At 41.6% G+C, this 530226-nt stretch overlaps 6 protein-coding genes, 4 long non-coding RNA genes, 1 other non-coding gene and 2 pseudogenes across 26 annotated transcripts; 7 read left to right on the top strand and 6 right to left on the bottom strand.

Annotated features, from left to right (window-relative positions):
* Positions 1-6370: 6370 nt before the first annotated feature.
* Positions 6371-9415, bottom strand: LOC108394247 (uncharacterized). Its single transcript, XR_001852398.3, has 3 exons — positions 9127-9415; positions 6950-7213; positions 6371-6825 (listed from the first exon to the last, which is right to left on the bottom strand). It is a non-coding gene; the product is annotated as an uncharacterized lncRNA (long non-coding RNA).
* A 37546-nt stretch (positions 9416-46961) lies between these two features.
* LOC140844813 (uncharacterized) lies at positions 46962-58018 on the bottom strand. Its single transcript, XR_012123309.1, has 3 exons — positions 57672-58018; positions 56747-56825; positions 46962-47176 (listed from the first exon to the last, which is right to left on the bottom strand). It is a non-coding gene; the product is annotated as an uncharacterized lncRNA (long non-coding RNA).
* Positions 58019-98377: 40359 nt separating this feature from the next.
* On the top strand, positions 98378-265788 carry RBPMS (RNA binding protein, mRNA processing factor). 12 transcript variants are annotated; one of them, XM_073219061.1, is made up of 12 exons: positions 98378-98511; positions 176333-176410; positions 179118-179156; positions 180418-180480; positions 208649-208799; positions 238386-238460; positions 239131-239238; positions 242402-242535; positions 252894-252967; positions 254707-254776; positions 259003-259104; positions 264405-265788. In XM_073219061.1, exons 5-11 carry the CDS (start codon positions 208715-208717, stop codon positions 259015-259017), a joined length of 561 nt encoding a protein of 186 aa, XP_073075162.1. In that variant the 5' UTR covers positions 98378-98511; positions 176333-176410; positions 179118-179156; positions 180418-180480; positions 208649-208714; the 3' UTR covers positions 259018-259104; positions 264405-265788. The 12 variants fall into 12 exon arrangements, with proteins under 12 accessions (XP_073075162.1, XP_073075156.1, XP_073075152.1 ...); XM_073219051.1 differs by lacking the exon at positions 98378-98511 and adding an exon at positions 104359-104809; XM_073219052.1 differs by lacking the exon at positions 98378-98511 and adding an exon at positions 110024-110101.
* On the top strand, positions 153818-161494 carry LOC118968184 (uncharacterized). The gene is made up of 3 exons (XR_005055713.2): positions 153818-154247; positions 154564-154731; positions 159358-161494. It is a non-coding gene; the product is annotated as an uncharacterized lncRNA (long non-coding RNA).
* Positions 262054-355696, bottom strand: GTF2E2 (general transcription factor IIE subunit 2). 3 transcript variants are annotated; one of them, XM_073219063.1, is made up of 12 exons: positions 355493-355696; positions 351684-351853; positions 334147-334238; positions 311207-311314; positions 309496-309678; positions 298397-298490; positions 278987-279102; positions 269784-277685; positions 269259-269340; positions 265165-265329; positions 264306-264466; positions 262054-263529 (listed from the first exon to the last, which is right to left on the bottom strand). In XM_073219063.1, the coding sequence occupies exons 2-8, from the start codon at positions 351847-351849 to the stop codon at positions 277569-277571; spliced, it is 876 nt and encodes a 291-aa protein (XP_073075164.1). In that variant the 5' UTR covers positions 351850-351853; positions 355493-355696; the 3' UTR covers positions 262054-263529; positions 264306-264466; positions 265165-265329; positions 269259-269340; positions 269784-277568. The 3 variants fall into 3 exon arrangements, with proteins under 3 accessions (XP_073075164.1, XP_073075165.1, XP_073075166.1); XM_073219064.1 differs by having other exon boundaries at positions 262054-263526; XM_073219065.1 differs by having other exon boundaries at positions 355572-355692.
* Positions 334631-334995, top strand: LOC140845213 (large ribosomal subunit protein eL30 pseudogene; annotated as a pseudogene).
* On the top strand, positions 337881-351633 carry SMIM18 (small integral membrane protein 18). Of its 2 annotated transcripts, XM_073219067.1 has the most exons (3): positions 337964-338017; positions 344083-344165; positions 344599-345090. In XM_073219067.1, exon 3 carries the CDS (start codon positions 344636-344638, stop codon positions 344930-344932), a length of 297 nt encoding a protein of 98 aa, XP_073075168.1. In that variant the 5' UTR covers positions 337964-338017; positions 344083-344165; positions 344599-344635; the 3' UTR covers positions 344933-345090. The 2 variants fall into 2 exon arrangements, with proteins under 2 accessions (XP_073075167.1, XP_073075168.1); XM_073219066.1 differs by lacking the exon at positions 344083-344165 and having other exon boundaries at positions 337881-338017; positions 344599-351633.
* A 12213-nt stretch (positions 355697-367909) lies between the features above and the next one.
* On the top strand, positions 367910-369041 carry LOC108407049 (small ribosomal subunit protein eS1-like; annotated as a pseudogene).
* A 10676-nt stretch (positions 369042-379717) lies between these two features.
* Positions 379718-420536, bottom strand: GSR (glutathione-disulfide reductase). Its single transcript, XM_073219050.1, has 13 exons — positions 420117-420536; positions 405896-405922; positions 401745-401833; positions 400245-400314; positions 396484-396631; positions 393746-393800; positions 390947-391046; positions 388759-388845; positions 387537-387695; positions 385278-385389; positions 383866-383997; positions 382771-382904; positions 379718-380701 (listed from the first exon to the last, which is right to left on the bottom strand). Exons 1-13 carry the CDS (start codon positions 420519-420521, stop codon positions 380552-380554), a joined length of 1668 nt encoding a protein of 555 aa, XP_073075151.1. The 5' UTR covers positions 420522-420536; the 3' UTR covers positions 379718-380551.
* Positions 420537-431755: 11219 nt separating this feature from the next.
* On the top strand, positions 431756-431859 carry LOC118968248 (small nucleolar RNA U13). Its single transcript, XR_005055807.1, has one exon. It is a non-coding gene; the product is annotated as a small nucleolar RNA U13 (small nucleolar RNA).
* Positions 431860-432370: 511 nt separating this feature from the next.
* On the bottom strand, positions 432371-434871 carry LOC140845210 (uncharacterized). Its single transcript, XR_012123984.1, has 2 exons — positions 434363-434871; positions 432371-433834 (listed from the first exon to the last, which is right to left on the bottom strand). It is a non-coding gene; the product is annotated as an uncharacterized lncRNA (long non-coding RNA).
* Positions 434872-435163: 292 nt separating this feature from the next.
* UBXN8 (UBX domain protein 8) lies at positions 435164-455761 on the top strand. Of its 2 annotated transcripts, none has more exons than XM_017674435.3 (8): positions 435164-435294; positions 438336-438458; positions 440870-440943; positions 445431-445553; positions 447331-447468; positions 448634-448675; positions 453010-453084; positions 455003-455761. In XM_017674435.3, the coding sequence occupies exons 1-8, from the start codon at positions 435207-435209 to the stop codon at positions 455168-455170; spliced, it is 831 nt and encodes a 276-aa protein (XP_017529924.3). In that variant the 5' UTR covers positions 435164-435206; the 3' UTR covers positions 455171-455761. The 2 variants fall into 2 exon arrangements, with proteins under 2 accessions (XP_017529924.3, XP_036853609.2); XM_036997714.2 differs by lacking the exon at positions 435164-435294 and adding an exon at positions 435358-435860.
* Positions 455762-465344: 9583 nt separating this feature from the next.
* On the bottom strand, positions 465345-498490 carry PPP2CB (protein phosphatase 2 catalytic subunit beta). The gene is made up of 7 exons (XM_036997726.2): positions 498069-498490; positions 479697-479906; positions 477946-478119; positions 470037-470126; positions 469778-469939; positions 467849-467967; positions 465345-466052 (listed from the first exon to the last, which is right to left on the bottom strand). The coding sequence occupies exons 1-7, from the start codon at positions 498168-498170 to the stop codon at positions 465980-465982; spliced, it is 930 nt and encodes a 309-aa protein (XP_036853621.1). The 5' UTR covers positions 498171-498490; the 3' UTR covers positions 465345-465979.
* Positions 498491-530226: the final 31736 nt, after the last annotated feature.

The raw sequence follows: 530226 nt of genomic DNA, 5'->3' as shown, positions 1-530226 counted from the left end.
TGATAGGAGGGACACTTGATTTCTCTGTGTCTTTTTCCCAAAAACTCATAACCCCAGTCTAATCAGGAAAACATCAGACAAACCAAACAGAGGGACATTTTACAAAATATCTGACCAGAACTCCCCCACACTGTCAAAGCCATCAAAAACCAGGGAAGTCTGAGAAAATGTCAAGGCCTAGAGTAGCCCAAGGAGGCATGATCACTAAATGTGATGCGGTACATGGATGGGATCCTGGGGCAGGAAAGGGACGTTAGGCGAAGACTTTCAAAATCCCATGAAAGAATAGACATTAGTTACTGATAATGTATCAGTATCAGTCCATTATTTGAACCATTTAAGATGTTAACAATAAGGGAAATTGAATAATGGGTATATGGGAACTCCATATTATCTTTGCAATTTTTCCATACATGTAAACCTATTTTCAAATTTAAAGTTTATTTAAAAAAAAATACTACATGATCATGGGGATGGGGGACTGAGATAGAGAAGCGTATAAAATAAAAGGCAAGAGCCCTTTGCTTCCCTCTCCCCACCTCGCAGTCGGCACCCACCTTATTGTCTGGAAATGTTTCCTCTTTACTCATGCTGCAAATGCAATTTTGAATCCTGGCTTTTTTGTCTAGCGTTACGGTACAAGCATTTTCCCATGTCCTTAAGAACTCCTCTTAAAGACAACTTCGGAGGGCTGCGATCCAGCCTTTTTGTTTCCGGAAGACTTGCTTTCATTACCCATGCCTTAGACTGTTTCCTCCTGCAAAGAACTGCTCTTCTGCTTTGTCTGAGCCACAAGGAAGACAGCAGAATCTCCATCCATGCTCTCCCAGGACCTCCAGAAAGCTTTAGTCAAATGTGATTCAGCAGAGGTTAAGTTTAAAGTCTTTCTTTTCTTGATCTCTTCCCTTGCCATTATTCTCATGATGTAGGGATTTATAATCCACTGGGGATAACCCAGGCTATCACTGCTGATGGCTAACGTGTGGACTGTTTGAACCTTGATGTGTTAGATTAAATAGTGTCTCCCCAAGATTCTTATCCACCCAGAATCTCAAAAAGAGACCTTATCTCAAAATAGGGTCTTTTCAGATATAATTCCATAAGGTGAGGTCATTCTGGATTAGCATGGGCCCTAAATTCAATGACTGCTGTCCTGAAAAGAAGGTCATGTGAAGACACAGACACAGAGAGGAGAGGGCCAGGGGAAGATGGAGCCAGAAATTGGAGGGCTGGGTCTACAAGCCAAAGACCACCAAGGATTGCTGGCAACCGCCAGAAGCTGGAAACGGGCAAGGAAGGATTCTCCCTCAGCCTCTAAAAAGGAAACAGTCCTGCTGACACCCTGATTTGGACCTCAGGTCTCCAGCATTGTGTGAGAATAAATCCCTGTTGTTTTAAATACCCAGTTTGTGGTCATCTGTCATGGAAGCCCTTGCTAACTATATATGGTGGGCTGTAGCCAGAGCAGAACTGTGGCACTTGCTGGGGGACAGGGCAGTGGTTCTCACTGTGGGGGCAGTGAGGCATCGGGGGGTGTCCACAGAGGTCACGTGTGAAGTAGTGAGCGAAGGTCCAACCTGAGTAGGGTTTTGTGTCATTCCCATCTCTTCATCCTCCCTACTTGGTGGCCGTTTCTTTCTGGTCAGACAGAAAGACCACAGAGTTCATGGTCCCCCTTTTATCTGTGTCCATATTATTTCTATCAGATTTAATTGCTCATTTGCCAGAATATGCCTTTAATAGGTAAAGCCTCCAGGTTGAAAATATGCAAATGTCAAAGCTTTGACTATGACAAAATTAATTACTTCAGCACTTTTATCGTGAATCTGCTTTTTCAACATACACACGCACACAAATCCTTAAAAGTGGTTGCTTTATTTTCCAATTTTTCTAAGATGAGTTTATATTATTTTATTAAGAAAATATTTTTGTAAAATTACCTTAAAAAAGGGTTTTTGTATCTGCCACAAAAGCTGGCCATGGGTGGAGAGATTCTCAGATGAGTGGCTCGAAGTTGGTGAGGAAAATGTAAGTGGGGTGCGGGCAGTAACTTTTTGACGTGTGAGATCTGGGGAGTTCTTTGTCTTTATGGTGCCATGAGGTCCGCCGAGGTCCCCAGGTGAGTGTGCAGTGAGGGATCGATTGCTCTTGTGGGGTGGGGTTGGGGCCGGATGGGGACGGGCCGGAGAGCAGAGTCTTGAAAGAGGTTAATGAGTTTCAGTACAACTGTGGTATGTCAGAGCATCAGGAGAAAATGCGTGTGTCAGGATGTCGAGAGGAAATGCTTCTCGGTCTCTCCCCAGGCCACTGTGAATGAAACCAGGGAGGGCGGGTGAGGTCTGTGGGCAGAAGGGAAAGCTGCCGTGGCTCACCACAGGAAGGCGGGCATCCCCTCTGCGAGGCGTCTCGGAAGGTCTCAGCGTCGCTTTCTGCATTAGTTGTCTATTGCTGTGGAACCTCAAAAGTCAGTGGCTTAACGCAGTGACCATCACTTATTACCTCAGAGATTCTGTGGGTGTGGAATTCAGGAGTGAGCGAGCAGGAGAGCTCTGGCTTGGGGCCCCTCAGGAGGGTGCAGTCAAGACGTCAGCCGAAGCTGCAGTCACGGGAAGGACTGACTGGCCTGCAGGATCCGCTCCCAGGAGGTTCACACACACACCTGGTGAGCTGAGGCTGGCTGTTGGCAGAAGGCCTTGGTTTGCTGCCAGGTGTCCTCCTCCGCAGGCTTGGCTTCTTCCCCAGAGCAAGGGACCCCAGAGACAGCACGGCAGCTGGAGTGTCTCAGAGGTCTCACCCTGTGTCATTTCCATCAGAGCCTACGGGTTACATCAGTTGGCCCTAGTCAGTGTGACAGGGAGGTGAGCATCTCTGGGCTAAGCCATGAGTGTCACTGCACCCTGAGATCGTGGCTGACAGTGCTGGCAGCCAGCTCTGGGGCTTGGAACCGCCAAACCTGAGCAATGGTATATTCTTTCTGAGCCCTCCAAGCAAAGCATTCAGAGTATGCCCAGCCATACTGGGAACCTGGGAAGGATCCCAAGGACGATCCCAAAAAGGTCAGAAATCCAAGACAAACCTCACTCTACCCTTACTCAACATTTTCCCCCAACTCTTTTTTAGCCATTTTTTTCTTTTGATATAAATTTTACAAATCATCAAATGCACAAATCTTATGTGTATATTTACCCAGTTTTAAATAATACCTCATGCCTGCATAACCCAAAGCCCTATAGAGATATAGAACATTCCTTCATGATCCTTCCCAGTCAGCCCACCCACCACATACACACACACGCATGTGTGCATGCGGCTCAGGCAGCCGCTATCTGACATCTCTCCACTGTAGGGTTGTATGTGTTCTAGAATTCCACATAAATGGAATTGTACAGTGTGTACTCTTTTGTGTCTGGTTCCTTTTTTAGTCAACATGTTGATTCATTCACATTGTCAGGCACCAGTAATTCATTTCTCTGAACATTGTTTTTTAAAATTTTGAGACTACGGAAGAATTGAAAGCTGGTACAATGAACCACCATATTACCACTGTCTCAGATCTACCAACTGTTACCATTTTGCCACATCTGCTTTAATTCTTTCAGTTTCTTTCTTTTTACTGAAACCCTTGGAAGTTTCAGATATCAGGACATGTCATCCCTAAATACTTCAGCCTGTGCTCCTAAGAACAAAGACATTCTGCCAAACCACTATACCATTATCATGCCCAAGGCACTTGACACTGATGCAATAATATTATCCAATGTATAGTCCATATTTAATTTCTCTCATGACCTTCTTTAGAAAAGGACAGGCACACATCTTAGGAAGTGTGGTGGGGACTGGAAATACAGGATCAGCTGTTCTGGCCTAGGCCCCTTCGTCTTCCACCGCTTCTCCACGGCCATCTGGTGCATACTGTGCCCTCCAGTGAGTAGTCACCCAGCTTTACTGAACCTGCTCAGCCCTCCTGGGCAGTTTATTTCCACTCCCCTTACAGGTACATCCCTCCCTTTCTCTGGTGGCCAGCCCCTCCGCCATGCACCCTTCCAGGGATCGTTTGGATGAACCTCTGGGATGGACAGGAGAGAGTTCTTTTGCATTTCTGGAAGTACTGTAGATACTAGGAAGTCATCTCTGTTTGTGTTCAGGTCTAACAGCATAAGTAAATCTCCCTCCTCTGAGTCCTTTCTCCCAACTACAAGGCACAAGAAAGTTTTCCCGGGCTAAGAGTAAACACATCTTTCCAGTGTGCATGTGCATGTGTACAAACACACACACACACCACACTAGCAGCCTCACACTCAGGTCTGATTCTCCCCCTGCCAGCCCAACCTGTGGAGGACCCCCAGGTAAATGCCATATTTAAATGCAGACCCACAGCCCTCTCTACTGTGCAGCCTTATTGCTCTCAGCCCTTGGGAAGCTAAAGGAACCTCCTCCTCAGTCCCAAACCCTCAGCTGTCCCTACCAACTGCACTGTTCCCTTGGCCGCAGAGCAGGAATATCTATTTTGCTTCAGACAGTAATTGGCCATTCTCCTGATTAGTCATTCTAATTAGCTGTGCCTGGTTCTGCCCCAGCCCCCCTGCATCAGGGCATTGCCAACAGGCAAACGTGAGCCTCTCCCTGCAGCTAGGAGGGAGGTGAGGGGTGGCTCAGCATGGAGTTCCCAGAGCCAGTGATGGGCTGAAGGCCTGGCCCATCTGGTGAAACAACATTGGTCCCCAGTGAGCCCTGCCCCCCTGCCTGCCAGGGAAGAGTCGGGACTCCGCAAAAGGAGCTGGACATTTATGACGAAGACTTCATTCTAGCCTTAGTTACTGCCCATGTCTGACAGCCCGGCCTCACGGGCCAGTGGCAGCAGCTTCTGCTTCCCTGTCCAGGGGCTGGAAGGCAGGAATCCTAAAGCACATCTCGTGGCTACCAAAGCAGATCTCAATGCTGCCGCAGAAACTCCAGCCCCTTCCACCTGCACCTGCCAGCTATTTGTAACTTAATTCACTGCCGGAGCCCCCCTTAAAAAGCCGTGTCCTGGCCATGCAGTGGAAGCCACCCTCTTGCTTCCAGCAGTGCTCAGTGCCTTTATTTTAGAGCTTTGCACAATGGGGCTTCCTGATGGCATGACATATGGTGGAGGAAGGCTGGTGCCTGTTAGGCCATCTCAGGGAGAGCGGGTGGCTAGTTACCTGGAGAATTCACCAGGTATTCTGAAAGCCGATTCAAAAACAATCTTTTGTTATTTCCAGAGGCCAGGAGGCGAGTTATAAGGAAAGGCTGACAGAATTGATAGGAAGCCCACCTTGCATGGTTTACCCATCAAGGCCTAACCAAGCCCCCACCTCCCTTTTCCAAGAACAGACCCTATCTTCCCTTGCTCATTAATAACTCCCCTTTCTCTGACCCCTGAGGCACTGTTTAAATCTGGGTCATTCATTCTAATATTTAGTCAAATGTTGGATTTTAGAGATTTGAGGTGGCTTACAAAAACAAAGATTAAGGGGAGGTATATACAGTGGCAGGTGTATGTTGCACAGAGCTTACATTTATATATAACAGGTATATATTGGCACAGAGAAAAACACAATCTTATGCAGTTGAGAAAAGTGGTCAGAAATTTTCTCTGAGACTGCTGGAGGCCAAAGCTAAAGGGCAAGTGATCATGGCAGGGGCCACACAGGGTCCTTAAGTGTGATCAGACTGGTTTTTAGGAATAGAACATCTTCTCTCAAAACTGAGAACTGGGAGAAGTCTCCCCAGTGGGCTCAGCCGCAGAGCTCTGCCGCATCGTCACCTCTGAGAAGACTGAATTTTCCGTGATAGCATGGGGGTTTGGTCCTTTGGTTGTGGTTCTCTCTCTCTCTCTCTTTCTATTTTTTTTAAATTAAATCAAAGTCACAAGTTAGCTCAAACATTGCCATGGTAACTAACTCCTCTGGTAGAAAAGAGAAAACCAAAAGTCTATGCAAATGGACAGAAAGAATCAGGAAGAGGGAAGGTTTGGGAGAGACATTTTATAGTTCATCAAGATCAAAGGACAGAACCGTATCTGTAAACCTGAAGCTCCCACAGCAGGAGCCACTGCTGCTACAGCACCTGTCACAGCGACTGGCCCCGAGTGGTTCCGAGTTGTTCTTTAGCCTGTCATCGTTAGCACCTCCTATGTATAATTTGTAATAGTTAACAACTCCTTCCTCTGTCTTCACTTACCTGAGGAGTTACAGCCTGAGTCAGGCTGCAGTACCGCCATTTGCCAGCAGGTGCTGCCAGCAAACACAGTTCAGAGAAGCCTGAAAAGGCAAAGTCCTTCCCTAACTTGAAAACTTTCCGCAGAACCTAACTGTGGACAGTGCAAAGTCCAGACTCCTAACTACATCCCAGCCCCTTAAGATTTGAAGCAGTTTATTTTTTATTGTCTTAGTTCTTACCAGTTCAGGCATCCATTTATTGAATATTCAGTCTTTATAAGGTGCTCTGCCGGGTGCTGGAGATAAGATGACAGATTTCACCTCTGCTCTGGAGAAGTTATTACTGCCCACTCTGCCTTGGGAAGGGCTAAGCTGCTATGTTAAAGCACTGGCTTAAGCTTCTATGACAAGGAGACATCTATACACACACACACACACACACACACAGAGCAGCTAAAGGAAGATACAGTTTATTTATTTCTCAGCAGAGACCAGAGATGAGTGGTCCTGACTGGTGTGGCTGCTCAGTACCATCAGGTCAGTTAGGGGTCTTGCTTCTTTCATCTTGTTGCACCATCATCTGTAGGATATTGTCTTTGGTGGTGTGGTCACAGCTGGGTCATGACCACATACATGCATCAGCCTAGGAAAGGGGAAGAGAAAAAGAAGAGGGCAAGCGATTCCCTTTTAAGTGAGAAACACAGAAGGTGCACCTACCCTTTTATTTGCATTCTAGGGCATGGACCTTGTCATGTGGCTGCATTTACCTGTGAAGAAGGCTGGGAAATAGCTGGGCAGTGCTGTGCAGCCTACCTCAGTGTTGCACCCTACTCCTCCTATTCAATTTAATTCTGAGATCTCCAGGTTTTGCACAGAACCAGATGTCAGGTGGAGCCTTCTTCAGTTGTGAAATATGCACCCAAGTTTTGACATCTTGTAAACTGGTGGCAGTATCAGTCGTCAAGAGTACGTAGTAGGGTCCTTGCCATGAATTTCACTTTTGCAAAAGCATCAGAGCAAAACAATACTGTCTGTAAATGACAAATGATTTTAAAGCTCCATGATTAAAGATCTGATGAGAGTTTATTGTAAGAAAATATAGTTATTCCTGTGGCATACAACAATTTAAAGCAATGACTGGATAATGAGAGTACTGATAAATTTCTACGAACTTCAAACAATTTCTGGAATATTCATGTTAGTAACATATATCTGCACATATAAACTAAAGTTTATCATCACGTACTTGGCAATGTTTCCTATGTAATTTAACGTACCAAATAAATGGAATTAATTTAACATCTCTCTTTTATAAGGTGAGAGACAAAACCTCTAAGATTTTGCAGAGACCCTTTGGGAAATCTAAGTTTGTTTGACATCAAAGACTCCATTTAGAATTTGATTTGGGGAACATGTTAGAAGGTTTGATTAAATTGGATCATAGATCATTATGAGATAATACTTAATTATCTGTTCAACCACAATGACAACAGAAGATGGTAAAGGCAAATATATAAGGTTACACAAGCATGAACAAAACTTAGCTCTCTTAACATGGAAAAGACTGGGTTTTCTTAGGTAATCCAAGACCTGATGGAGACAGCCTGACCAACAATAAGTTATTTGTTAAGACCCAAAATTTTTGCTCTCCAGGTAAATTACTTAAAAGGTAGAGAAAAACCTGTGGTTATAATTTCTTATTAAGAGCAGACCAATAATCTAAGAAAATTTTGGCCATTTAACAGAGAAAACCAAGTTCTGATTTTGCACTAGAGTGATTTTGATATTAAAATTTGTTTTTAAAAACTTAAATGAACCCATTCTAATCTTAGCTTGACCACACATAAAATTCCTTTCCCAAGATCCCTTTTCCACAAAAGTTCTACAGCTTTTTATATCCATCCAGATTAAGTTCCACCAAGAAGGACTTTTGTTCCCTAAGTCCAGATCTTTTAATATCTGCAGACCTTTCAAGATTAATGGGGGATGTTTGGGGCTTGGTAAAAAGGTAAGGTGAGTTTTGAATTGTTTATAGAGCCACATTTCTATTCTTGTAAAGACTAAATTTGTAAGACAAGAGCAGCTGGTTTTAATTCCTCAAAAAGTTGAGTTGCAACCTCAGTGATCATCAAGGGGCTGACCCAGACATCCCACTACGCTATCCTCAGTTTGCGTCTTTGTATCAGGGAGAAGATCGTCGACCAAGGCGGAAATCCAGATTCCTGGATGCTGGATTTAGAGCTGTGTGTCTTTGGAATGCTATAGTAAACCCTTCTACAAAAGGCTTCACAATGTTTTTCTTTCTCTCTGGGTACTTAGTTTCATTTTAGCTTAGGGGAGAAGGCTAAAAAAAAAAAAAGTTCCTATCAGGCTGTCTGTATCAGCTTCCAATTTTGACTACTTCTGAGCACAGAGCTACTTCAACAATCAAATGCCCTTTCAAATATCTTGATAGCTTTCAGCCAGGACAAGCAGTATCACTGTCAGTACTGAGCAACCACCTGGGTGTAAAAGGCGTCCTGAAAGAGGGTGCAAAAGATTCTACTCTCCCAAGATCCAGAGCCACTCTCAATGATAACCAGAAGAAAGACAGACTTAGTTCCCCTGAGAGCTAGCCACAGTCGGCAGGACCCCAGCCACACGTAGAGTGCAACACACATTTCTGTCTGGCCATATCTAGCCATAAATAGGGTGAACCTACATTTCTGTCTGCCATATTGTGGGGGCCCCCAACCTGGTGGTTGCCAAGTCAAGTTCTCAGGACACAGAGCAAGACAAACAAGAAAGCAGTCACTGTCCCTGGGAGAAAAAGGATCGACAACCAGCGGGTACCCAGAAACAAACCCACAAGTTTCCGTCAAAGATCTGATTTTTACAAGTGTTTTTTGCCTGCCTATCTGAATTTGGAAAGGAAGGGACAGCATGAAATTTTACCTTCTCTCACCCAGGCACCGCAGGTAGGGATCGGGACAGCAGCCCGTGGTAGGTATTCTCACCCTTTGCCAGTGTCTACAGGCTCTGAAGCGAGTGGGGTGTCCTAGCAGGCCTTACCCTGGTCACCAGAAACTGAGAGAAGGAAAAATGATTTTCCCTCAACTCGTTATGGTGGGTCCTTGCCTGAGACCGCTTTATCTCTGGATAAACTTAACTGGGATTAAAGTTCTCCTCTGTGGCCACTATAATTCAAAATTAACTTTGGTAAACATTGCCTGCTTGTTCAGCCTTAAAACAAAATTTTATTCACCCAAGGGTTCACACTGGATGGGGTCCAGCTTAAATTAGACCCAGTCTGACCCCAAACCCAGTCCAGTTTCTAAGTTGGATCTAGTCTGGTTTCCAAATTTGATTCAGTTTCGCTTTGACTCGTTTCCAGACCCATCTGGGAAAAAGAAAACCTCCAAGTCTGAAAACTGGTGCATTGGGATCCCAGAGAGACTTACCACCACCTCCTGAGGCAGCGAGCAAGCAACGAGCTCAGGGCTCAGCAGGTACCTGCACCTCATTGCTCGTTGCTCCTGGGGGCCACTGGGGGCCTCCTTCAGTTCCCACTTAGGACCCCAGAATGGTTAAAAGATAAACTGAGGTATATTAAAAATGTTAAAAGTGTATTTGAGCAAATATTAATTCAAATTGGGCAGTAATGCAATCAAGCAGATGGCAAGGGACAGGGAGGAGCTGTACAACATGAGAATCTTTTACAGAAAAGCGACAACAAGGAAGTTATTCCAGGCAAAAAGAAGGCTTGTTATTCCAAATTTTCTTTAGGGGATGGCAGGGGCCTATCAGGCAGATGGCCTCACTTGTGCTGATCAGGTGATTCCTGATTGACTGGTTTAGATTCCATTTCTGGGAGAGCTGAAACTGTAATTAACTTAAGTCTCCATTTGATGACATGAGGCTTAGCATAAGGGACTTCTTGTGTTGTTTTTAATGCTACGCAGCAGTAAAAGTGAGTTTCAAAATCCAAGTCGGAGCATAGCTTCTTCCTTCTAGAGCTTCCATTGCCCTTAGGGCTGAGAAAAGCCAGCTCCTCGGATGGCCTCCAGGGACCCTCATGGTCTGTTGTTCCTTGTGGGCCACACGTACTCCTCCCCTGCACTCGGGCCCTTCTCATTACTTCACACTTGACAGGATCCCTTCCAGGACAGGACACTGACAGGATTCGCACCCTGTACTCTGTTGCAGAAGAGGCCCTGAGGCCACCAGGGAGCACACAGGGAGAGTGGGTAGAGAGGAGGAGGGGGTCATTAAGAGTGAGACGGGGCCTGCAGCGCATTTCCCATTCCGCTCTGATTTGGCTCTAAACATAGTTACACTGCACACAAGCTCTCTCCCCACCAGGGACGCCTGACCAAGGGCGGGGAGAGTGAACCTGCACCTGCCAGGAGGGAGCACCCACGTCCCCAAGCATAGTGGTGATACGCCAAAGTAAGACAGGAATGTTAATAGCTAATAACAGCAGGCCCCTTCCAGCCCTTCCCACCACCCAGTTGCCGTGGGCCACCAGGGTCGGGCTGCTGGGTGAGGCGGTTCTGTGTAGCTGTGTTAATTGCTTATCTTCATGGTTTAGGTTGTGTTGGTGAAAGGGAGGCTGAGGAAAGGCCCAGGGCTGAGCTTCGTCTGGCGGTGCTTCAGTCTGTGGAGGCCTCTAGCAAGATGTGTTTTAGATATTTAACAATGACTGACAATATTACATGTATTCATTTCATTGAGTAAAAACCTCTCACATATGTTACCCAATTTGAGATAAGAAACAAATCAGTGAGATGTGAAAGGGTCTCTTGGAGCAGGTGGAAGTTTGACTAAGGTCACAGAGTTCGTTAACTGACAGGGGAGCTTGGATGCAAATCTCTGACTTCGGCTGCTCTACTTTTTTCCCCAGAGAAAGGACACTGCGATACCTGCCTTATGGGGTGGTTGGGAGGATTAGATGAGAAAACCTGCACAAGGTGCCCAGTAGGGCTGCCTGTGCGTAATACTATGTCTTACATGTGCAGAAACTCTTAGTTCCCTTCCTCTCCCTGCAGCCAGGAGACCCCAACTCCTTATGAGCCCCAATACAGAGAACATGGCCTGGTCCTGGGCCACAGTTAGCCTGTGCGTCTCTGTGATCTCGTGGTGTCCAACTGCTGCCGTGCTCAAAGATAGGGTCCTCTAGCCAGCCACCCACACTCCTTCACTTGCTCTTTTCCCAGTAAAAACTCCAAAGCCTGCATGAAATAAGAAACAGCAGGTGGTAGGGAGTGGGGGTGTTCTAAAAAAAATACTCCAGCATTCCATTTTAATGTGGTGCCTATCTAGGCACAGTGCCAGAGATTACAGTCTGGGACACAGTGGGAATCCGCAAAGGGTGGAAAAGCACTCCTGATAACCCACCAGCCACAGGAAGTCTTACCAGACACCTTGGCTCTCGGCTTCACTGGTTCCAGCTCCGCCTTTGGGAATAAATATGCTCTATTTATTACTATCATGAAATCTGAAACATTCACAAACACATAGAAATTAAACAACACACTCCTAAATAACCAACGGATCAAATAAGGAATCAAAAGAAAAGTGTTGAGAAGAATGAAAAAATACAACATACCAAAATTTATGGGATGAAGCTGAAACACTGCTAAGAGAGAACTTTAGAGCTTTAATTGCCTGTGTTAAAAAAGAGAAAGATCTCAAATCAATGGCCTAATCAGCCACCTGAAAAAAATAAAATGAAAAAAAAAAAAGCCAGCTACACCCGATGAAAGAAAGAAACAGTGAAGATCAGAGCAGAAATAAATGAAATAAAGAATAGAAAAACAATAAAGTCAACTAAACCAACCCAAATACTTTTGAGAGTGTAAAAGAGCAGGAAAAACACCTTAATACCATGTTTTTTAAGATGTCTGACAGATGAATTTTAGCACATCAGTACATCTAAAACAAAGTTCCATTCAGAAATATTTTCAAATCAGTCTTTCTTTCTTTCTTCCCCTATCTTTTCTTCCTTCCTTTCCTTTTTTTCTTTCCTTTCCCCCTTCCCTCCCTTCCTGCCTCCCTACTCCCTCCCTCTCTCTCTCTCTCTCTCTCTCTCTCTTCCTTTCTTTCTATTCCCCTCTGTCCCAAGTAATTATTTTACTCTGAAGTCTTCTTTATCTGATATTAAGATAGCCACTCCTGCCTTTTTTGAAAAGCAGCTTTATGGAGATGTGATTCAGATACCATAAAATTCACCCTTGTGAAGCAAACAGTTCAGTGACTTTTAGTAAATCTGCAGATTTGAGTAACCATCACCACTGTCAAATTTCAGGTCATTTTCATCACCCTGAAAAGGAGCCTCATACTTATTAGCAGTCATTTCCCATTCTGCCCTTTTCCTCAGTCTTGGAGAATGTTCTTTTTCTTTCAGTAGATTTTCCTTTCCTGGACATTTCATAGCAATGGTGTCATATTACATATAGCATTTTGTGACTGGCTTCTTTATTTAGCATAATGTTTTCAAGGTTTATCCATGTTGTAGCATTTATTAATACATCATTCCTTTTTAAGACTGAATAGCATTCCACTGAATGGATATGCCACTTTTTATGTTGTTATTTATTTATCTATTTATTTTTATTGAAGTAGAGTTGATGTACCATGTTATATTGGTTTCAAGTATGCAATATAGTGATTCAGCAGTTATGTAATTATTAAATCCTCACCCCTAGATAGTAACTAACGTAGTCATAGAAGTCGGCATAGAAGGATGTTACAGAACTATTGGCTATATTCTCTATGCTGTATTTTCATCCCCTTGACTAATTTATATGGCACATTTTATTTATCCATTCATTTGATGGTCATTTAGGTTGTTTCTGCTTTTTAGCTATTATGAATAATGTTGGTTTGAACATCTGTATACAGATATTTGTGGGGACATATGTTTCAATTCCCATACATACATAACTACAAGTGGAAGTGCTGGACGTATGGCAACTTTATGTTTATCTTTTTGAGGAATTGCCAAACTGTTTTTACAATGAGGATATGCCATTTTATAATCCCACCAACAATCTATGAGGGTTCCATTTCTTAATATTCTCACCAATGCTTGTTATTAACTATCTTTTTTTATTTTCCTGCTTTCTTTTGGTTAATGTTTGTGTGATATATTATGTCCATCTTTTTACTTTCAGCCTACCTATAGCATTATATTTGAAGTTTGTTTCTTGTAGACATTATAGAGTTCAACAATTTTTGTCCTCTCTGCCAATTTGTCTTTTAATGGATGAATTAGACCATTTATATTTAATGTAATTATTGATATGTTAGGGCTTTTATGTCTGCTTTTCTATTTTTTTGTTTTCCTGTTTGTTCTGCTTTAGATCTCTCTTTGATTAGCTGTTTTAGTGGTTGCTCTAGGTATTACATTAGGTATATCTATCTGGCTACAGTTTTATTATATTGTTATACATATAAAACAGTTATTATAATTAGAAACTATTTTCAAAAATAAAAATTCTTTCTTAAAAAGTAAAACTAGAATTTCAAGACAAGTGCTATACTGGGTCACATGCTGGAGCAAAGCACAGACTTGGACAGTCTTGGTCTTTGCCTATGGTTTCTCAGCTCCACATCCACCCCTCAGCCCTCTTCTCTCTCGTGCTGGGTCTCGGACTCTGTGGGGTACCTCTCACTGTCTTCTTTGCGCCTTGGCTTCCACTGGGCTATGCCAGGAGTGGACACCAGAGGGAGGCGGGAAGGTAGGAAGACAGTGAGAAGGGACTTTCTTCTTTCCGAGTGACCACTTGCTATTCCAGTCAGTGTGGCCCAACAGCACCTCCTTGCTTTAGGGACAGCAGTTGGTTCCAACATCTATCTGCTTTTGGCTCCTTGAGAAGCAACCTTGTCAAACCCTCTCAGAAACACCAGCAGTGGTGGGTGAGTGATGCTTTCTCCCCATGAGCTGCCCTCCACATTTGCAGGCTCTGGTGACCCCCAGCCTTTCCCCTTAGTTATCTATCACTGGGAGTTAGTTGCTCTCCGCAGCCTTCCAGGCTACCTGCAGTATTGCCTTTTGCTCTTTTAGCCTCCTGACGCCTATGACAAATTTTCTATATTAAATCCCCACTGTTGAAATACCTCACATAATATCTGTTTTCCTCACTGGACCCTGACTGATAATAATGGTGACACAGGGGAAAGGTGGATAGAGAACTAACATATATCGAGCTCCTGCTACATATCAAGTACATAAATATCAGTAAATTTCAATCAATAGTGTTATGTCCCTATTAATAATAACTATCCCTTCTGGAGGACCTATTATATGTCTTTGCACGGCTACTTCTACCTCATTTAAGTTTCTGCTTGAATTTCATCTCAGGGAGTTTTTCACGGATCCCTTTATCAAAAGGAGATACCATTCCCTGCTATGCTCTGCTTCACCTCCTAAATTTTGTCCTCCATAGTACACAAAACATGTGCAATCATTTTATTTATTGCTTTTGATCTGCCTTTCCCATTTGAATGTGAGCGCCATGAGAGGAAGCCCATTTGGTCTTGTTCACTACTGCACCCCAAAGCCTGGCATTGTGCTTGGCTCATAGGTCCACATAAGTGTCTTTAAGATATGAGTTTGATATTGCGCTATAGTAAGAAATGTGTTGAAGCAGGGGAAAAATGACTTCTACCAGAATTTTCCTACACTCTTACTTGGCCCACACAGACTCTAGGGATATAGCTGTCTTCTCAGTTCTTGGCCACATGGGTGGGATACTGAGGACATCTGGGAGGCAGCGACGTAGCGTATTGGCGCTGTAGAGAACTGGCACCCCCTCGCACCCTAAACTTGAGTTCTGGGACTGACAGGCTTGTCTGCAGAGTCCCTCTCCCTCTCAGGCACGCCTGTCTGGGGCACGCAGGGCTTCATAGATCTCCATTTCCCAAAGGCGAGTGATCTTACTCTGGCGGGGCCAGGCGGGGTCTACACTCTGTCCCCGAAGGTCCCATCAGTGTCTCTGTGTGCACCCTCTCGGGCCCTCATGTAAGGAGATCTTGGGTGGTCTCACATCCTGGCAGACATGCGTGAACACGTCTGAATTCCCATGGGTTTCCAGTTAGGTTCTCACTCCTGGGCCCTCATTAGCCACATAAATACGTGTATGCCATATACAGGGTGTTACCTACATTCCCAGAAGTGTTTGTGTGTATAGATGACATGCCACATCTCACTGAGCTGGAACTATAGGAACGTGTTTTTGAGTCTGTCTGCTTGAGTTTCTGCTCATGCCCGTGTTCACATGACTGGATTGTGGGAAAGTACATTACTTCTCTACCCTAGCATAGACATGAAGGCGGAGCTCATTTCTGTTAATACAGTCACTCTGACGTTAGATAACTGGGGGAAAAAAGAACTTTCTACTGAGGTTTGGCTCTCCACTTGGAAGCGCCTTGTCTGACAGTATTTCCTTTGTCTTCCTTCTTTTGCTTGTGTTTTCTAGTATATTTCAACACAACCAAACACTCAGTATTCACATTGCATGTATGGTTTATAAAGTGCTCTAGCACATCACAGCTCACGTAAACATCACAACAACTTTGTGTGCAAGGAATTGTTTCTGTTTAGTAGATGGAGTCTTTGAGGGTCAGAGCCTCTTCACACGTTTCCCAGGGCACACAGATAGTAAATGGCAGTCCTGGACCTTGACCCCTCCCGCCAGGCACCTTGTTCAGTCTCCACCATGGGATCACTGGTGACCCATTCTGTTTTTGTATGAGAATGCTCTGTTGGAAGCTTAATGCTTTGCCATAGAGAGACTGATGCTAAGAAAGTGGGTTGCACTATTGCTATCAGACAAATATAATGTTACTAGCAGTTTGAAAATGTCCATTTTCTAACAGGGCTAGGCAATTTTTCAAAACCAAAATTATTGTTCTGGATGAAGAGGCATAATAATAATCAATAAGTAACCCACTTTAAATTCATTTTTATCAAGAAAAATAGATCCTCCTACTGGAAGACCATCAGTTAACGTCCTTTGGGGACAGGTAGTAAAGATGAACCTGGGTTAAGCATCAACAGGAAAGAGGAATAAATTAAATCTGAGATTGTCTCAAGGAACCCAGGGCAGGGACACAGCCAGGCTAAGGCCCAGGAACCAGCAGGACTTGTTCCCTCTCACCCCCATTTTTCTTTCTCTGGGGCCATTATTCTTCCCTCTCTTTCTTAATTCAGATGTTTTTCCTCCCTCTCTGGCGCTAGTGGAGAATTATGGAAACACGGCCACCTCAGTTTTTCCAGAAGTTGAGGCACTGGCAGAAGCTGACAAGCAGCTTCCTGTCCCAGTTCTCAGTTCCCAGGAGAGAGAACCTGGGGCCCAGCAAGGGCAGGGGGTGCTCCTATAATATTACTGTGGCTGCCAGGGGCCTGGCCTAGTGCACCAGGGGCAGTTCCCAAAGAATGAGGCATTCTGAGCTTTATATGTGCCCCAAAAGGGTTTGCCATGACTGAGTAGCAGGAGAATTGTTAGAAAGTTTGGAATTAGCCAGTGAGTAATAGTTCTGTAATAATTGAAATTTCACAATTGCTTTTAAAGAGCTCAGAAAGTCTTAAAAATTAACTTTAGTATCACGTATTTGCTTATATGTTTAAGCTTGGAAACATCTTGCGAGACCACCTAGTCCCAGCGTCAGTGATGAAACCGAGGTTTGGAGGGCTAAGCGCCAAAGCCAAAGCCACAGCCAGTTGGTTGAAAAGCTGGCGTTGGAACACTTGCCTGACTCCCTTACTACACCGAGTTGCTCCATGTAATTTAGAGGTATCGTGACTGGTTTGGGGGAAAGCACAGGTATCAGGCGGCGCTCACTGGAGAAGCAGAACCTCAGGAGTGCTGTAAAATAAGGGCTTTACTGTAGGTATTTAACTCCACTGATGGAGCTGGTAGAACAGTGTCAGTCCTGGGTTCCTCCTGGATCTGCTGCCAGGATGTGTGATGGGGAAGGAAAGATGCATGCAGAGTGGAGGGCAGGTGCAGTGGACCTCCGCCTGCCTCTCACCAGCGTGCACGTCAGCCCCTTCCCATCACCACAGATGTGGCCACAGAGGACTGATGGGAGACACTGCTGCTCTGGCTGCAGAGTCACATTTGTACCTGGCCTAGGATCTGGAAGAGCTGAAGGAAGAGATCCCGTGGAAGCTGGGGCTTTAGCCAGTTTGCTTGCCCACCAACAATGGAGCCATTCCATCTGCAAAAACCAGCATCCTGACCTACCTGGACCTTCCAGAGTAGCCGTGGCTACCGCTCCACTCCCATCTTCCAGATCGTGTGCAGAAAGGGAGTTGTGGGAGACCTGGTTCAGCTCAGCAAGTTGGCATTGCAAAGCCACCACACCACAGAGCCAGCAGCTCTGGGACCCTCCAGCATGGGACTGCAGCTGCTACCCCTCCCCTGGGTCCAGCCATCTCTTTCCAACTCACTTGCCCCTGCGTACGTGAGCACAGGGTGGCCAGCAAGTCTGCCACCATCTAAGCTGACATCCCGGGACCACTGGGAAATGAGATGCTCAAAGCAGGGCCTCTCTCGGGCATCCTCATTGCCTGTGAGTGATGCGTGAGGGGCGTCCTCTCTTCCCTTGATCCACAGGGAGGCAGCATCCCCTTTCCTTGGTGGGTGGGGAGAGACTCCCTACTCAGTATGTGCTCTGAACCACTCTGCAGTCTTTGCTGACAGAATCCACGGCGGGATGGTGATGGGAGCAGAGCTCAGCCACTGTTGGCAAGCTCTGGGGTGGTGCGTCTGGTCCCCATTACTGGCACATTCTCTCAATATTAGCTCCTCTTGTCCTCAGCTACAGCTGTAGCCCCAATTTCAGTCTGTCAGGAAAAGTCCTACCTAATGATCTGTTTCACAATTTTTCCTTGGAGCTTCCCAGACCCCAAAACTCCTACTGTTAGGAACCCCAACTAAAGGTCTTTTGGAGATACATGCTTTTTAGCTGGGAAGGAAATATACAGGAAAATAGATGAGTTTACTGTACCACCCAGCTGTGCCCCCCCCCCTCCAGTCATCTCAAAGGCGATGGGCAAACCCTGAGGTACACCTACAGGGAGGCAGAGGAGGCACCGAAGCGGCCTGAGGCTTTCACGGAAACGATTAGAGTTCATTTGGGTCTCCTGTTTACTAGAAGGCAGAAGCAACCTTGGAGCCTCTACTGTGGACCATCACCGTCTGCCTTGTTCCTCACAGCTGTCCCGAGATGGAGGAGGTCTTACTTCCAGTTCAAGGTGAAGAAACTGAAACTCACAGGGGTTAAGTATTGAGATGGTTCATTTTACATGTCAGCCTGACTGGGCTAAGTATGCACAGATAGCTGGTAGCACATTATCTCTGGGTATGTCCGTGAGGATGTTTTTCCATTAGCCTATGGGGATGAAGGGAATCAGGCTGAGGAACATCTCAGAAGGGAAATGTACTGCATACAGAGAAATGAGTCCAGTAAGAGGCCAATGAGTCCTCTGTATGTGCTGGACGTGGGCGGGGGGAAATGAACTGAATTAAAAACGTCTTCTCCTCTCTTCTGAAAAGAAATGGAGGAAGAAAAGCAAGACAATTTCTAATTAGGTATTTATAGGAACAGCTCATGATCTCTTATTGCTGGGAAATCTTTAGCCAAGTACTATGGAGATATCAGGCCTATGATAAAGGGTTGTCTGCACTATTAGGCTAGAATCCAAGTAGGACAGCAAGTTAGTGTGATACCTCAACTTATTGCAAATCAAAACCAAATGCCCTAAAATGAAGAAAGTTCTGGAAAAGAAAACATAACATAGAGAGACCATGAAGAAAATTACTTATACATTTTAGCAAGAAAAGACCTGACTATAAACCATTGTAGAATGTTTGTAAAGTAGAGAAGAAAAAAAATACCCACAACCCAATACTCCCATATCATTGTTTTTGAGCATTATTTCCCAAATATGTAGTTTTAACTTCTCTTTGATGTTGTCATCACTAAGCTTAGAAGCCTTAAGTGGCTCCCCATTGACAATAAGTAAAATTCAGATTCCTTAGCTTGGCACTTGAACTCCTTAAAAATCTGCTGCCGCCAACATAACCCATCAATCTAACCTTCCTAAATACTCCTAATGAACTAATTCTGTGCTCTGGTCAAACAGTTGTATTCACTGTCTCTGAAATCTACCTTGGTCTCTCCTATATGTGCCTACACCTTCTTGGAACATCCTGCCCGTCTTCTCTTCTCCTCTGTAACATAAAACTGTCTTACAAGGTGCAGTGGAAGTCCTGTTTCCTCGGGTCTCCCCCTGGACAGCCTCGCTCACAGTGCTTCTCCTTCCTGGGAAAGGCTTTAGTGAATATTGCCCTTATAACCCACCAGATAATTACCCGTGGGCTGCTTTGAATGTTGTGTTATTCAACATTTATGTAAATCTTTGCAGATACAGTTTCATGTTTCTGAATTGTCTCAATTAGATTACAAGCTCCTTGAAGGGAGGGATAGATATTACAGCTTAACATTTGCAAACACTCCATAACACATTAGTACATTGTGGTGACTCCCTGATAGTAAGAATGAAGATGCTCCTTCCATCACAATGGTCAAGCAATAGCAAATGCCTGCTAGTTGACTACTAGGCATGAGGTTCTAGACTAGGTGTCCCCACATTTCTGCCCCTCCTGTGCCCCTCTGTACCTCTCCTTTACACAGAGGGAGAAGAAATTGCTGATTCATTAAGAACAACTTTTGAAGTTGTTGTTTCCACCATAAAGGTCAACAGAATCCTTTCCACTCACCCCTGACACTTTCCACTCCCCTGCAGTGTCCACAACCTGCAGGGGCTTCATCCTAGGCAGCCTCAGGCCTGTTCAGCCTGCATCCTGAGCCAGTAAGCAGAAGAAAGGGTCAAGGCCAATTTCCCTGGGTAGCCAGGTCTGGCCAAGTCCCTCTTCTCGCACCTCTCTGCCTGCATGGGGCATGTCAGTTAGCTTGAGGCTGCTCTGCAGAAGGCCCTCTGGGATTCAGGAGGGCAGAGAGCATAGCACAGTCCCACAGTGTCATCCTGGCCTAAGCCACATTCTCCAATTCATTCCCACCAAGGCGACCCACATTTGGGAGTATGTAACCAAGTCATGCTTTGCTTCCCATTTGACTGCTCTTCATGGCACAGAAACCCCTTGGAGGTACGGGCCAAGGATTGAGGAAGTCCTTGCCCCCGGCCATAATACAATCAAACACCGGCAAAATCCCACATCTGATACTGCCTTTGCTTAAGTTTAGAGAGTCTTTATTAAGGCTTTGGATAATTTTCATCTTAAATTTATTTGTGAATGAAATAACCTCTGAATTGTTAAAAAGAAATTTACCATTTTTAGTAAAAAATAACATGCAATTGAATAGAAAATGTCCTAAAATACTCTTATTTCAGATCTGTGATTCACTCTGCTTCCACCCCTATAAAAAAGCTGCTCTAGAAAAAAAAGGTAAACTGGGCCAGTGTTCATTTGGTGCACAATACAACTTCTGAGATACAGAAAACGTTGCATTATGTTGGAGGACATGAAGCTTTCCGGGCTTGAACAACTTTTTATAAGCAAGAGCGCATGGCAGGAGGCAGCTCAAGAGGGCCTTTCTCTTTCAGCCTCATGCTGCTTCTGTTATTGTGAGATTCTCACCCATGCCTGTGGGATTTCTCTATTATTATTGGCACAGCTTTATTCCAATTTTGAAAAATCATCTATAGTTTTCTAAGGCACCCTAAACTTTGCTTAGGTTCAGGCAGACACAGATTTAAGACCATTGGAAGCCAAGGAGGCCTCAGTAACAGGAGGCTTACAGAGCAGCTTCACGGCTGATGCTGACACTGAACTTGCTGAGTTCCATGGTGCTGAGAAGGGTCTACAAGGGGGGAGGTCGTAGAGCAGAGCGGAGCTGAAGGGTTGAAAGCGCCAGAGTTTCACCTTCAGGGGCCTGGCAGCTGTACTGTATGCTGTGAGAGTGAGCTCGCCCTGGCAGTTTGAGGAGGGAAACCCCAAATCCTCAGAAGTCTCAGAGATGAGCAGAGGGACTGTGAAATGAAGAAGGTACCAGAAGAAGGAAGCGGGAAACTATCCCTCTCCCTGCTCTGTCTTGTAAGCAAACACATTCTGGAGGCTGCTCCCTGGATGATGTCATGAATGTTGTACTCTTTGACTTAAATGCAATTTGAGTTACATGTTCCAGATGGAATGTTGGCTTTAGTTAGGAAATGAACGTCAGCAGAGGCAGTCTCTGAGTGGTGGGGTTATAGATGTTGTCCTCTTACTTTACTGTATTGACCAAACTTCCTACAATGATCATGGGCTACTTACTAAAATGCATCAGTTTAAAAAAATTTGTAATTGCTCAAAGATTTATTTTGACATATTTGAGACTACGGGAAGCGAGGCACAGCCTGGGGCAGTGTTAACCTGTAGGGCTGAAGAAGAGGGGATATGAAGTCTATGAAGACATTAGGATGGAAAGGTGATGCTTGGAAGGTTCGAGGTTGGTTGCACCAGTGGCCCAATGATGTCATCAAGGAGCCGGTTTCTCTCTGCTCGGCCTCCTTCAGCTGCAGCTTCATCCTGAGCTGACGTCCCACACCAGGAAAAAAATTACTGCAGTGAGTCCAGGCTTCCCATCTATTCCCTACACCATCTGGAGCAGCACTGCCCAGTGGAAATATAATGCAAGACTTATTTGTGATTCAAATTTTTCTAGTAGTCACATCCTAAAAAAGCAAAAAGAAAAGGGTATAAATAATTCTAATATTATATTCCATTTAACCCAATATATGCAAAATACAGTCTCAATGTGCAATCATTCAAAAAATTTTAAGGACATAGTTTACATTCATTTTATTTTGTACTATGTCTTCAAGATTCAGTGTGTATTTTCCATTTACCGAACATCTCAGTCACACTACCCACCTTTCAAATGCAAATGCTCCATAGCCTCATGTGGCTAGTGGCTGCTGCACTGGACAGGACACGTCTGGAGGAAGGGGGCGAGTCCTTCCACCCCAGCATTCCTAGTAGAGTTGACATTCACTCGGTCTGGACTGGGTTAGGCTATATGCCTGTAACTGTATACCTATGGCTGCAGCCAAGGGAATGGATTGTGCTAAATGGTTGAAACTAGGTATGACTGTGGGAAGTAGAATAATACCCTCTGAACATGTCCAAGTCCTAATCCCTGGAACCTGTAAACATGTTAGTTTATGTGGCAAATGGAAACTAAAGTTGGAGATGAAATTGTTTGCTAACGGGTTAACACTGAGATGAGATTATCCTGATGAGCCTGATGCCATCACAAGGATCCTTAGAAGCAGAAGAGGAGGCAGAAGAGAACCAGAGAGATGGTAGCAAAAGCAGCACTGAGCGCTAGGCTGCTGGCCCTGGAGACCGGGAAAGAAAGTCAGTGCCCACAAAAGGGGGTTGCTTCTAGAAGCCACCAATGGCAAGCAACAGAGGAAACACACCCCTGCCAACACACTGATGTTGGCCAGTGAGACCCGTGTTGGACTTCTGAACTCCAGAACTGTAAGAGAATAAAGGTGTGTTGTTTTAAGCTGTGGAGTTTGTGGTCACTTGTTACAACAGCTCAGGAAACTAAATGAATGACCTACCCCTGAAGTGCATGAACTGAATGGATAAAGAATGGAAACCCAAAGTTTAGACTGACAGATATTTTGAGAGAGAAAGGAGCTTGTTTTTTAAGTATCAAAGTAAAACCATGAAGGAATCATAAAATTTGTGTCATAAACAATAGACTGAAAAGAGAAGAACTACAGAACTAGCACCCTGGCCCCTGGGAAGCCAGTTGAGGATTTCCTGGGCTGGGGCAGAGAGTCAGAGAAGCAACAAGGGAAAAGGTGCTGCTTATCTCTTAATGGGGACCTTGCACACTGTTGCCTATTTCACACTCACACAACCGAATTCTTGGTGTATTTAAGGGAATCTAAGATTAGATTAGTCTTTTGCCTCACTTTCTACTGGCATCCTGGGAACCAACAGGGTAGGCTTAGGCGGAGACAGCCTGAATTTGTTTATTAGCTCTAATAGGTTTTTTTTTTTTGGTGGAATATTTAGGGTTTTCCATATGTAAAATCATATCATCTGCATTCACAGATCATTTTACTTCTACCTTTCTGATTTGAATACTTTTTTTTTGCCTAATTCCTCTGGCTAGAACTTCCAATATATGTTAAGTAGAAGTGGTGAAAGCAAGCACTCTTGTCCAGCTCCTGATGTTAAGAGAGTTGCTTTCTGTCTTTCACCATTAAGCATGATGTTATCTGTAGGTTTTTCTTTTTCTTTTTTTTTCATTAAAGTATTATTGATATACACTGTCATGAAGCTTTCACATGAAAAACCAATGTGGTTACTACCTTCACCCATACTATCATGTCCCCCCCATACCCCATTGCAGTCACTGCCCATCAGTATAGTAAGATGCCACAGAGTCACTATTTGCCTTCTCTGTGCTACACTGTCTTCCCCATGATCCCCCCTACACACCATGTGTGCCAATCATAATACCCCTCAATCCCCTTTTCCGTCCCTCTCCACCCCGCCCCTTTGGTAACCACTAGTCCCTTCTTGGAGTCTGTGAGTCTGCTGCTGTTTTGTTCTTTCAGTTTTGCTTTGCTGTACTCCACAAATGAGGTAAATCATTTGGTACTTGTCTTTCTCCTCCTGGCTTATTTCACTAAGCAATATCCTCCAGCTCCATCCATGTTGTTGCAAATCTTTGTTTTTTTCTTATGGCTGAATTGTATTTCATTGTGTATATGTATCACATCTTCTTTATCCATTCATCTACTGATGGACACTTAGGTTGCTTCCATATCTTGGCTATTGCAAATAGTGCTGCAGTAAACATAGAGGTCCATATGTCTTTTTGAATGTGAGAATTTGTATTTGAGCAAATTTTTAGGAGTGGAATTCCTGGGTCAAATGGTATTTCTAGTTTTACTTTTTGGAGGAACCTCCATACTGTTTTCCACATACTGGTTGAACCAGCTTACATTCCCACCAGCAGTGTAGGAAGGTTCCCCATTCTCCACATCCTCGCTAGCATTTGTTGTTCTTAGTCTTTTCGATACTGGCCATCCTAACTGGGGAGAGGTGATATCTCATTGTGGTTTTTATTTGCATTTCCCTGATAATTAGTGATGGGGAGCTTCTCTTCATGTGCCTGTTGGCCATCTGAATCTCTTCTTTGGAGAATTGTCTGTTCATATCCTCCACCCATTTTTTAATTGGTTTATTTGCTTTTTGGTTGTTGAGGCATGTGAGTCCTTTATATATTTTGGATGTTAATCCCTTGTCAGATATGTCACTTACAAATATATTCTCCCATACTGTTGGATGCCTTTTTGTTCTGTTGATGGTGTCCTTTGCTGTACAGAAGCTTTTTAGTTTGATGTAGTCCCATGTGTTCATTTTTGCTTTGGTTTCCCTTGCTCGAGGAGATGCATTCAGGAAAAAGTTGTTCATGTTTATATTCAGGAGATGGTTGCCTGTGTTGTCTTCTAAGAGTTTTATGGTTTTATGACTTACATTCAGATCTTTGATCCATTTCGAGTTTACTTTTGTGTATGGGGTTGGTTAGACAATAATTCAGTTTCATTCTCTTGCATGTAGCTGTCCAGTTATGGCAACACCAGTTGTTGAAGAGGCTGTCATTTCCCTGTTGTATGTCCATGGCTCCTTTATCATATATTTATTGATGATATATGCTTGGGTTTATATCTGGGCTCTCTAGTCTGTTCCATTGGTCTATGGATCTGTTCTTGTGCCAGTACCAAATTGTCTTGATTACTTTGGCTTGTAGTAGAGCTTGAAGTTGGGGAGCAAAATCCCCCCAAGCTTTATTTTTCCTTCTCAGGATTGCTAGCTGTAGGTTTTTCAACATAGCCTTTATTTTGTTGAAGAAGTTCCTTTTTATTTTCAGTTGATTGTTTTTTTTCATGAAAGTGTTGAATTTTGTCAATGCTTTTTCTCCATCAATTGAGGTGATCATGTGGGTTTTTTCCCTTCATTATATTAATGTGTTGTGTAACATTGGCTGATTGTCATATGTTGAACCATCCTTGAATTCCAGGGATTAATTGCAGTTGGTCATGATAATATTGTTCCTTAAGTATGCTGCTAAGTTCAATTTGCTAGAATTTCATAATGCTGGTTTAATACCTGCCTTTTCATCTGTCAGTATATAATTTTCCCACATCATGAAATATTTTATTACTTTGTATTTTAAAAATATTTCTTAGCTACAAAAGCTTTACTTTTTTCCTAATGAAATCATATGCAAACTTACAATATTTAAAGCACAGAACAGTAGTTATTCTTAGAGTAAAGCAGGCTTATGTGGTCCAGAGCACTGTCCACATGTTCTCTACTTCCTTCACCTCTGCATACACACATTAACATAATAGGAATACAGCTATATAACCAAAGCAGACCTACAATTACCAGCCATGTCCAGCGAAACCAAGAAAACCAGTTAGGCACCCTAGGCATTTGTGAAAACTTATCAATGATATGATGGATATTGTCTAACTGAATTTGAATAGTTTGAGAAAATTCAGACAAATTAAAACAACACATTCCTGGGAACTGTTCACATCCCATATGTTCTTTTAACAGAAGATAGTCTATAGTTGCAAGATTTTGGAGCGCTGCAACTTGCACTTCTCCAAATTCTTGGTTGAGTTCCAACAGTATAGATCCAGTCAAATTTGTTGTTTTATGGTTTCATGACTTACACTCAGGTCTTTGATCCATTTTGAATTTACTTTTGTGTATGGGGTTAGACAATGGTCCAATTTCATTCTCCTACATGTAGTTGTCCAGTTTTGCCGGCACCGTCTGTTGAAGAGACTTGTCATTTTGCCATTGTATGTCGATGGCTCCTTTATCAAATATTGATTGACCATATGTGTTTGGGTTAATGTCTGGAGTCTCTAATCTGTTCCACTGGTCTGTGGCTCTGTTCTTGTGCCAGTACCAAATTGTCTTGATTACTATGGCTTTGTAGTAGAGCTTGAAGTTAGGGAGTGAGATCCCCCCACTTTATTCTTCTTTCTCAGGATTGCTTTGGCTATTCATGGTCTTTGGTGTTTCCATATGAATTTTTGAACTATTTGTTCCAGTTCGTTGAAGAATGTTGCTGGTAATTTGATAGGGATTGCATCAAATCTGTATATTGCTTTGGGCAGGATGGCCATTTTGATGATATTAATTCTTCCTAGCCACAAGCATGGGATGAGTTTCCATTTGTTAGTGTCCCCTTTAATTTCTCTTAAGAGTGACTTGTAGTTTTCAGGGTATAGATCTTTCACTTCTTTGGTTAGGTTTATTCCTAGGTATTTTATTCTTTTTGATGCAATTGTGAATGGAGTTGTTTTCTTGATTTCTCTTTCTATTGGTTCATTGTTAGTATATAGGAAAGCCACAGATTTCTGTGTGTTGATTTTGTATCCTGCAACTTTGCTGTATTCCGATATCAGTTCTAGTAGTTTTGGAGTGGAGTCTTTAGGGTTTTTTATGTACAATATCATATCATCTGCAAATAGTGACAGTTTAACTTCTTCTTTACCAATCTGGATTCCTTGTATTTCTTTGTTTTGTTTGATTGTCATGGCTGGACCTCCAGTACTATGTTAAATAACAGTGGGGAGAGTGGGCATCCCTGTCTTGTTCCCGATCTCAGAGGAAATGCTTTCAGCTTCTCGCTGTTCAGTATAATGTTGGCTGTGGGTTTATCATATATGGCCTTTATTATGTTGAGGTACTTGCCCTCTATACCCATTTTACTGAGAGCCTTTATCATTAATGAATGTTGAATTTTCTCAAATGCTTTTTCAGCATCTATGGAGATGATCATGTGGTTTTTGTCCTTCTTTTTGTTGATGTGGTGGATGATGTTGATGGATTTTCGAATGTTGTACCATCCTTGCATCCCTGGGATGAATCCCACTTGGTCATGGTGTATGATCCTTTTGATATATTTTTGAATTCTGTTTGCTAATATTTTATTGAGTATTTTTGCATCTACATTCATCAGGGATATTGGTCTGTAATTTTCTTTTTTGGTGGGGTCTTTGCCTGGTTTTGGTATTAAGGTGATGTTGGCTTCCTAGAATGAGTTTGGGAGTATTCCCTCCTCTTCTATTTTTTGGAAAACTTTAAGGAGAATGGGTATTATGTCTTCTCTGTGTGTCTGAGAAAATTCCGAGGTAAATCCGTCTGGCCCAGGGGTTTTGTTCTTGGGTAGTTTTTAATTACCGTTTCAATTTCTTTGCTCGTAATTGGCTTAACTTTTGTGTTTCTTCCTTGGTCAGTCTTGGAAGGTTGTATTTTTCTAGGAAGTTGTCCATTTCTTCTAGGTTTTCCAGTTTGTTGGCATATAGGTTTTCATAGTAGTCTTTAATAATTCTTTGTATTTCTGTGGAGTCTGTCATGATTTTTCTATTCTCATTTCTGATTCTGTTGATTTGTGTTAATTCTCCTTTTCTCTTAATACGTTTGGCTAGAGGCTTATCTATTTTGTTTATTTTCTCAAAGAACCAGCTCTTGGTTTCATTGATTTTTGCTATTGTTTTATTCTTCTCAATTTTGTTTATTTCTTCTCTGATCTTTATTATGTCTCTCCTTCTGCTGACTTTAGGCCTCATTCTTCTTTTTCCTGTTTTGATAATTGTGATGTTAGACTATTCATTTGGGGTTGTTCTTCCTTCTTCAAGTGTGCCTGGATTGCTATATACTCTCCTCTTAAGACTGCTTTTGCTGTGTCCCACAGAGGTTGGGGCTTTGTGTTTTTGTTGTCATTTGTTTCCATATATTCCTTGATCTCTATTTTAATTTGTTCATTGATCCATTGATTATTTAGGAGCATGTTGTTAAGCCTCCATGTGTTTGTGAGCCTTTTTGTTTTCTTTGTAGAATTTATTTTGAGTTTTATACCTTTGTGGTCTGAAAAGTTGGTTGGTAGAATTTCAGTATTTTGAAATTTACTGAGGCTCTTTTTGTGGGCTAGTATGTGGTATATTCTGGAGGCTGTTCCATGTGCACTTGAGAAGAATGTATATACTGTTGCTTTTGGATGTAGAATTCTATAGATGTCTATTAGGTCCATCTGTCCTATTGTGTTGTTCAGTGCCTCTGAGTCCTTACTTATTTTCTGCCCAGTGGATCTATCCTTTGGGGTGAGTGGTGTGTTGAAGTCTCCTAAAATGGATGCATTGCAGTCTATTTCCCCCTTTAGTTCTGTTAGTATTTGTTTCACATATGCTGGTGCTCCTGTGTTGGGTGCATATATATTTATAATGGTTATATCCTCTTGTTGGACTGAGCCCTTTATCATTAATGTAGTGTCCTTCTTTATCTCTTGTTACTTTCTTTGTTTTGAAGTCTATTTTGTCTGATATTAGTACTACAACCCCTGCTTTCTTCTCTCTGTTGTTTGCCTGAAATATGTTTTTCCATCCCTTGATTTTTAGTCTGTGCATGTCTTTGGGTTTGAGGTGAGTTTCCTGTAAGCAGCATATTGATGGGTCTTGCTTTTTTATCCATTCTATTACTCTGTGTCTTTTGATTGGTGCATTAAGTCCATTTACATTTAGGGTAACTATTGAAAGGTATGTACTTATTGCCATTGCAGGCTTTAGATTCATGGTTACCAAAGGTTCAACGTTAGCCTCTTTAGTATCTTACTGCCTAACTTAGCTCGCTTATTGAGCTGTTATATACACTGTCTGGAGATTCTTTTCTTCTCTCCCTTCTTATTCCTCCTCCTCCATTCTTCATATGTTGGGTGTTTTGTTCTGTGCTCTTTTTAGGAGTGCTCCCATCTAGAGCAGTCCCTGTAAGATGCCCTGTAGAGGTGGTTTGTGGGAGGCAAATTCCCTCAGCTTTTGCTTGTCTGGGAGTTGTTTAATCCCTCCATCATATTTAAATGATAATCGTGGTGGATGCAGTATCCTTGGTTCAAGGCCCTTCTGTTTCATTGCATTAAATATATCATGCCATTCTCTTCTGGCCTGTAAGGTTTCTGTCGAGAAGTCTGATGATAGCCTGATGGGTTTTCCTTTATAGGTGACCTTTTTCTCTCTAGCTGCCTTTAAAACTCTTTCCTTGTCCTTGATCTTTGCCATTTTAATTATTATGTGTCTTGGTGTTGTCCTCCTTGGGTCCTTTCTGTTGGGAGTTCTGTGTATTTCTGTGGTCTGTTCGATTATTTCCTCCCCCAGTTTGGGAATGTTTTCAGCAATTATTTCTTCAAAGACACTTTCTATCCCTTTTTCTCCCTCTTCTTCTTCTGGTACCCCTATAATACGGATATTGTTCCTTTTGGATTGGTCATACAATTCTCTTAATATTGTTTCATTCCTGGAGATCCTTTTATCTCTCTCTATATCAGCTTCTATGTGTTCCTGTTCTCTGGTTTCTATTCCATTAGTGGCCTCTTGCATCTTATCCATTCTGCTTATAAATCCTTCCAGAGTTTGTTTCACTTCTGTAATCTCCTTCCTGGCATCTGTGATCTCCCTCCAGACTTCATCCCTTAGCTCTTGCATATTTCTCTGCATCTCCATCAGCATGTCTATGATTTTTATTTTGAATTCTTTTTCAGGAAGATTGGTTAGGTCTGTCTCCTTCTCTCGTGTTGTCTCTGTGATCTTGGTTTGCCTGTAATTTTGCCTTTTCATGGTGATAGAAATAGTTTGCAGAGCTGTGACGAGTGACGGCTGGAAGAACTTCCCTTCTTGTTGATTTGTGGCCTTCCTCTCCTGGGAGAACAGCGACCTCTAGTTGCTTGTGCTGGGCAGCTGCATGCAGATAGGGCTTCTGCTTCCTGCCTGGCTGCTATGGAATTTATCTCCGCTGTTGCTGTGGGCCTGACCTGCCTTGGGCTGCTGCTCCAAAATGGTGGAGCCGCGTTGGAAGCGGGGCGGCCAGGAGGCTATTTATCTCCATGAGGGGCCTCCATGCTCCCTGCTGCCCAGGGGGTTAGAGTGCCCAGAGATCCCCAGATTCCCTGCTTCTGGACTAAGTGTCCTCACCTGTCCCTTTAAGACTTCCAAAAAGCACCCACCAAAAAAAAAAAAAAAGCCACTTGCTTTTCTTTGTCCTAAGGCACTGGCCTCAGGCACCCACTCACTGGTCTTGCTGCCCTGTTTCCCTAGTATCCAGGACCCCACGCACGCACTGTGTCTGCGCTCTGGTCTGGATGGCTGGGGCTGGGTGTTCAGCAGTCCTGGGCTCCCTCTCCCTCCTCTCTCCGACTCCTCTCCTCCCGCCGGGAGTTGGGGGGAGGGGCGCTTGGGTCCCGCCGGGCTGGTGCTTGTATCTTACCCCCTTCGCAAGGCACTGGGTTCTCGTAGGTGTGGATGTGGTCTGGATGTTGTCCTGTGTCCTCTGGTCTCTATTCTATGAAGAGTTGTCTTTGTTATATTTTCATAAATATATGTTGTTTTGGAAGGAGATTTCTGCTGCTCTACTCACGCCGCCATCTGGGCTCCACCCCCTTCTTTTTTTGTTTTTTAAGAGCGAGGGCAGAGGCTTTTATTGAGAGACACAGTGAGAGGACAGACAGAGCTCCTGGCTCATGCCAGGAGGGGACAAGAGAGCCCGGGGTGGTGCTTTGTCTAAGGGATTTATAGGCAGTTGAGGATTTTTGGGAATTGAGGACTTAGGGTGTGGACTTGTACCACCTGCTGCCCTCAAGGTGGGCTGGGTTGTTGTGTGTTTGGTAGGGCTGTTTTCAGTGAAGTCATGGGTTATGCTGAGATACCCTTGCGGAACACTCAAACATTGCAGGCCAAGTTGCTCCTGGCCTTCTGACCTTTAACTGATCTCACTGAAGATGTCTGTATCCCTAGTCTGATATCTTTACCCTAGAGAATTAGTGTGACCTTGACTTTGCATAATGCTGAACACAGAGTTTCAATAGGGACTTTACATTGTTACATTGTTTTGACTGTAAATATGTTGCCTTGCTTTTTCTGGAGGCCGTCACCCTACTCTGTCTAAGCCCATTGTCCCTGTCTCATTTCCCCTTCTACAGATAGAGACCCTAGCTGCTGCTAGGGAAAGGGGGCCATGACTGCTCTGGCTGCTTCATGCTCAGAAGGGGCGCAGTAAAGGGTGCAGTTAGGTTTCCATCAGTGGTCAGTTGAGAGGGCCTTGGAAGATGGGCACTTCTGTTCCAGGTTCGATTTCTATTACTATTTGCAGTTTTGTGGCTTCTAGGCAAGATAAAATAAATTGTGTTATTAGGTTAAGTACCAACATCTGGAGTTGGATTTTCCATTCTGGAAGGACAAACTTGATAAGATTAAGAATGCATGGTTGAATATGAGAACTAGAAATAGTAAAACTTTAATTGAAATGATAGGAGAAAACTAAAACATCTGGAAAATCAGCCAAATATTTTGGAGAAACTAGAATTCTGGATCTAGTTTATGTCCCAATGACTAGTATTAGGATTTAGTATGGATAAGGCTGCATTATTGAAACAATACTTTTCTCTGAAATCACCTTCATTTTTATTAGAAGTAACCAGATTAAGAAAATAATTAACACTTGGCTTGATTATTTGCATAAGTGCAGCAAGAAGAGCCATTGATTACATAGGCTCTTTTAAATGTGCTTTGTTGAAACTTTTTATAAGGAATTTCAGATTGGACTTTTAAAGGCCTCTCGAGGTCAGAAAGCCAAGCCAGACTTGCCATCCGGTTTTGCCTGCAGTACCTGTAGATTTGGGTGAATTCCTCTCTTCTCGAGGTCCCCAACACATTCTGAGGTTCCTGCACCTGCCAGGAAGTGACCTTCCTTACTCACTTGGTAAGGCTGCTGGGAACTCTGTAAGCAAGGTACCAGGCCAGTTCTTCCACGGGGCTTTGTTGGCTTTATAAAGTCAACCTTAGTTCCTTAAAGCTGTCTTGTTCATATCTGAATATATGCACATGTCTCTCAGGTATGACATTCTAGTCAAAGCCTTGGTAATACAACCTGTGTTTTCAATTGGTTCTCTTACAAGGAAAACAGATTCTTATTGAACTTATGCATATAAACATAGTGCCATGAAATATAAAAATAGTCACTGAGAGTTTTTAAATTCTGGAGGGATCAGGTAGAGAGAAAGGTAAATGTTTCAATTCTGCTTATAAAGATACTGGCATTTACTAAACTGTTGTCAGCTTAAAAGAAAAAACTTGTAACACTTTATCAACAACATTTGAAACAAAAAGCCACAAAAATCATCTTCCTTAGTTTACTTAATCCTACGTAACCAATACCTGTTCTGCTGAATCTAGTTCTTTACTAGTTTAGGAGTAATAAAACAGTGACTATAAATGGCAAAAGACTTACAAATGACAATGGTTAAAGATCTAATGAGAGCTTACCATAAGACAGTTGATATAAGGAAATTTGGATATTTCTGTAACACAAAACATTCAGTAACAAAGTTTAGCATTATTCCCTTTGACAGTTCTTTCCAGGTAATTAAGCAAGTAATTATATATCAGATTAATAAGCCAAATTAGCCAAATAACTTTCCCCAATGAGAACAAATTCCTCTGACATATTCCAGGGGTCCTTTGGAAAATATTAGAGTTAACTAGAGGTAAAAGCACCTTTTTGAATTTGATTTTGGGAAGTTGTCAGAAGAAAGTTTCTTTGGCACTCACTTAAATAAGATTATAGGTTGCCATGAAGCAATACTTATCCATTTAACCAGAATGACAACAAAATACCTCAAAGGCAAATACAGAAGGTTACATAGTTGTTAGCAAAGTTTAGCGTTTAGTTCTTTTAATATTAAGATCTCATTTTCTTAAATACTCAGACAATTCATTGAGACTTTAAGCATGAGAAACTGCTTTGATAAAACGATTAGAAAACCTTTTGCAATCTTTCAACATTAAAAGCAGACTAATAGTTTAAGAAAACTGTCCTTTTAACCGAAAACAAAATTCTGATTTGCTGTGTACTTGATATCGAGACTCATTTGCTTTAATTTTACATAGCACGACCATATCACTTTTTCCACAAACTTTCTACAACTTCTTTTACATTCAGAATTCTCCCTCTTTAAATAAACAGCTGTTCTTTATAACAAAGTTACTTTTATCAAAACACACATTCTTTAGCATGAAGAAATGTTTTCTTTATTATTTCAAGTAGTTTTAATTAAAACTTAAAACTATTAGGAACTTGAATTTTCAGTGAACACTGAGAAGTAGGCAATTATACACTGTTACACTAGCATTCGTTAGATTGATAAATTTATGAACACATTTTATAATTTCTGGAACCGTGTGCTTTATAGCACAATCTCACTAAGCACAAAATATGTCTACTTAGCAAGACTTTAAGGTTTTAAGTTACTGCAAAAATTCTCAGGCTGTTTGTAGGTATAAACACTGTAACACACTGTAACTCAGAATTATTATTAGTATGTTCACTTGCTACACTTAGTTGACTCATTCCTAACTATGCTAGATTACTTGCAAAACCTTTACTGAACATTAGACGAAATCAAGCCTCTAAGCATTATATTCTTGAAAGATTTAAGAGATAACATAAATTTAAATGACTTTAGGTAAACTTAGGCAGCTGATAGCCATAAGGACATGTCCGTTTCAGTTAAACTTTAATTAGCATTAATGCTTAATATTTTCTATTAGAATTTTCTGGAAGTTTTAGAATGCCCAATTTTCACAAGCGCTTGTCTTTAAGTCAATTTTATTAATACCATCCGGAGGCAGAAAAATATTTTTCATTTACACGCTTAGACACACAAACATACAGATTGAGACATAATGACTACAGTTAGCAACACTTTTCATAAAAGAACATATACACAGACAGATAAACTGATACAAAGATTTGAGCTACTGATATCCAATTGCCTTCTTTCCTTTTAGCTTATTTGACTTAAGTATCTCAGTTCTCAAGAATATACTGTAAGGGCAAGCAGTTTACATAACTGCCCCCACTCAGGTGACTTTCCCGGCTCCCAAGGGACACGGGGGATCCACTGAGGGAGACAAAGGGGAGCCTGTCGCTTGAGACTTTGACATCAGCAGCCGGGCTAGTCCCATTTAAGTGGCTAACGAGCGCCCGATGTTGTGTGGCACAGACGGCTTCCTTCTATAAGGACAGTGAAAGAAAAGTCAGGCTTGGGTGCCAATACTCGCCTCCAAAGTTATCCTAGACGAGCCCCCAAAGATGATGCCAGGGTTCTTGTTTGCAGAGTAGAAGAATGAACTTAGCAACACCCAAGGTAGGAGAGCAAGGGCAGAGGCTTTTATTGAGAGATACAGTGAGAGGACAGACAGCGCTTCTGGACTGGAGGCCACCAGGAAAATGTCTCATTAGAGGCCAGTACTATTTTGTCCCAACTTTCACCACTTAGGATGGATTACAGCCATAAGACACACTGCAGTTCCTGGGCCAAAAGGCAGTACCCATCACATTCTAGTATTGATATACAATCCAGAAAAGTCATAGAAGGGCAAGGGCTGGAGAAAATTTGAGAAATCCTTTGGCCTAGACCCCCTATTTTATATCTGAGGGTAAGAAGGCCCAAGGGAGACAGCTGCTCAAAGTAACACTATTAGCAGTTGAGGAAACACAGACCCAGGTCTTGGTAATCCAAATGTTTACAGAAGGAAGCCTTCTGGATGCCTAGCTAACTGAACTCTAAGGCTGATCTTGATTTCAAGATTTATCAATGAAAACCCCTAAAGTATTTAAATTACTTTCCTGCCTAAATCCAGCAAAACGGATCTCTTCTTCTAACGGAGGACCTTGTGGGGCTGAGGGGTTCATAATTCTAAACATGCACTCTCACATCCTTGAGGAATGTCTGCATCTAGCCTGCTTCCTTCAGGAGGGGTGCTTGATGACCAGCCTGAGATCTCCCACAGGCACCCTGGTTTCTGACAAAATGTCAGCCCAGCTGGATGCCCAGCCCTCTTCCTAGCTGTTTTCTAGTCTCTTCTAACTGAACATTCTTTCAAGATCTTGCTCCACATTGTCTGTGGTCTGTGAGCACCAGAATCTTGTAGACCTCATAATATTTCTTGGTTCACAGCCCCTTAAACATCTAGCTTTTTTCCCTTTTGTGTTTACAATAGACTTTTGTTGCTCTTGGTTTCCCACACACTGCGGAAAACCCAAGAGGCTGTCTGCTGCCTCTTCCCCAGCCTCTGCAGTGTACCTGCCAACCCCCTCAGCTCCTGTAGGATCCTTAATGTGCTGCCCCTAGGATGCTTCATGGAAACTGTAAAAGAAAGTTTATGGGGGAGAAAAAGTGTTACACATATGTAAATGTAGATACAGACATGTATCTCTCAACACAGATATAGAGGGAGAGAAAGAGTACAGACACAGTAAAATGTATGAACCTTAAGGATCTGTATATACATATATGTCCATTACACAGATCAAGGCAGAATATTTTCAGCCTCCCCAGAGTGCCTCTTCTTATCCCCTCCCAACCAATACCTCTGTCAGGGAGTTAGTACGTGGAGCTCTGTCACCATAGATCTGAATGTTCTTGAAAGTTGTTTGAATGGAACCATACAATGTGTGCTGTTCTGTGTCTGGCTTCTGAATCGACTCAACATTATGCCTATGACTTCACCGTGTTAGATTTTAGTCTACAACCTACCACCCTCTGAGGAGTCAGAAAATTGCAAAAACTTCAAGTAATTAGGAGTATGATGTTTTAGGATCTGGATAATGAACTTTATATTTATCATATTTGGTCATAAATAGGCTCAATGGCCTTAAAGATATGAACAGAAAATTAACAAACAGAAATACAACTACTTAGCAAGCAGAAAAGCAGATGTGCAATCTCACTAGTCATCTAAGAAATACAAGTTAAAAGAAAATCCTTATTCTTTCAAGTAATTAAAATTATTTTTTAAATGGTAATATTTGATGCTAGCGAGAGTTCAATAAGATGGGAATATTCTCAGTGAGACTATAAATTAGCACAACTCTTTGGGAATAAAATTCCAGAGCCTTTTAAAATATTCATTCTCCCCAAGTTTTTCCCTGTGATGACTCTAACATAAGGAAATAATCTTACATATGGAAAAAGGCTTTTGAATGAAAATGCTCATCCAGCATCATAAATAACTTGAAAAGTAAGAATCTAACTATCCAGCACATGGGGAATGATTATAAAATCTGTGACAGGCTCACTCAGGAGAGGGTTCTGTTGTCTTCCAGGCCCAGCCCCCTGCATGCCTCGTTAGCTGTAGGACAAAGAAAGAAGGCTGGAGAAGGTCAGCATCTTTCCCTTCACAGCTTCTTTGGCCAGCATTGGTCATCTGGCTTTTCATACAGCATTACAAAGCAGAAAGCTCGGGAATCCAGCATTTGTGTGTAACCAAACAATGGATTTGGGAGGCTATTTTAAATTAATTAAAAGATGAGAGTGCATATTGTGGTGAGTGCGATGCAAGCATCAGTGTCTCGCACATTTTCTGGCCAAAATGGGTGGTGATGATATGGTTTTCATGGTGATAACTAATATGGTATTGAGTGCTGACTAGAGGGCAGGGGCTGCACTAAGTGCTTTATACTATCTAGCTTTCTTCCTGTTTTATACAGTCTGCACGGCCTGCCCATACACAGGGTCCTGATTTGGTTTTCTCCTAGGCACTGTGGCTGCCAGGAGTAGGATGTCCCTGAGGGATGATGGCTTCTGAGTTACAGTCTGGAGATGCTAGCAGCAGGTCCTGGGCACCAGTGTGCTTTGGAGTTGACAGGACTGCGTGGGTGACAGGCAGGGTTTGGGTGTGCAGAGTCAACACCCAGCTCACCCACTGGGCCGGGATCTGCAGACACCCGGGGGCTGTCAGGTACTCGCTGATGCTCAGAGCCTGTGGCAGGTGCAGGCTGCACCCCTGAGGGTGTCACTGGAGCAGGAACCCCTGGCAGGCCAGGTCCACTAGGAGTGTGGAGTCGGCAAACTCAGAAAATAGAGCTCCCTGGGAAGTAAAGGAGATGCAGTGCCTTCCTTGGGAATTAGCCTCTTTCCCCTCCAGACCGGCAGCTTAGAGTCCTAGATATTCCCCCCAGGTTTGCCCCCTTTCAAGCCAAACAGCGACAAAGGAGAATTTTGTCCTCTCACTCATACTTCTCGGGAAAACCACTGGCAGGGCTCTGCCCTCTTCTTGAGGGTGTGGTGGCAGTAAGTCAACCAACCGAGTCAGCTCCTGAATGGCTCAGGCTTCAGGACAACCCAACCAAGCCAGCCCTGGGTGGAAACCTGAATTCCCAGGCATTTTGCTTTTATTCCTTCTAATTTCTTTCACATTTTTACATTTTAATTTTTTTTCATGAGAAAGCACATTACATAGTTTCAAAGCTAAGTACTACTAGAATCTGAAAGGAAAATCAGAGTCCTTGCTGCAGTCCTCTTCCAGTTCCTCCCCTTTTAAATTGTTTTTTTCTGGTATTTACTCTGTATTTCTAAAACACAAGCCTGCTCAGCTGTTTGTTGATGTTTCCCTTGGGGGTATGGAAGATAAAGACCTGGGACTCTTCATGGTACTGCCTCCCCCCACCACTTCCCCTCCTCCCTGATTTGATTAAATCAGTCTCTAAGTTTCCATTATTATGACCTTTCATTTTATTCACAGCCAAGGCCAAGTCCTGCACTAGCTGTGTGCTCTTCTATTCTCTTTGTTCTAGTGGGTGGATGCCCTCTAGTCCACATGCCTTTGCTCCATTTCAGTGGACTGGGGAGTAGTCAGTCTTCCTGTTTTCACCAGAAGTTAGCCTCCTCAGTCTCCATCAGCCCTCTTTCCTCCAAACCCAAACAGGCTTGTGCCCATTCTTCAGAGGCTGTGAGCTGATCACAGAAAAGCTTAAGTCATGTCCCCACAGGTACTTGCAAAATTTTATTAGGAAATGCTGAAAGATAAAAACAAAAACAAAAAATACCCAGGCCTAGAAGAGAAGTCTGCCGGAGGGGAGTCCTGGGACCCGGGCTCATGGGCGGCCTCTGTCATATTCTATCTGTTGTGCCAGTGCTTGGGGCCAGTAGGGGAAATCTACAGGCCAAGAAGGGGTTAAGAGTCAGCCTGCAGGAAGGAATAGGAGGGGAGGCGTAGGGGGAGATAAGGGGTCCAGGCCAGGGAAGAAGGCTGTTGACCTGAACTGGCAAGTCCCTTCCATGACTTGCTAAATGTAACTGTTAAGTAATTTGTGGTCCCCTGGGGGTCGTCCTGACAGGGGGAGCTAGGCGGGGAAATAAGTGGTTGTTTGCAGTTGCAGGTCAAAGGTACCCTGGAGAAGGCTCCCTGGGCACATTCCTGCCCTGTGATTCAGCCCCAGGGGCTCAGCGTCATCTCCCGTTCTTCAGCTCCACACTGAGCGCTGAGCAGCACGCCCGCCTGTCTCTGCTCACCCCAGGATAAAGATCGGGCTGCCCGTGGATAACTGAGTGAGGGCCTGCATTCTGCCCAGTCCTTTATCTGAGGACATGCCTGTCTAAAACGGGACAGATCCCAGAGGAGGGCTGGAGGACAAGGGTCTGCTGACAGTTCAGAGAGCAGCGCAGGCTCGGCGAGAGCCGCTTCCTGGGCCTGACGCCGAGGCGAGCCGCCCACCTGAAGGGGTCCCAGGGGATGAGCTGAACGTGGGTGTCCCTGCGCTGTTTGTTTACAGGGACAGCCAGGGCCTGTGTCACGTGCGCAGTGTTCAGCGGAGGAGTTGAGCATGGACTCTGTCAACCGGGAACTTATGTTCTCTGTTAAAAAATAACGACAGAGAGAAAAGGTACTGGGGACCAGGCAGAGAGAAAGGGAGAGCTGGATCCAGAGAGAGACCAGCCATAACACAGGGAAAAGCGTCCCTTACCTTTCTTAGGGAAGAGCTCTTTGTGCCCTCCGAGGAGGTCTTCATGAAACAGTGCTGCTGCCTTCTGTGCGGGGTTTTGGATCCGTTTATAAAAGAAGGCAGACACTTCTCCTGATCATGTGTGTTACGGGAGAGGATGGTTCTCCACACACACACACGCACACACACGCACGCCTGCGAGTACAGCACTAGGCACTTGGCAAACACAGCCTGCATGGGGCCGACCTATGAGGCCTTTGTTCTTGGCATCACATTAATTTGCTTCCCGAAAGTGTTTGAGCCGTTTTTCTGAGGCCTCAAATCATCAAGTACTGCTAAGTGTTGGGAAAGGTCTGCCCCACTCTTACTCCATAATAAAGAGCTTCCCGGAGCCGCGAGATGTATTTGAGGAGGGGGCAGCCAGCCTAGAGTTCTCCCCTTGGCCCGTCACCTACTCTCCCGTCACTCCCTGGCAGCAAGGTGAGGGGTGCGTGCTCTCCCCGCCTGCGTGGGAAGGAGGTGCTGGCCGGGAAGTCAGCGCTGCTCCCGGGCTCCCAACAGCAGGGCTTCTCCAAAGGCCTGTGCCCACGATGCCCCGACTATCTTTTCAAAGGCACGTTCCGATTCTGGTGGCTCAGGTAGGGTTTGAGAGTCAGCATTTCTAACTGGCTTCTGGGGATGCCAGCACTCAGGTCCAGAAAACACGGAGCAACGAGGCCCCCAGGGGACCTTGTCATAGAAACAGAGCGGCCCAGGGCACGCTGAAGCCACCATCCCCGTGCCCTGGCTTGTCAGGCTTCTCTCCCTCCCCGGACGTGGCTCCCACGACTGCCCCGGCGCCCTCCTACCACTCAAGGACCGGGCGACTCCACACGCTGCCTGCTTCCTTCTTCCCACTGAGAGCTCATTGAATCTGTAATAACACCAGCAACTCCCTCCACTCTGTGGTACGTCCTATGCTAATTAGGTCCTCCATGTCCGCTAGCTGTCACAAACAAGGTATATGACCATGATACTGGGGATCCAGCTGGGGCCCCAAGGCTCCAAGAAATCACATAACTTGCCAAAGGTCACACACCTTTGGCCGTGGACCTGGAGGTCCTAATCATTGCTGCCCCATAAGTGACGCAGTGGCCAATGCCAGGAGGGATCTGAAGAATGGGGGACCTTTGGGCGCAGCTCTGGGGCCTGGGCCTGATCCCTCCACATGTAGGACTCTGCCCTCACCAGACAGGGCTCCCTGCATCTGGGGCACTGGAGCGGGGCCGCCCCAAAGCACTGCCATGTGGGTTTGAAGGGTAAAGCAGTGTTATCTTACATCCATGTTGCAGGGGGAAAAGATAAAAGGGATGATGATCTTCAGATTATGAGGCTTTGGGAAAGAAGAAGCCAAAAAGGGAAAATGGGCTTATCTCATAAGGTGACCCTCAGATAACTTTTGCTTCCACTTTCAGCTCTTAGACCTGGCATTCCTTTTTTTTTGCCAGAAGACTGAATAAGGAAGTCTGGGAAGCATCTACTTGATCTGGGATCTTTTACACCACGCTGTCTACTGTAGTGATCAAAAAAAGGGGACACGCATCCCCTATCTCCAAATATACCAAAGGTCCAGTGAGCCCTTCTTACCTTGTGTGCACATGCATGCACACCCACACACACATGCATGTGTACACACACGCTTGATTTGCCAAGCAAAAAAGGGCTCAAGGATGGGATGGGGGGATGTGTACACACTTGTGAAAAAAATTTGGGGAGCATCCATCTTCCTATGTCTGCTTTCTTACCACTACTGTGAGTCTCAAGTGACCTCTTACTTCAGTAACCTTACTGTGGGCCATTCTCAACCGTGCTCATCTTTCTTCTGTGTTCTCGTTTCTCTACAATCAGTTTGAGCTCTCCTCAGGGCACCAGGGGAAACCAGGCATGTCTTGGAAATAAACCTTCTCATGTTCTTCCTCTTTACCTCAAATGCTCCTGTCATCACCTCGCTTAATGAAGATTGGATTTTATGTGCAGGATGACACTGCGCTCCTCTCCTTGCACAGCCTTCCACACACACAGCTGCTCTCCCCCACTTCCCTGTTCCAAACTGACACACCACTACGGCCTCCCCTTGCACCTCACGCCCGGTTCCTTTCCATGGCTAATGCTCAGCAGTCCCCGTGGACGTCTATGCTGTCCTGTTTACCCACCTCTCCAATTCCTGGAATATTGCTAAGATGCCCTCATCTCTTGCTCCTCCCCTTTCTAGAAACATCCACAGACATACTTATCTTACAGTTCCCGAGGCTCCTCAGGTCTAGCACCTTGATATCTGCTGATTGCAGGTCATCATAGACCATCATGCAGAAGCGCTCAGGGCCCACATCTGGAGCCCCAGGGTCCTGCTTCCAGCCTGTAAGTCCTCACCTTCCCTGCATCCTGCAGAACCGCTGATGCCATCACTCGCCTGCTCATGTTTTCTGAGTCCTCCTGGCTTTCCTTTCATCTTTCCGCAAGGTAGAGACTCGCCACCGTCTGGCCCTGCCATCCCCAGCCTCATCCATTTCTATGAGGCTCTCCTGCCAGCATCCCTGCCCCTCTTCCTTCGTCCTGTGCTTCGTTCACACACCTCCTGAGGTGCCTACTGTGGGTAACCTGCACCTTCCACTCTCTCTCCAAGGCTTTGAGGTGTGGTAGCTGATTTTCCTTCTAGCTTATTTATTTATTTAGCCATGAGGAGACGTCAGGGGCCCTCGGCAGTCCTGAACTCGCTCTGTACTCCTCACCCCCACGGAGCCTGTCACAGCCTTTACTCCATTGCTTGAGTCCCCTGTCTGTCTCCATCCCCTGCTCTTCAGATGGCCTTCTTTTCTTTTTTTTAATTTTTATTAAGGTATTATTGATATACATTCTTATGAAGGTTTCACATTAAAAAACAATGTAGTTACTACATTCACCCCTGTTATCGTGTACCCCCCATACCCCATTGCAGTCACTGTCCATCAGTGTAGTAAGATGCCACAAAGTCACTATTTGCCTTCTCTGTGCTACACTGTTCTCCCCATGATCCCCCACACCATGTGTACTAAACATAATACCCCTCAGTCCCCTTCTCCCTCCCTCCCCACCTGCCCTCGCAACCCCTCCCCTTTGGTAACCACTAGTTCCTTCTTGGAGTCTCTGAGTCTGCTGCTATTTTGTTCCTTCATTTTTGCTTTGTTCTTGTACTCCACAAATGAGGGAAATCATTTGGCACTTGTCTTTCTCAGCTTGGCTTATTTCACTGAGCATAATGTCCACCAGCTCCATCCATGTTGTTGCAAATGGTAGGATTTGTTTCTATCTTATGGCTGAATAATATTCCACTGTGTATATGTACCACATCTTCTTTATCCATTCATTTACTGATGGACGCTTAGGTTGCTTTCATTTCTTGGCTATTGTAAAAAGTGCTGTGATAAACATAGGGGTGTATATGTCTTTTTGAATCTGGGAAGTTGTATTCTTTGGGTAAATTCCAAGGAGTGGGATTCCCAGGTCAAATGGTATTTCTATTTTTAGTTTTTTGAGGAACCTCCATATTATTTTCCACAATGGTTGAACTAGCTTACATTCCCACCAGCAGTATAGGAAGGTTCCCCTTTCTCTGCATCCTCAGAGCATTTGTTGTTCTTAGTCTTTTCGATGCTGGCCATTCAGATAGCCTTCCTTACTGACCATATGTGCTTATCCGAAGTAAGGGGTTCTCTCTTTTTCTTTCTACTCTGAATCAGCCTTCTCCTAGTAAGAATATTTATTATTCTCAGCTCAGAGCACTGTCAGCTCCTAAATGCTTATTACACAACCTCACTCTCTCTTCCATCCCAATCTATGGTTGTACTTATTATTCCAAAGACCACATTCCTCTCTTGCTTAAAATTCTTCAGATCTCCCCATTGCTCCAAGTGTTTCGACCTGCCAGGCATGGCTGTTACCCACACACACACCCTGTCTTGTCTGCTGCTAAATCTTTGCTCATGTTATTTTCTCTGTCTTGAGGGCCTTCTCTCTCGCTGATCAAATCAAATCTTACCTTGGAGGCAAGCTCAAAAGCCGTCTCATGTGAGAAGTTGTCCCTAAACCCTCCTACTAGAAGTGGTTTCTCCCACCTTTGTTTTCTCACAACTCTTGAATCCTCTTGCAGCATTTATCACTGTCCACCCTGTATTCTAGTGGATACCTACACCTGTAAGCTCCTTCAGGGTAAAAGCCCTATTTTCTACATATCTGTACACTCCCTGGCTGCACAGCACGTAACACATGATGTCAGCAACTTAGGATGCTTATATTACAAATGACAGGAACATGGGCAACAGAGGCAACAAAGAGAAGTTCTCTTTGTTGTGTGAAGTACAGTGGGACAGCTGGGCCCTAGGACAACTGGATCCGGGGACTGGAATTCAACAGGACACATGCCTTGTGTCTGTGCTTCTCTCTGCAGGTTAGATAGTCTCCTGCTGAAGTCAGGATCCTTCCTTGGGCCCTGAGAACGCCCAAGACTCATGCACCAGGCCTCCACCTCCAAAACGGGTTTGGATTCAAGTTTCAGTTCGAAAAAAATCTTAGATAAGTACTCTGATTGCTTGAGTCCCCTGTCTGTCTCCATCCCCTGCTCTTCAGATGGCCTTCTTTTCTTTTTTTTAATTTTTATTAAGGTATTATTGATATACATTCTTATGAAGGTTTCACATTAAAAAACAATGTAGTTACCAACCAGTCACCAACAGCCAGGGGACTGGACAACTCTGTGTCTTAGACACTCACTTCTGAGTTCTGGAGCCATTTTTAGATAAGAGGGATCTTCATGAACCAGTCTGGCACCCCGATAATTATAGCACTTGCATTTTATTTCTTTATCCCTTATATTTATTTGTATCCAGTAAATTATCATAAATATGTGGTTAGTATTATTTATATTAATTGGTATGAATTAAGTAGTAGTCCCATAAGAAGTCAGTCCCCCTAGGGTGGCTCTTTGTCATTTTAACCACATGCCTTATTCTTACCTATTAATTAAAGTGGGACTTTTAATAATTCCATTAGGTCACTCGAATTCCAATTAGAAGATATACATGAAAGGAATAACATTGGTTCTGTCTTAAAGGACCTCTAAAATCAAATGCTCCTCTATATATAGGCTCTTACTTCCAACTAAAATGGGTCAATGAAGTTGCCATGTATATGTACCTGGTTCCCAGTGAAAAAGTGGCATCAAGCCCATCACAGGTTTTTGTTGTACAAACTCTTCTGTATTTTGACCAATTCTCTCTCCTCCACTCCCACCCACACCCTGTACCTTGAATCTCAACATCTCTGGATTTGCAATATAAAGAGTATCTTTGTTTCCTTTGCCCACATTGGCCATTATTTGTTATGAAAAACTATGAACATATTCCTTAAGATTGGTTTTGCTGGCATGGTCCCTTTTGGCCAGGGCTGTGTGACTCAGAGTGGAAAGTATGTCAAGGATGAGTTAATTGTGGCATTTTAAGCTTTTTCACACTTTCAGATTTTTAGTATCCAGAATAGTCATTTTGACCTCTTTTATCAAAGTCACTTCAACTCAAAGTCAATAATAACTGAATTGCCCAGAACCCCTGGTCCTTGAGTGCTTGACAGTTGAGGGAATGGCAAGAAAAATCTTGTTTCCTCTGAACACTTACAGTTAAGGGGGGAATGGAGCAAAGAGATGTGAGGACAGGACAAAGTGGGCTTTTAGTGCTAGCCAAACATCTGTATAAAAGGGAGATGAATTCATCCAGATGACAAAGCAGTCAAATATCTAGACAATGGACTGAATATTATTTTCCATAGATTTGGAGTTGCCGGATTTATCAAATGAAACTATAAGATGCCTGGCTCAATTTGAATTTGAGATAAGCAATGTTTTTGGGTTTTTTTTTGTATAAGTATATCCCATGCAATGCTTAGGATATACTTACACTAAAAAATTATTTGTAGTTTATGTGAAACTCAAATTAAACTAGGTGTCCCGTATTTTATCTGGTAATTCTATTTAGATTAATAATTTGGTTTTATATAGATACAGTCTGAATTTTACTTTCAAGCCAATAGTGATTTTTTTGTAGATGAATACCCATAGCAATGAAGCCCCCTCCGTGGTTTGTCAACCTTTCCACCATCTTTGAAATGGAAATTTAGAATGTTCTGGATTTCAAACTTTCATATGGCTCACACCTTTAGCAAGGAGCTCTAAAGCATCCTAGTTTAATCAGTGGACAAGTTGAATTAACGCTCTGTTCTGTTAGTATGCCCATTATCAGTTTGATCACCTCTAACTTTGAATACATTGTAGTGCTTAGTCCAGTGACAGCCTTTATTCCTCTTCCATGATCCTAAATCGTGGTGATGCAGTCATCTATTCAAAGACCACTCGTCAAGTACATATTTCATGTGATACACATTTCTAGGCTCTATGAGGTATATGAAGTCCATTCAACAACTTTGTGAAAAGCCTAGTGTGCCCGGCACTATCCAATGTGTTAGGAGTGCTCGAGAGTTCCTACCCCTAAGGGACTCGCAGTTTATTGAAGAACACATCAGATAGGCTGGTAAAAGGAACTGAGATCCCCAGCCCCAAGTGACATGCTCTCCTACTAACTACCAGGGTTTTTGTTTTGCTGAATGGAGTGTACAAGCTGAGGGCAAAGGCTGACTTTCTTAAGATAACAAAGAGATGTTTTAAAGTTGGGTGGGAGAAAAGAAAAGAGAGAAGCAGCAAGTGCAAAGGAGGGCTCTTCGGTGAGAAGAGGAAAGGTGTCTGCTGGAGTAATGGATTCCGTTTCTGCCTGGTGATGTGTATGGGACGTGACCCCTCTTTCACACACTCCAAAGAATCTTCAGTGAAACATCAATTTCCCCATTAATGTGTTATGGTACTGGATGTGTTCTGAAGGATATAACAAAGTGGTGAGCATGGTCTCAGAGTAGTTGTAAAGTCAGAGCTGAGGCCCCCATGGGAGGCCCACTCCATCTGGACTTCCTCGTGGGGATCCTCATCTTGCATATTTAATACAAGTTAGAGAATCCAGCTACATTTCAGGTTAGGCTGAACCTGCTCTTTCATCCTTGCCAAACATTTGGATTTTTGTACAAGAGAGTGAAGATGCTTCTGGCATGAGCCACAATGGTTCTTGGCATTAGTTAAGTTTCTTTTGTTTCAAGCAAATCAAGGCTGATTAAGCAAGAAAAATAGGGAAGATGTGGGGGAAGGGACCCGTAGTCAGATGTGCTGGAAGCACGTGGGAGAGCTCACCGATTCAAAGGAAGAGCTGACCAGCCAGGCCTTGGAAAGGACATGGGGACAGGAACCTAAGGAGCTAGAGTTCACGGATATTTTTTCATGCCATCACGTGTTCTGGTCTTACATACTTGTCATCTCTGTTCATGTTTTCAGATTCCTGTGAGAGAATCTGGTTAGTACAGTTGGAGTCAGGCAAGGTCTCTACCCTTTGCGGACAGCCAGGCAGTGTAGATATGGCTCATGGCAGAACCATATGCCTTGGGCAGTCTCCTCTTTTCATACCGCCAACATATCTCAAAGCTAGATGGAAATGGTGTCAATCTCGGGAACTTATACTGTTGTATCCTTCTTCAGGCTCACCTGCAGGTTTTAAACTACACCAGCCCCGCTCCCCCCCGCCCCACTAATTTGGAAGATTCTGTTCTTGTGGTGGTTACCATAGAAATTCCAACTTGCATACTTAACCTGCCAAAGTTCAAGTTAATCAGTATCTTTGCTCTCCTGCCAGGCAATACAAGACCTTATAATACTTAAATTCCATTCCCTCTTACTTAATAATTGATTGGTTTATATTTTTTAGTTCAACTTTTGAAACACAACCAAAAGCTATTAATTACAACTTTATATTATCAATGTTCACTTACATTTGCCACTTTCTTTGCTCTTCACCATTTTTGTATCTGAAACATCCCAGATTTTTTTTTTCTGCTTCAAGTATATCCTTTGACATTTCTTTTAGGAGCTTTTGTGAGCTGAGCCCTTCCCCCGTGATCTCGGCTTGCGTCATGGTAAATAAACAGTGTTCCCCGCACTCTGTTCCTCTCAGAATCCGCCTGAAGAGAGATGGGCATTTACACATCATAAAGTCAAGTTCTGTCCTTGTTTTATCTCTGAAGCTGTGTGGGAAAGAGAAAGCAGAGAGGTAAGGTAGATGGCAAGGAAGAAGAGCTTCTGGTTTTGGAACTCAAATGCTCTTTTCTGTCTCTTCATGAAATTTTTGAGAAATTAGTGATTTCTCATTATTGTGTTGAGTTGTCTCTGGAGGAATGCAAAAAAAATTAATGAGTATGATACCAAGATTGGTAGTTATGGGAACCAAAACCATAACTGCTTTATTATTTTGTTTACCTGCTTGGCCCCTGTAGCTACCTGAGCTTGCAACCCTTGATGAGGAAGATAATATTAGGTAACCAAGAGAATGAGCCCAATGAGGAGATAGTAACTTCCATTTAAGTAGCACAAGGAAACCTTTAGCCAGGGAGACTTGAAAATGAGGTATTGCTTAAGCAGAATATTTTAAAGAGAAGATAGACATGACAATCATTTATAGCTGTGGACCCAAGTTGAACTATAAAGGACCTGTGATGCCCTAGGCACCAGGCTAGGTATTTAAAAAAATATAATATATTACATTCAGAACAAAAAAATTGTGACTCTTGTTTGGTGCTGAGCAGGAAGATGTGAGAAAGAAAACTATTTTAGGACTAAGGAAGGAAGAAAGGTTCTCACTAGACATTATCCCATATAGGGAAAAATATTTCAGGAATATGTCCTAGAAGCTCAAGGGCACATTTTAAAGTTTAAGTTTGAATAATACACCACTTAGTTAAGCCTTTGGTTCCTCTAAAGAACGTGATAAGAGTCCCAGACATAAGAGATTTGCATTTTCTCCCTGTTAGTTCATTTTACACATTAACTTTAAGGAATGATAGTGTTCAATGTGCTGTCGCTGTAAAACCTACTGTTCACAGGGTAAGGATTCTCAGGCCACTTGCAGTAAGTGGTGTGCGACTCCACTGAGGAAGGGAGCCTCGTGTGGAGAGGTTTTTCTACCAAGAAAAGCACCTTCTTAGTTCTCTTTGATGGCATGTATGGTACACTACATTCCACTGTAGCTATTTGTGTATGCCTCTGTCTCACGCTAAACCTCCAGTTTCTGCCTGTCTCTGTGTCCAGATTTCCCTCTTCTACAAGAACACATGTCTTGCTGGATCAGGGGCCCCCTTAATGAGCGACTTCATCTAACCTGTATCATCTGCAAACACCTTATTTCCAAATAGGTCATATTCACAGGTACTGGGGGGGTCAGGATTTCTGCATCTTTTGTAGAGACACAATTCAGCCCCTAACAGAAGGTTTTACTGTGAAGATGACGATGGAGCAAAAGCCTGAAGGAGGGTGGGGAGCGGGTGAACCTAGCCGAGATGGGGGGAAGCGCATTACAGCAGAGGAAAGAGCAGGTCCAAAGAAAGGCCTTGCTGGCTCTCCCACAACATTTTTGTGAACTGCTGTGGAGAGCCTGGAAGGTCAAGGAGAGAGTCTGCAACAGAGTCAGGCCCAGAAATGACCCACCTGCCTCTCAGTGAGGGCCTTTACCTAACAGTCCATCCATTGACAATGGCAATGACTCTTACACCCCAAGAGCGCAGCATGAGGTCGCAGAAAGCAGGGGGTGGGTCCCCTGCCTGTTACATGCCCGCAGTGGGCAGGGAGGCTTGCCGGTGCTGCTGGGGGCGTGCTAGCCACCGTCCTCCTTCATCTGCGCTCCAAGACATGGCCTTACCCAGAAGCACAGAAAGAGCCCTTGGGATGGTAGGGAATTTGGAGGCAGGTAGGGTAACAAACACAAGGGAGCCAAGTTTATCATTATAAGGCGCCGTAGGATTTCGTTTTCATCTCTTACTACACTACAGTCGCGATCAGTCCCAGTAAAATGGCCATCATAGGTAGTTTTAATTCAAGTTTTGTTAGCTTTTAAAATCCTATCCTGCCAATGAAAATTAGAGAACTAAAAAACAGGCAAGTTTTCTGAAACTGAAATTCGGAGTGAGAGGACCTGTCTTTAATAAAAATCTGACAGCAACTGATCGATTCCAGCATTATGAAAGGACCAATGTAGCATCAAAAGTTCTCTCTGATTTATTTTATTTCAGCTCACATCAGGAGTGAACCAAGCATTTCTTTAGACTTTTATTGAATCATCCCTGACCTTCTGCCTCCACTTATCTCCCAGCTGGAATGCGCTCTGGAGCCATCAGCCATCACCCCCACCCCGAGCGCCTCCCCTTTCCTTCCATCCTGCCCTGGCCTCAGACAACCATCCTCTCCAAACAGGCTTTGTTCCCCCCATGTTTGGAATGTTTCAGAGTAACACTGAATGCGAATGAGAGCCCAAGTCCCTTCAGTACATTCCGGTTACCTTCCTTTCACATTCCACACCTTGCTTTTTGCTGGAGGGGACTGGGTACCCCCCAAGGACCCCCACTCATGAATCCCCCAACTCCGCCTCATTTGGTCCAGGCTTGTTCTGAGACTAAGTTCTTTGTTCTATTCTCCTTGTGGCTCTGGGCCCCCTTCCTTGTTGCCCCATGCCTGCAACAGTCTCCTCCTTGTCTGTCCAAAACCTTTTCCGTATCCAAGTCCTCATGTAAGACTCTGGCCCTGCAGCTATTTTCTGGTGACGTGTATCCTTGGCTTCTTCCTCTGGCTGAGACAGGACGCACAGGGACATATTTAAAGGATGGCAGATGGAGAAAAAGAACAAAAACCAGCCAATTGCAAAGCCTTGCATTTTCTGGGGTTTTCAAAGTAGAAATGTTTACTACAGCCCTTGCTGGGGCTCCCTTCCCTCCTCCAAAATGGAGGCATTCAGTGGACTTGGGGCTGGGCTGTCCTCGGCCTGGCTGTTTGTTTCAGCAGGAATGTTGGGATGGGAAAGGGAGAAAGAGGAACAAAAGGCCTTGTGTATGCCTAGCAAAACCTCCTTGGAAATCATGCATGCACAAATATCCTTAAGGGGCTCAGAAATTAATTCATATTGAACCTCCTTTGGGCACCTTGCACATTCATATTCCTTGTATCATTTTTATCTTCATACACACACACGTACACCAGTCTCATTCACGATGCAGAGACTGAGGTCTGGAATGCCAAGTGCTTTGCTGTGTCTCGTAGCTGGTAAGGGGTGGAGCCTAGACTGAAATTGGTTCTGAGTTCAAAGCCTATGCTCTTCAATTTCCTCTTATTTAAAAATCAATATTGTTTTTCTGATTGTCTGAGTCATATATATTCTTTCTAGAAAACCTGGAAAGACAAAATGAAATATAAAATAAAAACAAGCAATCATTCCACCAGCCAGATATGGTAACTATTAATTTAGTGTCCTTTCCTCCAACCTAAATTTATGTTATACTGGACTGTCCTATGTCCTGCTTTTTCTAATATTTTTTTTTCTTTTGTTTATTTTTAAATAGACTTTGTTTTTTAGAGCAGTTTTAGGTTCACAGCAAAATTGAGAGGACGGTACAGAGATTTCCCATATGCCCTCTACCGCCATATGTGCACAGCCTCTGTTGACTTCCTGCCCCACAGTGGTACATTTGATATAATTGATGACCCTTCATGACACATCAGTATCACCTCAAGTCCGCGGTTTACATTAGGGCTCACTCTTGGTGTTGGACATTCTATGGGTCTTGACAAATGTATAACAACATATATCTACTGTGATAGTGTCATACAGAATAGTTTTACCACCCTAAAAATCCTCTGTGCTCCACTTATTCATCCTTCCCTCCCCAAATCTCTGAGGTTCTTATAGTCTCCATAGTTTTGCCTTTTCTAGAATGTCGTAAAGTTGGAATCACACAGTGTATCTTTTTCAAATTGGCTTCTTTTATTGGTAATATACATTTAAGATTCCTCCATGCCCTGTTGTGGTTTGGTAACTCATTTCTTTTTAGTGCTGAATAATATTCCATTGTCTGGATGTACCACAATTTATTTATCCACTCTCCTACTAATGGGCATTTGATTGCTTCTAGTAGCATAAGTAATGCTACTATAAATATCCCTGTGCAGGTTTTTGTGTGGACATAAGTTTTCAGCTCATTTGGATAAACACCAAAGAGCACAATTTCTGGATTGCATGGTAAGAGTGTATTTAGTTTTGTAAGAAACTGCCAAACTGTCTTCCAAAGTGGCTGTACCATTTTGCATTCCCACCATCAATAAGAGTTCCTGTTGCTCCACATTCTCACCAGCAGTTGTGTTAGAGTTTTGGATTTCTGCCATTCTAGTAGGTACTGTGATATCTCGTTGTTTTAATTTGCAGTTCCCTAAAGACATACAATGTTGAGCATCTTTTCATATGTTCATTTTCCATCTGTGTATCTTCTTTGGTGAGCTGTCTTTTCAGATATTTTGCCCATTTTTAATTAGGTTGTTTTCTTATTGTTGAGATTTTAGAGTTTTTGTATATTCCTGATAATATTCTTTTCATCAGATGTCTATTGCAAATATTTTACACCATTTTGTGGCTTATCTTCTCATTCTCTTGACAGAGTCTTTTGTAAATATCAAATATTTATCAATTATTCCTTCCATAGATCATGACTTTCCTGTTATTTTTCAAAAGTCATTTTTGTAATCAGTCATCTAGATTTTCTCCTGTGTTATCTTCTAGTTTTATAACTTTGTGTTTACATTTGTGTTTATGTTCTATTTTGAGTTAATATGTATGAGGAGATAAGGTCTGTGTCTAGATTCATTTTTTTTCCATGTGGATGTCCAGTTGTTGCAGCACCATTTGTTGAAAAGATTATCTTTTCTCCATTGTGTTGCATTTGTTTCTTTGTCAAAGATCACTTGGCTATATTTACATGCCTCTGTTTCTGAGCCTGTTCTATTGATCTATTAGTCTCTCTTTTCACCAATACTGTACTGTCTTGATCACTATCTTAAAGTCAGGTAAGATCAATCCTCCAACTTTGTTCTTCTCCTTCAATATTGTATTGGATATCCTGGGTCTTTCACCTCTCGACATAAACTTTAGGATCAGTTTGTTAATATCTACAAAATAACTTGCTGGGATTTTGATTGGGATTGCATTGACTCTATAGCTCAAGTTGGGAAGAACTGACATCTTGACAAAATTGAGTCTTCCTATCCATGAACATGGAATATCTCTCCATTTGTTTTTTGATTTCTTTCACCAGAATTTTGTAGTTTTCCTCACATCTTGTTCATATTTATTAGATTTATACCTAAGTATTTCTTTATTGTGGGGTGTTGCTAATTTAAATAGTATTGTGTTTTTGATTTTAAAATCCACTTGTTTCACTGCTGTATAGGAAAGGGATTGTCTTTTGTACACAGCAGTTCCCCCTTAACCATAGGTGATATGTTCCAAGACCCCTCAGAGGATGCCTGAAACCACAGATAATACCAAACCCTATATATACTAATTTTTTCTTGTACATACCTATGATAAGGTTAAATTTATAAATTAGGCATAGTAAGAGATTAACAATAATTATAAAATAGAAAAATTACACCAATATACTGTAATAAAATTTACATGAATGTGGTCTCTCCTCTCTCTCTCTCTCTCTCTCTCTCTCTCTCTTTCTCTCTCTCTCTCTCTCAAGCTATCTTATTGTACTCCCCAGCTCCAAGTGTTTTCACCCTTCTTTTTATGACAATGATTAGAGAGGACAAAATGCCTTTGCGATGAGATTGAAGTGACGTGAATGACATAGGCATTGTGATGTAATGTTAGGCTACTATTGACCTTCATGCATTATGGCAGGAGGATCATCTGCTTCCAGACCATGGTCGATTGAATAACAAAACTAAACCAAGGATAGGGGGGGACAACTTTATTAACCTTGTATCCTGCAACTTTGGTATAATTATCTATTAGTACCAGAAGCTGTTTTGTCAATTCTTTAGGATTTCCTACATAGATAATCACGTCACAAAAAAACAAAGACAGTTTTATTTCTTTCTTTCTAATCTGTACACTTCTTAAATCCCTTTCTTATCTTACTGCATTAGCTAGGACTTGCAATACAGTGTTTAAAAGGACTCGTGAAAGCAAATATCCTTGCCTTGTTTCTGATCTTAGTGGGAAAGCATGTGGTTTCTCACCATTAATTACAATCTTAGCCATACGTTTTTTTATAGATGTTCTTTATCAAGTTTAGGAAGTTCCTCTTCTATTACTACTTTGCTAAAATTTTTTCTCATGAATGGGTATTGGATTTTGTCAAATGCTTTTTCTGCATCTATTGATATGATCATGTGATTTTTCTTCCTTACATTAATTGAATGAGCCTTACATAACTGGAATAAATCCTCCTTGGTTATGGTATATTATTCTTTTGTATGTTGTTGGATTTGATTTGCTAATATTTTGTTGAGGATTTTTGCATTTATGCTCATGAGTGATATTGGTCTTTATTTTTCTTACAATGTCTTTGTCTGGTTTTGATATTAGGGTAATGCTGGGCTCATAGAATGAGTTAGGAAGTATTCCCTCTGCTTCTGTCTTCTGGAAGAGATTGTAGAGAATTGGTATAATTTTTTTCCGAAATGTTCGGTTGAACTCCCCCGTGAATCCATATGAGTCTGGTACTTTCTGTTTTTGAAGGTTATTAATTGTTAATTCAGTTTCTTTTCTAGATATAGGCCTATTCTAATAGTCTATTTCTTCTTGTGTGAGTTTTGGCAGATTGTGTCTTTCAAGGAATTGTCCCATTTCGTCTAGGTTATCAAGTTTGTTGGCATAGAGTTGTTTATAGTATTCCTTTATTATTCTTTTTATGTCCATGATATCTATAGTGATGTCCCTTTTTTCATTTCCGATATTAGTCATTTGTGTCTTCTCTCTTTTTTTCTGAGTTAACCTGGTTAGAGTTTATCAACTTTGTTGATCTTTTCAAAGAACAAGCGTCAGTTTTGTTGATTTTTTAAATTAATTTCTTGTTTTCGGTATCATGGGTTTCTGCTCTAATTTTTTTCTTTTCTTCTGCTTACTTTGGATTAATTTGCTCTTCTTTCTCTAGTTTCCTAAGGTTAAAGCTTTGATTATTTCTTTTAGCTCTTTCTTATTTTGTAATATATGTATCCAATGCTATAAATTTCACTTGAAGCACTACTTTCACTGCATCCCACATATTTTGATAAGTTATATTTTCATTTCATTTATTTTTTAACATCTCTTGAGATTTTTTTCTTTGAACCATGTGTTATTTAGGTGTGTACTGTTTAAATGTTCAAGTATTTTTGGACTTTCCAGCTATCTTTCTGTTTTTGATTTCTAGTTTAATTCCATTGTGATCTAAGAGCATGTATTATATGATTTCTATACATTTTAAGAATAAGGCTGAGAAGGTGATCTAACTTGGTAAAGATTCCACATGAGCTTGAGAAGCATGTGTATTCTGCTGTTTTTGGATGAAGTCATTTTTAGATGTCAATTACATCCAGTTGATTGATGGTGCTATTGAGTTCAGCTATGTTCTTACTGATATTCTGCTTCCTGGATCCATCCATTTCTGATAGAGGGGTGTTGAAGTCCCCAGCTGTAACAGTGGATTCATCTCCTTGCATTTCCATCAGTTTTGCTTCACTTATTATTATTTTTTCAATCTTTTTTTTCTTCCCGAAGTTTTTTTTTGTATCATTAATCTGCAATTACATGAGGAACATTATGTTTACTAGACTCACCCCATCACCAAGCCCCCCTGTCGACAAACCTCATTAAAGTCACTGTCCATCAGCGTAGTAAGATGCTGTAGAATCACTACTTGTCTTCTCTGTGTTGCACTTGCTGCACTTATTTTGATGCTGTGTTGTTAGGCACATACACATTAAGGAATGTAATTCCTTCTAAACAATTTCTTAAGTCAAAATTTCTACTACATTGTGCAATTTTATGTCTTGCTTTTTTTGCTCCCTAAAACCACATTTTTTTCCTTAGGTACAAGTTCTATTCACTCTACAAGTTAATTTTTTTTAAATCAACTTGGTTCAGACCAATTTGTGGTGATTCACAATACTGGTGCTGTAAGCTGCCATTCCTGAGCCCTGGGGAGTGGTGGGAGGGGCACAGGACAAAGGTGGGAGCAGGCTGAGAGGAGCCCGTGGCAGCGGCAGCCATCTCCAGCAAGAGAGTCGGCAGTGGGACAAGTGGGAGTTTCAGGCACTGGGTGAGAGAGCAGGTCAGCGTCAGCACAGACTGGGCCAGCGATACACCTTCCATCCCAGCTCTCAATATGGCTATCAGTAACTCCCAGCTCTCAATACAGAGGTAGAACCAGGATCCAAGGTACAAGGAAGTTTGAGGGCTTCTTAAGGAAGGAGCCAGATACTTGCGCAAAAGACATGCCAAGAATCAGAGTCTGTTTAGACTGACAACAAGGTCAACCCCCCTCACCTGGGCTGAGTGTCCAGCTGGTCTGCCTGATGGGCCCTCCAGTCTCTCTTCTGAAGCTCATGGAACTTCCTCATCTGCCACCTTGGAGTTATGTGTAACTTCCTGCCTCCTGGCAGCTGAACCACACTTTGAAAGTGGTAGTGATACGTGTTTGACAGGTAAACTGTTTATAGTAACTGCCTCTGGGAATTGCTTCAGTCCCTGCCCCATTCTGTTTTCCTGGGTGTGGGCCAAGTGTTCCTCTGTCTTCTGGAGCCCTGGTCTTGACTGGCCACGTCCATGCTTGGAATGAAGAAAGGAAAAGCGGCTCTGAAGAGAGGAATGGACCATGTTAAAATAGGAGGTTGGGTGGGGGTGGACTTGATGGCAGTGCCCTAAGGCGACCATATCAGCTAGGGTTCACATATTCTGCAGTCCTGAAGTCTCCCAGGTCTGCTCACAGAGCAGTCACACCTGGGCTTCAGGACCTCCAGGCTCCTTACACGACAGCACCCCTGGGCGAGTTCAGTGCCAGCCACTCCCTGGCTGCAAAGATAAGGACTGGCCTTACCCTGCTGTCTGAGAGAGGCTTTGGCATCTTTTGCGGATTTCTCCTGTGCCTTCTTTTGTTTTCATTGGACTACAGTTGTTGCTATTCCGTAACAGAATAATAGAGAGTGCTCTATAATTAGCAGCAGGATCATCCAATAGGCATTGCCTTGAAGCAAGGAGACATAGTCTGGTAAAATCCAGGAGAGAAATTTTCAGTACAAACATTTGAAGCTTCAAATTTTGAATCAGTGCATGACCAGTGCAGTGGGAGGACCAGGAAGAAGAGAGCAGGGAAAAAAAACAGTATAGTGATGTGGTCATGATGCAGAATCAGACACTCCTTGGTTCCTTCTTACTTTGTTATTGTCCAGTTTTGTGCTTTTACTTACTCTGAACTAAAGTTTCCCCAACAAGAATTTCCATCATGGCCTCTTAGAAAGGCCACTTACTCCACAACTGTCGGTTGAGCACCCACTAAGTACAGTGAGCCTCTATAAAGCATAACCATGTGTTCTTCGTCTTTCATCCCAGATGGCTCACACAGTATCTGACACATTTTAAGCATTAAATCAATGCTTACTGAGTAAGTAAATAAATGCACAGGTGGAAAAAAATGAATGGAGAAGAAATGAATCAATATGGAAGTACTGACTTTTGAGAACCTGCTTGGAAGAATTGAAGGTCAAGATGAAGTGTTAGCCTTGATGTCTCTGGCAGTCACTAGAGCACATCTGTGGAAGTAAATGGAAATAAGAGTTGGCTCCCTTAAAAATACACAGCACAGGAAAACAAGCTTGCTGAGTAAGTAATGGAAAGCAGGAAGTAAACCAACTGCATTGTGTGAGGAGCAGTGTGGCCCAACAGGACCGTTGGACCGATTTCGTTAATGCCCTTAATGATTAATACTTTAGTTCATAATTGACAAGTCATGGCAGAGAAGCCTGAAAACTGAAATGTCAATTGTTTCATTATTTTGGATTCTCCTAGGAGTCTGGGCCCTACTGATAGTCACCATGTGATCCACGGAAACATCAGCAAGGGGAGGTACATTTTTAACCTTTTGAAGTATTTAAATAAATGCAAATGAAATCAATTTAAATAAATTGTCTTGCGTTACCTGAATTAGCGTGGTGAAAAGACATCCTGACTGCCCTAAATATCTGGGTGCTCTACACAGGCCCTCATTTAGGATTGAGGCTCTCAGAACAGGGCTGCTGTAGAATGGAGTCACCCCACTTGTACCTGGGGGGACTAGAGCTCTAGAGATTTTTGCCTTGTCATTTCCTCATTAAATACAACAGAAAGGTCCATTTAGATGGGATTCTGGAGCACTGCCAATTCTTCCTGCCCTATCTCACTGTAAAATTCAACAAAGGGTCATAAATAATAGACTGCAGTCCAAAAAATACATTTGGGGAATCCTGTCCAATAGAACGACTGACGTCATTGACTTCCGCACGGCCTGTGATGTTTAGTCCAAACAGCGAGAAGCAAGACCGCAACCCCCAGTCTGGTTCTACTGGTTCTGCTGAGTGGAGGGATGAAGCACAGCCCAGGTAGCCCCGCTGTTCACTCACCTATTGCTGGTAATAAGTTGTCCCAGAAACCTGCAGGTTAAAACAACATTCTGTCTCATGACTTTGTGGGTCAGGAGTTTGGGAGAGCTCAGCCGGACAATTTTTCTGTTCCACGTGGCATCAACTTAGGTCAGTCAGTGGTGGTCGGCCAGTGGAGGCTCCATCTGGAGGGTGCACATGGCTCCACTCACATGTCCAGAGCCCCGGGGGGCTTGCTCGAACTGCTGAGCAGAGCCTGTTTGGGGGCCTCTACAGCATGGCGGTCTCCGGATATTGACTTCTTACATGGTGGCTCTGGCCTCCAGAGAAAGTGTTCTAGGAGACCTTGGTGACAGTTGCAATGCGGCTCACATCCTTGCCTCGGAAGTTCCAGAATGTCGCTTTGTAGCATTCTTCTGGTCAAGCGAGTTATTAAGGCCAGCCCAACTCCAAGTCGAGGGACGTTAGACTTCACCTCTCAGTGGGAGAAGTAGCAAGAATTTATGACCATCATTAACCTAGATTTGGATAACTGGAGACATTAGAGAACTTTCTGCCCAAGGAAGTGGAACCTACATAAGCATCCTTTCACTTGCCTGGGTCCTTGTCTGTAGTGGGAAGGAGGTTGGAGAGATGCAAGGCAAATCTTGAACTCACCCTCCCAACCCCTCTGTAGGGTGCTGCAGACATCCCTGGAGACCTGGAGACCCAGGGCCTTTCTCTACTCTTTCTCCCTAAGCTTCCAGCCCACCTTGTCTACAAACTCTACACCTCTGGAGGCCTTGAGAAACTGGACATGCTCTTCCTACAACAGTGGGTTAGAGTTGGTGGACAAATCAAGCATAGACCCAAAACCTGGCACATCCTACAAACATTGTGCAAGCCTTTGTTCACATGTTAAAGACATGTCAGTTCATAAACTTTTCTATTATATTTTTACATTTCCTAAACACTGTAAAGCAAGATAATGAGCGAAAACAATCCATGCATTCCACAGTAAACATTTATGTCCTCAAACACAGGGCGAGCACAGAGCTGGAACCTAGCAGTGCAAAGGAGCGGTACAGTGGTCCCCTCACACTCAGGGGGTCATAGGTGATGACAGTAGCCCAGCACCTTACAAATGCTATCTCCAAGTCTTCTGAGTAGGGACCATCATTTAGGCTCAGAGAAGTTAGGTGACTTGTCTAAGGGCACACAGAGAAGAGGTGGCAAAACTGGGATTAGAATCCAGGTCAAGACATTCTCTCAAGATATAAAAATCCTCTCATATAAAAGAAGAAAGGGGCACTCCTGGGTGAAGGAGAGTTATTGAGTGTGCTGGTCTTCTGAACGCGCTCTCCCTCTCATTTAGGTCACTGGAGCGAAGAGTAGCAGGATGTGGAAGGGAATCTGATGGAGCATGCGGGCCCAGCTTCTCCAGTTAAGCTCCAGTTTCTCCAGGCCCCATGATCTTTGGCACTTTTGGAATCTATCCATCCCCTCTGGAGATCAGTCTGGCAATATACATAAAAAGAGCTATAAAACTGTTCATGTGCTTTGACCCAACCGGCCCACTTTTGGAATATACCCCAAGGAAATATGCAAAAGAGAAAAGAAAGCAAATAGCCCAGAGATGTTTATGGTAACACCATTCGTAACAGTGGAAAAATGGGACATGACCAAATGCCCAAAATTGGGAGAAGGTTATGCAAACTATGGTGCATTAAGACAATGGAATGTGATGTTGCTATTAAAAGGAATTACGTTTCCAGAATCTGTTGATCCATCAAAATGCACATGTGAGATAATGTTAAGAGAAAGGAGAAGAATGCAAAAGAGAATGTACGCTCTGGCTGCAAACATAAATCAGTCTGCATGCTCATTGATAAGGATCAGAAGGGAACCAAATGCTGCGAATAGCCAGGGCTCTAAATTTATAGCATTTTGCCCTCTCTAGTCCATAAAAGTTCTAAATTTTGGTTTGGGGAAAAGAGTGGAAAACAGATCCATCATTTCATTTGCTTATGGTGAGGAGAGGGGGGATTTCCTAATCTGAAGGCTCAATGCACGGCTGCAATGCAATACGTCTGAAATAAGAGCCAACTTTGTGCTCATCTTCTTAATAGAAACGCAGTGTTCGGAGCAAGTGGGGGATATGCCTGGCCTGCACTCAGTAGGCCATGTCTCCGTAAGTATGTGTGTTTTTAGGCCCTGCGTTCCAGGGGAGACTGGTGAACTGGACCTCATTTCAATCAGGATGTGTGGTGACAAAGACCATGGTGTATGGAGACAGTTTGAACAGCTGAAGGATGCCTAGCCTGCAGCAGGAAACCTGCCCAAGACATACTGAGCCTCCTGTAGCCCGTGGGAAGCATTCTTGTGGAAGAGGGTTGGGCTTGTTTGGGGTTTGGGAAGCACCAAGACCCATGACAGAAGTCACGGAAGAGCAGAGTTCAAGCCAGTGTGGGGAGTAGGGTCATTCAAAAGAGGCAGTGAGTTCCACAGTATGAGAAGTATGTAAGCACAGCACATAAGGTTCCATCACATAAATGAGTCTGTGCTTCTATGACCCTCCTATTTTAATTTTGCCAACTTCAGTGGGTTTGTGCTTCATCCAGGGGACAGACACAGTTCTCTGATTCATGAAACCCTGAAAGGAAAGCATATGATAAATATGAAACATTCTGCCCTTCACATACTAAGATAATTCTACAGACCCCCTGTCACTGGGACTTGCGTTTTAAGTTGCTTTCCTAGGACTGATCCTAAGTGTTTTACACGGTGATGTTGTGGTGAACTACGGACAAGCCAGAGCTACGGCCCACTGATTTAATTTTTTTTCCAGTGAAAAGTTAATTGTCCTGAATTGAACAGTATCTCATCTTTGACCTCATTAACCAAGCCAACAACTACCAATCACCTGTCTGTCTTCCAATCACTATTCTAGGCCCCCTAGGGATGCGCGGCTCTAGCCCTGATCCCTGCCATCAGGAAACTCACATTACTGTGATAGCTCTAGACTGGCAGCTCCTGCACCACTGAAACCGAGACCCCCTGTCGGTAAACCAATTCAAATGTGCATCCAGTGTATAGGTGCTAATGTACAAATTTATACATGACCTACTACTGTCAAATATTAAATATAATATTTGTATTAAATATGCATAAAGCTTCATTTCTTTCTTATCTGTAGGTAAAAGTATATAAACACAAGTTCTAATATGTTCTTCCCAAACCCCTTGAGTCATGTCCCCTCCCCAGCCCTCTGCTCAGTGTGGGCCCCACTCTAGAGGCCACAGCTCTTGCCACTGCTAATACTGGACAAGCTGCAGCAGGAGCAAACGCATCAGGATTTAAGAGAATGGGAATATCTAATACGTACCGCCATCTCTGAAAAAATGTCTAGCTCTATTTGTAGATTTTGGAGTTGAGATTTGAGCAGCTTTCCCCAAACCAGTTTGAAAGTACGACCATTAAAATCGCTCAATAAAATATATGCAAATTGGAATGCATTCATTGTAGGAGACTTCAACACACCACTCACCCCAAAGGATAGATCCACCGGGCAGAAAATAAGTAAAGACACACAGGCACTGAACAACACACTAGAACAGATGGACCTAATAGAACTCTACATCCAAAAGCAACAGGATATACATTCTTCTCAAGTGCACATGGAACATTCTCCAGAATAGACCACATACTAGCTCACAAAAAGAGCCTCAGTAAATTCCACAATATTGAAATTCTACCAACCAATTTTTCAGACCACAAAGGTATGAAAGTAGAAATAAATTCTACAAAGAAAACAAAAAGGCTCACAAACACATGGAGGCTTAACAACATGCTACTAAATAATCAATGGATCAATGAACAAATCAAAATAGAGATCAAGGAATATATAGAAACAAATGACAACAACAACACTAAGCCCCAACTTCTGTGGGATGCAGCGAAAGCAGTCTTAAGAGGAAAGTATATAGCAATCCAGGCACACTTGAAGAAGGAAGAACAATCCCAAATGAATAGTCTAACACCACAATTATTAAAACTGGAAAAAGAAGAACAAATGAGGCCTAAAGTCAGCAGAAGGAGGGACATAATAAAGATCAGAGAAGAAATAAACAAAATTGAGAAGAATAAAACAATAGCAAAAATCAACGAAACCAAGAGCTGGTTCTTTGAGAAAATAAACAAAATAGATAAGCCTCTAGCCCAACTTATTAAGAGAAAGAGAGAGTCAACACAAATCAACATAATCAGAAATGAGAATGGAAAAATCACGACAGACTCCACAGAAATACAAAGAACTATTAAAGACTACTATGAAAACCTATATGCCAACACGCTGGAAAACCTAGAAGAAATGGACAACTTCCTAGAAAAATACAACCTCCCAAGACTGACCAAGGAAGAAACACAAAAGTTAAACAAACCAATTACAAGCAAAGAAATTGAAACAGTAATCAAAAAACTACCCAAGAACAAAACCCCGGGGCCGGACGGATTTACCTCGGAATTTTATCAGACACACAGAGAAGACATAATACCCATTCTCCTTAAAGTGTTCCACAAAATAGAAGAAGAGGGAATACTCCCAAACTCATTCTATGAAGCCAACATCACCCTAATACCAAAACCAGGAAAAGACCCCACCAAAAAAGAAAATTACAGACCAATATCCCTGATGAATGTAGATGCAAAAATACTCAATAAAATATTAGCAAACAGAATTCAACAGTATATCAAAAGGATCATACACCATGACCAAGTGGGGTTCATCCCAGGGATGCAAGGATGGTACAACATTCGAAAATCCATCAACATCATCCACCACATCAACAAAAAGAAAGACAAAAACCACATGATCATCTCCATAGATGCTGAAAAAGCATTTGACAAATTCAACATCCATTCATGATAAAAACTCTCAGCAAAATGGGAATAGAGGGCAAGTACCTCAACATAATAAAGGCCATATATGATAAACCCACAGCCAGCATTATACTGAACAGCGAGTAGCTGAAAGCATTTCCACTGAGATCGGGAACCAGACAGGGATGCCCACTCTCCCCACTGTTATTTAACATAGTACTGGAGGTCCTAGCCACGGCAATCAGACAAAACAAAGAAATACAAGGAATCCAGATTGGTAAAGAAGAAGTTAAACTGTCACTATTTGCAGATGATATGATACTGTACATAAAAAACCCTAAAGACTCCACTCCAAAACTACTAGAACTGATATCGGAATACAGCAAAGTTGCAGGATACAAAATTAACACACAGAAATCTGTAGCTTTCCTATACACTAACAACGAATCAATAGAAAGAGAAATCAGGAAAACAATTCCATTCACCATTGCATCAAAAAGAATAAAATACCTAGGAATAAACCTAACCAAAGAAGTGAAAGACTTATACTCTGAAAACTACAAGTCACTCTTAAGAGAAATTAAAGGGGACACTAATAAATGGAAACTCATCCCATGCTCATGGCTAGGAAGAATTAATATCGTCAAAATGGCCATCCTGCCCAAAGCAATATACAAATTTGATGCAATCCCTCTCAAATTACCAGCAACATTCTTCAATGAATTGGAACAAATAATTCAAAAATTCATATGGAAACACCAAAGACCCCGAAAAGCCAAAGCAATCCTGAAAAAGAAGAATAAAGTAGGGGGGATCTCACTCCCCAACTTCAAGCTCTACTACAAAGCCATAGTAATCAAGACAATTTGGTACTGGCACAAGAACAGAGCCACAGACCAGTGGAACAGATTAGAGACCCCAGAAATTAACCCAAACATATATGGTCAATTAATATTTGATAAAGGAGCCATGGACATACAATGGCAAAATGACAGTCTCTGCAACAGATGGTGCTGGCAAAACTGGACAGCTACATGTAGGAGAATGAAACTGGACCATTGTCTAACCCCATATACAAAGGTAAACTCAAAGTGGATCAAAGACCTGAATGTAAGTCACGAAACCATTAAACTCTTGGAAAAAAACATAGGCAAAAACCTCTTAGACATAAACATGAGTGATCTCTTCTTGAACATATCTCCCCGGGCAAGGAAAACAACAGCAAAAATGAGCAAGTGGGACTACATTAAGCTGAAAAGCTTCTGTACAGAGAAAGACACCATCAATAGAACAAAAAGGAACCCTACAGTATGGAAGAATATATTTGAAAATGACAGATCCGATTAAGGCTTGACGTCCAGAATATATAAAGAGCTCACACGCCTCAACAAACAAAAAACAAATAACCCAATTAAAAAATGGGCAGAGGAACTGAGCAGACAGTTCTCCAAAAAAGAAATACAGATGGCCAAGAGACACATGAAAAGATGCTCCACATCGCTAATTATCAGAGAAATGCAAATTAAAACTACAATGAGGTATCACCTCACACCAGTAAGGATAGCTGCCATCCAAAAGACAAACAACAACAAATTTTGGCGAGGCTGTGGAAAACGGGGAACCCTCCTACACTGCTGGTGGGAATGTAAATTAGTTCAACCATTGTGGAAAGCAGTATGGAGGTTCATCAAAATGCTCAAAACAGACCTACCATTTGACCCAGGAATTCCACTCCTAGGAATTTACCCTAAGAATGCAGCAATCAAGTTTGAGAAAGACAGATGCACCCCTATGTTTATCGCAGCACTATTTACAATAGCCAAGAATTGGAAGCAACCTAAACGTCCATCGGTAGATGAATGGATAAAGAAGATGTGGTACATATACACAATGGAATACTACTCATCCATAAGAAGTGGAAAAATCCAACCATTTGCAGCAACATGGATGGAGCTGGAGAGTATTATGCTCAGTGAAATAAGCCAAGCAGAGAAAGAGAAATACCAAATGATTTCACTCATCTGAGGAGTATAAGAACAAAGGAAAAACTGAAGGAACAAAACAGCAGCGGAATTACAGAACCCAAAAATGGACTAACAGGTACCAAAGGGAAAGGAACTGGGGAGGATGGGTGGGCAGGGAGGGATAAGGGGGGGGGAGAAGAAGAGGGGTATTAAGAGTAGCATGCTTGGGGGGGAGGGAGAAAGGGGAGGGTGGGCTGTACAACACAGAGAGGACAAGTAGTGATTCTACAACATTTTGTTAAGCTGATGGACAGTAACCGTAATGTGGTTGTTAGGGGGGACCTGATATAGGGGAGAGCATATTAAACATAGTATTCTTCAGGTAAGTGTAGATTAAAAATTTAAAAAAAAAAAAAAGAAAGAAAGAAAGAAAAGGGGGATTACTCCTTAACAGGATAAAACTATTGGTAAATCAAAGATCAACGCATGCTTTAAATATCCTTAATGTTGATCACTTAAAGGGTGTCAGATGATCAGCTATGGAGGTACTCTTTTCTGATAATATTCCTTTCTCTTAATTAAAAAAAAAAAAAAAAAAAGCAGTTACTGTGTGCTGACCTCCAATGAGTTCTGCACAGTGGTATAGAGGGCATGTCAAAGTGTGGGCAAAGGGTCTGTTTGTTTCTACGCAGAAGATCAAGGCCTAGCTTGGATACCCAGAAAATGAACTAAGATACGATATGAGGAGGAGCTTCCGGCATCAGCACTCTCTGGAGGACTCGTGGCGGGGGATGATCATCAAAAAGCCTCCACAGGGATCCAGACGATGCTGCGGTTGTGGCTGCATCCAGCCCACCATCTCCTGGACTTGCCATGAGAAGGAGGAGGGAGATGTCTAGGCTGGCATGTGCATACAGTGAGACAACGAATTTGACTGGATCTGTACTGTTGGAACTCAACCAGGAGTTGGGAGGGGTGCAAGTTGTAGCACCCCAAAATCTCATGACTATAGACTATCTATGGTTAAAAGAACATATGGGATGTGAACAGATCCCAGAAATGGGCTGCTTTAATTTGTCTGATGGTTCAAGTACAGTTGGAAAATATCCATCATATCATAGATAAATTTTCACAAATGCCTAGGGTTCCTAAATGGTTTTCTTGGCTTCACTGGAGATGGCTGGTAATTATAGATTTGCTTTGTTTATGTCACCGTATTCCTATTATGTCAATATGTGTGTGCAAATTAGTTAGTAGTTTAAAACCTATACATACTTAAGGTACTATACAAGAAGATATGTCAAAGAAATAATCAATCCTCCCAAGTTTCCTTCATATGCTACATCTATAGCTTTTCTTCTTCCTTCCTAATTACAAACTTTAAATAGAATTCGTGCCTCATATCGAATTTACCGAGTATCATAATTCCTCCAGGTGGTAAAGATACCTCGAGACAAGTGCTGGGCATAGAAGCCACAGGGCATAAATCTGCAAAGAAGTAAAAAGCTAACCTTTGCAAACAATATGGCTTCTCTCTCACTTACCAACTTTACATTTCCCTGTATGGCCCCGGAAGATGACTGGTTAGCCAGAGACGGGTAAGATTCCTCAAGGGAGGAACAACCTAAGACAGGCACAGTCGCAGGGGGGCCATCAGGTGAGAATTTGGGGATCAACAGAGGTGAGGCTCAGAACCTCACCCCCCCTGCTTTGAGAGAAATCTTCTGCATCCGTGGATGTTTTGCTGCCCTTGTCTAGCCTGGATTAATACTTAGTCCATAGGCACACACCTGATCATCTGATCATCTACATTTGCCTTCTTACAGCACTAAACTATGTTTTCTACCTTTATCTTGCATCTACCTACCACTTCAGCATTTTATTAAAAATAAAAATAATAATAATAATAGGAGAAATGTGGGATCAACATATAAATCAAGTACAAAAATCAAATGAATATTCATATTTGACCTGATGGTTTATAGGTCATATTGCATGATCAAAACCGAAAGTTTCTGTGATGACTGCCCTTGTACTGTTCACCATGTAAGAATTTATTCACTCTGTAAGAATTCGTTCACCATGTAAGAACTTGTTCGTTATGCTTCAGAAGATTGGAGACTGACGAGAATTAGGCTTGAGATGGATTAATGATTGTACATTGAGCATTGACCCCCCTATACTGAATTTTATTGTTGTTAACAACCATTTGATCAATAAATATGAGAGATGCCCTCTCAAAAAAATAAAAAAAAAAAAAAATAAATAAAAAAAAATATATGCAAATTGGTAACAAATAAATAGGAAGCTTTAAAAAAAAACAGGGCTCTTTGGATTTCAGTAGTGCTAGCCCTCGATGACTGATCCATTTATTAATTCGATATTTATTAAGGATCTGCTATGTACCAATTAGGCACTGTGTGCTTGGCATTGGGAGTACAGTAGGAAGAAGAAGAGAAACAGGGTCCCTGAGCTAGTGAGATAACAAACAGGTATGTGAGACAGAAAATACACATGCAAGCAAATACCTAATCAGAGATTGTGATCCGTGCCATAAAATAAATAAGCAAGGTGCTGGGGGTGGGGGAGGAGATGACTCCCTTAGATCAGGTGCTCAAGCTGGCCTGTCAGGACAATGGCATCTTCCCCAAAAGCTGGGGGTAGGGGGAGGATAAACAGCACAGTGCCAAACAAAGCACAACGCCCCAAATCCCCTGCACAAAGGGCAAACTTCAATCCATCTTTCAGATGCCCTTGGAGCCTATCAGATACATTTAAAATGCCCTCTGCGGAACCTAGAGCAGAGCTCTGCCATTTCAGACGCTCAGTGCACCGAGTGAGTAGGCACCTGGCCTCAGGCAGAGCTTTTCTTCTGTCAGGCAGCGGATAGCCCCACTCCGTGCTGCCCACATGCTCTCCTCACCTTGGTCGAGGCTTCTTGGCAACACTGCAGGTGACGCAAAGGAAAAAGACTTTGCAGCTATAGAGAAGCCACCCACTTGCTCTCCAGTGGTGAGCCCTTTTGGCCGAGGAGGGTTACAGCAACCCATGCCTGAAGATGAGAAAGAAAACTACATTTGCTCTGAAGTTGCTCAAATTCCCAGCAGGGGCACCTGCTTTATCTCAGAATGTAAGGCTCTGGCACAAGCATGTTGTAGGTTCCATGCTGCTGACAACGTTGACGTCTGGTAGATGGGCTGGATTTATGCTGCAGGATCATCTAGGAGTCACGTTCTGCCCATTAGATCGAGCTAAATGCTGTCGGGAACGCGGGAGGAGTGGAGGTGAAGCCGGGGGCAGAGAAGTGGTTAGGGTGTCCTCAGGGAATCCAGCCGGGCAGCAGCTTTCGCTGTGGCAGGGCCCCACTGGGCGACCTGGCTGAGCACGCTGCACCCTCAGCCCTCAGGAGTTTGGAATTCAAAACACCAGCCCTCTGCTGTTCAGTTTCACGTGCTTTTTATATGCGCTTACATGACAAGATGGCTTGAAGAGAAAACACCAGTTCACCCATTAGATGGCAAATAAGAATGGTAACTCTGCCCTTGACCTCCAACATGTCTTACATTCTAGCGTCTTGGAGAAGACCAAGTACAACCACCAGAGCCCTCAGAGATGCAATCACCACTGACTCCAGTTCTGAATATCTCCAGTGAAGAAGGGAGGGTGAAAGTCCCTTGATTCTGTTTATAGGAGAGAATTCTGAAGCTGGTAAAAACTGAGCATTAAAATAGTCTTATAAGAGAAAGACATCTTTCTAGTGAATAGCAGAGGAATAGCAGAGATGCTTCTTATATGAAAATCTCGGTTTAACTTCAAAGCAACATGAAATGCATCCCATGGTACTATCAGAATGTAATTTGAGCCTTTCAGTAATCACTTACAAACTTAAAACAGGGAGCAACCAAACGTGCCCAAACTCAAGCAGGGAAGAAGAATGTTTTCCAGAAAATGTAGACTAGAATTTGTTTGCTCTTAATCCCTTGAAAAAAAAACCCAAATTGATGAATAACAGATGGTTAATACTAAGGAAAGGGACCAGTGAAAGACCACCAAACTAACTAGTATTTTAAAAGATTTTTTAAAGGTACATGTTAAAAACAATCAAATGGGAAGGCTGTGGGCAACAGGCTGTGGGCCCTGATGTGTGACAGATGTCTAACAAAACCTTGCCTGGCTCCTCCTGGTAAGGAGATACGTGGGCTCCACGGTAGTTTGAACAGCCTGAACTCAACACTGTGCTGAGTTCATGAGCGATCCCCAGGGGCCTAAAAGTGTCTGTCCTCAGTCCTGCCCATTCCAATCATTTTGTCAGCTTCCAAGTGAAAACATGGGAGACCAGTTTATTGGGTTTATAATTGATCCCGTAGCATAAGGAACTACTGACATAGTTGGAAGTGCCACACAGGCATCCACTCACCCAATCTCTAGCTCTGGGACCATTTGTGAGTTTCAGTTTCCATCTCTGCATCCCCGTAAAACAAGAATACCTCAAAGAGACTTCATGAGATTTAAACCACATGGCACAAGTAAAATTCCCAGGAGAGAGCTTCAAAAACTGTGCATTTCATTCTAGCCTTAGAAAGCACCAGGATTCAATATTATCTCAATAGCCAAGATTGATTAAAAGTACAAAACATAAAATATAATAGGACAAATATATACCTCATCTTAAAGTATACAAAGGTGGCTACAGGAGAGTTCACCTAATATCAGCTTTGATCACAAAATTTTTAAAACTCTGCAAATTTTATAATGGGTTACAAGTTCACAGTAAAGAGGTTGCTTTTAACAAGACATAGATGAGCTGCAGAGACAGTAATGTAGTGTGGTGTAGGATAGGGCCAATGGCTAGATGTTTCAACCAGGGAGAATTTTGATAAAACAATATGTTTTCTAAAAGCAAAAGCTGTTTGTGAATGAAATTAGTTTCCTGATGAAGTATTAGCACTTCCATCAGATTCTCAGGACAAGTAAGTACTCTTGTGTTCAAGGTCTCCCTGGACACCTGGGCAGCCCCACACCTGGGCTTCTCTCCTATGAACGCTGGTTCTCCAGGAGAGACGTATGCCTGAGCAGTGCCTGTGTGCAGTCTAAAAGCTGGAGCTCCTCAGAAAGAAGCTCTTCCCCTATTTGGAAATCTGATCTGGAATCATCACACCATAACTGTATGATTCTGTTTCCCACCAAGGTCAGGCAATAGTAAACAAACTCAAAGATCAAGTCCCAGTTCTGGAAAGATATGTCTGCCTCAACTTCCGCTCACCTTTAAGTCATGCTGGGATATCAAGTACTTATCAACTGGAAGTTCTCTATTTGATGACACTGATAGTCATCAGCTTGAGCTACTGTATATTTATGAAATGATAAAACTGATTATTTCTTAATAACAAAGTATACTGTAATTCAAATTTTGTAATAGGGCCTTTTCTTTACCTTCTCCATTAACCAAAAGTATTGTGAAGATTTATAACCAAGTCCCATTAATTTATATCAGGAAGAGCCATTGAGTCCTTCCTGGAATCTCATTATTTATAAAACCACATATTGATTTAAGTAACATACTTTTCAGATTTTATTGTTTATAGAATCAAGTCATCATTGAGTCATGTTTACAATGAACATAGGCAAAAGGACAGTAACATTTTTAAATACAAGTCGCAGACTGCATTGAGTCTGGGCAGAAAGAAATTTTTTAAACATTCACAAATAGAGATACTCAGAAATCTACTTTCTTTAAATAGGGTTTTATTTTTCATCTATGACCAAATTTGGTCATGTGCCAAAGTTATTAAAAACAAAGCCATTTTTTAGTTATGAGTGTAAAAGTGTATCTGCTTTTTTTCTGACAAAAAAGAGAAATATTTTCACCATTTTAAAGTGATCAAAAACAGCCAAATGGACTTCTAGGGAGTTTTCCAAAAGCATAAGAAAGGGGCAAGTGAGGTGATGATAAATACGAGAAAATCTGAGTACCTGAATGAATTTTATCCAAATATATAAAAGATCAGTTTAGCAAAAAACAAAGTACAGCCTGGCTCAAGGTCTCAGAATTGCTGAGAATATATAGATTAACATATTATTTGTTATACAATTTCTATTGTTATAATGCAGGAGTCATGTGAATTTGGTGTTGAGACATAGTAAAAGCACAAGCTTTGTAAACCAAGTATATTGCAATTTCCTATTGCTAGAAGTTATCAGTAATTTTGTGTCTCAGCCCTTCGCTTGTCATGCTGTACACTAAGCTTCCAAGTTAAGAAAATATTCAAAACCCTTCTTTAGTAGCCTTTAACATGAGACTCCTTGAATGAATGAAATGCACTTAGTGCTGCCAAAGCTCATATATCTACTGGCTGGCAAGGCTGGGGTTCAGGAAGGTAGAAAGACATGCAAATATCCTCCAAAAATAACTGACATATTTGTGGAGGCAGCCACTGTCTTCACTTCACTACACCGGCTCTTTTTCTAATCAAGTCATCTCCTTCCTTGGGAAATTATCTATGAACTAATCTGTCTCCTAGTCCACTGGGTTACCTTTATCTCAAAAGTCCATTTACCTGGGGGGTTCTTCCCTCCTCTCCCCGGAAATCTATTGCCTTTAGCCTTTCTCCTTCTTTGCTTAGCTCTCTGAGTTACAGTGTAAATATTGAATTTAACATGACCTCTTGGTGCTATTTGGCAAAATATCCCTCAACCAAAATAAGAGTGTGGGGGATGGAGTAGAGCAGGAAATTCAGCTCATGTGGCTATACTTATTGCTATGAGTGTAAATATAGAAGTATAATTTAACTTATAAAAGGTTACTAAAACACTTTTTTAAAAACAATCAAATGGTATTTTATTCTGTGGATGTTGTATATGCATCAAATCAATAAACAAGAGCAGTTTTAAACAATCCATTTATGTTGATTATAAGCCTTGGATGTCACTGGGGCCCAGTTTCAAATTGGCGAAACTGCCTGTGCTCAGTGGCAGGTATCCCAGTTAAACCCTCTGGCTCTTGCTATATAAATAAATGAGATCATTCTTTTTTTGCTCATGGGAAAACAAAGAGAAACAACAGTCACACTATTTGTAGATCAAACCAAGGATGCAGGTAGAAAATTTGATGAAAGAGATGGAAGAGACACAGGACCTAATGTTGATGCTATAGGCTCAAGCCTAGGCAACTGGGCAAATTAATGAGCTCGAGCATGAGGACAGGTTTCATAATCTGTAAAATGCTAAAATAGTGTCCATGGTCAGTGTAGATACACAGAAAAACAGAGAAGGGAAAACGGGGAAAAATGGGAGGGAGGAGGGAGGACAGAGAGCAATGAGTTCAGTTCGGGGAAACTCTCCTCGTGAAGAGTGAGATATTTAAGCAGCGATGTACCAGACACGACCTCAGATTTCCAGCTGGCAGCTGAGTGAGGCGGTAAGTCTGGAGACAGAGCTCCAGGAGTCATCCACATAGGGGTCAGGCATGAGGCTTCCAGTGGATCAGGGAGAATGTGGAGAGAGAGTGTCATCAATGCCGTCGTGGTTTTTGCAATGTGCCCCCCATTGCCTTTTCCTCCAGTACACCTTTAGTTGTTATTTCTCTTCTGTGTGTGTCTTTCTTGTTTCAGTGTGTGCACTCCCAAAGGGAGTCTATGTCTGTCCACCTCAGTTTGCAGTTTGATATCTTTGCCATGTAGGCTGTTGATGTGCCTCCTCTTTACCAGACATGAGTCAGTTCAGCCCAGGCTTGGGGAGGGGAGGGCCCAGCTCCAGGATGCACAGCATGGAGCTAAGGGTGAGTGGAGAGACAGGGCTTACAGTAAAACCCACTCAGAAGCCAGCACCCGTTGAAGATCCCTGGAGGAGGTGGAATCAAGGTAGAAGGCCACCAGAGGGCAAACAGAGCAAACTGCAAGGGAGAGAGGGAGGGCAGAGGTTCACCGAGTGAGGAGCAAATGTGTAACGTGCAATGGCTTTCCTTAACCTCTCCTTCACTTGTATATTCCTGTCCTGGCAGAAGCTCAGGCACACTCTTCATGTTTTACCCAATCTTGTAGTCTTTGGAATATGTATCCAGAGATGTACCTACCTGTTTGTAATTTTGTGCCTCAAAGTCAGTTGTCATTTTGACCATCTGCAAAGAACCAAATTGTGAGCATCTCAAAGGCAGGGCTGTGTCCCGAGCCGCCCAGCCCATTCATGGTCTGTCCTGGGAGCCTTTAGAAACAGCCCCAGCCCTCCTACAACCTGGCTCTGAATTTGTGGGGTGTCCACTGGATGCCCAGAGTTCAAGGACTTGGTTTACTGAACCAAGGGCCTCACCCTGGCTACAGCTTGTTCCTCACACCATTCCCTTCATTCTACCTGGCAACCACCTCGCACCCCATCTAGACTTACTTGCTTTCCTCACAGACTGGTATCTCCTGTCTTGGTCTTTGCAGGCCATGTTTGCATCTTTCTCTTTGACACAGCACTTTCTCAGAAATCCAAGCCTCAGGGTAAATGCTTGCCCTGGCCCGGGAATCTCTGTGCAGGCCCTGCCCGAAGTGTCCCAGAAAGAGATTTGGTGGTTCTCATGTTTGTCCACACCCTTGGGTCTGGTCTGTTGAGTCCACATTGCTGACAGTCTTGCTCCCTATCTTCCACTATGAAAATGAGTGAAAAGTTAAAGGTGGAAACAGTTATTAGCACTACATGTGATGAGAATGTATATGATCATTAGCAAACAAATACAATAAAATATCATTCAAATGAGTAAATAAAAACAGCTCACCTTTGTGTGAATACGCAGCTTTCTTGGTTTTATTTTCCTTTTTTGCATAAGATTAGAACCAGTTGCTATGATTACAAAAAAGGCTTTGCCTTTGTGAAGCAAATTGGCAACGATGTTCCCACAATAAAAGGACAACATCCTAATATCTTTTCCTATCTCTAATCTATAAAACGCAGTCTCTATTGCATTTCCAACCATCAGGGAATTATATCTTCCTCCTGTCACCACCAACATCACTAGAGACAGAAAAAGAAATGCCAACATCTTTATTAATTCTTTGCATAAACTGTTATCGTGCATGTGACAAGCACTGGAAATTCACTGGGCCCTGTGAGAGATACAGCCGCAGGGAAGCTGTAATGCCTGGCCCACAGGTACTCACAGTCCAGCTCGGGAGATAAGACATGTACAATTAGCTGGTGCTACTAGGCAGTGTGCCAACAACACATGTGAGTGAGTGGTGGTGATCTCCAGGGCCGTGGGCTTTCAGAGGCGGAAGAGAACATTTCTGGCTTCACTGAGGAAGTTCAAGATGAGCTGTGCTTCTGTTTGTTCCAATCAATGTGGGTTGGGTGTCTCTGAGGACTGGGTACTGCGCTGATTGCTGAGGAACACACGAGGGGACAAAGCAGACCTGGTCCAAGGGTCCCAGGGGAGTCTGTAAGGGAAATAGGCATTAATCAAATGACCACACAATTATGTAATAGGAACTCTTGGCAAGTTCATGATGTCAAAAGAAGTATGAAGGAAGTAGAAGAAGCTGTGAGGACATAAAGGAGGGGGTCGGGGAAGACGCCTGTGTATGGAAGCTGAGACCTAGAAATGAGTCCGGGTTAACTAGGGGGAAAGAAAAATGTCAAAAGAAAGGGAAGGGAGTAGGCATTACTGCCAGAGGGAACAGCACGTGCAAAGTCCTCGCAGTGAGAGTAAGCATGGCAGCTGAGCACGCTGGGGCTGCCCCGAGTAGTCAGGGCAAACGTGGTCGGGAAGGACGGAAGACAGGGGAGCCAGGCCACGTGGGTGAGGACTTTGGCCCTGGTCCCAAGAGCACTGAGAACCTATTGCAGGGATTCAGAAGAGGGTTGATGATTACATCCATCTATTAAAACCAGTATTGTGGCCAGTTGTGGGGAATGATTGCCTGGAGGGTTTCAGGGCACATGCAAAAGACCAGCTTTAGGCAGTTACCCCAGGCCAGGCAGGAGATGATGGGCATTGTGGGGGGTAGAAGGTGGATTTGGCTGAGACTCGAGAGGAAGACGCCGTGGTGGGTTCTTAGTGATGGATGGTGCGGTTGTCCTCAGTCCCACCGCTCCCGTCCTACGAGTGAGCGGAGGCCTCCGCAGCTCCTGCTGGCAGTGACCGGCCCTGAAGCACTGCTCAGCCCCTGGTGGGTCGGCGGGTCGGCTTTCTGCTCTGGCTCAGATGCTAGGCCCACATGGCCCTCACACTGAATTAGGTCCTCAGTGCTTGTTTATCAGTCAAGCCACTTGTAAGGTTTCAACATCTTGTCCTCCATTTTTACCATTTATTTTACTTCTCAAATTTTGATAACCTGGGCAGAGAAGAAAGATGCTATTTATTAGGGAATCCCTCAAGACTCCCAGCAGACTGGATGTGGGGACTCCTTGATGGATGAATAAGATACTGATAGACATGGAGAGAAAGGCATTACAGGTATGGGGACAGCTTATAAAAAGGAGCAAAATGGTAGGAATGCATATGAGGCACAAATGTGGAAGGCTGAATGAGCCAGTCTGACTCGAGCAGAAGATCTACGTGGGAGAGGGGTTAAAATCAGGCTCGAAAATAGGTTGGATGAAGTTTTATGGAAGGTCTGGAGGGCCGTGCCAAATAAACATTTTGGATTTTATCCTGTAAGCAAAAAAAAGTTACTGTAAGGTTTTCAAGCAGGTACCTTGAGCCAAACATCTTGTGGTATGTAGGGTAGATTGGAGGATAACAACCTGTTCGGAGATCATCACAAGGTCCTGAACTAGCATGGGAACGATAAAGAAGGAATACATATAGATGTGTAAGGGAAGAATTAACAGGTCTTTCTTAGAAGATCAGATGTGATAGGTAATGGGCAAGAAGAATTCAAGATGGCTGTAGGATTTGCAGTATACTGTCCTACAATTTTTGAATACTTATGCACATTATATATTTATTCAACAGAATATCATGTTTCTTAAAAACATTACATATGCAATATGGGAAAATACTGTTTACAATATTATGTTTAAAAAGTTAAATACAAAATTGGATGCCCACTGTGAGTATAGTTAAGTAAAAACAGTATGCAGAAGGAAAAAAACACTAAAAAATCACAAACATTTCAGATGAGATTATCTTTAGACAGTGGAATTGTTATGGTAGTTCTTTCCTCTTTTACCTGTTTCTCAAATATTTTATAATGAGCATATGTTACTTTATAATTATAAAACAAAATAAACTTTTTGAAAAGAAAAGTATAGTTTAAAAAGACCAAAATATGAATTCCTTTTTTGGATTAATGAGTAAAATAAAAGATTTCAGTTTCTTCTTTTCTTTTTCTATTTAATCACCCTTACTCTCCCACCCCACCCATCCCAACCCCTCCCCCATGGTAACACCAGTTCCTTCTCAGTGTCTGTGAGTCTGCTGCTGTTTTGTTCATTCTGTTTTGCTGTGTATTTATATTTCACAAATGAGTGAAATCATCTGGTACTTGTCTTTCTCCGCCTGGCTTATTTCACTGAGCATAATACCCTCTAGCTCCATCCATGTTGTTGCAAATGGTAGGATTTGTTTTCTTCTTATGGCTGAATAATATTCCATTGTGTATATGTACCACATCTTCTTTATCCATTCATCAACTGATGGACATTTAGGTTGCTCCCATATCTTGGCTAATGTGAATAATGCAGCAATAAACATATGTCTTTTTGGATCAGGGATTTTGTTTTCTCCTTTTCTTATTTTCAAAGATAATATGTTCTTACTATGTCTTGAGAGCACTAGTGTGATTAAAAAGACTGATAAATGACCAAGAATTTCCAAGTCATCAAATATAACTCCCTGAAGAATGAGAAAACTTTTAGCCTTGAAGTTAGTATTAAACTAATATAAAAAAAAGTAGTCATTTAAATCAACCAAAACTGAATACTCAGTACTTCATTTATTGTTTCATTATGTAAAGACACACTCAGTACGCCAATGCAGTGAAACTGAAACATGTTTAATAACTAACAGCAAGAGAGGCTTCACTAAATTAGGCGGTGACCTAACCAGAAAGATCTTGAAGCGATTAAAATATTACAAAAGGCTGAACACAGAGTCAATGCATGAAGCCCCAGGCTTGTTTAACAGCCTGGATCCCTCTCTGTGCAGATGAGGGCGTGTGCCTCGGGTGACCTTGAGAGGTGGGGAGGAGCTAATGACTCCACCAAGCTGGGACTCGGGTATAATTCGGTGAACCTTAAACTGAAAGGACGCCGCAAATCTGTGATTTGGTCTGCACAAGATTTTACTTTTACCTCAGGCTCTGTCCCGTGTCACAATTTGCCAGTTATTTTCCTGAATCCCATGATGGTCTTACATGGATCCAAATAATGCCTCTTACTTTTTAATATCCCTCCTTAGCCATTAGATTTTGATGGATTGATTTTAATTTTTAATACTGAGTGTATTTTATAGTTTAGATGAGAGAGCATGAAGCCATTACGCAGTTAATGAGTTTCATCGTTATATACAATATAATGAACAGTGTTTTATTTAAATTAGGGAAACGTTAACCATCATACCCAGGAGATTTTTTTTTTAAGAACTTCTCCACATGGCACATGGCCGTTTTATGGTGGATACAAGGAAGGAAAAAGACAGACTGTGGAGAAGCCGGAAGGATGAAGATAGGGCCTTCAGCAGGGGGCAGCTCTGTGGGGTAGGGTGGGTGGTGTCCACAGGCTGCATTTCCACAGAGGGGCTGTAGGCCGAGAAGGAGCTGAGTAGACCTCCTAGCCCCTCCAGATCTTCCCTGTAGATTTACCGCAGAGCCTGAGGTTCTGCCATTACATTTTGTCCCAGGAGTCTGGAAGGCTAATCATGTTTATGGTTCTGCTTTAAAGATTGCAGAACACCTCTGGGGAGCACTTCTTTGCTCATACCTCAGAGCAGGTGCTCTAACCAGTTGATCAAGATTGACTGGTGGACTTTTAATGGAAGAGGCAGCATCGAGTTAAGTGTTTGGGCTTCAGAGTTTAAATCCTGCGTCTGCCACTTATGAGCTAAGAGTGACCTGGGGCAGCTTGTCTTCTCCAAGCCTCAGTTTCTTTATTTAGCAAATAAGGAAAATACTATTTACCCTGAAGGTCAGTTATAAGGATAAAATATATTTAAAATACTTAACCACAATGAATGGCACCTATTTCAAGACAACTGGGTCAGTCAGCAGGAAGGCACCTCCATCAGCTTGGAAGTGTCTCCAGCAGTTTTTAACCTAGATGTCCCTAAACCTGGCACTGTGGAGAGTTGTTTGTTTTATAAACTAAGAGACAGTCAGACACCAACCCTTCAGAGGTGTCTGTGGGAGAGTCATTTATCCTTTGGGTACCTCAGTCTCTGTAGCTATAAAATTAGGATAACAGTAACCTCCCTCATGGCATTGTTAGTGGGATGAAATTAGATGGTTATTAAGCATGGGGTATGGCCTAGCATCAGATAGTTTACAAAAGCTGTAGATCATGAGATGCGACAGACTTGGTGAATCACTTTGCTACAGAGCTATTTCTAATTAGCCTGCAACCATTGGTCTTTAATATAATTTCAGAAGTAGAAACTGGAGATTCAGGGACATCAAAGAATAATTTTTGGCAAACGACTGGTCCCTGACAAGGAAGATGAAAATTAGGAGGCATTGCTTTTTAATCGTGACCTATATGGGTACATTTACGAAACACTAGACAATTTTTAAGGTAAACCGTTTTTGCCAAGAGGCACAAAGCCCAAAGATTGGGGGGAAAAAACCTATAATTACAGGATTGCATATGACGAATCAAAAGTAAATTAATCATTGCCAGAAGTGTTTAAAACTGCCTGAGTTGTACACTGAAAGTCAGGGAAATGAGATATACCCATCTTAAAATGGAGAGAATTCCATCAAATTTGATCCAGATGCATTCAGAGCTTCATATGTCTATATTACAAATAGGCCAGCTGCTTGAAGAAACAGAAATCAAATGTAGACAGTACATAAAGAGGGAATTTCAGTACCCTCAGCAACTTAGCATGTTATCCATACTTCCAGAATTCAGAGGTGCTAACAGACATTTCGTATAGCTTCTCTCTTCCTTGTTTTTCTTAATTGTTTTCTCCAAATTCCTTTCTCTTCCTTTTATATACAGTGCTGTTACTTACCCTTCTAAACAACTGCAAAACCACCCTTGTTGTTACTGATCATAGATAGCATCTAGGTATTTGCACATTTTTTAAAATTGAAATGTTCGTTGAGGTAATTGTAGATTGACATGGGGCTATAAGAAATAATGCTGAGAGACTCCTTACACTTTATCCAGTCTCCCCTAATGGTAACAGTTTGCAGAACTATGTATGGTACAGTATCATAACCAGGTTATTCACATGGCTAGAATCCACTGATTCTGTGTAGAATGATTCTTCCCATTTTGTTCTTTGTCAGGATTTAGCTTTTCTAGGACCCAGGTGTTTCTATAAAATTTTAGAATAAGCCTGTCTGTGTATACAAAAAAACCCTGCTGGAATTTTGATAGGAATTGGATTAGATCGATAGGTTAAGTTAGGGAGAATTGATGATACTTTATTATGTAGGATCTACACATTCATAACCGTGGTATGTGTCTTCACTTATTTAGGTATTCTCTGATTTCTTTCATTGAAGTTTGTAATTTTCAGCATACAAATCATGTTATACATATATCTAAATATTTTGCTTGCATGGTTGTAGGTGGCATTATGTTTTAATTTCCATTTCTGTATGTTCATAGTAGAATAGAAATGCGCTCATTTTTTGTGATTTGGTCTTCTGGCCTAAATCCTTTGTAAACTCACTTATTAGTTCTAAGAGATTTTTTCTGTAGACTTTCTGGGATTTTCTGCATAGACAATCATGTTATCGGCAATAGAAGGATAGTTTTATATCCTCCTTTCTCGTCTGTCTGCATCTTCTTTCCTTTTCGTGCCTGTTGAAGTGGCTGGAACTTACAGTATCATGTCGGGAAGAGTCAGTGAGAGCCCACTTCTTTGCCCCGTCCTGATCTCAGTGGGGAGACGTTCACTCTTTCAGCGGTAAGGATGTTACCTATAGTTTTCTAGATGCTGTTTAGCAAGTTTAGGTGTAACCCTTCTATTTCTAATTTACTGTGAGTTTTTTAATGAAACAAATGTGAGCTTTTACCAAATGTTTCAATGTCAAATTGACACGATAATATGATTTTTCTTCTTCAGCTTGTTGATATGGTGGAGTATATGGATTGATACCAGCCTGGTATACCTAGAGTAAATCTGACTTGGTCCTGGTTCGTAATTCTTGCTATGAGAGATGTTGGTCTGTTGCATTCTTTTTTTGTACACCTTTGTCTGGTTTTGTTATCAGGGTACTACTGGCTTCATAAGATTAGTTGGAAAGTGTTCTCTTCTTTTGTATTTCCTGGAAGAGATGGTGTAAAATTGGCATCAATTCTTCATGAGTGTTTGGTAGAAATCTCCAGTGAAACTCTCTGACCCTGAAGACTTTTTTGGGGGGTGGGTGGGGCAGTTTTTAAAAAATAGACTTTATTTCTTTTTAGAATACTTTATACTTATGGAAAATTTGAGATGTTACAGAATTCCCATATAGCCTGTACGCAGTTTTCTCTATCATTAACACCTTAAATTAATATGGTGCATTCTGTATAATTAACGAACAACATTGATACATTATTATCAACTAAAGTCCATGCTTTATTAAAATTTCCTTGGTTTTCACCTAATATACTCTTTCTGTTCCAGGATCCTTTACAGCAGCGCACTGCATTTAGTTGTCAAGTCTCCTTAGGCTCCTCTTGATAGGGACAGTGTCTCTAACTTTCTTTATTTTTGATGCACCTAACAGTTCTGAGGAGTACTGATCAGGTGTTTTGCAATATTTCCCTCCATTGGAATTTGTCTGATGATTTTCTCACACTTAGGTTGAGGTTATGAGTTTCGAGGAGGAAGACTACAAGGGTCAAGTGGTCTGGACCTCTCGTATATCACGTCATATCAAAGACACATACTATCAACATGACTTATCACTGTTGATGCTGACCTTGATCGGTGGTGGAGGTATTGTCAGGCTTCTCCACTGTAAAATTACTCCTTCCTTTCAATTCTGTATTATTTGGAAGGAAGTCACATATGCAGCCCACACTTAAAGAGTGGGGAGTGATGCTTCCTCTCTTTGAAGGCAGAATATCTACATAAATTATTGGGAATTATTCTACATATATTTTGCTACTGTCTTTCTGTTATTGATTTATATAGTTTGATTACATTATGGCTGGAGAATACATTGTATGATTTCAATTATTTTAAATTTGTTGAAGTTTGTTTTATGTCCAGAGGATGATCTAACATTGGTGAGTGTTCCATGGGTTTGAAGAAAAATGGCCTATTCCCTTGTTGTCATATGAAATGTTCAGTAGAAGCCAGCTAAATCCTGTTGGCTGATGGTGGTGTTCGGATCTTCTATGTTCTTGCACATTCTGTGTTTGTCTCATAGTTGTATCAGTTGCTGAGAGGGGAGTGTTGAAGTGCCTGCTGTAATTGTGGATTTGTCTTTCTCTGCTTTCAGTCCAGCTTTTACCAGTTCTTCCTTCATCTACCTTAAGACTCTGTTGTTTGGTCCATACACATTTACAAGAATATGTCTTCTCGGGAGCACTGATCCTTTTATTTATGGAAGTCCCCGTTTGTCTCTGGTCTTGTTTTGTCTGAAGTCTATGTTGTCAGATATTAGAATGATTTCTGCTTTTTTTGATTAATGTTTGTATGATTCATCTTTTCCCATCCTTTTACTTTTGACCTCCCTGCATTGCCAAATTTGGAGTGAGTTTTTTGGGTGTTTTTTTAGCAGCATATAGTTGTGTTGTGCTTTTTTTTGATCCATTCTGCCTGTCTGTCTTTTGAATGGTGTAGTTAGACCATTACATTTAAGGCCATTTTTTATGTCACTGCTAAGTTTGCTGTTTTATTGTTTGTTTTTCTATTTATTTCCTCTAGTTCTCTTCCTCAGTTTCTCTTTTCTTGTCTTCCTGCAAGTTACTTAATATTTTTTTAGGATTCCCTTTTGATTTATTTGTAGTGTTTTTGAGTATGTCTCTTTGTATAGTTTTGCGGTTCTTGCCCTGAGTTTTAGAATATATGTATATGACTGTAACAATCAACTACTACCAACACTTTATCACTTTGAGTGAAGTGTGGAAAACCTCAGTTCCATTTAGGTCCCTTTACTTTCCCCTCTTTGAAATATCATTGCCTTGCATATGGTGTTATTGTTTTTCAATCATCAAACATAATGTATAAAACTCAGGAGGAAAAGGACTGTTGCACATACCCACATGTCTGTTCTTTTCATTGTCCCTTTTTCCTTACGCCCAAGATTCCTTTTTCATACTTTCTGTTTGGAGAACTTCCTCTATCCAGCTTTTAAGGGTGGTTCTGCCAGGGACACATTATTTCTGTGTGCCCTTGTCTTAGAATGTTCTTATTTCCCGACTGTTCCTAAAGGAGAATTTCACCAGATGTACATTTCTTGGCCGACAGTTCCTGTCTTCCGGCACTTGAAAATCGCTGTGCCCCTTTCTTCTGGGCTCCATCATTGCAGATGAGAAGTTGCTGTCCGTTGAGTTGGGGTTCCCCTATAGATAATACTTTTTTTTTTTCTCTCTGGCTGCTTTCAAGATCTTTTCTTTGTTTTTAGTGTTCAAAGTCTAATTGCCATGTGTCTTGGCATGGACTTCTTTGGCTTTATCCTGTTTGAGATTTACTTAGCTTCTTAAATATGTAGGCTTGTATCTTTGTTCACATTGAAGAAGTTTCAGCCAATGTTTGTTAAAATACTCTTTTAACCTGCTCTGTTTCTCCTCTCATTCTAGAACTCAACAGTATGAATGTTGGATCTTTTGTTATTGTTCTGCAGGTCCCTGAGGCTCTATTCATTTTTTTTTCTGGATGAATTCTATTGTTTTGTTCTCATATTCACCGATTCTATCCTTGGTCGTCTCCACTCCATTACAAGCCCATCTAGCAAGGTTGGGTTTGTTTTGTTTTGTTTTTCTCCCTGTTATTGTATTTTTCAGCTCTGTAATTTACAGTTGGGTTTTAAAAAATAAGTTCTGTTTATTTGCTGAGATATTCTCTTGTTTCTATTTATTTTGAGAGAATTTGTAATTGATTGTTGAGGCAGTTTTATACGGCTGCTTTCTTTCAAATCTATGCCAGCTGTTACTAACATTTTACTAAATTTGGTGTTGGCATCAGTTGTTTATCTTGTCTCATTCAACTGGTGATTTTTGTTGTTCTTGGTATGACAAGTAATTTGCAATTATATTCTGGATATTTTGCCTGTTATGTAAGGGATTCATAATAATACTTCTATTGTGATTTAAATGATCTACTTCATTTATTTTAACAGTCACCCTGTTTTGGTTTAGCACATGGGTCTTGGCATTCATTTCTGGCCCGGGGTTCTGGTGACAGTCTAATTCCCCGCGACTTGGCGGTGGTTTTCTGGTCAGCTTGATGTGTCCATTCGGTGCCTCCTGAGAGGAGAAGGGGCGGTTGCGTGTCCCCAGGGCTGGCCGCAGGGTGCGTCTCACCGAGGGCGGGGTGTGAATGGGTGCTCCTACCAGTTTCCCCCCAGCTGCCTGGACTCTTCAGACAGAGGAAGAGTCTCAGCCTCCGGGGAAAAGGAGGCTTCCAGGAGCAGCCACGCGCGATGCTTGGACTCCTCCCACCCATGTGTACTGACCTTGTCTCTGGGTCCGCCTGGGCCGCCGTAGCAAAGTACCACCGACGGCTTGACTCAAACAACCAAAACGTATTTTCTCAGTTCTGGAAGTGCTATAGTCTGAATATTTGTGTCCTCTCCAAATTCGTATGTTGAGATCCTAACCTGCAAGGATGATGGTATTTGGAGGTGGGGTCTTTGGAAACTGCTGCAGTCATGACGGCGGAGCCCTCACACACAGGACCAGTGTTCCTATAAAAGAGACCCACAGAGACCCCCGTCCCTTCCTCCACGTGAGGGCACGGCGAGAAGGTACAAGCTATGAGCCAGGAAGAGTGTCCGCACCCAAATGCAACCATACCGGTGCCTTCATCTTGGACTTGCAGGCCCCAGAACTGTAAGGACTGAGACAGGGGCTACGAGGCCACGATCAAGATGCTGGAAAACCCGTTTCTAAGGGGGCCTCTCTTTCCGGCCTGCCGCCAAAGTCCTCTTCTCAGGTCCTCACGTGGCCTTTCCTCTGACCACACACACACACACACACACACACACACACACACACACACACGCACACAGCAGGCTCCAGGGTCTGTCCTCACAAGGACACTAATCCTGCTGGATCTGGGTCCCACCCTTATGACCTCGTTTACCCTTACTGAGTTCCTCAGAGGCCCCATCTCCAACATCTCCAAATGCGGCCATGCTGGGTGTTAGGGCTTCAGTATGTGAACCTGGGGGGACACACAAATTGAGGCCATAACACCTGGTGACTCTGGACTGGGAAGGAGGGTTCTGGGGACCACAGGGACAGGGATTCCCTGGGCCGTCTGCCTGCCTGCCTGTCTCAGCCGGATCTCTCTTGCCAGTCCTGTGGTATCTCTCGGAAGAAAGGGGATTCTCAGGCCTATCGGGGAATAAGAATGCTTGCCCTGGCCACTTATTTTTGGTGAGGCTCCAAATCAAGCCCCTTCACTGGTTGTGTCAGGATCATCTAATGTCCGGAGGATGCTAGTTCAGTCAGGAGGAGGAATGAGCCTACCTGGGCTGCCTTCCGTTACTAGCCCAGGGGTCAGAGAATCCCAGGTCGGCTTATCTTCTTCTGAGGGGGGCGGATGCATGATTCCTTGCCGCTATTCCTTCAGCTCCAGGATCGCAGACTAGCTCTCTTTCTCCTTACCACCTTTTAGATATCTCCAATGGTTATCTCTTATGCTATTTCCAGGGTTTATAACGGTGCTTAGTGGAGAGGACTGGGGAAAAATGGATATCTTCACCACCTGTTCCTGATAGAAAGTTTTATACCACATTTTGAAAATTAGTGTTACCTTGGTACCATTCCCATGTAAGGTCTGGAGTAGGAAGATTGCAACATGACATTCCGCTTGATAAAATATAGTAAACACTCCAGGAAATCTGAAATGGGAACTCAAGGATTGCCCAATGATGGGACTAAACAGTAAGTATCCTATATGGTAACTTCTTGACTGTCTGTGTATTTCCAGACTCCACAGTTTTGTCTCGCTACCATTGATGAGAATCAGGGATTCTAAAAATCTGTGCATCTCAACCAGTACCTGTTCCTATTTACAGAACATATGCCCATTTGAACTTTTTGATTAGCCATTATTTTTACTTAAGATGGTAGACTAACTAATACATTGACATCCAAGTGTGATTTAATGGAAAGAGTCTTGGAATAAAAAGAGAAACCTGGATTCAGGTTTTGTTTCTGTTACTAATTCATGATTCACCCTAGAAGAGATATATTTCTTAATTAAAATGAAAATAACAGTTTCCTCCCAGGGTTGTGAGAATCAAATGATATAAAATACATGAAAGAATTTCTGGAAAACACACAGTATTATACCCAGGCATGACACCAGTGTTTTCCCCACTAGGAGCCGTTCTGACAGATTCTCCTTGTAGGCATCCACCTTCCCAAACATTCACAGTGGCAGATAGGAGACGGCTGTCTAGGTAAAAACAGCCATCATCTTCTCTTGGTTCTGAGACACCTGCATTCATTACCCCAGCTTGCTTTACAGATGCTTATGGCACAAATCATTATTGAAATTGAAGTGAATGAAAACTAGGTTGAGTCTGTGGTGAGGCACAATATTCAGATGTCAGGGTATATGGTGCAGAGGTTGGTCTGGGCATCAGGAGGCCTGAGCTGTTTGGCTGCTGACTCAACAGAGCTGTGTGACCTTGGGGAAGTCATGTGAACTCTGGAGCACAGTAGCTCACATGCAAATGCAAGAAATGGACCTGGTGAACTCTGAGAGCCTTCTTATTCTAAAAGTATTCCATGTGCTGCAAAGCCGCAGCTGGGTTTAGGGTGGCTCACTGATCACTGCAGCAGCAGCGGCTGTGGTTCTGCTTGACTAGCATCGATGTGCAGAGTTTAACCAGGCAAGGGGTGGCCTTGGGCTCAGCCCAGCTTCCCAGTTCCTTAGCAGTATTTCCTGACTGTGCCCCTCCCTTCCCATCCGTGTTACTCCACTGTTATTAAAGTCAGCAAGCTCCCTTGCCTAGACCATTGCAACAATCTCTGCATGGGTGCCCAGCTCCCATCTCTTTCCTAAGAATTCACCATACATCCTGCAGTAAGTGTTATCTGAGAATTATTGATTTATTGATGGTTAGATTGGAGGAGACCTTAGAAAGCAGCTATTCCAGAACTTTTAACCCCAAACCTTTTAAGAGCTGCTGTACACACACACAGATACCCATGTTTCTGTGGTAAGCTACTCGAAAAAACTTTGTATTCCTCTCTTGGAGATTTGCAGCTCACACTTGTGTATTCAAGGCTCTGGTGTATAGGTCTTGCTATCAGGAACCCCTCTTACTGTTGTTGCACTGACAGTTCCCCAAATGAATCTGGCCACAGAGCTGCTTTCTTGTTGACAGAAAATATCTATTAACATGCCTTAGTACTAGCAGGACCCAGTTGGGAAATCCTGGTTCACCCATTCTCTCAGTGAGGGAGCTTGGATACCAAGAAGTGAAGTGATTTGCACAAGGTCCCAGGACGAGTGAGTCGTACAATTGGGTCTGAACACCAGGTTTCCCAAACTCCTGATGGCCCAGCAGTCTTTGCATCACACCACCACGTATGAGCCAGGTCCTAAAAACAACAGACTTGTACAAATAACTTGATTATAAAATATTTCTACACATGTCCTGATGTGGAGAAAGCCGGTCTGCAAGAAGTTTGAGTTGACAGGAGGAAGCTGGCACACTTAAGGGCCTGCTTCCAGTTGTGCCCGAGACCTTCCGGTTTCCTCGTGCTCCCTCACCTTTATCTATCAAGCCTTTTTTGGACTCCAAGAGTCAGTGAACCCCATCTTGAGTCAGGTACTTGGACTGGCTGTCCCCCAGGTTCTGTCACCTGTGACCTCATGAGTCCACCTGACATCTATCTGCGCCTTCTCTCATGGAGGCATCATCCAACCAGCACAACGGGAATTCGGGAAATGTTTGCCCCCAAGTGATGATGTTCCTAAGGTACAGGATGCCCTGATCCACACCAGGTAATAATCCTGTCAGACACCTTCTACATTTATGCCAGAAATAAATACATGGAGTCTGGCTCTACAGCACCATGGAGAATGGGCTGGAAAATGGAAGAAGGAGGGACCCCAAAGACACGAACCCGAGGGGTTCACGTGAATGGCTGTTGTGTCTCGAGGGGCCCCCAGTGGGAATGAGCAGTAGTCTGCTCTTTGGCACACTCTTGCCCTCCTCCCCACACTTCCCCATTCCTGCACTGCACTTCCTTGTTCATAAACTGCTTGTACCCAAATCCTTCTCTATCAGCAACTGTTTTGGGAAACCTGAGTGAAAACATTATAATAATAATAAGTATTGTTAATTGACATGCAAGAAAAGTCACCTTTTTAGAGTATAATTCTATGAGTTTTAAAAGGCAAAATTACCTTTAACACCTTAAGCTTACACAATAGTATGTCAATTACATTTCAATTAAAATTTTAAATTTAATCAAGTTAATTAAATTTTAATTTTAATTTTCAAAAAGTCTAAAAACAGAGGCATAATTGTGTAAGTACCATCACATTTCTATCACTCTCCTCCCTCCCCAAGGTTCCCTGGCACTCCTCCCTCCATCCACAGCCCCTGGTAACCACTGATCAGTGTTCTGTCCTTATTCCAGGATGCCTTATAAATGGAATCATACACTAGGTAGCCTTTTTGAGTATCACTCCTTTTGCTTAGCAAAATGCATTTGAGATTCATTTATGTTGTTGAGAAGATCAGTAGTTTGTTCCCTTTTTGCTGCTGACTAATGTTTAGTTATGTGAATATATCTCAGAGTGTTTATCCATCCACCAGTTGGAGAACACTGGGGTTATATCCAGTCTTTAGAAGTTATACATAAAGCCATTAGGTTTCATGGCAATGTAAGTTTTTATGTCACTTGGTTAGATACCTGAGAGTAGGATTGCTGAGTTGGGTGGTACATTTATAAGAAGCTGTGGAACTGTTTTCCAAACAGCAATGCATGAAGTTCCAGTTGCTCCACATCTTTATCAGTACTTACTAGTATCAGTTTTAAAAATTGTGGCCATTCTGATAGGTGTGTAGTGGTTTCTCATTGTGGTTTTGATTTACCTTTTCCCAGTGACTGAGGAGCATTTTTTCTTGGCTTAGTCACCATTCATGTATCTCCCTCGCTGATGTATCTGTTCAAATCCTTAGCTCATTTTAAACTGAGTTTCTCTCCTATTGAGTTTTTAGCATCCTTAAGATACTCTTTCCTTTAATTCCAAAATGAAAGCTTTTTTTTCTGATTAGAAATCTAGTACATACTCAGTTTTAAAAACCAGGCAGCACATAAAAGTTTAAAGAAAGTGAAAATGAAATTGGAGTAGTTTCCCTGATTTTTAAAATCACAGTGAGGTGAAAGTTTTAGGACTCCAAGAGACAGAGACCCATCAACGACTGGTAATGTTATTGACAATGTTAAACATTATTCTGACACTGGTAATATTATTGACAATGTTAAACATTATTCTGACGTTACCCCCACTGCTTCCATCCCTCTGCTGTAGTTGGGATTTGTTCCTACAACTGAGACCTCCAAGCTGGTGTGGATCATATATGATTAAAAGGGTGAACACACTCAAAACATCAAAAATAGAACTGCCATATGACCCAGCAATCCTACTACTGTGTATATATCCAGAGGAAATGGAAGCAGGATACTGAAGAGATACCTGCCTTCCAATGTTCATTGCAATATCATTCACAATAGCCAAGATAGGAAAACAACGTAGATGTCTGAAAACACATGAATGGGTATAGAAGATGTGCTTTATATATACAATATTAGCCACAAGAAAGAAGGAAATTCTGCCACTTGTGATGACACAGATGGACTTTGAGGACATTATGTTAAGTGAAATAAGCCAGGGAAAGAAAAATAAATACTGCATGGTATCACTATGTGAAATCTAAAGCAAAACAACAACAACAAAATGCATAGAAACAAAGAATAAAAAAGTGTTTGCCAGGGGTTGGGGGTGGGAGAAGATAGGAAGAGGTTGGTAGAAGAGTACAAACTTTCAGCTACAAGATGAACAAAGTTCTAATGTAAAACATGGTGACTATAGTTAATAACACTATCCTGTATAATTGAAATTTGGTAAGAGAATAAAACAAAGGTTCTAGCCAAAAGATAATTAAAAATAAAAATATAAATATGTGAGGTGATGAGTGTGTTAATTAACTAGGTGGGGCAATCAGGGAATCCTTTCATAATATATACATGTATCAAGTCACTGCAATGTACACTTTAAATGTCTTACAATTTTACATGTCAATTATACCTCAATAAAGCTGAAATTGGAAAAAAAAAAGTGGGGTGTGGGACACAGACCTACTTCTAAGCTCTACTGACCTGACTGTGCCCCTGCCCCAATACTGTTATGTGGTCTATGAATTTTTAATACCTTCTCTCAGGTAGAAACTACAGCTAACATGACTCTCTTATACACACATTTATATATGTACACATTTCTTTATATTATATACAAAAAAATGTGTGCACGCATTTATATATTCTCTAGCTCTGACCACTGGGTGAAACTGTAGCAATGAGCACATCTAATGCCCACATCTTGGAATCTATATCCCGTTCTCCACAAAAAGGGCTCCTGGTAGAAATGGCTGATTCCAGGTCTGGGGCATGGAAAGTTGTAGTGAAGAATCGGTAATGTCTTCTTGCAGTATAAAGTAAGGAAGTGCTTATAGACTGATGGGACATGCCAAAAGGGCACAGGACTCAGATCGAATAGAGAGCTGAATCTGGGCCCAATCTGGGACAATCTGAGCATCAAAATCAAGAATGACAGTAACCTGTTATATCCCACTGGATAGACTACGTATCCATGAATCTACATTGACAGAAATGGACATGTGAATAAATACATGGGAGAAGACAGACTCTTCCTCAAACTAGAAAGCCAATCCATAAGCTTAAAAGGAGTGATGGAGTTAGAAAATTATCACCTGTCAATCATTACATCAATACTGAATTCAGGCAGGAAACATAGACGGATGCTAAAACTGTAAAATGAAAGGTGGATGAGAGGACAGCCTCCAAGCTCCTCCCCACAAAATGGTGATAAATTCCAAGAGGGACAAGAGTAACTTTACCACTGGACACTCTTAACCTTTTGGGACGAACTGACAACACGTGCTACCCGAAGGGAACGCGGTGAGGAAAGCCCAGCGCCACTTCTAGGATCGTCCCGCCCAAGTGCGTAAGCTTCACGCATCACGCAGACGGAAACGCCAGACGTTCGGCTGAGGGATCTTCCTCCAGGTAACCCAGGAGCTGCTCCAGATGGAAGGAAACTGGCGAGACATTAACAATAGCGGTAACACTAACAACGTGTGACCCTGGACCAGTTTCTTTTCCTTTAAAGGGCATTAAGTATTGAGACAGTTAGTGAAACCTGATCTCTGGGTGAAGCATATGGGATTTCCCTGTCCTATTTTTGCAATTTTTCTGCAAGTTTGAAGTCATTGAAAAAGAAAAAAAAAATCACCAACAGAGGAAAGCCAGGAAAGTGCCAGATTTATAGATTAGGAACAGGACAGAACATTCAAATAACCCTTTCTTTGTGCTAACTGGATGAAAGAAAAGCTACTAAATGAAAGGAGAAAAAAGGCTCACGTGGCTGTAAAACATCAATATGTCTTGTACAGGCCGTTAGTGAAAATATTTCAGCAAGTTACATTTGTGTTAATAAGCAAAAATATTAACAGAGATTGATCAGAACAGGAGGCAGCACTACTAAGGTCAGTGTGATTATTGCCCCTGACACGAACAACTACATGGTGAAAAGCAAGAATGTAAAGTGAAGAAATTGCCCGCAGTTCAAAATCCAATAAAAAATATGGTACTGAAAACACACACACACACACGCACACATACACATATATCATATATATAGTACTGTGGGCCTAGAGCCCAAGGATATTGTCAGAATGGGCTTCAGACCTAAATTTTTACCGTCTGAAACATTTCTCTCTCTCTTTTTTTAAGAATCATCCTATTAAACCTTTTCAAATAAAGGATACACCTTTTAATAGCAAGTTTGTATTCATCATAAAGATGGGAGAGGCACACCATGCCCTTAGCTGAGTTAATCTGCAGGGAGGCAGGTCCTATTTTGGCATTGCATAGCAGACTGTAGGAACACTGCTCATGGCAAATTGATTTCATGTGGTCATGTGCGAGCATATCAGTCAAGATGCTTATGAACTGGCAACTTATGTCCCAACTTATGTTTGTAATTCTGTTAAAGTAAATGTATACATTCTCTCATATGGCTTTGACGGCGCTCTGAGCAGGAGGTAAGCGGTGATCGCTAGTCTGATTTTATAAATAAGGAAACCACATCTAAGCAAGATGAAGTGCCTTTCCCAAACTTGATACTTGTAAGTGGCAGAGCTTGGGTTCAACACAGATGCCCTATCTCTAAATGTGCTGCAGTTCCCATGACACCTGGCTCATTCAGAAGAACCACAAATCACCAGTAATCAATAACTCCATGATCTCAAACCATTGTTCATATTTTATCATGTACAGCTCAAAATGCTCATTCAATAATAGTATAAAGTACTCAGTTCTAAACACCAAAGTTTTATTGGGCATATCAAGTACTTAAAGCGTGTGTTAGTGATGGTGTCGCAGAAGCTGAAGTGCAGAATTTCCAACATCTCCACAAACATACTCCATCATATTTCTGACTAACAGCCATTCAGTTCAGATTGACATTGAATGGGTAGACAAAATTCATTGAATCCAACGAGGTTAGAGTTTGTAGCCTAGAATCTGTGACAGCAAGTCTGATTGTCTCTGGGCAGCCAGAAATCAAGATCAGCACTCATGAAATAAGTTCCAGACAGTTTAGGAACAAATAACGTTCTTCAAAAAAAAGCACTTTCTAGAATGCTTAACTGATGCGGCATCAAACTTGCAAGATAATTTGGTGGATTTGCATCATGGTTTAAAAAAGGAACATCTAGTCAAGTCTACCTGTAATGATTTTCACATGTTTTAAATAGGCATAAAGATATAAAGGGAGTGTCAGATGAGGTTATGTCACTAGTCTTTCAAAGTCAATAAATATTCCAGCAAAATTCATAGGCTTGCTCTCTTAAAAAAAATGGTGGTGAAGATGTGGATAAGAGACTATTATTTACTTAAAAGCTATTCATTCTAGATATTTATTGACTGTGTGCCAGGCACCGCAGTCTAAGTATGTCATTTTCTTATGTTACTAATGGAAATGAAGTTTTGGTTAACATACCAGTGGCAATACCAAGCATACCTGAGCATACTTGAAAGCGCAAATATTAGTTGGCTTAGAACATTTTTTAGATCAACTCAGGCACTTTCTGAGGTATTCATGGCAAACGTCATAGATACAATTGTCTCCGATAATTACATCATCATTTAAGTGTCATCAAAGCTTAGAGATATTATAGAAAATGAGCTTATTGTGCTTGGAAAAAAGAAAGTGGGCCCAGTAGATGGAGAAGTGGAGGCTGAAAGTGCAGGAGGGAGGTAATGCATAGCAAAGTGAAAGCAGCAAGAAGACCCAGAGAAACAGAGAGCTACATCATGTCCGCCTGATCACACCACTTGTTTGCTCAAAACCCTTCAAATGCAGAGAACACTGTTGGTTTACTCCCCGATAACCATTATTCTTCGCTTTCTTCCTGGCAGATAGAAGCCACTTCCCGTCACAAAGGATGAAAATAAGTTACTCCCTGTCCCAGCATTCAGTGCAGTGAGGGTTCCCATGTGATCTGGCTCTGGCCAATAAGAAGCGTGAGTTCTGCTAGAGGCTTCTGGGAAAGATTCTCTCCCTGATAACGCAAACTCCGCCTACCTTTCCCAGGCCATTGAACACAACTCCGCAAGGATGGGATGTTTGGTATTGTTGTAGCTGTTTGGCGACTTTAAGGGGAGATACCCGGACCACAGGAAGCATTACGCATATTGAGAATGGCAGAGTGAAAGAGGAACCGATCCAGTGGTCACTTCTCATTTTGTGAAATTTTAGTAAGTTTTCCTTGTTTACTTACTGAAGTTCAATTTCAGTTAAGTTTTTTTTATTACTACTTGTGTCTGAAAACATTCTGACTACATTTTATTACTGCCTTAGGATAAGATCAAAATACTTTCTATAATTTATAAACATCCTAAATTATTTATTACTAAAGCATCATTGATATACAATCTTTTGTTGGTTTCAAATATACAACAAAGTGGTTCATATTATTAAAACCCATATTATTAAATCCTCATTCCCTCCAGTGTGATCAATATTTGTCAGTGTAGTTAGATGTTACAGAATCATTAACTGTATTCTCCGTGTTGTACGACCATCCCATGACCAGGTTATATTGTGATTGCAAATTATTGTGTCCCTTTATCCCCTTCTCTGTCCCCCCAACCCTCCTCAACCCTTTCTCCTTGTTAACCACTAGTCTCTTCTCGGTGTCAATGAGTCTACTGCTGTTTTGTTCCTTCTGTTTTGCTTTGTTTTTATACTCCACAAATGAGTGAAGTCATTTGGTACTTGTCTTTTTTGGCCTACCTTATTTCACTGAGCATAATACCCTCTAGCTCCATCCATGTTGTTGCAAATGGAAAGATTTCTTTTTATGGCTGAATAATACTCCATTGTGTATATGTACCACATCTTTACCCATTCATTTACTGATGGACACTTAGGTTGCTTCCATCTTGGCTTTTGCAAATAGTGCAGTGATAAACATAGGAGTGAATGCCTTTTTGAATCAGGAATTTTGTTTTTTTCAGGGAAATTCCTAGGAGTGGGATTACTGGATCTAATGGTATCTTTATTTTTAGTTTTTTGAGGACCTCCATACTGCTTTCCACAATGGATGAACTAATTTACATTCCCATCAGCAGTGTAGGAGGGTTCCCCTTTCTGTGCTTCGTTGCCAGCATTTGTTATTTCTTGTCTTTTGGATGTTGGCCATCCTGACTGGTGTGAGGTGATATCTCATTGTGGTTTTAATTTTCATTTGCCTGATAATTAGCGATATGGAGCCTCTTTTCATGTGTCTATTGGCCATTTGTATTTCTTCTTTGGAGAAGTGTCTGTTCAGGTCCTCAGCCTATTTTTTAATTGGGTTATTTGTTTTTTGGGTGTTGAGGTATATGAGCTCTTTATATATTTTGGATGTTAACCCCTTATCAGATGAGACATTTATGAATATATTCTCCCATACTATAGGATGCCTTTTTGTTCTGCTGATGGTGTCCTTCACTTATAGAGAAGCTTTTTAGTTTGATGTTGTCTCACTTGTTCATTTTTTATTTTGTTTCCCTTGCCTGAGATTTGTCCAGAAAAAGATGCTCATGCTTATATTCAAGAGATTTAAGGTCCTCAATTCTTTTATTATATTTTTATTTTTTCATTAAGGTATTATTGATATACACTCTTATGAAGGTTTCACGTGAAAAAACAATGTGGTTACTACATTTACCCGTATTATCAAGTCCCCCCCATACCCCATTACAGTCACTGTCCATCAGTGTAGTAAGATGCCCCAGATCCACTGTGTGCCTTCTCTGTGCTACACTGTCTTCCCCGTGACCCCACACACCATGTGTACTAAACATAATACCCCTCAATCCCCTTCTCCCTCCCTTCCCACCCACCCTTCCTCACCCCTCCCCTTTGGAAATGGCTAGTCCCTTCTTGGAGTCTGTGAGTCTGCTGCTGTTTTGTTCTAAAGGTCCTAAATTCCTAATAGTCTGCCCCCATTCCCCCACCTTTATTTCTCTAAACTAATTTCTCACCACTTTCTGCATTATTCAGGCTTTTTTTTGTTTTTTTTTTTCAGTTTTCTAACCCAAAAGCCCTCTCTCTTCCCTTCAGGCTAGTTTCTAATGGAATGCTCTCTACTCCTACCACTCTGACTTTAACTGGCCACTACTGGTCATCCTTTAGGACTCAGTGACATGTCACATCCTCCTAGAAGCTTCTACTGACCACCCAGAGTATGTATGTGCCACAGGTGAAGTCCCTAGAAATTTGAACTTCCCCAGTTATAGCTTATATTCCACATTATTGCAGCTGCATACCAAACCGTTCAGCCCTGAAAATTGGGTTTGTGTCTCTCTTGTTCATTATTGTATCCTAAGAACCTACATGGTACCTAGCAGTCAAATCTGTGGAACACATGAATGAGTTGTAGGATATTGGAAACAAAAATTCAAAGATCAGTTGTAAAAACATCTCATTAGCAAAATGCACAAAGGCATGAGAGGCTACTTCCAAATGGTTATAAACATGAAAAAATGGTCAGGCCCTGTAATAATCAAGAAATGCAAATTAAAAGAATAGTATTTTTCACCAACAAATTGGCAGGACGAATTTCTTGACCATGTCAGTAGTGTTGTAATGAAGTGGGCACTCACATCACTGGAGTAAAAATTATATAAACTTTCTAACCATAAACATTAACACTTATGTCTGCCTACCATGTAACCTAGTGACTTCATGAGGATGCTAAGGATATAATCAAATAATGTACAAAGATGTTTGTACATGGATGTTTACCACTGCACTGTTTTATATTAAGAAACCAGAAACAGTACAAAAATCCACCCATATAGAACTTGTGCACACACAGTGGAATTCTACAAAGTGTTAAAAAAGATAAGACGGAAATCCTACATGTCTTGGTAGGCATAAATGTTCATAATACGTGTTTACTGAAAAAGCAAATATAAAGTATTAGTACATCATCATGCTATTTAAAATACATGTTAAAAATTAATTAAAAAGCAAATGTAAAACAACCCAATTAATAAGTGGTTGGTACAAACTTTTCAAAGAACATCTTGGACCTATTTGAATATATCCAGCCACTACTTTTAAACCTTTCAATCAGAGAAGTTTCCATCAAACTTTGCAAAAATTAATTATACTCAAAAAAGGCACAAATTTGAAAGTGGGTCACTTAAGGTAAACATTAATTTTTATGATTACCAGGACCCTTAAATTTTCACACACACAGAAAAGACCTAGTTGTGTGACTTCTCAGCCACTGATGCTTATCTTACCTAATTAGTAATGTCTTTTGACTCTTAAAAATTTATTTTATACCTAAGTTGATTTGAAGTCTTTTTTCACATGAAGAGAAATAAACTCTTAAGGAAAATGTTTTTCTTTTTCCTGTTGGATACTCCTAAAGTGAGGGGAGAACATTTTAAATGTTCATTTAATAATAAAATGTGGGGAGGGGGTCAGGAGAGGACTCTGGGTACCAACCACTTTCCTTTCAATCAGTCCTCTGCGTTATAGCCCTTTTCATCCTCACTTCCGAGGTGCCAGCTCCTCTAGGGGCTTGAGTCTCTTGGGGACTCTTTAGCATAAGATTGCCTATTAGCCTGCTCCATCGGGCTGAGGATTTAGTTCTCTGAGTATGTGTCTCCATGCTTTGCAGCTTCCCAAACTGTGCTGCCACTCCTTTTCTTCATTCTCTTCATCCTTGTTAGTTTATGTCTTAAAATAATGATGGTAACAACAAATCCTTTCTGTGTTTTAAGTAGAGGTTCTGGAACAGAGTGGATAGAATGGTGTATGTTTAACCTGCCATATGCAAACAATAAAATGTGACCATCTATGTGACATTTGTAGCGCAGTCCCCTCCCTGGGCTGTGCTGTCAGCTGCTTTTATTTTTATTCATGTGCTGCTCTTAGGTCTGGCTGTTTGGTCTCTCTTTTCTGGCAAGTCTTTCTCCTTGTCCTGTGTAAGCATAGATATTTCCTAGATTCTCTTCTCTGACCTGTTGTTTAAGCTCACCTGTGATTTCAGTTCAGACGGAACCCAAATATATGTATTACCTGCTATCTCTTTTGAAATACAGAGCCATTTCTCAACGATCAGTGTGATCTGACATGAGCAAACCTCATAATATGCTGATACAGAACTCCTTATCTGTCTATACAATGAGGTCTCCTCCTCTGACATCTGTTTGTTTCTTTCTTTTTGGAGTTGGCATCTCCAAATCTTTGAAAACTTGAAATCTGGCTGTTAGGTCAGATGCCTTATTTCCCCTTATCCCTACAGTCAATCATTTGTCAAACCACGTAGCTTCCCTGTGGAAAGGGCTTCCATTTCCTCCTCTTTTTACTACTTGCCTGTGGGCCTTTTGGTGTCACTGTCCCCATTGCCTTTGTCCCCTTGCTCAAATCTACTTCACTAGCCACTGAAGAATTCCATGTAAAGAGTGGTTCCTAATAAGAACTAAATATATCAGCCTTACCTCCTCTCACTCGGAGTTTCTCCACATTCTAGACAAGTTAGACAGCACAAAAAATGTAATTTAGCGTTTGACCTTTGATTGCTTATAAGTAACTCTCCAAAAGGCCAGAGACATTGCCAGTTTATTACTTTCCTGAAGCACAAATTCAAAGTAATTATGCTAAAAAGTTGGTGATGGGAAAAGTCACTTAATTTTGAGTGTGCCTCGCCGACTGCCCCACAGCCACACCTCAGCCTTTCTTTGTTGTTTTCACACTTATCATCATGTACCCAGCAATGTATTTAGTAAGGTTCTGAAGGGGCCACATATATTTTTCCACTTTATGTTCTTCTAGAAGGAAAAGTATAAGCAAGAAAGTGGCATTTGTGATTTTTGTTGTTTTATAGCTCTAATGCTTGTGTCAAGAGTTACTATAATTATGTATATCCTTGCACATGCGTTCTGGTTTCCAGAGCCTTGCTTCCACTGTTCCCTCTCTCAGGGTTTTCATTAAATATTGCTACATAAGCAACTATCCCAAAACCTAGTCACTTAAAACAATAATCATTTATTTTCTCACAGGTGTATCGGCAGTTTGGGTAGCATCCTGAGACAACAGCTTGTCTCTGCTCCATGCCGTATCAGCTGGAGAAGCTCGTTGTAGAAGATCTACTTCGGAGGCAGCTTACTCACAAGGCTGGTTGCTGGCTCTGGCTGTTGTGAGGAGCTCAGACGAAGCTGTGAGTGGTGGTGGTGTTGGGGAACGGCCAGGGCTTGAATTTCCTCCATGTGAACCACTCTAGGTGATTGCTCCGGCTTTCTCATTACATGGAAGCTGGGTTGCAAAAGGGAAGAAATAGAAGCTGCCAGAATTTTTTAGTGCCTGGACTCAGAATTCCCAGGATGTTATTTCCTCTGCACTCTATTGGTCAAAACAGAAACAGGCCCAGCTTAGAGTCAAGGGATGGCACATAAGCTCCAACTCATGATGACAGGAGCAACATGCATGTACAGCAGTGAAGTCCACTGGGGCTGTGTTTGAAGACCAGCAGTCACCATCTACCATACAGCCTTTTCTAATGAAAAATACACTTGTTTCCTCTCCTAAGGTACCAAAATATCTCATCCCATTAAATATCAATTCAGTCTAGGACAGCAGTGAGCAAACCACAGTGTAAGGGCCAAATCCAACCTGTGGTCTATTTTTGTTAAGTCCCTGAGATATGAATGGTTTTTATATTCTCACAGGTTATAAAAAACAAAGAAGAATATGTGGCAGAGATCACACATGACCTGCAAAGCCTAAAATATTTACTATCTGGCCCTGTACAGAACAAGTGCCCCAACCCCTGGCCTTGGGGTATTGACATCTAAGTCAGACTCAAGAGCAGATGTGGCTCCGGGTTCAGTGTCTTGGCTTAATGGCTCCTCGACATGGTTCCTCCTGATCCGAAGACCTGAGAACTAAAGACAAGGTATGGTCACTCATATATCCAACATCTAGTGGTAAGGTAGTGACAGGAAACCAGTACTAGACTCTCTCATTCAAAAGGGGAGAAGACAAGAGGGACATGGAAAGTGATCCATAGCAACTCTGAAATCCAACTAGTCAAATGGTATCAGTCCTTTAATTTGACCCACTCCCACTCTTTGGAAATGATTCTCAGTGGTGCTTTGTGCCATCTAGAGTCATCTTCCTGTTTGGAAAGAGTGCATAATTTTGGACAAGTAGCTTCCTCAGCTTGCTTCCTGCCTGTAAAAGTTGAAGGTTCAGAGGCCTTTTCATTATCAAGAGTGTCTATTTCAGGGTAAGCTAATGGAGAGCTTTAAAAAGCCACAGGTTTCTTACACTTCAAGTTGTAATCATCTCCCTCAGGCAAAAACCATACATCTCTCCAAGGCAGGCCCTTCTCTACCTTCAGCCAGTGTGAGATTGTTGTGGGGTAACACCAGATTCTTAGGAGCCCTTCTGTCTGGTTGGACGGATCGATGAGGTACCACCTTGGATCGTTCTGAGGTATCAACTTACCTGTTTCTGCAAACAAGATACCCCAAAACGTAATGGCTTAAAACAATCTGTCATTACCTCACAGCCTGTTGGTTAGGACTCCGCGGCTCTGCTTAGCTGGGTCCCTCTGCCTCATGGTCTCTCGAAGGCTGCAAACAAGGTGTCAGCCGGGCTGTGGTCTAGTTTCAGTCAGCTCAGGCCGCCCTAACGGAATATCCTAACTGGGTGCTGAAACAACAGACATGCACGTCTCACAGCTCTGGAGGTGGGGAAGTCCAAAGTCAAGGAGCTGGTCGGTTCGCCCTCTCCCTCTGTCCCCATGTGGCAGAGAGAAGATGCTGTTTCTTTATGTTCTTAAAGGGCACTACTCCCATCATGGATTGAGATGACCTCATCTAAACCTGTCACCTCCACAAGCCCTTATATAATCACCTTGGGGACTGGGAACTCATAATATGAATTTTGGGAGGATATAAATCTTCAGTCCATAAGAAGTCTACTGTAAGGCTGCACTTAGGGAAGGTCTGCTTCGCAGCTTACTTACACGGTTGTTGGCAGGATGGTGGTCGTATCAGTTCGCTGCGGGTTGTTGGACTGAAAGGCCCCAGGTCCTTGCTGGCTCTTGGATGGAAGCCTCCACTGTCCCTTGCCACACAGGTCTCTCTATAGGGCGGCTCACACCATAGCAGCTGGCTTCTGTCAAAGGCAGCATGTGAGAGAGCAAAGAGGGGGAGCCACAGTCCCTTTGCACTCTCATCTCGGAGGTGATACCCATCACCTTAGCCATGTGCTGTTCGTTGAGAGCAAGTTACTAGGCCCAGCTCATACTCAAGGGGACCGGACTACAAAGGACTTGAATACCAGCAGGTGGGGATCATTGGGGCCATTGTACACGCTGCCTACCACAGGGTCTTCTAGCTTCACCTTGGTCTTGAACTTCACAGAAGGTCTTGAACTTTCCTGAGAGCACTCTGAATTTGACCTTTGTCCACAAGCCATGTCTCATTTTGAGAGTTTTGTCCTCTGGAGAAGCTAGGAAAGAGAGCTAGTTTTATTTCAAATCCAGCAAGTCCTGGCTTATGTTTCCTCTAAATGCTGATCAGAAATGGAACAGTTCCTTTTTCGGCTCATCTCATTTTTCTTGTACTATATCATAAGCCTCTAAAAGTAACCATTCAACCCTTTCAACATTCTAACCAAGTATCTGCTTAGCCAGATCCACATGTTCATTGGGTATCATTTCTGTCTTTCATGTACTAGCAGGCTAGTTTAGCTAATTGCTCTTCCAGTACAGAAATGGAGTCCCCCTTCTCCAGCCCACTAACAATGCTGTCCCTGTCCTTTAATAATGCTCTTCACTAACAGACTTCTCAGATTTGCCCAGCTTCCATCCTCCACCTGATCCCAAAGCCATTGCCACATGTTTTAGGTTTCTGGGGCAGCAGGACCTCACTTCTAGGCATGCAATTATGATTCAGTTATCTATTGCTATATAACAAACCACCCTAAAACAGTGTTTAAAAATCACGGCATTCACTTTTTTGCTAACAATTTTGCAATTTGGGCAAGACTCAGGAAGACAGCTCATCTCTCTTCCCTGTGGCGTCAGCTGGGGCAGCTCAACTAGGGCTGGAGTGCCCACCTCCCAGATCACTCACTCCCAGGCTGGCAATCAGTGCCGGCTGTCTGCTGAGAGCGCAGCTGGGGCGGTAAGCTGAGGCTTTAATTCTCCTCCACGTGGGCCTCTCCACGCGGCTGCATGGGCTTCCACAGATGATGAGAGAAGAGTGATGGGCTCTCAGAACTACGCAGGAGGCAAAAATCAGGAGGTTGTTGCAGAACAACATGAATATACTTCACACTACTGACTGTACACTTAAAAGGGGTTAAGATGGTAAATACTAGGTTATGGGCTTTGTATCCACAATTAAAAACTAATAAAGTCCGCAGGAGCTGATGATGGCTTGGGGCTGGGTGGAGTTGGGGCAAGGGAGGCAGAAGTATCAAGGATGACAGAAAGCATTAAAACGTAGCTTCTGGCCTCAAGAGCTTTTTTTGGTCCAGTAGAGGGGGCAGAAGAATTAACAGACACTCACAACACATGTGGTAGATACTGTAGCTTTCTGCTGCAGTGCCAACATAAGGTACAAAGCCCATGCCTCGCAAATTGCCTCAAAATAGATTGTTAATGTCTGCAATTCCCAGAGACAAACATTTAAGACATAATTACAGGTTTGAATTTCTTAAAGCGAGCCTGAAAATGAACACTGCCAGAGAATACAGAGATGAGCAATAAAAACTACAGGTGCACACATTTCTCTTTCAATCTAGCATGTAACCTTGTGGGCCAGAAGCAATGCAGGAAAGAGGTGGGCAGGGGAGAAAGCAGATGTTTGTTGGTCATTAGCCCTATATTTCTAGGATATCAAATCCCTTTGTTGTCTTATAATTCTTAGTGTATCTGGAAACTATTGCTACTGAGATGTCACTCTTGAAACTTTTTCTTTGAAATAGTGAACAGGTCATAAAGAGCACTTATATCCTGATGACTACACATCCTCTGCTCCTCCCCACCCACCAAGATACACAGTAAAAAACTCTTTCCCCTCACTCACAGTTTTAATAATAGCCAAAGTCTATTTACAGATTTTCGTGGGGTTTTGTTGGTAATACATGGCACTCTTGTTCTTCCATTAAGTCTACACTATTTTTTGTGGAGAGGACAGAAAACAGCAGTCCCTCCATCCTCGCTACACTTTTCTGAAAACACCCTGCATTTCATGCTCACCACTGACTGTATGTTTCGCTTCCCTGTCAGCTGACTGATGTGCCCACTAACTGGCTGAGAGGTGGCCTTGTCTGAGTGGTGTGACTTTATTTTTCATTTTTTGAAATCTCATCAGTTGTCCCCTTCTGCACAGGTTCCCTATCTAGGGTCTCACCCCTGCAGACTGATGCGCGTGGAGATCATCACCACTGTGTACTTGCCCAGGGTCCTTGTGGTGCCGAGGTTCCTATAAGGATCTAATGGCATTCAAGTCCCAGAATCGGTGACTGATGAGATTTAGTGTGTTCATTCATTTAAAAATAGCATGCCTACTATGTGTTAGGCACTGCCTAGATGTTGGGAACACAGCAACAAATAAGCCAGATAAGGATCCTCTTGTGGACCTTATTGTTTTTTGATCCCAGAGGTTTTTGACTTTTAACAATGGACAAAGTGCCAGCTTGGCTGAAAGACAAAGGAATCAGGTTCTACATTTGGGATTAAGCCACATTTCCGGGGTGGGGGTAGAGGTAGGGGAGGTTGTCCCAGCATCCTGGGACCACACCATCTTCCACCTACTCCTAAGTGGACTATGGAAATGGAATCATCAGTGACTAGATCCATTGTCGTTTTTCTTGGGCCTTTGCCAGGCTCCAGCAAGACAAAGCCTTTCTGTGGAGTGTACTCAGTGATAGGAAAGGCCAGGGAGGGCAAAGTACTGGAATTACTGGTTAGAGAAGGGGCCTACGACCACCACTCAGCCATTGCTCAGGAAGACATTGCCCCCTCGTGGTTCCTCATACAACCCGGAGGGGAACGGGCTGTCCGAGTTCCCAGATTAACTCTTGTCCTTGCCTCTTCTGAACTTCAATGGCAGTTTCAACAGATTCGTGGTTTATTTTCATCCAGGACACACCTTTTTCCCTTCTAGAGAGAACTGACATCATGACCCCAAATAAATCTCTTCATCAAAATCTTTGGACTCTCCCCACCCTCCCAAGAAACCCAATTTGTAAATCCAGGTATCACTACTGTTTTTCTCTAAACAGTACTATTAAAGTCAACGCCCTCCTTGCTTTCTACAAATTTGAAAAAGGATCTGCGATAATGTTGCCCTGGAGTTGGTCTGGGTATCTAAATTCCCAAAAAGCAGGGCCTTATCTTCATTTCCCACCGCCATCCCACCCCATTCCCAGAGAATAAACCAGTAGAGGCTGAAGACTGCCTGGCGGGGAGGGGGAATGATAAACAAGAGAAACGAGCAAATAAATAATGAGGAGTTGGGAATGGAAAGGAAGCGCATGCTGGGAGAGAATTCCTGGGAGTGGGAGCGAGGGAGAACCTCCTAACCTTTGGGGTTTTAAATTTATACGTTTGTATGATGCAGTGTTGAAAAAACTACAGCCCAGGGGAAAAAATGGTCGTTTCCTTAATTATAACGCCAACTTCCACGTATTGTAAACTTAACCTGGGCAGGAGTGGGTGCCAGGTGCTATCGCGCTATCAACCTATCGTCTCCTCTAATAGTGACCCCCTGTGAGGCAACACAACTGCTTCCATCTCACAGCTGAGGAAACAAACCACTCAGCCTCTCCGAGGCTGGGGCATAAACAAGCGTGGCACGCCGACCCGCGCAATTGCCGAGTCCCAGTCTTTTGTAAGCCACCGTGGCGTCGGAAGTCACCTAGGCAACAGATATTTATTGAGTGCCTACTATATGCCAGGTAGCGTATTCAAATAGCTGTGGGATTAAAGGTAAATTGCGCACAGTTCGGTCTTCTAGAAAGATCTCCCCGAAGAGTACGGGGCACAGCTAGGTTAACAAACAGGTCCAGAACCGCCTGAGTAGGGGCCACGAGCAACCTCGTGCGCGCAGCGGCCGGGGCGGGGAGGCTGAGGGTTCGGAGAACCCGGCGCTGGAAACGCCGGCCCCGAGAGGGCTGCCCCCGTAAGTCACTCGAACTGTCGCATCCTGTCATTTCAAGCTGCCAACAAGGAAGCGAAGAAATAGGTCTAAACCGGTACTGAAAAGGCGGCGTAGGCTTAGGGAGAGGGGTGCGGATCCTTAGCGAAAGCAAGCAAACAAGAGTGGCGCATCACACTTCCCGGCGTCGTGCTGGCCGGGCCGGGGTCCCCGAAGCCCCTGTCCAGACTCGCGCGCACTGCCACGAGGGTCCGCCGGCTCGGGGCCCACCCAGGGGGAGGGCCTGCCCTTCCCCGCCTCGGCCCTCGCCCCCGACCTACCGCCGCGCCGGGGCTGGGGTCGCCGCTTCCGCCGGGGCCCGCGGCCCCTCCCCGGCGCGCCATCCGGCCGCGGGGCAGCCCCTCCTCCCGCGGGGGCGCCGCCGCCCCGGGCCGCGTCCCTCCGGGCGCCGCCGGCAGCCCACGTCCAGGGAGGGCGGAGGAGGAGGAGGAGGAGGAGGAGTAGAGGGGCGGGCGGGAGGGAGGAAGGCAGCGAGGGAGAGGGGGCCGCGGATCCCGTGCTTCCCAGAGCTGCCTGCAGCGCGCGCTCAGCGGCTCCCCGGTCCCCGCAGCGGCCCGCGCCCCGCGCCGCCCCCCGCCTCCCCCTGCTCTCGGGGCGCCTCGCCCCCTCCCCCAGTGGCCGCTTGGCTCGGGCAGCGGCCGCCCCGGCCCCAGCTGCGGGCTCACTCCCGGGACGCGCGCCCTCGCCCCGGCCTCTCTCTCCCTTCCTGCCTGCCTCCCCTCGCGCCCGCCCTCTCCAGGTCTCCCTCCCGGGCCCCGGCCGGCTGCGTCCCTGCCCGGCCTCTCTCGGACTTCCTGGGTCGCCCGCCGCCGCGGGACCCGAGCGGCCGCTGCCCCGGCTCCAGCCCCCGCAGCCTGGGGAGCCCCGGCGCCCGGGGAGGGAACAGCGGGCGAGCGCGCCCTCGCCCAGCCCCGCGCCCAGCCCTGCCGGCGAGGAAGGACCGGGAAGATGAACAACGGCGGCAAAGCCGAGAAGGAGAACAGCCCGAGCGAGGCCAACCTTCAGGAGGAAGAGGTACGGAGTGGCTGGGCGCGACCGGCGGGCGCGGGGCTGGCGGAGGGGGTGCCGCGCTCGGGGCTGGGGACTGCTCCTGTCCGGGACGCACCCGGGCCGGGGAGGGGGATCTTCCGAGAGAGCGTGTTTCTGGGGGTTCCCGCGCGTCCTGTGCCTAACATTGCGTAACTTTGAGGACTTCTCGGAGACTTTTGTAAGTATAATGCTCAGCTTTGTTTGCTTGGGATTTTAAAAGCGGAATCGAGTGCTGCCTCCTGGATGACCTCGGTTTACTGGGAACCGGAGGGTGAGGATTTAGTTCTGCGTCTGGGGCTGGAAGTTATGGGGTGTGTTGTGTTTAGTTTAAGGAAGAAACTCGGGGAAAGTTCTCGTTACAAGACACCTTCGGTTCCCTGCCCCCTCCCTAACAACGTTAAAAGTTCTTGGTGAAATATCTTCCCAGCTGGGTCATTTTGGATTAATAGATAACTCATCAGCTGCATTCTTCTCTGATGAGTCAGAGACCCCGACCCTGAATAATTAGGTTTTGTAAATTTAGGGGGCGATGCAGTCGTGGGGAGCAGAACAAAAAAGTTTAAAACTTTACAATTCCCCAAGTGATCGAGGCTGTTTTAAGAGGGCTTTGACTTCTGAGCGTGCATTTTTCGGTGGTGCGTCGGTAATGAGGATAAAAGCGTTGCGGCTGCAGAGCGTTCCTTTGGTAGAAATAAAATTAAGTAAACGTAGGAGGGGACTCCTGACCAGACGGTTCAGAATAGCGTAGTTAGGATATTTGTGGTATCCTAGTCAGTGGCTCTGTTGCTGCAGGTACACAGAGTCCAAGGAACAATACTTCCCGCTTGCTTCTTAGGCTGCCACAAAGCTGGTCCTTAAACTTTCTCAAAGGAACTTGAGTGTGTGTAGATGCAAGAAAGTGTGTGCATCGCGATGTGACTTATAAAGCACTCTTATAGGTATTGCGTCCTAATCAGTAAGGTTAACAGAGTGGTAAACTGATTCTAAAGCAGTTAGAATGTTGAGATTATTGTTGAGATACTTTTTGTGGGCACACTAAAATTCTGATAGTGAAACCAAACGTTGCGGAGAACATAATTAATACGTATAAGTTCTCAACCCATTGTCCACTCATAAAAAGGAAACTAAATGGAAACGATAGAGACCTAAGACCATGCAAAACTATGCAAAATACAAGATTTTACTCTTAAAGTTGTATGGCAATGCAACCTGGGTGAATTGCAGTGAGCCAAAAATTACCTTCTCACCTGAGAAAACTGCCTGTTTTATTAATAGTTTGAAAAGTGTTAGTTTGAAAAGTGTTTGCATGCTAGTTTTTTCCTTTTAACTACAAGTGTAGAAACAGTGGCATTCCTTTTGCAAAGAGATGGAGGCTTGAATTTCAAGTTCCACTTTTTTCTTGAAACTTGCTGCTTTGCTGTTTAATTTCCCTACCATTGAAATTAAAAATTAAAAAATGACAGCTTTACTTTTTTAAAGAAACCGTTACATTTAAATAATTGTCCTAACACACCAAGGTAATAATTGTTTTAGAAAACCTTTGTATTTCACTTAGATTGACAATATCTTTAATAAACGTAATAATAATATTGTACAAAATAATTTTTCTCCCTCTCAATTGAGAACACTTGCAAATGGAAAAAGTTAATCAGGCAAACCACTTTTTTTCTTTTTTCTTTTTCTCTTTTTGACTTTATAGGTATCAAAAGAGCTTTGAGTGTCCCTAAACCATAACCTACTTAATAAAAGCAGAGAGAGATTTTTCTGCTTGACCTATCTCAGCCTAACTGTTGTTAGGACTAAAGGTGTTGTCTGCCTGGTTCCTGGGCTCCTTGACTTAATGTGCAAGTAAAGTCACAGGCTGTCGCAGAACAGCACTGCCTCTTACCTGTCCCTTTTGCCCTGACACTATTGTTCCAGATTTTCAGCTGGGAATGGCATATGGTTCTAGGAAGTGTCAGTTGTTTTAGACACTTGGTATTTTGAAAAACAAGAGGACAGGAAGATTTTAGGACCCAGGTTGTATAACAGGTGAAATGTACAAAACAAACACACCATGAAGAGACAGGTTTTTATAATATTTAAAGTTCAGGAAAAGAAAGTAAGTTGGCCTGAATGCTCCAGGTAATTCTGCCCCAATTCCCTGTTTTGAGTTAGTTTTGTTTTTGAAAAATTCCTAACCTCTTTTTTCTAACCCCGAAAGCCACAAGTAAAATAAATGTGGTATTTGGTGAGCTCTGTTAATGTGCCCAGCGTTATACAAAACCACCTCACTGGACGCTTTCCCTGCCCACCCAGCGATCAGCAGTTTGCTCTCAAATACATTTAAAAGTTTTTCCCGAGGACTCCAATAAACTGAACAGACACATGTAAAACGCATATATATATAAAATGAGAGGAAAAAGTGTGTTTGGTTGTGTGGTGGCCATTGAGCCGATGTTGGAAAAGCAAGTCCAGTTGTCATTAAGGAAAAATCATTTCAAAGATCAGAGTAATTTATTAGGCTTTCTCTACCGCTTTATGGAAGCAAGGTGTTTTTTTTTTCTTCTGTTTTTAAAGTGAGTTCTTTTTTTTAATTCTAGTACATTTTAGTCTTGTTTGAGAGCTTATGAAGTTTACTTCTGAAGTAATTGATGCTGAAACATACTTGGTTCCAACTGTATAGAGTGAACAGTCTAGGATTTAGGAGAATTTTTGCAGCTCTTTAAGGGTCAGAAGTTTTTGAGAACTTGGGCAGGACGTAGGCTTCTGCACTGGATAGTATTTAAAACTTTCAGGAGAAAGTAATTTTAAGATGGAGCTGGCCAGCTGTAAGAGAGACTACGTGTGGCTTCCTGGCCTCTAGAATGTTTATGTGTGTATTCCTATGCAAGTTGTCCCTATAAGGAAATACTAGTTGTCAAAATCCTGCTGGGATCTGAGATTAATAAGGCTTGTTTACATCATTTTATACATCGTTTACAATGTTACAATTAATAAAATAATTCCTAGAATTGGCCTCTAATCTTGAACTGGACATATTCTTAAAACACCTTTGGCAGTTTGCACTTGACCAGATTTTATTCAAACTTAACAAGTATATAAATAATAGACTCATAATTGCCTTCTAAGTTAGGTTTTGTATATTAAGGTGTTTTCTATCGTGCGGTAGAGATTATTTCCGGTCACTGAATTTTCAAAATAGAAATTTCTTTTTTGGAAATCAGGTAATGTAATTTGGTTTTTAACTTTTGTCCATGTCATTGGGTACTTTTCACGTTGATTACAAATCCTTTCTAAAAGGCATTTTATTATGTTGAAGCATTCGTGTTAAACCATAATTTTCCCTTAAACTGTTTCGATTGAAGTTTCCCATACTTTAAACAGCAAAAAATTTGGCATTGTTAGGATATTGATAAAAAAAGATGTTTGATGTTCGGCGGAAATCACGTAAAGTCGGTTGGTTAGAAGTTAATGCAAATCTTTATTTCACATTGCTTCTTTTAAAGCGCCTAATTAATTTTGCCCACAATTGGGGCCATGAAGAAAATTGTTTTTTATAAATGGCACAGAGAAAGGGCACCCCGTCAGTTTAACATGGCAACCTCAGGTTTGCATTGAGCATAGAGATTCATCTGCATTGTAACTTGGGGAAAGTGAAGTATGGTTTTAAACAATTTAACCAAGTTTGGAGTCTTGTTTTCGAATCCAAATCTAATACACAAGATTTATTTCAGCCTCAGAGTAGGATTTGGTGACAGTGTTTGGGGTGAAAATATGGCGACTTCTAGTGAAATTACACTGGAAGAATGCTGCCAATATGGCATATGTGCTTTTGAGTTACTTTTTCCAAAAGTGGTTTTTAGATTTCCTTGATAAGCCCTCAGGTTGAGGTGCAGCCTTCTTTGTTTCCAATGGCATTTTTTTTTTAGTGGATAGTTAGGATAGGGTAGAGGTCGTTTTGAAGGATGCTTCCATAATACTTTTTGTAGGTTCCTATGAGGATAAAGGTGTTCAGTGGGGGCAATGGGCAATAAAGCAGGAACTTGTGATGGTGATACAAATTAGCTCAGCTTTCTGGACGACTTTGGCATTACTATGTATCAAAGTATGTTTAAGTCCTTTGATTCAGTGTTTTTACTTCTAGGAATTTACCCTAAGGACATAATGAGTATGTGCAAAGATTTGTTTATAGGAATGATTACAATAGTTATTTATGACCATGAAATTTCACAAAGACTCTGTATGTCTAACATGGGGAAGTTGTTAAGTGAATCATGTAATTCCTAAAAGAAAATAAAAAAGCCACTTTTTTTTTTAAAGAAAAAAAATGTATATATTTGGTGGCATGTAACAACTGAAATGTCTTCACTCCCAGCTCTCGAGGCCAGAAATCTAGAATCAAGGTGTCAGTATTGCCACGTTCCCTCTGAAGTCTGTATGGGAGAATCCAGCTTTGTCTCTTCCAACTTCTGACATTTTAATTGAAGGGGTACTTCTCAATGTCACAACATTAAATGACAAGACCAGGTTTAAAAGTTATATGCTGTGTGATGCCAATTCTTTAAAAACAAAAAATCCCCACATATATAAGCCAAGTATTAATTTAAAATGATCTGATTGCTAGATTACAGATAATTTTTGTTTATATACTGTCTGCTGCTTTTCTGTGCTTTCTAAATTTGCTAAAATGAAATGAGAAACAAAGCAACTGAATGTTTCTCTCTGAGGATTTCATTCCATCCCCTTGAGATACCTGCAGGTGTCACAGAGCCATTGGGTTGCTCCCATTTCCTTCGGCTTCGCCTTGCTGCTGGAACTGGGCCTCTTCGTTACCCATGGCCTTTCTTCATAAAGTGTGTGTCACTCATTCCTTTAGCCTGGCTGATTTCTGTCATCTTCAGCTGCTTCCTAGTCCCTTCTTATACGCACACTGCTGGTCCCTCTGATGCCCCGAATCCCTCAGCAGAACTCTGTTCTCCACACAGTAAAGTCCAAACTTGACGTTCAAGTTGCCCTAAGGTACCTCGATATGCTGCAAACCAGGCTTCAGCCACCTTTTGCCTCTTGACCTAGCCTGGAGTCCGTTTGTAGCCTGCATTTTGCGGGCTCCCACCACCTAAATGTGCCATCCCAAAGAGGATTCTCTTCTGAAGTCCAATAGAGGTTATTGTCTATTGTCTCCATTTAACTCCTGGGTCATTACCTACTTTCTTGTATCTTTTTAAAAGATTAATGCCATCTTATCACAGTATTTCAATACTGAACACCTGCCCAAAGACAGAACCCCAGCACCGGGTAAGTACCGTGCACACACACACACACACACAGATGCATATAATTCTTTATATGTCACTTATAAATGTTTCTGTATCTTTATTGGTAGGGCTGGGGATGATAACCCGGTATAGGTAAGCTATCCAAAAAATAAATAAGCTGCCAGTTGGTCCTAGGGTTGGAAGTGCAGCATGGAGAATATAGCCAATGGTTCTGTAACATCTTTCTGTGTTGACAGATAGTAACCACACTGGTGGGGGTGAGGATTTAATTATGTGGGTAACTGTTGAACCACTGTGCTGTATACTTGAAACCAGTATAATGTGTATCAGCTATACTTCAATAAAAAAAAAAAGCAGCCACTTGTTTAATATTGAGGTCCATGGCCTGCAGGAGAAGACAGGACCTCCTCTGCCTGGCCGCCCCACAGCCGCTGCTGGGGCGGGCCTGCTCATGCCCAGGTGCGGGTGGCTTTTCACCCTTAGGATGTGGTTTCTGCCGAGGAGCTCAACTTGGCCTTTTGGACCCCGGCTTCTGGAAGCCTTGGCGAGGTGGAAGAGCAGGGCTCCCCGGCTCCCAAACAAGCCTGCTCTGTGGGGCAGCCACTTGGTATGTTTGTGTTCAGGTTTCATCAGGCACTTTCGCGTCTGGCTGCCTGGGGGTAGGGGAAAGGGAATGCAAATGTCCCCCTTGAACAGTGCTTGCCTGGGTCAAAGAAAAACCTTCGGCAGGAATGAGGGGAATGAGCCATGATAACAGGTGGAGCGCGGTGGCTGCACGGCTCCGTGGGCTGGAGGCCAGTCCGGACCAGGTGTTCAGGTTGATGCCATGTTGATATGGGATGAGCTGACTGGAAGGAGGGGATGACTGGGTACACTCTCATCCCTGCCTTTAAAATGTACCAGGAGAGTATTTCCCGCAGCTTCAGTGCACTGAGTGTGTGTTGGTGCAGGGAGGCGCGGCCCTTGACAGCATGCTTGGAGGGTGAGTGGGTGTGTGAACTTATCACAGTGAAGTTCCCTGGTTTGTCATGTTGGCTGATAGCAGGAAAAAGAAAATACTGAAATATTTGAACCTATGAAGCTCTCAGAAATTTGTTGTCTGTTCATTCAAAAAATGGTAGTTGCTAACTTCTCAGTGTTACTATGTGCCAAGCACCCTGACTGGGGTACAGTGCTGATGGAGGGTTTAGGGGACGAGGATCCTCATTTTATGGGGAAGCAGTGAGGCTCTGAGGGGCCCTGGGGCCTTTGGGTGTGGCTTCCTGGGGTGCGCCAGGGCAGCAAGGTAGTTTACTGCCCTGTGTTGACGTGCACGTGGATCTGAGTTGGAAACTCAGTCAACATGCGAGCAGGACAGGGTAGTGTAGCCATGTCAGAGGAAGCGTGAAAAAGGTGACATTTGAACTAAGGCCCAACTGAGATTTTCCCAGATGAGGAAAGGGTTGAGACAGTGCAGGAGTGATCAGCCTACTTGAAGAGACAGGCCTATTAAAAGGACCCTTCTGGGCAGAGCAAGCCCTGCATGGCAGGAGAGGAAGGGGAGTGAGGAGCCCGGGAGGTCAGGCCTTCCCCGCCAGGGTGGCGAGTCAGCTGTACCCGGCTCCGGGGCTGGGCATCCTGGGCCGGGCCAGCGGGGAGGAGGGCTGCAGGGGGCTTTGGCGGAGTGGAGAGAGGCTGGTGAGGCCCGCAGGAGTCCTGGTCTCAAAATTAGGCGGGGGCAACTGCCCCAGAGGTGGGAGAGGTGTTTGGGGGCCTCAGCTGGCAGAGGCGGAGAGAAGCCCCAGCATTCCATCCCTGAAGCCTCCGGGGTCTCTCCTCTGGATGAATGTGTTTGTGTTTGTAGAAATAGAAGCTTGAGGGATTGAAAGGGAAAGGAAAGGAGGCATCTAGGAGGTGAAAACCCTTAGGTTTGAGCATCAGAGAAGAGGGCTGATGTTGAAAAGCAATTTTCAGAACAATTCAAGAATACAAGGTTGGGAGCTGTGAATGGAATGCCCAGAAAATTGGAGATTTTCGGCAGGTAACAAAAGAGAGCCATCATTTACTTAAAATCTGCAGCTATGTAATAAATAAATAAATAAATAAATAAATAAATAAATAAATAAATAAATAAATAATTAATAAGATGGGGAGGGGGAGACCGGAAATTCTCAGGAAAAACTGATGCAAAGTTTTTAAACTCTCTTTAATTTAGAAGCATAAACATGTATTACATGTAACGTGCCTCATTGATAATATGACAGTGTTCAGCGTACTTACCATTTAAAAGCCTGAGTCGGGGGAAGCCTAGACAAAAATCTGGATGTATGTGGTATTTCTGATACACTTTTTGTTTTCATCAACAGACTCTGGAAATTCTTTTCCTCTAAAATTTGTAGGTAATGCCTAGGCTTTTACTGCACCCACCTGTCTTTATCCCACTCCGGTGCCTAGAAGGGAAGGTGAAGCAGCCACAGCGTTTGTAGACAGGTTTGGAAAGTGACGGTGGAGGGCTGGCCCCGAAGCTGGAGTGCTGCTTTCTTAGAGAAGTTAAAAGTTGCTTTATTCTTTAGACTTTCCTGAAGGGAAAAAGCGTAGCATGAGCCTGGGGCCAGAGCCTGAAGTCATCTATTCTGTGGGTCATATATTCAATTTATTCATTTCCTGCTTTGCTAAAGTTTATATTCCTTTTCTGCTCACAGCTAAGCGTCAGCTCCTGAAGAAAAGAAAAGTAGTCCAGGAATTTAAGAAAACAACAACACGGCATTTGTATGACATTTGTATTTCCCGTAGGTTTTAACTCTGCTGCAACCATTGTGATGTATATTATGTAGAATCCTGGAGACAAAAAAGGAAATGGTAGCAATAAATGCCAATCACACCCGGAAGATAATCCCAAATTCCAGGCTGTTAATGCAGTATTGTTACACAAATGTAAAATGCAAAGGGAAAGCTGATTCAGCCCCCACAATTTTGCACAGGTTAGGGAAATCTGGGAGCCTTGGAATTGAGGAGCATCTCACCAACCCATGAAAATAAGAGGCCATTTTCTGCTTTCAATTTTTTTTCCTCACAAGTTGATTTTAAAATGACATTCCCCTGCTTTTCGTGAATTCTTATGTCACCAGGTAGCTATGCTGGCAGGTGCCTAACATTATCCTAAGAGAAACCCTGAAGAGTAAAAAAAAAAAAAAATTTTTTTTCCCTTGAATCCCCAGGATTCTGCTTTGTGAAAATTTCTTATGCTCACCTGTAAGATGAATGAATACTTAGGGCCACCTGAGGGGAAGTTACAGCGCAGAAAGTGCTATCTTATTACAGAAGTACCAGAATTTCCTTTGTACTGGGAGGGGAAGTGCTACAAAAGTGTAATTACTTTACCCAGCATGTGTGATTTACAGGACTTAAAATGTGTGAACTTCCAAAGAGGCATCTGTTTTTAAATACAGTAAACCTCTAAGCCAACAGGATGTGTTTGGGGACGGGGAGAAGGGGGAGCGCGTGCGCACACACTTCTCATCCTGTGCCTGCCCTGGGATGCGGGGTGACTGGGAGGAAAATGTTGGTAATTAATTGCTGAGGGGCCTTGCTTATCAGTAGAAGGAACTTGTGAAGTACTGACGTCCAGTCAGTCCCTACGAGGCCCGGTCACTGTTGTGCGATGCTCCCTTCCTTCTGCACTCTAAGCCCGGTGTCTATCTTTCCAAAATCTCCAAGCATTTTCCCAGTGATGTGCAAAGGAATTGTTAGAGCTGATGCTGAGGCCATTTTTGTCGCAAAAATTTCCTCTTCCATCCTAGTCCGTGTAAGAAAGGTGGAGGATGGATTGGAGATTGGGGGCATATCCAAATTGAATTAAATCTGTGAAAGCATGTATGGATTTTTTATCTTGCTAATTCCTTAAGCTTTTACTGAGTAGTTGTCTACTCTTGTTTTATTGTTGCACTTTTTGACAAACCAAATGAAGTGTTATCATCCCTTGATTAGGGATAAGAAAACTGAGGCTCTGAGAGATTAAAGTAATTTGTCTGCGGTACAGCTGGAGGGTTGGAACTTAAAATTTCTGCAGTGGTGCAGGAGGCTCATGTGATTGGGCCCTGCTGGTCTCTGACCTCATCTACCAGGAATCAGGGCCTCCTTCATTCTCCTTCAGCTGTTTGGGCCTTGTTTAGGGATCTCCAGCTTGCCAAACTTGTTCCTGCCTCAGGGCCTTTGTGCTTGCTCCTCTGTCTGCCTGGAAAACCCTGCACCTCCAGTTTATATGGCAGCTTCATCCTTGTCATTCATTCAGATCTCAGCTCAGATGTTAACCCAGAGCGGCCTTTGACCTCCAGGCTGAGAGTGGGCCCACATTCCCAACCACTGTTGCATCCCTCTTGTTTTCCAGATAGTATTTTTACTGGCTGATATTACCTTGGGTATTTGTCTTGCACTCCTGGAATGTGACTCCCCGGCCAGTGGCCGCAGGGACCTCTGACTTGCTGAAGGCTGTAACCCCCACTGCCTACAGCCGTGCCTGGAACTGCCCAATGTTCGCGCTTCATTACATGAGTGGAGTACAGAGCAACCTGTGCAGCTCTGAGGCCTACACAGTGTACCACAGTGTCATGAGCTTTTCCCAGCAGTTTTTAGATTACATTTTAATTACTGCTGCCTTCAGGACGATCGTTTCTGGGCTCCCTGCTCCCCTTAATCACATCAGAAAGTACAGCTATCACCCGCTTTGAAGCCAGAGATTTCAGGTGGTGAGCGATAGCCCCCTTGCTGGGGGGTGTGCAGCAGTTCTTCACACAAAAAGGACTCTCCCCTTAGTTGGACTGGAAACCTGGTACAGAATTCCACAGAACCGGCTTGGAGTGATAAGGTAAACGTCAGGGAGGGCGCGTTTGATTCCTCTCTCACAGATGGGACTGTGGGTTGCAAAGGGTTAATGTGAATGACCAGGTGGGACTGATTTAGGGTAGCCTTAGGCACTTTGGGCCCTTTGATTCATCAGTCTGACCTCAAGCTCAGTTTGCTTTTCTACCTTTGCTTACAAAGTAAAAAGGCGGTAGCTCAGGATAGTGCGGCTTTAGCTTTAGCGGCCAGGCCCCCTGGAGATCCTGAGTGGGGAGCAGGGAGGGGGCGTCTGATCCTGGCGCTGCGAACCCTGATGGAGGCACCTCCCAGTCACAGCCCTGTGCCCACTGGTCAGCCTCACAGACCCAGGAGCTGGGTGTTTTTGTTCTTGTTCTGTTTTGTTGTGTTTTTTCATTGTAAAGCCGAACAGATGACATTTCAGGCTGGACGAAATGTAAATCATTACATGGGTAGCCAGACTGCCTGTGAATGGAGCACACAGCCCACCCAGGAAAATGCAGGCGAGGGGTTATCCTCATCTACGTTACAATACTTGACCTTGAGCAAAAACAAACTTTTTAAAGTTTACCGTCATCGACTATCAGTAGTCCTAGAATCAGGCATATAAAATCCTTATATTAGTTGGTTCTTAACCAAATCATCAGTACTCTTCATTTTTTTTTCTTAGGGACCTAGGACAAGTCATCTAAGCTGCTTGTCTTTGATAAGTCATTTAAGTTTGTGGCCTTAACTAAAACGTAAGGATTGGACAGACGGCACCATTAAAAGAGCCATAACTCCACTCCTATTTTACTACTCCACCCCCCTCACCATTTCCAGATTGTGATACGGAATGCTGCGGTGGCCCGCCAGCCCAGATCCATTGGGGGTGGAGGCGAGGCTGTGGCGGGAAAGTTTTAAGCCTGAAATTCTGTCTTGTTTTGTTTTTGTTTTTTTACTAAGAAAACCAGCGCCTCTCCTGGAAAACTGGCTGGGAGCTTCTGGGTGGGAGCTCCCCACAGGAAATGGCCCTCTCTAAACAAAAGGGAGTCTTTAAGGTCCATCCCAGTCTTTGTGTTTAGAGGAGGGTTTATACGGAAAACCAGAGCTGGGAAATTAATCTCTGCTCCAGCCAGGCTCACGGGGGAGGCGAGAAAGGAGATGCGTCGCCCACTCACCCTCCCAAGTCCAAGTGCCAGGCTGACCCACTGTGAGTGCCAGAGAGGCGGAAGAGCAGGGCCGGGGCCGGGGCTGGGGGTGCCTGGGAGTGTTTCCACACCCCCAGGAGGCAAGAAGGAGCCAGACTGGGTGGAATTCTACGCAGGGTGACATTCCCCTTTGGGCTTTCAGCTTTTGTTTTAAAAACCCACTACCACCAAAATGCAGAAATACAGGAGAAAGGAGGAAAAAAGGGATTTTAATATGATCTTTTATTCCTACAAGTTAAAGTTGGGGTTTTGTGATATCCTAATACCCTGCAGTTAAGTCAGTGATTTCAATGACTCTGTGAACTACTATCTTCATTTTTCTAAATCTACACTGATGACCTGCTCATAGCTCGCGACTTAGGCCTCTTGACTAACAGAGGATTTGTAATCACGGCTGTGTTAGATAGTCGGGGCCCGAGTGAAGAAATGTCCAGCCTTTGCCCCCTGCTCTGGAATGTTCCTGCTCTTCACTTAAAGGGACCCGTCATTATATCAGTATTTGTGTAGCAGAATCCTGAGTTTATATGGCTAGGAAAGCAATTATGTCTTATCAAAAATCATTTTGCCTTTACAAATTCTTGCCAACTGGGCCCAACAAACTTCTGGTACATCAGTTTTTTTCCCCCCAGGAATATAAATCTTCCCACTAATAATTAGAAACACACATTTTGTTGAAAATGGTGTTGTGGGTTTACTTAGTTGTCAGAACACTTGAAAAGGACGAACATCTTTTCAAAGCAACAACTTTGTTACACCACTATTTTTAGGTTTTATATTGTAATTATATTTGTAGGAGGGTCGCTAATCTATTTCATGGGTACTGTGGGTTTGGGACAGAGTAGTTTTCTTCCAAGCACCAGATAATTAACAGAACTGCAGGGACAAGATTAAAGCTGATACTCAGATTGCAGGGATGGAAGGGTTTTATTTGAATATTAAGTATGTGGGAAGACTGTATCTTAAATTTATCAGTCAAGGAGTATAGTTGTTTAAAGAGCTGTGATCGTATCAATTCCAAGATTTACAGAGAAAAATTATTCTCGTTGAAAATTTCAGCATCTGATGTGTCGGTGGTATGTTTTCTCATTTTCTAAACACAAATTTTTGAGAAAGGTTACTGTTGTAGTTATTAATTTACAGAAGTGGAAGTATATACTGACTTAGATTCATTTACAGGCTTACATACAGTATGCATTTGGCATGTTTTCCCTTTTTAAAGTATCCGTTCTTTTCCATTTATTATCTATGCTTGGGTCGCTTGTATTTTTACAAGGAAAAGATAAAAATACTAATGATCATCTACCCTCTGCATTATTGCAACTCTGCAGTGTATGGCACTAGGATTCCTTGCATTGAGAACTGTTTCTGAATCAGCCCTCCAAGGATGGCACACCTAAGAGGGAACATTCTCACCTGGCAGACTGGACATAGCTTAGTTTGTGGTTAAACAGATTCTGGAATGGAGCAGGTCTGTTTGTACTGGGTGGAGGAGCAGCTCTGTCTGTAGCTCCTCACGTTGGTGCAATTACTGGCAAACCCTGAATTAGAGTGAAAATGTCCCGATCAGGAATGTTTATCCATTCCCTGGCGTTCTTAGATGATCAAAGGGAAGCGTCTCGCCCTTTGCAAGACCAGCATCTGTTGCCATTTGGTCGTAGTGCACCCAGCCTGCTGACTCTCAATCTTAAAAACAAAAACAAAAGCTGGTGGGGAGGGAGCAAAGGTTCAAAAATGCTGATGGGACTTCGGAATAGCGTGAGTTTCTGCTCCGGGCAAATACACTTTGAGAACTTCTAACCATTAATTGTTCCCTCTTCTCTCTTTAAAAAACAAAACAAAACCAAACAAACACCCCACAGGCCTTTAATCAAATTGCAGATTGCTCTTGTTTGTTGTCATAAATCATGGATCATGATGATACACAGCAATCCTATAGGTGTGAGTGTATCCTGCAGTCCATGAAAAAGAATTGGTTTTCTAGTTCACTAAGGAAGTCAGCCTGTGCGCTGCTCACTGCAGGAGACCCAGGCGTAGAAATCCAGCAGTTTGACCTGGCTCCCCGAGTTCATTCCAGTGCTCTCTCAACTAATCTCTCCCTCAAACTAATCAGCATTATAATTTCTGAATTAACACTGCTGTTGTATTCCTTGGAAAGCCTGCCATAAATTCCTCAGCTCCCTCCCCATGCCTAATGGGTTAGTCTGCAGGGGAAGTTTCTCATATAGGCCTGGGTTAAAGAGTAAGCATATAGTGCAGTAAGTTTTAGGGTATTAATGTAGGTTTTTTGTTGTTACATTGGATATTTGTAGCACCCACTGCAGCAGGGGACCACAGCAGAGGTTTCTCCCAGGACAGTTCTGCATATTTTAAATCCTGGTAGGCACTTAATTCCGATGGTTGCTTCTCAAAGGAAGGGTAGTAACAAGATCACAGAGTCAACCCTTTCCCCCATGAACTCAAGAGTGACATCTTTGGAAATGATTTGCTTCTATTTTAGAGATTAAAATAACATGATGAGAATAAATCCATTGGGTTTTTAATTCAGTTGATTTTTAGGATCCAGACTACCAAGATTGATAAGCTAGTTGAACTAATTGGATGGCATTGTGCCTAATTTCTTCTCACTATTTTTTTTTTTTTTACTGGCAAATAAATTCACCTACATTATCCACTCCTCTCCTCCCTCCCCCTAACCTTCAGAAAATACAGGTAAGCAAAAAAAAAACATTTCTACAATTCCTTTCTCCAGTGTTAAGGCTTTGGTACATATGTCTTTTATGTCCTTTTCTTTGCATACACACACACACACACACACACACACATACTGAGATCATACTATAAAAGTGTTTACATTTGATTTTTCCTCCCACTTTATTATGAACATCTTTGCATGCCAGTGGACACATTTCTGCTGCCTTGTGTTTGATGGTTCATACTATGCCATAGCAAGGATGTGCCGTAATATATTTAACCCATTGTTTATGGAGCTGGAGCTCATTTCCTGCTTTGTGACATAAACAGCCTGTGCATCCTCCTGGCTAAATCTGTGTGTACACCCTTAGTGACTTCCTTATTCAGCTCTTAGACTTGGAATTTCTGGGTCAAAGGGCATACATTCTTTTGAAGACATTTGCTGTTTATTGCTAAATCTTCTCTGGAAAAACTGTACTAACTATACTCCCACCAAGAGCATCAGCAGGCCCATTGCCCATTTTCCTAATTCCCTGCCACTGCAGATTGAAAATGTTTCAAAAGTGGAGTTCCTCGCTGTGGAGTTTCATGTTTTGTTCTATCCGTGATTTGTAACTAATACTCCAGTCTGAACGGTAAAACACTTGGATGTTACACTGACTTTTTTTTTTTTTAATCCTATTTCAAGACACCTCCCCATTGGTTCTGGTACTGCTACAGGTGTTAAAATGCTTGGCAAATCATTTCTGGAGATGTCATACTTGAGTTCGGTTGATTTGGGGGTCTTCTGTGTTAGGTCCTTGATGTATATTGCTGGCTGTACATTTAAGGGCTGGGGATGAGTCCAGTGCCTTGGGTTCGTGGGTGCATGGACAGAATTTCCTGGAGTCCAGGCCAGTATTTGCCAGGAGAGCCACCCACTGCTGATGAAGCTGTATTGCAAGGTGCATACTAATTCCAGAGATGTTACACTGTGGAGAAGTGCCTCAGAACCTGTGCCTACAGCCTATTTCTGTGTTCCTGGTCACATGGTTGGTTTGCCTTGAGGTGAGGATAGACACACTCTTAATTGGTGTGACTTAAATTTTGGGGGACAACTAGCCAGTTGCATCCCTGGAAAGAACTTTTATAGAAGCAGTTAAAACAACAATGCCTTTTATTAGGTGTGGACCATGCATCTCCCAGTGTGACTGTTCTTTTCCTCCTCTGCAAATTGAGGGGGAGGGCCTGGAGCTCCCGCAGGAATTCTCCATTCTGAACGACCCACCATCAGGGCATTCCCACTCTCCCCAGAGGGGTTGAATGCCCTGTACATGCCCACACATACCCAGGTCTCTCTGAAGAGTGAGGCTTAGGTCTCCCTATGTAGTCAGGGCAACCCCAGCCCAGAAGGCCTCCTTAATTGTTACCAGAACATTCTTGCAGAGCACAACGCCCTCCACAAAGCCTACACACATGTTCTTAGAGTGTGACTCTAAGAAATGAGCAGATGTAATGGAAACCTCAGTCTTGACTCATCCTGATTGTTACATATGAATGGAATTTGCATCTCATTTAGTGTTTAACGGTATTTCAGGGTAAATTCCCATTGAGGTCATGAAATACTGAAGTTATATGCACACAGTGCCTTTCTCAAAGGAATTGGAAACTCTTGCAAATAAAAGCCTGCCTTCTTTGCCTTGAGTCCTTGATATCAGTTGACCGGCAGTGAAGGAGTCAGTGAAGAGAATGTAGATCAGCAGTGAAGAGGTTTGACATCTGGGTGCAGGCGTCAGCCCTGGGTGGAGATAGGCCATGAGCCTGCTCTTGTCTTGCCCACTCAGTGGGGATGTAGACGTGGTTACCATGAAACAGCTTTCCCAAGTGCTCGGTAAGATCCAGTTAGTACAGAAAACAATGAGAAGTATGAGTTCCTATGCAAACTGACGGCATTGTGTAATAGAGAAGGCTTAGAAGTTCAAAGAGATCAGGGAGGATGAGAGTGAAGGGGACTTTGTGGAACAGGGACTTGCTAAGCCTTTAGCATGACTTGCTAAGATGTGAAGCGGCAGGAGAAATGGGCAGTGGGCTCGGAGAGTTTCACCATCATAAAGGTTTAGAAATAGGAATGAATGTGGGCATTTTATATGGCAGGGAAAAAGCCATAGCTGGCTGTTAGTTTTTAATGAATGCATAAATATTAAATGAGGATATTTTAAAGACTTTTTATTTGTCAGTTGCCATTGGTTCTCCAGCCAGGCCTGTTACGCAGGTGACAGACGTAGAAGCTGCAGGACCAATGCCGATAAGCTATGCCTTTTTTTTTTTTTTTTTTTAAACTAGGCTTGCAAGGCCACACAGGCTGTTCAGATTGGGCCCCTGGAAAAGAAAGTATTTTCCTCTGGCTCTTTCCCCTTTACTTCCTTGATGAAGCCATTCACTCCGTGACTTCACGTGTTCCTTTGCATCTTCATTCTGCCCATCCAAGCAGCATGGCTGCTTACTAGTCACGGTGGCTCTTAGCCTTAGAAACTAAAGATGTAATTCCCAGGTAAAGTAGTCATTGCAAAGATATTAGACTCCTCCTGTATTAAGGCCTGGTGATACAGTGGGCAGAGGTCCTGGAACTTAGGGAGGAATAGGGGGTGTATATTAAATAAAAGCAAACATAAATATGTACTTACAAACTGATAAGTGCTATAAAGCAAAAGCAGAGCTGATGTGAGAACATAATTGATCAGTAACAAGGGAACCTTGTTTCCTTTGTTTCAAATGCTGTTCACATCGCTTCTCACTGTGTTAACTCACTCAGTTCTCACTATGCTGCCAGGTAGGTTCCAACCACCATTATTCCTGATGCCCAGGTGAGGAACTGAGACTCGGTTAACTAACTTGCTCTAGGTCACAGCTAATAAATAGCAAAACCTGGATTTGAACCGGGGTAGTTAGTTCAGAATCTGCCATCTTACACCAAGCCCTCGCTGCTGGTGTAGAGGAGAACTCTTCCTTCAGCGTTTATTGCAAGGAGAACAAGAGGTCTCTTGAGCCTAATACCTCTTAGGATCCTGCCTGCATAGAGGAATTTGAGATCTGGGGACTTGACTTAGCCCCAAGTAACGTGGCAGTTACTTGGAAAGATTTCAAGGAGGTGAGTTTGCCCAGTTATGTATGGCATCTCTAGTCCGAGAAAATCTGGGTAGCCTTTCACTTCTTGCCACTGTCTAATCTTTCCCAACCCACCTGTCTGGACTCTGAGACCCTCAGCCCCAGCTGACATTTTCTCCTTAGTCCATCCAACCCTAATGGCAGATACTTCTTGCAAAGGTGTTACTTGCTGTAAATCAGCACCTGAAAACATTTGGGAGCTCTTTGGCCAAAGGATCTGATGAGATGACTGTGTCCTGAGAAGCGGAGGGCACTGCCCACCACTGCTTTTGGTTGTAGATAGTGGGCAAGGCCCAGATTTCATTAGCTGACTTTTAAAGCTCCCCGCACTCAGGTATCCCAGCTTGGGGTCTCCCCTCTGCCCGTGTGTACTGCCCTCCGAACCTCCAGCCAGCAGTCGGTCTAGGGACGAGGCCCTGTTCTGTCACTTTATTGAGGCCTAACTCCCATATCTTAAAACTCCCCTTTTAAAGCATATAATTCAGTAGTTTCAGGTAAGTCACAGAATTGTGTAACCGTCACAACTCTCTAATTTTAGGACATTTTTGTCCACCCCTTTCTCCCCTGTTTGTGCTCATTAACCTCTCTTCCCAGCCCCTGGCAGCCACTAATCCACTTCTCATCTCCATGGCTTTGCCTTTTACGGACATTTCACACAAATGGAATAATATAAAATGTGGCTTTGTGTCTGGCTTATTTCACTTAACATGTTTCCAAGGTGCGTCCATGTTGTAGCATGAATTGGCAATTTGTTTCTTTTTATGGCTCAATAAATTCCCATTGGATGTCTCTACCACCTTTTGTTTATCCATTTATCAGCTGATGAACATTTCAATGGGTGCCACTTTCTGGGTGCCCTGTTCTTGACTTTCTGGAGCCTAAGTGCTTCCTTCCAGCCCTTCCATGAATTTGCACGTTTTTCTTCCAGGCTTACCCTGTGGGTTTTCCTACTTACTAGCCTATGGGGCTTCCCCGCATAGGACTATTATGTTACCTAGTTTTTTTCTTTTTCTTTTTTTTTACTTCTGTCTTTTTGTGTATATCTGTGTGTTTGTTTATTTGGACCATTCAATGGATATATACTGAACACCTATTTGCTGAGCACGTAGTGAGCGGTTGGGGATGAATCAGTGAGCAAAACTAAGAGCCTTGCCTTTCTGGGGACTTTGATTCTAGCAGAGCTTACATTCTAGACGACTCTTAAAATATATATAATTGCTACTCATGTATATTTCCAGCATCTGGCCACAAGATGTCCTATAGTGTAGATTCTCAGTGAATGTTGCTTGACACTATTACATCGACATTTTCTTAATAATTCTAAAAAATCCTCTCCAAACCATGCAGAGTGCTTGTCTTGTGTCTTACTAGCAGTGTGGTCACAGTTGCCAGATTTTTTCCTGGAGGTGAAAGAAAGGTGCTAATAAGTGTCCCGTTGGAGACTAGAAACCAACTTGGGAGAGCGCGCCTCTTCCTAACGGCCTGTCCACTCCAGAGCCTGCCTGCGTCTTGCGCCCTTCCCAGGCTGTTCAAGTAGGAGTCTGTTATTCGAAGGATTGGAATCTTGTGGCAACCCTGTTATCTGTGTGGGAGATGGAAGATGGAGGTGGATCTGTTCCTCACTTACTGTCAGAATTGAGAAATCTTTCTCCTTCCTGTTTATTGGTAGGAAAGCATTTACTCGGTTCCTGACTGAGTGAGGCGTTTGGCCCTGAACCAAGCAGCCAAGGAGCACGGCCAGCTCCTTCCCCACCTTGTCCAGAATTAACCGTCACCGTCAGGTACCTGCCTTGCCCAGTCTCTTTTGGAAACCATAGGCAGCTTGGTGCTCCCAGAATGCCATGAGAATTAATGAGTTAACATGTGTAGAGGCTGTGGAAATGTTAAGTGCTAGTGTTCTTATCTTCTCTCTCTGAGCACACTTGCCTTATAAGGCTGTCCTCTCAGGCCCAGGGGCTTCTGCTGCCGAGCTGAGGACAGTGGCAGTCTATGACCGGGTTCCCAGGATGGGCTCAGATTTCCTATTTTAATACTGGTGATACTGCTTTTTGGCTATTTGTTAAGAGTCAGTCTCACAAGTTCTTTCCCGAAACTCCGCTTTATTGCTCCTATTTTTAGCACCCTTTCTCTGTGCTCCTTTCCCTCTGAAAACCATGTATAGTAAAATCCATTTGAACAAAATATTACAGTTCTAAAGTTAAGTTCTTAAATTCTCTCTTCCTGGAAAGGTAGGCTGCTTATCCCAAGAGCTGTTCTGAAATAAATTCGTTCCTCTAAAAATGCCGTATGGAAAGTAATGGCAGATACAGCATTCCCGCCGTACTCCATCTTTTGTGATCAATGAGAGAAAGTGCACAGCAGATCCTCAACACAGATCATCACACAAGTTTGTTCACCTTCCTTTTGTGAAACAGACATTTCTTTTCAAACAGTAGTATGCAAACTTGGAAATGTACATGTTTGAATGCCAGTTTTAAAGATTTTCCCCTTCTGTTCTCATCTGTATAACAACAGAGGTTTATGGTGTCAGGTTTGTTTGAGCTGGAAGGGACCTGTGACGTCCTTTTGTTCAAACCCTAACTTGAACAGTGAGGCAGCTGAAGCCCAGGGTTGGGTCTGGAGCCCATATTCCCTTTTTAAAGTAGGCCACAACTCTGGGAGAATAGATAAAGGCTCTATTTTTTTGGGCCAAGCAAGAAGAGTGGAAGATTAGAATATTGCTTCTTCCGTGTTTGTTGACCTTTGGAAGTATCTTGGTTGTACCACCTTTTTTAGTGTCATCAGAACCCCAGGTGTTGAGTCCCTGGGTGCTGTCCATGCAGGGTCTGTGGGCCACCATCATTTTCATTAATGATACACTTCTGCTTGTAAGCAAACATTAATCCTGTTTAGAGGCAATGAACAAACATTGTTGGTGAGCCTTGGACCTCCTGTATCTGGTGAATGTTTATAGGCAATCTCTCGTTTATAGGAAATGATGCAGAGGTGGGGAGCTGTGGTTTGGCCTTAGTGGTGGGGAGTGGGACAGGGTAGGCAGGGCCTGTTGCTGGTTAGCACATTTGATTAGAACAGTATGCGAATGAGGCTCAGGCCACTGGACCATCTGTGTGCAGGCCAGCTGTGCTCTGCGGGGACTCCAGACCTTGGCCAGGAAGCTGGGTGGTGTGTGTCACTGGTCAGGAAGCTGGAGCATATCACCAGAAAACAAACTCTAAAACACATGCCCTGTGGATGGTAGACTATTCGTGGCTTCTCAGTTTATGGGGGATATTGTAACAGTTACACATTTTTGCACGGCTTTCTTTAAAAACTTCTGATTAATAACAAATGCATGTCTATCGTGGATCCTGGGAAAATACAGAAAGATGTAAGGAGGGAGACAAAAACCACTGATAGGTGTTACATTTTGGGTTTTCCTGTTCTTGACCATCTTGTTCCTTGGCCTCCATGATACCATGGACTTCTCTCATCCTCCCTGCCCAACCCCTACATCCTCCCTTTTATCCCTTTTCCTGTTGGTTTAGTCCTCAACTGATAGTATTCCTTAGCCCTCTGTCCTGTGTCCTCATTTCTTACTTTCCCACCCTTCCATGGATGATGTCCTTTTTCCCAGACTTCTGTCCTGAGACTCAGATTCAAATATCCTCATGGCCACAGCACCTCCAGCTGGCTATGTCCCATATGCCTTAAACTGAACATATCCCTAACTGATTTTGTTACCCTCACCCCCTAGACCTGCTCCCCTATGTTCCACATGTGAGTCACCCTTAACCCAGGTGCCTGGATTAAATTAGTTCTTCCAAAAATGCTGTTTAAAGTAATGGCAGAACATTCCAGCCATATTCCATCTTTTGCAGTCAGTGAGTGAAAATGCACAGATATTCAATATAGGTCACTACAAAAGTTCTTTCACTTTCCTTTTCTGAAAACAGACATTTCTTTTCAAACAGTAGTATGTAAACATGGAAGTGTACATGGTTGAATGCCAGTTTTGAAGATTTTCCCCTCCTATTCTGATTGTGTAATGACAGAGGTTTATGGCGTCAGGTTTTTTGAGCTGGAAGGGACCTATGATGTCCTTTGTTCAAACCCTAAGTTGAACTCTTCATTCTCCCTCCCTAGCTAGTCCATCACCAAATCTAACAATTCTGCCTCCCTCAAATCTCAAACCTCTTGACATCTCTCCATTTTTCTCTCTTCACTGTCCTTGGTCAGGCTGCCAGCAAAGCTTTCTGTGCTGTTGTACCAGCTTCATAACACCTTTCTGTCTCCAACCTGCCTTCCTATAGTCCTTGCTCTTCAGGACAGCCAAGGTAACCTTTCAAAAAATGGAAATATGCTCTGTCATTTGCCTGCATAAAAACCTCTGGCTCTATCCCTTTGCCAGATACCCTCAGCTATGATAGTTTCTCCTGCAGGCTCTGCTTTTGTCATAACCGAGCTTCATTCACTTTTCTAATAAAATGCCCTCCAGTTCATTTATTCAGGACGCGTTTTCATTGATTATGCACCATGTCAGACATTAGGTCCTGGGAACATGCTTCAGGAGATTGGGAGAGGTCCAGACAGACCTGGGAGTGGGCTTGGCTGGAAGGCTGGGATGGCTTTGTCCCTGGGAAAACTTGGGCCAGGACCATGCACTGAACTGCTTGGTGTGTTAGCTGGCGGTGCATGTGCACACTGTGCCCAGCAGTGTTTTTGGCATGTGGGGAAGTCGTGTGGTTAAGTATCTCAGCTTGCTTTCCTGCTGGATTTTGAAGGATGAGGCTTTGGCAGGGCAGTTCAGAAGCGCATTATGCAGAGGGAAAGACATCTGATTTCCTCATCAAAAATAAGTGCTTCTGAGGTTTGTCAGTTCAGTTTTGTTAGCTTTTCACATCTAATTACTGTGTATAGGGCTAAACTTTAACACAGTGAACCCTTTTGTATTTTGAATTCCAAGTCATGTTACTTTGCAATGTGGGGTTTTCAGAGTTGGGAAATCCCAGTGAGCCAGGATAGAGCATTGTTTCTGGATATACTAATTCCTTGTGTCTTGGAAGACTTGTATGTGTAGTAGCCATGTCCCCTGCTTCATTTGGGTTTGTTTTGTATCATCCTGGCCAGATAAACTAAACACAATGATAGAGGGTAGAAAAGGCTCTCCATTAGTGGAGCCAGTGTTTGTGTAAAGGTTAAATCCCTAGGAAATAGAAAGTTCCTCACTCTGCGGTCTTACAGATCCACTCCTTTACCGCACTCTGCCCTCATGAATCAGTGCTTTTCTTCTTGTTGGGGAAGCTTGTTCTTCAAAGAGACAGACACCTCTTTTTTACCTAATCTAAGAGTATGAAAAATAAAATCTTTGGGTTGTGTTTGTGACCACTGGAAAGTTTGTTAAAATGTTCACTTTCAGATAGAACAAAACAAAGTAGACACACTGCCTGGGTAGTTAAGCTTTTACCAGAATGTTTGGAATTGTTAGGTAGCATCTGTTTTCTTTCTTACTGTCTGCACCTCCTAGTGAATCTTGACTACTCAGTACCAGATAACTAGTTATCAGGCTGCAGTCAACATGGAGACCTCTCGGGAAACCTGTTTCCCATAAACTTAGAAAGTTGCAAAGAACCATAAATACCATGGCCACCCATTTTTCTTTTAAAAAATTATAAACTAATAAGTAGTTGCCGCTTTTAAAAAGTAAAAAATATAGAAATACATGCAGCAAACAATGGAATTTCCCCCTCAAGCTCCTCTATTTCCATCCTGTTCCCATTTCCATCCTGTTCTAGAAGTGTAATCAGTTTATGGTTTAATATGCATCTCTCTGTACACTTAGATGCAGATAAAGATGTTTTCTTACATTCGGTACATATGATTTGTTCGCTTTTTATTTTAACTTGACAGTAAATCTTATATCTTCCCTGTCAGAATGTATAGCAGTAGCTCATTCTTTTTTAATAGCTACAAAGTATGTCATTGTGTGGATATTCCATAATACATTTTGCCATTTATTGCTGACATTTGAGTTATTTTTAGTATTTTTGCCTTTACAAATGCTATTGTAGGAAGCATCTTTTCATATACATGTATGTATATATACATACATATACACAGGGTTGCTGGCATTTCTAATAGTATAGTAGAGTTACCTTTATGCATTTAACTTACTAGAATTCAACTATATATACTCATGTAATTAAAAATGTAAAATTTTATTTTGTATAGGTACCTCAGCAAATACGTGTTTATGTGTATTATGTATATTTGAATAAATGAACTACTTTAGGCACTTTAAGTGATTTGTCAAGACATGTTTTTCCCTGTATGCCATTTTATACTTACTCTTTAACTCTAGAACTTTAGTATAAGGTAAATATTCTTAGAAATGTTATTTCTGGATGAAAGAGTTATATATGCATTCAATTTTTTGTTTGATAATGCTGAATTGCCCTCTAAAAAGACTTAACAATTTACAGTCCCATCTAGAGTGTTCATTTCTCTGTACTTTTTCTATCATTAGATATTAGTCTCTTTTACTCTGTAATCATTGACTGGAAGAAGTCACTTCATTATTGTTAATTTGTATTTTTATTATTAATGAAGTTTAATATTTCATGTGTTCACTGGCCTTAGTTTTTAAACAACTGGTTATTTTTCTGTCATGCTCTTTATCGATTTCTAGGTACTCTGTATATTGTAAAACATTGTTTATTTGATAATGTATGTACTTTCTAATATATGTATTGTGGAAATATCTCCCCTAGTCCTTTGCCTGTCTTTAAGGATGGGTCCAGATTGTCATTATTGCTGTCAGTGTGACCTTCTGCCTAGAAGATCCAAAATTATCAATTAAAAAATCAGAACTAATAACAAACTTCAGTAAAGTGGCCAGAAAAGATACATAAAAAAGTCACAGGACTTTTTTTTTTTTGGACATACCAAAATAGAAAGGCAGTACTAATCAATTAGAAAATGTAATGAGAGAGCTACCATTCTTGGCAGCAGTAAAAACAAATTTGCACAAAGTGTCTGAAGAATACTGTATTCTGAAGGATAGAAAAGGCCTGAATAAATGGCAATAAGGACTGCATTCCTGGTTGGGTCTTATAAAGTGGTCAATTTCCTCCAGATTAATTTGCAAATTAAATACAATATAAATACCAAAGTAATTTAAAAAGAAATTGATAAACTAGTTCTAAAGTTCTGGACTTACCAGTGTCTATAAAGCCAAGACAATTTTGAAAAAGAGGAACTATGAAGGGGGGCTTAACCCACCAGGTATCAAAACCTATTTCAAAATGTTAAAAAAAAAATTTTTTTTTTTAGTAGTGTCATAGTTGAAAGAGACAAATCACTCATGGAGGAGACGGAAGGCCAGAAAGGTAAAATGAGGTCATAGAGCTTGATGGGGGCATTTTTCATGAAGTATAAGAACCTCTCCGTGTCTGAACTGATTATGATTCTGACTTTCAGCAAAACTGCGTCTGGGGATTTCTCACCAAGAGATTGTGTGCTTGGGGAGAATTATGCACTCCAGGAATCAATTTACTGACGCTTACAAAGCTTGAATAGAGGTTAGCAAAGGAAAAGGCTTGTGCAAATCTGGCAAGTCGTTGTGTGCTTCACATTTCCCATTTTCCCTGTGAATATAGCCATAAAGTTCAGGGGTGAAAGGGGGTGGGGGTGAAGGTGAAGAGTCCTGGGGCATATCTAGGAGCAGGCGGTAGGAATGTTTTAGAAACTTGGACTCAATTGGCAAGCTACCCTGAGTTACACGGAGTTAAAAGTTTAAAATGGTTACCTGTTTGAAGTCATGAAAATGGCCTATTTTAATTTAATTTCCTCTGAGGCTTTCAGTTTGTGCTGTGTTGTGAAGACAAGTTTAAAAATGTGCAGAGGGGAGGGGATTTAGAATTTGTAATTGTGTGAAAATCTGGCACTGTTGTGTTGTTCTGAGGTTTTTCTGAGTGTCTTGTGAGCTGGTCAGCAGCAGAACCTTCTGTTCAGAGCACTGATAGCATCTAGGGTGGAGTCAAGGGCGGAAACATGTTTGATTGCATACTTGCCAACTTCCTGGCACTAGGAAAATTATCACCAGACAGCAACTACCAGGCTAGTTTAACTTTAGTTCTGGGCAGGTATGTCTGCAGCAATCATTTTCAAAGTAAATTTCTTAAAATGTAGGCATCGTTTGCCTTCCTCTTGCAGTGTTTTCGTGAATCCCCTACATTTCATGTGTGCATATATGTTTCCCATTAAACATTCCTCAAAGTACAAATGGCGTATCCAAACACTGTATTTAGTATTCAAGAAAGCGTAACATCATACAGAAATTTTCTAGGGACTCAGTATTTGCCAACCATTGTAATGCCCTCAAGACAGCTCATCATCGGCTAGGTGGAAAACAGTAAACAGGAGATTGCAAAAGGCTAATAGCTCTAACAGAAGTAAGCACAGGTAATCAGTCAGTGGGTAGAAAATTGAGGAAAGGTTCTTAGAAGCAGTGGCATTTGGGTTGGGATGTGTAGGATTATGTACTTTTACTTTATACACAAATCTGGGCTTTGTTTAGACGTGAATGGTCCATGGCACTTTTTTTTTTTTTTTTTTGGTAGTAACTTAATGTACCGAAGAAACATGAATGTGCACTTCAGAAGTCCTTCCACTTTGACTTAGGTCTTCGTTTTTTCTTACGTGAACTAGTACACATCTAAGAAGTCCTAGGAAACAACACAACACATGCACCTTTAAAGAAATGGGAAGATCACAATTTCTAAATAAGTGGCGATGAATGGATGTGTTTTACTGAAGCAGTTTTGTTTACAGTAAGTATTTATGTTTTTGGGAACTCAGTAAAGCTAGGAACCCTAGTTCCTGCAGGAAGTCCCTTTCTGATTCACAGCCACTTTGCAGAGGTCAGTTACCTGTTAATTTTAGCTGCTGAGAACCAGGACCTGGCTGGAGGGCTCAGAGGGTTGAAATGTGTATTACCGAGTCCATGCCCCAGACCTGTGGTGGCTGCATGGAAAGGAGAGCTGGCCAGCACTTCTGGCCTCTTTACTCTGGGTACCCACTTGCCATGGGCTTCCCAGCCCAGCCTTCCAATTCTGCCCACTGTGTCCCACCAGAGCCCTTTTTACCCTTCCTCAGACTGCAGATCCAGACTTTCAAACATCTGTAATATTTGTCCCTTATCTGTGTGTTCACGTGTTCCGTCACCTTGCGGATATTTATAAGTCGCCGGTCCTGCTTTCGTCTGAAGAAGGGCGTGGCCGGGCTTGGCACCCTCCCCCCTGTGTGTCTGTGCGCCTGGCTGCGAGCTCCGTGGGGGAGCAGGAGGACTGGTCCGGACGGAGAGCCTGGGCTCCTGGGCTCCGTCTCCAGCGGGCGGGGCTTCAAAGGGCAGAGGAAATCCATTGTTGGAGAAACGGCCACTTCCTTCCATTGCTTCTTATAGTCTCTCCCCGTTTCTTTCCGCTCCTGCGTCTCGGGCCCAGTGGGGCCCAGCAGGACCAAGGAATCTGCGGGGTAAATTGGTCGAGGGGTGACATTACCTGGAGAGATGATGTCTTAGTTGAGGCTTTGGGGGACAAGTCATATGGGTCAGTTGAGAAGAAGGGCGTGCGGTGAAGAGTTTTACACCGGCTCTGAGTTCAGAAAAGGCTCATAGCTTCTGATGTCTTCATAGTGCCTTGAGCTTTGGAGTTTGCCAGGGTAGGTTTTGAATCCTGGTTTCCTATCCTGGCTCTCTCACTTATTAGCCATGTTATCTTTTTTTTTTTTTTGGTATCATTAATATATAATTACATGAGCAAAATTATGGTTACTAGATTCCCCCCCTTTATTAAGTCCCCACCACATACGCCATTACAGTCACTGTCCATCAGTGTAGTAAGATACTGTAGAATCACTACTTGTCTTCTCTGTGTTGCACAGCCCTCCCCGTGCCCCCCCCTCTACATTATGTGTGCTAATTGTAATGCCCCTTTTTCCCCCTTATCCCTCCCTTCCCACCCATCCTCCCCATTCCCTTTTCCTTTGGTAACTGCTAGTTCATTCTTGGGTTCTGTGAGTCTTCTGGTGTTTTATTCCTTCAGTTTTTGCTTTGTTCTTATACTCCACAGATGAGTGAAATCATTTGGTACTTGTCTTTCTCCACCTGGCTTATTCACTGAGCATAATACCCTCTAGCTCCATCCATGTTATTGCAAATGGTAGGATTTGTTTTCTTCTTATGGCTGAATAATATTCCATTGTGTATATGTACCACATTTTCTTTATCCATTCATCTACTGATGGACACTTAGGTTGCTTCCAGTTCTTGGCTATTGTAAATAGTGCTGCGATAAATGTAGGGGTGCATATGTCTTTTTCAAATTGGGCTGCTGTATCCTTAGGTAAATTCCTAGGATTGGAATTCCTGGGTCAAATGGTGTTTCTATTTTGAGTTTTTTGAGGAACCTCCATACTGCTTTCCACAATGGTTGAACTAATTTACATTCCCACCAGCAGTGTAGGAGGGTTCCCCTTTCTCCACAGCCTCGCCAACATTTGTTGTTGTTTGTCTTTTGGATGGTGGCTATGCTACCTGGTGTAAGGTGATGTCTCATAGTGGTTTTAATTTGCATTTCTCTGATGATTAACAGTGTGAAGCATCTTTTCATGTGTCTGTTGGCCATCTGAATTTCTTCTTTGGAAAAGTGTCTGTTCAGATCCTCTGCCCATTTTATAATTGGCTTATTTGCTTTTTGTTTGTTGAGGTGCGTGAGCTCTTTATATATTTTGGATGTCAACCCCTTATAGGATATGGCATTTGTGAATATATTCTCCCATACTGTAGGAGGCCTTTTTGTTCTACTGATGGTGTCCTTTGCTGTACAGAAGCTTTTTAGTTTGATATAGTCCCACTTGTTCATTTTTGCTTTTGTTTCCCTTGCCCGGGGAGATACGTTCATGAAGAAGTTGATCATGTTTATGTCCAAGAGATTTTTGCTAAGAGTTTTATGGTTTCATGACTTACATTCAGGCCTTTGATCCATTTTGAGTTTATTTTTGTGTATGGAGTTAGGCAGTAATCCAGTTTCATTCTCTTGCATGTACTTGTCCAGTTTTGCCAACACCAGCTGTTGAAGAGGCTGTCATTTCCCCATTGTATATCCATGGCTCCTTTATCGTGTATTAATTGACCATATATGCTTAGATTTATATCTGGGTTGTCTATTCTCTTCCACTGGTCTATGGGTCTGTTCTTGTGCCAGTACCAAATTGTCTTGATTACTGTGGCTTTGTAGTAGAGCTTGAAGTCAGGGAGTGTAATTACCCCTGCTTTATTCTTCCTGCTCAGGATTGCTTTGGCTATTTGGGGTCTTTTGTTGGCCCATATGAATTTTAGAACTATTTGCTCTAGTTCATTGAGGAATGCTGTAGGTATTTTGATAGGGATTGGATTGAATCTGTAGATTATTTTAGGCAGGATGGCCATTTTGACAGTATTAATTCTTCCTACCCCAGAGCATGGGATGAATTTCCATTTATTAGTGTCCTCTTTAATTTCTCTTAAGAGTGTCTTGTAGTTTTCAGGGTATAGGTTTTTCACTTCCTTGGTCAGGTTTATTCCTAGGTATTTTATTCTTTTTTGATGCCATTGTGAATGGAATTGTTTTTCCGATTTCTCTTTCTGCTAGTTCATTGTTAGTATATAGGAGTGGAATAGATCTCTATGTATTAATTTTGTATCCTGCAAGTTTGCTGAATTCAGATATTAGTTGTAGTAGTTTTGGAGTAGATTCTTTAGGGTTTTTTATGTACAATATCATGTCATCTGCAACCAGGGACAGTTTGACTTCTTCCTTGCCAATTTGGATGCCTTGTATTTCTGTTGTCTGATGGCCATGGCTAGGACCTCCAATACTATGTTGAATAAAAGCAGGGAGAATGGGCATCCCTGTCTTGTTCCTGATCTTAGGGGAAAAGCTTTCAGCTTCTCACTGTTAAGTATGATGTTGGCTGTGGGTTTATCATATATGGCCTTTATTATGTTGAGTTACTTGCCCTCTATACCCATTTTGTTGAGAGTTTTTTTATCATGCATGGATGTTGAATTTCGTCGAATGCTTTTCAGCATCTCTGGAGATGATCATGTGGTTTTTGTCCTTTTTGTTGATGTGGTGGATGATGTTGATGGATTTTCAAATGTTGTACCATCCTTGCATCCCTGGGATGAATCCCACTTGGTCATGGTGTATGATCCTATGACGTATTTTTGAATTCTACTTGCTAATATTTTGTTGAGTATTTTTGTATCTATGTTCATCAGGGATATTGTTCTGTATTTCTTATGTCTTTGCCTGGTTTTGGTATTAGAGTGGTACTGGCTTCATAGAATGAGTTTGAAAGTATTCCCTTCTCTTCTACTTTTTGGAAAACTTTAAGGAGAATGGGTATTATGTCTTCTCTAATTGTCTAATAAAATTCAGCAGTGAATTCATCTGGCCTGGGGATTTTGTTCTTAGGTAGTTTTTTGATTACCAATTTAATTTTGTTGCTGGTAATTGATCTGTTCAGATTTTCTGTTTCTTCCTTGATGAGTCTTGGAAGGTTGTATTTTTTTTTAGAAAGTTGTCCATTTCTTATGAGTTTTCCAGTTTGTTAGCATATAGATTTTCATAGTATTCTCTAATAATTCTTTGTATTTTTATGGTGTCTGTCATGATTTTTCCTTTCTCATTTCTGATTGTTTGTGTGTGTGTAGATAACCATGTTATCTTGAGCCAGTTACTTCTGAGACTTGTTCTTCCTGTGTGAATGGGAATAACAGAATCTACAGCATCAGGTTGTGTATGTAATCAGGTTGTAGCAGTAATCACAGAGCATGCTGCACGAGAGTTTAAATAATGTGCTCAACCAGTGTGAAGCTGCTATTATAAGTTGGGAGGGGGTTATCACTGAAGTGGAGTGAGGACAAGTCACAGAGAAATCCGCCAATAAGCCCAGCTTTTGGGCCATTGGAGTTAATTTATAAATCAGTTACTAAGGTACATGGTTCCATTGGCTTCATAACTAGGTTCATAGCCTGCCCCACTTGCTGACTAGGTAACATTTAGAGTCTCTAAATCTTAGTTTCCTCATCTATTTCTAAGATGAGAATGATGGTGATGCCTGCTTCATGGACTCATAAGGTGTGACTGTGTGTAGAACATAGGTGCAATGTCTCGCACAGAATTTTATCTAGAAAGGAAGCTCTTTTTTTTCCTCCACAGTAAGCTTTAAGCAGAGCGAAGAGCGAAGAGCAGTTACTACTATGCAACAATCTTGTCATTGTGCTCTCTGTCCTGGGAAGCATGGCCATTCTGTCTCCAAAATTTTGACAGTCCTGCATTACTTAATTTTCCCAGAAAAAACACACACACACACACACACACACACATTAGTCTGTTATATAGTAACTCCTTATTCCATTATTACCTTTGTAGACATTTCCATCTTCCTTCAAAACTTAAAGCTAGGTTCCTCACTGTGTTTCAGTGTGTATATAAGCATGAGTCCTGTTGTACCCATCTGCTCTGCCCTGTGATTTAATGATGTATCATAGAATAATCTTCATCTCTTTATCCCCAACATTTAACCATGAATGCCCGTGTGGTGGGAGCTCAGTAATGTCTCTAACGCAATTTGACTTCCCTGTTTTTCAATATTGCTCCTTCCATTGACAGTTAAAGTGTTTGTGCCGTCCTGATTATTTGTGGTGGTTTATTTCACATTGAACATTAGGTAGATTTACTCCAGACATTGGCATATAACAGAACATGCCTTTTCTTCTTAATTTTGTTGAAATAATTTCCTTAACCAAGCAATTTTGGTAAGGTTTAGTGTATTTGTTACTTGCTAGGTTCCAGACACCACTCTAAACTTTTTATGTAGGTTAACTTTCTGAGTTCTCTTAACAGTCCCATGAGGAGGTAAAACTGTGATCCTCATTTTAGTGGTAAAGAAACCCCAGAGAGGGTAAGTAACTTGCCCGAGTTCACACAGCTCCTTGAAAAGGCTGTATTTGAACCTGGGCAGCTGTTGACTGCAGCCCTGGTGTCTTAACCATACTCAGCTCCTTGCTGCCTTGCCTGCAAAGTTCATTTTCTGTCTCTTTATGAAAACTTGCTTGCATTCCCTTGACCTGTGCACAGCTTTAAAGGTGGCAGCAGGATGTTGACCAGCAATAGGGTGAATTCTTGACCACAGAAGAACTGATACGTTGAAAGGCAGGTGACGTGAGGTGGGATGTGGTGATGATGACAGATGCTGGGTCAGTTGCCAATCTGCAAATAAGGTTTCGCAGATTCAGACTCTTCGGCGATCACTGTTCCTCAGGGGGCAGTCATCCTTTTAATCTTGTGGTGGAAAATTAAAGGAATCTCACTGAAGTGTGGTTTTTTTTTAAGTTTTCTTTTAAATATTAGTTGAGAGAAGTTAATTAAGTACCTGGCCTGTGGGTCCGGCTTCTTGCATTTTCCTCCTGTTTTCACCATTTACAGAGCAGGTTTTCTTTAAGAGAATTAGATTACAAATTGAGGGTTTATACCTTATCGGTAAATCATGAACATTCAGGGTCTTGAATAGGTGGCAGGCTTGTGTAATATGACCTGAATAAAGTTAGGCAAACACAACTATCTCAGATCTTAAAGGCCTTTTGAACAGTCTGAAACTAAAGTGTTTGTCAGAGTTTCAAGTAAGACCCAAGAGAGGAGGATAGGCGGCTTTCTCATTTTGTTCGAAGAGATTTTTTTCACTTAGTGTGTCTTAGGGTTGCTCCAGGTGGTAGGCACTGCATGGAGGTCTGGCTCTAAGCCTGCCTGAAAGCAGTGATTGTTGTTTTTTGGGTCATTGATCCCCTTGAGAATCTTGTAAAATGTATAGTCACTTCCCCAACCACCAAAGAAAACACACATGCGCGCGCGCGTACATGCACACTGAGTTTTGTTCACAACCCCTTAAAGGCCACAAACCTGGGCTTTAGAGTATATTGCAATTCATCATGCAGGCCAGTTTGCCTCCCCTCCTGACTGCCATCCTCTGCTTGGATTGCCAGCTCTGAAACTCAGCTAACCAGTTAATGTATTGCACTTAGAGTCTTGTGCATACCCCAGGACTATGTGCATGGTAAGGTCTTCTGGACTCTGAGCAAGTGAATCTTGAAGAAAAAAACATTCCCTTTTATTCCCCCAGATGTTATCACTATAGGAGACTGTCAAGTGGGCCCTGCTTTCTAAACACCCTTAGCCAGGTGGGTCCATAGCCAGCCTACCCAGCCTGCACGCGCGCCCGCCCCCGGCGGCACCCTCTTGCCCGAGTCCCTCACCTTTGTGCCTTGGCTCATGCTCTTCCCTCTGAAGGCCTCTCCGTCCCTTCCAGGCCCCAGGAATGCCTGCTCATCTTTCAGTGCCCAGCTCAGAGGGATGCTTTGCTGTGCTCCCTTAGCAGCCGCTCTCTCTCCTCTGTTGCCACAGCAGTTTTTAAAGGCCTGGGTTATAGCACACATACCATGTAGTAATTATTTTTGTATGTGTGGCAGACTCCTCCACCTGTGAACCCAGAGCTTGTTTTAATCGTCTTTGATCGCTCAGCATGGTGTCAGGCGCTAGATAAGGTTTGCCATCCAGCAGTGAACAGGTGGGCCACGGGGTTAGAATGCCAGGTTTCACATTCTGGCTTTATGACCTTGTGATGAAATTACTTCTCTCTTTGTGCCTCTGTAGCCTCATCTGTTGGCTTGTGCGGGGCAGGAGGGATGGAGCTGATGCATGTTGTGCCTGGCACTTGGTAAAATAGTCAGCCAAGTGCTAATCATTGTGGTATTTAATCATAATGTTAAGCAGTGTTACTGAATGAATGAAAAATTCTTAAAAATAATCCATCCGTAATTGGAGATAACATTATTTAGACGTACAGAAACTTAAGTCAATTCTGTATTTACCAAGTTTAAATCCCAGCATAGATGAAACAAATCAATCTTAACATTTGTCGGGCACCCTGGAGGCTTGGTAAGACGACACTCTCCCTACAGTGTGCCATACATGTCTTTATATTAATGTTAACTGTTGTCTCTGTGAGGGTGTTTAGCCATTTAGAAGCAGGTTCTGTGGGAAGATAAGACTTTCTAAAAGGAAATCCCCTGCACGCTATTTTAATGCTAGTTTCAATGTGTTCAAAACCTTGTATTTTTCAGATCACTTCCAGAGCGGCCCCAGAAAGCTTTGGGAAGGGTGGCGGGGGGGCCACTACCCATGTAGAGTCCCGCTAGTACCGCACAGCCCTGTGGGAATCCATGAGAAACAGTTAATTGCAAAAGCATTTTCCTCTGCCTCTAAGAAAAGTCAAAGGTGGTGAGAAAAAAATGCCATTGGAGCTCTTTCCTCAGTGTGTTTTGTTTGTAGGCAGGATGGAAGTGTCCTGTTTAAGTCATAAATGTCATAATCCTGTTTTAGGATAGGGAGGAACTTCACTGGCCCAGCCCAGCTGTTCCAGATGAGGAAATGGAGGTCCCAAGAGATGGAGGGATTTACCATGTGACACTGTCATGGATGAGGATGTGGGACGGGTCTTTGCCGTCTGTGCTCATGGGACGGACTTGTGGCTGGGGTGGTGGTCTGCTTTCTGTACCTGTCTGTCTGCAGGCACACAGCTTGCTTTTATAAAACCCTCCTCAACTTCCCTAGTAGTACCTCTTTTGTGCTTTCAAAACTAAATTTTGCCTAAGTTAAAAGCTTGGAAGGGTATTTAGTTTTGCTTCATAACAAAGCAAAACAGTTAGCTAATGACAGTGTTGGAAGCCTTAACCACTTCATCCAGTGATGACACACATGTCCCAAAATTTTTGTAGTGAAATGTAAAAACCACCTGTAATCTTATGCTGTGATCAAAGGTTAACCAATTATAGCAGGTCTCAGGTTGCCCAGCAAGGTCCCTTTCATCAGCCTCTAGCAACCATTTCTTCCATGTTTTAGCTTCTTGGTGTCTTGGTTTTTTAAGTTCAGCTGCCCATCCCCAGATTTCCAAGTTGTTAAAAATAGTGTGTTTGCTCTTATATCTTTTTTCAAAAGGTGGCTCAGTTTGTGATCTTGAAGTTACTTATGAAAAGAAGGAGTATGTTTTAGAATAAAATAATAGTAATTTCTCAATTAAATGCCCAAGCTCTAGTGACTTCAAATTATAGAACAATACTTTAGGTCGTAACTGTACAGTTACAGAATCTGTGCATAAACCTGGCAAATTAAAAAATGGGCAGTCATGTTAGTCCCTTGCAAGGCCTTATAGGAGCACATCATACTTCTGTCTACCTGTAGGATCTCTATAACATAGAGAAGAAACAAGGTGCCTGTCTTCTCCTGTCGTGTGGAACAAGGTATCTGAGAGCTGGAAGCAGAAAGAGGCTTTGTTGTGTGGATCCCTAAAATGTACTTTTTGGGTACACTTCTCAAATCTTCTAAGGAAAACCAATCTTGAGTGAGTTATTTAATAATTTTTGGTCCATTCCAAGTACATTGCAAAATATATCCTCTTAAAGAACAGAAATGCAGTAGTGACAGCATTTAAAAATTACTGGTATTTAAATGTTGTGTGCAGAGACTAGGTTTTGAGTTGTGCATAGCCATCTCCATTAGTAACTGGGTAGGGTGGGGTGACCAGGCAGCAATCCTTTCATGCATGTTTGAGAATATATGGATAGGTAGATATGAGGCACATGTTACTAACACCGTGTTTAGTAGTTTCTCCTAAAGACCAAAATTATAGCCTCTGCCTCATCTTCATTAGTTTACTTAGATATGGATTCATGTGCTGTAACTTTAGAAAAATGCCTTTTATGGTTCCTTTACTCCAAAAAGGTATTTTAAATGCCTGATTTGTGCTAGCCATTGTGCAAGCTGCTGAAATTTAAAGACAAAGAAGGCCCTTTTCTTACTTAGAGTGATGAGACATGAAGAAGATTACAAGTGCCATTGGATAAGTAATTATTTGTGGGTATGATTTACTGTTATATGTAACTTAAAGTGGCTTTAGAATGAACCAAGGCCCACTTCCATTCTCATATACCTCTTCTCTTTCATAATGGTGCTAATCAGTACACCTGGCCCTTGAACAATGTGGAGGTTAGGGGTACCGACACCACTGTGCAGACAGAAATCTGCATATATCTTTTGACTCCCCAAAACTTTACACATAGGCTGATGTTGATTGGAAGTCTTTTTTTTTTTTTTTGTATCATTAATCTACAATTACATGAGGAACATTGTTTACTAGACTCCCCCCATCACCAAGTTCCCCCCACATGCTCCACTGCAGTCACTGTCCATCAGCGTAATAAGATGCTGTAGAATCACTACCTGTCCTCTCTGTGCTGTACAGCCTTCCCTGTGCCCCTCACCCCACATTATGCATGCTAATCGTAATGGTCCCTTTCTTCCCTCCACCCCCTTTATCCCTCCCTTCTCACCTATCCTCCCCAGTCCCTTTCCCTTTGGTAACTGTTAGTCCATTCTTGGGTTCTGTGAGTCTGCTGCTGTTTTGCTCCTTCAGTTTTTTCTTTGTTCTTATACTCCACAGATGAGTGAAATGATTTGGTATTTGTCTTTCTCCACCTGGCTTATTTCACTGAGCATAATACCTTCTAGCTCCATCCATGTTGTTGCAAATGGTAGGGTTTGTTTTCTTATGGCTGAATAATATTCCATTGTGTATATGTACCACATCTTCTTTATCCATTCATCTACTGATGGACACGTAGGTTGCTTCCAGTTCTTGGCTATTGTAAATAGTGCTGTGATAAACATAGGGGTGCATATGTCTTTTTCAAACTGGGCTGCTGCATTCTTAGGGTAAATTCCTAGGAGTGGAATTACTGGGTCAAATGGTATTTCTATTTTTAGTTTTTTGAGGAACCTCCATACTGCTTTCCACAATGGTTGAACTAATTTACATTCCCACCAGCGGTGTAGGAGGGTTCCCCTTTTTCCACATCCTTGCCAACATTTGTTGTTGTTTGTCTTTTGGATGGTGGCCATCCTTACTGATGTGAGGTGATATCTCATTGTGGTTTTAATTTGCTTTTCTCTGATGGCTAGTGATGTGGGTCATCTTTTCATGTGTCTGTTGGCCATCTGAATTTCTTCTTTGGAGAACTGTCTGTTCAGTTCCTGATCGGAAGTCTTACCAATAACATAAACAGTCCATTAACACATATTTTATATATGTATTATATACTATACTCTTATAGCAAACTAAGCTAGAGAAGAGAAAATGTTTTATAAAATTGTCGCAAATCTCTCCAAAATTTTTCAGTATGTTTATTGGGAAAAAGAGAAAGCCATGTGTAAGTGCTCCCATGCCATTCAGGCCCACATTGTTCAAGGGTTAACTGTGTACTTATTACTGATCATACATTCTGTGGGGTGAAGAAGTAACTCTTTGAAACTTTTTGATTTAACTTCCCAGAGACCATTTTTCTTTTGATCTGTAATGTAACAGGTAATCCTGTGGCTTATTAAACTGCATCTCCAGTCAAAAAGTAATTACTGTCTGATGAGGTGCTGTGAGTCTTTGTTTAGATGGCCAACTGCAGACAGACTGGCCTTGCATCTCATTTGAGCTGAATTTTTTTATTCCTTAAGAAATCTTCACCAGGACATCTGGCCATCTGGTGCTGACACAGAGTGACCACCGGGTGCTCAGGACTTCCTCAGGCCCTTGAGGGTATGGGTGCCAAGGGCTACTGGAATCCTTCCTGGGGTGAACTGTTTTTCTCCTTTGGAAATTCAGTACCTTGTGTTGTTTACCTGTTCTGCCTTCCTATCAACCAAGCCACTTCCTTAGGTCTGTGACTGTGTAATGACTACCTCCATGAAGGTAGCTACAGTAAAAGAAGATAGTAATAGGAAGTTGGATGGCTTCATTAATAGTGAGAGAGTGTGGGGTGTGGGCTGACATGACTAATAGTTTAAGATCAGGGTAATAGTAATAAAACCAAGTACAGCTCTGGCTCATTCATAACTTAGGAAGAGTTTATTATTATTTGCTGCTTTAGTCTCATTAGAATAAGGCAAGGAATAAATAAATAAATAAATGTGTGTGTGTATATATATATATAAATGGGAAAAAATCCTGACACAGTTGTTTTCTATCTGGCTAAATTGCAACAGAAAAACAGAAGAAAAACCCTTTAGCTTAGACATTCCATTGACCCAAGGAAGCTCTTGCAAAGTCTGAAAACAGCTTTTATTAAGAGAGCTAGACTTTTCTTGACTCTTCCCAGGTGGACTATTCAATAGAAATCCAATGCAAGCCTCTGCTCCTCTAAAATGATGGTGACTTTTGCCTAAGAATAGACCCTTCTTTCAGTATGGAAACCAGATAAGCTGTCCTACCGTGAACCAAATAGCTAGCAGCCTCACCCCCACCCCACCCCCAAACTTGACTAACAACACAGCAATATAATTTTACCATTTAAAACTTGGCTGACCCAAACATGAACTTTCAAAGAAAACAAGAGTCATGACTAAAAGAGATTCCATTTCTTTCCGGGGCCTAATTTAAGATGACTTTCCAGAACATTGAAAAAACTTATTCTTCCAATGGCCACTTAATTGTGAAACAAAATAAATACCCGCAAGGGAGACAAAACATAGAGATCTCTATGTTTGGATTTTAAGATACCTTCTTTTTGGTGGGTGGGCAGGGGGCTGAGTGTTCTCTTTCTAAGGTTGTCATACATAGTTTGGAATAATTTATGAGGTTCCATCCAAAGATTATACTCTACTGTGAATTTTCAGGGTGTTGATTTATGAGTAACTCTGATCAGTAAGACTTCATTTCTTAAAACGTGCCCTGTTAAGCTTCTCATAGTACCTCTCTATTCCGGGTGCCCTGGTTATTCAGAACCAGGAGTGGTGGTGCCAGGGCGCTGACTGGTGGGCCTGGCCTCTGGGCGCTTGCTCTCTGCAGTGAGCCGTACCACTTCACTTGTGTATGCCTTGCCAAACGTTCGGAAATGTGACCCAAGAGAACCAGATCAGTTTTGAGGAGCCATAAGATGGTACTTAAAGTGGCGCAGCAGACAGGATACAGGCTTTGAAGTCAGACAGCCTTGGGTTCAAATCCAGACACTGCACTTGGAGGCTTTGTTTTTTTGGGCAAAATGAGCCTCAATTGTCTCATCTGTAAAAACCAAGATAATTACACCCGCCATGGCAGGGTCACTGGGATGACTACGTGAGATACTGTATGCATAAGAATGGATTAACTGCCTACTACTTAGGAGTTCATGACCTGATAGCTGTTCTTCTTATGTGATTAACTCATTGTTATAATTACTTGACCAAGAAATTCTGTGCCCTGCCTCTTGTCATTGTATCCATATGATGCCTCTGTGATAACTTCAGAGTATGAGTTACTTCGAGAATGAAATGACACAGCATCTGTGGGTCACCGGTGGTCCTAAGCCAACACAGTGACTTCTGTGAAGGGGATTGAGCTTACATTTTTATTTGTGATTTTAAAAAAAGTGAAAACTGTTTCGAGTTGTGAATCAACAAATCACTTTACCTTTCTAAGTGATAAAAAGAGGCAGCGACATGAGATGGTCACAAAGTTGGCATCTAATGCTGATGTGCCTGTGACTGGTAGTAAGCCCAGTAATAGAACTGGGACCCTCTAATTTCCACAGCTCTTAGGAAATGAGATGTATCCAGGGTTATTACACAGAGTGGGGGCAGAGTGGACACAAGACCACTTAACGTATCTCTAAGAACAGAGAAAGAAGTTGGTGTTTGATTCTGCTAGATTTGCAATAATAACGATGACTTAGTTCTGCAAGTATAATTTTTTTCTATTAGTGAGCAGTTTATGGAATTCCATTCAACCAGGGCTGACATGGGACAGACAAGGAAGAGAAGGTGCATCCTCAAGGAATTTATAATCTAAGCAAGATTATGATGTATAATGAAAAAGGTCCTAACAAAAGCATGTTTCTAAGGGAAAAACTTCCAAAGAAGACACACAGCCCCTCTGATCCTAGTGGTTGCTAATACCTCGTGAAGGGCGAAGTTAGAATGCATGCTCTCCGGAGACTTTTTAGGTGCATTGTTCTCTGATTTAGGTAATTCCCTTTCATAAATTTCATAGACCTTTGTAATTTGTAATCCAGTAGTGCTAGGATTTTATGATCCGTGACTGTAAGTTTGAAGCCTTTTGCTGTGAGTTAGAATTCTATTCATAGCAATAATCCTCACAGGGCAAAGGTGCTGTGTTGGTGACATACACAGATAACTGTGGGAGCTTAGGGGAGAGAGGAAGGTTGTGTGTGTGTGTGTGTGTGTGATATGTGTGTGGTATGTGTGTGTGGTGTGATGACTGAGGGAAGGCTCCATATCAAGTAATGTTGAAGAGGTTCCAAAGGTAAATCAGTGACTAGGAGAAAAGAAACAACTTTTAGTTACATTATTCAAGTCAGCAATATATTGATGTGAGAAATACACATTTTTTAGAGTATGGGTAAATAGATTAACAATTTTCCTGACTTCTTATTTTGGATTTAGTTATTTCCAATAATTATCTTCATTTTTCTTTTTGGAAGAAGATAATTGTCTGTTGTAAAATGGGCAGCCTCGGAGGAGAGAGAAAACTCCTGCTATCCAGAAATGTTTAGAGGTTTGGCAAAATAACTACTACTGTTTGCCTCTCAAGTCAGGCTTTATTTTCAGTTTTCTGAACCTCTCAAGGTTCCCTGGTGGCAGAAGCTTTCAGTTATCCAAAGTAGCCCATTTTACTATGCTCAGTTTTACGGTTATGCACATCGAGGACTTAGCTATGACTCTGTACTTGGTACTTTTTCTTGCTAGTTGGATGACAACATAATTAACCTTGTTGTACAGGACAGCTCTATTTTAAATATGCTGTCAAATTTCTCCTGAGCCTTACTTTTAAACACCTCTATTTTCTTCAACTATATTTGTGTGCCATAGTTTTCAATTCTTTTACAGACCTGACTGATTATCTCTGGGTCCCCAGCTAGTCCTTGCCAGACTTCAGATGGGATTTTGTGTTTTGAGCTCAGCCCTCTTGTTATGCAGAAGTGGTTGGCCTTACCGCCTTCGTTTGTCTAACATTACTGTCACTGAGAAGACACTCATTTCCCCAGCCCAGGTCACCTTGTTTCCCTGAGTCTCCAAGGCTGGGGTGTCACTTTGCCACAGCTTGCCTAGCAACCTTGCATTCTTTCATGCAGTTATCATTTGCTCTTCTTATCTTAAAAAGAAAGATACATGTTCTTTGTGTTGAATACTTTGGATTGGATTTTGTACTGGCAGTGATCCTTGCTCATGGACGCTTAGAAATGTTTCCTGAATAATTGAGTAAGTGATGAATGTGTATGTTTGCAGTTCTTGTCGTGATACGTGTAGCAGTTTGACCCAGAGTTGCCAGGATTATAGGTCAAACATTAAAATGGATCATATTAGAGCCTGCCATTTGGATAAGCAAGTTCATATCAGAATAATTTTGTGTTGAACTCTCTTTGCATGCTTTTAAAAAAACTGTTGTGTTTACTTAAATGATCTATTATGCAAGTTTGTCTCAGAGCACAATTTTAGATGTTGTTATTCATTCCCATCTTCCTCTTCCTTTGCTGATATGTAGCCTGGTGGCTTTTAACAGTTAATCCATAGGGTTCTTTAAATAGTCTAAAGTTTCTGAGCAAGCTACTTGTCTACCTTTTTCTTTCCAGGTGTTCGGAATGGTCACTATAGCCTTTATCAGATACTGAATAAAATTAAATGGATTTGTCCCTTCTGTCTTACCTGTGCAGTGCAGTGGACTGATAACTACATGCTCATTATTGCAAGGGGTCAGGAAAAGGAGAGCAGCCAAGAATGTCATTTCAGCTGAAACTTTTTTTTTTTTTTGAGAGGGCATCTCTCATATTTATTGATCAAATGGTTGTTAACAACAATAAAACTCTGTATAGGGGAGTCAATGCTCAATGCACAATCATTAATCCATCTCAAGCCTAATTCTTGTCAGTCTCCAATCTTCTGAAGCATAACGAACAAGTTCTTACATGGTGAACGAATTCTTACATAGTGAATAAGTTCTTACATGGTGAACAGTACAAGGGCAGTCATCACAGAAACTTTCGGTTTTGATCACACATTATGAACTATAAACAGGTCAAATATGAATATTCGTTTGATTTTTATACTTGATTTATATGTGGATCCCACATTTCTCCCTTTATTATTATTATTTTAATTTTTAATAAAATGCTGAAGTGGTAGGTAGATGCAAAATAAAGGTAGAAAACATAGTTTAGTGTTGTAAGAGAGCAATTGTAGATGATCATTCACCTGAAACTTTTAAGTAAGTGACCTGGTCAAGGAAACACTTGTTCAAGCAAAATGTAACTGATCACCTTTCACAGAGGAACATAAGAATCACCATGTACTTCTGCAGTTGGGATTTAGTTCTTTATCCTAACACATGGGAGGGTGAGAAAGAACAGGTATTTCAAGGATAGATAGTATTCTACCTTTTTGTTTTTCTTCCTCTTTGCATTAATGATATTATTAGATGGCTATTTATACCAAGGTTGTGTTGTCTCCAGAGCTAGAAATAGGAAAATGCGGTCTTAAATGTTTGCAGAGAGATGAATACCTGCATTTTCTTGCAAGCATAAAAAATACTGCAGTAACTGTAGTACTAGTACCGTTTTTATTCTAGATGAAGTTCATGAAGGCGAAGTTAATGTGAGCTGTGTCACAGTACTCAAGAAATAATGTCTGGGAGGATAAACTTTCTGTATCAAAAGCAAATCTCTTTGATCACAGAACCAAAAGGAAAGGATGTTCTCTTTCTTCCAGGTTTCCTGTTGAATCTTACAGCTGAGTGGAAGAGTCATGAATTGGCATTTCTAAGAAGTGAAGTATTAATTTTGATAGTTTATAAAGCAAAATCTTCTCCTTCAAGAGTCCTTTTCTCAGGGTAGCATAATGATGTCGAGGCACTGATTCAAGATTTATAAGGAACGTGTAGCACCTAAGAGAACCTTAAATGGGCTGACTTTGCAGTGCATGTCTCAGGGAATGTGGTGGGAAAATCTGATATTCTGAAGATGTTTTCTGAAAGTTAGGAGAAAAAAGTTTTTCCTAATCTCCCATTTGCTTATCGCTTGCTAATAGTCAGTTTCCTTTTTTATACAACTTAAAATCTTTGTTAAATCATGGTTAAAGAAAACCCCAAATTTGCGATCTTATCCATTTTTAAGTGTACAGTTCAGTCGTGTTAAGTGTGTTTGTGTTGTTGTGCAACAACAGATCTCCAGAATCATTTCTTCTCACGGAGCAGAGATTCAATACCCATTAAACAACTCCCTATTTCCTCCCTTCCACCATTGTAGGAACCAGGCGACCACCATTCCACTTTGTTTCTGTGAATTTGTCTACTTATGTGTTTTTGTTACTTCCCTCACTTTACGAAACATCCTCAGGTTCATCATGGTGTAGCAGTTGTCAGAACGTTCTTCCTTTTCAAAGCTGCATAATATTCCGGTGTGGAGATAGACTGCATTTTGTTTGTCCATTCATTTGTCCTGCGTTGCTTCCATGTCTTGGCTGTTGTGAATAATGCTGCTGAGAACATGAGTGTGCAAATACCTCTTCAAGATATCTGCCTTCAGTTCTTTTGTATGCATACCCAGAAGTGGGATTGTTAGATCATATGGTAATTCTGTTTAATATTTTGAAGAATCACCATACACTTTTTCCATAGTAGCTGTACCATTTTACATTCCCACTTACAGTGTAGAACAGTGGGTTCCAATTTCTCTGCCTCTTTAGCAACACTTGTGATTTTTCTGTTGTTCTAGATAGGAATTGTCAAGTTTTTAACACTAACTATAATCAAATAATTTTGCAGTGTCCCAAAGGGTGCACAAATAAGAGGTTTGTGTGCAGTCTGAAAAGCTGCAGTTTGAAATTGTTCTTTTTCACTTGTTTTTAATAGGCTTGCTGCAGAGTATCATTATTTTGTTTTGTTTTTCAGCAAAGCCTGTATGGGATTTTTTAGCTTAGGTAGAAAAAACAGTGGAACGTTATATTATGGTACCTAAAACTGCAGATCTCCAACTTGGCTGATTAACTGTTACGCTGATAAGAAAAAAAAAGTAAAGTTCACTGGAACAGATTGTGGGGAAAGTGTTTTTCATGTCATAAGAGTTTACAAATCACAGGTGTACTTAGTGCGACGGGATATTTCTTGCCCATTAATGGAAATACCCCAGACTATACAGTCAGTCAAGGAAGATGGATAAGGAGGTGGATCTCTTCAACCCCTTCCAGGGTTTCACTTTTCCCTTCATAATGCCTAAATGCTTCCTTGCTGAAAAATCTGAAAAAAGAACCCTCCAAAAACCTAAAGAGAAAAAAATTTAATGTTTGTAAGTTTGTTGTAATTTAAAATTCTTGTATGCTCTTAATATGTATCAGAAATAACTATAATCTGGCTCATATACACATATCAGAGAATCAAGTAAACTTGGATAGGAGAACATGTGATATTTCTGACCCAAGACTATTAATTTTTTTTGCTCTTTAAAAAAATTTAAAGTATTATTGATATATACAATCTTAGGAAGGCTTCTCATGAGCAGCATTGTGGTTTCAACATCCACCCATATTATCATCAAGACCCCCACCCCATTGCAGTCACTGTCCATCAGCATAGTAAGATGCTGTAGAGTCATTACTTGTCTTCTCCATGTTGTACTGCCTTCCCGGATGACATACCTATATTGTGAGTGCTAATTATAGTGCACTTCTTTCTCCCTTCCTCCCCACCCTTCCCAACCCCTCCCCTTTGGTAACCCCTAGTCCCTTCTCAGAGTCTGAGTTTGCTGCTGTTTTGTTCCTTCAGTTTTGCTTTGTTGTTGTACTCCACAGATGTGTGAAATCATTTGATACTTGTCTTTCTCTGCCTGGCTTATTTCACTTAGCATAATACCCTCTAGCTCCATCCATGTTGTTGCAAACAGTAGGATTTGTTTTATTTCTGTGGCTGAATAATATTCCATTGTGTATATGTACCAAATCTTCTTTATCCAGTCATCTACTGATGGACACACAGGTTGCTTCCATATCTTCGCTATTGTAAATGGTGCTGCAATAAACATAGGGGTGGGTATGTCTTTTTGAATGAGGGATCTTGTTTTCTTTGGGTAAATTCCAAGGAGTGGAATGACTGAGTCAAATGGTATTTCTATTTTCAGTTTTTTGAGGAACCTCCATTTTGCTTTCCACAACTGTTGCGCCAGTTTACATTCCCACCCACAGTATAGGAAGGTTCCCCTTTCTCCACATCCTCACCAGCATTTGTTGTTCCTTGTCTTTTGGATGTTGTTCATCCTTGGTGTGAGGTGATCTCATTCTGGTTTTAATTTGCATTTCTCTGATGATTAGCAGTGTGGAGCATCTTTTCATGTGCCTGTTGGCCATCTGAATTTCCTCTTTGGAGAAGTGCCAAGACTAACAATTTTAACAGTATTTTTTGGGATCTCTTTAGAGAGCCAGATGCCCCCCCGCCTCTGGTGATATAGGCACAATTAAGCGAAAATGGAAAAAAAAAACACACCAAAGATGCTTTGCACTGCTGCTTTTCTTGTTGGCGAGGGCTTCCTTTCTCCTGTGCCCCAGCACGTGGGTTTGGCGCTTTATGTTGCGTCTGTAAACTTTCTGAACTAGTCAGCCTCCCACTTTAATTACGCCCTGCACCCTGTGCCTCTTTGCAGTGCTTTCTGTTCTGCTCACGGTGGGGCCTTTCCTTATCTTGCTGCCAGCCTTTCTCTTGGACCCAGTCACTCTGCTGCCCCGGGCCCGCCCGCGGGCCGGAAGTGGGTCAGGTGCACGGCTGCACTTCCGGTTGCTTGGCCTCCTGGCCGCCATCTTGCTGGCGGGGAGCTTCTGGCTGGGCTCAGCGATGGGCTCCCGTTCGGTCCTTATGTTCCACTGGCGCTCGTGGGATGGCTTTCCGCGTGGTATCAGTCACCGAACCGGGTTTCCGGGGGAGAGCTTACAGGAGGTGGCGATCAGCTCTTCTGATGACTCTTAATCACTAATTTTTTCACCCACTAATATATGCCCCGAAACGTCCGCTTTGTGACAGTAGACGTGATGGAATAAAGCGCATGCTGAAGCACCCTGCCCTGTTGCTGCCCGCGGCTCTTCAGCGCGGCTGTGACGGAGCCGAGGGCTCCGCAGGGCTCGGTAGCCCCGATCCGGAGTGAGGGTGATACTATTTTATAAGACGTTAGGATAAGTTTGTCCAAAGTCTGTTTTCCCTTGACAGGCAGCACTTAACTGCCTTTTCTAAAGTGTAACTATGGTTTTAAAGATATTTTTAAGTGCCATGCATAATTAATTTTGGTGATTATGGCTAGAAAATGAAAGACCCCATTCATCTGAATGATGTAAATAGAAAGGGCTGCATAGTGTAGTGATGAGGGTCCATCCAGGCTCTGCACTGCCTGAGTCCCGATCCCTGCCTTTTGACTTTGGACAGGCTCCTTAACCCTCATGTCCCTTATATGCCAACAGCTCCCATCTCTAGGGTCTGGTAAGAGTGACTGAATTACACAGGTCTGTACTTCCTTATCAGAAATCCTTGGGACCAGATGTGCTTCAAAATCTTCCAGATGTTAAAAGGTAACACAGTACATAACCCACAGGTAACACAATATCCCCAGTGAGGTCGGAGGTGGCACTTTAGTAATTAAGCACATTAATATTTTTGCAATAAAATGAATGATTACTAAAGTGGTATAAATTAAAGCTATAAATAGTTATATATCCCTATAGGTCATGTTTTGTCACCCAGTGAATTTGTGCAGACAACCTCTCTCCCCTGAACATACATATCTTGAGGCTTTCCAAATTTCTAGTTTTTGAAATTGTAAATTAAGGTTTGTGGATCCATAAACATTTGTAAGCACCATATAAAAGGTACTTGTAGAAGTGAATTTTTTCTATACTTGGTGACTTCGGGCATGTCATTTATAAGAATAGTTAGTTAAATCATTGTGGTTTAAAATGGATATGGTGGGAGCACCATATAACCATATGCACTGTTGACGTATTACTACTACATTGGAGTTTCAAGTATACCCCTTTTTCCAGTTGTAAAAGAACATGAAAGACGGAGAACTAGGTGGGCTGGAAATGTTCTGTGCTCCTCTTAACTCCATCATGCCTTTTCTACCAGTTGGCTCCTCAGAGAACACTTTCTTTTTTAAGAATATCTATTTCAAAGATTTCAGATAATTTCTGAGATGTTTTTTGTCATTGTTGTTGACTCCTGCCTTGACTTCCCCTGTGCTTAAGTCCACATTAAGAACAGAAAGCCACCCTGTCGACCATGATCCCTTGATGTGCTTTGTGGCCACTTGATTATTTCTGGAATATCTGACAGTGTAGAAAAATGTTAAATTTTAAGTAATTTAAATGTTCTTAAGATTTTAGCCTTCCTTTCCAAAGAAGAAGCCTTCTGAGTTCAGGGCTGTGGGGTTAAATGTTTTATATAAGCTTATGGCTCTATTATTATTGGCCTGAAAGTCTGGTACATTTTATCCTGTTAGAATCCATTGAAAATCCATTGTAGCTCTTACAGTAGAAAATAATTAAACCTCTAGATTTTTATACGCTATTTCTACTGGGGGAATATATTTATCTGATCAAAGCCTGACCAAAAGGAGAATGTGGGAATATTTGAAAGAAGAATGTATGCTTTTGAAAAGATAATCAGGGTAGCAGGAACTGTATACTCTGTTTAGAGCAAACTTAAAATTTCAAGGGAAATGTCAGCTCTTCTTATGTCTGCGAGTAATAGACATACTGACAAAAGTAAATGGGTATTTAGGTACTTCAGGAAAGTAACAGCTTATAGATTACTTTGTTGGCTTGTGTGTAATCTCTGAAGAACTATAAATTCCACTTTTACCCATAAATCACTAACCCGTTAGTTCCTACAAATAATAGATTATCTGAAGTAGGGAGCTGATATTGGAGTTTTTAATTTTTCTTTCTCCCTAACATTTCTTTACCATTTGTTATATATAGTCTGTCTATAAATATATTTGTGTGAGGACTTTGGTTAAAGAGGCAATGAAATCAGCTAAGACATGCCAACGTGTGATACACTAAAAATAACTTGGAAAGTTAGGTTAAAATTGCCAAAGATCACCTCCTTAAAATAAGTCTTGATTTTTCCTGTTGCTGCCTCACATTATAGTGATGTGGGATGGTATTAATTTTAAAGATAATTTTTATAGTTTGTGTTTAATGCTTCCTTCCAGTTACTTTCTCCTTTATTGTGGCTTGTCCGTGAGGTGGATTGGCCGTTTAGTACATTTTATTTCTAGCAGTCTCACAGTTTTTTAAGTCTTCCATTTTATTCCTTTAATAAGAATCAAAGCTAGCAAATCAAGAAGGGTGAAGCTGTTCCATTTCAAACTCACTACTCAAAAACTAAGGACGTTAAGGAGGAAACTAAGGTATCTTAGGTTTTTCTGCTTCTGTGTTTTCTCTTTTAAGGTTTAATACCCGTAGATTAATTTCTCAATCATCAGTTTGATAAACTTTAAAATGAGATGCTATTTAGATAGCATTAGAATGACTTCAGTGTATTTGTGTATGTGTCTGTAGAGTGTGCACATCTGTGTATGCACACTGCATAGGTGGGATACTGACTGCAGCAGAAGCCTCCAGAAACGCCAAAACAGTGTGGCTTACACACGATAGACATTTGCTTTTCTCTCATGTGAAGGCCTGAAAAAGTGGTCCCTGCCTGGTAGGTGGACCCATACTCGTCAGGGGCTCTTATCTTCTTGCTCTGCCATCTTTGAAGCTTTCATCTTGTGGTCGTAGGGGGCCACTCCAGTTCCCACCACGGTATCGTCTGGGGAACAGGAAAGAAGGAAGACTTGCTTCCTTTATGGGCAGAACTTAGAACTTGCAGGTATCACTTGGCCAGACCTTAGTACCATAGTTCTAGCTAGCAAGGGGGTTTGGGAAATCGTGTGCCCAGCGAAAATGCATTAGCATGTAAAATGGGAAGACAAAATATGTATTGGAGAAAACAGGCAATTGCTACTAAAGTGTGTAATATTAAGTACAGTGCTTCGTTGACTATGGATGTTCATCTTTACCAATATTTAAAGACACACTGTTATACAGCCATTGGGATCTACAAATCACCAGTCTTGGATAACCCTGAAAATTATTTCCTCAGGTAGAGGGAGATGTCCAGAGTCTTAAGTTAGGAAAAACTTTGTAGGAGAAATTATTATTTAAGAAGTGAAATGTGTTTTAAAAAAAAAAGTAAGTAAAGAAGGTTAGAAAGTAAAAGAACATCCAGCTTTGATTGAAATAAATACTTCTGGAATTTTATGGTGTCAGTATACAAAATAGCTTCTGCATTATGGCTTTGATTTTCTTTCTTAGAAGTGTGTTTCAGACATCTTTCCAGACCAGCAGTGTAGGTCTGCCTCATTTTTGAAAATGGTATATAGCATTTGGGGGAGTTTTTAAACAATGCTGTTACTATAACTGTCATGTATTTCATCTGTGATTACATTTTTTCCTGCATGATGAATTGTAGAGAGCTCCCTGATGTAAACAGGAGCCTTCTAGAGCCTTTTAGTTCATGTTGCCCTCTTGCCTCAGAAATCTATAGTCTGGCTTTTCAGTGTCTAAATTTTCTCCATGATAATACACATACTGTTAGAAGGAAGAGGGCTCTGAAAAACAAACACACAAAACACTGAGATGGTTTAAACAACAGGGCCCACTATTAAAATCAGCATGAAACATAAAAAATGAGCTAGATCTGTGTTCTTGTCCTAGGTAATTTTTGCATAATTCTTTTTGTTAATTAAAATATTAACCATTAGCTGCGTGTTAGTAATGCATTAGAAGAGTAACCTGTATTTGGTATTTTTCACATGTTGTGTTAGTGCTGTAACATTGAGCATCGCTCCTTTTTTAAACATGGAGCATAACATTCCTGGCACAAGCCACCAAGATGCTTGCAAGGTGATGCTGTCCGAGTGCCTGGCCCCCGTGCCGTCCCTCCCACGGGAAGGGGGATCGCTTACCTACTGTTTCCAGTAATAGTCTTAAACCCAGCTCTTTCCATTACTTTCTTTATTGTGTGGCCTCTCAAATTCAAGGCAAGACACCTTATCTATCAGGTGTAGAATTTTTTGAGATGAAAGTAGCAGTGTGTGAAGAAGAGGAGGTTAGTAGAAAACTGGTAAGCACTTGGTAAAGCATAAAGTATAGTGAGCACAGTGGGTAGAAACGGGGGTAAAGGTTTGGAGCTCTTGGACGCAAGAGTCAAGTCTTGTTGAAGGTTCCGGTCTCAGCTCTGTCAGTTTCCCATTTTGTTATAAGTTAATTGAGCTTTTTGAGCCTCAGTTTCCTCATCTATAAAACGGGGGCAGAATCAGGACCTCATTTATCTACTTGGGGTTAGGATTTAGTAACGCATGAGTAAAATGATTGGTCTTATGTTCACAACTCTGTGTGCTCTTCCTTTCTTAACCCATATCCAGTTTATCAGAACTCTGTGAGACGGTACTCATAGGAGGACTTCCCTGTCCATTGCTTCATCTGTCTGCCCAGCCTCTGGAGTTGAAATCCGGTCTAGAAATTGGGGATTTGGCACATTATATTTCATATTATTTGTTCACCCGGCGAGGAATGTTGGAGAAGAATTACAGGTAACTTTTGCAAGGGGAAACAGTGATTAGAGCAATGCTAATTCCACATTTTCCGGCTTCTGTAGTATTCCAGTCTGGCATGTATTCCTTAAGAAGCGCTTTATGGAGCATAATTGAGAATGAAAGCAAAGAAATAAAGTAAGAGAAAGGCTGATGTGAAAGACAGCAAAAATTTCATAGTGTTTTTAAACTTGGGTTTTGAGTTTAAATACTAGGGATCTCTAGCATGACCTTCCTTTTTCTGACTTAGTCCCGTATTCTGATAACCCTGGAATGATGTGCCCCGTCTGCCTCCAGCTCTTAGTTCTCAGCAGGTCATGAAGTCTGTCACCCTCCCATGCCACCTTCTCTCTGGGGGAGTCAGAGGCAAAAGCGGTCGCCTCTGCCTCCTGCAGGGAGGAGCTGGGCCTCCAGGAGGTGCCTCACCGGGGGGAGGAGGCTGCCTTCTAGGGGGTTCTGCTCCTCTCATAGTCTCCTAAGCACTTTCTCTTCCAAAGTACTTTTCCATTGTTTCAGGAAGAACTCCTTCAGGACCAGAGGCTGCAGTTTTATGGGCAGAGTTTGGTTTCAACAGAAAAATCATGAAAAATGATAATTTACATTTAGTTACACTGCAAGTCAACTAGGATGTCCTGTTTAGAAGCAGGGCTCCAAGCCTTTTTACAGAATAGTTTATCTTTCTTTTAAACAAATAGAGGTATTGCAAGGGACACAGATGGAAGGCAGGTTGCCACATCAAAATAAATTAACGCATGGTTTCCTTCTCCCAAATAACTTTCCTCTTAAAATGAGGGGTGGGAGAATGGATTAAAATTATAAAACTTAAGATTGTCATGTCTAGTCACTTCCCAATAAAAAATTACAGTGAAAAGCCAGCATTTTAATATTTGTTTAAGAGCAGATCGCTTTGAAAGCCCTGGAGGAGGTAGACTGTTTAATCATTTGCATGCTGGTTCCTGAGAATTAATAATTAAGCAGTTCAGCATGAAGAGAATTTACAGATGGACGAATTGCGTTCGATTTGATGTTCTCTACCAAGTAGACATAGTTTCATCCTGGTGGAAACTCTGTGTGGTTTCAACCTGATCAGTTTGCTTTTGTTTCTTATACCTAGAAAACTATACTTTGGAGAAGAAGGTGGCACGGCCCCCATGGGAGGCCCCTCTAGGTAGGGAGGGAGGCCCTGGAGGGTATGAGCGGAACCCCAGGCCTATACCTGGGATACCAGCTGGGACTCCCAAGTGGTGAGCGAATGGTTTTCCTCCAGCCAGCTCAGGCCTTCAGTCCCAATTCCTGCCTTGAAATTTGTAACACATGAATGGGGAGAAGTCATCACATAAAATACTGCGTATGTATTTCCAGAGCGGCAGGACTATGAAAAAGTAGAGCTCTAAAAGCTTGGCACAGTCTTTTACAACAACATGGGTAAATGTGGCTGTGAATTTGTCTGTCACTTTTGGTTTTATTTGGTTTCCCATGGCCTGAAAGCAATAAAAATGTTAAGGAAGACCTTTCATTTAAAAACAGAGAAACTTGGGAGCAAACTTATTTTTCCTTAAGCTTTTACGATCCTCCTGAAAGCATATTTCTTTAGTAAGAACCCTTCTACATGTCTTAAAATGGGTAGAAAGCATCAATAAGCATGGTGTCTAGCCAGCATTTTAACATTTGTTTAAAAGAAGAGTGCTTTAAAAGCCTGAGGGTAGAATATTTAATCTCTTGCCATGCCAAAAGAAGTGTTCCAATCCTGGCGTTTTGAACAGGCCCTGAACGCTACAATATAGCAGTTTGCTCTTTTCAATAGCCTGCTCTGTAGATCCTCAGTACACCTGCCATCCCAGTGCCTTAAGCCTCTGAGGACTTCTTTTTCCCTAAGCCAACATGTAATAAACTTCATGCATAAAATGATGTACGTCAGGTATTACCTTCAGCCATTGAGAGTGTCTGTACTCCTGGGGCTTATTCATTAGGCTAGAGTGGATCTGTCATTATTTAGTGGGTGTTTGGATATAGGGCACATGAAGGTTGTTCTGTCAAAGAATGCTTTGCCCAGGAATGAAGTTGAGATTTTGATTGGTACAGGTTATTATCTCCCCTCCCGCCAAATAATTTTCTCTTTGGAAATAGCTATTATCTCAGGCCCCCTGGAAATGTGAATGGGGAACTGCCGTTTTCCTGGTGTCTCCCAGCAGGGCACAGTCCGCTGGGGATGCGTATACTGATAAGAATGGAGAACAGACGAGAAATGAGATTTTTGCCCAGAGGTTGAGGGCTAATTTGATGTATGGAGACATTTAACCTGTTTGTTTATTAAAATCAAATTGTTAACTGTATAAATCTCTGGCTTCCTCAAGGGGACACAGACTAGTTAGCAGATGCTGTGTTGAATCACGAATTGTCAGTAGCCTGAACCTACTCTGAAGTGTTCTGTCTCCTCATTGTTTTAGTTGTGGTATTATTTCAGGCATCCCCAGAAAGATGTCACCTCCAAGGACAACAAGTTCTGGGAATGAAGCAAACAGTGGCCAAAGGCCATTATTAGTCAGTCCTAGATCCAGACTATCCCCTGCGAAGCACCCTTTCCTCCTGTCACTCACTCTGCCGTTCCTCCGTGGTGGGCTGCCTCCACCAGCCTGCAGTCCGTGCAGTTCCGTACAGGTTGAGCTTAAATGGGAGGAAGGCAGTGATCAATGCATTTTACAGCCATCAGTGCTTAGTTATGAAAATGTGGGCGTCCCAGAGGCCTGTTACCTCTCTTCAGAGCTAGCCAGAAACCAAGGCCCATGACGTCCAGCTATGAGAAAGCGGGAAGGGATGAGTGGTTCGTGTTGGATGTGCCAGATGATCATACTGGGTATTCCCATTTATGGAGAAGTCATCCAGACCATAGCAAGCAACATGCTCGATGTCATGTTGAGGAGAAGTAGGAAATCACTAGGCTGGAGTTAGATGTTCATCACTGGCATTTAGTCCAGACACCAGATGAACATGAGCATTGCAGCTAGATTTATTAGCTGTCCCCACCCCCACCCTGCACAAACATTTGTTTTCCTTTTGCCCATAGGAACAACCCTTCTTTCATTTTTTTTTCTGTATACTTCTGTGATTTTGTGATCTTTGACCTTGATGACAGTGCCTGGGGGAGTGAGGGGAAGAAGCCCGGGGGTTCTCCTGTCTCACCTTCCTGCCAGTCAGTGGGATGTTTGTAGTATTTACTAGGAGACATATACCAGGGACAGCTGGCTTTAGCATGAAACCACTTATATCAGTGTAAGAGGCCACCTCCCGGCATTTGTCTGTCACATGGAGGATACTGCCTCCTGTATGTCTTAAGAACTGTAGTTTTCATACTTGATAGTTAACTGTTTGCTGGTCAAAACTTCAAAATCTTGTGCTTCCCGAAATGTCATCTCCTAACTTGTAGAGCAGATTGGGAGCACCGTTCTTCACAAGCGTCCGTCTCATCCAGCCTTGAAGCGTGCCTCTGGCTCAGAATTCTTTCCCCTACCCTGTAAATTCCTCAGAAAGACATACCAAATGTCATTAGTCTTTTTGAGTGCCGTAGCAGTATTTCTCAGTGTGTGTTCTGTGGGCTACCTGTATCATTTAGGGCCCCTGTTAAAAATGCACATTCGAGGGAGCTGGTCCTTCTTAGTAAGAATATCCAGGAATGGAGACCTAGAACCTTCGTTGTACATACCACCACATCCCTTCTGTGATCCTTATGCCCATTAAAGTTTGGATAATTATTCCTGTAGAACCTAGTGTGGGCTGTGGACCTGGCAGCTAGTTAGAAATGCAGAATCTCAGGCCCCGCACTAGATCTCCTGATTCCGAATCTATATTTTAATAGATTCCCACTTGATAATCCACACACTTAAGTTTAAGCACACTGCTTTATAACTTCTTACCAAGTAGTAAGTGCTCATTAATTAATCACTGCCTATTGGCTCGTCGATCTGCTTCTCAGCTACTCTACTTTCCCAAAGCAAAACACCCACAAACTTTTAGCTTCTCAGAAATTTAGGGAGTGTCTCAGGAGAATTAGTCTCTTTTTATAGTATTTTCAATGAAGAATCATAGTAGAAGTTCATTGTGTCACTAGTTGAAGCACAGATTTAGTGATTTCCTCCTAAATAAATGCAAAAGTACCGCATAAAATGTAATTACAAGTCTGTTTCTCGTATGAAAGGGTCTAATGCTTCTCTGGCCGGATGAGATCTCCTCTGGGCCTGGCTCAGGGTTTGCAACAGGCCCGGTGGCTTTTGGCAGTGAGATTTCAGGGGCCACCACCTCATCCCCGTGGGAGTAAATACAACTGTTGTTTGTATGTTCTTTTAAAATTAGAAAACCTTGTGGATTTGGTAATGTGTTAGATCAATGTTTCCCAAATATGTCTGATCAGGAAATTCAGCTGCTGCCTTGTTAAAAATTCAGACTCATAAACATCATTCCTAGATAACAGAGTCAGAATTTCTGGAGGAGAATCTCCACAATCTGTAATTTACAGACATCCTGGACTTCATGCAATCAGACATATTCAAGAAACACTGGATTATGGGCTCTTTCCCCCAAGAAGGTTGAGTTCATTCATAATGGCCCTTTTTTCTTTTCTTGAACATATAGTGCCCCATGAGCAGTAGAGAGGCACCTCTGGATTGCCAGTCTAGTCCTGAACATCGGAAAAGGGGGTAACTGACTACGGTATGATATTGTTGGTCAGCAATTTAAAAATACTTGTTTAATAAGTTATTTCATACTTTCTGTATTCCTTTGACAATGTCATAAAGATGGCAAGTGTTGTGTCCATTCTATATGTGGAGGACACAAGTTCTAGGTGAAATGGTACATCAAGGAAGGTGCTCGAGGGGTGCATGTGTGAACGTGTGTGCATCTGTGCACGTGTGTGGTGGGGGGTGACGGAACAGTGTTAAGTATGTGATTTGCCATCTCAACTACAGAATGCCTTTTTTCACATTTAACTCTCGAATATATGCTTTAGACCTTAGAAATAAACTTTTATTGTTTTTACTAATGTTAATTATTTAGAGAAATGAAATATGCGTCCTTCTTGTCGTTAAATAGTTCATGCGCTGTCCTTCCTGAACTTTGTGGAGGGAAGCTGGTTTTGGAAAGAAGGAAATTGTATTGACCTCTAATGTAGGATGAAAGTAATCTTTGTATATTGAGCATTAAAACACAAAAATGAATTATCAAATCTTTGTAAAAGTACTGTCTTAGAAATCACTGAATCTATTATTTGTTTGTGTAAATCCATGATTAAATTAGGTAGTGTTACCTACTTTGGGATCTTCAGTAGTTGGACTTTGTAAGTCATTCATGGGTTTAAATGCTTAATTGTTTTTGATGAATAGATAGAAAAGGGAGCCTTTCTTCTTACAAATAAACCCTAATCATTTCCAAAGTAATATAAGTACTGTCCAGGTATGGCTTTCTCTGGGTGTATCTTCCTTAAATGTTAGGTGCAGAAGGAAACTTGGGTCCCTAATTCAAGAATGTAGTGACAGGTGAATAAGATGTGGTGACTGCCCTCAAGGAATTTATAGTTAAATTGGAAAGAACTTAGCTAAATGAAGCCTTTGAAAAATTAGACAACAGAATAAAGACATATGACTGTGGTATAAGCAGTGCACCAGGAGTTCAGCCAAGAAGGAAGGAAAGAATTGGAGCAGTCATGGAAAGCTTCCTTGGTTAACCGGAAGACTGGATTGGGCTTCTAAGTGCAGAAGTTAAGACCTTGTGCAAGTAAAGAATTACTATCAAAGAAAAGGCTTTTAACCAGGCAAGGTGGTGTGGCGTTGTGACTGCCCCCTGTAGAGCCCAGGGAAGGAGAGCTCCAGAAGAGGAGGGAATCATATTGATGGAACATTTGCAGGCCCAGAGGCTCTGGAATTTTGTTTTGATGTAGTGGGAATAAACTGCTGTATGCTAGCCGTGCTGATTGTGAGGTTAGAAAAGCAATAGTCTCGTTGTGTGTGGGTTTTTATTATGCATTCCCAAAACTCTGTGTATTTATTCTTTTTTTAACATCTTTGAGCCATAAGATGACTTACATGAAATTAAAATTTTGGAGTGAATGCTTATGCTAGCCTTAGAGGGTCATTGAGTATTACCAGCCAGTTGTCCAGATACTGCTTATACTTGGATAGTGTTGAAGGGATGAGATGTGAGGTTAGGGATCCATTTTCATCTTTCCTGGGTTCCTAGTACCTGTGATACCAGTCCAGTTAGCAAAGCAGTATATTGCATGTGGTTTCTGGTGCTAACCATACTCAAAATATTTTTCTAAGTCATGGGCTATATATTGTAGTTATGTATTATGTGTATGTATACACACACACACTGTCTTTCAGACTTCTAATGAGGTTTTATATTCTGTTGTGTTGAGAATATTTGGAAATTCTTCCACTAGGCTCTGAATAAATTATACTTTCATTAATAGCTTAGACTATGTGCAGTAGCTAAGATGTGGAAGCAACCTAAGTGCCCATCAGTAGATGAATGGATAAAGAAGATGTGGTACATATACACAGTGGAATATTACTCAACCATAAAAAGAAAAGAAATCCTACCATTTGCAACAACATGGATGGAGCTAGAGGGTATTAGCTCAGTGAAATAAGCCAGGAGAAAGACAAGTACCAAGTGATTTCACTCATTTATGGAGTATAAGAACAAACCAAAACTGAAGGAACAAAACAGCAGCAGACTCACAGACTCCAAGAAGGGACTAGCAGTCACCAAAGGGAAAGGGGTGAGAGGGTGGGCGGGAAGGGAGGGAGAAGGGGATTAAGGGGCATTATGATTCTCACTCACAGTGCAGGTAGATCATGGGAAGGCAGTACAGCATGGAGAAGACAAGTAACGACTATAGCATCTTACTACGCTGATGGACAGTGACTGCAATGGGGTGGGCGTGAGGACTTGATAATATGGGTGAATGTTGAAACCACTGTGTTGTTCATGTGAAACCTTCTTAAGCTTGTATATCAATGATACTTTAAAAAAAAAAGACAAAAAAGTATTAATAGCTTAGATGTGGCCATTTGGAAGAATGAGAAGTTCTGGCCCAGCAGAACGGCATATCTGGAATGCTGGTTGTCTCTTTCTTTGGTCATATTAGGGCACAGACGCTGTGGCACTCAGAGCTGGCTTGGCTGTGCATATCTCAGCCTGTGTTCTGGCCAGAGCGGGGCTGGCACACAGGTTCCAGGGAGATCACTGACAGGCCAGTCACATCCACTCTGAAAGATCCTTTGCATGCCGCCAGGTTCTGATAATTTTGAGAACTCTTCCAGTTGGAGAACAGTTTCAGAAACTGCCTGAACTGCTTGAAATTTCATAAAATGGAAAACATTGAGCTAGCTTCTGTAAAATGTACTATTTTGTTTGTGCTCTCTGCACACAGGTTATATTGCAAATGCATGTTCTCATTCATATGTTAAACCTTGAAAAGCAATTCCAACACCCTGAAAGGGAGTGGAGGGCCTTGGAGGTAGTGTGAATAACAGCATTACACTCTGGAAACCCAGTATTAATAATGAAATACTTGTCCTCTTAAGTGGAATACGGTTTGTTCAGTGGACAGGTTTTCTTCCTTAATGACTTTGAAACACTTGCTTCATTAAGGGCAACTTTTCAAAGTACCTTTAGTTGGCTAATGAAGTTCTAAGTTTTAGGATTTGAGTAATTTCATTCTGCAGTGGCAACCATTCTGCCCCACTGTCAAAAAGTGTTACAAGATAGCAGTTGAGGAGTTATATTTGTTTGACTTATACAACAGAAACTTGTGTAATGCTCCCATGTGCCAGGCACTTTTCTCACTGCCTTACATTCACTTATTAAATCCTCTTAGCAGTAGGTTTTATTATAAATCCCTTTTTCCAGATGAGGAAACTGAGGCTCCAGTTAGGTAATGGGTTTGCCCCAGATCACTCAGCCAATAGGTATGCAAACCCGGAGTCTGGCTCCAGAGTTTGTGTGCTTAAACACTGTGCTTTACTAAGCAATTCTTTCCCACAAGGGAAAAAAACCAGTGCAAATAGATTTAGTCGTGCACATCAGCCACTCTGGAGCCCATTTACCTTGTTTTATAACGACAGCTTTACTGAATTCTTTAGATTGGTGGCTTAAGCCATTATGCTGCTTTATTCATTATATGAACCATAAGATTTAAAAGGCCTATTTAAAATTTGATTTAAAATAAGATTTATTTACGATTTAAATAAATTTAATTATGTAAATATATACATGCACACACACACACACACACACACAGTGGCTTGATTGAGAGGTTCTAATGGCAAGAACTAGGTCTTCCTGACTGATGTCTTTGACCCCTCACCCCCCGCCCCCTCCCAAGTACGCCTTTATGAAAAGCCTTTCCTTCCACTTTACCTTTGGAGTTGGAATGGATCCTGAAAGTGAAGGACACCTTCACTTTATAAATAAGGAGACCAAGCCCTCAACAGCTAGTTTTGAAGCAGAAAATGTGATTTAAACCACCAGGCTCAATTTCATGTTCTTTTTCCTTTCATTATAGTAATTGAAAAGTTACAGTGCTATGGGAGCTCAGATAAAGTATCAAACAAATTTTTCAATATTTTAAATCCATTTGAAAAGCACATAATACTTTTGTTAATCTAGGTCATTTCCCAATCTCAGACTTCACCGTTCCTTTCTCATGTTCATTATGTGTCTTTTCATTGCCCCCAGCCGACACATACAGCCCTCCGTGTCAGTCCAGCCAGGTGTTCTGAGACCTGCATCCCTTTATATGATTCCACATACACATAAGTGATACATAGGCTTAATACTGACTTGGTTCAAATGACCACGTCAGTGGTTAGCAGACAGGTGGTTATCAAATCAAATACATCTCTCTGGGAAGATAGTTCCTGTAGTAAGCTGGGGAATTATTAATTGTAGCCTAAGTATATTCAGTGTATTCTGGAATTGGAAGTTCCTACAGTTGGAAAAGTTAGGAGATCTGAACATAAGAGTGAAAATTCGCTATTTACTGGAAGAACACATTGTTAAGTGCTGGGCTTTGCTGTGTTAAACTAACTAGTTTATGAATTAGAGGAAGTAGCCAACTTAAAAAGTAGGTTGTATTCCAAAAATTCAGTCATGTGATATTTTAAATCCAAACAGGTAATTGGCTGGATGAATGTAGAGACTGGCTTAGAAAAGTGGATGGTTCTCAGTAGTGAACTCACCTAAGCCCTGTCAATACCAGTGTAGCCTACATGTCTGTCCATGCCCTGGGGGCTTTCCTGGGTTTGACCCTCTTAGTCTTCCCTGGTCGTACTTGAAAATATTTTCATTTATGTATTTTCTGTATCATGTGAGATGTTTCTGGGATGAGATACGAATTTTAAAGTAGAGCATCATGAAGCTACCATGCACTGCAGTAAATGATAGCGATCAAACAAATCAGGAAAACCGTAAATTGAGCATTTTTTTTAAAAAACCACATTTATTTCATTTTAGGATCCTTTGTAATACTGAATCTTATAAATTAAAAAATTAGTAGGGAAAAGACCAATCTTCTGGTAGGGCTTTAAAATAGAAATGCCCATGGGTCCATGACTGCATAGTTTTACTGCCTAGATTCACCAACTGATGTAAATTTATTGATTAATGTTTACTAACGTCAAAGGGTTTCTTTTAAATGTACACTTAAATTTGTTTAAACTTTACTTTGAGATAATTGTAGGTTTGCATTCAGTTTTAAGACATGAGAGAGAAATCCTGTATGCCCTTTGCCTAGTTTTCTTTAATGGTACATCTTGTAAATCTGTGACACAATATCACAACCAAAAAATTGGCATTGGCGTAATCCGCTCAACCTAGTTTCCCCCCCGGTTTTACCTGTGTGTTCTGTTGTCTGCAGTTTTATCACATGTAAGTTTGTTTACCCACCACCGCAGTTAGGACACGGAACAACCCCCGGAGGTGAGGAGCCGTCATTGGCTGTGTGTAACCTGCGTGTTCCTCCTCGCTCCACTCTGCCGCCGTCTCTTACCTCCTGCAGACTCCTCATCGGCTTTCCATCATTGTAATTTCCTCATTTTGAGGCTGATACAGTTTGTTGCTTTTTATTGTTCAGTAGCATTCTGTTGTGTGGGTGTACTACAGTTCTGTTTAACTACCTACCCATTAAAGGGTATCTGGCTTATTACCCATTCTTGGCTATTAAAACATAAAGCATCTATGAACATTTGAGTACGGGTGTTTGTGTGAACATGAGTTTTCATTTCTCAGGGTGCCCAGGAGTATAATTGCTGAGTTGGATGGTATTTGCATTTTTAGTTCAGTGAGAAACTGGCAACAGTTTTCTAGAGTGGTTGTACCATTTTGTGTTCTCACCAGCTGTGTTTATGAGAGCTTCGGTTTCTCCGCATCCCCACCAGCATTGGTATTGCCATTATTTTGTATCACATGAGATGATAGAATCTGGTATGAGTATTAATCAAGTGGATGATTTAATGAGTTATGGTTTTCAATGTATAATGTAGCTAAAATATCATATACAATAAAAAGTGATTAAACAAATCAGGAATATTGTGGAATTCAGTAAAATACACTTTTAATGTGCCTTGAATGCTGATACTTAAGTTGATTCATACTTTTGATTTTTCCTTTAAAGTAGGTAGGAAGAGGGCAAAATTTCCAAATTTAATGAGAAATTATACAGATTGATGATTTGCCTAATAGCATTGCCTCAAAATTTCTTTCTTTTTCCTTTTCCTAACTACATTTCCTTCTCCTTAATAGGAATGCTTAAACCTGTCAGCCTTGATTTGTTTTTTTTTAATCTCAGAAATAGACTGAAAAGAAATTGTCCTGATGTGAACAGGAAAAGGAAGGGGAAAAGGAGTTTAGGAGGCTGGATGCGCAGCAGGAAGGGGTGGTGCGGGCCAGAGTGGGCTTGCTCTTGGCCTTGTAAAGAGTTTGAAAGAGATGATAGCAAAGAGACTTTGAATCACACTATCGGCTATCTTAAAATGGAGGGTACTTTTTTTTTTACTTTAGGATGATTTTATTTTATTTTTTATTAAGGTATCATTGATATACACTCTTATGAAGGTTTCACAAGAAAAACAATGTGGTTATTACATTCACCCTTATTGTCAAGTCCTCTCCATACCCCATTGTAGTTACTGTCCATCAGTGTAGTAAGAGTTCCTATTTGTCTTCTCTGAGCTACACTGTCTTCCCTGTGACCTCACACACACCATGTGCATCATTCATGATACCCCACAATCCCCTTCTCCCTCCCTCCCCACCAACCCTCCCCTACCCCTCCCCTTTGGTAACCACTAGTCATTCTTGGAGTCTGAGTCTGCTGCTATTTTGTTCCGTTAGTTTTTCTTTTTTTTTTTTGAGAGGGCATCTCTCATATTTATTGATCAAATGGTTGTTAACAACAATAAAATTCTCTATAGGGGACTCAATGCACAATCATTAATCAACCCCAAGCCTAATTCTCAACAGTCTCCAATCTTCTGATGCATAACGAACAAGTTCGTACATGGTGAACAAGTTCTTACATGGTGAACAGTGCAAGGGCAGTCATCACAGAAACTTTCAATTTTGATCACGCATCATGAACTATAAACAATCAAGTCAGATATGATTATTCATTTGATTTTTGTACTTGATTTAAATGTGAATCCCACATTTCTCCCTTATTATTATTATTATTATTATTATTATTATTATTATTATTAAAATGCTAAAGTGTTAGGTAGATGCAAGATAAAGGTAGAAAACATAATTTAGTGCTGTAAGAGGGCAAATGTAGATGATCAGATCTGTGCCTATAGACTAAGTATTAATCCAAGCTAGACAAGGGCAACAAAACATCCATGGATGCAGAAGATTTCTCTCAAAACAGGGGGTTGAGGTTCTAAGCCTCACCTCTGTTGATCCCCAATTTCTCACCTGATGGCCCCCCTGCAACTGTGCCTGTCTTAGGTTGTTCCTCCCTTGAGGAATCTTACCCATCTCTGGCTGACCAGTCATCTTCCGGGGCCATACAGGGAAATGTAAAGTTGGTAAGTGAGAGAGAAGCCATATTGTTTGAAAAGGTTAGCTTTTTACTTCTTTGCAGATTTATGCCCTGTGGCTTCTATGCCCAGTATTTGTCTTGAGGTATCTTTACCACTTGGAAGAATTATGATACTCAGTAATTTTTGATATGAGGCACGAATTCTACTAAAGGGTTGTAATTAGGAAAGAAGAAGAAAAGCTATAGAAGTAGCAGATGGAAGAAAACTTGGGAAGATTGATTATTTCTTTGACATATCTTCTTGTAGAGTAACATAAGCATGTAGAGGTTTTAACAAACTACTAATTAAATTGCGTACACACATTTGTTCGGTTAGTTTTGCTTCATTGTTACACTCCACAAATGAGGGAAATCATTTGGTATTTGTCTTTCTCTGCCTGACTTTCTTCACTGAGCATAATACCCTCTAGCTCCATCCATGTTGTTGCAAAGGATAGGATTTGTTTCTTTCTTATGGCTGAATAGTATTCCATTGTGTTGTATATGTACCACATCTTCTTTATCCATTCATCTACTGATGGACATTAGGTTGCTTCCATATCTTGGCTATTGTAAAAAGTGCTGCGGTAAACATAGGGGTGCATATATCTTTTTCAATCTGAGAAGTTGTTTTCTTTGGGGTAAATTCCTAGAAGTGGAATTCCCGGGTCAAATGGTGTTTCTATTTTTAGTTTTTTGAGGAACCTCTATATCGCTTTCCACAATGGTTTAACTAGTTTACATTCCCACCAGCAGTGTAAGAGGGTTCCCCTTTCTCCGCATCCTCACCAGCACTTGTTCCTAGCCTTTCGATACTGGCCATCCTAACTGGTGTGAGGTGATATCTCATTGTGGTTTTTATTTGCATTTCCCTGATAATTAGCGATGTGGAGCATCTTTTCATGTGCCTGTTGGCCATCTGGAAGATACTTTTTAAAAAAGTAAAAATCATGAAGTAGAAAAATTGTTTAACTTAAGTTCGTCAGTTCCTTTTACTATGCAGACTTTTTCTCTATTGCCCACTTGAAGCCCATGTATAACAGGCACATGATGATGATGTCAGTTATGGCATCTCTTAGGATGGCTTTTGGAGCATGAAAATGCATCTTTCTCTTTGAATGTTGTAAGCCTTTAGTATACATGACATATTCTGAGCCCTTCTATGAATGAGTCACTGAACTCTAAGCACTTAACATCTCTTAACTTACTTAATCCTTGCATCAACTCTAAGAAATTACCCCAAAATTTAGCAGCTTAAACAACAAACACTTACTATTTCACAGTTTCTCAGGATCAGGAATTTAGGTGTGGCTTGGCTAGGTAGATCTAGCTTAGGGCTTCTCATGAGGATGCAGGCAGTTTTAGCTGGGGCTGCAGTTTCATCTGAAGGCTGGCCTGGGAAGATCTGTCTCCAGTGGGGCTGCCTGCCTCCCGTGGCTTTTGGCCAGAGGCCTCTTGTTTCCTTATGATGATTTCCCTGCAGAGCTGCTTGAGTATCGTCACAGCACGGCAGCTGGCTTCCTCCAGAGGGAGTGATTCAGGAGGAAGCCAGTGCCTTTTATAACCAAGTGTTAGAAGTCACAGTCACTTCTGCCATATTCTGTTCATTAGAAGTGAGTCACTAAGTGAAGCCTGCATGGAAGGGGAGGAGTATTAACCTCCACCTCTCAAAGAGAGGCGTGTCAAAGAATTCATGAATGTATTTTAAAACTGCCACAAACAGGAACCACTATTGTCTCCATCTTCCAGATGCAGAAACTTCTGAGTGGAGAGGTTGAATGACTTGTCCAAGGTTCATAGCTAGTGAGTTGTAGAACTGGTACTTGAATCTGTGCTGTCTAGTTCCACATGGATACTTTTTTTTTTAAACTACTTATGCTTTACTGCCTTGAATACTTATCCTAGTCAACTTATTTAACAAGTCACAATGACTTCTTCATACTCATCTGTATCTGAATATTCATGAATTATATGACTCTCTTTTATTCCTTGTACTAGTCCTGTGACTCAGATTTTACACTCAACACATTTAGTTTGTTGCCCAGATACCTCTGCAGTGCTTACAGCTAAGTGCTGGTTGCTCACCATCAAGCATATGGGGAAGAACTTTCAGTTTGAAGGTGAGCTGTCCTGACATCAAAGAATTTGAAGAGGATGTGTATTGACTAAATATTGGGAAGTAAACCTTTTTTCCACAGCTTTCAAGTTTTGCAGTGTGCACACCTTCTCTAGTTTTAGTACTATGGTGCATTTGGGGTGGTTGTTAAGAGGGCATTGCACAGTGAAGTTGGCAGTAGGATGGTGTTTATCCACTACGAATATCACAAGCAATAAATGCTTTAGATCCCTGGACAACGTTGGGACCATAATCTCTGCCCATGCCTGAGGTTTTTTTTTTTCCAGGTACATTGAGGGACCAGGAAGAACTTTGTGCTGTCTGGGATAGTGTTTTCCATGTATTTTGAGAGGCGGAATGACTCTTTTCTTTAACAGATCTGCTTTGCGAAATAAAAATCACCCAAACTATGCAGAGAAGAGAAGGAGGGCTTGGTATTTTGATAAGCTCTTTTTCTGCTCATCTTTCATTTTGTCAGTTCACGGAAAAATCTGTCTCATGGGTGGCCTGGGTGATCTTCTGGACATTCACCTTCAGAGTCTAGGATTAAAACCCTAACAGGGGCATTAGAATGTAGACTTCTGTTTACAACAGACTGTATTAATGTACACATTTGAAAGTCTTCATGTTATAGCAGTGTAGGCAGTGTGATTGAATGAAGAGTAGGATTCTGCTGTCTAACAAAAGTAGAACACAGAGGAAGCCATCAGAGCATTGACTAAAGGAACTAAGGGAAGCCACGGTGGGGTAAGAATAGGACTAGAGTGAGGGGTTGAGCTGCCTGCTTTTAGAATGAACCTCTTGTGGAACCCTAAGTAGTCAGTGACCCTACACTGTGTTTGGCAGCACTCAGCGAATTTCCTAAAGATGAGGTTAGGGCCGCACATGTGCATGCACACACATATCTAGTTTCCTACCTAGGCTAGCTCAAATCCTGAATTCCTGATTTGCCTCTCGTACCCGGCACTCCCTTCGTGTCTGACAGCACTGAGGAAATTTCTTAAAAAATAAGGTTAAGTGCTCACATGCACAGGCACATCTGCTGCCTATTCTTGAGTGGTTTCCAGCCCTAGAAATTCTAAGCTTGTCTCTTATCCTTTTAGATGTAGTGCAGGCATGAGGGAAGCCCGGACTGGACATTGGCCCCAAGAAGTCCTGTCAGAGTGAGAGATGAGTCCCACGTGTATGAGTTCATACAGCATGGTGGCGGTTCTCTGTTCCACGTGTGCTCCAGGGAGTGAGTCTGTCTTCCCTGACCGTCCTGGAAACACGCTGAGCCCCTTGGCGGCAGGGGACCAGGGGCCCTCACAAAGGGTGTGAACCTGATTCTTCCGTGGATGGGGCCACCCGGCTGGCTGTCACTCCCCTGAGGCCTGGGGAGGTGAGCGCTGTGGGTCATCACGTGGCCTCCTCCAGAAAGGAAACAGCACTGCACAGCTTAAAGCCAGAACAAACCCTGGAGTCCGTAGCAACAGTGCGGTGACCCTTTCCTCCTGTGGTCAGTCGCTTCTTAGGGTCAGTATCAACCTGGCCCCCAGGACCCAGCACACCTTCCTGGGGCTGGAAATGAAGGCTTTAAGTCTGGTGAGTGGCAGCTGTCAGGAAGAGGGAACTGGACTGCCTAGAAGACAGTGCCAACAAGAAGCTGGAGTTCGACCAGTGGCTGGTCAGTTGTGCTGAGCTGCAGCCAGAGGAGACACCCGGCAGACCATTTCAATGACCGTGGTGATCTGTTTTCATGGTAGCGAGAGGTGGACGGGGGCCTCCTTTGGGGCTGAGATGGCCAGCAGGCCTCAGTGGGATTCAGTCTGGTGCTCTCGTGTTTCAGTGGGTGCTTACAGAATAAGTAAAGATCTAAATCCATTTATACTTTATTTAAAAAGAGTAAAATAATGTAACCAGTGTGTAACACTCCTAAGCAGGCTCTGAACGTCCCCTCCTCCCCGCCCCCACCACTAACTTGAGTGTTAGAACAGCCCAGCTTTGCAGGGTGGGATTCACGCTGTACAGGTACATGGAGGTCCTTCTAACTTCTCTGTTCTGAAAGCAGATTTATATTGCACGGTCTCAAGAGAAAGGTGGCACTTCGTTAGCTGTAGGAGAGTGAGGGCCCCTCTGTTCTCAGCTTGTGGGAGGTAGGCTGGACACAAAGCAAGAACAAGCCTTTGAAACCGCGATGGTCCTGCTCATAGGGCCTTGACTTAGCATCACCCGTGCCCATTTTTGGTTAGATTTTAATTTTAGAGTAAGTACAGAGAAGCACTGGCTCGTGGTCAGAACTGAAATATGCAGTGAATTACCCGACTGTTTCTGCTAGATCAAGCTTGTCCCGGTGGAGCAATGACAGGAAGGAAAGTGAGAATTTCTAAGGACAGAAGTGGGTAGGCAGGCCCAAGGTTTGTATTTTAGAAGGAAGGAGATCTATTTGGGCTTGTGTTTGTTCTTTCTGAAAAAAATAAAGGCTTGTGCTTATTATTATTTAGTGCCCAAGTGGGTAAATAATATAAAACGAAAGTTCTCTGTAATCCCTCGGTCCCCTTCCCACTCTAAACATAGTAATAATCTGGTATACTTTCTTTCAGTACTTTATTTTTTCACTTGAGCATATAGGGACTTAAAAACAGAGGAAGAATTAAACGGAATTATGGGTAAGGTCTGTGGTTGCTCTATGTCTTAATAACCAGGCACCTTGTTTTATGTCAATAGACGTATCTACCCACCATTTTACATGTGCAAGTTAGTGAGTTTGAGAATCTTTTCAAAACAAACTTTTTGTAAGTTACTCATTTACAGGTGTTGAAATTGAACTCAGTCGTACAAGAGTATGTTTCAGTCCTGGGTGAAAATGTGAGTGATTGTTCTAGGAACCATATATTGATCAGTCTTCCTTAATTCTGATTGGTTTTTTTTTTTTCTTGGCCTCTCTTCTCTTTTTTCTCTTCTAAACTTTTGCCTCTTAGTGATGTCCACCTCTTCAGCCCCTTTGTCACTTACGAATGTCCTTTGACTTCGTGGTCACGGTACTGCCCTTGTGCCTGGGAAAGGTGGTCCCCTTGTTCTGTGGGCTGTGTCAGGGTGGACAGGCAGACACCACTGTCTTTTTTGAACACAGAATGTTACTTTGTAGATTCCTAAAATAGTCGAAGAGATATTTATAGAGTATGCACCCTGTGCCCAGGGGGATGCTGCATACTGCAAATAAAAAATACTAAAGAGCCTTCAAACCCTAAAATGCCCTTTGAAAGAGCAATGCTTTCAACATACAGTATATTTGAAAGCTGCCTTTGGAGCCTACATCTGTGTGTTTAAGAATGTGGGTAGATGGGAAGTGTGCAGAGGATAGATCATAGAGGCACCCTATGGGTTTTACTCATTAGGTGTTTCAAATGAGTGACTCTACACAGGTTTTCATGAGTCATGAGAAAATGAGAAATGGCCTTTTCTAATCCGATGAATTTCAGAGGAACCGCAGGACGTCAGCTCAGAGCACTAAGGGTGAGACATCTAAGACACTTTTTAACACCTAAAACATACACAGAAAATGCCCTGAGTCTTTGGACAGTGTCCCGTTTGCTGGTTGCAGCCACTAGCTGAAAAGTGTGAATATTCTCTGCTGCATCCCGGAATCAAGCATTCGTCTATTGGTTGTATTTTACCGTCTCAATTACCTACAGGATATGCATGTTCTTTCTTAAAGGTAGAACCTCTCCATTTCAAGGACTCTTTTGACCTTTCTACCAAGAAAGCTCAACACTGACACCATGATTTGACTATTAGAACCAGTCACAGAAATGTGGCTTGTCTTTCTCGGTGGTAGCTGGCAGTGCCACCTAAGAGCACATGGCTAGTTTTATCCAAAATGTGATGTGGTCTCTTCCAGAACGGTAGATAGTGGCTGAGCCAAGCAGGCTCTTGTTCCTTCTCTCCAGCACAGGGCAATTTCTCTTGGCATTTATTCTTTCAGTTCTTTGGGGGTAAAAATGAAATTGGAGGTACAGCCACAGAATCCATTAGAGTCCCTTTGGGGTGGAGCTATCAGCTCCTTTGTGTTTTGAACTTCTGTGAGGCATGTTGTGTCCTTGACTAAGAAACATGTTCCCCTGTGTGTCTGACAAAGTAAACACCTGTGATGCTAAAGACAGAGTGCTGAGCACATCTGTGTCCATACACCCTGCTGGTAAGTTAAGGGCTGCCCTGGGTAATGGTTGGCCTGCCACAAAGTTTGCTTGGCAGCATTCATCTGTTATTTGGAGCGACTTGTTTCCTGAGTATTTGATCATGGATTTATGTTGTCTCTTACACGTTGACCTCACTGGTCAAATCAGTTACTTTGTGAATGCGCTGAGCTTTCTGTTCTCACAGAAGGTCACTTGCGTATTGTTTCCAGCACTGACAGTAAAGCCCACCCCACGTCCCTTCTTGCCCTGACCCCCACAAGCCAGAATCTTGTCTCAACCTCGTGATTCCCGTAGGCAGAGCCCAGAAATGCCTTGCTAGCATGAAGTGTGTGTGGTGAGAGGAGTAGGGAGGCTAGCGTGTTTTCAAATACCCCAGGATTCTAGGCCCTACTCAACATAGAAAAGCAAGAGTTAGATATTCAGGAAGTTTTTCCATTTGTTATCCATGATTTTTTTTTTTAATTTAAACTTACTTAATGAAGTTCCTAGTCTGAGGAGGTCTGAAAAGATTTCCAACTTGAATTTAAATGACCATAGCTGTCCTCATAAATCGAGTATGTAAGGATCATTTCTCCTGGTCAGGCTCTCTGTTCTCTCAGAGGAGAGACTGTCTCTTCCAGGAGAGATGAGATACCAGGAGGTTTCTGAGAGAGTATGGACTTCACTCAATCCTGGGGAATGTCACTGGGTTCCGTGTGTAAGTCAAGTAGCAGATGTCTTAGTTGCCTCTAATTTGATGAACAAAATGTAGTTGCTCTGAGCCACCTGTCATCTATGGGTGAGTGGCAAACAGTTCAGTGTCTTTTGTCATTTATAAGTTTCCTGTTAAGACACTAAAAAGAATCTCCTAATTCTGAAATATTTACAAAAAGAAGGGTTTCCTCCATGAACTTTGCGATTTTTACTGACATTAGTTTCCTAAAGAAGAGTAACAATAAAATCTAGGCAGTTCTCAACCTAGCAAAGTAAACTTAGAATATCTAAAATACATACTTATTGTAGGAAGATGGAAAATACAAAAAAGCTAATAAAAAAATTAAACACCACTTACTATACCACCACTCAGGGCTAAACCACATAAATACAAGCATTTTGGTATATATGTATTTATAATCTCACAAGGCATTTTTTTCTCCTCTCCGAATGTGTGTTGGCTGTGTTTTACACATAAGGTGTGTTTGTTGTATTATTTCCACGGACATCTCTGTGATCCAGTCAGCTTCTGGCGTGGTGTCACGTGAAATAGGCACTCTACAAAGTCTGAAAAAAGGACACATACTTTCTGGCTGTATTCAGATAAACCTTTAGAACACACGTACTGATCTATAGTGACAGAAGGCAGGTCAGTGACTAACGGGGATGAGGATGGTGGGCTAGGGGGATTAATGGAGCAGGGGGGCACTTATGGAGGTGATGGGTATGTTCATTATTTTGATTGGTATGATGGTTTCACAGGTTATATGTATGTCAAAACTTATCAGATTGTAAAGGGTGTGCAGCTTGTATGTCAATCATATCTCAGTGAAGCTGTCTAAAATATGAATGAACAAGCAAGTAATAAAATACATCATTCATGATTCTGGGACTGCCGACATCGTCCTAGTGTTAAACACCTGCATACAAATGGCCTGGCATTTTACCTTGGACTGTGCTGAATCAATAAAAGGGTCTTACTTGCTGATTTGTGCTTCTTCACAACCAGAACCAATGGCAAGTGTTAGAATTCTACAAAATACTCTCCCTGAGGAAAAAAATTTCATATTGATTCGTAGTTAACAATTCGGCCCTGAATTTTTCTTTCAGTAGCAACACACTAATGAGGAATTAATCATGTTCTGTCAGTCTGAGTGAAGGAATAGAAAATGTGGAGGTGAAGCTGAAACTTGTGAAAACAGTAGAATGTGGGTTAATGGAATGGGAGCAGGGGCGTTGGTGGGGAAATGGGGAGATGTTGGTCTGAGTGTACAAACATTTGGTTAGGAGTTGAATAAGCTCTGGGGGCCGATGCACAGCATTGTGATTTATATAATAGTACTGTATTATATACTTAGAAGTTGCTGAGAATAGATCATAAATGTTTTTACCACAGAAAAGAAATGGTAGTTATAGGAGGTTATGTAGGTGTTAGCTAAGACTGGTGGTAATCATTTTGCAGTATATGAGTATCAAATCAACACATATATCTTAAGACTTGCACAGTGTTACATATCAATTATGTTTCAGTAAAGCTTGGGGTTGGGTGTGGGTGTAAAACAGACTCAAAGAACACTAAGTAGAAACAAAACGTGGTGTTGGTGATCATGCAGGGCTTCTCCTTGTTTGTTGAATCCAGGCCGTATCCCTGGGCTGGTGGCATGAGAGGCCCCTGTGGGTTGATCCACAGCTGCCTGTTCAGTACTGGCTCGCATTACCTAGGATGCACTGGGCTCCCCCCGCTCCCTGGCTCTGGTTAGCGCTTTTCTCTGCCGTGCCTCTTCCCCACCCCACCTCACCTTTCTATCAGTGAGGTAGAATCCTACCTGTTTGTTCCACTCGGATGCCAGCATGTTTTCTCCGGTCCTATGACCTGGAAGTTTGCCATCCGTGTTCTGAATTTGACTAGACACTAAGCTCGTAGTTTGTACCCCAGGCCTTAGAGGGCAGTGAGGTCTGCCCTGCTGTTTTGGAACCGAGCAGATACAGAGTTATTATGCATTTTGGCCACTCTTTACATGTGTTTGAGTTTAATACACTTTTGCATTTATTAAAGTTACTGTTAATTGTTAATGCTGAGGAGGAAAGCCATGGCTGGACAAGCAGGAGAAAACAAATTGTTTAAATTTTATTGGTGAACCACATTCTGTGTGACTTTGATCAGAGTAGAGTGGAGATTTCCTCTCCCTGTGGCATTTCTTCTTCAGCTAATATTCTGATTATCTGGACCCTGTGTTCAACTCACATGTTGAGAACCAGGCAGTGGCTACTTGGGAAAGGGGAAGTCAGTTTGTACATTTAAATTAGCTCAAGGTGATGCCCTGTGAATATTCCACATAGAAATGCTCAAGAGTTGGCTTAGTGGCATCTTAACACGAGAGTAGCCGCTGAGTCACAGAGAGAGCATGGGCTGGGTAGGAGGCCTGGAATATTTGCAGTAATGGGTTTCGAGATTCCCATGAGAGCCACTCCCCTGGTGGCATGCCCCTTTGACCCCGGTGGCATGCCCCCTTGACCACGCCTCCTATTGTTTTCTAGGTCCGGACCCTGTTTGTCAGCGGTCTGCCTCTGGACATCAAACCTCGGGAGCTCTATCTGCTTTTCAGACCATTTAAGGTACCTCTTCTATCTTTCAGAAATTGTAAAAGACAAAAAGTATGTGTATTAGCTACTTGGGGGCTTTTTGGAGGAAGAAATGGAATGTTTTGAGAAAGCACCCTTAAAAGTGATATATTTAAAAGGTGAGCATGTAAAGAAGACTTGAACAGCTCAGCCCTGATGGCAGGCTCACCCGGGAAAGACTGAGGCTGGAACTGCCTTATATATCCCAGCAGCTGACGCAGAGCCTTTCTGCTTCCCTCCACTGACGTGCAGACATCGGTCTCTCCTCTACCTGCAACAGCCTTGGTGCCCTCCCCACTTATCCTCCACCCTTCTGAGTACAGATCACCAAAAACATCAATTTTTGATTATGTATTTATATTTCAAATTCATTTGTATAAATCAGGCCCTATGTAGAAGGTTTCTTCTTAGTCAAAAAGCATGCTATTAATACTTTTCTTTGGAAACATAAAAGGTTAAATAGGCTTTTATGAACCAAAGAACCTGACTGACCACCATTATTTTTTTCCATGGGAAAAATGTCTTCAGTATCAAAGTAAAACAAAAATATAAAGATTTGCTTGCCATGCTTGTGCTTAATGAAATATTCAATGCAGTGGCCTGTCCATTGTAACCGTCAACATGAAATAACTATAGAGGGGTTTAATGTTGCCGGGATTGAAAACCTTGTGGGAAATTGGACTAACGCTGAAATAACCAGACTGCTGAGAAATTTTAAAATTAGCTTATGGGGGTAAGAGAAAGCTGGGGCTAGGGGCCTTGGTCCTACAGGAGGGAACCTAGAGGCCATCAGTCTAGGGCCTGTGTCTGAGCCGCTCATGTCACCAGGACACCTGGCCAGGTACACTTATGAGTAAGCAGTGGACCATCTTGACTTCTGGTTAAAGGTCCATCCCTGCTGAAGCAGGACCCAGCCACAGAGGCAAGAAGGGTTGAGGGCCAGGGTCTCGCTTCTCCCAGAGAAGGAATAGGAAGTGACAGCTGACAACAGCTGGGTTGGAAAGGAAGAGGCAAGGGGCAGCCACCGGTTAAAGGCAACAGAGATAAAGTAGAGTCTAGCTTACATGCCAAGGAGGCACTGTGTAATGATGGACAGAACTCCCCTCTGACAGTTCTCCTCCAATGCAGCAGTAATGGTGACAGTACAGAGGGAAGAGAGAGGTTAGACATGGGGTGAGCTGGGAGGAAGTGAGAAGGAAGGAGGTGCTGTGGGGAGAGAGCCAACCTCACAGACTTTCCTGTGTCTTCCACAGGCCTCTAGTTCTCACTGTCTGTTCCCTTTGGAAAATGAGGACATTTTAAGTGAATCGATCGTATAATGGACAAAATACCACTATGTTTATATATGTATATACACACCCACGCACCCACACACACACGAGGTTCAGCCAGCAAGCCCTTTCTGTCAGTATCTAATTCTCATCACGATCTGGTAAAGTGAGTTGGCCTCGTTTTTCCAACGGATGAAAATGAAACTCGAGCAGTTGCATCAGTTTTGCTCAAGTCCACACACATAAGAAATAGCAGGGCCAGGATTCAAACCAGGCAGTCTGACTCTGCCATCCCTGTTCCAAACTATTACGTGATATGGCTTCCCCGTTTGCCACTTGAGAACACAGCACATCCCTACCAGTGGTGGTTTACTCGAGAGAAATACCTATTTATCCTTTACCTCTGAGGCCATTAAGGTGTGGGATCCCCCAGGTTTTTTCATAGAGATCACCTTGGAAAAGGAGGAGGCAGGCCTATGAATCATGAGCTCTCTGGCCAAGCGCTCAAGGCCTTTGAGGTAAAATGTTTACACCAGCTCATTGGTAAGATAGTTCTCTCTGCTGGGAAGCCATCAGATGAATCAATTCCCACATCCTGCCCAGAAATCCCAACGCTTAAGTCAGGACCCTGGTACATTCCTGACAGCCCTCTTAATTAAAGTCCCTGGAGGCCGACCCTAGTCCGCAGATCTGCCTCTACACCACTAATGGGGGCAGTGGTCCATCATGTCAGGCGGTGCTTTTCCCCCTCCTGTCATCCTTCAGCACAAGCCACCAGCCATTAATTATTTTCAGAAATAAACACACTTTGTTATACTTCTCCTGAGGGGCCAGGAGGGGTGAAAGCAAGGAGTAGAAGGGGGTGGTTCTGTCTGCCTGGGGGATGAGTTAGAGTAAAAAACCTAAAGGGAATTTCTGCATGTCTCAGTCAGAATAATAGCATGTGAACTGGCCGCTCCGATAAGCAAGCGGAAGAAATCAGTTTAAAATTGTGAATCCTAAATTCTACCTAGTACATTCTTAATGTTTCATTATTGTTATTTTATGGCAAATATATGGCCGAGTCATCACATCTCTGGCCTTCCTGTCTTATTAAAGTGACCCCCTTCCCTCTCCTAATTCTATACAGTGAAAAATATCTGCTGTTGACAGAGACGCCCATTTTCCTACCATTGCATAATTTTATGAAAACTTCAAAAAGAAACATAGGTAAATGCATGAATTCCAGGGCTTGATTTCTTTTAGGCTCCAAGTATGCAACCAGAGGCATATGCTCACACATACGTATGTGGGGGAAAAAAGACTGCTTTCCCAGAGCAGTTAGAAAATCAGTCGTCTGAAGGACTCATTTTTTACTTGAGCAAAATGCTAATACAGTTGTTTTTTCCTAGTACTCTTCTTTTTGTCTAAATTTGGTTGTTTATTTTCAGGGCTACGAAGGCTCTCTTATAAAGCTCACATCTAAGCAGGTAAGAATTTCAGACTTGCATATAAGTGATCCACTTCTACACTGAGTTTGAATTGACTCTTTTCAGAAATGTTACCGAGCTTGACATTTTAAAAATTCCCACAAGTATTTGCTTTTTTTGTTTTTGTTGTTGCTTTAAAATTAAGGGTAAGATCGGTTAGGAAAATGATTCGTAGGTCCTTTGTCTCCAGCTAGGATGTCTGGGACTATCTCTCCTGGAAGTCAGACGTAAAGCATTCAGAATAGTTATATTGGGATTGATCTGTATATTCAAAAGAAATTAGTATTACCCAGATTCACTTTTGAATCTTCCCTGTATGTTTTTTTATAAGGTTAGATTCTTTCCTGTTTGTTTTCTTATAAGGTTAAACAGGCAAACTTTGGCAATTGGTCCGAGTTTCTGATGGCGAAGAATGATACTGTCTCTCTAAACCCCGAATAACCACAGGCAGAGTCCGAGTCTAGATTGGAGCACTGAAGGTGCAGAATGGAGGTGATAATCAATGACCCTGAGTGCCTGGAAGCTTCTTGAACACCTTTAGCTATATGCTTTTTTAAAAAAAATGCTAAACATCCATCATGCTCACCTGTCAGTCCCTTTTCATCCCTCAAGAGGGTGTTCTGTGGTTCATCAGGAGTAAGCTTTTGTTGCTATGTCACAGGCGTCCTTCTGGACTGAAAGATACTAAGTCCTTTCTATTTAGTTGGAACAGTGTGGTTTACATACCTAATTACACACAGGACTTCTAAAAGGCATCCCTTGGGGTCTGAGATGAAATGTTCATTTTATAATTTTGATCATGCAATGAGAGTACAGGGCTTTTATCATTATGTCATTGTATTCCTTGCACCTACAGTGTACCAAAAGGTGATTCGGTTCTCTTTCCATTTTAAAAGATGAAGAAACTGAGGTACCGTGAATTTGATTTAGGAAAGTAGAGCCTCTCAACCCAAGTTTTCTTCTATTCCTTTGTTCACTGCTGCTCACCTTCCAACCCCTTCTAGAATTTTTTTTTTTTTTAATGATCCTCTAAATCCCCATTTGTGCCCTTGAAGACCACCTTCACAGTCCCTTTGATTCACGTTAGAAATTTGGCTAAGCCACTGAGTCATGATTCTTCTGGACTGGCTTTCTTGTTTCTGTCCATTGTCTGTGGTCATTTCTTTTTCTTAGCTCTTCAGTTTGACATCACCTTTGACCCAGAAGAGTAGCTGTCCCCTGATTTTTTTTTTTACCTTCATATTTCTTTTTCTTTCCTCAGCCTGTAGGTTTTGTCAGTTTTGACAGTCGCTCGGAAGCAGAAGCTGCAAAGAATGCTCTGAATGTAAGTAGCCGTGATGGCGTGACTGGGGGGTTTCCTTGTGAGGTGGTGGGAGGTGATGGAACCTCTTGGGACTGGAAATCCAGTGGAAAGCCTGCTCAGTCTGATGGGGAGGGATTCGTCAACTTAATTAATCCTCCAAAGAGATTTTCCTAGAATTAAGGAGGGATGTGCAAACTGTTGGGTTATACTTTGCTCTTCTCCAGCTTTTACTGTAATGGTGAAAATACCTGATGATGCGGGTCTTATTTTAATTCAGCCCAACCACTTCCCATGGAGATAGGCACCTTAGTTTGGCTTTCATTACACTCTCAGTGGCTATAAGCCTACACCAAGTTGATTGACATCTTAGATCTCCTTATCTCAAGAGGTTTTTGTTATGGGTATGTGGCTTTTTTTTTTTTAAAACAGGTTGTAGGCTGCATTCTGATTGTTTTCCCAAAAGACTTTCTGCATGTGATACAGTAAATGATTGCCGTCTGTAATTAAGATACCTGGATTTTAATTGGTAGTCATCTTGTCTGCCATGTGTTTTGAGGCTTTTATCAGCTTTATTTTAGTAAATACTTTTCCCCTTTGGTTTGTTAAAAAACAAAACAAAACTTGAGGGAACCAAGCCAAGAGAAGGTGGAAGGATGCCGAATTTAGTTCTAGGTGCTCAGGACTGGTCCTCAGGTGAGGATTCTTGGTGAGGAGCATGGTTCTGTGGTGCTCCAGGCAGTTGGCCTGAGCAGCTGTGAATGAGGGTTGATCGAGAGCTTAGGTCACTTCTTGAAAGGCAAGTGGACATTTGGCTGGTTGCAATCTGTGTGACATTGTGTAGGCTTCTGTGAACTTGGCAGTGGCCTTTGTGTTGCTGTGGGATTACAACTGTTCCTGCCAGCTGCTTCTGAGCTCCTGGACACTAAGGAGAGAGGGCTGGGGGAACCTGGTGGCCCGATGACTTACAGGCTCCAGGAAAGGGCCTCAGGGCTAAAGGGGGTCTTGTTTACTCAGCGTAGTGGTGTCATTGTGACACAATCTGGGAAGGCTTCTAGGCTTTGATGAAGCATGTGTACACTCTCAGAAGAAACGGTTTGCTTAGTATTCTTGTTGGCTTCTCATGAAAACCATCTAGGAATGTCTTTGGAATCTAGGAGCTCCAAAGAGCTCAGCATTTTTCCCGATGAGGGTAAATAACCTCCTGGTCAGAATAACTGCTTCCTCTCCCCCTTCTCTCCCACAGAATGAAATACAAACCAATTATTTGTTGAGCACCAGTGGTACACACTGAAGCACACAGTGTATAATTGAATGTTTTGATACAAAAATTGTTACATGATTTTTGCATTGCATTGAAACCATCAGAACTTTCTCAATAGAACCACACTTTGGACTTAAAATCACGGTTTCTATTTAGGCCATGTTTTCTTTCATCCTTCCTGGGTGGTGGTTCTCTAACGGCAGAAATGGTCTGGGTCCTTCAGAGTTACGTTAGATGGTGTTTTCGCCGCGTCCTTTTCATTGTTTTTGTGAAGGACGTGACAGCCGTGGAAGCTTGTTTATGGAATGGCTCTCCGTCACTGCACTTGACCTCTGCTCTGTACATAAAGATGTCACTGACCTGTCGAGCAGCACTAGGCTTTTACAGTGATGTCTGTCATCTGACAAAGGCAATATTTCTTTATGGGCTAGTTTGATTTTTTTTTCCACATTTGATTTTTTAAATGTTGAAGTGGTCAGTCATAAACCGTATTGCCTTGCCTTACTAAGCAGAGTAGGGCGAACATAATTTCAATTTTTCTTGGTGCCCAAGGGTTTTATCATTACAGATGTCAGGTACTGAGCCACGACGTAACAGTGAGACAAGTGTTGAAGCACATCCCCAGGCCAGCCGGCCCCAGATAGGTGTGTTTTTATGTCCTGGGCTCTGGTTTCAGGGTTTCTCCTTGTGCTTGACAATTCCTTCCCGTTGTCTGGCAGCAAGCCTTCCTTTTAGCAGCATCCTCTCCCTTTTCAGTTAATGCTGTTTGCTGCTTGTGTCCTGATAACCTGGGAAGAACGCCATGCAAAACAGGTCTAATTCTGTTCTGTGGACCTATGCGGAACTCTTAATACTGACCTGTGGAGAATTGAACCTGGGCATTTTTCTGCCCAGAGGCTGATTGTGAGTGTGGGGCATTTACTGAGCTCCTGGGTGATTTCTTTCTCAATACTTTTGACCTTTATGTGTGAAGTATTACAGGGTGTTGTGTGTTGTGCCTTAGGAACTATCCTGTTGCTATAGGTAGGGAAACTGAGGCCTAGAGAGGGGCCCAGACTCAGGAAGTGTGAGTTTAGAGCTGCAACCAGAAGGAAGCCTTTCGCTTCATACAACTTCTTGCTGCTTGCTTGATCCACAGAATGTCACTGCATTTTTCCTGAGTGGCAGTGACAGACTTTATTTAATTCACATTGTGCAGGACAAATGGCCACAATCGAGTTTGACCTGTGACCACGGAGCAGGGTTTTCCCTTTTTGCAGCAAAAATGGGCCCACTGAGGATACTGTCCTTGGGAAGCTGATGCATCTTCTCTATGACCAGCATATTACGCTCTTTTCCAGGCCTTCTTTTCTAATTGGTGAATTAAAAACATACAGTGTTCATAACCATTACCAGATTTTCTCTTCCTGTGTCATTTGTCCAGGCTGCTCTTAAAAGCTGCTCCTCACATTCCTTTGGGTACAGCTGCCTGTCATAATGTTTTGTTTCATTCCACTATTGAGAAACTTTGCTTCAAGCCAGGGAGTGTCTCTCTGTAGACTAGCTCACAGTGTTATTGAGCCACTTCGCTGCTTTTGGAGTCTCTCTTGCTATTTTCTCTATCTTATTTACTGTTTGGTTCAGTTATTAGTATTAATAATGAAGCTTTCCCCCAAATAAATCCATTTTTCTTCCACGGTTGGATTAGGCTTCCATCAATATGATAATTTTATGGAAAAACATGCTCAGATTGAATTAAGTGGTAACATTGAACTTTTATTAGGGGTTTTGTGGATCTTCTAAAATAAATACAGTACACTTTGTTTTCATAGCAAAAGCTCCCGATTTAAGCTAAAAATAACCCAAACTCAGACTTCCCTTTAGGTTATCTATGGCCCCATTAATGCACGTGATCAGAAGCCCCGTCTGTTCTTTGACCTGCCAGCAGTATCTGCCCTATCCTTCACCATTCACACGCACTTGCAGTTTCCGTCTGGGCAGTTTTCCATTTTCCATGCTAATGGAAGGAGGAGCTGATCCAAAATATCAAATTATTTTTAGAGCTTGTTGATAACTTCCAAGTGTAAATCCAATGCAGTGAGACTGAGAGTTAGCCCAGCATAGTAAAAATTTGATTTGTGGACGTTTTAAGAGAAACACAGGAGGCAAGGCAGGTCTAAGGGTAATGACCCTGAGCAGAGGTGGGAATAAGCCAACACTGGCTATTCCCACCAGTTGCAAAGACCCCATGTTGCCATTGTTGCCTACCAGAAATTGTGTTTTAATAAGTGAGAGTGATTTGTAGTGAACATTGTAGGTCATAGGCTCATCGTGGTCCTTGTGTATGGTTTCATAATAGGGATGTTTACACTGGTGTTTGGGAATCACTCAGCTAAAGTACTTTCAAAGGTTGTGTGTGGACTCTTTGGTACGCATGCCATTTTATTTGCTACGCCCCTATTTTAACGTAGTTGTTATCAGGCTAGGTTTTATCACAGGCTCTGTTATCAATAATTAGATCAGAACTAGAAAATCTGATATAATCAAAATATGTATATCACCCCAGATTGCCTTCACAACCAGACATTGCTTAGACTAGCACCATAATTTGCTTTACACTCAAACTAGACTAATGGATCTAAGTGATCTCTAATTATACCACCAAGTCCATTGGGTTCTTTTTAAGATAGCTTTATTGAGATATAACTCACATACCGTATAATTAGCCCATTTAAAGTGCACAGTTTAATGGTTTGGGGCATGTTATTTTAAAAAACTGATAAAATTTATGTAACAAAATTTCCCATTGTAATGATTATAGGTGTACAATTCAGTGGCATTAATTATAGTCATTCTCATGTTGTATAACCATCACTACTGTTTCCTGAACTTTAGCATCACCCCAAGCAGAAACTCTATTACTGTTAAGCAATATTTCCCCATTTCTCCTTTCCTCTTATCTATTTTCTGTCTCTATTAATTTGCCTATTCTAGATATTGAAATAAATATCTGTCCTGCTGTGTATGGCTTTTTTTCCAATTAGCATGATGTTTTCAAGATTCATCCATGTTGTAGCATGTAGCAGAATATCATTCCTTTTTTGCTGAATATCCCCTTGTATGGATATACCACAGTTTGTTTATGCATTCATCTGTTGATGGACAATTGAGTTGTTTCTGCATTTTGGTGGAATAATGCTTCAGTAAACATGGGTGTACAAGTACCTTTTTGAGTTCCTGTTTTAAATTCCTTAGGGGAAAATATATGGTAACTGTATTTTTAGCTTTTTGAGGAACCTCCAAACCTGTTTGTTGTGGCTGCACCATTTTATATTCCCACCAGCAGTGGATGGAGGGTCCAGTTTTTCCATATCCTCACTGATACTTATTTCCTGTGTTTTTAAAATTATAACCATCCTGGTGGGTCTGGAGTGATCATTGGGTGCTTGATGAATACTTGACTGATTTTTTAATGGTAGTCCTGGGTTCTTTAGGAATCCCATGTGACTTGAAATGTTTTATTTAATAGGATTGGGAATACTTATTTTCTTTGATGGCAGTCCTAATTAATGGAGCTATGTTACCCTTCAATAGTTTATAAAAGGAAAGAGGTAAAACCCCAACCCTTGGATGGTTCATTTATTAAGACCTATGTTTTGTGTTCTTTTATATTCAACATGCAAGACACTAAGGAAAGGTATGTTCTCAAGGCCTAAATAGACTTTGGAATTAAGGGATCAAAAGCAGTTAATAAAGAGGAGAAAGGTGGCAATCATTCAGCCTTCCAATGCAAAGGAGCCTTAATAAGTAGAAAATGAAAATGAGTGGAGGATATAGAGTATTAAATTATTTCTTGATGATTGAAGAAATTCATTGATTCAACAGTGTATGAAGTAAAGAGAATTGTTAGGAAAATATTTAATAATTTATAAGAAAGCACATTGAAATGTACTTGACAGTGCTCCATGTTACATAAACAACTGATATGATCAGGAAAACTTAGTTTTTTCCATCTCTGTAAATCCCTGGCATTGCAGTAAACACTACAGTTATTTCTTTTGCCGTGATTCAATTTTTTATATCACAGGGATTCTGGCCTTGGGCATAATTTTAGTTTGACCAGTTTGAGCTCTCTAACTACTGAGTTTCTAAACAGTGCAGTAGAATGAATCATCAGTCCTATACCAGGTTCCTCATCTGTGATTCAGGTATTTCTTTCAAAAGTGTTCAAAGGAACTCACCAAGCAAAATCACTTAGAAATGCTCCAAATGTGAACCCATTCCACAAATGTACTTTGTCAGTCAAAAGATATCACCATAAAGTGCTGGCACAAACTGTTGAGCACAGAGGGTCACCAGGGTACTCGAGATGTGTACTGGCCACACAGACATTTTGGCTTCAGGTTGACGGAAGTCTGGACGAGAGTCTCTGTTTCCTGTATCACAGGTTTTCCTGACAGGTTTTGCAAGTTAGGACTTTTGATCTTAATATTTGTGCAGCTTGTGAGGTAGGTGTGTGATTTCCCCTAAACAAAACCTTTCACAAACACAAGCGCCCAGATGGCCCGTCTCAGCTCCCCCCTCACCAGGCACCATGTCAGTATGTTTCTTATCAGTTTTAAATTTTTCTCCCTAAATTTCTCTTAGTCTGTTGCTCAGTGTGGCTGAAGAGGCCCGTTTATTGTGATCCCAGCTGGGACTTTGGGATGGGAAGTGGGCAGGGCTGCCAGATGAGATCATGAGTCCCATCTAATGTTTATCTGTTAAAAACTGTTCAAAACTGCTTACTCTTGACTTACTTTAAAGGCAGCCATTTGCTGGCGCCGGGTTGGGGACTGTGCCTGTGCCAGGACAGAGCTGTCGTGATGCAAGGGTTGGGACTCGTCTTGTTTTCTAAACGACTGTGTTGCACTGTGGGGCTTGATGGACAGTTGATCCACCTAGCCCCCATCCAGGAAATTAGAATAGGCTTTCCACAAAAGTACCACCACCAAAAGTTACTCATAACCCAAATATAATCTAAAAATAAATAAATAAAACAATAGCAAATGCCCAGTGTGTGATTTTTTTTTTCTTTTCCTTTTTCTGTGCTTTGCTCTCTCTATAATGGACCTGCATTTCTGGATTGTTATAAAACCTCCCTAAGAGGGTACAGCACGTAATTAAAATCTGTTTCAAAAAAACAAATGAAGAATTTGCTAAATTTCTAATTACAGCCTTTGCCTGAAGAAAAACAGGTTATTTAAAGCTATAAAGCATTCATACAGGAAACTGGAAAGTACAGTTGACCCTTGGATAATGCAGGGGCCTGGGGTGCTGAAAATCTGCATATAACTGACTCCCCAAAACTTACTACTAATAGCCTTCTGTTAACCAGAAACCTTACCCCAAATGTCAGCAATTAGCACATATTTTGTATATTAGAAGTATTATATACTTTATGCTTACAATCGAGTAAGCTAGAAGAACTGTTTTTCAAACTCTCAAATCTCCAAAAAATTTTCAAATCTATTTATTGAAAAAAATCTGCATGTAAATAGACCCTTGTAGTTAAGTCCCAGGCTGTTCAAGGTCAACGGTACAATGCTCACAACAGAAATCTAAGGGAATCTGAAGAAGGAAAAGTAGCCAGAAATGTTAGTACCCTTTCCTCCAAGGGAATAAATAGGTGGGAAGAGCCACCCATCACACGCACACCCGTGTATATGCCAGTGGCAAGTCTGTGCGGAAATCTCGAGTTAGTCCATCAGATACTACACAGCTGTGTGAAACTGCCCTCAGACTTTGTGGTGTGGCCTTTTTGAGGATCTGCTTGTTTAAACTTACCTAGACTCCCTTTAAAAATGTTACCGCCTGTTGACCTTGCCCTTTCTCTAGTGTTCTCCAGGTATTTCAGATATGCCGAGAATCTGTTTGCCTTCATTGTAAATGTAAGTAGGAAATATAGTCAGTGTTTGTGGGACATGAACCGCCGAGAATGAGTTACTTGCTAGAACTCCCTTTGCTAAGAAGCTGAGCCAGTTTTCGAAGCAAGGATCTCAGGCTCTCTGGGCCAACTTGCTGGTCATCCTGTCACGTAGCGCGTCGGGCACCTTCAGTCACTGTCTTTGTTGTAAAATCCCTCTTTTCCTTTTCAGTTAGTGATCACCACCTTCTTAAGGACTAAGGGTCTCTCCCACATCAGCTTAACGTTTCTGATAATCTGCCCAGATTTGAACCTGTAACCCACAAAGCTGAAACCCTTTGTCCTGCTCAGTAACTGCAGTGCCTCAGAACATTCTGGAGCCTTGGGGAGTGGGCGTGGGACGGGCCCTGTCCTCCTTTAAGGGGTCAGCCTGGCAGGAGGACATGGGTCAGCTTGCTCTTTTGTTTCCTTATAAATATAGACAATATGAGGTATTTTCCTTATAATTAAAAAATAAACTTTTCTTGCTGTTTGTACAGACTTCTAGTAATTATTACATGGAAACAAACGAAATTTAAATGACGGAACCTCAATAGTCAAGGATTTTTTAAATGTAAAAATCAAGGGAGAAGAACTAGATTGTATACTTCTAAGATATCTGAAAAAACCTAATGTAAATATGGGAATAAGAGGAATAAAACAATTTTAGTGAATGTGATTAGAATGACTAATCTAGAATCTTAATCTGTCTAAAAAAGCTAGTGTTTATAGCAAATAAGCCATGAAATATATCTTTAAGGCAAAAATTTCTCTTCTAAACATATAGTAAATTTTAATAGAGAAGGTCCTGTAAAATTAAGGGCACCTTGAGTAACATGGGCATTGCATACGAAGGATATGAGAGTTTGTTTTCCAGCCATTGTGCGGCAAGTTAATTTTAAAAACATTTTAAAATTAAAAGATCCAAATAATTCCCCTGGAAAATGCAGTTGGGTAGAAAATTCCTAGGATAAACTAGTAACCAGTAGTGGTTCTCTTGTATCTTTAATGATTTTAATCCATTTTATCCTTTGTTTGCATTACATAAGAGCACTCAAAAGTAAAAGGAGGAATAAGTACACAGAATTTAAAGAGTAAATTTGGAAACCTATCATGGGAAAAGAAGTTTAAATGAAAAGGAATTCACAGCACATTCTCCAGCAGAAAGTTAGCTTTGTAACAGGAACAAAAACAGATAAAAGTGTAAAAGCATTGTTTGTACATTTTAAAAAGTCAGAATAAAAATCAATTTACACAGTATTACAGTACAATTTTTCATAGGATCTGGTATTCCTTTAGAAACTGATGTAATGTGCAAATAGAGGAATATTGAATAGAAGTCAGAGAAGACTATTCAGGATTGCAGGTCATGGATACACCTCAATGAAAAAAGCAAACAGCCAGTTATGAAAGAGACTCTGGCGAAGTGTTTACACATGTTAGAATGCTAAACAAATGCATGGCAGAACTAATGGAGGAGAGGCTTTTACCCTTAGGGATGTCATCCTAGGTAACTAGGGTAGGAGGATGTTGATTTTTTCCAACACCTCAGGGTGGCATCTTAGTTTGCTTATAGGGGTGTCTACTGAATTAAAAAAAAATACAGTCATGCTTTGTTTTATGGTACTGTGCTTTATTGTGCTTTGTAGATATTGCATTACTTACAAATTTGAAGGTTTGTGGCAACCCTGTGTCAAACAAGTCTATCGTTTTTCCAGCATTTACTCACTTCGTGTCTGTGTCGTATTTTGGTATTGCTCACAATATTTCAAACTTTTCTGTTATATTTGTTATGGTGGTCTTTCGATGTTACCATGGTCATTGCCTGGGCGCAGCATGAGCCCTACCCATATGAGACGGTGAGCCTAATTGGTAAGTATGTGTGTTCCGTTCCTCCAGCCAGCCGTTCCCTGTCCCTCTTCCTCTCAGGCCTCCCTATTCCCTGAGACACAACAATATTGAAATTGGGCTAATTAATAACCCTACAATGGCCTCTAAGTGTTCAAGTGAAAGGAAGGGCCCCATGTTTCTCACTTTAAATCAAAAGCCAGAAGTGAAAAAGCTTAGTGAGGGAGGCATGCTGAAAGCTGAGAAAGGCTTTGTAAGCCACGTTGTGAATGCAAAGGGAAGTTCTTGAAGGAAACTGAGTAAATGCACTCCTCTAGTGAGCGCATGAATGGTAAGAAAGCGAAACAGCCTTGCTGCTGATGTGGAGAACGTGTTAGTGGTCTGGATAGAAGACCAAACCAGCCACAGCATCTTTCTGCCAAAGCCCCATCCAGAGCCAGGCCCCAGCTCTCTTCAGTTCTAGGAAGGCTGAGAGACGTGTGGAAGCTGCAGAAGAAAAGTTGGAAGCTAGCAGAGGCTGGTTTATGAAGAAAGAAGCCATCTCCATAACATAAAAATACAAGATAAGCAGCAGGTTTTCCAGAAGATCTCGCTGAGACAACGAAGATGGCTACACTTAAGAGATCTTCAGTGTAGATGAAACAGACTTCTGTTGGAAGAAGATGCCATCTAGGACCTTCATAGCTGGAGAGGAGAAGTCAGTGCCTGGCTGCAAAGCTTCAAAGAACAGGCTGACTCTCTCATTATGGGCTAATGCAATTGGTGATTTTGAGTTGAAGCCATTGTTCATTTATCATTCCGAAAAGATGGTTTACTGAATACTTCAAGCCTACTTGTGAGACCTGCTCAGAAAAAAAGCATTCCTTTCAAACTGTTACACTGCCAATGTACCTTCTCACCCAAGAGCTTAATAGAGACATACAATGAGAACAGTGTTGTTTTCATGCCTGCTGACACAGTGTCCATTCTGCAGAATGTGGAGCAAGGAGTAGTTTCAACTTTCAAGTCTTACGATTTAAGAAATCCTTTCATAAGGCATCTATGGATAGCCATTATAAGGCCATAAATAGCATTTCTTTTCTGACGGATCTGGGCAAAGTACATTGAAAACCTTCTGGAAAGGATTTGCCATCCTATTTGCCATTAAGAACATTCCTGATTCATGGGAAAATGTCAGACTATCAACATTAATAGTAGTTTGGAAAGTTGATTCCAACCCTCATGGATGACACTGAGGGGTTCATGACTTCAATGGGGGAAGTCACTGCAGATGTGGTGGGAACAGCAAGAGAACTAGAATCAGAAGTAGGGCCTGTGTAAAACTTGAACAAGGAGTTACTTCTTATGGGTGAGCAAAGAAAGTGGTTTCTTGAGATGGAATCTACTCCCAGTGAAGATTGTTGAAATGGTAATGAAGGACTTAGAGTAGTCCCAAAACTGAGTTGATAAAGCAACAGCAGGATTTGAGAAGACGTACTTCAGTTTTGAAAGAAATTCTACTCTGGGTGAAATGCTATCAAATAGCAGCAAATGCTACGGAGAAATTATTTATGAAAGGAAGTTAAATTGATGGAGCAAACTTCATTGTTGTCTTATTTTAAGAAATTGCCTCAGGCACCCTTCAGCAACCCCAGCCTTGATCAGTCAGCAGCCGTCAGTGTCGAGGTGAGATCCTCCCCCAGCAGAAAGTTCGACTTACGCTAACCATCATCTGAGTTTTCAGATTTTTTTTTGTTGTTGTTGTTATCATTAATCTACAGTTACATGAAGAACATTATGTTTACTAGGCTCCCCACTTCACCAAGTCCCCCCCACATACCCCTTCACAGTCACTGTCCATCAGTGTCGTAAGATGCTATAGAATCCCTACTTGTCTTCTCTGTGTTGTACAGCCCTCCCCGTGCCTCCCCCCACATTATACATGTTAATCGTAAGGCCCCCTTTCTCCCCCCCCCCCTTATTCCTCCCTTCCCACCCATCCTCCCCAGTCCCTTTCCCTTTGGTAACTGTTAGTCCATTCTTGGGTTCTGTGATTCTGCTACTGTTTTGTTCCTTCAGTTTTTCTTTGTTGTTATACTCCACATATGAGCAAAATCATTTGGTACTTGTCTTTCTCTGCCTGGCTTATTTCACTGAGCATAATACCCTCTAGCTCCATCTGTGTTGTTGCAAATGGTAGGATTTGTTTTCTTCTTATGGCTGAATAGTATTCCATTGTGTATACATACCACATCTTCTTTATCCATTCATCTACTGATGCACACTTAGGTTGCTTCCATTTCTTGGCTATTGTGAATAGTGCTGCGATAAACAGTTAGCATTTTTTTTAGCATTAGGTATCTTTAAATTAAGGTGTGTTTGTTGTTTTTTTAGGCATAATGTTATTGCACACTTAGTAGACTGTAGTATAGTGTAAATATAACTTACATGCACTGGGAAGCCAAAAATGCATTCAGCTGTCTCATTGTGATGGTCGCTTTATGGCAGTGGTCTGGAACCGAGCTGGCACTATCTCCATGGTAGGCCAGTACTTAATTCTAAAAATGAATTTTAATTCACGGATATAAAGAGTGTCTTGTTGATTTGAAGTATGAGGTAGTTTTATGTGCTTGTGCATGAATAACATCAAGTGTTAAGTGTGTTTGTGTCTGTGAAATGGCATTAAATCTTTCAACTGAGGCTAAGAGGCTAACGGGGAAGGCTTGTCTTGGTCACCCATTCTGATGTCTGTGGGTTTTCCTCAGCAGAGGCTGACCGGGTTCAAATACAGATTCTGCCACTTACAAACTGATGCAAGGCTTTTCCCTGAGCCTCAGTTTTCCTGCCATTAATATTCTGTTGTTAGCATCTGTCAGGAAAGATAAGAGGATCAAATAAATAAATGAGATAGGCATATCAATGCCACTGGCATTTGTTAAGAGGTAAAAATTCTCCTAATTGATGGTAGTAATGATCTTCACAAAGGCCAGGCTTTTATTCCTTAAGTCCTCTTTCCTACAGATTGATTTTAAAATTATTTCAATGGCATTCCAAATTCCACTGGGTTCAAAGTACTTCTGAGCATTGATTTGTCTTACAGTGTAATTAATGGTCAATTACTTTAGCGGTTCTTCCTTAGAGCTTTTTGGGGAAGCAGAGTTGCAGTATTGTCCTTAATATCATCAAACTTCCAAAATATTGTAAACCTAAAATATTTTCTGCTGTCAAGCTAATCATATACATGGCTTTCTCCACTTCAGGTTCCACTTGAATCTGTTTGAACCAGAGACCCCATCCCATGTAAACTGTTGTATTTAGGAGCCAGTGAGACTCTGTAGAGTGTACTGTCTCGGCGAGCCTGGCAGAGGGAGAAATGCAAGCTTGGCCCCGCTGGGCCGCCAGTCAGTGCCCTTGTAGCGATGCGTTCGAGTGCGGGAAGAGCACTGATTCTAGTTGCTCAGAGGTGCCATCTGCGTTGACTCACTTGATTTTGGCTCTCTGTGCTGGACAGGAAGTGCTTAGCAGTGAACTTCCGAAGTTCAGGCTCCACTGTTTACATTCTTTGCAGCTAACTTGTGCCTGAGCCCCAAATTCTTGGTTTGCAAAGTGCTTGCAAGCCATTTGCTGATCTGTGCTAGACTAGATTTTTAACAACAGGTTTAAGAAGCAGATGCTGCTCTCTTTATTTCTGTGTTTACACCGCATTCATCAGAGAACAAGCCCTGCCTGCAGGTTGATTTATCATTGTGGTGTTAATAAGAGACTCTGAGGACCAAATCCATAATTTGTTGGTGTAGACGACACTCATTTCTGTCCTCGGTGAAGTGGAAGATATAAAGTCATTGACTTACACAGATAATTTTTAAATATAACACAGCCATTTCTTTCTAATGAAGTGGTACTGTCCTGTTGTGCAGCTTAAAAATCAGTACCTAGAATGTACTTGTTGACTGCTTCCTCTCAGTATTTAACTTCACGGTGGCCTGAATCAGTGCGCACACAGTGCGGGAGATTCCTGCGGACCCCGGTGGGGAGAGGGGTGTTCATCCCTGAGCGACAGGAAAGCAGAAGTAGGTCTGGGAAGCGTGTGAGTCGGGCCTGTTGTGGGCTGTGCCTGGTTTCTGAATGGAAGCTTTTCCTATATGGTTTTGGAGGGTCTACGCAATTGGCCTTTTTTCAAAATGTAGAGATTGTGCATGTCCGCAGTGTTTTTCCTCTTCCCCTCTTTTTCCCTTCTACATCAGCTACTAATAAAAAATTCCTTAAAGTGTACACAGAAAGTTAAGATGGGTCTCATCTGACCTAATGAACACTGTAGGTGAACCCCAAAGAACGTGGAATGCATTTTCTTAGCCTGCCCTCCTCTCTCACAGTAGGACCAGTTCTTCCTGCGCTTTTCTGCATAGACACAGGATACTTGGTTCTTACACTTCTGAGATTCTGTATGTTGCACAGTTGTAATCACTCAGCATATCTGAGCATTCGTGAAGTATTTTCAAACACACAAATGCACATGCATCCCGGTCTTATTTTGCGTGGCACTCCGGCAAAATGTGCGTTAGGTGGAGAGGCAGGTCAGTCTCCTTCTTGCCAATAATTAGAAGGTTAGTAATTAGGATGAGTCGTCTTTTGCTTTAACAGCTGACTCCATCCTTGAAACTCTGGTCTGAATACCAGGAACCTTTTTGTCTTTAAGGGACCTATATAGTCATTTATTAATGATATACTGGCTCTATTAGTAGGTATTTAGAAACTCTTCCCTTCCGCACTTAATCCTGGGTCTTGTACTTTGCACAAGATGTATGAGCACACGAGTGGCCTTTAGGAATGATGTTCTCATTTTGCCATCACTTGGAAAGGAGATTTAAGCTATTTTTATAGTTGTAATTGATAATGAATTTGCACATAAACTCCCTTTTTCACCAGATACGCTGTGTGTCCAAACATATATATCTCCTTGACTGCCCTGGTGCAGCAATACAGACCGTGGCCAAAAACAGGGTTGTGATTTATTTTGTTAGTTTTACTCTTTGGCTTTCTCTCTTCCTCGGTGCCAAACTCGCCGATGTCACCCTATGACCTGGGCTTCGCAGGGATGAGCCATGTAACCTGAACATCACTTACATTGACACTGTGTGCTTTGTACCCTACATTTCTTTTGACTGCTACTTTAACCTCTGAAATTTTTGCTGTGACAGACAGAAATAGGACTAGAAAGTCACAGTCAGTGTCAAGCAGACATAGGCCACCCAAAGGTGGTAGGTTTGCCCTGACACCTCAAGATCCTCTGAGGGCCAAAACCTCAGGTGAATGAAAACTACTGCCTGGGATCCACTGAATGCCGTTTGTTTGAGGGCCTTCGCTCAGCGGGGGATGGGAGTCAGAGGCAGTCATGCAGCCCCACCAACCACTACCATCCTTGAAAACGGGCATAGTTACCGTCCAGATGGGGGGACGGAAGGGGAGGTGCCGGCGGAGCCCACGCCGAGGGGCCAGGCAGCGCCGGCTGCCTTTGGGTTCCGTGTGAAGGGTGCTGAGCCCTTCATCTTCACAGTATGACATCCACGGAGCAGAAGTGTTGGCGTCGGGAAGGCTGAGGGGAGAAGGCCATCCACGCTTCGGCCTGCGCTCCTCTGCATGTGGCCTCACCTGTCCCTCAGCCCCAGCGAGGTGCCCTCAGCAGAGACACCCCCTTGCTAACCTCCAGGGCACGGGCTTTCCATTGCCCTTCCAGGACACTTTGAGAACTTAGTGGCAAAAGTTCAAACAACTGTGCCCTCACAACCCTTTGGAAAATAAACTCCGTTTGACTCTGATTCTGTTGACATGTTAGAGATTGAGTTTATAGCTGCTTCAAAGGCCCTGTCATGACTTTATAGTCGTCCTATACAAAGCAGATTCTCCCAGGGCACGCTTATGCACACAGGGGGTTGCTGGCTAACAAAATGTGTGCTTCAGTGGAAAAGAAAGAAATTTCAGTGGGGAGGATGGCTGGGTAAGTCAGAGACCCAGATTGCTCAGAAGCGCTTCGCCCTGATTCTCCTGCAAAGTGAGTCCAGGCTCTGCGGTTCCCAGGCCAGGCCCCCTAGAGCTGCTGTGACTGTGTGAACCAGCACAGGTGGGCAGGAGGAGCCGGGCATGCCGCAGCGCCCCCCGGGGAGGAAACCCGGTGGGATAAGAGAGTTCTTGGGAAGGACACACAGTGGCTCCGGCCTCCTGCCGCTTCTCCCGTTGGGGGATCCCGGCCTTGAGTATGATCCTTTCCTTCTCCTTTACAAGCAGCAGCTTGCAGAAAGGCTGAAGGAGACGAGAAATCCTGTCTGTCCATGTGCAGGGGAAGCAGCTCCTTAGCTGATGAGCGCTGGGCCAGGGCAGTGGCTATTGTGTGCCAGGCTTCCGTCTAACCATTGGCAAGAGGGACTCATTTTCCTTACCGTCATCCCTGTGTGGTGTGGACCGTTACCATTTCCAGTCTACAGCTGAGGCAACGCACAGAGAGGTTAAACAGTGTGCCCAGGATCAGCAGTGGGACAGTTTTGAATGCAGGCAGGCAGACTCCCAAGTCTGTGCTCCTCCCTGCCCCAGCTGAAGCGGCTTATCTGGGGGATGTTTGTTCCACGCGAACTCGTGACTTGAGTTGGGGTGTGTCCTTTGCAGTCATCCCTGTGCTGAACCACAGCCATGGTGCTTCTGGGAGCCAGGGTTCTTGTGGAAGGGGATCCCAGTTGTCCTCCCTCGTTTTGTGGCTGGGGCGATACATCCTTACCAAAACCACTTTGTAGTTTTCACCGTGGGCATCTGGCGTCGTGTGAGAGGGTGTGAGTGTGAGTGCTACCGTGTGTTCACACGTAAGTGAAGCCAAGGAGAAAACTATTTTGGGACGTGGCCTAGTCACCAGGAAATATTATTAAAATCTGTTTATTCCAGACCCAGTATGGCTGGTAAGGGATGCTGATGGGATGCTAATGTGGCCAAGCCGATTTTATTATAACACTCAGAGACCTGGGCTTGGTGCAGAGTATCAGCAGAGGAGAAATCACATAGGCTCGGAATCAACAGTAAGCCTCTAGAGATCTTCTAGGCTAGACACGGACACATAGTCCTGTCACACAAATTTTTAAAGCAGAATAAGGTTGTGTTCTATGGAACATCTCGTTTAGAAGAAAAATTGTACACTTTTTTTTTTTTATTTCAAGGGGTTTTAAAAACAAGGGAGATCAAGACATCTAGAAACCTAGTGCTTGCTTGGAAGACTGTTAGATTAGGCAGTGGAGCAGGACTTGTCCCCAGATTCATAGTCCAGCTTTAATCCACATGGCCACAACTGGCCATAGGAGTCCTTGGAAAGGGGTCTCTTTCTTAAAGTTTAATCTAGAGACATTACCAGTGGAGAGGGACCCATTCTTTTCAAATGACTGTTCAGGCAAGAACAATGAGTAATAAATCAGACTATTCTAAGGTAAATCCAGGACAAGTGCTTGGAGGTAGCTGGAGTAAGAGAAAGAACGGGGTGTAATTGGTCTGGTAGTTTCTCGATGGGCCGTGACCCAGGCTGTTGTGGGAACAGCTCTGATGTTTCTGCAAGCCATGCCCTTATTTAGGAAAAGCATGAAATACAGTTTACATCTGACAGATTCTTCTCCTCACTTGATTGTTCCCTTTTGGAATCCTCGTGTACCTAAGTTTCAGCATCATGGAAACTGAACAACCACTTCCATTATTATCCGAAGGAAATGTAGCCTTTGTGAAATAATTTCACAGAACTGAACGTACAGACACAAACGCACACACTCACACACATTCATGGGAATCAGAAAGTTGAATTCTGGATTTTCCCAGCTAACTGTGGATTTAGGTGGATTACTTGAGTTTCCTGGACCTTTTCTTTCTTTGCCGTCGTAGGACCCTCACATCCTTGACTCCAGCTGCCTGAATGCCAGTGTGGTCTTCAGTTATGTAACTGCCCACAAACACCTTCATACGCTCCCAAATATCCCTATGGAGTTTGGGGAGTGGGGCCAGGGCCAGTGAGGAGCGCCCCCTGTGATTGAAACGACTAGGCTAGAAGGTCCTCAAATGCAGTAGTAAAATTCTGTGAATTTTCTGTTCTGTGTAGGTAACACTACTTAGTTATCTACTCTGCTACTCAGCATCAGAGAACTTGACCAGTCTCTACCAGCCCCCTGCTTCTGTGATCGTTACTTAAGATTGTTTTGTCTTTTTAAAAATTTTTGGACAATCACAAGTTTTCACTTGTGATACAAAGATATTTTATGAACAGTAGAAAATTTCTACTCATTCATTTTCAGAAATAACGTTGAGTTGGGAGAGACTTTTGAAATTGTGGCACTGATCCCCCTCCTTTTCTTTCCTCCAGTGGTGCTTTCTGTTTGTACTTATAACATACATCTCTCCCTCTAACTTCCCTCCAAACTGTAGTCTGGGGGTGAGCCCCATCCTCACCACTGTCACAGATACCCACATGCTTGTTTCTATTTGATCTGACCTTGAGTCATTTTAAGGCTCCCATTGAATGTAATAGCTGTGTTCAGACTCCCAGGGAAACTTGCATATGCCTTGCTTAGAGTCTGTTTCTAATCTGAATGTTTTATCCCACCTGTAGAACATATATTCTCATCCCCTCCAACCTCAGGATATCTCTGAAGTTTGTATTTACCTCCTGCTCTCTGATGGGAATGGCAAGTCTATCAGTCATTTTCAGAAAACAGCTTGTATTTCTAACTTGTGTCTTTAACTTATGAAAAGTAATAGTTAATTCTTTCAACTTCATTCCCTTTTATATAATGAAAGATTTGTGGTTTCCTGTTATAATTCCTTTATGACCAAAATACTCTTTGAAGATAGAAGGCTTTTATTCTTATCTCTTTTTACAAAATGTTTTAAAATACACTGGCATAGAGAAATGCAAATCAAAACTACAGTGAGGTACTATTCCACACCTACTAGGATGGCTAAAATTAAAAAGGCAACAGTGCAGGTGTTGATGAGGAGGTGCAAAAAATTGGGATCCGGTTGGATCCATTGGTGGTGGCACCGAAATGGTGTGGCTGCTTCAGAAAATAGTTCCACAGCTCAAAAAAGTTAGCATCGCAATTCCACTCCTAGAGAATCGAAAACACATGTCCACACACAAAAAAACCTTACACACGGGTGTTCATAGCAGCCAAAAACATGGAAATAACTTAATGTCCATGAACTCACGAAAGGACAGCTGAATGTGGTATATTTGTACAATGGAATACTATTTAGCAGTAGAAAAAAAAGTGAGCCCTGTCCTGTGATATGACACCAGTGAACCTTGAAAACAGGATTCTGTGTAAAAGAAGGCCCGCCCCAAAAGACCATGTATTGTGTGATTCCCGTTTATATGAAATCCAGGATAAATAGGCACATTCTCAGAGATCGAAAGTGGATCATTGTCTTGGGGGTTGAGTAGTGAAGTGGGGGGAGGCATAAGGAGTGACTGCTGATGGGTACAAAGTTTCTTTGGGGTGGGGAGGCTTATGCAAATTTTCTTAATCACTGACCTGTACACAGGGTGAATTTCAGGGTATGTTAATTATATTTTGTAACACTGTTAATAAAAATATCTGTAATAGCATTATGATATTCCAGCAACTTTCAAAGCAATATTGAATTTTCTCATTAAATCAACATTAAGTAAATTAAGTAGAAACTGAAGTCATAAAATAGATTTCAATGTTTGGTCACTCAGCAAGACAGGACCCAAATATATTTTTGTGGTTGTATGAAAAATCTTTTGAATGGAGTGGAGTGAAGCCACCCTCCACTTGTGACTCTTTTCCCCCACATAGTATGACTGGAAATCGTTTGATTGCTACATGTGCAATAGTTTAATAATCATTCTCTCATTTATTTGTTGATTAGCTTGTCCTATTCCTTGTTAACTTGTCCAAGCCAGCAGTAGGGGAGGGAGCCGATGGATTTATCAGCTAGTAGTTGTCAACTGTAGTGGAAGGAGCTTGGGTTGTCTCATTACACTTTTAGGGAAGAAACGAGGTGGCTGAGAAAACGGATAGTTGTTCAGTAAGGCTCAGCCAAAGCTGTGATCTCAGTAGATGGGAATATGAATACTTCACAAAACCCCCTCCCCATCAGCAGAGCAGGCCACTCTCTTTACCACTCCTGAGATTTGAATTAGTTCTTCGTTCCCCCGATACTGTTTCACGTACCGCTGTGCACAGAAATTGGCAACATTGATTCAGCTCTTCTGCCTGACGCTTGATAATTTGGAAGGAAATCACTTTACATCCCCACTTCCCCAGGGCTGCTCTACTCTCTGATTTCTCTTGCCCTGTAGAAAGAGACAAAAAGTGTCCGTCTAACTGGGGCCTGGTCTGTGACAGGGGAGGCCGGTGGCCAGCACGGGTACATCGGCCCCTGCCTGGCAGAGCTCTGAGTCTCAGACGGCCCAGCAGCAGGCTGTGAACACCCCGGAAATTTACAGGGGGCTCTGCCTGGGTAAACCTGAAGAGGCATAGCCCTCGGAGGATCTGAGGTTTAGTATCAGAAACCAAGATAAGAGGGCTGTGTATGGAGAAAGGAGAGAAGACAGATCCAGGTACTGAGATTAGGTGACAAGGTCAGAGAGGGGTCAGAGCTGAGTTTGCCCTTGACTTGAGCTCCTGCCTCAGTTCCCTTATGGTCTCCTGGACGCAAGACTGGGCTGTCAGTGACCTCATCTGTCTCAGAAGATTCTCAAGACTAGGGAAGAACTGAGCAGATACTCCAAAAGAAAATGGATTTCCACACCCTGAGATTTTATTGTCCTGCCTGTATAGTGTCTGGTGACTGATTGCTCTCATTCTGTGTCAGGAAGAATGGATTGGTTAACACCTGTAACTTAAAGAGCATTTATTCTCCCCTTCAGACACCCGACTAAGCAGGGCCTTCGAGTCACCTATCGTCCTTTAAGCAGAAGTGAGTTGACATTTGGAGTTGGGCATAGAGGAAGCGGGGGAGTAAGACCCCTGTTAGTCACCCAGGAAACTTGCAGCATATTAAGTTGGATCTTAACACAATTTTGCTGCGATTTTATTTTTATTTTACAGAAAACAAAAAAGGTAGTTTCATCTGGTCCAATGCATATGCCTCAGGTCCACTGGATTACTGGATCAGAACGGAGGGTGTGTGAAATGCCACACATCCTGATTCCGATAAGAAACAACCTTCTTTCCGGAAGAAGTGGGTGACTTGTAACTCTCCCGGAGCAGACGCCACGTGGCGTGAATGGGCTGTTATTTTCCAGAGGGGTCCCTCTGGCTCACCCAGATGGAATAATATTCTTAAACACTTAAACACTGGAATTTGCCCTGCTGGGACGTCGTGAACACTTTCAGCCCACGACTCACTAGTTGAAGCTAGGCATCCGGCACAACTCAGCCTTGAAAATTCTCTCCTCCCCAAGGGTCAGGCCACTTAACTGAGCCTTTGTAGTGGCGTTTATTACACCAGGCTTGGCCCCAGTTATCTTTAGACCCTGACCACCTTTAAAAATTTTTTTCAATGTGTTTCAATTAGAAATTGAAAATTAACTAAATTCACTAGAATAAAAGATGTGAGAAAAACCTTTGGCTATTAGAAGCTTCTGGAAAGGTTCAGCATCTCAGCAAGTCACAGCAGGTGGATGGGAGGGTGTTAAAATTCTGAGTCCTCAGCTTTTTTGTAAGTATTCATAAAAACATAAGTGGGTAAGCAGAAGGATGAATGGGTTGATGAATCAACTTTCTTTTTATTTTAGGTGGTAAAATAATTTTACCTGCTATGAATGCATAGATAAAAGATGAAATAAAGACACAGATGGGGAGAGATCCCAAACTGAATACAAATATATTTCAAGTGAATAATACAGCCATGTTGAATGTGGGGAAATTGGCAGAACTACCCCAAATAATTCCCAGATATATATATATTAGCTATAAGCTTTTTAAGCTAAAAACAAAAAAGCTATGCATACATATTGATGTGTAGTCAGTAGGATCTTTTTAACGTAAGTAGGTGCAGAGGAATAGATACAGATATAAAAGTGTGTGTGCATGCATGTGTGCACATGTACAAATCTGGGAGAATTTGAGCACTGAAAGAAATAGTAATTATAAATCATAGAATAAAGTAAGCCGCGAAACAGTACTGATTTGTGAGTGAACATGCAAACAAACACACAAATAAATAATAAGTGGGACTTATAGCAGGGTAAGCTCTTCCTTAGAGTAAATACAGAAGGAGTGACAGAATTAGCAATCAGCCTTTGGCCACCACAGTAGTAATGATTGCGTCAGGTCAGAATGCTCCACAGACGTTAAACTAGTGGGTGAAAGTTTAATGAGAAGCAAGATATTTATATCATCTCAAAGTATCTCCCTGTGAGATACTTATTAACTAAAAAGGAAGAAAATAGTGACCTACAGTGGAGAAACTTGGCACGTGATCAGTTATTATCACTAATAAAATGACATATTGTGCCTTCTGATACGCCACCCTAAGAAGGACACACACGTCTCTTCTGTGATATTTCTGCCCTAAAATGCATAACCTGGATCTAATTGAGGAACAAATCTGATAAACCCAAATTGAGGGACATTCTACAAAATAAATAGCCTGTACTCTTCAAAAAAAAATGTCAAGGTCATAAAAGACAAGGACTGAGGAAAATATTCCAGGAGACTAAAGAGATCATAACTCAATGCTTTATGATTCTGAATTAGATCCTCGATCAGGAAAACAAAGAGATGTCCTTGTGGTTAGGAAATCGCACTTCAAAGGGCAAAGGGGTATCATGCTTCGACTTAACTCTTCAACAGTTCAGGGAGGGGGGGAAAAGTGTGGGAAATCTGGGCAAAGACGATACAGAAGTTCTTTGTCCTGTGCCTGCAACTTTTCTATAAATCTGAAATCATTTCAAAATAAGGTTCTAAAAACTAAACAGGAAACTCCCACACTCTGGTTGAGTGCTTTGTGGCAGGGTGTCTACAGCCATGGTTCTGCTAGCGCCGCAGAGGAAATTCCTTGTTCCAGCTTTCTCCCTCTTTTTTGAATCTGCATTGGATTTTATAAATTATAACTGTAAATTACACATATTTGTAATAAATTCAAACCATACAAAGTTATGCACAACAGAAGGTGCCCCCTCCCCCGCCCCTACCCCAGTTACCGTGAGGTTGGTTATCACTAACATCCCTGGTCTTAGATAGGCTAATGTGCTCACACACATGTATATTCCTCCACTCCCACCCCGACCCCTGACTATTAAATATTGTCAGGCATCTTTGTTTTAACCTAATATTGCCATGGACATCTTTCTCAGTCCAGATGTGTAGCTTTATTCTTTACCATGTTTTTTTTTTCTCTAAAGGCTTCCATTGTCCCTAAAACTAGTTGCAAGTCCTGATAACTGACTTGCTTTAATGGTGGAACCATTTGTAAGGCCACCGGGATAGCTGGTGCTCACAGACTTGAAGGCTGTTCAAAATAAACCAGACACCCTCGCGCATCAGGACGGCTCCCAGGGCCTCAGTGATAGGGCCTTGGAGACCTTTGGTCTGTGGGAGACGATGCAGGTGACTTGGCCCTGAGCACTTCCCTGTTCTGCATCTGTACTGTTCTGGGGGTATCTACACTGTATATAGTCACACACTGTATCCGTTCTGCATCTGTATTGTACTGTTGAGGTCCCCAGAGGAAAAAATACATTAGATCATTTTGGGCTGCTTCTGTCCCTTAAAGAGTCGGCAGCTGGTAGGGGGAGTAAGGGCCTCTGTGTGCCCTTCCCAGAGAAGGACGGCAGAGCAGTCACCCCGACCGACTTCTCCTTCCAGGGCTGCCCACCTGCTTCGTGCCTGGGCTGCTCTGCTCTGTGCGCTCTCAAGCCCAGCTGCCCTTCCTGCCCTGGAGTTACCCTCCGAGGCAATTCCAGGTGTGGCCTGCTACACACAGGACTGGCTTCAGTCTGGGAACTTGTCAGAAATGCAGGCACTCAGGTTGTACCCCAGACCTGCTGAATCAGAACCCCTGGACGTGTGGGGCTCAGTGCTCTGTGTTCAGAGAGGCTTTTGCCTGATTCTGACGCATACCAACTTCTGGGGATCAGGGCTAAATAAATAAATATATCAGGTCATATTATTTCCCCAGTTAAAAACAATGTCAGCAGCTCAGCTGTACACAGACCCCAGAACCCTGATCTCATCCCTGCCTGCCGGTGCAGTCATTCACTCCCTCCCCTGCTGGCACACACGTGTACACTCAGACACACATGCTCCCACCCTCTCCACATCCTGTCCACACAACTTCACTGAGCGCTTTCCTGGACTGCCACCTGGTGAATTTCTGCTCTTTTATCACTTCTCCCATGGCGCTTCCCTCTTCCCCCGGCGCTTTCTGCCTTAGCTGTGTTTCCCACAGCACCCTAAACATTCTGTGTCTCTGACCATGGGTTCACCCGTACGGCTCCCCGACCAGAGTGTGAGCTCTGAGGTCCTCAAGGCAGCCACCTCATTGCACAGATTCTTGTGTCTCCAGCACATAACAAAAGTCACGTATGCTTGGTTAAATTTTTATTTTTGTTTTGCCTGTTGTTATGAAACTTGCAGCATATTCAAAGGTAGAGAGCACAGTAATGAACATCCATTAACCTGTCCCCAGAACAGACCAGCTTACAACGTTTTGCCCCATTTGCTTCATCTTTTTTGTCTAAGTACTTTAAATACATAATATGGTATCATGACATTTTTTCATTGTATGTTCTTTGTTTCCCTAAGAGCTATTTTCCTACATTACCATAATTCATTATCATGCCTAATGAAATTGACAATTCCCAACACCTAATTCTGTCTTCAGCTTTTCCATTTTCTCAAGAAGGTCTTCGATATCTGCTTTGTTTAATCTAGAACTACACGTTGCATATGAGGGTGGGCCTGTGGAGAGATTTTAGTTGTTCTAGAACAGCCCTTCTCTTTTTCCCATTATTCAGTGACTAAGCTCCTAACATTTATCCCCTCTCCTGGGGGATGACATTAGTTCTGTCCTGATGGTGCTATTAAGGAGTTGGAACGCTGTTCCTTTATGATACCAATGAGGCAGTCTCTGTGCAATCCCGGGCCTGTGATACGCAGCCACTAAGTCACTCCCGCACCAGCTGGCGCGGACAAGAAGCCAGTACACGGCAGCAAGAGAAGGGGGGGCCGCTGAGCATCTGGGCTTCGTGGCAATTCATTCAATACTCTCCATGTTGTCGTCCAGAAGGTCACTCGGAGCTGCAGCCCACTGCAGTGACGCTCTGGACTCCTGTAAGCTCGGGTCTTCAGGATTCGGAAACTTCCTCTTACTGTGCCCATTTCCTGGTATTCCACTGCTACTAGCTCTTGCCTTATCCTAGGAATCCAGGCTTTGTGTAGTTCGTAGAGTGATAAAATGGCATTTTTGAGCTCTCTGACTTGCTCAGAATCTCAATTCAATTTAAATAGGAAATACAAGTTTGTACTGGGGATTGTTAAAGCCCACAGTTCAGAAAATTCTCTTTTAACCTTTATTTATAAATAGTTCTTATGCTTTGCTTACTTAAGAGAAAGGGGGAAAAAAGGGTATTACAATATACAAATGAAAAGCAGTAATTTTCCTTAGGCATATCAAATTGCTGTCTGAGGCTTTTGATATTGAATGACCAGGATTTAGTGATTACACCACGAGTTGATTCAACTGTTTGTGTAGGTTGAGTCACCTGCTGGGAGGGGAAAGGTGGGCTTGGGGAGGGGAGATAGACCCGTGGTTTGGAAAGAACACCGGGAGGTATTGTAGGAACTATGGGCCTGGAAAGAACGCATGTGAGCGTGGTGTCAGCTCAGGCTTCTACCACAGAACATAGACTGGATGTGATTTATATGGCAGACATTTAATTCTGTCGGTTCTGGAGGCTAGACAGTCCACGATCAAGTTGCCAGCAGGTTCAGTGTCTGGGGAGGGGAGAACCCTCTCCCTGGCTTGCAGACAGCGCCTTTTTGCTGTGTGTTCTGTGGCCTTTTACTGACGTGCGCCCTTCAAGATCTCTGGCATCTTGTCCTCTCCTTCTAAGGACACTCAGCCCATCACAGCCCCCCACCCATAGCCTCATCAAAACCTGACTACCTCCCAGGGCCCCACCTCAAACCCCGTCACCCTGGGGGTTACAGCTTCAACTGAAGGGCTTGGGGACGAACCAGACCTTCAGTCCCAGACACAGAAGCCTGTGGCTCTGAGGCCGTCCTGGCGTAGCCGTCAGTATGCTGGACTGCTGACGGTGCATTGTTTGTCCCGTGTCTTCACACCTCCTGGAGTTTGCCCTGGGTAGGCGGGGAGTCCAGCCTCTGTGGGTCACAGTGAACCCGTGTTGGTTTCATCACAAGGTCTTAAGCCATCTTGAAGAGACTGTTGACTCTGACCCGGTCGGGTTGCTTGTACGTAACTGTTTATTCTCAAACTGCCGTCATCTTGACATCCGAAACTGTTCTTCCTGGTCACCATGCCAGTAAGATACCATTTATAATTGTAAGAGAAAGGTTTCTGCTCATTTTAAGTTTTGGTGAATTATAGGCACGAGAGGAAAACGTTGATTTTGGAGAGGCACAGACTCCCTCTTTGGACAGTAATCTGACAGCGTTTAACGTGAAGTCACTCTGGCCAGAGAATAATCTTATTAGGCTTTAATTAAAAGCACAGGGTGTCTCTTTCTTTTTTTTTAATTCGTCTCCTCCTCATGTGTCTTCCTCTTCATCGTCTCTCCTCTTTCCCTCCCTGTCCCCCTGCCCCTGTCCCCCTGCCCCTGTCCCCCTGCCCTTGTCCCCTCTGCCTCCTCTTCATCGCCCTTTAACATTTAAGATCTTCTGGCTTGGCTAATCCCTGTGGATGGAAACCGAGCCGAGCAGGATATTGATTACCTAATATGGCATTGCTGCTAAAGATGTTGGAGGAATGTGCCTTGTGTTCTGAGCCTCCGGCCTCTGACTAGGCTGCCAAACAAATTAGGTCATTTTAACTTCTGTGCCTTTTTTTTTTTTTTTTTTAATAAGGAACTGGAACTTTGATTTGGAACATGATGGTGGTGTTACTTTAGCTCCAATTGGGAGGGAGGGAAGGAGGGATACGAGGTGCTGGGGGCTGAGAGATCCAGTTCACGTGTTTTAGGAGGAGAGCCGCCCGCCCAGGCCGGGTAAGGGGCAGGCGTGTGGTGAGGAGCCCCGGCTGCCTCCAGAACACCACGGAGGCCCTGGGGTGCCAGTCAGGTGTGCAGCGTGGTACCTGAGGCCGGCAGCTCCCGAGGGCCACGGACAGTGCCAGGAAGCCCCTCTTGGGATGCAGCAGCTTGGGCCCAGTGCTCACGTTGATGTGGCCTTGGTTAGGAGAGCTGCCCTACAGGAAGGTTGGTGGCGTTTAGTGCCAGGGGGCCACCCAGGAATGGCAAGAGGCTGTTACGCTGTGCAGCGGTTGGGGTGGGCTGTGAACACGCACACCTTCCAGAGCGTCCTTCCTCAGATGACGTGCAGGGGCTGCGCGCGTCCCCAGCAAGGCCGCAGCTCTTCAGGTCCATATTTGGGAATATTTACTCTGTTAGGATAATAGCTCTGGTAGAGAGAAAGGCTCCGAAGTGGAGGCTGGTGGAAGCAACTGCTGCGCAGGAAGCTGCCCTGTTCCTTTTCCCTACATACATTTTTGGCAACATAATCCTGAGGTTTCCCAAATTAAGACAAAAAATAAAAACGGAGACCAGCTAAGGAATTTCTTTTTATGCTGCATGTGTCCGGCGCTCCCTTTTCCACCTCCACCTCGTGGCGTTGGCTAGGGCAGTCGTGGGGTCCTTCCAGTACACCTGTTTGCCCCCTGGACTCGGTTTCTTCTCAGAACATGGAGACATCAGGCTCACAGAAATCACACCCGCCCCAGATGCTGCGGGTCAGGGCGCCACGGCCTGTATCCCCGTGGGCCTCTCTCCCCTGCCCCTTGTTTCTCTCACTGCTGGGACGTCCACACAGCCTCCCTGCCATCTTTGGGGCTGAGCCCGTGGAGTTCAGGGTTGTTCACCCAGGTCTGCAGAGTCAGGGATCCTTAATAATTTCTCATGGAAACTGGTGTTTCTTCAAGCTAATTAAGAAGGGGCTAGGGGCCCATAGTCTGCCTGTGCACTAAACAGAAAATGTGTGTTCTTAGGATACCCATTTCAGAGCTCTGTGCCCTTCCCAGAACACACCACATGGACCGACAAGGGCCCTGAGTCTGTTTCGGCTGCACATGCAGGCGCGCTGCTGGGCTGTCTTTCTGGTGGTGTCATTGGCGTCCAGAATGCGTGGCCCTGAACATGAATATCATGAGGTTACTCACGACATGGAGGAATGGACGCATTGAGCGGTGGAAGCTTTCCAACCACACTTATCTTACCCTAAATCTTGTATTTTTATAGTGTTTGCAATTTGTTTTATTGAATGTGTGTTGTTTTATGTAACCTGCAATAATGATGTCAGGGGTAATAGAAATTACTGTCTTCTCTTTGGCCCAGTTCATCTGTTGCCTCTCTGTCCATGTGGCTAATCAGCCAACTATAAGCAAAATCAGGACTTCATCACACAAAACTGTTTTTTACGTTCCCGCCTTCTTAGTAGCTCCAGAGTACGTGTACTGCTGTTAACGAAAGGCCCCCGAGCCAGAAAGCAGGGGACTTCTTCCCCCTCTGTTTGTCGGAGTAAAACTAAGACATTGAGGAGTCATTGTTTTAAGCAGGCGCCAGACCGCTGGTCAGGGCACAGCCTGTTAGGATGTCCAGTACTGCACAGGGCTTCACACTAATTTTTTTCATTCTCCTTGGTAGCCTTTAATTGAAGTTTTTACCTGTGCTAGGAATTTGCAGTTCTGTATTTAAAACTAGAACCTGAAAGTTTTTGTCCAAGAGGAAGAAAAGAGAGTTGAAAAACCGTGCTACTAAATCTTGTAAGTAAGTGGACAAAATCTCCCTGTCTTTCTACAGGTTTTCATGTATTCTGTGGAATTAGCAAGCACGAGAGGTCTTCCTGACCTTTTTTTCTGTTAGGCCAGGGTTTACTGGTGTGTTTATTTTGTCACCATTCCTGTTTGACTCTAAGGAAATGAAAACATCTTCCATTTGTTCTTTATTTCCAAAGGGCATCCGCTTCGATCCTGAAATTCCGCAAACACTACGACTAGAGTTTGCTAAGGCAAACACGAAGATGGCCAAGAACAAGCTAGTAGGAACTCCAAACCCAAGTACTGCTCTGCCCAACACTGTACCTCAGTTCATCACCAGGGAGCCATGTAAGTGATACACTTTGCATTTTAGAAAAAAAAAAGAAAATGAGCAAGGATTGTTCGTATGGAGCAATGTGAGGTCACACCACGGGACTTAGAGCATCATTTTCCGTTCCCGTGAAGACCCTCTCTGTTCCCACAGACCGAATGCCCACCCCAGCAGGGTTGCTCATGACCGGCTGTCCCAAAAGACGGCTTGGCTTGATCAGAACCACAACTACGACATTTCACCTGATGAGCTGTAGGTTCCCTTAATGTGATCTTGACCTTCTCGTGAGTGTGCCCTTATTTGCCTTGAGGTGTACACCCTTCTCCAACCCCCTGTCCTTGGATGTGAGAGAGCTGGTTCTCAGCAGTCACTTTACTTCGTTTGTTGAAGAACATGAGTTCTGTGGCTTTGGGAACATAGACTATTAAAAGTGAAAGAGGCAGATATGAAGGAGTTGGTTCTATTTTCAGAACACTGTAGCCATAAATCTAGGGGGAAAAGTAAGCACACAAAAAGAATTCATATATTGGAACGGTGAGTCCTAGCAAACCAGTACCAGTTAATGGTTTAAGGAAATTTGGGGCTTCCTGTTTCAAATGAAATGGGGAAAGACACTGACTAATTGCTAAGCAAGTCTTCTACCCCACCTAATACAGTCACTCCTTGAGGTGTCCAGGCTACAGTTTCTGCCCTGGATTGACTAATTTGAGAAGGCTGTCTTCATTTTCTTAAGCTCAGTCAGGAGCCCAAGTGAGGCGTGAGATGGGCCCTCCCTTTGCCTTCATTGCGCAGCCATGTGTGAATTAATAGGACAGGGCGTTCAGGACACCCCAGGAGACCCTCTGTTACTTGGAGTGCTTCTGCCCCATCACTGCTAATCTTTTTTCCAGACCACATGGTCTTGATCCCTTTCCTGCTTTCCCTGACAATGCCTTTCAGCTTTCCTTATGAACTGGAAGGGCACATGGGTCTCCCCCACCTCCCCGTCATGTGTGTGTCAGATTTAATCAGGTGATGGTGGAAGTTGCAGTCATTCTGTAGCCCAGCGACTCTTGAGAAAGCTGCTGCTTGTCTGTAGGGTCTCACAGGTAAGAGTTTCTCCCCCAGTGTGTTCTGAAACTTGTCTGTGAAGCCAGAAAGCCATAATAGAGAAAAATTTTTTTTGTTCTTCCATATCCTGGGGAAACTTAAACCTTTGTTTATTTGGAAAGGAAATGTAAACAGAATTTTCATTTCATGGGACAGTTTCACTGGGGGTCTGGGGATATTTCTTTACATAGTTCTGTATCCTTACAACATCTGGCTGAGTGCCTTGTACTTTGCATGCATTTCAAATATTTATTACAGTGATGATGAGTGGACTATTTTAATTTGGCTATTTGCAGAATTACTGCATTTGTGCGCCTCTTTATTTCTCTCTGAAATTTCTTCTCTCTTGATTAAGGCATCAGAAGAGGTGACTTGTGGGCTACTTTGAATTAGAAAAGATCTCTCTTTACTTTTTTAGTGAATTTTCCTGCCTCAGAGCGCACAGTCCTTTGGAAAGATTAATCCAGACAGGAAGTGAAATGCTGGCAATACTTTATCCTTCCAATTAATTTATTGAATGCTTTCCTTTCTGGGAGCTCAACTTTTTTTTCTAAATCTGTTTACAAAAGCTTTGTGACTTAAGTAGCCAGGGAGGTGATCGCCAGTTCACAGCAGGCAGGGCACAGAAAGGCAACAGAGATGAACAACCTGGACGTCCACATACCCCTGAAGTTACAGCCGAGCTTAGAGCAGAGCTCCGGGCCCTCCCGCCACTGCCCTTCCCTGTGTACAGAACAGCTCAGAAGCGGTCCAGTAGTTTCCATGGCAGGGTCAACACTTGCCTGGCCGCTCATGGCAAAACACAGTTGAAGATAAGAAAAAGATCCAAGATCCAAGCAGCTTATTGTTGGGAAAACAAAAGTCAACATGATTTCTCTTACTATAACTGCTCTGTATGACACGGGCCGTGACAGACGTCAGTTCCACCGTGACTCAGACCTCATCATCCGTTCCAGTTTCCCCCTGTCCCCCATGCAGAGTCGTTGCTTCCCTGGAAGCACGCTGAGGGCTGCAAACACTGTGGTGCTTCTGGCTGACAAGTCCAGTTGTATTGTGTCCATAATTGGTACCCTGGGTGGGCAGTTTAACCACTATCAGCAGTGGAATCATAGAATTTTGGGGTTGGAAAAGCCCTACAGGCTTCTCTGTTGTAGGCCACAGGGGAGAGGTCTTTATAAGTGCTGCTTTTTTGTTGATGCTTCATGTGGTGGTGGCTGAAGAGGACCCCCTGCCTGCCATCACTAAAGGTGTTGCATGCTGTAATTCGGTCACACAGCAAATACTGCCTTTAGCTGTCCCTTCTCAGACATCTGTTGAACTTGAATGAGCGTCCCGTGTGCCCAGTGCTGGGAGGAAGGGGCCTGCGGTTGCCGCCTTTAAGGAGCCGTCGGTGTAGCGGGAGGGTGGTGGTCCGAGCTGTCAGGAGACCCGGCCCATCGGGAGGACAGGAGAGGCGTGGGCAACGCAAGTAAAGCAAGAAAAGTTCAGATCTTAGGCTGACTGGCTGCTCTGCCATGAAGCATAAGCAAAGGAGAATTCAGGTTTCTCAGGATGATCACACCGTCCTGAATCACAGACTCACGCCTGGCACAAAGACTGGGAAGGTATGTCCTTCCACCTCAAAGTCCTCCTTTGCACTGCCCGCGCCAGACTGCCTTGCTGTGAGCACCTACTGTTTGTGGCAAGCATGCAGCATGAGAAACCCAGGCCAGGGTAGATGGAGGCCGGAAGCTGTCAGTGCGAGTTCTGCTTCTGCCGGTTACAGTCAAGCTTGGTGCCCTTAAAGGAAAAACGTTTAATCCCGCTCTGCTCCTGTTCCGTCCACTATAAAATGGTAATAATACCTTCTTCACATGATGGTTAGGAGACCTAAATAAAATATATCCCCAGACTGTGTTGAGGACTAAATGGGTGTAAGATGTGTAGAGCGCTAGGCAAATGTAAACTACATCCTGAGTTTTTTTAAAAAGGCTCTTCTTTCCTGATAGTCAAAAGGAGGTATTGATCCAAGGTGTTATCACTGTGTGATTACAGCCAGTTAACTTTGCAAGTTAGGAGAAAGGATGAATGAAATTCCCATACAATCCCAGGAAAGTACCATTGGTGCTTGAACATTGCCGGGGTCAGGGGTGCCTACCCCCTGCACAGTCAGAAATCCACGTATCATTTGACTCCCCCAAAACTTAACTACTAATAAATAGCCTACTATTGACTAGAAATCTTACTGACAACATACACAGATTAACACATATTGTGTATGTCATATGCATTAGGTACAGTATTCTTAAACTAGAGAAAAGAAAATGTTTTTTTTCAAATAGTATCAAATCTCCAAAACATTTTTCAATATATTTACTGAAAAAAAATCCAAGCATAAGTGGACCCTCGCAGTTCCAACCCATGTCGTTCAATGGTCAGCTTGCCTCCCTGGCTGAATTTTTATTAGTCTGAGCTTCTCCTCCTCTTCTTCCCTTGTATATGTAATAAAGTAAGGAAAACACTGTGAGAAAGCAGGAAGTAAGCCCTGTAGGAAATGTGAAAGTTACATCAAATTCTCCTACGTCATGCGGTTGTCTGGGAAAGTAGCATTCTGCAGTGTCCGAACTGCACTCCAGAGATGAGAACGAGGCACAGGGTCGTCTCTGAGGTTCCCTTCCCTAGCCTGTGAAATGACGACACGCGTGCCGGACGCTTGGCCAAACTAAGCATTCTACCTGAGCGCGCTCACGAGATTCTAAATAGCTCTGTTTTACAGTTGAAGAACTGAGGCCTAGGGTACTCTGGTAACTTTCTTGAGGCTGCACAGTCATCAGGGCTTCGGGGTTGAATTGTGTCCCCCAAAATTCCTACATTGAAGTCCCACCCCCCAGGAGCTCCAGATGTAAATACAATTGGAGATAAGGTCTTTAAAGGGGTGATTAAATTAAAACGAGACCATCAGGGTGTGCCCTAACCCAGTAGGACTGGTGGAGTCCTTATAAGAAGAAAAGAGACACCAGGGATGTGCTCCCAGAGGCCAGGCCACGTGAGCACACAGGAGGCAGCCGCGTGCCAGCCAGAGCCGAGGCCTGGGGAGCAAGCAGAACTGGGGAGCAGCCAGACCTGATACTTTGATGTGAGAGCCCAAGTCCCTAACACACTGAGTCATAGAGCCCAGATTTAAATTCTGGCCTGTCACCTACTGGTTTTCTACTGTTGGTCTGGTAACCTTACCTCTCTGTCTCAGGTTTCTCATCTATAAAATCACAGTGATCATTGTCCCGCCAGTAAGGTGGTGAAGATTAAATTAACTGATGTGTAAAAAGTTAGAAGAAGGCCCCGTGGTGGCTCCTTGGTGACCGCTAATCTGAGTGTGTAAGGATGTGTTCGTGTGCCTTGTGCCCTCATAGTTGTGAGACCTATAGTTTTTCTCAGCATTTTTAAGATGCTCCTTTAAAATGTACAGTTGCTACTGAGGTGTGGTTGGGGTACAGTAAAATGCACATATTTAAAGTGTCTGAGTTGGTAAGTTTTGTCCTAGCATATGGAATTTAATAGAATAAATGCTCTTGACCTGTTCACAGCAAAGCGGGTTATAGTGGTGCCCTGACAGGTGGAGGCAGCCAACAGTTAACTAGAGCCTCCCTCAGATGAGTGAGATCCACCTCTTTCCGTTCGGATTTTATGGAGCCTATTAGCGGGCTCTAGAACTTGGCAGGAATTCAGATTCCTGGAGTCCAGGCCCAGAGATTCTGATTCTGTGGGTCTGCCTAGGACTTGTGTTGTGTATTGCTAAAAGCTCTGTGAGTGATTCCAATCCATGGTCGGATCTGGGAATGAGCAGCGGAGCAAGGAAGTGAAGTTTCCCTTCCCTGTCACCCCCCTCGTCCCCAGCCTGGCACCACCCAGCCCAGCCCCAGCATGAAAGCATGCGCCAATAAATTGATAACTCATAACCATCCGGTAAGCACATAACCCTTCGGTGAGTAATTAGACCACTTCCTCATTTTCCTGCCACACCTTTGGAATTTCCCAGTTTTCTGGGACTGACCGCAGCTCTCTGGAAGTGGGCTCTCTGTCTTGAGGCTGAGAGATGCTGTGGAAGTTCAAGAAGGCCTTCATAGTGCCCAGCATGCCCTCCGGGGTCCACCCTCCGCCTCCATGAGGTCTCTTCACCTTCCCCTCCATGGGGAGGGGCCCGTCTGGGGCCTGGTCTGCAACTCCCCGTGCCCAGAGAACGCTGCCAGGGGACCTGCCTGCCTTAGGGCAGCCTGCACAGCTTGGCTTGGGCCATTTGGAAAACTGACAGTGTCTGTCCAGTGCCCATCCCTGCTCTGAAAATGTGCTGAGTGCCACCAGCCCCAGGTGCTGTGGTGCCCACCTGCATGCCCCGAGTGTGGGGCCTTAGAAAGAGCGCCCAGCCTGAGGAAGACCTAATGGAGCCCGGCAGAGGGGGTCAAGCAAGTGCTGTGGGCAGAGACCTTTTTACTACAGAAAGCAACATCCTCAGATTGTTGTGTTTTATATTTCATAATGCAAACAGTTCAAGTTTTTGCTTAGGACAAAGATTCTACATGCTTCTCAAAGCAGAAAAAAAAAATTCAGAGTCCAGGAAAATATAAAGAAGAAAATTAAAGTCATAGCCTACCATACAGCGCCAACCAACATTTTGGTGCATATCCTTCCACACCTTTCAGTATGCAAATAATGAAAATGTACCTCTGTCCAACTTTTGAATTTCAAAATCACGTAATGTACCCCTTTATCTTTAAAGCAACATTCTGATGCCCAGTGAGATTAAATGGCCTGGGAGGGCCAGAAATAACATCTAGGCCCTCACGACCCTTCACCACAGTAGGATGCTGCATTCAGGTGGCACAGATACCTTGCTCGAATTAGAACCGAGGAGTGGTGGCAGACGTGTCTGCTGGGCCAGCTGTCTTAACTAGCTGGATATCTCAGGGGAGCCCAGCCAGCTCCTGAGCTGCTGGAATTCAGGAGGTTGGTCGAATGATCCGTAGGCTTTCATTAAATGGATGGAAAGAAAGGAAACAAATAGTTATTGAGCAACTACTCTGTACCCTTTAGTACTGTGTATAAAATACTTATTTTTCATCCAGGATGGAAACTCTGAGAGTTGGAGTGATTTCCCCAAAGTCACACAGCTCAGTTTAAGGCTCGTGGACTCTAAAACCAACTTAATGACTAACCTCCTTACAGCCCACGAGTGCTTTTGACTATAGCTCTTTTAAGGTATTCTTAGCAAGTGCTTTAAACTCACTCAGGCCTTTGAAGATGATCCTGTTAGAGACCCCAGAGGCCTGACTCAGATTATCAGAACAAGATTTCAGGGCAGGTCCCTACTTAGTGAAATCAGGCTTCAGTATAACTCTTTAAAGCATTTGATGGCCAGGACGCATTAACCGTAAACTGTATTCTTAAATCATTGATCAAGTTGAACTATTAGAAGGTTTTTATTAGTCTTCATTCTGAGTTAGTATTTGAGAAAGTAAGAGTGACAGCATTCACCAGTTCAGGTATTTCAGTTCAGCAAATAATGGCATCATCAGCCAAGTCGAGGAGGATTTTTGATTTCCTTGCTTTGTACTTAAGGACTGCAGTCAGTTCAGTCTGGCGTTTCAGGTCATTCAAGCGGAAACGGAAGTGAGCAGGGGTGGGAAGGCGCAGTAACAGAGCCCTGTTTTACAGCATTAGGGACCCTAAGGCCTCGCCTGCGCACTCTTCTTAAAATGGTGATAGTGTGAAGCCGGCCTCGGCACTCGCCAGGGTATGGTTCCACGGACGGTGTGCTCTGTGCGTGGTCCCTCAGTGCAGAGAGAGTCCCCGGATGCTGGTGAGCAGGCTGCGGGGTGTTTTCTGCTTTTAATTTCCAAAGAGATTGGACAGATCATACAACTGTGCCTGCTGCTTACATAAGGATGGGGTTGAGACCTTTTGAAAGTCAAGCAAACACAGGAACGTGAGGAGTTGTCTGACTGGATGTTGGGTCTGTTCTTTGAGGGATAAAGGGTTTTGGTCCATTTTAAGGAGCAACCCTGGCGAAGGAGTATGTTCATCACATGATCACAATCTGGGCCCATCTGCATTTGACGAATAGGCCCGGCGTCCTTTTCTCTCGAATCCTCTCTTTATGCTAAAGGTTTTGAAATTGTATTTTCATTTCATTGTGTAAAATGGCCATGCCTGATCCATTTTATTGTTATAAAAGTAAGGAGACTGTAAATGAAATTTAAAGAGTCAAAATTAAGGATTTTTCCTACCATCCAGAGGCGACCACTGTTAACATTCTGTTGTGTATCTTTCTACATGCATTTCTGTACATTTCTCTCTCTCTGTGTATGCAGTGTACCAAGTATGACAGGCTGTTGGTTTAGTTTGGTGACAACCTAAGATCGTCCTGACCTCCTCATGCTGCATCCAGGACTGTGTACCCAGAGCATTATTTTTAAAGGCTCTTGATGTGAAAAGTGTGTGGGTGGTGGTGAAGACTTCCATGCCAGGCTGAGGGATATTTTCTCAATTAACTCGTGGGGCGGGAATGGAGAAGGCAGTCTCACACTTTAGGAAGTGGCACTAGGGTTGCCCCTGCAGGAGCAGAAAACCCTCCCATCTCTTGTTTGCAGAGGAGGGAATTAAGCAGCAGTGAAGAAGGCAATGGCCCGAATTTTCTTACTGTGACTTGGAATGCCACTGGCAAGCACCCTGGGGAGGTGGTGCCTTTAGGAAGCAAGCGTCCCCCTTCTCCACCCACCCCCCGACCAAGGTTTTGGGGAGAGGATTGGTGGTGAGGAAGACACGAGTCATCATTTTACCCCTTGTCTCCCCAGCCCTTGCTGGTGAGGGTTTTGATGGGAGGGGCCGCCAGGTGTGGAAGGGGAGTTCTGGAGAAAGACTGTAATGGGGAGTCCTTGGGCAGTCAGAGGCCCTGGGGAGCAGTGCGGGACAGCGGCCAGGAGGCAGCAGGCCGCCGAGGACATCAGAGCCTGGCTGAGCCCGCAGGATTGTGCTGGACTCTTGCGTCCATCCCCTCTGAGGCATCTTGACTGGTGGGCCAGTTGGAAGCAACCAGAAGGACATTCACAGACCCAGTCCAGTGATTTCCATTCTGTGCACTGAGACCTCACAGTGAGTGTGACCCACTGAGGATTCCCGACATCCTCAGCCTCCAGTGCCACCAGGCATCTGTGGCCCCCAATGTCACATCACAGAGAAAGGCCGCTTGTCAAGAGGCAGGACACGTATTTGGCGCCTAGGATATACATGGAAAGGCATCAATGCCTAGGCCACTGGGCATTCTGAGAAATGCAAACACAAACCGAAACTTCAGTCAGTAAGGAAAGCCAAATACTCTTAGAAACCGGAGACTAAACTAATGTTTGTTTCCACATACATCCCACTCTGACAAAACAAAAATGCTGTTTTCCTTTTAAAAAGAAGGATCAAACATCTGCTGAACCCCAGCAGCGTCCACAGCCCACCTCTGCCTGTCCTCTCTTCAAACCTGCACACATTCTTGGTTTTTGCTTCATGTGATCATTTTAATAGTTTTTAATAACTAGCAATTATATTAGAATAGTCTTAGGCAGTGAATTTGGTAAAGATGATTTCTGTATAGATACATCTTGTTTTCTGTGGGAGGCAGTTACTGCAGATCAGCTGCTCTGATCCAATTTATTTACATTATGGTTTAATGAATAGCCTGTCTTTGATTAGCACTGGCTATTAACATTTTGCTTTGAATTTCTGTTTCTTGTTTATCTAATCATTGATCGGCTATAAACAAATGCCTTAAGAACTCAGGAAGTCAAATCTCCTTGGAAATCACAGAATTCTTTTGTAGTGCAAATAGCTGCCCCCACTTCAGTGTCCTGAAAACTCAAATTATTCATCACCTCTGCAGAGAAAGGAAAGGAGAAAGGAGTTAATTTCCTGAGAATGTCCAGAAGAAAGGCTCTTCCAGACGTGATTCTTTCAAGGCCATGTATTGTCCTCACCTGCTCGTGAAAAGTAAGGGGTTTCTCACTTGGTTGAGGTTTTGTTCAGTCTGCCTGTTCGTCCTTCCTTTTCACGTTCTTGGAAACCCCAAAGAGGTGCCTTCTCCTGTCCAGCAGTTCTCAAACTATCTGCCTGCCCACCCTGTCCGCAAGACCTTGCCAGTGAGTGTATTTTTCAGGCGGATGCATTTTTCTCCACCGGGTGCGCCTTAGTTCATGTCCAGCCCGCCAGCCGCCTGTGTTGGCAAAAATCCCCAACCAGTTGCACCTAAGAATGTCCCTGGTGAAGAATTAAAAATCAGTAATTACTGTACTCAATCTCAACTCTTGAATGCAAGACATTTTATGAATCCATTTTTGACAAAGTGGGGAGTATATGTAAAACTGTTTCACGGGGTGCAGGCTGCGGGCTGAACTAGCCACTCATAGTGAATGTGCCGCCTGGACCTGGGAGAAGGGCCAATGGGTGAACTGCCGTTATTCAGACGTGGATATCTGGCAGACTGTTTCTCAAAAACGAGTGGAATGAGCCTGTCATTTCAAGAGAACAGACAGTATTCGTTGGAATAACAAAACTTGAGCCCTCAGCAGAAGTCAGAATTTTTGAGAACTTACATCCACCATGAGTTTTGACAGCTTCCCAACACTTAAGGACTTTTCCGATGACATCAGTGGTTATATTAATGAATTTTGTTACATTGAATAATGAAATGAGTCGACGTTTAGAACATTGCAGTCCAGTAAAGCAGTGTTTTCTAAACGGCCAGTGCATCATGTTATGAAATGGTGCACGCGTAAAAGGTCCATCCAAAATTTAGTAGGATTTTATATAAAAATACAAAAAGTTCACTGATGACGGTTTCAGAGTCCACGGTGCATCAGATCTTTTGGTGTAACATAAAAAAAAAAGAATACCCACAGTTACCAGTAATAAAATTCAGATACTCCTTCCTGCACAAGCTAGGTACAGCTGTAAAGATTGTTTTTTTCCCCCGTACGCTACAACCATTACAATACATTGAATTGGAGGCACATACGAGAATCCAGTTGTCTTGTGTTAAACCAGATGTGAAAGAGGTTTGCAAAAAGGTAGAACTGAAGCTTTTCCTTCTAAACATACCTATTGGTTTTCATATGTAATGGCTTTGGTTTTGGGGGGGGGTTTCCCTTTAGGTATCGTTGATAAACACTCTTATGAAGGTTTCACAAGAAAAACAATGTGGTTATTACATTCACCTTTATTATTGAGTCCCCCCCATGCCCCATTACAGTCACTGTCCATCAGTGTAGTAAGATGCCAGAGTCCCTATTATGTCTTCTCTGAGCTACACTGTCTTCCCTGTGACCCCACACACACCATGTGCACCAATCATGCTACCCCTCAATCCCCTTCTCCCTCCCTCGCCACCCGCCCTCCCCTACCTGTCCCCTTTGGTAACCACCAGTCCCTTCTTGGAGTCTGTTAGTCTGCTGCTATCTTGTTCCTTCAGTTTTGCTTCGTTGTTACAAATGAGGGAAATCATTTGGTACTTGTCTTTCTCTGCCTGGCTTATTTCACTGAGCATAATACCCTCTAGCTCCATCCATGTTGTTGCAAATGGTAGGATTTGTTTCTTTCTTATGGCTGAATAGTATTCCATTGTGTATATGTACCACATCTTCTTTATCCATTCATCTACAGATGGACACTTAGGTTGCTTCCATATCCTGGGTATTGTAAATAGTGCTGCAGTAAACATAGGGGTGCATATGTTCTTTTTGAATCTGAGAAGTTGTTTTCTTTGGGTAAATTCCTAGGAGTGGAATTCCCAGGTCAAATGGTATTTGTATTTTTCGATTTTTGAGGAACCCTCCATATTGCTTTCCACAATGGTTGAACTAGCTTACATTCCCATCAGCAGTGTAGGAGGGTTCCCCTTTCTCCGCATCCTCACCAGCATTTGTTGTTCTTAGTCTTTTCTATGTTGGTCATCCTAACTGATATGATGTGGTATCTCATTGTGGTTTTTATTTGCATTTCCCTGATAATTAGTGACGTGGAGCATCTTTTCATGTGCCTGTCGGCCATCTGAATTTCTTCTTTGGAGAAGTGTCTGTTCATATCCTGCGCCCATTTTTTTTTATTGGGTTATTTGCTTTTTGGGTGTTTAGGCATGTGAGTTCTTTATGTATTTTGGATGTTAACCCCTTGTTGGATATGTTATTTACAAATATATTCTCCCATACTGCAGGATGCCTTTTCTGTTGATGGTGTCCTTTGCTGTGCAGAAGATTTTTAGCATGATGTAGTCCCATCTGTTCATCTTTTATTTTGTTTCCCTTGCCTGAGGAGATGCATTCAGAAAAAAATAGGGACTCTTGCGTTTATATTCAAGAGATTTTTGCCTATGTTTTCTTCTAAGAGTTTTATGGTTTCATGACTTCCATTCAGATCTTTGATCATTTTGAGTTTACTTTTGTGTCTGGGGTTAGACAATAATACAGTTTCATTCTCTTGCATGTAACTGTCCAATTTTGCCAGCACCAGCTGTTGAAGAGGCTGTCATTTCCCCATTGTAAGTCCATGGCTCCTTTAGGGTTTGGTTTTTTTTTTAATGTGTTAATATTTAAGGCATTCTTTCATGTTTTAATTCTTAATACAATAAATGTCCATTGACAAAACCCTCACAAACAAAAGTTCTTTGGGGTCCTCAGTAGTTTTTAGTTGAGGAAAGGAGTGTTGAGACCACAGTGTGAAGACCTCTGGTCGTCAGCATTTCAGGTTGACATTCTGCTCCTGGTTGAACACAGCGGGCAGGGGTTAGGTCTGAAGCTCCCAGAAGGCTGCTGTGGACTTGGACAGGAGATCACGTTTGGCTACAGCAGCTGAAGCCACTCAGAGTGGATGGGAGGCAAACAGACCTCCAGGCTCGTGTGCCAGCCTCGACGAGGGCTTCTGCTGCTCAGTCTAGAGACCAGCCCGGGAATAAGTGTGTACATGGTGGATTAAGGAGCTGAATAAGGTGACCCCCTTTCATTCTCAGAGAACCTCCTTGGGGATGGACCTGGACCGAGTACCTTCCAAAAATATTTAATCCCCTCACCACCTGCCCATCACCAAATGTGATACTTTCAAAAAACTTAGAGAAGGGGGGAGATATTAATGTTCGTAAGTTCATAAACCTGAAGAAGTATGCTCCTTTGTACTTTCTTAACACAATTTTACACATAAAATTTTTCTTTAATTCAAAGGTTTAAGGCATTCTGACAGTTTTTAAAGTGTGCATATCCACTTTGACTCACGCTCATTAGTTTCTTAATGTACCTGTTGAACATATATGCATATTTTTAAAACTGGATGTAGCAAGTTGTCTGTCCCCCCCCCCCCCCCCCCCCCACCAGATAGCCGGTTTAGCATTCGTGATGCTCAGCTGTTCACGTAGGCAAGGGTGCTGTTTGCAGCAGTGGGGTCATACCTTCCACACTGCTGTGCTGGCTGCCTTCACCCTCAGCTCTAGGCCTCATTTTGGGTCATCGGTTAATAAACAGGTGGCCTCTAGCCACAGGTGCCATGTCATCAAGGCTCTTTTCCACAGGGAAAGACGAGGAAGTGGCGGTTGCCTGGAGAGTAAACGAAGCGAAGAATCTCAGGCTTGAGGCATATGGTGTAGATGCCCAACCTCTGTCCTCCTCCCTATCACCCCACCATGTGTGTGGCCACAGGGATCTTCACTGTCCTGAGAAACGAGGGAGCTGGAACCAGAAGCAGCATTTGAGCCAAAAAAACCTAATTAGTGGTTGAGGGTGGGAGTGTCTGTCTCTTAATTAAATCTCTCTCTGGAGGTCAAGGAGAGCAGGCTGCTCAGAAGTGACCAGCTCTGTACAGGAAGTGAGGGTGGGTCCTGTTCCAGCTTCTCCCCTGGGTTTAGCGAGCATCTGAGGGTGGGAGAGAAGATAAAGGCTGGCTGAGGAGCAGCGCTGCTCTCAGGGCGTCGGCACATCTGTGGCAGCACAGGTGCTGAGTGGAGGGGCAGACAGTGCCCTGTGCGAGCAGTGAAGCTGGGGACTGCTCAGCAGCGGGGCACCTGGGGGTCTGTGGACCTCAGAGCTGACGATGGGAGAGATCCAGTAAGCAGAGACGAAAGGTACAGCTGGTGTGAAGGTCACACCCCAAGAGGGTAGGAAGGAAGGGCCCCAGGGAGGCCTGTGATCCAGGGAGGCCTGTGATCCGGCGAGGCCAAAAAGGTGCATGGAAGGACACAGAGAGTGACATCCCCAGGCAGGGACAGTGTGCCAAGTGTGGGCAGTGGACGCCAGGTGGGCAGAGGAGACCGTTCTGTTCTGTGAACAGGAGGAAACTGGCTCACACGTTCTACTCCATCCCAGAACATGTCTTCCCGATGCGCCGCTCTAGTTTCAGATAGGCATCCATGGAATAAGCTAACTGATGAAGGGTTATGGATTGCAGGGAGGTAAAATGACACATGTTATTTCAGAGATTCCACAGGATGGATTCCACGCACAGGTTAACTGGGTCTTCCAGTTGTGGTCTCCCAAGATTGAAATAAAGTGTTGGCTAGCTGCAGTTTCATCTTATCTTCCATCCCACATGATCAGGTAGATTTTAAAATTTTCATGTTGTCTGAATTTGGTTTAGGAGTGTTGATTTTTTTTAGGCTGTCATTTAATTGAGCCACTACCATGTACCAAATATAGGCACATAAGTAATGATCACTAATCCCACGTAAAAACTGTACCGGGCAGTATTGTCTCCATTTGACAGGTAAAGAAAGTAAGTGGAATGCCGTTCTTGTCCGGCTTCTTTATTTTTCTGGGGAGCAGAGAAAGATTCTCTGATGGTTTTGCTTTGCCCAGAAGCCTGAATTGGGTTGCGAAGGAAAACCGTTATCACAAAGCCCCCGCCTTGTGAGGACCCCTGGGTAACTCCAGTCACCTGCAGCTCACGGCCCCATCTCATGGAGAGTGTCTCCTTGGTGACTTACAGAAGAAACATAGTTTCCGGCCATAACACGGAAGAGATTGGTATCTTACAGGTTTGTTATTTCTGCTTGGGGGGCGGGGGATGTCTCCCGCTCTCTGTTTTCAAACGCACTGAAATACAGAGGGAACAGTGTAAGCAATCCAGAAGCCCACCGTTCACCTGTAACAGTTACCAGGATCCCCCACAGCGCGCTCTTTTAACCCCTTCTCTCCTCCCTAGTCTGTTTACAGTTGAGTCGTTCATACCAGGTCGACACATTGCATTTAGTTGTGCCTCGTAAGTGTCCTCTAAAGTGGAACCGTCTCCTTCCCGCTCTCTCCGTGTCTCATGCCATCGGTTTGTCGGGGACAGTGGCAGCCTTCCCTGGGAGAAGCCGCTCTGGGTTTCCCCGTTTGCGCCCTCTGGGTGTCTGTTTCCTTATTCCCCTGTCCCTTCTATTTGCTGCAGATTGGAAGGCTTGATTGGATTTAAATGGGTTGGTTAAATCCAGGGGCCCCTTTCTGGTGGGGGATGCAACCTAGGGGTGCTGTGGTCTTCATGTGGCCCCGGCTCGGGAGGTAAGAGGCGTGGGGGTCACACTGCGCTTGGCGGGGCTGGGGTGGGCCCACAGGCTCAGGTGCTCACGGCGTCCTGTCTCTGTTGGAAAGGCCCTCTCTGCTTTGTCTTTGCCATTTCATCCACTCATCTTTGCCTCATTACTTGATTGGGGCTGGGAAAGGGTGACTTTCCTAATTCCATTTGTGTACACTGAAATACAGTTAGTTCATCCAGAAAAAAGCAGTAAAAATGCTTCATTCTTGCCCCTTCACTGTCAGTTTGGGGCCTTGGGTCTGCCTGGTGGTCGCGGTTTTGTGTGTTGCTCTTCTTGCGCTCGCTCTGCCTGGTATCCTTGTGAGCTCGTGTTTTTATATTTCCAGGGTGTTTCAGTGTGTGGCAGCCATGACTCCTCCTGGTGCCTGGGGGGCAGGGAAAGGGTGGAATCTTTTTGATGGAAGGGAATTCCAGGGCTGCCCCAGCGGGCAGCGGGCGCATCCCTCTTGGGCACAGCGGGGTCTCCCTGCCTGGTGGCCGTGCCTATCGCCCTTCTTCCCCAAGCGCTCAGTAGCACTTGCCATCATTAGAGTGTAATGAGTCTCTTCCGCTGTTTCTCTGGTCAGAACAACTTTTTTATCCTCAGAAAAGACCACTTCTATAACCTTGCTGAATTTTCAAAAGAAAATAGATAGGTGTGGGCTCTAAAAAATTATTCATATTCCTTAATTAGGAGCTAACAGTCTCAGAACACTGGGACTGTTAGTAGTTGACAAGGATTGAATATTTTCTTCTTAGTTTTGAGTATGTGAGCAGAAGCGTAATGAAAAATAGTTCCATGTGTCCCGTAGTTTCCCTCAATGAAATTCAACTTAAAGTGGAAATGTGGGGTTCCTAACAGCCAAAAGTTTCATCAAAAAGAAATGTATCTCATAAAGAGACTGGTTTTGAATTTTGTGCAGAAGATTTTTTGTCCAGTAGAACAGACTGAGCAACGAGAGCGACTAGATGCTTTAATAAAATAAGCCCAGGGAGCAGAAAGTTAAATTTTGAGGTTCGTGTGAAACATCAGCTTGGTGACACTGTGCTGCCACGGATGGAATTGCTGCTGGATCATGTCTTCCTGTGCTTGTTTTGATACCCGACCTTGGTCCTTGAATGGAGTGTATAGATGGGAAGACCCTCGCTGCTAGGGGTGGGTTGGTCTGACCTGTTGTCTGTTAGTATAAGCCCGTCAGTTGTTGTTTGCACTCTCTCACATACTACTGAAAATCTGGTGGCTTTCTAGAATCAGAGATAGTGTGCCTCTGTCGTTCTGTTAGGATCTGTTTGGCTTCACTGACTTTTCCCCCAAAAGACTAGACACTTGCGTCGGAGGCTGGACTTGACTTTTTCCATCCTGTGTTTACGAAGAGTAGATAGATTCCATCAACAAACATGGTGTCTGGCACAAAAATGGAAAATTAGTAGGCATTTGGCATGAGAATGCTTATTTCCCTGTCTTTCTACCTCAGCTGGGGATATTATCATATATAAGCAGATTTATAAAAATGACGTGTTTCAATGATTTATTCATAAAATTACTTTATTGTCATATATTCATTGGCCATTTAACCTCGGTGATATTTTTTCCATTTGCCTTTTTCTTATTTCCCTTTCTGATTTGTCTGTCAGAAGAGCCATGCTTTCTTGACTGGTGAAACTTATTTCCATGGATAATTTCTTCATTGTCTGGTTAAAGAAGTTAAATAGAGTTAAAGATGTGAAAGTGATTTCCAGAACATTCCTCAGTTTCTCCTCTGCTTTTGAATCTCTGTTGCTCATGATCTAGCCACTGATTATCATTATTCAGGCCTGCTCAGCCATGGCCTGATGTGTGTATTTTTCAAAATAGACATTTGACCAAATGTCAGTGGCTTAAAAATCCTAATTCAAACTTCCTTCTCCCATGCCCTTTAAAGACCATTTATTATTACCGTAAAAAGTATAAAAGCGGGGATCTTGTGGGGGGAAACTTTCCAAAAAGTTTAGACCATCATTTCACCTAAATGTATCATTTTTCCTGTCACTTCTCTCGTAATTTATCAGTGCCTATATTTATGAAGAAATTTCATCTGAATGTGTTTGATAAACCTTGTCCTTTAAAGGTATTTCAAAAGCGATTTTAATTGTATAAGCGTTTCTCAGACTTGCTTCATTTTCATTCTTTTCCTAAAATACCAATTTAATTTGACTTCTGCCAAACATTACACCTCAAGCCTGAGTGAAAATTCAAATGTAGTAATTTTGCATTAGAAGCTAAATTTAGCAGTTAACACAGTTGTCCACTTTTAGAGTAAATTAAACTTTTAAAAGTCTAACATTCATTGGTTTCTCCCAAAACCTACTCTGATATTAACACCAGAAAAAGTACAAACAGGAAACTATGTGATTCGTTTTTTTAAGTGTTTGAAATCATATAATCATTTTTCTACTTGACCCCCCTCCCCCCAAAAGAAGAATGTACAGTAATCCTGTGGAAACTTTAGATATCTTTCTATTTTTCTTCCTCACACCTTCCTACTTATATATTTTAAGTGCCACCTGATATGGCAAACAGACGTCAGTGACTCCCTTCCAGGGTTCACTGGCTTCCTCTCTGAAGTCATCTAAAATTCTGGAGCCATCAGATAAAAGTGTGAGACTTTATCCTTGGGAAGCATTGAGTGCCTTAAAGCCATGAACTGGAGTCCCAAGAGCACTTTTTTCCAGTTTCTAGCAGGAGTTGTATTGTTCCTCTGTGCTGAGATTTTTAGTTCAGGGGAATGGAAAGGAGACTGTAGGTAGGTAAATGCTGGCGTGGAGAAAGGTGTGTGCTGGGGCGCAGACCCTGAAGCCTGGCAGGGTGCTGGTCTCAGGACCAGCCCAGATAGAGCTCCCACCGCAGCCACTGGCGGCGGCCCCTCCACTGGCCTCCGAGCAGCCCTGCCTGGCTGCTCTGAGGCTTCCCAGCCCCTGGCTACTTGTCTTTCTAGAATTCTCCCCCACATACCACACAGAAGAGTATGTGAAAGAGTTCCTCACCACCTGTGTGAAATGTATTAACTTATTTTAAAATATTTGATGCGTTTAAATCCAAGATCAGCAGCAGTGACAGACTCCTTTTGATGAGCAAGTGTTTAGCAGGTGCAGGTCCCTGGAGCGACCTGGGGACAGCTCCTCTGCCCTCTGGGGGGGCATGCCTCCCAGCACACTCATCGCCAGCCACTGCTCTCCCTAAAGCTGTCTGCTCCTGGGGGTCCCAGCTGGCACATCGTGTCCCCTGTGTGCCTCTGAGCCTCATGCTTACAGTGTCCATTCTCCAGTCATAAATTCAGTCATTTTGCAAAGTAGCTGCTTGTCCTCCAGAAGTCGTCTGGAAGGTCTCCTCCTCTAGAAAACTTTTCTGAGTATCCAGCGTGCACTCACTGCCCCATGGAGGTGGCTGCTGCTCTAGAACCCTGTTTATGACTTTAGAGAAAGCCTGTCAGTTTGTATTGAACCCCATCTCCCTCTGTCGTCTCCCAGCTTCTTGGGTAATAAGACTGGGCTTTACATAGTGTTACACTTGAGTGTACAGTGATACGTGTGAGAAGTTCTTGCAAGTGAAGACATTCCACTGAGACCAGATTTTCAAGCTTGATTTTAATAACTGAAGGTTGGGAAGCCTTGAAGTCAGCCCTTGAAGCACGCACAGCCTTGGGAAAACCATTCTAAGCTCTGGGGCTCCCCCTGACTTAGATGAATTATATTCCAAGCACCCGGAAGAACAGGTTTTCAAGCCTGGGGGCAGGAGTAACTTCATTCAAGAAATCGTAGCAAACCACATCCAGCTAGAGGTACAGTAGGTGTGGGAAGAAGTGAAGAAGTAAATGGAAATGTGTGGCCGTTAGGCCTTGTCTTTGATTCAGAAGGGACTGGGAGCCATGGGAGAGCTATCAGGAGGGCAAGTGCATTGTTAGAACTTCACAGAAGATAAGGCTTTATAGTAGGTATTTTTTCAAACAAAAACTTAGACGAATGATAAAAAAAAAAAAAAAACACATCCCTGAAAGTGCCGGGGTGATCATTCAGATCGTGCTCTGCGGCTCCATCCCAAAAAGGGCACGTTAGCTTGGTTTGGGGCCCATTAGCTTGTTTTTCTGCCCACGTATTCCCAAGAAACTTTTCCAGGACCAGTCCTACCTCTGTTTTTTTCCAGTGCCATTTGCCCCTTTGGACCTGATTCTCATCTAAAGATACTCGAGTGTGGGAAAAAGAACTTTTCCAGAAAACCTCGAGCTGAGTTGCCATCACCATCAGGCAGGCTTCTCCCTCTGCGTTTGCGGTGGGGACAGAGCATGTGAGCTGGGGCAGCACAGGGCCCCAGTGGGTGTCCCAGCACGGAAGCCTTGCTTGCCCAGCCCTGCCTCGCAGCTGCCCCGGGGGGCCATTCCTGGGCCCCCAGCCTCACTCCCAGTGGGTCTCTTCTCATCCAGGCCGCCCGTCCCCCAGGATTCTGAACTCAGCCCCCACCCTCATCTCTCCTCATCAGTCTCCTGACGGGCCCAGAGACAGAGACAGCTCTCCAAACCATCCCTGTTCTGCCTGAGACCTTGGCAAACGACCGTCGCGTCACCCAGTGGCTGGCCTGTGGCCACTGGTTACACACACTTCCGTAGTTGATCCCAGGGCCACACCGCTGTGCTGTGCGCTTTCTGGTCAGCTTAGCAGACCATTCCCAGCCACTGCGGGCCAGGCTGCACCTCGGCACTGTGTGGGAGCGGAACAGGTTGGAAGGGACCCATTACACAGAACATGATGGGAAGAGGAGCTGCTGCGGGAAAAGGGTGCCATGGCCCGGGTCACTGTGATTCCGAGAAGAGGTGGGCGGCAAGGGGGAAGAGTGGCCCCCCTTTTGCCAGATTCAGGGCCATCGTGCTCATGATACTGTCTGAAGGATGCTTTAACAAGCTTTGATCTTTGGTGGCAGCTCTCTTTGTGCAGGGATGCTTAGGGGGGTGGGGCAAGGGGCTCCGACTGTGTCCACAGTGGGACTGGGTCCCTGTGATTTCCTCCCCTCTCTGATGGCCGTGGGCTTCTGAAGGGCCGAGAGCCTGAGCCGAGGGGTGCAGGGCCCCTGTGACAGAGCTCCTGATGGCTACATCTGCCGTCTCTCAGCCTCTGTCTCCTTGGGCCTCGTGTAGCTCTGAGAGCTGGAGTCAGTGGGTAGGGCATTGACCTTTGGGCATCTTCAGGTATGAGAAGTTTAGAAATAATGAAGAGGAGGATAATCATAGCAGCAGCTCTTACTCATTCAAGGCGTTCCACAAAGCTTATATTCATTGTCTCATCTACTCATCACAACAAACCATTATGTATGTACAGTTATTATCCCCATTTTACAAATGAGGACCCAGGCTCAGAGATTCTTAAATGTGTCACAATTGATAAGCTGCCCGCCTGGAGTTCAATGTCAAGTCTGTCTGACCGCAGAGCCCAAGCAATTCTTACTTGTTTTTTTAAACAATTTTATGAAGCTAGAACTCACATACTGTACAATTTCCCCTTTTAAAGCATACAGTTCAACTGTTTTTGTATATTACTTTTTTTTTGTCCTTTCATTGATGACATATGTCCTTTAATATCTGACTTCCTTCTCTTAGTATAATGTTTTCAAGGTTCATCTATGTAATGCATGTTAGGATTTTGACCTTTATTCTGGCTAAATAATATTCCATTGTATGGATATGTCAAGTTTTAGTTGGCCATTCACCTGTTGATGGGTACTTGGTTTCCACCTTTTGGCTGTTGGGCGGAGCTTAGGTTTGAAACGGGGTGCACCTGCAGCATCAGCTGAGGCCCTCCCAGGACGGAACCTCCTGACTCCAGTCCTGGGCATCGCACCGTGCTGTGGAGAATGCCACGTTGCATGGTGTTTTGTGGTATTTCCGAGAGTCAGGCAGCCCTGGGTTTGACACGCAGGTCGCAGTAGCTGTGGGAGCTGGCGTTAGTTACTCAGGCCTTCCTACCCTCGATCTTCTAAGGTCAAAGCAAGCAGTAATACTTACCCACCCTTAAGAATTATTTTGAGACACACAATACACAGTAGTTATTTTTTCAGTGGCTCATTTGTTGAGATTTGGATATTTTTCTTCTGTGTATTTCTATTGACATTAAATGTAGCAAATATGAAATGAGGAAAATGTTCAGTCTTCATATTCGGGCCTCGTATGTTTGGTTTTGTAACACTGGAAGAGTAAACGTCCTCTTTCATTCTTCCCCCAAATGGCCCTTATGTGTGTTCTTACCCCTTAAAAAAAGTGGGAATTATAGATGGACGTGGTAGAAATTTAGAAAGTATAATGAATGAAGGAGAATATGTGAACTCCACTATCCAGAGACATCACAAGTTTTCTGAATTATTTCATATCTCATTTAATTTTCAGGACAACTCTAGAGAAGAGAGATTCCCCCACCCCTCCCCTTCCTTCCTCTTTAATAGCTTCCAGATGAGGAAATTTGGCCTTGAAAAAGTTACTAATTTATCCCAGATCACATAGCTGATAAGGTGCTCAAACCCAGGGCCGCCTCCCAAAGCACTAGCCAGTCCCGCGGGCAGAGCGTGCATGTGTGTGTGTGTGGCTCCTAGTGGGATTATACCATACATACTGTTCTGTAACCTGTTTACTTTTTCCAAGTGTTTTGTTAATATCTTTCCGTATCTGTAAATGCAGACCTCTTGTATCACCATTTTCAGTGGCTGTGATAATATGCTATTTAGTAGTTACAGAACCAGCCTCTGGATGTGAGCATGAAGGTTCTCTTCTTCTGTTTTGTTAAAAAACCTCATGTGACCATCTTCCTGGTGCTTATGCCCAGCTGCCGGCTCTGGAGCTGTGAGGGATCCTGCCGGCACTGGGATGGCTTGGGCACACCGTGCCCTCTGTGCTCTGCGACGTCCTGGGTGTAGCAACCATGCATGCATGGTTCCTGTGCAAGTCGCCCGCCCAGGCTCAGAAGTCGTGCTGGAGCCAGCCAGCCTTCTTGCTGCCTCCCCCAAGAAGAACTGGGAAAAGACTCACACTGACAAGCAGCCCTTGAGAGTTTGAAGGTAGCCTGCTCATCACAGACCTGAGACCCCATGAGACAGACTGACTTGCTCCCCAAAGCGAAGCGCTCAGCCCACACCCTTCCAGTGTTCTGTTGGGTCTCAGGGCTTCGCAGTGGGTCAGGGTGCCCTGTGCTCTCCAGTGCACTCTTCTGTCACTCACGACCCAAGAGTGTGCACAGCCTTCAGGAATGAGAGGGCCAGAGGGGGGCTGTATACGCTCGGACTCTGCAAGTCCTCGCTGTTTATCTTACTGCAGAGTCAACTGGGCGACAATTAACCTCCTCCACAGTTAGGAGACAGGCTTTTTGTCATGGTTGTTCTTAAACTTTGTCATTAAATGTTCCTGATTTTTATGGGACAGAGAGATGGAGAGAAAAGGGGAAAGAAAGCACGGCCAGTCAGGGGGCTGAGAGGCATCCACCCTGGGAGCCACTGCTGTCTAAGTGGGGGTCTTGTTGCCTGCGTGGGGCCAGGTGGTCAGAAGTGGGGACTAGTCTCCAAACATACTTCTGAGCACATCAGATTCCCTTAGAGAAGCCGAGGGCAGTGAGCCGCCTTGCAGAGGATGCCCTCTGTTCCTACAAGAAGAGCGCCCTTGTTATTTTAGAAATTAAAAATTAAATGCCATGTAGTTAACCCGGCTTTATCTGCTAGTGGCCATCAACTCACTGCTAGTAAAAAAAAAAAAAAAAAAAAGCTGAACAGTAAATAAGTCTGAAGCACAGAAGAATGAGGAAGAAACAATTAAACATGAGAAGTGGCTGAGGGCACGCATTCCGGAGCGCACACCCTGTGCCTCCCCCAGCAGGTATGGCCCCAGACAATTGCATCTGGTGAGCCAAGGGGAGTTTTGGAATAAGGATAGATTTCTTATCGTGTAGACAACAATCATTTACCCCCAGATCATGACCTGGCCTCCTGTCCTCTGTTAGCGTCAGTTGTTGCTGTTATTAGCTAACTAACATGAGGATACCGTGCACTACTACCTGCAAACCCAGATTCTCAATTTGCTTTCTATAATGAACCTGTATGTGATCGTCTCTCTCTTTAATCTGAGGACATCGAGGCCGGGGGAAATCAGGTCGTTTGTCCTGGTTGCACTGCCAACAACATTTACAGTCAGAAGATTTCACGAGGAGAAACACCGGTTTGGCTTAGGGGGGGAACGTGGCCAGTCACTGTTCACCACATTTCTGGAATGCCTCCTGTGTAACACTGGTACAAGAAGGTCATTTGTTCTTTTCTTGTCCATTTCCTATCCAGTGACCATTTGCCGACTCCCTGAGAAGTTTACAGCTCTTCTGCACTTCCCAGGTGGCACTTCTCCCCTTCCAAATAGCTTGCCACCACGGAATTAGTAAGGGCTTCCATTCCCCGATCTCTTTTTCCAAGTGCATTCTTCGCCCCACCCTGCCCTGGGATCGTCAAAGTTCATGCCATTAAGTAAGAATTACCTTTCAAGCTGGTAGACAATGATATCCTTTGTGGCTGAATGTCACCTGCCCCACATTTGGGCCAGAGAAAAAAAAGATGATAGTATTTATCCAGCATCTGGGCTAGAGTGGGTCCTTAGTAAATATTTGTTGAAAACATTGACAGAGAAGTGATAACATTTGAGAGAAAATACCCCTAACCAGATGGACTTTCTTGGACTCTGTGGGCTTTATGCATTCAGGCTGGCCCTAGGCTGCACTTATATTTAACAGAGAACTCGCTCGACCTCTGCTTGTCATCCATGACTGGGGCCTGCTTAGCTCCTCCATCCACCTTGTAGCCTCGTGGTTCGGCACCCCTCGGAGGGCACTCTGTCCAGTTCCGCCACAGAGCTTGCAGGTGGCACGTCCCTCTGGTGGTAATGTGGAAGCTGTGTCACCTCCAGAGAATATGGGGACCAAGGCAGGCTGCCCTTAGAGAACCATAAGTGTTTCTGGGAGAGTTTTGGCTTTGTACTAAGGATTAAATCTGAGGCCACCACATTATAAAATCAAGGAAAAAGAATTCGGAGGAAGCGAGAAAAGGACACATTTCTGAGTTTTCTGTATGCTGGCGATTTTGTGACCTGTGGACAGGACATTCCCAGGTCTCCTGATGGCTTTGTGTCTGTAGGTGTTTCATAGTTCACGGTAATTGGCAGTAAGAGGCTTTTCATATTTAAGTAATTGGTTTGTAGCTTCCCTGAAGAAATGGTCAAACACCTCAGTGCAGACAAATGCTCGTCAGCCCTCTCCACAGCCGCCCACGCTCTGGTGCCGCCTTCTGACAGTGAGTCAAGGGGCCTCCTGGACAGTGGTGATGACGGCCAGCCAGGCGGTCAGGGCACTTCTCAAATATCATTTGAAATGATCACCCCACCACCATAAGGGACGCATGTCCTCATTATCTTGCATCTTCCTCCTGTTTGGTTATTTTCTGTAAAGATGGATCATTTTCTTGAGTCCTAGAGGGCATGCTGGGGACTGCTTGACATAGCCACTCATCTTGAGCTGAGAAGTCCATTCAGAGTGGCAGCATGTAGACCGGGTGGGTCTGGCACGAGAGCAGGCCCAGGGAAGGGGAGGAACGGCCGGGCCTTGGTGTCACCGGTGTGGCCCGGCCACCCCCCGTCTCTGCAGTCTCTGCAGCCAGGATATTAGGCTTGTGGATGTTCTTGACATTCCCTGTGCATAAACCAAGGGCAGATGGCCAGGGGCAGCCCAGGGACTACAGGTGGGGAACCAAAAGGGGTAGAGTTGTGGGGCTCACAGAGCAGGAGCAAAGGGGGTGAGAAGGGGCTCAGCCTGGATGCACAGCCCCGCACCACAGTCCTCCTGGGGCCCTCTGCCCCCATGGGCCCATCTGGATGTGTGTGGCTTGTGCTCTGAGGTCTATTTTACATTCTGATTCATCAGTTCCCTAAGTCAATTTCAGTCTCTCCCAACCTGATAGTTGTGACAAGTTATTGAAGGTTCTCCCTTTTTATTCAGGACCTGAACCTGTGCAGGTACAGAATGTCCTTTTCCTAAGAGTCAAGGAAACGTGCTAAACTCTAAATCATTGGGTTGATTATGTATTTCTCAGCATTACCTGCTCTTCATTGTGTAACACGTTGCAGACGCTCTGTAGCATCAGTCACTAACAGACTTCTCAGTATCTTGGCCTGCCAGGCGCAGGTGCTGGGAGTAGGAGGTCACAGACTCTGGAATGAGGAAGGTCCAGAGATCATCTTCAGTCTGAGTGACAGGGGAAGGGACCAAGGTGCACGCTTGCTGGAACAGGGGCTGAGGAAGGCAACTTGGCCTACCCTGAACTTTGGAGCCAGCAGCATGAAGACTTCCTAGGCTGCTCCTGTTTCAACTAAGAATCTGGAAGTCCCCTAGTTTAGCATTGTTAGTCATCAGAGAACTGCATATTCAAACAATGAAGAGATGTTTACTTATGAAATTGTGTGGTTTTGTTTAGTTTTGTTTTTAATGATGATTTCCAGTGTTGTCATATTAGAAGTTGGTAGAAATGTTCCATTATAGATTCCCAATGGAAAGAGCTACAACATTTCAGCACAGCTAGTTTTTTTTTTTTTTTTGGTATCATTAATGTACAATTACATGAGGAACATTATGGTTACTAGACTTCACTTCCCTCATTATCAAGTCCCCATCACATACCCCATTACAGTTACTGTCCATCAGCATTGTAAGATGCTATAGAGTCTCTACTTGTCTCCTCTGTGTTGTACAGCCCTCCCCTTGCCCCCCCCACCCCACATTATATCTGCTAATCATAATGCCCCTTTTTACCCCTTACCCCTCCCTTCCCACCCATCCTCCCCAGTCCCTTTCCCTTTTGTAACTGTTAGTCCATTCTTGGGTTCTGTGAGTGTGCTGCTGTTTCGTTCCTTCAGTTTTTTCTGTATTCTTATACTCCACAGATGAGTGAAATCATTTGATACTTGTCCTTCTCTGCCTGGCTTATTTCACTGAGCATAATACCCTCTAGCTCCATCCATGTTGTTGCAAATGGTAGGATTTGTTTTCTTCTTATGGCTGAATAATATTCCACTGTGTATATGTACCATATCTTCTTTATCCATTCATCTACAGATGGACACTTAGGTTGTTTCCATATCTTGGCTATTGTAAATAGTGCTGCAATAAACGTAGGGGTGCACATGTCTTTTTGAATCAGGGATCTTGTTTTCTTCAGGTAAATTCCGAGGAGTGGAATTACTGGGTCAAATGGTATTTCTATTTTTAGTTTTTTGAGGAGCCTCCATTTACTTTCCACAATGGTTGAACTAATTTACATTCCCACCAGCAGTGTAGGAGGGTTCCCCTTTCTCCACATCCTCACCAGCATTTGTTGTTTCTTTTCTTTTGGATGTTGGCCGTCCTAAATAGTGTGAGGTGATATCTCATTGTGCTTTTAATTTGCATTTCCCTGATAATTAGCAATGTGGAGCCTCTTTTCATGTACCTGTTGACCATCTGAATTTCTTCTTTGGAGAAGTATCTGTTCAAACCCTCCATCCACTTTTTAATTGGATTATTTGCTTTTTGGGTGTTGAGGCATGTGAGTTTTTCATGTATTTTAGATGTTGACCCCTAATCAAATATGTCATTTATGAATATATTCTCCCATACTATAGGATGTCTTTTTGTTTTACTGATGGTGTCCTTTGCTGTACAGAAGCTTTTAAGTTTGACATAGTTCCATTTGTTCATTTTTGCCTTTGTTTCCCTTGTCCGAGGAGATGTGCTTGGGAAAAAGTTGCTCATGTTTATATTCGATTTTTACCTATGTTTTCTTCCAAGAATTTTATGGTTTCATGACTTAATTCAGGTCTTTGATCCATTTTGAGTTTACTTTTATGTATAGAGTTAGACAATAATCCAGTTTCATTCTCTTACATGGAGCTTGTCCAGTTTTGCCAACACCAGCTGTTGAAGAGGCTGTCATTTCCACATTATATATCCATGGCTCCTTTATCATATATTAATTTGCCATATATGCTTGGGTTTATATCAGGGCTCTCTATTCTGTTCCATCAGTCCAAGGGTCTCTTCTTGTGCCAGTACCAAACTGTCTTGATTACTGTGGCTTTGTAGTAGAGCTTGAAGTTGGGGAGCGTAATCCCTCCAGCTTTATTCTTCCTTCTGAGGATTGCTTTGTCTGTTTGTGGTCTTTTGTGGTTCCATATGAATTTTAGAACTATTTTTTATAATTCATTGAAGAATGCCATTGGTATTTTGATAGGGATTGCATTAAATCTGTAGATTGCTTTAGGCAGGATGGACATTCTGAACATTTTAATTCTTCCTATCCATGAGCACAGGATGTGTTTCCATTTATTGGAATCTTCTTCAGTTTCTCTCATGAGTGTCTTGTAGTTTTCATGGTATAGGTCTTTTAACTCCTTGGTTAGATTTATTCCTAGGTATTACTCTTTTTGATGCAATTGTAAATGGAACTGTTTCCCTGATTGTACAGGGTCTGTTTTTATAGATCAGATAGAGGCATCTGCAAAGAGCAGTTTCATTAAAGACACCTACCCCATGTTCTTATAAACATACTTCTTCCTTCCTATCTTTCCTCCCTCACCAAATAGTACATGTTTGCCCCAGAAAGGTAAATGGCAGGTAGATATTGTACGTTAGCCTTAGATGTTTTTCCCAGTGGATGAAGAACTGTGTTTCCCTTCCTTCCTACTCCCTCGTGGTCTGAGTGAGGCACAAGCTGCGTCCATCTCTCCTCTTCCGTCTCTGACCCGAACCTGCGATTTCTTGTGCCTTCTCTCTCCCTCCCTCAGGGCCCATATACACTAGGGTGTCTCCTAGTTTTTCTAAAACTGTGTCAAAATTACCCTACAGAGATGCTTTTCTTTTCATTATAAATTTTTTAAATAAGTTTAAGTATTAATTAGATATCGTCATGGCCCAGAAGAGCAGATGAGAATTATCCTCCTATTTTCAAAATGACTTTGTGTTAGTCATGCACCCTGAAGTAGCATTTTCTTTCTTTTTTGGTTTTGAAGGTAACAACCTGTCTTCTCTAACTTGGTGAGGAAGTTCAGCTGTGTGGTCTGGGGAGAAGGTGTTTCACAGGATAAAACCACCCTCGTAACGTGGTGGTTCAGAGCGTCGGTTCTGGAGTCACATTGCTTATCTTTAAGTGATGGCTTTTCTCCACCTAGTCCGCATGGCCTTGGGTCTGTCACTTCATTTCTTCAAGCCCTTAGTGTCTTCATGTGTGACTCAGAGCTGATAACAGCAGTGCCTCATACGGATATCCTGGAGGCTAGGTTAGTCTGTGAAGCATTTCGCACAAAGTATGCACTGCATATACATCCTTACTCTTACCATTTGATGTGACTAGTCCCATAGACGAGCCACACAGCCAGTTTTATGTACGATACTGATGTCCCTGTATGATCTAAATGATCTACTACTGATGGAAAAGGTTGTTTGCCCAGCAAATGAGGCAGAAGGCACACCAAGTGACAGCACAGTTCCGGACTGAAAGGGGGGAGTGGATGTGTTACACAAAGGGGTGGGTGTATTCATTCAGGAAGTATTCACTGGGTGCCTACTTTGTGCCCGACACTGTGGAAGGGCACATTGGTGAAGACTGAATGGCATTCTGCCCTCATGAAGCCTCCCAAGGCCTCTAGCAGAGTGGAGCTGAGGGGACTGTGATTTTTTTAAAAACCCAATGCTCTTTTGAAATATAAGTCCTCTTAAACATCCAGATGTGACTGCAGTCACTAAGAAATGCAGCTCTGAGAAAGGCTGGCCACCAGCCTCCAGGTTCAGTAGCCCGTGTCTAGGAGGGGAGTGGCGGGGGGAAGCCTGGCCAGAGGGGCAGTTTTCTTCCTGCCTGTGCTCTGGGTTCCCTTTCACTCTGGGTCAGCGATCTGACCTTTTTAGAACCGTGGATCCCGCTGGGTGGTTTCTTGGCCTGGAGCAGCCGGGCTGCTCAGAGGCACGGCAGAAAATCATTAGCGGAGGGGAGGCAACACCGGGCCGGGTGACTCCAGACCAGCTCGCTCCTGGAATTTCCTTGCACATACTTTCTGGGTCTCGGTTGGCCTTCTTGCAGGTTTAAAGAACTGCTACAGGAATGCAGGTTATGAGAGAAAAACTGGAAAGACGGTGAAGTTACTAGGAAGCCAGTTTAAAAGTCAAGAGGTGGTTAAATCAGTCCCAGTGAGAAGCTGTGTTTGGGTGGTAGAAGCAGGGAAGAAAGCTAGGAAGGCATGGAGGACAGTGGCAAGCACGGAGAGGCAGGGAAGCGGAGGGGCTGGATTCGGGGCGGAGGTGACTGATTCACAGCCCGGTTCTATCACTTGCTGGGGGTCCTTGAGCCAGTTATTTAACCTCTCTGTGCCTCTGCTTCCAAATAATACAAAAGATGTCAGTGTACCTCCCAGTGAGGAGACTAGCCTAGCGGCTGCACATAAAACGTGCTCAGTGACATCAGCCTCTGTTACTGTTACCACTGACCGCATTCTCAGTGTCTCCATCGCCCTTGTGTCCTAGGACCTGGCATTGTTCGAATGTGGGCAATGAAGGAGGCTTTGAACCTGAGTAAATGAGATAAAGGGAAGTGGGGGCAGGAAAGAGGAAGGTTTGTTAGTGACGGTGAGCTCACTATGGGGCGAAATGAGGTTAGGATGTCTGCCTTGGCGTGGAAAGTGGAGCTGCGGATTTACGTGTCATCCTGAGCAGGGCTGATGGTCAGTCCATGGAGGGGACCGAGGACCAGGGTCAGGAGGAGGGCTGTGCGCAGCCTGGGTTTTCCCTGCTGTCTCCAGCACTCAGGCGGCGGGTCCCTTGCACGTAGCGCAAGGTGCAGGAGTGACGTGTGCTCGGTGGTACCTGAGCTTCCCCCATCACTGACCCTCCCCCTACACCTGTCTTTGCAGGGAGCCAGCGACGGCGCAGGGCCTCCCGCGGGAACTCTGGTTGGCGCAGGCTGCCGCAGAGGGCACACCAACAGGGTGGCTGAAAACAACAAATGTATTTTCTCACCGTTTAGGAGGACAGAGTCTGAAATCAGGGTGTTGGCAGTTCCTTCTGGAGGCTCTGGGGGGGAAATGGTCCCAGGTCTGCCTCCGAACTTGTGGCTGTGGGCAATTCTTGGCAATCCTTGGCATCCTTGGCAGTCCCAGCTCGTGGGCACATCATTCTGATCTTGGTCCCGTTTCATGGCGGCATCTTATCTGTGCATCCGCTCTTCTCATAAGGACATCAGTCCTTGAATTTAGGGCCCACCCTGAAACCAGGGTGATCTTATCTCAAGGTCCTTAAATAATCATATCTGCAAAATTCCTCTCTTCTGAAAAGATTACATTCTGAGGCTCCAGGTGAATTGGGGGTGGTGGGGAGACAGCATCTCACCCACCTCAGGAGCTGGTGTGCTAGGCACAGGCTGCATTCCTTGACCTGACGCCGGGGGAGTGTGCCCTGAAGGGACTGCTGTCCACAGCGTGGGCCTCCTAAGGCTCAGTTCTGGAAGGTTTACTTCCCAGGCGTGGATCAACTACCTGTTGCAGTTTGAGAGTGGGAATTGATTGCTTAACAGAATTGTTGATTTATTTCTCTTGTTTCAAACTTGATTTTTTTTTTCCATTAAAAATGGAAGCTTTTCATAATATTTGGGCCTTCCAGGTCATGGCTGCTGTTTTTTCTGGTGGAATTCTGCATCTGTCAGGCAGCCTCTCCTGGAGGACCCTGAACCTGGCTGGGTTCCAGTAATGAGCACGCTAAAAATGAGAGGTACAGCCCCTGCATCTGAGGCCTGTCTCCTTCCCCGGGACTGTCACCCCCACCCAACAGGGCAGATTCAGTGGGAACTTGGTGAAAGACTGAACACGCGGGCAGATCGGTGACTGATGGGCCACCCTGGCTGGGGCATCTGAGCGGCATCTTACCGAGATCTGGGAGCACAGGGGACGGGCCATCGGAGACAGTGTGCTTAGCTGTGGGTGTGCTAAGTGTGAGATCGCTGTGGACTGTTTCCAGGTAGAAATACCCAGGAGGCAGAGTAGATACTGGTCAGACGTTCTCTGACTTGCTGTTCCCAGCAGGCTTGTAAGTCCGTGGAAGGCTCTCCTTGCGCCTCACATTCTGGACCAAGAGGCGGCCCGTCCCCTCTCCGCAGCTGCTTTGCTTGCTCATGGAAGGTGAGCGGGCCAACGAAGCGATCCTCAGGAGCTCCGGCCTTTGACCTTCACCAGAGACACTGCAGGCGGTTCTTTTCAAAGGGGTTGGAGGGCGGAGGTGGGGACATTCCTGTCCCTGTTGGTCAGAACCCATCTGAGCTCTGGTTGCCAGTTCTTTTGCTGAAAAGAGGACTATTCACATGTATATTGTGAGCTTTCAGTCTGGTCCTCCGAGGGGCAGAAGGAGAAAAGGATACAGCTGGGGGCACAGGGAGTGGGTGGTTGACCCAGTGCCTCGGGAGGGTCGGACAGTCTTTCTGCTCAGGGGTGGTCAGGAGCCCCCAGTCAGCTCCATCTCGCCCCATGATGAGCTCCCATTCCCCCCCGACGGGCCCAGGGCTGCAAACTCTCACTTTATCACCTTCGCCCCCTGTTTAGTTTGAGTGGCACGGGCTGCCCGCTGCTCCCCTGCCTGCACCTGCTTCTCCACAGGGTCGTGGGCTTGTGCTGTGGAAAACCTGCCTCCTCGGCTGTTGGGTTGTTTCCAAGCCCACGCTAGCTGCCACAGAGGGTACAAATGCAAATGGCTCATTCAGCTCAGACACCTTCCGTGCAGGGAGAGTGTGTGGCTGGCAGAGTGCCCCCCTCACATGGAAATGCGGGTGTCATGGCTTTCTTGCCGCAGGTGCATCCTGACCTGGGCGGGCTGCCCCCCATTGTGCCACTTCTCACTGTCACCCAGCAGAGGATAACAGGCCGGGTCTGCTTGGATCCTCTGGTTTCTCCCACAAAGCAAGTCCAGGATTGTTGCTCTCGTTTGCATTTTCTGTCCTGCTGTGTCTCATTCATTCAACAAATGACTGTGTTAACAGGCACTATACCAAGTTCTCTGAAAGCAAAATGCACACTACTTCGCTCTAGTACAGTTAAGAGAGAAATACGGTAAGAGGATAAATAACTCACCCCATTAGTTCTCAAACCTAAGTGTGTGTCAGAATCACCCAAAGGGCAGAATTTCTGATTTAGTAGGTCTGGAGTGGAGCCACGAATCTGCGTGTCTCCCAGGCTCCCGGGGATACTGTCCCAGTCAGGGGACCCCATTTGAGAAGCACTGACTCCTAGGACGCCGCCCTGTGGGTGCTCTAAGTGCAGATACAAGGACACAGCTGGGGGCAGGCAGGATGAAGTAGATAATGCCACCTGGTTTATTTACCTTTCTTCCTGTTATTTTACCTGTTTCAGTCCTGGGCTAGACTGTCCTGCACTTCATTTATGGGGCTGTAAATGCTCACTCAAGGGCTCCGTGGGCAGCCGCCCCAGGGACTTAGGGCTCTGAGGTCCGGGTCAGTCAGGAGGGCCTGCTCTATTCCGCCCCATGTCGTGTTCTTCCTGGCTCTCTTGCTCCGCCCCAGCTGCCCACTCTCAGGTGCTTTCTGGGCTACAGGAAGTTCAGACTCCAGATGTTGAAGAGGACCTTATTTTAAAACCTGGTCCCTGGTTGAGAGCAGTGCAGTTCTCAAACTGTGTCCTCTGGAACCCTCAGGGGGGTGCCTTGGGGACTATCACAGGGGCTAATGTCCTTCAGCCATGCCCCAGCACTGCCACACAAAATAGGGACACTTTTATCAGAAAGGGTTTCTGGGGAAAACTAGTTTGGAAAAAAGGTTTCTGCTGCTTTTATTTTTCACTTTGAAAATTACTGCTCTGCAATATGAACTCTGGTTTGAACCTCCCTTTGTTCAGGTTTTTTAGTGTGTGTGACAAATACGGCAAGGGCTGGGGCATTTTAGATCTCTGACCTTCCTGAGTTCCATCAACGAAACGGTGTGTCTTTAAGCAACTGTTTGAATTTTCCGTCGGTTCCTATTCAGTATGACAGCACCATGACACACCGCACACCCGCCTCAGAGCCGGCCCCGCGGGGCAGACCCGAGCGAGGCCCCAGCCCCAGGAAATGTGTTCCTGGAGGCCCCTTCCCTGCCCCCTCCTGGGGCTCCCTGGCACAGACGTCCCCACCAACACAGTCTGAGCCCGGCCACCCCATCCTCAGAGGGGCAGAAGGAGAACGGATACAGCCGGGGCCGCAGGGAGGGGGGGCGCTCTGCGTGGCTCCTCTACGGTGACTGCGGATTCCCGAAGGGAGAGGGGAGGTGCACCGGGGGTGTGTTTCCCCTAAGGTGGCTTTCTTCCTTTTTAGGCTCTGCTTCACTACCTTTCTAAACTGTTACTCAGCAGATTTGGGGTCAGAGGACCCCCACTCTCCTGGGCTGGGTTTTGTGCAGACGTTAATTAGTGAATTGTCTCTGAGCATCAGAATAGACCCAATGGGAAATAGTGCTTTACGCTAAAAATGTGCAAATGTCTGGAAATAATAAATTTCCCGAGTCAGGCTGAGGTGGAAATGCTGACTGCACCTTCTTATCTCCATATTTATCTCTTTAGGATCAAATACCTTAAAAGACATAGTCATTTCATTTTTATAACTTTGTAAAGGAAGCACCGGTGATCAGTACAAGCCCCTCCCCCCTCGAGCCTGTCAGGCGACAAGGGCAGGGGAGGAGGGCCCCCCAGACTGCAGGCCCGCATGCGGCTGGCTGGACACACCGGGGCTGAGACGGGACTGTGCTGGCTCTTGAGAGTCTTGGCATCTAAAAGACTCAGAACATCTTAAAATAGCGGGGTAGCTGAAATAATGATAACTTGCCATTCCGAGAGTGGTAGCTTGTTAGAATCAGAGGCATTGGTGACCACTAACTCTCCCTATTCTTTTCTTACAGATGAGCTCACAGTGCCTGCACTTTACCCCAGTGGCCCTGAAGTGTGGGCCCCGTACCCTCTGTACCCAGCGGAGCTAGCGCCTGCCCTACCTCCTCCTGCTGCTTTCACCTACCCCGCCTCACTGCATGCCCAGGTAATTCATCCCCCTCGGCCACGACCTCACTCCCCCCACAAGTCCTCCCAGCCCGGATCCCCAGAGCGCACCGTACCACTAACACCTGCCCGGCTAACAGATCCACCTTCAGGAGATTACTGATCCCCTCTAAATCAAGCTGACACCCCTCCAGGACGCGAGGACCATCTGACAGCAATGATATCACCCACTGCCTGATGTCCGCCCCAACGACACCTCTCTCTTCCTTAATGATCTCACCCTCGAATCTCACACGAGAGACCAGCCCGGTTGCCTCCCCAGCTCCCAGCCGGCTAGTGGGCGTCGCCAGGGCGCGCTGGTGGTGTGGGAGGGGGGCCGAGGGGGGCTTGCCCTCACCAGGAGGTGTGTGTCTGTATGTGTCTGTGTGCTGAGAGAGCTCTGTTCTCACGTGCCGTGAGGTCTGGTGACTAATGGGGAAAGCTGGAAGCTTCCGGAGGAGGCCGGTGGGCTGTCTCACGTATCTTACAGAAAGGACGAGAGGTCCCTTTTTTCTATTTATAGGGAATAGTGTCTAGAATGTAATTACAGGTCACAGTGGAGGTCTTTGTTCTGACTGCTTTGCTAAGAACAGCCTGAGTGTTATAGACAAACGTGCCGCTTCTCCACAGGTGACCTTACAGGCCACCCCTTCTTCTCCCAGTGGAAAGACCGTTTGTCTTCGGTTTGCTTTCAGAGCAAGTACTGGTGATCAGGGTGAGGAACTCTGAGTGCAGATCTGTAGCAAACCGGGGAGAAGGAGCGTAGATTCGTCTGTCTCACTGCATGTGTAATGCCTCCGAAAGCCAGGAAAGCCTGGTTTTTAAAAAAAAGTCAACCTGGACTTTTTTGTTTGTTTTCCCCAGTAATTATTTACAAAGCTGGGTGAAGTAAACAGCTTCCCAGAAAACTCTTCCTTGTACTTAAAACTCTTTCACATTGTGCAGAACTCACTGTGTGGTACGAGAACCTGCAGGCCGCCCCCGGGGAGGGTTCTTGCAGGCCATGGGGTCGGGAGTGTGGCTGACCGGACACCTGTTCTCTCAGCTGAGTTACCTGTGCTTCATGCGTACACGGAGGACCCCGCTCACCAGACTCTGCAGGCACACTGCAAAGGAGAGGCCGCGCTGCCTGGGCCCCAGTGCTGGACACCCTCTGTGGGAGGAGGAGGTAGAAAGTAGTGCAAGTTGTAAAGAAAGATGTAGGTGGCAGTGGTCAGAGTACGCCGCCAGGAACAGGACCGAAATTGCAGGGTGGTCTGAGACCGGCCGCCCAGTTTCAGGACAGGCAGTGCGCTCTGCTTTTCTCTCCTGTTGCATTTCCCACCTCGGTCCCACAGTGCGTGGTGCCCCTCAACGGCAGGGTGCAGGGATAGATCGCAGACCTGTGGGCCCGGGCCCCTGCTGGGTCAACAGCGTGGCCGTAGTGGCCTTGGGGTGACTATAGATGATGAGGAGCGGCTCAGAGCCCCGTCTGCCTGTGGGCCCTCCCCGGCCCTCTGCGGATATGCCTCCTCTCCCTGATCCTAAATACGGATCAACTGACGACTGGGCAGATATTAGTAATACCCTGAAGCAGGGCCAAGTTTGCCTGGTCTTCTGAGTATCTGTGGCTTTGGTTAATCAGCCACAAAGCCCTTCGCCATCATCCACGAAAAGCAAGAATTGGCAATGGCCAGAAAGGACTGGGAATGACGGCTGTTGGCCATGGCACTGGGTGGCCTGCCCTTGCGTCATTCTTACAAAGGCTGAAATCCAAATAGTCTGGGAATATGGTGGGAGAAGGAGCCAGAGAGGCTTAAGAGATGAGAAAGCAGGTGCCATCGTGGGAAAGGATGGGGGAGACAGTGCCGAGGTTAGGTGGATTTGCCCACCTGACCTCCAGGAAGTGCGGCCCATAGCGGCTCCCGCCCCGGGGGCTCCTCCTCGGTCTTGAGAATTTCCCGACCCGGACTGCACCTGGCTCCCCCACACCGGTCCTAGAGTCGGTGGGGCCCTCCTCTGCTCAGGGACATCCTTGTGCTCAGCCCGCTTCTCGTTTGGAGCCCTGCCCAGTGCATGCGGGGTTGTGTATCCTAAAGACTCAGGAGCAAATATGGTTCCTTAAATTTCTTGGTCCAATAAGAGAATCGTAGAACGAACTGGTGGAGGCTTTACAGATCAGCTGGTCTGACCCATTTTACAGATGAGGAAACAGACGGGAGAAGATGGAGTTGTCCAAAGTTGCGCGCGGCTCTGCCCTGGGCGGAGCCGAGTCACGTGACTCCCACCCTCCCAGGCTTGCTCCTCCCATGCCAGTGCTGGCTCGCCAGAGACTTACTCTGATGGAACTTTGGGAAGGCCTCACTGCCGTGACCCCCTGGATCTTTCTCCTCTAAGTAGATGAGAAGCCTGTAAGAAGAGACTTGGAGGCAAAGACAAGGGCACCAGAACTTAACCTTCACCCCGAGGGCCTAAGAGAATTGCTAACTGGAGGTAGCGCAGTGGGGAAGACCCGCACGGAGCGTCCCCGTAGAGGATGATTCCGGCTGTTTTGGAAAGCTTACTGTACTGTGTCTTTGGAGACGCTTTTAAATGATTTTACTTCTCTCAGCAATATTGTGCTCTGTTTTGAGACATGGATTTTTTTTTTCTTCTAGTGTTTCTCTCCTGAGGCAAAGCCCAACACACCTGTCTTTTGCCCACTTCTCCAGCAGATTAGGTTTGTCTCTGGGAATGTGTTTGTAACCTGTCAACCTCCCGCAGACCAGCAGAGGGAGCTCCCGTGTTGAATTTGCTTGTTTAGCTATTTTTTTTTTCCTCCCCCCTCTGGCAAAAACTCTTTATTGTTAACATTTGAGAGATTTCAATAAAAATTTTAATCAGAGCAAAAACCACCTCCAGTAGACTGCAGCGTTTTGTTTTCACGGCGATGCGATGTCGGCGCTGAGACGTTATCTCTGGCTGAGGGCCTGGCAGGATGCTGTGTGTGTGTGTCGTGCGGGAGACTCGGCGCCCAGCCGTGCTGTCCCCGCACGGTCGGCTCGGGCTCCTGAACCACCAAGAGCGGTGCGCCTGGCTTGCTGAGGCCTGTTTACAGCAGGTGCCTGTGTTTTCCCATCGGTCTGCCCCGATGCAGAGGAAGGAGAGGAGGGGACAGAGACCGTCACAGAAAAGGAGTCACATCACATGTCTAGTTCTGCCCCGGTTTCCGTCCATGGCCTGGGGCCTCCATCTCTGAATGGAAGATGCTTACTTGACAGCACGTCTCATTTTTTTAGTCACTGGATCAGGCGGTCGGAGCGTAAGGCCGGCTGCTGCCTTACTATCGTTAGAGATGCAAGAACCACTCGGTGCACATACAGCCAGTTTCCAAGAAGATCAGTGACGTTAGGAATGACCATCCTGTTTACTTTCAAGGTCGTTGGTGTTTGAAATGTGTTAAATATCTAAGACACTGTGGACAAGGAGGAAGGTTTCATCCGTGGCTTTTAGGAAAGTTATACTCTGAAGAGAACATACAGCTGTTCGTGTCAGCTCATATCCACACATGTCCGCCTTTTTAAGTCTGGGTTCATTTTTATATTTCGTTTTGTTGCTGAGGGGGACAGAGAGAAAGTCAATGAAGTGCATTATCCTCACTGCCTTCTAGAAACAATACCATTTAGCCTTGGCCAGAGCCGCATTGTTGAGCCAGGACTTCTGCAGGTAAGTCGGTTTGGGAGAGCAAGTCCCGGTTCCCCGTGCCCTCAGAGGCCGCCTCCGCCCTGAGTAACAGATCTTACAGGCCTGGAACACATCACCTGCACCTAAACAGAAGGTTTCAGAATCATAACACAGACTTCCCAGGGCAGAGCACGCCCCTTGGGAGGCCCCCTGTGACACACTGGAAAAAATGTCAAAGGGTAAACCCAAAATCAAAGCAAAAATGGACCATGGGAAAAAGGATCACGTGGGGAGACGGGCCCAGGGATGGGGGTGGGTGGCCACACTGCAGAGCTGTCCCCACCCGACCCGAGCGCTGGGTCCAGGCGTTTGCTCAGCATCAGTACACAACTTCTGAGAGCTGAATTTTTAAGCTTTTTTTAAAAAAAAGATTTCATTATCTCCACTGTCACAAACTAAGCCTTACAGAGCATCATGAGGTGAAGACAGGAGTGTGAGGGTTACTGTGGGTGTGATTTAGGTGCACAGGCCTAAGGGTGGCCTGGGTGGGCAGTGGGGAGGGAGGGGGCTGTGGGTGAGGGGCTGGGTCGTCACCCAAGCGCATGGGGACCCCTTCCCATGGGACTCACCCGGGAAGGCCTCTTTATCTTTCAGAAGGCAGGAGCCAGTGCTCCAGTGATGGTTGGCCCTGTAAAGGGACCTGTACACCTGTGGGAGGTGGTGTCCACCCGGCACCAGCCACCCACCTCTGGAAGGTAAGGGAGGCGTCCGGAGCCCCGGGGCCTGTGATTCTGTGCCTCCAGGCGGCACCAGCTCTGAGCCCCCGAGTCCACAGCCTTAAGGCCTGGCTTCCTCACATGGCTCTCGTCTTCCTGCAGCCTGAGCTGCTGACCCTCCAGAGACCACGGCTTTGAAGGGATGCAGAGGGCGCCTTCGGGGCCAATCAGCCCAAGGCTTTAAGTTGTTTTCAGACATCAGTGGAACTCTTAATTGTCAGACATTACCTTGCCCTCCAAACCTGCAGCTCCGTGAAAGTCAGACTGAGGGAAAACCAGCCCTGGGTACTGTCTCCAGAGTGTGGCAGCCTTGTCTAGTGGCCGGTTTTGTCCAGCCTTCTGGTCATCTAGAAGCATCTGGCTTCAGCCCCATGGGAGAGGTGTGCTCATGGTGCAGCCTCCCGGGAGCCCCAGGCAGCGTGCCGCCCACTTGCTGGGAGCACAGGGCCCCTTTCCTCCCCCAGACCCCTCTGGACGGTTTCTGGGCCTGCCCTGGGGGGCATGGTGGGTGCTGGAACTTGAGCCCAGGGCCTGAGGCAGGAATGCAGGGGCACCAGTGCGGGCTCTGGAGCTGCCCGGCCACCTGAGCTCCGCCGCTGGCAGGCTGTGACCGTGACTGAGCAAAGTTCCTTAACCTCTCTGGGCTTCAGCAAATGGGGCTAGCAACTCTCACATAAAACGCTTGAGAGTGCCTGGCACATTGGAAGGGCTTAGTAAGTATTAGCCTTTTAAGGAGGGTTTGAATTTTCAACATGGAGAAGGAAGCCTAGGACAAGCTGTCCACAAGGCTGTGACAGTTCAGGTACCGAGGACATCTGCAGGTCTGGACGACACTGATGGGCGGCAGAGTCCTCGTGGCTGTGGCCAAAGGAAAGGCCAGGGGCTGGAAAGAAGAAGGGACAGATGGGTGAGGCAAGGCGCCCAGGGACGGCACCTGCCCTGCCTTCTGCAGCTGTGCCAGCCCTGGGAGGACCAGCCCCCGGAGGACGTGCCCCCACAGGCCCGGACATCCGGCCAGACCTCTCCCTGACGGGAAGTAGGTTCAGGGTGGGAAATGGCCAGATTCCCAGAGAGACAGATGGTTCGTGGGTGTTACTCAAGCCCCGTCGTCCCTGAACTTCCCAGCTGCTGCCTTATCTCACTCTCCTATCAGCGGAAGGAGGAGAGAGGCGCGCGGGTTACCGCCCATTTTGCCCTGGACCCCTGGCTGGCTCTTCCCACAGTCCATCCACAAGGAGGGTGCCCAGCCTCGTTCCCGGGGATAGAGTGACATCTTGTGCCTTGAGGGATTCATCTCTGTTGTCCAGTGGCTGAACCCCAAGGGACCACCCACTCCTGGCCAAGCACATCCTCTCCCTGTCCTGTCCCGTCCCCTCTGCTCTCTGGTGCTCGGTGGACCAAGGAGCCTGTAGGCCGTGTTCCCACCGACCTCTTCGGAGGCAGCAGCTGGAAAGTGGTCTGGGATAGTTGTTTGGTTGGAATGGCTGCCACTGAGGCCGAGTCCCCCAGCGGGCAGCTCCCAGCAGCTGCCGCCGCCGCCGCTCAGAAACAGCTGCCTTGTGGGGCGGGCCGGGCGGCAGGATGACCTCCTCTCGGTGCCCCATTGGGCAGGTGTCTTAGGTGCGTTCCACCTTGTCCTGCGCAGCCTGAGTTCCCGGGAGCCTGCGGTCCCCACCTTGGCCACGCCGCATGCCCAGGGCAGCCTGTGCTGCCTTGCAGGCCATGGGAGGGGGTGGGGGGTGGGGGGCTGCCAGCCAGCCGGACTCGGTGCCTTAAATGTGCAGGCCGGATTAGAGACCATTTCCACCCACTCTGCTACCTGGGGGACTTGAGGCAAGTTTATTCTCACCTCGCTGAGCCTCGGTTTCCTCATCTATGTGTAGGAAGAACAAGCAAACATGTACTTTGTGGGGTTCCTTTGCGGGAGAGAGTGAAACACTTGGCATAGAGTAATAATTACCAAAATAGGTCTGTGCTGCTGCCTTTTTGTCAGAACTTGGCCTGGCCCAGCCCTGGGGCTCCTGAGCCCTGCCTGGTGGCTGAGGAAGCAGTGGGGATGCAGGGACCGGGGTCAGCTTCCCCCCAGGAGGGGCCCAAGGACCTGACTTTATTCCTTCAAGGGGCAGCTGGCGCCAGGCAGGAGTGGGCCTGTGCTGAAGGGAGGCTCTGCTGGGGTCCCCGGCTGCCCTGGGGTCTGGCTTCTTCCACAGGAAGAGGCACCCAGATGCCATCAAAGGACGTGGACTCCATCTGCTTTGGAAGCAAAGCCAAGACGTGCAGGACCCTGGAGTTAGAGCACGTCGCCTTCATAAAAAAGTGCTTCTCCTTGAAGAAAACCAGTTGTGACAGGGAGAAAAAGGAAAGTCAGCTCCAAATGGGACCATGTTTTATTCAGGATCTGTGCCGCCGGTTGGGAAGATGGAGCTCGGCAGCCGGATGGGAAAGTGGGACACCCCAATTTCAAGCCCAATCTGCTCTGCCACAAAGTACTTCTCGCCTCACCGAGCGCACTCCTGGGGACCTCTAATGGCCCTTGCTAGAAACCTAGTGAAAAATTAACAGACTCACAAAATTAAATATGGATGACAAGCAACCACTGTGGACTTAATCTGACACAGGGTGTTACACGCTTGGGTGCCCTCGACCCAAGCGGTGTCTTGAGTGAACTTCTGGGACGTCTGAGCACATTCCACATGCCTTTTTGGAAGCAAGAGCCTCGTTTGTGCTTAGGACAGACAGGGAAAGGGTCTAAAAGCCCAGGAGAGAAAGTTATCCCTGAAGGCTTATTTTTAATTAAGCCCAGCCATGTTTGGTCTTAGCAAGCAGTGTTCACAGGAGTCTGGACCTTGTCCCTGCCTGGGCTCGGGCCTCAGCCGTGCCCCCCCTGCAGACTGGGACATGCTGCAGGCACATGGTGGGATGTTCCTGTTCATCTTCTGACCAGCTGTTGGGGTTGGTCACATGGCAGGCTGACCCTTCAGAGCAGTGCACATAAGTCTTGACATTTTGCCTAGATAAAGTCAACTTGTATAAATGCCCTGGGCAAGGCATGTGAGGTGCTGGACGAGCAGTGAAGAATGCTGGTTGCATTTCGTGCACTGTGTGTTTGATAAGAAAGTGTGTGGGTTGGCAGTTTTGAGGTGCAGAGCGGGATGGGGGGGCGGGTGTTCCTTGACAAAGATTCTCAGAGGGCTGCTTTTCATGAAGAAGAGAATTTTCTGAAAAGTGTTTTGACAGTTTGGGGAACACTTTATTAGAAATGCAAGAAGAGGGGTTCTGCTATTTAACCCTGTAATTGGTCCCAGGAAGATGTCTCTCTTGTATTGCAAATCACTGAACTCTTGAGTTTGCAGTTTCTTGCACCAGAGTGTGTGCCTGGCACAGCTGCCCCCCTCAGCCTGGCAGCCATCAGCAAAGGTCGCGGTAGGACCTGGCATGCTATTTGGTGATGCTGCTCAAGAGCAAATCCTTAGGCCTGGAATGAGGGTCTGGGGCTTATTATAATTAAAGAACGTGTGAGTGGCCGGCCACAGTCAGCCCGGTGTTGGGAAAGCCCCAGCGGGTCCGCAGGGCTCCATCTCAGGAGCAGTAGTAGCGACCTGCCTGCGAATCTCCTTGCCTTGAAAGGGAGAGAGAACTTGGCTCTGAATTTATGGTGCCAGGGAAACCTGCACTCCTGTAAGGTGCCTGCATTAGGAGAGGGCAGACAGCCTCTGCTGCGTGGAGGTGAGACACCCAGGGCCGCAGCAGGTCTGATGTCTTCCAGCCCTCATTAGTCTTGTTAAGAGCTGGGCACTTGGAGTGCATGCTGGCGGCAAGCCTCCGCCTCCCGGACCCACCAGTGTCAGCCCCGGAAGGGGCCCTCCAGGCCCGCGTTTCTCCACCTGGCAGACACAGATAGCGGTTACGTAAGATTCTCTGGGAGGTAAACTTGGGAAACCCAGGGTTAAGTCAAGTCAGACAGGTTCCTTGACTGTGGAACTTTCAGAGCCTTTAATGTGCTCATGTGTGTCTGGAATCTGCTGGAAGGGGACTAGACCGTGTTTCTCTCAAACTTATCTGACACAGAACATCTCTAGCCTCCTTCCAGCCGCACTTTTGGAAACCTCCGAGAGCGGTGTCTCTGACTTGAGCGCTGCGTCCTCACCTGGAGGGCGTGTCAAAATGTGGGTGTGGCGCCCCTCCCCTAGCATCTGCTCTTCTGAAAAGTTCCCGTGTGATGCTTATGGCAGGGAGACCACACTCTCAAGAACCAGGGGTTTAGACTTACCCTGTTATTCCACAGAGAATATAACCAAACCAGGGGTGTTTACTAATACTGCCTGAATTGAGCCAGGCACCTGCTAGGCACCTCACGGATGATGCTAGAGGCAAGTGTGATGATGGGAGCCGTGGATCAGGCACAAGTTCCACCCTGAGTACCAGTCAGGATCTGCCCGTCATTGGCAATGTTATTGAGAACATGAATTCTGTATGTAGTTTAGTCCTCTGGGCCTTAGCATCCTCATTTATAAATGGAAGAGGATGGAAATTATTTTTATGGTTACTTGGTACTTGCTCTAGCATTCCGTTTTATGTTTGCTCAGAGTTCTTCCTCTTCTGGTTGCTGACCTCTTCTCCTGTCCATCACCAGCCCCGGGAGCACGTCCTGTGCTGTGTTGGGACGTCAGCGTTACCCTCGCCGGGCGCTGTGTCGAGGAGAGAGTTTCTGAAGCCGCGCAGTGGTAGAATCTCGAACGATACGGCGCCTGGATGGTGCACTGTCACGGGGTTGGCGGTTACCATTAAGTTCTTAGAGAAGTGTCCCTGGGCAGTTGTTTCTTCACTGACTGTCCGTCTGTAGCGTTCTTAGCGGTCCCTAGCACAGTGTCAGCGTTAGTTTGGGTCACATGCTCGAGGTCCCTGCAGGGACTTCAGAAGCCCCTGAATTGTGTGCAGGATTGGAGTGCAGCTTGAATGTGTGTGTGCACGCACATGTGCATCTTTCTGCAGGCAGGAGCATTGGAAGGTCAATTGCGTAGATTTGATGTCTGTGGAGAGGCAGTCAGAGAACCGAGGGTTTCCACGCGCCTACGGCAGCTCTAGGCAGTGGGCAGGCATTGGCCACAGGTGACCTGGGCCAAATGCCGCAGCAGAGCAAGCAGTCCGAGGGGGTCAGAGGGTGAACCCTTTCTCTTCTCCCTCTGCCTCTGCCCCAGAGCCCAGCAGTGATTACCACAAAGCCACCTGCTCAGCTGGGCCAGCTGCCTGATCTTGGTACCTCCTGAGCCTCATGCGACCCTAGCAGCTCTGGCTGGGCCTGGGGGCGCTGCCCTCTGCTGGACGGGGGCTGCCACTGCGCCCGCCGGAGGAGGCAGCCTTGGTGTCTGGGACACAGTGAAAAGGGCCCCCTCTTGGCGAGCCCCGTGGTGTCCGAGCCACAGGGCACGAGCTGCTGAGTTTTCGGGCCTCTGTGTACTCCATCGCCGTCACATTCTCTCTGAGAATCAGCCAGCAGAGCTCAGTTTATCCTGGACGCCACAGCCCGCAGTGAGCCCGCTAGTTCCCTGGAGTGCCCAGGGGTCCAGACCAGGCTAACCGCAGGGCTCGGGGCCCCACCCCATGGGCATGGATGTGACTGAGCGCGGGGGCTGAGTGCGAAGGGAAGGCCAGAGTGTGCGAGGCTGGTGGGGCACGGGAGACGGGGCTTCCAGCTGTCACCTTCACCGAATCGGCCATGCCGTCCGCTCTGCCCCGGCCCTGCCCCTCCCTGTGTCTGTCGAACACCCACGTCTTGGCCCCAGGGGGCTCACGCCCCAGCCCCACAGCCAGGCAGCACCGGTCGCCACCCCTGCTCCCCGCCCCAGCGCACACAGCCATCCCTTCCCACGTGTGCTCAGGTGCCCGGGCCCCCACCTGCCCCTGGGCTGGGCCCCAGCCTGTCCTTTGCCACCTGTCTCAGGAAGGCGGCTCCATCGCTGCCCTTTGCTTAGTGAGGAAATGGATGCAGACGCACAGAGGCGTGAGGAGCTGTGGGTAGGTACGGAAGTTTTCATTTTCTGCTCTCCTCCCCTCCCACCTGCCCTCTCCCTTCCGTTCCTCCCACCTGCCTCCTCCCCTCTATTTCTTTCTGTCCTATGTCAACTCCCAAAATGTGACTTTTGGGGGCTATTTGCATGTGATGGTTTTCTGGTCCCTTGTCCCCATAAGTGTAGGGACTGGCACTGGCCTGGCCCTCAGTGAGCTTCAGTACCTGCTGGTGGTTCCCAAGGGACAGAGTTCTGCCCTCTCACAATACAGGGCTGCACGCAAGCTGCTAATCTGACTTCTAGTGATACCTCGTGGTCCCCCAAAGGGTCCCTAGTGGACAGCTGGCCCAAGGGGTTCCCCAGGATGGAGCCCTGGTACAGGCAGAAGCTCTGAAGGCATCCTTGGTCCTTCTAAGCCTGTTTCCTGAGCACGTGAGGCCAGGCTCTGCCCCAGGTAGAGACCCCAGCATGGCCCTTGCCCTGCACTGAGGACCCCTGCATGTGGACCAGGGCAAAAGGCCAGGATGCTGGAGGGACCGTCTTTCTTTCTCCAGGACCTATTGCTGGACAGCCAGCATGCAATTCAGGTTAGGAGTGCCAGTGGGTTATGAGACCTGGCTCCTGACCCCTGACCCCACTGGGCTCTGTGACCACGGGGACGTCATTCAGAATACAGATCCAGCTATTGCCCCACCTATAAAAGTGGGTAGGACAAGGTGGGAGGCTGTCAGCCCCGCAGAGCCCCCATGTAGGCTTCAGGCGCCCTGTGCCTCCATCTCAGCCAGCATATCCCTTCATCTGCATGCTCTAGAGCTCTGAACAAGACGCCATGTAGAAAAGGGTTTCTGCAGCAGAATATATTTTATTAAACCACTTAAGATCTGTCAGGGCACAGTTCCTTCCAGAATCACATTCTGCTCTGGAAACGTCTTCAGGCAAACCAGCTTAGGCGAGACCCAGGTAAAAGTAGTCATCTTTATCCTGCCACTCACAAGGGTGCCACTTCCCCCATGGCTGTGATTTGCTTGCCGTCCTCCACGCCCAGCCTCCTCCTGCTTGTGGCTGTGACGGAGAGGCCTTCCATCCCTCCCACGGTAAATGAGCATCTCTGCTCTGTCCAAAGGCTTAGGGGCAAAACTGACGTGGCCATTAGACATTGTTTAAGCCGAGGTGCGTGTATTCTCCCATTGCCCCGTCAGGACCAGGAACATTCTGCCTAGTGGACAAAGCATGGCTCAGTCCATCTATGTTTGGGGCTGGCCTTCTGCTTTGGAAACTCGGGACAGATGGGCTGCAGGTCCTTCTCAGAGTAAAAAGAGGGCCCAGGGTACTGGCACCCCGCAGTGCTGAGTCAGAACCCCTTTTCAAAGAACAGAAGCAGAATTTCAAGTTCTGGCTGGACCACTGGCACGAATGGGTCGTGCACCACCCCTTCCTTATCAAAGCCAATGCATGTTTCTATATCCTGCTTAGGAAGCCACTAGGCAGCCCATCTCCAGCTGAGGCACTACGTGTGGAAGAGGGAACTCATCTGGCCCAGGGTTGGCTGGGACTGTCTAGCAGGGTGGGAGCAGCCGGGGACCATCTGGGACTCCCTGAGGTGGGCGCTTTCCTGAGAGTGCAGCCCGGGGCCTCAGAAGGGGGTGCAGAAGGTGTCTGGGGACAGTGCTCCGCTGCCCCGTGAACAGAAGGAGGAGAAGCCCTCGGGAGCCCCGACTCACAGCCCTCTCCCCACATGTCTTTCAGATGCGCTGGCTCCCTCCGTCCGAGGCTACTTCTCAGGGCTGGAAGTCCCGGCAGTTCTGCTGAATACTGCGTGAGTACTTGGTTTCGTGGCTGCCCGCCATGGGCAGACTCGCTTGAGTGCCACCCCCACCCCGCACCCGTCTCTAGGGCAGTGCCCAGTGCGCCCCTTCCGAGAGCTCCCCCAGCACCGAGGGAGAGGTGAGGGCCTCTGCCTTGAGTCTGTGGCCTCCCCTGCATGAATCAGCGCCTAGTGCGAGTGGTCCTATGGGACAGGCGTCAGGACATCTTTAGGTCACTGGAGTCCCCCTGCGGCCCGCGACGGACAAACCTCCCCACGTTACCGGCGGAGGTCCTGTGACGCCCGGGCGGGGCAGGGGGCAGCCGCGGTGATCCGCAGCATTGACCCCCGCGTGCGCGCCGCGCAGCCTCGTGTGTGCTAAAGGCAGCGTGTGCGCCGCTCCAGACGGCTTTCCTTAAGTTCTACCTTGAGGGAAACAATACCCTAAATTGGCATCTGTGCCATTTAATCTCAGGCCTGACTTTGCTTCATAGAACTTCCAGGTGAATTTTTTCCCTATAAATGTAGAATTTTTATAAAATTCCAGATGCCTTTTTTAATGCAGTATCCTGACTGAACTTCTGTTAAACACCAAGTACTGATATTCTGAACTGTGATTCAGTATGTGAGCTTGGGGAGTGTGCCCTACAGTCAAGTCTCGGTGTCACAGTTCCCCAGTCAGCCTCTGCTTGGTGTGTGTCACCCCTCAAAGCACAGGGAGGCGGACCAGACCTCCTGCACGGGACGCCTCCTTCCCAGGACCCCCGGCAGGGAGAACGCCGTCTCCTGCAGACAGGCCGTGTGTTCTGGGCGGAAGCTCCGTCCTTGGGTCTGGAGGGTGTGGAGGGCGGGGCCTGAGGAGGAGGGCGAACAGTGTCCCTGCCACGGCCCTGGAGGGGGGCCCTGGTCCCCGTCTCACCTGAGTAACCCGCCCTGTGTAGCTGCGTTACCCCGGCTCCTAGTCTCTCAGATCAAGGCCCTTCCCAAACAGCTATTAATCCAGGCTGTCACTGTAGGGAAATGTAAATTAGAACCGAAAACTGTGGTGTGATGAAACAACATAAGCATTTTAGAGCAAAAGAGGTCTCTCAAAAAGGCCAGATGAAGGGTAAGTGCCGATGGCAGCCCCGGCCCACGTGGCCTCCCCCATCAATCGGGGGCAGCTTCCCCCCCACGGAAGGCCAGCCCCGGACACAGGAGCGGGAGTGACATGCGGGGTCAGGTGTGCTGGCCTGTGCAGGGCATCGGGGTACAGCCTTTCCAGATCCTGAAAGTCCGGGGCCTGTTTTCCCAGGGGTCCTTCACGGACTTTTAATTTACCCACTTTAATTTATTTCTGAAAGGAAATCAGGGACTAGACTAGAAAAGTAAATACGCTCTTTAAATATGTTACGTGTCTGATATATGCTAGATAAAAAATGTACAAACAGGCCTGTCCACTAAGGAACCTAAGTTCTAACAGGTGAAAAGTCGTGCACACACATTTTAAAGACAAAAGAGAGTCACGGCTCAGGAGGCTTCCAGAAAGCTGGCGGTGGTGTGTGGGGCGGGGGGGTTGCCGCCATCAGTGGTGTAAGACCGTCAGATGACTGGTCACGAGGGTGGTGGGTGTTACTGGTGCTATTTTAATTTGTTCAGCATCTTGCTTGGTAGGCAGCGTTAAGTCTGGCTGCAAGCTGTGTCTGCGCATCGGTAAGAGTTTTGGCTGACAGTCTGGCTGTGGCAGGGAACCCCAGATTATATGACGATTGAAAGTGATCAGCCCCCCAGATATGTTGAGGAAAGAAGAGCATGAGCAAGTTTTTAGTCCCTCTTTACAGGGCATCAGTTACACAGTTCTCCTTGTTGGGTATCCAAATGCAGTTAAAAAGAGGAGTTGGGGTGGATGTGGGTGTTCTTTAGGAACTCATGAAACCTCCCTGGCCGTCGACCAGGACCACAGCATAGAAATTATAAGCACATGCAGTTACAGCTTCGACAAATTGGAGAAACATGGCAAGAGCTAATAGAGCTGGAGTTTAAACCCTTCATTCCTTATGTTTATTTTCTGGAGAATGGTGGCGTCAGCCTCTGGCTGTGAGCACCAGGCCTGGAGGCTGCAGCCATCGTGCAGGGAGCCCCAGGCACTGAATGTCGAGGCAGAGCTTGGAGCTAAGCAGGGCAGGAAAGGCACTGGGTCTCCACGCAGGCCCTGACAGCTGCTGTGGCTCCTGCAGTCAGCCCTGCCTTCTCCGGAGAAGAGACTTAGGCGCCGCGCCATTCAGCCCTTCCCTGAGAGCAGTCCCTGTCCGCCCCACCCCCCCACCATTTCCAGGGAGGAACGCATGCCCTGGTGCCCACTTCCCCGGGCCGGGCCCCAGGCCTGTCACACTTCCTGTGTGAGGAAGGCCTGCAGCTGCCAGGCACTGTGGTGCCCCCGAGGCTTTTGAAGTTAAAGCACAAGAGACACCTGCGAGCCACACAAGCACTCTGAGCTCCTCTACAAAGCAACCCTCGCGACAGCCCAGGGCAGTCAGGGTGGCTCCCCCTTCGGCCACTGTCTTCTCTGAGTCTGGCTGGGAGGTCGGGACTGCTGCCTGAGGGATCCTCAGGAAGGGAGAGGAGGGCCGCCGTGTGTAAGACCAGGACATTGGAGTCTTGGCAGCCCCACAACTCCAGAGTGAAGAGCCATAGGTCAGGGCCCCTCCCGGACCTTCTGCCCTGACCCTCCACTTCCCTCCTCTCCCCCATTTGGCTGAAAATGGAAATGCAGAAGGCCTGCATGCTCCCCCTGAAGTGTGAACGCACTTGGGCTCCCCTCCACTGTGTTCTTCAGGAAGTCTTCTCCTGGGGTCTCTGCACACAGATGCAGGCTGTGCGTGCTACTGCCCACCAGGGGAGCCCCAGTGTGTGGACAAGTGTTGCTGATGCAGTAACGGGGTGCGCAAACCCCGTGCTCGCAGCACTCAAGTCAGCAGTCCTGAGTCATAGTTGATGAGTTGAAGCCGAGAAGCCCAGAGGAACCTGGCCATGGCTGGGATTTCTCAAACGACAGGCACCCTACGAATGCAGCCCTGGTCTGGCAGGCCCAGGAGGCCCCCTAGCGCTGCTCAGGTGCCCCCTCCCTCCTGGCACATGTAGAAAGGGCCTCATGAGCTGACAGGTTTCATTTACAAAGATGAGTATTTATTTTCCTGTCCTCAACTTTTACTAGGAAACTAGAATCCCACCTACTCATGTAGAATGCTATTAAACTTTTCCTTTTCCTCTGAGATCGATGTCCTAGGAAGGCGGTCTCTCCTTCAGCCTTGCTGTAATCCTGGAGGTGGCTTTCAGCACAGGCCCAGTCGCCCTGCTGCATCCCGGGGTGGTGGCTTCCTGTGCCAGCAAACCCTGGGCCTTTTAGGGAACTTGGGGGGACCTCGTGAGCTCCAGCTTACTAAGCCCTGCTGCCAGAATCAGCCTTTGTCTGCAGGAGCGAGAGAGCAGCGCCAACTGGGGCCAAAAATTTGATAAATGTTATCAGGGAAGAGGGCCGCTGGTGCCCACCCATGGGGAGCTGGGCTTCCTGCCTTGGCACCAAGAATTCTCGTGAAACAAGCTCGCTCAGAGGCAGCCATGTGTGCAAGAAGAATATTAAAAATTTACTATTTGCCGGTTGCTGTACTTTCATATCTTGAAATTCTCAGACCCTAGAGAACAGCAGGGTATGTTCGCAAATGTTTCCTTTTGGTTTTGGTTTTCCAGTAGGTGCCTGGAGCACAGTTGAGCTCACTGGTGCATGTGAGAGCACAGGACCCCCCCCTGGAGCTCGTTACGGTTCAGGCTTGCCTGCTCTGTCATCAGGGCCCAGGCCTTCCCTTCACAGGGCTTTGGGACAGTCCCGGGCATCCGGCCGACGGGACCGTGTGCAGGGGGCCCACCTCCTGAGCCCGGCGGGCTCCCGGTGCTGCCTTTCCTGAGTGACTTGCACCCCTGTCCTGAGCGAATGTGTGCAGACATCTCCCACAGCATGCTTTCCCCCAGATGCTCTGCCCCCAGGCCTCGGTGCCAGTGATCCCTGGGAGCCACACTCCACTGCCGGGGTACAAGCTGCGTGGCCCCTGGGCACCACCTCACTCGTCCCCACGCCTTAGCTCAGTGGAGCCTTTGGTCCCTTAGCCTTTGACTCCGAGAACGCAGGGAGCCGCCCAGCAGGACAGCCTGGTGGTGGAGATTACTGTGCACTGTTAACAGGCGATCTCTTCTCTCCATGCCAGGTTCCAGGTGTGTGACGGTGGCTGCAATCTGTCTTGTGGGTATTAATGCAATCTTCAGTGGTGGCTACTGTTCTCAAGCTGTTCTACAAAACGAGCATGCTGGTGAGTTTCCAAGTCAGGGCTGTAAAGGCCCCTCTGGAGAAGCAGCGTATCCTGGGCAGGGCACAACAGAACAGACCAGTGTGGGTGCGGTCAGGACCATCACACCAGCGTTGCCTGGGAGGGAACCCCAGGCCTCAGGGTGCGGCCCAGCAGACTGGGTGTTGCCACCTTCCCAGGTGATTCGGCGAGTGTCTGAGAGGGAGACGTGCTGGCATGGCGTGCCCAGGGTCAGGGGTCTGCGCTCATTAGCTCTTGCCGGGGCCTGGAACGGCGTCCCAGGAGAGCAACGGAGAGTTTTGCAAACTTTCAGAGCATATCGCCCAGTTCCTGGGCCCTCACCGCAGCCATCCTAGGCGATGATACAGTTCCTTGTCAATGACTCAGGGACATTCTCATGGCTTCTTTGGAAGTAGGGTGATTGCTCTTGGGCATGACTGACATACACAGGGTTCTCTGGATTCCTCCAGACTGCTGGGCTTTCCTAGCAGGTGGTGATTTTGATTTGTTGGTCTTTTCAGACAATACCAGCTGTTACATCTTAGTTCATCTGCGCTAGCAGTAAGTGTATGCATAAAGCAGTGACACGGCATTCCCAGAGGGGACCTGCCCACTGGCCAGTCACCACATGTAGGCTCGCAGGCTCTCTGTCTCTTTGGAAGGCTTAGCCTAGCACTGCAGGGATACCAGAGCAGGCTGACACAGCTGTGTCTTGGCCCGAATAAAGTGGCAAATTTCAGCCCCACAAAGGGCCTGTAAAGAAGAGATGCATCAGAAAGAGGGCAAGATTCCTGCCAAGGACAGAACCAGGCAGTCCTCGCCAAGGAGGCCATTTCCATATTTTTGAGGCTTAGGTAATCTTGTGCTCAGAATAGCAGCTTCCAGGGCCTGTCCAGAGGTGCAGGCAGCGGGGGTGCTTCCAGGGCCCGTCCAGAGGTGCAGGCAGCTGGGGTGTGTGGCTGGGGTGTGCCAGGTGTCGGAGGCCTTCCCTCCACCTCCCCAGCAGGAAGCTAGCAAACTGCACTTGGGTGTTTTTTCCCCACTGACATCTGCTTCTCACACTAACCAAACTTACCGACAGGTAGACGTTTTTCCACATCACATGGGGAACCCAGCAGTTCCATGGACTTCTACTTTATTAGATTTTCCTTCAGTCACAGTATTTACTAGCAGTGCCCATCGTTCTCTATCACTCAGGAGAACTTTTTTTTAAAGGACAGGATTGTGTTTTTTCCCCTTTCTCTGGGGAAGTTTCAAAAGCCAGTTAAAAGCCACTCATACAATTTTTTGGAGCAGGTTAGAATGACTTTTTGAGAGGCAGTAAATCAACTCAGAGTCAGTGCTTCTAGGGGTGTGCAGATGATTCTGGTCAGGAAGTGCAGTGGCAGCTGGAGCGTGTGCTGACTTCATGTAGACAGCAGAGGGGCCCGGTGAGTGGGCAGCCCAGGTGTGCCCGAGGTGGACGGCCAGCCAGCATGGCCGAATGGGGAGAAGGGGGGTCTTCATGACTAGCTGCCAGTTCTGAGGTCACCGGCGTGTCACAGGGAGGAGTGTGAAGGGTCATTTCCTCTTCCCAGATCTGAAGTCAGGTGACACTGCCTACAGCCTGGACTGTGAGGGGGGATCCCAGGGCTGGGCCACCACTGGCCAAGGATGGGACTAGAACCCACAGAGGAAATGGCCTGATGGGGGCTTGTCACTGTGCATGGGGGGTTGTCTGTGGGGCCTCATGGCCCTATCTTTAACTCTGTGAAATGGTAACCTCCAGTCTGTTCCGTTTTGTTCATTTGTTTTTTAGATTCTGCGTGTGAATGAAATCATATGGTATTCCTCTTTCTTTGTCAAACTCATTTCACTTAGCATAATACCTTCTGGGTCCATTCATGTTGTCACAAATGACAAGTTTCAGCCTTTTTTTATGGCTAATATATGTATGTATATATACATCTTTTTTATCTATTCATTAATGGACATTTAGGTTGTTTCCCTATTTTAGCTATTGTAAATAATGGTGTGGTAAACAGAATTCATGTATCTTTTCAAATTAGCGTTGTTTTCTTCGGGTAAATTCTCAGAAGTGGAATTGTTGGGCGGCAGGGTGTTTGAGAAACTTCCACACTGCTTTCCGTAGTGGCTGCACCAATTGACAATCCCACCAGCTGTGTTCCACAGGCTCCCTTTTCTCGCCAAACTCGCTATTGTCTTGTTGATACTGGCCGTTCTGACAGGTGTGAGGTGATTATCTGTGGCTTTGGTTTGCACTTCCCTGATGAGCGATGTAGAGCATCTCTTCATGTGCTCCATTGGCACTCTGTTTTATGTTTGGAAAGATGTCTTTTCAGGTCCTCTGCCTGATTATTATTTTAATCAGACTGTTATTTTGGTGTTTTATATGAGGTCTTGATGTGTTGTAGATATTAGCCCTTAGCAGACATATTTGTAATATATTCTCCCCTTCAGTAGGTTGCCTTGCTGTTTGGCTGCTTTCCTTTGTTGTGTTTTTACTTTGATAGAGTCCCACTTATTTCTTTTGTTTCTCTTGCCTGGGGAGACATATCCAGAAAAAAATTACCAATGCTTATATTCAAGAGTTTGTTTTCTTCTAAGTTTTATGGTTTCATGTCTCATATTAGGTCTTTAATCCATTTTGAGGCTTTGTATATGGTATAAAAGACAGTGATCTAATTTCATTCTTTTACATGTAGCTGTCCAGTTTTCTCAATACCATTTACTGAAAAGACTGTCTTCCCCACTGTCTGTTCTTGGGCCAGTCCCACACTGTTTTCATGACTGTGGCTTTGTGACTGGTGAGCATGATACCCCCCAGCTTATTTCCTTCTCAATTGCTCAGGCTGTTAGGGGTTTTGGTGATGATGGACCTTTCTAAATGGTAAGTAGTGTTTTTATTATAAATTACTATCAGTATTTTTAAAAAAATCAAGCTGACATGTATAAAATGAAACCATGTTTATTGAGAGTGAACAGAGGGAAACAGAAATTCTTGGGAAAGAAGTCATAGTGAACAGGTAGCAAAATGGGGCACCCTCCAAGCACCTGGAACCCCCCACCCAGCCATCCCTGAGTTCTCAGACTTCCTCTTGGGATCTTCATTTCACTTGTCCTTGATCGAAAACATCAGTTTGGAGCACTATCTTTCTCCCTTGTCCATCCTGTCACAGGCATGCTGTAGTGACCCCCCACCCCACTCTCTCAGGGATTCTGACTTGAGTCCGCTCTCTAAACAGCCTCTAACCCTCCATGGTGTTCCCGGATGTCTCTGCCTTCTACTTAAAATGTCCTTGTTCATACATTCCAGGGTTTGAACTCTGTTCCTAGCTAAACCCCTTCCTTGTTTACAGGGACTGAAATAGCCACACTCTGACCTTCTGTTCATACTGGGAATATCTATGGCAGTGTGGACGCATTCTTTTCCCATGTGACAGTTACATTTACACAGCACAGTTATGGAAAAGCCCAGGAAACTGTCAGCTCATGTCCCTTCCTCCTGTGCATATTCTTTTTCACTTCAAAGGATCAGCCAAAATTAACCAGACCTGTACACCTTGTGTCCTACTCAGGGCCCAAGAAGGAGGCGACAGAATACAGAGAGGTCAGGATGACTTGCTTACTGCAGGAGAAACCCCTGCCTATGCCCCCTGCTATCAGCTTCCTGTAAAAGGCCAAAGCTGCCCTGTGGGGGTGGGTGAGCCTAACCTGGGTCCCAGGGCATCAACAAGACTAGGGCCCCTCCTTCTCAAGGGTCTGACTTATTGCCACATCCAGGTGACTAGCTCTGGATCACGGGCAGGAGCCGGGCAAATGCAAGGCGGTGAGGGCTAGTGCCACACACTTGCCTGAAGGTGGTGCTGAGTTCTTCAGAGAAGCTTGAGGCAGCAGCCGGCCTGGCCCCTGCCGTACAGAGGCTGGGGGCACTGGGGCATCACCCTGCTGCAGTGATGCTCACCTGCGGCTGACAGTCCTTTGCCTGCTCTGTCTGTCCCTTCTCTTGGTCACTGAACACAGCCTGACAGCTCCGGTCTCAGGCCCAGTCCAGTGGCTCTCTCTGACCGAGCTCTGTGGGGGGCCAGGCAATGCAGGCCTTGGGTCCCAGGGTCTGTGAATTGTTCCAAGCTAGGAACAGCTGAAGGGGGACCATCTCAGAAATGGTTTCCTGGAATCCACACACAGCTTAGCCTCCTGGCACAGACAGAGTCAAGTGTGGGATAACGTGGGACTTGTCACTCCAGGCCTGGCAGCTGGGAGACAGAATCTGGGTGTCTGTGCAGCTCCTCTAAGGTGTTAGGGAGGCTCGTTGGGCGCAATCAACTGCTACAGCAGCACCAGGGGAGTGGAGGAGTCAAAGTGAGATTACCTGAAGGAGTCCTGAAGGAGTTGGCTGCTTCTGTCCTCAGTCCTGTTGGACTGCTGCTGAGGGAGTAAACATGGGAGTTTACTAAGGTTCTTGTGTACCTAAGCCTCACATTTCCAAATGGCTAATTTGGTCTATAAATAAGCATAATTAAATCAGTGTGCTAGGACTAATATTTGCAACAAGCTGAAGAGGTAGGTGATTCTAACATTACAGGTGAGGGTCTGGACACCCAGATCCCTTCTCAGCTCACCCTGATTTCTCCCAGGGGAACTGTCCCTGACCCAGTGGTATGTGGTAATTATAGCTGGTCTTGTGACTGTGGCCTATTATTTATACCCACTAGTACTGTCATCTACAGACTGGGCTATGACAAGATACACTGATTCATAGCACAGATCTGGTCTGGACAGGAGTATTTATTAAGAGGCCAATTAACTATGTGCAAGAGTGTTCACCTAAATGTTTCTAATTTATAGCTTCCAAACACACAGAGATAGGCCTTTCTCTTTTAAGAAGTCTAATATATGCTGATTTAGAATAGTAAAATGAATGACAGTAACAGCAGAGGTTTACAGTGCAGCCTCTATGTAAGAAAGACAAGAGAACCCTGGCTAGGACTTTGCCAGGAGCAGTCAGAAAGTCTCTTATTGTTTTTTGGGTCTTTTATCTGCTGCAATTGAAACAAATACAAGTGCAGGGGGAGACAGTCCTAAAAAGTTTCTAGTAAGAGGTAAGTGGAAGTTACAGCCATGCAACTTCCTGTATCTAAGGTAGGACCACGGATCCTCCTGGGAATGGTCTGTATGTTACACATGTTGTTGCAGGGACTCACCCACTGGCTGCGAAGCCACGAATGCTCCTGTCCACAGGCGTCTCCAAACCCCGGCCCGGAGGAAGGAGTACACCCTCACACCTTTCCTTTCTGTTTCAGGCTCGAGAAAACCTGCCCAGTTTTGAGCCCTTCAAGACTTTGCCACAGCCTCTGTCACACATCTGTTTATCGAAGAAAACAATATAATAAAAATGTTTTACTCTTTTACACTGTATAATTATAAGAAATAGTGTGTTATTTGTGAACGCATGGTCTGACATACATTTCTGTACAGTTTGGAGATATTTTCAAACAAAACATAAAAACAGTATTTTTGTAGCAAATGTGTCAGAATGGATAATCTTACACTGGGTCGGATCACGTTTTTTGTGCTTGACTTCTGAACACTTGTAATTAAAAATATCTATTTTTTTCCTTCTACATAAGCTGCATGTTCTGAAATATCATCAGTCATATTTTGAATGTATGAAAAGCTGCTTGCCTGACCGTGTCCAAAGTTAGAATGGAGCTGTCCACGGTACCAGGTCCACATGCCCCGGCCGGTAGGACAGTTGCAGAAGACAATCAGAGAAACTCTCTGGTGCAGCAGCCTTCACTGGTACTGATCCCTGACCAGAGAGCCCTTAGAAAGCCCTGCAGCTCTAGAGGCGACTCCACAACCTACGTGCTGAGTGTAGGTCATGCCATTTTCATATGTTTACCTAACAGCACATGCCTGTGTGAGACCTACTGATGTCTGTCTCACTGGCAAGTGAAAACCTGGGTCTGGAAGGGCAGCCTGTGTCTCCCAAGTGAGGTTGGACTGAGCTGGTTTTCCTGAGTTTAGGCAGTGCCATGCCAGCCGAACCATTTAAATTACCTTGAGTTCCGTGGCCGCCTGTGATGCTCCCTGTGGCCCCAGCCCACGCAGAGGTGGTGCACCAGAGGGCCTCTGGACTCAATTCTGTTCAGCCTGCTTAAGACTTCTTCAAAACCAGTCTGTGTCATAAGTGGACGCATTTCCAGATAGCTCGGTCTCTCCCACCTGTGGTCAAAGAGCCGTGCGTGAATTTATGTTGACCTAAGAATTTTCAACTCCTGAAGGAACTTTCAACTAACCGTCATCGCAAACTTTCTTCCTGATCTGCTCACTTTGTACAGAAGACACCAAATTTTTCATGACTATATGGGGCTTTTTGATGGTTCTTCCATTAGAAATAAAGATGCCAAGAAGCTTTTAAAGGCCATCACCAAAAAAGAAAAAAGGGCAGCAGGGGGTGATGAGCTCCTCCCGTAATCGAGGGAAGGGCAGTTTGGGGGGGTGGGGTTGCTGCGCCAGGGCCCGCTCATGCCTGCAGCTCCACCTGGCTCTTGGTGAGTCTCTGTACTCGTGTATCTGAGGAAAACAGAGCAACTGCCACACGGTCTGTTATGCTTTTATATGCTGTTTAAAGGTACTTTTCTATTGTCATTTTAAAAAATAAAGTGCTTATTCTAGCTGTCACACCTTTGCTTGATAAATTCCTTTTTGCAAGATCAACCAGGTACAGACCAGGGACCGGCAGCCTGCCTTTCCACATGCTGGAGCCTGCATAGAATAGAAACCGTGGCATCCAGCTTCACCAGGCGGCTTTCTCTTCAGCCATCTGTGAGCCACGGTCACAGAGGTACCCGGATTGGCCAGACCAGACAGCTCCCCCTGGAGGAGATTCCTGGCCTCTCCAGCCTGCCCTGGGCCACCCTGTTCTAGTCAGCACGGAACACAGCACTTCCATATGCTTTTGTACCAGAGGCCTTGGGCTGCATGAATAAGAACCCCGCCCGCACCATTCTGATGGTCACTAGTGATGTGCAGATGACAGGTCTGGGTGGTATATTCCCACTGCCCAAACACCAGCTTCGTTACAGTGTGAAAAACCACCTTTTCTGTCACTGCTGAACAGGAACACAGTATGTCTTTTGGAATTAACTGGGAACTTGTTCCCTCTTACATGCATTAATAGTCCAGTTGTAGGCTCCAGAAGGATGGTAACTAAGCCACCTTTTTGTTTCATTACCAAGGGAACCCTCTGTTGGGAGGGAAGATGTCAGCACTAATACAGCTATAAGATTGGCATCTGAAATTAAATACTGTGCCCTTCATCTCTGAATAAAACTACAAGTTAAAGGAATTTGGGAAAGAACCATAACACTTCCAAAACCAAAGTTGTACTTTGATTTCACCAGATTCAGACTTCAAATTCACTGGGCCCAGTGTGTGCGTGTGTGGGACCTACTTTCACAGGACCAACGTGCAGCTGTCACTGTCCCTGCTCTGAGGTTTTCTGGGACACCACACCCCATGGCATCTTTGGGTCACAAGCTATGCAGTGTAAGGATCCCACATCGTGGGACAGCCACTGCTGGGTGGGAGGAGCACCCTGCCCGGCCGGAAGAGCACTGGCAGACAAGGTTCTCTTACTCCTGACTCTTAATCCATCCATCACACCCTCTCGTGACATCAAACACTTTCACATTTTTAGACAGCAGGACAATATTTGTTAATGGTGAGGTATACCTGAAATACTAGTCCTCAGAACGCCTACACTAAAACCTGAATGACAGACACGGAAAACCCCCCTATGCAGTCAGCTAATTAAGGCCCTTACGTTAAGAAAATTTTTAAACAGCCCCAGTCAAGCTTTACCTGCTACTTGTGCAGGAACATCTTACATGATACTGAAATGCTACCTCTCCCCTTCACTGGCTGGCTCCCACTACCCCGAGGCCCCAGAGATGCCATAAGAATTCCTTTCCCCTCAGAGCTCTCCAGCAATACCCGCAGGTGCTTTTACCAGTGCTGCCAGAACAAACCAAACTGACTGCACCTATCAAGGCCCTGTTCCTACAAACCGCAACCTAACATGCCCACAAATAAACAGCAGTGAAACCGTCCATCTTCCATTACTCACAAGCATCTCGCTTAAAATGCAAATGAAGCCTTCTGACCATGCTGACACTACAGATTAAGTCAGATGCTTAAGTTCATCCCAACGGCATGGAAATTGACGATCAAGGTAAAGCTTTTACCTGGACAAAGAGCACTTAACCCCCAAAACCAGAGCACAGGCCTTGGGTGTGAAGGGCTCAGCAAGGCAGTCCAAAATCTTAGAGTCAAGTGCAACATAAATCTTCTCTTGGTGTTTCTGGAGCTGTTCCTGCCAAATTCAGGCTACAGTTTACCCAGTCCTCTCCTCTTAGAAAGTATCCTTCCGTGTGTTTACTTACTTAAAAAAAGTTTGACAGTGAGTCTGCACCAACTGTCCTTTGAAATATGAGCCCTGCAAGTTTTGGGCAGTTGACAAGTCACAGGGTTCCCACAGTGTCTTGTAGCCACATGGTCTTTGAGTCCCATGACGTGTGCAGGCCGAGCTGGTGAAAGGGGCCTACAAAGCAGCCTTGTCCCTCTCCTGAGGAGTACCAGCTACGTTTACTTCTAATGGAAATCCTTTTGTGATGAAGCTGTGCTTTGCTTTTTTGACTATGACCAGAGGAAAGTCAACAGCACATGTCCAGGGCCTACTCTGACTCTGTTTCCAAAGAATGCTGACTTGGCACGTGCGTGACAGATTGGGGCAGTTGTCCCCAGGTCTCCTTAGTCTAGGAAGTGGTTTCCTCAAGGTCCCTGAACCTTGCCAGCCCCTCCACCTTTCACAGAACACCTATTACTCTCTGACAAAGCTCACAAAATACACACTGAGAATGGGCAGACTGTCCTACACAAGCCCTGAGGACAGCAGTGCACTGAGGAAGGTCAGCCTGAGGAAGGTCAGCCTGGTGTCTGCACACGCCGCTCCAGCCTTGCTACAGAGGGGTGATGCTCATCTTGGCTTGTTAAGAACAGTCGAAAGAACCTTAGAAAACCCACAGTCTTCTAGACAAATGAAACACTTGGAAGTAAAAACAGTGGCTAGAGCGAAGAGGGCTATAATCTCATCTTCTATGCCTCAGAAAATTGTCATTAGCTGACAAGAATTGGGGAATTTCTAAATCCAACTGCCCTATTTCCACATTCAGAACATGTTTTTTTCTGCTAGTGATTTCAACCAGCTCACAAAAGAAACCAGGGCAGTATATTCACAGTGCCCTATGAACACTGGGACCAGAAATAATGGGATGTTATCTTACCACATTGCCATTTTACTAGTACTTTGCTCCACAATATCAAGTGCTCCTCTGTCCCGGGCCCCTCATCATCTGGCCACACTAAGAGGATGTGACAGCAGCAGCCAAATGCTCATTCTTTACACTCTGTCAGGCTCAACTACATTTCTCTTAGTCACCCCCTAAAAGCCTCGGATGACTGTGATGAATTATGTATCAAAATGCACTACGGAGTGTCTCAACCTTTTAACGCACTCAGCCATATGCATTCCCACTTGCTAAATGGCCAGCAGGTCCAGCAGAAATGGGAAGAGGTGAGAACACGACTTCAACCTGAACTTGAATTTCAGGTGGGTATTTTTAGACACCCAGAATTGGTAAGAGACTGTTCTTCCTTCTTATTACAACCTTCAAACACAACTGGGGCACCATCATAGCTTCCTGTGAAGAACATGCCCCCTCCCCAAGTCACCAGATGACCCAACCCCAACACCTCAGCACAGGGCACACAGAGGGACTTCTCAGCCACACAGCAGACACACACGACTGAGGCTCAGCACAGGGCGTATGGAGGGACTTCTCGGCCACGCAGCAGACACACACGACTGAGGCTCAACACAGGAAAGTGTGTGTGAATGGGGCAAAGCTATAGAATTTTAAAGCCTGACAGTTTAGGAAGAGACTTCATTTCTTTACATCTCAATTGCCTCATTTCTGAAATGAGTTTCACAAGATAACTGAAATAAATTAATGGGCCACTTCACAAAGTACAATGAGTATAGCTTAGCTAGAAACTACTAATAGTACACAACTGGCAGTAAAGTGTCTTACCTTAGTGCCTGTAATGGAGGCCTTGATATCTTCTTGCAAAACAATATGAAGTGTGTGAGATATCCAAAATGCACTTCCAAACCTAACCAATAAAAAAGGATGGTGACAGGTGACATCACAAAGATGGCCACATAAGTCATTCCTGACCTCACTTCCCCTCACAGAACTAACAGCTACTCATAGACAAGACATACAATTCTAGAACACAAGGGCAAGGCTGAAGCATGCCCCATACCAGAGACTACAACACCCCATATCGGAAGGGTAGAAGGGGCAGCTACTCGATGACCACGTTGCCCCTCCCCCAGGCCAGTGCGGCACCATGCCCAGAGGTGTCCCCCCAGGCTGTGGTTGCTCCAATGGGAAAAGAGACCCCATATTGGGCAGCCAGCTCCCACCAGTGTTGAGGTCACTTCTTGGGAGCCCCACTTGAGTCTCACTCCCATGAATTATAAGGGAATCTGACTGTGATGGAGGATGGGAGGGGCTCGTGACCAGCACTCGCCCTTGGCAGACAGTTCCTACCTGCAGAGCCCGGGTGGTAATCCCAACCAGCAGCGTCGCTCATCTGCAGAACTAAGTGGTGGTGCAGTCCGACCAGGGAACTTGGCGGGGTGTAGGTCGGCCTGATTTGGATCCTCAAGTGCAGAGATTCCTCCAGCCCTGAGGCTTGGTCGGCCCCCACGAGTCAGGGGAGCTGAGTCATAACCCTACCTGACCAGAACACCTGGGCAGCTACATAGCTCACAGTGCTCAAGCAGGGCCCTGCAGGCAGAGCTGAGAGTCTGCAAGCAAAGCCAGTCGCCCTGTTCAGCAGGAGAACTTTGGGTGTGGGTTGGCTTGAGTCAAGACCACAAAGAGCCTTTCCGGCCTTGGAACTTGCTCTCCCACCGCCCCAGGGCAGCGAGACTAATTCCTAACCCTGCCATTGCTGAGTACAGCTTTCGGCCTGCCCAACCAGGGAACCTCAGCAGAACACGTGCGGAGCGGCACAGCCCATCCAACAGACCTGCTTACACTGGCAACTGAACAGAGAGCACAGCCCAGGGCTCCACCCACCGACAGAGCAAAATCCGGCCCCATCTGGCCAGGGAATTCCATGCACAGTCCTGCCTGACTGTGGGTCCCCAAATGAGTAGTCATGCAGGCCCTAGGGACTGTTATGCTGCCTGCTGGGACAGAGAAGCTAATTACAGCCCCACCTACTGCTGAGCATACCACCCCCTTCAGGATCACCTAGTAGGCCTGACCGAGAATCCAGGCCACTGGGGAGCCCATCCTATAGTTCCACTTAGTTAGGGAACCAAGACAGCAATCCTATCCATCTACTCTCAGCCTGCACCACCACCACCACCCGATCCTTCAAATTCAGAGCTTGAGCAGGGGCCTCACCAAAAACAGACCTTGATAGCAAGGCCCACCTGCCCAATGACATTGCCAACAGACACCCAGAAACTCAAACTGACTGGTGAAGAAATGTCTGCCAAAGTGAACCTGCACAGTCTGAAAGAGAAGACACTTTACTCAAACATGCAGATACCAACACATGGAATCAAATTTCATGAAAACTTTAACTTAACATGACATCATCAAAGGAAACTCAAAGTTCCAATGACTGAACCGAAAGAAATGGAGATCCATGAACTGTCAGACAAAAAAATTCAGAATAATCCTCTTAAAGAAGTTGAGTGAATTAGAAGTACATAAAGACAACTGAATGATGTTAGGAAAACAATGCATGAGCAAAACGAGTAGTTCAACAAAGAAACAAACCATTAAAGAAAAAGTCCTAAACCTGAAAAATACAATGACTAGACAAGAATTCAACTGGGAGCTTCAAGAGCTGGCTCAACCATGCAGAAGAAGAGTCAGTGACCTGAAAGGCAGGACATTTGAAATTACCCGGTCAGAAAAGGAAAAAGGAATGAAAAAGAGTGAAGAAAGACTATAACACACATCAAAAGAAACAATATCCGCATTATGGGAATGTCAGAAGAGAAAAAGACAAGGTATATTTAAAGCAATAATGGCAAAAAAACTGGCCAAACATAGGAGGAAAAATGGACATCCAGACCCATGAGGCCCCAGAGACCCCAAACAGACTGACCCCAAACAGAGGGACTTACCCCAAGACACAGTATAATTAAATTGTCAAAAGTCAAAGAAAGAATTTTGAAAGCAGCAAAAGGAGATAAATTAAATACAAGGAAACTACCATGAGACTATAAGTGATTTCTCAACAGAAACATTTCAAGCCAGAAGAGAATGGTATGATAAATTCAAAACACTGAACAAATAAAAAAAACTATTCATTCAAAAAAACTGCATTTCAAAAAGCTGGACTTCAGAAATGGAGGGTAAACAAAACAAACACTTTCCCAAACAAAAACTAGGAGTTCATCACTACTAGAATTGCTTTACAAGAAATGCTAAAGGGAGTTTTTTGAGTAGAAGTAAATCAACACTAATAAATATCCCCAAAATTTAAAAAGGTAGCAGAAAACTCACTGGTACTGTTAAATATATAATCAAAGTTAGATTCTGTAATATGGTAATTGTGGTACATAATTTACTTACAACTTTAACAGTTACAAATAACTACCATAGTCTGTTATTACATAGAATTTAAAACATGTAAACAGCAATATCAAGGGGGAAGAGAAGTCAAAGTGTAAAGTTTAGGAATTCTATTGAAATTAAGTTGTTATCAGTTTAAAACGGGATTATAATTTTAAGGTATTTTATATAAGCGTCATGGTAGCATGAGGGAAAAACCTGTAGTAATTATACACACAAAAAAACATGGTAAAGAAGTCAAAGCAGACTGATACTAAAAGACGTTGAAGCAGAGAAAAGCACAGCAGGATATGAAACAAGGAACAATGGATCTACAAAACAGCCAGAAAACAATTAAAATAGACTAAATTCTCTCATCAAAATACCTGAGTGGATTAAAAACCAAGATCCAAAGATATGCTTCCTACAAAGACTCACTTTAGCCTTAAAGACACAAATATACTAAGAGGGAAGGGATGGAAATAGGTATTTCAAGCAAATACTATGCAAAAATGGTAAAAAGACACAAGGTTATTATGTAGTTATAAAGGGGTCAATCCAACAAGAAGATGTAACAATTGTAAATATTTATGCACTAAATATCACAGTATCCAACCATACAAAGCAAAAACTAGGATAGTGGAAAGAAAAAATAAAACAGCGATACAAAAATTGCTGGGAACTTAAACACCCCACTCTCTACACTGGACAGACCATCCTGACAGAATCAGTAACAACTAAGCAGATTTCAGCAACACTATAGACCAAATGGACCTAACATTCAGCACACGCTAGCTAACAACAAGCAGAAGGCAACATAGTCTTTCAAGCACACATGGAATATTTTCTAGAATAAACCATATACTATGCTACAAAACAAGGCTTGCCAAATTCAAGAAGACTGGAGTCACACAAAGTATCTTCTCTTTGACCACAATGGCATGAAACTAGAAATCAGTAACAGGAAAACTGGAAAATTCAGAAATACATGGAAAATTAAAGACTCCCATGAACAACCAAAAGAACAGATCAGAGAAGAAATTAAAGAGGAAGTAAAGTATCTTGAGACAAATGAAAATGGAAACAACATACTAAGATGTATGGGATGCAGCAAAAGCAGTTATAAGAGGAAAGTTCATTGCAATAAACACATTAAGAAACATAAACACCTCAAACAACCTAACTATATACTTTAAGGAACTGAAAAACAAACTAAGCCAAAAGTTAGAATGAAGGAAATAATAAAGAGTGGATAAGAAATGAGAGGGCAGGATAATAACAGAAAGATTAACAAAACTAAGAGCTGATTTTATGAAGAGATAAAATTGTCAAACCTTCAGGCTAGACTAATCAAGGAAAAAAGAGAGAATCCAAATCAAAATTATGAATGGAAAAGGAAACATTACAAGTGATACCACAGAAATACAAAAGGTCATAAGAGGCTACTATAAACAACCATATGCCAACAAACTGGAACAACCTAGAAGAAATGGAAAAATTCTTAGAAACATACAAACTACCAAGTCTGAATCAGGAAGAAACAGAAAATTTAAAGACCAATTATGAAGAGATTGAATCAGTAATTTAAAATCTCCCAACAAAGAGAACTCCAGGACCAGACAGCTTCACAGGTGAATTTTACCAAACATTTAGAGAGGAATTAATTTCAATCCATCTCAAAGTCATCTTATGAGGCCAGCATTACTCTAAGACCAAAGCCAAAAAAAGGATACTACCAAAAAAGAAAATACAGGCCAGTATACCTGATGAATACAGATACAAACATTCTCAATAAAACAGGAGCAAAATGAGTTCACATTAGGAAGATTGCTCACATTACACAAATCAAGTGGGATTTATCCTTAAGACGCAAGGATTTTTTAGTGTATACAAATTAATGTGATAGATCACATTAATGGAATGAAACAAAAACATCAAGTGATTATCTTGGTAAATGTAGAGAAGCATTTGACAAAATTCAGTATGTTTATAATTAAAACTGTTAACAAATTAGGTATTAGAAGGAACAGATTTCTACATAATTCTGACAAACCCACAGCTAACATCATACTCATTGGCGAAAAGGCTGAAAGCTTTTCCTCTGAGATCAGGAACAACAAAAGGATGCCCACCCTCACCATTCCCACTCAACACAATACTGGAAGTGCCAGCCAGAACAATCAAGAAAAATAAACATTATGAGAACTGGGCAGCAAGAGGTAAAATTCTCTCTAGTTACAGATGGCATGATTTTTTTAATATATAGAAAATCCTAAAAACCCGACCAAAAAATTGTTAGATTTTATCAACAAAATCAGTAAAGTTGCATGATATAAAATTAACATGTAAAAATCAGAAGCATTCCTATATACTATATTCCCATATTATATTCCTATAATAATGAATTACCTGAAAAAAAATCCCATTTACAACAACATCACAATCAATAATATATTTAGGAATAAATTTAACCAAAAAGGTGAAAGATCTCTACACTCTCTACAAGACACTAATGAAAGAAATTGAAGGTAACACAAATAAATGGAAAGGTACCCTATGTTTGTGGATTGGAAGAAATAATAGTTACAATTTTACTTACTCCCAAAAGCAATCTAGATTCAATGTGATCCCTATCAAGATTGCAGTAGCACCTTCTACAGAAGTAGAAAAAACACTCTTAAAATATGTATGGAAGCAAAGAAAACTGCAAATAACCAAAGCGTTCCTGAGAAGAAAGAGTAAAGCAGAAGGCATCACACTTCCTAAGTTCAAAATGTATTAGAGGCATAGTAATAGAACAGAATGGTACTGGCATATACATAGACCAATGGAACAGAATCAAGAGCCAAGACATAAACCCATGCATATATAGCCAGTTAATACTTGACAAGGGAGTCAAGAAAACTGAATGGAAAAAAGACAGTCTCTTCGGTAACTGGATACTCACATGTGAAAGAATGAAACTAGACCCTATCTTATACCACTCCTGAAAGTTCATGTGAAATGGATTGAAGACTTAAACCATAAAACTCCTAGAAGAAAACAGGAAAAAAGCTCCTTGACTTAGGTTTTGGCAATGATTTTTTGGATGTGACACCAAAATCACAAACAACAAAATCAAAAATAGACAAGTGTGACTACAAACTAAAAAGCTTCTTCCCAGCAAAAGAATCAATGAACAAAATAAAAAGACAACCTAAGGAATGGGAAAAAATATTTGAAAATCATATAGCTGATAGGGGGCTTATACCCAAAACATATAAAGAACTCATACAACTCAAAAGCAAAACCATCATCATCATCAAATTAAAAAACAGGTGAAGGACCTGAATAGATATTTTTCCAAAAGGGTATACAAATGACCAACAGATACATGAAAAGGCGTTCAACATCACTAATCATTAGGAAAATGCAAATTCAAAATCACAAGGAGTTATCACTCACCACAAGGAGATACTTTGATGCTAGCCTGTTAGAACAGCTATCATCAAAAGGACAAGAAATGCTGGCAAGGATGTGGAGAGAAGGGACCCCTGGGTGCACTGCTGGTAGGATTATAAATCGGTTACAGCCGCTATGGAAAAGAGTATGGAGCTTCCTCAAAACATTTAGAAAAGAACTGATTTTGATCTGCAATTCTATATGATCCAGCTATTCTACTTCTGGGAATTTATCCCAGGGAAACAAATACACTATGTTGAAGAGATACCTGCACCCCCATGTTCATAGCAGCATTATTTGCAACAGCCAAGATGTGGAAACAACCTAAGTGTCTGCTGACAAGGGAACAGATGAAGATATAGTATGTACATGTGTGTGTGTGTGTGTGTGTGCACGCGCGTGTGTGCACACACACACACATATACAATGGATTATTATTCAGCCATAAATAAAGAGGGAATCTTGCCATTTGAAGGACATTATGCTAAGTGAAATAAGATAAAGAAAAATACTATGTGATTTCACTTACATGTAAAATTTAAAACAAAACAAAAAACCTAGAAGAGATACCAGATTTATGGTTACCAGAGGCAGGGGATAGGGAAATTGGATGAAGGTGGTCAAAAGGTACAAACTTCCAGTAATAAGTACTAGGGACATAACGTACAACATGATGGCTACAGTTCACACTGCTTGTGTGGTAGACATGAGAGTTCTTAAGAGTAAATTCTAAGAGTCCTCATCACAAAGAAAAAATATATATTTTTTTGGTGTCTATGAGATAATGGATATTAACTTACTGTAGGATTCAGTTCATGATATATATGTCAAGTTGTTATGCTGTACACTTTAAATTTATACATTGCTATATGTCAAATATATCTCTATAAAACTGGAAGTTAAAAAAAAAACAGGAGGCATGTATAGGCCATAAAAAGTAGACATACCTGGAAATGAGGTAGCTCCAGATTTTTTTTATAGGAAAGCTAGTTTTGTGCTTTAAGACACTAAAGCTCCTTCTTAGTAGCAAAACTCTGATATAAAGCAAAACACATTGTGTTTCCTCTGTCCTAAATTACTGTGGGGAGCCTCAGTTTTACATCTTCTCATGCCATGTTTTGGAGGACAGATGTAAGAAAGAGGCAAGCAATGACACTATAAATGAATAAAAAGTAAGTAAAAAGGATACATAACCAAAACAGCAAAAACGCTCCTTGTCATGTGCACAAAGTACCTGCTGCTTTGGGTTACTGTTACACCTTTTTGAGAACACTGAACCTTGTTTCTGTAATCTACTACAATTCCGATTTACCACATTAGGACTATAAGGATCAATAGTCCTCAAACCCAAAGAACCCCCCAACACCAACAAGCACAGACAAGGAAAATGGATAGTTTGCCATAAAAGGCTAGAAGGACCACAGAGATTTCCTTCCTGCAAGTCACCATTACTCTTAAGAGCCCACATATTTAATAATGGCTGTCATTATATGACAGCTCATGATGGGGAAACAGGAGTCTCCACCAGCAAAAGCTCAGGGTCAGGCCCTGGGAGGGCTGGGGGATGGACGAGCTGATGTTCAGGCAGGCAAGAACACTCCACCCACGCTTGCTGGAGATGGCATGCAACAGTAACTCACAAAAATCCAAGAGGCTAAATATAGATACATCCTTCGGAAAAGAAAATATTAATAAGAACCGCATGTAGTGTTATCTTAAATGCCTCAATTGCTAACAGGAGGCGCATCTATGTTCCAATTGTGAAATCCCATGCTCAGCAACGTGGCCCAGATGAGTCTTCAGCAACATCCCAAACATACACCTTGTGGGATTAAGGACTGGAGCTGCCGACCTCCACGGTCCAGAACGGAAGCAGACAAACTGAATTCACTATTGTCTAAGAGCTCCTTCTACAATGACTTTTATTATAAATATGTTCTTTCAGAATAAACAAATACTGCATCCAAGACTATCTGAAAACTTGCTCTAAAGTAATAAAAGAGGAAAAATGGAACCAGGAATCACTTAGAAGTAGAGACAAACAGCAGAGACACCTGCTTGCCATGCTAAGCGCCTTTCCTCCTGGCCAAAGTAACAGAAAGTTTACAGAGAATATTTACCTATTGGTAATTGGCCTATTCAGCTAAAATAAGCTTAGAGTTTGGCAATCTACATGTGTTCTGTCAACTGAGCTGCCCCTCTCCTCAGTCCTGAGAAGCAGACTGGGAAGACAGTCAGTCTTCAGAGCCCAGCATCAATGAGAAAGATGTTGACTTTGTTATTTGTGATTCTTTGCTCACGGACAACTACTCCCTATTTGCCAGGAGCAATGTCAGAGTAGTCCTTCAGCACGCCAGCCAAGTGTTCATTATGTGTCTTAAACCGTCGCTTTTTCTGTGAAGCAGGCTTTTTCCTTCTCTGAATAGGGGCCTGCAGGAAAAGGTAAAAACAGAAACAACAACTTCTCAGACAGGTAATGCAGTGAGGATTTACTAAAGACACCCAGAAACCTGCAGCAAGAGACGCAGGGGTTTGGGCCCTTTTTTCTGCTTTGTAGCCCAGCCTCACACACCAGGACCCACTGCACACTCCCCGGACACGAAGGACCCAGTGCTTTCTGTTATGATGAAGTCATACCCCCACACCCAGAATAAATGGGCTGGCACAAAAACTACCACAACTATTCTAGGCACTAAGTGGATAAAAAGAGAGGCAGAAAAGCTCTTTGTTTTTCATCTCTATTATCAAGTTTAAGAATATATCCACCATTACCAATAAAAAAAGATCTGAAATAAATACGGCAAAATATAGAGAGAAGGCAAAACTGGGACACACATGGGCACGTGAAGATTTATTAAATATTATTCTCTATTCTTTTCTGTATACTAGAAGTATTAATACCACATAATTTAAAAAATCAACAGACTAAGCAATGATAGGAAGCCATGAAGTGCTTATGAAGTGCTATAATTATACTACTTCATGAAGATAACTGCAAGCAATCTTCCCTTTTAAGGAGTCCTAAAAGCCCACTGAATAAAACATTTACACACATGCAATCGCAAAGAAGGCAAGCCACAAAACTTGACGGTGGACAAGGGAAAGAGGGACAGAGGAAGAACAGCCTGAGTCTGGGGTGTGGTAAATGGTTCCTCATCCTGGCTTTGTCCTTGGACTACACAGACAGTTGATTAGCTGATACTAGGCAATTCACAAGTATTCATTCAATTACAAATCCCTCCTCTGAGCTTGCTCTGGGCTATAGACAACAATATCTGGGTCCCAAGAGATCTCAAAATCAACAAGGACAAGTCACTGTCATCAGGCCTAAGGCAGAGCCAGGCACCAAGACCACAGGGCTCCTGGAGGAAGGAGAAGGCGGCACAATTAGGGCCTCACAGGCCAAGATGGAGGAGGCTCCTATTAGAAGCAGAGAGGGCACATGGGGCCACCAGGGGAAATTCCGTATGGCTGGAGCTTCAGAGAAGGCACTGACAGCACGGAGGCTGGAAAGCTCTCCCCTGCCTGGGAGCAGCGCCTGAGGGCAAGGACAGCCTCTGGCTCTCAGTACAGGAGACAATACCTGGCTTCCACCTAACCCAGATCACTGGATCAGGACACTGAGAAAACACTGGAAGAACTGACGACCTGCTATTCAAAGCACAGAACAGAAAGCAGGCGAACAGTTCAAAGAACAGAGGGTAACAGGTTTTTTTCTAGAGATTACATACCACTTTCTTTGGTCCGGATTCTTGCATGGAAGAAATACCCTGTCGCTTCAAATATTCTTCAATTTTCTCCTCATCCATTGAATCCACAGCGACACTCCTCCACAGTTTCTGAAACTCTGTGCCAACAAGATAGTAGTTATTCTACAAGATAGGTTTACAAACTGTAGCATCTCAGTGATGGAAATCCAGGCTTCAGTCTCATCTCCTCTGGTCTCAATGAGCACATCTGAGATTTCATTATACAAACAAAGGGAGCCAAAGACAGGAACGGTCAGATCCTGGGCAGTGAGTAACAGAAGGGCCTGGGGATGCAGAGTGCATCGCTGAGGACCAGACCTGTGCTCCAGTTTCAGAGTACAGTAAGGGAAGAGGGTTGTGACTGGGCCTCCCTGGTTTTCTGGAGGAAGAAAGACAGCTGACACTCCTTTTATTTCCAAAAGTTCTCTCCACTGAAATAATCCAAAATTCCTGTTCCTTCCTTGAACTTGGTATATTCTACTTCCTCTTATCAGTAAAATGAAACAGGTAGGGAGATGGGGAACCAAAGTTTTATTATGGGAGTAAGAAGCTGTAACAGTTTATGTACCAAAGAGACTTTTGAACTCAAATAAGCTGGAGATAGGTGACTAAGAGAACATAAAAGCTAGGGAAAGGATACTGAGAAACAGTCTCACACCTGCTAGAACACAAAGGAGAAAGGCCTTTTCATCCAGTCTACATCTTGTCCTCAGAGATCCGTGGCCCCTCTGCCATATCACTATTTTGCAACCAAGAGAGATCACAATTGGGATACGTCCAATATGAACCCTGTTTGCATCTTAAATTCTGTCCCTAAAGACAGGTTCAAATAACCCGGTTTCACTTCACTATCAACATCTACTTTCCAATATAAGAACACTTCTTGTGATAGCAAATGGTAAGACATATGCACCCTGGAACACACAAGGGAAAACTCCCTGAGCACTCTGAAGCTGTTCGTCTAGGCCTCCTGTTCACAATAAGCCTCACCAACGTGAGCGTGCACAGGATCTCCAGATGCCCAGTTGGCGCAGAGTTGGTACTGCCCCCTCCTTCCAGACCAGGCCACTAACTGTCACGTGAGTTGTCAGCACAGTCCATTCACAAGCTATACATGAAGTACAAAGGCAATACTGTCCCATTCCCTCTTTTCTTCCTTCTTACTTATTTCAATACATACTGCATAAAGCAAATGATGTCCAGTTGAGAGTTGAGACTCTCGTGATAATTAGGAAATCTGTTTTCTGCCACACACTGAAAAGCTTTTTGTTGATGGTGACCAAATGCAAAAGATGATAATCTTCTATTAAGAATTCAGCCTAGGCACAAAGTTATTCAAGACCAAAATATTTCTAAATAAAACTTTTTGAATTTCCATAGATATATTACAAGCTCTTTCTCCTATATGCTCACTGAACTTTCATTTGTATACATTTAAACAAATTACCTAACAGATGACGACTGTTTGAGTGGCTGTTTCGGCCTCCTGGGTGGCTATAAGCTCCCTGACGACAAGGAATTCCATTTCCTCGGGCTGCCCACTCTGTCACCACGGAACCTAGGCACCCCTCAGCAATCTGGGTTACTGGATGTATGACATAACATTGCCAACTACTGTCTAGGCACCCCGGAGTATCTGTTCTCTTTTTATGTGTTTTTTTTTAAATACAGTTGATACACAATATATTAACTTCCAGCACACAACACTGTGATTCAACAATTGTTTACATTATGAAATGCTCACCACAGTGAGGGTACTTATCATCTATCATACAATTTTTAACCATTACTTTAAAATAATTTTACATTAACAGAAAAGTTGTGAAATCACACACCTTACCCAGCTCCCCCTATTGTTAAAACTTTATATAATCTTAGTGAAATTATTAAAACTAATTAACATTGACACAAGCCTATTAACTGACCTACAGACCTCACTTGAATTTCACTGGTTTCACCGCCAACGTCCTCCTCCTGGCCCAGGACCCCATACTGTATTTGGTCGTCGTGTCTCCGTGGTCCCCGCCAACCTCTAAATGCACCTAGTCTTTGGTCTCTCATGACCATGACACTTCCGAAAGTTTTGGTCAGTTATTTTACAGAATGGCCCTCTGTTTGGGGTTGTTTGATATTTCCTCATGATTAAATTGCAGTTGGGAATTTGGGGCAAGAGCATCACAGGAAATCTGTGTCTGTCCCTAACATGACACAGAAATGATGTCATGTCTTCTCAGTGCGTAGTCTCAAGGGTACATGATGCTCCTATGTCTTATTACTGGGGCTGTTCACACTGATCATTGGCTAAGCTGCCATCTGCTGGAGCTCTCTACCATGAAGCTATTGTTTTTCCCTTTGTAATTAATAAGTATTTTATTGGGTGACCTGAGACTAAGCAAACACCTTGCTTCTCATGCTGTCGCTTACTGACTTAGCATCCACTGACAGCTCTTACCTGTAACAATTATTACTTGTGCATCTGCCTAATGGCAAATTCTTTTCCATCATTCCTTCCGTAAGTGTGAATTAGAATTCTACTATAAGAGCTGTTCTTTCCCTAATCTATTTATTCCATTTTTCAGTTATAATTTCGTATGGACTCATGGATGCTGATTTTATTTCAGAGATTATAATTCATTACTTTCATTATTTATTTTGTCTTTCAAACATCCTGACTTGGGTCACTGAGAGCCCCTAGAGACTGCTCCTGTGTCTTTTTGACTTGTTTCCCTTTTCACTGTTTTTTGTTTTTGTTTTGAGCAGTTTCTTCTTTCCTGGCACCAAAAGATGTTCCAGGCTCATCATGTATTTCCCCAAATTTGGGATCAACCATTTTGTCAAGGATTCCCCTACTACAGGAGAACGGTATTTAGAAGCCAAGATCTGGGCATTCTGTTTTCTTTCTTTAAAAACAGCAAACGATTAGGGGATATCAAATATGAAGGCAGATGATTCATTTTAGCAGAAGATCACCAAGCATCCTGAAAGTCAGGCATGCTCTAAACTGTAAGGGTAAATAAAACAGGAACTGGTTTAGAAATCTACTGTCTTTTAACAGAAAAGAAGAAAACAAACTAGAATTTATAAACTCAGATTTGACTCTTTCAATTGAAGAGACCCCTGTACCACTTGAGCTAAGAATGAAAACTGTGTAACTGTATGCCAGGGAAGGAAAAACAATAAGGAAACTCACTAATGAGGTTTTGCATAATTTCCCAAAAGAGTCATTCAACTTTTTGGGTATGACCAGACCTTTGCTGTGAAATTAAAAATTAGCAGAACAATGTTAAGTACAGACTATGGAGCCAGACAACCTGGGTGTGAGCCCAGTCACCCCAGTTACGATGTAACATGGGGCAAGTTACTCAGCCTTTCTGCCTCAGCTTCCTGACCTATAAAATGGGGATAATAATAATACCTGTCTTGGGGTTGTCGGGATTAAATGAGCACTGAGAATAATGCCTGCCAGGAAAAAAGCACTATTTATATCTGTTAGAGTTTATAGCCATCGCCCAGCATCTATCATCTCTTATTTCTAGGTGCTAATAATGCCTTTAATAAAGGTAGTATAATACACTCAAGAAAAGGATTGGCTGATGTAGTTATCTCATTCATGTAATGTAGAAAAACTGAAATTCTAAAAATTTCTTTAAAAACAGGAAGTGTATATATATTATATATATTAAGTGTAACATTAAAGTCTGCAAAAAAATACACACCAATACATATTCCCAGAGAGAAAGGAATAGGTTTGCTTGGAGAATTTTCATTTTTGTTCTACAATACACAATTCTAAACACAATCACAGAGGCAATAATACCTACTAGAATAATGACAGCAATAGTCAGGAAAGCTAATATGTTTATTAACATATTACCAAAAAAACTATATAGCAATATAAATTTTCTTGGCATAACGGAATTAAATGAATTGAATTGAAAACAAAATTCAACTATTTCCTTTTACTAAAAGAAACGTCACTTGAGCTGTTCTCAGAGGACAATCCCAGAATAAACACTCTTCAATGTCTTTGCTTTTTTCAATAAAACATTTCTACTTTCATCCCTACTTTTCCTTAGCTCAACGTTGTTGCAGTGTTTAAGTATTACATCTACTGTGTAAATGCATTACAGATGCATAAATACTTAAGATGCACACTGGAGGGCAGGGCCTATTTTTAGAGGCAGGATCTTACAGGGTCCCAAAGTTAATTGCTTTTTAATGTATGCTAGGACAGAAAAAGCAGTTGACAGAGGTATAAAGAAAGATAACCTGTTTTTCTTTAATTTTATAAAGTCATTGCAAGAAAATACAAATTAACATCAAGATGATCCTTACTTTCTATGAGGCTGGCAAAGTCAACTAAAAACATCCAGTACTGGTGAAGATAAAGAAAAAGGACCTTCTCATGTACTGCTGTGAGGAGGTAAACTGGTTCCCCAAACTGCTGCAAACTTTACAGTGGGCATTACACAAGGGGTTGAAAATTGTTTAACTACGGCTTATCTTCTGACCCAGCAATTCTACTTAGAGAACACTACAGTGAGGACATAATCAGGCAAGTCCATATATATTTATAAACAATATAATAGCATATAGCACTCAGTCAATAACCAGCTAGCTGAGTAAATGTGAATAGGTAGCCAGATAAGAAAGATTAAATTAAAACACTTAGTATTTTAGTACTATTTTATATTTTTCAATGCTACTAATAATAGCTATCATTACTGTTACTATCACTCTTACTATGTACAAGGCTGTGTTCCAAACTCTGAGCACTTTTACTTATATTAACTCATAAACCTCATGAGGTTTATGACAATGAGGCACAGATACCATTATTCCTATATATAGCTAAGGAATCTCGGAGAGGGGTTAAGCATCTTGCCTAAACTAGTAAGGAACGGAGAGAAGATATAAACCTACTGCCTGCCCACTCACACCATCCTCCTGACCACTGCATTTATACTGCCTCTAAATGAGTAAGATCCTGATCTAAGGAAATAAATGTCTTTGTGAAATAAGACACATACCTCAGTCTAACTACTCTGTCTTCGCTTACCTATTTGATTTTTTAAATGACTATAAAATTAACTCTCTCCTTATATGAGCTATATGTCAGTTTGGGGCATTCGCTTCTATGACAGAGGGAACGAAGGGTGACTTCACTGACTGAAAGCTTCATCACTCAAGATTTCCTCTCTGGCTAACACTGCCACCTAGTGAGCTAAAACAAAAATCCTCAAAACAGTTGAGAGCAATTTGAGGAGCAAGATATGAAAAAAAAAAAAACAGACAGGAAGACAAATGTTAAGATGTGCATCACTTTTCAACGGGTCGTCTCTGGAAACACAGTTCACATCACTAACAAAATTTAGTTTTTTTAAATTAGTGCTTTATGTCATATTGACAGTTCCAACTGAAAGAACAGCGTCACACCCCTGAGGTCCCTGTGGGTGACTGTCCCCACCCCGTGTCCCTACAGTACTGCTTGAACACAATGACAGGTGACATGCTGTACCTCATACGTCACCACGTCAGTCCCCCTCAGCCTGCAAGCTCAAGGGCAGAAGCCTTCCTCACTGTGCTATCCCTGTTATCACTGAATGTGCTGAATGACAGGACGCACGGAAAGAAGCTTGAAGACCACACACCTTTTTTCTGTTTTACAAGCATAAGCTGTACCTTTAATATAACACCAACATGAAAAATTCTGCTTCCCTGGGAACGTTTGGTAATGTCTGGATACATTTTTGGTTGTCACCCTGGTGGGGGAAGATACGCTGCTGGCAACTGAAGAAGCCAGGGATGCTGCTAACCATCTACAACACACAGTGACAACCCCGACACCAAAAAAAATTGTCCAACTCTAAATGTCAATGCTCCCAAGGCTGAAAACCCCTTCTTCCTCCAGCCATCTTTCCTAGAAAGTACACAGATGAATGAAAAATGTCCGTTTGTAATAATAAACTGAGCCTAGAACTCAATTGTTTCATATATTTAATAAAGTATTTTTTACAATCTGGTTTACAATACACTTGAGTTTCTAGGAACACACACTGTATAATGTATATAGAACGGAGCAGGATCACCCTTTAAATTAGTAGTTCATGCAATACTGGTAATTTCAACTCTAAGAACAGTGTCTTACCCCTGAGATTCCTGTGGGGTAAAACTGTACTTCACATTTCTCAGAACTTTACCAAGGCCTCTTTACCACTTACGGAAAACAACAACTCAAGCATACAGCTGCCAGTGCATCACAGCTGATACATCACATTCCTGGTAACTGCATGTAATTTTATTTACAGTATAAATGTGTCTGAACAAGTATAAACATTAAAATACATTTTTAAAATATAAATCAATTTCCTTTTATTCCTCCTTTATATTACAGTTAGGAAGTTATACTGATTTTTTAAGAGATTAAATATAAAGGTAGGTGTATTATCTACAAAGATGTTATAAAATATTTCTTATTAAAAGGGTCCACTGAATCTAATTAAAAGAGTAAACCTATAGAAAACATCAAACTCTTCCCCAGGCCTCTGCCTTTGCGATTCTCTGCCGCCCCGGCTCCCGCCGCGGCCTCACACACAGGGCGGCTCTCCCGGCCCTCTGCAAGGCTGCCTCCGTCTCAGCCCCCATCTTCCTCCACAGAGTTCTTCTCTCAACTCCACTCCTCCAATTGCCTTACTACTATACTCCATACCTCACGTCTTTCTTTCCTAGCATTTGATACAATCTGTAATCACTTTTATTTTGTATATTGACTATTTTGTCCTTTAGAAAGTCAGCATCAGGAAAGCAGAGACTAGTCTACCAGGGAGGCAGAAACTCTCTTGCTACTATATCCATTACATGTAGCAAAATGATTGGGGCATGTAACAGGCGATCACTAAATATTTGTCAAATAAATGATTCAAGAATAAACATTAATAGACTGGAACAAAAATCCAAAAAAGTATCAACTAAGAAGTAAAAATGAAGAAGATGAAGTTGATAAATTGATACCTATGAGTTCAAGCAAATTCCTTAAAGATATAAGGAGAACAACTTTTTGTATATAGGAGAACCTCTCCCCTCAAAAAACTACACAATTTCCCAATTATGGGGAGAATATTTAATAAAGTAAATACAAAATGATACTCAGCACTGGTTTAAAAGTTAAAACCAGGAGGCGGAGCCAGGATGGCGGTGTGAGTAGAGCAGTGGAAATCTCCTCCCAAAAACACATAGAGCTATGAAAATATAACAAAGAAAAATCTTCCTAAAATAGAGACCACAGGACACAGGACAACATCCAGACCACATCCACACCTGCAAGGAACCAGCGCCTTGCGAAGGGGGTAAGATACAAGCCCCGGCCCGGCGGGACCCGAGCGCCCCTCCCCCCGGCTCCCGGCGGGTGGAGAGAAACCGGAGCGGTTTTTTTTTTTTTTTTTGGCGAGCGCTTTTTGGAAGCCTTAGAGGGACGGGCCCCCGTTGCTGGGGAGGCAGGGTGGCGGGACCGGTGAGCAGGTGCCTGGGAACGGCGCCGGAGGACAAAGAATATCCCGCGTTTCTCCCTGCGGGACCGGCAGGCGGGTGCCTGAGACCGGTGCCTGAGGACGGAGGAGGTCGCGCGTTTTCCCCCCCTTTTTTTTTTTCCTCTTTTTGGCGAGCGCTTTTTGGAAGCCTTGAAGGGACGGGGACCCCAGTGCTAGGGAGGCAGGGTGGCGGGACTGGTGAGCGGGTGCCTGGGACCGGCGCCTGAGGACAAAGAATATCCCATGTTTTTCCCTGCAGGACCGGTGGGCGGGTGCCTGAGACCGGCACTTGAGGACAGAGGAAATCGCGTGTTTTTCCCCTTTTTTTTCCTCTTTTCTGCGAGTGCTTTTTGGAAGCCTAAAAGGGACAGGGACCCCGGTGCTAGGGAGGCAGGGCGGCGGGACTGGTGAGCGGGTGCCTGGAACCGGCACCTGAGGACAAAGAATATCCCGCGTTTTTCCCTGTGGGACCGGTGGGTGGGAGCCTGAGACCGGCACCTGAGGACGGAAGAAATCGCACGTTTTTCCCCTTTTTTTCTCTCTTTTTGGCGAGTGCTTTTTGGAAGCCTTGAAGGGACAGGGACCCCGGTGCTAGGGAGGCAGGGCGGCGGGACTGGTGAGCGGGTGCCTGGGACCAGTGCCTGAGGACAAAGAATATCGAGCGTTCCTTCCCTGCAGGACCGGTGGGTGGGTGCTTTTTGAAAGCCTTGAAAGGACAGGGACCCTGGTGCTAGGGAGACAGGGCAGCAGGACCAGTGAGCGGGTGCCTGGGACCGGCACCTGAGGACAAAAAAAAAAAAAAAAAAAATCGCTTGTTTTTTCTTTTTTTTTTTTTTTCTTTCTTTCTGTTCCCTCTCTCATTGTTGCTGTTGTTGTTTTGGTTTGGAGAGTGCTTTTTGGAAGCCTTAAAGGGGCAGGACAGGTCACTTAGACCAGAGGCAGGGAATCTGGGGATCTCTGGGCACTCTAACCCCCTGGGCAGCAGGGAGCACAGAGGCCCCTTACGGAGATAAATAGCCTCCTGGTCGCTCCCCCTCCAACGGGGCTCCACCATTTTGGAGGAACAGCCCCAGCCAGGCCACGCCCACAGCAACAGCGGAGATAAACCCCAAAGCAACTGGGCAGGAAGCAGAAGCCCTGTCTGCGCACAGCTGCCCAGCACAAGTCACTAGAGGTCGCTATTCTCCCAGGAAAAGGCTACAAACCAACAAGAAGGGAAGCTCTCCCAGCAGTCACTCGTACCAGCTCTGCAAATTATCTCTATCACCATGAAAAGGCAAAACTACAGGCAGACAAAGATCACAGAGACAACACCTGAGAAGGAGACAGACCTAACTAGTCCTCCTGAAAAAGAATTCAAAATAAAAATCATGAACATGCTGACAGAGATGCAGAAAAAAATGCAAGAGCAATGGGATGAGATGCAGAGAAAAATGCAAGAGCAGTGGGATGAGATGCAGAGAAAAATGCAAGAGCAGTGGGATGAAGTCCGGAAGGAGATCACAGATGTCAGGAAAGAGATCACAGAAGTGAAACAATCCCTGGAAGGATTCATAAGCAGAATGGATAAGATGCAAGAGGCCATTGAAGGAATAGAAGCCAGAGAACAGGAACGTATAGAAGCTGACATAGAGAGAGATAAAAGGATCTCCAGGAATGAAACAACACTAAGAGAAATATGTGACCAATACAAAAGGAAAAACATTCGTATTATAGGGATACCAGAAGAGGAAGAAAGAGGAAAAGGGATAGAAAGTGTCTTTGAAGAAATAATTGCTGAAAACTTCCCCAAACTGGGGGAGGAAATAATCGAACAGACCATGGAATTACACAGAACCCCCAAAAGAAAGGATCCAAGGAGGACAACACCAAGACACATAATAATTAAAATGGCAAGGATCAAGGACAAGGAAAGAGTTTTAAAGGCAGCTAGAGAGAAAAAGGTCACCTATAAAGGAAAACCAATCAGGCTAACATCAGACTTCTCAACAGAAACCCTACAGGCCAGAAGAGAATGGCATGATATACTTAATGCAATGAAACAGAAGGGCCTTGAACCAAGGATACTGTATCCAGCACGACTATCATTTAAATATGATGGTGGGATCAAACAATTCCCAGACAAGCAAAAGCGGAGGGAATTTGCTTCCCACAAACCACCTCTACAGGGCATCCTACAGGGACTGCTCTAGATGGGAGCACCCCTAAAAAGAGCACAGAACAAAACACACAACATATGAAGAATGGAGGAGGAGGAATAAGAAGGGAGAGAAGAAAAGAATCTCCAGACAGTGTATATAACAGCTCAATAAGCGAGCTAAGTTAGGCAGTAAGATACTAAAGAAGCTAACCTTGAACCTTTGGTAACCACGAATCTAAAGCCTGCAATGGCAATAAGTACATATCTCTCAATAGTCACCCTAAATGTAAATGGACTTAATGCACCAATCAAAAGACATAGAGTAATAGAATGGATAAAAAAGCAAGACCCATCTATATGCTGCTTACAAGAAACTCACCTTAAACCCAAAGATAAGCATAGACTAAAAGTCAAGGGATGGAAAAACATATTTCAGGCAAACAACAGTGAGAAGAAAGCAGGGGTTGCAGTACTAATATCAGACAAAATAGACTTCAAAACAAAGAAAGTAACAAGAGATAAAGAAGGCCACTACATAATGATAAAGGGCTCAGTCCAACAAGAGGATATAACCATTCTAAATATATATGCACCCAATACAGGAGCACCAGCATATGTGAAGCAAATACTAACAGAACTAAAGAGGGAAATAGACTGCAATGCATTCATTGTAGGAGACTTCAACACACCACTCACCCCAAAGGATAGATCCACCGGGCAGAAAATAAGTAAAGACACACAGGCACTGAACAACACACTAGAACAGATGGACCTAATAGACATCTATAGAACTCTACATCCAAAAGCAACAGGATATACATTCTTCTCAAGTGCACATGGAACATTCTCCAGAACAGACCACATACTAGCTCACAAAAAGAGCCTCAGTAAATTCCACAATATTGAAATTCTACCAACCAATTTTTCAGACCACAAAGGTATGAAAGTAGAAATAAATTCTACAAAGAAAACAAAAAGGCTCACAAACACATGGAGGCTTAACAACATGCTACTAAATAATCAATGGATCAATGAACAAATCAAAATAGAGATCAAGGAATATATAGAAACAAATGACAACAACAACACTAAGCCCCAACTTCTGTGGGATGCAGCGAAAGCAGTCTTAAGAGGAAAGTATATAGCAATCCAGGCACACTTGAAGAAGGAAGAACAATCCCAAATGAATAGTCTAACATCACAATTATTAAAACTGGAAAAAGAAGAACAAATGAGGCCTAAAGTCAGCAGAAGGAGGGACATAATAAAGATCAGAGAAGAAATAAACAAAATTGAGAAGAATAAAACAATAGCAAAAATCAACAAAACCAAGAGCTGGTTCTTTGAGAAAATAAACAAAATAGATAAGCCTCTAGCCCAACTTATTAAGAGAAAAAGAGAGTCAACACAAATCAACATAATCAGAAATGAGAATGGAAAAATCACGACAGACTCCACAGAAATACAAAGAATTATTAAAGACTACTATGAAAACCTATATGCCAACAAGCTGGAAAACCTAGAAGAAATGGACAACTTCCTAGAAAAATACAACCTCCCAAGACTGACCAAGGAAGAAACACAAAAGTTAAACAAACCAATTACAAGCAAAGAAATTGAAACAGTAATCAAAAAACTACCCAAGAACAAAACCCCGGGGCCGGACGGATTTACCTCGGAATTTTATCAGACACACAGAGAAGACATAATACCTATTCTCCTTAAAGTGTTCCACAAAATAGAAGAAGAGGGAATACTCCCAAACTCATTCTATGAAGCCAACATCACCCTAATACCAAAACCAGGAAAAGACCCCACCAAAAAAGAAAATTACAGACCAATATCCCTGATGAATGTAGATGCAAAAATACTCAATAAAATATTAGCAAACAGAATTCAACAGTATATCAAAAGGATCATACACCATGACCAAGTGGGGTTCATCCCAGGGATGCAAGGATGGTACAACATTCGAAAATCCATCAACATCATCCACCACATCAACAAAAAGAAAGACAAAAACCACATGATCATCTCCATAGATGCTGAAAAAGCATTTGACAAAATTCAACATCCATTCATGATAAAAACTCTCAGCAAAATGGGAATAGAGGGCAAGTACCTCAACATAATAAAGGCCATATATGATAAACCCACAGCCAGCATTATACTGAACAGCAAGAAGCTGAAAGCATTTCCACTGAGATCGGGAACCAGACAGGGATGCCCACTCTCCCCACTGTTATTTAACATAGTACTGGAGGTCCTAGCCACGGCAATCAGACAAAACAAAGAAATACAAGGAATCCAGATTGGTAAAGAAGAAGTTAAACTGTCACTATCTGCAGATGATATGATACTGTACATAAAAAACCCTAAAGACTCCACTCCAAAACTACTAGAACTGATATCGGAATACAGCAAAGTTGCAGGATACAAAATTAACACACAGAAATCTGTAGCTTTCCTATACACTAACAACGAATCAATAGAAAGAGAAATCAGGAAAACAATTCCATTCACCATTGCATCAAAAAGAATAAAATACCTAGGAATAAACCTAACCAAGGAAGTGAAAGACTTATACTCTGAAAACTACAAGTCACTCTTAAGAGAAATTAAAGGGGACACTAATAAATGGAAACTCATCCCATGCTCATGGCTAGGAAGAATTAATATCGTCAAAATGGCCAGCCTGCCCAAAGCAATATACAGATTTGATGCAATCCCTCTCAAATTACCAGCAACATTCTTCAGTGAATTGGAACAAATAATTCAAAAATTCATATGGAAACACCAAAGACCCCGAATAGCCAAAGCAATCCTGAAAAAGAAGAATAAAGTAGGGGGGATCTCACTCCCCAACTTCAAGCTCTACTACAAAGCCATAGTAATCAAGACAATTTGGTACTGGCACAAGAACAGAGCCACAGACCAGTGGAACAGATTAGAGACCCCAGAAATTAACCCAAACAAATATGGTCAATTAATATTTGATAAAGGAGCCATGGACATACAATGGCAAAATGACAGTCTCTTCAACAGATGGTGCTGGCAAAACTGGACAGCTACATGTAGGAGAATGAAACTGGACCATTGTCTAACCCCATATACAAAGGTAAACTCAAAATGGATCAAAGACCTGAATGTAAGGCATGAAACCATGAAACTCTTGGAAAAAAACATAGGCAAAAACCTCTTAGACATAAACATGAGTGATCTCTTCTTGAACATATCTCCCCGGGCAAGGAAAACAACAGCAAAAATGAGCAAGTGGGACTATATTAAGCTGAAAAGCTTCTGTACAGCGAAAGACACCATCAATAGAACAAAAAGGAACCCTACAGTATGGGAGAATATATTTGAAAATGACAGATCCGATAAAGGCTTGACATCCAGAATATATAAAGAGCTCACACGCCTCAACAAACAAAAAACAAATAACCCAATTAAAAAATGGGCAGAGGAACTGAACAGACAGTTCTCCATAAAAGAAATACAGATGGCCAAGAGACACATGAAAAGATGCTCCACATCGCTAATTATCAGAGAAATGCAAATTAAAACTACAATGAGGTATCACCTCACACCAGTAAGGATAGCTGCCATCCAAAAGACAAACAACAACAAATGTTGGCGAGGCTGTGGAGAAAGGGGAACCCTCCTACACTGCTGGTGGGAATGTAAATTAGTTCAACCATTGTGGAAAGCAGTATGGAGGTGCATCAAAATGCTCAAAACAGACCTACCATTTGACCCAGGAATTCCACTCCTAGGAATTTACCCTAAGAACGCAGCAATCAAGTTTGAGAAAGACAGATGCACTCCTATGTTTATCGCAGCACTATTTACAATAGCCAAGAATTGGAAGCAACCTAAATGTCCATCGGTAGATGAATGGGTAAAGAAGATGTGGTACATATACACAATGGAATACTACTCAGCCATAAGAAGTGGAAAAATCCAACCATTTGCAGCAACATGGATGGAGCTGGAGAGTATTATGCTCAGTGAAATAAGCCAAGCAGAGAAAGAGAAATACCAAATGATGTCACTCATCTGAGGAGCATAGGAACAAAGGAAAAACTGAAGGAACAAAACAGCAGTGGAATTACAAAACCCAAAAATGGACTAACAGGTACCAAAGGGAAAGGAACTGGGGAGGATGGGTGGGCAGGGAGGGATAAGGGGGGGGAAGAAGAAGGGGGGTATTAAGATTAGCATGCATGGGGGGGAGGGAGCAAGGGGAGGGTGGGCTGCACAACACAGAGGACAAGTAGTGACTCTACAACATTTTGCTAAGCTGATGGACAGTAACCGTAATGTGGTTGTTAGGGGGGACCTGATATAGGGGAGAGCATAGTAAACATAGTATTCTTCATGTAAGTGTAGATTAAAAATTTAAAAAAAAAAAAAAAAAGAAAGAAAGAAAGAAGGAAAAGGGGGATTACTCCTTAACAGGATAAAACTATTGGTAAATCAAAGATCAACGCATGCTTTAAATATCCTTAATGTTGATCACTTAAAGGGTGTCAGATGATCAGCTATGGAGGTACTCTTTTCTGATAATATTCCTTTCTCTTAATTTAAAAAAAAAAAAAAAAAAAAAAAAGCAGTTACTGTGTGCTGACCTCCAATGAGTTCTGCACAGTGGTATAGAGGGCATGTCAAAGTGTGGGCAAAGGGTCTGTTTGTTTCTATGCAGGAGATCAAGGCCTAGCTTGGATACCCAGAAAATGAACTAAGATACGATATGAGGAGGAGCTTCCGGCATCAGCACTCTCTGGAGGACTTGTGCCGGGGGATGATCATCAAAAAGCCTCCACAGGGATCCGGACGATGCTGCGGTTGTGGCTGCATCCAGCCCACCGTCTCCTGGACTTGCCATAAGAAGGAGGAGGGAGATGTCTAGGCTGGCATGTGCATACAGTGAGACAACGAATTTGACCGGATCTGTACTGTTGGAACTCAACCAGGAGTTGGGAGGGGTGCAAGTTGTAGCACTCCAAAATCTCATGACTATAGACTATCTATGGTTAAAAGAACATATGGGATGTGAACAGATCCCAGAAATGGGCTGCTTTAATTTGTCTGATGGTTCAAGTACAGTTGGACAATATCCATCATATCATAGATAAATTTTCACAAATGCCTAGGGTGCCTAAATGGTTTTCTTGGCTTCACTGGAGATGGATGGTAATTATAGATTTGCTTTGTTTATGTCACCGTATTCCTATTATGTTAATATATGTGTGCAAATTAGTTAGTAGTTTAAAACCTATACATACTTAAGGCACTATACAAGAAGATATGTCAAAGAAATAATCAATCCTCCCAAGTTTCCTTCATATGCTACATCTATAGCTTTTCTTCTTCCTTCCTAATTACAACCCTTAAATAGAATTCGTGCCTCATATCGAATTTACCGAGTATCATAATTCCTCCAGGTGGTAAAGATACCTCGAGACAAGTGCTGGGCATAGAAGCCACAGGGCATAAATCTGCAAAGAAGTAAAAAGCTAACCTTTGCAAACAATATGGCTTCTCTCTCACTTACCAACTTTACATTTCCCTGTATGGCCCCGGAAGATGACTGGTTAGCCAGAGACGGGTAAGATTCCTCAAGGGAGGAACAACCTAAGACAGGCACAGTCGCAGGGGGGCCATCAGGTGAGAATTTGGGGATCAACAGAGGTGAGGCTCAGAACCTCACCCCCCCTGCTTTGAGAGAAATCTTCTGCATCTGTGGATGTCTTGATGCCCTTGTCTAGCCTGGATTAATACTTAGTCCGTAGGCACACACCTGATCATCTGATCATCTACATTTGCCTTCTTACAGCACTAAACTATGTTTTCTACCTTTATCTTGCATCTACCTACCACTTCAGCATTTTATTAAAAATAAAAATAATAATAATAATAGGAGAAATGTGGGATCAACATATAAATCAAGTACAAAAATCAAACGAATATTCATATTTGACCTGATTGTTTATAGGTCATATTGCATGATCAAAACCGAAAGTTTCTGTGATGACTGCCCTTGTACTGTTCACCATGTAAGAATTTATTCACTATGTAAGAATTCGTTCACCATGTAAGAACTTGTTCGTTATGCTTCAGAAGATTGGAGACTGACGAGAATTAGGCTTGAGATGGATTAATGATTGTACATTGAGCGTTGACCCCCCTATACTGAATTTTATTGTTGTTAACAACCATTTGATCAATAAATATGAGAGATGCCCTCTCAAAGAAAAGTTAAAACCAATCATATACCACCTACAAAGGAAATACATAAAACAAAAGATGACAGTTATAAAGCAAAAGAATGGGCAAAAATGTATCAGATAAAATTAAAAAGGCAAGGGGTTAAGATGTTAATATAAGATAAAGCTAGACTTCAAGTAAAAAGCACATTAACTATGACCAAGAGGGGTAACTTTATAATGATTACAGGTACAGTCTTTAAACTATTACTATTAAGATATAAACTATTACTATAAACCACAAACTCTGCAGGAAAATATATAAAGCAGTATCTACAGGAAGTACTGACAAAACTAACAAAAGTATGGAAAAGCAATGGGAGATTTTAATATTTGCTCAGTCACTGCTCATAAGAAGTCAAAACTAGTATGTAAAGGGTGATTTGATCAATTTTCTTTTAAAACAAAACACAACAAAAGTAAAATAAACCAATAGCATAACAAAAAAATAAGGGATAAATCCCAGATATAAGAAGTTAGCAACAAAAAGGGAGGATAATGGAGAAAAACAAGTTCTAGGGCCAATTCTGCAAAATTATATACTAATAAATTTGAAAGTTAAAAAAGAAAATGACGATTTTGTGAAAACACACATTAGTAAAACTGACTCACAAGACAGAAAATTTAAGGGACATAACCAAAGGAGACCTTAAGAGTATTGTCAAAAGCAATACACATATAGGTACATGCTTTCAGATCTTCAAGAAATCTAATATTCTCATGAAAAAGGACAGAAAAAGGAGGGAAAGGGGGGGCAGGTAGGGAAGGAAGGAAGGAAAACTGTAATTACCTTTTTATGAATCTACCAATACCAATCAATGAGAACACACACACGAAAAAGAAAACTGACCATACAAAAGCAAAAATCCTTAAATACATTAGCAAAATGAATCCAGAAATACATAAAACCAAAGAAGGATTATTCAAGTGATTCTAGGAGTGTAAGGATGGTTTGATATTAGGAAATCTAGTAATCTATTTCATCACATATTAAATACATCAGCAACAACAAATATCTTGAAAGATGCAAAAATAATTTATCAATTATCTTCCCAGTATCTCCCTGATTTATATGGGTGTTTCATTAACATAAAAGAAATCCAATGTGTAACATGTGTAAGGATTTTTCCTGCAGCACTTAAAAACCCATTCATCAGGTACATCTCTAAAGTGGAGTATTAACTAGCCACACAGCATTATACAATATCTATAGAACTTAATTCTAGAGTGTGAGATTTTACTAGCAAGCATATATGATCACTTTCATAACCCAGGGAAGAAAAGTGAAAAATACTCATTTTGTCCTTAGCCAAGTAATATGCAGATGGGAAGAGCATAAGCCAACAAAGGGCATATAAATGACAAGTGAAAATGGGATATTTTCATTTTAATATATGTACAAGATACACAAACAGGAAAAGGCTGAGCAGTTAAAACAATAGTATCCACATAAAGAACACAAAAGGGACAGAAAATAACAATGGCTTAGTATAAGGATTAATGTGAGGATTACTGTTGAATGGAAATTCTAACTCCTAAAATTTCTCCAGTAAATACTATCAAGAAATCCTGGAGTTTCATGCTACTCTTACAGAGCTACTGCAATCTCAACACTTGCCTCAATTTAAACATCTACTTGCCTAACAGATATGCTGCACTATGCTGCCTTCTGCAGAGCATACTTAATACTCAAAACTCCCACTAAGAAAGTTTGTTGAAGGTGCTAAAATAAATGGTAGAAAAACTAAAGCTAGTGCTATACTAGATTGGGAAGTAGAGAGACAAGTGTTGGAATCAACACTTCAAGTTGAGAAAATCAAGAAATAACAATACAATCATATCATTTACCAATATGGAAAAAAATCACAAGAATATGAGTGAAGCTAGTTTAAGTAGCTGTCACACCAGAAAAGGACTGGAATTAGAGGGAAGAAAAGCACATGTGCTGTTTAAGAACCTTCTTCCTATCTGAACATGTGATATATGTGGTAAAAGCCATTTTTTTCAAATGGTTTATATAAAACATTATGAAAAATAAAGCTATTAGTTATTTTTTTTAAACCTGCAAGGATTTTAAAGATCGAGTCTATACCTATGTTTTTCAAAAGCAAGAAATCAATTTGACAATTTATCAAAGTTTCCATAACAGTAAAATTCCAAGTTAAATCAAGCAGTACAACTAAGCCAGACCTTTCTTCAATGAGCAACTATTACTACAATGCACAGGAGTTCATCTCCACCCTGTTCACATACAGAAAGGTTCCTTATTAGAAAAGCTGGTGCAGAAGAACTGGAATGGCTTGCGAATTATTTAATTAGCAAACATTTGCTGAGAACCACTACACTACAAGGCACTCTGTCACAATTTTCACAAACAACATTCTATTTCTTAAAACACATCGCAGTCATCTAAGTAAGCAGAGATGACTAATAAACTCCTATCTACAAGCACCGTAAGCCTGAATAGCTACAGCCAGGTAACATAGAAAAGAAAAACTTAGGGGACTGTACAAATCACACAATCATAATCAAGACATGTATGGGCTACAAAAGGGACAAGACTTTTAAATGCATTCCTTACACAAAATTATTTGTTCAATAGAGTATCTTTTATTTACTGCAATACAGAAGAGTCAAACTAGGCAGGCAGAGCGATCATTTCACTATTTGGAGTTGAACACTACTATTTTATTCTATGTACTTCTATATTGTTAGAATATTTTGCTGTGAGTTTGTATTACTTTTGAAAACTTGATTAAAATAGTTTTCAATTCTTTTCTTGCCTTTGTATTAAACTTCAAAACTAGTACATATTTATAGTAAAGTACATTTGTTTAAATGAGAATTTCTACTTGTAGGTCAAAGAAATTTCTCATGACTAAACCCTTTAGTTACTGTTTTACATGAAAAAAAGCTAATGAAATATTTTTAAAGTAAAATCCAAAATACAGTTATCACACATTTAGTATAAGGCAAAACATGTATCTTCCATAAAACTCTGTACTTGCCAGAAAGAAAAAAGTAATCTCCTGCCTTAACCAATTTGATAATCAAAAGATTTATAAGTTGAGAGAATACTGGTCACCAAGTTTGTTCTTTTTCCTGTCTTGCATCAAGCATTCATGTCAACATATGAAATAATATTTGTAAAATAACAGAAAAAAAAAAAAAACCTCCTATTTGGTAAAGCTGAGCTATAAGCATAAGAAATCCTTAACTGCTTTACCATGACTGCAAGGATAATTAACCTAAAATCTTTCAAATTACATGTTTCAAATTGCATTCTGAGAAACAAGATGTTAGACATAGGAGTTAGTAGCTCTGCTCTAAGAGATAATACTAAAAGAGCAATATTATAAAATTTAAGTTGTAATTATATTATAATCATTGTAAATTTTGCCACCCTAAATTTGTGACACGCTTGCAAACAAAAAAGTATATATAAAGAAAGGCTTACCTTCATCCACAGAAAACTGACAGCTCTTATCATTGAAGAAAAGAATCTTCTTTTTATCAGGACGATTTACAAAAAGTATCTGGTCCCCTAAAGCCTAAAAGATAAGGAAAAAAGAATTCAGTTAACTCCAAATTACCTCACCCAATCTCAAAAGTTTTTTTTAATAAAAAAGGGCTCCCACTACTTTTTGCCGTCAATATACCATTAGGGTCCACTAGACCTAATTTTATTTCCTGAGTTTCTTTCTATTATCAAGACTTTCCCCTCCCCCAATCTTAGAGGTCCTCCAAAGAACAAAGAGAAAATTTACTTATTTTTTAAAACTGGAGTAAATTCAGTCTCTTACAATTATGATTTGGGACCACTGGACCACTTTATAAACCTAAGAAAAATTATGGGATCTTAGTATTCTTACTTTTCCTCTACCTTGAAATGTTCACAATTAACATGGAACTATCAACTGTTTCCAATAATACTCTTAACAAGCTAAAACAATGAGAAAAATGGAAGAATGATTAAATCACCTAGTAGTGTGATGCAATGGTGAAATGAACAGCCATCCTTCAGTTTTCTTATTGCACTGCCCAAAGTACTGCAATCATCCCTTTCAGGAAGATATAAAAGATGGGGACAGTCTTTGCTGTCTTTTAGCCTTCACTGAACACAGACGGCAATTTAGAATCTATTTATTTTACACTCCTCCATGACAAGAAAACTGACAGAAGGTATTTCACTATTATGAATTAATGAGAACAAGAATGCAAAAAGCTAGATAGCAGCACTCTAGACCCTAATGATGAAGAAATACACCAGAGAAATAAAATCTCAAACTATGAGTCTTTAGATGACAATACCACAGATTAATAATCTCAAGCTTAAGAATCAACATATTTCTAAGGAGTTAGGAAATAAGGTCTTGTCACCCAGTCAGTTATTCAACATGAAAGATGGACTTTATCACATTGTGTGACAGGAATGCTACCCAACTCACTTTGCTGACAGGACATACACTATTCTTTCATCTTTCTTATGAGTGTTCACAAAAATGTACTTGATACACAGATTTGCTATGTCAAAATCCTAATAAAATTTCTAATAAAGCTGTTCTTCACCATCTCTGTATTCTTATGTATGTAAATTATTCACAAAATGAAAATTACTTTAAATAACCAAATAAAGTCCATTGGGCCCAGGTGGTAAATGGTTATGATTACATATGAAAGATATATGAAAGAATTCAAAAGACATGACTAAAAGAAATCAAAAACACAAAATAGGGGTAAGACATCCAAGTTCATGCGCTGGAAGACTTAATATTGTTAAGATACCAATAATACGAAAAGCAATATACAGAATCAATGCAATCCCTACCAAAGTCCAACAGCACTTTTTGTAGAAATAGGAAAAAAAATCACCCTCAAATTAATATGAAATCTTGAAGGATCCTGAATGGCAAAATAATCTTGAAGAAGAATAAAGTTGGAGGTCTCAGAGCTCCTGATTGCAAAACATATTATACAAGATTCTCAGAAGATGATAGAGGAAGCACTAGAAAATGTGTCTCTCAACCTAGACAACAATCACACTGGCAGAATCTGTCTGAAGAAACTACTTTGAAATTCTGGAGTTTATTAGAGACTGGAAGTTGCAAGTCTGGCATCTATTACAGACTTGCAACTTCCTTAGGAAGGCTTGGATGACATTAAATACCAAGACATGCAAAAACAACTCCATAAACAGGGAAAATTAGAAAGTGACAATGCATGTCCAAATAAAGATTTAGGAAAGACCTGGAGAGACTTTAAGATTACACCTTGGGCTAATTCTTGCCACAGAGACAGACTACAACAATCAAAATAAAAAAAGCCAGCAAGACCTAGGGAAGGAAGATAATCAGGTTCCCAGAGTAACCACAGCATTAGATTCAAATGTCCAGTTTTCAACCAAAAATCACAAGGCATACAAAGAAACAGGAAAGTATGGCCCATTCAGAGGAAAAAATAATCTAACAGTCCTTGAAAAATACCTGATGGTATACTAGACAAAGACTTTAAAACATCTGCCTTAAGATATGCTAAAAACACTAAAGGAAAATACAGAGAAAGTCAAGAAAACCATGTATGGACAAAATGCAAATAGCAATAACAATAAAGAAAATCTAGGAAGAAACCAAAATGAAAATCTGTAGCTTAAACAACAGTAAGTGAATTGAAATTTCACTATAATGATTAAAAGGCATTTTTGAGCAGGTAGAAGAATCAGTGAACTTGACAGGACAAGGGAAATCATCAAGTATGAGGAACAGACAGAAAAAAGACTGAAAGACAAGGCAACAGAGCCTAAGAGACCTCTGGGACACCATCAAGTGGACCAACATATGAACAGCGGCAGTCCCAGCAGGAGAAGAGAGAAAGAGGCAGAGTATTTGAAGAAGTAACATTTGCAAATGTGTCAACAAACACCAATTAAGATGAACTTAAAGACACCCAGACTGAGATTTATTATAAACAAACTTTCAAAAGACAAAGAGAAAATCTTGTAAGCAGAGAGAGAGAAGCAAGAAATCACATACAAGGAAGGTAACCTCATTAAGATTAAAAACAGATTTCTCATCAGAAACTTTGAAGGCAGGAAGGCAGTGAGCTGACATATTCAAAGTGCTAACAGGAAAAAACTGTAAACCAAGAATCATTTCAAGGACTTGTCTTAGATGGTGGTGAAAGACTTGAACTCACCTCCTCCCATTAACACACTGAATTTACACCTACACATAGAGCAGTTCCTCCTGAGGAACTGGGGGCTGACTGAAGAACTTCTACTCAACAAAGGCTAGAGAGACTCCACAGAAAATGGCAAGGTGGAGGGCAGGGGAGAGGGGGAATATGGTGGAGTAGGAAGACAAGACAGAAACCTTTTCCCCAAAACACAGAACAAGAAAATATAGCAAATATAACTAAACCTGAAAATGACCTGATGACTACAAAATAGACTACTACAACTGGGGAAGAGGAGAAGACCTCACAGAAAAGTGTAAAGTGGCAGAGCTATGACTGAGCAGGATCCAAGCCCCCCACCAGACCCCAGCATACAGGTGGGAGAAAGGGGAACAAAGTGGGGAGGTGGTAGGAGCCCAGGAGTGCTGAACACCTGGCCCTGGATATCTGCCCTGGGAGCACGAGCTCACATTACATTGGATTCTGGTGACTAGCAGGGCTGGACACCAAGGGCAGGTGGAACACTCAGAGGCTGAGATTCCAACGACTTGTAGAGAACAGGCAAGCTCCACTAGTCCCCTGAGACAAAGGAAGAATGGGTAGTTTTAAAGATGTGCAAACAGCAGGAGGAGTGCCAGAAGGGCAAGGGTTAGACAGAACTGTCTCCTTGGAAGAAAGGGCAGGTGGACAATATCTCCCCAACCCTCCCTCAGCCAAACAGGTCAGGAACTCCAGAACCCCAGATGCTATATCCCCCTCACTGCAAACACAGCCCCGAGGCTCCTCCCTGTGCACACTGCCAGTCAACCCACTCAACCCAGCAGTAGAGTTGGACTTTGCTGCCGCAGGCAGAGGGAGACTCAGCTTGCCTGGCTCCATTTCAGCCCAACCAGGGAGGTGCCTACCAGAGCCAGACCCAAGAGCACCTCCCTCCCTGTGGGTGCCCAAGCCTGTTGCTGTGCTTCAGGCCTGGGCAGACCCCCACATCAGCCTACCCACCCCCATTACCCCAGCAGCCCTATCATTGCTGCAGGCCAGGAAGTGGGCAACCCCACCCACAGTGATTTCAGCAGAGAATCCTGCACTGATCACAAATGGGCAACAGAAGCAAACTGCCAGCCCAGACTGAGAACACTACAGCAGACAGACAGAAAGGCAGCCCCACCCATTGCATGCCAACAGCTGGGGCCCCACAAAATAGAGCCAGACACTGTAGAGTAAAAGATCTTGAGCTTCTGAGCACCACAGGACACCTTCTTCACAAAGCTATTACTCTATAGACCAGGAAGCATAGCAGATCCATCTAATACAAAGGATGAAACACAAAAACCCTGACAAAATGACTATGAAGAGGAATATGATTCAAACAAAACTAGAGGACAGAACTCCAGAAAGTATTCAAGATCTGAGAGAGGACTTCAAAAGAGATATAGAAGACCTGAAAAAGAACCACTCAGAGCTGAAGAATACAGTATCTGAGATGAAGCACACAATGGAGGGATTTAAAAGTAGATGAGAACATGTACAGGACACAGTAAATGAAATGGAAACGAGAGAAGAGGAAAAAAAGGAAGCTGAGGAACAGAGAGAAAAAAGGATCTCTAGGAATGAAAGAATGATAAGAGAGCTATGTCACCAATACAAACAAAACAGTATTTGCACAACAGGGGTAACAGAAGGAGAAGAGAAAGACAAGGGGATAGAAAGTCTCTTTAAGGAAGTAATTGTTGAAAACATCCCCAATCTGGGGAAGGAAATAGACACTCAGGCCATGGAAGCACAGAGATCCCACAACAAAAGGAACCCCAGGAAGACAACACCAAGACATATAATAAATAAAATGGCAAAGATCAAGGATAAGGAGAGAGTTGAAAGCATTCAGAGAGAGAAAAAAGATTGCTTATAAAGGAAATCTCATCAGGCTAGCAGCAGACTTCTCAACAGAAACTCCACAGGCCAGAAGGGACTGGCATTATATATTTAATGTACTGAAACAGAAGGACCTCCAATCAAGAATCCTCTACCCAACAAGATTATCATTTAAATGTGAAGCACATATTAAACAATCTGAAGATAAACAAAAGTTGAAGGAATTCGCCACAACTAAGCCAGCCTTACAGAGTATGTTAAAGGAATTGCTGTAGAAGGAAATGATCCTAAGGCTAAGTATCTTTCACCAGTGAAAATGAACCCACAGTAAAGATAGTAGACCAACTAATTACCAAGCAAGTAAAAATTAAAATAAAACAAAAGAAGCAAAATAAACTATACACAAGATCAGTCAAGGGATACATAAAAAGTGCAGACTATGACATCTAATATGAAAAATGAGGAGGAGGAAGAAGAGGAAAAAAAAGTACCTTTAGACTGTACTTGAAACAGACTAATCAGCAGTTTATATAGACTATTATATAGTAAAGGAGCCATCCCTGAACCTTTGGTAAACACAAAACTAAAACCTACAATAAATAACACACACAAAAAAAAATAAAGAGCAATTCAATAATAACACTAAAGAAAAGCATCAATAACACAAGTACAAGAGGAAGAAAGTAACAGAGAGGAGCTATTAAACACAGCCAGAATCTAACAATTAATCAAATGGCAATGAGTACATATATATCAATAATCACCATAAATGTAAATGGAAAAATGTACCAATCAAAAGACAGAGTGGCAGAATGGATAAAAAAACAAGACTCATCTAATGCTGCCTATAAGAAACTCATTTTAAACCCAAAGAGACACAGACTAAAAGTGAAGGGATGCAGTTTCAAAAAGACAGATGCACCCCTATGTTTATCACAACACTATTTACAATAGCCAAGAAATGGAAGCAACCTAAGTGTCCATCAGTAGATGAATGGATAAAGATGTGGTACATTTACACAATGGAATAGTATTCAGCCATAAGAAGAAGACAGATCCTACCATTTGCAACAACAACAAATGTTGTTGCATTCAACAGCTCCATGGATGGAGCTGGAGGGTATTAGGCTCAGTGAAATAAGCCAGCAGAAAAAGACGAGTGCCAACTGATTTCACTAATCTGTGGAGTATAAGAACAAAGCAAAAACTGAAGGAACAAAACAGCAGCACAATCACAGAACCCAAGAATGAACTAATAGTTGCCAAAGGGAAAGGGACTGGGGAGGGTGGGTGGGAAGGGAGGGATAAGGGGGAAAAGGGAGCATTACGATTAGCACACATAATGTAGGGGGTGGCATGGGGAAGGCAGTACAACACAGAGAAGACAAGTAATGACTCTGTACCATCTTACTACACTGATGGACAGTGACTGTAATGGGGTATGTGGTGGGGACTTGATAATGGGGGGAGTCTAGTAACCATAATGTTGCTCATGTAATTGTACATTAATGATACCAAAATTTAAAAAATGAAATAAAATAAAAATACATTATTCAGCCATAAAAGGAAAAGAAATCCTGCCATTTGCAACAACATGGATGGATCTACAGGACATTATGCTTAGTGAAATAAACCAGGTGGAGAAAAATAAATACCATTATTTCATCACTCATTTGTGGAATATAAAAACAAAGCAAAACAGAAGGAACAAAACAGCAGTAGTCTCATATAGACACTGAAAAGTGTCAATTAAAAATAGAAAAGAAAATGGCAAGAGAGACAGAGAAACAAAAAGGTCAGGCACTCCACCACTGATGCTAGGAACTGCAGTAATGGTTATAAAGATGCTCACTGGACTTGAGAGAAGAGTGAATGAACTCAGGGAGAACTTCATCAAAGAGACAGAAAACTTAAAAAAGAACCAATCAGAGCTAAAAAATGTACTAAATGAAATGAAAAATACACTAGAAGGAATCAACAGCCATTCAGCTATCAGCTGATTTTCCTTACAGCAAAAGCAGAAAACTTACAGGCCAGAAGGAATTGGCATAATATATTTAAAGTGCTGAAAGCAAAAAATCTACAACTAATAATACTTAACACAGCAAAGTTATCATTCTGAATTGAAGGAGAGTTTCCCAAACCAACAAAAGTTAAAGGAAAATCAAACAGGAAAAAATTTCACTGGGAGGAGCAAACATAGAGCCAAAGTAGTAGATCAATCACTTAAAAGCTAGTTTGAAGGTTAAAAGACAAAAGTAATAACATCAGTTGTATCTAAAAATTTAGCTACAGGAATCACAAACTAAAAGATGCAAAATATGATACCATATACATAAAATATGGATGAGGGTAAGTAAAAATATAGTGTGTTTACAATGTGTTTGCACTAAAGCAGCCATCAACTTAATACAGACCACTATACACTTAGAATTCATGTGAGCCTTATGATAACCACAAACCAAATACACGTAATAGATACACAACAAAAAATAAACAGAAGGGAATCCAAGCATAACAATAAAAAGTCATCAATCACAAGAGAGCAAAAAAGGAAGAGAGCTACAAAAAACAAAAACAGGAAACAATTACCAAAATGTACATACCTATGAATATTTACTCTAAATGTAAATAGTCTAAATGCTCCAATCAAAAGATACAGGGTGAGTAAAATGGATGAAAAAACAAAGCCCAGCTATATGCTGCCTGCAAGACACTCCAGACCTAAAAACACATATAGACTGAAGGTGAAGTAATAGAAAAAGATATTCCATGTAAATGGAAACCAAAGAAAGCAGGGGTAGCAATACTTTTATCAGACAAAATACACTTAAAACAGAGTGTAACAAGCAACAGAGAAAGGCATTACATAATGGAAACACATCCCAGTTTCACAGATGAGTATGTCAATACTACCCAAAGCAATCTACAGATTTAATGCAATACCTGTTAAAATCCCAATGTTTTTTGTCAAAATAAGAAAAAACCCACCCTAAAATTTATATGGAATCTCAAGGGACTCCAAATAACCAAAACAATCTTGAAAAAGAAAAGCAAAGCTGGAGGATTCAATTTCTGATTGCAAAACTTCCTATAAAGCTACAGTAATTCTAAGCAGAGTGGTAGTGGCATAAAGGCCACTGCCATAGACATAGAGGCCAATGGAATAAGACAGCACAGAAACAAATTGGTGCATATATGGTCAAATGATTTTTGACAAGTGTGCTGAGACACTCAATGGGGAAAGGACAGTATTTTCAACAAACAGTGGTAGGAAAATGGATATTCCCAAACAAAAGGATGAAAGCAGACCATTACCTAACACAATATATAAAAATTAACTCCAAACAAATGAAAGACCTAAATGTAAGACCTAAAACTATAAAACTCTTCAGAAGAAAATACAGAACAAAAGGTTTTGACACTGGATTTGGCAATTTCATGGATATGACACTAAAGACAACAAAACAAAAAACAGATAAATCTGACTTCACAAAAATTAAAACCTTTTTTATACATCAAAGGCAACATCAACACAGTAAAAAGACAACACACAGAATGGGAGAAAATATTTGCAAGTCATATGTGTGGTAAGAGTTAATACCCAGAATATATAGAGAACTCCTACCACTCAACAACAAATAACTCAATTCAAAAACAGGCAATGGATTTGAACAGATATTTCTCCAAGGAATATATACAAATGGGCAATAAGCACATGAACAAATGCTCAACATCACTACTCAATAGGGGAATGCAAATCAAAGCTGCAATGAGATACTAACTCACATGCATTAGGCTAGTGACTCAAAAAAATGGAAAATAGTGATGGCAAGCACATGGAGAAATGTGAACCCGTGTACACTGCTGGTAAGAATGTAAAATGGTAAAGCTACTGTGGAAAAGAGTATGGAGGTCCTACAAAATTAAAAATAGAATAACTAATATGCAACAGTTCTACTTTCATGGACATATCCTAAAGAATTAAAAGCAGAGTCCTGAAGAGGTATTCTCACACTAATGTTCAGAGCAGCGTTATTCACAATAGCAAAAGTGTGGAAGCAACTGAATGGATAAACAAAATGTGACATATACATACAATGGAGTATTATTCAGTCTTAAAAAGGAAGGAAACTGACAAATGCTACAACATGGATGAGCCTTGAGGACATTGTGCTAAGTGACATAAGCCAAGCACAAAAAGACAACAGTGTATGATTCTACTTATAGGAGGGACTTATAGTAGTTAAAATCAGAGACAAAGTAGAATGTTGCTTGCCGGCTACTGGGGAGGGGGGAAAAGGGGAGTTGTTTCATGGGTTTAGAGTTTCAGTTTTGCAAAGTATAAGTTCTGCAGATCTTTTGCACAACAATGTAAATATACTTAACACTACTGAACTAAACATTAAGATGTTAAACTGTGTTTTTTAAAACTAAGAAAAAAATTTTAATTAAAAATTCTGAGTAGCTGAACAACACATCACCTCAAAATTAAATCGTATTACAAATGCAGACTGGTCTTGTAAGACCACACTGAAAGTTAATTTCATTATTGGAAAACCCCAAACAACAATTACTAAGGAATGAGTAATCTGGAACAGTGAACTGGTATTCCTCATTCCCTTGTTTCCTTGCTTTTGCAATCCTTTTTGCTCCTTGCTACCACTATGCCCTACATTTTTTCAAAGCACTATATGGTGAACAAAATGACAGCAATAGTTACCTTGTATCTCCAACAAGAACTTGAAGAAATGGAAGCAAGACAGAAGGAATTTAACTTCATTATGCCAACGAACTCCCATGAGGAATTACTTAGGATAGAAGACATCATTGCATTTTTTAAAAACAGAATAAAAATTCTGGACTTCTAACAATTTAGAAATAATCCTGCCTGAAAAAGAAATAGATTGTGTCCTTTTCATGATCCTTACAGTTCTGATCCTTAGGAAAGAGAGCCACTAAAGACAGGGTATCAAAGTGACTTAACATCACAAAATTATTTAAGATAGAATAAGCAACTATTAACTTATGTCACTGTTCTACTTTAGAATGTAACCAAAAACCTACTGCATGGTAACAATATTGGCCCCTAAAAAAACGGGGAAAAAAAAAAGAATGGAGCAGAAAAAGTATCTAGCACTCTCAACTGTCAAGCTAGGATTCAGTGGTTCTATCTTTCAACATGCTATAAAGTGCATAAGCATAATGTATCAACTCGGTCACATATTATTTGCAACATTTGTACAGGTTAAGTTTAGACGCTTTAAAGTTAAACACCTTAAGAGGTTTCTGCTTCTAGTAATGGCCAAAAAGCTCCTAAGCAAGCAATCCTCCTCCAAAAACTATATAAATTTTGGACAAAATTTGCATAAAAAGAGCAAGAGGTAAAAGAATAAAAAACATGTATCATATGCCATCCACTGCAGAGAAGACACAGTTTGGGGTATGACTCTAGCCAAGGTAACTGCCCACTGAAAAACAAAACAAAAATGCTCTTTACAGGAATATAACAGAATCCTGAATCTTTGCACATATACTTCACAATATTCAATAGAAATTTGCTGGATTTATGAAGAAATAAGAAAGTATGACCCATACTCAAGAGATAGAAAGCCAGTGCAGACTAGCCCCAAGATGACCCAGCTGTTGAAATCTAAAGCAATTACAAGAAATTATACTCAGGACTATAATGGAAAATGGGGCTGTAATAAACAAAAAAAATAAAATCTCAGCAAAGCAACAAAACATAAGCATGAAAAGTACAGACCTGAAACTTACAATCTTGAAAATAAAATATTCATCAATTGAGCTTAACAACAAATTGGAGTAAACAAAGTCAGGTTTGACAACAGATCAGGAGAACAAGTTGAAAGAAAAAAAAACAGAGCCTCAGTGACTTGTGGGACAATACCAAAAACGTCTAACATGTAACTGAAGTACCAAGAAGTAGAGGAGAGAAAGGGGTAATTTTCACTCCACAGGTAGCAAAAAGAATGAACCTGCTCGTATTAGCATCAACCATGAGCAACTGTGAAGAATAAAGATTAAGCAGACTCTTCAAAGCCAGTTCCAAATTTAAAGTGGAAATGTAATCTGTATGATTTTTAATCTGTATGATTTTCCCTCTAGGAAATCAAAACAGCCAGATTATTAGTCAATGACTTTGTGTTTTAATGACTCTGTTCCCTCATGTTAGCAGTGCCAGCTAGCTTTATTGAAGTAGCTCTTGTATACAAATATAACAACTTATAAGAAAAATACTAATGTCTTTGAAGTAGACTTTCCAGAAATATGCTATTCTGAAGAATCAGTCATACACAACTCAGAAGGGAGCTGTCACAGTTACACAAAAATGGCCTGCTCTGTAGCACAAGACACAAATTTCAGATCTTCGACTGGCTCACCATGATCCCAAGAATATATAAATAAAAATGTAAAAATTCTTGCTATTTGTTCAAAACCAAGATGACAATATTAATTCAAACTATATTAAGGCATAGAAAGAAAAGAGATTACCTTGACAGCTTTCTGGGAATTGGGCAGTCCTTCCTCTATGTCTTCTAAAAGAATTCCTCCTAAGCCTCGCTGGTCATGCTGATCTAACAGCCTAAGCAGGGCCTTCTTATCTTTCAAGTTGTACTTGGGCTTGAAGGCATACTTCCCCTCTATTACTTCAATTTTGGGATTATTGACTAATGCCTGCAACAGTGACACAATTTGCATAAATTAACCAAAAGAAGCCTCATCTACACATTCTTAAATTATAATAAACATTAAAAAAAACCAATATTCAATATACCGGCAAATTTAAAAACGCCTTGTGAATATCTACTAGCAGATCTAAAATACTGAACATCTAGAACCCAAACAACAGGTAGAGATCAGCATGGTGCACATCTTTTATAAAAAAATGTTTTTTACATAGTCTTTGGATGACAAGAAACTATTTTATTGCAACTACTTTGAAGAAAACCATACCAGTCTTCTTTTGAAAGAAAAAAGAGGAAAGAATCAGTAAAATGTCTATTAACATGAATAGACAAAGTGAGCTGGGTATCACCTATCCCACCCTCAATATACAGTTACCGCATACTGGCACTATCATGTGAGAAACAGTACCCTGGAATGAAGATCAATAGGCAGGCTGCCCCCCAACTGGTAACGAATGGCACTAGCAGCCATGGAAGGAAATGACAAGCACCAGACTAGTGCATACAAGAAATTTACCTATGTCAGCTTGAGAATGAAACTGAGTAGGAACATAGAAATTACTGAATAGAATTATGTTCCTAATCAGTTCCATTGTACAGCTAATATCAGAAGGAAAGCTCTTTAAGAATGAGCAACCCTATTTATTTTCTTCTGCAGCTGCCAACCAAACGATGAGAGGAGAAAGAAAAAAAACACAGAAAGAAGAAAGGAGGGAAAATGGAATAGTAATTTTTAAAAATCTTCTGATGTGGGTAGCCTTTGAAATTCCAAGATTAGGTAAAATAATGAAATTTAAATGTGGATTACCACTATTTGCCTATCACTAAAATAGTGAGTTATGATGATACTGATTAACTGGCCCATTTTATATCATGAAAACCAAGAACAATATTTTGCTTGCTATTAAACAAAATTAACTGATTGCATTTTAGGAATTTTACATTTGGTCTTTAGAATATAGCACTGGTCCTAGAAAGTAGTCTTCTTAATTGTCATTTCATACTTAAATGGAAAAGTGAATTTTCAAAATGTTATTCATTTACAAATTAGCAGTTACTGACTGACTGGGAGTTTCTTCCAATACTGTGTGTACGTACACATGCTCATGATTATTTTTCAAAAGTAACCTGCTAGAGGCACTAACATCACTGTCAAGTCCTAAGAGCAGTAAGAGTGCAACAAATACCTTGCTATCCCCCCATACCTTATGTTATAAATGTCCTAAAACATATGCAAAAACAATTTGCCAATACGTATATTTTAAATTTAGCAATTCAAAAAAAGCATTGTTCTGTAAAATATTAAATGGAACTGGTATAATGACTAACTTCTTTACAATTTTATGCTAAAGTCTTTGCATTTTTGAATATGTATTATGTAAAAACAAATCAATCTTAAAATGTTTATATTTAAGAAACATTAAAAACCCTATACCAGTTTTAAGAAAAAATAAAAATAATTATCAAATTTCACAACTAATTTTTTTTCTTTTATAATATTTTAAGACTATTCTTACCTCAGTCATTAGCCATTGTTTCTGCTTGAGTCCAATATCTAAATGTTGTGTTTCATCCAAAATTTCTTCTAAAGTTAAAGGATGTGTGTCTCCTCGTTGATGCCGTGTCTATTGAGGGAAGAAACTGTCATTAGAAGACAGTTTTAAAATGCTAGATGCTTTAAATAATAGTTATAGGTACATGAATCTTTTCAGGAATGTAGAACATGTACCATTAAGAGAATATAAAACCAGACAGAAGTGAGTTCAAACTCAATAGGTTTATAAATCCAAATAATAAACTGAGAAAAAAATATTTGCAACTCATAGCACAAAGAGCTAATTAATTGTCCTAATATTTTCACAGCTACAAAAACCTACCAGGAAAATGGTCCAAAGACAGGAGGAACACATAAATCACAAAAAAGAACTGCAAAAAGCTTATATGTATATGAAAAAGATAACTTCAACCAAGACAGATCTTAACTATTAAACTGGCAAAAATCTGTACATTTGACTCTATGGGTTAGGCTGTAAGGGAACAGGCCCTCTCACACACTACAGATAAACGGATACAATTCCTAGTGAGGGCAATTTCGCAATATAAATGTACTTAAAACCTTTGACCCAGCAACCCCACTTCTGGGAATCTACCCCAAAGACAGCCCAACATAGAAAACTGATAGCAATAAATGGAAACATATCCCATGCTCATGGACAGGAAGAATTAATATTGTCAAAATGGCCATCCTACCTAAAGCAATCTACAGATTCAATGCAATCCCTATCAAAATACCAACAGCATTCTTCAACGAATTAGAGCAAATAGTTCTAAAATTCATATGGAACAACAAAAGACCTCGAATAGCCAAAGCAATTCTGAGAAGGAAGAATAAAGCGGGGAGAATTACGCTCCATGACTTCAAGCTCTACTACAAAGCCACAGTAATCAAGACAATTTGGTACTGGCACAAGAACAGATCCATAGACCAGGGGAACAGACTAGAGAGCCCAGATATAAACTCAAGCATATATGGTCAATTAATATACGATGAAGGAGCCATGGACATACAATGGGGAAATGACAGCCTCTTCAACAGCTGGTGTTGGCAAAACTGGACAGCTACATACAAGAGAATGAAACTGGATTATTGTCTAACCCCATACACAAAAGTAAATTTGAAATAGATCAAAGACCTGAATGGAAGTCATTAAGCCATAAAACTCTTAGAAAAAAACATAGGCAAAAATCTCTTGGACATAAACATAACCAACTTCTTCATGAACATTATCACCCTGGGCAAGGGAAACAAAAGCAAAAATGAATGAACAGGTGGGACTGTATCAAACTAAAAACCTTCTGTACAGCAAAGGACACCATCAGTAGAACAAAATGACATCCTACAGTATGGGAGAATATATTCATAAATGACAGATCCGATAAGGGGTTGACATCCAAATTATATAAAGAGCTCACGCACCTCAACAAACAAAAAGCAAATAATCCAATTAAAAAATGGGCAGAGGAGCTGAACAGACACTTCTCCAAAGAAGAAATTCAGATGGCCAACAGACACATGAAAAGATGCTCCACATCCCTAACCATCAGAGAAATGCAAATTAAAACCACAATAAGATATCACCTCACACCAGTAAGGATGGCCAACATCCAAGACAAACAACAGCAAATGTTGGCGAGGATGTGGAGAAAGGGGAACCCTCCTACACTGCTGGTGGGAATGTAAATTAGTTCAACCATTGTGGAAAGCAGTATGGAGGTTCCTCAAAATGCTCAAAATAGAAATACCATTTCACCCAGGATTTCCACTCCTAGGAATTTACCCTAAGAATGCAGCAGCCCAGTTTGAAAAAGACAGATGCACCCCTATGTTTGTCACAGCACTATTTACAATAGCCAAGAAATGGAAGCAACCTTTAAGTATCTATCAGTAGATGAATGGATAAAGATGTGGTACCTATACACAATGGAATATTATTCAGCCGTAAGAAGAAAACAAATCCTACCATTTGCCACAACATGGATGGAGCTAGAGGGTATTATGCTCAGTGAAATAAGCCAGGCGGAGAAAGACAAGTGCCGAATGATTTCACTCATCTGTGGAGTATGACAACAAAGCAAAAACTGAAGGAACAAAACAGCAGTAGACTCACAGAACCCAAGAATGGACTAACAGTTACCAAAGGGAAAGGGTCTAGGGAGGGATATGCGGGAAAAAGGGACATTATGATTAGCACACATAATGTAGCGGGGGCACGGGGAAGGCAGTATAGCTCAGAGAAGACAAGTAGTGATTCTATAGCATCTTACTATGCTGATGGACAGTGGCTGTAATGGGGTATGTGGTGGGGACTTGATAATAGGGGGAGTCTAGTAACCATAATGTTGCTCATGTAATTGTACATTAATAATACCAAAATTAAAAAAAAATTTTTAATGAAATGAGAAATACCTTGAATGATGCTACAAAAATGCTTTGCTTTAGTAAACAAAGACCAGTGTGCCTGAACACATAAATCTGCTACGTACAGAAATCCAGTGGCTCAGCAGAGATTTCAAAAGAACATTTAAGCTAAAAGGTAAATTCAGAAGTGCCTTCAAGAAAAGCGGAGGCTATACTTTGCTGAGTACTTTGAAGAGAAACAATGACTGTAGAAGCTAGCTTTCTTAGTAGACCTTTTTTTTTAATCATGTGAACTGGCTGCCCCAGTTTCTTCTGCAAGGCACTAGAAAAAAAGTGCTCTGACCTTAAGTCACAAGATCTCTAAATTTCAAAGGAAAACAAAATCTCTGGAAAAGTCATGGGGCAAAAGCAAACCTTGTGATGCTGTTTGAGTGTGATAGTGAGGAAGGCTATCAGCAAGTCTCAAGCATTGCTGAAAACCACGTGGAAGAACTAAAAAACAAAACTGAACTATCTCTTCCCTCCCTTTCAATACAAATGTGCACCTGGGTGAAGGATCCTTTTCTGACTCTTCTGCTCATTTCCAAACAAGTGGCCTACTTGGATATGGTTTAAAAAAGAGAGAGAGACAGAGAGAGAAAGAAAAAACTGCATTTTACTTATACTACATTAAGCTGCATCAGAGCTGATATCCTTTCTGAGGAAGAAGAACCAACCCCCACCCCACCCCCACACTAGGCTAATAAATTGTGCAAAATACACATACAAAGACACAAAACTCTTCTCTGTTCAAAAGAAAATTATTATTGGTTTATTACATCCACACTTTTGATTAGGTAACATATATGAGCTGCAGTTATAACATTTTTTGCAAAGGTCTTTGAGACCTAAAAATTATTTCAAGGGATCCTTCAGAGTAAGATTAAGAAAATTTGTTCTACTGGCTTAAGGAAGTTTGCTTCTACAACTGATTTGCTACAAGTTGTTATCATGAATGCCTGTTAAATTTTATCAGCAGCTTTTCTGTATCTGAGATGGTTGTATGATTTTTCTTCTTTATTCTCTTAGTATGACTTACACTGATTTTCAAACACTAACCACTTACATTCCTAGAATAAACTTCTACTTTCTCACAATTTGTTTGTATCTTTAAAAAAATTTTTACACTTGTACTATGAAAGATCCTAGTATATAATTTAAATACCTCACTTAAAACTGTAAATAAAGGCAGGTTCTTGACCCAGCCCTGCTATCAACCAAAGCTGTTGACAAGCCAGTCATTTAATTTCTCTGGACTTCATTCAGAGTTTTTAAAACTCAAACATAATGTTCAGAATTAATTCAGACAGAACCTAGGCCAGTGATTCTCAAATTTAAACGTCCCTCAGAATCACCTTAAGAGCTTATTAAACCAGACTGCGCAGCTGCACTCCCAGAGTTTCAGATTCAATAGATCTAGAAAGGCCCAAGAACAGTATTCTAACAAGTTCCCAGCTAATGCTGATGCTGACAGTACTCAACCAGACTCTCCAAATTTCCCAACATGATATTTTAGGTAACCAAGATATAGCCACATAAAGGGATAATGGTGAGATCAAGAGAAAAACTACTCTGCCAAAACAGAGTGCACCACCGATTGGCCATCTGAGAACTAAAGCAGAGTCTCAGATGGAGAAAGACGCCGCCTTCATAAGCCAATTTGCAAGATAATTCAGAGTGTTTTTCAGACTTACTCTTTTAAGCTATAAAACTTGTTTCATATTAACTGTTTCTATTTAAAAAATCCTTCTAAAATGGGCCATGAAAGTCTTCTATATTCTCAAATGGGTTCACTGAACATAATTTCATCTTTTTATGTCTCAGTTTCTATTACAATGCAGACTTCAGGCTGAGGTACGACAATAACCATCTCGGCAGCTAGTGAGCTGTGTTGGGCAGTTTGTCCCTCTGTCAAATGTTCTCAGGATTATGGTTTTGAAGTTCCTGTACCTGCCTTTCTTTCCTGTTTAGTACTTGCTACTGTAAATTACACTGTGTCAATCTTCCTGAACTTCCTCCACATAACTGTAATTCTCACTGAGCAATTAGAGTTCCTCCAAAACAGAACAAATAAACTGAGATTTCCCCTTGTTTTCTTTCTTGGTTTTTATCAGTTCATCAAAAGGGTACATAAGGGACAATTTGAAGACTTTCTAATTATCGGTTTACAGATCATCTTTCATATGCACTCTTTCCCTTTCATAACAGGCCCTCCCTTCTTTACGGAAAAGCAGCTAGAACCCTTACCTCCCCCCAGAATCAATGATGTATGGCCTGGAGATGTAATAAATTCCAGTGATCCCAGAAAAGTACAAATCAAAAAAATGTTGTTTGGCGAAAGCCTTCATAAACGGTAAATAGCTGCCAGATGTCTTTTCCAAGTCATATGTATTTTTGTAAAAATTAATAACAGGGTATTGGAGTGCCCAGTAGGACATTTTAAAGTCTGAAACTTTACAGTTTGTTGGTAATTGAGAGTAGTTTCCTTTCAAGAGCTTTGTCTCTTCTGTTCCCACAGCCCCCACCTCCATGCCCAAGAAGCACTGCTCTTTGGGGAGAGTCTAATAACAGCAAAGTGAAGACAACACTGGTATGAGATACCTAAGAAAAATACTACATTTTTTCCAAGTATAAAACTAGATCTTTTCAGAGGCGGAGCCAAGATAGCAGCATGAGTAGAGCAGCGGAAATCTCCTCCCAAAACCATATATATTTTTGAAAATTCAACAAATACAACTATCCCTAAAAGAGAGACCAGAAGACACAGGACAACAACCAGGCTACATCTACACCTGCAAGAACCCACTGCCTCATGAAGGGGGTAAGATACAAGACATGGCCCGGCGGGACCCGAGCGCCCCTCACCCCAGCTCCCAGCAGGAGGAGAGGAGTCAGAGTGAGGAGGGAGAGGGAGCCCAGGACTGCTAAATACGCAGCCCTAACCATTCGCACCAGAGCACAGACACACAGTGCGAGGGGTGCTGGATACTACGGAAACAGGACAGTAAAACCTGTGAGTGGGTCCCCGCAGCCAGCGCCCCCAGGACAAAGAAAAGCAAGTGCTTTTTGAAACACTTAAAGGGACAGGGACCCCACAGCTGGACGGAAACGTCCCAGGACACTTAGCCCAGCAGCTGGGAATCCCAGGGAACTCTGGGCACCCTAAGCCCCTGGGCAGCAGCGCAGATCAGAGGCCCCTCCCAGGGATAAACAACCTCCCGCCGGTTTCCCCATCGATGCAGCTCCGCCATACTGGAGCAGCAGCCTGAAGCCGGCCACGCCCACAGCACCAGGGAAGAGATTTTTGAACAGCAGCTGGGCAAGAATCAGAAACCCCGTCTGTGTGCAATGCCCAGCACAAGCCGCTGGGGCTCACTGTTCTCCCAGGAGAGGAAGGCCACAAACCAGCAAGAAGGGACATTTTCCCAGCCAACACATGCACAAGTTTCCCGCAACTACTTCTATCACCATAAAAAGGCAGAAGAATTTGATCCAGACCAGACTAACCCAGACATCGTCCCCTGAGAAGGAATCTGGGGAGACAGACCTAACCAATCTCCCTGAAAAAGAATTCAACATAAAGGTCATAACCATGCTGATGGAGCTGCAGACAAATAAGCAAGAGCTAAGGGATGACATCCGGAAGGAGATTACAGAAATAAAACAGTCTATAAGCAGAATGGATGAGGTGCAAGAGGCCATTGATGGAATAGAAACCAGAGAACAGGAACGCATAGAACCTGATGCAGAGATAGTTAAAAGGATCTCCAGGAATGAATCAACATTAAAAAAACTGTGACCACTCCAAAAGGAACAATATCCGCATTATAGGGGTACCAGAAGAAGAAGAGAGAGAAAAAGGGATAGAAAGTGTATTTGAAGAAGTAATTGCCGAAAACTTCCCCAAACTAGGGGAGGAAATAAGCAAACACACCACGGAAGTACACAGAACTCCCAAAAGAACGGACCCAAGGAGGACAACACCAAGACACATAATAATTAAAATAGCAAAGATTAAGGACAAGGACAGAGTTTTATTTATTTATTTTTTGTTTTTAAACATTTTATTAAAGTGTAGTTGATATACAATTATTATATGGGTTTCAGGTATACAATGCAGTGATTCAACACTTAACCACATTATTAGATCCTGACCCCAATTAGTACAGTTAGTATCTATGAACATAGAAAGATATTACAGGATCATTGTATTCTCCATGCTGCACTTCCATACCTGTGACCAACTTATACTATGATGGAGAATTTTTTGTTTGTTGTTTGTTTGTTTGTTTTCTGAGAGGGCATCTCTCATATTTATTGATCAAATGGTTGTTAACAACAATAAAATTCTGTATAGGGGAGTCAATGCTCAATGCACAATCATTAATCCACCCCAAGCCTAATTCTCATCAGTCTCCAATCTTCTGAAGCATAATGAACAAGTTCTTACATGGTGAACAAATTCTTACATAGTGAATAAGTTCTTACATGGTGAACAGTACAAGGGCAGTCATCACAGAAACTTTCGGTTTTGACCACGCATTATGAACTATAAACAATCAGGTCAAATATGAATATTTGTTTGATTTTTATACTTGATTTATATGTGAATCCAACATTTCTCCCTTTATTATTATTATTATTTTTAATAAAATGCTGAAGTGGTAGGTAGATGCAAGATAAAGGTAGAAAACATAGTTTAGTGTAGTAAGAGAGCAAATGTAGATGATCAGGTGTGTGTCTGTAGACTATGTGTTAATCCAAGCTAGACAAGGGCAATAAAACATCCACGGATGCAGAAGATTTCTCTCAAAACAGGGGGGATGAGGTTCTAAGCCTCACCTCTGTTGATCCCCAATTTCTCACCTGATGGCCCCCCTGCGACTGTGCCTGTCTTAGGTTGATCCTCCCTTGAGGAATCTTACCCATCTCTGGCTAACCAGTCATCTTCCGGGGCCATACAGGGAAATGTAAAGTTGGTAAGTGAGAGAGAGGCCATATTGTTTGAAAAGGTTAGCTTTTTACTTCTTTGCAGATTTATGCCCTGTGACTTCTATGCCCAGCATTTGTCTTGAGGTATCTTTACCACTTGGAGGAATTATGATACTCGGTGAATTCGATATGAGGCACGAATTCTATTTAAGGGTTGTAATTAGGAAAGGGACAGAGTTTTAAAGGCAGCTAGAGAGAGGAAAAAGGTCACCTACAAAGGAAAACCCATCAGGTTATCATCAGATTTCTCAACAGAAACCTTACAGGCCAGAAAGAAATGAAACAGAAGGGCCTTGAACCAAGAATACAGTATCTAGCATGATTATCATTTAAATATGAAGGAGGGATTAAACAATTCCCAGACAAGCAAAAGTTGAGGGAATTTGCCTCCCACAAACCACCTCTACAGGGTATTTTAGAGGGACTGCTCTAGATGGGAGTACTCCTAAAGCTAAATAGATGTCACCAGAGAGAATAAAATCATAGCAAAGAAAGCAGACCAACCAAATACTAACTAAAGTCAAAAATTAAATCAACCACCCAGAAAAGCAGTTAAAGGAAACACAAAAGAGCAGAGAATAAAACAACCAACATATAAAGAATGGAGGAGGAGGAATAAGAAGGGAAAGAAATAAAGAATCATCAGACAGTGTCTATAATAGCTCAATAAGTGAGTTAAGTTAGGCAGTACGATACTGAAGAAGCTAACCTTGAACCTTTGGTAACCACGAATCTAAAGCCTGCAATGGCAGTAAGTACATATCATTCAATAATCACCCTAAATGTAAATGAACTGAATGCACCAATCAAAAGACACAGAGTAACAGAACGGATAAAAAGCAAGACCCATCTATATGCTACTTACAAGAGACCCACCTCAAACCCAAAGACATGCACAGACTAAAAGTCAAGGGATGGAAAAACATATTTCATGCAAACAGAAGGGAGAAAAAGAAGGTGCTGCAGTACTAGTATCAGACAAAATAGACTTCAAAACAAAGAAAATAACAAGAGATAAAGAAGGACACTACAAAATGATAAAGGGCTCAGCCCGACAAGAGGATATAACCATCATAAATATATATGCACCCAACACAGGAGCACCAGCATATGTGAAACAAATACTAACAGAACTAAAGGAGGAAATAGAATGCAATGCATTCATTTTAGGAGACTTCAACACACTATTCACTCCAAAGGACAGATCCACCAGACAGAAAATAAGTAAGGACACAGAGGCACGGAACAACACACTAGAACAGATGGACCTAATAGACATCTACAGAACTCTACATTCAAAAGCAAAAGGATACATATTCTTCTCAAGTGCACATGGAACATTCTCCAGAATAGACCACATACTAGGCCACAAAAAGAGCCTCAGTAAATTCAAAAAGATTGAAATTCTACCAACCAACTTCTCAGACCAAAAAGGTATAAAACTAGAAATAAATTGTACAAAGAAAGCAAAAAGGCTCACAAACACATGGAGGCTTAACAACATGCTCCTAAATAGTCAATGGATTAACGACCAAATTAAAATGGATATCCAGCAATATACGGGAACAAATGACAACAACACAAAGCCCCAACTTCTGTGGGATGCAGCAAAAGCAGTCTTAAGAGGAGAGTATATAGCAATCCAGGCATATTTAAAGAAGGAAGAACAAACCCAAATGAATAGTCTAACGTCACAATTACTGCAATTGGGAAAAGAAAAACAAATGAGACCTGAAGTCAGCAGAAGGAGGGACATCATAAAGATCAGAGAATAAATAAATAAAATTGAGAAAAATAAAGCAATAGAAAAAATCAATGAAACCAAGAGTTGGTTCTTTGAGAAAATAAACAAAACAGATAAGCCTCTAGCCAAATTTATTAAGAGAAAAAGAGAATCAACACACATCAACAGAATCAGAAACGAGAAAGGAAAAATCATGACAGACCCCACAGAAATACAAAGAATTATTAGAGAATACTATAAAAATCTATATGCTAAAAAGCTGGAAAACTTAGAAGAAATGGACAACTTCTTAGAAAAATACAACCTTCCAAGACTGACCAAGGAATAAAAACAAAATCTAAAGAAGCCAATTACCAGCAAAGAAATTGAAGTGGTAATCAAAAAACTACCCAGGAACAAAACCCCAGGGCCAGATGGATTTACCTCGGAATTTTATCAGACATACAGAGAAGACATAATACCCATTCTCCTTAAAGTTTTCCAAAAAATAGAAGAGGAGGGAATACTCCCAAACTCATTATATGAAGCCAACATCACCCTAATACCAAAACCAGGCAAAGACCCCACCAAAAAAGAAAATTACAGACCAATATCCCTGATGAACGTAGATGCAAAAATACTCAACAAAATATTAACAAACTGAATTCAAAAATACATCAAAAGGATCATACACCATGACCAAGTGGGATTCATCCCAGGGATACAAGGATGGTATAACATTCAAAAATCCATCATCATCATCCAACACATCAACAAAAAGAAGGACAAAAACCACATGATCATCTCCATGGATGCTGAAAAAGCATTCAACAAAATTCAACATCCATTCATGATAAAAACTCTCAGCAAAATGGGTATACAGGGCAAGTACCTCAACATAATAAAGGCCATATATGATAAACCCACAGCCAACATTATACTGAACAGCGAGAAGCTGAAAGCTTTTCCTCTGAGATCGGGAACAAGACAGGGATGCCCACTCTCCCCACTGTTATTCAACATAGTACTGGAGGTCCTAGCCACGGCAATTAGACAAAACAAAGAAATACAACCCATCCAAATTGGTAAAGAAGAAGTTAAGCTATCACTATTTCCAGATGACATGATACTGTACATAAAAAACCCTAAAGACTCCACTCCAAAACTACTAGAACTGATATCGGAATACAGCAAAGTTACCGGATACAAAATTAACACACAGAAATCTGTGGCTTTCCTATACACTAACAGTGAACTAATAGAAAGAGAAATCAGGAAAACAATTCCATTCACAATTGCATCAAAAAGAATAAAATACCTAGGAATAAACCTAACCAAGGAAGTGAAAGACCTATAAACTGAAAACTATAAGACACTCTTAAGAGAAATTAAAGAGGTCACTAACAAATGGAAACTCATCCCATGCTCCTGGCTGGGAAGAATTAATATCATCAAAATGGCCATCCTGCCCAAAGCAATATACAGATTGGATGGAATCCCTATCAAATTACCAACAAGATTCTTAAACAAACTGGAACAAATAGGTCAAAAATTCATATGGAAACACCAAAGACCCCAAATAGCCAAAGCAATCCAGAGAAAGAAGAATAAAGTGGGGGAGATCTCGCTCCCCAACTTCAAGCTACTACAAAGCCACAGTAATCTAGACAACTTGGTACTGGCACAAGAACAGAGACACAGACCAGTGGAACAGAACAGAGACTCCAGACATTAACCCAAACATATTATGGTGAATTAATATATGATAAAGGGGCCATGGACATACAATGGGGAAATGGCAGCCTCTTCAAACAGATGGTGCAGGCAAAACTGGACAGCTATATGTAAGAGAATGAAATTGGATCACTGTCTAAGCCCATACACAATAGTAAATTTGAAATGGATCAAAGACCTGAATGTAAGTCATGAAACCATAAAACTCCTAGAAAAAACATGGGCAAAAATCTCTTGGACATAAACATTAGCAACTTCTACATGAACATATCTCCTCAGGCAAGGGAAACAAAAGCAAAAATTAACAAGTGGGACTATATCAAGCTGAAAAGCTTCTATACAGCAAAGGACACCATCAAAAGAACAAAAAGGTATCCTACAGTATGGGAGAATATTTTCATAAATGACAAATAAAGGATTGACATCCAAAATATATAAAGAGCTTATGCACCTCAACAAACAAAAAGCAAATAATCCAATTAAAAAATGGGCAGAGGAGCTGAACAGACACTTCTCCAAAGAAATTCAGATGGCCAACAGACACATGAAAAGATGATCCACATCACTAGTCATCAGAGAAATCCAAATTAAAACCACAATGAGATATCACCTCACACCTGAAAGGATGGCCAACATCTGAAAGACAAACAACAGCAAATGTTGGTGAGGATGTGGAGAAAGGGGAACCGTCCTACACTGCTGGTGGAAATGTAAATTAGTTCAACCATTATGGAAAGCAGTATGGAGGTTCCCCAAAAAACTCAAAATAGAAATACCATTTCACCCAGGAATTCCACTTCTAGGAATTTACCCTAAGAATGCAGCCGCCCACTTTGAAAAAGACAGATGCACCCCTATGTTTATCACAGCACTATTTACAATAGCCAAGATATGGAAACAACCTAAGTGTCCATCAATAGATGACTGGATAAAGAAGATGTGGTACATATACACAATTGAATATTATTCAGCCATAAGAAGAAAACAAATCCTACCATTTGCAACAACATGGATGGAGCTAGAGGGTATTATACTCAGTGAAATAAGCCAGGCGGAGAAAGACAAGTATCAAATGATTTCACTCATATGTGGAATATAAGAATAAAGAAAAACTGAAGGAACAAAACAGCAGCAGGCTCACAGAACCCAAGAATGGACTAACAGTTACCAAAGGGAAAGGGACTGGGGAGGATGGGTGGAAGGGAGGGATAAGGGTGGGGAAAAAGTAAGGGGTTATTACGATTAGCATGTATAATGTGGCAGGTGGGGAAAAGGGGAGGGCTGTGCAACACAGTGAAGACAAGTAGTGATTCCACAGCATCCTACTATGCTGATGGACAGTGACTGTAATGGGGTTTGTGGGGGGGTCTTGGTATAGAGGAGAGCCTAGTAAACATAATGTTCTTCACGTAACTGTAGGTTAATGATAACAAAATTTTTTTAATGTAAAAAATAAACAAAAATAAAAATAAATGGCTCATACATTTTAGACAAAAAAAAAAAACTAGATCTTCTCCAAGTATGAGTAATTTCCTTCAGCAATTCTCAATACTCATTCCTTGAGCATTTGTTAATGTGAAGAAAAAGCACATTTTAAGAGCTGAAGCAGTAGCTCTTAAGGGAGCGGGTTCTTCTAAATAAAACAAATACTTTCCAAGACTATCAAATTTTCAAGTTATGTTCCAAAAATCCCACAAAAACTGCATACAGACTATTTTAGACTGAGTGTGAATTCTTCAAAGTGGCAGTTAAAACCTATTATGTCAAATTATATCATGAAAATTTTATTGATTAGTCAATTCTCACTGCATCTTTTAAATAATTTCCTATTTCTACCTATCAAAAAATAAGTCATAGCTAATTGTAAGACCAATTCATTTTTTAGCAATAGTATCATTTCATTAATTACTCTACAATAAAATTTAGTTCTGAGTTATTCCCTTTTATTTATAACTAAAAGCTGAAAATCAGTCATCAAAAAGATACAAACACACACACTTAGAAAAGGAGTAACACACCTTTCAGCATATATAACACAATGTAACATGATAAGCAGTGTATTTTTTAATTATAAAAATGTATAAATTAATAAATTTGATCCTTGTAATTTGAATTTCAACTACCTTAGTAGTTTCTTTTAGTATGCATTCTAATTTATTTCTCACTGGTATTTCTAGTATTTAAAATATGTATTAATGTATTTATTTGAACTTAAAAAACAAGTTTGATATATAAACTTGATTAAAACAAGCTGGTCAATCTGACAAGGGAAACTAGCTTTGTTAACAAGAAGATACATTCTATAAATTAAATAAGGTAGTACTTCATCCTTAAGGTTTTGATAAAAAATATGGTAATACACATGAGATAACAATATTTTATGAAATAAATTATACTGGCAAACGTATACTAAAATTAGTAATATTTTTACTTTCCCAACCACCCTTGAGAACATCATCAGATTAAAGAAAGTGCCTGTAAGGGGAGGAAGGGGGAGCTGACAGATTTGACATTTGCTACATGTTGGTAAAGCCTGTTTGATGGACTTTTTAGAAACTAGGAAAGTAAATGTTTAAAGACCAGGTAACAAATTCTATGGCAAGTTATGTGGTTCCCATTATTTTGCTTCAACAGAAATGAAGACAGACGTAACTGAATTGTCAAATGATAACTGCTGGATGATAAATCCCTAAGTGATTTCTGGCATGTAACTTGGAAGGTCTCACTATCACAAAATATCCATTATAATACACTTTATTTATACAAACATTTATTTCTCAGCACTTAAACCCACAAAATCTAAAAATAAGACTAAAAATTGGTGCTAAATCCTGTTTCATTCTATCAATAAATAATATATACCTCCGATAGAGGAACCAGTGGAGGAAGGGAGGAGACAGCCACATACATTTCATTAAAAAATCGATTTCTTATCCTTAATTTTGAACACTTAAAGGGTGTCAGATGATCAGCTATGGAGGTACATTTTTCTGATAATATTCCTTTCTCTTAAAAAAAAAATAAAAGCAGTTCCTGTGTGGTGACCTCCAATGAGTTCTACACAATGGTATAAAGGGCATATCAAAGTGTGGGCAAAGGGTCTGTTTGTGTTTATACAGAGGATCAAAGCCTAATTTGGCTACCCAGAAAATGAACTAAGATACCATATGAAGAAGAACTTCCAACATCAGCACTCTCTGGAAAACTCATACCAGAAGATAATCATCAAAAAACCTCAACAAAGATCCAGGCGCTGCTACAGTTGTAGCTGCATCCATCCCACCGATTCCTGGACTTGCCATTGGAACGAAGAAGGAGATATCTAAGCTGGCCTGTGCATACAGTAAAACAACAAATTTAACTGGATCTATACTGTTGGAACTCAACCAAGAATTAGGAGAAGTGCAAGTTGTAGTGCTCCAAAATCTTACAACTACAGACTATCTACTGTTAAAAGAACATATGGGATGTGAACAGTTCCCAGGAATGGGTTGTTTTAATTTGTGTGATTTCTCTCAGACTGTTCAAGTACAGTTGGACAAAATCCATCATACCATAGATAAATTTTCACAAATGCCTAGGATGCCTAACTGGTTTTCTTGGTTTCACTGGGGATGGCTGGTAATTATAGATCTGCTTTGGTTATGTAACTGTATTATGTTAATGTGTGTGTGCAATTTAATTAGTAGCTTAAAACCTACACATGCTTAAGTTACTCTACAAGAAGATATGCCAAAGAAATAATCAATCTTCCCATGTTTTCTTCCATCTGCTACTTCTATAGCTTTTCTTCTTCTTTCCTAATTACAACCCTTAAATAGAATTCGTGCCTCATATCAAATTTACCGAGTATCATAATTCCTCCAAGTGGTAAAGATACCTCAAGACAAATGCTGGGCATAGAAGCCAGAGGGCATAAATCTGCAAAGAAGTAAAAAGTTAACCTTTTCAAACAATATGGCCTCTCTCTGACTTGCCAACTTTACATCTCCCTGTATGGCCCCGGAAGATGACTGGTCAGCCAGAGATGGGTAAGATTCCTCAAGGGAGGAACAACCTAAGACAGGCACAGTCGCAGGGGGGCCATCAGGTGAGAAACTGGGGATCAACAGAGGTGAGGCTTAGAACCTCAGCCCCCCTGTTTTGAGAGAAATCTTCTGCATCCGTGGATGTTTTATTGCCCTTGTCTAGCTTGGATTAACACATAGTCTACAGACACACACCTGATCATCTACATTTGCTCTCTTATAACACTAAACTATATTTTCTACCTTTATCTTGCATCTACCTACCACCTCAGCATTTTATTAAAAATAATAATAATAATAATAAAGGGAAAAATGTGGGATCCACATATAAATCAAGTATAAAAATCAAACAAATATTCTTATTTGACCTGATTGTTTATAGTTCATAGTGCGTGATCAAAACCGAAAGTTTTTGTGATGACTGCCCTTGTACTGTTCACCATGTAAGAACTTATTCGCTATGTAAGAACTTGTTCGTTATGCTTCAGAAGATTGGAGACTGATGAGAATTAGGCTTGGGGTGGATTAATGATTGTGCATTGAGCATTGACTCCCCGATACAGAATTTTATTGTTGTTAACAACCATTTGATCAACAAATATGAGAGATGCCCACTCAAAAAAAAAAAAAAAAAGAATAGATTTCTGTTGAATCACTATTACATACAGAAGTAAATTTTAACCAAAATTGTAACACAGGTAAGTTGTGCTAATCAACTGTGTGCAAATCAACTGTGTGTTAATAATTGCAAAAACACAAACAGAAAATATTTTTATTATGTGAGTCTTATAGTCACAAGAAAAAATTTCTAATTTCGATTTACACACATTATTGTAGCAAAGTTTGGTAGATGATCAGTAAGATTTCCAAGCATAACAATATATATTATGATAAAATTCAGTAGGAGTGCCCAGACTCCCGTATCCTCGCACCTAGCCCACCCACCCCATTAGCCCAGCAGTGCCAGATTGCTGCAGGGCAGGCAGAGGACGGCCCCACCCACAACTGTACCAGCAGAAGCACCACTGCTCTGCTCACAAAGGGCCAGCCAGGCAACCTGCCATGAGTAGTGGTAGGCTGAGACAGACCACTGCTGGCAGATAGGCAGAAAGGCGGCCCTGCCCACAGCCCACCAACAGCAACTGTGGGGCAACAAAGGAGAACCAGGCAGTAGAGAGTAAGGAGTCTTGAGCTGCTGGGCACCACAGGATGCCTTGTTCAGAAAGCCATTACTCTCCAGACCAGGAGGGATAGCAGATCCATCTAATACAAAGGAAGAAACACAGAAACCCTGACAAAATAAGAAGGCAGAGGAATATGTTCCAAACAACACTACAGAGTAAGACACCAGAAAGAGGGCTAAATGAAACAGAGATTACCAATCTTCTTGATAAAGATTTCAAAGTAACAGTTGTAAATATGCTCACTCGTCTGCAGAAAAGTATTCCAGATTCAGGGAGGACATCAACACAGAGAAGAACTGAAAAAGACCACTCAGAGCTGAAGAACCAGAACTGAAATGAAATATACAATGGAGGGAATGAGTAACAGATTGCTACAAGTAGAGGAGACAATGATTAAGATGGAAATTAGAGACCAGGAACACAACAAAGCTGAAGAGCAGAGAGAAAAAAGGATCTCTAGGAATGAAAGAATGGTAAGAGAGCTGTGTGGTCAATCCAAATGAAACAATATTCACATAACATGGGTACCAGAAGGAGAAGAGAGACAAAGGGATAGAAAGTCTCTTCAAGGAAGTAACTGTTGAAACTTGCCCAGTATGGGGAAGGAATCCAAAGAGCCCCTGACAAAAGGAATCACAGGAAGACAACAAGACATATAGTAATTAAAGTGACAAAGATTAATGACAAAAAAGAGGGTACTGAAAGCAGCCAGAGAGAAAAAAGATTACTTACAAGGGAAACACCATCAGGCTATCAGTTGACTTCTCAGCAGAAACTTTATAGGCCAGAATGGAATGGCATGAAATATTTAATGTATTGAAAAGGACCTTCAACCAAGAATCTTCTACCAAGCAAAATTATCTTTCAAATTTGAAGGAGAAATCAAACATTTCCCAGATGAACAAAAACTGAAGGCATTTATAACAAATAAAACTGCATTACAGGACATGTTAATGGGACTTCTGCAGATGGAAATGTTCTTAAGCTTAAATAGATTTCAGCAGTGAAAATAAACCCACAGTAAAGGTAGTAGCCCAATTCCTTACCAAGCAAGTACAAAATTAAAACAAAACAGAACTAGTAAAACCAACCATACATAAAACCAGTCAAGGGATACACAAAAAGTGCAGATCATGACATCAAAACCGAAGTGTGGAGGAGAAAGAATAAAAAAAAGTACTTTTACATTCTGTCTGAAAGAGAGCAATCATCAACTTAATATAGACTGTTACATAGTTTGGAAGCTATCCATGAACCTTATGGTAACCACAAACCTAAAGCCTGTAATAAATACACAAAAAATTAAGAAAGAGAAATCCATTAACAACACTAAAGAAAACCATCAAACAACAAGAGAAGAGTATAAGATAGGAAGAAAGGAATGGAGAGGAACTATAAAAACAATCAGAAAATAATAAAATGGCAGTAATAATTACCTTAAAAGTAAATGGACAGAATGCACCAACCAAAAGACAGAGTTACAGAATAGACAAAAAAACAAGACCCATCTGTAAGGTTGGAGGCACTGGAGGGAGGGGTGAGCACATTGGACACTGATGATGCCAAAGTCCCCGGCTGCTGCCCCCTCCCAACCTGAAAATGTGCCTTAGGCTAGCCAATCCTCGCCCAGCTGTAAATCTATGCTCTGCCTCCCCCTATCTTCTTTAAAAACTCCCCACCTGTCTGGTTGCACGCGACTTCTCCAGTCTGTGTTTCAGACTGGTGAACCTCGTCCAGGATTGCGCTCAAATAAACTGCCTAGACCTTTGTGGCCTCTCGTGACCTGCTTATTTTGGTTAGAATTTATCTTACACCATCTATATGCTGCCTACAAAAGACTCTCTTCAAACCCAAAGACAATCACAGAATAAAAGTGAAGGGATGGTGTTTTGAGAGAAATCTCCTGCATCCGTGGATGTTTTGTTGCCCTTGTCTAGCTTGGATTAATACTTAGTCTACAGGCACACACCTGATCATCTACATTTGCCCTCTTACAGCACTAAACTAGGTTTTCTACCTTTATCTTGCATCTACCTACCACTTCAGCATTTTATTAAAAAAAATAATAATAATAATAATAATAAGGGAGAAATGTGGGATTCACATATAAATCAAGTATAAAAATCAAACGAATATTCATATTTGACCTGATTGTTTATAGTTCATAATGCGTGAACAAAACCGAAAGTTTCTGTGATGACCGCCCTTGCACTGTTCACCATGTAAGAACTTATTCACTGTGTAAGAATTTGTTCACCATGTAAGAACTTGTTTGTTATGCTTCAGAAGATTGGAAACTGTTGAGAATTAGGCTTGGGGTTGATTAATGATTGTGCATTGAGTCCCCTATACAGAATTTTATTGTTGTTAACAACCATTTGATCAATAAATACGAGAGATGCCCTCTCAAAAAAAAAAAAAAAAGTGAAGGGATAGAAAAAGATACTTCATGCAAATTAGGGAGAAAAAAAGCAGGAGTACCAGTATTTATATTAGACAAAATTGACTTTAAAACAAAGAAAGTAAAAAGAGACACAGAAGGACATTACATAATGATAAAGGGGTCAGTCCAACAAGAAGATATAACCATTATAAATATCTATGCACACCACATCAGAGCACCTACATATGTAGAATACAGAATTAAAGGGGAAAATAGATTATAACATATTCATTTGAGGATACTTTAACACACCATTCACATCAATAGATCAAACAGACAGAAAGGCACTGAACAGCACATTACATCAAAGGGACTTAACAGACATCTACAGAACATTCCACCCAAAAGCAGTAGGATATACGTTTTTCTCAAGTACAAATGGAACATTCTCCAGAATAGATCATATACTAGGCCATGAAAAGAACTAAAATATATTTGACATGACTGAAATTGTACTCTTCTCAGACCATAAGGGTATGAAACTGGAAATAAATTACATAAAGAAACAAAAAGCCTACCAAGACATGGAGGCTAAACAACATGCTTCTAAATAACCAATGGATCAGTGAAAAAATTAAAACAGAAATCAAGCAATACATGGAGACAAATGAAAACAAAATTCAACATTTCAAAATTTGTGGGATACCACAAAAGCGATTCTGAAACTAAATAGCCTTATAGGCCTACCTCAAAAAACAAGAACAATCCCAAATAGTCTAAACTCACAATTAAAGAAACTAGGAAAAGATGAACAAATGAAACCCAAAGTTAGTTGAAGGAGGGACATAATAAAGATCAGAGCAGAAATAAATAAAATAGAGAAGAATTACACAATAGAAAAAAAAACCCCTAAAACCAAGAGCTGGTTCTCTGAGAAAATAAACAAAATAGACAAACCCCTAGTCAGACTTACCAAGAAAAAAAGGAGAATGTGCACACATAAAATCACAAACAAGGAAGGATAATCAAAATGGACAGCACAGAAATACAAAGAATTATTAGAGAATACTATGAAAAATTATATGCCAATAAACTGGACAACCTAGAAGAAATGAAAAACTTTCTAGAAAAATGCAACCTTTCAAGACTGACACAGGAAGAAACAGAAAATCTGAACAAACTAATTACCAGCAATGAAATTGAACCGGTAATCAAAAATCTCCCAAAAATAAAAGTCCATGACCAGATGACATCATAGATGAATTCTAACCAAATATTTAAATAGCTAAAAACAATCCTTCTTAAAGTACTACAAAAGGAAGAAGAGGAGGGAATACTTCCAAGCTCATTCTATGGGGCCAGCATCATTCTAATGCCAAAACCAGGCAAAGATACCACAAAAAAAGAAAATTACAGACCAATATTCCTGATGAACATAGATGCGAAAATCCTCAACAAAACATTAGCAAACCAAATTTAAAACTACATCAAAAAGACCATACATCACAACCAAGCGGGATTTATTCTAGGGATGCAAGGATGGTACAATATTCATAAATCAATCAAACCTTTTATTAAATGTGAACAAAAAGGATAAAACCACATGATCACCTCAACAGATGCTGAAAAAGCATTTGACAAAATTGAACATCCATTCATGATAAAAACTCTCAGTAAAATGGGTATAGAGGGTACATACCTCAACATAAGAAAGGCCACATACAACAAACGCACACCTAACACCACACTGAATGGCAAAAAGCTGAAAGCTTTTCCTCTAAGCAGGAACAAGGCAAGGATGCCCACTCCCATCACTTTTATTCAACACAGAAGTGGAGGTGCTACCCATGGCAATCAGACAAAATAGAGATAAAAGGCATCCAAATTGGTAATGAAGAAGTTAAAGGGTCACTATTTACAGATGACACACTATATATATATATATATATATATATGGAAAACTCTAAAGACACCACCAAAAAACTACTGGAATACTGGATTCAGCAAAGTTGCAGAATACAAAAGTAACACAGAGAAATCTCTTACATTCCTATACTAACAACAAACTAGCAGAAAAAGAAATCAGGGAAACAAGTCCATTCACAATTACAGCAAAAAGAATAAAATACCTGGGAATAAAGCTAACCAAGGAAGTGAAAGACCTGTACTCTAAAAACTGTATGATACTCATGACAGAAATTAAAGATGACACATATAAAAATGAAAAGGTATCACTTGCTCATGGATAGGAATAATTAATATTGTCCTGCCTAAAGTGATTTACAGATTCAATGCAATCCCTATCAAAATTCCAACAGCAGTTTTCACTGAGCTAGAGCAAATAATCCTAAAATTCATATGGCATGACAAAACACCCTGAACAGCCAAAGCCATCATGAGAAAGAAGAACAAAGCTGGGGGGATTATGCTCCCTGACTTCAAGGTCTACTACAAAGCCACAGTAATCAAGACAATTTGGTACTGGCACAAGAACAGACCCATAGATCAATGGAACAGAATAGAGAGCCCAGATATAAACCCACACATATACAGCCAATTAATATACAATAAAGGAGCCATACAAGGGAGAAAAGACAGCCTCTTCAAAAACTGGTGCTGGAAAAACTGGACAGTACATGCAAGAGAATGAAACTGGATTATTGTCTAACCCCATGCACAAAAGTAAACTCGAAATGGATCAAAGAACTAAATGTAAGAAATGAAACCATAGAACTCTTAAAAGAAAACATAGGTAAAAATCTCTTGAGCATAAGTATAAGTAATTTTTCCTAGATACATCTCCTCAGGCAAGGGAAACAAAATAAAAAATGAGAAAGTGGGACTACATCAAACTACAAAGATTCTGTACAGCAAAGGACACCATCAGCAGAACAAAAAGGCATCCTATAGTATGGGAGAATATATTCGTAAATAATTTATCTAATAAGGGGTTAACATTCAAAATACATAAAGAACTCATAAGCCTCAACAACAAAACACAAATAACTTTATTAAAAAATGGATAGAGGATGTGAACAGACATTTCTCTAAAGAGAAACAGATGGTCAAGAAACACATGACAAGATGTTCCACATCCCTAATCATTAGGGAAATGCAAATCAAAACCACAATGAGGTATTATTGCCTCATAACAGTTAGAATGTATAATATCTGAAAGAAATAAAAAGAGTTGGCAAGAATGTGGACAAAAGGGAACCCTCCCACACTTTTGGTGAGAATGTAAATTGGTGTAACCACTGTAGAAGGCTGTATGGACTTTCCTCAAAAAACTAAAAATAGAAATTCCATATGACCCAGTAATGCCACTTTTAGGAATTTTCCCAAAGAAAACGATCCCTGATTCAAAAAGACACATGCACCCATATGTTCACTGCCACATTATTACAATATCCAAGATATGGAAGCAACCAAAGGGTCCATCAATAGATGAATGGATAAAGAAGACTCACAGGCACTGAACAGTGACTGGCAGTTACCATGGGGGAGGGGTTTGGGGTGTGTCAGGGATGGAGAGTGTGAGGGGGATAAAATGGCACAAAAATTCTCAATCATAATGTAAGTTGGTCATGGGGACAGTAGCACAGCATGGAGAATACAGCAAATAATTCTGTAATATCTTCCTATGTTGATGGGTAATAACCACCCTAAATGGGGTGAGGATTTAATAATATGGGTAACTGTTGAACCACTGTGCTGTATACTTGAAACAACAGAAGATTGTTTATCAATGATTCTTCAATTTAAAAAAATTCAGTGGGAATAACAGAATGGGCATACAAATTCAAAGGGAAAATAATTAAAATTTCAGACTACTGAAGTTTGCTTTTTTATATTTTAAATTAATAAAAGCATTTAGAGTTCATTAGATAAATTTAAAAGTAATGTATTTTACTGAATTACAATATGCCAGAGATTCCATCCTTTGTCACTAATTTAAACTTTTACTTAAAATTGTATTGTCAATTTAAATATGTGCAGAGGTACACCATTTTTGAAAATTGCTTCAGATGACACAAGTAAAACTTTTAAGATCACTCTTCTAGATAAACAAAGGGTCATCTAGATGAGTGAAGAGACTGTATTACCTAAGCAGCAAAAAACATGACATTTAAATGTCAGTCTCCCTCAACAGCCAGCCAGCCACAACGGCATACTGTGTACCTACTGCCTGGGCACAATTTTACAGTGAAATGGTGGATTTTAATTGTGTACCTGAATTAATGTAAATTACATAGGTTTAGGTGACTCTCTGGATGCTAATTTGATATACTGTACAGGGCCTGATTTACAGTTTTACTGAGGTATAACAGGCATATAATAAATTGCACATAATTTGATGAATTTTAATATGTACACACAAATTTAATTCTGCAAATCCCAATCCCTTCTTCTGCCAAAAAGTTAAGAGTTTTATTGTTTGAGAAAAATACTCACCTTCATGTAATTCACAATCTTAGCAAGAACACCAAACTTATATCCAGAGCTTCCTGACAGGGCTTTCAAGTTAAATGATCCATTGCTATGATCTGGAAACAAGATTCAAAAAACAATTATAATATTTTGATATCAGATTGATTATGACTTTTAAGCAGCTAAGATTATTTTAACTCTGGTGAAATATCTATTCTCAGTTTTCTATCTATCCTATAAAAGTCTGAATTCTATCCTGAAAAATTCTGGCAAAAAACTCCAAACCTTTGATTGTTTAATAAGCTATCAATTTTCTCACTGAGGACAGGAACAAAGTATAAACAGTTCAAAAGCATTAAAACACGTAAGTACCTTTATCTACTCTTCCCTTAATTCTGATGAGATTTCCTGCATAATTAGAAGCATGGCTTTTTAAACAAAAGGACAAACAAATTTCAATCTAATCCACAGAGCCTTTCCAACATTTAAAATGAAAAGTAAGTAGCTTCCTTTCTCGCTCCCCCGCCACTTAAGGCAAGAAGATGGTGGGCGCAGAGACAAAAAAAAATCACTGCAGTCGATCAATTCCAGCCTGCAGCTCATTATGCAAAGTGCAAAGTATGTGTTGGGATACATGCAGATTCTGAAAAAGACCAGACAAGGCAAAGTGAAACTGTTCATCCCTACCAACAGCTGCCCCGTCATGAGTACAATGCCATGTGGGCCAAAACTGGTGTCCATCACTACAGTGGCCATTATGCTGAACTGGCACAGCATGTGGAAATACCAGAGTATGCACACGGGCCATCACTGACCCAGTTGATTCTGGTATCACCAGAAGCATGCCAGAACAGACTGATGAAAAGTAAATCATCAAAATTTTTCCTTAATAAAACTGGCCAGAGCTTGTTTAAAAAAAGAAAAAAAGAGAGAAGTAGACTACTTCTAGGAGATTAACAAGTTATCACCTACTACATCAATTTCTGCTTATCAATTTAAATATATGGAAATTAATTAGTGGGAAGTAATAAAAAGGATACCATAAGTATTTTAAAGTAAACTTTAGAGATAAATTAGGGGAAAAAATTAGAGCCACTGCCACTGCATAAACATGGATGCTTAAAAAGGATGCTAGCATGAAACATGGAACAATCTGTGTAGAAGATAATTTATTTCAGAACTTCTATCATTTTGTTGCCAAATCTTAATGCTACCATTGAATTACAAATGCATTCCATTAGTCATAAGCAGTAACAGTTGAAAAATTCATCACAAATACTAGAAAAAGATTCAGAAGTACATTCTACCAGAAAGACATCCAATCAGATATTGTATAAAGTTCCCATGTGGCTGGTCCCCAAGGAATAGGTTAATAAAAGGAGTCAATCTCTGACACCAACTAGAAACAATAAACAAAATAATGTATTAGAACAATGCAAGTCAAATATAACAACTGTCACAGATCCAAAAGAAGAGCATCTAGATGGTGATATAATACTCCTTTGAGATTAGTGAAAAGGCTTTAATGAGTATGTTTTTAGATTAAAATGAGCCTTCATAAGCAGTTTTCCTTTAAAAATAACTTTGTTAGAGCAAAACAGAAGGAGCAAAACAGCAGTAGACTAAAAGACATCAAGAATGGACTAGTGGTTACCAAGGGGGAAAGATGGGGTGGGCGAAGGGGATAAAGCGGCACAGTAATGCACAATCACAATATGTTAGTCATGGGGATGGCAGTACAGCAGAGAGAATATAGTCAATGATTCTGTAACATCTTAAAAAGTTAAGAGACAGTAACCACACTAGAGGGGTGAGGATTTAATAATACGGGTAACTGTCGAATCACTATGTTGTATATTTGAAACCAACATAAGATTGTATATCAATGACACTTTAATTAAATTAATAACTGTTACAATTTTGACAAAAACTTAATGGCACATTAAATTCTAGTATGTTTCCAAAATAACAACAATAAGAATGAATACCTTATAGGTGAAGGGACTGGTGGTTACCAAAGGTAAAGGGTTGGAGAGGGTGGCTGGGGAGGGAGGGAGAGGAGATTAAGGGGCACTATAATTAGCAGCCACAATATAGGGGAAGGCAGTATAGCACGGAGAAGACAAGAATGACTCTATAGCATCTTACTATGCCAAAGGATAGTAATTGCAATGGGGTGGTTTGGGGGCAGGAGGGACTTGATAATATGGGTGAATGCTGAAACCATCACGGGTGAATGTTGCTCATGTGAAACCTTTGTAAGATTGTATATTGATACCTTAATTTAAAAAAAAATACCTTATAGATGTGCTTTCATATCATTTCAATTATGAAATAATACCGTCATGGCCCATTTATCCAAGATGCTCAGGACACTCACAACAATAGTAACACTTACTCAACATTTAATATTTGGCAAGCACCAAGCTAAGTGATTTTCCCATTTAGTCCCTCCCAAACACCCTATTTAGGAGGTATTACTGTTCTCTTTTACACATAAGAAAACTGCAGGTGGTTAAGTGCCAGAGTATAGATTCAAATCCAGTTATAAACCTTGTGACACTACCTTGTAATGATTCTTGTAAAAGAATAATTAACTCTACAGCATCATACTACTCTGAAGGATAGTGATTGCAATGGGGGGACTTGATAATATGGGTGAATATTGTAATCACAATGTTGCTCGTGTGAAAACTTCATAAGATTCCATGTCAATTATACCTTAATTAAAAGAAAATCATTAACTAGCATTTAACACAGATTTTTCCATCAGAAACTGGCTTTGTCAGAGTAAAGAAATTCATACATGTACATTTAATGTTCTGTTTAACTCTAGTAAAATACTGAATTTATCCCATGCTACTATAAAAAGAATTAACTGGGCAAACTATGAAAAACAAATGACAGTATGTTAAGGATAAACACTACACAATGGGTCAACCATGTACCACAGAGTTCTGTTTACCATGGGTCCTCCAGCATTTTACTCAATGCTAAGCTTACTAAACACTCAATAAACACTAGTTGAATAAATGAATAAAGGTAATAACAATATTTCCATGTACCCCTTTTACAGCCCCTGAAACAGTTATGTTGATTTATCTATAATTTCAGAAAGTCTGCAGACCAAGGTTTTACCCAGTCTGCTGTTGTTATAATAACCATTCCATAATTTAAAACCTTGATTCTGCTATGCCTGGACCATAAATCTAAATACACCATAAATAAAAACACTCGATCTCCAAAAATCTAACTGGAGCTTCTCTTAACCATTTAAATTTCAGGCTGCTTTTTAATGTAGGTAGTATGCCTACCAAATCTAACCTTCTCCCAACTAGTATAGCTGAAAACTTTATTTCTTTTCCCTCAGAATTTCTCCTAAATCAAGCCACCAGATAGAAATAATCACTTTCAGAGGGCAAGATTTATATAAAACACAAGTATTGAAAGAAAAGCACATTTATGAGATCTTTTATGCACACTTCCTGGAGGAAATAGAAGCTGATAAACCTGAACTGTTTGTTTCCATGGTTACTATCGCTCTCGACATTATCTTCTAACACTGGTACTGAAATATTCACTGAAGCATCTGAAATTTTATGAACATTAAGGAATCACCAATTTGTTACTAACAAATTCTTATGCAGGAATTTAGCTTAAGGACAAAAAAAATAAGGCAAGCAAAAGGGGAACAGCTGATACCCCAGACAGCCCCAGACAGTTTATGAATGATTTACTCTTAAGGGTGGCAGGACTTAATGCAAATGAACGTAGAGGAAACTGTCAGCTGCATTGTGGTTCAACCAATAGACGCACAGCTCCATCTTGGCTGTTCACTAGACTGCATTACAAACAGACGATACCACCGCTTCAACAGCATCCTTCCAGACAAGAGGTAGGTTTATATGATCCTTTTCATTTAGTAATACATACCCTTATGATGCAATATAAAAATATTTTACTGTAAAAAACAAGCAGAAAGCTTTGTTCCTACTAAAGACCCAAAATAGCAATGTAGTCATTTCATAGCTTGGTAGGGTTTCATTATGAAAATATGAAGACTGCCTTGTGCTATTTGATAAGCACTCTTACCATCTGTGCCTTAATGGAAAATTCATGATATTTTCTATGAACCTGATCTATACCCAGACCTTAGAGTAAACCACAAGTATTTGTTAAGTGGTTACCTGCTAATTTCATTTTCTCTGAGCTATTTCATTTCAGCAGTTTGGTCTGTCTTAACAAAGGGTTTTTCTTAAAGAAAAATCTAGACTAAAAGCAAGTCCTGGACTAAAGCTTTCTGATTATATGTGCAAATTATACTGGTTGGTAAAAAAGCGCTTACAAAAAAGTTTGTTATATTTTAACAAATATGAGAAAATAGTTCAAAATCGTTTAGCTGATTTTGAGTGTAGACACAGAGAATGTCAAGTAATTATCACAATTGTGATTTTTTATATAAAAAATAAAAAACCTAAAGGTATCACTATGTAGGCTGCATTTCCTATAACCAGAGATCATTTATAGAGCTTTAGATCATTTCTACATTTCTAACATTTTAATTAAAATAATCCATTGTTGTGAAATTTTAAAGTCTATATTACTGTAATATACAAGTTATGCTATCATTAAATGAAAACCTTAATAACCTTTTGTTTTTTATATGCCACAAAAATATATATTGATCACACTATTTCAATGTTAGTTATTCTTAAACTGATCCTCAAAATAAATACAAAGTATGTTTTTCTGATGAGTAACTACATTTTAAAAGAAAAATATGTCCTAAGACAAACTGGTTAAGAGAGGAGGGCACGATACCTGTTAAGGTAGTTAAGATTATTTTCATGAAAGTAACCTTTCATGTCTACTAAAAATTACTATTAACTGCAGACCAATTTCTAATTTTATAACATTCAAGCATTAAAATATTACTTAGTAGATGTTGGAGTTCCAGCATATTACCTATAAATGATAACCTAAAGATTCAACTTTTGCCCTTTTCTTCACTGATAAATCCATTTAAATTTTAAATGATTTTTTTTCATAATTTTTATTCCTTCCATTTCTTAGCCAACATTCAGACAACATGAGCAAAGAATCCCTTACAGAGCCCAAAGGTTGCTGTAAGATGATACAGGTCTCCCCACATTCAGCACAAGAGGATTAATTACCTAGAAATATTCCTGCTTATTCTGCAAAGAATGAGACCCCAAAAAAAGTCTGAAATAAAACAGTTAATTTGTAACTCAAATTTCAGGTAAATTGTAAGCAGAAGCCCCTACTACCCACATTATTTTAACACTATAATCATTAGCCTACATTTTACTAGTAATATAACTACACTTAGCACAGATGGAGGCTCACGACTGTTTTACCCAACTGACTGGAGGCATGGCTTATCTCAGAGAATCCCAGAGCTGAGTCAGTTGTTCTATATTTAAAGGCCATTTTGATGAAATGACCGTATTTCAAAGTGATATGCTTAAAGGCACTAGAGAATTCAATTCGAGGGCTTTTACCATAAATAAAGCAATAGTTTAATTTTATTCTGACCTGGTGATTCAAGGTTCCAGAACAGTTCCAAGTCCTAGCCCCATAAATATTTCACTAGGGCCTTTTAAAATGAGAGGGAGAAAAAAAAATTGGTGAAGAGAATAGATCAAAAATTACTTAAACTAAAAATAAATACAGTATTTACTTTAATACTTGCCATTCTTAATAAATTTTAAGGAGTTGGGAATCCAAAAAAGCACACAGACCACCATCCTTACCTTTTTATCATTTTCTCTTATTTTTTCATAAACATGTTTATAACATTATTTAATATAAATTTACATTTTGATTTAAAAAACAATCTCAGAATATGAGAAAATCCTAAAGGCAAGTATCTTGCTGCATATCTGTCTTATCCATCGAAAGATTTAGATTTTACCCTAAATTTAACACAAAAAATTACTACAGCTCTACTGTACTTTGAAAGAACCACATTAAATATAAGGTGGAAAATGACTCCATGTTAGAGGGTTAACTTTTTCAGATATGCCCAGAAGCTAACTAAAGAGTGAATGTTTAAAGCTGCTCATTAGTTATCAATACATTTCTAGGAGGCAAACTGTTATCATTTGCCACATAAACTTGACCTGTACATACTCTTAAAATTTGTACTGACTTTTAAACTGGGGAGAAGTTATGAAGACTAAGAAGTTAAGAAACTGCTTAGATGCTTCTAGCAACACTTCTTACAAAGCCCTTGCAGGTGGCACACACTGCTATCCATCGTCATTATGGCAAGCATAATTATTATACACATATTTGTGTGTGGATAAGGTACACAGTCTCACCAAAATGACAAGTGTTTACTAAGCCCAGTCGTCATTGTTTTAGAAGTGATCCAGAAGACTCAACAGATGTATTCAATAGACGTGCAGACTTTAAAAGACAAAGAATACTCTTGAAATATGTAGTTTGGGTTTTGAGTAATATATTCAAATCATTCAAAACCTAACAGAGTATAACAAGGTACACCTTAAGAAACCTCACACACATTCCTGAGCCCCTACTCTCCAAGCAACCCCACAAGCTATTGTTATTACCTGAGTGTCCCCTTCTGAGATTTTTGTGCAGATATAAGAAAGTAAAAATATGTCATTTCCCCCTTTCCTATACAGACTATCCTGCACCTTGCTTCTTTCACTTAAGGACATATCATAAAGACCCTTCCACATCACATTGTAGTTACCTCATTTGTGTATAATATTCAATTGTGTGGATATGCTACATTAATTTTAACAAAACAGCTCCTTGATGGGTACAACTTCAAATACTTGTTCCCCCCTCTCCTCTCTCTTTCTTTCTTTTTTTTTTTTAGGGGCAAGGAGGCCTGAAAAAAATTGAAGTTGTCCATTTGTATCTCAAAAATAAATAGAATATAAAGTTCCTTAAACCAACTTTCTAATCATTCTAAAATCTCATTTTGAAATAGTAATTACCTTCATTAAGTCTTCATAACTTCTCCCCAGTTTAAAAGTCAGTACAAATTTTAAAAGGCCTAGTCATAATAAATTAAAATACAAAGTAGTAACTTCAGTATAGTTTCAATTATGTATGAGTTAAAAGATTGACACAACAATTTCTAGGAGAAAAAAAATTACGTTTGGTATGTTAGGGAGATAGGGTTAATGAAGTTTTTCATTTTTATTTAAAATTGCTATAACAATCAACAGTGAAATATTGCTGAAATCAATAGTGAAAAAACATTTTTAACATTAGTAAGGCAGATTAAACCAATTTAAGGGGCACAATGTGAAAACTGCTTCACTGTACTCTCTCCTCTCTCCCTATATTGTTCTCCCTGTAGTCACTTCTAATACCAGATTTAGAAGAGAAAACTTCAAAAGCAATTCCAGAGGAATCAGTCATAAAGGCCTTAGCAGAAAGTGCTGGAGAGGTCCTAGGTTAGCCCAAGTAAAATTATTAGACCTTCAAGCAATTCTTCCTGCTCTTTTCCAAGTCAGGAAATGGAACTGTCCCCTATTTCCCCAAGGCCCTACGCTTCTTCTCTCTCTCTTCTGTTAGTGCTGCTTTCCAAAAAGGACCCGACACTCATTCACACTGAGGTAAAAATAATTTAACAATGTGTTGACCAACCCCTCCCACCCCCGATTTTTCTGCATTGTAATAATGCTAAAAATCTTAAAGGAGTTCCAAAGCTGAACATATTTAGGCATTTGTGTCTGTGTACACACACACACACCATACTATTAGGAAGGCTGGGTCAAAAAGGACTTGCCTTTGCCTCCTATGGGTCAGTTTCTACGGGGCACTTGACTACTTATGCGCACGGTGATTAGAATCAGAGGTGGCAACAATGCAGAGGTTGGGAGGTCTCCTATCAAGACAGCCACGACATCCACATTACACAACTGGGCACTACTGACACCATGTTTTACATGAATGGCACCCAAAACAATACAAATGGTACTCCCTGGAGCTGTGCAACATAGCAGCCCAGCTTTCTGTAAGAATGCCCTAACAAGGAGAAATAGGAACCCTCCTACACTGTTGGTGGGAATGTAAATTGGTGTAACCATTGTGAAAAGCAGTATGGAGGTTCCTCAAAAACTAAAACTAGAAATACCATTTGACTCATTAATTCTACTCCTAAGAATTTATTTACCCAAAGAAAACAAAGTCCCTGATTCGAAAAGATAAATGCACCCCTATGTTTATAACTGCACTGTTTGCAATAGCCAAGATATGGAAATAACCTGTGTCCATCAACAGATGAATGAATAAAGATGTGGTATATATACACAATGGAATATTATTCAGCCATAAAAAGAAAAGAAATCCTCCCATTTGCCACAACATGGATGGATCTAGAGAGCATTATGCTCAGTGAAATATGCCAGATGGAAAAAGGCAAATACCAAATGATTTCACTCATTTGTGAAGTATAACAACAAAGCAAAACAGAAGGAACAAAATAGCAGTAGACTCACAGACACCAAAAAGGGACTAGTAGTTATCAAAGGGAAAGGGTTGGGGAAGGTGGGTGGGAGGGAGAAGGAGACTAAGGGGCACTGTAATTCACAATCACAATATAGGTAGGTCACAGGGGGTGGGGGGCAGCAGAGCATGGAGAATACAATTAATGACTCTATAACATCTTATTATGTTGACAGACAGTGAGTGACCACAATGGAGGGGGAGGGGGTGAGGACTTGATAATATGGGTGACTGTTGAACCACTGTGTTGTATATCTGAAACCATCGTAAGATTGTATATCAATGATACTTTAATTTTTTTTTAAAGTCCTCACCTTTTCAAATATATATACTATTTCTAGATGAAGTAATTTGCTGTCTGGGATTAGTTTAAAAATAACCCATGGGGTAGAAGCAAGTGGGTAGAGGTATAAACTGGCCATGAGCTGATCAATGAAGCTGTATTATAAGCATATAGGAGTTCATTATACTTACATTTCTACACTACCTTTAAGTTTTCTTTAAATGAAACTCTCACACAAGTTATCTCCAGCACTTAGAAAAGTATGTGGTACACAGTAGGTCATCAATAAATATTTGTTTACAAGATTGAATGTCTATTTTACAATTACACAGGAAAGAAAAACCATGAAAAGTTCTTTCTTCATACAAACTGACAACAGTCACTGAATTAAGGAAACAGAACTATGCTTTTTGTTCATCTTCCAAAACTTTCTTAGTATATACTTTTTAAAAATATACTTTTTATATTTTTTATATTTTATATTTTATATAAAATTATATATTTATTATATAAAATTATATATATATAAAATTGTATATTTATATACAAATTATATGTTTATATAAAATATAAATATTTTATATTTAAAAATACTTTTTAAAAAAATCTTATACTTTTTAAAAATAAGCTTAAAAATTCTATCAATTGATAGATGAAGAAGAAATGGCCCATATATAAAACTGAAGATTATTCAACCATTAAAAAAAAAATGAACTCTTGCCATTTGCAACAGCATAAATGGACCTAGAGGGTAGAGTGCTAAGTGAAATGTCAAAGATAAGACAAATAGCATATGATTTCACTTATATGTGGAACCTGAAAAACAAAACAAACGAAAAAACAGAAACAGACTCAGAAACAGAATAAACTGGTGATTTCCAGCGGGGGCAGGATAGGGCATGGGCAAAATAAGGGGCTCAAGAGGTACAACCTTCCAGTTATAAAATAAGTTAGGCATAGGGATGTAAAGTACAGCACAAGGAATATAACAATATTGAAATAACTGTACTGTACTAGTTGGTAACTACACTTAATCATGGTGAGCATATAGTAATATACATAACTGTCACTATATTGCCACAACTGAAACCAACTTTAGGCAACTTTAACCTACATTTTTATTAGCCTTGTCATTACTTGGCTTTTCTTTCTCTACTGTTTTTCAGAAACAGTATTTCCTGATACAGGTCACCTGTCCTCGAAGTTTAAAGGAGTAAAAACAGGAGGCAGAAATACACTGAACAACAAGGTGAGAAGGGTCCACAATGGCAATGAGAAAAGCTTTTCCAAGGGCAGTCTGAAGAACATGGGCTTAACTAAGATTTTTTTTTTGTAGGTAACAGCTCACTGATCACACTGTTGTAGTCACATTTTAAACCAAATGACCTGCTTTTTTCCCATTTTAGCAGGTAATTTCTGTATATGAATCTTAAACATATATAGTTGTCTAACAAATAATATATATAAAAAAGATATATATATATGTATATATATATATAGTATGGCTACAGAGTACATTAGCATAGAGAAAAAATTCAAAATTACATTCAAGCATTAATTCTAGCAGAGAAAAAGGAAGATTCACATTGCCTATACAAACTTACTAAAAACCTTAGTACTGTGCTTTGAATTGAGAAATCTGTAGAGCTTGGTTACATATACTCATTTTCTACTTTGTATAGATTCAGAAGAGTAATACAAGAAGTGGAATCTCTAAGAATGGCCTCCCTGAGCTCCAGCCTCTGGAATGAAACTACCACATCTGTTTATCAGTATCTTGGTTTTCAAGTCCAAAAAATTTACCCTTTCCATGATAACTGGAACACTGCCTGCTTTGTCATTCTGCTTTTATTTATATTTACAGTGATCTCTTTAGTAGTGCTGGCCTTCCTTTATGAAGTACTTGACTGCTGCTGCTGTGTTAAAAACAAAACTGTGAAAGACCTGCAAAGCGAGCCTAACCCTCTTAGAAGTATGATGGACAACATTAGGAAACATGAAATTGAAGTGGTCTAGTGCTCTACCTAAGGTGAAGAAAATCTTTGACAACAGCCTTCAACTACTAAAAAAAAAATTCTGAGGCCAGTTGTTATTGCAAAAATGACTCGGCTTTGATTAAAAGATTTCTACTAGAAGAGTAAAACAAGTTCAATATGCACTTTTTGTGTGTGTATCATTAAATGTACAGTGAAACTTCAAAAATGCGAATAATCTATTTAAAATGACACTTCAGAAAGTGGTTGAAAGAGTCCTAGAATTCATTATTAAACAGCAAAAGGTAAATGGAAAAATGTAAGCAAGGCTAATGATGCCAAAATAACTTATATCTACACAACCCATGTGGGCTAAAATAGAGTACTATCCTCCATGTGTCTTCGTAATAAAGACTATTTAAAATCTAAATCCAAAGTTAAATACTTCCATACATAAAGTCTTCATACATAAAGTCCCTACTTACTAAAAAGCAGTATTTTCTAGTTCATTAAAAACAAGTTCTACATTTTTTTACTTAAGTTTTATGGAGGATTAGTGTTAAAAAAAAAAGTCTCAAAATATTCAGGAAAGTCAGTAGTACATTTGCATAAAATTTTCATAAAATTTAATTACTGTTTGGCAAGAAACATGGTCTAAGATGGCTCAGGCTATTTTCAAACTGAAACACCCTAGTATACCCGCTAAGCAGCATTTCTCGTGCTGGTTCTTTCACTTTGCTTCTCATGTTTTCACTCAAGGGCTAAGATGCTCAATGCAGGAAAGACTGCAAAAAAAAGCCAAAAGATAGCACCCACTCAACCCCTGTTAAGAAATATGAAAGTTTTATTTCTTAACATTCTAAGGGCTGTACTGATTCATATTTTATAACCCTAATACTACTACTACTTCACTAGCACCCATGAGCAAACCAAAGCATGTTCTTAACCACTATACAGTAACTGCTCTTAGACCAGAAATGCCATGTGGGAAATTACTTCAAAAGAAAAAAGCTCCAGATACAAAGATATTTACAATAGCATTATTCCAAATAATAAAAAATTGGAAATAACAGCCTTTAACTAAATGTGGCACATCAACTTAATATGATTGTTAAGCTACTGAAAAATTAGGACAAAACAGAAAATACTTGATATGTGAAGAACAAATCTGTCATTTTCAATTTAGAGAACCCTAACTGCCAGTGTGAAATTCCCACAAAAGATTTTATTAATTTTTTCTAACATTAGAAACAAACATAAACAATGGATATAACAAACACAACTTTCAAAGGATCTGTGAAAAACCTAGGTATACAAAATATGTTAGTAACCAGGAGCTTTCTGAGCACTGTTAAAACTACATTTTTATGAACAGTAAACTGGGGTCCATGCTATATAGATGGGAAGCATACAGGACCTTACTAACTACAGTTTCTGATAAGGTACACTATCAACTTTTCTCTACCTGACTGTGTAATTTATTTAACCACTCAACAAATATACATCCAGGGCTTCTGTGTGTGATTAGGTAACAATGGCAAACAAGTAATCATAAAATTACACTGGCACACAATAACTTTGTCAGAAATTGTGAGTGCATAGGAATCCAAAAGCTAAGCATAAATTGAAGCTGGAAAGCAGGAATATGACATGTAAGCTGAAACCTTAAAGAGGAATAGGAATTAGGCAAAGCAAAGAGGGAAGAAAGTAAGAAAAAATGTTCCAGGAAGAGGAAATAACATGAGCAAAGGTTAAGAGGCAAAAATACAGCATGTTAGAGGAGCCACAAGTCAGTATCACTAGGACAGAGTATAGAAGAGTGAGATTGGGGCATAAAAACTAAGTGGAGACTAGATCAGACAGGGCATGTACGCAGGAAAAGATAGCCTTTGTCTAAAAAGCAATGGTCAGCTGCAAACAAAGTGACATCATCAGATTATGCTTAGAAAAATCACTGACTGCTGTGCAGAGAATGGACAGGACAGTAGAGAAGCTAAACCAGTGTGGCAAGCATCTTATCAGGCAACGCAGCAACCCAAGACCCATTGATAAAAATGTAGTACATACACATGGTGGAATATTACTCAGCCATAAAAAAGAAAACCTTGCCATTTGCAACAACATGAATGGGCCTAGAGGGTATCATGCTAAGTGAAATAAGCCAGACAAAGAAAGACAAATACCATATTACTTCACTTACATGTGGAATCTAAAAAACAAAAAAGAAACAGAACCATAAGTATTGACAACAAACTGTTGGTCATTATAGGGAGGCAGTGTGAGGGGAGAAGTGAGGGGTGAAATAGGTGAAGGGGATTAAAGCAGTACAAACTGCAAATCATAAATTAGTCACAGGACTGGAAATTCATCATAGAGAATATAACCAATAATAATATTGCAGTATCTTGGCATGGTAACAGGGGTAAATACACTTACTGTGGCAAGCATCCAATAATGTATATAATTATCACATTACTATGTTGTACATTTGAAACCAATATAACATATCTACTTTATTCCAATAGAAAAATAATAATAGTCAGGCAATGAAATGATTGTGATGCAAACTAGGGTGGTACAGTAGTCTTTACTGTCAATACCCAATATTTCCAGCTCTCCTCTCTCTGAGCACACTGAACCCCTTATGGCTGGGTAAAGCCCTATGGCTAGCTCTGGCCAATGAGTTGTAAGACAAAGTGATATGTGTCAAATCCAGGCCAGAGCAATTAACTGCCAGGCAAGATCTCCAGAGCCCTTTTTACCTCTGGCACTGAAACCAACATCTGAAGTATCAGCTACTCTATCAGCCTGGGTCCTTGAAGGACTTTAATGAACTAAGATCCCTGTTAACACATGATAAACATGTAATATGAAGGAAACACAAACCTTTGTTTGTTTTAAGCCACTGAAATTTTTGTAGCAAGGATATTCTTAAACAAATCAAAGAGTCTAGGTTTTAAGAGTAGGTCTGTGCTAATGTTTAAAAGTTTTTAAAACTTTGTTTACTGTGAATGAATTTAATGTAAAATTCATTGGAATGAGAGAAAATCAAACCTAATATATATGTTAATAAGAATGATAGGCCTACTCTGATAAAAGGCTTAGCTCTAACATGTTAAAACATCTCAAAGAACATCCAAGTTCACATCAATACAATTACTGCTACATTTTTATTTCTGCTACAAATGACTTCTGTTGTGAATTAAGTTCACTGACGTTGTTTAAAAAATAATAGTCTACTGTCGCACCTTACTACACTGATAGACAGTGACTGCAGTGGGAGGATGAGGACTTGATAATACAGGTCAATGTTGAAACCACAATGTTGTTGTGAAACCTTCGTAAGATTGTATATCAAGGATACTTTAATAATAATAATAATAGTAATAGTCGAAGAGTAAACTAAACCCAAATAAGGAGAAGGAAAGAATAAGTGAAGTGGAAATAAGTGAAATTTAAAAAAAAAAAAACAAGAAAAAAGGAAAAAAATTCAATGAAATCAAATGTTCATTTTTTGAAGAGGAACAAAACTGACAAAATCTAGACTGACCAAGAAAAAAAAGAAAACACAAATTACTAAAATCAGAAATTAAAGGGAGGGGTATCTTGACTGACTACTTACAGAATCAAAAGGATTGCAAGGGAATACTTTGAAAAACTTTAACAACATAAATGATGAATGGATAAAATCCTGAAAAGTAACAAAACAACAAAATTAACTCAAGAAGAAATAAATCTGGATAGATCTATAAGAAGTTTCTACAAACAGCTTCCCAAAAGACTTATGGCTTCACTAGCTAATTGAATCACACATTTAAAGGGAAAATTATAACAAACCTTCACAAACTCTTCCAGATAACAGAGGAAAAGGAACACTTCATAAATTATTTGAGGCCAGAAAAACCCTAATAGGCCTCATAAGAAAACTAGAGACCATGTCCCTTGTGAGCAGACACAAAAAACCTGCACAAAATATCAGCAAACTGAATTCTACAACAAATAAAAAGAATTATACATCATGACAAGTAGGATTCATTCCAAGAATGCAAGGTTGGCTTAATACATGAAAATCAATTAATGTACCATATTAATAAATAATATGATGATTTCAATAAATGCAGAAAAGACATTTGAACATCAAATACTCAATTATGATTAAAAACTCTCAACTAGAAATAGAGGGAACCTTCTTCGAACTGATGAAGAGCATTACAAAATCCCTGTAACTATCATCAAGCATGATAGTGAAAGACTGAATGCTTTCTCCCTAAGATCATGAAGATGTCCACTGTCACTTTTATTCAGTATCATACCAACCAGTCCAAACAGGCAAGAAAAGAAATAACAGGCATACATATTGGAAAGGGTAAATAAAAACTGTTCTTATTCATAGATGACATGCTCTTCTACATAAAAAACCTTAAGAAATCTACACAAAAGACCAGAAATCTTTTTTCTAAGTTCAGCAAGGTTGAAGAATACTAGAAGTGGACAAAGATTACTGTATTTTCAGTTTTTTTCTAGTTCTGTTATTAAATCCTTCTTTTGCTAAAAGAAATCAGAGAAACAAGAGTATTTGCAATCCAGACTGTTAAGCATAGAATCTATTTAATTTAAACATAAGAACCTAATAAACAGGTCTTAAGGTTGCCTAAATGTAACTGCAAATTCCTCTCCTGTATTTTTCTGCATTAAAAAACCTTGCCATCAAAAAAAAAAGCAAAAACTATTTCTATATACTAGCAATGAATAATCCAAAAATCAAGTTAAGAAAGCAATTTCACTCACAATAATACAAAAAACAATAAAATACTCAGGAATAAATTTAACAAAATAAGTATAAGATTTATACATTAAAAACTATAAAATCTTGTTGAAAGAAATTAAAACCCTAAATAGATGGAAAGATATCCATGTTCATTGATTAGAAGACTTATTATTGTTAAGATATCAATAGTCCCCAAATTGATTTATAGATCAATGCAATCCCTATCAAGATAGAAACTGGCTTTTTTATAGATATGAACTGACAAGATAATCCTATAATTTATATGAAAATACAAAAATTCAGAGAAGACCAAAACTACCCTGTAAAAGAACAAAACTGAAAGACTTATACTCCCAATTTCAAAACTTAACTACACCGCTACAGCAATCAAGGAAGTGTGGTACTAACATATAAGGACAGACATGAGTCAATGGAGCCAAATGGAGATTCCAGAAATAAACTAATTTATATTCAACAGATAGTTGATAAGGATGTCAATGCAAGTCAGTGGGAACAAAAAAGTCGTTTAAAGAAACGACACAGAAACAACTGAACAACCACATGCAAAAAAGTGAATTTAGACTCTTATTTTAGGACATAAGGCCCTTATATTACACACACACAAAAATCAACTCAAACGTATCATTGACCTAAGCGTAACAGCTAAAGCGTTAACTCTTAGAAGAAAACATAGGACTAAGTTTTCATAGCCTTGGCTTAAGCAAAGATTTCTTAGATATAACACCAAGAATAAAGTACTGGATCAAAAAATTATATCCTGAATATATAAAGAACTCTTTCAATCAATAGAAAGACAACCCAATTTTCTTTTAAATTGTTAAGAAAATCTGAATAGAGATTTTACCAAAGATGACAAGTGAATGGTGAGCAAAATGACACATGAATGGTCATAAGTAAATGACACTCAACTTAGGGAACTGCATATTAAAACCACAATGATACCATTTCACATCCATTAGAATGGCGATAATCAAAAACACAAGGAAATGGGTGGAGGATCTAAACAGACACTTCTCCAAAGAAGAAATACAAATGGCCAATCTAATCACCCCCATATATGGTCGTTAGTGTGTGGCTTCTTTTAACATGACCCAGAATTTCCACTCCTAGGTCTCTACCCAAGAGAGAAAAAACAAAACAAAACAGAAACATGTCCCCACAAAGACTTGTATGCAAATGTTCACAGCAACACCAATCATAATAGCCAAAAAGTGGAAATAATCCAAATGTCCACTAACTGGTAAATGGATAAACAAATTGCAGTATATCCATACAATGGAATAGTCTTCAGCAATATAATAGAATGAAGTACTCAAACATGCTACAGCATGGATAAATCTCAGATTATCAGCAAATGAAATCCCAAACAGAAAGGAGTTTACATGACCAAGTAGGATTTGTTCCAAGAATACAAGGTTGGTTTAATATCTGACAATCAATTAACATACCATATTAGTAGAATAAAGAACAAGAACATGATCATCTATCTCAATAGATACTAAGTTAAAAGAAGCCACACACTAACGACCATATATTGTACAAGTCCATTTATATAAGCTGTCTACAAAAGGCAAATATATATAGAGAAAGTAATCATTAGTTATTAGGGGCTAGAGTAGGAACAAGGAATGACTACAAATAGACACAAGGGCTCTTTTTGGGGTGATAGAAATGTGCTAAAATTAGATTGTAGTAAAAGTCACACAACTCTGTAAATATACTAAATATCTATAAACTGTATACTTAAAACAAGTGAACCGCATGGTCTATAAATTATTTACCTCAATTTTAGTTATTTTTTAAAAGATCTTATAGCCTAAATTCTAACATGACACAAGACTATTAAAATCTTAGAAGCAAAAATTATCTTATCATTCTATCACTTATACTCAACAAAGTGCTTAACAATCAATATGAATACTGAAATGAAAAATGAACTTGCCAAGAGTAAATGGTTTCCTGAAAAATAAAAACTAAATGGTCCCAAAAAGTCAATTTTACTAACCAGAAATTTGTTTAGAGCCTGATGATCCTCCATGTTCTAGCTTGGCCTTCTTTTTTTTTGATGATGATGAAGAGGACTCAGAAGACAGTAAACGTTTTTCTACTACAGGAGTGGAAAGAGCTCGTTTTTTGAACAGCTCCCGTTCTCTCAACAGGCTTGGATCCATAATGCTGCAGAAATACAAATAAGTATCTTTAATACAGATCCCAGTCACTCAAACCTATATGCCAGGTCCACAGGTCTCAAAAGTTACTTCCCAAACCACAATGAAATACATCACCTCACACCAGTTAGAATGTCCACTATCCAACAGACAAGAAATAACAAGTGTTGACAAGTATGTGGAGAAAAGGGGAACCCTCCTACACTGCTGGTAACAATGTACATTGGTGCAACCACTGTGGAAAGCAGTATGTTCACCAAAAAAAGAAAAATCAAAGTACCACATGACTCAGTCATTCCACTTCTAGGAATTTACCTGAAGAAAACAAAATCCCTGATTCAAAAAGATATATGTACCCCTATGTTTACTGCCACATTGTTTACAATGGCCAAGATATGGAAGCAACCTAGGTGTCCATCGATAAGATAAATGGATAAAGAAGATGTGGTAACATATACACAATGGAGTAATATTCAGCCAAAAAGAAGAAATCCTGCCATTTGTGACAACATGGCTGGATGCACCTAGAGGGTATCACGCTCAGTGAAGTAAGCCAGGCAGAGAAAGACAACTATCAAAATGATCTCACAGATTTGTGGAGTATAAAAACAAAGCAAAACAGAAGGAACAAAACAGCAGCAGACTCTTAGATACTGAGAAGTGACTGGTGGTGACCATGGGAATAAAAGGTGAAGGGGATAAAAGGGCACAGAAATTCTCAATCACAATATAAGCTGGTCATGGGGATGGCAGTACAGCACAGAGAATATAGCCAATGATTGTGTAACATCTTCCTATGTTGAGAGATAGTAACCGCTTAGTGGAGAGTGAGGATTTAATGAGTAACTAGTGAGCCACTGTGTTGTATACTTGAAACCAATATACGATTGTGTATCAATGAAACAGCAATAAAAAATAATAAATTTTTAAACAGTTATTTCCCAAATAAAACTGCCTTTTATTGTAACTCTCTAGCACTTATATTTATTCATTTACTCATTCACTCAAAGAAATCTTTCATTAGTGCCTATTATGTGCCAAGCATCGTGCTAGGCACTGGTAAGAGAAACAGAATTCTCTAAAGCTCTACAACTGTGCTGTCCAACATGGTAGCCACCAGCTCCATGGGCTCCTGAGCACAAGATGTACTTCAAGTGTAAAATACACACCAGATTTAAAAGACTTAGTACAAAGGACGTTTAAAATTACTAATGAGATATTTTACAGTGATTACATGTTGACAAGTTAATGTTTTAGACACACTGGGTTAAATAATTTCCCCCAAATTTTTTTTACTCTTTAAAAACAAATATGCCTACTAGAAAGTTATGGCTCATACATCCAGCTCACAATGTATTTCTATTAGACAACACTGCTCTAGAAACTACATGAAGACACAGGGCATACATTAGGAAACTGGTGAACTCTATCATCAAGTGATGAAGAGAATGGATTAATATTAGAAATATCTACAGAAAACTCCTGATTTGGAGGGAGGTGGAACTAGACATCTTCAGTTATAAGCCATTTCAGTACAACCAGGGAAGCCACAGGTTCTTCAACAAGTATTTTTAAATGTTCCTCTCTTGTCTGCAACTCTCCCTAGATCCCTGTGGAGAGTCTCGGAAGCACACAAAACCACTATGTAAATGACTTTTGTACTTGTTAACACTAGTGTTCCTAAGTTGGGAAGGAATGTCCCAGAAGAAAAAGATTCTACCTTATACTTTATACTTTGAAAGCCTTCAAGCAAAGGTAGCTTAATAATTATTTGTTAAATGAGCTGTGAACAGAAAAACATCTTTAAATCAATCTTGCCTCATTGTTACTGGCTTCACAAGCCTTTATGACTTCTCTTTGTGAGGCACCGTACTTCAAGCTTTGAAAGGTTCTGGAAGATAACTCCTTACCTTCAAGCAGCTTACATTTGAGATCATGAAAGCACTGAGTGCCTCACTTGAAAAGCAATGAATAAATAAAATGTGAGGGAGTGCAAAAGTTAAACATCATTATTGGTAAGAAATAATCGGAGTCAACCTCAGTGAAGGAAGGAAAGAAGGGTTACTGGCACTAAACCTCTGAGCAAAGCCCTGACTTCTCCCCTCAGTTCCAATCCCCAACAGCCACATGACCCAAGGCAATTCACTGGGCCTTCTAAACCCAATTTTAACAGGAGTAAAATAAGGATACTACTAATGTTGACAACATCTAGCCCAACTGTAAAAATAAAATGAGAAAATGTTTGTGGAAATAATTTTTTAAAGAGTGAAGCTACACAAATATACATTATTTCGGTATTACTATTTTAAGTTGGATCTGAAAAGCAGTAACAGAATGATTGTACTGGGGTGAGGAAAATAGGCCACAGCCTTTGGTGAGGGAAAGAACTGAAGAACAAGTGATAAGGTGGGGGCGACAAGTCCAAAACAGGAAACATTTGTGTCTCTTTATTTCACCTTGTAAAGACAGGCTACTAATCCAGGCTTTTCATCGTGATTTTAAACACAGATTTAAATAAAAGCTTTACAGTTTACAAAAACCTAAATGCATATAGCTTTTGATCCTCACAACACTGAGATAACAGGCATTAGTTTTATTTCTATTTTAATATGTGATGTCTGAAATGAAGAGGTACGGTTAAGGCCACACAACTGGAAGGGCGTGGACAAAGACCCAAATATCCTGAGTTCCAAATCAAGGGCTCCTTACTCCACAGTTGCTGGTAAAACAAAGGCTACCTTTGTGGTGTGGTAAGGTTCAATCGCACCTAGAGCAAAAGGCTTAAAGTTTGTCTTTCACTATTACACCCTTCGCCTAACTTTTCGTCCTTTTTCTCAGAAGACTCAGTATTTGTGGAATCCAACATGTCCTGACCTGTAGTAGACAGGACACATCACTATTTGTTTTACATTTAAAAACCATCACCACTAAGTGAGCTCACGTGTTCCTTCACAGATGGCCGCTGAGAAGCCAAAAATTAAATCAAAGTATTCTGGCTCCGAAGCGCACGCTCCTGTCACTAGACAGCCTTTGTACTTTTCCGCTTTTCGCTTCCTTCCCTCAGCCTCAGAAGGTGCCAGTGGCACCTAAGAACACTGACGTGACCGGCCAGCAAGCTGGGAAACGGGACCGCTTACCTCTTAAACGACAGAAAGGTAGAGGTGGACAAAAAAAGCACCGCAGCACTTTGTCCTGGAAAAAATGTCTTTTGACTTTGCAGAAAACAACTGTCACAACCAAAGTTTAGGAATCACTACAACTAGGTCTCCAAAAGGCAGCTTAAAAAAACAGTCCGTCAATGAGCATCTAAATCACAGCCTTTAGCTGGCGGGACGCCGCGGGGGGCTTCAGACTCCACACACGTTTCGCTCGTTCACTGCTAATGGAAACTCGGGGGCTGGCGGAGAGGCGCGAGCAGCTCTCCGACTGCGACTTTCCCCTCTTTCCAACCCGAAAGTTTGCTCAATGAACCTCCGGCCTCAAAGACAATGCTCCCGAAAAGTTGGTCCTGCGTCTAAATGCGTTTTTCGCACCGAACGACAACCCCAGCCTCCCGCCGCATGGGAGAAACGCGCCCCCCACGGAGGAGGTCCGGAGCAACAACAGGCCGGGCCCCGCGCCCCCAACCGGCGGCCGCAGCCCTCACCTGCGCGAAAAGGGCCGCCCCACGCGACCCGCCGCCGCCCTCGTAGCCGCCGCTCCCTGCTCGTGGTCAGCGCCCCCACCTGCGCGCACGCACGCCCAGCGCTGCCCCGCCAGGTCGGGGTCTCGGCACGGGCGGCCGCGGGGACACGGACGAGGCGGCGACTCGACGCTGAGCTCCGCCCGCCACTTCCTGATAAGGCTACTAAAAGCCCGGTCCCGGCAGCCACCGCGCGAGAACGCCCGTGCGTCATCACGTGCCGCACCTGGGTTCGCAAGAATTGGCCTTCCAGGGCGTCCCGATCTCCATGACAACGGGAGGGTGGCCTGCGGCGGGACGAGAACTAGACTACGGTGGGAAGCGAAGAGCCGCCGCTAAAATGGAAGAACTATTTTCCTTTGCATTAATTTAAAGCTACCACGTCCTCCTCCAGCGTGCTCTGGAATGTTTAACCGACGCGATTTTTAAAGCTGAGTGTCTGCCAGGTGTTTTGTGACTTCAAATGCCAGACGCCAGCACCTAAACTTCAAAGAATATAGTTCCGGCTCCTTAATTTACTAGTGATAAAAAGAGGGGCCCAGTGAAGCTAACTTGCTCCAGCATAGCAAGCAAAGGAAAATCCTAACGTGAAGCTCAGGTTCTGAACTGACACCAGTGCTCTTTCCAGGGCACCTGTGAACTCTTAGAAAAGGATGTCAGGGTCAGAAGCAACCTGAAGGGGTAGAAATACAGCGACGATAAATAACCGGCCTTGCCCTAGACCTGCGGCCTTCCTTTCCTCATTCATAACCTTAGAGCGGCAGCATAGCCAGTGAGTGCTCAATTATTCTGATAGCTAACTGTTTAGTACTGGGTACTCTTCAAGTTACTTAACCTGTGCCTCGATTTTCTCATCTGGAAATGAGAATAATTATACTACCACCATGGGTTACTAGCATTGGACTGTTGTGAAGACTGAGATAACACATCATCTTACCAATGGGTTTCAGCCCTGGACAAATTCACTATGGATTCAGAGACCAAAGAAATGACAGTAGAATGCTCGTGGGTGAAAGGGTTTATACCCAACTTTATTTCCACAGTGACAGGTCAATCACTAGAATCCCATCCATTCAGAGCGAGTCTGCATGCAGCAAGCCAATCTGCCCCCCGCAGCTCTCAGTCTCTGTCCTAGGCACTGCCACCACTCCAGTCTTACTTATCTCAGCTGACCGGCAGCCTTGCAGCCGTGCCATGTACTGCTCAGAGCACTGGGCGGAGCTCTTCATATAGAGTCAATAACAATGTTTTGCCCACAGGTGTGTAGTGAGCCAGCCAACGAGGGCCAGGTGAGAATCCTGGCCATAGAAATCTTCACTTTACCCCCACACATAAATTTTTATTCATAACCTTTAAATAAAGCCAAAAGATGATTGTCTTTTTAAAATTAGTTTCATTCTAGAGGATTTTGTAATAAACCTACTTGATGATCAACTGACACTCTCAGGAAAGGTAACTTCATTTGAATAACAGTTTATGAGCACCCAGAGGATTTATAACCCAGTGAAGTCAGAGATTAATTGGTAAAAACTGATGAGGTGCACTCAGAAGCAAAAGAAGGTATTCTGTACAAAAATAATCCAAAAGGTTAAAATGGCATGGTCCTACAAAAGATGAGCCAGTTTTGAGTCAACTTTTATTTCATCATTCCTTTCCCCAAAGATTGTATAAGTTGCAGTTTCTCATATGCTTGTGTAATCAGTTCTCATTCTGCCAGCTCCCTTATTAATGAGTGAAAGACTTAGTATTAAATGGGCAATGGCTATACCATGTAACGGTCAGGATCTGCTCAAACACTGCATATTTCCCTATTTTTGACACCCTCTCCCAAACATACACATCCATGAAGACCAACCAGAAGAAACCAAATATACCCCCCAAACCAATTACATACATGCCCCCACTTCTAGTTACTCCATTTCCAGCTTCCCTTGCCAAAAAACCTTTAATCAGAACATACCAGAAGCAGCCCTTGTTTTGTTTTCACTATAAAGCTTCCCCTCTCCCGGACTGCCTATGAGTCTCTGCCAAACCAAATGATGGAAGCTGTGTCTGCGTTGTTGTAGCAAGTTCCATAACCTCTTTCCTCCTTTGAGCGGTCATTTATTTTCACTTGTGTTAAATAAAATTTTGACACCTGATCATTACCCAGTCACTTAACTATTAGGAGTTTAACAATTAGGGAATCGTGCTTTTACAGAACTAGATCTACCACATGGAAAGCACTCAAGGAACTCTTAAATGATAAAGTGATACCACAGAAATTCTGAAGAGCTTATTTGAGCAAACATTGATTCAAATCAAGCAGCCTGAAACAAAATGTTTAGGAGCAGTCCACTGGGAGGAGTAAGGGAAAAGGCTTGTATAGAGAAGACTTAAGAAGCAAATCAAAGGAAGTATTTGATTGGCTGTAGCTTAAGCACTTGCATTATTTGGGAAAGCCTAGTTGGTTGTGATTATAGTCCTTCGATTTCCTTTTCTCAGATTTAAGTGCATGGACTCTGGCTTAGGTTTACTTAGGCTACCAAGGCATTAGAGCTACCGCAGTCTAGTGGCCTCCTTTAAAGTAAAAGTAGTTTAATTATTTTAACACAAATGCTCACAATTCTTCCTTTATTTCAGGGCCTTGTCTCATTTCAGCCAGTTGGAACAGACAGTAGACAGAGTTAAGCCTTCTAATTAAGCCAATATTAGAATGTTATTTATAATCTAAACACTTAAACCTCAATTGCCCCATCTATACCCAACATTAATTGTTAATATCATCATTGCCCAACTTGAAACCCTCCCAAGAGATGCCCCTGCAAACTATTAAAATATATAGTTGATGAATGTTGTCAACTAGAGGCATCACTCCAGTTTGTACCTACCTGCCTGTTGCCTGTGACTCGGGCATAACACTAAGAGCAATGACTGCATTCATTCAATGCGGTTTTGGGTGATATCCTGTACTCTGAAAGTACTCCTCAAGCAAAGAAATGGACACCCTATAGGGCCCATAATTAGGCCATTTTTGTGTCAGAAGCACTTACCCATGGACACCACACTACAAATGAACTAAAAAAGGATTCTGCTTGTCTGCTGGTAGTATTGACAAGAATGGCAGACTTAACTGTTTTCAAACCTCAGCCCAAATTAGCTTAATTTCAGAGAATTTAAGATTTGGGGTTAAACATGCAAAGTTTTACTCTGCCTTCTCATCCTTTTAACACAATATAGACACCCTCTGGGATGCCCCTGCGGCAGCCCTAGATAGTGCTTAGGGAAGGCATAGGAAAAACATCCCCCCTCGGAGGTCAGGGACATGGATGGCTATTTACAAGGACATGGCTATTTGTGCAATATACACGAAGTCTTCACCCTGAAGCTTAAATAACTCCTTGAAATGATTAAAACCACCAAATATTGGCAGCCTCAGTATTTTCAGGTCAGAAGGGTGTGGCCAGTGTCAAATTATATTAGGAATGATCCAAGCCACTAGGTGCAATAGCAATTTACTTCTTTGGTTTTTTAAATTTTTTTAATGTTTTGATATTTTTGTTTTTGCAATAGTAATTTATGTCTCATCTCATGAATGCTTATAATAGCCTACATACTATAGTAGAAAGTGTGGTGGCTTTTTCAAGGAAATATGATATGTATATGTCAGTAAACATTCTTCTGTCCTGACCTATCCAAACCCTCCCACCACACACAAAAAAATTCAGTATGTCACGAGGTTCCAATATAATGGGTTGATATTTTTCTCATAAAATATATATGTAACATAAAAATTGTCATTTCAACCACTTTAAAGTACACAACTTGATGACATTAATTGCCTTCATATAACTATGTAACCACCAACATTATTTCCAAAACTTTTCATTGCTCCAAAAGAAACTGTACCCATTAAGCAGTAACTCCCTATTCCCGCTCCCCTGCAACCCTGGCAACTTCTAATCTACTTTCTATCTCTATGAATTTGTCCTCATTTATTCAAGGAGAATAATACAATATTGTCTTTATGAGTCATGACTTATTTCACTTGACATGTTTTCAGGGTTCATCCATGTTGTAGCATGTATCAGAACTTCATTCTTTTTTATGTAGTAGCTCAATTTTATTTTTTTACATTATAAATTGTTTGGGAGAGGAAAATTTAAGGTAAGGCAAATAAATTTACTTCTTTCTGCTATCAAATAATAACTACCTTTCTACTCCCTTCACCGGTTAATCCATTTGAACTAACTAGATACCTAAATTCTCAAAATAGTCCAAAGCAAATTAGTCCACATGTACACAAATCAGGAGCTAAAGTACTGCTCATCATCGGTCCTGGTTTTCTCTAGCAGTGACAACCTCTGCTGTCTCCAAGCCTTTTTCCCCTGCCTTCTGACGTAGCATGCCCAACCCTGAAAGTATCTTCCCAGGACTCTGCTTCCTTCTCAAGCATTCATCCCATGAGGGAGAAATCTGTCTACCCATCTTAAATTCTTAGGGTAGTGCCCTATCATTAGATTACAAAAAACAGATGAATAAGAGAAAAACAGGATTTTATTAGCATGTGCATTACACCCAGGCATAGGAGTACCAGGAGACCAGCAACTCAAAGGGATGGTTAGAACCTGAGCTTACTTACTATCTTAACAAAAGAACAAGAACATTTTAGAGAAGTGACAACACCTTGAGTGAAAAGGACTTGGAGTTTCTAGGGTGGTAAATTGTGAGAAGGCAAAAATATGGGGAAACTAATAGAAGATAAGGGCTGGTTGGTAATGTTTGCTATGTGGATTCTTCTCGTGCCACCTCTTGGATGGTAAGGATCTAAAGCTGTCTCCGGTGATTAACGTTTGCTCTTCCTGGTACAGAGGAGCCACCTTTACAAATTTGCATTCTACTTTTAGGCAAATATGGGAAGGCTTGAAGCTTTTCTGATTTTGCTTCTTCTCAATTTCCTTTAGTCCAAAATGATCCTTGCACCAAAGTGGCATATTCTGTAGTGGCATCTCCTGCTACCCTATAATGCTTTGTCTTGAAAGCCTCCTCCAAAAAGCAAACATTTGCTAGTGCGCCTACTTAGTAACTTTCAATCTGCGGGGGGTTAAAATACTGGCCTTTAGAGCCAGTTAGAACTGGCCTGAATCTCTGCTCTACCACTAACTAGTTGTTACGACCTTGAAACATTTATTTCTCATAGTTCTGGATGCTGGGAAGTGCAACATCAATGGTCCGCAGATTTGGCGCCTGGTGAGAGCCTGCCTCCCGGTTTGCAGACGGCCGCCTTCGGGTGTGTCCACACATGGCAGAGGGCACAGACAGGGAGTCGGGGGAGAAGGGAGACCAGCCCTTCCCTGCTTGTCAGGAAGCACTCCTCCTATCATGGGGCTCCACTCTCTTGACCTCATTACCTTCCAAGCAGCTCACCTCCTCATACCACCCCAGTAGGGGTTAGGCTTCAACATATGAATTTGAGGGGGATACAAACATGCAGCCCATAACAAATATTAAATGAGATACTAAATGTAAAGTACTCAGCACAGTATGTGAACTATAGCAAGTCGTCAGTAAATTACAGTTATAATTATTAAAACCCAACTCTTCGGTTAAACTCTTTTCAAAGGTCACCAATGATTTCCCAATTGCCAAATCAATGGCCTCGGTGGTAGAATGTATAATTGTTCATAATTACTCACCTCCTTTTGCTGAACGAAGATTATACTGCCTACCCTATTGATCTGAGTGGCACGTGACTTGCTTTGACCAATGGAACAGAATGACATGTGTTGTGACATCCCAGGAGAAGGTTTAACTGAAGAGCGAGCTTGTGATTCACTGTTTTGCCTAACCCTCTGCCACAGTCCTGATTGGGGCACTTTGTCAACCTGATCCGGGAGTGAAGATGACACAGGGCAGAGATGTGCACCACAACAGACATGAGAGATAAACCTGATGGGTGAAAGCCACTGAGGTCATCCCCAGCCTGATGAAGGATGTGTACACTGCAACTTTTTAGCTCTTGCCCCTATAAAAGCAAGTACCAACCATGGAGTTGGAAAGTCCGAGATCAAGGAGCCTGCAGATGCGGTAACTGTCGAGAGCCTGCTTCCTGGCTTGCAGATGGCTGACCATCAAGGCTCTTCCGAGTGGTCAACTGGGCTCCCATCACAGTATCCATGGTAAGTCTCTATTTTCAACACCATTCTTTTCTCAGCTAGGGCCTCTCAGCATCAGAGTCAGCTGTCCTAATAAGCCCTTGCTTGGCAGGGTCCTCTTTGGTCTTTTAGACAAGGACAGATATAGACAGTGCCCCCATCAGATCTCCCAGTGCCAGTCTTTACCTTCTGCTTCTTTATGGTAGGATGGGTCCCTGGACTCATTCTTTGAAAGCACTTCCCTTCCTGTGAAGAAGGATCTAATCCCTTTTAAGTACTTTAACTTGAATTCTGAACTCTTGATTAACCGTTCCCACCTCTGCCTTTGGGAAGGAGCCTCCTATCTACCAGTGTGCTAAGCCCCGCCCAAAGGTCCCAGCCCCAGATTCCTTAGAGCCCCATTTCCTCTAGTCCCTTCCTGCCCTGAATCACCTGAGATTCAGGCTAGTCTCTCCTATAAACCCATCCACAAAGCTGGGTGTTGAACCATCACCCTCTCCAGGTATCTTTCTTAAGCAGAAATCACACTTCATACCTCTATCATGAAATCACACTTTATACCTCTATCATGAAGTCCTATCTCCTGTGTCCTCCTGCGTACATCCTGACCTATAACCTGCTTTTCAACATCATCTCCAACCCCTTTCATACAGGGCTCCAATCATCATGCCTATCCCCCCACATCATGTCTTCCCCACTCAACAAATGCCCCGATCTAGGCTCTGCTCTGGTGCTGTGCAGATGCACAGATGAACTGCACAAAGTCCCTGCCCTAGTGGACCTATTTTAGTGAGGAAGATACACACACACACATATACACACTGCATGTGTGTGTATGTGTATACACATATATTCTATATATATATATATATATATATATATATTCTATATATTCATACATAGATATATCTATAAAGAAATATATATTTACATATACAAATACATGAAGTTATATGAAATTTCACATATGAAATGATAATGTTGGATAATAATAGGTGCTATGAATAAAAATAAAGTATGACAAGATAACAGAAAGTGACAGGGTCAGAGAAGGCATCTCTGATAAAGTGAGAGTTGAGCAGAGAACTGAATGAAGATGAGTGAACCATGTAAAAGTGAGGGAAAGAGCTCGGTACGCAGAGGGAACTGATGCTCCGTGAAGAACTCAAAGGCGGCCAGTGCGGCACAGAGCAAATCTTGTAAAACCTTGTGAGCCATTATAAGGACTTTCACATAAAGAGTGAAGCCAAGGATGACCTCAAGTCTTTTGAGTAACTGAGCGAACGGTGATCCATTTAATGAGATGGGGACACTGGCAAAGAAGCAAGTTTGGAGAAGGAAATTATTTTGTTTGGTCACGTTAAGCTGCCAGTGCCTATTAGATACCTAGGTGGAGGTGTTGGGTAGGCAGCTGGCTTAGCAGTCAGCTTAAAGATGGTATTTAAAGCCATGGAACTGGATCAGCTCATCTTGGGAGTGAAAAAAAACACAGAAAAAAAGGTCAAGGAATGAGCTCTAGGATGTTCAAAGAAAGACCAGCAAGGATGCTGAGAGGGGGCTAGCGAAGGAGAAAGAGAACCAAGAGACAGTGCGTGTCCCAGGAGCCAAGTGAAGAAACATTTCAAGAATAAGTCAACCAAATGTCAAATACTGATGCGAGGTCATGCAAGAGGAAGCTTTAGAATTCACCACTAGGTTTCGAACCACAGAGACCTTCAGTAGGCAGTTTCCATAAAGTGATGGGGATGACTGTCTGCACACTGAGGAAGCAGACAGAATGACTAGACAATTCTTTTAAGGGTTTTGCTAGAAATAGATGCAAAGTAATAGAGCAGTAGCAGGAGAGGGATACAAGGTCAAGGTTGGGAGCCAAGGAGCTAATTACAGAACTGTGTATGCTGGTGGTTCAAATCTAATGAAGAGAAATTCGTGATGCAGAGAGAGAAGGGAGCAAAGCCCTCAAGTCCAGGCCCCCTCGGCCCCCTCAGTCTGGGCTGTGCATGCCCTCGGTTGGCTCCACGCCCCTGGGGTGCCCCAGCACAGCTCTTATCACACTTGTTCCTTTGTCACTTTCTCTCCTGATAATAAGCAGCTGGAGGGATGGACAGGGCTACATTTAGGAAGAAAAAAGCAGGTTTGCCTAAGACAACAAAGAGTATGTATATTTTTAAAAATAATTTAATTTAAAGATCAAGTACATTTTAACCTCTTCCTCTCCCCTTCCCCTCCTTTTCCCCATCAGTTAGGCCTTTGCCCCACCTCAGATGGGCCTCCCTGGTAGCAGGTGGCCTGAGAGAGCCAGAGACAGGCCAAGGCCCAGAACCTGCTGGCTTCGAAGCACCTTTGCGCCTCCTCCCATCCCTTCACCCAGGCTTCTGCTTTTGAGTGCAAGTTCTCTGTGTCTTTGCTAACTCAAAGCTTCCACCTTCAGGGCCTGGCAGGCAGAGCCCAGCAAACATGTTTAGAATATCGAACCTGTCTCATTGTTGCCATAACTCAGACTTCCTCTTTCTGTTACTAAACCCCACTTACCTTTCAATGAGGGATGTTGAAATGAGGAGGCTACATTGTGAAGGAGGCACTCCCTGGTCTAACAAATAAAAAGAACAGCCACAGGTACCCGAGTTTAGTGTGCAGTAGCTATACTAACTCCTGTATGTGCATTAACTCATTTCATCCTCATAGAAACCCAGTGGAGGAAACACTATCTCTATTTTATATATGAAAAAAGAAAGGCAGAGCGATTAAGTAACTTGTCCAAAGTCACCCAGGAAATTAAGCAGTACTACACAGGTTCAAACCCAGGCACCCTGGCTCGAGCCTGCTAACCAGTGAACCACACTGCCTCATGGATGACCTCTGTCTCCTGTACCTCCCCCTCCCCCAGTCACTAATTAAGCCTCTAGGATATGCCAGAAAGTGCTCCAGGCACTCGCATTCCATTCTGGTTCTCTTGCTGTGCAACTTTTTTTTACAGCTAATGTCTGAGCTGGAGAGTCTAACTCTACAAGTCCATGCTGTGCATGATTCCTTGACATTTCCTTTGTGTGGTATAGTACTGGCCTAGCAAAGGAATTAAATACCTTTCTGTATTCTTCTGTTCTTACCTTCTGTTCTGAGCCTGTTGTTTAACAGCTGAAGATCAGCTCTACCTCAATAAACATGTGAAAATATATTCACTCTCACAAGGTGTCCTAGAAATACAAAGCAAAACCACAATGAGATGCCGTTTTCTTTAGCCAAATTTAGAAAAAAATGGGCAGCATTTTCTGCTGATGGCTTTGTACGATGAGTTTTCAAAGGAAAGAAGGAAGGTACTTTTCATATATATATATATATAAAGGCGATAAAGGAAATCCTCTATTCAACAAAGATTTAAGCTCTTGAAAATCAAAGTTCTTTCTACTCTCTGCCCTAACATAGTCCTCTGTGAATATATGTAAGCAAAGAGAGAATTCAAATGAGGGGAGATGTGGAGTGGAAAATTTTAGGACCAAAAAATTTTCAGAAATAAATCTTGACACAGCAATAATCTTTACAACAGACTGAGCTTTCAGAACAGCAGCTGTTTCACATTATATAACCAAGAATTCCTTTTGGTTTTAAATTATTAATTCACAGCCCTGGAATACTCATATTGAGTTCATTGGAATAAAGAATTAAAAGATTTTCTTAATGAAGGTATGTATAATATGGGTGTGTTTACTTTATTCAACAGTGGTACAATACACTCCAGAAGTTTTCTATGAGCAGAATTCTGGGAACTTAAACATATTTTAAAAGGCACTAAGAAAAGAGGAGAAAGGATCTCATCCTTTTTGAGGATTACTTAAGTGTCTGAAAATGCTAAGTACTTCATATACAAAGCTTGCTGTAAGATCATCCTGCTATTTTAGTTATTTTAATGTGAAAAATATTTCCTAAGATTCTGTAAATGCAGAGTGTTATGAACTAATTTTTCTATAAGAAGTTTAATTTTTGCTTATTATATATATAAAAATATACATATTGTACAAAAGTCTTAACTATGGAAGAGTAGTCTATGGTTTAGGATGTTTTGACTGCAAGGAACACAAGATCCATCTAAATATAGCCTAATAATAATTAGTTTCTAATCTCACATAACAAATGCACAGAAAGATGTTTTCAAGTCTCATTAACTCAACATAAGTGTCATCATGAACACATCTTCTGGTAAGTGAACCTCAGCATGATTTTGCCCTCACAGCCAAAAAAGGCTGCAGCAGTTCCAGCCATTAGGTCAGAAGAGAGCTTTTTCTACCCCCTGCATTTTTTTTTAATCATGGTAAAATACGCATAACATAAAATTCACCATTTTAACCATTTTTAGGTCTACAATTCATTGGTACTAAGTTCACAATGTTATGCAACTATCACCACTATCCATTTCCAGAAAGAATACCCATGAAAATTTACCTTCCCCATGCTTTCCCTCTCCCAGCCCTTGGCAAGCTCTACTTTTTGTCTCTATGAATTTGCCTATTCTAGGTACCTCATATAAGTAAAATCATACAATATTTGGCCTTTTGTGTCTGGCTTATTTCCATCAGCATAGTGACTTCAGGGTTCAACCACGTTGCTGTGTCAGAATTCATTCCTTTTTAAATCTGAGTAATATTGCTGAGTGTTAAGTATATTGTTGCACACGTTGTACACACACATCGTTGTGCAACAGATCTCTAGAACTTACATCTTATAACACTAAAACTGTGTACCCAGTAAACATTGTCCCTTCTTGCTCCTCCCAGCCCTTGATAACCAACATTCTACTTTCTATGATTTTGACAACTTGAGCTATTTCCTATGAGTGGAATCATGCAGTATTTGTCCCTTTTGATTGGCTTAGCATAATGCCCTCAAGGTTAACCGGTTCTAGCATGTGACAGCACTCTTTTTTTAAAGGCTGAATAATATTCCATTACATGTAAATGCCACATTTTTTATGATCCACTCATTTGCTGACATTTGGCTGTTGTAAGTAATGCTATGATGAGCATGAGTACGCAAATATTTAAGGCCTTGTTTTAAATTCTCTGAGATACATACCCATATGTGTGATTTCTGCATCATATAGTGGTTCTATTTTTAATTTTTTGAGGAATCTCCATACCGTTTTCCATAATCGCTGTAACCAACTTACATCCCTACCAACAGTGCACAAGTGTTCTGACTTCTGCATCCTCACCAACACTCATATTTTCTGTTCTTTCGATGGGTGAGGTGATACCTCACTGTGTTTTGATTTGCATTTCCCTGACAAGTGATAAGTGATGTTGAACATCTTTTCATGTGCTTTTTGGCTAGTTGCACTTCTTTGGAGAAATGTCTGTTAAGTCCGTTGCCCATTTAAAATTAGGTTTTGTTTTTGTTGTTATTGAGTTGAAAAGTTCCTTATTTGTTCTGGACATTCACCCCTTTCCAGATATAGGACTTGTATTTGTTTTCTCACATTCTATAGTTGCCTTTTCACTCTGTTTCCTTTGCCATGCAAAAGGTTTCAAATTTGATGTAGCCCCATTTGTGTATTTTTAATGTTGTAGTCTGTCCCTGCATTACTTTTAAAGAGAAACCTCTACCAGAGCGCTTATCCCCTACCTTCCCTAGCAATCCTCCTACCTTCAGAGATGGGCCTTAATAGGCATACAAGTTCTTCATAGAACACCCACTTGAGACATAGCTACAGTGCAACACAAAATACCAAACACCCTGCCCCCTTTTGCTGAGTTATTACTGCTTCTTTACCAATTATTATTGGGGGGGGGATGCCTCTCCATGGACAAATGCTTACTGTAATACTCAATCAAAGAAATGCCCCCTGGCTCCTGCCACCACCAACCTAGAGCCACCCTCTGCTTCCTGAGACCTTCCCCAATTACCCAGTGAAAGCTCATATCCAATAATGGGATCCTGGTTAGAACACTTACTGAGACACCATGTAATCTTGTATGTTATCCCTCACAAGAAGTAATAAATCCAGCGTGCTCAACAGTGTTCTCCTCAGCACAGGCTGAAATGTCACAGCAGGCACTGGTTCTTCCAGGCTGCCCCTTGATGATGTCACCACTGCCATTATTAGCCACTAGAATGGATTCTTCTATCACTGTTCCTCTGCATCACTGGTTTCTGACTAGTCAGGGATTGACTACACCTACACCACGTGCTTTCTCCCAAGCTGCAAAGGAGCCTGGAAACATGTGTCTGGCATTTCCAGGTTCTATGTGGGGAGATGGGCTTTGTCACCAAGGCCCATAAGGTTGGGGTTCCCCAAACTTATGGAGTCTGGATGCTGAACAGCCACAAAGCACAAATGTCTGCTGTAACAACTTACAGGGAAAGAACTCAAAAGAGGAATTGTTTCCATAAAAACTCATGAGGCCCTTCTGGCTTTCTGAGCAGTACCAGAGTGGTGGGCAAGAATAAGCACTTTACAAAAGGTGGTGAACTGGGAGCCAAGAAGAAACTGGTTGATCCATTTTCTAAAGAAGATTGTATGAATGTGCAAGCACCAGCCTATAAGAAATATTGGAAAGACACTAGTTACAACTCAGGGAACCAAAATTGTACCTGATGGCCTCAAGGCTCATGTTTTTGAAGTGGGTCTTGCTGATCTGCAGAATGACTGAAGTTGCATTTAGAAAATTCAAGCTAATTAGTGAGGATGCTCAGGGCAAAAACTTCTTACCTGTTATAAAATGTGTTCCATGGTGAAAAAGTGGCAGACCACAACTGAAGCTCGTGTTGATGTCAAGACTACCAGTGGTTATTTGCTTCACCTGTTCTGTGTTGGTTTTACTAAAAAACGTAACAAACAGGTTTGGAAGACCTCTTTTGCTCAGTATCAATAGGTCCGCCAAATCCCAAAGATGACAGAAATCATAACCCATGAAGTGCAGACAAATGACTTGAAAGAAGTGGTCAATAAATTGATACCAGACAGCATCGGAAAAGACACAGAAGAGGCTTGCCAATCTATTAATCTGTTCCATGATGTCTTTCCTAGAAGAGTAGAAATGCTGAAGCCCAAGTTTGAATTGGGAAAACTCACAGAGCTTCATGGTTGAAGTAGTAGTTCTGGAAAAGTTACTGGGGATCAGACAGGTGCTAAAGTAAATGAGCTGATGTATATGAGCCACCGGTTCAAGAATATGTTTAAAATTTAGACTTTCAGTGGTGTCGAATAAAAAAATCTCATTTGTGGAAAAAAATTCATGTTAAGTCTAGATATAATCCAAGCCCTACCACCCAACGCTTTTTACCTACGACACTGCCCCCAACACATTTAACGGTACTTAAAGTATACAAACAATAATGGGGTATGTGTTGGGGACTTGATAATAGGGGAGAATGTAGTAACCACAATGTTGCTCATGTGAAACCTGAGCATAAGATTGTATATCAATGATACCTTAATAATAAAAAAAAGTTAAAAAAAAATATATCCATACAAAAAAAACCCCCCAGAAATTACAGTCATTCTTACCTTTAAAATGTTAATGCTGATCTTTACTGAGAACCAACATGTGTAGTTATTGTATCAAAGGCAATGACAATACAAGGTTATTTCTCAGAGTGGGGCACAATGGAGACCACCTTCCACATCCACCTCTAACAGCTCTTCTTCTACATCTGGGAGGTCAGATTGGTGGAAAGGAAAACATTCACTGAAGACTGGAAAATCCTGCCTACTCACTTTTCAAAAACACCAGGTATTAAAAGGTTACTCCTTTCTACGACAGATCTTAGTGTCAAAAACCACACAGTGACACACCTCTGCAGTCTTAAAGCCAAAGTTGCTGCACTGTATCTGTGAAACTCAACACAGAATAGAGAAATGATTGGTATTACATATAAAATGACATGAACCAAGTGAATGTGTAGACCTACTTTGTGACAAGGTGTTATGGGAATGTAATACATAAAACTATCCAAGAAGTCTTCACAGAGGTGCTTTTAGCCAAGCTTTGTAGAATGAGTAGATTGCCAAGTATGTGTGATCAAACGTGGCCACAACTTCTCTACCCCTCCTCCCACTGAGAGGTGAAGTCCAGTTCACTTCTGAAAGCTGGGCTGGACTCAGTGACTTGCTTGACCAGTAACACGGCAGAAGTGAGGGCTCTCGAACTTCTGAGGCTAGGTCATAAGGCTCCCAGCATCTGCCTAAGAATCTAGGAACAATCTCTGGGAGCCCTGGGCTTCCCTGTCAGCCCAGTAACCCTGAGAACACCATTTGGAGAGGCCCTAGGCGGGCACTCTGGTTGACAGCCCCAGCGGAGGCCATCCCTCCTGTCAGTCATCCTTGGCTGAGTGTCCAACACACGAAGGACAGTTTTAGACTTTCTAGACCAGCCCATCTGCCAGCTGAACACCACCGAATGATCTTTGTCAACTCCAACACAAGGTCATCCTTGCAAGAGTTTTGCTCCCAATTCCTGACACATAAAACTGCAATACATAACGAGATGGTCACTATTTTAAGCCACTATGTTTTCAGATAGTTTGTTTTGTGGCCATACATAACCAGATCGAGTAAACAAGTGGGGAAGAACGTTCCACGCAAAACCAACGTGCACGTCGTCGCTCTAGCCAAACCGAATTCTTCCATTTCCCAGGCATACGTGCCCAACTCGGCCTCACTCTATCTTCCACGTGCGCTGACCTTCTCCATAATCCCCAAATCCCAAATCCAACATGACCTCTTTCTCACGGCTGCCTTCAGTTGTCCCAGCAACATGGCACACTCTGCCCCTTTCGAACTTGTACACCTCTGCCTCTCCAACAGTGCTTAACTAGGGAGGCACTGTCCCATGTCCAGCACCAGTACAAATGCATGCCTATTGTCCCAAATAGTCGTTCACCCTGTCACTCCCCAAAGTCTTATTTTAGCCAAAAAATCATATGGTCACCCTCTGATCAACACACTGCTTTGAATCGCAATTGTTTTGTGTCAAATTTTATCTCTTATTCTCAACTATATTGTTACCTGAAAGCAAGCACCATGTCTTTCCTTCAATAAATACCTACTGAACGCCCAGTGTGCCAGCTGCTGTACAACATGCTGCTTGCATATCACTGCACTCCCCAGGGCTCTGAGTGATGAGGTGATGAGGACTGTCAGGCCGAATGACCTCACAAGCTGACCTGAGGGCGGATGAGAATGAAGACTGCAGCCTGGCAAAGGTCACTTCCACTGGTTCACTCTAGAGCCAGAAAAAAGCAGTGCAAAGGAAACCTGATATAAAAAACATGGTGTTGCTGGGACCGGCGCCTGAGGACAAAGACTATCCCGTGTTTTTCCCTGCGGGACCGGAGGGCGGGTGCATGAGACCAGCACCGGAGGACGGAGGAAATCGCACATTTTTCCCCTTTTTTTTTCTCTTTTTGGCGAGTGCTTTTTGGAAGCCTTAAAGGGACAGGGACCCTGGTGCTAGGGAGGCAGAGCAACAGGACCGGTGAGCGGGTGCCTGGGACCGGCACCTGAGGACAAAGAATATTGCGCGTTTTTCCCTGCGGGACCGGTGGGTGGGTGCCTGAGACCGGTGGCCTGAGGACGGAGGAAATTGCGCGTTTTTCCCCCTTTTTTTTTTTCTCTTTTTGGAAGCCTTAAAGGGACAGGGACCCCAATGCCAGGGAGGCAGAGCAGCAGGACCGGTGAGAGGGTGCCTGGGACCGGCGCCTGAAGACAAAGAATATCGTGCGTTTTTCCCAGAGGGACCGGTGGGCGGGTGCTTTTTGGAAGCCTTGAAGGGACAGGGACCCCGGTGCTAGGGAGGCAAGGCAGCAGGACCAGTGAGCGGGTGCCTGGGACCGGCGCCTGAGGAAAAAAAAAAAAAATTCCGTGTTTTTTCCTATTTTTTTTTTTTTCTGTTCCCTCTCTCATTGTTGCTGTTGTTGTTTTGGTTTGGAGAGTGCTTTTTGGAAGTCTTAAAGGGGCAGGACAGGACACTTACACCAGAGGCAGGAAATCTGGGGATCTCTGGGCACTCTAACCCCCTGGGCAACAGGGAGCACAGAGGCCCCTTACGGAGAAAAATAGCCTCCCGGCCGCTCCCCCTCCAACGGGGCTCCACCACTTTGGAGGAGCAGCCCCAGCCAGGCCACACCCACAGCAACAGCGGAGATAAACTCCATAGCAAACGGGCAGGTAGCAGAAGCCCTGTCTGCGCACAGTGGACAAGCATCAGCCACTAGAGGTAGCTATTCTCCCAGGAGAGGAAGGCCACAAACCAACAAGAAGGGAAACTCTTCCAGCGGTCACTCGTACCAGGTCTGCAAACTATCTCCATCACCATGAAAAGGCAAAACTACAGGCAGACAAAGATCACAGAGACAACACCTGAGAAGGAGACAGACCTAACCAGTCCTCCTGAAAAAGAATTCAAAATAAAAATCATGAACATGCTGACAGAGATGCAGAGAAAAATACAAGAGCAATGGGATGAGATGCAGAGAAAAATGCAAGAGCAATGGGATGAAGTCCGGAGGGAGATCACAGATGTCAGGAAGGAGATCACAGAAGTGAAACAATCCCTGGAAAGATTTATAAGCAGAATGGATAAGATGCAAGACGCCATTGAAGGAATAGAAGCCAGAAAGCAGGAACGTATAGAAGCTGACATAGAGAGAGATAAAGGGATCTCCAGGAATGAAACAACAATAAGAGAAATACGTGAGCAAACCAAACAGAATAAAATTCATATTATAGGGGCACCAGAAGAAGAAGAAAGAGGAAAAGGGATAGAAAGTCTCTTTGAAGAAATAATTGCTGAAAACTTCCCCAAACTGGGGGAGGAAATAATCGAACAGACCATGGAATTACACAGAAACCCCAAAAGAAAGGATCCAAGGAGGACAACACCAAGACACATAGTAATTAAAATGGCAAGGATCAAGGACAAGGAAAGAGTTTTAAAGGCAGCTAGAGAGAAAAAGGTCACCTATAAAGGAAAACCCATCAGGCTAACATCAGACTTCTCAACAGAGACCCTACAGGCCAGAAGAGAATGGCATGATATACTTAATGCAATGAAACAGAAGGGCCTTGAACGAAGGATACTGTATCCACCACGACTATCATTTCCATATGATGGCGGGATTAAACAATTCCCAGACAAGCAAAAGCTGAGGGATTTTGCTTCCCACAAACCACCTCTACAGGGCATCCTACAGGGACTGCTCTAGATGGGAGCACTCCTAAAAAGAGCACAGAACAAAACACACAACATATGAAGAATGGAGGAGGAGGAATAAGAAGGGAGAGAAGAAAAGAATCTCCAGACAGTGTATATAACAGCTCAATAAGCGAGCTAAGTTAGGCAGTAACATACTAAAGAAGCTAACCTTGAACCTTTGGTAACCACGAATCTAAAGCCTGCAATGGCAATAAGTCCATATCTCTCAACAGTCACCCTAAATGTAAATGGACTTAATGCACCAATCAAAAGACACAGAGTAATAGAATGGATAAAAAAGCAAGACCCATCTATATGCTGCTTACAAGAAACTCACCTTAAACGCAAAGACAAGCACAGACTAAAAGTCAAGGGATGGAAAAACATATTTCAGGCAAACAACAGTGAGAAGAAAGCAGGGGTTGCAGTACTAATATCAGACAAAATAGACTTCAAAACAAGGAAAGTAACAAGAGATAAAGAAGGATACTACATAATGATAAAGGGCTCAGTCCAACAAGAGGATATAACCATTCTAAATATATATGCACCCAATACAGGAGCACCAGCATATGTGAAGCAAATACTAACAGAACTAAAGAGGGAAACAGACTGCAATGCATTCATTCTAGGAGACTTCAACACACCACTCACCCCAAAGGATAGATCCACCAGGCAGAAAATAAGTAAGGACACACAGGCACTGAACAACACACTAGAACAGATGGACCTAATAGACAGCTATAGAACTCTACATCCAAAAGCAACAGGATATACATTCTTCTCAAGTGCACATGGAACATTCTCCAGAATAGACCACATACTAGCTCACAAAAAGAGCCTCAGTAAATTCCAAAATATTGAAATTCTACCAAGCAATTTTTCAGACCACAAAGGTATAAAACTAGAAATAAATTCTACAAAGAAAACAAAAAGGCTCACAAACACATGGAGGTTTAACAACATGCTACTAAATAATCAATGGATCAATGAACAAATCAAAATAGAGATCAAGAATATATAGAAACAAATGACAACAACAACACTAAGCCCCAACTTCTGTGGGACGCAGCGAAAGCAGTCTTAAGAGGAAAGTACATAGCGATCCAGGCACACTTGAAGAAGGAAGAACAATCCCAAATGAATAGTCTAACATCACAATTATCGAAACTGGAAAAAGAAGAACAAATGAGGCCTAAAGTCAGCAGAAGGAGGGACATAATAAAGATCAGAGAAGAAATAAACAAAATTGAGAGAATAAAACAATAGCAAAAATCAATGAAACCAAGAGCTGGTTCTTTGAGAGAATAAACAAAATAGATAAGCCTCTAGCCCAACTTATTAAGAGAAAAAGAGAATCAACACAAATCAACATAATCAGAAATGAGAATGGAAAAATCACGACAGACTCCACAGAAATACAAAGAATTATTAAAGACTACTATGAAAACCTATATGCCAACAAGCTGGAAAACCTAGAAGAAATGGACAACTTCCTAGAAAAATACAACCTCCCAAGACTGACCAAGGAAGAAACACAAAAGTTAAACAAACCAATTACGAGCAAAGAAATTGAAACGGTAATCAAAACACTACCCAAGAACAAAACCCCAGGGCCGGACGGATTTACCTCGGAATTTTATCAGACACACAGAGAAGACATAATACCCATTCTCCTTAAAGTGTTCCAAAAAACAGAAGAAGAGGGAATACTCCCAAACTCATTCTATGAAGCCAACATCACCCTAATACCAAAACCAGGCAAAGACCCCACCAAAAAAGAAAATTACAAACCAATATCCCTGATGAATGTAGATGCAAAAATATTCAATAAAATATTAGCAAACAGAATTCAACAGTGTATCAAAAGGATCATACACCATGATCAAGTGGGATTCATCCAAGGGATGCAAGGATGGTACAACATTCGAAAATCCATCAACATCATCCACCACATCAACAAAAAGAAAGACAAAAACCACATGATCATCTCCATAGATGCTGAAAAAGTATTTGACAAAATTCAACATCCATTCATGATAAAAACTCTCAGCAAAATGGGAATAGAGGGCAAGTACCTCAACATAATAAAGGCCATATATGATAAACCCACAGCCAGCATTATACTGAACAGCGAGAAGCTGAAAGCATTTCCACTGAGATCGGGAACCAGACAGGGATGCCCACTCTCCCCACTATTATTTAACATAGTACTGGAGGTCCTAGCCACGGCAATCAGACAAAACAAAGAAATACAAGGAATCCAGATTGGTAAAGAAGAAGTTAAACTGTCACTATTTGCAGATGATATGATATTGTACATAAAAAACCCTAAAGACTCCACTCCAAAACTACTATAACTGATATCAGAATACAGCAAAGTTGCAGGATACAAAATTAACACACAGAAATCTGTAGCTTTCCTATACACTAACAACGAATCAATAGAAAGAGAAATCAGGAAAACAATTCCATTCACCATTGCATCAAAAAGAATAAAATACCTAGGAATAAACCTAACCAAAGAAGTGAAAGACTTATACTCTGAAAACTACAAGTCACTCTTAAGAGAAATTAAAGGGGACACTAATAAATGGAAACTCATCCCATGCTCATGGCTAGGAAGAATTAATATCGTCAAAATGGCCATCCTGCCCAAAGCAATATAAAGATTTGATGCAATCTCTCTCAAATTACCAGCAACATTCTTCAGTGAACTGGAACAAATAATTCAAAAATTCATATGGAAACACCAAAGACCCCGAATAGCCAAAGCAATCCTGAAAAAGAAGAATAAAGTAGGGGGGATCTCACTCCCCAACTTCAAGCTCTACTACAAAGCCATAGTAATCAAGACAATTTGGTACTGGCACAAGAACAGAGCCACAGACCAGTGGAACAGATTAGAGACTCCAGACATTAACCCAAACAAATATGGTCAATTAATATTTGATAAAGGAGCCATGGACATACAATGGCAAAATGACAGTCTCTTCAACAGATGGTGCTGGCAAAACTGGACAGCTACATGTAGGAGAATGAAACTGGACCATTGTCTAACCCCATATACAAAGGTAAACTCAAAATGGATCAAAGACCTGAATGTAAGTCATGAAACCATTAAACTCTTGGAAAAAAACATAGGCAAAAACCTCTTAGACATAAACATGAGTGACCTCTTCTTGAACATATCTCCCCGGGCAAGGAAAGCAACAGCAAAAATGAGCAAGTGGGACTACATTAAGCTGAAAAGCTTCTGTACAGCGAAAGACACCATCAATAGAACAAAAAGGAACCCTACAGTATGGGAGAAATATATTTGAAAATGACAGATCCGATAAAGGCTTGATGTCCAGAATATATAAAGAGCTCACACGCCTCAACAAACAAAAAACAAATGACCCAATTAAAAAATGGGCAGAGGAACTGAACAGACAGTTCTCTAAAAAAGAAATACAGATGGCCAACAGACACATGAAAAGATGCTCCACATCACTAATTATCAGAGAAAAGCAAATTAAAACTACAATGAGGTATCACCTCACACCAGTAAGGATAGCTGTCATCCAAAAGACAAACAACAACAAATGTTGGCGAGGCTGTGGAGAAAGGGGAACCCTCCTACACTGCTGGTGGGAATGTAAATTAGTTCAACCATTGTGGAAAGCAGTTTGGAGGTTCATCAAAATGCTCAAAACAGACCTACCATTTGACCCAGGAATTCCACTCCTAGGAATTTACCCTAAGAATGCAGCAATCAAGTTTGAGAAAGACAGATGCACCCCTATGTTTATCGCAGCACTCTTTACAATAGCCAAGAATTGGAAGCAACCTAAATGTCCATCGGTAGATGAATGGATAAAGAAGATGTGGTACATATACACAATGGAATACTACTCAGCCATAAGAAGTGGAAAAATCCAACCATTTGCAGCAACATGGATGGAGCTGGAGTGTATTATGCTCAGTGAAATAAGCCAAGCGGAGAAAGAGAAATACCAAATGATTTCACTCATCTGAGGAGTATAGGAACAAAGGAAAAACTGAAGGAACAAAACAGCAGCGGAATTACAGAACCCAAAAATGGACTAACAGGTACCAAAGGGAAAGGAACTGGGGAGGATGGGTGGGCAGGGAGGGATAAGGGGGGGGAAGAAAAAGGGGGGTATTAAGATTAGCATGCATGGGGGGGAGGGAGAAAGGGGAGGGTGGGCTGCACAACACAGAGAGGACAAGTAGGGATTCTACAACATTTTGCTAAGCTGATGGACAGTAACCATAATGTGGTTGTTAGGGGGGACCTGATATAGTGGAGAGCATAGTAAACATAGTACTCTTCATGTAAGTGTAGATTAAAGATTAAAAAAAAAAAAAAGAAAGAAAGAAAAGGGGGATTACTCCTTGATAGGATAAAACTATTGGTAAATCAAAGATCAACGCATGCTTTAAATATCCTTAATGTTGATCACTTAAAGGGTGTCAGATGATCAGCTATGGAGGTACTCTTTCCTGATAATATTCCTTTCTCTTAATAAAAAAAAAAAAAAAAAAGCAGTCCCTGTGTGCTGACCTCCAATGAGTTCTGCACAGTGGTATAGAGGGCATGTCAAAGTGTGGGCAAAGGGTCTGTTTGTTTCTAGGCAGAAGATCAAGGCCTAGCTTGGATACCCAGAAAATGAACTAAGATACGATATGAGGAGGAGCTTCCGGCATCAGCACTCCCTGGAGGACTTGTGCCGGGGGATGATCATCAAAAAGCCTCCACAGGGATCCGGGCGATGCTGCGGTTGTGGCTGCGTCCACCCCACCGTTTCCTGGACTTGCCATTGGAATGAGGAGGGAGATGTCTAGGCTGGCATGTGCATACAGTGAGACAACGAATTTGACCGGATCTGTACTGTTGGAACTCAACCAGGAGTTGGGAGGGGTGCAAGGTGTAGCACTCCAAAATCTTATGACTATAGACTATCTACGGTTAAAAGGACATATGGGAGGTGAACAGATCCCAGAAATGGGCTGCTTTAATTTGTCTGATTTCTCTCAGACTGTTCAAGTACAGTTGGACAATATCCATCATATCATAGACAAATTTTCACAAATGCCTAGGGTGCCTAAATGATTTTCTTGGCTTCACTGGAGATGGATGGTAATTATAGATTTGCTTTGTTTATGTCACCGTATTCCTATTATGTTAATATGTGTGTACAAATTAGTAGTTTAAAACCTATACATAAGGTACTCTACAAGAAGATAGGTCAAAGAAATAATCAATCCTCCCATGTTTTCTTCCATATGGTACCTCTATAGCTTTTCTTCTTCCTTCCTAATTACAACCCTTAAATAGAATTCGTGCCTCATATCGAAGTTACCGAGTATCATAATTCCTCCAGGTGGTAAAGATACCTCGAGACAAGTGCTGGGCATAGAAGTCACAGGGCATAAATCTGCAAAGAAGTAAAAAGCTAACCTTTTCAAACAATATGGCTTCTCTCTCACTTACCAACTTTACATTTCCCTGTATGGCCCCGGAAGATGACTGGTTACCCAGAGACGGTTAAGATTCCTCAAGGGAGGAACAACCTAAGACAGGCACAGTCGCAGGGGGGCCATCAGGTGAGAAATTGGGGATCAACAGAGGTGAGGCTCAGAACCTCATCCCCCCTGCTTTAAGAGAAATCTTCTGCATCCGTGGATGTTTTATTGCCCTTGTCTAGCTTGGATTAGCACATAGTCTACAGGCACACACCTGATCATCTACAATTGCTCTCTTACAACACTAAACTATGTTTTCTACCTTTATCTTACATCTACCTACCACTTCAGCATTTTATTAAAAATAAAAATAATAATAATAATAAAGGGAGAAATGTGGGATCAACATATAAATCAAGTATAAAAATCAAATGAATATTCATATTTGACCTGATTCTTTATAGTTCATAATGTGTGATCAAAACCGAAAGTTTCTGTGATGACTGCCCTTGTACTGTTCACCATGTAAGAATTTATTCACTATGTAAGAATTCGGTCACCATGTAAGAACTTGTTCGTTATGCTTCAGAAGATTGGAGACTGACGAGAGTTAGGCTTGAGATGGATTAATGATTGTACATTGAGCATTGACCCCCTTATACTGAATTTTATTGTTGTTAACAACCATTTGATCAATAAATATGAGAGATGCCCTCTCAAAAAAAAAAAATCTGAGTTAAAAAAAAAACAAAAACAAAAACATGGTGTTGGACCAGACGTGGTGACTGCGGTCTCCCCTTTTCCTTATGGAGTCACACCCACACTGTGGCCCCTTTGCAGAGTGTGAAACCCAGCAGGTCAGCAGAGCCCAGAACAGTGGCCCGCTATCTTTTATGCTGGTGGGGAAGAAGTGGGGGTAGTAATGTTGATCCACATCCAGGTTTTTAGACCCTAATTCCTTGCCGTACCAATTACATAACCAACTTACTAATATGGTATTTTTCTTTCATTAACACTGGACCTACTTAATAAGTCAGTGCAGCAACTTAGCCACAGCTAACTGGAAAGACATTTCATTAAGTGAACGCTTAATGAAAGAAGTCAGTAGCACTATGTCAATAATGAAAGCTTTGGAAAAATTATACTTACTTTTCTGGTAAAGGCTAATGGGAATAAAATGCTAAAAACCTAAGTGATTTCTACACTGTTCTTCCAACTCAACCACTACATTTGCTGAACATTTCTTCTATACCTCTGATCTTTACAAAAGAGAAATTTCTTTTCTTCCCCATAAAGCCTTAAATCTACTTTAGGTAACTCAGTACGGGCATCTGATCCACTAAGGTGAAATATTCTTAGAAAATGAACTGTTACCCATCAATTCATAACAAATCTTGTAAGAGGAAAAGACTGTGGTTTTATTTTCAAATGTTTGGAAAAAGTTTTCAGAAAAAAGGAAAATGATTAAGACCGCTTACCAACACTGAGTCATTCACTGAACTATGAACTCTCAGTGGAGGGACACACTTCTGAAGTACTTGAGTCCCTCTCCTTTCAAAAGCAGGAAGCCCTTCTCAAAGGCTCCTGGCTCGCATAACCAGCCTCCCCAAAACTTTCCCCAGTTTGGTGTGCCTCATCTCATGTAAGTAACACAGGCAATTTTTAATCATTTTAAATGAAAGGAAAAATAAGACAAGGGAGGCAGGCCTTTCATGTTATAGGCTTGCAGAGAAAGGCGACATCTGTGAAGTGGCTTTGCAATGTGCAGAACGAGAACACAGTACTAGCTTCATAAAAGTAAAGAAAATGGCTCTTAAAGAATGAACTTCCATTATTTAAATGTGAAGAGCTGCTGTCGTCTTCTATAAAGATTAGCAAACTATATCCACTCAAGTAGATTAATTTAACTATACTTCATCTCGTTTTATACTTCGGAGGCTAAAACATAAACAAAACAAAAAAAACAGCGAGCACAGAACTGCTAACAAAACACTTAAAAATAAGAATTAGTGTGAGATGTGAGCAAATGGAAATCTCTATCCTGGATAACAAAATTAATTTCTAATTACATAAATAGGTTCTATTATTTACTGAAAATTTCCACTAGTGGGTGATCCTTACTGCAACAGTGAAATATAAAAAACAGAAACAGTTCAGTAAATGTGATTCTTTGGTTCATTTCAAGATGTCTAATGGTCTAGCTGCCAAACACACAAGTCCCTGGGTTCTCAGCGAAGGGTGACCAGTTCTTCTGATGACGTAGGGTGAATGGCAACCGTGTTATCGAAGTCGGCTTTTGTTGCTCCCATTTTTACTGCAACAGCAAAACCCTGCAGCATTTCGTCACACCCTATTCCTTGCATATGGATTCCAACCACCTGGGAAAAAAAGAAAAGAGGGAACACTTTTTAAAGTAAAATTTTTTGTTAGGTACACTAATAAAATTTTTATGAGTCATGAGAAATACTTGATATTTTAAAACTCCTGAAAAACTTCACATTTCTAATCCAGATGATGACATAACTCAGCCTACGTGGCCCTGCTCTGTCCTGCCTTGACACCCCTCCCCAGCCCACCTCACGCAGCCCTCCCTCAGGCTCGCCCTCTGTCCTGCCTAGTGCCCTCTGTCTGTCCCACTTACCTCTCTCCTTCGGACAAGGTGTTCCGCTGCCTGGGCAATCTTTCCTCCTGCTTTGAGGAGTTAAATTCCTTGTATAGCTATGCCTGCCTTTCCCAGAAAATTACACTGCCAGTCACGTGATCCTTCAGTACCATTATTTCTCCATCATGTTTCTATCACAACTGGAACACAGTATTTCTGTGGGGGCTGAACAGTTATAGTCCATCATTCCCAGGACACATTAATCCCTAGACGGAGGGGAACTGGCCTGCTTTTTTCCCCACTCTACACCTAGAGCTGAGCACAAAGCTGGCCCACAGAAGGCGCTCAGCCCGCACGGCGGGGTGACGGCATGAAGGGCTGTGAAGAAGTGTCTGTTTCAGATAGCATTTTCCCGTGAGGTTTCTCAATTTATCTGAAAATTATTTTAAAGCTAAATGTGCACCTCCACAAAATGCTTTTAAGGATATAGTCTTTTGAAATACAGTGTCAGATACAAAATTAAGCCACAAAAATATTTTGTTTAAAAATAAATCAAGAATATACTACTGAATGGTAGGTACTTAAACATGGTTAAGATGGTAAATTTAATGTGTTTTCTTAGCAAGTAAGAGTATATTTGAAACAAACAAAGAAGCCCAAATCATGCATTGCTTATACATTAAACGCAGCCAGACGGTGAAATATTGTAATAGTCTAAACTGAATTTATAAAGAGTATCAGGTGATGGAAGGAACTTTATATTATTCCTCTCCATATTCCAATGCTTAGTCTTTAACAGACTGCCAGCTAACGTTTATCAAATGAATGATCAATAGTATGAAGAAACAGCTGATATAAAGAGATAAGTAGGGATCTCACAGATTCAGTATCTGGAAATCTTAGGCTGATGAATACTCAGGGACAAGATACAGCGACCTCGGTTTTCCTGCCGACCCCCAGTTCCTTTGCTCTCTTTGCTCTGATTCTCTGCCTCTTCTCAGTCCTCAGCGATGGTGATTTCTGTAAGCCAGGGATGTCCTGCACAAGTCGCTGTGTCTTGTGGCTTTTGGGTACAAGGCCACTGAATCAGGACAGACTCTACTTCTCTGATAAGAGGAGCTGGGAACTACATCTAAATCTTCAATGAAGCCACTGTCCCTCACAAAGCTATGTTCCCAAGGCATACTTCTACATTTCACTTTAATATTCAATTCAATTCAGAAAAATGCTAACACCAAAACAAAACCAATTCCAAAAAAATGCATTTTTTAAAAAGCCTATTCAAATTCAAACCAAAATCACAATGGGATACCACTGTGCATCCACAAGGATGGCTAATAATAAAAAAGACAGTAACAAGTGTTAACAAGAATATGGAAGAACTGGAATCCTCACATTGCTGAGGGGATGTACAGTGGTGCAGCCACTTTGGAAAACAGTTGGGCAGTTCCTCAGTTAAACCAAAACTTGGTAATTGATTATCAAAATTTTATTGAACCAACTTCCACATCTTCACTGATGGGTTACGTTAAATCTAAATTCATCTTACATTTCATTCTTCCGTGACCAGTATTTCTGAGCTGCTTATCCATTCTGGCCTATTCGTCAATGATAGCAAGCTTTCTGTGGCTTTCAACCTTTCTCTCTTGTGCTTTAAAAGCAGTGGAAACCTTTCTAAATGAAATAATGTGAAGAACACCAATACATAGAGACAGATGAATATGGGAATGCACCAGTTGAATTGGAGCAGGCTTAACGACTGGTCTTCTCCCTTCCCATCTCATCAGAACACCCATCCCAGCCACCCCTGAAGACACTCCCCAGCTTCCCGGGTTTTTCCCATACCTTTTCCTCTTTGTCAACACAGACCATTTTCATCACACATTTTGTTTTCCTTTTGGTAACTGCATGATACATTGGGGTAAAGGTGGTTGAATAGATCTTCACATTTTCCTTTCCATATTTATAAATGGCCTCATCTATAATGGACAGGAAAATAAAAGCATCTATCAAAAACCTGAACAATTCCACAGAGCTATTCAAAGAGAGTGATGGCCAGAAATACATAACCTGAATCAAACCATAAGGAAATAGCAAACACCACCACCACGAGGGACATTCTACAACATAAATGTCCATGTCATGGAAGACAAGAGAGTCTGAGGAATTGTGTCGCTCAATTAAAGGTAACCTAAGAGGTATGAAAACTAAATGCAATGCATTACTTGGACTGAATCCAAAAAAAAAAAAGTTAAAATGACATTATTTGACATAACTGGCAAAATTTGAAGGTCTAAAGTTTAGATAATATTCTATCAATTTAAATGTTCTCATTTGAAAACTGTACTGTGCTTCTGGTAAGGGAATGGCCTTGTTCCTAAGAAATGGATACTAAGCTGTGAGTAGAGAGAAATGATAAAGCAAAAATGACAGATACACCGTAATATTATATAACCCCCCACCCCCACCCCATCCACGGGGAATGCATTCCAAGACCCCCAGTAGATGCCTGTAACCTTGGACTACCAAACCCTACATACACTATGTTTTTCCTAGACATACATACCTATGATAAAGTTTAATTCATAAATTAGGCACTGTAAGAAATTAACACCACCAAAACTAAGAAAGAGCAATTACAACAATATACTGTAATAAAGGTCTGTGAATGTGAGCTCTTTCTCTCCAAGTATCTTACTGGGCTAGACTTGTGATGCGGAACTGGTTCAAATAAAAAAAGCCAAAAGAAGTCAAGACATAGACAGGGCGGTGCAGGAAAAGGAATCCTACCCTCAAAGTGTTGGTAGGGGAAGGAACCAGGACTGGGAAGAGGCTGACCAAACAGGACTGTAACCTGGGGGAGCGGGGACAGGTTTTGTCAGCTGACAGACATCTACATTGCAGTGAAATAATAAATGACTCTCGTTTTTAAATACTTACCTTCCGTGAGTCCCACAGTCCCTATAGGGGGGTGGCTGAAGACCACCGTGGGGATGTTGTCATAGTCTAATTTGGAATCTTCCTTGTATTCAAAAAGCCTATGGGCGAGTTTTCGGCCAGCAGCTATTGCAACTACAAAGATATTTTAAAATCAGTGTTTAGCGTATTGCTCATTTTAATATAGCAGAATTGTTCTACTAACCATCTATACATCTGGCTAACATACTAGTTCCGACCAAGTTTTATCCCAGTGTTCAGTGTAATATTTACTTCATACCCATGCGTTACTTAACAATTCAAAACTATCAGCTTTTGTGAATTCTGTACATTCATTCTATTATGACAAAAAAAGTGACACATTTACAAGCTCACAATCATCTGGCAGTTACTAATTAGGATACTAGCTTTTTGCTATAATATTTGCAGAGCAAACTATTTTAGTTTCAAGCATCTTCAGTTCTACTTCATAACTGTATCTGTTTCATTGTAGAATTAAGTTTATTTTTTAAATTATGTTTACCTCTTAAAAATAAATAAAATCTTGCTCAATTTGGGGGAAAAAAGTATGTTTACTTCCTATTTTTTTTAAGTATATTCTCCTTAGCCTACGTCTATCCCTGTATTTAGAAAAAAATGCCTGAGTTCACTAAAAGCATCAGTTATTAATTTTACTGATTTTGAACTGACAGGATTTTTTTCTTATAATAGGGTATCAGTAAGATTTACAAGAAATTTTTCTTCACTTTGACATAATTTTCAAGTGTCCAATTATGTTATGAAGTTTTAGAAACTTCTCTTGTTACTTTGCTTTTATTTAGGGAGCTTTCTAAAGGCGCGAGAAAGCTTTGGAGATGTGACCGGAGTAAGTTTCCACTCTGAGGAAAGGCCCCGGGCCACTCTGGGAAGGCTGGTGAGGCCCAGGGGCCCAGAGGGAAAGCAGATGGGAGTGGTGTCACCCACAGCTAACTGCCGGATGGAGGGCTTGCAACAGTGCCGGTTACCTCAGGAAGCAGACTGAGGTATGGGGTGGGGTGGAGGGGTCTGCCTTGGCTGTATCAAGACTAAAACAATCATTAGAATGGCATTCTAAATTCCTTCTTCCCAAAGCTGCTTCCTCCCCTGTCACCAGACACAACTCAGATTCTAACTTACTGCATTCTCCAAGGGTGACTATTATCTATATAAACATTTTGGTCTTCACCAAGCATTTTTTAAAGTCTATTTTTAGGAAAAATGGCTATTATTCAGAGAATGTCAAGTACCAAACCAACATCATTTCAATACATTCTTATCATTTTGACATTAAGAGACTCCTCCTTTTAAGTGGCTTAAGCTGGCGTGACGTGTGAAGAGCTGAACAGTTTTGTATACCGCACACAGCCCCCCTTACCCAAGAAGAGACAGGACATTACCTGGAGTGAGAAGAGCTCTTCCACACACATCCCCGACCGCGTAGATGCCTTTCACGTTAGTATTCTGGAATTCATCGACTAGGATATGACCTTTGTCATCAGTTTGAATTCCCTAAAATTATGGCAGGATATCACATAAATATTTAGTCTACCAACAAAAATGGAAGATCAAATCTCTGGATCTACCCCGTTTCAGGCACCTATGCAGTCTGAATCTCTAAGAAGCACCAAGATTCAACCACAAGATGAAAAGCATCTTAGAAACTCGGCAAGTTTCATGTCTTTTCCTTGAAGGAAAAGGTAAATATTTTATCTAAAAGTTATTTTAATAGGACTTGACTTTGCAATGTACAATTCAACTGGCCAGGGAAACACGACCAGCAATCCCTCAGCTATCAGGCACACTACCTGCTGTCGCCAGGGAGTCTAAGACAGGGCTTTCCAACTTTTCCACTGAAGCACTCCTCCTGAAACATGCTAACTCGTGCCTTAGAGGGCCACAGCCTCAAGCAGTTCATCAAAACAGACTTATTGGAAGCTTAAAGATTTTATCTTTAAGAACCCAAGCAGATGGGGGGAGTCTAGCAAACATAATGTTCCTCATGTAACTGTAGATTAATGATATCAAAATAAAAAATAATAAAAAAATAAAAAATAAAAAAATCCAAGCAAATTTTGCATTCTACTCTAAAACATACTGACATTTCCTTTCCAAAATTTTTCTACATTTTTGCTCCAAGGTGTGTCATGCTTATCTTGTGACTTCACAGACCCCAGAGAAGTAGAAAGACAGCAGAAGGAAGTAGCGTAGTGGTTAAGAGGACACCCTTTGGAGCCAGACAGACCTCAGCTCAAATCCCAGCTCTGCTTTTGCTAGTTATGAAACCTGGTATAACCACCTGTTTATCAACAAGTATCTGAACTTCTAGTACAAATGAGGCATTAACCTAGTCACTGGAACACAGTGGTAAGTAATACAAGCAGCCCTCCTTCCCCATGGAGCTCACAGGCTGATGAATCATCTCTGCGCTCCTGGTTTCCTCATCCTTATCCCTCAAAGAGTTGTTGCAAGATTAGTTAGGTTAGTAACATGTTGCCAAGACCTACACATGTAATCATCCAATCTATATCATCAAAATAACACTGAAGGCAACTGAAAACTTTTGCCTCATTTCTTAAAAATTCAACAAATATAGATGAAAACTGGACTTAGGTGAAACTGAAGGTGAAAAGCTGGAGGACTAATTTTGTTAATATGAAAACAATCAGTTTTACAAAATTTCACTGAACAATAAGATTAAAAACGAGTAAAGTATCTCCCTGGATATTTTATTTTTTTAAATGCTGAAAAAATACCTTTTTTAGAAATGAAATGAAATGAATCACATTATAGATTCCTAAAGAAATGAAAACAATCACATTATAAGAGATATGAAAACAATAAATCAAAATGTTACACACTTATCAAGAGGCTCCATCAAACTGATAAACCTCAAACATGTACAATATTTTATTATTACTGATAGAGTACTACAGAATGTCAGAAAAAATCATCATCGTCACCATCAACAGCAGCTGGTTAATATTTATTGGGTTCATATTGTAAGACAGCATCTAATAAGCCAACTATTTTGCATGCACGTTCTCATTTAATAACCCAATGATCCAAGTGCTATTTTTGTCCCATACTTAAATGAATCAGATGAAACTTTAAGAGTAATTAAGCTGCATGGTTAAAGTCATGCAACTGATAAGGAACAGAACTAAGGTTCAAAATTAAGTCAAATTCTGGGACCACTACCCCAAGCTATTAAACCAGACTTTCCTTCAGAATTTTAAAAAAGCAAATAAGAATGCTAATTATAACACTAATAAGTGATCAGTTTCCTATCTGTTTCCATCTCAAGTGCCACAATATCCAGGACACTGTATATGCCCAGCAATCGGGATTGGCACTACTAATAAGGAACAGGACTTCAGAGAGACAAGTATCATAGCAAAAAGGAACTGTGTAAAGAAGAACTTGCCTCAGGAAATGGCTGCACTGCTAGATTAGAGGCGGCAGGATCTACTGTAGGATGATGACTATAGAAAGGGAAAAATTTTTTTTTTTTTATTTCAAAGAAGCAGCAATGGGTTATATGGAATAAAGAGAAAGGAATCCAAAAAAAACCTCCCACAGTTTTGGGGGTCTAGTGGGGGAAAACACAGGGCTACTAACAGTAGCCAAGAGCATAAAGGCAGACTAAGTCACCTTACCAGTTTGTTTAAATTCAGGCTCCTGGAATTTGGGTCCCGCCCAATGGCCCAAAGCAGGCAGTCAACATCTGGAATCGTGGCCAAGGTGGGCTTCCTACCAGGGACCAAAGTGACCATGCAGACTTCCAAGCCGGAGGTAGTCTTTTTGACTTCCTTGACCTATTGGCAAATAAAATGTATTAGCTGAGGGGGAAGGTGGGAGGAAAGAAAGGGAAGAGGAAACTAGAATTTTTAACATTTAAAAACTCCCCACTGAATCCATGTGAATAGTACTCACTGACACATTTACTTTTTGCTCAAAGGCCACCAACACTACAATTCCTAAGGGCCCAGAATGTTGCCTAGGTTGCCCCAAATCATCCAGCCAATGGCCAGAAATGTCAGTGCGTGTCACCATTCTAACGCTTCACCTTAAAAAGAAAGTATTTTAAACTGTACTTCTTAGAACAGTGATACAAGTTTAATGAACAAATCTAAGCACAGTGACTGGTAACTGGAATGTGGGGAGGAAAGGGCTGTAGCAGCATTACTAGGAAACAACACTGCACAACCATTCATCTCCCTGGACATTCTTAACCAGAATCGGGGGAGGAGAGAAGCAGGTCAGAAGCGCTGAATGCATGCACAGTTCAGGGAAGGTACCGGGGTGATTCTGACGTTGGCCCCACCACTACTAGTACTCGGACATTCACAAAGCATATTCACACGTATTGTTTTACTTGATATGGTCTATGCCAGAAGCGTGAAGCTGTGGGGGGAAAAAAATCATTTTTATAAGGCTAATCCTCCAGGAAAATTCTGAATGTAGGTGATTCCCTGAGAAGTAGAGTACTTCATAATTCTTCCATCTGCAAAACCCAGAAGGGTCTGCTTTAAAAAATAAGATTCCATAATACTATTAACTGAAAAATAACGATAAACCTGAAAAATAAGAATGTTCAATATGGCATTCGAGCACAAGAATTACAGTTTTAGTTCTAACTCAACTAAATGCAACCACCATTCTAACCTTTTCCATCTTGGCTTCATGAATACATCAATGAGAAATACAGCTTCTTACGATAAAGAGAAGAACTGGTAGTGCTCTAGAAGGCACTAAGGTGACAGGGAAGCCTCAGAGTTAATATTTATAAGATAATGGCGTGAAGCCAAAAACAGAAAGTATGCTTCACGACAGACAGACAGACAGACAGCTGTCACCATGCCGGGGGCTTGGTCATACCTGCGAGTACTTCAGGACCTCTATGCCTGCATTCTCCAACTCTTCAGTGCAGTTTGAACTGATTATTGAATCAAAATTTCTAAGAACCTGTATATAAACAGAGGTAGCAGATAGATGGGTAGTGGGAATAATCTTGATTAAAGATATGCTACAAAAATGGGAGGGAGATTTCAGTATCTTCCTCCCACTTATCTCCTTTTTCATTCATGGCATCTAGTGAGCGGAGTTTAAATAAATCTATTTTCTGACATCACCACCAGTATCTGTATTACATCTGACCTCACCAACTCCTGTTTTACCGGCCTCTACTATCTGGGCCAACTTCCCCTCCTCCCAAGCTTGCTTCTCTTTTCCACACTCTGAGGACCAGAAATTCCCTTTCCCTTCCAGTATTCCAGGGCCAGCTTTCATTCTGATGTGATCTAAGGGAAGGTCCCTAGTAAAATCTCTCCATCCAGGCATAAGAGTCAAGAGCATGGACCTGGAGATTTCTTTGTGTTAAAACAGTAAGACACAGGCACCAAACCCCAGGCAGGGGAAATGGGGGAGTCCTGAGTTATTCACAGAGTAGCTCCAGAACGGGGATGTGCCAGGACAGGGAAAAGAGGGAGTGAGCTGGACGCAGGTGGGCGGGGAGGCAGGAGCCGCAAGCAGCTGTGCAGACGAGCAGGCATTATACTCGCCACAGCTTATTTACTTACACACGAAACTTAGGCGAGCTACCCTCTGCCCTTCTCCTGTCTTCCAATTTGCTGGATATATTACAGCCATGCAAAATACCATTCACCTATGAAAACCATTATTCAGGACATAAATCTCTGAGGTGGGTAATTATATGACAGGTCTCAAAGCCAGAGGGAGTTCTTTGTAGGACATGCTGATAAGGACTGTCATTTCCCTCCCTCCGTTTGCCCAAATAATCAGGAATTTGAATCATAGCATTTGAGCGGTCAGGGATCTGATAACTCTTGTCCCAAAAGCATTAAATGACCTTCTGGTCACATGCTTGTTAGGGACAGCCAGGTCCTTGGTCCAGCACTCGGTACTGCCCCAAACCATGTCACAATCCTGTGCCACAAGCCAGTGGTGCTTGATCATGATTAATCAGAAAACACACCAAGTAACGGCAGGCACGGAGGCTGTGTTTTGGCAGAAAGTGAATTAGCCTGGGCTTTGTGAGGCCTTAGCTGACTCTTCAGTTTTACTACTACTTAGCAGTCACAAAACCTCGTGTGGCTGTAATTTCTTCATCTGTAAGGTGAGGTGCAGTTAGATGATTCCTTTATTATTACTTTTCAAACTGTGAAAAAATGCATAACATAACAGTTGCCATCTTAACCATTTCTGCAGCATTAAGTGTATTCACCTTGGTGTGCTGGCTGATGTCCAGAACTTATTCCTCTTATAAAACTGAAACTCCGTAGCCATTAAACAACAACCCTCATTTCCCCCTTCCTCCAGCCCCTGGCAACCACCATTCTACATCTGTTTCTCTGAGTCTGGCTGTTTGGACACCTCAGAGAAGTGGAATCATGCATTTGACTTTTGTGGCTGGCTTATTTCACTCAGCATAATGTCTTCAATGTTCACCCATGGTGTAGCATGTGTCAGAATTTCCTTCCTTTTGAAGGCTGAATATTATATTGTGTATATACATCTTATTTATCCATGTATCTGCCAATGGACACATGGGTTGTCCCGCCTTTTGGCTAATGTGAATAATGCTGCCATGAACACAGGTGTGCAAATATCTTTGTTAGTTTCCTTTTAATGCAAAGGATCTAGTAAATTTTTTTGACTGAGCGTTAATAATCTAACACTACCAGATCCTATGAAATTATTTCCAGAATAAGAAATTAATCTGAAACTCTGTCCAAGTTAAGTAACATTTATATTTAAAACTGCATGTGTCTTTATTAAGGCATCTGGTACTATCTAAGACTTCATAATGAAAATTCCAGCCAGTTTGATCAAATCAAAATCATTACCAACTAGCAGCTGGTAGCTGGGAAGGACAGAAGGTCTAAGTCAGGGAGCTTCTGTGTTGTTCCCAGTGGACCAACCTACCGACCTCTCCATGTTGTGCACCTTGGTAGTTAATGACAATGTAAGAGAACATTCTCATTGCAGATTTTTTAAAAGATGAGCATCAATGGAAGGGAAGGGATGGGAAAAGGACAGAGTTTACCTTCTCGTGCCTTATCACTAGCGACGTCCTAGAGCCCAGAGCCGAGAGGATCCCAGCTATCTCCACAGCAATGTAACCCGCACCGACAATGACACTGCGGCTAACAGGAGAGCAATGGGTAAGCACTTCGAAATGAACTTATTCTGACATAATCTTAGATGTTCAGAAAAGTCGAAAAGATAGTACAGAGATGTCCTATATACCCTCTGCTCAGTTTTTCTGAAGTCAACGTCTTACATAACCATGGTACAACTGTCAAAACTAAGAAACTGCCGTTGGCATATTGCTACTAAGCCACACACTCCATTCAGTGCCACCAATTTTTCCATTCATTTCCTTTTTCTGTTCCAAGATCCAAACCAGGACACCACACTGAGATTTTAAATAGAAAATATGTATTTTTAGTTATTTTGAAAGTTCTTTAGCTACATTTCTGCAGAGAGGAAACAAAAAAACCTTAAAACTAGAGATGATGCCTTATGCAATGATGTTTGTACCAACACTGAAATCAACACCTCTCTCACCACCACTCTTCTTTGCTCAGTATTTCCCCTTAACCAATATTCAATTCTATTAATGTTTGCAACACGATTGAAGTCCAATTTAAGCAAGCTGTTTTAACCTGTAGGATAGATCTGAATGAACAACTACACTCCCTGCTGAGTGTCAGTCTAAGAAACTATGTTAAACACTGGAAAATGTCTGACAAAGGTCTGAATCAATAGCACAGAGAAGACTATTTACTTCCATGCCCCAGCCAGCGCTACCCCTCTCAGAGCCGCAGCTCTCTGACGCTCCCAACACCACTGGTCCTCGACCACTGCTACAGCCCTTGGCTAAGAAGGAAGCAATCGGGGAAAAACAAAGGAAACCTTTCTTTTGTACCTCCTACAGGTCAGGTGCTCATGCTGAGAATCCCCACCTTCAGAGCACTATGGTCTAGACGGGGGATGAAGTATGAACCCACAGGGCTGCAAGTTAGAGGTGAGGACACTCTAATCTTACACCCCAGGGTATGAAAGGAAAATTTCATAGTTTGGAAACTATGAAACAATAGCTGTCCTCCGTCTCCACCTCCTCTTTCTTACTACATTGACCCCTCTCCTTCCTTTGCATCCTCCTCCTCTTCTTTCCTCTATCCATCTTCCTTTTCCTCCCCAAATATTATCATTACTTCTGCTCAGCATCACACTAAACAGGACAGGGAGCGGCTCCTGCCCTTGAGGAATTCCGGACGCCTGGAAGAGCAGCAGCTCCCGCAGGAGTTGGGAGATACACTCCTCACAGAGGGACAGCAAGAAACAGGTGTGAGGAAGCTGGCGTTTTGGAGAACTGCAAGCTCGGTGTTTTGTTCTCAGCTCGGCACCTTTCTTCCACCTCTTACCATTCAAGTATCCACTGGAAACGGCCCCATCCCACAGCTCTTCTTTCCTGCATTAGGTCTCCTGGTGCCTGTGTCCCGGGGGGCCCATGCTCCAGCCCCCATTCAACCACAAGCCCAGTGAGGGCAGCAGCTGACTCAGCCAGCCCAGAGGACATGGCACCTGGCCTACAGAATTTGCTCTTTCTTACTTATTCACCAGCATAATAACGAGAAGGAGTCTTAAAAAAAGAAAACAAAATTCACATAATTGTTAACTCATTTTCCTAAATTCCCAGAGTCCTTGGATTAAAATGTGTGTAAGTGACGTTACAATATTTAATGGACAGGATTCTACTATGATACTTCTATGGAGTCTGAATTGAGTGATATCTAAACATGACGAGCCATGTCCACGTTTCTGGATCCATTCTCATGTGTCATGTCATTCAACCCGAGAAGCAAACAGTGGGGGGCAGGGGGGCTGGGTTGGATCATGCGGGAAGAAAGGTAGTTCTCCAACACATTTCCATGCCCAGCAGACAGCAAATCTAAAACAACAGTTTGCTTTTCTCGAAGGCAGAAGATTGCCTGGTCTGAATACCTTCCTGGGACATTTTCACTGCAGCTCCAGAACTGCAAAGCCACCGTCTTGCCCCTTATTGACGGTCTGCGGCTCCAGGTGAACTAAGTTGAAGTTACAGGTATGGATTGTTAGCTGCCTCCCATGAAGGCCCTCAGCAAGGCACAGGATGAAGACCTCAGACTGGACTGGCAGCCCCACTGAGGCAGCGGCCGCTGAAGCAATGACTCCGGAGTGAGGGCTCCTCAGAGGAGACAAAGGCCTGGGGCCAGAAGGGTCCCTCCTCCAGTTCTAAGGTGTCACCTCTTATTATGAAAGAAGGAACAATCCACTAACCTAGAAACCTGCAACTGGCAGCATCTTCACATCAGAGAAATAGTCTTCCTCACTGTCTTTTTTCTGTGTATCTAAATCCATGACGGAAGTTTACTAAGGTTGTTTAGACAAACACATACAAAGGACAATTTCAGGAAAACCTATTTTTATGACACAAAGACTTCATTTATGAAGCTCTCTCTGTGCCAGCTGCTTTGAAAATCAGAATCAGTAACTTGAGACACATTATCAGTTGCTGAAGAATGAAAAGTTTCAGGACTTCATTGTTTATTTTTCAAAACCACTCCACATCTTGATTCGGGGTTCAAGAACTACAGTGGCTTCTGTCCAAAAGCATGAAGAATCTGTTTTAGTGAAGGGTGGCAAGTGACTAAGGTACCCAAGGTTATAAATATGGAAGGGAAAGCACAGAACTCAGGACAGGCCTGCATTTAATGGTTGGGAAGGGAAGGTGGAAGAAATGTCAGCAGGAGAGACCGAGGGGGAATGAACACTGAGATCAGGACGGAGACTGGCTTACCTAGGCAATTCTTCCAATTGAAAAAAGCCATCGCTGGTTATTCCTAGGCTGGCACCTACGTGGGAAAATGCAACGTAGATCACAGACTGAGATTTCCCTTGTAAAATAATCACAACAATTTATGCAAGACCCAAACACTTTCTCAGTCGTCACACTGTGTTGACAAGTTTTGTTAAGTCGCCACTGGGGAAGCTGCCAACCAGGTATTTGCTGAGTGACAATTTCACTTATCCCTCTGGAAATAAGTGCAGTGATAACTAAATAATGATTAAAATTTTCTGAGGAACTAAGATTTTCTCAGCTGTCATGAATAGACTCTGCTTTACTCTCATACCACCAAATATAAATGGGAACCCTTGGCCTTCTTCCCTCTGCTTTTTTTCTCCAAAGGTTTCAACCAGCTCTCCCCTCACTGGGAAGGACTTCTGAATATGTGGGTCCAGTAATGACCTTCTCCCCAAGTTCCATGTCTTTACTTCTAACCATTCCACTATACAATTCAATTCTGCTTAAAACTCAAGTATATTTAGATTCGGACCTTAACATTATGTTCCAAACCATAGCCTTCTCTCAAGTTGACCACTTGCTCCAATAATCCAGATGAAATAATCTGTGACTCCTTCTCTCAACATCATCCTCTGTCTCATCAGTTATGAAAAATACTGCACTTTGCTAAATCCAAACCACAATGATTAAAGGACACATCCTGATTTCAGAGGTGTTATGGGTATTTTTTTTAAAAACTGTGTCTCGGAATCGATGAATTACAGGAACTGATTCTTTCTTCTCTGAGTCTTCTTTATACTTGTTGTCTTTTCCAGTACTGGGCACAGAGCAGCTGCTCAGTACTGTCCACAGAACTGAGTCTTCCCAGCACATTTCAGAGCTAACACTGCAGTTCAGAACTGTATCAACTCTTGTACATTCTATTGCAAAAACTTTCAAATTGGTCTCCTCCTCCTCTGCAAATCACCGTCAGATTAGTTTTCTAAATTATCACTTTGATCTTGTCACTACCCTATTTACAAGTAGCATGTATTTGTCCCAGTTGTCATGAAGTACACAGATTCCTTAACTTGACTTCATAACTCTCTGCAACTTGGCCCTAACCCTCTTTAGGTCTGAACTCAATTCATCTGCCTTCAGAATTTCAGTTCTAGAAAAACTGGTTGAATTGGTTGAATGTCACTCAAAGGCATCTTGATTACCCACTGGTTCTTCCAGTCGTCCTCTTCCTCAGCACACAATGTTCATTGTGACCCCTTTTCTGATAAATCTTCCTGGTTTATACCAGCCCACAGTAATCTGTCCACTGGTTACCTCTGAGTGCCCAACCCTAACCGTCTGGCAATCACCTTGTAACATTTCCTTTTTATCTTACTTCTCTGCATTTGTTTTTATTGTATGCATTTAACTTAATAAATGGGTATGTTAAAAAATTCAAAAAGCACAACAGAGCACCAGGTGGAAAGCAGGTCCCCATTCCCCCTAGACCTGTCCTCCCTCCCTCCAGAGGGCGTCGCACTGCAGGGCATGGAGGGTCCTCCCAAAGATAAGAGGGGACAGTTTCTGTGCCTTTCTGAGGAGACACAAATTGTAGCATACTGTACACACTGTTCCGCTCCTGCCTTTTTTCACTTAACGATCAATCTTGGAGACTGTTCTCTATCAGGATGTTTATGGCCAGTCTTCCCACTAAATTTGAAGTCACTTAAGAACAGCGTCTTATCTTTTACAGTACAGGAGTCCTGCTTTCCTTGTAGGGGGTCAGGCACCCCATTCAAAAGCTGGCAAAAAGTTATGGGTCTCATCTCTCCAGAGACAAAAACACAAAAATGCAAACACACTCAGAATTTCCCATATACATTCAGGCTGGCCATGGGTCTCATGAAGGCGATCCACAGCAAATACAAAAGATGCATAAAGTATGGTCACCATCCACAAAGACCTTATAATCTAGTTGGAGAGAATGACATGGACAGTGTTTCTTCTGAGACAACAAGACAGTGTGTTCATGATCCATCCCTGTGTGTATAAAATACAAAGACAGATTTAACTACCTGAGTTTCCTTACCACTTCAACTTTTCTTCTTTTTATTGGCGTATAGTTGATATACAATATTGTTGCACATGTATAAGACAGTGATTTGATATTTGTATAAACTACTTAATGCTCAGCACAGTTAAGTGTAGTTACCCCCTGCTACCATACCAAGATTACAATATTACTGGTTATATTCTTTATGCTATACTCCATTCTTATGACTATTTTAAAATTGAAGTATGTACCTTACTGCTTTAATTTTATAATTCTCTATAAAAAAGAGAAAAATATGCATACACAGAAGGCCTGGTTAGATAATTAAGTTACATCCCTGCAAGATTTCTCTCCCTTAAACATAACAGTAAATAAACACTGTGTGTTTTGTAAATAACAACAGTAATAATCCCGATCATGCTGAGAAGGAAAAAATGAGGCTCTTGTGGATGTTTCTGCCTGTTACCTGTAATATGTCTGAGCCTCAAGCTGGAAGAAATCTCTTTCTTTGCCCTATCACTGGGTACCACTGAAGCCAATTACATTTGGATTCTGTAAAGACCTTCTCTCGCAGTCCTGTGGCTTTCTCCGAGAGAGAAAGAACTGGTATCGGCAGACGCCCTGGCATGGCTTGCGTGTTGAAGACAGCAGCAAACTCCTCTTGACTGCTATCACCAAGCATTTGCCTTTGGAGACTCACCGGGAATCCGGCTCTCGGGAGGACGGGAGGGCGTGCCTCCTGTGGCGATCAGGATGTGAGGAGCGGTGTATTTTTTCCCCGCGACCTCCACGGTGGGCTTGGGATTGCCCGTGAATGCTGCATGGCCGTGGATGATTTCTATATGGGACTGCAGAGGGAACCACAACGTTAGCCTGTTCATCAATAAAACACGAACATCAGCTGCCACTTCGCAGTTCTTTCCGTTTCTCCGCCGAGGAGTCGGACTCTGGGTTTGCGGATGACAAGACTCAACCCTCCAGTGCTTGAGTTTCTGCAGAACTTCTGACAGTTAACTGATGCTTAAGAAAGAGGGCTGACATTTGATGCTGGAAGTGTTCAGTAAGAAGAAATAAAGGTGCCATCTTGGGCCAAAACCCAGAGAATTCAAGTTACAGGCAAGTCACCCCCACTAGGAAAAAGACTCTATCTTTGTCCCCAGGAATTAAGAGAGAAAGTCTTCCTCACTTACAATGAAGACACACTGAAGACTGCTGTGTCCGGAGGGGGGACAAGAGGCTGAGGAAGATGAAGGGGCAAAGAGAAATACACCGGCCAAGGGAGAAAGCAATGCTTCTGTGTTCTTAAAAAGGGAAGAATGCCACAAAGTCACGTGACAACAGAAGTCAGGAACCAAGATGGCGATGTGAGTAGAGCAGTGGAAATCTCCTCCCAAAACCACATATATTTTTGAAAATACAACAAATACAACTCTCCCTAAAAGAGAAACCAGAAGATACAGCACAACAGCCAGGCTATATCCACACCTGCGAGAACCCAGCACCTGGCGAAGAGGGTAAGATACAAGACATGGCCTGGCGGGACCTGAGCGCCCCTCCCCCCAGCTCCCGGTGGGAGGAGAGGAGTCAGAGCGGGGAGGGAGAGGGAGCCCAGGACTGCTAAACACCCAGCCCTAGCCATCCGCACCGGAGCGCAGACACAGTGCGTGTGTGGGGTGCTGGAAACTAGGGAAACGGGACAGTTAGACCTGTGAGCAGGTCCCCGCAGCTGGTGCCCCTGGGAACAAAGAAAAGCGAGTGCTCTTTGAAAGTCTTAAAGGGACAGGGACCCCACAGCTGGATGGAAGCGTCCCGGGACACTTAGCCCAGCAGCTGGGAATCCTGGGGAACTCCGGGCGCCCTAACCCCCTGGGCAGCAGCGCAGCTCCGAGGCTCCTCATGGCGATAAACAGCCTCCCACCCGTTCCCGCTCCAGCACGGCACCACCACAGTGGAGCAGCAGCCTGAGAGCGGCCATGCCCAAAGCAACCGCACACAGAGTTTCCTTCACAGCGGCCCAGGCAAGACTCAGAGACCCCGTTTGCGCACAACTGCCCAGCACAAGTTGCTAGAGGTCTCCCAGGAGAGAAAGGCCACAAACTAGCAAGAAGGGACATTCTCCCAGCTGACACATGCCAACTATCCACGACTATCTCTATCACCATGAAAAGGCAGAAGAATTTCATATAGACCAGATTAACCCAGACAGTCTCCCCTGACAAGGAATCTGAAGAGACAGACCTAACCAATCTTCCTGAAAGAGAATTTAAAACTAAGGTCATAACCATGCTGATGGACTTGCAGAGAAATATGTAAGAGCTAAGGAGAGAGAAAACAGAAATAAAACAATCTCTGGAAGGATTTAAAAGCAGAATGGATGAGATGCAAGAGGCCATTGATGGATTAGAAACTAGAGAACAGGAACGCATAGAAGCTGACGCAGAGAGAGATAAAAGGATCTCCAGGAATGAAACAATATTAAGAGAACTGTGTGACCAATCCAAAAGGAACAATATCTGCATTATAGGTACCAGAAGAAGAGAGAGAAAAAGGGATAGAAAGTGTATTTGAAGAAGTAATTGCTGAAAACTTCCCCAAACTGGGGGAGAAAATAGTTGCTCAGACCACAGAAGTACACAGAACCCCCAACAGAAGGGACCCAAAGAAGATAACGCCAAGACACATAATAATTAAAATGGCAAAGATCAAGGACAAGGACAGAGTATTAAAGGCAGTGAGAGAGAGAAAAAAGGTCACCTACAAAGGAAAACCCATCAGGCTATCATCAGACTTCTCAACAGAAACCTTACAGTCCAGAAGAGAATGGCATGATATATTTAATGCAAAGTCACGTGACAACGAAATTCTACGCAAGAAATGTTAAGAACTCAGACTCTGATTCACTCTTCCTGGCATCCTCCATGCCAGGGCCTCAATTTGGGGATTGCCAGCAAGCTTCCACCAGCCAGGATACCGGTATTAGCATGCAAATGTGGGCAGCTTACAAGGACAATGGAACCGTGTGAACACAATCACAGAAGAGAATGTTTGAACATTTTGGAATAAGCTTGGTTCCGAGGTGAATCATCTCCTCCTTTGTGTTCACCCTTCCTGGAGTGTTCTGCAGGTGCCCTGCTTAATCATGCCTCATTGAGATCCATGCCAAACGCCACACGCCTCCAGAAAAACCTTCCTTCAGGAGGTAATGATTTTTCCTCTGGGGTGCCAGACAAAAAGGGGTATGGGTCAAGTGGCAGTCATAGAGATAATCATCTGGAGGAGGAACTGATGACATTTCTGTTTACAGAAAGCTTCCTTTCCTATTCAGAATTTCTGGATCAACTATAATTCCTTTCCTATAAGGTCACAGTAAGTTCTACACACCAAGATTTATGAATATTAAAAAATGCTGTTTCCTGAGTAATTTTCCTACCTCTTTTGCACAACATTTTAGTTAGTTTCATTTAAAAAAATTTTTGCTGTGGGTACATTAGTATAGCAAGGTGGTATCTGTATACTTAGGTCTAACAGCCTGAGGATCTCTTGTCGTCAGTGCATAGGGGGCTGAAGGTCCCCAAATATTTCCCCCTTGGATTGGGGATGAAGGTCAGAAAATATCAATGTCCAAAATATAAATCCAATGATAATCATCAGTATAAAAAAGTATGAAGTTGGCCATATGTAGAAATAACTCATGTAAAACTGGTTTATAAACATGCTGCTAGTGAGCTTATGATGGCCCAAATATCAAGAATGGACTGACCTCAATATAACCTAAGCTATGTTGAAATCTTAGAAACTGCAAAATGAGACCAGAGACGCAGGAGGAGGGTGGGATACACATTGTCAAAAAGGAAAACTGGATGATCACAGTTTGTCAGTGTCTCTGGCATAGTCCTCAGTGGAAGAGGTGTGACATCTAAACCTGAAGGTAGAAACGCCTCAGAACAGCAAAGGACAACATCTATTTGCTATAGGCAAACACACCTTTGTCCAATTTTCTCGATCAAATGTCATACACAAAACAAACAACCTTTGGAACCACAATCTGCCCCGAGGAGAGCTAGCCACTACGGATGAGGCTGCTCGGAGCACGTGAACAATGGCAGGTTGCTAGCCAGATGATGCTCCCGACTTGAATGACTAAACTGGCATGTGTTGCATAAATCAGTCTCTTACGCATTTGGTTTCTGGAACCTAACTGGAGGGCCAGACCTACACCAGGCTCAGCCATCAGGTGAGACAGATCTCCCAACTTGGGCACACACTGCCCACTTTCTACACACAAGAGACTGGCCTACCGACTCAGAGACCTCTCTGACAGGTCAACCTCAAAATCACTGATTTCAAGAAATAAAAGACACAATGAAATAAATGCAAAGACTAAATTTTAGTCTCGCCCAATTTAGCAGCACACTCCAGTGGAGAATAGCTACTCCTTGGAGTTCAAAACCATGCACTCACCTTGGTTAGATTATTCTGATAGATGGTGTTCAGGCGGCTCACATAGGCATCCCGCTTTTCCTTGATAACACTGCAATGAAACCTGAGTCAGTGGTGAGAAACAAGACCCTCCTCTTTCAGTCAGAAACTAGGGCGTCTGTCCCTCAACACCCTGAGCATAGAATCACAGACTGTCAGCAAGAACCCCATGAGTAAATGTCCAATGACAGTCACTTCCCCATGCACATCTGCTGTCCCACATGTAGAGACTGCTTATTCTATTCCATGGAGAATGTTCGACTGGCATCTATACTATGTAAGTGTCTTTCTGCATGGAAGACCAGGACAGCTACTTGGCAGCAGAGTGTCTAAACATGCTGGCCACTCAGTATTTGTTGAACAAATTAATATGCTAAAATTCGAAAAAATGTGTTGGCTTCAAAAAGTCTGTGGCAGTTCCTCAAAAAGTTTAACATAAAATTGGCATATGACCCAGCAATTTCATTTCTAGGTGTAAATTCAAAAGAATTTAAAACAGGGACTTGTAGACCAATGTTCATAAAAGCATTATTCACAACAGACAAAGGTAGAAACAACCCAGAAGTTCATTGAAGGATGAATGGATAAACAAAATGCAGTATATAAACACAAAGGAATTGTCACTCACTCAGCCTTAAAAAGGAAGGAAATTCTGACACATGCCATGGACGAACTTTGAAAACATTATGCTAAGTGAAATAAGCCAGGCTTAAAAGGACAAATATGATTATGAAGTACCTAAAATAGGCAAATGCATAAAGACAGAAAGCAGAACAGAGATTACAGAGAAGAGAAATGAAGAGTTATTGTTTAATGGGTACATTGTTTCTGTTCAGGATGGTAGAAAGTTCTGGAAATGGAAAATGGTGAGGATTTCACAACACTATGAATATACTTAATGCCACTGAATAGTCAACTTAAAAATGGCAAAATGGACATTGTGTGTGTGTGTGTGTGTGTGTGTGTGTGTGTGTGTGTATTTTAAAACCACTTTAGTAAGGTATGATTAGCATATAAAAAGTTGTATATACTTGATGTATACAACTTGATGAGTTTATAGATAAGTTATATTCCTATGAAATCATCACACAAGATGATAAACATATCCATTGCTTCTAAGAATTTATACTATATATAGTTTACCATAATAACCCCTCTCAAAAAAGCTTCTAGCTCATTTAATTACGAAAAATATCTATATCTATAATTCACAATCATAATATAAGTTGGTCATGGGGATGGTAGTACAGCAGGGAGAATACAGTCAATGCATCTATAACATGTTACTACATTGATAGATAGTAATAGCACTAGAGGGGGTGAGGATTTAATAGTATGGGTAACCATTGAACTGTGCTGTATATTTGAAACCAACATAAGATTGCATATCAATGATAATTTAATTTTAAAAATTTATACTTCTAAATCAAACCCTCTGAAATGAACAGCTCCCACCAACTGATTTGGAACATGAACACTTACCGCCAACTGAATTTACTCTCACAACTTTCAAAGCCATAATCAACATGATCATGCAGGAATTCAGAGTGGACAGCTGTGTTCCACATTACCTAAAAAAAAAAAAAGTACCCAAAACAGTAGTCCGTGAGTCCTGAGGAAACACAGAAATCACAAATGAAAGTTAACTATATAGTAGAAGGTAAAAATACTGAACTTTAAGTTAAAAATAAAACTAAACATTTTAAAAGAAAAATTCAGAAATCAGTTCAGAGATATTTTATAGTTAGGCTTCTGAATTGCTGGGGAAATTACTTCTGTGAAATTCCCTAGTTTATTAAACTCTAGAAAAGCAGGATATTATAAGCCTCATAGTCCTTCCATTAAAATGTGCTACTGCTCTCTTAAGGTTTCAGATTTCTTTATGCCATGCCTTTTGGGATTAGTTCTAGGACTGCACCTGTAACTTCACAGTAAAGTGATTTAGGGGGAAGCTATTAGATAAAGTTGAGGACTGAAAACTTCCAGAGAATGGATTTCTGTAATATACTCAGTAACAAGGAACATGTCCTTGCAAGGATGTAATTAGACACCTGCAAAACTCAAAGTTTTGATGCATTGCTCATGGAATGTAGCCTGTCACCTGTAAGGGCTTTTTATGCCAACTGATCACCATGGTAACTGAATCTAAACTGGCATCCAGAACTCTAGTAGATCAAAGACAAACTACCACTCATCTTTGTCAGACAGGCCTGAGATTACTTCTTTATGCCTTTCTCCCTTTATGCCTAAAGGTGACTAAACTGTGACTCTGCTTCACTCTGGTTTTTTTTGTTACTTATTTTTACTGAGGTGAAATTCACATAACATACAGTTAACCATAGTTATCTGCTAGATTCTTTATCTTAATGTATATATGTTAAAATTCATCCAATGATACACTAAGATATGGGCATTTTACTTTATGTACCAAAGGTAAATATAAAAACCAATTAAACAATGCATATGAGAGGCTTATCAATGCCACAAATACATTGTGTGACTTTAAGAAACATCACTCTACCCCTTATTTTCACGAGGCACCATTTTTTTTTTTTGAGAGGGTATCTCTCATATTTATTGATCAAATGGTTGTTAACAACAATAAAATTCTGTATAGGGGACTCAATGCACAATCATTAATCGACCCCAAACCTAATTCTCAACAGTCTCCAATCTTCTGAAGCATAACGAACAAGTTCTTACATGGTGAACAAGTTCTTACATAGTGAATAAGTTCTTACATGGTGAACAGTGCAAGGGCATTCATCACAGAAACTTTCAGTTTTGATCACGCATTATGAACTATAGACAATCAGGTCAAATATGAATATTCGTTTGATTTTTATACTTGATTTATATGTGAATCCCACATTTCTCCCTTATTATTATTATTATTATTTTTAATAATATGCTGAAGTGGTAGGTAGATGCAAGATAAAGGTAGAAAACATAGTTTAGTGCTGTAAGAGAGCAAATGTAGATGATCAGGTGTGTGCCTGTAGACTAAGTGTTAATCCAAGCTAGACAAGTGCAATAAAACATCCACGGATGCAGGAGATTTCTCTCAAAACGGGGGGGTGAGGTTCTAAGCCTCACCCACGAGGCACCATTTTTATTTACTTCCAGTTGCTATTACACGATGCTACAGCATCAGAGATGGTCTGGTGAGGTGCCTCCGTATGAGGTGCATTGGTATTAGGCTCAGACTTAATCACGGTGGGGGCAGGTTTGTCCATCTGGTTCCATCTGGTTCCTTGTCAACTACTGCTTCTGTCTTCTGCAGGGAGCAGTTACTCTAGACTTTGGTCTATTCATCTACAAAACATGAGGCAACTACCCACTGATTTTCAAGAATGCAAAAGCACTTTGAAGTCAGGAGAGCCCTATACAAATATAAGGTTAATTTATAGCACATGTCATCAGAATAGAAGGAATAAATCAAACATTATATATGGGAACAAAATTTTACAAATTTAGGCCACAATGCAGTATTAGCTCAGGTGTACTTTTAAACAATGAGGTAGCACCAATCAATACTGGATTTACTTTAAATGGTTTAAACTCCATAAAACCACCTTGCAACTAGTTCATGTAATTCATATATCCATAACTGCATGACTCCAAGTAGAACAGATTACAAAATCTAGGACAGAAAGGAAAGAAAATAATTGAGGAAAAAAGAAATTTTCCTGAAACAGACAAAAAACTACCTTACACTAGGGAACAGATTACAGAAAGTCTTTCTGTAATTAAACTCATATGTCACTGATGAGATTAAACTTCCTTACATAATACCCCCAAACTGCCAATTTAAAATGTAATCTCAGTAACAAGAAATTGTAATCTTGGGATTATATGTTTTCAAAGTACATTCAAATGAGGAGTAAAATTATTTGCAAACATAAGCAAGAGGCAGCTTCGGTTGGGAATAAGAGCTATTTTTTCTCCCTCTTTGTCACAGGTAAAGGATGAGTTCATTCAATGTGACCTGCACCACAGAGATTAGAACCAAAACTCACTCCAGTGGTAAAGAGATTCCATGAGGCCACAGAATGGAATGGGAATACTTGAGTCCGTTCAATTTGGATTGCCAGCTAGGTCTCCCTGTTGAGAAAAAGCTATCCTGGGTAGATGACTAGTCCTAACTATTAGGTCTAGATAAATTCTCACTTGCTCTAAACTAATAAATCAGTGTTGTTATTTTACAAAACTATTCCTTGTGATGTCAAGTAATGAATTCATGATCTATAAACTGGAATCTCTGGAAAAGCAAAGATGGTTAACTGGGACCCAAGTACCCAACAATTCTATCAACAGACTGCTTACCATGAAAGTATGTAAATACTGTACTCAGAAATGTCATTCAAGCAACTTGAGAAATCCAAATTAGAGTGGCCATGAGTCACAGGATAAATGATGTTAACACAAATAACTTAGAAGGCAATAGATTACCGTGTTTAAAAACAAGAGCTTCCACCAACAAAATAAAACAAAAAGCTCACAACAATCCTGACTCATCTTTCCAGGAGAAAAACAGTAAAACCAGTTCTAATCTCCCTGGGAAAAACAGATTCAGAGATGCATTAAAACGGGAGTGGGAGAAAATAAGACAGCTTGAGGCAAAAGGCCTGCCCTCTACAGAGTCACCCCAGGATCCCAGGTCAGTAACCAGAGCCACGTGTGGGAGGAGCAGCCATGTGCCACCATCCATCTAGTCCTGGTCATCTCAGTACTTGGGCTAGAAGTTGGGTATAAACTTTGATTTCCTGACTGGCTCTCACTATTAAGAAAAGGTTGCATCAGCTAATCCAATTTAGAGCAGTTAAATTCTGTTGTTTATATGCACCAGTGAAGTGTAACAGGGTCAATTAAAGCAATCAGTGGCTCGACAAAAAAAAATAAAAAGAAAAGGTTACCCTGTGCAGTTGGTTAGTGCTTTTCTTTTACACCATGACTATTGATGTTTTGTTGCTCTTTGTTCCTTTCTAGTCCATCAGAAGCTTGAGACCAGACACTACATTCCATTTCAACTACCTCCACTCTGAACCCTCAAAGGAACTTGGTCATTATGAGAACATAGGACATGGCCAATGACCAGGAGGAATTTCTTTTGCACACTTGATGCAATTAGTGTCCAGGAGCTGATATTTCTGGGTGATGTCTCCAGGAGCCCTTCTCTCCCCTTTGTAGCTGAAAATGCCACTCATTGGCCCAGTGTACCCTCTGCAGTAGCTTGGTCCTGGCCAGGAGTCTCTGAGACAATCTGCAGAGACTGTGCCAGATGAGGACATCCTGCCTGGAGCTCCTGGAGCCATCCTGCGACCATGAGGGATTGGGGGACCAGGGGCGCGGGGTGGGTGTGCACTGTTGATTATACACTTGGAATGGATAACCGAATTGAAAGATGGAGAGAGCCAGGGTTCTTTCAGAGATCTCGGAAACAGCCTATCCCCAGGCTTCTTAACAAGTGGTAGTAAAATACCCTATTGTTTAAGCCACTTTCAGTTGGGTTTTCAGTTAACTTTTTGCAGGAAGAGTTTTAAAGGATACATTGGGAAACATCCTCAGTCTGATCATGATTTACCAAATATGTAAAAGGAGTGTGGGAAGGAAGAGAAATTAAAAAATTCTACCTTTTTGGGTACACATCCGACGTTCACCTAGGGGAGAAAAAAACAAAAGAGGACACATTTTAAGAATATTAAACTGAAATTATCAAACATTCAAAAAATGGACCCCAAGCATCAACCCAGGAGGCCCCCTTCAGTTCTAAGTCACAACCTACAGCTAACTCCTTTTTTCTATTAGAGTTAAAAAATATGAAAAGATATGAACAGTATTTTTCTTACATGGTAAAGCAGAGAATTCTACTCATCAGCATTTTCTCAAGAAAAGCAGTCAGAGAGTGAGAAATTCCATTTCCAGGGGGCAAAGCCTACAGGTATAGGTCATGCCTGAGCCTGCAGAGCTCAGAGAGATGGAGCAGAAGAGAAACAGCAGCATGGAGGTGACAGGACCTACCAAATGAATAAGGGTAAACTGAGCCATTTGAGCAGCTGTCCTAGAGGATTCTGGGAAACTTAGTATGGCATATGCTGGGTAAAACATTCAGAATGCCCCCTCTGAGAAAATCTCTAGTGGAAATCTACATTATTTTTCAGGACCAAAGGACGATAATGCATCAAGTAAGGTTCACCCATGAATATTTAGATAGTGGTGAATGTTTACAGAAAGCACAAAAATATAAGGTAGAAGGCATGGAACTTAAGATGTTGATCAATCATTAGTAAAGAAACTTGATAAAACCTAAATACATGTTAGATCTCATAAAAATGACTATGACTTATTGTTTCTTCTAGGCATTTAGCCTCAAGGAGTAACCTAGACAGAACAGCTAAATGCACAAAGATGATGTTAGGTCTAAACACATATTTCGGCACAATCACTTCCCAACTGTTATAGATAACATTATCATTCATGTAATAAAAATGAAATAAACAAGATTCAATAGAAAAACTTCATTAAAAAAAAGATAAAGAAAAACCTAAATAATGAAATATCTTAAATCTATTAGTTTAATGAAAATACACAAGATTGACCATACCGGTGTTAGAAAGCACATACTATTGGGCCCAGCCATTCTGTTTAGGAATGTATCCTACAGAAGTAGACACATATTATGATCAAGTGCCCAAAAATACAAGTATAAGGATGTTCCCTATACTACTGTCATAATGACTGACTGGAAACAAGGTAAATATCCATAAATAGGTATTTCTGTATATAGAAACTATGGAATACTCTGCAATCATTTCAAAGGCTACAAGTAGATCTCTCTACTTACTGTTACTGAAAGAGTTCTAACAGACAATATTAACTAACAATAAAGGTTGCAGAATATTATGTGTTCCACATTTTTGCATTTATATATATTTGTAAATGTAAACATCCATTTTAACAGTTTAATCAAATACTCCAAATTGTTAACAGTTGTGATCTCTGGGGAGGGAGAAAACTTTCATATTTTACTCTATATACTTTCTGTAATGGGAATACCATCATTCGTTAACTGTATAATTCACTTAGACAAAGAAATACAGCAAAATGATTTTATTGGTTAGTTGGGTGATTCTTTGATCTCTCTTGTCTATTTTCAGTATTTTCTATAATACAATTATTTTTTGTTTGACAGGAAACAAATGCCTGTAGAAATAAGTTTTTTCAGGTGCTTACAGCCCTGCCCATCATGACCACAAGGAACTAGGTTGGGTCTCTATAAGCACAAAGAATATAAGCCTAATGTTTACAGTGGATTATTTTCTGGATGTCCTACAGTGAAACCTAAACTCCATACTCACTTGCCAAAGGATCTACATGAGATGTTAGATCAAAACAACCTGCCCAATCTCATTAAGATCATGAGTGAAGGAGGCAGTCTTACTGACTAGTACCCTTCTATTCCTCTAGTTGTTCCAAATACTATCTGCTACTACCAGCATGCGTGCTGAATTTCATTACAATCCTATTATTTGCTATTATTTTGCACTTAGGAATTATAAAGGAGTGAGTTATATTTCCACGTAGTCTCAAGTTATCAGTCACTTGGGATATTTTCTTCCTAGAAAGAGAGGTCATATACTCACTGTCTAGTTGTGAGCTTGGGTTTCTTATAACATTAACTACAATAAGGATTCATTAAAGCAACAGAAGCAGGAACTCAGAGGACCGAGAAAAGGATGCAGACTTCAAGCATAATAAAGGAATCAACACCTATAGCAGCATTACAAGTGTACTATTCAGAAAGTACTTTATATAGCAATTAGAGCGATTTATTTCTACCTAGATCACCCTCCCATCTGAGTAAGCAGAGTTGGTGCTATTTCTCAACCCCAGGTATCTGCCAGTAATGGGGATACATGGAGTGAGTCGATCTAGGAAGGAGGAAAATATGTTTCCTATGTACATGATAGGAGAGAGTAAGGTGGCTGAATCCCTGTGGGCAGAGTAATCCCAGCCCCTTGTGGGGAAGATTCACAGGACCTGCCTTTTCCAGTTCACTTGGCAGGCAAAGTACCTCCCAGCCCTTAGAAACCACACCTTCATACCTGCAGTTCAAAGCTCAAGTTCACTAGGAGGCTTCAACTAGAGACAGACTCCAATACCAATGTCTCCAAAAGTAGAGGTGATTTCAATGTATTAAATCCACTGTACATGTTCTCTAGGCTTTTTGCAGCTTCTCAGGAACCTCTTTAAAAGTAATTCAAACTGTCACAAGACACTAAATGTTCTGAACCACTATCACATACCACCAATTTGCTCCCTGTGTGCATTTGAAGCTATTTAAAAGTTAAGCCTATTTTTCCTTTTTTTCAATTTGGAATAGGCTCCTCCTAAGGACAAAGATGGCCTGACTTGCACTGGTGCCAAGTGTATGACAAACTTTGGTTTATTTCTTAGGAGTTACACCTTCTTGGTGTCTCTAAGTTTTAAACTTGCAACCATTCAGTCATTTGCAATATTGATTAAGCATTCATTAACTTGTGCCAGGCATTATGCAATGACTATAGTTGGTCCCTGTTCTCATGGAGCCAGAGAGGCTCTAACCTGCCCAAAATGCTGACTCAAGGGACAACAGAGGAATAACTAGTTCCCTAAAATTACAGAGCCTCTGGCCAGAAATCAGAGGAAGAGGGTGGTGGAAAACTGTGACCTTTTGGGGCCAGAGAATCTGTAATCCAGGCACAGCAACCTCTGGGCCTCGGTGCTGTGACTGAAAGGAAGCCCTTGACACTGAAACTACTACTTATCCTATTTTGGCATCTCCTAGCAATCAGCTTCCAGGAGCTGCCACTGGCTATCAGCGCAACTCAACTGGCTATCAGACGCCTCTCTGAGTTGGAATGGAAGACAAGACCTATTAGTTACATATTAATAAGCTGGGGAAGCTGGGGTGGAGAGTTCTGTAGGTCATGCTCCTTCCCCATTCTCTAGCTGCCATGCCCATTAGGTTGTCTGAGAGAGCACAGGCGTAGTCACTGCAACAGGAGTTTGAATCCCAACCCTCCCACAAACTGGCCTTTGGCAGTTAAGTCTCTAAATCTCTCTGAACTCAGTTTCTAATTCCATAAAATGCTAACGGTAATACCTACATTAGAGATGTTTTAAGAAGACTAAAAAATTATGTATATGAAGCACTTATTTTCTAATATGGTAGATCTGCTGATGGCAATGACCCCCCGAGTTATCTCTGCAGCCTGCTGGCTCCCCATGAGTACAAAGGGCATTCGGAAAAGAGAGGAGATAAATTTCCAGGTGACTGGCTCCTGTTCAGAAACACATCACCTGATGGCACAGAACGCTTGCTGCTCAGACTAGGCGCTAGGGTGATAGGTTCTCAGGGCTCCGCCTTCCCTGCAGGGCGCACAGATGGTAGGACCAAAAGCACACAGAACTTTGCACCTGGCAAACTCCGCACAGCCCCATCCTCTGGGGGGGGCACTACTCAGCAAAAAGCCGTAAGTAGAGAAACAATAAGTTCTCAGACTACATACACCCAACGCCAGCGAGCCTCCTGCAGCTCTGCCTCCCTTTGCAAACCGACATCCATCTCTGAGAACTCCCTGTCCCGGTCCAGTGTTCAGAATCCTTCTGCTCAGGTGGCTGCCAGCACCGGCGAGGAAGGGGGACCCTCCCAACAGGGAAAGAATGCGTGAAGAGTCCGATGATGCAGGCGGCAAAATTCAGGAGCTTCACCATTTTCCCAAGGACTGCCCTCTTCCTTCAATGCTGCCTTTACAGGTAAATAAAAACTTCACGTGGCCATTCCGGAAGAGAAAGGAGCGCTCGGTTAATTGACACCTCACCTGCCAAGAATGTCACCTGTGTGTAAGTCACTGTGACCTTCCTTCCTCTGGCTTCCCCGCTTTGTCTCCCACTACAGAGCTGCCCACAGTTTCCTGTCTGGTGTCCTTCTTTGCATCCTAAAACCTAGTTCAAGAGAAGTATGAGGAAGAAGCACTTAGAAAATGGATGAGTCACTATTTACTAAAGAAAACATTACCGATTCATGAACTCATTCCTTCAGCAGCCATACACCGAGTACCCACCTAGAGCAAGGCTGCTCTAGGGGCTTGGAAAACACTCGAGACAGCGACGAAGATCCCCGTCTTTGCCGACTTTTATCAGCTTTTCACCAACAGCGACTAAGTAAGGTTCTGACTGGCCACCACTTGGCCCTGTATGATTCTGACATCAGTTCCGATGTGTGTGTTTTCTTCCACGCCGTAAAGCAAGTAACTCAGGTCTGACGCTGTCTGCCCAGAAGTAAGAGTCAGATCCCATGGGTTAAGGGCTCAATCCCACAAGACTGCCTCATGCCGCTACTTGAGATGCCAGTCACAAGCCCAGCTGTCACCGGTGCTTCTGACCAACCAGCTCCAGATCAGAGGTTCCCAGGACCACCTTTTTGGGTGTGATTAATTAGCTAGAGCAGCTCAGAGAACTCAGAGAAACATTCTACTTAGTAGATCACTGATTATAAAACTTTGGCTTAGGGATTCTTACTAGTGTTCACAAATGGAAGGAAGGAGGGAAGGAGAGAGGGAGGGAGGGAGGAAGAAAATGAACTGATACAAGATGTATTAACAAAGGTTGGAACTGAAATTGTTTGGCTCAATACTTAGCTAAGCATAACATCAGATTACCACCAACCTCCCAGTCCCAGGGATCATCAAAATTAAAAGAACTGTCATCTGGGGGCCTCCAGGGAGTCCCAGAAATAGCAACGTGAGATGAAGCTCTTCTGGAATGTCCGTTCTCTCTACCACCTGATGCCCACTGCAGGGACACCTGGCCCCGAATCTCCTGCTCCCCACCCAAAACAAAAGGATCTTGGATCCCATATCCTATTTACCACCCAAGGCTGCAACACCCAGTGAATAAATGGTCATTAACTATGACTGATTGGAACCCACTTTAAACAGGCCAAAAATCATTTGTTTTTCCATAAAGTTCCTTCACTTTCAGTCTCTAAGAAACATTCTCAATTGCTTCTAGTTGGAAGTACCTTTCGCAAAGAAACAGGACATCTGCGGGATTCAGAGGCAGCCTTTCCTTTCCTGCCCCCGCAGATTTAGTGGGTTTGGAGGCAGATGGCAAAGCAACATTATCCTGAGATTGGTGCAAGAAATTAAACAATCAACAAGGTAGATCAAAAGACTAATTTCCACAATAGAATTTGCCTACTTCAACTAACCCCACCCTTTCCCATCACACCTTTATTTGACACTATGGAATGATAGGTGTGCTGCATTTTATGAAACTCTAACCTCACAAAACAAACTAGGACCATTTTCTGTCTCTGAGGGATACCTGTCAATACTGAAGGAACTAATGACACGGTTCCTTTAAACTGTGGTCTCCTTACAGTAAGTGAACATTTAAAAATGTATGTTCAACCTTGAGTCTTTATACCAAAATATGTGAAGTAAGCCAGTCACAGAGAGACAAATATCGCACGATTCCACCTAAATAAGGGATCTAAAAATCATCAAATTCATTGACTCAAAGAGTGGAATGTTGGTCAGGGACTGGGGTGTCGGGGGAGGGAACCGGGAGTTACTGGTCAAGGGGCACAAAATTTCATTAAGGAGGACGAGTAAGTCCTAGAGATGTGCCGTACACCATGCCTGCCTTGACAATAATGACCCGTACGCTTCACAATGTACGAGGGCAGAGCTCATGGTAAGTGTTCCTACCCCACACACAGAAAAGTGTATTCACCCTGCCGGGGATACAACGTCATAATATCCAAGTACCAATACCACCTGCAGGTTAGCTTACTAAGTGATATTTTCAGATGAACACCAGCAACCATCTGCTGAGCAGCCTCTCTGAAACCGCCCCCCTTCCTGCTGCCTCCCCAACAGGCGCTCTGCAGTGCAGCTCACAGTGACATTAATGATCAATGTCACTTTTCTTAGGTAACAAACTTCCAAGTATAAAATAAGTCAGTCCTGGGAATGTAATGTACAGCAGGTGACTATAATTAATACAGTATTGCATATTTTAATTTTTAATGCTTAACCTAATACCTTAGTACTAAAATTTTTTGCCTGATCCAGGAAAATAAAGACTAATTTAAGAGTGTTATCACATTATCAGAGCTACACATGCCTCGCGACCTGGTTTATCCAGCAGTAGGACTAGTTCTGGCCCCTGTTGTTTCTTTCCCTGTGAACTAAAGAGGAACAGAATGTGCTACCCCAAAGTATGCTACTTTGGCATAAGGATTGTTTTGAGTTTGAGGACAATTAAGAAAAAGCAGACACAAATCCCTCTGCCCTCCTTTCCTCCTAAAGGCAGGGCATATGTTTCCCTTTGTGGAGGTGTTCCGCACCCCTCTCACATACCAGAAGAACAAGCCTTCCCTCTCTCTGGCGATGGACTGATAGCTCTGAGACTCATCTGCATAAAAAAACCTTACCAGAGTGACTCTTATCTTCCGTTAGTGTCCCCCATATATTTACCTTCCCACAATTTACTGTTCCTAGAAGTCCACAACCCACTCTCCTTCCAAATCCTCTAGTCAGTTCTCCACAATTTATCACCCTTTGTTAAATTGGTATTAAGCTCCCAGGCCTAAATGCTTCTTTGGCTGTTTTCACTTCTTTTCTGTGACAACCCTGTATGCATGCAATAAACTTTTTCTCCTGTTAATTTATTGTTAACTTAATTCACAGGTTACAGCTACTCAACCTAAGAGGGTAGAGGAAAAGTCTGTCCTCCCTTACAGAGCACAATATGGGCAAAGTCATCTCAAACCTGACCGTAACAGCTTAAAGTAACAAACTCTATCCAGGAAGAGTGAATTCTCAGGTACACCAAGATACATGACCCATCTTGAAAATACATGTCTCCTTGGAAGGGGCCTACTTTTTACAGAAGTTAAAAAAAAGAGCCTCCTGGAAATGGAAAACTGAAGGGAAGTCAGGAAACGAAGACAACCACTCACACCATACATGCACCCTCACATGGTATTCTAGGCTGGTTACTTCGGAAGCATGGAATTATGTAACCAGGAAATGAGTGACTCTAGGTCCAAACTCACTGTCATCTGACCCCCACAATTATGCAGGATTCAGTGGGTTAATTCTAATGTTTCCCACAGTCTCTACTTCCCATGAAGTAGATGATGGCTGGGCCACTAATCCCACAGTGTTATACTATACTTGGTTTGGTTTGAGCCAGTTTAGCTGATGCTCAATTTGCTCCTCAGTAAGAGGAGGGTGCTCTGATAGAACAATGCTACCCAAATTCCTGTAAGGTTCTGTGTGAGTCCAACCCTCGCTGAAAGAAAAATGACAGGGCCCCCATAATGCTTCATACAGCTAAAAGTATTCAATTAAAGGACTGTCCTTTACTTGAAGTTATAACCTTCCTGCTTCTTAAAATACTGTTCTCTTAAAAAATGATAGTATATAGAAAAAGAATTTTTTAATGGCCTTTACTCTAAAAAAACTAAGTCAACAATCTTATGTTAGTTCTTCCACTTAAAAAAAAAATACAGTTAGACTGGATTAGTGGATTGTGGGTAAAACTGCAACATTTCCAAAATCTCTAGCCTGGCCTTAGTCCATCTCCATATCAATAGGTGATTATAAGGGTGGGGGCAGGGAGGGTATATCTGGACTGGAGAGGTTTGGTGGGGTCTCTTTCTGTAGCAGGGTCGCGAGAGACTCAGGTAAGCAGAAGTGGATGACTGCTTGTAGGCAATAACTGGCTTTCTCACACTTTATTTCTCCCTTTGACTGATTTTGGCTTCAAAGGTAATTTGCCCCAGGCTGGGAACATATTGCCCCGCACCCCAAGAGAGTTACACCTGGCGGTATTCAGCAGAACCTCTGAACCCAAAATCTGTCTTCATGGGTGTGATACTTGGGCAAGCTGCCCCTAGAGATGGTGGGGATATGCCCGGAACCCCCCAGTGGATGGTGGGGAGGCCCCAGTGGCTGCAGCGGTGGAGAGTACAGCTTCACCTGGGAGCCCCCTATCCATGGGGCTTCCTCTTGGGGAGTCCCTAGTGGGAAACTGGTCTAGAGTAAAGCACCTCCTAGATGGGTGGGCCCCTCCCCAGAACTGGGGAAGGGTGGAGACACCAGAAGTTGCAGAATTAGCCCTCCATAAGATAGAAGACTGCTTAGAGGCCCTGAGTGACTGTATGGCAGCCGGGATTGTGGGATGTTTGTTTCTCAAGATAGTGGAAAAGGTTACTGAGAAGAGAGACACACTTCGGCAGGAGAGAGAGACACACTCCCAGGAGAGAGCAGTGAGGGAGTGGGGAAGCAGGACAGGACAGGAGGGAAGCCAAGCCAGGGAGTGACCGAGGGCAAACACAGTCTCCAACTGAAAATGCATAAGTTACCCTCAGATGCTGTTCACACCTAAGGAAGGGAGCTGAGCTTTCATACCCAGGTACCAGCCAGGCACTCCTAGGCCTCGTTTTCTGTACATGAACCCAAAACAACTTTAGAAGCCCAAGGGCTGCCTTCTGAGGAAAACTGCTTGGGAAGCTATGAGAAGCCAAGCTCAGAAGCTGTGGGGTGGGGCACTAAGAACCAAGAGAAGCAGAGGTCTGGTACACTTTGCTAGAGAAGCAACTGTGTGCCATGCCTTGCTGGCTATGGAGCCCACCACCGCAACAACTCTGACCAAGGTAATAAGCACCTATCCCATTGCGGGGTGGGTGTGAGACTGGACCCAAAGGCCATAGAGTAGCGTGGCATAGATGCTTATACTGGCCAAATAGGGTGCATACTTACAGCAGCGTAGTGCCCAATAGCCCCTTAAGTGAAAAACTCCAGTGCTATTGGGGCCAGTGACGTATAGCAGTGGAAAGCAGGAAGAACTTGCTTTTGAGCCATTGGCAGCCAAGAATCCTTATCAGGAGGGAAAAGCCCCTATACCTGAAGATGCTTGGCATACAGATGGGCTCCAGTCATGGGCAGCCCCCGAAGTGGAGGGCTGTAGCTTTCCATCCTAAGACTGAGATGATATGGCTGGAGGATGGAGAGGGGAAGAGCGTCAACGGGCTGTTGTGGGCAGTATGGCTCGTGATCACTCCTCTATCGTTGTCTGCACTGACAGCTGGGCCATCTATTGGGGCTTGACCCTGTGGCTACCGACATAGTACTATGCCAACTGTATGGTTGGTCACCGGCCCCTTTGGGGCAAGGGTTGTGGCAACATCTGTGGGCTTCTGGTCAGACTAAGTCTGTTACCATATATCATGTGACTGGCCATTTGCCTTTGGCATCCCCAGGGAATGATGAAGCAGACACAGTGGCCCAGGTGTGCTGGCTAGAAGGAAAGCCTGCCTCTGATGTAGCCCAATGGCTACACCAGTGTTTGCTGCATGCAGGGCAAAAGACAATTTGGGCTATAGCACATCAGTGGGGCTTGCTGTTGACCTTTGAAGAAGTCAGCAGAGCCCCAGAAGGAGTACCTTGTGTGCTCTAAGAAGGACTTACAACAAGTCCTGCAGCAACATGGGACAATAGTAAAGGGGATGATACCCCTTATCAGGTGACAGATAGACTATATTAGGCCTCTGCCTATATCAGAAGGATATCAGTATGCCATGACTTGTGTAGACACAGCTACTGGACTGTTTTCTGCTTTTCCTGCACATCATGCAGATCAGCAAACCACCAAAAGGGGCCTAGAGCGTCTCTTTGCAGCCTATGTCCTGCCATGGGTGACTGAGAGCGAACAAGGCATCCATTTTACTGGACATGCATTACAAGAATGGGTGCAGCAATTAGGAATAAAGTGGAAGTTTCATGTACCATATAACCCTACTGGGGCAGGCATGATAGAGAGATACAATGGTTGTTGAAATCTGACCTGCGGTTGGTCACCAGTAGTCTACGGGGCTGGTCAGTTCATTTATGGACAGTGCTAAAGTGTTTGAATGATAAGCCCGAAAAGGAGCCTTGAGCCCTGTGGGCATGCTCACACACCTTGCTTCCTCTCTTATACAACCGTGCAAACCAAAGAGGAGTTATTAAAGCTAGGATATGGCCAACAGAGCAACATTCCTGGTGCCAGCCCCAAATGTGTTAAGCCCTGGAGACCGTTGATTGGATGTGGCCCTGAACCAGCGATGGCTGGCCCTTCTGGCACTCTGGGGAAAAGTCCTGGACGTTGGCCTCCTGTGTGTTTTTGGAGTAACAGCAGAGTGGCCCCCAAAGATCATGATAGTGCACCCAAAAAGTCCAGGAGGTTAAGAGCATCTTATGGGGAAGTTCTGTTTTATCTTTAGGCCAGTGCATGTACCTCCAGTTGCCCTATATACTGACCCATCTGTAACTCCCACAGGGAGGAGGGTGAAAGTCTGGTATACTGGACCAGGCCGAGATCCCATTCCTGCCACTGTCTTATCACAGGACCACTCTCTTGCATGTATCCTACCTGATGGACAAGATTTGCCTATTCTGGTATCATTACAACATGTATCGTATCACCCCTAAGGTTATATTCTTCTACAGTCCCTGTGGCCTGGACCTGCCCCCTGACTGCAGTTGCTGCACGATGACTGCTTTGAAATCCCCAGTTCAGCTGTTGACTGCCTGTGGAATGCTGGAGCTATGGACTTAAGTTGCCTAGGACTTTGAGCCTGGCTGAATCCTCTTGCTTGAGGATTATCATGATTTTATTGCTGTTGTTATTATATTAGTCAGTTAAAGTGCTCCAGTTTGCTCGCACAGGGGCCCACTGCAGAAGATGGGGGGCAAGCAGATTGTGAGGCAAGATTTCTGGAGGGGTGGGCTATGAGTAAAATTGCAATATTTCCAGAATCTCTCGCCTGGCCTTAATGCATCTCTGTATCAACAGGTGTTTCCAAGGGGTGGAGAGAAGCAGTTCATCTCCTTATCTATAGGTGATTACAAGGGTTGGGGGAGGGAGGGTATATCTGTACTGGAGAGGTTTGGTGGGGTCCCTTTTTGTAGCCGGGTTATGAGAGACTTGGGTGAGCAGTAGTAGACGACTGCCTATAAGCAATAACCAGCTTTGTCCCACTTTATTTCTCCCTTTGACTGATTTCAGCTTCAGAGGGAATTTGCCCTAGGCTGGAAACATATTTTCCCCCAGGAATTACATGGATCTTCAAAACCACTTTCAGTTCTACAACCCCATGAGTCTAAACTTTCATCCAGTAAGGCTTGGGACAAAAGTTTTTCCTCATTACAAAAAGACTGCATGGAAAATTGAGGAAGTGTAGATAACAACTATACTGTAAGCTCCATGAGGACAGAGGTATCTGCTTCGTTTGTGCTGTGACCCTAGCATTTAAAAAGTACCTAAATACCAGGCATAGGAATTAATAAAGAGTGAACAAAGATAAAACAATTAAAAACAAAACATAACCCCACTGCTACAGGAAATTCTTATCTGAACCTTCCCTGTGAATTCATCTGCAGAACTTTAAAAAATTGCCAAGCTTTAGAATCAACATTTTGTTTAGGAAAAAAGTAGTTGGAGACAAAGAAACTTAAGGAGTAACTCTCTACAGAAGCGCCACCATAAACCACTTTTCTAGTGTCACCCTCCGGCTCAAAACCTTTCCAGAATTCACAGTGCTTCCAGAAACGACATTTTTTTACCACACTACCTATCAGCTTCCCATCTCTTCTATTAGAGACACCCTCTGCTCCAAATTCGATTCCACAACATACCCTGCCTCTATGCCCTTACCCGGGACCCTACCCTGTCAAAAAATCACATCCACCCCTTCAAGTTCAGAAATATACTATGTCCTTCACAAAACCATCCCATGGTGCCCAAGTGGGAGTCTGGCACCATCTCTTCTCTTCAATTCCAACTCTTCTCTCCCAAGACTGTAACTCATTATGTGGCAATCAGCACAGAGCACCTCACCTTGAGGTTGGCTGTCTGCATTCTGCTCCCCTATATCATAAATTCCTTGAAATAAGGGGCCTTTGTCTTGCAAATGATTGCATAAAACCTCTTCTCTCAGCCAGCCCCAATCCAAGTACTTAGCACTCAGAATACAAGAAATGAAGATGTGAACAAATGAAACAAACGCTTCAGAAAGCCTCAGTTTTCCCTATACCTGCTTGGAAATTACTGCACCTAAGAAGTTTATTATGGCAACTGTGGCCAGATAACTGGAATCATTAAACAAAACCAAATCCACATCTCATCAATTGGCTGCATCTCTTCTGATTTCAACACTACCTACACCCTTCCCTCTCAAAACCAGTTTGAGACAAGCACAAATGAAGGTCATAAAAATGCTAAATAGGGGATTACCCCAAAATATCAATGCTTAAGGGGAAATAAAAGTTGCTGCAGCAGAATGGAGTAATTAAGCCATCAGAACCGAGGAAGCAGTAAGTGGCCGACAGTCTGGAAATGGCCTTGTTTACTGTCAGAAGTAGTTTCTCTCTCAATGTGTTCACACTGCTAACAGGAAAATACGGGTCAGCCCCTTCTTGACAAATATTAGTGGAAGCAGGCAATGAGGACAGATGCCACAGGCTAATTTTGACATAGACGGGGAAGGAGGAAAAGAGAAAAGAGAGGTACAAAAATGGGCAGTTATCAAGCGCTCTCCCCAGGTTCCAGAGACAGACTCAAGGTATCAAGGTGCAAGCCGATAATTAACAGGGATTTTTCCTTTCCTCTTTTCCACTTTCATTCTGAACTTGAAAAACAAGCACAGGACAATGGGGTCAGCCCTTTCATGCTGCCGATTTTGAATGTCACTCATCTCACACAGGGTTATTGGACAAGGTATTTTGTTAAGGTGACAGATGCATAAGTACATGAAAACAGTCCTGTCCCTAAGGAGCTCCCAATTTAGTGCGTCTTAAACATCAGTCTCCCACAGAACTTAGAGAACCCACCTCCAACCCCAGGTTACTCCTGGGTACAATATTTTAATATTAACAGCAAGTTTCTCGCCCAAGTCTTGTGACAGAAAAGGCGACACCAATACCTTGAGAAAACATTTTTTTAAATGATGAGTAGTTTCTTAGTCACTGGATTTACAACCCTCTTTGGGTGGGGGGTAGCAATTTAAACACCCCACCTCCCCAACAAGACAAAATAAACTGAAGCAAAAGGTCTGAGAATTCACTTAATAGTAGATCCTACATCAAGGTGGCCTGTAGTCAGTGGTTATCAACCTTGGCTGCAATTCAGAATCACCTGTGGGGCTTCTAAAAATCCCAACTCCCAGGCTGCACCTCAGCCCAGTGAAATCAGAAGCCATGAGAGCTGAACCCAAGTAGCAGAATTGTTTAAACTATTGAGGTGCCTCGACTGTGCAGCTAAGGGGAGAACCACTGCTGTCACTCTGCCCTTGAAACTGAAAGGAGAGGACCTGCATTTCTCAAGGACACAGACCCCATCCTCCCCTCACCCACCCCCCACACATGCTACAGCTGCAATTTTTACAGATGCAGTTTTATGTTTCGTGATCCGAGGATGAACTCAAGCATGAAATATACTACTCCTCCACCTACTAAGGGAGGATGCAGGAAAATTATGTAAGACTTTACCACCTGCGGTTAGTGTTGCACCTGGGGTGGGACTGACGAAGGTTTAGCTCTACACTTCTGCCATCTAAACCTGCTGGGATCCTGACCGCAGCGGCGGGTGGGGAACGCGGAAGGCGAGCGCTGGGGGCCCACCCCCCGGCCCGGGCTCACGGATCCCTAGCAGAGAGCACAGGCTGTTCCCGAGAGGCGAAGAGAAAGCCGGGCCGCGGGACAAGGCGCCACAGAGCCAGAGCGCGAGGGGCAGCGCCGGGGGGGCGCCGGTACTCACGCACGTGCCGCCCAGCTTGTGGCTCTCCACCACGGCGACCCTGGCGCCCAGCTCGGCGGCGCGACGAGCGCTGGCCAGCCCGCCTGAGCCGCCCCCGATCACCAGGTAGTCGTAGGCCACCGCGCCGGCGGCGGGCAGCGGCTCCGCCTTGAACGCCATGGCGCGGGCGAAGGCGCGGGCCGGCGGCGGCAGCGGGAAGCGGGGAAGAGCGCGCGCCGCCCGCCGCCAGCTCGTTCCCGCACTCGCGCCGGCGCTCAGAGTCCGGGGCAGCAGGGCCATGCACGCGGAAGGGCGCGCCGCCGGGGCGGCCGGGGGCGGGTCCCGGGGGAGGAGGGCGCGCACGCCCCGGGCGAGAGCAGCCTCCCTGTGACTAAGCACAGGGGGCGGGCCCGAGGGGCGGGGCATTCACTCTCCGGGGTCTCTGCGCGCGCGTCAAGGAGACAAGCCCCGAGTCCAGAGGTCGCGAGGGCTGACTCCGCTCCCGCCCTCTCGCGAGCACCTGGAGCCCCGCAGCCGAGGGGCATCACCAGGACGTCGGTTTCTGCAGGTGCAAGGCCCCAGGATGGAAGCTCTGATTTGCTCCCCCCATGAGCATCCTCTCCTGGGCACCTTAGAGCTGCCAATGGCGCCAACTTCTCGAGAAAGGGAGATTTGCCACCCCCTATTTTGGAGGATCGTGTTTCTCAAGTTTAATTCGCTAGCCCACCTGAGTGCTGATTCCTGGGCCCTATCCCACATCTACTAAATTGGAACTTCTGGGACCCCATCAGTCTACCCTTTAAAAACCACCCTCGGCAGCTTTTGGGTGATTCCTAAGCACATTTAGTTCAAGAAACATTGGGGTATCTTTTTGACCCACAGATGAAGCATAAAGGTAGGGTAGAGAAGGAAACTGGAGGTAAAATTGGAATTTTTCCAAAATCTCTAGCCTGGCTTTACTGCCATCTATCTGCATACAACAGGTGTTTCCAAAAGGGGTGGAAAAAAGTAGTTCATCTCCATATCAATAGGTGATTACAAGGGCCAGCCAGGGCTCATCTGGTCCAGAGAGGTTGGATGGGGGCCTCTTCTGCAGCCTGGTCTCAAGAGACATGGGACAACTGCTTGTAAGAAATAAACAGGTTTCTCCCACTTTATTTCTCCCTTTGACTGATTTCGGTTTCAAAGATATTTTGCCCTGAGATCCCCACCCCCCGAGTTACATCTGGCTGTAGTTTGCAGGACCTCTGAACCTGAAATCTGTCACACCTGGGTGTGACCCTTGGGTGGGCTGTCCCTAGATGGTGGGGAGATGCCCAGAACCGCCCCTGTGGATAGTGGGGAGGCCCCAGTGGCTGCAGCGGTAGAGGGTTTAGCTTCATCCGGGAGCTCCCTATCTGTGGGACTTCCATTTGGGGAGCCCCTACTGGGAAATTGGTCCAGGGTAAAGCACCTTCTAGAGGAGTGAGGCCTTCCCAGAATTGGGGAAGGGTGGACACACCAGAAGCTGCAGAATTAGCCCTCCCTGAGATAGAAGTCTGCTTAGAGGCCCTGAGTGGCTGTGTAGCAGCTTGGATTGTAGGCTCTTTTCCTTGAGATCGGGGAAAGTGTTATAGAGGAGAGAGAGAGAAAGGCACTTCGGCATCGCTTGGAGGAGCTGGGCAATGACCTATGGGATGCCCTTTAGGAAGAGAGACATTACTGAGAAGACGGATCATGCTCCTAGAAGATTTCTTAGCAGCAGTGAGGGAGGAGGCAGCCGGAGAAGCCGTGTTGCAGGAGCCCACGGGGTGTGGGGAGGAAAAAGCAGTGCCTTCAGCCCCGGAGATGGTAGAAGAGATGTTTGGAGAGGACAAGGGGTTGGGGCTGAGGGCCGATCTGTTGCCAGGCCACTGCCCGAGGCACCAACCTCTTCTGTATTAAATGCCTGCCCTGTTGTAATTAAGAGAATAAAAACACAACCGCAGGCTCCTCAGGGGGAGGACTCCCCTCGCCAGGTTGTACAGCACTCCATGCTCTGTCCATATACCCAGGATGAACTGGTGGACATGATGGTCCAGCACTGGCAGAAGCCATTGGAACCTCAGCCTACATGGCTTTTCCATCTCTGGGATATGGGGGTGGAAGACATTGTTATGTTGGGTTCAGAAATGGGTAGACTGTCTTCCCTGGCAAATCACCCTTCCCTCAGCCACAGTTACAAAGTGCCCGTCACACCTCAGGGAATCAGGAACTTCTGGATTGGCTGACAGCAGCCATCAGGGTAGTTTGGCCTAATCAGGGTGATTTACCACACTTACCCACTAGCTGGAAAACGTATGCAGAGCTCCAGCAGGTGTTATGGGAACTGGGCATGAGAAATATCATCTGTAATATGGACCTCCGGGGCCCCAGTGAGGAGTTGTTCACTGTAGAAATAAGAAATCTGGTGCTCCATACAGCTCCCCCATCTCTCTTTGGGTCCCTAGTGACTATTCTTAACCCCCAAATAGGGCAAACTGGAAGTGAGGCTGCTCATACTTCAGCAGATCTAGGGAAGGTTGAAACAATAAGAGCATGGAAGGAAGTACAGGCTACAACTGAATGAGCAGCCCAATAGGATCTTGTTAGAACTGTGGCACCAATTAAAGCCAGAGCAGCAGTTCCACCAACTGAGGTCCAGGACATGGAAGCCTGAATCAAAACCCCATGTCCAGCTTGTGTCCCTGCAAGACTTCCTGGGGGACAGTACTCAGGCTCTGTTTGAGCCCTCATCCCCACAGGATGATTGGGCATTGTGGTTCTACTGAAGGAGGGAGTCAAGGTCCCCACCTTGGGGGATGTGGTTGGGACCAGAGGCCACATGTAGCATTAGCAATTCATTGGGCCCCTGTGAATGTACAACATGTCCTGGTGCTGGTGGACACAGGAGCTGAAAGTTCTCTGATTCATGGCAACCCTGAGCATTTTCCTGGGACCCCTGTGTGATAGATGGCTATGGGGATAAGGCAATTAGACTGAAGAAAGCCCAAATCCCATTGGGAATAGGGCATTTACCCCCATAAGAGTATATTGTGTACATTTCTCCCATCCCTGAATATATTTTGGGGTAGATACCTGCAGGGCCTATGGTTACAGACCACTGCAGGTGAATTCAGACCGAGTATATGTGTGGTAAAGGCAGCTCTGAGGGGACATGCTAAGCACCTGCCTGTAGCTCTGTCTGTACCTCAGTGAGTGACAACTACTAAGCAGTATAAATTGCCTGGGGGGCACAAGGAAATTGGAGAAACTGTACAGGAGTTGGAGGTGGGCATCAAGAAGCCCACTCATAGTCCTTTTAATTCCCAAGTGTGGCCAGTGAAAAAACCAGACAGCTCCTGGCGTATGACTGTGGACTACAGGGAACTGAATAATGTCACACCCCCTTTGCATGCTGCTGTCCTCTCTATAGCAGCCCTTATGGACATACTCAGTAATGAACTAGGGACGTATCATTATATCATGGACCTTGCTAATGCTTTCTTCTCTATTGACATAGCACAGGAAAGTCAGGAAGTTTGCCTTCACATGGGAAGGCTGGCCGTGGACATTCACTGTCCTTCCACAGGCATATCTCCACAGTCCCACCACCTGTCATGGACTTGTGGCCCAGCACTTGGCCACATGGAGGAAACGTTAAACAGTGCAGTTATATCACTACAATTGATGATATTAAGCTCACATCTGATTCTCTTTCAGATTTAGAAAGGGGAGTTCCTAGACTGCAGGAGAAAAGATGAGCTATGAACAGCACCAAGGTTCAGGGACCTGGTTTGTCTGTGAAATTCTTGGGGGTTGTCTGGTTGCGTAAAACTAAAGTTCCTGAAGCAGTTATAGACAAGGTCCAGGCTTTCCCCACTTCTACCACTGGCAGTATTAGAAGAGTTTTGTAGTCTTTTGGGCTACTGGAGAGTGTTTATCCCATACTTGGCACAAATTCTGAAACCCTCATACCAGCTGGTACAAAAGGGCATCAGGTGGGACTAGGATGAAACACGTGCAGCTACTTTTACTGCTGCTAAGCAAACAGTCAAGGCTGTACAGGCTTGAGTGTAAAGGATTCATCAAGGCCCTGTGAGCTAGATGTTCATGTAACAGAAGATGGCTATGGATGGGGTCTTTGACAGTGCTTTGAACGGACAAGCCAACCTCAAGCCAACCTATGATTCTGGTCACAACTATGGAAAGGAGCAGAGGTCCAGCACACCTTGACAGAGAAGCAACTGGCTGCTGTGTACCATGCCCTGCTGGCTACAGAGCCCACTGAGGGAATACGCGAGCTATGTACTTAATCTGCCTAGGATGTAGAACCTAGCTGAATCCACCAGCTTGAGGATTATCATGATTTTATTGTTTTGCTATTGTATGTTATTAGTCTGGTTACAATGCTCCAGTTTTCTTGCCCAGGGGCCATTGTGGAAGATGGGGAACTAGTCGACTGTGAGGCGAGATTTCTGGAGGGGTGGGCTGTGGGTAAAATTGCAGTATTTCCAGAATCTCTCACCTGGCTTTAGTGCACCTCCATACAATAAGTGTTTTCAAGGGGTGGAGAGTAGTCCATCTCCATATCAATAGGTAATTACAAGGGTGAGAGACAGCTTATCTGGACTGTAGATGTTGGGTGGGGCCTCCTCTTCTGCAAACAGGTCAGGAGAGACACAAGAGAGCAGAAGTAGACTGGTTGTAAGAAATAAATTTATTTCTCCCTTTGACTGATTTCTACTTTAAAGGTTTTTTGTCCTGGGATTTTCCCCCCCGAGTTACAGAAACACAAAAGCATTTTCCTTCCAAGCTGTGGAGATTGAGGTGTCATTTTGGAGTATGTGGAACTACGAACTGCACAAAATAGTACTTCGGCTTTGAATTTGCTGTGGTTATGGTCCACCGCCTAGGGCCTGTGCCCACTGCAACCAGAGCTGAGAGCTCTGTAGCTGGAGGAACGAGGGTTGAGGTCATGGAGAAGCTAGGCCCAGCACACTGAAGTTAGAGCGGGAACTGACCACACTACAATTAAAATGGTATCTAGTTATTTTTTTTAAACGTTTTGTTTTCCTGATTGAAAAGTAATATAGGAAAGAAGGGAAGGCTCTTCCTTCCAGGGGATGCCCTGTGATAAATGTAGAAGGAGCAACAGAAAAATCACCATTTTGCATCTATCAGTTGATAATTACATCATTAAACACCAATTAATATTAGAACCACTGGGTGGAAATTTGATGAGGTAAAGTTACAGTCTCAGAATATGTCCCCACAGATTACTTATTGATCACAAAAGGATAAGTGGTCACATTACAGTGGGTTGGACACCACTCAATCCAAGTGATCAGAGTCAAATATGCCGCCATGTGCATCAGTGTGATACAGTAAGAAAGACACAACTTCACTTATTCGGTCTTCCTGCTGAAAATCCATAACCTGGACCTAATCAGGAGGTAATACTCAGAAAAACCACACTGAGGGAAATACTACAAATAAATGCTGAGGATGAAGATCAGCTAAGTTATTGAACTGTGGTCATCATATGAGATCTTTATAAACTGGCACGACTGGTGAGAAACAGCAGGGGCCCCAAGCAATTATTTCACCTTGTAATAATTTCATCATTAAATTTTTCTTTTGAATGCTGGACAAACTTAGGTGATTTCCACAAAGACACTGTAAAATATTTGTCAAATAATAAACCAGTAATTAATGTGTATTCAATGAGGCACTGTGCTTAAGAGCTTCATTAGGCATGATCATAAGAACTTTATGTTATTTCCTCATCAGTTCAAGGAAAAAATACTGTTATCATCTCCATTTTGTAGATGAAGAGACTTGCAAAGAGGGTGAAAAACCTGTACAAGATCACATAACTGGTAAATGGCAGAGCTGGGATTCAAATCCTGGAGGCCTAACTCTGAAGCCTCTTCTCTTAACGATTATTAGAAGGAAACCACAATAGACAGTATCCTTTAGTGAAAATACAAAATCCAAGATTTCTTTTAGATGTTTTGTAGGAGAAAATGTTGATCATCACTTTTTCTTGTTTTTTTTTAATGTGGCCTCCTCGCTCCCTGCATTTTTTCTATAATATAATTTGTAGCAAATATATTCATGACTCATAAGTGGCTAATTTTACAACTTCATATTACTTGAGGTTAGAGGTCAAGAGCTATTATATCACATAAAGTGTTAATGGTACTTCTGTAACCATCTGAGAAGTCTGTACAGGAACTACTACACAAGGAGCTTTGCACGTACAGGTTGCTCTGTGAAATTATTTCTCATGATGCATATCTCAAGGTAATTGCAGCCATTTATGAGAACGATTAAAATAGTATGAATTATTTCTCATGATGTGTATCTCAAGGTAATTGCAGCCATTTGTGAGAATGATTAAGATAATATGAGGGAAGGAATAAAACAAATATTCCTCAATTGCAAAACTCAGTGTTTAATATTGAGACAAAGGATAAGAAATGAAGATGCAAAGATCAATTGAGATTATAACAGATTAATATGAAGCAACTTTTACGACAAGAGGAAGGAATCTTTCTAATGGGAATTGCAAGTCTGCTTTTTGGGAAACTGGACCCTTCCTCAGAAAACACCCCTAAAGGGAAACCACACGTGCACTAAACAGCTCTTCCACCCTTTTGAACTCAAATGAACTGTTTTACCAAGGTCTTTTGAAAAAAGATGGGAAGGGAATCATAAAATGCTTTAGAAATAATACTAATATTCCTAATCTCAATCTAAATATGTCTTACTACTTCTGTAACTGTTTGCTTTTAAAATGTATTTGCAATATTTAAGATAAAATATAAAAATAATATCGTGAACCACGATACCCTGATCCACCTCTCACTGGTACCACAGTGCATAGCTCTATATAGCTATCCTAGTCACATCCTTCTTACGCCTTCCCCTAAGGGGTCAGCAGGATCCTAAATTTGGTGTCTATCATTTCTCTATTCTTGGAAATAACTTAAATGTCCATCATCCAAAAAACAGGAATTCACGTTCTTATAATGGAATATTGTTCAGAAATGAAAGTAAACAAACTAGGTCTACACAAATCAACTTAAAACAATCTAACAAATACGACTGACAAAAAAGCAATGTATTTATATATTTTAAAATATGCTAAACAGTATTACATTACTGAGATACATTATATGTGAACATTTAAGTTTTTTTATTTATATATACAGTTAGAAAAATAAGAAAAAATTACCCATATCACCAGTCTGATGTACCCATTTTTCCTTGTTGGTATTTTTAAAGTTAGGTCTGCTAACTCCATCATTTCTAGGTCTTTCTAGTGATTGAGTTTTCTTCTGCTTATGTGTCACCTCCTGATTCTTGGCACATCTAATAATGCTTTATCTATTGGTGGGCATTGTGATATTGAATATCTGAATTTTTTCTTTAAAAAGTGTCAGGCTGTGTTTTTGCAGTAAGTTGTTACTTGTGGATCCAATTTGACACTTTTCTGGCCTGTTTTCTAAATCTTTGCTAGAACAAGTTTAAAGCAGCCTTTACTATAGGGCTAGTTTAGCCTCACTGCTGAGGAATGACTCTTTTTTTTTTTTTTCTGGTCTCTTAAATGCCTCAGATAAGGGTTCAGAAAACTATGGTCTGTAGGTCAAATTTAGCCCATGTGCGGTTTTATCAATAAAGTTTTATTGTAATTCCGCTACAGCCATTTATTTATTTACTGTCTATGGCTGCTTTCATGCAACATCAGAGTTGAAGAGCTGAGATACAGGATGTATGATGTACAAAACCTGAAATACTATCTGGCCATTTCCAGAAAATGTTTGTTGACCCCTCTCCCAGATCACCAACAAGGCTTCTCCACTCTGGCTGGTTGGAATATGAATGTCTCCTTACTGACCTGAGCTGTGCGATTCATTCATCTTAAAGCTCCTTGATCTGTCTTTGCCTGGCCTTGTGTAGTTTCTCCCTTCACATGTGTTGCCTAGGACCGCAAGTAGATTTCTGGAGCTGTTTTTCCCCTAGCTCCCTTATCTCTACAACTCTGAACCACAACTTCTAGCCACCTTAGTGGCTGAACTCTGCTTACTGTTCTCTGTCAAAACTCTGATCTCTGTCTCAATTCAGTGAGATCGCAAGCTCTGCTTGAGGGCCCCCTCAGGTACCATGGTGGGTAATACGCCTCCAGACAGAAAGCGGGGGTGAGCAATGGGTTCACCTCATTAGTTTTCCTTCTCTTAAAAATCAGAATGCTGTGTGACCTGTTGTCCAATATCTGAAAAACAGTTCCTTCATATTCTTGTTGAGTTTCTTATTGTAGGTTTCATTCCTATCAATCCATAATGGCCAAAAGTGAATAATGTGGCCTCTGAACAATCTTCTGATCAATGAAATTGTGGCAATGGTGTAGACCCAGATTTCAGAGTAAAATGACCTGTGGGTTCACCTCATCTGTCATAGGTCTCATATGGGTTACTGAAAAAGTGAAAATACTAGGTATAGAGTAAGAGCATAATTTTGAAGGAGCATTGGTTATAACATCTCCCCTTTCAAACTACTTATAAAATGCTAAAAGTTTTAAATGAGGTATGTTGGATCAGTTTTCTCTTAAAGACTATGGGGATAATTGTTCAAAAGTGATTAAAATGCAATAACTCTAACTTAAAAATGGAGGTCATAATGCCTAGGTTAGTTTGTATACTGAACAAATACCCACTGCCTACCAATCTTTTGCCACTGACTCTGCAAGGCACTGGAAATACAGGGGTGAACTACACACACACACTCTGCCCTCGTGGGGCTTGCAGCCTAGTGAAGCAACACTTAAAACAGGTGATTGCATAACCATTACATGTCATTGTGAAGTGCTCTAAAGGAAAAGTACAGGGAACTATGAAAGAGCCAAAGGAGACCAGTAATCAGGCTCTTGATGGTCCCCAGTGCAGAGACCTCTATTTTCCCTTTCCAGTTAAGAAGTCTCTGATTCTTCTACTAGAGCTCAGGAGAAATAGTCATACAGAGCAGGGGAGGGGTTTTGTGGTGAACACTGACTAATACATAGTGGGAGAGACAGAGAAGAAAACCAACATAGTATTTTTAGATTGTGGTATGAACTATGAAGACAACAAAACAGGGTAATATGAAAATTGAAGTTTGAAGGGATCGATTGGAGATACTTTAGATCAGTGGTTCTTAAAGCATGGTCCCTGGATGAGATGAGAATAGGGTGTGTGTGTGTGTGTGTGTGTGTGTGTGTGTGTGTGTGTGTGTGTGTGTGTGTACATTTATGATAGAGATTTACTTTAAGGAATTGGCTTGTATCATTATGGAGATTGGTGAATCTATAATCAGCAGCCAGGATGCTCAGGAAAACAGATATTGTTCCAGGCCAAGTCCAGCAGGAAGGCCCAGAAGAGTGAATGGTAGAGTTCCAGTGTGAAGGCAATCTGTGGAACTCACCCTTGCTCTCACTCACATTATAAGAGCAATCTGCTTACTCAAAGTCCACTGATTTAACTCTCAATCTCATTCACACCACCCTCCAAGCTGACACACAGACGTAACACAGTAGAGTGCAAAGTCTATACTGACTTTCAAATAAATGTAAAATAATGAGCACTATGAAATCAGAGGAGGGAGAAATCACTGTGGTGTTGAACATTAAACCCACTGTGGGTATTTTGACCAGATTAGAGTTTTAAATAGTTCACATTCTTGGTCCTATATTTTAATTTATATACATACTGGGCCACTGGATAAAGACAGGAAGCTAAAGAACACTGACGCTTAAATACAAATAAGAAAGGATGTAAAATATTAATCTATAGTTCACTACAAAGTATTTTCTACCAGATCGCTAAGTTACATTCATCTGATCAAATTTCTTACATACAGTACACCAAGATGTCTCTAAAATAAGAAGAACAGGAAGGAAGGGGAAAAAAAAGATGCCTCTAAAACAAAGTTAAGAAGATTAAATTAATTTTGCATTTTGAGTTTTCTGTTGTTTGGAATAAAACCTAAGAGAGGAAGTACTTCCAAAAGTAGCCATCCTTCCCCTTACTTAGGAGGGAAAAAAACCCACAAAAATAAATTTTATAAACTTAGATAAAAAAGCTAAAATACAGAGATTTTAGAAGAAAACAGGAGACTCTTTCAACTTCAGAGTAGGTAAAGGTTTCTTAGGACATAGAAGGCAATAACCATTGAAAAAATATTTGATAAATTAGTCTCCAAAATTAAAACTTCTCATAAAAAATCATCATTATGAATTGACATAGATAAGCTATAGACAGAAATTTTCACAAAACATAAACAACCACAACTCATTAACACAAAAAAGAACAGTTTAAAAGATCTGAACACTTCAAAAAGAAATATAAATGAATGGCCAATAGAGCACACAGAAAGTCCTCCATATCATTAGTCATCAGGGAATTAAAGCTGGCTAAAATAAAATATGGTGATAATACCCAATGTGGGCAAGGATGTGGTGAAACTGAATCACTCATACACTGCTAGTGGGAATATAATATGGTGCAGCCACTCTGAAAAATAAATAAGGCATTTTCTCACTAAACAAAATATGTGGTTACTATATGACCGAACAATTGCACCTATGGGCATTTGTCCCAGAGAAATGAAAACTTAAGGTCACATAAGAACTTTTAAGCAATTGCTTGTAGCAGCTTTTCTCTTAACAGCCGAGCCTGGAAATGACCCATATGTCACTCACAGATGAATGGTTAGTCAAACTATAGTACATTCACACCAAGGAATACTACCCAGCAATAGAAAGGAATGAATAGCAACACACACAACTTGTACGGATCTCAAGGAGATCACACTGAGTACAAAAAGCCAATCTCAAAAGGTTACCTGCTGTATGATTCCATTTACATAATATTCTTGAATGACAAAGAGATGGACAACAGATAAGTGGTTGTCTGGGATCTGGTAGTGGCAGGATAGAAAGTAAGGTGACTGCAGATAGAAAAGGGAAACAATCTGAGAATTCTTATCTGGAAAGGGACAATAGAGGTCTTTACACTGGAGACCATCTGGCACAGCTAAGAGCCTGATTACTGGTCTCCTTTTACTCTTTCATAGTTCCCTGTACTTTTCCTTTAGAGCATTTCACAATGACATGTAATGGTTATGTAATTAACTGTTCTGTATCTTGACTGGTGGTGCTCACATGAACCAACACAGGTGATAGTACTGCATAGAACTAAATATACACACATGAATGAGTGCATGCAAAACCGTAGAATCTAAATAAGGTTGGTGAACTGTGTCAATATAAAATCCTGTTTATAATATTATGCTATCATTATGCACAAATTTACCATTGGGAGAAACTGGGTGAAGGAGTATGTGATCTCTGTATTATTTCTTGTAACTGTGTAAAGCTAAAATTATTTCAAAACAAAAAGTTTTTAAAAATTATGCTGTGTAAATGAAGTCTCATCTAAAGGGTATGTTTTCTATAATTCCATTTATATAAGTTCTAGAAGAGGAAAACCTAATTTATGGTTGGAAAAAAAATCAGAAAAAGTCTATGGTGGGAAAAGAGTGGTTACTTTCTGGGAAGTTTTATATCTTAATAGGGGAATGGATTACAATGCTGTATGCTACTTAAAAACAAGAAAACACCAATCCTTTTGTAGTTCATAAGCACGATGATTGGGTGTTCATGCGTTTGCATGACATGTCCCTCCTTCAAACTTTGTAAGGGCATTGGCACATTACCTGTCTGACTTGAAAATAAAAAAAACCAAAAAGACAACAAGGCCCAAAATGGAGTTGCTTATGCTAAGCGCCATGTCACCTAACTGAGACTTGATTTCACCGTTTTGGGTCTCCCAGAAATGCAATCACCTGATGGGCACTAGTTAGGTAACCTGCCGGAGAGAACCCTGTCATCTCCTAAAGAAAGGTAACCTTGCAATAACTAACCAGCTTTGTTGCTTGGAGTAAATTCCTATTCCCACACCCTTCTGGCTATTAATGTCTTTCATTTTGTACAGACCCTCAGTGCTCCATTCTAACCACTAGACTGGATACTGCCTGATTCAAGTCAATTCTTGCTCAAATAAGCTCTTAAATTTTAAAATGCCTCCATTTATCTTTAAACAATGCTCATATTGGACTCAGGAATGGTTCAGTTAAGATATGTGCATTTCGTTGTAGTTCATGGCATGCATGCTTACATAGACATATCATGTGAATTACCTATATGCATATGATAGTTAATGATATGCACTTAAGTATTTTTTTAACAGTATATATTTTATTTTGCTATCATTAATGTACATGAACATTATTGTTGTTATTAGACTCCCCCTATTATCAAGTCCCCACCACATACCCGATTATAGTCACTGTCCTTCAGTGTAGTAAGATACTACAGAATCACTGCTTGTCGGCTGTATTATAGCACCTTCCTTGTGTTCCCCCCCAAAATTATACATGCTAATCGTAATGCCTCTTTTTCCCCCTTATCCCTCCCTTCCCAACCACCCTCCCCAGTCCCTTTCCTTTGGTAACTGTTAGTCCATTCTTGGGTTCTGTAATTCTGCTGCTGTTTGGTTCCTTCAGTTTTTTCTTTGTTGTTATACTCCACAGATGAGTGAAATCATTTGATACTTGTCTTTCTCTGCCTGGCTTATTTTACTGAGCATAATACCCTCTGGCCCCATCCATGTTGTTGCAAATGGTAAGATTTGTTTTCTTCTTATGGCTGAATAATATTCCATTGTGCATATGTACCACATCTTCTTTATCCATCCATCTACTGATGGACACTTAGATTGCTCCCATTTATTGGCTATTGTAAATAACACTGTGATAAACATAGGGCTGCATATGTCTTTCTCAAACTGGGCTGCTGCATTCTTAGGATGAATTCCTAGGAGTGGAATTCCTGGGTCAAACGGTATTTCTATTTTGAGTTTTTTGAGGAACCTCCATACTGCTTTCCACAATGGTTGAACTAATTTACATTCCCACCACCAATGCAGGAGGGTTCCCCTTTCTCCACATCCTCACCCACATTTGTTGTTGTCTTTTGGATGTTGGCGATCCTTACTGGTGTGAGGTGATATCTCACTGTGGTTCAGCTCCTCTGCCCATTTTTTAATTGGATTATTTGCTTTTTGTTCGTTGAAATGTGTGAGCTCTTTATATATTTTGAATGTCAACCCTTTATTGGATGTCACTTATGAATATATTCTCCCATACTGTAGGATGTCTTTTTGCTCTATTGATGGTGTCCTTTGCTGTAAAGAAGCTTTTCAGCTTGATATAGTCCCACTTGTTCATTTTTGCTTTTGTTTCCCTTGCCCGGGAAGATATGTTCATGAAGAAGTCGCTCATGTTTATGTCCAGGAGATTTTTGCCTGTTTTTTTCTAAGAGTTTTATGGTTTCATGACTTACATTCAGGTCTTTGATCCATTTCGAATTTACTTTTGTGTATGGGGTTAATGATCCAGTTTCATTCTCTTAAATGTAGCTGTCCAGTTTTTGTGGGGTGGGGTGGGTGGGTTGGGGAGTGGGGTGTTAGCGGTAAGACAACTGCCATTCAGACACTTCATAATCAACAAAATTTGGGAAATGTGTAAGACACCAAGCAAATCTGGAATACTTGGGGGCCTCCACTTTACTGTCCTGACAGAGGTTCACTGGTTACATCAGTAAATTAGGAATATAGGAAACCAGAAAGGAAGAAAAATACCTAGAGGGAAAAAAATGGTACCAAAATGAAGATAATGAGGGCTGTAGAACTTAATTTCTTTCCTGTGTTCATGCAGACATCAAATGAGAACTTCTATGTCATTTAGTCAGTCATTTAACTGGTAAGTTATAATTTTTATTACTTCACCCTGCTTGATTTCTGGATTGTGCCCTCATATTTCTGCACCTTCCCTTTCAGAATCAAATGCTTAGCCTATATACAAAGCCCTTTGGGGTCCCAGCTCCAACCTACTTCTACACACCTCCATTCAAACTTTAAACTGCAGTATTTTAACTGTTGGCAGTTCCCCTGCATTGTTTCCTAAATTAAAAAATCCCACTCATCCTCTCACCTGTCCTCCCCTATTCCTAACCTTTACAACACAATTTAGGCATTTCCTTCAGGAAAGCCTTTCCCAGGCCCGCAGGGTAGGGAATTATCCTTATTCCAGTACTCTGGCACTGTATTACTTGTTTACAGGGTTGTCTTTCCCACAACTATTTTTTGAAGACAAATTGAGTAACTTACACTTGACTCTCCATGAGCTCTGCAGTAACAGGCAATATGTGGGGTTCAATAAACGTTATTTTAACTGAATTGAAGGATGAGGTGGGAGGATTGATGGATGGGACAGAAAGAGAATTTCAAGCCACGAAATGAAAAGAGGACCACTGTAGCTTGAGCTGCACATTGGCACATCACTCACATCACTCTTAGGAGGTGAGTCGTGATGCCATGGCAATGAGGTCATAGAACCGTGAGGCCAAGTCACGGCATTAACAATAAACTCGTTGGCAAGGAGCAGAAAAAGGCGGAGCTGGTCTCCGCAGTCTGGAATTAGACGCAGGCCCCTTTTGAATCATCTTCCCACCGGAAGCAGAGACCGTAGAAGGGGCCGGAACCGTCAGGCAGATACGGCCTGCGCTTCAGAAGAGGGCGGTGCGGAACAGTTCGAACCCGAAGGCCCCCATCACTCCCCGCGGACGCCAGGCCAAAGGGCCAGGCTGCCTCCGCACAGCGCCCACGGCCCGGGCACTTTTTCGTCCACTTTACTCCCGAGAGCTCTTTCTCACGGCCTCCGCGGAGCCCGGAGACCGCAGGGACAGGCGCTGCCGGCCTCGCCTCCAGGGAGCCGCAGGACTTGGCCAGAGCGGCGGCCACTGAAGCCGTCTCCCCCGGACATCTTGTGACGTGGGGAGGCGAGCTGTGTTTCTTCTGATATAAGGCGACAGATAAAGCGTTCGAACACAGGAGTTCAGCTCAGGGCACTAGCGAGCCTGTCTCAGCGCCCCGTCTCGTCCAAAGCACCGCCCGTAGGAAGGACGAAACCGGAAGGGGCGCGCTTCCCGCCGGACGCGGGGCTCCGAGCAACATGGCTTCTCGCTGGGTCGTTGGCGTTTTCCTCCTCTCTGCTCTTCCTCTCCTGTGTCTGGAGCTCCGCCGTGGGATCCCGGAACTAGGTAAACCGGCTTCTTCCTTTTGGCGCTCCCACCCGCGTACCTTTCCCTTGGATGTGGCGTAGAATGACCGTCTCCCGGCCGCGGCTCCCCTTGGCGCTTTGCCTACGATTCCCAGGGTGCAGCGCGGCAGTCACCCTCTTCCGGTGCCGGATTTCCGTCAGAGCGGGACTGCGCCGCGCCGGGCGGAGAAAGTCCGTTCAGACCTGGAGAGGTGTGTTTGCGAGGGTACCGAGGCAGATAGCAGAGGAACACAGGCCAACACTGCCCTCAAGTTGCGTTGACTGCTCAAAAGGAAAGAATTAGAGTGATGTGATGTAGGCCCTTCTATGGAATTTAGGCAGAGATTTAAATGATCGGGAGCCAACCCTTTGGAAAGCCGGCGCAGAAACATTCCAGACAAAAGGAATTGTGACATGTTGGAGGAAAAAGATGAAGAGCGCTGTGGCTGGATCAAGGAGACTGAAGGGGAGAGTGGCCTGAAATAATGTTCACTGAGCACCTATTATAAACCTAACTGCAAGTGGTGTTTATGATAATGTCTCATCCCATCTGCATTACCACACCGGGTGGGTGCTGTTAGTCCCCACTGTACCGTTAAGGAAACAGATACAGGGAGGTTCAGTAAATCCCCCCAGTTTTAAAAAGGCCACTGGATTCTGCGTGCAGAGCGTATTGGAAGGAGGCTATAGTGGAAGGCATGAGGCAACTTAAGCTTTTCAAGTAGGCACGCAGAGATCGCCTGGACTGGGATGGCAGAGATGAAATGTGCACAATTTTGGGATTTATGAAGGATCTGTTGATGGATTAATATTTGGGATGAAGGAGGGGGAATTCAAGGATGACTCCTCCATGTGGGGTTGAACAACCCCATATAGTTGGTGGCGCCAACGAAAAGGGGGAAAACTGAAAGGCAAATGGACCTATGGAGAATCAGCTCATGTTTGGACATATTAGTGATCAGTTTACATGCACATCCCACTCATTAAACTATGAAACTTAGCTTTGGATATTTCCCTCTCCCTACCCCCAAGGATTGGGGTACTCAGAAATATTACTTGAAATAAGAAAATACTTTAAAAAATCTACCAGAACCCTCTAGAAGCCTCCTACTCAAATATATTGAATCTCACAAGACCTTTATGTAAATGATACACAAATGTTCAGTTCACACTTAACCTTATTCCAGAATTTACTGGTCCCCTTGGCTTTACAGCATCCACCTCTACTCTGCTTATTTAGAATCTTCCACTTCGCACTATTCGTGTCACTAGTTATGAGAAGGTGGTTACTAAGGGTGGCAGAAGGAGACCTGCTCACATGATAAGCTCCAACCACAGGGAAATACACTTCTTGAAGGCAGAGACATCAATTTTTTATTCCTGCCACTTATCACAATGTCTGATTTTTTAAAAGCAGGCCAAAAATTGTAGAAAATGCCACTGGGATCTTAGCGACATCTCTGGTTCTGAAATTTCCACTAACTCCTTCCTCCTAGAATCCTCTCTCAGTTGTGAAGCAGTGGTTATTTACTTTGGCTTCTTGATATAGGTTCTCTAAATATCCAGTACAAATCAGACATACCAGTGCAACAGATGTAGGGCTAGGTCCGGTGGAACAGTACTTAGAGATGCTAGTAGTCCTGGCTGGCACTGCTGACTTCTAGGAGAAGAAGTGGAATTCTCAGACTTGTTTCTTCATTTGGGTTGTATTTTTGGCATATATTGAAAATGATCCCTATCTTTTTCTCCTATGTAAAAGCCTTCATTGCCAATACATTTTTACTTGTGCTTAAACTAATATTTAATGCTGGTTTCTCTCATTTGTTATCATTTGAAGGGCCCTGCACATGGGCTCTTGAGAGTAGGTATGAAAAAAATTTTTAATTTTGTCTTTAAAAAGTGTACACACAAATCTAGTTCTTTTATATTGTCAAGTGAAACTTGTAGATTGCTTGCTTGTTAGAACAAAAAGCAATATTATGGAACAAAAATCCCATAATACAGCAGTCCCTCTAAACACTAATACTCTTAGGAATTGAATGTTGTAATGTCCAGGAGTACCCTAGATTTAACTCTGTGTTGTATTAAAAAACACCTGAATCAATAGTTAATGCTGGCAGTTAGAGGGTCATGAAGCAAAAAAAAAAAAAAAAAGGTATTTTTTTCTCTAAACAACTTTAAATTGACTTCTTAAGAAAGGGTAACAAATACATCTGCTTTCAGTGAAAATAAGTCTGTATATATAATTCCTTCTTTAATCTTTAGTTGACTGACTAACTGCCAACTTTGCTCACATTGGTAAGATGGTGGTTCTTTACGTCTGCCTGGTAACTTTTGAGAATTATAAAACAAAATTAAAAACCGAAAGGTAGAAACCATTTTCAGCCCATCTTTATGTCTCCACTTCTTGACCATTCAGTAAGTTTTATTTACACAAAGTAGGTGGTAGTTACATTTCTGCTGCTTTAATTTTCATTTTGGTTGTTGAAATAAGATCAAATACTTAATTTTTGCTTTTTTTCTAGGCAAACATATATATATATATTTCTATCCAAATGATAAAGTAAAAATTGAGAAATGAAGAAGTGCAAAGTTGCATAATTTTACTGAGAAATCTGGATTTGGTGTTTCAGTAGGAATGACTTTTTAACTAGAACTAGAATTTGATAAGATGATACTCTCACCTTAGCTCCCAATAATACAATTTTATCTCCTTCCTCTGGACAGTAAAGAAACCAGGATTTATGCATTACTGACAGTCATAGTATTTATAATGTAGCCAATCACTTGAATTTACCTATATTCCTGAGACAAAAGATCTTCTAAAATTGTTTTCCAAAAACCTGTTCTGGTAATAACAACCATGATGATCTTAGCACCCAAAGAAGACCATGTGAAAACTGTAACATAGTTACATGACTTACCTTTGACTATACTTTTCTAGTACAATCTTCTAATATGTTATTATTTATTATTAATATTAAGTGTTTTGAATTGTAATTGTAATTTGGGTATTTTTGTTTGTTTGTTTATCTTTGTCAGGAATTAAAGATCTAATTTTACTGTGTGGCCGGATTTTCTTACTGCTTGCTCTCCTTACTTTAATTATTTCTGTGACAAGCTCATGGCTTAACTCATTTAAATCTTCCCAAGTTTATCTGAAAGGTAAGTTCATTGTTGAAGCTACTTTTCTACTCACATTTCTTTCCTTTATTTATTCTAGAACATTTCACAGTGAGACCCATTTACCATTAATTTGTGATGTGTAATTTCAGGGTAGAGTTACGTTACAAATTTAGTCTTTATTTTCAATGGACTACAAATCTAAACATTGTTATGGAAAATTATACATTATTCTTATATGTACATTTGAAGTTACATCATTTCTAAGTTGATACATTGCAAATTCTCTCATTTTAAACTGTGTGTGCAGCTTCACTTCCATTTGATATGCAGTTTATAAACTGTTCTGCAAATGATCATACCTACCATTAATCTCAAGTCTTTTCAACCTAATTTATTTCTCATTCCATTTGGCACTTTTTATTTTATATACACTTATCCATTATGGATAGTTCAGTGCTCTTACTTTTAGGAAAACTGTGCTTGTTCTTTTTTTTTTTTAGTAAGTAAAAGTTTTGTCTTTTAAAAGTTAGAAGCCTTTTAAAACAATCTGGTAGTTCTCAGAACAGATGAATCCTAAAAATGAAGCCTACATTCTTACAACCTTTTAGAAGGAAGTCAGTAGTGAACTTACATTGTTTTGTTTTGCTTCTTATTTAAATGTAAGTAAGTGAAAGAAAAATGAGCAGTGTTGAATTTATAACCCTTTCAGATTAAAAGTGAATACAACCATAATCTTAACAGCTTATACCATTCACCCAAACATAATAGAATGTGTATTTTTCAGGGTCTCCCAATCATAGATTTTAGAAATTCTTTTGTTTCTTCTTTTGATAAATTATATGATCTCTTATATTTCAAATTACTAAACTGGAAATTAAATAAGAGCACTGCAACTTCTCAGAAATTTTGTTAAATACATTTTGATATCATGAAGGTATTTGCTGTATATATCATATCAGGTATCCTATGTTTTATAAATAAGGGCAACTGGTCTTGACACAGTTCCTGTGCTTTAAGCTATACCTTTATGTTGTTGGATTGCAAGTCATTCTCATACATTTACAGGTTGATGATTCTGGGACATAATCACTGAAATAAAACTTTTGATTAATCAGGACTGTATAGTGCCTGATTAATTTTATCAATTGAGTATAAAATCAGCTTGCTTACACATTTTCTTTCTTCCTGCTGTCATCAGATACTGAGGTAAAAGACTTCAGATTCACCCAACACTTTAATCTTCCATATGTTGTAAAGATTTGCATGATGAGGTGTATCAAAAGTTCAGAGCTAGTCAGTTTCCAGTGACTTTAAGGATTAAAGCCCCTAAATCTGCTATTGATTTGTTTAAAAACTATATTCCTTGGTTCAGAGTTTAAGAGTCTTAAGATAACTAAGTCTTGACTAACCACATAAGTTAGTGGCCTAATTGGGCCTTCTGATTTCCTGTGTGCTTTACTTATCTTAATCTTTCCTTGGCAAACTTGGAAATACTTACCAAGAGATAAAGTTATTGACAGAAAGCAATGATCCTTTATTTAATGAACAGGCAGTTTAAAGGCTATATTGTTGATTCTTGAACAATATGGGGGGTAGGCACCAGCCCCCCCCCCATTGTAGTCAAATCTGCATATAATTAATAGCCTACCATGGCCAATATCCTTATCAATAACATGAACAGTGTTATGTACTATATTCTTAACAATAAAGTAAGATAGAGAAAATGTTTTTTCAAATCTTCACATCTCTCAGAATTTTTCCTCTATATGTATTGAAAAAATTCCCAGTATAAGTGGGCCCTCATAGTTCAAACACATGTTATACAAAGGTCAACAGTATTTTCCTAAAGGATGGGTAATTCTTTGAGGGAATACAGTTAAAATTAACTTAAATGAAATCTACTAAACCCAGAATAAGGAAGGTCATACAACCGCAAAAATCCTTTCTCTTGACATCTCATGGATAATGACCTAATATTCGTTCATTCATTATAGGAGCTGCTGAGCACACCCCACCTTTGGGGTCTAGTATGTTCCTTTGACTGTTGGGTACAGGGATGCCCAAATGGCACACATTCCTGGCTGAGCAGTGTTCCATACTTCATGTGCAGTAATGGGCTTCCAGGCTGTGCCTTAGCTGCTAAAGCCCTGTCAGGCCCACAGAAAAAGCCCCACCATATTCATTTTTGAAACTACACCAAAACTACAACACAGAATTATTAATATGTGTCAGAGAATTATTATTTCAGAACAGACCTTTTCTGACAGATTTTACTTGTGGATTTCTTTCTTTCAACTGTCTGCATTTATTTTCATAATTTGAAAAATACCTGTTTTTGAAAGTTTGTCTCTCCCAAATGTTAAGATCTACAGACTATTTTCAGAGAAAGAGAGCCTTCAACTTACTGATACTTGGGAATTAAAAAGCACTTTTATGTTTTGATGTCGTAGAAGAAGAAGAGAAGAAGTATGAGAAAAGGCAAAAACTTGTCAGAAAAAAACAACAAGAGGTGCAGGGCGAAAAGGTAAAGCATGATTTAGCATATGTAGAGAGAATTATCTGGGGTATTTAAAATTTAGGTCTGTTGCTTTTTTTGACACTATGCTCAGATTATTTTTATTATTGAAGTCAAAATTCATGATATAAAATTAACCATTTTAAAGTGTATGATTCAGTGGCATTTAGAACATTCACAATATTGTGTAACCGGTACCTCTAACTAGATCCAAAACATTTTCCTCACCCTCAAAGAAAACGCCATACCTACTAGACACTCACTTCCTTAGTCCCCCCTACTATGCTTTGGCAACCACCAGTTTGCTTTCTGTTTGTATACACTTGCCTATTCTGGATATTTCATATAAAAGAAATCATAACAGTTTGACCTTTTGCATATGACTTCTTTCAGTCAGCATGTTTTCCAGGGTTCATCCATACAGCATGTATCTGTACTTCATCCTTTTATAACTAAGTTCAACATCTTTTCATGTGCTTGCTGGGCATTTGTATATCTTCTCTGGAGAAATGTGTGTTCAAGACCTTTGCCCATTTTTAAATTAGGGTGTTTGTCTTTTGTTGAATTATAGGAATTCTTGATAAATTCTTGATACTTGACTCTTATCAGATATATGATTTGCACATATGCTTCCATTCTGTGGGTTGTCATGATAGTGTCCTGTGATATACAAAATTTTTTGTTTTGATGAAGTCCAATTTTTATTTGTTTTATTGCTCATACTTTTTTGGTCTTTATCTGAAAAATCCATTGCCAAATCCAAAGTCAGAAGATTTATCCTTAATATATTTTCTTCCAAGAGTTGTACAATTTTAACTTTAGTATTTAGGTTTTTAACTCACTCTGAGTTTATTTTTGTATATGGAGTGAGGTGGGGGGATCCAATTTCATTCTTTTGCATGTGCACATGCAGTTAGTTGTCCCCACAGAATGTTTTTTTAATTAAATACAGTTGATGTACAATATTATATTAGTTTCAGGTGTGTGTAACAGTAATTCAACATTCACATACATTGCAAAATGCTCACCACGATGAGTGTAGTTACCAAAGTTATGACAGTGTTACTGACTGTGTTCCATATGCTATAATTTTCATCCTAGTTGTTTTATAAGTGGAAGATTGTACCTCTTTAGTCCCTTCATCTATTTTTCCCATCCCACCACCTTTCCCCCATCTGGTAACCACCAGTTTGTTCTCTGTACTTATGAGTCATTTTCTTTTGTTCATTTGTTTTGATTTTTAGATTCCACATATAAGTGAAATTATATGGTTTTTGTCGTTCTCTGTTGTATGACATCCTCTAGGGCTATCCATGTTGTTGCAATGGCAAGGTTTCCTTTTTACAGCTGAGTAATACTCCATTTTACATATGTAACATGTCGTCTTTATCCATTCATCTATTGATGGACACTTACATTGCTTTCATATCTTGGCTATTGTAAATAATTCCAGCAGCATTTGTTAAAGAGACTATTCTTTCCCCATTGGATGGTCTTGGCACCCTTGTTGAAAACCAGTTGGCCACAAAGGTATGACTTAATTTTGGAGCTTTCACTTCTATTCCATTGGTTAATATATCTAGCCTAATGCCAGTGCCATGCTGTTTTGATTACTGTAGCTTTTTAGTAAGTTTTGAAATCAGGAAGTGTGATTTGTTCACACTTCTCCAAATTTGTCCTTCTTTTTCAATAATGTTTTCACTAGTTGGGGCCTCTTGTGATTCCATATAGTTTTGAGGATTGGCTTTTCCCTTTCTGCAAAAAAGGCCTTTGAGATTTTGAGGAGGATTGCACTGAAATTAAAACTATTCCTATTCTCAAATGACATTACCTTATATATAGGAAAGCCCAAGGAATCCACACAAAAAACCCACTAGAGCTAATAAACAATAAGCAAAATTGCAGGGTACAAGATCAACACACCCAAAATCATTTGTGTCTCTATACACTAGTAGTGAAAAATCAAAAAAGGAAATTAAAACAATTCTATTTATAATAGCATCCAAAAGAATAAAACACTTAAGAATAAATTTAGCCAAGAGGGTGAAAGCTATGTACACTAAAAATATAGTTGGAAGAAATTTTTGGAAGAAATTAAAGACATAAATGGCAAGACATCGCATGTTTATGGATTGGAAGTTTTAATATTATTATCAATACTACCCAATGCAATCTACAGCTTCCTCCTTTCCAAAACTAATACCATTTATTTCTTATTCTTGCCATACTGCTCTGGCTAAAACTTCTAAACAGTATTGAATAGTGGTGGTGAAAGCAGGTATCCTTGTCTTGTTCCTGATCTTAGAAAGCTTTTAGTCTTTTACCTTGAGTGTGATGTTGGCTGTGAATTTTCTGTAGATGCTCATTACATTAACAAGTTCCCTTCCAGTCCTAGTTTCCAAGTATATTTATCAGGAAAGAGCACTGAATTTTTGTCAAATGCTTTTTCTTCATCAATTCAGATGATCTTGTTTTTCCCCTGTTTCATTAGTATGTCCTACATTGATTGATTTTCATATGTTGAACCATCTAGTATTCTTAGGATGAATCACACTTGACATTGATATATAATCCTTTCAGTATGCCTGGAGCAGTTTGTTGTGTTTTGTTGAGGAGTTTTTCATCTGTATACATAGGGATATTGATCTGTACTTTTCTTGTAGTGTCTTTGTCTTCCTTTGGTGTCAGGATACTGTTGAACTCAGAATGAGTTAAAAACTGTTCTCACCTTTTCTGTTCTTTTGGAAGAATATGAGAACGGTTAGTGTTAACTCTTTAAAGGGTTTGATGGAATTCACTAGTGAATCCTGTTTCTTACTTTTCTTTGTTGGGAGGTTTTTAATTACTGATTCAAACTTTTGGTAGATCTGTTGAGTTTTCCTATTCCTTGAGTAAACTAATTTGTATGAATTTGTTTCATCTTGATTATATAAGTTGATGGTGTGTAGCTGTACATAGTATTCTCTTATAATCCTTTTTATTTCTCTAAGGTTGGTAGTAATAGCCCCACATTCATTTCTGATTTTGTCTTCTCTTTTTCTTAGTCAAGGTATATGCTTGTTGATTTTACTGATCTTTTCAAAGAACCAGTTTTTGGTTTTGTTGGCTCTATTGTTTTGCTGTCCTATTCTCTGTTATCTTTTCTGTAATCTTATATTTTGCTTCCTTATGCTAGCTTTGGGTTGGGTTTTTTTTTTTAAGTGTAAAGTTAATGTATTGATTTGAGATCTTTCTTCCTCTCTAATTGGATGTTTACAGCTGTAACTTTCCCACTGAACACTGCTTTTGCAGTATCCTATCCAAGACCTGCTTTCATAGCTAGGAACTGCATTTCCATAGGTGATTATTTAAGTTATTTTCTTGACCTTCAACTGTGAGGTAACACTCAGGAAGTTGCCAGATTGATGACTGACTTTGGTGAAAGAGGAGACTCTTTACAAGAGCACTGATTAATATTTTGACATCTTTCACTTGTTTTTCTCATGAACAAATTATTCCTTCTTAAGTAAACAAATGGAGGCTGAAAACAAATCACTGGAGTAAAAACCTGTATGTTTACTGGGGAGTAGGAACTTTACAACATTTGTAACTATCCTGATCTGAACTTACTAACAATAAAAGTTTTCTTGGAAGATCTTTGATAAGAAGCTATCTTGTACATATTTGAATCTTCTTAGTTTGAACTTCTAAGTTGGATGTTATCTCCTGTGGAAGTAACTGTTCAAGCCTTACATGCTAATAATTAGTAAACTAGAATTCCATCTAGATCACAACTGAATACTACTTGGTACCCATAATTCCAAAGGGTTTATAAAGATGGGATTCTTTTTTTTGGCAAAAATCTAAAACAACCCTGTTAAAATTTTCTCTTTGGACAAAGGGAAATTAATCAATCAGTATCTCACAGTATAGTATGTGTACATGGTGAAGTTTCAGCCTGTGCAGACATGTGCTTGATAATACATAACATTTTTTTGTAATTTTTCTCATCTGACATTGATTTGATAGTTTGATTTCATATAGAATTACAGGTTGAAAATCATTAGAATTTTGAACTATTGTGCTGTTATCTCAAAATTCCAGTGTAGTTATTTATTCAAGTTGCTTTTTTTCTGTTTGTTAATTTTAGTCTCCATTTTTCATGTTGGAGGCTCTCCTTAGTCATCTGGTAATCCTTGTCTCACCTTTCAGATTTAAGAACGATGTTCTATGCACCTTTGTATTGGTAACCCCTAGTAAGTTTTGCACTGACAACTCATGGAAGGATTTATAAGCAGACTGCCATACAAGCATAAGTGTAGAACATTTGTTTTTATTTGCATCATGTACAAATGCAAATTTTCAGTGTTAACAAAAGTGGAGGATGCTGCTTTTTTGACCAAATTGAGTTAGTGTGAAAACACACTCTTACCTGGTTATTTATACTTTTATAGACAATGTACAATCTTAGGAACGTTAATGTGTGATAACAACACCTACCTTATTTTTTTGAACAGGCTAAGGGATACAAAGAGAATGTTCTAAAACTGCACCAGGAAATGAAATTGAAAAGACTGGAACAGCGCTTTTATCAGATGATGGGTGAAACCTGGAAGTTAAGCAGTGGTCATAAACTTGGGGTTAGAAAACATTCTCATTTTATAATTTGAATTCTATTACTTATGTTTCCTTTTGTTATGTTTTACATATTTATTTTTTAAAAATTACATATGAAATTAACTGTTGTACAGGCTGTTTTTTTAGGAGTCTTTATTAATGATTGTATGTCAATTTTTAATGCAACATATTTATGTTTCAGTATAATGGTTAAGTGGTTTTTCATGCCTGTAAGAGCACAAAGCTTAGACCCTTGAAAAGCTCTACCATAAGTAGTCTTTGAGAAAACTGCTGACCAAATCACTGTTTTATGTGAGGGAGGAGTTCTGATCTTTCATAAAGTAAGGTCTCCAAGGTATTATAAGCTCCCATTATATTCATTATGTTTGGCTCTGTTTTTGTAAAACCAAATTAACCACTCTTTTTTTCCTTTAGCATTGAGAATGAATTTTTTTATTTACTAATGGAAGTTTACAATTTTAAGTTTTCTTGCAGAGGAAAAAGGATGTTCATAAAGGAATTAAATTTTAGAGTAATTGGCTGGCTGCAGATTTTATGTGTAAGATCACTTCTGTCCCAAAGACTTTTTGTTATTTCTCTGTTTATACTGTACCTTCCACATCTTGTAAAGAAAATGATCCAGGAAAAGTAAACATGATTCTTACATACAGTGAAGCAGAATCAGTTTTTACTCATTTTGTGATGGTCAATATGTCATAAAACAATGAAGGGATGGGTAGTAATGTTTAATGTGAAAGGCAGGCAACATGAAATTAGGCTGTGTCTTGATGGCACTGCTGGTATATATTTAACCTAGTTCCATCTAATACATGTTTTACATAATCAATGGTGACAATAAAGTGAGGGGCAGGGTAGACCTTTTGGTATTGTTAGGCTTAAGGCTTTCAGGATGATCACAGAACATGAGAATTGGAATGTTAGAGCTGATAGAAAGTATCCGTCACCTTATCCAGCTCCACACTTTGCAGTGAGGAAGCCTAAGTGTGGACAGTTAATTATTCAGCAGCAAGATCTTTTGACTCCCATTCCCCATGCTCCTTCCACCAAATTCTCTTAAGATAAATGAATGGGGAAAACAGCCCACCAAAATGGTGGCCATTCCAGTCTAATACAGAGAACTTCAGAAGGTTGGTAGATATGGAAGAGAGACATTATTGAACTAACATGTATTTGAGAATTTGACATTTAAGTGAATTACCTTGCTAAGGAAAAAATTTTAATAGGTACTAATAAAAACTAATCTTTATGATTTCTGGAATAAGACCTTTGTCTCCTAAAGTGACTGATTAAAATAGAAGATCAAAGTTTGAATTACAGAGCTGAAAATATGTTTATATATAACAAGATACAGGGGCCACATTCAGCTATGGAAGTACTGCATGATTACATAAATAAACATTTTTATATGCATGTTCTATTTTCACAGCCTTTCAAGGCACAGTCCCTTGCACTGCCTAGCTTCTTTTACTGAAAGGAGGAGAGAACGTCATTTAGGTTTCCTTCTTCCACCTACTGAAAAACTTGGGGGTCAGTTAAAATGGAAAGGTCCCTCTCCACCTTGTATCTATCAGAGGGAGACCCAGAGCTGGGTAAGGGTTGTTTCTACAAGATGTTAAACTCCATGTTTTCTTGTCTAAGGAGAAAATGCCGAGTTTCTGGGTCTAATAAGGACTTAATTCTATTTTTCACTGAAATGCTATCAAGGTAAAAGAAATAATCATTGTGACTAGAATAAACTCAGTAGAGAGCACCTCTTCAGAGATTGTTGTTTTTGAACAGGGTGATGAAAATCTGGTGCTTAAAAGTGAAAGTCAGACGTCTTTTGAAACATCAAACAGAGAAGCAGCAAAGAGACGGAAACTGCCTAAGCCTTTAACCAAAGTTTCACCACCTGCTCAACAGCCCGCGCAGAAGGAGGTTCGTGACGCCTGCTCACAGGGCTGTGTCAGTGTGTGCTAGGAATATTGTTCTGTGGGTATGGTGGTATACTCTGGGAAGAATTAGGATTGGCTTTTGATCCAGCGGTTGTCTTCCCACTACCTTACAAAGTGATCAGTTTCATAAGAATCACTTTTCCAGTTTAGTATTAATATTAATGTTCTGAACCAAATATAGAAGCTGTGAAGATAAATGATGATAGGTTTAGACAGTAACACCATTCTTTTTGAGGAAATAATTTGATTATGTAGAAATGAAAAATACTTACTGAGAGAACCATTCGCTCTGACATAATCAGGCCTTATCTAGTAAATAGCTGGTACTATTAACATGAGTGAATCATTTTTCCCAGTGGCCCCTCTAGGGAACAGGCTAGCAGCCATTTACTTTGGAACAGTGCCCTTTTATCTTTAAAACTTTAGTACCTAAATTGACTGATTTGGAGCTGGCATAGGTTGGAAGTAAGCCTGTTTATACTGACTCTCAGGGAAAGCCTGAGATACCAAAGATGCTTTTGATACCAAAGGAAAACAAATGTTTTATTTAACAAATGCAATTAATGTTAGAGAAACTTATAAAACATGGAGTCTCTGGTACTAAAAAATAAAAAGTGTCTCTGGAGGTAAAGTTTAATGACAAGTGTTTTAATGGGAGAAAATGGTCTGAACATCTGTTTTTTTAAATAGATTAACAGAAATAGGGAAACATGAATAACTCATCAAAGCAACCAAAGCAAGTGGTGCTTACCCAGTCCCCCAGAAGTGCCAGTGAAGAAAAATGTGCACTGATCTTAAAATGTGTACATATATGAATCTAAATAATTTTGGGGTCTTACTGAACTTAAGACATCCTGTTTCTTTAAATAGTACATATTATGTAGTATCTTGGAACATAAACAAAATTTTTTAAATGTGTATAGATTGGCAGTTATTTTAAATCTAGTTTTTATGATCTATGGTTGATTACCCAAAAATATTACTTGAGCTCTCATTTTCCTTGTGAACTTTTTATAAATATATATTAAAAGATTTCATGAAGCTTAAATGTGTTTAAACTCTATATTGAAACAAAGTATTCTCTTTGAAATTATCTTTTTTTTTCTTTAAAATGTTTACATTCCTGTTACTAATATGCTTTTCTTTAGGTTCTTGATTTCCCTGAAGAACCTCCTGAAACAGCTGAAGAAGTAAGCTGATTTTGTTCTTTGCAGATTATACATACCTATTTTCTTTAATGTCAAGTCATGTAAATTTGGGTTAGGAAGAAAAGATAGTATAAGTGTTTCTGTTTATGTGATTGCACTGTAATTAGGTCTTGTTCTGAATGCAATGTAATATCAGACTCCTCAGCTCGAGTCCTATTTTGGAAGCCTGTTGCCTGCTGAGCTGGTTGTTTAGAGCCCTCCCATTTCCTCAGGCAGAGACAGGATATATGGTCTTTCAGAAAACTTCAGGTCAGTAAATGAGTTACTTATTAAACAGAATCCAAATATGGAGGTGCCTTCAAATTGTAGTTTTCCCCTTGAAAAAGAGTAAATGAAGAATGCAGCTACTTTGTAGATGTTTTTGAGTTGAAGGATGGTTTGCTGTTTGGGGGCAGGGCCAGACAACCCCCACTGTACACTGAGCTGCCTTCTGCTCAGCAGTTTTTCTATAAATATAAAGTATGCTGCCCTCCTGCAGTTAGTTTTAGACAGGGCTCTACTGTCTGGGGAGCACATCTTTCAAGTCTTTAAGCCACCGAGGCAAAGGTGGTTTTCCTTTACTTGGGGCTCTGCGACTATTACACTCCTTGAAAACCATTTCTGAGGCTGCCATGAATGCCCTTGAGAGGGTCTCATTTTTGTCAACAATTTTGCAACATTTAAGTATAGTATGTTGGACATCAGAAAAAACTGAAGGTCCTATAAAAATAGGCAATGAAGTGTACAATCCACATATCGAACCCCAGGAGAAACACAAAAACCCCCCAGACTTCTAATACCTCCCTGTTACACCCCACAAATTTATGCCATGACATGTATATCCTGACCTATCTTACATTTTCACTACTCATCAAGCTCTGGATGGGTATGTATGACAACCGTTTATAATCCATGAGTAATTAAATACAGCTCAGGTTTGATGGGAAACACCTTTTATGAATTTACTCTGGCTTTAAAACACTTGACATTATTTTTGTAGAAGAACAGGTTGTCACCAGAGGTGCACAGATTACACGCACAAGGTTGCCAATGAATCCTTTGAAATTGTACCTTTTTATGATTATAGAGAGGACAGTATTTTTCTTCAGAAACTCAGTTCTATGAGGTTAAACTTCTGCTACAAAGGCAGTCATTGTTACTCTCCTTTTTATAAGTTATGTATAGTTATTCCATTTTGTTTCTCCTCTATTCTTTTCCAATACTTGATAGATGGTATTTTGTGTTACACCTGTTAACAAATAGTGGAATTTTAGAGCTGGAATGAATGTAGATACCCTTCGCATCCCATCTGCTCACTGGGAGCTGAAGCCACCTGTGGGAAAGGTTTCCAAGGAACCTGCTGGGGGAACCTGGCCTCTGGGCTGTGGCCAGTACTCTGCTGTCACTCTCTGTGCTGTACTGCCCCTATTTTCTTCTCTGCGCTCTACTGCCCCTATTTTCTTCTCTGCGCTCTACTGCCCCTATTTTCTTCTCTGCACTCTGGCCCTGCTTTAATTTTTGCTTCTGTGTGCTCTGCTTTTGATTTATACAGACAACAATATTATGGTAAGTAACTGTTAACCTGAAAATCACATGTAAGATGTATGCACCATATATAGTATTAATTGGTACAAGCATCTTCTGTATCACATAATGAAATTTTGTTAAGAACACCCTAATGTATAGTTGATACTACTACTACTACTGTGTATTTTTACAGTGTATTCTGTCCTACACTAATCAAGAAAAACTCTCTGCAATGTGATGACTGTTGCTAACAGTGCTGTATGATATATAGGAAAGTTGTTGAGAGAGTAAATCCTAAGAGTTGTCATCACAAGGAAAAATTTTTTTCCCTTTTTTAAATTTTCTTTTTGTTTTATCTATATGAGAAGATGGCTGTTAGCTGAACCTACTGTGGGATAATTTCACCATATATATAAATCAAACCATCATGCTGTCTGCCAGTTATATAGGAATGCATTATCAATTATTTCTCAATAAAACTGAGGAGGAAAAAAGAAAAGCTAATAAATATTGGAGTACTTTGATTCTTGCAGAATCATCCTTGGGCAAAGCCTTTTCCATCTGTGCCATCCTAATGCTTACAGATACCTAGGAATTCAGTACAAACATTCTTAAGTCCCTACTAACCACTCACAAGCCACTAATTTCACTTCCCTAGCTGATTTTAAATGTCTGTTCCATCTTTCAGTAATTCTCCTGTTTTCATTGGCCTAGAACTTGTTACCTCCTTTTGATCTAATTAATGACCTGTTTCTGGGCAGTCCACCTGGTCCCTCCGGATTTCTCTGCTGGGCTTTCTCCTGTGGTTGTAACTACCTTTTTTCAGAAAAATGAAAAGACCTAAGCATGGATTGTCATTATCATCATAAAAGTTAAAAATAAGAAAAGGCATTCTATGTTGGGGAGTGCCTTTCCATCCCATCCTCCACCCTAATAAAGTGTTTACAAAGTAAAGAAGGCATGTCCCAAGTAGAGAATGAGATACCCCATAGTTTCCAAAGATTCTAGGAAATTTGTAAGTTGGGTAGTAATATTCTGGCTTTCTGCAAAACACTATTTCCAGTTTTATCAGTTGAACAGTTTTGCTCTGGTATCATAACCATTACATAATCATGACACCATCATACATAAAGGCTTCCTGTGTCATAACCACTATATTTTAATCCCTATGCTGTCTGTTTTATGAGTATGTGTATATATGTGTATATGTGCATATATATAATTTTATTTTTAGGAGTACTGTTCATAGTTTTCAGGAAGTTCTCCATTTCCTTATTAAAGTTAGGCCCATTAAATGTCTAGTGTCACTCACAGACTAGAGGGACATTTTTATAATTCTGAATTGCTAGGTGAAGGGACTAACATTCATTTAAAAGTTAGAACCAGACAAGGCTTTCACTGTATATATGTATATTTTTGTATCTATAATAGCTGTGATTCTCATAAGGAGCTCTATTAGAAAATTCATGGCATAGTGGGAGCCTGGTTGGATTGAGGAGCAGACCAGTGGATGAGTGAAGTAATGCCCAACATGGATTTCTCACTGGGGAGGAAAGAATCTGAAACATATTAACACAATTCTTAATTGTGTTAAGAAAAAGCAGTATACCCTGATTTTTTTCAATGCCAGTTACATATATAGTATTACAACTATCCATGGAGTTCTAATATAATATGGCAAGATTTTAAAATTGAGAGGATGAAATAACTCATGGTGGTCTACGTTTCATAATAGAGTATTCACCATGTTACTGTTCTTTGAAATTGAAAAGACAATTACAGAATTTGAAAATAATTTTGTAAATCATTATGTAATATTGCCATCGCAACTATATTCATTATTGTATGCTATCTTTCTCTTTACGGAGTACCTGGAACCAAATTTTCATTATTGCTACTTATAACTTATGTGATCTTTTTTTTTATTATAATACTTTGCCTTTAGTAGAAGTAATAAACAGAGCTCAGCATTGCATTGATTTGGATGTGAGTCAAATTCCTTACCTACTTGAATGGAAGTATTTTCTAACATGGCTTTTCTCAGGAGGGTAGATGCTGTTGTAAAATCACTGTTTGTACTGCAATGCCTCCATAACTCCCTGGACAGCTATGATAATGTTAAAAATTTATAACATAAAAAAGGATTTCCTGACAGGAAAATAATGATCAGAATAAATTACTAACTCATCATCCTTCCTTTTAGAATTTCCTTTAATATCAGCAGTTGTAAGCTCTCTCTAGTTATTTAACTGTTTTACCAAGGGAAAGATTATAAGGAACCCAAGGCATATGGCAGATAAAGTGGGAGCTGCTCCTAGGAGTGGAGGTTTCTGAGAGCACCCAGCCTCCAGGACCAGCTCCAGGCTCGCCTCTCAGTTGCTTGCATGATGTAGGCATGGTGCACAGCCCACAGTAATAGAGTGCACAGGGCAACTGTTTCCTTCCCATTAGTGTTCTTGTTGTAGACTTTGAGATGGCACTGGGTCTTCTTGGTTCAGTAGGTCACTTTTGAAGCCCAACTGCATCTTGATATTATCTGGGCAGACAGAAGCATTTCTTAGACTCTGGTGTCCTTTCCAGAAGGCTCTGTCACTGATGTCCTCAATCAGTAAGAAGATGTTCTTCAGTTTGAGAAGAATTACTTCTATATTTAGAATGCATTTTCTGGAACTTTGATCTGCTTACTACTCCCAGAGCTAAATTCCTACAAAGCCCACATGAACTCTTATAATTACAGATGTTTCACAGTAGTAATTTTGGAATTGCAGAGCAGTGCATTGGAATTCTTATAGAACATTTTTATTCCCCAGGTAGTGACTGTTGCTCTCCGATGTCCAAGTGGGAGTATCCTGAAGAGAAGGTTTTTTAAGTCTTGCAGGTCACAGGTGAGAAATTCATATTTTGAGAACTATTTTGGTTGACTTTGGCGCCAATTTATTTCCATGCAGTGGGGAGAGGTATTATCACTGTTTCTGCTACTTCTATCAGGTGAGAATAAAGGGCATTTATATGTACTTAGTGTTGCAGAAATTTGGATAATTATGCATGTTGGGCCTTTCTGGACTGTGGTTTCTGCATTCATATTTTTTTCAGTTCTTCCTTTTCCTGTTTCTTTTTTATTTATTGTTTTTGTTTTAATTACATTTTCACAGCTTGGTGGGTCAGATGCTTTAAAATCCTTAGGAAGCAGCCAGTATTAACTTTGTTCCCATTATCTCTGATGGATTATTGCCCCATTGCTTATGTGTAACTCTGAGATCATTCTTTAGTGTTTGTTTCCTTCTGTTTTTCATAGATTTTTTTCTCTTAAAAACAGTACTGTGTCTATTAGCAATACCTTGGAAAACAAATGTAGAGAGAATAAAATTTTGATCTACAGTCTGACACCAAAGCCAGTTACTAGAATGTTGGTATATTTCTACTTTTAAGTGCATCTAAATATATAATTATGCCTGCATTAAAAAATAAATCTAAATAATTTTCTGATTATTGCATTTAACCTACTAAGAGAAGAATGCTGATAAACTATAATAGAAAATACGGACAGATTTGACTACATAAAAATTTAACATTCTATAAAGAAGTTCATAAAGTTAAAGAAAAATTTGGGGAAAATATTTTACTACTTATGTGTGAATCATTTTGTTATAAGGAGCTATATACAAATCAAGGAAAGAATAAACACCGCAGTAGAATGGCAGGTAAAAAACATGAAGGATTTTCTAAAGAAGAAAGACCATGTGAAAGGAAAATATGAAAAAAAAAAGTTTGGCTTCACTTAGAATCAAAGAAGTGCAGATTGAAAAGGGACACCTTTTTCTCTCTGTCAGATTGTCATAGATTAAAAAGAATAGTACCCAGTTTGGCCAGTGTGTGGGGAAAACAGGGATTTTCATTAATTGCTCATGTGAATGTCCATTGGACTGATGTTCCTATGGAATAATTTACCATCAGAATTTATAATCTTTAAAGTATTTAAAAATATATCTTTTGGTTCTGTAATTTCATTTATGAAAATTCTGTGGAAATGAGACGAATGATCAAAGGTATAAGTGTTTATGTAGGAACTGATGAAATTTTAAGGCATATCCATATGTTGGGATTATAGAATTTTATGACAGATGTACATTATATGGACTATCAATAGGTTATTGGATGATGGCTAGCAGTAGAAGTTAGAGATTACCTATAATTGATAACTCTAGTTTCCCCTGAGAACATTATTTCCTCCTAAAGCAACAAGCCATCCTTTGGCAGGCATTGTTTTTAGGCAAGAGTATGTGGAAATTTTGATAATTACTATGGCAAACTTCATGACAAGATATGTTATAAATGTAGGGATGGCCCTTTGAAAACTGGGTTCTCATAAGGCAGAGTGTCTGGGGCTTGGAGATGTCTATTTTGACTTAATTCCTGAATGTTTTTGGTGTGGACTACTGGCTTAGACTTTGAACTGAATTTTTCCACCAAACGCCAACCTTTTGTTATCAACCTTTTTACTGAATAATCTTTCCTTTCCCTGCAGTTGGAGCTTTCCTAATGGTTAAATGCCTCTGCTGTCTATACATGCTATTAGTTCCCAGGTTTTCTCTTAAACTGCTGAAATGTACTAAAGGTTATTCACATTTCAAAATCCATGGCATGCTATTTTCCTTAAATTAGAAAGTTTCTTTAAAAGGCATGAAAGTTCTGTTTCCTTACTCCTAGGAGCATGATTTAACAATGAAATAATTTTAAAATATAATGGTGATCTAGAGGGACACAACTGTGAACAGTATTCAATACCTAAACTTTACCTTTTAGGTCTTATTTAACTGGATGGTGAAAGTTGGATACCATACCTCCCTCTACAGCCTTTCTACTTCCTTTCCCAGAAGGCCACTGGAAGTGGAGGAAGGCCAGTCACTGCAGGACATAGGGATAACTGTGGACACGGTTCTCAATGTGGAAGAGAAAGAGCAGAGCAATTAGTTAGGGAAGGAGAACTGCCTGTTATACATAAAACCAGTTATACCATGACCTTTCAGGATGATAAAGGAGTCACATTAAAATCATGCCACACCTTGACTGAGCTCAAGGCAGTAAACACTTTTATGTAGGTATCTATGGAAATACATGGACATAAAAGACTAGAAAATTGTTCTCTGCATATAGTAATTTTTGTGCCATCTTACACCAAATGAGAACTAGATAAAAGGGCATACAAGAAGGCACACAATTTTTATTTCTTCTAGCTGAAATAATTTGTCAGTATGTTAACAAACTAAGTCAGTGACTTTGTTCTCTGACCCTTCAATCCATCTTGCCCCACTGAACATCTCATTTGGTCAGATTTTTTGAAGCCTTATAAATAAGAATGTTTATTCTGCTGTATTTTCTAGAAATTAAACTTTGAAGACATTTCAGGGCTCTTTAAGGCTATAAACGTCTTTTTGATAGTTACATATTAATGTCTACTTAACTGAGTTTGAGATTAATTTTGCATTGCATTAAATTGTAACATTTAAAGAATTCTAGGTGGAGATCAGTATTTTAAAAAATAAAACAATGAAAACCTTAAAACAGGTGAATTTTTTGATGTATCTGGTCATTTGATTTTCCTGCTTATAAGCCTGTAGTGGTGTATTCACATGCTACACCATGTTTGAAGTCTGACTCCCCCTTTGTCTTTCCCACACTCTGTCTTAAGTGTCAGTTAACTAGATCCCTCAGTGTGTCGCCTTTATTGAATGCTCCCTTATTCCTCTTCTGTAGAATGTATTATACTGCTTTATAGCTTTTTGTTTTCCCAAAGACAATTCTCTAAAAGCAAGAATATATCCTTTTCCCTCCATAAGTACCTACTATATAGTAATACTTAACACGTTTGAAAATAAATAAGTTATTTCAGCCTTCAACTTTATGGTCTCTGGAATATCCCACATTGAAAAAAAAAAAATTCTTGGTATAAATCAACTGTAAAAGTGTCTCATATCTTTACAAAGACAAAAACAAAATTAAAATCAGCTGTAATATCAATACCCAGGAATAAACATGGGTTTTTCTGTACATCCTGCCAGACTGCCAGACTTTTCTACATGGGTGTACCATAGATTAAAACAAACAAAAGAAGACCCCACATTTTTAGGCCCTTTGGAAAAACTGATTATTGTGGAAGCTACTGAGTAATTATGCTACTTAGGAAGTACGGCAGCAGGCTCCGTAATGGCCCCCAGTGATTCCTGCCTCCTAGTAGTCACACCTCAGTGTGCTTTTCTCTCACATACCAGGACTGGTCTGTGTGACTAATAAAGTTCAACACAAGTGCTGTGTGCCACTGCTGAAATTAGGTTATGAAAGACTGGTTTCTGACTTCTCTTGGGTGACTCACTCACTCGCCTGGAGGAAGCAGCATGTTATGAGCAGCCTCGTGGAAAGGCCTACATGGCAAGAACTGAAGGCTGTCAACAGCAATGCGGGAAGCTGGGAGCTGGACCCCAGCCCTGCTCAGGTCTTCAGAGACTGCAGCTCTGGCCAACACCCGACTGCAACCTCATGAGAACCGTCAGCTAGAACCACCTGGCTGGGATGCTCCAGGCACTTGGCCTGCCCATTTGTGTTTTAAGCAGCTCAGTTTTGAGTTCATTTGTTAGGGAGCAATGTAGAACATACAGCTTTTGGACCTACAAGTGAGGAGGTACTGCCACAGCAAAATCCTAAAACATGGGAGTGGCTTTGGAATGAGGCAGGAGGCTTTGAGGAGATAAAAGCCCAAAGTGCCTTGAAATTGATAAAAGGCTTACCGATAAAATTAAGCAGAAGTCATGGTAAATCCCTTCCTGGATTAGACTACAGACTGCCGCTCATGTCTTGGTTCTCTCGTCCTTCTGTGTCATCAATTACTCTGATGGAAACCATGCTGTCAGAAGCCCAGCGGAGAGGACCATGCTGAGAGGCTGAAGCCTCCTACCAACAGCTACATGGGTGGGCGTGGAGTGGACCCTGCAGCCCAGGCACGCCCAGAGACTACAGGCCTGGCCAACACCTTCAATGCAACCCAGAAACTCGGAGCCAGAACCACCCAGCTAAGCCACTCCTGGATTCCTGACCCACAGAAACTGTGGGAAATAATGTTTTAACCTGTAACAGTTTGGGGAAATCTCTTACGTGGCAAGAAACAAGTAGTACCAAGAAATATTCAGGGCATATTCCCCGACAATATAAAGACATCCTTAGGAATGACTTACTTTTCTGGGTGAGTTATTTGGTTATTCTAGCTGTTGGGAGCTCTTAATCAGGGTTCCTTTCAAAGATTCAGTCAGCTTCCATTCTCTGAAGTAGACTCAAATGCAAATAGAAATGCAAAAGAAAAAGAATAAACATTCCAGTATTTACCTGTTCTGATCCCAGGCTTTCACTGGCTCTGTTCTCAGCTGTCCACATCCATTTCCAAGGATACTGACTACAGAAGATGATTTTTATCATTAAAAAAAAGATCTTTGTTCTTGTTAAAAAGTCCAAGTTTCAGTAAGTAGTAAAAAGTCCATAAAATTTGTGGAATAAAAGCTCTTTCCACTCACCTCCAATTTTGTAACACAAAAATCATCAGGGCCATTTCTTTGTGTGGCAGTAACATTTTTCTTTAACACAAAGGAAAAACACTGTCAATTGCATGTACAACTAACAGGCTAAGAACAGATGGTTAATTGTTTAGTTGGTTACTAAGCTAATTCTTCCTCTGAATTTAGGGAAAGGAACTACAGATGTCTTAAATCTTTAGATTCTTGGTTAATAATACTGTTCTTTTATACTATAGTCTTCTTGCAATGAGTTGGAAAAATAAGAAATATGTAAGGAATTATTTTTTTCTAGGTGTGACCATGGGACTGTAGTTAGTGAGCCAGAATGAGAATCTGTATCTTAAAAGACCCATACTACAATATGATAGGAATTACGGTCAAAATCTGCTTCAAAATAATCAGGTTCGGGGGACAGTATGGAATACAAATGAGTAAATATTAAAGCTAAGTAAAAGGTACATTGGGGTACCTTATACTCTTCTACTTTTGTATAATGTTCATGATGAAATGTTTAAAGATATCAACAGGTTAAGATAAAAAGGGACAGACTATTTGTCAGGTGATATGAGAAAGCTGTGACTTAAAATGGCTTTAAGTTAAAAAAATTAGCCCCAGGGAAAACTAACTTGAATCCTATTACAACTCAGCCTGTTTATTATTGTTTTTAATAATATGCTTCAGTGAAGGAGTGAAATTGAAAAATGTAAGACCTGTTTTAAATAGACTAAATAATATTCTGAGATTCTATAGCATCTTACTATGCTGATGGACAGTGACTGTAATGGGGTATGTGGTGGGGACTTGACAATGGGGGAGTCTAGTAATCATAATGTTGCTCATGTAATTGTACATTAATGATACAAAAAAAAGAGAATATTGTACTTAAAAATAGTAATGCAGCCCAAATGCTAAGGAGTGCAGCATCCTAGATGTCACTAGCACACAAGCCACATATCCTTATTTAGAGAATTTCCCCTCATTTCCTTACTCTTCATCTCTGTTGTTTCACTTTGTAAACTCTCCCTCACTGATGGGCAAGAGCTACTCATTCAAGTTTATTAATAGCCACCCATTACCAAACGTGTCACTTTAGTTCTATTATGACAGTGACATTAAGGGGTGTTCTGTGGTGGGAATAAAATAAAAACCATAAAGCCACCTTTTTCTGAAGGGAACTTTAGAAGAAACGCGCCATCCCCATAAAGGGCTGGGGTGGGGGGACTAGCTTCAATCAGTTCATCGTTCTGCTGGCTGAATGTGAGAACCTCCAAGTGAGTTCTAAACCGACAGCAGTTTGGGACTTCGTTTAGGATGCAGAAAGCTGCTAAACATGTTTCCCCCACCCTAACGACAAGAAACAGCTGGATTATATAGAAAATCACAACATTTTGGAGCCCTCCGATTGCTGAGGCTGCAAAGCAATCATGGAAACTGAACTGCAAAGAGGAAAATCCACTGAGGAGACGGGAACACACATGGTCTTCCCTTTGGCAGAGCACAGGAGAAAAGGTGGCTGCTGTATGAGCAGCTAAGATTTTAACATGTTTAAAGGCCAAGCACTGCTTAGGAAAAAGACTGGCTAATTTGTTGATCTTAGTGCAAAACAGCAAAGTGGGAATCCTTGCTCAAAAAAATGAGAAATTCAAGACAGGGATAGCAGAATGTTAAACCGAACACACGGACCTTTTTAGTGTGGGGCTGTGTGACTGCACAGGTCAATGCCTTGAAGCCAGTCTCGGCTGGGGACCTCAGACAGAGTTCCCACTCACCGGAAAGCTCCTTGCCATCAGCCTCCACCGGGTGTTCTTGGGGCGTGAGGGCAGCGCGGAAGCCAGAGAAAGCCGACCTCGGTGCCAGCAGGAGGTGACTGGTGGCTGTGGAGGAACAAGAGCAGTGCTCCACTAGCTTCCAGGATCCTTCTCCCCTACAAAGCCCAAGTCTTAAAGCACTGGCGGCAGCCCACCGAGTACTATGGCCACAGGACACTGACAAAGACTTGCTCTTTCTAGAGAAGCAGAAGCAAAACCAATGCACTCCCAGAAGACTTACTGCTGCGGGAGAAGTAGAAGCAAAAATTCTCTGCTCTTGGGGGAGAGGCAGCTGCTACAGGTACCATGTTTGCTATTGCCACGGAGGCGCAGAAACCACCATGCTAGAACCAGCCACACAGAGGGGGCTTGGCTGCAACAGGACGGGTGGGGCAGGACTGCTAGGAATACCTCACCTTGGAAGCCAAAGCACAAAGGGCCTGCTTGACACTGAGGCTGGACTGGTTGGGGCAGCAGGGCACCTTACCTGCCGCTACCATGAGCTCAGCGCCGAGTCACATGCAAGCTGCAACTGGAGAGGGGGTGAGAACCTGGAGAAAGACCTGCTCTGATACAGGCACGCAAGGGACAGTGGAAGGCTGAGAAGTGGAGCAGGAACACAGGAACCTAGCACTCTCAGCCCTATCCAAGCACAAGGCAAACAGCAGCCCCCCACCATCAGTGGGATTTGAGGCCTATGCGCTGAAACTGTGAGTAATGATAGAATGCTGTAACCTAGTGCAAAATCTTTCAAAAATGAACATGAAATAAGTACTTTTAAAGACATGCAAATTAGACAGAAATATGAGCCTACACACAGGAATGAAGGGCACTGGAAATAGGATACATTTACATGAGTAAATACATTAAAGTTTTTTCCTTAGTGTTTAAATCCCTTTGAAGATAAACTACTGTTTCAAGAAAAGTATTGTTATATGGGATTTTTAATACATGCAAAAGCAAAATGCATGACATATATAGCACAAAGTTTGAGACATGTGTGAAGTATACATTATAAAGTTCATACACTACACACGAAATGGTGTAATACTGCTGTGAGGTAAGGATGTATACCACAAATCCTAAAGCATCCACTGTTGTAATGAGCTATATATAGCTAATAAGCCACTAAGGAGGGAAATGGAATAAAAAATACTCAATTAATTCAAAATAATTAAGAAAAGAGATTTAAAAAATGGAACAGAAAAATAGCAAGATCATAGATTTAAATGTAACAACACCAACAATCACTTTAAATGTAAATGGTCTAAACCCCCCAGTTAAAGACCAGCTGTATGCCCAGCTACATGCTACCTGAAATAGTAGTAAAGGATAAATACCTCCAAAAAATTTAGACCTAACATGAAAGACAGGTTATCTTAGTTAATGCAATATGAAACAGGTAAGAAAATTCATGAAGATTAGTAAGGAAGAAAAAAAGCTTTGTATTCACAAACATGATTTTGTAATTAAAATTCATAGTCATTTCTGATAAAAGAATTAGGTGTCTTCAGTATACAGAAGCACAATTTAAAAAACATATTTCCATTTATCAGCAATAAACAACAAAATTGAAGGAAAGGTTATCATGTGCAACAACAGTTTAAAATTAAGTATGATTAGAAGGCAAGACTTCTATATCAAATATTGTAATACATTACTGAGCAAAATTAGGAAGACTCAAAGGAAGCATGCGAAAAGCGCCTATGCTCCCCAAAGTGATACTCAATCCAATCTTGGTCAAAATTCCAGCAGTTTTTGCCCTGTGAGTGTGAATATAACCACCTAATTCTAATTTTTTAAAAATTGTGGTAAAAAACATATAGCAAAATTTACCATTTTAACCATTATCAAGTGTCAATAGCATTAAGTACATTCACAATGTTGTGCAGCCATCGCCACTATTTCCAGAACTTTTTTATTATCCCAATCTCTGTACCCGTTCCCTCCGACCCCTCCTTCCCCTGGTCCAGTAATCTCTCTTCCACTTCCTGTTGCTGAATTTGCCTATTTTAGGTACTTCATCTAAGTGGAATTACTATTTGTCTTTTTGTGCTTGGCTTGTTGCACTTAGTTCAAGTGCATGTTGTAGTGTGTATCAGAATTTCCTTTTTCTGGCTGAGTATTTCACTGTATGCATATAACACATTTTCCCTGGTGGACATTTGGGTTGTTTCTACCTTTTGCCATTGTTTATGCTGCTGCTATGAACACTGGTACCTTATGTATTCTTTGTAAGACCTAAAGGAGTGATTCAATTTCTTTAATAGTAAAAGAAATACTTGCAGTAACCACGATGCTGCTCATGTGAAACCTTCGTAAGATTGTGTATCAATGATACCTTAATATAAAAAAAAAACTTAAAACTCCATTTATTCCTGAGTCAGTTTAATAAGCCAAGATACTCTAGTAATTTGCTCATTTCTTGTTTTCAAATTTACTGGCAAATATTATTCATAGTACTCTCAGCTTTTTAATCACTTGTGTCTTGTCTTGTAAATTCATGTTAATTCTCATTCCCAACTAGCCAGCTCCACACAACCACTAATCTACTTCTGTCCCTATACATTTGCCTTTTCCAGACATTTCATATAAATGGAATCAAGGAGTTTCTGGTGTCTGGCTTCTTTTACTAGCATGTTTTGAAATCCATTTGTTTTATGATGTTTCAGTTCAGTCCTTTTTATTAATGGTACTTGAACACTGTATGAATGTAACATTTTTATCTATCAATGGATATAGACAGTTGATGGACATTTGCTTCCAGCTTCTGGGTATTATAATGAATGTTGCTGTGAACATGTGCATGTGTGTTTCTGTGAACATATTTTGTGTATGCTCTTAGGCAGATATGTAGGAGTGAAACTGCTGGATCAGAAGGTAAAAAAGCTGCCAACAAGTAACCACAATGTTGCTCTTGTAATTGTATATTAATGATACCAAAATTTAAAAAATCAATTAAAAAAAAGCTGCCAACAGTTCCCCCAAGTGGCTGCACCATTTTGCATTTTTTGAGAGTAATGTAGGAGAGCTCCAATTTCTCCACATTCACCAATATTCATTATTTATTAAGAGTCTTGGGCTTATTTATTATAGTCTTTCTGATGGGTACCTCAATTGTGCTTTTAGTTTATATTCCCTAATGACTGTTTTTCTTGTACTTATTAGCTGTTTTTGTATCTTCTTTAGTGAAATGTCTATGCTCATCTTCTACTCATGGTCTGATTAGGTTGTCTTATTACTGAGTGGTAAGGATTCTTTGAAAATCTGAATATAAGTCCTTTATCAGGTATTTGCAAGTATTTTCTTGCAGTGCTGTCTTTTCATTTAATTCTGTCCTTGGAAGTACAAAAGTTTTGAATTTTTAGGAGGTCCAACTTAATCAATGTGTAATTTTTACGGACCAGTCTTTTGGTATTGCATGAGATCTTTGCCAAACCCAATATCTCAAAGGGGTACTGTGTGTAAAGTTTGTTTCACCGCTCATGGTTAGGTCTGTGATCCATTTTAGTGACTGTGTACAGTGTGAGGTAAGTATTAACACGTGGATACACAACTGTCCTAACACCCACCATCTGCTGAACAGGCAGATATTCTCTCAATGAACTACCTTGCCACTTTTTTTGAAAGACCATTGACTCTAAAGAAATGTTCTAGACTCTCAGTTCTGTTCACTGACCTATATGCATCTGTCTATACTGTAGTGTCTTGAAAACTGTACTTTTACAGTAAGTTCTGACATAGGGAAGTCAATGTACTCTAACTTCATTCTAGTTTCTCCAAATTGTTTTGGCTATTCTTGATGCTTTGTTCACACATTTTTTTTTAATATCGTTAATGTACAATTACTTGAACATTATGGTTACTAGACTCCCCCTATTAAGTCCCCATCACATACCCCATTACAGTCACTGTCCATCAGCATAGTAAGATGCTATAGAATCATTACTTGTCTTTTCTGTATATACTGCCTTTCCCATGTTCACATGTTTTTATATGAATTTAAGTAACTATTCAGTTTTTCTAAATTCTTTTTATAGAACTTAAAACATCCTTTATTTCATCTATGACACAAGTTACTTTTTAAATTTCAAAATGAGTATTTATAAAAATCCTATTTTTGCTATTGACCTCTAAATCAATTGTACTGTACTTAGACAATTTGGTGTTCTGTATAAATTAAAGAAAATTTTTTTAGACTTGCCTTATGGCCTAATTGCCAATTTTTATAAATGTTACACGTAAACTTGACAAGAATGTGTATTTTGTTAGGATGCAAAGATCTATATATGTATATTTTATCAGTCTCATTAAAATACTGTTATTTAAAGCTTCTCCATTTTGTTTTGACATAATAGAGTGGTTCAAGTATGTCACTGTAATGAAAACTTGTCCATCTGTCTCTGCATTTCTAAGGATTTTTAACATATTGAGGCTATTTTGCTATGTAATTAACTCACATTGTTGTTACTGATTCTCTGTTCTTAAAATTTTGTCTCAAAGTCTACTTTAATATTAATACAGCTAGTCCAGATTTCCTTTGTTTGGTTTCTTCTTGGTCTATTCCATCTTTTAATTTTCAAACTATCCAAGTCACTTTGCTTTTGGTGTGTGCTACATAATCAGGATATAGCTGGATGTTTTTAAAAATCAAATTTGATACATACTAGTACATACAATTGGTACTTACAAGTTGGCACATGTATACAATGCAATATTGCTTAGCCATAAAAAAAAGAATGAGATCTTGCCCATTTGCAAAAACATGGATGGACCTAGAGGGTGTTATACTAAGTGAAGTAAGTCAGACAGAGAAAAAAAAAACACCATTTAATTTCACTTATATGTAGAATCTAAAGAACAAAACAAAACTGAAATAGACTCATAAACAGAGAACAGACTGGTGGTTACCATAGGGGAGGCAGGGCGGAGGAATGGGTGAAACAAGAGAAGGGAAAAAAATTAGTGAGAACGTTTGATATCTTGATCTGGTCAATGTTTACACAAGTGCATACACACGTCAAAATTCATCAAGCTGTACACTAAGATCTGTGCATTTTATTGTATGTACTTCAAAAAACAAAAAAGCAGAGGTTCTGGCTACAAAAGTGAGAGAGAGAGAGAGACCTGATTGAGTCAGTGTTCATATAGAGTTTTGTTTTCTACAACAGCATTAATATGTTATATTAAAAAGGGAAATTAAATTTGAGCCTTAGTCCTTTAACTAGAGAATTCAGTCCATTTACATTGAGATACCTATACTACTACTACTATCTCATTTTCTTCTATAAAGACTTAAACTTAGTTTTCTCTCTTGTGTCTTCCAGCCACACTCTCACTGCCAACATTGACTCTGCATTTTCCCCTCTCCTATTTGGAATTTATATTATACATTAATAATGGTACAATTACTACTATTTCTACTAAATTGTCTTTTGGAGATGAATTTATTCTTATTTCTATATCAAAGATAAAGTAACATATTTTGGTTTTTAAAAGACTTCCCAACTATATAATAGTCTAGTTTTAGCATACAATTCATAAAAATATAATACATTAATAAAAATTACCTAATGAAATTATGTTTAGAGATAAAAATGGCTTTTTTATGGTCTAAAAGTTTTCTTACTATTTGAATTTCTTCTGAAAATGAGCCTTAAGCAAAGAACGTTACATTTAAATTACCGCAATACAACTGTTTATCGCAGGTTAAGAGATTTTATAGCATGTCAAAATAGTAAAACTTTCATTTAAAGTGTACCACAGTAAATCAGTATATTTTTTGTTTAAAATGGAAAGTTTATTTGCTCAGTACACCAAATAGGATGCAAGCACTATCATGACAAATATACAGAAATATGCAGGTCAACATAAAACATTAATTTTGTTTAAGTGACAGGAAGTCTCTTTAAGTGTTATGACAACATACTCCCAAGAAGAATCTTTTCTTCAGTTAATTGTATGTTTCAATAAAATAGAGTAATGGATTAAGTGGAAGTTAGCTTGTGATTTTTTTCTTAAAAATAAAACCCCAACTGTATTAATCCATGCCGTTTAAACACTAAAACTAAAATTCCCAAATGAGGGCAAAAGGAGATGAAGGAGTTAGTTACCTTGATCGCTTGAACCAGTCCAAAGGAAAATGGTTACTACAAGTACAGCAGGCAAACTGTTAAGACTGACCAAACCACCTAGAATATAGTGTTGTACTTAATTTCAGTCTCAAATTGTGCTAAATGCTCATCATTATTAGTATGGCACATTTTGGTCCATGATATGGTTTAATGCCAAGACAGATGTCAATTTGTTACAGAAACAGATAGATTACTGTTGCTTGTTTGTTCTTAAATACATATTATCTTAAAAAGCCAGGTATACTTCCACATACAAAGGCAGGTCTTCTCAGGATGAATTTACAGGAAGTAGTCTGGGGTGCGCCGGGTAACATGAGGCTCTCCGCGACGAGGTGCTGGGTCAAACTGAAGGCTATAAATGGCAAAAAAGAAAGCATAGTAGTGCAAGGATTTGAATTCATATGTAAATAAATCAGTAAGACAAGAAAATGAGACCCTGTAGTAGAAAATACAGGATGGGTTTCCCACCTTCAGGGTGTTGCTTATGACTGGAATGACCCTGGGCAAGTCACTGCAGGTGTTTTCTTTCACAAAACTATCTCACAGAGCTGTGGTGTCAATTTAAGCAGACTAAGTGTCTGGTCGGGTGCTTGGCATAAAACATGTGCAGAATCAGTAACAGTGAAAGCAAGTGCTGAGATTGGGTATGCTTGTTCCAGAGCTTAGGGGGAAAGCACTCAGTCTTTCACTATTAACAATGATGCAAGCTGTGGGGTTTTGTTTTGTTTTGTTAATGACCTTAATCGGGATGAGGAAGTTCTCTTGTTTGTCTGGTTTGCTGACCATTTTTACTATGAAAGGGAGGTGGGTTTTGACAAATGCTTTTTCTAGCTTTACTGAGATGATCATGTGGTTTTGGCCTTTATTCGATTAACATAGTTTAGTACATTGATTGATTTCTGTATTCTGAACCAGCTTTGCATTCTTGGGATAAATCCCACTTGGTTATGGTATATAATCCTTTTTATACACTGCTGGATTTGGCTTGCTAATATTTTGTTGCAGATTTTTGCATCTATATGCACAGAGTATTGGTCTTTAGTTTTCTTAAAATGTCTTTGATTTTGGTGTCAGGCCTCAAAGAATGAGTTGGGAAGTGATCCCTCCCTCTTCTGTTTTTGTAGGTGTCTGTAAAGGACTGTTATTAATCCCTTTTTAAACATCTGGTCAATTCACCACGGAAGCCAACTGGGCATGGGGTTTCCTTTGTAAGATATTTAAAAATTATTAATTCACTTTCTTTACTTGCTACAGGTCTATGCAGATTTTCTACTTCTAATTGAGGCAGTTTTGGTAGTTTTTGTCTTTTTAGAAATTTGTCCATTTCATCCAAGTCACCTGATTCGTTACCAGCTACTCACTGCATTCCCTTGTAACTTCAGCTTGGAATTCTAGACCCTTTGCTCTAGGTGAGGTTAGTCTCTTAGGCAAAGTGGAGGAACTTTTATTCTGCCTTCCCCCCTGACCAGAACTCCTAGCACTGCCTGGCAGGTGCAGGCAGGTATGGTGGCCTGCTTCTCAGTGACACCTCCTGTTCTATGAGCAGGTGCTGGGACAAGAACCACGGCCCCATGTTCTCTATGTGCCATGCAAGGCTGGAGTAGCGCTTCCACTCTAGGAGCTGGCTGGGGGGAGGGAGACTCAGCCTGACTGCACCAGGAATAGAGTCTGTAATCCAGGATGGGGGCTGGTGAGATATGCTGGCACCAGCACCCCTGGGGGTGAAACCATGGCTAGACTGGGAGCTGTGGAAAGGAAGAAGCCCTCATCTTCTTGACCACACATACCCAGAGTAGAGTAGGACTGTGGAGTAGTTTCTGCGCAAGGGATCTGGGAATGTGCAGAGAGCACATTAAAGCTCAAATTCCAAACTCTGGCTGTTATTAATAACATTTAGTACATATTCTAGAATGAATAACTGCTTCTCTATTTGCTGTTTGCATTTAAAACAATTTCCAAAAACTTGAAATAACTGCTTAAAATAACTTTCTCCAGTTAAATGGAGAAGGGGTTGGGGAGGGGGGTCACCACATTCCTCACAACACTATTCCAGAAGCAGACATTCTCTACCTCTACTTTTAATAATCTACATCTAAAATTTTCCTTCTAAAAGTGATGTACATACAATTACAATTTAAAGTTACTCACAAGGAATATTTTAAAGTGTCATCTAATTCCATGATGGCAGCCTGGTTCCCACAGCGGTAACAGTAATTGGGCGCACTGAAAATGGTGACCACATTCCGGTCATGGCACCAATTGTATCCCTGCACCATCAAAAAAACAAAAAAATCTGTATTTCACTATAAAATTATAATCTTGACATAGGTTAAGTTCAGAAAATTAGAATAAAAAATTACAAATACTCTCTGCAGAAATGTAGTCTTCTATGTTACCCATGTGGCATCCCTTTTTTCTAATTTTTAAAATAAAAGTGTTTCATATTGAGGTACATACAATGCAATGAGCAGACTTTAGTGTACAGCGCAATGCACTTAGACACGGCACACTGCAGCACCCCTCTCCCGCACTGTGCCCCTTTACTGACCACTCAACCTCTGGGCACAGGGCTCCTTCCACAGAGCTCAGTATCAGTGCTGTTCTGCTTAACCTAGGCTCACAATCTCAGCTAGAATGTGCTTCAAATTGTTCCCAGTGACAGAGTATTTCTCAATTTTTTTCTCATATTATGTCAATTTTTCCTTTATATATTCTTTATCTATTCCTGGGCAAGTACAAATTTGGAATTATTTCTTCCTAGAGAAATGGGCCAGTTTTCATCAGTAATGACCTCTTTATTTCTAAGTAAACTTATTGTCTTGGAGCCTATTCTGATTCATAATATGAGCTGTACTTTGGATATTTATTTAATTGCTATACCAGTATGCCATTTTCTGTCCCTGTATTTCTAGGCTGTGGTGTCATTCATCATGTTTTAGATACATCCCAAATAATGGCTGAATTTGTATTTATCCAATTTGAGAGTCTCAGTATTTTAGGGAAGAAAAAATTTCTATCCATTCACATGAATGGTAACTGATATAATCAAATTTATCTTTAGCATGTTATTTACCATGCCCTAACCCACTCCTGCCTCTGCTGCATTGGTGAAGTTTTCTTAACATCTTGATGCTACTCCCTATTATTTGGAAGGATGATATTCTATTTATATTCCTTTAGTATTATAAAATAGGAACATCATGGTAGAGATATCTGGCAGGTACCACCTTAACTAAGCGATCCAAGTTAGTTTTAACACCACTACCAGAGGGATAAGTAAGACTTCGTGACCCCTGGTATGACATGCTGGGGACACATATGGCATATGTACCATAGTTCACATGTCAAGAGCACACCCTGAATTGTAAAAGAACAGCAATCAGACCACAGATGAAGTATAGTCCCACAGAGTAACACTGCTTATAGTCTTCAAAAATGTCAAGATTATGCAAAACAAAGAAAATCTGAGGAATTATTTCCACATCAAGAGACTCAACAGAGCATGACCCTGGATTAGATCATACATGCATAAATACAATTAAATTTTGCTATAAAGGACATTAGTGAGGTAATAAAAATTTGACTAAAGTGTTCAGATTAGATAATAGTACTCTTATCAATGCAAATTTCTTGACTGTGATAACTATATCTTGGTTACGTAAGAGAAAAGTCCTTGTTTTTACCAAATACCCATGGGAATGTAGAGATTAATGTCTACACCTGACATTCAGTTTAAAACAAAGTAAAGTGAGGGGGAAGAGGAACAGGAAGGGAGAGACAAAATGATAACACCAAGTATTAAAATATTTATATCTGAGAAATCCAAGTGTAGGACATGAATGAATTTTTTGGTACTATTTTGGCAACTTTTCTCCAAGTGTACATTTATTTCAAAAGCAAGTAATAATTTTTCTCTGGCTTACTAATACTCTCCCTGCTTGCTAAAGCCAGCCAGGTTTTTCTCCATTCATTTAGGTCTTGGGGAGGATTTTCTGGCATCTTAAGTTTTGAAGCATTTTTACAGAGATATGTATTTATTTGAAATAAAGACCATCATCCTGTAGGAAAAGGACATACCTCCATTACAAGCTGGTGGGCGCGAGAAACCAGCGTGAGACCATTGGCATGGTTAAATGTTTCAGAAATGTCTTGTCCAAATGTGTAGCCAGCACCACGTGGTGAGATGCCCCACCCACCACGATCATCTGGATCTGACCATAACAGATCACACATTGGACCCTGGCCAAGAAGATTAAGCATGTGTTATAAATTATTGGCAGTTATATTTAACCAATTTAGCTTTACACAATGTGGTTATATTTCTTTCTTTTTTTACCTCATGTGGAACTTCTTGTAAACGGTCCAGGGCTCTTATATGATCCAGTGTATCTATGGATGGAGAGAGACCACCGTGGAGGCAAAATATCTGTTCATGAATAAAACAAATGTGTTTTATTAAATATTTAAAGTTAATAGACAGAAAATAATGGTTATAAAGCCAATTTAAGAGCTCTCTTTTCAAAATAAAGTTTAATAATATTTGCTATTGAAAATTTGTAAGGTAACAGTGGAAAACAAAACTCACATCATCAGAGAAAGCTATTACCATTAAATGTTTTTTTCCCTTAAAATCCTAAGTATTTTCTATAGTGTGTTCTACGCTTCTGGTAAATAGGATCTCCATCCCAGTAGCCCACCATTACATTTTCTGGTTCCTATAGACATAAAAACATTTTGTTCCTCTTACAGCAAAGACCCTACAGATTCCTGGTATTGGTTCCAATAGTTTTTCAGTTTAAGAGTTTTCTGAGTACACAATTCTGTTTACAAAAATATTTTAATTTTCTTCTCAATATTTATACTTTTTAATTCTTTTTATTGTTCAGTGTACCAGTTAGAACTTCCTAAACAAAACTGAATTGAAATCTTTTTGGTAAGAGATCTATTTGCAGGGATTTTGAATCTAGGGATTCTGAATCAGAATAATCTAAGTTTTAGGGGGTATCTTCCTCCTGATTGTGATGAGAATCTTTCTGTTGCTTTGCTGATAAGTATATAATCAGTGTTAATTTCTTTATACAATCATAGCTGACCCTCGAACAACATGGGAGTTGGGGTGTCAACCCCCCACGTGTAGTTGAAAATCCATACTTTAACTTTTGACTTCCCAAAACTTAACTTACTAATAGCCTATTGACTGGAAGCTTTACTGATAACAAGAATAGCTGATTAACATATATTTTGTATATGTATTATATACTATATCTTACAATAAAATAAGCTAGAGGAAAGTTGTTCCAAAGTGTTTGTTACAAGTCTCAAAAAAGTTTCCAATACATTTATTGAAAAACAATCCAAGTGTAAGAGGACTCACAGAGTTCAAGCTGACATTGTTCAAAGGTCAACTAAGGTTATTTTATTCCTTAATTACTGAGTTTTATGTAATGAAATACATGACTTTTTTCAAATGGTTTGGTCTGATTTTATTTCTTGGTGCCTGCCATGTCTGGTGTGGTACTGGGGATATACTAGCTGTACAGAAGTGAGTTTTGAAGCTCTTCATCTTTTCCTAAGCTCTGGAACCACACAAATAATATGATCCTTAAAGGTGTGGTAGAATTTGCCTATAAAATTATCTAGACTCAGTTAACTCTTCCAATTTCTCCTAAGTTTGATAGACTATATTGGTACAATTTCTTTAAAACAGTAATGAATAATTTTGCCATAATAAATTTCATCTCTCAAGTTCATTGTAATAAAGTTGTACCTGTTACTGTGATAAGTAAGTGCCTCCCTATTTATAGTAATGCCTTATTTCTCATGCCTACTGTTTTAAGATTGTGACCTCCATTTTTTCTTAGATCAATTTTAACTGTCATATTTCTATGACATCTTTTAGAAGATTTTTCAAAAACTGCTTTTGGCCATATTGATCAACTCTATATTTCTTGGTATCCCATTTCTGCTTTTATCTTTAATCCTTTATGTTTATTTTACTGTTCTGGTCTTTGAATTAAATGTTTATTTCACATATTTCACTTCTATTTTTCTACAAAATGAATGTAAGACTATGCTCTTAATTCACATCCAAAGTTTTGGTCTACACCATACCTTCACTGTTACATAGAAATGATTTGGATTCTTACCTTTTCTTTCATTCTCTGAGGGTTAGTAAATGATTGTAAAAGATCCCAAGGAAGATTTTCTTTTATCCTTTTCTGTTTAACTTTTAGTCTGAGTTTTGTCCTACTACTTAGAATTGGACACTATCACTTACATGATATATGAACAGATGGGCAAATGGATAGACGGAAAGGAAGAAGGTAAGAAAGAAAGGCAGGCAGGCAGGCAGGAAAGGTGGAAAGCTTATTTGGTTTCTGTTTGTTGGGAACCAATATGCCAGAGGCTATATACTGTCTATCTGTTAAGAAGCTTGTTCTATTGTTCAAACACTTTATATTTATTTCTTTTTTGGCCCACTTGAGTTCTGAGGTGTATAAAATCTTCTCATAACAACATTTTATAAACAACCTGTCACCAATGGTGTGTGTGTGTATCAGCTGTCTTGCTCCTTAAAACTACTGTGATAGGAATGATCAATGGGCCCAATGAAGATAAGATGTGGGAGAAGGAGAAATACGTAATTTAACTCGAACGTATGCAATAAATAGAGGTCTACTAATTGTAACCACTTTAAAAACTAGATTTACCACCAAAACAGATACTGTCTTTCTAAATTAAAATTGCCCATTGTTATGTTAAAGAATATACCCCTTTTTAACATTTAGAAACCACCTTAATTTTTAACACTCATTTTAAGTTCATACTGTTTTCTTTCACTTTAGCAAGTCCAGGCAAAATTCTGTCCTTTTAAGTTAGTAACTGCAGTGTCCAATATCATGGGTGGGGAAACGTGGACCGTCAGAATCACACAGAAGAGGCCATCATCAAATTAGATTCCCACCAGAAATCCAAGACTGGGTCTATCACAGCCTTGGCAACTCTGGGCTTGCAGAGTTTAAGAATTGTAGAGTTTAAATTTAAACCGGTTCATGTTCACAGCAGTTATCTCTAGAAACTAAAATACAAAGCTTGCACGATTTTTTCCTACACTTTTGAAAGTTTTATAGTATGTCTGTAATACTTGTTACATGTGGACACACAGCATTCACTTCTTAGTGAAGAGGGTGTGACACAATATTACTGCTTCCACTTACCATGAAAACAGGAATAAGAAGTTACCAGTAGGCCCTGTACATATATATGGGTGGAGTTAGTTTACAAAGAAAACAAAAAGGCTCATGGAGGCTTAACAACATGCTACTAAATAATCAATGGATCAATGAACAAATCAAAATAGAGATCAAGGAATATATAGAAACAAATGACAACAACAACACTAAGCCCCAACTTTTGTGGGATGCAGCGAAAGCAGTCTTAAGAGGAAAGTATATAGCAATCCAGGCACACTTGAAGAAGGAAGAACAATCCCAAATGAATAGTCTAACATCACAATTATTAAAACTGGAAAAAGAAGAACAAATGAGGCCTAAAGTCAGCAGAAGGAGGGACATAATAAAGACCAGAGAAGAAATAAACAAAATTGAGAAGAATAAAACAATAGCAAAAATCAACGAAACCAAGAGCTGGTTCTTTGAGAAAATAAACAAAATAGATAAGCCTCTAGCCCAACTTATTAAGAGAAAAAGAGAGTCAACACAAATCAACATAATCAGAAATGAGAATGGAAAAATCACGACAGACTCCACAGAAATACAAAGAATTATTAAAGACTACTATGAAAACCTATATGCCAACAAGCTGGAAAACCTAGAAGAAATGGACAACTTCCTAGAAAAATACAACCTCCCAAGACTGACCAAGGAAGAAACACAAAAGTTAAACAAACCAATTACAAGCAAAGAAATTGAAACAGTAATCAAAAAACTACCCAAGAACAAAACCCCGGGGCCGGACGGATTTACCTCGGAATTTTATCAGACACACAGAGAAGACATAATACCCATTCTCCTTAAAGTGTTCCACAAAATAGAAGAAGAGGGAATACTCCCAAACTCATTCTATGAAGCCAACATCACCCTAATACCAAAACCAGGAAAAGACCCCACCAAAAAAGAAAATTACAGACCAATATCCCTGATGAATGTAGATGCAAAAATACTCAATAAAATACTAGCAAACAGAATTCAACAGTATATCAAAAGGATCATACACCATGACCAAGTGGGGTTCATCCCAGGGATGCAAGGATGGTACAACATTCGAAAATCCATCAACATCATCCACCACATCAACAAAAAGAAAGACAAAAACCACATGATCATCTCCATAGATGCTGAAAAAGCATTTGACAAAATTCAACATCCATTCATGATAAAAACTCTCAGCAAAATGGGAATAGAGGGCAAGTACCTCAACATAATAAAGGCCATATATGATAAACCCACAGCCAGCATTATACTGAACAGCGAGAAGCTGAAAGCATTTCCACTGAGATCGGGAACCAGACAGGGATGCCCACTCTCCCCACTGTTATTTAACATAGTACTGGAGGTCCTAGCCACGGCAATCAGACAAAACAAAGAAATACAAGGAATCCAGATTGGTAAAGAAGAAGTTAAACTGTCACTATTTGCAGATGATATGATACTGTACATAAAAAACCCTAAAGACTCCACTCCAAAACTACTAGAACTGATATCGGAATACAGCAAAGTTGCAGGATACAAAATCAACACACAGAAATCTGTAGCTTTCCTATACACTAACAACGAATCAATAGAAAGAGAAATCAGGAAAACAATTCCATTCACCATTGCATCAAAAAGAATAAAATACCTAGGAATAAACCTAACCAAGGAAGTGAAAGACTTATACTCTGAAAACTACAAGTCACTCTTAAGAGAAATTAAAGGGGACACTAATAAATGGAAACTCATCCCATGCTCATGGCTAGGAAGAATTAATATCGTCAAAATGGCCATCCTGCCGAAAGCAATATACAAATTTGATGCAATCCCTCTCAAATTACCAGCAACATTCTTCAATGAATTGGAACAAATAATTCAAAAATTCATATGGAAACACCAAAGACCCCGAATAGCCAAAGCAATCCTGAAAAAGAAGAATAAAGTAGGGGGGATCTCACTCCCCAACTTCAAGCTCTACTACAAAGCCATAGTAATCAAGACAATTTGGTACTGGCACAAGAACAGAGCCACAGACCAGTGGAACAGATTAGAGACCCCAGAAATTAACCCAAACATATATGGTCAATTAATATTTGATAAAGGAGCCATGGACATACAATGGCAAAATGACAGTCTCTTCAACAGATGGTGCTGGCAAAACTGGACAGCTACATGTAGGAGAATGAAACTGGACCATTGTCTAACCCCATATACAAAGGTAAACTCAAAATGGATCAAAGACCTGAATGTAAGTCACGAAACCATTAAACTCTTGGAAAAAAACATAGGCAAAAACCTCTTAGACATAAACATGAGTGATCTCTTCTTGAACATATCTCCCCGGGCAAGGAAAACAACAGCAAAAATGAGCAAGTGGGACTACATTAAGCTGAAAAGCTTCTGTACAGCGAAAGACACCATCAATAGAACAAAAAGGAACCCTACAGTATGGGAGAATATATTTGAAAATGACAGATCTGATAAAGGCTTGACGTCCAGAATATATAAAGAGCTCACACGCCTCAACAAACAAAAAACAAATAACCCAATTAAAAAATGGGCAGAGGAACTGAACAGACAGTTCTCCAAAAAAGAAATACAGATGGCCAAGAGACACATGAAAAGATGCTCCACATCGCTAATTATCAGAGAAATGCAAATTAAAACTACAATGAGGTATCACCTCACACCAGTAAGGATAGCTGCCATCCAAAAGACAAACAACAACAAATGTTGGCGAGGCTGTGGAGAAAGGGGAACCCTCCTACACTGCTGGTGGGAATGTAAATTAGTTCAACCATTGTGGAAAGCAGTATGGAGGTTCATCAAAATGCTCAAAACAGACCTACCATTTGACCCAGGAATTCCACTCCTAGGAATTTACCCTAAGAACGCAGCAATCAAGTTTGAGAAAGACAGATGCACTCCTATGTTTATCGCAGCACTATTTACAATAGCCAAGAATTGGAAGCAACCTAAATGTCCATCTGTAGATGAATGGATAAAGAAGATGTGGTACATATACACAATGGAATACTACTCAGCCATAAGAAGTGGAAAAATCCAACCATTTGCAGCAACATGGATGGAGCTGGAGAGTATTATGCTCAGTGAAATAAGCCAAGCGGAGAAAGAGAAATACCAAATGATTTCACTCATCTGAGGAGTATAGGAACAAAGGAAAAACCGAAGGAACAAAACAGCAGCAGAATTACAGAACCCAAAAATGGACTAACAGGTACCAAAGGGAAAGGAACTGGGGAGGATGGGTGGGCAGGGAGGGATAAGGGGGGGGAAGAAGAAGGGGGGTATTAAGATTAGCATGCATGGGGGGGAGGGAGAAAGGGGAGGGTGGGCGGCACAACACAGAGAGGACAAGTAGTGACTCTACCACATTTTGCTAAGCTGATGGACAGTAACCGTAATGTGGTTGTTAGGGGGGACCTGATATAGGGGAGAGCATAGTAAACATAGTATTCTTCAGGTAAGTGTAGATTAAAAATTTAAAAAAAAAAAAAAAAAGAAAGAAAGAAAGAAAAGGGGGATTACTCCTTAACAGGATAAAACTATTGGTAAATCAAAGATCAACGCATGCTTTAAATATCCTTAATGTTGATCACTTAAAGGGTGTCAGATGATCAGCTATGGAGGTACTCTTTGCTGATAATATTCCTTTCTCTTAATTAAAAAAAAAAAAAAAAAAGCAGTTCCTGTGTGCTGACCTCCAATGAGTTCTGCACAGTGGTATAGAGGGCATGTCAAAGTGTGGGCAAAGGGTCTGTTTGTTTCTACGCAGAAGATCAAGGCCTAGCTTGGATACCCAGAAAATGAACTAAGATACGATATGAGGAGGAGCTTCCGGCATCAGCACTCTCTGGAGGACTCGTGCCGGGGGATGATCATCAAAAAGCCTCCACAGGGATCCGGACGATGCTGCGGTTGTGGCTGCATCCAGCCCACCGTCTCCTGGACTTGCCATAAGAAGGAGGAGGGAGATGTCTAGGCTGGCATGTGCATACAGTGAGACAACGAATTTGACTGGATCTGTACTGTTGGAACTCAACCAGGGGTTGGGAGGGGTGCAAGTTGTAGCACCCCAAAATCTCATGACTATAGACTATCTATGGTTAAAAGAACATATGGGATGTGAACAGATCCCAGAAATGGGCTGCTTTAATTTGTCTGATGGTTCAAGTACAGTTGGAAAATATCCATCATATCATAGATAAATTTTCACAAATGCCTAGGGTGCCTAAATGGTTTTCTTGGCTTCACTGGAGATGGCTGGTAATTATAGATTTGCTTTGTTTATGTCACCGTATTCCTATTATGTTAATATGTGTGTGCAAATTAGTTAGTAGTTTAAAACCTATACATACTTAAGGTACTATACAAGAAGATATGTCAAAGAAATAATCAATCCTCCCAAGTTTCCTTCATATGCTACATCTATAGCTTTTCTTCTTCCTTCCTAATTACAAACCTTAAATAGAATTCGTGCCTCATATCGAATTTACCGAGTATCATAATTCCTCCAGGTGGTAAAGATACCTCGAGACAAGTGCTGGGCATAGAAGCCACAGGGCATAAATCTGCAAAGAAGTAAAAAGCTAACCTTTGCAAACAATATGGCTTCTCTCTCACTTACCAACTTTACATTTCCCTGTATGGCCCCGGAAGATGACTGGTTAGCCAGAGACGGGTAAGAAAAAATAGCTTTGCTTTCCTAGTATTGTCCATCAGGCTCTTAAACATTTACTTACAATATTCATCTATAATAAAAAGGCAACTGGCATATTCCTCAGCCAGAAGACATACTCACACAGCTGAGATCAAAAGGGAAAAATGCTGGTCTCAATTTGCATAAAACTTACCCAAATTCCCAGTTCCAAAATTTAAAGGGAAGGAGGTAGAAAAGGCCAAGGAGATACAGGAAGCACATCATGTAAATACAGACCTTAAATTAATAATAGAAAATCTCTCCCTACTTTTATTCCTCCCCCACCTGCCATGTAAACATATATATATACACACCTGTCCATCTACTAAAGCTGTAAGTGGAAGATAATCAAATAGATCTGTGAAATATTTCCAAACATTGGCATTTCCATACTTCCGTAGACATTCGTCATAAAAGCCATATACTTGGGTAATTTGTCGGCTTTCATGGTTTCCTCTCAATATTGTAATGCGTTCTGGGTAACGCACCTGGAGAAAAAGCAAAAGAAACCCATTTACAAGCCATATTTTTACCAGTTTTATGTTAAGCACATAAACCTCTGAGCCATTTTTTAAATGGCTCTTTCTCCTGCTAGTACAGTAAATATGCATTCTTTTTCAGACTAAAAAATTTTCTCATTCATAACCAGGTCCTTTGCAATATATCTTTTTATAATCACTCTTGTTCATGGCTACTTATACCTCCCTATTTGGAACCCTTATTAACTGATACCTACAGTACTACAGTAACATTATGACCCTTGGTCTCTAATATCTTCTTCATCCTCAGATCATCATTAGGCCTTTAACTGTTTCCAACACTATGACTTCTTACTGGTAAATGAATACTGAAGATGAGAGATTTGGGCCTAAGACAAACTCCTTAATAGACTAACTTCTCTCTTCCTTTACAACCTTTATTTCCCACAGGAAGACTGTTTTTGCTAACGAAAACACAAAAACAGGCCCGGGCCAAATAGGTAAGATTTCGAAAGTATTTATAGTCTCTTTTCTACAGAGACATACAAAACAGACATACAGAAACAGAGACATACCTGATTGCGTACTATTTAGTTAGGAATATGTCTTTTAAGAAGCATGAAAAAGCATCAGATTCTGTAAACTAAATTAACCAAAAAGCTGCAAAGGCATACTTCAATCCACACATATTTACTAAACATATATTATATCTCGATGTTTAAAAGCTAGGTGTCAGGTCCACATGACTTCTGCTGTTGAGGGACTAATCTTCATACGGAGGTATGAGAAATAAATAATGTATAGCAATAAAGCACTATGTAACATGGAAGGGGTGGGAGGATAAATTTCATGGTAATTTAGACCAGAAGGAATAAGGCTCAATGGTTGAAGCCCTCAAGGGAGGAATAATCTCGGCCTTAGAAGGGGTAAAAAATCACAGAAAGAGTAATCTTTCAGGGAAACCAGAGAAGGAAACACATGGAGATAGAACATTGTAAGTTTCTGAGAAAAAGTTTATGCTACCAACTACTGGGGGCAAACTTGGGCTGACTATACTGAGGGCCAAATAAGGAGGCCGAGCTTGATTCTACAAGCAACACGGTATCTCTGAAGAGTTTGGGAACAGGAAAGAAACAAGATGAAAGTGTCATATACAGGAGTTTTAATCTGGCAAGCACGCAAGGTAGATTTGGAGGGGCCAGAAATATTACCACACTATACTGCACTAATTGAAATGTGTAGTGAAAATATGGATTGTGTGACAGTAAAAACAGAAAGACCCAGGAACAACAGTTTTTCAAGGACAATAATAAAAATCACTTCCTGTGTGATTAAGTCAACAATGATGCCAATACTTCAGCTATGGACTACATAAAAGAATGATCTACAAGGAGAAGGCAGGAGGTTCAATGTATTGTTTTTCTCTCTCTTTTAAAAGGTGTAAAATCAACTATTATTTTAAGGGGCTATAAACTGAATGGATCATAAAACAAAAGAGATGATATATAATACTGCCATTCTTGCCTTTTGCTGCATTGGAGCCTTGGGGTGTGGAGGGGGAGAAAACTGAGTTTTATTATTCATACCTTTAATGCCACAAGAAGAGTCACAGTCTCCACTGAATAATAACCTCTGTCTACATAGTCGCCCATGAACAGATAGTTTGTATCTGGTGATTTTCCACCAATTCTAAAGAGTTCCATAAGATCATGGAATTGACCATGCACATCTCCACAGACAGTAACAGGACAACGAACCTCTTGCACATTAGATTCCTTTGTTAAGATTTCCTTAGCCTGTTAAAAAAAATGAAATTAACAATAAAAAAAGATTCTATCACAAATACAAAAAGCATTATATCATGTGTATTAAAAGACAACCTGGGAAAAAAAACATCTGAAATGTGCCTGAGAAAATCATAAAACTAAAACCAAAATGAGATACTACTTTATACCTAAAGGATGGCTAAATAAAAAGAGAATGTTTTGGAGGATGTGAAGAAATTGGAATTCACATACAACTGTTGATGGGACTGTAAAAATGGTACAGCTGCTGTGGAAAACAGTTTGACAGTTCCTCAAAAAGTTAAACATAGAATGATTACCATGTGATCTACCAATTCCATTCTTAGTTATAGTATATACTGAAGAGAAATGAAAACATGTTTATACATGTTCATTTGCAGTATTCACAACAGTCAAAAAGTGGAAACCACCCAAATGTTCATTAACTAATGAATAAACAGTGGTATTATTTGTTCAGTGGAATATTATTCACCAATAAAAAGAAATGAAATACTGATACAACTCAGAAAACATTAAGTGAAAGAAGGCAGCCACAAATGGTCATATATTTTAAGGCTCCACTTACATGAAATGTCCAGAACACACAAACCTACGGAGACTGAAAAATTAGTGGTTGCTGAGGGCTAGGGAGTTGGGGGTTAATGGCTAAGGGGAACAGGGTTTCCTTGGTGGGTAATGAAAATGTTCTAATATTGTGGTGATAAATATACATATATGTGAATGCACTAAAGGCCAGTGGACTGTACACTCTAAATGAGAGAAATGGTATAGGAATTATATCTCAATAAAGCTGTGTTTTAGAAAGATCAATCTTACTTACAGGTTTAAAATGGTTATTCAAAAAAATCACAAATCAATCATTCAAAATTCTTTTATAAACAAACATCTTACACCAACTTATAGACCAACCTTCCATTTCTTTATTCCAACTATTTTATATTTAATGAGTTGTTAGAATATTCCAATAGGAGACCCTGAAATACAGAATTTCTATATAAACAGCAGCAAATTAAATGTATATACTGACTAAATTAAAGTTTATTATACCTCCTCTCTTTAGCAACTTTGTCTAAAATAGGAAAAATAGCGCAGAATCATAAAGAAAAGTAAACAGGGCCATGGAAATAATAAAACAAGATATGGTGAATCTTCCACCAACCCTCCAGAAAAGTCTCAGGCCATGTTCTGGGCCTATTTACTTCTTACGTGCAAAATTCTAATAGGTTATTTAGGGAGTTTCCAAGGTCTATTGACAGATGAGAAACAGAAAACCATGAAGGCCAGGAGGTAAGAACTGGCACCAACGTAGACACACAAACTAAGAGTGATGCCGGGGTTCTTGTTTGCGGAGCCGAAGAATGAGCTTCACAGTCAAGGTAGGAGAGCAAGGTACAGGATTTTATTTAAAGATTAAACTCCCGGCTCATGCCAGGAGGGACAAGTGAGTCCATAGTGGTGCGTTGTCTAGGGGGTTTTATAGGCAGCTGAGGATTTTTGGAGAACATGAAAAAAACTTAGGGGTGTGGACTTGTTAAGTGGTCTCTGAATATTTAGAATTAACACAAACAACTTCTGATTTGAGATACCAGCATCTTGGTCTGGGGGCACAGGAAACAAGGCCACCTGCTCAGTCCCCCAAGGTGGGCTGAGGTATTGTTTGCTAAAGAGTAAGTTAAGAATTTCTAACGTCTTAACTTCTTGAGTATTAAAATGCAATCTTATCTTTAAGGTGGAATTCTTCCTGCCTTTTACTGTGTTGTTTATGCCTGGGCTTACTTGCTAAATTAGTTGCCCAGTTTGCAAAATCACTTCATCAGATCTGAAGGAGAAAGACAGCACATAGGCTTGGGCCTTTGAGTATGCTAAAGAGAACCTTACACATGATTATAAATGGTTAGCATAATAAAACATGTGCTACTCTTCTTTATCTGGGGAACATTAACTGATTTTACTGAAGAATGATTCTAGAGCTCAATGTTTAACATAGAGTTTTAGCAGGGGGGTTTCCTTGCTTGTAGTTACATTGCTCTGACTAAAAATATCCCGCCTTGCCCCCTCCGGAGGCCCTCACCCTACTCTGACTACATCCATGGTCCCAGTCTCAAGAGTAAGAAGCAACCTGATAGGGAGGGTGATAGGAGCAAAAATGACTCAGAGCAAGAAAAGCCGAAAGCTCCGGATGAGTTTCAGGGGGCGCCCAGCCCACGGAGAGCTGCGACCTGGGACTGCGGGACTGTGGGGACAGACATTTCTCTGCCCCTTTAGATTAAATGGATACATGGATTTCTAGCTCCTATGTATGGTGTAAATTCTGATAATCTGCATCTCTGTCAACAGATTTTAACACTTGTGCCAATTAAAGGGTGTGAAAGAGTATCTTTTAATTTGCACCTCCGATATGGGCACTTTTTTTTAAAAAAGCAGCTTTTCATGTTTATTGGTCACTGGATTTCTTTTATTGTGTGGCAAAGCCTGCTCACAAAATTAGCCTTCCTATTTCATTGTTTACATTTTCCCTATAGAGTTATACCAGTTTTTGTTATGGATATTTACCTTTTTATTGGTTTTATGCATTTTAAATATCTTCTCTCAGTATGGCACTGGTGTTTTCATTTTGCTTAGAATGTCGCTAAACTTTTTTGCTGTTGTCTCTGCACCAAGACAGCAAGTTCACCACTGTTCTCCCCGCCTTCCTCGCCTTTATGGTCTGCGCTGTTAGGTCTTATTTTAGAAACTATTCCCTACACAGAAGTCAAAAAGGCACTCCTGTATTTTTATCCCAGAAGTTTTGCTCTTCACGTTTAACATCTTTAATCCATCTGGAATTGTTAGATGGAATAATGTAGGGATTCATTTTTATTTTATTTTTCCTAAGAGTTAGCCAACTGGCCCAGCATTATTTATAGTGCCATCCTTTCCTAATTTGTAATCCCATCCTGCCAAGCTTTTATAAAGAACCCACATTCTGTCCCTGTTTTGTTTGTACCTGAACACAACCTTGTACACCTGGCTCAGCTTCCTCGTGATTCTTTTTCTGAAGCACGGCACGGCTGTCATCACTGATGGCGCCCTTGCCCGGCCCCCGGGCTGGCTGTGACCAAAGCTGAAGTCGTGACGCTCGCTGAGCCCTAACTGTGCCGAGCTGCTCCTCTACTTCCAGACATGGATGGAAGGGCACATGCTGGGGTGTGCGATCTGCCTTCCTGAGCAGGTGCTGAGGGCCAGATGCCCCCATCTGGAATAGTTGTCAGTCATCCCTGGCCAGTGGGAGGAGGGGGAAAAGAGGAAGCAAGGGAACCTGTTTTTCCTTCCCTGGGCTTCTCTGAAGTGTGATTCCTCCAGATTTGGCATAAGTCCCACCTCCCAAGGTCATCAGATCACAGTGCTTCACAGCCTCCTCGCCTGAATTTTTCCCTTCACCATCCTTCTTTGGACATGCACTCCCCAAATAAGGCATCAGCCCTTAAATCCTTGCCTCGAGCTCCATTTTCACTGGGCTACCACCCACACAGTAACCTTCTGATTCAATTACTGTAAGAAATCATAGTAGCAGGGACTTGAGGCTCCCTTCCTTATTCAAAACTATCAGGCTCTTTTGGGCCCTTTCATTAAGCCTACCATATGACTTGTAGAACAAACGTGTCAAGTTTGTTGAGATTTTCCCTCAAACTGCATGGAATTTATGTATCTGGCACAAATAGACAGCTTTAAAATACTAAGCCTTTCCACTGATGAATGTGGCATCAATCATTATTTACTTAGATTTCCTTTATTCTTTAATAGTTTCATAATTGTCTAGTAATAGCTACTTGTTATTGGATATAATCCAAGTTAATTTATACTTGATACTATGCTGCGATTTTTAATAAAATATTTCTTAATGCCAGATTTTTACATAATACACGTAACTTGAAAACTATTTAGTTTTAATATTTATAGATTCTCTTGGATTTACCAGACTATAAAATGACAATTCTGTTTTTTCCCTTTATAAATCTTAGTGTCATTAGTGTCTTAAGTCTTTCCAGACTGCTATGACAAAAATACCAGACTGGGTGGCTTAGAAACAGTTTATTTCTCACGGTTCTGGAGGCTCTGAGGCCTAGGGTCAAGGTTTCCTGTGAGCTATAAAATCCCATGATTTCTTCAGAGAAGACAATTAATGACTCTATAACATCTTACCACGCTGACAGACTGACAGTGACTGCAATAGAGGGAATGAGGACTTGAATATGGGTGAATGTTGAAACCACTGGGTTATGTGAAACCTTCATAAAATTGTGTATCAATGATACTTGAATAATAATAAAAAATGGCATGAGTTCTTCAATTCAGGGAAACCTTACTGTCATGGGATGGAACAGTTTTTCTCTATTTGTTGAATTTCCTATTTCAGAAACTTTTTTTTTTCTTTTTAACTATGTCATCTTCTTTGTTTTCATTAGCTTTCCTTGTGACCATCTTAGGACTTTTCTGCCATGTCTATTCTGTTTCTCATTATTAATTATCACTGTCAGCTTTGCCCTCAATTAGTTCCTATATCTCTATTCATCTCGTTATGCTATGTTATTGTTTCTGAGCTTCTTTTATTTAATTCACATCATAATGAGCTGGTCTAGAACTTGCGCTCACGTGGGTAATTTCTTCCTGCTCCTTGGGTGAGGTTTGTTTTCACTTTCGGTTCTCTATATTATTTCTCAGACTATGTTCCTTTCTAGCTTGCTGTAATCTGCTTGCCATGGTGTTCTCCTGTGTTGCTGGGCAATCAGTCTCAACCTTCTATTTACTCCAATACACTGTGGGTCGTTTATTAACTCCCACTCTACCCAAGGGGGACTGGTTTGTTTTCCCCAGTGAGCCACAGGCTTAAAGGTGAGGTTTCAAGTCTTTTTTTTGTAGCCAAGAGAGCAGGTGGGAGAGCTCCCAAGGAATGCGGGGTCCAGCATGCCTACGAATGGCATTACCATCTGAGGTTTTGTTCAGGCTCACTCCATTCCCGCAGGGCGATACTTTCAGGCTTTGGACATGTCCCCCAATCAGTGGGCAGCCTGGATGCATTCAGTTCTGTCACTGTTGTGCCCACTGCTCATTCCCTATTTTCTTCCAATAGCCATTTCCATTACTTCTCAGACAAAAGATAGAATGAGATAAAGATCCCCACTTAGCTGTCTCTCTCCAGAGAAATGGAGAAATTAATGACACCTCCCTGGCTTCACATAAAGATTTTGGGAAGACACAATTATTGAATCCATAGGACCAGCCTCTCATGCAGCTACAAAAGACCATGAGACTAAATTCTGGTCAGTGAGATGTAAGAAGTGTTATGTGGAAACCAGAACATTTCCTTAAAGAGAGGGTGTCACTTTCTATCCTGCCTCCTGGAATGTTTATGTGATGGCCAGACCTCCAGGAGCCCTGTAAGACAGTAAAAGACAAGGGCTGCTCCTTAGCAGCAGGAGAGCAGTGTTTCAGAAGATGCAGCAGGCTGAAAAAACATCCCTAACTCACTTCCCTGTCATCAGAACCTGTGAATATGACCTCGTAGGAAAATGATGAGATGAAGGACCCTGACATGAGGAGCTTATCCTAGCGCATCTTGACAGACTCTAAATGTAATCACATATAGCCTTGTGAGAGGCAGAGGGAGTTTTGAGACAGACACACACAGAGAAGTCCCTGTGAAGACAAAGGCAGACTGAAGGGATGCAGCCAAGGAATGCCAGCAGCCACCAGAGGCTTTCTCAAAGCCTCCAGATGCTGTGGGGCCCTGCAGATGCCTTGATATTGGATTTTTGGCCTCCAGAGTTGGGAGATAATGTATCTCTATTGTTTAAAACTACTCAGTTCATAGTAATTTACTACATTAACCACAAAAAATTGAAAGAGCAAGATGTCTTCTTTCTAAATATTTGTAGAGCTGCATACCACCCTTGGACTGCATGTATCTGGACCTTCCTGCACCTATGAGAAATACAAACTGCTGCCTTGGTTAGGTATTATTTGGGATTTTCTATTGGCACACACCAAATCTAACACTAACTGATACATGGTTATACCACAGGACCAAGCAACTCCACTTCTAGACATCCATACTACGAACAAAATCAGATCAATATGTACGGATATAAGTAATGTTTGCTTTTAAGGAAAAAAACCCTGGAAACTATAAATGTTCATGGGATAGTTAAGGAAACAAATATGGTACATCAACAGACTGTATGTAACACAAGTAGACATTAAGAATGTCACAGAAATATATTTTATATAAAGGGCATTTGATAAATAAATGAAAAGGCAAATCACAAAATTACATGATCACCTGTTTAATAAATAGAACTGTTTAGGAATTCCAGTCCAAGAAGCTACTAACAATCTTTACACATGACCATGGTGGGTTCCCCAAGCAGCTGGCTCGGAGCACAGAGGCCCCACACTTACAGCAGTGCCAGCCAAGTCCAGTCAAAGCATCAATGCATCATGGGGTAAAGAAAACAGTCCTTAATATTAAAACCAATTCACAGAAGCCAAACCCCAAAGTCAAAAGAACCCTAGTAATAGCTAAAGATTGAGAAAACAATTAGCAGAACTCATTTAAGAGGAATAATCTCCACCAATGTAACTATCAACTGTGAAAAAAGCCAATGGCAACAAGCTTAAAAATGAGTAAAATCATTATGTCATTTGCTTAACAAGCATCAAGTAATTTGTTTTTCAAGTTAAAAGGGAACAAATATCCAAGATTTTGCAGAAATAGTTAAAACAGAATCCTCAAGTTATACAATATTAGGAATTTAACAAGCTAATCTTACTTAAAATCCCCCAAAGGAAACATTATAAAAAACAGAGGAAAGATTTTTTAATATGTTGTATTTGGATACAGTTTAAGAACCCTAGTAATAGCTAAAGATTGAGAAAACAATTAGCAGAACTCTTTTAAGAGGAATAATCTCCACCAGGTTGATAAACTGTTCACTCTGCTGTACACCATATATAGCAATCACTTGACACATGCAAGTATATGAAGAATAAGGTTCATGTATTCATATGACAAACACTTGGTTAAGCATCTATTGTATGCCAGCACGAGAGATAAACAGAGGAACAGGTAAATGCTAACCTCAACACACTGGCTTCAACAGGTTCAACCAAATGAAATAAAAATTCTGTGTGCAAATAGATAAAAGGAGAAGTTTGGAGAATATTTATAGCACGCAAGATAAGAGAAACATCCAGATATCTGTTTGTATAAAGATATTTGTAGAATAAATTATGTCTCAAAAATCACTGGTTCAGTCAATCTTAATAAAAAGTGGTCACACTTTTCAGCCCTAAGAAACTATTTTATATAAGAACATTTGAGACTATAAAGCTCTGATGTAGCCATCTTTGTTGAAATTGTTAAGTGGAAGAGGGCTTGTAGCTGTCTTTTTTTTTTTTTTTTACCACCTACTTAAACTGTAAAGTTGTATTTTCCTGTAATTTAACACCAAAAAGTTAATTTTTAAGTCTACATAAGATTTTCGGTAATACTGACAGCTTTAATAGTTTTGAGGCTTAGAATATTAAGACTATGAAGTTTTGTTGAAGAAACTTCATTTATTCTCCTTCCAGATAAATGAATGTAGTAGCAGTTCTCAAAGTGTGATCCAAAGTCACATTCACATGTAATAGATTTACTATTGTTTTAAGGAATTAGTATTTCTTGAAATTTCAGTTCTCATTGCCATACAGTAAATATCAGTAACACAACCCACATAAACAAAAGTTTTTAGCAATCCTTAAGTTTTAAGAGTATAAAGGGCTCATGAAACTAAAAAGCTTAAAAATCTCTATGTTAATGTGTGTATTCTGCTGACCTATATAAAACATGGAGCAAACAGAGCCTGTGTAAAGGGTAAGTGGGTTCCCATTTCTATGAAGACTTGCAACCTATTCACATCAACTCGTTCCTCAGGACTAGGGTCCTATTACACTAGTCCGAAGTACTGATGTCAGAATATGCAAAAGAAGATCACAGTGGAAGTCTGTATACACCCTGTAGGAATCACAGAGGAAATCAGTCTATGCCAACTGGGTGCATGCAGCCCAGACTTTTCATCTGATGTGACTCTTAAGAATAGGGACAATGGCAAGTTCTATTCCAACAGAGAAGTGTTCTCGCCGGCATTCCCCAACATTTCTAAGGTGATTTTAACTGCGGCTCCAATCTCTGAATTTCTGCAAAATATCCAATCTTGATTCTCCAGCTTTCCTTTCGATTCTAGGCTACAAATATCCTTCCAGTAAATGCCATTGCTGCTTAAATTAGCCTGGTAGAATTCCCAAGAGTTATGGACAATGAAGCCCATACTTTTTCTTCTCTGCCTGTAGTCAGAATGAGATTGTATGTATAGAAATACTCCAGAAAATATGGGTTCTCCTCCCAGTTCAAATCTAACTGTGTAACCTTAAGACCTATATATGTTTCAGTTTCTTCATTTAGATTAGATATCTTAGAGTCTGTATGTACCTCTAAAACAAAAAACCTCGAAAATATATCTGTATCTTTCACATGTATAATCTAGAAATAGTTATTCTTTTACAAACTGAAATTCTTTAAGGGTTAATTTTTAGCTGTGTGGCAAAATACACTACTTTATTATTTTCATGTTATTGAAATTATCATTTTGGGATTGGGAGACTTAAACTGTAGGTTTATTTTCCTCACATAAGAAGCCTGGAGGCAGGCAGGCAGCCATGGTTTGGGCTGCCTCTCAAGGGCCATCAGGGCACCAGACTCTTTCCACCTACCTTCTTTTCCACTCTTAGTAAACATAATTGCCACTTCATGGCCACAAAATGGTGGTGCATCTCTAGGCACTTTATCTGCTATCCTACTCAGCAGGAGGGCAGAAAGGGCAAAAGGCCTAAGGGTACATTGTCAGCCTAGCCTATCCATCTCACAAGCTTTCCCAGAAGTTGCACTGGGCACTCAGTTACATGTCACTGGCCAACTGAGGCACATGCCCCCTCTGCCCCAATCAATCACTGCAATGAGGGCAGAGTCACTACAAGGTATAATTCCAATTAGAACTGAAGGGAATTCAAGAGATTATCAAGCATCTCAGTCTGACAAATGACTCAGAAAGGTCTAAGTTTACAAATGTAACACCATTTTTATTGTTTTTCCATAAGAGAACTTCACAGTTTTGTTCAGAAAAGAAAACCAAACTGAAAAGCACAAATCATTAGAAAGTTCAAGTGAAGCTCATATGTTATTATTTTTTTAAAAAATCAACAATTGATGGTTCCAAGTCTAAAAAGGGACCTGCTCCATATACAACCATCATTTACTCTCTTACTTTAAAAACACACATAAAAATCACCAAAATGTAAACATTACCTGATTCAATTGTTCTTTTAAGGATATATGGGTATCTTAAGCCAGCACAGGTTTTACAAAACTATGTGATGGGCTAAAATACATGATATAGTGTGTGTGTGCACTTTATAATAACACTAAACTCACTCAAACACAGTGAAACTAAATGTGAAGTACTGTTGTAGCCCAAAAAATTATCTCGTGGCTTTGAATTCCACCCACCCGTTTCTCTTTAACACAGGCAGTTCCCACTTTGCAGAGCTCTATGCAAGAATTGCACTTACCACGGTTTAGTTAAATAACATTAGGACCCCACAACATGGTTCAAATTTAAGTCCAACAGTATATTTGCAGTAATTACACAAAGTAAACATTTTTCCATTAGTATTCAAATCACTACATAACAGGTGCAGCATTGTCATCAGTTGCGACGAATGACCAGTCATATTCCTTCTTTACTAGTCTTTTAGTGACTGGTCACAGCACATCTGTTAGTAAGTTCACACCCAAACAGCAAAGTGTGTAACTGTACTGTGGCCTCATTGGCTAACAATACACTCATGACATTTAAAAAATGTACACTCAAAAGAGGAACGATCAACAATGAAATTGTTGAAAAGAAATGCAAAGTGGTAATGAAGGAAATGAACTTCAGACTGAAAGTACATAGAAGAAACAGTTGACTGCAGGAATAATGCCACTGGAGATACTCTAGCTACGCAGCCAGGAAATACATGTTGTGATATAAACAAATACGTGAACTTGATGACATATATGAGGCAAGTGGTTGTGATGAAAAGGATGAAGATACCCCAGAGGAAGTGATGCTGGCAAAAATCTCACTTAAGGAACTCTGAGAGACTTTTCACAACACTAAAAACACAAAGAAGAAAATGTTGGAAGCTGATCCAAACTTCAGAGAAAGGGTGAATTTATCAGAATCTTAGCATATTCCACAAAGTAGCATTTCTTAGGATGCACCGTGGAACTTCTGTATCAGAATACCTGTGATGCTCTCTTAAAATGCATTCTTGGACCTGCCCACAACATAATCAGTCTCTGGGATGGAGTCAAGGAACCTTAATTTTTTATTTGCTTTCCAAGTGATTCTTATGTTCAAAGTTGAAAGAAAAGCGGGACAATTCTGACTACACAAAAATGCTAAAACATATAATAAAATTTTTTAAAAACTGGGAAATATTTTAAACATTTAAAAATGGCGTATTTTCTTCATTTTCAAAGAGAGCACAGAATCAAGAAAATGTTTTCAAATTAAAACAAAGAATATACCAACTCAATTCACAGCAAAAAGCCTCACATCCTACCCATTCCACAGTTCTGACAAACCTACCTAAGTCTTCTTCATGTGTTTTGGTATTATTTTTCATTTATTTGCTGTCTATTAAAGTTCTTGTCACCTACAATTTGTTATGGAGTAAAAACCTGTGAAGAACTAACCTGACCCAAAGAGAGTTCCGGCCTTCGCCCTTGGTAATTGGGAGGTGATTACTAGGTTCCAGTATGTACTGCTTGAAGCGAGTGTCTTTGCCTTAGTTAGTGCTGTGACAACTGGACAATCAACCCAACAAGGTGACCTGCGATGGGGGCTTTGGGTGACCTGGGATCAGCTGGGTCTTCTGAACTCTGCCCTACATGTCTTTTCCCCTGGCTGATTTTACCTGTATTCTTTCCCTGTAATAAACCACAACTATGAGTACCACAGCTTTCAGGGAGTTCTGCAAGGCCTGCCTGTGAAATACTGAACTGAGAGTGGTTGTGGAAATGAACTGAGCTTGAAATTGTCAGAAGTGAGGCAGTCTAGGGAACAGTGCCCCCTAGCTCCTGCCACACCCTTTTATTTTTATTTTTATTTTTGGTATCATTAATCTACAATTACATGAGGAACATTATGTTTACTAGACTCCCCCCATCACCAAGTTCCCCCCACATACCCCATTGCAGTCACTGTCCATCAGCGTAGAAAGATTCTATAGAATCACTACTTGTCTTCTCTTGTGTTGCGCAGCCCTCCCCATGCCACCCCCATTATACATGCTAATCATAACGCCCACTTCCTTTCCCCCACTCTTATTCCTCCCTTCCAACCCGTCATCCCCAGTCTCTTACCCTTTGGCAACTGTTAGTCCATTCTTGGGTTCTGTGAGTCTGCTGCTGTTTTGCTCCTTCAGTTTTTTCTTTGTTCTTACACTCCAGAGATGAGTGAAATCATTTGATACCTGTCTTTCTCTGCCTGGCTTATTTCACTGAGCATAATACCCTCTAGCCCCATCCAAGTTGTTGTAAATGGTAGGATTTGTTTTTTTCTTATGGCTGAATAATATTCCATTGTGTATATGTACCACATCTTCTTTATCCATTCATCTTCTGAGGGACACTTAGGTTGCTTCCATTTCTTAGCTATTGTAAACAGTGCTGCGATAAACATAGGGGTGCATCTGTCTTTTTCAAACTGGGCTGCTGCATTCTTAGGGTAAATTCCTAGAAGTGAAATGGTATTTCTATTTTGAGTTTTTTGAGGAATCTCCATACTGCTTTCCACAATGGTTGAACTAATTACATTCCCACCAGCAGTGTAGGAGGGTTCCCCTTTCTCCACATCTTCACCAACATTTGTTGTTGTCTGTCTTTTGGATGGTGGTGATCCTTGCTGGTGTGAGGTGATATCTCATTGTGGTTTTAATTTGCATTTCTCTGATGACAAGTGATGTGGAGCATCTTTTCATGTGTCTGTTGGCCAACTGAATTTCTTCTTTGGAGAACTATCTGTTCAGCTCCTCTGCCCATTTTTTAATTGGATTATTTGCTTTTTGTTTGTTGAGGTGCATGAGCTCTTTATATATTTTGGTTGTCAACCCTTTATCGGATCTGTCATTTATGAATATATTCTCCCATACTGTAGGGTACCTGTTTGTTCTGTTGATGGTGTCCTTTGCTGTACAGAAGCTTTTCAGCTTGATATAGTCCCAGTTGTTCATTTTTGCTTTTGTTTCCCTTACCTGGGGAGATATGTTCATGAAGAAGTCGCTCATGTTTATGTCTAAGAGATTTTTGCCTATGTTTTTTCCTAAGAGTTTTATGGTTTCATGGCTTACGTTCAGGTCTTTGATCCATTTCGAATTTACTTTTGTGTATGGGGTTAGACAGTGATCCAGTTTCATTCTCTTACATGTAGCTGTCCAGTTTTGCCAGCACCATCTGTTGAAGAGACTGTCATTTCCCCATTGTATGTCCATGGCTCCTTTATCATACATTAATTGACCATATATGTTTGGGTTAATGTTTGGAGTCTCTATTCTGTTCCACTAGTCTGTGGCTCTGTTCTTGTGCCAGTACCAAATTGTTTTGATTACTGTGGCTTTGTAGTAGAGCTTGAAGTTGGGGAGCGAGATCCCCCCCCACTTTATTCTTCCTTCTCAGGATTGCTTTGGCTATTCGGGATCTTCGGTGGTTCCATATGAATTTTTGAACTATTTGTTCCAGTTCATTGAAGAATGCTGTTGGCAATTTGATAGGAACTGCATCGAATCTGTATATTGCTTTGGGCAGGATGGCCATTTTGACAATATTAATTCTTCCTAGCCACGAGCATGGGATGAGTTTCCATGTGTTAGTGTCCCCTTTAATTTCTCTTAAGAGTGACTTGTAGTTTTCAGAGTATAGGTCATTCACTTCTTTGGTTAGGTTTATTCCTAGGTATTTTATTCTTTTTGATGCAATTGTGAATGGAATTGTTTTCCTGATTTCTCTTTCTATTGGTTCATTGTTAGTGTATAGGAAAGTCCAGATTTCTGTGTGTTAATTTTGTATCCGGCAACTTTGCTGTATTCCGATATCAGTTCCAGTAGTTTTGGGGTGGAGTCTTTAGGGTTTTTTATGTACAATATCATGTCATCTGCAAATAGTGACAGTTTAACTTCTTCTTTACCAATCTGGATTCCTTGTATTTCTTTGTTTTGTCTGATTGCCGTGGCTAGGACCTCCAGTACTATGTTAAATAGCAGTGGGGAGAGTGGGCATCCCTGTCTAGTTCCCGATCTCAGAGGAAAAGCTTTCAGCTTCTCGCTGTTCAGTATAATGTTGGCTGTGGGTTTATCATATATGGCCTTTATTATGTTGAGGTACTTGCCCTCTATTCCCATTTTGCTGAGAGTTTTTATCATGAATGCATGTTGAATTTTGTCAAATGCTTTTTCAGCGTCTATGGAGATGATCATGTGGTTTTTGCCCTTTTTGTTGATGTGGTGGATGATGTTGATGGATTTTCGAATGTTATACCATCCTTGCATCCCTGGGATGAATCCCACTTGGTCATGGTGTATGATCCTTTTGATGTATTTTTTAATTCGGTTTGTACTTCACTGGTTTTTAATGAAATTTTGCACACTTTGCTGTACTATATTACAGTGCTATTACAGTACAAGTCCATTGTCTCAGGTTGCACCTCAAGACTGCCATTTAATTCTTTTGATCATTAAAGTATTTCAGTCAAAGGACAGTTTGCAAGAGATGATTAAGTGTCTCTGCCCAGAGTCAACAAACCCAGTCTAAGCTTGAGCTCCCCCATTCAATAGAAAGGAAACTGAATCTGTAATGAAGACTTCATTCCCCAAGTTAATATGATCACTAAATAAATTTAAACTTGAAAAGCAATGTACAGGAAGTATATGACAACATTTGATCATTAATAAAGGGTTAGCAGGGAAGGAAATATTTCTTAATGCAAGTGATTTTAAAGGACCAAGATTAGGCTTATGTTTCACTATGTTTACATGAAGGAGACATAAGGAAATCAATTCAAAACAATTCAAAATCCCAAGTTAATCTGAAGTAGACTCAAATTTCTCATACAAATTAGATTACATCAGTGGTTTTAATGCCATTCTGCTTAGAAAAACTAAATTCAGAAAACATACATAGTTTATATAGTCTAAAACACAGTGATTGTTTTGGCATTACTTTTATCTTCTATTTCTGGCATTTTGTTTTCCTTTTGACAAAGAACTTCATTTATGAAGTCCTTCATAGTAGCATTTATCCTGAAGAAAGACTGTGAAGGAAAAAATTTCTGCACGATCTTTAAATAAGAATAAAAGGCATATCCTACAAATAAAACTACTCTGTATGAAAAGAAAAGTTTATAATGTACAGATCTTCATTTTACCTACTTACAAATACGATTTTACAGATCACATATAAGTTTTTATTTTTAAAAGTCTACTTCGTAGTCATGCTAGCCTGGTTTAGTTTCTTTACCTGTCTGCCATAAGAAGCTGGCTTAGGTAACATGGAAAATGACAAGGTGTACAGTCAGTAGAATCGGGTTTTAACCTCATTTTCCAGTGTAGTATGTCATTCTTTGTTACAGTAAGAAAACAAGGAGTTACTTTCTACATCACTGCACTTTGGACTATACAATGGACCACAAGAGCTGGTGTAATCCTTGCTCCAGTTAATTTAAAATGAACTATGAGTTAGGGTTTTTGGCTGTTAAGATCACTATTTTTTAGGTACAACTTATCAAAGAAAAGTAATCCAATACATTTTTCTTGACTCACAAAAATCATCCATTTTTACCCGGATCTAATTTTTATCAGGGTGGTTTTAGGCATTTAGGAATTTAACATGCTATTTCACATTAATGAAGCTAGTAATAGCTTTAAGATACTTCTGCTTATTTCGAGGCTGAGGCAGGGACCCAGAGACAGATCCATTAGCCCAACATAAAATTTACATATTTATAGTCCTAGACAAGCCACAACATTTTTCTCAGTATAAAGCTCTGCTAACACCTAAGTAGGCTAACTTTCCCTCCCTATTTAGAGTACCATCACCAGGGTTCCACAGTATAAAAGTGAATCAGGTTAAAAGACCCTAAAAAATTTCTCTTCCTGAGACTCTACCAAGAGTTAAATATAGTTGTAGGCACAGGACGATTTGAACAGTACCAGACTGGCTATCCAGGCACTCTCTCAAAATCACTGTGCAAACTGCTGTCCTGAAAAGTGAATCACAGGCTTGAAGCTATAAGGTCCTAGGGAAATGAACCGCAGAAGCAGCTTCTTTTATACACAAGAGGAGTCAACTTTACAATTAGCTTGAAAAGCTGGACTGCTAATTTCAGTTAATATTAAACATAGTCTTCTTAGAAGATATACTTTACTCTTCTATGCAAACAATTTTTCTCTAGGCAGAGATTAATCCTGAACGCTAGACATACCACACCATTCATATTCTGATTTTTTGTAGTTATTCTCCAATTGGCATTAGATGGAATTTATTTTTGCCACTACCTCAAAATAGGGCTTTAACCAGTACCACCACTCTCATCTTAATTTCAGCTGACTCCTTCAGTTTTTAGGCCATCTTATTTAGAATGGGAATTTTATTTTGAGGGAAAAAATCATCACCATTATAAATAATGTAACTTCCTATAAAGTAACATTTCCAATAGACTCTAAAAAATTGTTATAAAAAAAACACTAAAATCTAGTCACATAATTAGGTTTGACTTTTGTCTCTTCTAGTCTTTCTATATGCCTGCCATTCTTGACCTGGAAAGGCAGAGCAAGTATTAAGTAGACCAAGTGCAGAGTCAAGTTACTTCACAAAATTGCCACTAATTCCAGAATTTTGTGCTTCAGGTAACAGAGACCACGAGAAATACAGACGCTATATTTTTCAGGGTTCTATAGCCACTACCTATAAAACCTGTTTTCAGGTACAATCTCCACAGAGAAGACATATCTACACATCTAATAATTTTTCACCTTTTTCCAAAAGAAAATGGGGAGACAAATTTAAAATGAGATAAAGATAGCTATGTTAACCGAGCTTTTATTCCTTTAACATTCATTGAGTGCTTATTTCTGGTCAGGATTTTACACAGGTAGCATCTTGATACTCACAACCCACCAAAGAGTAGCAAATACTGTCATCCCTGTCTTACAGATACCGAGTCAGAGGTGCAAACACTCTGGCAGGTATCAAGCCGTGGAGCTAAGGTTTGAACTCAGGCTGAGGAGCAGAGTTCACTACACATTAGGAAAAAGGAGGATAGGATAGGGACATGAAAGGGACTGGAGACTAAGGTTAGAAGGCAGACTATACACACCACAAAGGGACACCACAGCTAGAGGGCTGCAAAATTAAGCACTGCTCAAAGCGCAGAGAAAGGACCACTATTACATTTCCCCACTGGCGGCTCCATATCAGGGGAGGCTGCCAAAGATACACGACTGGGGATTTCCACTTAAACATTAACGGTTAGTGTATAACTACAATATTCAAAGAGGAAAAAGTAGGTAAGATATAAGCTTAAATATTAAAAATAAGGCCCTAGGGACTGAGTTTAATTTATTTAGGAACTCTCTTGACAAATATAAAAGCCTTTATCAACTAAGACGCGAGTTTGATATAATCTTCTTCTCTAGGAATACACTTTAAAATTATCAAAGTCAAAAGGAAAACCCAATTCAACTACCAAGTAGATCCATAACTCGAAGTCTACATCGAATGTTCACAGCGAGGTTGACTGACTCAACCAATTTCAAAGCTGGATATTTTAAAGTCGCGTATTGACACTAGAGCTTGAGAAGGGGTGATTTAGAATGTAAATTTTTTAAAGACTCATGAAATTATAGGTTCTCATGTATGAAAAGTGAATTACAGACTTGAAGCTATATAACTAAACAGTTATTTCAGAAAGAGAAAATTACCATTTGCTTGGCAGTTCTATTTACAGAAATGCTTCTGTGTTAACAGAAGCAGTTACTATATGAAGGCCACAGGCAACAATACACTTGAGAAACAAACACTAAGTTAATGGAAGCTATTGCTCTTCTATCCCAATCCCAAATCGCTTAATTGTAAGAGTACCCTATTAATACTGACAAAATATTCCTTTCTTCCGTGTATTTCTGATGCATTCTGACTTCCAAACATTACGACCGAGAAAGTCTTATAGATTATAGCTTAAAAGCACAGCAAAACCAACAGCACTAAATAAATAAACTCATTATGCCTTGAGACCGGACCTTTTTATGTAAATACTTAGGAAATTTGTCTAGCCCAAACAATATAAGATGAATAAGAAAAATTTCAGATTTCAAAGACGTAGAGTTCGAAATAACTCCAGCGGTTAAGAAAACAACTGATAAGAGAATTCATAACGTTGAGATCACACCATCAAGGGTGACTGTAAACAGTTAACTAGCTACATAATAGGTCAAACAAAACTTCACATATAATAGAAATGGAAATAACTTTCTGAATAAACTCTGTACGAAAAACACCCCATTCTTCATTACAAGGGAGCACGTCGCCGAGCTTAAGACTTGCCGTCTTGTTTCCGAAAATCAACATTCCCCTTCCGAGAGCCACTCAATGCGAAGACCAGCCACCCCTGTTCCAAAGTCGACCTCTACTCAAAAAACTCAGTCGGCCATCACACCCACCTCTCTAACAAACGTCCGACACACTTCGAGTGATTCAAGGGCCCGATTCGCATGAGAAGTCCTCCGTTTACCAGCAAGTCCGTTAATATGAACAGCACCCAGGTTAACTTTCGGTGCATTTCCAAACGAGCGGCTGCATCAGATCGATTCGCCGGCAAGTCCGACGCGCCGAGCCTGCAGGTCCGCGGCAGGCCCCCAGCCCGTCCGCCCCGGGGCCCGGAACGCGACACAGGAGCCCAGAGAGGCCTGCTCGGCCCTGCGCCGCGGTCACGGGCGGACCGGCCCCGGAGGCGGGCCCGCGCCCCCCTCCTCGCTCACCTTTTCGCACAGCGTCCGTACTTGGTTCTCGTTGAGCTGCTTACACTCGTTCAGCTGCTCGACCCACTGGTCCAGCTCCTTGGCGAACACCTTGACGTCCATGGCGGCCCGGTCGCCGCCCGCCCAGCCCGGCTCCGGGCGCGGCTGCCCGCCTCCCCCGCCGCCGCGGGCGCCGCGCGGCAGAGGAAGGAGCCGGGAGCGCGGCCGCGGGCCCCTCGCCCCGCCCGAGGGCCCCGAGGAGACCCCCGCCCCGCTGCGCGCCCCGGAGTCGGTGAGGGACTCGCGGAGGCTGCGGGGAGCCCGGTGCGGGTCTTCGGTGCAGCTCCCGCCGGACGAGAGCCACCTGCCGCCGCCTGCGGCCCACCGGCCTCTCACGGCTCTCTGGCCCCTTGTCTCTCGCTCGCTCTCTTCCCTCCCTCCGGGCTTCCGTCATTGCCCCGGCATTTCCGCCGGGAAAAGGCGAGCCGGGGACGTGACGGCGGGTGGAGCGCCCCCGTGTGGCTCGGAGGAGAAACGGGCCGAGGGGCCGAGGGGCCCCCGCTTTCTCCGTCTTCACTCTCTATCCACTTTCCGCACTTGGTCAGGCCCCAGCTTTCCTGATTCTTCCTTCACATCCTTTCTTCTGGAAACTCTATCCGCCCCTTAATCTTCTGCAGTGCTTTTCCAGCGCTCCGGAGAGGGAATTGGGAAGCCTGTGTCTTTCCTCTCGGACATTGTCTCCCCGGAGTTTAGCACTCCCCCAGCAAGCATTCGGTATTTACTAAGTGAATAAAATTCGTTCTAGCCTCATCTCTGCTACTAACTAGTCGTGGGGCCCTAACATCTCGAATCTTCCCTTTCAGCATGAGAAAGATGAGACGGTTATCCTGCATATCAGTCTGTGTTCCTTCCGGCCCCAACGTTCATTTTACTGCAGTGTTTACCGAGTTCTAATGGTTTGTTCATTAAACAAATATTTATTGAGCAACTACTAACTGCCCGATCCCTTGCAGAGCAGATGCTGAACAACCATACTCTCTATTGGCGGTATACACCCCTGCCACTGAACCCCAGTGGGAAGCAACATCCTGTATCAGAAGGCAAGGCTTCCAATCGTGGCTTTGCCAACTTCCTAGCTGTCACGCAATCTCTCCAAGCCCCAGACTTCTCATCTGTTACAATGGCTCAGTGAGACCTACCTTTTCAGGTTGGGAGCAATATACTAACTGCCGTTCCCTTCAAGTTAACAGTTATAGAAAGCTTTAGAGAGGTGGCATTGACCTGGGATTTGAACCTTCTCCCCAGGTAAAACCTCGCACTCCACAGGAGAAAAGCTCAAAGGCAGCTCCTGGGTGTGTGGCAGATGACAAGTGTGTGAAAGGCCATGGTGTTAGGAAAGCTATACGTACTCCTGTCAATAGGAGTAGGTCGTGTGGTGGGGATAGGCTGGAGGAGTCCCAGCTCTCAAGCGACTTGACAGTAGTAAGCCAGCTGAAGAACAAAACATGAATAGGAGATTAAACAATACTGAGGAGGAGGGGCACCTGTGTGATTGCATTAGATGTTGCCATCTCTGACCGTCTCTGAGGTGGTTAGTCTATAAAGGTTAAGAGGAAGCTGAATTTCAGCTCAATCTGGGAAGCTCCAAAAATGAGAATGCTATTTTCTGTGTCCCTACAGAATAAGGATTGAGAACAGAAAATCTGCCTTGAGGAGAAAAGGGACCTAGGGATAGTGGTTAGAGAGGGAAGTCCTTGAAAGAGAAGCAAATATGTTTGGAATCAATGGGAGAGAATGCTTTCAGTGTTGGGGGTAGGGAGGTGAGTTTCTGAAAATACTTGCTTCTGAAAAGTTTAATCAAGCCGTGTAGTATAGCAAAAAACAATGTTTTGAGGGCTTCCTATAATGCTGTTTTCCATATATCTTATTTAATTGTATGACCAGGAGCTATTATTTCCCTCTATTTTGCTGATGAGGAAACACACACAGAGGATTTAAAAACAGCTCTACAGGAAAGCTTGTTAAAGGGACTGGACTCAAAATGCTCTTGCCTGGAACTCATTACTGGAGTTGGAACAGCCATTTTGAGGCCACCAGGAAAAAAAGCAAGAGGCAAAAGGCCGCACATTAGGGATGGCTACCAAGAAAGAGAAAAACAATTTAGGATCCTAATGGCAATGTGAAACAGAGTAGCAACTCTGGACTGCCTAGCTCTCCAGACTTAGTTATAAGTGGAAAAAACCTATTTGTTTAAACTACATTTGGGGGTTTTGCAAGCGTAACCAATAACATCCAGATACTATTTAAGTTTTATCTTGATGACAGGTGAAAAATCATGTAATTTTTGACAAATAGTGAGGCCTGGCAAATTTTTCGTACTATTTTTTGCATTTAGATTGTATATGTGAATTGAAACATTTTATTGTTTTTTCACTTATTGATTCATAGGCTGCTTGATATGCACCTTCCATATATTTTACACACCGTGCTACTTGGATTTTATATTTGTAAGATTCTTGCTATCCAAAAGGTTTTAATTTTTTTGTCATAACGAGTATTTAGTATGTCTGGCAGCATCCTAAATACATAGATTACCTCATTTATTCCCCTCCCTACACCCCTAGTAGGTGTTAGGTGCTAGGAGTAGGTATTATTATTATTGTTCCAATTAATCCAGTGAGGATAATCAAGCAGACAGACAAGTAACTGGATGGAGGTCATTCAGCTGTAGTTGGGAAGTGAAGCCAGGCAACCAGAGATCTCCAACCTCTTGTTACACTCTGTCACCAATCCTGTCAATAATTCTGCTTAAGATTTTTTAAAGACTCTTTTGCCCCAAAATTACAGTAATATTTTATTTTATATACATATATAAATGAAATTTAGAATTTTCTGTCAATTTTCTATTAAAATCTCCTTGCAATATATTTTTGGCAATTTTTTGTGGTAAGGTATAAAATTTATGTTTTAACCATTTTTAAGCATACGATTCAATGGCATTAGGGACATTTACAATGTTGAGCTATAGTCTCACCACTATCATCTCCAGAACTTTTTCATCATACCAAAACAGATACTCTGTACCAAATAAACCATAATCTCCATTCCCCCTAGTATACATCTACCTTTATGTATTCTTTATCACAAACCTCAGCAGAGTCCCTGCCCTGACACCCTGAAGCAGCTTTTCTTTTTTTTTGGGGGGTGCTTATTCTAATATTCAATATCTGGATTATTGATTTAATTCTAATTTGCATTTTCCCTTATTACATTATATTCTATTGATTCTAAGATACCATTTGTTTTCCACAGCTTATCATATCTGAAACTGGGTCCCACCTTAAAACCAGTGACATCTTAGATTCAGTCACATCCCCCTAGGATGACGGTATATAGCTCAAGCACTGTGTTCATGTTACTTATTTCTTCTCTCCCCATTCTTCATTTCAGGGTGATTATAGTATTCATTTAATAGCTAATTTTGTTTCTGCTTGCATATACTTTTAAAATATTCCCATCCTTTTTCATGTTTTCTTTTTTGACATATAGAACATTACACAAGCTTGCAAAAGTAAAATTTATCCAAAAATATAATTCTTTTCCTTCTCTTTCACACCGTTCTCCAATTTTTGCAGTGACCAAGTTCATTGGTATTGGCTTTTTCCTATGTTCTTTCAAAGATATGCATACATATTTTCCCTTCTTTATCACAGAAAAGGTAACATAGGTACTCCTTCCTACTCTTGTTTCAGTGAAATATTTCACAGGCAACGCTCCTTGGGACATGCAGAGTGTCTTCACTCTGTTTATGACTGCATAGTCCTCCACTGGTGTGTCACAGTTTATTGTAGGGAATTTCCAAGATTTTGCGATTACAAATAATATTTCTATTTTTATATTATTGGAGAGCTATCATTGGGATAAATTCCTGGAAGTAGAGTTACTGGATCAGAGAAGAAAGGCATATGTAGTTTCATTAGATATTGAGAACTTGTCTATAGAGGTTAGATTTAACACTCTCACACAATATATGAAAGTGCATTTCCCTACCATTTCTCAACAGCATATATACATGGTTAAGCTCTTAAAATTGTGCCAATAGATGAGAAATGATAACTGTTTTTAATTTGCATTTCTGCTTTTCATTTTTCTCTGAAACTGGCTTAATTATGGATAATTTCCTAGGTCCACAGCAGGGATGCTATCTTCCCTAACTTCAAGGGCTCTCCCTTCCAGTATCTGAGCAAAATCAGGCTTTGGTAGTGGTAAGGAAAAGAATGTGTGGCCAGGGATAATGGCGATAGGGTAGGCAAACAGAAGTGCACCACTCGTAACACAGGTGTATCTCCCCAAGCTCACCTATGCATGTTTTTTCACAGTACCCTTCAAGGAGATTAACATGCAAAAGTTCAGCAAGTAATTAAGAAGGCACATTGACTAATGCTAATGTTGACTGGCAAGGTAGATAGTAAATGTGAGGAATTAGATAGGTAATTATTCATTAAAAATATTATTTAGACCAGAGGACTAAAGATGGTGGCATGAAAGGTGAGACAAAGGCCTCCTCTTAAAACCACATGTAATAGGAAAATATAATTAATACAACTTATCTTGAAAGAGCAACAGGAAAGAAGGCTGCGCCAGACTGCATACACCTGGAGAAAATAACAGACCTCACAGAACAGGGTACCATACCAAAGTTGTGACTCAGTGGGACCCAAGCCCTTCCACGACCCCAGCTCACCAGCAGGAGGAAGAGGAATGAAGTGGGGAGTGAGTGGAGAACTGTGACTGCTAAACACCTAGCTCTGGAGATCTGCTCTGGGAGTACAAACCTACATTGCTTGCTGCTCTGGTGATTAGGGGGGTTTAGAAGGCTAAGACAGTCAGAATACCTGGACAAACTGAGATTACAGCTGCTTGTGGAAAGAAGGGATTCTTATCCGCCTGCTCTGGGACAAAAGAAAGGCAGGCAGTCTGAGAGGCTTCCTAACAGTAAGAGGGCTGACAAAGGGGCAAGGATTGCAGAGAGCTTACTTCTCAGGAGAAAGGACAGGTAGACAAAATTGTCTGGGTGGACTCTGCCCAGCAGGTTGGGAACTTTCACAATCTTCAGGTGCTACATTCCCTTGGCTGGTTATGCAGCTCCAAGGCCCTCCACCATGATATGCAGCCTGCTGAGCCTTCCTCCAGGCCACCCCACATGTAGCTCACAAACAGGCAAACCCTGCCCTGGTGTGAGGCCAGCCAGAGGGAAGCCCTGCCTACAGCAGCTAAAAACACAAAGCATAGAGGCTTATACCTGTGTGCTCTGCCCAACAGTTCTGGCAGTGGAGACAGGCATAGCAGCCAGGAAGCAGGAAACAGCTCTTTCCTCCCCCCAGGCACCAACACCGCTCCCCTGCGACCTCCGACATTGCTTCAGGGGCTGAGCAGCTCCGGAGAGTAGAGCTTCTGGGCACTAGAGGGTGCCACATACAAATATGAAACGTCAAAGGAACCTGGTTCAAAGTAAAATCATACATACACCAAAGAGTCAAATGAAACTGATCTCATGACTCTTCCTGAAAGAGACTTCAAAATAAAAATCATCAACATGTTCACAGACATACAGAAAAATATTCATGAACTCAGGAATAAATTCCAGTCAGAGATCCACTCATTACAGAACACAGTATCAGAAATGAAACATAAAATGGAAGGTTTTAAAATATAGGATATGGTGGAGGAGATAATAAATGAAATAGAAATTGGAGAAGAGGAATACAAAGAAGCTGAGGCACAGAGAGAAAAAAGGATCTCTAAGAATGAAAGAATATTGAGAGAACAGTGTGACCAATCCAAACGGAACAATATTCGTATTAAAGGGGAACCAGAAGAAGGAGAGAAAGATAAAGGGGTAGACAGTGTCCTTGACGAGGTAACTGCTGAAAACATCCCCAATCTGGGGAAAGATAGAGTCTCTTAGGCCAGGGAGGTGCACAGATCTCCCAACACAAGGGACACAAGAAAGACACCAAGACATACAATAACTAAAATGGCAAATATTAAGGATAAAGATAGAATATTAAAAGCAGCCAGAGAGAGAAATAAGATCACATAGAAAGGAAAGCCCATCAGGCTTCTCAACAGAAACCTTACAGGCCAGAAGAGAATGGCATGATATATTTAATGTGATGAAACAGAAGGGCCTTGAACCAAGAACACTGTATCCAGCACAATTATCATTCAAATATGAAGGAGGGATTAAACAATTTCCAGATAAAGAAAAGATGAGAGAATTTACTTCCCAGAAATCATCTCTACAGTGTATTTTAGAGGGACTGCTATAGATGGAAGTGTTCCTAAAATTTAATAGCTGTCACCAGAGGTAATGAAACCACAGAAAAGAAAGCAGAACAGTTAATTACTAAGCAAAGGCAAAATTAAGTCAACTACTCCAAAGTCAGTCAAGGGATATACAAAGAAAACAGAATATGATACCTAATATGTAAAGAATGGAGGAGGAAGAAAAAGGAGGGGAAAAAAAGAATCTATGGATTGTGTTTCTAATAGCACTGTAAGTGAGTTAAGTTAAACTCTTAGATAGTAAGGAAGTTAACCTTGAACTTTTGGTAACCACCAATCTAAAACCTGCAATGGCAATAAGTACATAATTATTGATAATCACTCTAAATGTAAATGGTCTGAATGCAACAACCAAAAGACATAGAGTCACTGAATGGATAAAAACACAAGACAATCTATATGCTGAATAGAAGAGACTCACTTTAAACCCAAAGACATACACAGACTAAAAGTGAAGGGATAAAAAAAGATATTTCATGCAACTAATAGGGAGAAAAAAGCAGGAGTTGCAGTACTTGTATTAGACAAAATAGAACTCAAAACAAAGAAAGTAATAAGAGACAAGGAAGGACATTACATAATGATAAAGGGGTCAATCCAACAAGAAGATATAACCATTATAAATATCTATGGACCTAACATAGGAGGACCTACAAATGTGAAACAAATACTAACAGGATTAAAAGGGGAAACAGAATGCAGTGCATTCATTCTAGGAGACTTCAACGTTCAACTCACTCCAAAGGACAGATCAACCAGACAGAAAATAAGTAAGGACACAGAGGCACTGAACAACACATTAGAACAGATGACCTAACAGACATCTACAGAACTCTACACACAAAATCAGCAGAATACACATTCTTCTCAAGTGCATATGGAACATTTTCAAGAATAGATCACATGCTAGGCCACAAGAAGAGCCTAGGAAAATTAAAAAAGACTGAAATTGTACCAATGAGCATCTCAAACCACAAAGGTGTGAAACTAAAAATGAATAATGCAAAGAAAATGAAAAGTCCCACAAACACATCGAGGCTTAACAACATGTTCCTAAATAATCAATGGATCAATGATAAAATTAAAACAGAGATCAAACAATATATTAAGACAAATGACAACAATAATTCAACACTGCAAAAAATATGTGGGACACAGTGAAGGCCATGCAAAGAGGGAAATATATAGCAATACAGGCCTACCTCAGGAAAGAACAACAATCCCATATAAATAGTTGAAACTCATAACTAAAGAAACTAGAAAAAGAACAAAGGAGGCCCAAAGTCAGTAGAAGGAGGCACATAAGAAAGATTAGAGCAGAAATAAATAAAATTGAGAAGAATAAAATAGAAAGAATCAATGAAAGCAAGAGCTGGTTCTCTGAGAAAATAAACAAAATAGATAAGCCCCTAGCCAGACTTATCAAGAAAAAAAGAGAGTATACACACATAAACAGAATCAGAAATGAGAAAGGAAAAATCACTACAGACACCATAGGAATGCAAAGAATTATTAATACTATGAAAATTATATGCTAACAAACTGGATAACATAGAAGAAACGGAAAACTTTCTAGAAATATACAACCTTCCAAGGGTTACTCAGAAAGAAACAGAAAATATGAACAGACCAATTACCAGCAAGGAAATTGAATTGGTAATCAAAAAACTCCCTAAGGACAAAACCCGGGTACCAGATGGCTTACCTGCTAAATTTCATCAAACATTTAGTGAAGACCTAATACTCTTCCTCCTTAAAATTTTCCAAAAAGTAGGAGAGGAAATGCTTCCAAACTAATTCTATGAGGCCAGCATCACTCAAACACCAAAACCAGGCAAAGACACCACAAAAAAAGAAAATTGGAGACAAATATCCCTGATGAACATAGATGAAAAAATACTAAACAAATATAAGTAAGTCAAATTCAAAAATATATAAAAAATATCATCCACCATGATCAAGTAGAATTTATTCCAGGGAGGCAAGAACAGTACAATATTAGGAAATCCAACAACATCATCCACCACGTCAACAAAAAGAAGGACAAAAACCACATGATTATCTCCATAGATAACAAAAAACCATTCGAAAAAATTCAACATCCATTCATAATAAAAACTCTCAACAAAATGGGTATAGAGGGCAAGTACCTCAACATAATAAAGGGACAAATCCACAGCCAACATCATACTTCACAGCAAGAAGCTAAAAGCTTTTCCTCTCAGATGAGGAACAAGACAGGGATGACCACTTTCCCCACTGTTATTCAACATAGTACTGGAGGTCCTAGCCATGGCAATCAGACAAAACAAACAAATACAAGGCATGAAGATTGGCAAAGAGGAAGTCAAACTGTCTCTGTTGGCAGATGACATGATATTGTACATAAAAAACCCTTAAGAAGCAAACAGGAGCCAAGATGGCGGCGTGAGTAGAGCAGCAGCAATCTCCTCCCAAAACCACATATATCTATGCAAATATAACAAAGACAACTCTTCCTAGAATAAAGACCAGAGGACACAGGACAACATCCAGACCACATCCACACCTGTGAGAACCCAGCGCCTCGCAAAGGGGGTAAGATACAAGCCCCGGCCCGGCGGGTCCCGAGCGCCCCTCCCCCCAGCTCCCAGCAGGAGGAGAGAGAGGTCTGAGTGGGAGGGAGAGTGAGCCCAGGACTGCTGAACACACAGCCCCAGCCATCGGGACCAAAGCGCAGACATAGTGCATGCGTAGGGCCCTGGATACTAGGGAAACAGGGCAGCAAGACCGGCGAGTGGGTATGGGAGGCAGGTGTCGGAGAACTAAAGAAAAGCGAGCGGTCATTTTGTTGTTGTTGCTGTTGATGTTGTTGTTGTTTTGTTCTGGCGTGTGCTTTTCGGAAGTCTTAAAGGGACAGGAACCCCGATACTAGGGAAACAGGGCAGCAAGACCAGCGAGCGGGTATTGGAGGCCGGTGCCGGAGAACAAAAGAAAAGCGAGCGGCCGTTTTATTTTTTATTTTTATTTTTTGTTGTTGTTTTGTTTTGGCGAGTGCTTTTTGGAAGTCTTAAAGGGATAGGGAACCCAATACTAGGGAAACAGGGCAGCAAGACCGGTGAGTGGATGCCTGAGGCTGGCACTGGACAATAAAGAAAAACAAGCTGCCTTTTTTTTTTTTGTGGTCATTGTTTTGTTTTGGCAGGTGCTTTTTGGAAGTCTTAAAGGGGCAGGGCGGGACACTTAGTCCAGAGGCATGGAATTTGGGGATCTCGGGGCACTCTAATCTCCTGGACTGCAGGGAGCATGGAGGTCCCTTACGGAGATAAAGAGCCTCCCGGCCGCTCCCACTCCAACACAACTCCACCACTTTGGAGCAGCAGCCCGAGCCAGGCCACACCCACAGCTACAGTGGACATAAACTCCATAGCAGCCAGGCAGGAAGCAGAAGCCCTGTCTGTGTGCAGCTACCCAGCACAAGCCACTAGAGGCCGCTATTCTCCCAGGATAGGAAGGCCACAAACCAACAAGAAAGGAAGCTCTTCGAGCCGTCACTCGTCCCAGCTCTGCAAACTATTCATATCACCATGAAAAGACAAAATTACAGGCAAACCAAGATCACAGAGACACCAGAGAAGGAGACAGACCTAACCAGTCTTCCTGACAAAGAATTCAAAATACAAATCATGAACATGCTGACAGAGATGCAGAGAAATATGCAAGAGAAATGGGATGAAGTCCGGAGGGAGATCACAGATGCCAGAAAGGAGATTACAGAAATGAAACAAACTCTGGAAGGATTTATAAGCAGAATGGATAAGATGCAAGAGACCATTGATGGAATTGAAACCAGAGAACAGGAACGCATAGAATCTGACATAGAGAGAGAGAGAGATAAAAGGATCTCCAGGAATGAAACAATATAAAGAGAACTGTGTGACCAACCCAAAAGGAACAATATCCATATTATAGGGGTACCAGAACAAGAAGAGGGAGGAAAAGGGATGGAAAGTATCTTGGAAGAAATACTTGCTGAAAAATTCCTCAAACTGGGGGAGGAAATAATCGAACAGACCACGGAAATACACAGAACCCCCAAAAGAAAGGATCCAAGGAGGACAACACCAAGGCACATAATAATTAAAATGGCAAGGATCAAGGACAAGGAAAGAGTTTTAAAGGCAGCTAGAGAGAAAAAGGTCACCTATAAAGGAAAACCCATCAGGCTAACATCAGACTTCTCGACAGAAACCCTACAGGCCAGAAGAGAATGGCATGATATATTTAATGCAATGAAATAGAAGGGCCTTGAACCAAGGATACTGTATCCAGCACGACTATCATTTAAATATGATGGCGGGATTAAACAATTCCCAGACAAGCAAAAGCTGAGGGAATTTGCTTCCCACAAACCACCTCTACAGGGCATCTTACAGGGACTGCTCTAGATGGGAGCACTCCTAGAAAGAGCACAGAACAAAACACACAACATATGAAGAATGGAGGAGGAGGAATAAGAAGGGAGAGAAGAAAAGAATCTCCAGACAGTGTATATAACAGCTCAATAAGCGAGCTAAGTTAGGCAGTAACATACTAAAGAGGCTAACCTTGAACCTTTTGTAACAACGAATTTAAAGCCTGCAATGGCAATAAGTACATATCTTTCAATAGTCACCCTAAATGTAAATGGACTGAAAGCACCAATCAAAAGACACAGAGTAACAGAATGGATAAAAAAGCAAGACCCATCTATACGCTGCTTACAAGAAACTCACCTCAAACCCAAAGACATGTACAGACTAAAAGTCAAGGGATGGAAAAACATATTTCAGGCAAACAACAGTGAGAAGAAAGCAGGGGTTACAGTACTAATATCAGACAATATAGACTTCAAAACAAAGAAAGTAACAAGAGATAAAGAAGGACACTACATAATGATAAAGGGCTCAGTCCAACAAGAGGATATAACCATTCTAAATGTATATGCACCCAATACAGGAGCACCAGCATATGTGAAGCAAATACTAACAGAACTAAAGAGGGAAATAGACTGCAATGCATTCATTGTAGGAGACTTCAACACACCACTCACCCCAAAGGATAGATCCACCGGGCAGAAAATAAGTAAGGACACAGAGGCACTGAACAACACACTAGAACAGATGGACCTAATAGACATCTATAGAACACTACATCCAAAAGCAACAGGATATACATTCTTCTCAAGTGCGCATGGAACATTCTCCAGAATAGACCACATACTAGCCCACAAAAAGAGCCTCAGAAAAATCCAAAATATTGAAATTCTACCAACCAATTTTTCAGACCACAAAACGTATAAAAGTAGAAATTCTATAAAGAAAACAAAAAGGCTCACAAACACATGGAGGCTTAACAACATACTCCTAAATAATCAAGGGATCAACGAACAAATTAAAATAGAGACAAAGGAATATATAGAAACAAATGACAACAACACAAAGCCCCAACTTCTCTGGGACGCAGCAAAAGCAGTCCTAAGAGGAAAGTATATAGCGATCCAGGCACACTTGAAGAAGGAAGAACAATCCCAAATGAATAGTCTAACATCACAATTATCGAAATTGGAAAAAGAAGAACAAATGAGGCCTAAAGTCAGCAGAGGGAGGGACATAATAAAGATCAGAGAAGAAATAAACAAAACTGAGAAGAATAAAACAATAGCAAAAATCAATGAAACCAAGAGCTGGTTCTTTGAGAAAATAAACAAAATAGATAAGCCTCTAGCCAAACTTATTAAGAGAAAAAGAGAATCAACACAAATCAACAGAATCAGAAATGAGAATAGAAAAATCACGACAGACTCCACAGAAATACAAATAATTATTAAAGACTATTATGAAAACCTATATACCAAGAAGCTGGAAAACCTAGAAGAAATGGACAACTTTCTAGAAAAACACAACCTTCCAAGATGGACCAAGGAAGAAACACAGAAGTTAAACAAACCAATTACGAGCAAAGAAATTGAAACGGTAATAAAAAAACTACCCAAGCACAAAACCCCCGGGCCGGACGGATTTACCTCGGAATTTTATCAGACACACAGAGAAGACATAATACCCATCTACTTAAAGTTTTCCAAAAAATAGAAGAGGAGGGAATACTCCCAAACTCATTCTAGGAAGCCAACATCACCCTAATTCCAAAACCAGGCAAAGACCCCACCAAAATAGAAAATTACAGACCAATATTCCTGATGAATGAAGATGCAAAAATACTCAATAAAATGTTAGCAAACAGAATTCAACAGCATATCAAAAGGATCATACACCATGACCACGTGGGATTCATCCCAGGGATGCAAGGATGGTATAACATTCGAAAATCCATCAACATCATCCACCACATCAACAAAAAGAAAGACAAAAACCACATGATCATCTCCATAGATGCTGAAAAAGCATTTGACAAAATTCAACATCCATTCATGATAAAAACTCTCAGCAAAATGGGAATAGAGGGCAAGTACCTCAACATAATAAAGGCCATAGATGATAAACCCACAGCCAACATTATACTGAACAGCGAGAAGCTGAAAGCTTTTCCTCTGAGATCGGGAACTAGACAGGGATGCCCACTCTCCCCACTGCTATTTAACATAGTACTGGAGGTCCTAGCCACGGCAATCAGACAAAACAAAGAAATACAAGGAATCCAGATTGGTAAAGAAGAAGTTAAACTGTCACTATTTGCAGATGACATGATATTGTACATAAAAAACCCTAAAGACTCCACCCCAAAGCTACTGGAACTGGTATCGGAATACAGCAAAGTTGCCGGATACAAAATTAACACACAGAAATCTGGACTTTCCTATACACTAACAATGAACCAATAGAAAGAGAAATCAGGAAAACAATTCCATTCACAATTGCATCAAAAAGAATAAAATACCGAGGAATAGACCTAATCAAAGAAGTGAATGACCTATACTCTGAAAACTATAAGTCACTCTTAAGAGAAATTAAAGGGGACACTAACAAATGGAAACTTATCCCATGCTCGTGGCTAGGAAGAATTAATATCATCAAAATGGCCATCCTGTCCAAAGCAATATACAGATTTGATGCAATCCCTATCAAATTACCAGCAACATTCTTCAATGAACTGGAATAAATAATTCAAAAAATCATATGGAAACACCAAAGACCCTGAATAGCCAAAGCAATCCTGAGAAAGAAGACTAAAGTAGGCGGGATCTCACTCCCCGACGTCAAGCTCTACTATAAAGCCATAGTAATCAAGACAATTTGGTAATGGCACAAGAACAGAGCCACAGACCGGTAAAACAGACTAGAGACTCCAGAACTCCAGACATTAACCCAAACATATATGGTCAGTTAATATTTGATAAAGGAGCCATGGACATACAATGGCAAAATGACAGTCTCTTCAACAGATGGTGCTGGCAAAACTGGACAGCTACATGTAGGAGAATGAAACAGGACCATAGTCTAACCCCATATACAAAAGTAAATTCAAAATTGATAAAAGACCTGAATGTAAGTCATGAAACCATTAAGCTCGTGGAAAAAAAACATAGGCAAAAACCTTTTAGACATAAACATGAGTGACCTCTTCTTGAACATATCTCTCCGGGCAAGGAAAACAACAGCAAAAATGAACAAGTGGGACTATATTAAGCTGAAAAGCTTCTGTACAGCAAAAGACACCACCAATAGAACAAAAAGGAACCCTACAGTATGGGAGAATATATGTGAAAAAGACAGGTCCAATAAAGGCTTGACGTCCAAAATATATAAAGAGCTCACATGCCTCAACAAACAAAAATCAAATAACCTAATTAAAAAATGGGCAGAGGAACTGAACACACAGTTCTCCAAAAAAGAAATACAGATGGCCAACAGACACATGAAAAGATGCTCCACATCACTAATTATCAGAGAAATGCAAATTAAAACTACAATGAGGTATCACCTCACACCAGTAAGGATGGCTGCCATCCAAAAGACAAACAACAACAAATGTTGGCAAGGCTGTGGAGAAAGGGGAACCCTCCTACACTGCTGGTGGGAATGTAAATTAGTTCAGCCATTGTGGAAAGCAGTATGGAGGTTCATCAAAATGCTCAAAACAGACTTACCATTTGACCCAGGAATTCCACTCCTAGGAATTTACCCTAAGAACGCAGCAATCAAGTTTGAGAAAGACAGATGCACCCCTATGTTTATTGCAGCACTATTTACAATAGCCAAGAAATGGAAGCAACCTAAATGTCCATCAGTAGATGAATGGATAAAGAAGATGTGGTACATATACACAATGGAATACTACTCAGCCGTAAGAAGAGGGCAAATCTAACCATTTGCAGCAACATGGATGGAGCTGGAGGGTTTTATGCTCAGTGAAATAAGCCAAGCAGAGAAAGAGAAATACCAAATGATTTCACTCATCTGTGGAGTCTAAGAACAAAGGAAAAACTAATGGAACAACACAGCAGCAGAATCACAGAACCCAAGAATGGACTAACAGGTACCAGAGGGAAAGGGACTGGGGATGATGGGTGGGTAGGGAGGGATAATGGGCGGGGGAGAAGAAGGGAGGTATTAATATTAGCATGCATTGGGGGTGGGTGGGAGAAAGGGGAGAACTGTACAACACAGAGAAGATAAGTAGTGATTCTACAACATTTTGCTATGCTGATGGACAGTGACTGTAAAGGGGTTTATAGGGAGGACCTGGTATAGGGGAGAGCCTAGTAAACATAATATTCTTCATGTAAGTATAGATTAAAGATAACAAAAAAAGAAAGAAAAGGGGGATTACTCCCTGACAGGATAAAACTAACTGTAAATCAACGATTAATGCATGCTTTAAATATCCTTAATTTTGATCACTTAAAGGGTGTCAGATGTTTGGCTTTGGAGGTACAGTTTTCTGACAATATTCCTTTCTCTTAAAGAAAAAAAAAGCAGTTCCTGTGTGGTGACCTCCAATGAGTTCTACACAATGTAATAAAGGGCATATCAAAGTGTGGGCAAAGGGTCTGTTTGTGTTTATACAGAGGATCAAAGCCTATCAACGTGTGGGCAAAGGGTCTGTTTGTGTTTATACAGAGGATCACAGCCTAATTTGCCACCCAGAAAATGAACCCAGAAGATACGATATGAAGAAGAACTTCCCACATCAGCACTCTCGGGAAGACTCATACCAGAAGATGATCATCAAAGAACCTCAACAAAGATCCAGGCGATGCTGCAGTTGTAGCTGCATTCATCCCACTGGTTCCTTAACTTGCCATTGGAATGAAGAAGGAGATATCTAAGCTGGCCTGTGCATACAGTAAAACAACAAATTTGACTGGATCTATACTGTTGGAACTCAACCAAGAATTAGGATAAGTGCAAGTTGTAGTGCTCCAAAATCTTATGACTACAGACTATGTACTGTTAAAAGAATATATGGGATGTGAACAGTTCCCAGGAATGGATTGTTTTAATTTGTCTGATTTCTCTCAGACTATTCAAGTACAGTTGGACAATATCCATCATACCATAGACAAATTTTCACAAATGCCTAGGGTGCCTAACTGGTTTTCTTGGCTTCACTGGAGATGGCTGGTAATTATAGATCCGCTTTGGTTATGTAACTGTATTCCTATTATGTTAATGTGTGTGCAATTTAATTAGTAGTTTAAAACCTATACATGCTTAAGTTACTCTACAAGAAGATATGTCAAAGAAATAATCAATCTTCCCATGTTTTCTTCCGTCTGCTACCTCTATAGCTTTTCTTCTTCCTTCCTAATTACAACCCTTAAATAGAATTCGTGCCTCATATCGAATTTACCAAGTATCATAATTACTCCAAGTGGTAAAGATACCTCGAGACAAATGCTGGGCATAGAAGCCACAGGGCATAAATGTGCAAAGAAGTAAAAAGCTAACCTTTTCAAACAATATGGCTTCTCTCTCACTTACCAACTTTACATCTCCCTGTATGGTCCCGGAAGATGACTGGTTAGCCAGAGACGGGTAAGATTCCTCAAGGGAAGAACAACCTAAGACAGGCACAGTCGCAGCGGGGCCATCAGGTGAGAAATTGGGGATCAACAGAGGTGAGGCTTAGAACCTCAACCCCCTGTTTTGAGAGAAATCTTCTGCATCCGTGGATGTTTTATTGCCCTTGTCTAGCTTGGATTAATACATAGTCTACAGGCACACACCTGATCATCTACATTTGCTCTCTTACTCCACTAAACTATGTTTTCTACCTTTATCTTGCATCTACCTACCATTTCAGCATTTTATTAAAATAATAATAATAATAAAGGGAGAAATGTGGGATCCACATATAAATCAAGTGTAAAAATCAAACGAATATTCATATTTGACCTGATTGTTTATAGTTCATAATACATGATCAAAACCGAAAGTTTCTGTGATGACTGCCCTTGCTCTGTTCACCATGTAAGAACTTATTCACTATGTAAGAATTTGTTCACCATGTAATAACTTGTTCGTTATGCTTCAGAAGATTGGAGACTGACGAGAATTAGGCTTGTGGTGGATTAATGATTGTGCATTGAGCATTGACTCCCCTATACAGAATTTTATTGTTGTTAACAACCATTTGATCAATAAATATGATGCCCTCTCAAAAAAAAAAAAAACCCTTAAGAATCCACTCCAAAACTACTAGAACTAATATCTGAATTCAGCAAAGTTGGAGGTTACAAAATTAATACACAGAAATATGTTGCATTCCTATATATTAATAATGAGCTAGCAGAAAGAGAAATGAGAAAAAGAATTCCATTCACAATTACATCAAAAAGAATAAAATACCTAGGAATACACCTAACCAAGGAAGTGAAAGACCTGTACTCTGAAAACTACAAGACACTCAGGAGAGAAATTAAAGAAGATACCAATAAATGGAAACACATCCTGTGATCATGGATAGGAAGAACTAATACTGTTAAAATGGCCATCCTGCCAAAAAGCAATAGTCAGATTCAATGCAATTTCTATCAAATTGGATTTTCAAACAATATGGCTTCTTTCTCACTTACCAACTTTACATCTCCCTGTATGGCCCCGGAAGATGACTGGTTAGCCAGAGACGAGTAAGATCCTCAAGGGAGGAACAACCTAAGACAGGCACAGTCGCAGGGGGGCCATCAGGTGAGAAATTGGGGATCAACAGAGGTGAGGCTCAGAACATTCTTCAATGAACTAGAGGAAATCCCTCTAAAATTGATATTGACTTACAAAAGACCCCAAATAGCCAGCCAAAGAAACCCTGAGAAGGAAGAATAAACCTGCAGGGACTACACTCCCCAAGTTCAAGCTCTACTACAAAGCCACAGTAATCAAGACAATTTCGTACTGGCAGAAGAACAGACCCATAGACCAATGGAACAGACTAGAGAGCTGATATAAACTCAACCATATATGGTCAATTAGTATACGATAAAGGAGCCATCGACATACAATGGGGAAATGACAGCCTCTTCAACAGCTGGTGTTGGCAAAACTGGACAGTTACTGCAAGAGAATGAAACTGGATTATTGCCTAACACCATACACAAAAGTAAACTCGAAATGGATCAAAGACTTGAATGTAAGTCATGAAACCATAAAACTTTTAGTAGACAACATAGGCAAAACTCTCCTGAATATAAACATGAGTAACTTCTTCCTGAATGCATCTCCTCAAGCAAAGTAAACAGAAGCAAAAATGAACACATGGAACTACATCAAACTAAAAACTTCTCTCCAGGAAAGGACACCATCAACAGAACAAAAAGGCATCCCACATTATGGGATATGACATATCTGACAAGAGGTTAACATCCAAAATATATAAAGAACTCACATATCGACAAGCAAAAGCAAATAACCCTATTAAAAAATGGGCACAGGATATGAAGAGACAATACTCCAAAGAAGAAATTAAGATGGCCAAAAGACACATGAAAAGATGCTCCACATCGCTAATCATCAGGAAAATGCAAATTAAAACCACAATCAGGTATCACCTCACAACAGTTAGGATGGCCAGCATCGAAAAGACTAAGAACAACAAATGCTGGCGAGGATGTGGAGAAAGGGGAACCCTGCTACACTGCTGGTTGGAGTGTAAGCTAGTTTAAGCATTGGGAAAGCAATATGGAGGTTCCTCAAAAAACTCAAAATAGAAATACCATTTGACCCGGGAATCCCACTCCTAGGAATATATCCTTTGCTTTGTAGAATGATGTAGTCACATTTCTTCATTTTTTACTTTGTTTCCCTTGTCTGAGGAGATACTTTTAGGAAAAAGTTGCTCATGTTTATACTCAAGAGATTTTTGCCTATGTTTTTTTCTAATAGTTTTATCGTTGCATGACTTATATTCAGGTCTTTGATCCATTTCGAGTTTACTTTTGTGTATGAGGTTAGACAAAAATCCAGTTTCATTCTCTTACATGTAGCTGTCCAGTTTTGCCAATACCAGCTGTTGAAGAGGCTCTCATTTCCCCATTGTATATCCATGGCTTCTTTATCATATATTAATTGGCCATATATTCTTAGATTAATATGTGGACTCTCTATTCTGTTTCACTGGTCTATGGGTCTGTTCTTGCGCCAGTACCAAATTGTCATGATTACTGTGGCTTTGTAGTAGAGTTTGTAGTTGGGGAGCATAATTCCCCCCGCCCCCTTCATTCTTCCTTCTCAGGATTACTTTGGCTATTCGGGGTCTTTCGCGGTTCCATATGAATGTTAGAACGATTTGCTCTAGTTCATTGAAGAATGCTCTTGGTATTTTGATAGGAATCGCATTGAATCTGTAGATAGCTTTAGGCAGGATGGCCATTTTGACAATATTAATTCTTCCTCTCCATGAACAAGGGATGTGTTTCCATTTATTGGCATCTTCTTTAATTTCTCTCATGAGTGTCTTGAAGTTTTCAGAGTACAGGTCTTTCACTTCCTTGGTTAGGTGTATTCCTAGGTATTTTATTCTTTTTGATGCAATTGTGAATGGAATTGTTTTCCTGATTTCTCTCACTGCTAGTTCATTGTTAGTGTATAGGAATGCAACAGATTTCTGTGTATTAATTTTGTATACTGCAACTTTGCTGAATTAAGGTATTATCTAGTAGTTTTAGAGTGGATTCTTTAGGGTTTTTTATGTACAATATCATGTCATCTGCCATCAGGGACAGTTTAACTTCTTCCTTTTGAGTCTGGATGCCCTTTATTTCTTTGTGTTGTCTGATTGCCGTGGCTAGGACCTACAGAACTATGTTGAATAACAGTGGGGAGAGTGGGCATCCCTGTCTTGTTCCCAATCTTAGAGGAAAAGCTTTCAGCTTCTCAGTGTTAAGTATGATGTTGGCTGTGGATTTGTCATATATGGCCTTTATTATGTTGAGATACTTGCCCCATATACCCATTTTGTTGAGAGTCATTATGAAGTTGAATTTTGTCAAATGCTTTTTCAGCATCTATGGGGATGATCCTGTGGTTTTTGTCCTTCTTTTTGTTGATGTGGTAGATACTGTTGATGGATTTCCTAATATTGTACCATCCTTACATCCCTGAAAAGAATCCCACTCAATCATGATTGATGACCTTTTTGACATATTTTTGAATTGTTTGCTAATATTTTGTTGAGTATTTTTGCATCTATTTTCATCAGGGATATTGCTCTGTAATTTCCTTTTTTTGTGGTGCCTTTGCCTGGTTTTGGTATTAGAGTGATGTTGGCCTCGTAGAATGAGTTTGGGAGTATTCCCTCCTCTTCTACTTTTTGGAAAACTTTAAGGAAGATGGGTATTATGTCTTCACTAAATGTTTGATAAAATTCAGCAGTGAAACCATCTGGTCCTGGGGTTTTGTACTTTGATAGTTTTTTGGTTACCAATTCAATTTCTTTGCTGGTAATTTGTTGATTCAGATTTTCTGTTTCTTCTTGGGTCAGCCTTGGAAGGTTGTATTTTTCTAGAAAGTTGTCCATTTCTTCTAGGTTTTCCAGCTTGTTAGCATATAGATTCTCATAGTATTCTCTAATAATTTTTTGTATTTCTGTGGGGTCCATCATGATTTTTCTTTTCTTATTTCTGATTCTATTAGAATGATGTGTGTAGATTCTGTTTTTCTCTTAATAAGTCTGGCTAGAGGCTTATCTATTTTGTTTATTTTCTCAAAGAACCAGCTCTTTTTTTTAGTGATTTTTTTCTATTGTTTTATTCTTCTCAATTTAATTGATTTCTTCTCTGATCTTTACTATGTCCATCCTTTTGCTGACTTTGGGCCTCCTTTATTCTTCTTTTTCCAGTTTCAATAATTGTGACTTTAGACTATTCATTTGAGATTTTTCTTCCTTCTTTAAATAGGCCTGAATTGCTATATACTTCCTCTTAGAACTGCCTTCACTACGTCCCACAGAAGTTTGGGCTTTGTGCTGTTGCTGTCATTTGTCTCCATATATTGCTTGATCTGTTTTAATTTGATCATTGATCCATTGATTATATAGGAGCATGTTGTTAAGCCTCCATGTGTTTGTGAGCCTTTTTGTTTTCTTTGTGCAATTTATTTATAGTTTTATGCCTTTGTGGTCTGAGAAGTTGCTTGGTAGGATTTCAATCTTTTTGAATTTACTGAGGCTCTTTTTCTGGCTTAGTATGTGGTCTATTCTGGAAATATTCCATGTGCACTTGAGAAGAATGTGTCCTGCTGCTTTTGGGTGTCGAGTTCTGTAGATGTCTGTTATGTCCATCTGTTCTAGTGTGCTGCCCAGTGCCTCTGTGTCCTTACTTATTTTCTGTCTGGTGGATCTGTCCTTTGGAGTGAGTGGTGTGTTGAAGTCTCCTAGAACGAATGCATTGCATTCTATTTCCTCCTTTAATTCTGTTAGTATTTGTTTCACATATGTTGGTGCTCCTCTATTGGGTGCATATATATTTATAATGGTTATATCCTCTTGTTGCACTGACCCCTTTATCACTATGTAATGTCCTTCTTTATCTCTTACTTTCTTTGTTTTGAAGTCTATTTTGTCTGATACAAGTACTGCAACACCTGCTTTTTTCTCCCTATTGTTTGTATGAAACATCTTTTTCCATCCGTTTACTCTTAGTCTGTGTATGTTTTTGGGTTTGAGCTGTGTATCTTGTAAGCAGCATACAGATGGGTCTTGCTTTATTATCCATTCTATTAGTCTGTGTCTTTTGATTGATGCATTCAGTCCATTTACATATAGGGTGATTATTGAAATATATGCACTTATTGCCACTGGAGGCTTTAGATTCGTGGTTACCAAAGGTTCAAGGGTAGCTTCTTTACTATCTAACCATCTAACTTAACTCTCTTATTCAGCTATTATAAACACAGTCTTATGATTATTTCTCTCCCTTCTTATTCCTCCTCCTCTATTCTTTATATGTTAGGTGTTTTATTCTGTACTCTTTTGTGTTTCCTTTGACTGCTTTTGTGAGTAGTTGATTTTATTTTTTGCCTTTAGTTAGTATTTGGTTGGTCTGCTTATTTTGGTGTGATTTTATTTTCTCTGTTGACATCTCTTTAGCCTTAGCAATGCTTCCATCTATAGCAGTCCCTTTAAACTACCCTGTAGAGGTGGTTTGTGGGAGGCAAATTCCCTCAACTTTTGCTTGTCTGGGAATTGTTTAATCCCTCCTTCATATTTGAATGATAATCAAATATGTACTCTTGGTTCAAGGCCATTCTGTTTCATTGCATTAAATATACCATGCCATTCTCTTCTGGCCTGTAAGGTTTCTGTTGAGAAGTCTGATGATAGACTGATGGGTTTTCCTTTGTAGGTGACTTTTTTTCTCTCTCTGGCTGCCTTTAATACTCTGTCCTTATCTGTGCTCTTTGCCATTTTAATTATTATATGTCTTGGTGTTGTCTTCCTTGGGTCCCTTGTGTTGTGTGCTTCCATGGTCTGAGAGACTATTTCCTCCCCCAGTTTGGGGAAGTTTTCAGCAATTATTTCTTCAAAGACACTATATGTCCCTTTTTCTCTCTTCTTCTGGTACTCCTATAATGCAAATATTATTCCGTTTGGATTCGTCACACAATTCTCTTAATATTCTTTTATTCTTGGAGATCCCTTTATCTCTCTCTGCTTCAGCTTCTCTGTGTTCCTGTTCTATTATTTCTGTTCCATTAATGGCCCCTTGCACCTCATCCAGTCTGCTCTCTAGTCCTTCCAGAGATTATTTTATTTCTGTATTCTCCCTCCCAACTTGATTCTTTTGGCCTTGCATATTTCTCTACAGGTCCATCAGCATGGTTATAACCTTTATTTTGAATTATTTTTCAGGAAGATTGGTTAAATCTATCACCCCAGGTCCTCTCTCAGAGGTTGTCTAGGCAATTCTGGACTGGACCAAATTTGTCTGCCATTTTATGGCGAGTGAGGTACTTGTAGGCAGGGAGCATGTGTGTCAGCTTGGAGAACAAAGTCCTTTCCTGCTTTTTGGTCACCTTGCCCTTCTCCACTGCTTGTGTTGGTTACCTGCACACCTGGAGCAGCCTGTGGATTAATCTCCTAAGCTGCTGTGTGTGGGGTCACCATCAGGGTATCCCAGAGCCCTTTGGGGAGTGGCAGGCATGCTGGGTGTGCTCTCCTGTGAGGATGGCGCCCCTTCACACCTTGCCCTGGTTTTCTCTGCCTGGGCCAGGCAGGTGCACACTGGTGGTGGCCCCTGGGTCTGGCCCAGGTGGCTGCGTGCCAGGGGGAGATTCTTGGTGGTTGCTCTCTGGGCGCAGCTGCTCTTCGGCTGCTCCACCTCTGTGTGCGGGCACAGCTGCTCTCCAACTGCTCTGCCGCCATGGGTTTCTTTTTCCCCCTCCTTTTTCTACCTCCTCCATTCTTTATATGTTAGGTATCATATTCTGTACTCTGTCTGTACCTCAATTGACTTTGGGGGCAGTCAATTTTATTTTGCATCTGCTTAGTAATTAATTGATCTACTTTGCTGTGGTTTTATTCCCCTGGTGACAGCTATTTAGCCTTAGGAGCACTTCCATGTATAACAGTCCCTCCAAAAGGCACTGTAGAGGTGGTTTTGGGAGATAAATTCTCTCAGCTTTTGCTTATCTGGAGATTGTTTAATCCCTCCAAATATAAATGATAACCTTGCCAAATGGAGTATTCTTGGTTTGAGGCCCTTCTTCATTGCATTAAATATATCATGCCACTCCCTTCTGGCCTGTAAGGTTTCTGTTGAGAAATCTGATGATAGCCTGATGGGTTATTATTTGTATGTGATCTTTTTTCTCTCTGTAGCTGCTTTTAAAAGTCTGTCTTTATCCTTGATCTTTTCCATTTTAATTATTATATGTCTTGATTTATCTCCTTGGGTCCCCTGTGTTGGGAGATCTGTGCACCTCCATGGCTTGAGAGACTATCTCCTTCCCCAGACTGGGGAAGTGTTCAGAAATTACCCCCTCAATGACACTTTCTGTCCCTTTTTCTCTCTCTTCTTCTGGTACCTCTATAAATTGAATATTGTTCCGTTTGGGTTGATCACAGTTCTCAATATTCTTTCGTTCTTAGAGATCCCTTTTTCTCTGTACCTCAGCTTCTTCATATTCCTCTTCTCTAATTTATAGTACTTGGTTACATCTCATCTGCTTTTAAATCCTTTCTTTGTATGTTTCATTTCAGATATAGAATTTCTTAATGATTGAATCTCCATCTTAAATTCATTCCTGAGTTCTTGAATATTTTTCTGTACCTCCATGGGCATGTTAATGATTTTTATTTTGAACTCTCTTTCAGGAAGATTGGTGAGTACAGTTTCATTTGGCCCTTTTTCTGGGGTTTGTGAGATTTTGGTCTGGAGCAGGTTCCTTTGATGTTTCATATTTCTATGTGGCAACCTCTAGTGCCCAGAAGCTCTAGTCTCTGGAGCTGCTCAGCCCCTGGAGTGAGGATGGGGCCACAGGGGAGTGGCACTGGTGCCTGGTGAGAGGAGAGAGCTGTTTCCTGCTTCCCGGCTGCAGTGCCTGTCTCCAGTGTCAGAGCCAGTGGGCCAAGCACCGAGGTGTAAGCCTCTGTGCTTTGCTTCTCTAGCTGATGTAGATGGGGCCTCTCTCTGGCTGGCCTGATGCCAGTGCAGTGACTGCTGGTTTGCAAGTTGGTGCCGGCAGGCCAGGAGGAAGGCTCAGCAGGCTGTGTCACAGTGGGAGGGCCTCAGAGCTGAGTAGCCAGTAAGGGGAATGGAGTGCCTGAAGCTCCTCAAATTTCCCAACCTGCTGGGCAGACCGTGTCCAGACAACCTTGCCCACCTATCCCTTCTCCCGCTCAGTAAGCTCTGTGCAAACCTTGTCCCTTCAGCAGCCCTCTAGCTGCTAAGGAAAGCTTTCAGACCACCCGCCTTTCCCTTGTCCCTTTTCTTCAAAGACACTATATGTCCCTCCTGGGTGTGGATCCCTGTCCTCCACAAATGGCTGGAATCTCAGTCTCTCAAGCATTCTGTCTGTTCCAGCTGTCCAACCGCATGAACCTGCAGAGCACCAATGTAGATTTGTGCTCCAAAGCAGATGTCCAGGGCTGGGTGTTCAGCAGTCCCAGGCTTCCACCCCCTCCCTGCTTTGTTTCTCTTCCTCCCACCAGTGAGCTGGGGTGGGGGAAGGTCTTGAGTCCTGCCGGATCAAGGCTTTGGTATGTTACCCTGTTTTGTGAGGTCTGCTCTGTTCTCCAGGTGTATGCAGTCTTGTGCAGACTTCTTTCCTGTTGCTTTTTTAGGATTAGTCATATTTATATTTTTGTACTATATGTGGTTCTGGGAGGAGTTCTCTGTGTCACCTCTCACGCTGCCATCTTGAATCCACACTAATGTCTCTTATAAGTAACAGTGGTGTATTAAGGAATATATGTCTTGTTCTTAGCTCCTGGCACAGAACTTCCAAAATCCTTGGAATTTCCTGAGTGGCAGAAATGTCTGTATACTGAGGTGGCTTTGGGTGGCCCCTAGACAGCTTCACAATGGGGGCTGGTCACCAGAAAGACCAACCGCATGACAGGTCAACAACTTTGGGCCAGCCTCATATCAGGCATGGGGACATGACTGGACAGAGTTCAACCATGTGGCCAATGATTTAATTAGAGATGCCTGTGGAATGAACCCTGATAAAAACTCTGGACACCCTCGCTGGAGTTTCCAGGTTGGTGAATACACGGATGTGTTGGGAGGATGTGGTGTCTTGACTCCACAAGGACAAGAGGCTTAAAAGTTCTGCAAACCTCTTCACTCCCAAAGAACTTGTTCTATGAACTTCTTAGCTTGTTGCTCCTGATAACCTGTACCCGACATTATAATAATACAGTTTTAACTATAGTATTTCAGTGAATTCTGTGAGTTCAAGCAAATAATTGAATGTGGAAGGGTCATGGGAATGACAAGTTTGTAGCCTGCAAAGCTTGTGGCTAGAGCCTGCTGTGGGGACAGTCTTGTGAAGGACTTCGGACTTTACTTGTGGAGTTTGTGCTGACTCCGTGTAGTGTCAGAATTGAAATGAACTGCAAGTGCCCAGCTCGTATCAAAGAATTAGGGCCAGAATAGTGAAACATATTTTTACATTAGTACACCTTTTGACAGGTGAACTTAGGACGTTTATTGTCTTGGTTACAACTCTATTTAGCTTACTGTCATCTTTACACATACATACACAGTTAAACTTTTTAAGTTGTAATAACTTTTCTTAATGCATGGATATAATTTATACCCTTTCATAGTAAAATTGGGAAATTAATTTTCCATTTCCTTTCAGATCTCATACCTGTATAATTAATCTGATCTTACAGCACATTGTCACGTCTGTACAAAATCTTTTGTTTTCCTTTCATCCTTGATAAACAATCTCACATCTCTCCCCCTTGAAAAGCATCATTTAATGTATTTGGCTTAAATTATCTTTAAATAATTCATGTAAAATACATTGTATTTCATATGCATATAACAATGGTACTGTGTTTTACATTTCTGTTTTTTCTTTTACTAAGTGGTATTATACTTAGTATTTAGTTTCCTACTTCTAATGCATAGTACTTCACTGTACAGATCCACTCTAATCCATTTCTCTCAGGACATTATCCACCTGATTCTTTTGTTCCACTGCTGAGTGTGAAGTGGTACCTCAGAATCTGCATCTCCTCTGTACTAGTCAGCTTGAACATCTCATTATGCATTTGCTGGCCATTAGGCTTCCTCTTTTGTGATTTACCCATTCCAATCACACGATGCTCAATATTCTTTTTTTTTTTCAGACTAGTTTTGATGTTTATTTCTGTTCACAAAATTAGTATCTGATATTGTGTTACCTTTATTTTTGCTTCATAAATACATTGGAAGTTTGTCCAAAATGTCACTGACAGCACAAGCTAACATCTGAGTCCGGAGCTTAATAGAGGGTGGCCCTTGAGGGTTGGATGCATTGAAAAAACACAAAGCTAGGAGGCTCAATATTCTTGTTTTGATTTCCAGGGGTATGTCCTACATATTAATCCCTAGTTCAGCTTTATTTGTGGCAAATAACTTCTCTCAGTCTGTCTTCTCTCTGTGGACTTTTTTTTTTTTTTTTTTGAGAGGGCATCTCTCATATTTATTGATCAAATGGTTGTTAACAACAATAAAATTCAGTATAGGGGGGTCAATGCTCAATGTACAATCATTAATCCATCTCAAGCCTAATTCTCGTCAGTCTCCAATCTTCTGAAGCATAACGAACAAGTTCTTACATGGTGAACGAATTCTTACAGAGTGAATAAATTCTTACATGGTGAACAGTACAAGGGCATTCATCACAGAAACTTTCGGTTTTGATCATGCAATATGACCTATAAACCATCAGGTCAAATATGAATATTCATTTGATTTTTGTACTTGATTTATATGTTGATCCCACATTTCTCCTATTATTATTATTATTTTATTTTTAATAAAATGCTGAAGTGGTAGGTAGATGCAAGATAAAGGTAGAAAACATAGTTTAGTGCTGTAAGAAGGCAAATGTAGATGATCAGATGATCAGGTGTGTGCCTATGGACTAAGTATTAATCCAGGCTAGACAAGGGCAGCAAGACATCCACGGATGCAGAAGATTTCTCTCAAAGCAGGGGGGGTGAGGTTCTGAGCCTCACCTCTGTTGATCCCCAAATTCTCACCTGATGGCCCCCCTGCGACTGTGCCTGTCTTAGGTTGTTCCTCCCTTGAGGAATCTTACCCGTCTCTGGCTAACCAGTCATCTTCCGGGGCCATACAGGGAAATGTAAAGTTGGTAAGTGAGAGAGAAGCCATATTGTTTGCAAAGGTTAGCTTTTTACTTCTTTGCAGATTTATGCCCTGTGGCTTCTATGCCCAGCACTTGTCTCGAGGTATCTTTACCACCTGGAGGAATTATGATACTCGGTAAATTCGATATGAGGCACGAATTCTATTTAAGGTTTGTAATTAGGAAGGAAGAAGAAAAGCTATAGATGTAGCATATGAAGGAAACTTGGGAGGATTGATTATTTCTTTGACATATCTTCTTGTATAGTACCTTAAGTATGTATAGGTTTTAAACTACTAACTAATTTGCACACACATATTAACATAATAGGAATACGGTGACATAAACAAAGCAAATCTATAATTACCAGCCATCTCCAGTGAAGCCAAGAAAACCATTTAGGCACCCTAGGCATTTGTGAAAATTTATCTATGATATGATGGATATTTTCCAACTGTACTTGAACCATCAGACAAATTAAACATCCCATATGTTCTTTTAACCATAGATAGTCTATAGTCATGAGATTTTGGGGTGCTACAACTTGCACCCCTCCCAACTCCTGGTTGAGTTCCAACAGTACAGATCCAGTCAAATTCGTTGTCTCACTGTATGCACATGCCAGCCTAGACATCTCCCTCCTCCTTCTTATGGCAAGTCCAGGAGACGGTGGGCTGGATGCAGCCACAACCGCAGCATCGTCCGGATCCCTGTGGAGGCTTTTTGATGATCATCCCCCGGCACGAGTCCTCCAGAGAGTGCTGATGCCGGAAGCTCCTCCTCATATCGTATCTTAGTTCATTTTCTGGGTATCCAAGCTAGGCCTTGATCTTCTGCGTAGAAACAAACAGACCCTTTGCCCACACTTTGACATGCCCTCTATACCACTGTGCAGAACTCATTGGAGGTCAGCACACAGTAACTGCTTTTTTTTTTTTTTTTTAATTAAGAGAAAGGAATATTATCAGAAAAGAGTACCTCCATAGCTGATCATCTGACACCCTTTAAGTGATCAACATTAAGGATATTTAAAGCATGCGTTGATCTTTGATTTACCAATAGTTTTATCCTGTTAAGGAGTAATCCCCCTTTTCTTTCTTTCTTTTTTTTTTTAAATTTTTAATCTACACTTACCTGAAGAATACTATGTTTACTATGCTCTCCCCTATATCAGGTCCCCCCTAACAACCACATTACGGTTACTGTCCATCAGCTTAGCAAAATGTGGTAGAGTCACTACTTGTCCTCTCTGTGTTGTGCAGCCCACCCTCCCCTTTCTCCCTCCCCCCCATGCATGCTAATCTTAATACCCCCCTTCTTCTTCCCCCCCCTTATCCCTCCCTGCCCACCCATCCTCCCCAGTTCCTTTCCCTTTGGTACCTGTTAGTCCATTTTTGGGTTCTGTAATTCTGCTGCTGTTTTGTTCCTTCAGTTTTTCCTTTGTTCCTATACTCCTCAGATGAGTGAAATCATTTGGTATTTCTCTTTCTCCGCTTGGCTTATTTCACTGAGCATAATACTCTCCAGCTCCATCCATGTTGCTGCAAATGGTTGGATTTTTCCACTTCTTATGGCTGAGTAGTATTCCATTGTGTATATGTACCACATCTTCTTTATCCATTCATCTACAGATGGACATTTAGGTTGCTTCCAATTCTTGGCTATTGTAAATAGTGCTGCGATAAACATAGGAGTGCATCTGTCTTTCTCAAACTTGATTGCTGCGTTCTTAGGGTAAATTCCTAGGAGTGGAATTCCTGGGTCAAATGGTAGGTCTGTTTTGAGCATTTTGATGAACCTCCATACTGCTTTCCACAATGGTTGAACTAATTTACATTCCCACCAGCAGTGTAGGAGGGTTCCCCTTTCTCCACAGCCTCGCCAACATTTGTTGTTGTTTGTCTTTTGGATGGCAGCTATCCTTACTGGTGTGAGGTGATACCTCATTGTAGTTTTAATTTGCATTTCTCTGATAATTAGCGATGTGGAGCATCTTTTCATGTGTCTCTTGGCCATCTGTATTTCTTTTTTGGAGAACTGTCTGTTCAGTTCCTCTGCCCATTTTTTAATTGGGTTATTTGTTTTTTGTTTGTTGAGGCGTGTGAGCTCTTTATATATTCTGGACGTCAAGCCTTTATCAGATCTGTCATTTTCAAATATATTCTCCCATACTGTAGGGTTCCTTTTTGTTCTATTGATGGTGTCTTTCGCTGTACAGAAGCTTTTCAGCTTAATGTAGTCCCACTTGCTCATTTTTGCTGTTGTTTTCCTTGCCCGGGGAGATATGTTCAAGAAGAGATCACTCATGTTTATGTCTAAGAGGTTTTTGCCTATGTTTTTTTCCAAGAGTTTAATGGTTTCGTGACTTACATTCAGGTCTTTGATCCATTTTGAGTTTACCTTTGTATATGGGGTTAGACAATGGTCCAGTTTCATTCTCCTACATGTAGCTGTCCAGTTTTGCCAGCACCATTTGTTGAAGAGACTGTCATTTTGCCATTGTATGTCCATGGCTCCTTTATCAAATATTAATTGACCATATATGTTTGGGTTAATTTCTGGGGTCTCTAATCTGTTCCACTGGTCTGTGGCTCTGTTCTTGTGCCAGTACCAAATTGTCTTGATTACTATGGCTTTGTAGTAGAGCTTGAAGTTGGGGAGTGAGATCCCCCCTACTTTATTCTTCTTTTTCAGGATTGCTTTGGCTATTCGGGGTCTTTGGTGTTTCCATATGAATTTTTGAATTATTTGTTCCAATTCATTGAAGAATGTTGCTGGTAATTTGAGAGGGATTGCATCAAATTTGTATATTGCTTTCGGCAGGATGGCCATTTTGACGATATTAATTCTTCCTAGCCATGAGCATGGGATGAGTTTCCATTTATTAGTGTCCCCTTTAATTTCTCTTAAGAGTGACTTGTAGTTTTCAGAGTATAAGTCTTTCACTTCCTTGGTTAGGTTTATTCCTAGGTATTTTATTCTTTTTGATGCAATGGTGAATGGAATTGTTTTCCTGATTTCTCTTTCTATTGATTCGTTGTTAGTGTATAGGAAAGCTACAGATTTCTGTGTGTTGATTTTGTATCCTGCAACTTTGCTGTATTCCGATATCAGTTCTAGTAGTTTTGGAGTGGAGTCTTTAGGGTTTTTTATGTACAGTATCATATCATCTGCAAATAGTGACAGTTTAACTTCTTCTTTACCAATCTGGATTCCTTGTATTTCTTTGTTTTGTCTGATTGCCGTGGCTAGGACCTCCAGTACTATGTTAAATAACAGTGGGGAGAGTGGGCATCCCTGTCTGGTTCCCGATCTCAGTGGAAATGCTTTCAGCTTCTCGCTGTTCAGTATAATGCTGGCTGTGGGTTTATCATATATGGCCTTTATTATGTTGAGGTACTTGCCCTCTATTCCCATTTTGCTGAGAGTTTTTATCATGAATGGATGTTGAATTTTGTCAAATGCTTTTTCAGCATCTATGGAGATGATCATGTGGTTTTTGTCTTTCTTTTTGTTGATGTGGTGGATGATGTTGATTCTGTGGACTTTTTTGAACAGAAATCTTTTGTTGTCAAATCCATTTTATTTTCCTTTTCATGCTTTTTTGGTCTTATGTAATTTCCTACTCCTAGGTCTACATTTTACTTTATGACCTCTTGGTATGTATTTGCTCACTGTGAAAAGTAAGGGTGTAGACGAAGATGTAATTATGAGGGAATACTACACAACCCCAAATGAGGGACATTGCATAACTTATAATTTTCAAAAGTGTCAAGGTATAAAAATCAAGTATTAATATTGAGGAAACTTTCGAGACTAGAGGTCTGGCAATGCAACACAGCATACGATTCTAACCTGGATCCCTTTTGCCATAAGACACATGATTGGGATAAGCAGTAAAAATCATATGGGGTCTGAGGATTAGATGGTAATGCATTGGTGTTAATATCCTGGCTTTGATGACTGAGTTGTCATGTAGGAGAATTTCCTTCTTTGTAGGAAACACACATTAGAGTAGGTGGGGAGTCATCATATGAAAAACTTATTCTTTTAAGTGGTTCAAGAGTAAAAAATTTTCCAACTTTTCTGTTAGTTTGTGACTGTTTCAAAACTATTTTTTTAAGCTCTTCATAAGCAACTAGAGGTGAAATCAGTAACCCTTTCCTGAAAACTAGTTATTCTGCATGAATACAAACCCACTTTCCAATTTTTTAAGTGGGAAAAATTATAATGCACGTGTCAACCCGATATTCCCAATATCCCAAAGTGTAACAAAAACAAATTTCCAAATACAAATGGTTTTTTTTAACAAATGGTTTCTTAAAAGCTATCATGTCTGCACATAAAATGCTTTAAAATATAGCTTTCTGATCTGCAAACAATATGGTTTTAATAAACAGATTTGCGTAAAGTAGTATCTTCTTGCTTATCATAATCAGTCTTCCTTGCTTTGCTTCTCTCTCCTTAGTTTCTTTAGTGTGTTCTTATCTGTCATGGGATTCATCTCAGGCAAACCAAGAGCTACACATGAAAGTTCAAACATGGAAAAA

Source organism: Manis javanica, chromosome 12 (genome assembly GCF_040802235.1).
Source record: "Manis javanica isolate MJ-LG chromosome 12, MJ_LKY, whole genome shotgun sequence".
NCBI lineage: Eukaryota > Metazoa > Chordata > Mammalia > Pholidota > Manidae > Manis > Manis javanica.
This window is presented reverse-complemented; position numbering and strand designations above follow the sequence as displayed.

What these genes read in the sequence shown, in the direction of transcription:
- RBPMS (XM_073219051.1), top strand. Translation starts at nt 104,744, where the DNA reads ATGAACAACGGCGGCAAAGCCGAGAAGGAGAACAGCCCGAGCGAGGCC. An exon ending in GTTCATCACCAGGGAGCCAT is followed by an intron (nt 208,800 to 238,385) that starts GTAAGTGATACA and finishes CTGTCTTTGCAG; the next exon opens with GGAGCCAGCGACGGCGCAGG. An exon ending in GCAGAGGGCACACCAACAGG is followed by an intron (nt 238,461 to 239,130) that starts GTGGCTGAAAAC and finishes TGGGCCTTCCAG; the next exon opens with GTCATGGCTGCTGTTTTTTC.
- SMIM18 (XM_073219066.1), top strand. Translation starts at nt 337,881, where the DNA reads ATGCAAATGAACGTAGAGGAAACTGTCAGCTGCATTGTGGTTCAACCA. An exon ending in AGCATCCTTCCAGACAAGAG is followed by an intron (nt 338,018 to 344,598) that starts GTAGGTTTATAT and finishes TACTTTGTATAG; the next exon opens with ATTCAGAAGAGTAATACAAG.
- GTF2E2 (XM_073219063.1), bottom strand. Translation starts at nt 351,849, where the DNA reads ATGGATCCAAGCCTGTTGAGAGAACGGGAGCTGTTCAAAAAACGAGCT. An exon ending in AGGCTCTAAACAAATTTCTG is followed by an intron (nt 334,239 to 351,683) that starts GTTAGTAAAATT and finishes TCTTGTTTCCAG; the next exon opens with ATCATAGCAATGGATCATTT. An exon ending in AACAATGGCTAATGACTGAG is followed by an intron (nt 309,679 to 311,206) that starts GTAAGAATAGTC and finishes TCACTGTTGCAG; the next exon opens with GCATTAGTCAATAATCCCAA.
- GSR (XM_073219050.1), bottom strand. Translation starts at nt 420,521, where the DNA reads ATGCCCCGCCCCTCGGGCCCGCCCCCTGTGCTTAGTCACAGGGAGGCT. An exon ending in AAGAGCTCTTCTCACTCCAG is followed by an intron (nt 383,998 to 385,277) that starts GTAATGTCCTGT and finishes ATATCTTTGTAG; the next exon opens with TTGCAATAGCTGCTGGCCGA. An exon ending in GACTGTGGGACTCACGGAAG is followed by an intron (nt 382,905 to 383,865) that starts GTAAGTATTTAA and finishes TGTCCATTATAG; the next exon opens with ATGAGGCCATTTATAAATAT.
- UBXN8 (XM_017674435.3), top strand. Translation starts at nt 435,207, where the DNA reads ATGGCTTCTCGCTGGGTCGTTGGCGTTTTCCTCCTCTCTGCTCTTCCT. An exon ending in CCGTGGGATCCCGGAACTAG is followed by an intron (nt 435,295 to 438,335) that starts GTAAACCGGCTT and finishes TATCTTTGTCAG; the next exon opens with GAATTAAAGATCTAATTTTA. An exon ending in GCAGTGGTCATAAACTTGGG is followed by an intron (nt 445,554 to 447,330) that starts GTTAGAAAACAT and finishes GTTTTTGAACAG; the next exon opens with GGTGATGAAAATCTGGTGCT.
- PPP2CB (XM_036997726.2), bottom strand. Translation starts at nt 498,170, where the DNA reads ATGGACGTCAAGGTGTTCGCCAAGGAGCTGGACCAGTGGGTCGAGCAG. An exon ending in TACGGACGCTGTGCGAAAAG is followed by an intron (nt 479,907 to 498,068) that starts GTGAGCGAGGAG and finishes TTTTTTTAACAG; the next exon opens with GCTAAGGAAATCTTAACAAA. An exon ending in CTCTTCTTGTGGCATTAAAG is followed by an intron (nt 478,120 to 479,696) that starts GTATGAATAATA and finishes CTTTTTCTCCAG; the next exon opens with GTGCGTTACCCAGAACGCAT.